Source organism: Spea bombifrons, chromosome 8 (genome assembly GCF_027358695.1).
Source record: "Spea bombifrons isolate aSpeBom1 chromosome 8, aSpeBom1.2.pri, whole genome shotgun sequence".
Classification (NCBI taxonomy): Eukaryota; Metazoa; Chordata; class Amphibia; order Anura; family Pelobatidae; genus Spea; species Spea bombifrons.
In genome coordinates, this window is record NC_071094.1 from 29,662,564 (window position 1) to 30,239,279 (window position 576,716).

The 576,716-nt window shown below is 38.5% G+C and overlaps 13 protein-coding genes and 1 long non-coding RNA gene across 14 annotated transcripts; 5 read left to right on the top strand and 9 right to left on the bottom strand.

Annotated features, from left to right (window-relative positions):
- Positions 1 to 747: 747 nt before the first annotated feature.
- On the bottom strand, positions 748 to 2,175 carry LOC128503039 (uncharacterized). Its single transcript, XR_008355195.1, has 2 exons — positions 2,065 to 2,175; positions 748 to 1,527 (listed from the first exon to the last, which is right to left on the bottom strand). It is a non-coding gene; the product is annotated as an uncharacterized LOC128503039 (long non-coding RNA).
- Positions 2,176 to 2,256: 81 nt separating this feature from the next.
- On the bottom strand, positions 2,257 to 8,648 carry LOC128503845 (uncharacterized). Its single transcript, XM_053474040.1, has 10 exons — positions 8,591 to 8,648; positions 7,999 to 8,082; positions 5,916 to 6,032; positions 5,632 to 5,739; positions 5,268 to 5,381; positions 5,069 to 5,156; positions 4,562 to 4,599; positions 3,931 to 4,162; positions 3,218 to 3,254; positions 2,257 to 2,452 (listed from the first exon to the last, which is right to left on the bottom strand). Exons 1-10 carry the CDS (start codon positions 8,645 to 8,647, stop codon positions 2,257 to 2,259), a joined length of 1,071 nt encoding a protein of 356 aa, XP_053330015.1. The 5' UTR covers position 8,648.
- A 694-nt stretch (positions 8,649 to 9,342) lies between these two features.
- On the bottom strand, positions 9,343 to 16,961 carry LOC128503846 (uncharacterized). The gene is made up of 6 exons (XM_053474041.1): positions 16,640 to 16,961; positions 13,179 to 13,239; positions 11,750 to 11,972; positions 10,463 to 10,596; positions 9,788 to 9,950; positions 9,343 to 9,400 (listed from the first exon to the last, which is right to left on the bottom strand). Exons 1-6 carry the CDS (start codon positions 16,808 to 16,810, stop codon positions 9,343 to 9,345), a joined length of 810 nt encoding a protein of 269 aa, XP_053330016.1. The 5' UTR covers positions 16,811 to 16,961.
- Positions 16,962 to 28,119: 11,158 nt separating this feature from the next.
- Positions 28,120 to 30,896, bottom strand: SLC25A5 (solute carrier family 25 member 5). The gene is made up of 4 exons (XM_053472546.1): positions 30,705 to 30,896; positions 29,201 to 29,687; positions 28,947 to 29,087; positions 28,120 to 28,630 (listed from the first exon to the last, which is right to left on the bottom strand). The coding sequence occupies exons 1-4, from the start codon at positions 30,813 to 30,815 to the stop codon at positions 28,473 to 28,475; spliced, it is 897 nt and encodes a 298-aa protein (XP_053328521.1). The 5' UTR covers positions 30,816 to 30,896; the 3' UTR covers positions 28,120 to 28,472.
- Positions 30,897 to 32,747: 1,851 nt separating this feature from the next.
- On the bottom strand, positions 32,748 to 43,764 carry SLC25A43 (solute carrier family 25 member 43). The gene is made up of 5 exons (XM_053473578.1): positions 43,321 to 43,764; positions 40,706 to 40,947; positions 40,279 to 40,451; positions 33,478 to 33,612; positions 32,748 to 33,274 (listed from the first exon to the last, which is right to left on the bottom strand). The coding sequence occupies exons 1-5, from the start codon at positions 43,590 to 43,592 to the stop codon at positions 33,068 to 33,070; spliced, it is 1,029 nt and encodes a 342-aa protein (XP_053329553.1). The 5' UTR covers positions 43,593 to 43,764; the 3' UTR covers positions 32,748 to 33,067.
- Positions 43,765 to 44,882: 1,118 nt separating this feature from the next.
- Positions 44,883 to 48,700, top strand: PGRMC1 (progesterone receptor membrane component 1). The gene is made up of 4 exons (XM_053472809.1): positions 44,883 to 45,002; positions 45,216 to 45,553; positions 48,177 to 48,332; positions 48,536 to 48,700. The coding sequence occupies exons 2-4, from the start codon at positions 45,280 to 45,282 to the stop codon at positions 48,631 to 48,633; spliced, it is 528 nt and encodes a 175-aa protein (XP_053328784.1). The 5' UTR covers positions 44,883 to 45,002; positions 45,216 to 45,279; the 3' UTR covers positions 48,634 to 48,700.
- A 4,948-nt stretch (positions 48,701 to 53,648) lies between these two features.
- On the bottom strand, positions 53,649 to 67,214 carry LOC128503709 (A-kinase anchor protein 17B-like). The gene is made up of 5 exons (XM_053473889.1): positions 66,976 to 67,214; positions 60,698 to 61,467; positions 58,047 to 58,171; positions 56,779 to 57,001; positions 53,649 to 55,662 (listed from the first exon to the last, which is right to left on the bottom strand). Exons 2-5 carry the CDS (start codon positions 61,451 to 61,453, stop codon positions 54,052 to 54,054), a joined length of 2,715 nt encoding a protein of 904 aa, XP_053329864.1. The 5' UTR covers positions 61,454 to 61,467; positions 66,976 to 67,214; the 3' UTR covers positions 53,649 to 54,051.
- Positions 67,215 to 83,161: 15,947 nt separating this feature from the next.
- On the top strand, positions 83,162 to 101,707 carry KIAA1210 (KIAA1210 ortholog). The gene is made up of 12 exons (XM_053474042.1): positions 83,162 to 83,319; positions 88,755 to 88,831; positions 91,145 to 91,313; positions 92,177 to 92,300; positions 92,866 to 93,018; positions 93,874 to 93,939; positions 98,052 to 98,258; positions 98,573 to 98,657; positions 98,846 to 100,294; positions 100,591 to 100,683; positions 100,900 to 100,998; positions 101,428 to 101,707. Exons 1-12 carry the CDS (start codon positions 83,285 to 83,287, stop codon positions 101,565 to 101,567), a joined length of 2,697 nt encoding a protein of 898 aa, XP_053330017.1. The 5' UTR covers positions 83,162 to 83,284; the 3' UTR covers positions 101,568 to 101,707.
- Positions 101,708 to 115,902: 14,195 nt separating this feature from the next.
- LONRF3 (LON peptidase N-terminal domain and ring finger 3) lies at positions 115,903 to 128,306 on the bottom strand. Its single transcript, XM_053474043.1, has 12 exons — positions 127,604 to 128,306; positions 123,454 to 123,572; positions 123,032 to 123,154; positions 122,215 to 122,364; positions 121,631 to 121,871; positions 121,347 to 121,428; positions 120,209 to 120,323; positions 119,331 to 119,452; positions 118,863 to 119,021; positions 117,988 to 118,150; positions 117,709 to 117,858; positions 115,903 to 116,855 (listed from the first exon to the last, which is right to left on the bottom strand). Exons 1-12 carry the CDS (start codon positions 128,229 to 128,231, stop codon positions 116,700 to 116,702), a joined length of 2,208 nt encoding a protein of 735 aa, XP_053330018.1. The 5' UTR covers positions 128,232 to 128,306; the 3' UTR covers positions 115,903 to 116,699.
- Positions 128,307 to 132,161: 3,855 nt separating this feature from the next.
- Positions 132,162 to 136,686, bottom strand: COMMD5 (COMM domain containing 5). Its single transcript, XM_053473560.1, has 7 exons — positions 136,405 to 136,686; positions 135,512 to 135,672; positions 134,984 to 135,012; positions 134,174 to 134,224; positions 133,699 to 133,794; positions 133,233 to 133,308; positions 132,162 to 132,453 (listed from the first exon to the last, which is right to left on the bottom strand). Exons 1-7 carry the CDS (start codon positions 136,559 to 136,561, stop codon positions 132,352 to 132,354), a joined length of 672 nt encoding a protein of 223 aa, XP_053329535.1. The 5' UTR covers positions 136,562 to 136,686; the 3' UTR covers positions 132,162 to 132,351.
- A 333-nt stretch (positions 136,687 to 137,019) lies between these two features.
- Positions 137,020 to 143,167, top strand: FAM199X (family with sequence similarity 199, X-linked). Its single transcript, XM_053473559.1, has 6 exons — positions 137,020 to 137,671; positions 140,058 to 140,277; positions 140,816 to 140,965; positions 141,380 to 141,541; positions 142,417 to 142,677; positions 142,948 to 143,167. The coding sequence occupies exons 1-6, from the start codon at positions 137,505 to 137,507 to the stop codon at positions 143,116 to 143,118; spliced, it is 1,131 nt and encodes a 376-aa protein (XP_053329534.1). The 5' UTR covers positions 137,020 to 137,504; the 3' UTR covers positions 143,119 to 143,167.
- Positions 143,168 to 163,720: 20,553 nt separating this feature from the next.
- On the bottom strand, positions 163,721 to 187,123 carry ESX1 (ESX homeobox 1; the record flags this gene model as incomplete). The annotated part of the gene is made up of 4 exons (XM_053474044.1): positions 187,048 to 187,123; positions 164,543 to 164,855; positions 164,060 to 164,105; positions 163,721 to 163,786 (listed from the first exon to the last, which is right to left on the bottom strand). Coding segments are annotated over exons 1-4 (501 nt in total), but the record flags the coding sequence as incomplete, so codon positions are not given.
- A 34,566-nt stretch (positions 187,124 to 221,689) lies between these two features.
- IL1RAPL2 (interleukin 1 receptor accessory protein like 2) lies at positions 221,690 to 480,201 on the top strand. Its single transcript, XM_053472558.1, has 11 exons — positions 221,690 to 221,918; positions 235,722 to 235,825; positions 332,743 to 333,016; positions 339,636 to 339,822; positions 345,936 to 346,089; positions 402,257 to 402,331; positions 467,308 to 467,437; positions 471,123 to 471,268; positions 474,060 to 474,203; positions 474,788 to 474,958; positions 478,989 to 480,201. The coding sequence occupies exons 2-11, from the start codon at positions 235,744 to 235,746 to the stop codon at positions 479,684 to 479,686; spliced, it is 2,061 nt and encodes a 686-aa protein (XP_053328533.1). The 5' UTR covers positions 221,690 to 221,918; positions 235,722 to 235,743; the 3' UTR covers positions 479,687 to 480,201.
- Positions 480,202 to 494,008: 13,807 nt separating this feature from the next.
- Positions 494,009 to 569,923, top strand: NRK (Nik related kinase). Its single transcript, XM_053472677.1, has 32 exons — positions 494,009 to 494,242; positions 497,441 to 497,506; positions 507,609 to 507,665; positions 513,774 to 513,899; positions 514,600 to 514,710; positions 515,615 to 515,705; positions 518,203 to 518,333; positions 519,226 to 519,280; positions 521,870 to 521,948; positions 522,450 to 522,625; positions 524,272 to 524,344; positions 526,027 to 526,231; positions 526,756 to 526,923; positions 529,003 to 529,068; positions 529,680 to 529,832; positions 531,585 to 531,725; positions 532,986 to 533,117; positions 536,250 to 536,317; positions 536,942 to 537,036; positions 540,131 to 540,222; positions 541,634 to 541,749; positions 542,812 to 542,905; positions 544,592 to 544,768; positions 545,796 to 545,913; positions 546,438 to 546,596; positions 547,685 to 547,828; positions 548,911 to 549,045; positions 551,038 to 551,138; positions 556,051 to 556,200; positions 561,561 to 561,720; positions 566,195 to 566,334; positions 568,218 to 569,923. The coding sequence occupies exons 1-32, from the start codon at positions 494,186 to 494,188 to the stop codon at positions 568,299 to 568,301; spliced, it is 3,720 nt and encodes a 1,239-aa protein (XP_053328652.1). The 5' UTR covers positions 494,009 to 494,185; the 3' UTR covers positions 568,302 to 569,923.
- The last annotated feature ends 6,793 nt before the right edge of the window (positions 569,924 to 576,716 follow it).

The following is a 576,716-nucleotide window of genomic DNA, read 5'->3' on the forward strand; positions in this document are numbered from 1 at the left end:
AGACGCATTTGATAGTAGAGAAGGTACTTTGTAGAAGAAATCCTTTCCCATATTTTATTACCCACCAATAACATTTCTCTACAGAAAATAATACCTTTAAGTATTCATAACCTACTTTTCTTTTTTCCATGTACTAATTGCTTTCCTGTGTTAGTCTGTGCCAGGCCCATTATGTCTAAGTGAAACATCAATAGCTTGTACCATTTTGGTCAAATAAATAGTTTATCTGTCACTAGGATCATTCATTTTATGACTCAATCTCGCCTTAATGTAGGAAAGGAATTTTGTGTAGAAGAATGTTTATGTTATTGTCTATTGTATTGTTTATAAGTTATTGTCACTGAGTATATAGGCTTCTTAAATAGAAACTATGATTAAAAAATCTTTTGTATTATTTTTTTTTTTAGCAAATTGTATGGTTAGCGGCATTATATATTTAGGAAAAATTCCCAAAATGAAGGGGGCATGACTGGCCTAAGGCTATAGGAATAAGCACTCAAGATTGTTTATAGCCTTAAGTTAGATTAAATATAACTGAACATTTGGCAGCCTTAGTTGGACAAAACAAAAACTGGTCATAAGCAGAAATAAGGAGTCGGCCAGAACAACAAGAAGCTTGTATTTTGTTGTTTATATGCAAAAGAAATGTTCTCTGAACACCCTAAAGATTAACATGAATCAATAAAACCAAGTTCAGCTAAATGAGGAACAAGTTAGAGAACCTGATAAATACACAATACACAGGTATGTAAACAAGATGTTTATTTAAAATATTAACATAATCGTCCACATCTTGCCATCACTGCCTCTAGTGTTTCTAGCTCCCTTAGGGAACTTAATCTCTGGCACCTCATCCTACAGACGATTTGTAATATAGAAGGGCTCTCTCTATCCTAGACAACTCGATAATTTGCTTATATGACAGGGTTCACATTTAGTTTTTCCAAAAAAGAAAAATAAATAAAATGTAATTCCTGGAAGTAACTTACATGTTTCTAAATGTTAAAATCCATACATTGTAAAGGGACTCTGAAACTGCCCAATAGGATGATCCCTACAGGGCCACCATAGCAGATCATAGACCATAATAAAGTGTACTTTGTACATTAAAATATTCAAACAATTCACCTTAAACCATGACAAATTGGTATTAAATAATAAGGCTTTATAAATCTAGACAAATAAAATCACACATTTTGTAAAGTATGGATTGGTGACCACACAGAAGAATCCAACCTTAACCAAATCATCTCCCAGTACGCATGCAGTTTATTGCTTTTGCTCGGAGTATTTCCCAGTGTCACATAATTAGAAATAACACCACTAAGAACAAGTAAACAATGATATGGAGGACATGGCTGTCCTGCAGCAGTGACATAGACTACGAGTCACCGTTCCATTCTTCCCAATTCAGCGGCAGCTGTGTTTTTGTGCTCTGTCCAGAAATGTAAGAAAGAGTAAATGTACTCTTCATCCAGATGCCTGCTCTTCACCAATAATCATCCCAGACAGGTCACCCAGCAGCTTCTAAAAAGGCAGAAAAGTACAGTAACATTTCCCGTCCCTACTGTAACTGTTATCTGGAGTCAACGGAGATGCAGCTATGCCCCAATATTGGTTTTTGGGATGAGCAGCTGAAACAGAATTGGATTCTGTGAAACTAGAGCGGTTTTACACTTAGACACATCGTCAACAGCTAATGTTAAAACTACCATTTTATTATTCTCTTGCCGTAAATTAAAAGGGATTATCTCAGTGGGCCTCATTAAAGGAAGACTCAGATGTCCAAACATATCATTTATAAGCATAGGAGCTGGTGTAACATGCAAAGATGCAAACATATGGGGAGTTATGAAAAATCACCATATTACATTACATTTATATATAAAGCGCCGGCAGATTCCATATGCATTTGCTTCTTTCCTCTTCCACAAACATTTGCAAGGGGGACCAAATTAATATTGAAAGGGGCCCTCGGCTATCGGATTATGGCTGGAGAGCCCCTTTAATTTCCTATGTATGTAAAAAGAGTTAGAATTACAAACTGCATAATCTGTTACTTACAAAAAGAGTTTCTTTGTTAGCAATTAAATCTTGAAATGCTTCATAGGACTTCCTTACGGATCCCATAATACTTGGCGTGATCATTTTCTTAATCTTTTTCAAGAATTTATTGATTTGCCAATCTGTTAGAAAAGAGAACATGCGGTGTGAGAAATTTGTGCAATGGGTTATGTAGTGTTTCTTTTGTGAAAATTAACAAAACTTGCCTTGTATTTGTTTTTCAATGAGTTCAAGTGCCTGTCTCTTCAATGACTCTGGCTGCACAGGTGGAGGGACCTCGGTAGACTCCAGCAAATCACTGATTTTATTCAGGTAACACACAATGTGCTCTTCTGAAAATAAATGATCTATATTCTGTAGTATTTTCTCATTATATGTACTCATTTGTCTGAAATTCATATAAAAATATGCACCAGTTAGTAGCAGATTATAAATAGAGATCAAGTGAAAAAAATGTTAACAAGGACGTTTCTATAATGCAAATCTAAATTGCTTAAATTAATAAAATCAGAAAATTGTAAATGTAGCACTTTCTAAACTATTGGATTATAAATCTCAGTAATGAAATCCATAGCTACTAGTAATTATATTTATTTTACTAGCGTTTCAACAGGCAAAGTTATTTCTGAAGACAATTCTTAGACGCTTGAAATATAATTTAGTTTACATCATACTATTAGTAACACAGAATCCCTGGTTATCACTGGTATGTCCTCAAATTTCTATGCCTTAATCTGTGCTGCTGTATCAGCTCCACTCTGCTGTCTCTGATCACTTATGGTCCTGAGCTCTGGGATACAACATCGCACTCATTTACAGTGAGCAGGACTGATGATAACAAGGGTGTGCGGACTACATGTCTGTTTCAGAGAGGAGAACGATACTAGGGGGAAAAACAAAGTAAAGCATGATAATGGGTCTGACCGAGATAAGGATACTGCATACAACCCTAGTGTCTGTTTTTTTATGAGACTGTCCCAATTTTCAGTGATTGTCCCATGTAGCTGCCCCACTGTCTCGCTCTTGCAGTTGGAAAGGCGGCCAAAACAGGTGGCCCAATCTGGACACCTTAAAAATGTGGGTTACGATACTAGGAGGGGGACAGACTGTGGATACTGGTAGAAAAAAAACAAGCAATCTGGTTATCACTTACCCAATTAAGTGCGCAAATCGGAATACAGGCTTACCACCTACAAGACAGCAAAGGTTTTTGTCAGCTTGGTTTGTAACGTATCCTGGTGGCTTTTTAAATGTCTTCTAACGTCACTAGACCTGGATTAGTAACCTACGTTTTTTGCTAGATAGATGGTGCCTTGAAAGAAATATGGAAACATAAATAACTAGATTTCTAGTACCTAAATAAGATGCCTTCACCTGCTCTATTTATTTTTGTTGTTGTTGTTGTTGTCTATATATGACTCTTCGCTGTCAGATATTTGCTTCAGAGATGACCTCTCTATTATTCTGGTCTTGAACTGCTTTAAGGTAGGACTTCCATTATTTTGGAAGGTCTGTCATTAAAGTTTAATCGCATAAAATCAACGTGCAAACTTTTAAGAAGGTTTTCAGTTTCTATGGCAGTGAACTATCAGTGTCTGCTTTTGTGTTAAATGACAATTAAACATTCCTGGCAAAAAATCAAACTCTGTATTTAGTTTAGAGTAGGTGGAACAGCTCTTGTAAGATTGCTTATTTTTCCCCCTAAATCTATTGTTTTATAAAATTAATGTTCAGCTGTGAAATGAACTGTACCAAACATACCTTAAATCAAATTTTGCATAGAGGTCCCGCCCTTTATGCATTCCAGAATTTAAGTATTAGATGCATTAATATCAACTTTGCTATCGATATTATACTATATCATACCTAGAATTAATTTGTCAGCCAAGTTATAGAGAGCTTTCAGAACCGCTTTTTCCATTTTCTTCTTGTTCATTTGTGTTTCCAGCTGTTTGTGGCGGTGTGGGTTTGTGTCATCAGGATGAAGACTGCTGCCGGTGACATCATAGCCTTTAGTCATTGGATCTATGTCCTTCGATTCTTCTTGAAATTCATCACTTTCTCCACTGTCTAATTCAAGTCTTTCATTTGATGTAGACTATATTGTTTGGATAGATTCAGTTGTTTAATTTTAAGTTTTGAGTCAAGCACAACTCTATTTAACATGTTTCTCTTATATGCAATTGCATCCAAGGCAATCTCTCAATCAGCATAATTACACCCACAAAGGTGTTCCAGACCCGAAATAAGAGGCCAGTTTCCACTGCAACAGGGGCAAAAAATTAAATGCATATTTTTGCCTCTGGGTTTCATGAGTAAGACTCAGCTGGTGCCCCTGTGGACATGTTTGAACTAGTACTATGAAACTAGGTGTCATCTTGTGTAGCCATATGTCTATTCCGTACATGCTTTAACTCCTTTACTGTAAACATGCCCAACATAAGCTATTCATTACAGCTTCAGTTTTTGGGCAGTGTCTGCTTTGAATTTTACATACCTCGTTCTGTTCAGAAGCAGATTGTGTTCTTTTTCTATCTATGAAGAATACACAACAAAAAAGACAATGAAGCTGTAGATTTCTGCTGCATGAAATATAGTAGCTAAAATATGATGATGATTTCTCCTGCAAGAAGAGCCATGTGGGGCATTCATACTTAATATGGCTAGATGTTTGGCAAGCCATGTCACTCATTTAGCTATCAGCACTAATTACAGGAGAAGTTAATGGGGAATGGAAATCGCAAAGTACCATTAATAATCAAATAATAAAGAGTTGCAAGAATATGATGATACTACACAGATAAATTCTTAGAGTGGAGTTTAAATAAAATAAAGATAAGTACGATGGAATGAGAGAGGGGCAAACATGTCAGGAAAGAGAAGGGAACGTTCATGGCAGAGACAGAGACAAAAGGGCAAAATGTTAACCTATTGAGTACAAGGTTAATAAACAGCTATACATATTACTATGCCACAAGAAATTCTGATTATGATTTTTTTTTACCTTTTTGACTACTTTCAACATTCAGTGATTTGTACTCAACCCTGTCACTGCTCCAGCACAGATCATCCAAACTGCTCTCATCCGATGCCTGTATTTTTGAAGAAAACAGATGTAGGGCTGTGTAGAGAGATATGTTCTCTGTACAATATATAGGAAGGGAAACCCTTGCAGACACCGTGGACCTTATGAAGTGACATACCTCTCTTTCTAAAAGAATATTATCAAATAAGTCTTTGTCCTCTTCATAGCTGAATGGTGACAAGAAAAATGCTGCTTCTGGATTCTGATCCTTTTTAATCAGGTTCACTATATGCTGGAAAAAAAAAACATTCGTTCAGAGCTTTTAATGGGAAATATAGAGGGATAGATGGACGGGTGTGAAACAGGTGAGTAAATACAGGCCTGCAGAAATCCCATTAATTTGCTAACAATGTTACTTCGTGCACCTAAATTTCACATAGATTTACCCAAGCCTGAAGTAGACAGATTACATGAATATATATTCTGCCATAAGAAAGAGTATTTATTACCCAGAAACTCTGCCATGTTAAAAATATACTTACATCAATAAATGTATCTGGATCAGTAATAGTCTCTGACAACTGTGTGTCTGCACTGGCAGGTGTATCTTTTGGGGTCTTTGAAATAAATTCTTCCAAATCTGGATATTTCTAAAAGTGGAGATATTAAAAAGATACACATGAAAGCAATGACTGAGCGCTTCCTAATATAATTGCAAAGGAGTGTTTTAGTTATAAAAACATAAACATGTTTTTATTTAATGTGGCATTTTCATAAATTGTGTGGTGTTTCGGTTCCGTTTCTGAATTACATTCAAGGATTTTACCTGACACAGTTTGTGGTAGAGCCGTACACAATCCTCCATGCTCCTTTCAGCCTCCCAAAGTTCACTCTCCAGTTCATCCCTTTGAGACACACTGATCTTAAACATACCGTCTGTCAGCTGGAAATGTAAAATGGTAATGGTGACTGTGATTACAATTCATGGAATATTGAAACAAACTAAATACTCTAGAATGTCATCTTTTGAAAACTGTGCTATACTTTGGCAAAACCATGTTAACACCTTGGAACCTGGGAAATGAGCTCATTCTTAACGCGATCGGCATTTAAAAATGTAAGTTTTCTGGCGTTCGTGCCGGAAGCTGTTACATCAGATAAGACAGCAGAAAGCCAGTGATGCCGGCTTCTGCTGTCAGGGGGGACAGCCTGATCTTGTGTGTCCCTGCTGCTGCAAGAAGGGCAGGACGTACCCATACGTCCATAGGGGATTCTTGGGATGCATTTTTTTGGATGTACCGGTACATCCATAGGGGACTGAAGGGGTTAAACCCTGTAACATCGAACCTTTCCATAGACTCTCATAAATTCGATGCAATGACTTGACTATTGTTGCAGCCAAATTGTTCTGACTGACCCTGGCTGAGCCCAAAATGTGCTTGGATTTACCCCAATCATCTATATTTGGTTCCCTCAACTCAAGACTGATTTAGTGAAAACTTTTACTAAGAAAACCCCAAATTACAAGGTGCTGTAGCATCGAATATAAAGGGTCCTGCTTCAGACTTAGTTTTTCAAGGTACAAGCTAGCTTATATTTGCGCACCTTAGTTGGCATCACTGATGTCACAACTACGATTAACAGATTTCTTTCCAGCTCAAGCTGTTTCTGATTTATTTATTTTGAGTAGTCTCTCAGCTCGTATTCTTAGTTGTTTACATTTAAGGGACCATGAAGGTCAAGAGATAGGGACTGCCAAGTTATATTGTTACCAAGACTATCCAATGATACCCAGCCATCATAGTCTTGAATCAATTCCAGCTGTCTATTAGCAGAACTACTGCTATTATTACATGTGCCCATCAACACTTTTTATATTTTTTTAAATTCCATATGAAGATTCTCATGTGACAAAGGCAAAGGATTTAAATGTAGACGATAGCCACATCTTCCCTCAATTTATTGTAGGCCATTCATGTCATCCAAACATACACTTAACAGACCTATAATAGGGCACTGCTTGGGGTCTTCTAAATGCTTGGAAGATTAAAGGGTTCTCAAAACTTCAAAATGTTGGGAATAGGGCTGCAACAACTAATCAATAACATCTATAATAATCAACAGTTTTCATTATCGATTCGTTGAATTTGTCCTGACCATAAGACTAAGATCCAGATCCCCCGCAGTACTGAAAGGGACCTGGATCCTCCTTTCTGGCACCGGAAGTGCCAGACAGCAGCAGAGGTTGTGAATGTGCATCACGCAGGTGTCCACCGGCTGTCCCTACTAGACACCAGGGACACCAGAAAGTCTGGGGGGGGCAGAGTGGGATATCAGGTGGGTATGAGGCATATCTGGGGGCAGAGTGGCAAGCCTGGGGACAGATGTGCATAATTGGGGTCAGATGCTCATTACTGGAGGGCAGGTTGGCAAATAAAAGGAACTAAAAACAAAAAAAAATTTCTCAATCATTGTTTTTATTCAATATGAAAAAATCGTTAACGTGAAGAAATAGTTTACTAGTAAAACTTTTTTAGGTATTAAAACCTAGTTTGAGAAATATTGTGTTTGGATTCTTGTACCTTTAAAATATAGCTTTTATTATTATGTAAGTAAAATAAGAAGGCAATTAGAGAAATGCCATCGTGATAGAGATAACAGTGTTGAGTACAATGACACATGTTAATGTAAATTTTATGTTTTTTATTCTGCTGTTTGTTCTTAACACCCTGTTTGTTCATTAAATTATTTGAAATAAACCAAACAATTGCATATTTTTTTTTATCCGATTAATCGGAAAATAATCGGCCAACTAATCGATTCTGAAAATAATTGTTAGTTGCAGCCCTAGTTGAAGAAAAGTTTCAATCTAAAGAAAAAGCACTTCAAGGAAACACTTTTGGTGATACCTTAGAGATGGAAGCAAGCCAATTTTCCTCTGTCCACTTCTGGCAATAGGACTCACACAAAATCTCAAAATCACTTGAGGACTCCTTTAAAAAAAAAATATAAACCTTTGTTAGCGTATATAAGCACCGATAGATCATGACAGAATCTTTGCTACAAACAATTCTAGATGGTATCTACAGTTATTACTAGGGGGGCAACCCTAACATCAGACTTCTGTACATCCCACCATATACAGGGACAGCAGCTGGAACATCTATAATGCTTCTTCCTCGCCTTTTGTGATCACTTTTATACTGCCACATTCACTGAGCCAGAAATAGCATTATGGTCATTGCACGAGAGTAAGACTCATGGCCCTTTCATAGTGGGGATGTGTACAATGAGTCTCCATCTTGGAAAAAGCAGCCTACTAGTGCCACCTTACTTCATCAAGGATTGGACACCATATTTTGCTGGCCAAGTGATATTGAGGGTTGTTCTGGCACTGGGACTAGATTATTATATTTGGCATGTGTGGGAGGTGGGTTGCAGGTTGGGAAATACATGTTTTTCCCATATAAGATGTAATTGTTTCTTCCATACTTAACTTACATGATCGGTAACACTATCCAAATCATCTTCTCTATCACTGCACAATGATCGAAACATGATAGCTGCAGAGATACAATTCCAAAATTAAGTTGATGTGGACCAGTAAACAACCAAACTTTTATAAAGTAGAAATATTATTGTTTTTTTGTTGTTTTTTTTTAGATATTGTACATATAAAAGCCAGTTGTGTTACTCGCAACTCTACTGAATTCACTGGAAGGGCCAATGGGTAAACAGCCCTTTCCTACACATCTATTGACTAAAAGGATTGTGATGGCCTACGTGTAACTAGAAGGATATATTATTTGGCAACAATGCAAGAACCGCAAATAGGCTGCTTGATTATCCACTAAAGTGATTAGTGTGGGGGATCCCAAACCCAAATCAAACCTCTCTAATGATTAGCTATTTAGCTATTTACACGACCACAACTTCCAATGTACGAAGCAGACTCGCACGGTTCAGAGGAAGACCCATAATCAAGGTTATTGTGACTGCATGCTGGTTCCACTGAAGGGTTAACTGGGGACATTAGTAGCATACACTATACACAGTGCAGTTGGAACTGGTAATTTCATCCCTCTTCCCCTTCCCCGGCTAGCAGTGTGCAGAGAGATCTCTGTTATCATTGATCTGGGGAACCAGGTCAAGACTTGATACTCCTTCTATGCAGAACCACTAGGCCACTATAGTCATTTTTATCAAATTATCTGACCACCATCTATACTATTAACATATTTTGCAAGGTCCAACTAGATGCGGTTGTTATGAAATATACCTTTTTTGTATTTTGTCCATTTTTTCTTCTTCCTTTTAAAAGAACACATAAGAAAATTGAAAACAAAACTTGCGCACAGATCCTTTCCCATTTATAGGAATCATGCAGGAGATTTCATCATGACACTTCCCAAGTGCACTGAACATCAGCCTTTTAAACTCACTTTACAGTACAGTATGAATAAACACACTTTGATTTTATTGTATCTCTTATGTAATAGGTTTAATTTCCCCTAGTTAATATTTTCAAACACATTTAGATTATTTCTAATCAAATGGGCATCCAATGTCTACAAAAAAATGAAGCACCATATTTTTGTTGGGGATTGTTACTGGTGAGTGCAAAAGGGGCTTGATATGGGTAAAATGGTGAAAAAAACAGAAGTATAAATTAGCTTAAAGCACCAATATTCAGCTTACCGATTGGGTTTCTGACAATCGGTCTGCAGGTCAGAATGTGAAACATTTTCTGTGGACATTTCTGGGTGTCCTTGAGTCCCATCTGTTTGAGAGCCTAAATAATTGACAATCAGTTGATTGATGACAGTGGGTTCTGCCAAATTATTTATCGTCATCTCTAAAACTGGGGAAAAAAATGAAAGGATGTTAACTAAAAATAAGTGTCTACTTGACATTCAATGTTAATGGCTTCTCGTTATAGATTTGGAATCTCAGGATGATGAGTTAAATTCAATGTTGAATGCTGCAAGGACCTGAGTGGATTCCTATGCAAGGGCAAGCAATGGTTTGCTTAGCAATGAAGAGAGCTTACATGCTGTTATATTATTCTAAAGCATCGACAGAATGGGAAAGAGCAATAATGCCATGGGAGACAAAGGAGAACCTAATGTCCCACCTCTGTTATCAAGCCATTCTCCAGTCAGTCATCTACTACCCCTTTTGTTCACATCTCAACCCATTGTCTATGCATATGACCTTTTGACAAACACCTAGGGGTGTTAGGATCGCAGATCCAGCCCAGAGTATTTTAAATTGGCTAATGTATACATCTGAACGAAGTACGAGGTTATTGGTAAATCTAATCTATCATATGTCACTGAGAGTTATTTGATCTGATTAATATCAACAACTTACCCGGTATAGCTAAAGCTTCCGTTAATAAGGGCATTATGTAATCAGAGTTTTTTAGAGTATCTGATAAGAAGTAAAGTAGAAGAGATTTTGTCTTCTGTCGTAGGAAATTCACCTCCTCTTCACGATTCATTTTGCTGTAAAGTGAGTAAATGAAGACATGTATGAGCAGTAATGCTGTTTGCTATGGTAACATATATATTATATGAAGGACTGTATCTCAGCACCTTTAACATAGGGCATGTATTACACAGGATGCACCTTACTGGTTTGCAGGGACATCCATGTTGTATGGTCGAGACCTTGTAGTCAGCCGACACATGTGCCAATTATAATGTGTGATGTCTCGAGGACCCGGTACTCTCCCTAATTGCTATTGCAGGGCCGTCCCACTGTGCTGCCTGGACCAAGAATAAAATGCTACCCCCCCCCCACATACACATCCATTATGTGACACCCACATGAAAGCACACAGAAACTCATACTAATATACTCATCCGGAGACTAACACACATCAACACAACCAGCCAATCAAAACTAACACACACAGATACTCACACTAACATACCCAGACACACACACTAACATACCCAGACACATTAACATATACACTCAAGCTAACACAACTACTGGACACACACTACTACACACCCAGACACTTAAACTAACAAACACACACTAACATACACAGACACATATACATAAAAAGACACCCATACTAACATATCCGAACACACAGTAACATACCCAGACACACACACAGTCACTACACTATCATTCCTGGACACACTTGAGTCCTTTATTTATTTATTTATTTTGTTTTAGTGGATTTAAGTGACTACTTTTTACGTTAACAGACTGAAATATGAAAATATACATGGTTATTTATTTCGTTATTGCTCTCTATATTTAACAAGGGCTTTGCTATGAATTCAATTAATGGATTGTAATTAATTTTTGTATGAAAACTTTGACATAATGTTTTAACTAATTAAGTTATTGATTGGTGACTTTTGATATAAGCAATCTATTAATTCACTATTCTATTGAGTATAAGCTTTGAACATAGGAATGAAGACACTAATTATTATTCTATAATTATTTTTTTATAATATTAACCCATATAGAACCATATTTTGTTCTGGTTGTGGTTGGCTACATCTGAAACATTATTACTGACATAATTATGTTACCAGCATATTCCTATATGAAGATGCAAAAGGGTTATTTTGGGGGCAAGGAGCGTGACCTGTACACTGTGGGCACAAATTATCATTAGATATACCTTACCTTGTGATTGCTGCGTGACTCTTAAATTTATTTACATGATCAGTTAAACCTTTAGTTATCATAAGAATTATTTTGTAGTTGTCAATATGCTTTGTTTTTGTTTGTATATTATTGCAGGTATCCAGAATCGCATTGCTGATTGGCTTATATAGAGGCTGGTTCTGTATCTCTTCTGGAGCATGAAGCCATGAAGAAATACACAAGGAGTAGATGCACCGGATTACTGGAAAGAAGAAACATCAGAAGTTCAGAAAGAGTAACATCATAAAAATCACATGATAAATCACCAAACCCGGGAACTTCCCAGGGAGCTTTTCTACCTATTTATGGATGGGTGGGGTAACCATGCGTGGAGGAGGGGCTAGCTGTGCTGGGGGCGGACCCAGTCTCAGAAGTGTTTAGTCATAGAAGAAGTGGGGGAAAAGAAATATGAAGGGAACAGGTGTGGCCAAATATCAAATGCCCAGAGATAGAAGAAACTGACCCAGAGAGCAAGGGCAGCAGCGCTATAACTGGAGGCTCAGATTATTCCTGGGAATGCAAATCGTTTCCTAAAATAACCTCTTGCAAAGCATCAATCATAAATTGGATTAATCATGCACATGAACATACAGATTAGGTGTCAAGTTGCGCATTGCTATAAAAATACACCAAGTTTTCTGACAGAGCCATTTATATTATGTGGGTGTTGTCACAAATTACCTGCAAATCTGCCCAAACTATGCTACATGACCAAAAGTATGCAGACACCTGACCATCGCACCTATATGATCTTACTGGACATCCCATTCTAAAACCAAGAACATTAATATGGAGTTGCTCCTTTTTCACTGGAACTGGCAACAGTCTGAGGAAACTCATTTCCAGTTCTAGCATGACCGTGCACCAGTGCACAAAACAAAGTCCCTAAACCCATGGTATGATGGTGTGGAGGAATTTGAGTGGCCCACACAGAGCCCTGACCCTAACCCCACTGAACACCATTGGGATGAATTGCAGTGCCGATTGTGAGCCAGGCCTTCTCATCCAACATCAGTGCCTAACTTCACAAATGCTATTTTGGCTGAATTGGCACAAATTCCCACAGACACTCCAAAAGCCTTCCCAGAAGAGCGGAGGCTGTCAAAGCCACAAATTAAGGTGCAACGCCATAGTAATGTCCATGGTTTTGGAAAGGGATTTCCAAAAAAACTCATATGTGTGTGAAGGTTAGGTGTCCACATACCTTTGGTCATACAGTGTATGTGGTAAAAATTGTGAGATCATTGGGCATTTCAGGCACCAATCTTCTCCTTTTTGTTGCCGGTTCTGGGCAATAAATAGGACATTTGCCAAGAAAGCCAAGAGCAGAACATAAAGCCAGCTGCTGGTACTATCCTTAATTGTAGATGGACAATCAAGCACTTCTAGGCTCTGTGAGACTGAGTACCTCTTTCCAGGGCTTCCTTGATATCCGTATTATTAGTATAAGGGAAATCTACCGTATCACACTGGAGGAAAGAAAAAAAAAATTAAAATGTCATTGTTATATGATGCACTTTGTAATTTGCAGAGGAAGACTGTCAGAAGACAGTGGGGATGTGTAATTACGCTTTAGTGTATTGTATGGTGATCAGACTGCTTTTACAGAATGATGTCTGCCCTCCCAACACCTGTTTGCCAGCTGTCTTTTAATTCTGCAGCTGTATTCTGAGCCTGTATGGGACCTGCTGTGATACCCACTCAAAAAAGAAGGGCTGCTCCTCGATTAATCACTTAGATGACCCACAAAAGGTCATGCTATGTCTTTGTTTTTATGAATTTAGAATGCCAATATAGGCATAGATTTCTAGTGTAAACAGGGAAAAAGAAAAAATGTCGGTGCGCTAATCTAGTCACAGGCTCAAATAATACAAATGTATAAGAGGCCTACCAAGCAGGTGTAAGCATGCTGCAAAAACAGTGTATTGGCTGTACAATGTATACAAAAAACAAAAACTGTCTGCGCTTCTTACCCTAATAAAGTTGGCAACAAATATATAAACATAATATAAATGAGAGGTTTTGGTTATATGAATTGGCCAAAGCATAATATTATATATTATGTTTATATATTTGTTGCCAACTTTATTAGGGTAAGAAGCGCAGACAGTTTTTGTTTTTTGTATAGATTTCTAGTGTACCTCATCCATGGACCATGGAGGCTTCCGTGGCAAGTACCACACCAACTTCTACACGTTGGAGGCCTTTTCTGGGGTTACTGTTGGTGCCCCCTGGTCATGGAACACCCGGCAACTGTCTGACTTACCTGGGACTAATACTGGCCTTGGAATAGGGCAGATCGGAATCTCATTAAAACCCTCTTTGTACACTAGACCTGTTGTGTAAACCTTTGCATTTACAGTAGACCCACCAATAACCATTTAATTAGCACAATCATTTGCAATGCTGTACAGATCCTTCTGGTGTTCAGAATGTTAAAGTTATTTTCAGGAATCCAATAAAAATATTTCCTGTTGGTGCTCAGATAGAAGGAAGTAGAAAATGAAAATATGACCTAGAGCAGGCATGTCCAAAGTCCGGCCCGCGGGCCAATTGCGGCCCGCGTTCCGGACTGATACGGCCCCCCAGGTGAGCCATGGGACTTGGCGTCATCAGCCGGCGCAGGGAGAAGGAAAGCGCGAGATTTGGGCTTTCCTTCTCCCTGCGCCGGCACACACAGCCACAAGGGCATATGATAAAGAAATTGTGTAGGGGAGGGTTAGATTTCAACCCTCGTCTACAGTAACTTTAAACAGGGTTCATGTTTGACTGTAGACGAGGGTTGAAATCTAACCCTCCCCTACACAATTTCTTCATCAGATGCCCTTGTGGCTGTGTGTGCCGGCACACACAGCCACAAGGGCATCTGATGAAGAAATTGTAGGCAGTGGCGGAACTACCGGGGTCGCGACTGCGACCGGGCCCTGGAGTTCTGCCAGTCAGTGGGGCCCAAGGGGTGCTGAGCGGTTGCTGAAAACGACCGCTCGGCACCTCTTGGGCCCCCCTGACTGACAGAAATCCAGGACTCCTCTGCTCGCCGCCGCTGCTGCTGCCGCCGCTGCCACCGCCGCCGCCTGCCTCTGCGCTGCCCAGAGTGCAGTGTTGGAAGCGTGAGGCGTTTGTCTCGGGTGCCGGCGCTCAGCGTGAAGCGCCGACACCCGAGACAAACGCCTCATGCTTCCAACACTGCACTCTGGGCATCGCAGAGGCAGGCGGCGGCAGCAGCGGCGGCAGCAGCAGCCGCGGCGGGACACACAGGAGTTGACGGTAAGTGACCTACAAAGGGGAGTAGGGAGGGAGTGGGTAGATCGTGAGAAGGGGGGGAGGGAGAGGGTAGATCGTTAGAAGGGGGTAGGGAGGGAGAGGGGAGATTGTGAGAAGGGGGGAGGGAGAGGGGAGATTGTGAGAAGGGGGGGTAGGGAGGGGAGACAGTGAGAAAGGGATAGATGTGGTATGCCGTTTTCAATAAACTTTGCATAAAATAGTTAATTTACATTTAATTTTAATGGTTCAGAAAATGTCAGGCAAAATGGTCGGCCCTCGCACATGTTCACTTCATCAAATCTGGCACTCTTCGAAAAAAGTTTGGACATGCCTGACCTAGAGAGAGTCGAAGGTTAGGGGAAAAGTGAGCTTAAAAAAGAGATACCATACAAAAAGTGTTTGAGATTAACTTAATAGCCTGCGCTTCTTTGCATCCCTGCTTAGAAGCACCTCATATTTCAGCTCCTTGTACTATTACAAGATCTGAAGGGCGGTCTAGAACCAAAATGTGTAGCACATTTCCTCTTACATGCTTACAAGTGGTTTGAAGCATTCTGTTAATTTAGCACTAACACCCTGCTCTCTGTGACATCCAAGGGAATAGTAGCTAAAGTCAGATTATCTATCCTTGATCAGTCACACCGATCCTACACTAAGATGGATTTCCCTTTTTAAGAGGCTCTAGAAATAGAATAGAATAGTGTAATTTTCAGATAACACAACCATTACGTAGTCATATCTGTTGAGATACAAACTTTACAGTATAAACTCTGAATTTTGTTAAAATGCACCAATAGCTGTCAAGGACCTACTTCAGTAATAAATACTCGTTCTTAGAACATGGTTGTGGATGTCATTGTATTCTCTCACTTCAGGAAGAGTGAATGAAAGTACCGGAGTGCCTATCTTTCGTTTTTTAAATAGAGACAGCAGACATAACCTAAAAAATATATGTTACTTGTGCTAATCAGTGTACTGCAGTATGTGGCTTAGTGTTATGACCTTGTAAAAGTGGTATTGATTTTTAGTTGTGTCTGGACCAGGGATGGACAAAAGCAACGAGTGAGGTAACTGCTATGGGGCAAGTGGGACAGTTGCCCCAGGAGCTACAAGTGGTAGGGAGAGCTGGAGTTGCCCAACTGGTGTTTCCCTGAACTTCCTCCCACTTTGAGAACTACAGGATATAGTTAGTCTACACTTTCCAGCACGCTCTGTTGTATAGTCCCAAAAACAATCAAGTTGTCTTGACTACATCTACACACCTAAATTCATTAAGTTGCTGCCAAGTGATTGGCTGATTAGCTATTTGTGTTAACAAGCAATTGAACAGGTGTAAAGTGGCCAATGAGTTTATGTTTCAATTATCTCTGTATGCAGATCTCTTAAAACTGGCTAAACAAATCAACACAACTGTAAATTTAATGTGCTAATGAAATTTGTTTTAAAATACATTATTTCTTTTTGATCTTGATATTGTGTTGATTTCAATTCTAATCAAGAATAGTCTTAGCGTTTAACACTCTATAAATAATTTTCGAAACACAGAATTTTATGGCGGATAAGAACCATTTGGCCCAACTTTTTTGTGTCTTGTAAACAAAATACCTGTCTTTTTCTCCTAACTTCCTCGGGTGTGTTCCTTTCACTACCAGCAGAAATGTTCTTTTCTGTAGTCCATGAGAGCAAATTCCAACCCGCGTACAGATAATTCCACATCATACCGACTGCCATCCAGAAATAAGACACGTAAAACTTTACTTTACAGGAGAAAGACATTGTTGCAAACTTAACACGCTCCAGATCTTAGCAATGAATTAAACAAGTTGCTCTTTCCAAAACCTGCTGTGTCACATGATGCATGTTTAGCTTGTTTCCGGTAGGTGGAACTCTTGCCTGCCCTTTTTCTTCAGCTGTTAGGGAAACCAAATTCCTTAGTGAAGACCAGCGACAAGGCATAAGACATAAATTAAATGAATCTGGGTTATACATACAGTGTGTGTCCATGTGTATATTTGTTTATATAATTGTCTTCTTTTCCATTAGTTCTTAACAGTCATGTGATCTGTGTGTCACCCAGGTGGTTTCCAGGTCTGTTCCTTAAAGGGATATTTTAGTGTCACTAACAGCCTTACTAAAGAATAATACCTATTAAAGTAAACTGTGAGAGTACATAGTACATGTACAAGTAAATAATAAAAACACCCTTATCTAAGGTAGAAACTAGACTTGGGCGCCGGCCAACTCTTTGTGTTCGTCTTCGTGGGGGAAAAAATTTGCCCGTTCCTGTGTTCAGTTCGGGTGAATATTCGTGTACATTCTTCTTTTCATTTTTTCCTTTGTTTTTTTTGTAGAAGGGGTTAATATGGGGTTAACGCGGTACGGACTACGCAGCAGCTTTGGCGCCAGGATTTTAAATGTCCGTACGAGCAACTCTATTGGTCGCCTACAGGGGCCTCCTCTGCCATCAACCAATGAAGTACACCTGTTCTGCCTGCTCCCGTCGTTCGTACAGACTTTTAACTGTTGGAGCAGGGAGACCAGTGGTCTTTTGGTCGCCAGCAGGGTGCTCGTCTGGCATGAACCAATTGGTTGATGCCAGAGGAGCCCCCTACTGGCGACCGATAGAGTCACTCGTACAGACTTTTGAAATCCTGGTGCAGCAACTTACACGGAGTTAAAAAGGCTATGCGAGTGAGCCTATTGATCACCTGCAGGTGCCTCATCTCGCACGGCCCTTTAACCCCTGACGGCGAACGTACGGATTTCCGCTTCCGTTAACTCCTGCAATGCTGCGTAGATAACAGGAGCGAAAATCTGTACGTTCGCCGTCAGGGGTTAAAGGGCCGTGTCTTTGGTGATGTGAGTATGTGTGTGTCTGGGTATGTTCGTGTGTGAACAAGTGTCTTTAGATTAGTATGTGTGTGACTGGTTGTGTTTGAGTATCTGGGTATGTTTGTGTGTGCATGTTAGTGTCAGTTAATGCTTAGATTCTGAATGTGTGTTAATGATGAGTTGTGTTAGTGCCAGTGTCTGGGTATGTGTTAGTGTAAGCGCCCATCCAGAGGTCAGGCACTGGATCTACCTTTGGTTTTCTTGATAGTAAATCGCACATTGATAATTTTTGCATAGAGCTGGGTAAGTATTTTTTTAACGTGGCACATCAAGAAAAGTCAAGTTCAAGCCAGATGTAAGATGGCTAAAATGTCTCTTCCCCTTGTGTTTTGGGGTATCTGTGTACATCTGGAAGGACCTGGTTATCCAGAAGATGCATTGGGCTTGGCTCATACAAGTGCTGGTAAGCAGGGCTGGGGCTTATGTCCCACCACATCTGGCATACCCTTCTCTAGTTTGTTGCACAAATAAAACATGTTTTTTTAATTTTGTGTTGATGTTAATGAAAAAGGAAATAACCACTGTCACCACAGGGTGGCACTACTGTAACAACATAATATGGTGAACAAAAAACATAAATGTTCAGATGTTGTTTTACTTGCAAACCTATAATAAATGCCTAATTGTGACCAAGAAAATTGTAAAATAAGAAGTGCCAAAAACAGAAAAGAAGATACCTAAAAGAGGAAAAAAGGAGGAAAATAAATAAGAACCTCTTGTCTCATCCCACCTCCTTCTAGATTTCTGTTTCTGTAAATTCACATTTCAGCCCACTTCTGCATTACAGAGTAAAAAAATCTCCATCAGCATATCGGACCAATTCCTCCAACAAGGGCAGGCTAGAACTGAAACATGAGGTCAATTTCAAGAGAGACTCCAGCCAAGGCCCCTGGGAATTAGCATATCTTAATGTACAGGGCACATCTATGAGTGTGGGTGAATGAGCAGTGATTGGTGGGTGCATGGCGGGGACGGGGCATACATTTCAGAGGGTAAATAGGGGTAAACTTTGGGTGACCTGGGTCATTGCCATTTTGGTAACTGGCTAGCAGTCACTTCCCTCCCTCCCTCCCATTGTTTTCTGTCATTTCCATGTTCTAACTTTCTTCTCTTTGTCACAGCATGCGGATGGCGTGTCCTTGCCGGTCATGAATTGGTGTTGGTGGATATGGAAGGTCCGTCCTTAACACCCCTAACCTCTTGTGGTAAGGTCAATGACCTTGGTCGTGCCCACCGAGCTTATGGTCGGCTGGTGGTTAGCACTGGTAGATGGCAGCACAGGGAGTTGTTTGTTGTATTGGATGACAGGGGAGGTGAGTACCTCGGTGGTTGCAAGTATGGAAGCTGGGCTGGCAAGGATGGAGTTAATATATTAGTACTGTGTTTTTCTGTGTAAATTATTTATGGTTAATATGTATTTGTGTGTTTTCACAGTATGGTTTTTGTTTTGTAATAAAAGCTGTGGCCTGTTTTTCATCCATATACAGTTGTCGGCGTATTATTTGGGTAAGTGGTTGGTGGGTTGGTAAGGGGTGGTTGTTTTGCCCCGAGCACTATCCCCCCTTCGTCATACATGCACTTCCCCTTTTTAAGATAGGAGTGTGGTACCTTGTAGTGACTGGTGATGTAACTGTTCTAGACCAAACAGGAGACACAGTAGGCAAAAGGGTCCCAGTCTTCATCATATGAGGCCCCTCCAAGGCAGGAATGACTCCTTCTGTCCCTCACTGGCCAAAAGGTCAGCAGGAGGGCCATATCTTTTTGCCCTCTCCTTCCTACAAAGGGGGATCGGAGCAGTCTTCAAGGGAAACCAAAAAGCCAATCGCATCAAAAAGAAGACTCTTTTAAGAACTTATCCCCACTTTGACATTTCTTATGCAATTCAGGCTCTAGGCTAATGCATATGTTATAATAAATAATCCTCCACCTGCTATACAAAAGGGCAGAGCTGGAGCAGAATATAAAATGTGTAAGGGTCCGATGCTCTCTTTGATGTTACCAGCAGGTCCATCACCACTAGCACCCGCCACCCAATCAAGAGCTTGGAGCAATCTCAGATCATACATTCCTGGGGGCTCAGATACACCCTGAATTTTAAGCTAACTCAAGGTGGATGAAGTGTTTCCCTAACTCATACAGTAGGTACTACACTTGATCTTAGCCAAAAGGCCATAAAGCAGCCTAGAACTAAAACACAAAGCAAATTTCCACTGCATGGTAACCTCAGACATTAATTTCAGACTTATCAGTAATGCTCGGTTGCTATGCATCTAGTCACTGGAAACAAGAAGGTTCACACCTGGACTTATCTTTACTCTTGGAGAGAACTACAACAGATATCCAAGGTAAAGGCTATTAAAATGCTGGTTATTTATACACTGTCTATCCTTGGCTTAGTTAGTCTACTTTTGTGTGTGCATTTTTTTTCTCTAAGTGTAGAAAGGTGAGTCCAGACGTAGACCCCACTGCTCAGTGGACCAGAGGTTGTCACACAAAGGACCAGAGGTTGTTGTATCGATTCTTGGCCCATGCTACTGCAAACCTCTGGCCACAGGTTCACCCCACAGCAGTTCCTTTGCCCACATGCATTTTTATAAACCCATCTACATCACAGCTTATTGACACAGCATGAGAAAAGCATGAGAAAAACAGTAGTTAGATTCTGGAAATAATGTTCCCATACAATAGCTTCCTAAAAGCTAGTCTTGCATAGTTGTAAGTGGGAAATGTTACGTACCTAGCAAGTGTTTAGGAAGGAGAGTCCCTTTGTGTCACCCAAATCCCTCTATCCTTTTTTCCTCCTCTGAAGTTTTTACATAGGTTAGACCAATGTTGAAGATGAAATGTAGAGGTTGAATGTCTATTGAAAACTAAAACAATGCCATACTGTATGCTTTATTTGTTTGGCTTTTATTTGATTGCTTAGTATTTGTTTCTTAGCTTGCTCTCAGCTCTACGTCATAATGTTTAATGCTTAGCTATTGTGGTTAGTCGTTACTGCTTTGGCCAGAAGAGGTCAGTCACCACATGGTAGACCAAGCTACACTACTGAGTGTAGAGGTGGAGCTGACTGGAGAACACACTTCCTCACTCCAAACCTGACCATAAATGGAAATCCAGAGTAAAACCCTAGGAGGGTGACCTGCTGTCATGTGACTAGAGTAGTACATCAGTTCCTTGTGACTTTCAGAACACTAAGGTCACCTAGGCCATTCTTAACAAGCTCGTGTGTGTACAATTTGAAAGTAGTAGAACTTTGGCAATTACAATGCTGTGATTAAAGTAATATATTTCTCTTTTATGAATGTATGATGCTGAATCTTCTGATAATATCGAGCTTCTGATAATATCAATCAGTTTGTTGGCAGGATGCAGGCAAGGAGTGGCACTACAAATGGCTAGCTGAGCTTCATACAAGTTGTGGTTTTGGAACAGCTAAAGAACATCTTGTTGGCCAATCCTGATCTTTAATTTCCATGTTACCCTTAAGACAAGAATTCTCATACATCTTTATAGTAAAAAAAAAAAAAAGTAGAACATATCGGTAAAGCTAATACTCTTTCCTAAATTATATTCCTAAATAACCAATATTCCAGCTTTTGTAAATGGTCTGAAATTGGAAGACAAGTAGGAAGAATAGCTAACAAATATGTTTTCTGATATATTTTTGAGGGCTAGTCTAAGTAATTCTGTTATACTGTAAGCTGTTTTTATTCATTGAATAGTTTGGGGATGACTAAAACATAGAATTGCTCTCCCCTCTGGCATGTTTTTAAAATAATAGGCACATGAGGTTAACTGGGGAACAGGGTTTAACTAAAATGGAGGCCAAGGGTCAGGTTTCACTGTAGAGCTGGATATATGAAGCTCCTAGCTGACTCTCATGTCCAACTGTGGTGCTTCGTGACGTCACATCTCAAATTAGAAGACCTTAGGCAAATATATTTACTTCAGAGGTGCACACCATGTTTCTGCAGTAAGGTCAGGATCCTCTCCTCACAGAAGAGTTTTCGGAAAATTGCAGTCATAGTCATTAAACCACTTGTCGTCCTGAGAAACCTGTCCCCTGCATCACATGGAATGGATAATTCTAGTTCTGCGAGTGTGTGCAGAAGAGTTCCGTGTAGCTGCCCCTGATTCACTTTTAACAGCAACTGAGCTGACACTTGTGCACAATACAGAGGTATTGGTGTAAGTGTAACTTTAAGAGAGTGGTAACCGCCTGATGCATAATCACAAAAGAACATGTAATCTGTCTCTAGATTATCCATATTCCTCTGCGCAAGCAGTCAGTACAGGTCTACATTATTACATTTTTATTGATTAATAAAAAAGGCATAGTGTGATGTCCGGGGAAAAAAATCTGTTGTTAAATAAGTAATTTATGTACTGTATATTATATCATTGTATATTATTATATAAGTCTTCACTAAAATGAGGTAGAATCGCATATGCTCTCTACTCTCCCTCTCTGTCTCTAAGAACTATTTTCTTTATTCACCAGATCATTGAAAGATGAAACTTTACGCCTAACCTGGTGGTCAGGTTTTTTTACCTTCTGTATCTCTCCTGATGCCCCCAGATGAGTTAAAACTCTTTTAAATACCCCCTTCCAAAAGAGCTAAGCCAGTATAAAAATATATCCTTGCATTTTGTCATGGAAGCTGCTTCTGTCCTTGTGCTGCTATATATAGACACACAAAGGCATTAGCACATACCGGTATGCACGTAATACACAGATATGTGCAGATGACTGATATAATTCGTTAAAAGGATTGGAAGAAAATGTGTAATAATAATAAAGACTACAGTAGGTATATTATATGTTTTGGGGACAGAGAGGAACCAGCTAGACATCTCAAATCAGAAGACCATCTCCTGAAAATCAGGTAACCTTGCAGGGACACCGAATGACGTTCTGCCAATGGATGATAAGGGAAGGTATATAGAAAATTATATTAACAGCATAGCGTTATTAACTCATAAATAGCCGACTTTATCTTCTTTGTCTCTTTTCTATTTGCATTTCATTAAGACAAAGCCATTCTGCTTCACTATTGTGTCTAACTGTGCAGTGTAAATATACCAGTGTGAATAGTGTGCGGTATAAACTTAATACTGCCAATTATACCGGTCATTGCCATGGAGGGCAGCTAATGTATTTACCTTACAGGACACTATAGTGAATGATTACAGCCTCCTTTTCAGCGACTGCCAAGCTCATGTGAAACTGCAGCACGTTTGGCACGGCTCGTGAACGTCCATCTTCTGATTGTGATTTCGTAAATGCACCAACAAGTGATAAGGATTTACAGAAAAAATGTCACTCCCTGTATCCGACACATTTCATGGAATCATGTTAAATTATCTGATTGTATACTGTGAACAATAATAAATGGTAAGTTCCTCAACACAAGAAGACATTGCATTAACCCTTTAAAGGATTGCACATACTATACATAGGTAGTGTTGGGCTATTACTTTTTATAACAGGCTGAAGGAGACTGGGAATGACCTTGACTCTCGGTTTTGTACACACAAAACAGACAGAATCTATACAACGCTCCAAAATTTGAAGTGTGAAATCTAAACATATTTTACCTATAGGACTAAGTACAAGAAACAAGAGTTGTGTAGTATAATGCAGCTTGCTCTGCTTTAATGCGTAGCCATGAAGGGCAATTCGTTTTTAAGGTGAAATGCTGGAAAAATATTAGTTGGCTGCACAAACTAGTCTTCGTATGTCTAATTCTGCTGTACAATGTATTTAGTATATGGGCTACTTTAGTATTTAGGCAGTATTTGGACCACCAAGCTTTAACCTTTATGTGATATCCAAACTTTTATATAAACGGTATGGGCCCTTTATGAGCGAAACTGCTGATTTTGAATGTAGCGTAAACTACCGGTCGATCTCTGGCTCCAGTAAGATGCAATGGACCTGTCGGTGGGGCCCAGTACAAAACTAAAGACAGGGCTCACCTGCCCCATCCCACCCAATGCTCCTCCCATTGACCTGCTCTATGCTCCTCCCACTGATCTGCTCCATGCTCCTCCCACTGACATGCTTCTCCCATGTGAGCCCCAAAGGCCAAAAGGAGGGGCTTTGAAAGATCATGGAGGTTGGACCCCCCTCCATGATGGCTGCCATGTATGCTTAGTGCGTTATTAGCAGGTGACTGACAGTCAGGCTTTACATTGTCCAACAAGGTGTGGTGTTGAAACTGGTGCAAACTCACTTTCCGTGTTCATTCAGTGTGCTTTTGCTTAAAGGAAACACATCACCTTCACGTAACTATCCTTAATTTCCAAAAGCTCACAATTTAATTACATTTTGTCTAAAGTAATACAATTATAATAGTTCTTCTGCATCTCTATATATTTTTGTCTTGTCGCTGTACGGCTGTATATGTGTATGCTTCCTCCCTGTAAATATTAAAAATATGAATAGTTTTGTGACATTGTTACATTAAGTGACCCTTTAGCAGAATGAACACTAGACTGGAATCAGTGCCCAAAGGTTGTACTACTAGTGAGGCAACCATGACAATTGCTGATGTGTCAATAAAGCTGTGTCCTTGGCAGCAGGAGGGACGGCTGTTCATTCATTACCGCATTCCTTCACATCTCTGTTTTCCAAATGGAACTTCAGTTATTCTTGGAAGTCAGTTGTAAAATCCCTTCCGTTCTATTACTCGCTCACTGAATAGAATTACTACAGGCCAGGCTATCAAATATTGTTTCCGATGGATTCATGTAATCAAGTTTTGGTGAATTTTCAGCATTCATATTAAATCTGGCACTGTTTTAATATGATAATATGATATTGGTCCCATGCCCTGAAATAACTTGCCTCCAGCACATCTGATTTAACCTGTTAAGTGACAGAGAAATAAGGTATGCATAGCTTAGGTACTTACAGGGTTACATCTTCATAGAGTTAAACATTAAATACTCTTGTGGTTGAGGATATTTGCTGATGAGATCAAATATTTTGTACATAACTTTTTTTTCTAGAGCTGTTATGAATATCTAGATTCCTAAACTCGAGCTTTTTAACTACTTTATTTTTCATTTTTCTCTCCCCCATCTTCATAGATGTTTTTCTATACCCCCTTCTATCTAGATTGTAAGCTTGTGAATAGGGCCCTCTCCGCCTAATGTATCGGTTTGTCTTAGTCTGTAAATTCTCTTCTTGTCATACACCTTGAATATATGAATTGTAATAAGCGCTGCGTAAATTATTGGCGCTCTATAAATAAAAGATAATAATAATAATTGCCCTGCGACTTCTTCAAAATGGTATTCAATGCAAGTGTTAATTGTGATGGAGTGAAGACGTTGATATTCACACCGTTCTCGTTCAGTGAGTGAAGATACAGTTTCTCCAGTATATTTAGGAACAAAGTTCAGAGGAGGCTTTTCCTAGCACACTGTCCTCTGCGCTTCCCTGAAGGACAAACAGTACCTATTTCTTATCTGGTTCAAACCTGTCTCTGGCCAACCCGTCTACAGAACAGGTCCCTTCATTCCAGATTCAGCAGGAACACGGCTTTCCCTGCATTGAGCAGCACGGGATTAACTGTGTGTTTCAGAAATATCGCTACATTGAATGAAAGGTTATCCCGGAAAAAAAAAATGAAGGCTTGATCTCATGAGTCTAGAAAATGAAAGCAACGCCTTGATTTTTATTCACCTTCGCCGCCAGGGTTTTAGTAATACCGGTATTTTTAGTACGTTGACGCGCCTTAGCTTGCTGTGTGAGCGACACATTTGTGTAAATGTTGCTGAGCAAAAGGAGTGTACCAGGTACTGCCCAGACGAAGCACGCAGGCTTTAAAACACACCTGCCAACTGGCTATTCCGGGCGCTACATTTGGGCTATGAGCTGGAGAGATCACATACACACTAGGTCGGGCCCTATTTGTATAAATCACCTCTTTTCAGGAGCCATGGAATCTCACACATTGTATGTATTCACATAATAAAATGCAGAGGACTGCTATAGCACAATAAAAAATATATACAAAAACAAAAAAAAACACATTTCCATTTAATCGGCCACAGATACGTTTTCTGAGGACTGCCTCAACCAATCAGCAACACTCGGGGAACGTCATGGGGGGGGGTTATAATCACACTGACCCTAACAATAACGGCAATACTATGCGCATAAGGTGTGTTTTACTATTTATTTCTTATTTTTAAATTCTTATTTATATATTGATATATATTCTTATTTACTGTGTAAACAGTATGACACAAGTTTATTTAATAGACAGAAATATAAAATGCTGGGCTGCTAATTCTGTAGGACGGCCGGTAATTCTTGTTTCTTCAGCAGCCTGAATTGTCTTTCAAGATATGGTGTCTATAAGGAGGAAGGCTTAATGATCCTAGCGCAGCGCTGTACACCTTAGAATTACACAGAACTATCTGCAGCGTAAGGAGTTAATAGGAATACGTCTTACTTCCTGGGACGGAAGCATCTCAGCCAATCAGCTGCTGACTAACAAGCAGAGCGGTGATTGGCTGCTCAGTAGAGGTCATGCCTTAGTGTGTAGGATGACTGCAAGGTGTGGGTTTCTGAGGCTTAGAGGAGATTTGTAGGCCACGGCGAGTTTCACTTTAACAGGCTGCGATACAAACTGTCCCAGTGCCTCTCCCACCGCCACAAGCTAGTGCTTTCCATAATGCTCCAAATTCAATGTATTCCTAAAATGAAAAGCACCGGGATATAGAATAATACTCATATTATGAACTCCAGGCTAGAAGGGGGGGAGATACAAAAGGAAAGTGGAAAATGGCCTCATTAAATATATACATATATATATATATATAGTATATAAAGGTGGAGATGAAGAAAAGCTTAAGGAGCTTTGGGTGACCGCACTCTTAGCGCATAGGGTCTCAGCGGCTTAGTGAATATTTGTGGGGGGGTTTCTTCCATTCTCGAACCTCAGTAAATAGCTCCACCACAAGCTTTCAAACCTTAACAATGATTAGACATCCTTAAACATAATTTATATAATCCATTCATACGTACGCCGATCATCTGAAGAGAATCAGCCAAACCCAAGACGGACATTGGACAAGAACCTAATGCACATTAATAAGAGAAATACCAGTTTAGAGGAGATTGCCTTTCATTATGTAAGGTTTATTGTTTGAGGATATCTGGCCCCTGGCACAATGATCTTGTTTCACCACTCACTTAGTGTCCGAGGTACGCTTAATACTTATCACTATGTGATACTTGCCACCAGCCAAAAGACAGGGAGGCTTTCAGTTCTTGGCACTTTGTTCAGCTGCTGCCTAACAAGCACTTTATCCATCTCCAATTTCTTACACTATGCATGAAACGGACAGACTTGGCAGACTGGCGCTAGCTCATAGCGGATGAATATATGTGCTGCTAACTTGTGAAGCTCAACTCCAACTAAGCTTCATCTACTGTACTTATTTGCGAGGATTTATATATTCATATCCTGCACACAAATTCACATTTCTGACTTCATTAACTACATTGTGATGCTTATAATTACTCAATCTCAAGTTTCCATGTGAATGCTTGCCTGGTGTAACCCATTTGAAAGGGTTAAAGTATCACATCCTAAAGAACCAACAGTTCATAGACTTCCTATTTGGCCAACGTTCTCCATCAGTGCAAATAAACAACTCACACCCCTTCTCAACAGAGCAGACATTTTAAACATATCACCCCCCCGCCCCAAAAAAAGGCACCGTTGTTGTGTGCTTGTGTAATGCATAAGGGTCCAGCGCATCATCCTAAATTAATGCAAACATTGCTTGACTTTGTAGCTATAGAAAGTATGCCTGGTGTTCTAGAGAAGTGCTCTCCAGGTTTTGAAAATCTGTTGGAGGTAATTTTGCAGTATGACCCAGACAGGGGAGAGAAATGGGGATGTTGTTATAAAGCAGAGGGATGTTACAATACAACTTAATTCAGCAATATCACCATCATCCAGTGTCAGTATATGTGGACCATCCAATGACCTTTGGATTGTTGAGACAAAGGCCCTTAAAACGTTTGAGAGAAGGCTCTCGGGATGCAGAAGCACGCATCTTGCATCTATTTGAGAGTAACGAAATGCATTACTCTAACCCCACATTCTCAGCTCAAACATCACGACACACACCAACTATTTAAGCAAACAAGAACCAGAGGTGGATTCGTATTTTGTTTTTTTATTTCCTCAGACCTAAGTTACTTAAAAACATGAGTGACTGAAATAAAAAATAAAGGAGCGTTGAGTCCCATTGCATGAAGCCCTCTACTGCTACGAGCCTACAGCATGCCATTACAGCACAATGCAGGCTCACATAGTATCAACAGAGGAAAGGGAATGATTTATGTTAATATGGAAAGCTGGTGAGATGTAATAGGATTGATTCCCCAAATAGCAACCAGCAGACTACTAGTTGCACTTTATAAATAAAGTGGAGTTTGACAAAAAAAAGTCCATGACCGTTCAAGGTATGTTACATAATACAGCATGCCATGTCACAGGTAACAAGGACAGGTTTAGATGACCTTCTTCAGCTCATCGTACAAGACTAGCACAAAAGCGCCTCCCATTCCTCTGAGCACATTGGACCAGGCACCCTTGAAGAAAGCTCTGGAACCTTCATCACGTGCAATCTTCTTCCAGCAGTCAATTGTTCCAGAGTACATGATATCAGCTGCAAAAAGAATGTTTACATGCGTCAGGATCAAGAATTTAACACAATAGCGCTAGCTACCGTTACTATGCTTCAACTACCATTAACATCTAGAACTGCAGTATGGGATGACATTGCTTCATGTCAATATAATGTTCATAATAAAGATAAGGTATCCCTAAAAACCACAGGGAGCTACTCTTATACTTCTCACCACCAACCTTTGGCAAACTGGGAAACCCCTATTTTAATTATATAAGCACCATGTAGAATGTTGTCCTTTTTTATACATCGAGTCTTTGCCCCAAGTAGCAAGAGTTCACTTTTACAAACATACCTCCTTTCCTTCCAGACTGCATCATCATTCTACGTCTGACTGTGTCAAATGGATAGGAAGCAAAACCTGCCACTGCTGTTACTGACTGGGCAATCATCCAGCTGACGAAGATGTGTGTGTTCTTGGGATCAGGAAGCATACCTGAGAGAGGAGAAAAAGAACTGTCAAGTTTGTAAAGCCTAAAGAACAAAAGGTTACTGGGAACATGAGCACCAGAACGCCAAAAATCAGTAACAGTGAACATGCAACCTCACCTTTAGCAGTGTCGTAGATTCCAAAGTATGCAGCTCTGTAGATGATGATACCCTGAACAGATACGTTGAAACCTTGGTAAAGGCCTTTAAGCCCATCAGATTTGAAGATCTTGACCAAGCAGTCGCCGAGACCCTTGAACTCACGGCCAGCACCAGCCTTGCCCACATCAGCTGCCAATCTGGTACGGGCAAAGTCAAGAGGGTAGACGAAGCAGAGTGAAGTAGCTCCAGCAGCACCACCAGAAGCCAGGTTACCAGCAAAGTAGCGCCAGAACTGGGTCCTCTTATCGACGTTGTCCAGGAAGATCTTCTTGTATTTGTCTTTGAAAGCGAAGTTGAGGGCTTGGGTTGGGAAATATCTGATCACGTTGGCAAGGTTACCACGCCAGAAAGACAGGAAACCTTGTTCTTTGGGGATACGCACAACACAGTCAACAATGCCCTTGTACTGCTTATCAGCAGTGATTTGTTTGCTTGCATGTTGGACCTGGAATACAATACAATAATTCGTTTATAAAAGCCCTAAAATCGATTAAAATTCTTGCCACTATATATACTTCATTAGCTTTATTGTGAATAAAGCCACGTCATGGTTAGGCGACAGTCACGATCACCAGAAAAAAATTAAAATGGGGAAAATTAAATTAAGTGCGCAGAGTCAAGGAGAGAGGAAGCCGCGCGCTCTATGCATTAAGAAGATCGCTTCCGTCTTTGAGCCCTGCCCTGAACTCAGCGGCTCAAAATGGTGCGCGCTCCATTCATTGTGCCGGCAGCAAACACGTGGTAAAGAAAGGAGGGGGAGGGAGAATCCCGGGAAATTACACAAGCGCCGGGCCCAGCTGGAAGGACAAGTAATGACGGGCGGCTCAGGATGTTCTAAGGAGCAGGCCGCATCAATGGCGCGGTTTTAAAAGGACAAAGGACATAGTCCACTTCCGCCCTACAAACATACCGGCCGGTATTAGGAGGCCGGCCGCAGATCTCGCAGAAAGGCGGTTTAATCCTAATAGTGCGTGGTTTTAATGTATATGCCAGGTTCCTCGTGCATTCCCGAGAAGCATCTGGGACAAGATTCACAGGATGACTTCAGTCTCCTTGCAGCGACCTTGGCCCGGATTTGACAGGTGATCATGGAGCACATTCCGCGTCTCCAAAACGTTAAGCAGCTCCCCTTACGCTGTAGGTCAGGCGGGAGATTTTATGCGAATTACGGCAATCACTTATACTGCCGAGGACCAATGTTACCGCAGTCAAGGGCAATGGTGGATTAACAGGGCCTAGCATCAAGTAACACCCAGCCCACTAACGAATACCTACACTGCCAACATCTGTCCGCAAGGCGTTACAGAAACGTTAACATACACAAGGATGCTAAACTAAACCCTACCTGGCCTCAATGACCCCCCATAGAGGGCATGTAGATTAACGCTGCCCCGCCGCGACCATAGCGCCTGCGCACACTATAGATCATCACCCCGACCCCCAAGATTTAGATGGTTCTTACTTGCAGCAGAAGCTTCACTCTCTCAATAGGTGCTACGGCTGTCTTGGAAATAGCAGCGGCCACACCGCCGGCCAAGAAATCCTTGGCGAAAGAGAGGGCTGCGTCGCTCATTTTGATTGGTTCGGTGTTAGGTGAGTGGCTACTGCAGCACTAAGCTTCCGAGGGCTGGGGAGAACACCAACGAAATGGCCGAATTTATAGAGCGACGGAGCAAGGGCAGAGGAGGGGCCGAGCTGTCGTATGTCGTGATTGGCTGAGAAAAGGAGGAATGGAACGTTGAGCCGGAGGCTGGAATGGCTGGCAGCGCGCGCATAGCCGGCATGTAGGGGGGGAAGGGGTTAGAGATAGAGCAGGAGAGGGCGGAATGTAAGGGTGACGTGGGACGGGGGAGAGTTGCTAGGTGACGGCAGTGCTGTGACCCGCCAGCCGGTATTACGCGCTGATTCACGGAAATAAATTACACGTATCACGTTATTCGCCTGTATACAGGACCGTGTGCTCCACACCCGTTACCCGCATCAGCGCCCCTACAACATAATCACATCGAGCAACTGATTAGGGCCCTTGATCTGATCACTGGGGGGATCTGGGTAGCTGGGGTACGATGAACTACCATTGTATATTGTTGCTGAGGGGTCATGGAAGTCCAGGGCTGTTTAAAAGGTTTGATGGTAATGGAGGCACACCAAGCCTGGCAATAACCGCATTTACTGTACTTTAGTGAATACGACCTATTCACCAAACGGAGAGCTGTGTTTCAGCTCCTTGACTTCACTATAGGATAGCGATACGCTGGAGGAACCGCTTGGTTAGATTGTAAGCTCACAGGGGCAGGGCCCTCTTCTCCTTTCCTACCAGTTTGTTAATGTCTGTGATTTTAAATCTATCCTACCGATCAATAGTAACGCATTACGGACCCAGTCCCTTCTCTATTACAGATTGAATCATGCATTATGCAGGGCCAGCTCAACCATTAATACCGAAGAAACACTACTAATGGCTCTCGATAATGACCAGCAAAGTGCATTCAAACCTACAGCATGGCCCTAAAAATCAGGTGTCCTTTTGTTTTGGCAAATTAGCCCTGTATCTTAGAGCTGTGTGGCCAGAAAAACTTGTTACAACTCCCGCTTTACTGCGAGAAAAGTTAGACTGCTGGCTGGAGCAGGTTACATCCACCGATTAACATAGAAGTCACATAGTTGGTCTCCCCAACCCGACGATGTTTGAAGCGAGCTCTTCACAGCGATCCGCTGATGGGGAACATATACAGCCAAACCTACCTTTTACAGTTTAATACACTAAATAATGGAAATGTGTTTCCAGATTACACCCCCCCCCCAAAAAAAAATGATACACGTTGAAAACCCACCTTATGTGCATACCCTGGCCAGAGGCATATTGCCAGGCTCATTTTCCAGCACATGACTATGGCACAGGGTGATCAGGCCCCCCGGAGCGACACAAGAGCAAACTGTAAAAGTACCGTGGTATGTCATATTCCAGGGCACAGCATTAACAGCGGTTTCGTGGAGCCGACTGGCAAGTATATCATACGCACAAAAAATAGCTAGGGGGTAAAAGGAAAATGTATGGGGGAGTGGGGGATTGCAGACCCCCCCCCATTCATTTGTTTCTACACAATTAAGTGCAGCCACGTATAGCGGTCTTTAACTTAAGCGTCTCAAACAAATGAATCAACCCATACATAAACTTCAAGCTCTCAACCAGTAATTGTAAATAATCTGTGCCAGGCCAGGTATGTAGACAGCTACCATCCTTCGAACTCCCCGTCACCATCACATTCTTATGGCTGTGAATTTGCCATGCAAGTTGCTTTCATCAAATTTGCTTTAAAATGTCAATTTTTTAATATTTTTTCTGTGGTTCAGCCTCCCCCTGACTGGTATATCTATTATATACCTAAATCAACACTCACTGTAATCACATGCAAATAATATATTATAAACAGAGTACCCAGAAATTAGACGGGAGGATCATCAAATGTTTGCTAGCGTTTAAAAAAAAAAAACCCAAAACACATTTTACCCTACTAGGTAAGATTTTTTTTTATTTTTGTGAAATCATCATTGCCACTATATAAAATAATAATAGTTTCAGGAGAGGAGGGGGTATGTGATATGAACAGCTGCCCCTGCTTACTGTGCACAAAATTACTCCACTGCGGTTCAGCTTTAGGGGCTACTTTGCTAAAATAGCTCTACAAGCCAAGAGCTGCTTCTCTGCCCATCTGTCACCAAACCTCCGTGTATCACGAGCTTGACAGTGGCTGCTTGTAGCTCTGCAGTGGCTTTGGTTAGTATCAATGCTGGGCAACGAGAGGTGGACTCTTTCCATCGCTCTCAGCTCTTTAATGAAGGATTTCTGCTGGTGTAGCTCTTCGCTCTTATAAACTTGCGAAGCTCCTGAAGTTCCTGCGGACGGAGGCTTTGATCTACTCCTGGAGTCAGCTGATAGCTCAGTGGGGACACAATGTAGCCATTTTGATAGAGACAGAATCGTTTGCAATACTCAAACGTGCAGAACATCAAGCCAAAGTATGGCACGACCTGTAAAAAAAATATATATATATATATAAAAAAAAAAAAAAAGTGACTTTCAAAATATGCAAGATCTTATTCTCCCCATGGTGAATCTAGATCATGTACTACAAATCAGTTAGTTTTGAAAAATATACATATAGCATTTTACTTGGAATGTGTGGCTGGTGGCAACCCCATGAGAAAGAAATCCAAATAAATGAGTCAATCACCTTCAGCAGGTTTGCAGTGAGTCCATTCCATAGGCTAATCACTCCCTTTAACTTCACAATTTGCTTAAAACAATCAACCATCCCATTGAAGTGGACATCAACTCCTCCACAATGAGGAAGGAGGTGGCTTTGTGCCTAGGAGAGATAAGATAAATGCAATGAACAGATGAAAGCCGCAGGAAGGATTCCATGATCCCCACAATCCAACCTTCACTCCATACATATTTCAAGGTATTTCTGTGGAGTTAGAGACCAGAGTAATGAAATCATAGTACTTGGTACTCCCTTGGAAATAAATTCAGTATGTACAACTAACGCCCTGAACTGGTTATTCTTGTTTTATACGTGAAGGACAGACAGGCTCAGATAACAACCCTGCTACATTACTGCAAATTCTCCGCCATTTGGAGATGGCGGACTAAACGTTTTTCATTTAAGCAGGAGTTTGTAGAACCGTTCTTGTTAAATCTCATGAACCTCATTATATATAATGAAGGACCAACTCCAGCGAGCGTGTCCTACAATGTTTGCCGAGTTAGCACTAGATAATACTTAAAATCAGTAAGATTTCCTGAGGTCAGTAATGTTTACACTACGCAGGACTAGCTCAGTCTTTATTTCAGGAAACGCCATAGTTTTAAGATATTGGAAACAAAAAGTACTAGGCCTTTTGTAGGCCCCCCAAAACTCTCATATATATTATATATTATATATATATATATATAATATATATATATATATATATATATATATATATATATATATATATATATATATATATATATATATATAGCCTTGTGCTACCTACTTACCCTGTATCCACAAGAATTCCACTCCTACAGCCTTGTCTGTTTCATGTACTATTTGCACAAAATGTAGAAATGGATGAGTAGTGGTGTTTATTAAGACATAGGCTGCTGAATTGCAGTTTGGAGACCACATAGAGTGGTAATTCCCCTTGCAAAGCAACCAGTTTTTCGTCTCTCCTTAATTACCGGTTTGTTTTTCCACAAACATTGAGAATTGGCTTCTCAAAAGGTATATCCCAAACCTCCAGGTGCCTTCAAGCATGGGGGAGTAACTCCTCAATAGAATAGAATATTTAAAATCACGAATATGAAATAAATAATGCTGCCGTCTGATACGCTACGCATTTCGCCTGGCTGAAGCTCTAAACGAGCGAAACGCAGACTGCAGCATTATTTATTTCATATTCGCGATTTTAAATATTCTATTCTATCTATCTGTTGAGGATCTATCTATCTTCTGTTGAGGAGACTAATTACAGCATACCTGAAGGCACCTGGAGGTCCGGGATTTACCTTTTGAGGAGCTTATATTACCTTCTTCCTTTGTGAGCACATCCAACGTTGGGGAGGGAATATTTATTTGTACTGTATTGCACTATTGTGTTTTAATTTTTGCCTTTCTCAAGGTATCTTATCAAATTAATTGAGCCGGGGGATGTCATGTCAGGTTTTGCGTGGATTGTTTATTAGATTTACACCGAGCGCACTTTCACTTTCTGGGAGTTTGTTGTGCATTACATACTGTGTATGGAATAGGGAACCACACCTGGAAAGGTCACTTTTGGTGTGACATTGTGTATTTATTGAGAATTGGCAGACAGACATTCTTGGGGAACATATAACACCCCCCCCCATGCTGATCATACACACATATACAATTTTTCTAATAATTTATGTTTTACAATATGGGTGAATCACTCGTAGCAGTTTTATGTGATCACTAGCATTGTTCTCCTCAATCATTTGTGATACTAGAGATACAGGCTGTGCTGTTCTCCTTAAACTAGGGTCTGGTGCGTTTCTTGGTCCACCCAGACAGCTCCCTGGAATTTTACTATTCCCTCTGTGCACATGACTTCTAGAAGGTTGGACACTATAGTTAGACTGCAGGAACGCAACCTTAAAATACCGTTAGAGTTTCTGTCCTGTCTGCCAAGTCTCGGTTGCCCCAACATTTCTCAAATGCCCCTAACTGGTTAGGTTTTCAAGGTCATTTCAACACAGGTACTTCAATCCGTCTTCCCGACCAATCCACCAGTTACTGAAAGAGCAAGTTGGGAGTTCATGAACCTTAAAACAGGTTGAGGAGACTTTAATGAGGAAACTACAACTAACTACGAGCCCCATAGGCCAGCCTCATATCCCTACAATAGAATGTTAAAGGTATATTCAACGCACCACACTGCCTCACCACCTAGAAGAACTGGGGGAGATCAGACAAATCACAGGTTAGTAACGTCTTTACCCCAAAACACTTTGGGATGAAGGTAAAAACTACCAAAGCTTTCCCACCAGCACATAAGACATGGTCCACAGTTAACCGCCAATCCATCTGGATGACAGGACGTCCGATAAACAGTTGCGTCACATTCAGGACTTGCAGAAATTATCTGTTACAATGACTGTTACAGCTGCCAGTTCTTGACCTTGGGCTGAATTCAGCAGCAAAGTAGCAGGCGATTTCCATTCCACCGCTTCATAAACACTATCAATAATCAGGGAGTGCACCATGCAATAAACACAACTAAACATGATAACACAATTTCTAAGGAAGTTTACACCAGTAATTAAATGTATAATATCCCAAATGCAGCTACACTTTTCTAAAGCCCTCGTGACTGCATACGTCTCAACAACTCTTAAGCAAATATTTAACCTGCATCAAGACACAACGAGCCTCACTACTTTCACGGCAGAGGCCTCACAGTCACGCCTGGTCACAGACTCTTACTTTGGTGCATGCATCTACTGCTTAAATATATTAAAATAATTTATTTTAAGCTTCATTAACATAACACTTGTATGTTTCAATCCCTCTCTTGATATATGAATTAAATATGTAAGTAAAACAGCTGATGTCTGGTATAACATCATTACTACAAATCACCCAACTGAACAGCTTCAGGTTATTACCCAGCGTCCTACAGCTCTCTCCAAAATCATTTATGTCTAAGGAGGTTATAGACATGCATCGACAACAAGGACCCTCGTAACGGCTGGACCCTACAGAGATTATCCTAAATCAATTGGTGTGGCCAGCTTCTCGAGCACACGGTATTACCCCCCCACACACACCGAGTGCACGGTATTACCCCCCCCCCCCACACACACACCGAGTGCACAGTCCCAGCGGGCAACAGAAAAGCCAACACCTGGGAGGTTTAGTGACAGGGTTGTACAGTTCATATGAATGCTGTTTGATCAAAGGTCACCCTGATTTTTCTCCAGCGAGGCTAAAGATCATGACAACTGGATAAGCAAGTTCAGCTAGCAACCTAGTACCTAAGCAGCAGAAAATAAAAATGCAGTGGATAATACAGTATATATATATAAATAATAATAAAAAAAATTAAAAAAAAAAAAAAAAAAAACACACAACACACACACACACACACACACACACACTGTAATGCCTTTGCTAAAAAAAAAATTGCTTTTTTTGCATTGTAATATGCACAAAAGGAGACTGCAGAGTTTTAATTCGTATTTAGAATAGAATCCCTTAGGATGTAAAAGCAAATACTTCAAATGCAATCAATACCAGCTTATCATAAGAAAGGCGAGCTGGCATTCTACCAAGTCACATTGCTTTTTCTCCTAAACCAAGAAATAAAAGGCCCTAAAAGAAAAGATGCCCAAATAGATTTTAAAACCCACACTAGACATAATCCCATCATTTCCCACATTCTCATCGTATAAAAGAATGTTTTATATTTGAACATTTTGTAAAAGAGTGGCAAACATGTATATACTCGGCTCAAATGTCATGGGTATGAATGGACACAAAATACAATTATAGCTGCATGTTTATGTTTTCTTGTTTGGCGTTAGGTGTTATTGTGTTGACAATATTTAGTTTCAGAAGATGAGACCAGCATCATATAAGCTTCTCCCTTCTCCTCACCCCAGCCAGCAAGAATGAGAACAGGCGAGAGAAATCAGTCACGTTTCCCCAAGTTACCCATAATGTGGGTCTCAGATCTTAATCTGAAAACAAGACTATTTTTCTTTTGGAAAAATGTATTAAAATTTGGTTAGTTTGTAGAATTGCAGTTAGTTTGCAAATATACATAGAACCACCTCTAGTTCTGTACGCCATTCCCCTGCCATTTTTATAGAACGTTTGAAAGGAAAGACTGACTTTTGGGAAAATGTCATCGTGGGAGCAGATTTCTCTACTGGACAAAATTCTAAATTGCTGACATTCCCAATGCCTGAAAAATGTCACAAGTCATTCACAGAAGCATGTTAGTAAACAGATTTGCACACTGCGAAGAGAGGAAGGGGACGTTACTTCTTTTTAGCACCTACTCAATTTAAATCAACATGACCTCACGTAACGCATAATAGCTTTTAGTTATAAGCGGTTCATAAGAGTGATTCTCCAATAATGTTTGGAGATCAGATTATAAGATTTAGGTCTCTTGAGAAGCTTAACTTGGAAACTGGGGGGAAAAAGACAAAAAAAACAAGTTTCCAGCAAAATAATTCTCTCACTCTTTGAATCCATGGAATATATCTGATAAGGGACTTAAATTATATTCCTACGTCCCTTCAACCGCATTATTGTCCATTCCTACTCCCCTAAGTTTGATTTTGCTGAACCTCCTTCGTCCCAAATCTACAGACTTCTGACACTGAGCAGCATTTTGTGTAAAATGAATTTGGAGAATATGTTGTATTTTTTAAGCCCAGACATTATCGGCACCAAAGGCAGGTCATAGAGACCTTACAATGCCTTTGTGCCAGGACCTAATAGCCTGGTCAATAAATTGCTATTACCGAAAGAGCTTGGAGCTTAATGCCGAATCACATGATACATATCTGCAACCATCTGTGCATTATTACGCAACGTGGCATACAAACCTACATGCTCCAGCCGCATTTGATTAAGGCAACGCATAAATAAGTACACGGACTTAGAAGTCGCTCCATACATTATTCCTTAAAACCACTTTGCTTCCAGAACGTTAGACAGGTTGTCTAGGCAACATACACAATCATGAAGCATTTTTACTGTCCAATAGCTCCACCTGCTGGCTAATATTCATTACAGCACCTTCTGTACCCTCAGATATAAAGCCCGACAAAAGCTCAGCTGGAAAATCTAGTTTTTTGTGTGGTGTTTTTTTTTTGTGTGTTTTTTTTTCAACTTTAATATATATATTTTCAGCATTTAGAAAATGCGTGCATTAAAATAATCTTACTTCCATTGATAAATCATATACAGATATTATATCGAACATTCACCCAATACATTTTTGTTTTATGTTCCTTTTATACTTGCGCTTAGAACAGAGTTAAAAGGGATGTCAACATTCTACTCTCCTACAAACTTCCTCTTTAGTGAGTGAACCTCTTTTTAAGGGTGGGTCAAAGCAAGAAGAGAGAACTCCCAGGCAGGAAACTGATAAGATAATATTGTCCCGTCAATAGGCAGATCTCAGCTTCCCATGAGTTTGGTTGGCTTTTAAACCCAAAACAAATACACTGATTGTAAAACAAAAAGCCATAAGCTTTGAGTATTTTTAATTAATGAATTTGGTTACAATATGCTAAAAGCTACAGTAGCAAGTTATCCCTTTAAATTGTGTTATCGCTAGCTGTTAAAAGAATGTATAGTTTCAATATATTCTAGATTTATAGACATAAAACTCTTCAGTTATATCCCTACTAATGAGTACAGCTAAAAATAAGAAGGCTTTTACTTACTACAGATTAGTATTATTATACGGGTATTATTGCTCCAAGGGAGGCTTTTCCTTAATCAAGGTTTCAGTGGAAAGTTTAAATAACGGGCAGGTCTAGAGCCTATCAAAAATAGAGAACACATATCTGTGAATAAAGCAATTTTTGGTTTATTTCTTATGAATAGTTGCATGGTTTAGCTGAACTTTATAGATGGCGAGGGCTCTAAGTACAAGAGTAAAGCAGCGATGCCACGCAGTAGCCGGCAAAACAAGGGAAGATGTGAACAAAGGAAACGTTCTCCACTGCCAGTTTTCAAGGTGGTGTAACCCAGTGTGATAATTCTTGGTGTCAACCCCATGGACCTCTTCCCATATGTCAGGGGTGTCCAACCTGTGGCCCTACAGCTGCTGCAGGACTACATCTCCCATACTCCTCAGCCAGCCCCTTAGCTGAAAGAGCATTATGGGAGATAATGGGTAGTCCTGCAGCAGCTGGAAGGCCACAGGTTGGACACCCCTGCCATACGTCATTGTGTTGTGTCAGCTCTGACTGGTCCCAATGCTGTCTCGCTCAACCCCCGCCAGAGTTTAAACCTTGGATTCTGGAACAGTCTTGGATGGAAGAAAGCAAGATCTGCGCCTGTGTGAGGAATGAAAAGAAAACACTCGCCGCGCACCCCTAGTGACGCCACTGGGCCACAGCATCCCTGCTTGCATCAATATAGAACTGGGCCTTGTGGCTTTTTCAACTGAAGCCATTCTACCTCTGTTAATAAACAGCAACATTTACATACATGCACTGTATGTTATGAAAATAATATTCTATATAAGAAGAATCTATGGTAGGTGGTTTAGCCATAACGCAAGGTATGAACGCACCAAGGGAAGCCTACACATGAAACACTCTTCTGGTTTTCTGTTTCATTTAAGAAAAGAGAATTTTGGGGCTTAAGGTTTTTGATAATTAAAAACATTTTTAACTTCTATCCCTCAGCACCATCCATCGACACTTTTGATTTGCAGAGAGGAGAAACATTTTAAGCATTACGGCACTTTGAAAAGGACAGATAAACAGAAATTACCTGCATTTTTCTCTTTACGGTTTCAAAGGGGAAAGATAAGGTCTGCGCTACGCCAGCTGCTAAACAGCCATTAATAAAATTCTGCAGGGGTGTGAGGCGGACGCCGGGATCCTGCCAGAGTCTGTCCAAACTGGCGTTCAGAAAAAATAGGCCAGCTGAAAACGGAATTGCTCCTAGAAGAAAAAGAAAGCCAAGGTAATATTGTTTCGTATCCTACACAGGGTTAATTGCGTGCATATTTTGGGTTTCCAGAAACCTTCTGCTATAGTTAGTCGAATTGTTTGGAAATAAAACCAGTTTACACACAAATAGCATTAAGATCGAAGCTGCTTGCTACCCCCTCACTAAATTTTCATTGTTTGCAATAAGGTATGATTTTAAAGCATATAATGAACCGCATGACTCCATTCAACTAAACAGGTCTTACCAATTGCCGACAGGGAAACGCCTCGATACAACGCCCGGAATCCCTCCTGATAATATATAGAACACAGGGCATGAACGATCCCCCTGTACGTAGGTTCTAAGCTGTTCTGTATGATAAGTCTTGTTTTAACGACATCAGTGGGATAGATGACAACTGCTGCTGCCATTCCAGCCAGACTTCCCGCAGCGATGGCTTTCCACTGTGAGATCTGCCCCAGGTCATCCATAAACATCAACGTCAACCTGGAACAAGAAAAAAAAAAAATACACAATAAGATATCTTTATCCAAACAATTATTCATTTCATCAGCATTCATCTTAACGCTACAAGCATAGACACCAAGTTTGTTCTACTTGAAGAATGCATTGAGGCTGGGGTTGTGTGCAGCCATTTTTTTCTGGGTAGAAAATCTTGCAAGATATTCCACCCAGAAAAAATGGATGCGCCCAACCCCAGTATGAAGACGTGATCACAGCAACAATTACAATCACTATTATACTAACGTAAGAATCCACTGAATTCCTAATCTATAGCTCTGGAATCTGAATCCGACCAGGCATTTTGCATAGAATCATTCCAACTATCAGGATTCTGCTCTAATTGCTCTGAAAAGAAGACAAAAAAAAAAAAAAAAAAAAAAAAAAAAAGTGGGTATTTCTAACACGGAAGTGCAGAAACAGCCGATGAACAGCATATAACTACTCACAGCTCTATGACACACGATATCACGCATCGCTTCCTACGGGGCTGGGCTTTAAAGACAAGAGTTTCTTTTAGTGTAATACACCTTGGGGTATTCGCTTCTATTTTACTTATGGAAGGGTCAACAGAGATGAGGCACTTTAACAAAAGGGCCAGTGCAAAGACGCATCGAAAGAGGGAAGGAATGGCAGACACACAATAAGGTGCAAAAGACAACAAAAAGGTATAAGGGCCAAGAAAAAGGATTACATTCATTAACTCCAAACTGAAGGTAACAGGGGTCTGACGAAACCCGCGATGCCCCAAATATACGAGGGATGCTCCCACTAGAAGCCAATGGATAGGTAAATTACGGAAAGAAGACCTGCAAAGAAGCTCGGGGGTATCTGTAAGAGGTATATCAGTTCTTCACAAATTTGATTATTTTTTAAAAAACATTTAAAAAAAAAAAGATACTTAATGTAAAAATATGGGGTTAGAGCCCTTAGACATTGTATTACAACACATTTTTTAAAAGAACAGATACATTTGCTACATAAACAGCGTTACAGCGCATTCCGATTTAAGAACAATTTTAAAATTCAGTAAATGAAATCTACCGTATTTTTCCTGACAGAACCACAATATACAAGTATTACATATTTGTTACAACACATACATACATGTTTTTGAGAGATATAGATATATATATATAGATATATATATATATATATATAGATATATATATCTATATGGATTGTGCTGGACAGAAATCCATATAGCAGCAGTTCTATTTTAGCTAGTGTTCCCTCGGCATGAAGAAGGTCATGTTGTGCAAGTGATGCTGCCAATAACAGTATCGGATGGAGCGGCGCTCTGCGTACCAACCCCTAAGTATTTAACCTACAGTAACCCAGCTAGAAGATGGAAAATAAACAAGCATTTACCGTTATTAATTCACCTCCATGTGCATTCATGTAAAACCAAAAGCCAGTGGCTTTTCCGCCAATGTTTTCACCCAGTGTTCCAGGGACGGCTAGTAATATGTATATATACATAATATATATGGAAATGTATAATAAAGGTTTGCGCTGCTTAGCATCACGGTGCTGAGCCAGCAGCTGAAAGCACAGATCTGAAAACCATTATTATAGAGCACTGAGGGACAGCTGGTATGAAGAAAGCACCAACACGTTCGCGGAGACTAATTATTTGGGCTGCGTTCTCTCCAGCGAGATCCGTGAACGGTGGATCTATGGAAGCGATGTTTGGGGAACATGCAGCCTGTGCCCATAACTCCAGCAAGTACCTGAATGAATGCATTAATATACCAAGTCACTGGAAAGGGCTGCATTGTTGATACAGTGTTACTCACGTTGGGGGAAGCAGGTGAAGCCCAGGTCTTCACCAAGTAATGCGGGATCTAGATGTTGAGAAGTCAAAATCCAGCTCTGGTAGCGCCTGGGCTGAAGAAACAATTCTGTGCCACAGGCAACCATCACACTGTATGGATCGCCTGGATCCTCCTAATCTAGCGCCAGTGAAAAGGGCTTTCACATCTCTAACAGTGAGCCCCCCACAGACCACCTTCCCACTCTGTGACACATAAGAAAGCAGAACAGCGAATGCTCAGATCTGTATATTCTATACACGCTGGTTTAAGAACCCACCGACGCTCATATTTAGCATAAAGAAATGATCTAACACGCAGCCTGCATCGCTTCTAAACAGCGACTCTCAGCAGACTATGGTCACGTTTGGCAGAAGAGGTGCTGCAGCAGCTGAGAGAACCCGGTGAATTGTGTGTTCTCCTTCCAGCCAATAAGCAGCCGGATCCTGTATGAAATCCAATCAATACTTACACAGAGAGCACACGGTGCAGGATAGGACGTGTAACCCCCGGGTACCCGGGCAGCCCTGCAGGAAGTGCCTACCTGTTATAGGCTGCCAGCTGGACAGCACTGTAAGGGAACAGGCGCACACAGGCAGTGAGGTTACCCTTCCACAGAGCCCGCACTCCCTCCGTCTTGCACAGCAGGTGGAAAGTGTTTAAGAAGCCCTCCTTGGAATGGAAAGTGCCCACCTGGGCGAGTATCTTCACCACATCCAGAGGGGCGGTGGCAGAGCGGCTCAGTACCCCGGCTGCAGCCCCACATAGCGAGCTCTGCAGGGAGGTCAGCCTGCTGTCCCGCTTCAGGCTTGCCATAGGGACTCATCCACTCGTGGCAGGACGGGCACGCAGGGCAGCTTCATGCCCTCACTGCGAAGAGCGCGGGCAGCGATTATACATTATTCCCTCTTTAGAACATGCCTCGCAGGTCAGCGTCTGGTGCCTGATGCTGATTGGTAGATTTCGCCCATGTTTTCTCTTTCCTCATTGACTAAACCGATGACACGCCCCTCCAAATATTGTTTAACGCTGCCGCGCGCCGCAAATCACGTGTGCTCGCTATTTTATAGGCGCATAAACCTCACGGCGTCTGGGGACTACAGGCTCCCGTCATACTAATCCGGCTCTGGGCTTGCTGTGCATGATGGGAATTGTAGTCCACTTCATTTAATACGCTCAATGATTCTGATCACTTTAAGTTAAGTCTCGTCTTAATGTACAGCAGTGGCACCATGTCAGTTCTGTAGCTAATCATTTCTCTTTATTAGTCTGTTGCATTGAAGTGTCTATTTTTATATTGTTGATAAAGATATTACAAATGTGCTTTGCGTAGACACAGACCTAACTTCCTGGAGTTGGAATCTGTCCCAGGCAGAAGGGGAGGGACCAGGTTGACTTTACGCATGCGCAGTAAGACACTGCCGCGTTCCTTGTTAACCCTTAGTTTCTGGGGTTTTTTTTTGCATAGACATCATTGCCTCTATTTTGTTATATATATATATATATATATATATATATTTTTTTTTTTTTTTTCTAACAATCTTGATGCCAGTTCCCATACTGTTTACTTCATTGAAACATTGTTTACAATAATAAACACTCAGTGGCCCCCAATGGGGTAATAATGGAACACATTGTCTCCACTTAACGGCCACATTTACAATCACACTATTGTACGGCTGAAGCAGAGCTGCTGAGTCAACAGAACGAGAAGAAACTACAACAATATCTCTGATTTTATGTCAAATATAAATAATTGCAGGAGGAAAGCTTTTTTTCCCCCTAAATAAGTAGAAATGTTGGAACAAAAGGCCATAATCTAAGGCTTAGATGTATGGACGTTTTACTTTACTGAGAGGGTGGTAGATAAATGGAACAATCTCCCATCAGAAGTGGTAGAGGCTACTGCAGTAAGGGAATATAAACATGCACAGGACAGGCATAAAGCTGCATCTAAGCGTGAAACGGGTTCTTATCTGCCATCAGATTCTATGTTTCTATCCAATACGAGCGGGGCGATGAATATGAATGTGGAATAGTGCATTAGTGGCACACGCAGTAACATTTGCCCCAGTGTGGCCGGGATAGCACGCCTCTTCTTCCTGTGCACACAGGAATGCTGGAACATTAGCCGGTCCTGCCAGTTGGCTCCAGGTTTTGTGCAGAGCTGGGAGTGACAGTGCAATAAGCTGCAGCCTCGCAGAGCACGACGCTGACACGGCCAGGGTAAGGGAGAGCTTCGGTGGGCGCTTGGCATTCACGGGCTTCAGCTTTCTGCAATAGGCTTTCAGTTTGGGCTTCACCAGCGTTGTGTATATAATCAGCCTTAATGACTGCTCTGCCACAGTAACCATGTAAATGTAACAAAGCTTTCCTCCCTGCATGCCGTCCGCGCTGAGGATGCCATTGCTCTTATTTATATTGCCTTCTTCTTTGCAGGGGGAATTCAAATAGGTAGAGAAACCATCGGATGTTTGGCTTCCGAAACCCACGATAAAAGAAAATGGCTGAAGAAGGCATATTGCAGGAGATTTTCACGTCTCCCTTGAATATCTGTCTCTTGTTTCTGTGTTTGTATCTTCTGTATAAAATAGTCCGGGGAGACAAACCCCAAACTTCCGAGGAGAACAGCGAGGAACGGTTACCCAAGATGAAAAAAAGAGACTTTACTTTGGCGGAACTTAAAGAATTCGACGGCACAAAGAACCCCCGGATTTTGATGGCGATTAACGGCAAGGTTTTCGATGTTACCAGGGGCAAGAAGTTTTATGGTCCAGGTGAGGAACATGTTAAAAAGTTTCTAAAAAATGGGATTTATTTGTTTAGTTAAAGTTGAGTTTGATTTGCAAGTTTAAACCCACGCTACATTTTCACTCTCGCCTGCACTCACAAAATTCAAAACAGGAGGACACAACTCCCAAAAATCAGGGGCAGGCATGCATGGAATAACACGATCGACAGCCCTTACAAGCATGCGCGAGAACAGAACTTAACTCCCATTGCTCCCAGGCAGACACAAGCCAGAGAGACTCACACATAATCACCCAGAAAGAGATTCCACAACAGGCATTCACAGACACTCCAGCCACCGCTGCGGCACAAAGAGCGAGTTCTTACTTTACAGAAAGGGTGGTAGGTAAATGGAACAGCCTCCCAACAGAAGTGGTAGAGGCTAATACAGCGAGATAACGTGGTGTCTAGACATAAAGCTATCCTGAATCTAAGACAAGAACAAGTACTAATTAAGTCTTTACATTGTAAAAAAAAAATGAACCAAATGTTTCTTATCTGCCTTCAAATTCTACCTTTCTGTGTGAAGTATGGTTCAGGGTCGGATGTGGCCACACGCTTCACACCTCTGACAAAGCAGAATGTTTAATGGGACCCTAACTGGTTAACATGGTCTGATTTGTCTTAATATCTGTTTTTGTCATAGCGCCTCCTTGAATATTCCTGTGGCGCAGTAAACCTGTACAGGGGCCGCTGCCATCCATAAAAGGGATTATAATCCATATTATGTAACACCGTAGACTTTTGAAAGGTGTGTTAAAGGTCAGAAAACCTGGATTAGTAAGCATGTAAAAGATTAAATTATGTCTTCATTAGGAAAATGTTATGGAGATGGCCAACCAGCGCTGATTAATCAGATTCTGGACATCGGCTTTACAAATATATCATTTATTATATATATATATATATATATATATAGATATATATATTATATACAGAGATCTTATTAAAGACATGTTAATGTAAGTTTATATGCCACTTAGACATGTTACAAAATAACCCCTATACCTGAACAGGATCACATGACCCAATATAATATTCCTTTATTACATTTTATAGGTTGTTTTATTATTTTTTTATAAAGCTTAGTTGTTAAAACCCAGTATATTTCACTTTTTTTTTTTTCTTTGTGCTAATCGCTCTCTTCTTACAATATTGTTTTATAATTCCTCCATAAAGTTCTTTGTCATTTGCCATGTCAAGTGTCAAATTGCAGAAGTTGCTAATCCAGTTTTAAAGTAGAATATATAGTTTATGGCATTAAATTCCTATTAATGCTGAGTCTTTATACCTTAGGCAATGTTCTCATGGGATAATTAAAAGGACGCTCCAGTCATTATAAGCACTTTAATGCATGTAATAGCCTTGCACCATTTAAATGATCATATGGCTCTCCCCTTCCAAGTCCACGGAGGGATGCCGCAGAAGCTCCCCCGGTTCCTTGCCTTGTTCTCGGGGGGGGGGGGGGTCTAAGGAGCAAACGCGTGTGAGGGGGTTTCTGCAGAATTTCCCTATGTATTCGCAAGAAAGACGCTGCAAAAAATTTAAAGGGACCACAAAGCTATTGTATGCATTGAAGTGCATGATGACTGGAGCGTCCCTTTAAATAATGATTGGCATACTTATTCAACATGCTGCCTAAATGTCAAGCAAATATTAATTTGAAATTCATCTGGAAATGTAAACTGTACGGGATCTGTGGAGTCGAACGCGGACTTCCTACCTACAGCGCTGATAAGAATCGTAACGCTGTAACCTTGTATTGAATGGCCGGGACCCTGGAACATAGTTGGCGAGCGCAGACCTTGCACTTTGTGCCGGACTGAGTAAATAACAGCGCTTTTTATCTCGATCAACTCATGGAAAACATGTGGCGTGATTTTAATTGAAATCACATTTTGAAGGCAATATGAGTAAATATTTTATCGGGGTCTTCGGTTATTGAAATTCTTGCTGACTTGATGCCCCAAAGGCTTATCCAGTCCAACTGTGAGTGCACGGACTGCACATTGTGTACAGGTTATATTAATGTAAATTTTAGTTATATAAAGGGTGCATTAAACTTTTATTCTGTGCAGCATTGCACACGGTGGGGTATATTCACTAAAGGGAGAGTTGGCAGCACTGTTGTGATATTCACTCTGTCTTCACTGTTGATAATAAAGGGTCACCACTAGCAAGTTCATTATTATTATTATTAATTATCTTTTATTGATATAGCGCCAGCAATTTACGCAGCGCGTAATACAATACATATATTTAAGGGGTCTGGCAAGACAAGAATTGACGGACTAAGACAAACCGATACATTAGGTGGAGAGAGCCCGGCTCACAAGCTTACAATCTTGAGGATCCAGAGAAAAGTGGAGAGTTGGCCCTCTTTAATGGATAGTTCACTTTGGAGAAACCCTGCTGATTTAACTATACATTGTACAGGGCTAGCCAAGTTCTCTCTGCAGCGGAAGCTCAATGGGGTTGGCCCTTCATAATGGATAGTGAAGGAGCTAAAACATCAACTCTCGCTTTAGTGAATAAACTGCTCTGTGTGTGCGATTTATTCTATTTCGGTGTGATTTGCATATTGTTAACATTTGTTTATTCCCTGTTTAGAGGGGCCGTACGGAGTCTTTGCTGGGCGGGATGCCTCCAGAGGTCTCGCCACCTTCTGCCTTGATAAAGAAGCTCTTACAGATACCTACGATGACCTATCAGACCTTACTGCTTCTCAGCGGGAAACACTAAGCGACTGGGAGTCACAGTTTTCTTGTAAGTTATTGTTCTTTTGTTTTCTGCTTTGCTATTATGTATTCTTACATAATAATAAAACTTTGATCCAGTGATGTTCATCTTGGTTATACAATCACTGCCATTGTTCCTCACCATGTGTTTACAAAATGTTTTCAGTGTATTTATTGTGTTAGTGTATTAGTTTGTTGTACTTATACTCTTTATTATTCCTTCTTCCCCAGTTAAATATCACTATGTTGGAAAAGTTTTGAAGGAAGGAGAGGAACCAACTGAATATACTGACGAGGAAGATAATCCAGAACTAAAAAAGAAAAATTAAAATCATCCTTGGTTTAAACTTTGGACATTCCAGACATCTATTGCATCATTAAAACATATAACTAATACCTTTTTTGTTGTTTGTTCTTTAGTGTGTCAGAGTTCCAGCTCTCCATAATTTGTAGATTGTCATAACTGTGCTGGAGTCGCGTAAATTCTTATGAACGGAGCCTTTTCAGCATCTTAAGGACCCGTGTCTAAAATATAAAGAAAATTGCTGAATAATTGCTTTTTAATGCTTTAAATAGGTATATTATTTTAAACCAGATTAGCATTATAAATTATATTGTAGCCATCAGCGTTTGCATCCGTATCATCCGAATTTATTGCTGGCCAGGATCTTAAGTGTGTCCTTAACTGACTTGCGATCACCACTACATTAGTTAATTGAATACATTGAAATCATCATCATTTTATTCCCAGCAAAAGCTTGTTAATTATATCTAAATATTTGTTGCAGGTGGAATATTTGAGAGACCAAAAACCTAATATGTGCATTTTCAAATATAAAGGCTTATAGCTTGTTGGAGCTTCCGAATCTTAGCTCCAAAGAGTCACAGATATCATCCTCTGATATAAGCTGGATCCTCCTCTCACAAAGCAGTAATAGATCACATTGTTTATCTCTTTGCTTCAGCCGTTGGACGATAGAAATATTTCTGTTTATTAGAGGCTGTTCTAGCTCTCAAATTGTTGTTGATGGAAAGAATAAAAAAAAAAAACATTTTATATGAAAGAAAATGAGCATTGTTTGTATGTATTACAACATATTAAAAGTTTGGTCCATTATTATAGAACCTCATATTTTATTTATTGAAATACCCTGGATTTGAGTGTTTATAAAGTGTCAATAATGCATGTTTTTTACAGGTCGGTGAAGTAGACTGGTTGGTTGGTTGGTTACCTGGTGGTTCCAGGAATTGTCTGCACTTCCAGTGTTTTTTCTCTGTTAAGATTAAAGTCATGTTGTTGGTACAGTAGCCTGCAACACAGGCTGGGTGGCTTGGATTAGCAAAAAAAGAGGGACATAGCGTCCAGCAGAATATTTTTCCTACAATTATTTGTTTTATATTAAAGTACTACTCGACTCCCTCATGGATAACGGAAACGATTTTTATTGACATCCAATCTAATTTTTTTTTTTATTGACTATTTGTTATTGACTATATTGTTATTGTAAGATATTCTATCTTCTTTGCAGACATATCCCTTAAAAAAGACATAAAAAAATAATAAAAGGAAAATATACATTAATAAAAAACATTTTACTTGCCAAGACGTTGGTAAAGCATGGAGTGTAAAGGTTTCCAAATTGCTTTGTTAATAAACAGAACACTGACTGTTTACCTTGTAATAGTCCAAAGAGCTGACGGGGAGAGTCGCTGTGGCTGGTGACGTGCAGACATTTTCAAATTAGGCTTAAACCAAAGATTTAAAGGGAACTTGGATGCAGTCTTAATGCGTTGCAGAGTGATTTTTCTGTTTGGGAAGCAGGGGTTTTGGGTCAGTTTGTGTAGTTTTACTATGGTTAGATGTAAGTGACAACCATATAACCAGCTTACACTTTATCTAGGGAAACATTTATATATTTTTTTATTCAGGAGACTTTTCCTAGATACTTAATTTAATACACAGTGACTTCTATTTAACATGAGTTTGCATGTGATTGGTTAATTTTGAACACAGCCCCAGTTATAAGAGGGTGTGCACACTTATGCAACCAGGTTATTGGGCGTTTTATTTTTCCCCTCAAAGATTTCAGCTTGTTTTGTAAATGAATTGGTCATGTTATAGGTCACATTAAATGATTTATCTTTGTCTCATTCTTTAACATCACAAGAACCTAGCATTTTAACAGGGGTGTGTAGACTTTTTATATCCACTGTACCGTGGCACACTATTACAGGAGGTTTTTTTTAATTCAAAGGTTTCTGTACTTTGTAAGAATGTAAAATTACTTTATCATAAAACACAAGGCTCTTAGGTAAACATTGATACAACAATAACTTACACAGAGATTGAAACACAGAGTACACATTTCATGAGTAACAGTATGCATTGATGATGATGATACGGATATATATATATTATACATATTATATATATATTACTGTAAAGAGTGTAATTGAATTTCGTATGCTAGTACAATCTGAAAAGTATATTTGGCTAAACCAAAACACAAGAACATGCATGGCTTCCAGATTATTATAATAGGATCTGGAAATAATTAAAGGATTACAGTAAACTATCTTCTTACTGTGGGAAACACAGCTGGAGATGGAAAAAGGCAAATGATTAGAATATAGAAAATTTATCTCAAGGTGCCTCAAACTACCAATCACAGCGCAGTTTGTGAGCCATCCAAAAACTTAATGGGATTAAGATAGATAGTCATGTGTGGAACAGATCCACAAATTATTATGCTAGGACTTTTGTTCTGACTCATGGTTAACCTTTTATATTCACATTTGTTTTCCCATACTGAAAGTCTAACATATTGGTTACAAATAGAACATACTATGGTGCTACTGCCCATCGTAACAATGGGTTGGATGTACCGGAATTTGTGTTAGGACCTCAGGTTGATTCTGCATTGGAATCTAGGAAATAAAATCATGCGTAAAGGAAAATGGGGTTAACCATGACACCCATAAGCATGATAATTGCTAATTATCAAAGCGAGAGGGGCCATATCAGACCTCCCAGACAGTATCTAGTGTGCTTACCTGGTCACTTTCTGGAGATGTTAATAATTCTGGCTATTCAAGCCATGACATGAATTCTCATTTCAACCTGCATGGCGTGGAACGCGCTGGAGTCTCTGAAAACGCAGCTATTGACTAGCATGGTCTTTTTGTATAAGATGTATAAGCATATTTTCTTGTTGCCCACAATGTTCAGTTTATTGAATAAATAAATGTTTTCTGAAGATAACCAACGGTTATTCGATCTGAGTAACTATATCTTGTTGAGCTTGTACAAGTTAGTAGTCTGTCTTAATAGCACAAAATGTAATGTTAAAAATGTTTAAGTAAAACATAATGGATAGAAGGCAAAAGGTGGTATTAACAACATTAAGAAAGCCATATAAATGAAATAGAGTGCAATCATTTGTGTATTATTTATATATATATATATATATATATATATATATATATATATATATATATACACACACACACGCACACATACAGTAGCTTTAGTGATGTCACCTTAACATGTCTAAATAGCACATGTTTTTGTTCTAAGGACTTTGACAACATTAATATGTACAATGCAGTGATGATGATTTTTCCAACCATACCAATTCCATGTTAAACTTCTTGAAGTTGTAAAGAACTTTTATGCTTGAAGAGGATCTGTTACCTTTCTTGATGTTGACCTTAGTAGGAGCTTCTAACTTTATTTGCATGTTCTGATGGAAGGTAAGAAATCTCAGACTTGGAGGGTGGGGTACGAAGAAGGGAGGTGAGCTGGAACGTGGTGTGAGTTGATTATGTATTATTTCCCACACAAGGCACAGCCTAATTAAATTAAATTTTGGCTGGCAACCAGTCAGACTACACACTATCACTGTAAAAAAAGAAGCACACAGTACAGAAAGTTCCTGAAGCTAAATTTAATGAGATAAAAAACTGAACGTTTGCAAAACCTTTATGAAAACATCTACAGGTGGTTACAACGTATAGAAAATGTTAAACCACAAACTTCTCATTATTTATCAAGTGTTCTAATCCAACAGTCCCAACAACAGTTCTGTATGATGCTACTTGGACATTATCCATTAGATAGACAGAAGGGTGCCTGCTGATAATTAAGTAATAAATGACCTGTATGTTAGCAATAATTTCGGGGTTTATAGAGAAGGTATCAGTTCATATATTTCCCTAGTACACTCATTTCTACTAAACAAAAACTTTTTAAGCAGAGTGCAAAGATCACTAATAATAAGAACCCTAGTTCTCTGCTTGTCTTTCTTTGCGTACAGGAGTAATCGTCTTGGCAGGTATTCCAAACACTGAACAATCAGGCATCTGAAAGATATGCATCTAGTTGAGAATGTATCACATATATACGCTATATGGACAAAAGTATTGGGACACCTGACCATTACAGCAACAGAGACTTTTATGACATTCCCAGAAGAATGGAAGCTGTTAAAGCTGCAAAAGGGAGGGGGGGGGCTACATTTTAACGTCTCTATATGTAGAATTCAGTGTCATGTAAGTCCCTGTTGGTGTAATGGTCAGAAGTCCTGATGCTTTTGTCCATACAGTGCATGTAAGTTCCACTTGGTATAGTGATCTTTGGCATCCCAGCAAAGTGCAATGCGGTTGTCTTTAAGGCAACTGGTCATCATTAAAACAATCAACTGAAGCTGGAATGCAAGCTGTCAGACATTGATGACCTTATCATACTTACAAGGAAATGCATACAAGATCTGCATGATAAGAATTTATCACTTGTACAGCTTATCCATACAGCTACTAGGTCATTTTTAAGGCAGGGCAAAGAGACTAATTTACTCAGGACCCATCTAGTCCCCTGGAGTCTGCAAGGCGTTATCCACATGTCTGACAGATACCGCTTTTTATTTGACTCCCTTAAGAACCATACGTCTCAAATTATAGATGGAGGGAGGTGAGAAGGTGGGAAGGAAGATGAAAGAGGAAGAGATTGATATAGAGGGAATAAGATGGAGAAGGTGGCACTTGGAGAAACCTGGGAAGTCTACAACTAGAAAACCTGCCAGGAGCATCAAACGTTTTAAGAATATAGCTTCCTGAACTCAAGAGAATATAAATTGTTGATTAATTTATTAATCCAAGCAAGTTTATTAAAAAGGAAATTCAAAATGAAAACTTTCAGCGTACTACCCCTATTAGAATCTTCAACATTTTTAAACACTACTCCAAACATTATCACCGGTGGTTTAATACAAAGCCTATTGATGTCCTTTAACTTGTAGCTTATTATCAGCATTTCAGGCTACTTCTTCCTTAAAGAGAAATGTTCATGTTTAATTTGTCTTACTTAAACAATTAGAGCCTTTAAAACTCATTTTTAAAGGTTTTTTTTTGTATCTGTATGCCTAATGATGGATATCCTTTTTCATGTCAGATATGAAGTTAGAGAATATGAATGGTCTACTGCATTGTTTGTATGTCAGAAATATAGTTTCTGTTGATTTTTCTTAAATTATCAAGAACTAATAAATAAAACCAGTAACAGTGCAAAGACAAACAATAACAACAAAAAATAATTTTCTTCCAGCAACCTACATTAGTTGAGAACATTTCATTGATGTTCTGCAAGAAATTCTACTGTAAATATGCTTTATACGAAGGCACTTAATGTAGCAAAAATCCTCTTAGAAATTGGGTTAGGTTTTATCTCCCAGTGTCTCTGCTTTATGGGTTTAACACAACTTTCCACGGTAAAAATGTTGTTCCCAGTCTAAATAGTCACTGAACGAACCTTTACTACGTACTCCACTGTGGTCGGTTTCTCCAGACTGATGACGATGTCTGGGGTTGCATAGTTTAGAAGATTTTTCACAACTTGGGGATTCATCTGGTTCAAGTAAAGAATGTTCATCTTGCTCAATGGACACAGACTCGTTTTGAGATGAGGATTCATCCCCTGGACAACAATATTCCCACTGATCGAGCCGTCTCTTTGATTTCCAGTGCTGGTGGGCATTACAAATGCCTCTCCTGCGCAGATGTTTTCTCGTTTTATAGGGTTGTGGCCCCCATGACTCACTCGTACTGGTTTCTGTCAAGGAGCTATCTCTATAGGGTCCCTCGTTGAAACATTGGGGATGGATCTTTTTCTTCATCCTCTTTGCCTTCAATACAATCCTATCGTCCTTCTCTGTATCGGAGCCACTCGTTTCTGTATCATATCTAACATGAAAGTTCGTTTTTGACATTTTTTTTTGACATGGTGGCGTTTGTCTACATCTAGAATGTTTTTTTAAACCCCTGCATACCGAATAGGAATGCAAAAAATGCTCCAATATATCTTCATGGCAGCAATTACTGGCACCATTGTGTTCAGAAAAACAACATGATCTTATTTTTCTCAGATTTCTAATCTTCCTGGGAATTTTTCTGATATTCACCTGTTTTTTTATGGTCTCATTAGGCTCCTCACTGAAGTATTCCGATGTGCTGCTGATCTGCTCTAGAACATCTTTAAGTTCATTGTTGGTTTCAGAACTTTGAGAACGCTCCTCGTTCTTCCATGTCCTCGGATAATCTTGTTCATGCTGTTTTACATGAGATCTTACCGATGGAGCCTCGTGTTCTGTCTCGACTAAAGGTATCTGAATCTCATTGGAAATGATTTTACAATCAAGAATATCCTGCGCCTTTTCTTCTGGTTCATGAACCGTTCGCTTCTCTCTACTTCCACCTTCTTCCATGTGCTGATCAGCATCTGTCATATATCCCATTTCTGGCAAATTACCAGTTTTTCTCTTGAGTTTTATCTGAAAGTTGTTTCCTTCGCATTGAACCACTCGTTGACACCAAGACTTATTGCCACAGTCTCTGTTTTCTAGAAACAACCTTGGATACTCAGGGCAGTGGTAATAATTTAACAAATAATGAATGAACTCTTCGGTTTCGTAAACTTTGCGTCTTCTGCAATAACTATCTTTGAAACCATTTTGAGGGTGTGACAACTTGAAATTAGGATTGTCAAAATACAGTTCTTGTTCATTTTTTAACTCATCCTCACGTTCCTCATGTGGAATACAGTGGAAAATGTCACAATACCACACATCTTTATGAACCAATGACTTACTTTGACTTTTTTCCTGGGGTATATGAACAGTGCTTGAATAGGAAACATCACTTTCCATCTCTTCTGGCTCAGTCTCATGCTGACTGCAACCTTCTTCGTCTGTTATAGTCAGAGAAACTATCCTGCTTTTTACTGAATACGGGGATAATTCACTGGAGTCATTTGTAATATTACAATCCATGGCCTCTTCATTTTGTCTTCTGACTTGTACTAGATCCTTTAGGTACAGAAAAAAACATGTCATAACTAGATAATAATATAACAATTATTAGTTAATTAATTTACTCTATCAATATAATTGTTTTGGAAATGTTTCAATTAAAAGTAAGGATCTGTTGTATCTAAAGATCAGCTTTACTTGAATTGCATGTTAATTCAATAAAATCTTATCTTTTTCCTTATCCCAACCTAACAAAAGTTCCCAGAAAGATCTATTCCTGGGAACAGGGAGCTAAAAGAACACTTTACCCTGTAAAGTAAAATTAATATCGATACGAGGGCTTTCCGCGCAGGAGTCTCATTAAAGCCCCTGGAACGTTTACTGAGCCAGCTCTGGAGCTGACTTGCGGTAAGTATATCATACGCCAAGAGATGTGTTTTGGGGAAACTGCACGTGTGGAATTCTGCAGAATGGCCCTATGAATTTGCAAGGCGGCCACCACAAAAATGTAAAGGGGCCACATGATGGCTGGAAGATTGTTGCTTCCTTTGTAAATGCATAAGGGGGTTTCTGGTACATATATATTGCTTCTATTAATCTGTAAACACCCTTACATGAAGTAGGACTTGGAAAAGCTGTATGTGTGAATCAAATGCTCCTATCAATTATTGATAGTGGATGGGGAGGCTAGTTCACAGGTAATTTGATTAACCTACATAAAGACACTTGACAAGAATAGGTTAATTAAACTTGAACAGCAACTCATCTATTCTAAAAAGAGGAGTTACTGTAGATTACGACTGTAGAGTTAGGCCGAGATGTTATATGTTGATTATGCGAATCAGGGTCCCTATCGGTCACGCAAATCTCTCAGTTCAGTCAGTGGTGAGCAGGCAGTTGAGTTGGCAGCCCTATAAAGTTTAAAGGCTCTCTGTGTCAATTGACAGAAGTCGATTTTGTCACGTTAAAGACTCTTTCCAACTTGATGTAACTCAAATTTCAGTAAATGGAGCAGCTTCCTTGTATTCCATAGCAACTCTGTGTACGTTGGCAGTCGAATTGGCCTGACCAGAAGTCAAACTGTTTAGACAACTTGTCCTGAGCAACTCAACTGTCAACACAAAACAACTTGAACCACATGGAAATCTAGAAATAAATAATGAAAATACTTACATTAACTTTGTCCAGAAGCAAAGAGAGAAGCTTGATTGATTCAACTCGTCTTTGTGCCAGGAGCAATTTCCTATCTTCCCATTCTTGTGTGTCATCCACTCCTTCATCGGTGCAGATTTCACACTCTTGGGCTTTCTTTTGCTCACATTCTTTCTGCTTCTGAAGTCTCCTTTTCAACTTTGCTCGTCTTCTCCTTGCTCTGTATCGTATTAATGCTTTTTTTCTAGAAAACAAAAATGTTACAATCCCCACACGGATATTTTCAAACATGCATTCAATGGTATTCTTCCATTGTGTGTTACGGTCCACTTGAGACTGATAGATATACCAATTTTTAATGGATGATCACATATTAACCTGTTATGTTCCCCAATCTCAGTAGGTTTTCCTAACTCTTCTGTTGAACCGAGTCTACCTGTTTCAAGAGTACAGCTTGAATACCCCAACCCAGTTGCTGGAGATTACTTGATTATAATAGTTCCAGATTTTCTTCTGTTCCTAATCTACATACCCCAAATCCTCAGGTCATTGTTGAAAATGAATTGCCCATCTATCACTAGCTGTACAGTATCTCATTATGCCAGATAAACTTATCTATAATTGTCTATAGCATATCAAATTCAGAAAGTAACAGCTGCAATGGCAATGGCAGCACCTGGGAAAGGTAAAGCATTTTAATACATTTCCCCCTGCCAGTCCAAGAGATGTTGTGTTTACCCCAGGTCTCTGTGAACCTGCCAAGTAAAGGGATATAGTTCAACTGGTAAAACCGGGATAAAGCAACAGGTACATGCACCTCCAGGTAACAAAGAGTATATTTCAAGATGAAGTTAAGCTTAATAATAAATTATATTAATATAAATTAATATAATAAATATATATATAATAAATGATTACTAGGTTGTTTCACATTCTTCCCTTATATGCACTAGTGCCTCGTTGGCACAGAGCTCTTTGAGAACAATGATTTTCTGATATATACTTGTGGTATGACCTGAGGACTGACATAGAAAATATGTACTGGTATAAAAGAAACTTGAAAATTACACTGAACCACCATTAAGCGGGTCTGGAAAGTTTTAATCCCTTCATGACAAAGCCCGAACAAGGATGACTATGGGGCAACATCGCATCACTACTACATTTGCTTTTAAATAACGATAGGGTTTTAGATTAGAGCTACTATTAAATGGCTTGTCCATGGCCAGCAAGCAGCCTTATGTCAGCTCTCATCGCAGCCATATTGGAACGTCCCAAAGTCCTCTCACCTCAAAGCTTCCTCCTCCTGTTTTTCTTGTTTTCGTTGCTGCTCCAGCTCCTGTAGTTTAAGACGTTCTGCATTCCTTCTGTTTACTGCCTCCTCACTAAAGTGGCTGGTGGTGTCCAGGGTTAGCTAAAACATTAAGAGACATTTTACCAAGCTACCAAACCAAAAGAAAAAAAGAGTTCGAGAAACAAAACCCCGATATAATATAATAAAATAGAACTTTTCATTCATAAACTAAAAATGAAAAGAAGATTAAGTAATGAGTAATCCCTATAAAATCACTAGACATGAATAAGAGAGTAAGGTCAGGGCTAAATTGCCAAAGAACACAAAATACTCATAAAACATAAACAAATATGTATCTGGTATGCGTAAGAAGAAACGATATGCATGTAAAAATAAATCAATAAATCGTATACCGTATATGACCCGACAAGCTGAGATGTAAACCATCTAATCTATTAGGGGACAACCACCGGCACATCAGCTCTGGGTTGTGAACGGCCTTATCCAAACGGCTCTGCCATGGAGGCTAATCTCAGAAATGAGATTTTTGTTTTGATAAAGTCGTTCACAACCAGGAGCTGATGTCCGGTAAGAGATCAGATGAGCTTTTCATTTTTTGTCTTTTAACCCCTGAGTGTCCTATGGCAATTTAGCCCTGATCTCCAACATGCACATAATTCATGTCTAGCGATTAGGGACTTATATATATATATATATATATATATATATATATACCGTATTTGCTCGATTATAAGACGAGGTTTTTTTCAGAGCAAATAGGTCTGACTATGAGACGACTAAGATCCAGATCCCCCGCAGCTAAAGGGGTGCGGGGAACTCTGATCTCTGACAGTCGGGGAAGGTCTGCGCGATGGACGCAGACAACCCCCGCTGCTAGCCACGCTTCCTTCCGGCTGCAGCGTAAGTGCGTGGGATCTACACGCTGCCCTGGCTACATGACAGGGAAGTCAGAAGCACCGGTAAGTTTGGAGGAGGGGGGGGGAGTGTTAAATGGGGGGCATAAGGCATTTCTGGAGGCAGAGTGCTCTGTGAAATGCCTTTTAACCCCCTTAATGCCACTCTGCCTCCAGAAATGCCTTTTTAACCCTCTATACGCCACTCTGCCTCCTGAATGCCTTAAACCTCCCTATATGCCACTCTGCCCCATAATATGCCTTTTAACCCTCTAATCGCCAGAGTGGCATATAGGGGTATAAGGCATTTCTGGCAGCAGAGTGGCACATAGGTGGTCAAAAGGCATATCATGGGGCACAGTGGCATATAGGGTTAAAAGGCATATCATGGGGCAAGTGGCATTTAGAGGGTTAAAAGGCTTATCATGGGGCACAGTGGCATATAGGGTTAAAAGTCATATCATGGGGCAAGTGGCATTTAGAGGGTTAAAAGGCTTATCATGGGGCACAGTGGCATATAGGGGGTATAAGGCATTTCTGGGGCAGATGTGCATAACTGGGGAGCAGGTTGGAAAATAGAAGGAAATAAAACCAAAATATTTTTCTCAATCATAGCTTTTATAAAAAAAAAATAGTTTAGATGAATTAACATTTACTGGTAAAACGTTTCTCCTATAGGGTCGTCTTATATTCAGGCTTTTTCTTTTTTTCCTAAATTAATATTCAGATTTGGGGGGTCGTCTTATAATCAGGGTCGTCTTATAATCGAGCAAATACGGTATATATATATATATATATATATATATATATATATAGAGAGAGAGAGAGAGAGAGAGATTACTTATTTAATTTTTAGCTATTTTATGATATTATGTATATCAGGGTTTTGTTTCTTGAACTCTTTCCTTTTGGTATTCTGTTTAAAGGGTTATCCACGTATTCATTCATTCATTTAGCACTTCTTCTTTTGGATTTTATATTTTATCAAGGGTGTGAAAAAAATCAATTTATGTTGTATTTAAATCTGGGAATGTTTAAGCACCATTAGCCACCAGAAAGCTTTAGGTTACATGTGTAAAAGATACCATACAAAATACCAAACATTGTATTGTTCTCACCTGTTGTCTCTGTAAGTCAAATTGTTACATACTACTTGTTATGTCCTGTCTACCCATTATAAAACAATAAATAATAATAATAATAATAATCGTGACAGGGCCGGGGACAGTAAGAGCTAGAGGTTTAAGGCATAGCAATAAATCTAGTTAGTGTACCTGTTAATTAAATAGTGACACAATGAGTGCTATGCATAAAAGGGATTCCGGTGCAAAGGGGTCTTATCACCATAGCAACCAATGGGGTTTCAAACTCAGCACCAGATCCACTTATACACAGCCCCTAATGCAGCACAAAGGGTAAAATGTATAGCTTTATACTTCCTCGATCTTGGGTGGCACTTTCTCTGGAGCAACGTATTACTGTTTTATATAGCGCCATCCTATTCTGTAGTGCTGTACAATGGGTAGACAGGACATAGCAAGTAGAGTATAACATAACAAGAAGGACAGGTAAGGAGGGCCCTGCTCAAACCACATTACAATCTACAACTACTCATTGTATAGACACCTTATTAACATTATGGCTGGATTGATCCTGTCTTTTGAGTAGAAGAATTTACTGTGAATAGAAAGTGGCTGGAAACTGAATAAAACAAATGTTGCTAATCCCTTACCTTTATATCACATGACAGAGATTTCCCATCTTCTCCTGTAAACATCAGCTTCTGTCCTTGAAGAGCCTGTATAGCATTTATACAGCTTACTTTATCTCCATACAGGATGAACGCGTCGAATGTCTGTAGACAGCCTGGATTCAGTTGGTTACTGTTTCCATCAGGCTCCTCTCTGTAGGGATCAAGCATGGGTATGTCTATTTGTGTAATTCTCCCATATTTTTCAAAGGTAACTTTCAGGATTTCTTCACTTGGCTTTTCCGCACCGGAAATCCATGGTGAAAACCACTTACAAGGTAACCCGTCCACATGAATGCAAGGTGGGAACAGGTCATTTTCAATTAGGTCTTCTTGATCTTGTTCTATTAGTAAAGAAAGTAATTCCTGGCTAGGGGGAGAATCAGTAGGAGACTCCGTAACCTCAACACTGAGGGGTTCATTTAAGCTGCTTATTTGTAATTTCTGCCCATTCAGTTTTTCCGTGAAAAGTTCAGCCAAAATCTTGGTGTCAGTTTCACTCTCAACACGAACAAACTCTTTAGTGGTTTTTGTAACTTTAATAAAACTGAAATCATAAGGATCCACTAAATTCTTCAACTGCTCTATAATTTCCCAGCTTGCTATCGGTCTGCACAGATCTTGTTCCTCTGGTAGGATCACTGTGATTACTAACTTGGCCTTTGGTTTCAGGTACAGACGGTGAGCAGCATTCAATTCCACGGCCTCAGAGGTATCATACACTGTGATAACCGCCATAGTGTATATTTACACTGAAACAAATAAATAGAGGATTAAAACATATCAAGATCAGCTTTCATTCATTACATTTGTTTGTCGTTTTGGTTCTGAATCAGTGTTTTTTATATTTAGCTTAAAAAGTCAACATTTAAGCCGCAGTGCTGTTAAGAGGAATTTTAATAAAATATATATAGTGGCAATTAGGGCAGATCCTTTGCATTTAAAATTTCCTTTACAAAAACACAAGTGAAACGGGGCTAGTATCTCTTCCGGTTCTCTGTAGTTCATTCAGAATACAAAACCTAGTTTCCAGTGATAACAGGAATTGTATTGCCACCTGCTAAAACACGGAGGGTTTCTCAATTCTGCTCCTGTTTCTGCATGGCGGGCGGTTTCATGTTTTGGGCAGTGACCCGCAGAGGAGCCCCAGCGTCCATCTGACCTCTGTGGATCAGCAAACCAGACAACATAGCACAGACCTCAACCACAGCTGCCACATTATACCCTGTTATAAGATTAAATCCACTGTAGATCAGGGCGTGCAACAGTGAAGCTTTTCATAAACAAGTGAAAAGGGGTTATGCCAGGTTATTGCAGCCGGTTCACAGCTTCATATTAAAAAGGAGACTCTTGCTTTGGGAAAGCGCACTTTTCTTAGCTGGTGGTGTAGTCGGTAGCGTCCTAGTGCTGTGTGCCCAGTAGGAAGGCGTTAGGTGAAGAAGTGAGATGGAAAACTTACCTGAGGTGTCCCTGGCTGCCGTTACTTTTTGGTTCACAGGCTGCTTTACAGCGTTCCACTGTCGCCTCTCCCAGAACAAGCAGTACTCTCCTCTAATGATGTCAGACGCCTCATGAGGATGTACGTCTGAGAATAAGGCCTTTTGGAAATATGTATCTTCCGTATGGGAAGATAAATACAGAGGCTGCTAATGGAGTCTAAGTGATGATGTTGCTACATTGAGTGCAACCTCATCGCTGCAGCGTTCTGACCTCTAGGAGTCTTCCAAGACACAGAAGTAGCAAAGCGCTAGAGTAGGTGAATACTTATGTTAAACATAAAAGTGAAATCAAACATTTACAGAGATTTAAGACAAAGCATTCCAAATGTATTACTTACATACTTAATGCTTTATTAATGACTGGGTGAGGTGATGAGAGTTACACTTGAAGAACCAGAGAAGGCTGAAGCATTCGCCTCCATATGTCAGACTCTTGGAATCACTCTGTAGGACCTGCTGAGCTTTGAGCTCCTTGTTCTCAACAGAGCAGTACAGGCCTCTTCGATGCTACTGCGCAAGAGTTAAACATAGAAATAGTTTGTCCTCGCCCTAATTGGCAGCAACCCACAAGAGAATGTGTTCGCTACATTCAAGAACACCTGGGCCCATAGAACGAAGCACAAAATAATTAAAAGTGTGCAGTGATATAATGTACACTGGCTCTAACTGGACTTATCTGGTATAATTAATTCATTTAGCTATATTTTTTTTTATAAATGAAGCATTATATAGCTCTCTATCTCTCATATATATATATATATATATATATATATATATCTATTGCAATCCTTTGCTACAAGGATTTTCTGATAATCCTGAGGTACATTTTAACTTTTTGAACACTTTAAGCATTATGTGATGTTTTAACCCTAAGCGAGTCCCTATCCGGTTTGATAATCACCACAATCACACTGTTGACACCTTTCCATTTGACTCTGACGGAGAGACAAGGAGAGGTAGTTTTTGGGGGGACTACTTCAGATAAAGTTGAAGATAATAAATTGGTGGGTTAGAAGGTCCGTGTCAGGGATAAAATTATCATCACCCATTAAGCATCTACCAGTGTCTGCAAGCTTGCAGTGGGTTCAGTCAACACTGATCTCAATAGGGACAATCTGGGCCAGTCCTAGACCAAAACCAGTATACCTCATGTCCTTTATAATTTTAGAATGGCAATGTAGGCTCAAGTTTATGCCCCCCTGGTGCACCCTTGTCAGGTACCAGGCTGGCTTGTATACATTGGCGTAGCGGTTGGCTCCCACATGGTCCACGCAGCTCCCTGACTTACATAGCACTGGGGACAGGAGTCAAAGAAGATGAGAAATTGTGCCATGAACGATTGTACTGCTTGTGGTTTTTAATGTGACACACTGGGGCCTCTCTGATTTTCCATGACCGGGCCAAATCAGCCTTTCAAACCCCTCAGTTTGAAATACTCTAGACTAGTCCAACCAGGCATAGGGTGGCAGGTCAGGGGCAAATGTTAGTCCTCTTCCCTAGCGAATCACAGCTCTCAATGGGCTGGTTGAGGTGTTCAAAGACATCTGTGGCTTGGGCCACCCGAGGGAGCTGCTCCGGGTCCGGGTCAGCTCCGGGTCCGGGTCAGCTATACAATTATATTGGGACCATAACGAACTTCATAAACGTTAAGTTGGACAGATTTTTAAACGGCATCCGCAGACAAGTTTAGATTAGATAGATAGATATATAGCTTCTTTTAAGCATTTCTATAGGGTTGTCAAGAGGGTAAACACAAATAAATCTTAATTATTATATTCAACATCACTGATATTATTTAAGGCTAGTATTTAATAACATAAATTATTTGGTGGGAATTGTTATAATAATGTTTGTTAAGGCAATTAAACCAAGAAAAAAAACCTTTTTAATTATAATTGCCATTGTACTTAATAGGGTGATTTGTGGAAATGCTGATGGAATTGTACATTGCCAATTTTACCATAAACACAGATTGCGCACGTACAGAACAAAGATGGACGTTACAATTCTTTCTTCCCCCAAAAGATCAGCTTTTTTTTTTTGCAATATATTTCCCCTCTAGCACAGCTTTGATAAAACAAAAAAAATATTTTCATAAATCATCATTGCTTGGTAAACAAGAGCTTTGCAGTTAAACTGGGAATGAAGTGACATCTCAAAGCACTACTAGTTTAAAAAAAAAGTCAGGTTAAACACGGATAATTACACCAAACTAATCCCAGAGGGAAACTGCCGCACCTGCCGCCAGTTGTTGATAAATATATATTTATATATATGAAAAATTTCCTATATCTTTCTTCTTCACCTGTCTGCGTCTCAAACGTGACAATAGACCCACTGCGATATACTAATCGTGTAACACTTAAGGGGTTAAATTAGCCCTGAGTGCAGCGTCATGAAGAAGATGCACTAAATAAATCCTTTCGTTTATTAAGAATAAATTATTTCTGATTTGCTGGGTTCTAAAAAATACAACTAGTCTACGAAGCTAAACGTAGATGCTGGAGACATCCCAAATGGATCAAGATAAATAAGCCCAGGAATAGATGTAGCCGGTCAGCGATATAGCCTCTGCTTTTATACTCTCTCGTACAAATCAGCACACGTTCCAGCTAACGCAGAGATGAAATATGGCAATTTATTTGCTATAGATAACACTAACTAGGTCTCCTGATCTGCAAACGTTTAATAAACCCGCTTACCTGGTGCACCCCCAGATGTTCCTCACTAGAGAGTTCGTAGTGTCGGAGAGATGAACCAGCAGGTGGGACGACTGAGTCTACAGCTTCCTGCTTTACAGAAAAAGCTGCTAATATTAGCTTCTGAAAACCTCCGGGGGTTGCCGCAGCTAGCTTACTGGCTGATTCTTTGCAGCAAATAACCACTAGCAGTTAAATAACCCCCTCAATGCTGAAGGTTTGTCACTACAGTATAATGCACCACAGATTGGAGCAGCATTTCCAAGACAGGAGACAATCCACCTAAACAACAACTTCATATTTATTTCTTTACTATGCATCCAATATGTCAGTAATGTTTAAACTTTAGTTTTCTAGACTTGTGTTTTCTGCACACACTAGACCTAAAGTTGGGTCACGATCAGAGTTAACTTGTACTCCCTTACAGCGCAGACTACGCCGGAGTTTTTAGAGTCAGCAAGGCTTCTAAAAAGTTTTTGCAGAGTCCTGCTAACTCATGGAGGAGCTTTAGGGCTTCACATGTGAGTCAGGAAAACCATCAGACCGGCCATTACGGAACAAGACAAAATTCCCCTTTTGAATGCCCTGAAACCTCTGAGAACACCAATAGTTTCAGCCTTACTGGGTCCAACGCTGACCCCCAAGATGGCAGCGACTCAGATGAGCCTTTTCATTAAAACAACATCAAAAAGTACATCCAACGGGCAATTAGACTATTTCATATTATTTACTGTGTTCTAAACACATATCCCTATATGTATATATGCCCCTTTGGATGTTATGAAGCAACAGAAACCAGGTATTAGGATGAAATAATAGTTTTCATTATTGTACCCATGTATTCAAAGTAAAACGAATGACAGTACAATGATATGTTAGTAGGGACCATGTTTTCATTACCCAATTATATTACCCCATGACGTGATTGCACAATGGCAATGTGAACCCACATGACCTCTTAGGTTTTTATGCCAACACTTAGGGGCTACGGTAATTTCTGATAGCATCATGCCAGGCCTATGACCAGGAGACTTTTAAAGTAAGGTTTGAAGGAGTTAACAGCCGTAAATCCGAGAGACATTTGGTCACATCCACTCCCCAACAACTTCAATCTTACCCCAACCCACTAAAGGCTGTGTGGATGACCCCCTCACCCCCATGAAGCCTCCCCCAGAAGAGGAAAAGCTGACGTATGGAAACATCTGAAGGACTTCACCACCAGATCCACCAGTCCCACCAGTGTTATCATACACACTTAGATACACAAAACAAAATATATAAGTTGTGTAAGTAACTATTTTAGGGCAACACTACCTGTAGCTAGCGATAGTAAAGGGATAGGGATTTCTACACGCTCTGTTCATAATCAATTATTAAAAGTTATGTTTTATATATAATAATATTTTTGTAAGGATTCCAAATGATTTTTTGCTTGTTAGATACGCATAAGGACTGATAGCTAGTCCGTTTCTGATTGGACATTATTGATAAGTTACTTTATATAAATAAACCTATATTACATAACATACTGCATATAAAGTATATTATATAATATTGTTTATTGATTATATAACATTGATATATTAATCTAATGTGATGTGTAAATTTGGCTTGTGATATGTTACAACAACATGTGATACGTTAATATAGCATGTGATGTGTTAATATAGCTTGTGATGTTAATATAACATGTGATATATTAACGTATCACGTGTTATATTAATGTAACATGTGATACGTTAATATAGCTTGTGATATGTTAATATAACATGTAATGTGTCACTATAACATGTGATGTGTTAATATAGTGTGTTTGCAGCTCATCTAATAATCAGACTCCCCACCCTTCACCATGAATATAATGCATTTAAAACCATACTTATTCCACATTCACGCTAATGAACGCTGGCGCCCCCTGCTGTCTCCATACACACACAGGCGTGAAAGCGGAATGGAGTCTCTGTCAGCTGTCACTGGCAGGCGGCAGTCACCTGGGGTGTGGGTTACAGGATGGAGGAGAGCCAAGGCCCAATAGCCGAGGCTCTCCCCCATTCACACTCACTTCAGGGCCTTCGCAGTCACGCTGCTACTTGCTTAGCGTTCCTGTTGCTATGGCCAGGAGGGAGGAGCGGTTTCTCTGGTCTCTCATGATCCCTTCTGTATGAAGTCACCCCGGCTCCGGGTTTTCATCCGGCTGCAGCGGGTCCTCCACTTAATGCTAAGGCAGAGTTATAACCGCCTCCTCGGCTGAGCCCATTATCGGCCCGCGGGGAGCTCCAGTGGAGGGGCCCACTTGGTGGCAGATGGGTGACAGGCTAGCTGTATGCCAGGAGAGGCAAGTTTGGAATTCAGGAGACGACAGTGTGAGGAGACGGCAGCCCCATCTGCTGGGGAAGAAGTGCGTCACAGGCTGAGCTGGGGATTTGTGGCAGAGTTATTAGTATACTGCAGGCGTTCAGGAAGTATGTGGGCCCATAGGCCAAGTTGGTCAGTCTGCAATTAATGAAATGTAGTGGGGTCTTTGCCAAGTTGGCCGCAGAAATGCCAGGGAGACGAGCCAGTTAGTGGCCAGCACTGTGAGGACCGAACGTGGCAGTGAAGGTTAATAAAGTTAATGAAATAATTGTCACGCAATCTATACATAGCAAATACTACAGGGTGTCCTGCTAGGTTGGGCTAATCTCTGTGCAGGAAAGCTCTCCTGCTGAGATTGATGGGAGCAGTAAATGCACACGCTTGTGGGATCCACTGTAATATCTAAGGCAGTGATATATACTGGCCAAGGCAAACTATGCTGTTAGTGTGTGAGTGTGTGTGAAAATATGTGTGTGTGTATACGGTGTAGAGTTAGTGTTAGTATGTATGCGTGTTAGTTATAGGGGGCTCTGAAGAAATATTGCACCTAGGCGCCATTAACCCTAGGCTTGTCCCTGTTCTCATAAGGGGTGCTTATAGGAGGATGTCAAGGCAGACTGGTGTGTGGAGCAATGGGTGGGACAATTGGATAGACATGGGACAGGCTGATGGAACGGACACGGGGGCTCAGGCATTAGACCTTTACTCAGCCCTGAGACTTCTGGCGGCCATGCTGCAAATACGGGTAAATCTTTCTTATGAGCCATCAAAGGATAAATATGTAAACAGTTTCATAGTCCACTCTCTTACAAAGTTCTCAGATTGGTCTATGCACTTTAATGCACATATGGATATGTACATATGAGACTGGCAGTCCTTAAAATGCCAACTCAAGTTTTCTGTGTAATTATTCCTGACACCCAGCAATGTTGTTTTCATGTTTAAGTGAACCTAATCCCCAAGACACATTTCCCCTGGCACCACTTGAAGTCGTAAGACTTGCTGCCATGGCACTAATACAAAGTATTGAATGAATACTTGAGCACTATTATCGTAATAGGAGATTGTGTGAAGCAAGAAACCTCCTTATTTACTGAAATATTGTCAGCTATGAAACTAAAATAGCTAGAAGGACAGAAGCTGTGTATTACTGTACGAAACATAGAAGGAGTAACAATGGCCATATTAATACTTTACTATAAAACAAACTTCTTAAATAGGGGTTGTAGAGGGAGTGGCTTGTAGTGTGTGGTGCTTGTGGGCTTCTCATGAAGTAATTAGATTTGTAGTTAGACTGAATCATACATTAGTTATAATAAAATCTTCTGATGCAATGATTGGACCATGGAGATCTCAGGAGGCCACCTTGAGAAGCTCTGAAGCTGAGAGCCACAAGGTAGCTCTTTGGTTAAGGTAGGAGGGTAGCCCACACCCCCTTGGCCTGAGCACTTGAAATGCTGGGGGGGTATCGCCTGGATCCTATGTGGCCTACATATCACCATAAAGCATGAAGACCTTGTAAAAAAGGTTAATATTGGTTAGTTGGTCAACAACAAACAAAAAAAAATACAAGAAGAATATGCCAAATTAAGCTATTCATCTCCATTTTCCTTTAAAATCCTTGAAATTTGAAAGATTATACCCAGTGTTAGTCTTGATTAATCATGACGATGAGAAACAACAAATTAATCACTCTATAATCTGAATCAGAGCTTTTTTTCAAGTAGCAAGATGTAGCTATGTTGGGTAGGGTTTGATGTTAGTGTTAGATGGTCTAGCAACTGTTCCAAGGAGTCCTTTCAGAAATCCGCGTGTTTAGCGCCTGTTACACTTAGCAATTGCTTTTCAGATATTTGTGGCACTCGGACCATTTACAGAACTTCTGTCTTCTGAGAACTGTCCGCAGTCCTTGAATTGATATCAGTAAGGATTTCATTCAGAAGTTCAACTTGCAGGATAATTAAGTGGAACATCTTCAGGAGATGCTGGTGGTAGAGGCTAATACAGTGAGGGAATTTAAACATGCACAAGACTGGCATATGACTATTCTGAATCTGAGACAAGACCAAGGACAGATTAAGGTCTGAGTCTTACATCAGGAAAATGGGCAGACTAGATGGATGTTTTAGCTCAGGATAGCAGACACCTGTGTGGACAGACAGGGGTTAATAAGTTTGAGGCTACAGAGATGACACTTTGACACAATGGCTAAAATCATGCATATAGTTTATTAACCAATTTTGTGGCTAGTTAAAGAACAGGGTTTTTCATGCAGTACGCCCTATCCTGTTCTCAATCTCCCAACATCCCAGGTCTAAGGTCAACTGTGTGCAGTCCCACTAGAACATTGTAAATGATGATTCCTGTTATGCTTTTATAGAGTGAATAATTGAAAAACAGCATTTTAACCCTTTCCTCAACAATTAACCCTTACACTAACATACGTTCATCAAACCATTCACCATTTTGCATCACAATTCTCTTCTGAGCACTACAATGTTTCTTACCTGCAGTCAAAATAGTATGTTTCTGTGCCTCTAAAAGTGCTAGCTAGGTTGCGTTGGTGTGTAATACTTTTGGATAACAGCATGCAAAGGTTTTGGGAAACACTTTTTGTATTGTGTCTAGGGATACATTAGATCTAGCTCTGGGCTTTATACTCTTATTTTATCTGTACCAACCTTTTGTGGGAAATTATTTCAGAAACCTAAATCAAGCTTCCAGTCTAAAAATGCAGCACCCAAGAAAGCATTACCCCGTCAACACCAGCAGAGGGCACTGCAGCGGCCTTTTTGTGGCGGGAGGTCCAGTTAAAATGCATTAAATGTAGAGCTGAAACAACGAATCGATAAAATCGATAATAATCGATAACGGAAATCATCGATAACGATTTCCGTTATCGATTAATCGAGTGATCAATTCGTTGTTGGAGCACTCGGCTCCTTTTACTTACCTCCGCGAGCGTTCCCCGCTTCTGCTACACGCTCTGCAGTCTCCGCCTTCTTTTAGCTACGTGACGGATGTGACGCGTTCCGGAGGTAAGTATTCTTCATGTCTATGTGCACGGATCGCACAGAGCGAATCGCTCTGTGCGAATGGAGCCACTCGCACAGAGCGGTTCGCTCTGTGCGAGTGGCTCCATTCGCACAGAGCGGTTCGCTCTGTGCGAGTGGCTCCATTCGCACAGAGCGGTTCGCTCTGTGCGAGTGGCTCCATTCGCACAGAGCGGTTCGCTCTGTGCGAGTGGCTCCATTCGCACAGAGCGGTTCGCTCTGTGCGAGTGGCTCCATTCGCACAGAGCGGTTCGCTCTGTGCGAGTGGCTCCATTCGCACAGAGCGGTTCGCTCTGTGCGAGTGGCTCCATTCGCACAGAGCGGTTCGTGAGTGTGGGTGCAGGGCAGAGTGGGGGTGGGGGTGCAGGGCAGAGTGGGGGTGGGGGTGGGGGGTGCAGGGCAGGAGACTGGGTGCAGGGCAGAGTGGGGGTGGGGATGCAGGGTGTGAGTGTGGGTGCAGAGCAGAGTGGGAGACTGGGTGCAGGGCAGAGTGGGGGTGGGGATGCAGGGCAGGGTGTGAGTGTGGGTGCAGGGCAGAGTGGGTGCAGGGCAGAGTGTGAGTGTGGGGGCAGGGCAGAATGTGGGGGCAGGGCTGGGTGCAGGGCAGAGTTAGACACTGGGTGCAGGGGCACAGTGCAAAGTGCTGGGTGCAAAGTGCCAGTGCTGGGTGCAAAGTGCCAGGGCTGGGTGCAAAGTGCTGGGTGCAAAGTGCCAGGGCTGGGTGCAAAGTGCAAAGTGCTGGTGCAAAGTGCTGAATGCTGGGTGCAAAGTGCTGGATGCAAAGTGCCAGGGCTGGGGCAAAGTGCTGGGTGCAAAGTGCCAGGGCTGGGTGCAAAGTGCTGGGTGCAAAGTGCTGGGTGCAAAGTGCTGGGTGCAAAGTGCAAAGTGCTGGGGCAAAGTTTCTTGAACAGTAATAGTCCACCTCTTTTCAGAATGTTTGGGGTTATTTTGTTTCATAAATATTGTGTTTGGGTTCTTGTACTTTGAAAATATTGTTTTTTATTACATCATAACAAAATAAGAATGTTAATGTAAATTTTAAGTTGTTTTTTAACATCCAGTTCATTAAATTCTTTTAAATAAACGAAAAATTTGCATATTGTTTTTTTTATCCGATTAATCGATTAATCGAAAAAATAATCGGCCGATTAATCGATTATTAAAGTAATCGTTAGTTGCAGCCCTAATTAAATGTGATTGATTTTCATACATGCATAACAAAAAGTAAATATAGAGCTTTTTTGTATTTCTTAACCTTCTTATTCCTTACTTTATTTATTTCTGGCTGCAAGTTGCATGAGACGAGATAGATACAGCTTTTCTCTCCCCTAGACATGGTGAGTCTGTTTCTGTCTGGGTGCTTCCTGCAGTACATGTACAACTCAGCATGACACATGCCCATTTTGCATATGTATGTAATGGAGCATAACTAGAAGAGGAGAGATAAATAGAAAGGGGGTAGATAAAGGGGGTTAATGAGGGGAGAAATAATACAAGAGAGGTGAGTTCATGAGAGAGGGGAGAAGTTGTGTGTTTTGGAAATGTGTGTGTGTGTGTATGTGTGTATGTATGTGTTTATGGGCAGGCATCTGTAAGAACAGTAAGTACATCTGTAAGTACATGTGTGTATTTTTATAGTTTATCCATTATTGTCTTGGGCCATAAGGGTATAAAGGGTGCATCTGAGCCAGACTAAGAGGAGACCCTGTGGGTGCAATCTGTGTGCTGGGGCTAGTCCTTATATATATATTATAAAGTTAAAATGGGATGTCTAAAGCAGGTAGACTTGGCTGCACATTACACAGAGGTTGCTGGAAATAAAGAAATCAGAATTTTGTTAGTTTATAGATGATTTTTGCAACTGTGTGTGTATATATATATGCAGTGTTCACAAAGCAGAACCCACTGCTATCAAATCAGTGCAGCTAGCCCTGGGTCTTTTGGAGGCCTAGCCCCTGCATACAGGAGAAGAGCATCCTCGCCTTTATTGATCTCCAAGGTAGCTGCTTCTTTATGAAAGATCTTCTGCCAAAGTGCATACAAAGCCATTCGTAGTTCACGTCCAGCGTATTCTCTCTGTCACTAGCGGCAGAGGTCAGGAATGAAGACGGTTGCACTCTATCAATACCAATGAGGTAGTACTGTGCCATCATACAAAAAGTGGACGGTCCAGGTGGGATCGCAAGGTTTTACACACACACTTTGCAGAGCATGAGTGGAGGTGGTCTATCTCTAAAAAGAGCAGTCATGTACAAAAATATAACATGACTGTTCCTTTATAAGGAATACTCACACCGGCATTGGCAGTGAACCTACACATTGCAAGAACACAGTCAGAAACCAAGGAGCTACGAAACCCACTGGGATAAAGGCGACAACGAGGGGAACTCAGCAAGAAAACATCAGGGGCTCTGTATAAAAAGTGAAGCTGATACTAGGTTCACAAATTACTACCATGGTAACCTTAGGAGATTCCTGGGTCATTCCATTAGTTGTATTGGCAACTAGACCCCTTTAAACATTGAGCTAAAATAATTCTTTTTACGCCATCCTTGTTAGGCTGTGTATAGGTGGGGGATAATTTTGTTCTATTTTATTTAATTTTAGGAAAACCCTACCTGAATAGTACGTTATCGATAAATAAGATTAAGCCACATTTTTTTTCCTTCAAATTGATTTTTGAATAATGCTAATAAAAATAATGTTGTTTTTTTTTACCAATAACTGTCCATGTTGTTCTGCGTATGTGTCCATGATACCAAGCAACCACAAAATCCTGCAGTTATATTACTACAACATGACACTATACAAGAGCATGTTAACTGATTAGCAAACACCCTCCCAGCATTAACAATCTGTCCTATTCAAGGGAGATGCTTATTGAGCAGAATGTTGGGCAAAGCAGCAAGCATTAGGGACTGTTCTTGGAAAGCCAGGATTCTTGGAAGGTATATTATGTTTGGTTTGCATTGTGGTATTAGTGGACCAGATAGATATTGTTAGTAATGTGGAGGGACTGAGCCCTGGATGCTAGGCACATGGTTTCAATCAGCTGTAGAGAGGGGACTGAGGCTGGGAGACTCTGCTCCTTGCTGGGCTGCAGACATGGGCGGTGACTGATTCCAGATGCTTGGAGGACGCTTTAATGGGCTGGGGAGGAAACAATTTGGATCGAGTGAAGAAAGCAAACGAGTAGTGAGAGTCCAGAGAGAGGAGGAGAGCCGCAGAGCTGTGAGTACACGTCTTCTATCTGTCTGCCCTACAGCTCATTGCAATATGCCAACTAATTGCCCCCGGAGCTGATGCGGGGCTTTACTGACATGTGCCCAATCAAAGCTACAGAATCCAGATTTGGGTTTGTTGTTTACCTTTAGAGCAGGGGCTGAAAGCAATCTCTCCAGCATAGCTGTAATGATCCTGCTGTCTGCACAGAATTCCCATGGACTTTTGGGGGAAAACGATTGCATTGTATAAAGCATTAGATGCCCTTTGGCTGTGAATCCAACAATTTACACCCATGTGATATTATTACTGCAGATTTAATTAAACCTTAAATGTTTGATCTTTCTTATTAGCTGGTTATGCACCTAATTACCCTGATTAGTAAAACTTCCCTTAGATGATCTTATTAGCTGCAATATCTGATGTAGTAATGCTCAAATCAGTGAGCAGCACACTAGATATTGGTTTCACTGCAACTCCCATGAGTCTCAGTCAGCCAGTGGCTAGCCGGTCAGCAACACACCAGCTCCAGATCTTAAATCACTGTATATACATTCTGACTTGGCTTTAGTTATTTTGTAAATATAGCCAGTAGATGTCCTGGTATTGTCTTGTTATTTACAAAATGTTACAGAATTACAATAAATATACATGTTCTGTATCCCAGATTAATCCCTCTGGATTACTTGGGTGCAAATCTGTGGATAAATGTTATTTTAGCTGCCATGCTCCTAATTATTATATGTAATTATTCTATAGAATCTATTACTTTGATCTATACATTTGATGGAAATTTGCATAAAAGAAAGCATGGTTCTGCAAACATATTAAAATGTATATGGCAGAATGTTGTTAAGGGCATTGTTTTCTGAACCTGTTGATTCTATTCCCAATCCCAGACAAAACCCCAGCTTTGTTTTCTCCTGTTACTACTGCCTCCCAGCTATACCTAAATGGGTAAAATAGCTATACGCTGCCTATATGCTTTTATCCAGTTAAATGGAAATGATACAGGGCATCATTCCCTTCCTATTACATTCAGCTCACAGCAGACTTCACCCGCGCTGTCCTTATTATCCAGACAAGGAAATCTGAAAAGCTGTGTCCTTCATAGAGCTCTTCAACAAGCTTAAGGTGGTGAATTCTTTGTTGTATGAGTGCAAAAAAAAAAGCCAATTTTTCATATACTGGGAAGACACACGTTATTTGCATGAAGGCGTAGGTAATTCCAGCTTTCCTTGTTGATTGAAAGAAGATGAAGATGTGCTCCAAGTGGTATGGTCACAGTGGAAACCTGGTCCCCAATCCTTTTCTTTAATCTCTAGTAGAAAGCAAAGGGGGATGGGGGTGGATTCTCTAAGCCCCCAGATATAGACCCACTGAAATCTTCAAGGAGGTCTAGTGGCCAGAAGGCACAGTTCCACCCCTTCATAATGCTTTCCCCAAAATAAAAGCTGAACTGACCCTGGGAGGCATATGATTGTTGAGTGGCCAACTGAAATCTTTTTGTGGTCTCTATTGCAAATAGAGAGGGTTCTGGACATTCTGCATTTGCCCCTTTCTCTGCCCCATCTCCTGCTGCTTGGGCTGCTGTGATATACTCACCAGTCAGCACCAGAACTCTTGGCAAGGGTTCCAGATGGAAGTTGATCTAGAGTTGATTTATGGGCATCTGCAGAAAACGCTACCAAGCAGTCAATCATTGGAGTGAAAAATGGAGCACAGAGTGTGCTCCAGCTTCTCCTAAAGATAAGTCAGTTTAATGTTCTTTGATATTTTTTTTCTTTGCTGGCTGTAAGTACATTCATTAAAAGTAATTATAGTAATAGTAATATACTATTCATTATGAAAGACCATGGCAGCTTTTGCAGTAGGAGAGCCAGGATTTACCTATTCATATTTCCAGAAGTTAATAAGCGGAAATGTTGAGCTCACTTGCAAAGTCTCAAACGCTCCAAATAGGCATTTAATGTTAGCAGTGCAGTTTATGGTCTAACTCGGTGCAACTCTATACCTTTATCACAAAACGTGCAGAGAGCTAAAATTTACAGACCATCAGTGGTTTATCTAGCAAGAATGTTTCAACTGGTCCTGTATAATTGTGTAAAGAGACTTTCAAGAACCTTCACAGATTTGACTATACATTATACAGGGCCAGCTAAGCTGAAATAGGTTCTTTGCACAGTGTAGTGAGCTGAAACACAAATTTCTTGCAGCTGTCCTGTTAAACCCTACTTCTAGTGAATAGACCCTGTCGATTGGAATCTATTAATTTAATGGAGTGTTAATAGGAGAGTTGTGTTTCAACGCCTTGTCTTCGCAATACATTATAAACGTCCAAACCTCAGTGAGCTTTTGCTGGAGGAGAAGCTTGGCTGGCCCTGTATAATGCACAGACATTAGTGAAATTTTTGTTGCAGTTCTTGTCAAGAGAGATGGTTAAAACCCATCTCTCCTGACAACTCTGACAAGAACAATTATGCTGAATAGGTAAAATCTTCTATCCCTGTTATTAAATTGACAGCTTAATGTGCTAAACAGTCTCACCAAAGAAGAAAGTACTTTAATATGCCTTCTTAAAAAAAAAAATAAACAAAACAAATAAAAAAAAAACCCCCCACATATCTTAGTAGAATCTGCAGCTTGCCACTTTCTCTGTGGTCTGACGATTATTGGCAATAATTAGTTGCTCGAATAAGCCAATCCGTGGCAGGAAAGCTTTCCCGTTGAAATCAATTTCTGCGCACGCACACTCTCCGAATGCAATGTTCACCGAGCCAGCACTGGAGCTGACTGGCGATAAATACAACGCAGGAGATGTGTTCGGCCGGACACCTCTCCTGCATGCTTAAATAGCTGGGGTCCAATGACAGGAGCAAATGCGTAGAACCTCCACATTCATTTACAAGGGGCTACCACATGAATATAAAGGGGCTGCTATATTATGTAATAAAGTGCATATAGTGGCTGGGGTATCACCTTAATGGTGTTGATTTGGCTCAAGGATAAGGAGAAAATACAATAGACTTGACAGGTAACCTGGAAAATATACAGCCATGTGATTATAGATGCAGGAGAAGACTGGCCATCTGCCACATGGAGCCTCCCACTTAATTTTGTTGCAGCAGATATCTTTGGTATGTGTTGTTTTTACACTGATGTTCAAAAGTCTTTCTTTTTGAAAGAAAAGCTAATTCTGTCCATTAAAATAACATGAAATGGATCAGAGATGTTGATGTTGACTATTGTAACCGGAAAAGGGCTGATTTTTAATGGAATATCTTCATAGGCCTTCTATCGCTCCCATCACTCCTGTGTCTTAATGACACATTGTGTTCAGTAATCCCAAATTTAAGTTTAAAAGGCTAATTGATTATTAGAAAACCCTTTGGCAATTATGTTACAACTAGAAACTCCCTTGTTCTCGGTGAAAACAGCTCAATGACCCCAAACCTTTGATCAGTGGTATATGATATGTATTTTTTTCAATTGACTAAACACTGCAGAACTCTACAAAGTGCCACACTTTTAAAAGATGGGTGCATTTTAACACTTGGCACCTGTTTGAGAGTGGCAAAATAGCCTAGAAAAAGAATTAAGTAGAAATATTGTTGATGAATAAGAGGTACAATTTAAGGAAAATGTTTGCACAAGCTTTTAAAGAGGACCCATTGGATCTCTACTCTGTTTGACTGGAGCCCACTTAACAACCAAGGACTCTGGCATCCATTACTAAATGCATGTTCCTGGGTTTGTTTTGTTGGGTAATGATTTCTTCTATATGATACTGTGTAAAATGCTGCCATAGCAGTAAGCCAGAATTTGTTCAAAAGCAATCATTTTACTTAAGTTGTGGTTGGTTGAGTATTTTATACCCAATCTCTGGATTTATACAAGACTTACTATGGCTGTGTTTTGGATGCCTATTTGAATCTTCGGCCAGGCCACAGTTCAAGCATGCCAAAGAACTTCAGCTCCGATTGAGTTCTGTGTATTTAGTGTTCATGCCTTGAAACCGCAGGAGCCATTTTAGTCTGTAATTCTTTGGTATTTCATATTGCCTTATAATTAGGTTACTCAAAGCAAGACTCAACCTCAGTGAGAAAAATAATCAGCCTCTACTGTTGAACAAGAAAAAGCACCCTAAATAATGGCAGTAAAATTAAGATATAACCTTTTAAATATCTCCTCGCGACAAGTTTAGTTGGCCAAGGTTTTTAGCATCTCTTGGATTGTGTGGTCTTGGCAGTTGAGCTTCATGAGCGCACTTGGGATTTTTCCAGATTCCATGAAAAGTCGGTGAAATGCTATTGAGATCCAGGGAGTTATAGATATGACAGTTTGAGCCCAGGCTTACCATAAGGGTTCAAATGCAGATGTCCTGTGGCTGTTGAGGGAGGCCAACATAGTCTAGAAGTGGAGCCACTGGCACGGACCTCTCCACTTAAAGCTTCCTCGTAGCCTCTGCCTAACCTGCTGGCGCTGAACACCATATCATCACATAATATCCTGGAGACAAGAAGCAGGTAGCCTGCAGACCACAAGGAAATGTTAGTGGGGAGATTCAACACACCTTCATCTTCGCGTTCTGGCACGATTGAGTTGGGAAATCTCATCCATCGCTCTGATATACATGCTAGTGCTTGCTAAACCCTAGAAAACAAGGGGTCCAGATCTCTATGCATATGAATATACAATTTGCTTTGTTTCTAAAAATAGTTTACTTGTCAACCCCTGATGAGAATAATAAAGTACTTTAATATGCATTCTTCTTTAGTGTGCTTGTAGGGAGAGTGAACGATTCCTTTTAATAGATTGTAGGCTAAGCAGTTAGAAAAGCAGTTAAAGTGCCCTAAACTGTTTTTCAACAAGGCCCCTTCACATCAAAAGACGTGCATATGGACACAGGGTCCCTGATTTGGGGCCAGCCAAACATGAACCTGACATCATAGCGCATTATTCCAGGCATGTCTGGGTTTTCATTGTTAGAGAAGAGGTTAGATGTGTTAAAATAACAGGGAGTTATGTAGTGTTAAGGCCAGTTCTGTCTTGTGTTGCTTGTTTTTATTGTGTTTTTGTGTTTGCGTATTGTATGGATTTCTTCTTGCTGGTCTGTGAAGACATAGCTAGTGACAAGTTAGCTAATTGTAATATATGTATTTTGTCTGGTTGAACAAAACTCTCCGTGATTCTGTGCAGCTCTGGTCATATGTCTAAAACAAGAGGTCCATAGTTAAGATGTATGCAATTTTTGGCTGCTGCTATTCTACAGGAAATACCAATCCCTCCACTGACAGATATTCACATCCCATTCTTTCCACAAAAATGTTGTGATTATTTGCATTTGGTTACTTATAGTATCACCCCTGCAGCCCCTGTGTGTCCATATAATGAGTTTGATTCTGGAATATTTTGACATATCTGTACATATGCAGAGGGGAAACTTTGGAATTGAAATAGCTCCTTAGAGTGGGAAAGAATCTATGCAACCTCATGATGTGTTTTCATTGTATTTATTGGGAGCTAAATCACATTTTTAAAATGCTTCCTTTTTGTTTTTTATTTTAAAAAGATGTGTTCAGTCCCCAAAAATGCAGAATATGGACGTCTGAGAACTCTGGGTTTGACCTCGAGTCTCTTGGTGAAAGTCTGCTTCCCTGGATTTCCCAGTCACTCCCTTCTTTCTCAGGGGCAGGGAAGCAGTGTTTAGCGCTCCCCAATTTCCCTTCCACCCCAAACCACTTAATTCCATCTGGGGCTAGACCTGGCCCTCGTATGTGGGGCTACTTGAAGACAGTAACTCGGAGCCCTAGTAATGTAACATTCCAGCCAATGACTCCGTGTCCAACCAGGCAAGTTCCCAGCTTTACCATGCAGTTAAACATAGGCTCTTCTTGGACATTGGTGAGCAAGCAGGGAATCTATCTATGTAACGCTAAGTAATAGGCTAAAATTGGATAACCTGGTACATGTTTGTTTTAGAAAATCTGCCTTGATGATTTTTTTTTTTATATATATAAAATCAGAACATGTCCCTTTGATTTCATTTAAGTCCATTAAGCAAGATGACTCATTGCATTAATCTTGGAAGAGCCTTTGCCAGTTGTAAACGCTGGAAGTTCATAGCTGGGTCAATAATACCATATGGAATATTTTCAGCCGAAGGGCCCTGGTTGTCAGCCGTAACAGTCTGAAGAGTTCCAGGCCTTTGCTAGAGGCTATTAATGATTTTTGTGTCAACCTTTTAGATATGCAGTTTTTGTATAATCCACGGCCAATCCTTCTTTTGGTCTGAAAATATTCTACATCATGACCGTGTTGTAAATGCTGAGGATGTAAACGCTTTGTCCAACAGCTAAAATCCCAAGTGATGCTCGCTGCTGTGCTCAGCATGCCTCTGATCACATCTGCTGTATGTGAGTTCTTCACCGGGTTATAACCATATTCCACGGGCCAAACCCTAACTCTCGCTTCTCCACAGAACGCGCAGCTCCTTATTCTGAGTGTATTTAAAGTCAAACTGAGATACTCTTAGAAACTCTAAAAAATGTTTCCCATTTTTGAAGAAAGCATATTTAAGAACTTGCAGAGTACTTTAATACGCCGTCTTCCTTAGTAGAGCTGTCCAGGACCATAAGCTGTCAGGCTAATATTCGCTAAACATATTTCATCAACACAATAAAGTATTGTCCGCCAAAGCAATTCTTAATGAAAAAATAATATATTGTGCATGACGAACACCAACATTGTAATGGCTGTAAAAATACTTTACTGCCCTCCAGTGGGTAGACAGAACTGTCCGCGCAACCATGTCCTAGGAACCCAAGGAGTCCTCTGCTGGGAATAAACACTTTGCTTTTAGCAGTATAAACCCTTTTGAATACCGCATTGTTGAGCAGGAAGGAAGCCTCTGACCACAAAAGTGTTGGTTCCCATTTTGTTAGCTGTTGCATGATCATGAGACATGTATGTGTATGTATGAGAGGGTGGGGGATGGTCACCTATTTAACTGCTATGATTCCTAAACAGCATACAATTTGCAGCATGTTCAGAGGTGAGGTAACTGTGCCTGACACGCCACTATTTAATATATAGATATACTTTAATAAACTTTCCTCACAGCAAAACAAAATAAAAATACAGCACTCTCCTGACCTGCAGCAGCACCCCCTCCTGTTCCACAGTCTGACTATTCTTGTCATTGATTGGCTGCTTAAAGCAGGCAGTTAGTGGCAGAAAAGTGCTGTCATTGCAATTTATGGGAGCACTTTCCAGACACGCGCTCTGGGTTCTGAATACATCCCTGCATGCAGTGCTCCCCAAACCAGCGCTGGAGCTCGCTAGAGGTGAGCAAATCATGCGAATCAGCCGAACACATCTCTCGCACACCATTTAGTTCTGTAAAGGGGTATCCTGCAGATGGACAATACAAAAGATTAAAGGGACCATACATTAAAGTGTGTGTATAATATACAATGGCTGGACTCAGCGGAGGTGGTATCTTCTGTAAAGGAAAGCTGACTTGCCCACATGAGATGACTGCTGGCGTTTTTGTCATTATCTCTGTTCCCCCCGGAGAGCTCTTGTGTATTCACAATACTTAAACTGGCAGGGGGCTAATGAGAGGTTCCCTGGGACTAGAAACCAATGTGAACAATAGGGTTTATTGCACTCTGTAAGGGTGTTTTGATGTGGCTTAAATGTTAAAACATAGTATGTTGCAATGATCAATCTGACCTACTAAAAGCAGACACAAGAGATGACTCCGTTCTTGCAGACAAGAACCTTGCAGAAGAGCATCTGTATTTCACTTCTGTGTAGTGTTCTTGTGCACAAGCTCTGCTATTTTAGTATTTGGATCCATTGCTAGTGGCTCCAGCCCTATTACCTGTTAAGTGCTTATTGCAGTCCGTTTAGCGTGGATTTCTATGCCATTTATATGGCCGGTTTAGTGGTGGCGTGAAGAATAGCGCATGTTAAAGTTCCTTACACTACTGTTCAAAAGTTTGGGGTCACTCAGATATGAAAGAAAAGCAAATGTTGTCCATTTAAGTAACAAATACTTTAGCAACACCTATACTGTAAATAACTATTGTAGCTAGAAATGGCTGATTTTTAATGGAATATCTTCATAGACGTGCAGAGGCTCTATCGCTTCCATCACTCCTGTGTTTAAATGGCACGTTATGTTTGCTAATCCCAAATTTAAGTTTAAAAGGCTAATTTGATCATTAGAGAACCCTTTTGCAATTATGTTAACACATCTAGCTGTTTACATGAAAAAAATAGGCACTATCTTAGTGACCCCAAACCTTTGGAAGCTACCTTCATTCCCTTTGGTTCTGACTATTCTTGCCACTGATTGACTTCTTGAAGCTGCACATGCACAGCCCCTCTAGACTGCCTGCAACTCTTGCTATGCCCCTGGGGGGGGGGGTACATCTCATTCATGCAAAAAAAGTAATGCATAATTTTCCCATGCATTTTGAAGATGGGTACAACATAAATTTCTACTATATGCGTTAAAGGGCATGTGATGAGTGGAATGTCCATTTAACCCGCCTCCATTTCTTGCACATGCTCATCAGCACTCCTGTTCTGTTCAGTAGATGCCAATATTAATGGGGGTAGTGCAGCCAATCACTTGTCTCGTAGCGGAAATTGATAATTTTCTAGCACCTTGTCCCCACGATTTCAATGGCAGCTGAGCTCTGGTTGACTCTAATGATAGTTCTGCTGAGTATGTGCCGGAATAATTCCTGCCGTTCCTGGTTTCAGTAGAAAGAGCCAGAGGAGGAATTTGAAGCAAAAATATTATTTTGTCATACCTTCCAAATGGGGACGCCTGTGTAGGGGTTGTGGCTAGGGGCAGGGGCATGCGTGGCCAGTCCTGGGAGGGACATGGTCACCCAGCGTCATGGGACGCCTGTGTTGGGGTTGTGGCTAGGGGCAGGGGCATGCGTGGCCAGTCCTGGGAGGGACATGGTCACCCAGCGTCATGGGACGCCTGTGTTGGGGTTGTGGCTAGGGGCAGGGGCATGCGTGGCCAGTCCTGGGAGGGACATGGTCACCCAGCGTCATGGGACGCCTGTGTTGGGGTTGTGGCTAGGGGCAGGGGCGTGCGTGGCTAGTCCTGGGAGGGACACCCACCGTCATACCAGAAGAATCCCACTAACAGCTAACCTGGACAGAGGAAGAGTGTCTGAAAATTGTGGCTGTACTTCGAAAACCAAGATTGTTGGTATGGTTTTTTTTTTTTATTTATTTTTTAAACTGTATTAAGTAAAGACTGTGTTGAGGTCCATGGGAATTGCATTTCTATGTTTTTTTCCTTCATGTTTCAGCATTTTGAGATACAGAATTTGAATTCCTCATTGAAACATGTTTGGTTAACTAAACATAACATTCTGAATGGAAATGCTAAACCCCACCAATGATTGTTGCACAGCTGCAGAACTTTATTCGATATAACTTGAGAAGTAAGCAGTCTCCTAAAACAAATTCTGCGCTATAAGTGCTGTGCAGGCAGCATCCCAGGGTAAGCACGAGAGGAAAAAGGGAGGTCGCTGTGTTTGCCCAAGTATGGAACAAGCACTGCCTCCCTAACTCCCAGTTACAGGCATCATGGGTCTAGCCTTTTAGTTGGGATTTCTCCGTCTGAGTGCAGCTTGTATGGATCCTAAGGGCCAGTCCTTACACCCCAGGGCTCCGGAGGCTAAGTGAATAAAAGCAGACGGCGCAATGTCTGCACTGTATGGTTGTCTCAAAGGTAAAAAGTAAGTGATACTGAATCTTTTGTTCTTTTGTCTAATTTTGTGCCTGAGATCTAGAACACTTTTTCTTCTCGCTGTAGTAGTAGAAAGTTAAAAAAAAATAACCCTTTTTTATCTAACAAAAATGCAGATGTGGATTTTAAGGTAAATGCTGTATCGTGTTAATCAAAGGAATATGATCTTGTTTAATGTGTATGTGTACAGAAGGAGGTTAGCTCTGTGGATTTGCCTTTAACCTGTCAATTTAACTCATTTTATTGGGTGACACTTTTTCCATATAAAACCACAGAAATGTTTGAAATCCATGAAAGCCAGGTATTCAGCTACTGTTTTGGGGACAGAATCAGTTAATTTAAAAATTAACTAATGGACACAAACTGAATTTCTTTCTTTTCTTTTTTTTTATAGAATTATTTTTCTGATATATCTATATTAACAAGTTAGGTATATATTCAAATTTTGGCATCCATTAATCAAAGTTGCTAGGAGTCTACCCCAAATATTTCCTACCCAATGACAGCATTATGTTTTACAAATTTTAATGTGCAATGGTTGTAAAGTAATGCCCTTTGTACAATCTTTTTAATGACGTTTTAAAAATATGAACATGCGCGCTGAACGTCCCTCACTAAAAATTAGCAGGAAACATCTGCAAACTGGTAATTTGGAACAGACGTATTCTGTAGGGATTCGATGGGGAGCTTCATGCCTGCTTCAGTGAAAGTATGTAAACTTTTCCTTAAGAGAAAGAGAGAATATTCCTCCTCGGCAGGTTTTCTTATGTGGGGTAATCCTAACAATAGAGGGGGGCATTTTCCCTCAGGTGCTTGTAAACCCCCTCATTTGCTATATGTCATGTATGTGTACTTTTGCACAAGTTTATAGTATTGACCAATATAAGCACGTTTTAGGACCTTCTGAAGGAGCTCGACTACTCCTCTAAAAGGAGCCTTCCTAGTAGCTTGGTCTTACTTGGCTACGCAGGCTGTGAAAGTCTCATCTTGGATGGGAATCACATTTTTTATTTTTTTTAATTTCCTCTGTAAATAACGGGATGAAGCTGGTAGTTCTGCTCTATGTTATTCCAGAGAAGAAGGTATGCTCCAGGAAATCTGGCCAACTTCACGTGTTAAGGATCTGACTGCGTGTTTATGTAGCTACCAGAGGGCACCAGAGTTAGTTGCAGACCTAAAAAATTAATTGAACGTCCAACAAGTGTGTAATATTGTATCTCAAAGCAGTTGTTTCTTCCTCTAGCTGCCTTTTTAATTTTTTTTCTTGTTTTTTTTTAACATTATCAATGTTTTTTTGTTATGTATTGCTGGCAAAATGTTATTATTAATATTTTTTATTTATATAGCACCGACAGTTTACAATACATATATTCTAGGGGTATGACAAGACGAGAATTGACAGACTAAGACAAACCGATACTAAAATATATTTATTATATAGAAGTGCTGAAGGTGTAAACCTAAGAACAATGAACGCTGCAAACTTCTGATGTGTTTCCAGTTGCCCTCCGCTATCATCGATAGCAAAAGTTGCCCACGCTCCCTTTTCCCACAACAACCTAAACAAAAGCAATCAGCAGCTTAACATACAGTAGCGATGCCTTAATGGGGAGGAATAATCTTGCAGATTTTTTTTTTGTGTGTGTGAAGTTGGCTGTAAAATATTGGACTTTGGAAAAATGTCAGATCTGCAGTAACATCACTCACAGTGTGAATATCTGATTATATTATTTATGGATTTATTTTGAACATTGGCGCGGAGTTTCACATTGGCAATAGTACACATCAGTGTTTGGTGCTTGTCCGATGTGCTCTATTATTAAACATGCAATCTTCGGGTGTAAAATGTTACTTCCCTCCCTAGTAAACTCGGCCCAGTAGAAGGGATTATTGGGGCCATCAGACCAAGTTCTCAGTTCACAAGGTTTCAGAGCCACACTATGCCCCATTCAAAACACATTCCTAACCACATCCAAAAAACAATTGTTGATGCATATCGGTCTGGAAGGTGTTATATCGCCATTTCTTTTTAATGATATATTGCCATTTCAAGGTACCGGTATTTTGGGGCTCCAGAAAAGACTGTCAGATGTTTATCCGAGACAATCTCTCAAATAAGAAGGTATGAAGTCATCTAGGAAGTCACAAATGACCCTAGAACAAGATCTACCTTTTTAAGAAGTACAGGAACGCTCGTCTCGAGAGTCAAAGAATGGATGATCCCCCAAGAGTTCTGGAAGAATATTCCATGGACATATAAAAACTGTGCAACAGACTTCCCATCATGCTCACCCGGTCAAGGCAGCTGGTAGTAGTCCATGGATTGTTTTTAGCTATATTGGTTAATTTCATACGTTACTAATATTTATTATTATTATTATCTAGTATGTTAAGCAAATAAACAGATTTCGCTTTCCTCTAAACCAGTAAACAAACATAAAAAAACACCAGCTTTTAAGAAGTGCCTTCAGTTTCTATGGCAACAGTCTGTGGGACCCTGCTTTTGTGTCACATGACAAGAAAATGTTCCCAGCAAAAAGTATGAATGAGACTTATTTATGGGAAAAGTTTGGGAATAATGTTTCTAATGTTAAATTGGGTTGCAAAATAATCTCTGCTGATTAGGTGGAACATCACCTTTAATTACATGGGGAGTAGAGGACATGTTTTATGAGAGTGCGTGAAAGGAAGTGATCGAGTTCTGTATTGCCTTGAAACTCTTAGATCTCCTTGGATGGAGGATGCCTGCTGTGTCAGATAGTTGCTTGACATTTCCTGTATCTGGCAGCTGTTTTCTTTATTACAAATGTACCATTGTCACAATATTGTTCTGTCGGTAACGCTGTAAGATCTACCATTTTCTTTGGCAGCTTTGCACGTGGAAATAATTTAGCTGGATTTCTTGTGGCACAAAATGCTGCATTCTTAATTGTGTTTTGTAATTTGTTTATAGCGGGGGGGTGGGTGGGGTAGATTCAATTGTTGATTCTCACTTTGGGTCTATAATCAATGGAATGATATTGGGAATGAAAGAAAGGGTGTATGAATGTGTAGCGTGTGTGCGTACACAGTACATAAGTTATTTATATAGTGCTATTTTATTCTGCAGTGTTGTACAATGGATACACAGGACTTAACAATTAGTACATCACACTTACAAAGAGGTAAGGAGGGTCTTGCTCAGAGGAGCTTACACTCTAATATGTGATGAATCAGTTATTTGGAGAGGTACTACTAAAACTTTAAGTAGCATTTTATAGATATAGATCTCTGTGTGGGGATGGAGAAACAGGTACGTGCACTGCCCCCCCCTCCAGACTCTGCTGTTAGCTTGAACTGTTGGAGACCCAATTTAATTTCTGACACAAAGAAAGGGTACAGGGTAGGAAAAAGTATCTTAAGGAGCTCGTGCCTTTTTGGAAAATGTTTGAGAATCACCGGATTAGAGGTGTGGATTGGAATGTATCACGAAACTTGACATGCTGTGCCATCCTAGGACCTTTTAGTAATTAAGGAAATTCCTGCTCTTTGTGTGAACGGTTCTTTGCCGTTGGATAACTGTGACAAAAGCTTTTCAAGTCTAAATGAGTTTCGTGTATTGCGGGGAAATAGACATTCCTTTTGTGGCCACTCTGTTTTATAACCTACCTCAAGGTAATATCTTATTGGGCTCTATACATTATGCTATACAAAATATGCAGTCACTTCTAGGTGCTTGGGGAACTCTTATCAACCTTTTAGGTTAAAAGTATTGAATTGAATATCTTTCTGGTAGCTTTGTTTTTCTTTTATCTCACTGAGAACCTGTTCAATTCAATAAAGATTGGACTAAGGGTTCTCAACTTGGGTCAACTTTCTGTTTAGTCATTGTGCCATGTGTCTTCATGTGCTGATAACTCTTAAGTCTGGGTAGTATCCATAAGTATTTTTTGTTTGTTTTTAAATTGTGATATATTTGCTTATACCAATTTAGTGTTTTTTTTTTGTTTTTTTTTTATGAAACCAAAATTCACTAAACTGAAACGTAGCTTGTTTTAAGAAAATACTATTTTTGTTCTACATAATTACAGGCTGAATGTGACCCTCAACACCAAAGGCATTTCCTCTTGTTACATTTTATAAAGCAGTCCGTCTCGGCCAGATGCTTTTCATTACTATGTTACACACGGGAGGTTGGGAAACATTTATAAACATGAAGCCGCCTGAGAAACCTAAAATTTGAACAGAACAGCACCAGTTAACCTCTCTGTGTCTATATAATTATAGGGAAATGTATATTTTAGGTGTGCATATTTTTTACATTGAAATATATCCCTTTTTTTAACTTTTTGACGTATGTGCCATTTTTTACACTAATGGGCAAGGGGATCTGAAATGTTTTTTTTGCCTTTGATGTTTGCTGGAGCTGCCTGGTGCCAAGTATACCATGTGCAAGGAGATGTGTTCAGGCGAACATATCTCCTGCGCGGGTAACAGCTGGGGGGCTGGCAGATGGATATCAGGGGTTCTGTAGAATCACCCAATGCATTTGCAATAAGGGCATGACAGAAACTTAGTGACCTCTCGGCATTAAAGTGCACGTGATTGCTGGAGTGTCCCTTTACCAATCTGCCTCTCTAGGTGTTCTGTCTATATCCCTGTGTTTTTTTTAAAATAATTAACACTTTTAAATGTGTTAATTGTTATAGGAGTTTGAATCCCTGTTTCATAGCCGATATCCAAAGAATTTATACAATTTAATGTTTCGATTGTAAGCTTGCTTGAGCAGGGCCCTCCTTTCCTCCTTGTTTCTGTAAGCCAAATTGTTCGGTTATATACTATTATTAGTTATTGTTTTTTATATAGCGCCATCAAATTCCGTAGCGCTGATATACTTATGTCCTTTTTTCCCATTGTACAGCGCTGCAGAATAGGACGGTGCTATACAAAACAATAAATAATACTTATTCACTTTCATATTGTAGACATTATCTTCAGGTGGTTTCCCTAATGAATTGTTTTTTTTATTTTGCTTATTCAGTTCTTTATCTCTGGCTCTTATTCCAGATATAGCTTTAAGGGTTAGTTGGTAAATGTCTTCAGTTTCCATAGATCGTGGTCCTCAGGCTGCTAATATATTTGGACCTGAGGCAGGTAATAAATCTTGCCTTCAGGGTTCGAAATGTTTATTGGTGTCCTGTTCGCTTGTATTCATTTCTCCAGAATACGGACTTTGCATACACAACATAGAAAAACTAAAAATATATATTTGTAGATTAAATAACCTTGCTGTGTTGAGTATTATGCTAAGTAAGCAGGCAATCTGTGCTGACCTTAAAATGATCCTTCTATGTTCTGACAGCCACACAATTGTGGTACCGTCAACAAAGTCCAGAACATCTTGGCATTGTCATGATAAATAATGGAACCCTTAATGTATTTTAGTGACACTCTCATGGCTGCAAACTCAACAGATGTACCTGAGACTTCGGAAATGGAAGAGGTCCAGGAAGAATGTACAGGTAAATTTCTTCTTCTCCTTTATCGGTATGTCCTGTGATGTTGGCGGGTAGTCCTGGCCGAGTCCCACAAGGGTAGGCCCAGGGTAGCTGGAGCCCACACGTTCCCAGGTATGTTAGTACCTCGTTCAGAGACTTGTGAGGTTTTTAAAATATTAAATAGGGTGGTGTGTTCAACAGAAAACCACAATTTATCTTATTTCTTTATTAAAAAAGTAAAAGCTGACGATAGTTTAACTTACTGCAGCCTTCCATTCTTCTGAGCATGAACAGCTCTCTAGTATTTCCTGAAATAGATTGGTGTTTTAAAAGGTACTATTAACTAAGGATTGGTTTCAGTTTATTTAAGCATTTTTTTTTCTCCAGGGCTTAGTTGTATCACCCACCTCCTCCAGGCCAATGATTTAAACTCTACCGGCCACTCAGAAGCTTTGGAAATTCTTCAACTGGTCAATTTCATTAGAGCTGTTCATACAATAATTTCACTCGACTAAAACATTTCTGTGTAGAGTGGAATTAACTAATGAGTTGGCACTTCTAGTGTGATTTATATATCAAGTCTATATGTGAAGAATGTCAATTAGTGTGTGCGATCTCTCAAATTACTAATTGAATGCAGTATGTCCCTTTTTAAATACCTCCACGTGATCTATATAAAGTATACAGCTTAGGCCTCGAGCCTGGTCCTAGGAGGCACTTCTTTTGTGAATAAACATCTTAATGGGTTTATATAATATATATATATAGTGGCCCTTTTAATATAGAAAATACTACAGTAATATTAGTATCCTATTGGTGTTTTTTTTCTCATTAAGAAGAATCGTATTACAATAATCAATTTTTTATCTTCAAAAAAAAATTATGATTACGTAGCGCACAGATACAAAAACAACAATCCCTCATGCCAGTTCTTCACTGCCATCTTAAATGGGAAAACCGCTTCTGGTAGAAACCACCAATAAAGGCGCTATGAAGTAACCAGTCCTCGCAGAGCAATGTAATTGATTCCTTGTTTATACATAATACTGTTCTTAACAGCACAGAGTTTATAAATAGTGCTAAACTCTTCTAAGGGGACAAATAATCTGTTCTGCAAAGTAAACATGATTCCAAATCCTTTTACTCTATGAAGTTATAGTTTGTGCGTCTTGTTGGCAGATGAAGGCATTATCCATAGAACAATTTTTCCTTAATCTTTAGCTTTTTTTTTCATTTTTGTTTTCATCTGAAAAGGACAGAGCTATGTATTCTAATCCAGTGCTGTAAACATGTTGCTTTTTTGGAAAGATTTGTTTACTCTCTATGCTTATCCAAATTTTAGCCAGGATACACACAAACTTGTGGTTTTACATAAATTATTTTATTTAGAGCCAGTGCAATACTGAGCAAATGCTGTCAACTGGTTTCATTTTGTTCCAATAAGCTTTCTTTATCAGCAGACGTGGGGGCGGCCATTGTTGTGAGTCATGTGATATTTCCGGTGACTTTCCCCACAGAGTGGATTCTTTATGGTTATTCTATGAAATTAATAAATAATAAGAAAAAAAGATAGTAAAGGTTGTAAATAAATGGAGCCTCCTTCCAGCTGTAATGGTAGAGGTGAATTGAAACATGCATAGGATGAACATAAAATTTTTCCGGATATAAGATGAGACCAAAGACTGACAGCAGGAATAAAGGGAGGACTAGATGATGATTCTCATCTGTAGCTGTGAGTCCTACGATTCGATAAGTCTTGTAGATGAATACAATGAAGGCATTGCTGTGTGTACGCAATAAAACGTTCCTAAACATATATGGTAACGCTAAGGGAAATTAGAAAGGCCGACTACACATGGTAAATCCCTCTAGATTGTAAGCTTGTATAAGCAGGGCCCTCCTCACCTGTTGTCTCTAAGTCGATTTATGTTTTAACTACTTGTTTTCTCCTGTCTACCCATTGTACAGCGCTATGGAATTTGATGGCGCTATATAAAACAATAAATAATAATAGTAAATAGTTCTTGCCTGCCATCTAATACTGTGTTTTAATGCTGTTATTTGTTTTATATATGTATGTGTGTGGCGTTGAGAATGGGCATGTTTATCCAGCGGAATAAATGAAGTAAATGTTTCTGCTATATGTGGTAACATTTTTACTACATTTCCTGGAAAACAATAGACAGTAAATTATGAATTTTGTTTGTATGCAAACTTAACGCACAGGATAATAAGTAACTTTTCCATTGCACTCCATGCAACACCTTTTTCTCCACATATCGTAGTGGTGCATGTGTCTGTTTCTCATTTAAATTTCTCTCTTTCTTTTCTTCCTAGGAAAAAAAAAGTCAAAATTTCAAGCCTTTAAAAAACTGTTTGTTAAGAAGAAAAGGAAAGAATCGCCAGCACCGAGCAGGGAAAGCACCTTAAAGCCCAGCCAGTCCAGCAGCGATGTTAGTGCTTCGGCGGCTGATACAACTGCCTTCCATCCGGCCCACGAGCCGGGGTAAGGAGACCTAAACCATGCGCGTGCCGCTGTAGGGACTGCGGTTCTAAAATGTTAGATTCATGATGGTTACTGCCTTCATAAAATAATCCGTGGGTCTGAATTTAAACATTTTTAAAATGAATTCATATGAAATTGTACTGCATATTGTTCTTAAGTCTGTAGTCTCAGCGATGTGGTTGGCATGTGGTCTGCAACTGTGTTGCATGGATGTTGCAGGTGTTCTCGGGCCCAGGTAAAAATAAAAGCAAAGTTATATAGTACTTCTCTTTACCTATAAGTTAATAAACCTCAAGTGTTCGTTAGCAGCGCACCAACCATATTTCTTGCCTTTCTACAACAAAGGAGTGTGGTTGAACCATGTCCTGGCCAAGTCATCTGCATACTCTTTGCTTTTCACAAACCTTATCCAAAACACCCATTTTTATTTAGCCAAGAGGGTTCAATTTAACATTTCCACAATAAATTATGAACTCTGTTAGATTGAATTTTAGTATTTATTCTGCTATTAAGAAAGACTTCTTTTATGTAAGTTATCTCTGGACGGTGTTCTTTTTATTTTTGTTATTTGTTACATATATGTCACTTATACAGAACCTTACATTGTAACCCAATTGTGTATATTTAGCTAGAATTGCCACAACAATAAAGATAATGGATACCCGCTCAGAGGCCCAGAGTGGGAGAAGAGATAAAATTATGTGCAACAACTGGAAGATATTTTGGTACACTGTATCATTACGGTTTTGATAAATTAGATTTTTCTTGGTGAAAAAAGGAAAGTAACAAGCGTTAATCATGGCTTCGTTGAAAATGCTTGAAAGCCATGACTTTGACATCGGGTTTCTTTGTTTTGTTTTAAGGACAAAGGGCAGTATGGGAAATAAGGCATTATCCCACGACAGTGTGTTCATTTCTGAGTCTGAAAATGTGACAGAAGAGCGTTCATCTCAGGAAAAGGTTCCTGGCAAAGTGAAAGCACTACAGGTATTAATATATTCAAATTAAAGGTGTTCATGCTTTGTCATTAGTCTGTCTAGGGCCGTGTTATTGTCCATGTTTGGGTTATTTATTTAGTTAATTTGGTACCTTTTGAATTAAATGTAGTTTAATGTCCCAATTCAATGTTTAACTCCTTCACGACAGAGCCCGTACATGTACAGGCTCACAATCCATTGTCCTTCATGGGTTTAAGTCAATAGAAGCTGCTTCTAAATATATCCTTTTCTCTGCAACCAGGAGAACTTATTGACTACCGGCTGTGGTTCTCCCATCACCAAAGTAGAAGGAGAGTGTTGTATTTCTGAGAACATGAATGTTCAGATTGAGAGTAGCAGTCCAGTTATATATTATGGAGCCTTTGAATATTGCGGTTATGATGGCTTTTAGGAACATACAAAATATATCTAGTTTTCTTTTATTAAAATATGCTATTTTACTACTTTTTACGCATTGTTTATAAAAAAAAAAATAATAAAAAAAAGACATTTTTAAAAAAGCCATTTTTTTTTTTATTTTTTTTTTAACCTGTGTATTTTTGTCCTGCTTCCAGCTTCAGCAGAACATCAGGATAGGATCTGCTCCACAAGGAATCATCTCCAAAAGGCTGGAGGATACGGGTGCTCTTTCAGAGGATGATGGTCTGCCAAGGAGCCCCCCAGAAATAAACTTGTTGCATGACATTCTGGGACAATCTTCCAGTAAAGTATGCATTTAAAGAGAACACTAAAGCCATTTATTTAAAGGGACCTTTAAATAACATGGAGGCAGCAGGAAGCTTAATAACCATCCCGGGAGGTTTACCCTCCAGTAGCTGGAGTACCGGAGTCACCTTTTTTAAATCTGCAGCCTATGGTTCAGTATAGTAAATATGCCTATTTAATGATGTTTACATTATAATGTAATCAACACATAATTTTATTCATCCCATCGTTATCTGTTGATTTTGTTCAGGCAATCTTTGTAAAGGTGAGGAGAATGGAGAGAACTTCAGAACCGCTTAGATAAAGCTAGCTGCCCCACATTTCAAAACTCAGTTTTACTCAAATAGCTTCTTACTTTGAAACCAAATATCTCTAAAACGTATGTATAAGACCATCCTAAAAACGATATATACTTTTTGTCATCTGTTCCTCGCTTTACCCCCCCCCTTTTTCTCTTCCTTGCCTTTCCTAGAGAGCGAAGGACAGAAAGGAAGATAGAAAGGGGAGCTAAGATGTCCTGGTTAGTTGAGGGTATAGTTGATTAAAACGAAGCCATTCTATTATGTATCGCAAGGTAAAATCCTAAGGAGTGGGACTGTCTACTAGATAACAGAACTAGAACACTTCATTATGGCCAAAATGCAGTTATCTGAAAACATTATATTCTACAAAATTGTGGAAAGAAACACATTTATGTATATCTTATATTTAGGCAGTTTAGGTGTAAGTGTCCCTTTAAGTGTGGTTACTGATGCAGATAATTTTTATTTAATTTGTAAGATTATTTTAGATGTTTGTTTCCTTTTTAAACCGTGGAGGACAGACACATGCTAACTTGTTACTTGTCTTCTCTTTAGCCTTCCGACTGTGCTCAGAGACGCAGCTCCTTAAGTTTAGGAGGGACAGACAGCGAGGAGGAGCCGGTAAATATCATTTTGTAGAATGAAACTAAAACTATAGATCGTGTTTTATGGAATGCATCTAGCAAACTGGACATACAGTGCCTTATATGCTGAACGTATAGAGAAATAATTATAATAAATATGTGGAATTTCGCAATGATGCAAAGAAAAAATGTTCAACTATCACATTGATAGATTTATTTAGGGAGAGCAATAACCGCAGCCGGTACAACCACACAATTGAACTTCTTCCCAGAAATTTGGGATTATCGGTATTTCCTGTATTTTTTTTTATTTTTTTGTAGTGATGTGTTTATTTTGCTAGTTCTAGGAAGAGTTTGTTTATTTAAACTTTAATTTCTGGGGCATGGCTGGGACATCTGCAAAATTCCATATACTGGAAACTACAAATCCCATTAGCCTCAACTTGTCAACAGCTGCAAGATATAACTTCCAACAGTCCTGGTTTCCACATGACAGTCCTGATTTTCAGGCACTGTACCAATGTTCTGGGTAGCTGCCCCCATGTCAGATCCCACCCCATACCAACATTTTATCCACTCACCTTGGAATTATGTGAAAAAAGTAATTGCCTTCATTTATTTTTTGGATTTGGATAGAAATCTGTAACGGTCGACTTGGTAGTTATTAGCTGAGTTTGAGATTTTACATGAATCTTCATGAGAATAATGGTACATACAGTGCAGTTTAGATAGCAGCGGCCAAGGTGTGTCGACCTCTATGCTGGAGAACATCTGCTGCCGTAGAAAAGCAGAGCCCCAAGGATGTGAATGAAGCCGTGTTAGAGCTACAGAATCTACAGGTGGTTTTCAGGATTTTCTTTCAATGGCTGCCAATGAGACTGTAGCCCAGATCGAGTGATACATACATACATACATACATACATACATACATACACTACATACATACATACATACCCTCTGATGGGATAGTATCATTCCAGGATTCTACAATAAGATTGCTGGGACTAGTGGCCACTTGCAACCATAATGTCTACATCTGAGAATCGCCCATGCAGAGAATCTCAATTCCTCTGGCGATACAAGGGCTATTATTTGTCAAACGCACAAAAATGCCTTGACTCAGCCTCTCTAGTGTCAAACCTGACATTTTACTGCATCCACCCACAAGAATTTACTTGGGTTGTTTTATCTGCGTCCTTCCCACCTCCAGCAACTAATTAAATGAACAAAAACATGTTGACACAAAAGGCAGCTTATATTAATCACTGGGCTCGTCTCGTAGCGATCAGTAATTAACCTAACCTGTTCTGTAGCCAGATAATTTAATTAGGAGTTTTCCCTCTTATAGTGATGCTAATACAATATTTTTTTGGGGCATGCCTCTTCCATTTCTAAAATGGTGACTTCTGTGATCTAGTATTTTCCTGTCTGATTTTGGGCAGTTTTGCATATTTTTCACATAGATTTTTGGTTGTTTTGTGTTTGACGCAGTATATAGCAAATCTGAGAGAACAAATTACTCCAGAGCGTAGTGCTAGCTTCATTTTTTTGATGTGGTAGATAATCAAACATGCATTCTGTTAAAATGTTATTTTTCTAGAAATTGCAACAAAGTGAAAGTGGTTATTCTTGTCAGGTGCTTGAAGACCACGATAAAGCAACAGGCCTGATTTGGACTAGCCCCATCCAATATAAGTTTGACCAAAGTTGGCCCTATGCCAGGGGTGTCCAACCTGCGGCCCTCCAGTAGGAGGAGTATGGGAGATGTAGTACTACAGGAGCAATAGGGCCGCAGGTTGGACACCCCTGGCATATGCTTTCAGAATAAAGTTGCCAGAACAGGTTCCAAAGCCACACAGACTTCAAACGACATTCCTGAACACCGCTTGAAACAGTTTTTTTTATATACATCAATCTGGAAATGGTTACTCATTTTAAAGGTTCCAACTTCCTAGGCTCTCCTAAATCCCTGTTGGAGCCATATTTTGGGCAGTGGTAAATTTTCCCAAGAAAGCACTATTTTTTTTTTTTAAATAACTTACCTTTAGGAGAAGCTGCAGCTTCAGAGCTGCTATGCAACACCTGTGTCGTCTCGTGCCACTGATCGGCTGGTTGTAGCAGCCAATTGGTGGTAGGGAGGAGTTCCCATTGAAATCATTAGATTGCCAAGCAAGTGCCTGCAGAACCCCTACAAACTTTGCGACAGAGACCCCACAAAGATTTAAAGGAACCACTCGGCTATCATATGCATTAAAGTGCTGCCCTGTTCTGGTTGGGGACGTGAGCTCTGACACGTTTTATGAGTGTCGATGAGTCACAGGAAAAGAAACGATAGCGTTCTGCATTGCCTTGAAACTCATAGATCCTCAAGGATGGAGGATGCCTGCTGTGTCAGATGGTTCTTAACATTTCCGGTATCTGGCAGCTTTTTCTGCATTGAAGAAACCTGCGTTCAGAAATCAGACAGAACGCATTCTTATTCGCCCAGCTATATTAAACGAGAAATACTTGATTAATGTGTAAAAAAAATACTATATTCTCACAATAAATTGTTTTAGTAGTTTAAATGTTTCTGTGCTGATCTTATATTGGTTGCTTCTTAAAAATGAATCCATCTGTTTGTCCATGTCTGGCACGGCTTAGTTTTGCATCTATTTAGTCTAAATTTATTATTACTAAGTCATATTTTATTAAGCTATTTGAAAAGAATTTAAAGGAATACAGCCTGATATGATCAAGCAACACATCCACAACAAAACAAACAAATTATTTGCCTCCCAATTACATCTTTACTGATATCCAAATTTCTTATCCTGAGTTTCCAGTTTTAACTGAACTTTACTGATTGTGGGTACATTTAGGGGACATTGGCATCCCTGCCTTCAAAGAAATTTTGATTAATTGCCTATTTGTTGCTTGGTTTCTTAGTCTCAGGCTTGCGTTGAGTGATTTTTCACATTCTGGCACCCATGAGTGGCAGAGACCGTATACTAACGGGCAAAAGATATTTATGACACAAAGCAATCAATGCTAATTGTTACAAGGACTAAATATCCAAAGCAGATGTGAGCGGGTAGTGACTGATGATGAAAAATCCCCCAACACCGGTGCAAGGTTGGATTTTGACAGCAGGATGACCTCAAGACACTCTTTCCATGATGGATGCCAAGAGCGGGAAGCATGGCACACCATAGTATAGAGAGTTGGACAGGACAGAATAAAGACCTCTTTATGACGGGATGAAGAGCAGTTGTAAGACCTACGAGTGTGAATCATAGTAGACGTTAAATGTCTATTTTAGCCTTCTGGTTTTAGGAGCATCACAGAAGTTACCGTTTTAGATGCCAGACTGAGCCTTGCCCTGTGTTCTGTTTGTTTCTAAAGATCCCTATAATTACAGATTGACCCGCGATATAATATACCCAATAATAACACATCTCGTCTTGGTAATTATAGGTTTCAACGGTTTTTATATATGTTTTTCTTGGCTGATTTTTGGGGATCGTGTTTTGTAATCTCGAGAAGAATGACGGGATGCCCTCGTTGTCATTAAAACCCTTTTAGAAGTTATTATTAGGATAGATGGTGGTTGGTGCTGTTATATATTCAGGATAATCTTGGCGTGAGATGTGATTAATAGCGTGTTGTAATTCTGTACAAAATGTTATAAACATCGGTGCCAGATGTTCGCTGTGTATTATGTCGGTTCATTTAAAATGAAAAATGCTAATAATCGCTTTTGTGTTTTGTTCATATTTTTTTTTTTAACGCATAATTAAACACACTGCTTCAAAGCAAGTTTGATTATAATTTCTCTGTTTAGATTGAGATATTATGTTCGTCATTAAGCCTCTAACCGCTTTGTCCCGTAATGCATTTATTATGTAAAACACAAGACAGCCTTGAACGTAGTCTTTGGAGGAAATGGACTGGTATCTATGGAATTATATATTAGTCAATATAGATGTTCCTTTTACATAAATTCAAAAGTCATCGTAAGCAGGGAATTAGAAAAAGTATTCTAACAAACGTGTTGCAAGTTTTTTGTGTTGGGTTTATGGCCTTTTCTTTTCCTGAGTGGAAGTAGGTTGTTGAGATATTCATCACGTGTACTATGCATATATGTGATAATTTGTCTCGTCTGCACAGGTGTCGTCCGCAGCATCTTCTCGGCCGATCAGTCCGTTCCGCGGTGTCCTCGCTTGTCCCACCTCTCCAGCCGGCTACCTGACGCCAGTAGATTTTACGACACCAGCCAGCACATTAAACTGCCTGGATAACTCTGCAGCAAAGCACAGGATTGCAATCAAACCAAAGAAGCACAGAGGGCATGCCTTCAAACGACAACAACAAATGGTAGTATGTGTCTTTTACTTAAGTCAGTGAGCTGATCGTATGCCTTAAAGGGGCTGTCTTATGTCCCCGATATGTATTCTTCCAAACGGGGAAAAATTTAAATAAAGACACCTGACACAGAATGTGCAGGGCCACCTTTAATATTGATTGGACCCTGGACCTCCCCCCCAGTGCCTGGCATGCAATCACACCCTCCAGAAGGGAAAGTTCACAGCATGGCCATATTGACTTTGATCAATATTTTGATTTTTGATGTTCACATTGTGTTTTGTCCTTTAATACTGAGTGTTTCTGCTTTTCTTTTTTTCATACAGCAGCAATTAAAAGAAGACAGTGTCACGGGTTCTGGAAAGGATGATGCAGAAGCAGAAATACATTTTGAACAAAAATTCACCGAAGGTAATAGAATTTTATTTGTGCATAGAGTATAACTACGCATTGCCAACCATAAGTAACATGCTCTATGTAAAGAATAAAGGTGTTTGAGCTATTGTTAGTTTTAAGGCAGAGTATTTTTTTTTTTAAACTTATCAATTGTTTTGCATTTTATTAAGTAAAAACGATATCATTATTCTCACCTTTTTCAGATTTGAGAGTAAAGATGTCTTTAGACGGGAACCTACAGCCCCTCGATGTGCCAGAAAAATCCAAAGATGATATTGAAGGCAGTCATATCCCTGTGGTGTCTGAATCATTTGTATCTGAAGATGAGCGTGTGTCATCTGAAGGTGAAGCTGCCTCTTGCAAAACTGATTTAAATATCTACAGTAATCTTGTAGCAGATATAGACCAGATGGAACATTTAATTCAGGCCAACGAGGAAGAAGTGGCCAATACCCAGTCTACATGTGATGCTTCTGTACTTTCTGTGTCTGAACAGCTTGAGAGTTTGGTTGAACATTCTGAGTTTAGCGATGTGAAAACAGAACCTACCGATAGCGATATCATCCATAACCTACAGTGTAGATTAGATAGCCCATCAAATGTGACAGATGAAACTGTAACCGATAAGTCAAAAGATGAAGAACTAAATGGACAAGATGGAATGGCTGCCTCTTTGCCGGAGAAGGTTGATGAGTTACCACTTACCACTGAGAGGACTTTAATTGTAACTGAGCCTTCATTGCTGGAAACTGATATGTCTGAGATGAACATCTCTACAATTATTTGTGATAGTGACAAGGCTGCAGATGAACAGACATCTAAAAGATGTGATACTTATGAAACAGACAGAATTTTATTGACCCCAAACAAGGTGAAACGTGAAGAAATACATCTATCTGAAGTCGACAGACAAAAATCTGATGATAACCCATCTGAAGATGATCAACTGTCAGTGTTACAGCTAGAAGCTGACCAGGGCCAAGAAGAATTGGGGGTAGTAGCGAGTCTCAAAGAGAAGGTCAAACATACACTGAATGAACTTGTCATAGAACGTGATACAGTTGACTCTTCCTCTGTACCCTCGGTCAGCATGACCAATGACGCAGAGGAAAACATGTCTAGAACCAATCCCTCGACAGAAATATGTGAAGAAATAAAAACAGAATTGCACGCAGAAAGTAAGGAAAAAACAGCCACAAAACCAGTTAGGTTCACGGTAGCTCCTGCCTGGCAAAGATCACTTTCGGGCGGGTGTCTCAAAGATGCAACTTCCTTCAAGAATGTTGTGAAGTCTGAGTCATTTGATGGTGCAGACCCACCTTTAGTAACTGGTAGCCAAGACAAGTCCAAAATGAGTGAGAATCTTCATGAAATCACCAAAACAAGTGATGAGGGATCATCCGTTCCCTTTGGTGTCAGATTAAGGAGTACACCTACCCCTTTAAAATACAATGAAGAACAGTTTGTGGAATCTGGTAAGCAAGCCCCCGTGGCTGCTGTACCTTTGGCTCATAATCAGAATGTGTCAAATCCAGTAAAGACCTCACCGTTCTGCTCAGATAGCACCAAACTCCCAAAACTGTCACCTGCCAGTGAAGATCGCCTACCAGTAAAAGCCAAAAATGAGGATCCACAGCAGAGAGAAAGTTCAGGTACTACTCTATTAATTTTCTTCATTTTATAAGCACTTAAACATTCAAGAAATGCAAGGATTATAAAAAATGAAGATTACATTTCTTATGTTTAGAATGTTATGTTTATTGTGACCTCATAAGTCATGCCCAAACCCAAATTGGAACTTAGAAGAGCATGATGTAGCGGTGCATTTTTTGAATCTATAGAATATGAAGGCATTATATCAATAAAAGTGCAATCAATATGAAAGTACATTACCTGGCCTCGCATAATATCGAGATTAATACCTTTTTACAAATTGATTTCTGCACAGAACCTGCCTGGATCTCAATGGCTAAGCAAAAACGCAAAGGTTTCCAGGATCATCCCCTTGCAAGAGATCAGAACGTTGTGGCAGAAAAAGACAGAGACAAGGTACTCGCTTACTTTTAATTTGTTACTACACAGATAATGTGATATAGGGTTTTTTCTACACACCACATTTTATATTTAAAGGGGACCATTTGGAATTGTACCATACCAGTGTGTGCATGATAATTTCTACCCTTGGGAGCTTATATTATATATATGTATCTGTGTGTGTGCATATATAAAGTTTTTTTTTTTATTTATTTTTTATTTTAGAATTCTGCTGAAAGTTCACTTAAAAAGAGCCTTGTCACTGATTCACATACGCCAGAAGGAAAATGGCGAACAGAGATTGCTTCTGTCGAAAGTCCAGGTAAAATCTGACATAGCACTTTAATACTCTGATGTGTGCTTCATGAACTTCCCTGGAAACTCTGGGTGAAGCGGCACTTCTTCGGGTCATCGCCAACAAATTTCGGGTCGCGGGAGTGGCGTTGCGGCGCGTCCCACTAGTCCCGTGGCCTGTGGCTTTCTTCCGTTTATAGTCTCTTCCATTTCAAACTCATCCACTCTTGCATGTAAGAATATGAGCACTCATCCTTATGTAGGGATGTCTCTCTATTGGACAAAGATTGTCTCACTTTGTCTTTTGTATAAAGCTATGCATAAATTGTTTGTTTTGAGCCAATCGTTTGTTATAATAACCAGACGGAACATCACGATAAATCATTATTGTTCATCTGTAATTTTCAAAAATGTCCCTTTCAAAGAATCAGTCACTAAAATAATTGTTTATTTTCAGAAGCATCTATAGAGACCCGACCAGAACCGGAAAAATCAGTTTGTCATATCCCAACCCAAAACCCAGATGAACCTCCGTGGCTGTCTTTGGCCAAGAAGAAGGCAAAAGCATGGAGTGAAATGCCCCAGATTGCCCAGTAGCAGATATATAACGATTTCCCGGCACTAAAGTTTGAATTGTTTGTACTGTGAACAAATGTTCAGGTGTGAGATATTTAATCACGCCTGTAGTGAAACATTTTTGGCAAAACAGTTGATGATATGGACTACATATAACAAGGAATTACTTTTATGTGAGCTGGTTGTTTATTTTGTGTGAAAGTGCTTTGGACCAGATGCAAAGGAACACGTTTTTTGTGGTGGGTATAAATGTATGGACATGAATTATAGGCAGACAGAGGCTGATCACGATTACTCTGTCCCTCAAATTTGATCCGGTGGGTGAGGGCTTGTAGAAACCTCTGCCTAAAACAGGTTAGTAATAAAGAATGATGATTGTGTTTTTGAGATCAGAGGTTACTACCATTTGCTGCCTTAGGCTATTTGCAGAGCCCTCGGCCTCGGTCATCCAGTGTGCAAATGGAGGATACCAATAATGGCCAATAGAATTATTAATGGCCCACTGAAGCAGTGTGTGTTTTTTGGGTACTGCCTTTGTATCCTGGGTAGATGCGTTCCTGTCCTGCTTGTGGGGATCCTGGGCCAGTTGAGGAAATCCTCTGATCTTCCTGGACAGGTCAGGCGAGGCATCACAGACCCTCACTGCAGCTCCCATGTAGGGGCCTATTCAAATGACCATGCCTTCTGCCCCACCACCTCCAGGACCAGCCCTGTTCCTCCCCACCCCCAACACATGTCTGATTTGGATACTAAAAATGTTTAGCAGTTATGTTAGCAGATTTTGTTACTATTTGGGTCATGGAAGATTCCTCTTATCCTGCTTTGTAGGAGTTCAAGAGTTTTTTTCATATTTATAACTTTGTCTGATGTGCTCCCAGCCACAATTGGTGGCACATGCAGGACATTAAGACTTTTCACATACAGGAAGAATGCAGTGGCTGTGATGTCACCTCCAGGCTTCGAGGAAACATGAGGTCACTTCTACGTCACACGAATGAGGAAGTAGGAACTGCCCCCATTAAACAGCACATACTGTTCTCTCCGGAAATACAAGAAAATGCCACATTTGCAAGATACATTTACATTACCTGCGCTCTCAGAGAGAAATAAAAAAACCAAAACATTGTAATACAGCAAAGCACAGAATAATTTCGTTCTATTCAAAGCACAGAGTGACATCATAAAAAAAAAAACATAACGTTTTACAGCACATAGTCTTGTTGTTCCTGTAAACTCCCAAAATGTATTAATGGGGTACATTACATAGCTGGTATTTGCATCCTATGCACCAAAAAAACAAATGGTACGTGAGGGGTACGTTGATTGCATACCTCTTGGCAGGTGTGGATTTGGGGAAAATGTTCAGCGTTTGTCATTTAACATAATTGTTTTGCCATTTTGCCACAGTTATTTTTGTTATTAGCACATGCATGTTTACAAGTGTTTAACCTTGACTCTTTACATGTAAAACCAGTGTTTTCAACGATTACGAACCCATGCTTTCGCGCTTCTGGCGCTCAAAGGGTTAAACAAATCTATGCACTTTTTTAATAATTATATTTCATTGTGTTAAGAATAAAAAAAATAAAAATGCCAGATATTGAAATTACATTTCTCGTGAATAAATCCACCTAGCAAGTGTTAATGTTTTCCCCATAAACAAGTGCATGTTCTGTATATATGTACTAAGCTTGTATTGTATCTATTTTTTGTTTGTTTGTTTTTTTCTTTTCCATATATAACATATTTTTGTAGCCTGTATCCCAGAATATTTTCTCTTGAATGTTTTGTCCAATGTGTGTTTATTAAATGATCAAATGTATTATTTATATTGTTCATTTAAAAATGTTCATATCATTAAATTTTATACGTGACTTTATCTCAGTCTTTTATCGGACAGACCTTTTATGAATGGTTTGGTTTATTTTTTTTTGTTGTGATTTTGTGGTTGTATGAAAGCTGCTGGATAGATGCAGATTTGGGTAAAAAGAAAAGGTTTGGCTACACCAGCTAATGCTTCATATATGGTAAATTACAAATAAATAGTTGTGTCAAGTTCTAGCGTGGGATTTATCCACCAGGTGCCCCCATTCATTGGAAATTGCTGTGCACGTGTGGGAGTAATGTGGCTACCGTGAAGCCCTTATTAATTAACCTCCCCTAAAATAAAAAATTAAAAGTAAAAAAAAAAAAAAAACATAAAAAATACTTCTGTGTACATCCCTACCTAGTGTAATACCTGTCACTGCATAGTCTGCTTAAGTAACAAAGCCTTGTGAGTCTATGATTTTACCATTTTGTATGTTTAATTAGATCATTTAAATATTTCATATTGCTAAGTGGTCTTAAAGGAACAGTCCAGTAATTTGTGACCGTTCCGTTGATCATTTACCTCCGATCTCCCCATTCTCGACAGCGTTTCTGCGCATACAGCGGATCTAGAGCTGTAAACAATGTTTGCCCCACTGATCCTATAAAAGAAGAAAATGCCCCCTTAAAACCAAGCCTGAGGACACTCAGCAACCCCATGGGGAATCCTGTGCTGATCCATTCCAGCGGTGGTAGTCCTGACTGCTGCATCCAGATGTGATTTGCCATATTATGTGCCACATTATTAAAGTATTTGTAAAAGGCAATACTGACAAGCGGGTTGAATATGTGCAAGGACTATGCATTAACGAGCAGAATTCTATCTGGGTATAGCCACAGAATGATTTAAAGCAAAAGTTTTGGGGTGAAGGAGCAGATTCTCAGGGTCATGCAGTCTGGAGCTGACTCCTTCCTATTCTATGCTGCTGATATCCCTGGTTCAATGTATCCAACTTAACTGGAAAAAAAGGATAAAGTGAAAATATCACCACTGCACAAGGGATAATATAAGAATATATAAATATATTTCAATGGTCAATTGCGAGGTGAGACACAGTGATAATACATGCATTATTTTTACATCTAACGGAATGGCTGGCTTCAGATAATAGCTTACTCTGCTTATAATAAAATGACTTAATTCCAATTATAGGAGCTGAGATTGTATCAATTCACAGAGCTTGGTATACCCATAAACATAGCATACATTTTGAGCATTTGACCTTACATATGGACCACGATTATATTGTCTACAGGTTGGATAACGTGTAAACTATAGGGCTCATTAATACTAACAGCTTTTGTTATTAATCTAAGTATTTCCTATCACGTTGGACAATAATATAGCTTTTGGTCATATTCTATTAAGCAATGCAATAGCGTTCTTAAGCGAGTTACATACTGAACGTGTGTCTGATCGACTGTTACTGTGGGCCTCTTATTGCACATTAAAGTACTTTATTTAAGCCATCAAAGTGCAAAGTCTTTATTTCTCGTTATGCCATAAAGTATCCAAGAAACATAGAGCTGCTTCCTAGCAGTATTTTACCAGCAGGCTACTAAACACCGCATGAAAACAGCAGGGTGAGTATTTTATTGGAAAAACAATGAAAACCAAAAGCGTCCCAGGCAGGGGCCTTCAAAACATTCTTCTAGTAAGTGTTTTTTATTCATGGATGCAGCAAGGACAATCAAGGTCGCAGTATGTTCTCTTTGCTGGTAGTTCCCTGCCTTTCCTGCATAGTTGTCAAAATTATCTCAAGACTTTCTACTCTCTGGCAAACAGATTGCAGGCCTCTGGAGATGATCGAGTCACAACAAATCCATGTGAAGATGGAAAACCTATTAAGATTGTCTTATTATAGTAGACATTTCAGAAGCCGGCTCTTGGATGCTGAAAATATGTTAATTGACTGAGAATACAATCATATTCCTTATACAATAACCGTCGTGGAAACTCTGAATAGACGCGAGTGACCTGTCCGTCATACATGTCAGCCATCTTGAAAAAATCACCCTAAGGAAAAAATATGTTCCCGCGCCAAGTGTCTATCTTCAGAAAAAGTGTGATTTGCGGTTATGTGTATGTGTTTTTATAAGATAGAAATTCAATGCATTCTTCTTTTATCAATTGGGCCATAAAGTTACATTAAGAGGCTTGTAGGAAAATCCCTACCCCTAGCCAGAAAAAGAATAGCCTCCACAAAAACAAAAGAGTATCTTTTTGGGCCTCAATAACACAGCCTTTTAACACACACAAAGTTCACTTAAAATTTGAACACACAGGACATGCGCATCTCGTCTGCGACCACTAGAGGACACTATAGTTCCATCCATCATTTCATTCTCGCTTGAAAGTAATTATCGGCTGATTCGTTATACTTTGCATTATTTGTTTAATGTTTTGTTTTTTTTTATCTCTATATAATTTATGAAGCATTTTACAGAAAATGCACTTCCCGCATTAAAGGTATAGTAGAGGTCAATCAATCAGTTTTTTAGCACAGTGTCGAAAGTGCAGTTTCCGTTGTCACACGTTGTGTTCGTCTTGTTGCTGGGAGATGGACGGCCTGTGCGCTTGCTGTGGAGCGTCTCTTTCTGTAATGAAGCGGTGCTCCCGCTGCAGGGACGTCGTATACTGGTGAGAGTGCAACCTGAAAAAGAGACCAAGGCGACAAGGGGAGGGCAAAAGACATTTCTCCCCATAGTGTATAGCGTCCTTAGAGTTCAACAGAAATTCATCCTGCTGGTTGAGCGTAATGGGAGTCATAGCCCAAGAAAAGGCTCCACACTCTCCGTTTTTCATTCTTATAAAATGCTTATATATGTCTTAATCACATCATTATATTTAGAGCATTTTATTTAAAACAGCTTGCCAGGCTTCTGTTCTGCATTATATTTATGGATGGTATACACCAATGAGGGGTCTTCTACCTGCACCACAAAGGCATCAGAATTTTTAGGGTTAACCGAGTCTGACAACATTAGTATTGTGATTTTATTATATGATTTGGATACAGGTACAATTTATTTCATTTTAAAACGAACTCTTACAAAAGTAAAATGAACACGCTGCAATTATTAGCGGGTTTATATAGCGGCATCGTATACTGCTGCCTTGTACAAAAGATAAATAGGATATAATAAGTAGTGCGTGGAATTAAAAGTGGCTTAAGGAGCTTACAATCTAGAACGATTTTGGGTACATTGCACAAGAGATCAAAGTAATTGATATTCTCCTGAAGCAGAGAGTGATCCCATTTAAGTCATGGAAATGCGGGGAATACGTTGAGTAAAGGTAATGGCTTCATTGGCATTGGGGTTGAATTAGAGTGCAAACTATGAAGGCAATTTAGCAATCCAACAAGAAGATATCTAATTTGTCTTGAAAGTTTGCATCCTAGTTCTGTTTAGCCAATAAGTGTCTCTACTTGTTTATTCATTTTAAATAAGGATTGTCCAGAGTTGTTAAGTGTTGACATTATTACTTGATGCTGTGGTATCCAGACCCAATGGTGTTAACCAGAGCCTGTTTCAAGATAAATATATGTGTAGGAATCTTTAAGGACATTCAGTTTAAGGACATAGTTGCAGCGCAGCCATTCCCCTGTTTATGCTGTGAGATTAGACACATAACAGCGTGATGCCAGCATGCCGGTTCTTCTGGTTCTGTGGCAGAAATGACCCGATGACTGCAGCTTTGTACATTTATTGATTATTAAGGGAATTTAAGTACATTTTCATAGTCTCAGGACCCCATTGTGTAGTAAAAGTGGGATATGCATTTATACTCCACAGCTTCATTTTGGGGGATGCCTGTGCATCATGTTGAAAAGTGTTCCCCCTGATTCATCTAATAAAGCTTATGCGGCAATTGAAGGCAACGTTTCTGGCTCCGGCTACCTGGCCAATCCGGCTTAAAGCCATAGGAGGGCTGGAAACCCCAGGTGAAAGTCATTGCTTTCCTATAACGCATAGGTTAGAACACGCCATGTATCTCTTTGGTTTGAGGCTACGTTTGGCCACTGTTTCCTCTCTTTTGTTTCAGCTCCAAGGACTGCCAGGAGAAGCACTGGCTCGGGCATAAACAGCGCTGTGAAAGTTACGTTACCTCTCCAGCGCATGAGCCAAATAAGGAAAGAAGAGACGTTCAGAGTGGGAATGATGAATCCTGTAGGATAGATGAAGAACCACAAGCAGCAAGTTCCATTCTCATAAAAATTAAATGCCAGCGTGCCAAGCACGAGCTAAACATACCGAAAAATGCAAATGGAGAAGAAGCTTTCGTGCTTATAGGTAACCAAGTGAAAATCCCCCCCGAAAATATCAAACTGGTTTCTAAAGGGAAATTGGTAACAAAAGAGAATATATTATCGTTTTTGGAAAACAAGGCGATATTCCAAGCTTTTGGCGAAGAAGCGGAGGATGAAGCAGGACTGGATGCCCGAGATATTCACGTGCTGATGGCACAGTTATCTGTGGAGAGGAACGTAGCTGTCAAAGCATTAAGGAAGACTGGGGATCTCATTGATGCCATCTTATATGTATCCGAAAACATTTAGTGCCTCTATTTATTAACATTTTTAAATTCTGGTGAGATCTGCTTAAATGGTTAATCATCACATGTACACAGAGCTTTGTAAAAATAAATAAAATGCATGCTGGTTAGCTAAGCATCCCTGTACAGAAGGCTCTGCTTTAGAAAGTGGTCCCAGTCATACTTCCCTGAACTGTCCCTAAATCTGGTCTATGCTCATACTAATAAAAACTGGTTGAGTTAAACTCCCTGTATTGCATATACTTTAACAGCTGCCACACAGTGTATAAAAATGTTAACAGAGCAGAAGGTCCATCTGAACAGTAATAGCAAACACTGCATTCCAGAAAGAGTGAATAATGAAATAATATGCCACTCGCAGTATTAGTTCCAAAATCCAAGGGGAAACAGACAAAAAAAAAAGAAGTAGATATCAGAGGAACAAATTCCAATTGGAAATGAAGCCCAGGGTTTCAGTAAACTACGACCAGCATTTATTTAATGGATATTGTCAACATTTTTTCTCCCAAGCACTCAAAAACTTTATAGAGAATCAGAAACCTTTTCCCTATATGCTGTGTTTTGGTGTTATTTTTCTCATTGGGTTTCTAATAATCATGTATACATAGACTCAGACTATATGTTTGCCCCACTAATGTAAATAAAATCTGAAGAAATAATAAATAATTATGTTGCGCAAATGTACTTCTGCTGAAAAGTAACGTAGCCGGATATATTTACCAAAAATTGTAGAAGTAGTTTTAATTGAGTGGTCTGAAGAATGGATATTTGTGTTCAGAAAGTAGTGCAAAGAAACTGAGGGGAACTATATATATATGTGTGTGTGTTTGAATGCTTGAAAAGTGTCTTCATCACCAGAGCGACCAACAGAAAAGACTATAGGACTCACTTGCTGTTAGGCCTTAAAATATTCATTGTTGGCTTTTCATACAGAAACTAACCATGCCTGAGTCTCCACCACATCTAGGAGTGCTGCTTCCGTTAAACCCCGTGTGATGAAGTGCGGAGGAACAGTTTGTAGGTATACCTTGTGGTTTGTATGTGAGCTTGTGCTCGGAATCACAGCTCGTGCTCTTACTGTGCTGTTAAAGCTTCAAATCTCAATACCTTGCTGGGAGAAATCAGAAACCCGTTCTTTGGATGCAATATTGTTAAATGTAATGTTAATTGAGTCCCTCCAGAAGCTGAGGTTTCAGAATAACTCATCCTGCTTTACCATGAAGTGTATATAAACATACCGCCCAAGAAGAAGGCAGATACCCTCGTCTCCTCGTCTTTTTGTTTTGAGGATTGTTTAGTTCTCCACAAACTGAAGTGTTCAAGTGCCATAGAATTTGACCAATACTCCCGGTCATCTCTCTTCAAGTATGTTAAATTAGCTCTTCCACTTAATTGCTCTCTTTATAATGCTAAGCAATTAAACCTCAGAACATCTGTCAGTTTATTGTTCCCTCTGAAGGTGTAACCACAGAAAAACAACACAAGAACGTTCAGGATGGTGACAGTGAGTGCTCTTGTGCTACACGATGTGCCCCTGTGCGCAGGACATATTGTCCAATATCGTCCAATCGGTTGAACAGCTCTTCGTAATTTACATTGCATAGATTTAAAGACAACAAACAGGTTTTTGTGCTTACATGTGTTTTCTGCTACCTCGTGGCAATTATTTAAATGTAATTTATAGCCTCTGATAGCTGAGAGGACCCTTTAAATTTTCTTACAAACGCATGGGGGAATTCTGCATTTACCTGTTAACCCCCCTACCCCACCCTATTTCCAGTGCAGGAAATGTGCTTAGCCAAACATATCTCCTTGCACCACAGCAAATCTAATGAGACCCCTCAGTGGACACGTACAGAGAATGCTTCCATTACTTCAAGCAGCCAAGCAGTGAGAGACCATGAGGTTGGTGGGAGCTGCTGCTTCTACTAAAGCGGAAGTGCTTTCATTGTTGTCCTACTTTTTAAAGAATGCACACATACATTTTGTTTTTTTAAGGGGGGGCTGTAAGGGACAATAAACTGTCCCTTGAAGCATAGTGTCAACTACAGAGCTCTCTATCCATTGGATATAAAACAACTTACTTTGATTGTTACAAATAAAAGCCTTAATGAGCAAAATCATTCTCTTTTGTAAAACCCCTCGCTAACACCATGTTACCATTTTTCCTCTTCATGCGGTATATTGTGGCTTGTAAATCTTTTCATAAAGCGCCCTAATTGTATAATCAATTCCGTGTAAGAGACGAAGGCGATTGAGACGGCAGAGAGAGCCTGTGCCGTGTGTTTCGTGTTTATATAACTAACCTTTGGGTTCTGTACATGCTGTTGATCCTCGCCGTACTGTACATAATGTTTGTTCTGTTTTGTTATGTGAGCAGCTCTTACTGCTGATTAACTAAGCCGCGTGCCATCCGATTTCTTTGCCTCAAATCTCTTTCGGCAAAGAATATCTTGTGTCTTTTCTTTTTTCATTGTGTAATTCACTCTCCTTTGAATTGAGGATTGTGTAATGGGTACATTGTTCTAAAAGAGGATTTTCAGCGCATCCTATTTTCTGATCTGATCGCAGGAAAAATTTGTAATGATTTTAATGTGTTTCACGGGTTGTATTATAGCAGCAAAAAGGACAGCAAATAACTTCATACATTTCTGGATTAGCTTATATGGAAGCGTTGATGGTAACCAACTCCTCTAGCATTAAGATACACTCATAATTTTATTTTACATACTTTTGTCTATTTGTTAACAAAAATTAGCCATCTCGTGTTGGTGGGATGTTAGCCGGTTTGTGTTGGTGAAAATCAGCCCGTCGTGTTGCAGATCAAACCACAATATTTTAGGTAATGAAAGAGTGCCTTCATTTTTAGCTGGCAACACAAAGCTGTGGCGGTTACACAATTCCTTCATGTAAGCTTTTTGCGAATGTAGACTTGTTGGTGTTGGCTAGAGGCCGGTGCTGTCAAAACTGGGACATTATATAAAACCTGCATTTGTTTTTATGGCACTGACGTACCGTATTTCCCCATGTATAAGACGCACCTTTTTTAGTGGTGGTATTTTTTTTTTTTTTTAAACTAACTGCTGCTTACCTTCATCTGCCGCGGCTGCACAGGAACCCAGTGGAGTCACGTGAATCACATGACTCTGCTCAGTTCCTGTTCCTGTGCAGCCGCGTCGAGCAAGGCAGAGGGGAAACAGCGGCCCCCACGGATGTCGGCGAGCGGCAGCAGAAGATCTGCAGTTCAGGTAAGGTTGGGGAGTAAATGTATGTATGTATGTATGTATGTTAGCATGGATCTGTGTGTAGGGGGCACAAGGAGGGGGAACAGGGAGGCTGAAAGTGATGTGCATGTACTGGCTGCCTGAGCATGATAGGAGTGCAATTCCTAACAGTTGCTAGCTGCCAACATCAATCACACGCATATCATGCACAGGCAGCCAGTACAATAACTTGATGTAATATTTTTTTAATTTGGGCCCCCAAAAATAGGGGTGCGTCTTATACAAGGGAGCGTCCTATACTTGGGGAAATACGGTATTTGCAGATATGAGTAATGTTCAACCATTTTGATTGGAATTACCTAAATTCATCAATTGTCGGGCAACATCTATTAAAACATACCTCATCAGTTTAAATGGCCAGTGGAATGGGGTTAGAGGCTAGGCTAGGACACACGGGTTTATTATTATTATCTTTATGTATAGAGCAAATATATTCTGCATGCGCTGTACAATGAGCTAAAGAGATCGTGACACATTTAGCTAGAGGCCTCGCTTCCTACAGCGAGGAACCAGCGGCGGATATAGACACTGCCGGCCCGTGCTCTTTGGCTTTGCCTTCTAGGACAGATAGAAGACACAGCGGAGCAGGTCACCATCGGATGGTGTTTCTTTTTGTTCGTTTTCCTAATAAATCCTTTTAGATAAGGAATGTGCAAACCTCACTTTTAATAGAAAATTAGCTTGTATTTAAATGGGTCCTTATGTGACAATACTGCTTATATCAGCATATGGAAGATCTTACCTTTAGGTACCAGTTAACTCACGCTGTCCTTTTTATGCAAAGGGAGGTTTTAGGCAAACATAACCAGCAAAGGTAACTTCAGTAAACCACCCTTCTCACTAATAGTAACTGTCACAAACTTCATAGATACTGAATGAGAGTACTAAGAAGGACATCACTAAATTACCTCTTTTCGGTCATATTCTGCTTCCCCCAGTGCCTCATCCACATACCTGGGAACCCACCGAGTTTGAAGCGTTGCTTCTCTGGGTCTCCAGGTCACTCTCCTCTTCCTCCTGTGCAATGGACCGACTTTACCCGTGCCAACTCCCAATTCATGTAACTGTCTGCGGCTAGACCTGTGTCATGGGTAGCCCTGCCTCTCCGAGTCTAACCGCAAAGCTCACGCAGCTAGCCCTGGCCTTGTATGTGGCTAGCCCCTCACAAAGCCACCCATGAAGAGCGAGACCTTGGATAGCCAATCCTTGGAAGTTCCCAGGTATGTTTTATTAAATCAGGTCCTGGGCTCTACAAATGGAAATGCAGATGATACAAAATGCTTATGCCCTTTCCAATTATCTTCACAAATTGTGTCCACTCAAGAGGACCATCTTATATCAGATGGAAAGTATTTATTACACTATGATTTGTTTATACTCTTTACATGTTATGGATTACTAACGTTTTATGAGGGTCACCAAACAAGTCTGCAATATCTTTTAACACTTTGTCACACAAAGCACACATTGATTTCTCGTTTGCTTACTTACAATATTAGTGTGTTTTGGGGAATTGCGCACTGATCTTTGTAGCTGCTGTTGGGCATCTTTTGGTGCTGAGTTTCACAACTCTTTGGTTTATATTTTTTATTTACAATCGTCTAGCACTATATCCATCTGGTACCCATTCAGAAAAGTGGAAGCACTTGGGACAATAATTGAGAAAAATACACCGATTCCACAGCACAATTATTTTAATTGATAAACACAGTGACAGAAACACAGAAAAAAAATCAAACATTACATTTCACAAAACATTTTCAGCATCAAATGAACAGTGATCAAGATAAACAAATCCACAAGCCAACAGATAACAAAAAGCACGACTATACATTTTCAGAGGTAGTTAACAGCACTGGAACATAATCGGACACAATAAGATGTTGGTTTCATATCAGTGCAGTAATATAATCTATTCTCAGTGGCCTGGGACGTACAAAGTAATGACTTTCAATGGATTGCAAATATAAAAAACAAACAGTCAACAAAGGCACTGTAGTGATAAAATAAGATCAACCTTATTAGCAAGTTTGTAATTGTCATTAAATGAATTGGTACCAGAAGACGTTCCATATCTGTAATTCACGATACAACATGACCAAACATTACCATAAGTCGGGGTGCGTTTGGCTTATATACATATATACTGCATGGTTATATAGAGAACACTGCATATATCTGAAAATCCATCACCTACAGTGAAGTTCTGGTTGTTCTATCCTCTGCACATTAGTTCACTAATGAAAAGTAGCTAATATTTGCATTTGAGTGATGGAAGATCTTCCATATGGTTTGGCCATGGCCATTTATGTTAAATACTGCAGGCACTTTGCTAAAAAAAACACAAAACAACAACAGTACCATCATGACATGGAACGAATCGTTAATTTACTAAGGGCTATATCTAATCTACCAATGTATGAGGCTGTAACTTGGCAAAAGCCAAACCGGGCCGTGAGCACTTGAGAATTTATCAAAACAGGTTTCAATGGCTGACTGTAGCGGAGCTTGGTGGTGTGGTGGGAACACCTGTCTACTAGAACAGCTTTGTGATAATTGTTACCGGAATTAACCTTAATCTCTCGGGATCATGAGTGTCGAGTTCTTCCAGGAAGAACTTCAGTCCGCATCACTGATAATTGCTATCATAATTTGTAGGTTGTTGGCAAATGATCACACTCATAGCTTAGTGAATAGATCCCTTCACAACTAAATGAGAGTATTAGATCCACACAATAAATACATTGAATGATTACATCAAAGTATAAACATTACGTTTGCCGTTTACTTGCATTTTTGTTGATATATTATTAAATTCAACCACATAATTTACAAACGCAATTACCAACAACAGTTAACAGGGAAACAAGGAGACAAACACACAGTTTGGCCACGTATTGGGAATGTGTATGCATATATGAACTGGAAATATACAAAACAGATCTCTTTATGCCTGATATAACTAACCAGACATACAAGATATATTAGGTCCAAGGTTCTTGTACTCAAACCAACATCACTCAACCTATTGGTAGACATGTATTTTGAATTTTTTTTTTTTTTAACTAACGTAAAGTGCATTTTTTTTTTAACAAAATATGAACAATATGTATGGAATTAAGTAAGTAGCATATTTAATGTAAACATCTTTAAAACGTGTGTTGTTTGCTACAAGAGCTCACAATCTGTTATAGAACTGAGCTGGCTGAATATTTTTGCTACTGTTACAAAATGGAAGATTTCTTTTTCACTGCTTAAGGACATAAGTAGTGAGAGCTCACCAAAAAGTTGTTATAATGTGCAAAAATATAACAATTATGTTCACTTTCAAATATACATATATGCTTGTAAATATAATAAATATTCAAGGAAGGTGTGTGAAACATCATAGTGCTGGGATTTAATAGGCATTCATTTCCTCTGAATTAATGACTAATCCGTGGAAATGCATCTTCATCTTAAAAATGTATAGCTGCCTGATCATTACAACTTTTTTACTTTCTCAATCAAATATGGAGACTCCAAAACCTACATTACTTCTTATTAAAAAACTACACACAGACATAGAGCTGCATGTATGAAACAGCAAATCCATACGGAGGATGTCATTATATGTGCTATATTCACAAAGATTTGTGCCTGAAACGAAAAGGGTTAATAATGGAAATCTTTAGAAGGTCAAACAGCCAATATTCTTGGCAAAGCGGTGGCTTTCTATATCAGAATCTCCCGGCGGATACTCCAGCGGAGAGCGAGAAGCTGCAGACCATAAAAATTAATTTACATATTTAATTTTGACAGCCGTTAATCCAATTGGATTCCCATAGGCCTCAGTTAATTATGAATCCTGCTGCCTTTAAATTGAATTATGTACCGTCCTTGATTTAGGGGATTTGATTATGGCTGTGAGGATATTGACTGGTCTAATTCAAGTGAATTTAACTTCTATATTTAGAGCTAAAGATCAGCCCTACTTGCAGAGAAATGGGCCAGGAATGCCATTTTGTAAAGCATAAAATCTATTCACAGAGTTGAAAACACAACTCCTGGTTTAGTGAATAAAGCCCAGTATTTTTATTGGCCCCTCTTGTGAAGGACATTGCTACAAGGACAACTGGATGAGGGCTTAAGTTCCTTCAATACGAGCTTCTTTTAGGTGTTAAAGAGTGCAGTTGCGTCTTCACTTAAGGAAACCTAGTTCGAGACGGCAGCTACAGATAGTTCTCATAGACTGGATGTGTACCACCATGTAACACGCGGCCTGTCATATCCAGCCACCGGACGCACTTAGGTGACTGCCGGCTTAAAGTGCCAGGACCGCCTCATTGTCCCCAGTCTGACCCTGTCTATGACAATATAAACTATACATTTCTTGAGGAAACATTATAATTTTGAATTTAGAAAACCCTTTCTATATCAGAATCAGTGCACACTTTACAATCCTGTATTTTGATTAGAGTGCACATAAATAAAAAACAAAACAGCGTTACGTAGGAAATGGGATTCTGGTACAAAATTGTCACATAGCAACCAACAGAAAGGCCCAGTCGCCAGAAACAGTCCATAAGTTGCCATAGTGATAGGACCACATTTTCAAAATATTCACACACACACACCTTTTTTTATACATATGTCATTGCGACGGCCGTATACAAAATGTCTTTGCTGGCACCTGTTCCTCACATAATGGAGTTATATATAAAAAATATTTGTCCTTCCAAAACAGTGATGTATACCAAGTATGTATATTGCATGAAATGTTTGATGTAATCTACTTACTTTTGGCATTTTCCTAAAGAAAATATATTTTTTGTGACCAACTGTATGCCTGGGGTCCAGTAGTTAATTATACATTTTCCAATGTACAATGGAACATGTTACGCGAAAATGAGATTTGGGAGATTTCAGATTTATGAAAAAATATTTCAGGAAATTCCTGAATTAAATAAAATAGAATTCACAATAAACAATTAAAAAAACCTATTGAAAGCAATAAAATAGATCTTCCCTTTAAGGTAAGTGAAAAGTAAGGAAAAGATAAACATACAAAATAAATAAGACAACTAATTTGCGTTGTATCTTCATTTTACAAATCAAATACATAAAAGCTGGTGAAATCAGAATGGTGGTAAAAAAAAACTGATCAGGCATAAATGGTGGTCAGAATTATGTACAGAACTGTACGAATCTGTGTTTTGTATAACAAAATGTATCAAAAGTGTGCTGAATTCACTGTGTTTCAAAGCATATGGCATTTCTAGTTAATATATGTTTTGCTGTATTTTCATAAATCAATGAAAAAGTAATAATTCAAAATGCGGAGAAAAAATAATCTATTGTAAATGAGTGAAACTGGGCACGGAGCCCTGCGATGTGCGCCACAGACACACTTATGTATGGAAAAAATGGCGCACCGTGGAGTATGAGGCTTGTGTAATGGAATTATCGGGGTCTTGTACGCAGAAGCAGCAAGACCCGCTTGATGGTTGTCAGGCGATCTTTCAATGATGTCATAGCAAGGAAAGGGAGCTGCGCCTTACTCTCTAGAGGAAGAACAGCAACCATCCACCAACACCACGCAGGACCATTAGGGGTTGCCTAAAAGAAGAAGGCAACATGTAGAATGCAGAATACAGAATACTACTCCGTACAAGTTTGACACGTTACAGAAATGTTTACAGCGGTTACATAACGGAATATTCAAACAACACTTAAAATAGAGATGCCCGGGGTGCCTGGAACACTGTATTCCTGTCACTAAGTATATATTGCAGCATCCCACAGCTACCGCGCATAATGTTATTATATAGTCATTTGTATATGTGCCAGTCATTAAAATGAAGTGCACTCTTTTCTTCTCCCTCATGCTGTTACTTTTTTCTTTCCCTCTCTCTCTCTCTTTCTTTTCTCTTGCTTTCTTCTCTAACCCTCTTGTTCTCTCTCTTTTTCCCCACAACACATACTATCCAGGAGCCCCTAATCCTTCACAACACTGTCCACTCACCATCCAAAATGCTATCCAGCAGCCCGTCCCCACCTCACACACACACACACACAACACTGTCCGACAGCCTCTCCAACACCCCATATTGTCCAGGAGCCTCCTACCCCCACAACACTATCCAACAGCCCCTCCTCCACTCTGCACACATCATCATACAGGTCCTCCCTCCCACCCTGTACACAAAATACAGAGAGAGATAGGGAGAGATGAGCTCCCCAAACAACCAACAAGAGATGACACAATGACCCCAGGAACTCAAAATAGTAATTAGTTATTAATTATATGTATGTTTACAAACCTCTTCCTGGAAGGAACAGTAGCTGGGGCGAGATGTCTCAATCAGAGAAATGCCCTTGAAATTGGGCATCTGGTCACCATAGTCTAGCAAAACCCCTAAATCACATGGAGTGGCTTTAGGATAAAACAATAAATGTGAAAGTAATTTACCTGGATATCAGACTCCTTCTCAGGCATAGGACCAAAGTGTTTTAGAATCCGACTTTTCAGTGCTGGCTTTAAAATACTAAACCAAGCACACGCTTGATCATAAACTGTATCATGCAAAGCGAGCAGCTCTGCATAATCCTCTCCCTGTACCTGGAATATCAGCAACAAATGTGTTACAATGTGTTAGAATAAACCGCAGTTAATTCAGCACTCAAAGTGATATTTCTGGTTATCATAACTAGCCTTTTGTATAATGCTTCAGATTCAATTTAAACTGACCTTTTGATCCTCAATGTATTCAATGTCAGCTGTGTTATAACCATCACGTTGGCTGTGCTGTAGAACTTTAAACCTTCTCCTTCCAATACTGTCTACCACCGAACGGCCATCTAGAAAGAAATCCACGTTTCGGATCTCCAACATGCAGCCGTAATCTGCAAATCTAAAAGACGGGAGAAATGTAGTGCATTTAATCTTCAGTACATAACACAAAATGATGGAGTTGAAACCACTTCCGAAATTAATATAGCTATATATCCTGGAGAAGAAAAAAGATAAGACTGGGCTTATTATATTACCCTGGCTGTAGACGTAATGTAAAATAAATATAATCAGACCTTTCAATGCATTTTATTCTCACATGACAATATGTAAGATTTACCTTACCTACAACTTAAGCTATATACAGAGTAAAAAGGCAGGGTCTAAGATGCGTACAAATCGCTTCAACACTCCTGCCGGGAATCCCGCTGTCCCACATAAAAACAATAATGCAGAAGAGAATAGAGGTGGTGTAACCCACCCCAGTGAGTGGAGCCAATAAAAAGATATAGCTTACCCCTTTGGGGTTAAAAACGATCAGAATCCGGGATGTACATAAAAGAAAAATAATAGTGCAACCCCCGTTTAATTTGTGTTGCACACAGGTTGTACTATTATTTGTTTCTTTTATCTTTTATGTACATCGCGGATTCTGATCGTCTTTAACCCCAAAGGGGTAAGCTATATCTCCTTATCAAGTTAAGCTATATATCTAGTAAAAAAATACATAAATACAGATTTTTCTAGACCACTTTTTGACACTGCTAAATGAAAACACTAAACATACATGTGCAATGAATAAAAAGAAATACGGGTAATTTAAGGTAACTCACCCTTTCACGGGGTCTCCAATGCACATCCCAAACTGTTTTGTACCAGTTTCCATACATCTTCGGATCATCAAGCGATAGCATGGTTCATATATGTGCAATGGACATGGAACGGTGGGAAAGGCCATCGTGCAGACAAATATAGGAACATTTTTATTCAGGCTTAAAAAAAAAAAAAAAAGTATAGATGTTAGAAAAGTTATAGTTATATACAAAGAAGTTACTTTTCTTTCTCATTCAACTTTAAAGTTACTTTCACAATTAAGAAGTCTAGAAGGCTAGACCAAGGTCTGATTAAGGTCTCTACATCAGGAAAAATGATCAGACTAGACAGGCCGAATCGTTCTTATTCTGCAGTCAAATTCTTTGTTTCTATAATCCCAATTTATTGGCCCCTGTCCAGAAAATCTCCTGGTCTCTGTTTGTCCACGATCTTCCCACATCCTAATATCAACAGAGAACCCGGCTTACTTTGAAAGTTCAGCCATCTCCTCTTCATAAACAGTTTTTCTGTCTTTCAGCTCATCCGGGAAATAATTAGCTATTAGACCTTCTATGATGTCCGTTTTACAAAACTTTCTCTGAATCAAGTACTGAAAAAGAGAAGATACAATGGAAAGATATTTCAATAAATTTGTTTAATGAGCTGACACAAAATAACACTTAAAATCAATATTTCTCCTCCAAACATAACAATACGAATACAAATGGTGAGATCTGTTCAGACATGCTTTTCGATGTACCGTATATACTCAATGTATGTATGTAGGGGTGGTGATACCATATAAGCAGCTCTTAGGGCCCCCATGATTCTATGATCTTACCCTCCCCAAAGAATGTGGGAGGATAAGGCATGGCTTAAATGTATATCACTTCTTGTTTATTAACAAAGTTGTGATCAAAAGTATTACGTGTCTTTCTTTATTTATAATTATCTCTTTTCACTTAAGATAGGGCCTTCCAAAGATTGTCCAAAATATCACATGACTGGCAGCTAAGCTGTATTGTATATACTGTACACATACCTGGGAACTCTAGGTGCAGTGGCACTTTTCCGGGTCACCACAGAGGGCATTGCCCACCGACGTCAGCCGGAGCACCTACCTGCAGCCCAAAAAGAGGGGGCTCCGGGTAGCTGGAGCCTGGATGTTCCCAGGTATGTGTATACAGCACTGTGTTTTGTGCTCAAGGAGAAAACATTTTTTCTAGCACCAAAACACATTAAATTTGCTCCCTGGGAGCTCCCAATAAGCATATTTACAGATCTAATAATTCAGCTTTAAATGACTGAAATGTAACAAACTGGCTTTATAAAGAGTACAATATATAAGGGCAAATAAAAAACTAACCTCGCATAGATCCTTCTTGCATAGGGGACAGTTTGGACTATGGTCCAGGCTTCTTTCAAGACACTTCAAGCAGTATGTGTGACCGCAGATTGTGGTAATTGGTTCATACAACAGCCTGAGGCCGGGGAAGAAAACAGAGAAAAACAATATCTTGCAACATGAAGGGACGCGAAGGTAAAGTAATTAAGCAATTTGGGAATCTTTGCTGGTACGTAACCAGACGACAAATGACCTGAGCTCTGTGTTCAAGAAAACACTAATTTCCTATCCTGTGCACATTTGGCTTTCTTTATGACCTCATGCTTGGGCTTTATTCATAAATGGTGACCAATAGTTTATAAGGATCTGACCGCCATGACATTTTTCTACAGGAATATTAGCAACGCATCGTACATAATTAATGTGATGAGCTGAAGTTCCTGAATAAACTAAGTATGAAAAAAAACAATTTTGTATCAAATATATAACCAGAAATAATTGTTTAAAGATATAAAACTGCTTCAATCATAATTTACCTACAAATACTTAATTGTTATGTGGCATAAAAGCAGACAATTATAGGTTTTTGCTACACAATCTCAAAAAGAGCTTCATAAAAGTTTCTGTGTTGTTTCTTTGTAAGTAATAAAATAAAAGACCTGCTAGGTTTTATTTCTGCTATTCACAATTAATGTTGTTATTTGTTGTTTAATGATACGAGGCCTTCAAGCCAAGGCTAAAGTTACCAGAGACGTGTGCCCACGTGCCATATTTCTAGGAGCCCCACAAGAAGCAAATTGGAACTAACTCATCCACACTCTGTCTATTTTGTCAATGTTTCTCTTACTTTCTACCCATTTTACCCTTATGCCCCTTCCTTTGTATGCCTTTGCACCTCATACAAAGCCTTTTTATCATCTCATTATCTGTGTGGTTCCACTAGAAGTTATTTAGGTGCACCTGGAATCCTAGCCTGGCCTTTCTAATGCAGCCTCCCATAAGTCGGAAAAGTAACCCGCCTGTACAGTTTCCCAAATGATAATATCTGTCTGTATATCTAGGCATAATGCTACAATAAAGCAACGTTCATACTGGGGACCCCTGTGGGATATACATAATTATTCAGGCTAATCATCTGGGGGGAAAAAACAAACCATACCTCATACAGAGGGGACAATCCAGATCAGATGGGTCAATGGATGGAGAGATACAATCGTATGCTTTATCAGCCGGTAGTATATCTGTTAGAGAGATTAAAAAATATTTCAATGAAAATGGCACCAAAACAGGAATCATATGTGGTGACACTACGAGTCATTAAAGCACAACTTTTGTCGCTTTATTCCTCCAGTGTAACCTTTCCTGTATATTGCCCCTCTATGAAATAGGTATGGAACTGGAGAAGATAAGAGCTTCCTCTTACTTGGGCATCAATGAGCTTACCTCTTTTCATTAGCTTGCATGGCACATCAGCATCCCTGGCCTCAGTTGCTTCATCTGAACAGTGCTTTCTCTTTAATGTGTTGGCTTTTGATGGAATAAGCAAAGAGGAATCTTCTGAGCAAACTGCGCCTTTTGTCACTTCTGGAAATTCCATTTGAAATGCCTTCTTAACAGGGCTGCAAGCAGTGAAAACCTTATCCTCGGAAACTGCCAAGCATTTCTTATTTCCCCAGTTTACCTGCTTCCAAGCAAAGCAGATTTTGAGTTATTTGTTTATTATTGATTTAAAGGCTAAGAAAATGGAACAAACTTGCTATTAGTTTCTATGGAAATTACTCAGATACATATATGGGTCAACGTCCACCGATTGTTTATTCATGCACTTGCAACTCATCAGAAGACATCACATTCACTTAATGTTGGGTTCACCACCAGTACTGGCATGCAATTAAAAGTCACAATGGGTATTGAATAGATTTTTAATCACATAAATCTCCACATTTAAAGTGAGATAGACAACTGATTTTAATCTAGGGTGTTAGATATCCAACGCATGCATTATGTGTTAATCGTATATCACTTACTGTGTATAACCTCTGGATGTCACTGCATGCTCCTTGAGTGGTGAACGGACTGAGGAGGTTTGCTTTGGATCTTATTGGATGTGTTACTATCTTCTGGATGGTGGACAAGTCTCCTTCACTATTCCCTGGACATAAAAAACTAAGCAGGAGCTGCGGATACAATAATATATGCCATATCATGAATACATATTACATACATTTTTTCTCCTTTTAAATTTTTGTCACATAAATGGCAATAATTAAAAAGACAAAATAAATTAATCGTCACCACCCTGTAAATTCATATTTTGTAAACTAGCTTCTGAGTAGAACTCTTAGGAAGTAGGATGATGCCACGTCCCTGTTCACAATGCTTGTGATGATGCGTGGCTTCTGTGTCCATCATGGCCCCCTCATTTTGTGAAAGTGGAACTTGGGTTCAGGAACCACAGCACATGAGAAGATCCAGCACGGCAAAGGAACGGGTGATTCATTTTAAGATTGGTTCCCATTGTATCTGATGCCTAATGGTAATGTACTGGTAAAGTATTGCTCTAGGTGTTTTATATTTGGTCTAGAAGATGAAACTTCTAGGGGAGAGACAATAAAAGTGCTTCTCTAAGGTGGGTGGTCCAGCATGAAAACTGTATAAGCATTCTCCTTATAAAACTGGATTGCCCGGAACAGCGTTGAGCACTTTTTATACACACTCTCCAGCCAGAGCAATAGCATTATATGCATCACACTGGCCTATGACACATCAACAGTGGCCCTGGGTTACAAAAACCCTGCCTTAGGAGAGACATGGATGAACAATAACCAGTAATTGTTTACTTACCTTTTGAGCTTCCTGTTTTGCGGTTTTATTGTCTGTGTCTATTGCTACACATAAAAGATATTCTTTTAAAGCTTCTTCATGTTTTCCCATATTCACCAACGCGTGTGCTTTTCTCATATGGTTCTAAATAACAGTAGAACACACTGGTTAGATTTGGTTACGTTAACGGTACCTTATTACAACAACTAACCTGCAGTCTATACCTTAAAAGCGATCTGTAGCCTAAGTAAATTCACTTATTTATTATAAAATAATATAGATTTTTATAATTTGTGCTTTTTGTGTACTTTAAAAGTTCATCACAGTTTTGGGCTGTTTATATGTGTAAAGTTATTTACACAATTGGTAACAGTTCAATTGTTATTGTATTATTTTGAAAATGTTGTATTTGTTCACACATTGTGTAATAGAAAATAACTTACTGTTAGCCAATATGCCTGAAGTTGGCACGCCGTTTCCGCATCTTGCAGAGCACATTCATGCGACTTTAAGCTGGTGTGAATCATAGAGCGGTCACCGTACAGCAAATGGTTACTTGACACTGGAAGGAAAGCAATATAAAGCTCACAAACTCTGTAGCTATGACTATACATTCAACTTTTCCACCATGCAGAATGCAGATTGCCCAGTGACCACAGCTGGTGTTCAATTGCACTTCTGTTTTTGGCTGTATGGCTAGAGGCATGGCTAGGTGTGACCAATTGGAGAAAGGTGTGATGAGCATGAGTTAAGGTGCTGGGACATAGACATCAGACAGATACATACAATAAGGCTGCCTTTGCTGATTCTTATAGAGTAATATGGAGAGGGTAGGTGCCTCTCTCATTGGTCTCCCTTTCACCAATCAGGGAAGGGCTTTCTCTCATTAGTCACCTTATCCCAAGAGTTTGAAGTAATCTATCTTTTCTGCATTTAGAGTTCATTGGGTGGGAAAAGATGACAAGATGAAAGCTATATTACTTTCTACATTTCCCGTATATATTTCTCATAATATAACTGCCTGTACCACACCTCCCAACTTCTACACCCCACTGGCAAACTGGGATACTGGGGGGCAGAGCTTGAGGAGTACAGCGCCACTCAAACCAGCAGCGCTACTGTCCTGAATGATATCGGGAACACAGAATCCCGCTGAGCTTGGTGGGACAGTGGGATAGAGTTGCAAAATCAGGACTATCCTGCGCAAAGTGGGATAGTTGGGAGGCATGCTGTAGAACTATGCCATTTTGCCTGGGTGCTCAGAAGACCGTTCCTGAACAACCTGGGAAGGATACCAGAACAATGGCCGGGCATCTCCGCTACAGACCACTGGTTACTCTAGGTTTTAGCTCAGTCCCATAGGAATCCCCCCAAACACCTTAACGTGAATAATCTCTTATAATTCAGAGGTAATATTTACATCAATTAATGAAATGTGAATATGTCGTATACAGGGTAAGAAATCTGGCCGAGAGATAATCAGGAATGAGACAGATGAACTGAAATGGAGAATATAATAGAACGTCCTGCAATAACCAAGGACTAGCGCGACGTAGAACACTTATAGCAAAAACAATACAGGTTTGCCGATGCCGACAGCAAATAAATGAAGGAATGACATCTCGGAGAATTCACAGCTTCATTTCAATAACATGCTAACCAGGAAAAGTGCCCTCCTGTGGTCCAAAAATCTCATTTACCGGACCTGACGGCGTTAATAACATTTGTCTAGTAATGGTATTAATAAGTAGCATGTTCATTAAAAACTAATTATCATTTTCAAATAACAGAAGGTAGTCTCCAGGGTGTTGATGTTTATGTCCATCTAGTTAATTAAGCAGGCCTTGAGAGTGTGACCGGCGCGTCCCAGAAACAGTATTTAGAATATTTAGATAGATTAGCATGGGTTTCCTTTAACTGCCTGCAGGTATGACTTTCATTTGTACATATTGTTAAAGTGAACCAATCACAGAAATATATTTTATTGTATATTGTATTGACTGAATTGCACGAAAAAAGAAAAAAAAGAATTTCCAAAATATAATTTCACACATATTTCACCTTTTTTATCTTTTATCCTGAGTAAGATACTGAAGAGTTACAAATAAAAGGAGATCGTAGTGAAAAATAGCAGAACGACAGGCAACTTGGTCAGATTCCCCTGAAATCGTAGAGCTTTTAACCAAATAGGTTTTACAATACAGACAGCAGCCTTTAAAACAAGTTCCAATTAAGCGTTGTTTTTATTTGTTTGTTGTTTTATTGCCAAAGTATGATATCTAGTCCGAAGTTACGCGTTATACAAGGTCTGACAGTTATGTAAAAAAGGGTTATATAAGTAAATTATCTGGAGCTCATAAAACAATATTAACATCAATATTATTATCAAGTTCGAGGGGTGTATAGCTTACGCAACGTCATTTAATGCCTTTCCCCGAGGCTGTAATTGCCAAACTAGTCATGGATGAATGCTAGATCTGAACCTACTTTAACAAAGTACAGGAGGGAGGTTTATTTCAAAGGAGGGGAAATGTTAGATTAAGAGGTCATAGTCTAAAACTAGAAGGCCAGAGGTTTAGATGTAAAGAAGATTTACTTTACGGAGAGGGTGGTAGGTAAATGGGACAGCCACCCATCAGAAGTGGTAGAGGCTAATACAGTGAGGGGAATTAAACATGCATGGGGTAGGCATAAAGCTACCCTGAATCTAAGACACGACCAAGGGCTGGTTACAGTCCGAGTCGTTACATCAGTGGAAATGGGCAGTCTAGATGGACCGGATGGTTCTTACCTGCTGCCAAGTTCCAGGTTTTCATGTTCCGCTGCACCCAACACTATTAGTAACCTTATAGTAAAATTATTTAGCGATATATACGAAATCAGCGTGTTTCTCGGAAGGATTCTCCAAATGTTTGACCCAGATCTTTGTTACCTCGCTGCTTACACAAGCACACAATGGGAGGAGGGGTAGAGAGAAGAACATGCCGCCTTCATGCTTATGCAACTGTACTCTCCTGACCCACTTTCTCAACATAGCAACACTTTCAAGGCGCAAACAGGTCAGGAGTGCCGTATTAATAGTCTGGGACCAGATCCGCAGGGAATGTAATGTTATAATGTCAACAAGCTGGTCCCAGGCATTTAAACCCTCCGATACCCCGTCTGACCGCAGCGAGCCAGACAGACACAAAAGACCCTGTGTTCCGGTACTGAACATGGATTATCATCATACAAAAGTTAAAAAAAAAGGGGTTTTGGTTGAGTTAAAGCTCAGGAGAAATGCAAGATCATTTGGGGCAGGAGTGGTGGTTATGTTGTACTAGAGAAGAATTTATTGTAAGGTCATATGATAAAAGATTCAAAGGAAAGTTCCTTTCTAGACGTGGGTGAAAAGTCACTGAGAAGCTGCATCTGCCACATGGACTTTGTCATTATTTTTTCTGGAAGTGAACAGGATCGTTGGCATTGTGTTAACCTTCAAACAAGACTCATTTTAGGATAATCCCGTACAATCCTGAATCCACGTTTAATATAAGGTATATAACATGAAGGCACATTAAAGAAGAACCGAGGGGTAGAGGGGGAAAAAGGACTAGATTTGCCGAATTGGATACATTTCATACTTATTGAATCATAAAGACCGTCTTCATCGATATAGTTTTACGTTTTTCCTACACGTATTACATATCACAAGTAGATGTGATATTGGTAAATTGTTCTTGTAACCACTGTAAACCCGCGGCTTTGTGATTAAAGTTCACAGCAAAGAATCAGCAAAACAATTAGATAATATAAGGTTGGTAGTTAAGTGGAACAGCCTCCTAGCAGAGGTGGTAGAGGTTAATACAGTGGGGGAATTTAAATGTGCATGGTATAGGCATAAATCTTTTCTGAACCAAGACGAGACCAAAACGGAGTTTCGTCATCAGGAAAAATGGTCCTTTGGAGCACCTGGACAATGTATTCCACGACAGAGTCTATAGACCTCAATTCAAAGGGCTGGCAGAGAGTGCTGGGAGTATCGGCATGGCAGTTAATGGAACTGTGGGGTACAATACTGTTATTTTCCTGGGATCTACTAAAGCAATACTGATAATCCACAAAAAGTATACACATTTAATGAGTACCAAGCTAGTGGGGAGTTTAGTACCATACTCATCAACAAGTGATCTGCTCCAACACACTGCATTTGCTCAAAACAGACTACAGGGTTAGATTGTAAGCTCTGGGTCACTAACTACATGTCCTCCAATGCCACCCAAATACTAACACAAACATTCCATTCTGTACCTCTATATTTACATACACATATTCAGATTTATAAAAGGTCTGGTGGATAACTGAAGCCCAAAGCATAGTGGGAAGAAGTCTAATGATGTGGTTCTATGACTGCCCCAGGTCCACAACCCACTCTCAAACCACTGGCACTGGAGATCTATTTGGCTCTCCTTGGGTAGAAAGCCCACCTCATTAGTCATATGACCAGAGGTGGGCAACCTGCTCCAGCTGCTATAGACATCAGTTCCCATCATGCCCAACTAGATGACAGCTGTGGCTCCCAATGTCCTATCTATGGAAACCAGGAGTCATTACCTAATTCGATTGCTTCGTTGCATTTTGCCAGCGCTTCTTCCAGTCTGCTCTCCTTGATCAGATCGCCGGCTTTCTGCCTGAGGCTCTCGGCTTGGACTTCCATAGGGAAGCGCTTGCAGATGATGTTGGAGAGGAGCACGTTGACCCTGTGGTGTTGGATGGGGTCTTCGGGGCATTCGATCTCCTTGCATATTGCGCACTCTGTGGCCACGCACGTCTCCAGGCACTTCTTACAGAACGTATGTCCACAAGTGCGAGTCACCGGCTCGTATAGGATGCCCTGGCATTCCCTGCAGCTCAGCATGCCCCACCTGTGTGTGGGGGGACGGGGCAGACCCTCTCTGCTCCTCACGTCTTTCGCCAGACACGATACAAGAAGCTCCAGCTGATCGGCAGTGACCTTGCGATGGGCAGCAGCTCTCTGATACAGATCACAGGCATCCTGCAGTCTGCCAGCACATGCCAAGCAGTCAGCCCTGCGGAGCAGCACTTCCCAGTCCACATCCCCGGACTCCTGCTCCTTCACATGCCTGTCGTAGATCTCACAAGCCAGCTGGAAGTTTTTCACTTGAAAAGCCTGAGCCGCAAACCACAGCATGAATCTGCTGTCCGCGCCCTGCGTGCCCATGGCGTCTCCCCGAGGCAGGGATCAGGCGAGCGGGTCCTCTACCTTTGCTGCTCCCCCAGGGGTTTTGTGCAGCTCCATTCCTGCAATACGGCTAATAATAAGAGCCTTCTAGCCAAGTGTTATATAAAACGGCGTCACGTGACCCCCAGCGGCGCCTCCTATTGGTTGCGGAGCCTTCAAAATGTTACAAAACCTTACTGTTTTGTAACAAGGTTGCAGTTCTGTGTCATTGTCAGTAATGGGAATATAATGCCGGATCCCAGGCGGGCCACTCACCGCAGCCGGCCGGGGGGCACACATTACCTGTACCCGCAGGGAGCGGGGCACATACACGGAAAAGAACACATAAATCAGACTAGAGCTCGGGGGTCGTAGTGAAAGTGTGTGAATGTGTATGTTGCGGCAGAATGCATAGCTTAACTCTTTGATGCCTCATATTCAAAAGCACTTTAAGGATTTAAGGAATGTATGTAGAGTGGATATAATAGTCTGTAAGCAGAGTTTACAAACTATTGTATTAACTCTCCCAGCAGAACTTTGGACCAAGTGGGCCAGTGACATCATCTTCCGCAGAGCCGGACTGTGGATGGCTGGGCGGCACGTTACATCTTTATAGATGGAGTGCCGCCATCTTTGCCAGCGGCTGGACACGGTCTGCCACTCAAGTAACAGTATTGGTAAGCAGAGCTTCAGACGCAAAGGTCAACTGCGGAATGTCAGAGACCATGCTGTTCAACCAATGGGACCTGAAATCTGACCGCTACCATTTGCCATCAAGTTTCTTAAGATCCTGGGAGGCAGCGCGGCCCTTTAGAGCTGAGAGCAGAGACTCGGTACAGTAAAGCAGAAATTTGGATAGTGGAGACTCAAAGATCTCACCATCAAAGTTAAATGCTGGTGATGTGCAACAAGATTCCTTCTGTTCGGTAGTATGTGGCTCAGGCCTGGCCTTTGCTGGCCACCGTCCACCAAGCCTTACATAAACAAGGCAGTTTTCCACTTCATCTAGGGCTGGAAAATGGACAGAGTAAAGTGCTCAGTGAAGGAGCCTCACGTGGGGGGCAAAGGAGTTCCTGACATCCCTACCCTGCTGAGGACCTTCTTTTATGTAACTGTGTGTGCATGACTGTTTCGGCAAATTTGGCATCAAGCAGGCCTTTTTATTGCCCTATTTTTATTTTACATTTATTTCTTTGGAACGAGGGTGTTTTATAAGGGGTGTATCTGTGATCTCAGCATTGATCATGATTTTCTACCAGTATGCCAACTGTCTTATATCACAATAAATCAGCTGACAGCATGTTGGCAGCCTCTTTATTATGTAGTGAAGGAAGCAATGTGTTTGCTTGAGTCATATCAGGAGTAACCAAGGGAAATCAAAAGTTATAGATCAGAACTAATCAAAGGGGTATGATAGCGGGAACAGGGCAAATGGGATACAAGAGCGAGATACAGGGTCAAGTTCAAGGGCAGGAGCATTTCATGATGCCAAGTTGCAGCTGACGCTACAAGATTAACAAGTTTCTATGTTACAACTTTCCTCCTCATCCTCATTTGGGGTTAATAAACAGGTAATAGTACAATAGTAGATTATCTGGTAAAAAGGGATCTTACTCTTTCTGAAGGCTTTAATTCTATTACTATGCAGGCGTTTCATTCAAGGTTTTCAAGGTTTAATCAATAATAAACACCAACAGTTTACAGGCCAGCAGGAAATTCTAATGAGCCTATTATTTCTAGAGCCTTCAATGAACAAATACAACCTTGGGGTTATAGGCAGTACATTGACACAATGCTTTAAAGTGCTCTACTTCTCTGTCACCAAACTGGTGTAATCTGTCATGACGGTCTAAACGCGTATATAACAGTCGCAATAACTACTTGCAGCACATGCAGGGCTATCTGTCTTAAGGGAAGATGATGCATGGTTAATACCGCACCAATGAGTTATTTGTGGATTTTGTTATGGGGTAAGGTCATGTTTTCAAAATAAAAGTCATAAATAGAAATCCAAATTTTTCTTTTTAGTTTATGTCTTACCTAAGCCTTGCCTCTAGGAGTTTCAAATACCCTGCATATTTTCCTTTTGCATTAAATCTTCACACAATACATATATATTAATTGTAGATTGTTAAAATAGTATCAGTTAAAGTATTGTTATCCACCAGGATGTCCACTTTTTCTGTTGTGTCTCCCTATGTCTTGAATCTGCATACAACAGCGTATCTCTCTTATATCAGATGCCTTCCAAACATATTTTATGGTTTTCATGCGTGAAAAGGCAAAAAGGCTAAATACATCTATTCCTTTTGCCCAACACCAGGCTCTTGGGCAATTACCAATCAAAAAACTCTATGAAGATCAAATAGAGCCACCCTTTGGAACCTGGTCACATTCTCCTCCTCAGGCCTCATACACTGTTTGAGAGTCCATACAGTAGACTCAGCAGTGGCACACTTATGTGAATAAAGTGTCAAAGTGAGAGCACTGCGGTGCCGATGCCAGAGGAGGCCCCTGCAGGCGACCAATAGAGTCACTTGCATGGCCCTTTAACTCCTGATGGCAGAACTTGGCCTGAGGAGACCATGCCTGCTCCAAGAGTTAAAGGTGTGTACGAGTGACTCTCTTAAATAAGCTGGAGGAAACTTATTTATTATGTAAATATATTCATTGGCAACTCTCAGTAAAAGTAAACCATGTCAACTTACAAAATTGTGTTCCAGTGTTAATATATATGCAGAATAAGAAAACTCCAATGTGGGATTTTGTAATTTGACAACGTTACAGAACTGTTAAAGGGAACGGAATACTTTTGTAATGCATTGTATTGCAAATCTAAGTCAAGTTTAAAATGTAGAACACTAGTGATGCAAGATGTTCAGAGGCCTGTTATATAGTAATGGACTACTACGTAACCAGCTTCCTGAGATACGTGGCATGCCAGCTAATGTGTTATATAGGAAATAATTACGCATTATCTAACCCGCAGCCTCAGGATCTGCAGGATCATTTTACAGGTTACATACTATTGGAAACTTGCTACATAATCAGAACTGAGTATTCGTCCTCCGGTACATGATACATTAAATAATCATTTTATAGAAATAAAATATTTACACTACTCAAGAAAGATCCATTTCCTTCATATATTCTTTACTTCCAATATGGATATATGCTAAACATTAGATTTTTAAAGTAAATCTCCAAATCCCATCATACTTTCTCAGAACTCTAATAGGCAAATTTACATTTAGAACACAGACATCAACTGCAAAGACAAAGGGACCTTGTTATGTTAAATGGTATAAAATGTTCCACTTCACTTTTTAAGGCTGTTGTTTCATCTATTATTATTATTTTATACCAGCAACATGACTATAATATATATATATATATATATATATATATATATATATATTTATATATATATATATATATATATTTATATATATATATATATATATATTTATATATATATATATATATATATTTATATATATATATATATATATATATATATATATATATATATATATATATATATAATGATTTATTTTATTTTTAGTATCCAGCTGCAGATGATTCTGTTAAGTTCTTCCATAATCCACTGGAAATTTAGACAGGAGTCTGAACGTGTAGGGAAATGTCTGTGTGACTGAAAGGGATATGTCCACTTTGTTGTGTAAAAGATTAAAACCATCAGAAATGTGTGTTTCTCATTTGTAACAGTGTTCCTTACTGACTCACCAGTGACCATGTTAAGCTACGTAACTCAACCCGGATCAAAGTATAGAGTTGCCTCCCTGTTTAACAATCTAAATTACGGTGTTTAGGTGTTCTTGTACCAAACATTTTAATACCACGTTCCTTTTCTGACGTTTCCTTATATGCTAATAAACAACATTATAAAATGAGACGAACCATGAAAAGTGACATAGAAATTAATGTAAATTTATGTAGGAAAAAGAAAAAAAATATATACAGTTATAGAACATGTATGTAATGGTAAAGTATAGCTGAAACAGAGTCAAAATTCCACCACGTTACATGTGATGTGTCAGCTATACTTTCCTTAATAATATATTTATCAAAATGACAGTCTTGAGTCAGTGCAATTGGGTCAGTCCTGAATTTTGAGAACACTTCTTTTTTCCAGGTCATTCATTTCTTTAAGTATTAGGGCAACATTATACCTCAGTTCTTGGAATTTGGCAACAGGGACCTAAAATAAATGTAAAATTATATATATAAAAATATGTATATACAGTTTTAGATAAACATCTGGTACATAATTAAAACATAAAAACATATGTATAAAATGAAAGGTAAGATAGAGGAAGGTAGTAAACATAGTGGAATGAACATTGGCATTTTTGTTTTTTTTTATAAAACCAGGGGTGGGCCAGATTCTCCTCCCTCCAGGCAGGTCTAAGGGTCTACACAGAGGGCCAGTCCTTTCTGAAGAACGTTGGAATGGCTCAGACAGGCATGAACACATAATGCAATGTTACGTGATCCCGCAGTAAAAGCGAGCTGCTTGCCCACTGTGCGAGAAGCCAGAAAGAAAGCTGCAGGTGAGGTGCTGGGGTGAGAGGGGAAGTGTGTGTGTGTGTGTACATTACAGTGAGAGTGTATGTATAAATGTGTGTGTGTGTGAGTACGTAAGCGTAGGTATGTATGTGCGTGTGTAAATATGAGTGGCAGTTCGTCCCCGGCCTGGAAGGTGCCAGCCATCTCTGGAATCCACAGATTACTTACAAATGGTTCTAATGTATCCTCTCTTCCAACATCTTATCCATGCTGTCAGGATAGACAGACAATAGGCATAGATCATGGAAAAAGGGAAGAAGCGAGGTACTAAGTAGCGTTTAACAATTCATACCAAATTAAAGTGTTTGTTTTTTCTCCAAATGAACTAGCGGTTGTCCAGAATAGTATGTGCTCTGAGCACAATGTTTAATCGTCCTTGAGTTGCCCGTTTTATTCTTTTAACAGACTTACGTCAAATCGATGAGATTTCCCGTCTGAGAGTTTCATCTGCATTAGGATGGAAGGTTGCAAGGCCCGGGAAAGGCAGCTGCAAGCAATAAATCAGAGATTGAGGAAATACATGTACATGGTGCCACTACAGACTTAATGTAGCAATAATTCACATTCCACATGTATTTTATACCAACACTTTGTTTCTCTGTTTATTTCCTTTCACCTTGATCACATATAAAAAAAGAAACGCCTACAGGATCTCACTTTTAACTCATACGTCGTTCATAAACATAGTAATATTTATTATGTTACATCTGGCGCTAAACTAAGAGAGGCAGAGAGAGAATTCGCATTTTGCAAATTAAAATTGTGTGATCAGAATAATACATTTTTCATAGTGTGTTTATTTAACACAAGCGTTTGTGAATCCACGTGTTAAACGCACATAGATTGGGGGTGGAATGCCATTTGCTTTTCCCATTACCTTGTGGAGATGGCAACATCAACTCTCCACCTGAAGTCTTCTACAGTCGGCAATCTAATTCCCTGCTCCACGGCCACCCCTTCCAGAACTGGCCGTCTACACAGAAACAAGCAATAAAAGTGAAATATATAGATATCAAATGAAAAGATTACATTATCAGGTAAACGTGGGTCAGCCCTTTACCCTCTGTCTCGAGTGTTAAATCAGTATGGGTTGTATTTTTTAATATTATTTGTTGCAGGTCTGTTCCTCTCAGCATTGTGAGGCCACAAAGTCAGACGAAATGTAAATTGTCACTGTGATTTTTTTCCATTATGTGGTTGTTGTATAGCTAAAATGGTGTTTATTGCTCTCTCTCTACATATATGACATTAGTCTTGGAATATGCCAGGCCTTAGCTTTTCGTTGTCTTCTATTCTATGCCAGTTCTTTCCCTCTAATGGATTAGACACACAAACGTCTGAAAACCACACACCTGTTTCCATAAACTATGTTGGCGAAGTCCCCTATAAAATCTTCTGGGATCCTATAAAGAAGAAAGCAGGCAGTTAAAAATGTTCTCCGTGAAGGAGCTAGAGTATGATAATTTATTATTTATAAAGGCATTTAACTCGATTATTTTATGCTGTATTGAGGAAGAACAAGATGTAGTCTGCACTTTGGGAGACATTAGGCGGTAATTACACTTAATAAACGGACTGGTCTCCAAACCTCGTGGAGAATGCACGCTCATCTCTCTGCTGCCTATAGTTGTGTTTCTAATAATGCGTAAGCCAAGACATCTTTTTACTATAAAGTATAGAACTCAAACCATTTTTACTTCTAGGGGCAGACAAGGCAAAGAAGCATTTTAACAAATAAAGCATCCCATCCTGGTCAAGTCTCTTTGGCTTCATTTAAGGAATTACATAAATGCAATTAAATAAATTTACCAGGTGTTGCAACATCTAAGGTGTTGCGACATCTTTAATTTCACAGAGTAGAATCCAATTAAACACAGAAGACATCAACCACTCTGGATACAAACGGTTTCAGACATAATTCCTAATATATTCAGGCATTTTTGCCTTAAAGTTGCTGTTCTAATGAAATAATCTGTTGATGGAGACGGGCTCTATTTGCCAAAATTATAACAGATACCCTAAACCAGTATAATTTAATAGGATTTAAACCATCCGTCTAAAGAGAATATGAACATTATCAGTGCAATTAAATGTTTACTGTTACCATTTGCTTTTGAGTTTGGTTTTGAAATTAAATAACAGTATGATTTTTATAGGTTTACCTGAGTTCTTTCAAATCTTCTTTAAATATCTAAAATACAATACAGAAAAAGCAACAGTTATAATAAATAGCGTTGCTTGATGGGTAATGAAATAAACCCACCCAAAAACCCTTTAACCCCTTAATGACAAAGCCCGTACATGTACGGGCTCAAAATGCATTGTTTTCAATGGGTTTAGGGACCGCCCATTGTCCTTAAGGGGTTAATGTTTTTTCTACTAACCCCCCCAACATTTACATTCTCTGGTGGCCTACTGAAGGTGAGATTTGTGGCCTCCATAATATAGAGGTGACTGTTTCTGTTCCCTTGTGTGGCTATTCATGTAAGATAGGACATTAAACACGCACATTCTTCAATGCAAATGAGGTAAAGAGGCAGGTGTTTGCCATACAAGATATTAAAGATTTTACTGGTTCCTTTTATCTAAGTCATGTGCGGTATGTGTACTGAGAGCCCAGAACCGCTTATCTGACAATGTGTGGCTAGGAGAATAGAAGCCATTCACTTAAAATCTCCCGCTCCACTCACCTCTAGCTTCAGCGTCGATACTGGAAATCTGAGAGCAACTTTCAGGATGGTGTAAGCTCCAGAAATGATAAAGGTCAGTTGCTCTTCTGATATTGTGGAATTTTCTAATATCAGTTTCACAGATTCTCTGCTGTCCTTTCCCTCTAAAGCATTGACCACAGCTGGTGAACAAAAGAAATATAGTGAAATGGGGTACCTGGAAGCTCGGCTCATTTGCTGAGAGAGCGAAGACATTAAAAGAGAGCGTGAGAGTGAGCGAGTAAATACTGTTCTGGCTTTCCAGTAAATGACATTTTCTTTAAATTAATATCAAACTTTAGGGACACAGCCTATATTCAGGACAATACGATGCTTACCTCTAGCACTTACACAGTGCGGGCAATTGTCTCTGTCCCCGTGTACATATGCAGAAAGCAATGAATGGAAGTTATTTCCTGCCACTGATTGGTTTCTTAAAGCAGCCAAGGATAGTTGGACCAAAGAGGAAGAGGCAGCTGCTTCTTCTACTACCATAGGTAAGTACTCTTTATATCAGTTTTTGAGGAATGTTAATATGCATTCCTCTTTAGTGGGGCTGCTAGGGATGGTAAATTGTCCCTTCAATCATGGACATTATTCCCTTATATATCAATATATATTTATATATAAATTTATATATAAATTCTCAGGGAATGCTTGTCATGTGACACAAAACCAAGCCCTGATAGGTTGTTGTCAAACTGCATAACTGTTTCTGTGTTGTTTTCATGTGATCACCTTCAGAAGAAAGAATACAATGACCTCTTGCTCATGTCCTTTGAACAGCACCATTAATGAACTAGATGTAGCACTGAGATGGGTTAAGTTATGTCAATCAAACGATGCTTTTAGTGAATACACCCCCCTGCACTCACCCTTCAGAATCTTCCTAAACACATCCTTATCCAGGTCCTTCAGATGCTGTGCCAAAGCCTCCACCTCTGGGGGGATCCGCGCTCCCAAATAGCTTGTCCTATCATTGTTCAGGGAAGAAGGGGGAGGATATGGATGGACGGACCTTACAGATGTCATCTTCCTCTCTCACCTTATCATTAGCCGCCTAACCAGCAAGCAGCTTCCCAGTGTGCACACGTGACTTACTGAGAACTAATCACGTGACTATAGGCGGCTACGGCGAGAGAGCGACTTCTCAGCCGAAAGCATTGGTGTATCACAATGTGCGCCACCTGGTGGTGAATGCCTGCATAGCGCTCTGAGAATTCTTTTCACTTCCATGTAATGAAATAGTAAATGAGAATTCCCGACTCTACGTGAATATCTACTAAATATTCTCAGCAGCGAACACCCCGTCAAACATGGCGGCCCTCTTCTCCCATTCGGTTCACACACATCACATACGGTTCTCGTTTTAGCGGCTCTATTTAGCCAAAGCCTACATCCTCATAGCAGAGACATGAACCTGTAGTACAGCACGATATTACCCTATGGCATGTATATCGCTAGGAACAGGGCGCTAGGGTATTATGCTTTTAAGTAATTAAAGGGCAAAAACAGAAATGTGACGCGGGCGCCCCGGTAGCCATGGGGAGTACCGCGGTGCTGCTGCCTGGGATTGCGTGACTTCCCAGAACCTCCCTTTGGGATTGAGTTGCTCTCCGGTGCTGCAGGGGGCGCAGGGCTCAGTATCCAACGCTTACTGGGAGCCAGAAAGGAAGACGGGCCTTCACACACTCCGGAAAAGCCGCGTCTTGCCTGAATTCTGCTTTGACTGGCCTGGGGATCCACGCTGCTTGAGACACGGTACCCGGTATACGGCCGCGTTCAGATCCGGACACCGTGTACGTAGCAGCCCGCGCGTTCCGTGCTCCCCGGCAGCAGATCCAGAAGCCGCAGTTTGCGGGATTTTACCGAGAACCAGCTAAGCAAATGAGTCTTCACATGATCCGGCCCGTTACATAAGAACGTCCCGGGCGTGAGATCGAAGCCGACAGCCGCGCGCCTTCCGCCCCTCAGGATGTCTGAAGGCCTGTACGAGAAGTTCCTGGCTCCGGACGAGCCCTTCCCGCTATTGTCCCAGCGGGGCAGTGTGAGCGAGGAGGGCTACCTGGATGTCAGTGATTTTGGGTGCCAGCTGTCATCCTGCCACCGGACAGACCCCCTGCGCCGCTTCCACTCTAACCGGTAAGTACTTCGAATACCGGGGAGGACTTACCCCTAAGCTGCTCTGCGCCACTGCCTTTTTTTGGGTGCTAATTGCAGTTCCACATACAGCCACCAGGTGTCTAGCGTTAGACTTACCTCTGGCTGGGTACTTTATGTGCTCCTTCTATGTGCTTTACATGCAGTGTCTTATGGTAACTTTATGTGGGGGACAGACCTGGATAGTAGGGCCCCCTGAACACATTAACTGCGCTGGGTAACTGCGCCCACCTTAGTCCTCCCCAAGGCTGAATGGTGGCTGCTCTCCCCAGTTTACTATAAGGCAGCCCCATGATTGCCCGGTCCTGTGATCGGTGTTCCTGGTTATTCTAGTGTATATGTCAAAGTCCTCCGGTATACGAAGAGTGTGTACTGCGCTGTGTGACTATTCTGCTGCACAAGTTTAACAGTTAAGCGAGAAAAGTAGCTTATATATACTACACTATATATACACAATATCCTGAGCTTCATAGTGGGGAAGCAAAGTGGTTTTCATGGAAATCCATTGATTCATCTCTCAAACTGTACTTTTGGTGACATCACTTTTTTTGTGGCGTAACGCTGTCCCTGACGACAGAGAGAGAGACGTGCTTGTAAGCTGCATACTGACTTTGAGCTGTCTGTTCATTCACTGAGCGATTATGAGCTGTGTGTTAAAGGGAAAGTGATGTCAAACGCCTTGACCTATGTACTCCATATTGAAACTTATTGAAACTAATCTTATAGCGTCTGCAGAGTTACTCGGCCTCTGCCGTGTCCGTGAGCACCCCCAGCCACGCATCCATTAGTGATAGATGTGAACATGCGCTCCGTGTGCGTGTGTAGACGTCACCGGGGTGGGAAAGCAGCTGTCTGCAGAGAACATTGGTTGCATCTCTGCGTGAAACATTTACCTGTTTAGCAGTTTGTCTCGTTGATCGCTAACGTTTTCAAGCTGGTTGTCCAGCCCCGGACTGACTATCTGGCACACCAGCCAAACGCCCATTGGGCCAAATTGCCCAGTCGCACGCTATGTGACCATAAAACAGTAGCGGGCATCTGTGTGTACCCAGCCACGGGCCGCGCTTATGCTATCAGGCGCCCGCTGCCTTTAATCGTCATTCCGGCCCCGATCCATATAGAACGCTTAGCTAGCTTATCATCCATTTACGTAACGCAGAGCAAATGACCGGGCTAGATGCCTTTACTGCAGCTCTATGTTTATCTGGGGTCTATTCATTAAAGAGGGCTGTTTGCAGAAGTATTTAACGTGTCAGATCCATGACATCATATTGTGGCCCTCAGCAGTAAGGCCATTGAGGGCTGGGGCTGCAGCCCTGAGTCGGTCCCAGGGCAGTGGTTTCTAATAAACGCCGTCTTTAGGTGGGGTGACGGTTTAGATGCATCCTATAATCAGTGGAACAATGATGGCTTCTTGTGTTGGTCTTCCCTTGTCCCTGCTGGGCTGGAAACAATCGATGCAGATTTACGTGCGTCTCTGTAATGTTATCAGAAGGGTACCCTGGCAGAAAGCGGGCAGCAGTGCTGACGTTACTCCGTGAGAGGGGGGCAGGAACCATCTGATCTAAAAAAAAAATGGGGTGAGGGCATCTGTGCACGGAAGATCTTTACATTATTCCCGGGGGCTACGCTCCCTTTAACTTTTGTATTTTTTTTACATTTTTTTGTATTATTTGCATCTTGCTGGTAAGGAAATTACCTCTATTGTGTCTGCAAATCCTACAGTCCTAGTTACTAATTCAGTGCGCCGAGGACTGCGTCCACAGGCAAGTTGTGTTTTCCATTGCTGGAGACAGTTTGTGTTTTATAATGCTTATAAAGTAAGGAGTTTAACTTCATAAAGTTCTGATATACACTTTATTGCAGGGCGGCTTCCGTGGCCGTTCCAGAATCGGATTTAAAAGGGACGATAATGGACCAAATCTATTTAATCAGTTTTGATGATTTGAAAATTAACAAGTACTAGCCCCCCGGTGACAAAGCTTTCAAAGCTAATGTCTCTGCGAGTGGGAGGAGGATGCTGTATTAACAAAAGTGCTGTCTATATGTGTTAACTCAGTTAGTTTAGTATTGTCAGAAGTTTTTCCCAGAGGTTGTTGGCTAGACTAGGGTTGGGGAGTCACAGTGCCTCTCTCTGGAGCCTAGAAGTTCCAGACGTTCCATCAGGTGTTGCTCGGGATTGTAGCGTGATCTCCAAAGGGCTGAAGAGTAGATGCCTCGCGAGTAATAGGTTAACCTTGGTAATTGGGACAACAAGGCGTGCAGCATCTACACAAATGTATCTTGTGTCTTTATCAAGTTGTGTCATATTTGTCTGGTGTCCAGATTGGCATGGATGGTAATAGGCGTGTCTTCTGTATGTCTGCAGGTGGAACCTAACATCCTGTGGAACCAGTGTGGCAAGCTCCGAGTGCAGCGAGGAACTATTTTCTTCTGTCTCTGTTGGGGATCAAGATGACTGCTACTCCTTACTGGATGATCAAGACTTTACTTCATTCGATCTGTTTCCAGAAGGCAGCGTATGCAGCGACGTGTCCTCCTCCATCAGTACCTACTGGGACTGGTCTGACAGTGAATTTGAATGGCAGGTAAGGTAGTGAGACCCCCTGGAAATCTTGTGTGTGGTATTTGCAAGGCTAATAGCGTGGGTGGCTGACAAAACGTACCTAATATATACGGTGGGATCTGATGAATGCTCGTATGCTTGATAATATAGCACTTAATATACGTTAACATGCATATGTTGACTGGGGTGTACCTGCGCGTGATTACTCTGGAAGCTCATAAATATATTTTAGGTGCCCACAGGGTGAGTTATACCCTGCATTTCAGTGAGACCAAGAGCAGTCTGGTTTGGGACATCATGGATGGAATCATTATGTGTTGTTCTAGAAAACGTTAACATAGTCCTTGTATTCTTTATCGTGGGAGGGCTGTATTTATTTCAGGAACTCCCAGGCAGTTGTGGTACATGTATAAGGTTTTACTTTTTCTTGCTAAATATTACAAACATGCTTGACTTCAATAAATGTTGCACTTAACACAATGTTATATCAACTAAATGCCACAGCCATGTATTTCATCACTTGTGTCCTTAACAGTTCTCTTTATCTTTTGTCTCCCAAGTTGCCAGGCAGCGACATTGCAAGTGGAAGCGATGTGCTTTCAGACGTAATTCCAAGTATTCCCAGTTCACCATGTCTCCCATCCAAAAAGAAGAACAAGCACAGGAACCTGGATGAACTTCCATGGAGTGCCATGACAAACGATGAACAGGTATCTTCATGAAGTCCACACTGTCCTCTCCAACGTATAACATGATCTCCAGTGGGACCTTGGGATGCTGCCATCACAATAGTTACTTGGTGATGGACTTGAAATCAAGCGATTTAATTGTTAGAACATGGGGGCAGGCAGGGAGGCAATTTCCTCTGAACTGCCCCCAGATTATTTAAACAGGGTTGGTCTTGGGCTCACTTGAGCGCACCGGGGGTCATTTAATGCAATGTTGTGTCACTCACGTTGTGTGAGCAGCTATGAAGGCAGGCTCTAGGCAAGGTAAGTGTGTTATGGGGGTACATGGTGATAGGAGTTCCCCTCTCAATAAATTGTATTCACTGAACAGTTTGGTTAAGCTACGTGTGGAGTAAGTGTTTTGTGTTACTGATCGTTCCAATGTGCTTTCTCAAGGTTGAATACATTGAGTATCTCAGTCGGAAGGTCAGCACTGAAATGGGTCTTCGAGAACAGCTTGATATAATAAAGATCATTGATCCTACAGCACAGATCTCTCCAACAGACAGCGAATTTATCATCGAACTGAATTGTCTGACAGATGAAAAGCTAAAACAGGTAGGTTGTTTTGGTTTCTTTCCATAGACTGCCACCAAATCTTTTATTATTCTTGAGAAGTAGAGATAAAAACATTTAAGTTACCATAAATATTTAAGGCATAACCCACATTTAATGACTAAGATGTTGGAAGAACGAGTTTGACCGATGAGGAAGGCACTAGGAATTGGAAAAGTCCTGAAAAATCAAAGCTAGGGTTTCCTGTCAGTTCTCTAGTTTGCTTCCTGTGCAAGAAGCTTTCCACATGGACACTACTTTTCAGAACAGTAATGTTTGTAACAATAAATTATCCAGAGCGCTTTGTGATACATTATAGCCTGCCTATCTTCAGAGTAAAATATAGAGTGACATAAGCCTTCAAGGCCTTAGAGGTCCCTTCTTCAATGGACACTCCACACATAATATGCACTTTAAATCACATGGTAAGTGAGTGCTCCCTCGCCATTTTGGTGTGGTCCACCTTGCAGAATGCCTTCCCACTTGCTTTTGCCCTTCACTGCTTCTGAACTTTAGTCGACCGGATCTGCTGACTGCCCCCGCTTGGTGTACTCGCCACCAGTCCGCTCCGTTGCTGACACAGCAAGACTTCCGAGGGGGTAAAACATGACCCACTTTCTTCACAAAGAGCCCACAGAGGGGATGCCGAGTTTATAGAATGATTATTAAAGTACATACAATGTAATTTAATATGCGTTATTTGTTGATTAGGCTGCATGGGACTCGTATTAATGTAGGTCCACCAAACGTTATCAATCACAAACTCACGTAACTACCTCATATTGTGGGCAACTGTGTGTTAAAGAGGTATTTTTGCGGTGTTGGGCTTTGTAACTCCCTAATGTCTGAAGTGATTTGTTCCACTTTTACTTTCTCAGGTCAGGAGCTACATTAAGGAGCACAGTCCACGGCAGCGTACCACGCGGGAGAGCTGGAAGAGAACTGGTTACAGTACAGCCAGCACTAGCGGGGTGAGCGGGGCAAGTGTCAGCAGTAGCAGTGCCAGCATGGTCAGCACGGCCAGCAGCAGTGGTTCTAGCGTGGGCAACTCTGCCTCAAACTCTAGTGCCAACATGAGCCGAACGCACAGTGACAGCAACCTGTCGGCAAGCGCTGCAGAGAGAATTCGAGATTCCAAGGTAACGTGTGCTTATCCCAGTCGCTGAATGTGATCTGGCATACATTTTGTTCCGCTAGTAGTAATAGGTGTGTGACTAATCTAGGAAAGAGGCTTGTGGAAGCTGTAGACTTTATTGCCATGACAGAACTGTGTGTAGCCAACAAGGGATGTCTTCTCTAATGTAAGGTGCAGGTGAAGCTCATGACTTCTTCATTAGTTTTAGTTTATGTGGTCCGGTTACTTTTCTTTCCTCACGTTTTATGTTTAACAATGCCTTTTTTTACTACAGAAAAGATCCAAACAAAGAAAACTTCAGCAGAAAGCTCTGCGCAAGAGGCAGCTGAAGGAGCAGAGGCAGGCCAGGAAGGAAAGACTCAGTGGCTTGTTCCTAAACGAAGAAGTGCTCTCTTTAAAAGTGAATGAAGAAGACCATGAAGGGGACGTGGATGTACTGATGTGACGAGGGTGAAACTAACAGTGTTCTTCCTAAGTCTTCGCTGAGACTTGCAAACTTGACTAAAGCATTGGAGCATCCAGAACAGCATGTGTATAACGTCCACATACAGGTCTTTCCACGATGTTCATGTAACTTATGAGTCTTGGTATCTCTGCCCATAAGTGAGAGTTCTGTATCTGTTAAAGTGTAATAACAGAAAACCTCTTATTTATTGCATACACATTTCCTCCTCAGCCTTAGAACTGGAAATATAGTTTTGTACGTTGCAGTTGAATCTCCATAAAATATTGAGTATGCCTGCAAAAATCACTAAACGGCCCTTTTTATTAAGATTTTATTTTTACTTTCTCAAATCATTAGCATGCAAAAACATTTTTTCGTCAAAGACTGAAGCGAGTCACAAAAGGCTTTCAGGCACATAAAACGCTAACTCCTGGATACGGACAGTAATTAATTTTCTTTTATATAGGTTTTACTTCAAATCGCTTTTTGCTCAGCTCCATTGCTCTAAAATGCTTCTATAAAAATAAGCGAAGCCTGCTTTTGATCCATCTTACTGTATATCGGTAACACTTTGCTATTTTCTGGAACGGACTACTGACAGACTTACGAAGAACACTGTAGTTCTTAAACACTATCGGTTCCTGAAAAGGGAATAGAAATTGTCAAGCAACTCGTTTACTCTTTATATCTGTATATAATAATATAAAGACACTCCATCTTGGTGTAGCTGGTTATCGGAGAGTATGCTATTTGCAATCTGAAGTATATTTACAGAATGTGTGAATTATTATTATTATTTTTTTTTTTGACAAAAAAGAAATTATTTAACTAAAAACTCTGGAATTTTTTCAGGGCTTTATTTTATATATTTTTTTTGTCTGAGATAATTTAAAGGGAAATTATTTAATTTGGTCTTTAAGTGGCATAGTTATGTTCAGTCTGTTACTAAAAAAATGCTCAAATATTTCTGAAATGCTGTAAGGATTTAATGTTTTCTCACGCCGTGTAGAAGACGATGTTGCTGGCGGCCAGTTGGCCAGTTCCTCAAGTTGAAGTCGTGAAGCACTATAGTTTGGATGGGTAGTGGAAACTCCAGGCCGGGTAATACATTCATTAAGGTCTCCGGATGGGGGGTATTAAGGCTGGGGACTTGATCACAGCCACCTTTGTTTCTGTTACATTTTCCTGTAAAGTGATGTATATACAGATAAGTTATAGTAATACTGGAACACTTGACTAAAGAAACCTATGGATGGTCTTCTTGTGACTATCTTCCTGATATTTTTGTGCATCTGAAAATGTTGGAATGTATTACATGTTTGTATGAACAACCAACGTCTGGGACATCGCCGTCCTTGTTCTGAAGGTATGGAATGGTTTTATGAACCAAAATGGCTGGCAAACGTTCCATGTCTGTATGAAGCTGTTCAAGGTTTTGGGCGCCATGTGGCTATTTTATATTGCACGCCTTCATGTCGGTGAGTTTATTAGGAAAGGGATCGGGTAGGATCAGGGCTTTTCCGTGTAGGTTTGTTTTCCCCTTAACTTTGCTAATAAACGTGACATGATTGTAAATGACATCAAATAGCGGTTGAAAAGACAATGCATGTTTCAGACTACATATATTTTAAGTAGAAATACCAGGTTTTTTTTTCTGTTTTTTTTTTGCTGGGTTTTTTTTTCTGTTTTTTTTTTTTCTGTTTTTTTTTGCCTTTTAACACATTTATCCTAAACCATATCCAAATAAACACACCCCCGGTAATCTGATAATCTGTAATCAGATTATCATGATGATATCTCTATCCCAAGGATAGATACAAAGACCTCAGAAAAACACAGTGGTTGGAGAGGACATTATTTGTAGAACATGGAGGGGCTAATATTTAGTCATACTGCTCTTCACAGCGTCTTTGAAATGAAAATTAAAGAGCCCTGTATGAGGTTTGTAGAGATTTAACCTGGTTGCTTTAATCATGGATACGTTTGCTGGTTAAACTAATCGTACTATCCGGCGTATACTTGGTCCCCTTTAATTCCCATGCATTTCAGATCCCTGATCGAGGCGCTCGCGTTAGCCAATTCACCTTCAGAGCCTACTTCGGTTTTAATGCAGCCATGATGCCATTTGTAGGATCTAAAATTCTGTCCAAGTTTATATGAGACCGGACATCAAGCTATGGTTTAGCATTTTGTTGTCTTATTTTAACACTACTGGTGTGAACAGTGTTTCTTGTTACGTATGTTTGTGGCGGCTCAGGCATAAATGGCTAACCTGCTTTGTAATGTGTGCTTGTATCACCCCTTGGGATGGAAGCTTTCTGTCACTGGTGTGATAATACCTCCGTTGGTTTTTACCGGGCTGGTATAAAGTGACATGATGGCTCATTTAACTGCTAATGCCTATGGAAATGCGGCTTCACAATGTGGACAGAGACTCCATTCCCATCATATATACATAGAAAAATACTGGTATGTATTTTTCTAAAAAAGAACCTTCCGCTATATCATGGGTTTTTTTTAAAATAAATTTGAGATGTTTTGGTCATCCCTAATTATGTACACAACTATTTTTTCTTCAATTTTTGCAACAAAGGTTTAGTACCTGAATGTGCCAGTTATGTTAAAACATGCATACATTTGCATGCTATTACTGTTTATAATAGCATGATCTGTTATTTAGCATAGACATACTGCAGTTAACGTTTTTACATTACAATAAATTGCCTAAAAAAAATATTTATTTTTCTGTGAAACTTCCATTCACGCTTTGGCAGTGCTTTTTGTCTGGATTCCATGATGACAACATGGCCGTGTTTCTGCCCTTGGCGTGTTCCCTCCTAGACTGGAGGAGGCTTAGCATAAGGAAAATGGCCCTCTGTCACTTTAAAATGTTAAAGCACCAGCCCCTAAAAAAAATCAGCGGGCAACTTCTCCACTTTCTGAAATGCACTATAAAATATGCCATTCGTGGACATACTGTAGTGGAATGTTAATGTAATAAAATGCTGACAGTTGTTAAATGACCGCATTCTTACCTCTTTCAGATTTGCTCTTTTGTTACTTGACTAATTCTTTTTTTTTTTTTTATTGTAAATGTTTTTTTCACAATTTTTTTTTAAGCTTCCCATAATATTACATATATTAGATGACTGGTGTATCAGGAAAAAAATATTACTTGTATACTTGTGAAATGCATTTTAATATGTAATTTGTACAGCTTTTGCAGCCTGAACTTTTTATGGGTTAGTGCTATATATTCTTTTTTTCTTAATTGTACATTAATATGTGCGCGCTTGGGCCTATGAATTTCTATTGTTTTTTTTTTCTGCAAAATTTGACTTTAATTTTGACATTGAGATGATGACATTACTTTCTGTTGAATAAATATAATTAATCGATGCTGTGTGTGTGTTATCATTTTGAACATCACATCACTGGTGGACTGGTTGGACATCCATGGTGCTGCAAAAGGTTTTTCTTTTTTTTTTTAAACAAACATTTTAAGTGAAGCTGAGCTCATTAAGAGTGGCATGGCTCTGCTCAGAGGCCGAGCAGGTTAGGGGTTCAGTTGGCATGTAATCAATGCTTTGCCATTAGATCATTTGGGATCTATTAAGAGTCTATTGTGCAGCCATCAATGGTAGCAAAATTATTATTATTATCTTTTATTTATATAGCGCCAACAGTTTACGCAGCGCTTAATACAATACATAAATTCAAGGGATATGACAAGACAAGAATTGACAGACTAAGACAAACCGATACATTTGGTGGAGAGAGCCCTGCTCGCAAGCTTACAATCAATTACAACTCAAGTTCTTCTACCTCAGCTGAACACAAGCAAAGCAATTCCAAAATGCCTTAAAAACTACAAATTCACTGGCAAACAATACGGGTTAAATGCTGCTGAACCGAATGTTCCAGGTAAGTTTAAGGCACACATGACCAGAAGATGATCTTCATTTTAACCTTTCAAACAAGCTAACGTTTATGTTGCGTGGCGCATCACAGAGATAAATGATTTAAAACAACTTGATTTGAGTGCTATTTAACCAGGCTGCGAGTGTGTACTGAACTATTATTATTAAGGTCTGTCAATGGAATTGATGAGAGCCAGTGCTCAAGATGGTTGTTGAGTTGGACGGTCCTGTTGAGTTTTAGAAAGTTCTGGAACAATTTCCTTCTGAGGAACTGAGATCATTTCAGTGAAGCCGACGTTAATAGTGGTGCCGGATGCTGAACTGAACATATGGGTGAGTTGGCTTGTCGAAATCAGCTTGGGCTGCTGTGGACCTTCATAATATATATTTCCAGTGTGAAATAAATTTACATAGAAGATTTACCGGTAATACTCATTTTCTTTTTATATATTTTGTTTAAACTTCCAGAAGCTTTTTAGTTACAAATTTTAGTATGGTAATTTACTAACCTGATTAAATAAAATTATAATTATATCAATAAAATATATATTCTGCAATATATGGTGTCTGATCTTCCGACCGAGACTTGTGGAAAACCTGTGGCATTCATCACTGCTCTGGTCTGTGTTTAAAGGGTGTGATCCTATAAATCCACCAGTGGGCAGTGTAGGGATGGTTGGCTAATGAAATCTGATATAGACGGTGTAAAATCGGCCTTGGAACAAGCCGGGATTTGGAGTCATTTTATTTATTTTTTTATCCATGTGAGTGCACCTTAAATATTTACAAATATTTACATTTACATTTAGCACAATGAGTTTACCCGCAACAGAAAAATGTATAAATGTGGTAATTCTGTTTATACATATGGTTAAGAGTCATATTATGTTTGGGACTTATCATGTACTTGATGGCCAGATCTCGCTGGTTATTGCCATTCTAGTTTAAAAGACTATTCAGTGTTTTATTAATAATTACAAATAGTCCACTAACAAATACAACAGAATCCTCTAAATTAAGTCTGTTTTTGTAAATGAATGATATCAATCACATGATTTGCAAATTTATATTTTAATACTTTTTTTTTATTCTTAACTATTTTTTAATTTTAAACTGATGGTCAAATAATTCTATGGTGTAAATATATTAACAGCCCTTAAACCATGCATTCCCACCCACTGGCAGGTTAAACAATTAACTGAAAATAGTGTTATAATCGTACGAAACCTTTTATGAAAAAAAATAAATCTATATATGTGTTTACCGACATTAATAATGCTCCTAATCAGAAAAGAAGTCAAGACAAATATCGCATGGTTTACCGACCAATAAAGCTTATTCCCAGTTAGCCACTTTCCTATTGAAATATATATCTCTATTTTTTCCAACTACATGACATTAGCTATAATTTATCTGCAATGCATTATTTCATTTATATATTTGCACAGTGCTCTTGCAAGATAAAAAAAAGTGCCAAAGTGTTTACAAGGAGGGCATCACTCCGCTTTAATTGCTCTCGAGCTTCCGGCGTTGTACGGTGGTTATGACTAATAACAAGGATGAAGCGTCTAAAATAAATGCATTAGCTTATAAATTTCAACCTTCTAACTGTTTTTGAAGAGGGAGATAGTTTGTAAATGAGCTTAGTAACATTGATTTGTGATTAATCATCTTACTTAGTGACTCATCTATGACCAGAGTACAACAAAAATGTCTTGTTGACTTAGCGGATTTAACGCCATTTATCTCCTGTGCAGTCACAAAATTGCCTTGTTGTCAATGTGAGGGTTGGGATGTGTCTAAACAATTCTGGCATGAAAAGACTGATTATCTTGTGGAAGGTCTTTTTTTCTTAATGCCAAACACTATTTGATACTTTAATGAATGATTTTAATTATCTGAGATTATTTAAAGAACTGATTTCAGAAATGATTTCGAAGATCTCTAATTCTGCTTCAAGACAAAGTGAGTTTGCCCAAAACATCGTTTCTGTTTTTTTTGTTTTTGGTGTGTAGCATTTGAATTGTTAGTTGTTATTTTTTTTGAACACATTGTTTGTTACAGATATCAGGTGTATCATAATAATGTTTTATAATTGCAACATGCACTCCGGACTTCACACCCTCCAACATATGAGATGTTACAGTTGGGATACCTTTGTTCGGGGCTTATCTATAAGCCAGGCCAGGGGCAATACTAGGGACACCTACGTCTTGCCAGGTAGTGAAGCCAAATGCTATATTGTGAGGAGGCCGTGTGGTTGCTGTCATTGAGATCTGTGCTGCAGCGGTTCAGTGGGCCTGTTAGTAGAGATCAGAGGACCTCCCCAACAGCCCATAACCCCCACTGCCTACCAAAATATGACATTGGGGCTCATTGGCAAAACATCAAGACATGGCTGACCTGCAGGAAACTGGATCTTGATGTGTATCTTACCATACAAAAAAGGTTTGATTAGACTGCTTAAAAGGCTGTCATACAATGCATCCTTACATTTCAAGGGTAGCTGCCTTGTGCCATTACAGAGGAAACACTTCCATTGACATATCACACATGTTTCCTCTGCATGAGGGAACCAAAAACCTCAGATATACATTTCAGCCTGCATTAGCCTCATCAGCGATGACTGGTTGGTAATTCTCTAGGCACAAGAGAGCAAGGACGTCTATGTCTGGTCTCACATTTCCCCTTCGGGTGCACCCCAAGAGATCCCAGAAGGGCAAATACCATACAAAAAAGGTTTGAGACAAGGCTCATGAAGGCCCAAATGTATGCCAGGGGTTGTTGCTTTCCTTTGTGCAGAGGGAATTTGCCTCACATTCTGGTTCTTCTGGATCTTGTCTTATGACAATTGACCTATTACATTATTATGACATTTAGGGTTGTAGAACACTGTGATATATTCATATCCACCAGATATTTAGAACTCCTAGAAACGACGGGCATCAAGGCAGGAAGGAGGGGCAGACTGGTGTTTGCTTCAAAAAGGGCCAGATTGGTATGTTATTGAGAACCCAGCCCTGGTCACAACCTGCAGTATATATATATATAATAAATTATATATATATATATATATATATATATATATATATATATATATATATATATATATAAGACTTTTCCCTGCTAGATTATTTTAACATTTGCAAAATCACAAAACCAGTACTGTTGTTATATATTCATAAACTAATTTTAACAATATGATTGCATCTTTTGTTAAGCAAATGAGTATTTTTAGTTTGTACCAAATGTTACACATTCGGAATTCACTTAGACTTGGTTAGAAAAACTTTCAGCTTTCAGTGCATTGACTCTCCATTTTCTTTTATTAAGTCTCACAGCAGCTAATAGCAACTCACGTTGTGCAAATAATTATAGCAATTTGTTGGACACAGCAGAAACGCAAATTCCTTCAAGTGGTTAAATACTAATGCCTTTCTACCAGCACCAGGCTCCATTCCTCTTTGTTTCAAAACCTTGAGGACAAAGGCGTCAGGACCAGCAGCTTGGCTTCAAGGCTGCCGAGGAAGTGGCAGAAGAAAGAAGCATCTGGAATTAATATATTCATCCTGGTAGAGGTGATCCCACCACAGTGGTGACTAGGGCAGAAGAATTGGGAACTGTTTTATCTTGACAAGCAGAGCAAATGTCTTCCTTTCACTTATGGCTAATAGAACCAAATACGGTGGCAAAAACCTAAATGTTCTTACTCATTACACCTTAAATATACTGAACAGTAAAGTTTAGGATTGGGGCTGTTCTGCTTTAAGTAAGGTAAACTATGTTGTACTACATGCATTCAAAGTTACCCTTTTAGAAGACCCTGTCATTCTTTTGGACCCAAATCTCTCCCTGCAAAATGTTTGATTTCTATTGAAGCTTGTAACCCGCTTTCATACTTGTGTTTGCACCTCATGTCCATACTTAGAAACCTGGAGTCCTAAACTAAACCCAGACAACGTTAAATGCATTGAGAGTAGGATAGAAATTGTGGTGAGAAGCAGGCACTGTTAACACTGCTCCCCTGCCCCGGTAGTAGAGCGACCCGGAGACCCGGGGAAGCAGCGATTCACACGGACAGTTACAGGTTATGCTCGTGTGACCACAATTGTAGCGCAGCGGGTTGAAGGACACATTGTCTAAATAGGCAGAGAATTACTATAAAAAGGATTTTACAATTCCAAGCTGTTTGATAGGTGTAGTCTTCTTACTGCAAAATAAAATCTCTCCACTTGTCATATCTGACTAAATTTTTACTGAAACTTCACAGTAAACGTCACCACCTCTGCCAGGAAGATGTTCCATAAATGTACCGCATTTAAATTGTTCACTTGTGCTACTATTAACCCCTTAAAGATTCTTGTTAATGGTCATACTTGTAGTGTGGCGCGTGGGCTACACTGAACAAATACTTGGATAAACCAGAACGAGGAGATAAAACTTAGGGATTGTTCAACATACTAGGAACTAAAAAAACAGTGCAAATTATTCTTTAGAGTTAAAGATGTGCAATAACATTTGTTAAACAATAATTCATTTCTTTTTGTTAACAGTCCATGTATATGCTGTACCTTCCCTAGTTCACTTTGCCCTCAAACTGTTGGCAGCCATGCTAATGTACCTATGTATAGATGCCTTAATGCATGTGGCTATATGTCAAAAGTAATTGTTCCCACAAACTTTCTTTATGTATGTGAAGCGTAGCAGAAAAAAAAGCGGGATCTCTCAAAGAATTTGAAAAGCTGTAAGTAATTTAAACCGTGCGCTATTATCATTTACTTCATTTACTTCTGTTTAAAATCAATACGATAAAAAAGAGCTGGATTATCAATGCTTATTAGATTGGCTTCAGTAACATTTTATTCATTATTCCCCGACTATTCATTTTTGCCACTTTTAAGTGACGGAGAATTTGGAGTTCAATGTCTAGGTGTTCGGACCTGGGTTAGATACATCGCTTGGTTTAGCTCAATTTCTGCTGGTGAAGTCTAGGCCATAACTGGTTGGATTATCTCTGATAACAGAATCTTGGGACACAGGAAACATTGAACAATTCCTTGAATTAATAATAAAAATAAAATTCAACAGTCAACACTGTGCACTTCTCAGGAGCAATTCTGGTGCACAATTTTAAACATGATCAACAGCAGTCAAAGCAATGTTCCTGATGAGTCCAGGGGTTACCATGGTGATAAAATCACCTTGCCGAAGAATGGATGATTGATATCGTTATGTATCATTATATCAGTATAAAACTAAAGAATATGCATTTAAAGAAGTGTTAATTCACTATGGTCTCATGGTGCTGATTCGCACATCTTCATCAAAGCAGCGTTCCTTGTGTTACGCGGACAGAGAAAAGATTTTTGGGTGAACGCGCCCCAGCCTGTGCTGCTGTGTACCCACTGAGGCGTTTTGCAGAGCTCCACAGATATTTGGAACATGTATTCTGTTTACTGTAGCTGGTAATGGAAGCTATAAGTGTAGCGTAAACAGCTAAATGCACGGCAGCTGTGAGAATGCAATTTGGCCGCCGAGTAGCAGCTGATCTATATGTGCATTCAAGGAGGTGGCATTTTATATAACAGAGTTTTAGTGGTATTGTTAGAATCTATTTGAAAAGCATTATTATTGTGCTCCATTTCCTGACGAACGCTTTTATTCACTAGCTCTACAGGCGGCATATGATGTGGGATCGACTATAATTATTTATTTTGTGGAATTCTTATAGGGTCAACATATTATAAACACATACCACCAGAGAACCTAAAGCGAAAGGATATACATTTTAGGATTTGCATGTGATTTCCTACATATTCTTTCGTTTTTGGTTATAGCCTAAATCCAACATGATTCTTATAGAACAGTATGAAAGCAAGTTTATTATTTTAATCAAAGAGGCAGATAGTACCCACTGTCAGGTCCACAAATCCTACCATGCCCACACCACTCAAGTTTGCTTTATTGGCATTACTAGGGAGGATGAACAGAGCATTTTCCAGAGACAGTAAATGAAATTGGTAAATCAAATTTTATTGAAGATTTTCACAAGAATAAACGGGATAGTAGGAGAAAAAAAGAAAGAGGGAGTGGGATTCACATAAAAAACATACAGACCGAGATTCTTAATAGTTTTTCCTCCTATTTAAATTCCTAATATGGGGCTTTCTACCTGTCTGTGTAAATTATTATCCATTATATATTTCTAATTAATAAGATTAAGGTCCTGTAAAGAACAGTTTTTATTTTTTTATGCTCCAAACCATTTTTGTATGTTAGTAGCTCTCCTCTGAACTCTCTCCAAAATGTCAACGTTCTCCTCGAGATGAGGTCTCCAGAACGGTACCCAATAAACTAGGTGAGATCCTGTCAAAGTGTCGCCTGGGTCCCATGGCCCATGGACCCACCATGTTGCAAACAGACTTACCTTGCCGTTAAAAGACTTTGTAATACGACTAGTACAAATAATAAAAAAGTATGCAACAAGTCCTTCATCAGAATATACACCACTAACTACAACCTTCTGTCTCCTGTCAGGCAATCATTGCTGTATCCATTCAACTATTTTAACATCCAAGCCTAAACACTGTGATTTATTTATAATAATAAACACTTTTAGAAGAACATCTCTTACATAATTCTGTTTCTACTGGACTCCTTCTCAATATCTCCAGATCATCAAAGACTCAACTTCATGTGTATCCATTTTATAACAATCACTTTAGTTTTAGTGCAGTGCAACACATTCTCTGTCCTTATATTAAATCACATTGATGATCACTGGAGCAAAAGCACTCTCCTACAGTGACTTCCAAAAACAAGTCTCTATCTATAAATACTAGATCCAGCACAGCTTTCCTATTTCAATCTCTAAGGCACAATCTCGGTAAAGAATTAAGGATGTCTCTGTTCCTGGCTGACCCAGCAGTTTGTTTTTTCCCGTCTACATTGGAGATTAAAGTCCCTCATAATGACCTCAATCTTAGTTATCTATAAAACTTAATAAGATAGTAGAGATACTCCAAGTAGGTGGGAATTTATTTAGACTAAAACCCTGTGCACCATGAATTAACTATAACTGGATTATTAGTTGCTGGCCTTTATTTGGGGAAAATACCACTATGGTTTAATCATGACATTTAATCAAAGCGAGAACCCTAACATTGGAGTTAATTCCCTACAGCACATGACAGTTCAGATTTAGGGCCAGAGTGGGGATAAAATAGAAGCCCTTGCGCTTCTAAAAAAAAAAAACGGATTTCTTCATGGAGAAACTGGGTTAAGGCAAAAAATATATAACAACTGGCACAGATACTGCAAAAATGACAAGATAATACTTAACCTGAGTGTGCATGACAGAGTAGAGTGAAGGGTGCGATGCAAATAAAACTCAGCTCTGCACATATCACGATAGAAAATGTATTCACACGAGAAAACACTTACATCTAAGTATTGGACTAGAACAGATGTGCTTATGGGGGGTGCGGGTGTTCTCAGATGTACATATAACATGTTGGCACTATGGAATAATAGGAAACAGTAAATTAGATTGTTAGCTCTGTGACACAATTTACATGTATATCTGACCCTGTGAGCATGAATACTTGACCCTGTGTCTCAGGGTTTTTGCCCCAATCTCAGTGTCTCAGGGTGAAGGGGCAGATATTCAGGGTCACACAGTCTGGAGTTGACTCCTTCCTATTCTAAAGTCCTGCTTTTGTCCCCAGTATTTTGTGGCTGATATCCCTGCTTGAATGCAGGTGACTCAATTAGGTGTATCTTTAAATAATGACAAGTCAAGGTTTCCATGAGGACCGGTATTTGACCCATTTGGTTCACACATTTGGTGAGTCACCACATATGCTCTTCATGATGGGCTATTTAAGGGTTAATATTTCAAGAGTCTCAGGTCATAAGAAATCCTGTTTTAAAAAGCTAATTCAATGCGCGATTTTGATTGTATATTCGTTAACATGTACCTATCGGATTTCCATTTACTCGGTTCTATTTAAAAAGCAGTATTATCATGCCCCATTTCCTATTAGATTGTCTTTTTTGTCACACCACATGAGGCAGGTGATTTTAAGCCCAGAAGATATTATCTCAGTAAATTACTCCTCCACTTACCGAATGCTAAACCGCATCATAGTTTGCCTCATGAACAGCTAAATAGATAACATTGCAATTTATTTATTTGTACTGTTCCTTCTGTAGAGGAGACACGCGAGCCCATCTCGGTGACACATTGACAGATACATTAGACATACCGTGTGTAATGTAAAGTTTACTCAAGTCATGTTTTAAGTGTCAAGATGTGGTTGATGTCATTTAATGTCATCGCTAAAGCATTTAATGGTTCGCTTTGTTCACAGCTGATTGGATACTAATTTTGTTCCCTAATAAGTATCAGTAGAAAAGGCTTTTAAACATCGGCTACTGATTTGTTTTTAATCTCCCCCTGAAGGGAAGTCATTTGTGAAATAATATTGGCACTGATTGTCAGGAAAGGTTTGTCGGCTGCTACAGATACAGGATAGAATCATCTGTTCTTATTGTGTGGTTTAGTATATCAGGACTATTAAATTATATACAAATGTACATGATATACAAAACAGAATACTTAAAGCCATGTACCCACATGGTCACGTTTTTTTTTGGAGGATTGCCGTATCCTTGGACCTGCTGCCCTAGGCCTATTCAGTCTAGGCCAAACTACGTTGCTGCTTATAAGCTGTTAGACCAGAAGGTAAAACCCCAATGAGACCTGTATCCAATATTATCTCAGGGGGTTTAAAATGCCTTCTTTACTCCCAAGTCAATCAGATTTCCCCTGGATGAATGTTATCTAAGTTAGAGTTATCTGTGAGGATGAGTGTCTGAGTATGTTAGTGTGTGTCTGCTTATTTGTATGTGTGTGCCTGGGTTTGCTAGTGTGTGTCACTGTGTGTGTCTGAGTATATTGGTGTGTGTATGTGTTAGTGTTTAGTACCTGATAGTGTTGGTGAGGGTGGGTTAGTGTGAGTTTCTGAATGAGTGTGGTAGCATGAGTTTCTGTGTGTATTTATGTTAGTGTGGGTGTTTGTATGCATGCATGTTAACGTGAGTGTCTATTTGTGTGTTAGTATGAATGCCTGTGTGCATGTGTGTTAGTGTGAATGTGGGTTTGTTAGTGTGGATTTGTAAGTGCCTGTGTGTGAGCATGTTACTGTGTGTCAGTATGGTTGTTTGCTAGTGTGTTAGTGTCAGTGTCTGTGTGCATGTGTCTGGTTGTGTTAGTGTGAGTAGGTGCAATAGTGTGTCTGTTAGTGTCTGTTTGTACTATTGTGTGTGTTGGCTCTGGATCCCCCCTGTGTAGCCTGGAATGAATGTGATTAATAGAAAGTCACCCAGGATGTTCTGAAAGTATAAAGTGAATATGCCAAAATCTATTTCACTTGACAGTGTGTTCCACATTTGTTGTAACAGTGAAAAAAGAGCTTTCTTTGCTTAACATGAAATCATCTATTTGGGGAACCTAAGTTTTCTTAGATAAATAACCATGCAATTTCACCTTTTCTGGCAGTACGCACATTTAGCGTTTAGCAGATAAAAAAATGTGATGCTTCTGCTTCAATCGTCATGTCTCTGTTCTACAGAACCAGTTCTAAACCAAAAAAGATCATCGAGAAGAGTCACGGGAGATGCTCAAAGCTTTTTTGGGTCAGACACTGTGTCATTTATTATATTGATAACAAACTTAATAAGCAATTTAAAGAATTTTATATTTTGTGGAGGAAGGAGGTAATTATGAATTCTTAACTTTTTATCTTATTAAAAAAGTAGATAGAAAGCGTATTAGCAACTGTTTGAACGGATCACTTTATTTGGCATTACTTTTGTTATCCCTCCCTTAAGTTACCCTTAAGTTACAGACGTCTTGTCTATTTACAGTGTGTAAATGAGTGCCACTTTGTACCAGTTAAATGAATGCACGTCTTCTTTCAAGGAACCCTTTTGTCCACACATTATCCCTTAGACTCCATAGCAGGTGTGTGGTGTCAGCTCGGAGCAGCATAGGATGTCTCAATAGAGAACACTTCTAATTCCGTGTATATTTTAGTGTTAACGCCCCTTCCAATTATTGCGTTAATTGTTTAAAAGATTGGAGGAAAGGGAAGAAAAAAACGTTTGAATCACTAATCTGTTGTTGAAAAGGCTTACAGACTCAAACGCTGAGCTACATACTTTGTAAATTAATTTTCTTCATGAATACGCCTCAGCCTTGTGAGTCAGGACATCCTGCTGGGAGAACGTCTTTGTGATTTCTTGAAACACCTGGCTTGCTATTTTTTCATCTTCCTCTCTCCTTCTCCCTCTTCTTTCTTTCTTTAACTCTTTTTAATGCTGGGCAGCTGAATATGTCACTGATTCAAAATGCTATGTGCAACTCCCTGGTTAAAGTACCTTCCATAAGCACATTTGTGATAATAATATTAAAAAGGATGATAAAATGTTTTACAAATAAATATTTATTATTACATTTTATTTATAGAATAAACAGAATTTGAAGAATTTTTACAATAACTGAAGTGCACAACAAAATATTAAAATGAATATTCAAAATAATTTTATTTGATTATAGTGAAGATCACGTGCAGAAGTCAATGATCTCAAAAGTTTGGGGTAATAAATGTTTTTTTTTTTCAAAATGCCGTTTATAAGGTATGAAGACTTTACTCGGGCTTCTTTTATGCTTCTCTAATGAGTGTTTAAATCTAGAATAAGTAGGAGAGAATTTGCAGAACATGCTAAGGACTTCTGGAAAAAAAGTTCAACATCTGAAAAAATAAATAAAAAAATAAAACAAGTCATGGGCCGTAGAAAGATCCACCAAGAGAGTTACTTAAATAGAATATATATACAGTATATATAGGGTATTATTAAGGGTTCTGTAAGTAAGGGTCAGGAGTTTACATTTTAGTCGGGGCTTCATTACTGTATACAGCACTGCATTTTTTACCTGCTATTTAGAGAATTGTCCTGCCCAAGATATTGAGCTTTAAGTAGTGGTATGCCATTTAGGATGGTATTTCATAGAGGCAGCTCATGGGATGAGTAAGAATAGGGGATGAGAGGTGAGGAGGGTAAAGGTGAATTAGTTTTATTGGGGTAGAAGTGATATTGCAAATCAGAAAAAGTTTCTCTCTGCCTTCGGTCCTTCAATAAAATTGTATGCATGCACAATAGTGCTGCCAGTTTGGGTGACACTCGACCTCCTAATCTCTGCCCCTGATGCCCGATTCGCCAGATGTAGAAGTTGGGAGGTATAACCCCCGCCACTCTTGCCTCTGGCCATGTCCCCCATCACAGGTGTCCCGAATGACACCTATTATGTTGGAGGGATACTCTCGGGTCTTCATGATCAGTGCAGAGCCCTAGTTGCCATCATCTGTTATGTACATGTTTTAAACTTGCTCTTTTTATTATGTGGATAAAAATAATATGGTAATTATAATAGTATCCTCATAATTTTATTTCAACTAATACTGGTAATTGCTTTATGTTTCTTTTTTATTTTTACATGCTATGGCAAGATAATATTATAATATGTGGAGTCACTAGAAGCTCAGTGTGGAATTGAGGCTGGAAGAGACAATGGTAAGAAAGATACTATTTTTTGCCTTGGCTATATTATGTTAATGGAGATTAGCAGTTTTCGGCAGCTAAATTAGTGAACGAGTTAATAGGTTACAGATACAGATGTCCAAAATGAAACTATTAACGGTGTTCTTATAGCAGCAGAAATATCAATCAAAGTTTCCCCAGCAAGGCTTTTGTTGATCGGCTTTGAATTTAAGCTGGTTTTAAGTTTTATAACATTACCTGTGCACTTTTATTATGTTATTAGCTCTCACAGCTGGTTTAAAATTCACACAGAGAATTTCTTTGGAATGAGCAAAGGCGAAGAAATTAAATTAAACAGCACGCAACATTTCTGAATTAACTCTTTTGGAGTCTTGAAAAACCATTCATTGTTTATGAATTAATTTCCTAACTGGCGAGTAGAATTATAAGGATTATGAAAAGCTGAAAACACATTAGCTTTAGATATAGAGGTTGTCGCTCTGGCCCTACCCATCCCGCCTCTATGCCCCGCCATTCCTGTCTCTGGCCATGTCTCCTAACACAGGTGTCCCCAATGACACCTGTTTGCCCAGGTCTGGAAGTCACAGCTGATAACTAGGCCCACAAGGCAGTGTTTTATTACTGGGTTGAGGAGGAAGTGGTGTTTGGTCTCACCTTGTCCTAGGTTCCGCCCACCGGCCGCTCTCATTGAAATCTATTAGGGCTAATAACACCCAGTGGACATCATCCCCCTTTTTTACACAGGAACTAGCTCTTGATGGGGTAAGGTTCAAATACATGAGGAAGATTTTGCTAAAGAAACACCATGGGAATTTAAAAGGGCCACAAAGCTATTGTCATCGAAGCCTCCGTGCCCTGGGATCCTGAAGGGGCCGGGGGCCAGCCTCCTCCCTAGAGACTATGAACCCTGGCTTTGGAAGGGCTTCTGTTTTTAGGTTGGTGGGTACAGGGGGTGCATTTGGACTATTTCTCCCCCCCTGGCACAGAATGCCCATTTCCCCAATTACCAGAGACTCTAAGGACTGTGGAGCTCGGACACCTTAGGGGCACCTGCATTTTGGGAGGGGGGTTTATGTGTGATGTGTTACTCTCCATCGGGTCAGGACTTACAGGACAGAAACCTCTATGGCCACTATTTGACATCCAGCCTTTTTCAGCCAGAAGTCATGGAGCTGCTCGTGTTTACCATCTTCCCCACAGACTACAATAGTGACCCCCTATTGGGCTGAGGTGGGCCGAGTGCAAATACTGAGCCGTGTGGAAAGGAGGCCTGATGGAGAACTATGTGGTTTTTTTTGCTGTTACTATTGTTTGTAAATTACCCCTTGTACTGTTTTAAATACCAGTGTGTTTCCCATTAAACACAGTTCATGATTTTACCCTCAAGCATCTAGTCTCTGCTGATGTTTATTGAGGGGAAGAAGCGTGGCTGATAATTAGCGAGGGGTTCAGCGGTGGGAGTAGTGGACAAAGTCAGCTTATACCCATTTGGAGTACCGAGATCCATTACAGCTATCATATGAATTAAAGTACATATAGCGGCTAAAGTGAAAAGGTGGGGAGAGGTATATACCAGCCCGCTGTGTACTGTGTACTTAATCCGTTTACACTTTTGTACAGTTCACAAAGGCAGTTTATTTGTAAGATGTATAATTTTAATGGTTACTCTGATTAACTTAACTGCTTCTCCTCTCTGAAACTTTAAAGAGGTTATTCTGAGATCCACACTTTTATGAAACTGGAAAATGCATGATCTAATCTTGCTAATAAAACTCTCTTCTTAAATCTGGAATGCGCACCACATAGTTTTGAATGGAAATAAAAAACATTAGTAAATCAATAAACATTTTTATTTTCAAAAGATCATAATTTAGGCAATGAAAGTGCTTCAAATATTTACAATCTTATTTTGGTACTGGAAACAGGTTTATACCAGAATATAGAAAAGTGAGCTTAATTGTCACCTTATTAATAGCCCATAACTTTTTCCAGTAGTTTTTATTGTTATACAATCTGGGCAATGCTTATTAAAGATTAATCTGCAGTGCCCCTACATGAGAAGGACATTTATTAGCATTTCCCATACTATACATTCAACATCTAAGGCACAATGGGTATGATATATTTCTGCAAAACCAGGGGGCAGATCAGCCCCCCTTCTCGTATGTTGAATACGCTCAATAGGACAGTTACTCTAATCTTCCCAACCTGCCCATTTACACCAAGCTCTGCGCAACTTTAGTACACAGCGAGCCAATATATGACATCAAATACCACTGACCCGGTAGTAAGGATGGCGGCCGTGGAGGGGGTGGGTCAGACCTAGAGCGGTCCCATAGGTCTGACCCAGATAGGTCATACCAGATAAGTACATCACTGACTCTCCTGCAAACTCCATTTTAGTGAATACACCCCAAAGACTCACCAATAGGCTTATGCCACTTTTACTCAAACAAAAGACTTATTTTTTTATCAACCTTATTTAAATGCACAAGACCACAGAAATCTGTGAAATGAAATTTACGTTGTGATTTTGTCCATAGGGGTCTTTATTCCTTTTGCCTTGTAAAGTTCTTTGGATGTGATTAGCTCATATCTTTATTAGCAGTTGAGTAGCCGGGGAAGAGATTTGAGGGGCAGATTTGTTCAGAGTGTCCTTTTGCACTGTGTCTTAAGGCTGCGATACTGGCTGGTTTCCAGTCGTCTCCTGTTGGATCCGAGAGAGTTCCAAAATCAGAATCTAAAGAAGGCGAGGCAGGGTTTTTCATCAACAGTGGGGATGTCGTTGTCATCAATGGGTTAAGAACGCTAAGGAACCTACAACATCAAATGTTAGAGATTTAATGTTCTTAAATTTAAAGAAGACATTTGAAGAAGAAGTCTATGGGATTTTCAATCATTGTGTCATCTGGCCTTAATGTTTGCTTTAGAGGTTCACTAGAACATAACACTACTAACAGCAACAGTTTTATCTAGTAACAATATAAACATTCAACACATAGAGTTCCCATATCTCCTGGAACACTTGGGCACATTCCAAAGTTGTCCTGACCTCTGTAAAGTAGGACTTACTTACACATTTCTGGATATAAGATAAACCCTCCAACATTTTCTCCGACTCTTCTGTCCTGCACTCAATCATTTATCTACATTGCCCTCCTAGACTGCTGGCTGAATTATTCCAAAGCACCACTTGTCACACATTTTGTAATCTCGAGTGGGTTTCACTAACTTTTTCAACTAGCTGCCTTACGTATTATTATATTTCACATGAATCTACTATGAGTCTTTGTTTGAAGCTCAGCTCTTTGTTGCTGCATCCCTGCATTTTCTGCATGGCATTGTTTCTTTGGTGAGACTAAATATCCTGAAGCAATCGATAAATATCTTCTCTCTAAATGTTCTATCACACTGTCTTACGATTAGGACAGTTATTGCTGGTTAATGATATTTCAATGTGAGTTCCTCAACATTTCTGATAATTATGTTATTCATGTGTAACAATTGCTAAGCAGGCATTATCCATAGATTAAATGGAAAGATTTATTTTGTTTTGAAATCAATGGGAGCGCTTTCCTGCTGCTGACTGACAGCAATGGAATCAATAGGAAGTCAATGGGAAGACTTTACACATAAGATGCATTTGTCTGAGTCCGTCTCCTGCAGGGCATTTAGCTGGGGTAGAGAAAGGGGCAAATACACACTACTAGGTGTTTTTACTGACATATAGAAAGTGAGTCGTCCACCAGTACTCAAACTCTGATGAGTTGGTTTGACCAAATAATCTGATGAAAAGAAGCCAATGTTCTATGTCCCCTTTAAGATTATCGATGTCCCGATGATGAACTGAGGGACATCCGCAATTATTTTCATATGCATCCGTTTAAAAAAAAACCAATGTTATATTTTAACATAATTTATTTAAATGGTAGAGGAAAGATATCTAAATAGGGTTGGTCCTGAACAAATGGCACACCGGGCATGTGAGTCCAAATAGGCTGCTACCCCTGAAGGGGACACACAAAGACATTTTAGACAACGCTATGCTTCCAACATTGTGGGAACAGTTTGGGGAAGACCCTTTCCAGCTCCAGTATGACTGTGCCCCAGTGTACAAAACAAGGTCCATAAAGACATGGTTGGATGAGTTTGGTGTGGAAGATTTTGACTGGCCCACACAAAGCCGTGACCTAAACTCCAACGAACACCTTTTGGGATGAACTGGAACGCAGATTGTAAACCAGGCCTTCTCACCCAACATCAGTGACTGACCTCACAAATGCTCTACTGGAAGAATGGGAAAAAACTTCCCACATAAGAACTCCAAATGCAAAATCTCATGGAAACCTTCCCAGAAGAGTGGAAGCTGTGACAGTTGCAAAGGGGAACCAACTACATATTAATGTCTATGTATTAAGAATGCAAAGCCATAAAAGTCCTTGTTGGTGTAATGGTCAGGTGTCCCAATAATTTGCATATATGCATACAATATATATCCTAGGAAATATATTTCATATTATCTAAGCAACACTTAGTGAAGGAGGCACAGGAATAACCTCATACATCTCTTCTAAGCTATAAATGTATTACATACTGAAGCAATTCAAATGTATGATGGTAAATTCACTAAACCTTGCCAAATTCAACTAAATTAAACCCTCATTAACTACAAAAGTACCAAGTCCTTAGAATTCAAGAAGTTAAGTCCCTCTTGACAAGAAGCAAATTGTAATATAATATGTCACCTGCCCTAACTTCTTGAAACCAAAATCTTTTTACAGCTTACAACACGACTGTGAATTATACAATTAAATAGTGTGATTTTTTTATACAATATTTAAGTACCTTCCGAAGTAGGGATTTAGAATAGAGTTCCTGAAGAATGAAGTCCAAGAAAGATTGCCGAGACTGAGCGCTCCCATCGGTGCTGTGCTGAAGGCAGAAGTTGCAGATGATGATGTAAGAGGCACTGTTTTCCAAGCTGGCTCCATAACAGGAGTGGCATTTAAAGGGACATCGAGATATAGTCCGAAGGGATGTCTCATAGGAAACCCATGGACGCTGCTCATTATGTCTGTTTTCTCACGTTTCCTCCACTTTGCCCTTCGGTTCTGAAACCAAACCTTTAACACAACAAATATACTTTAGTACCAGGCTTGTAAAAACCTGTCAAATAAGACAGAAATGTAATTTTCTAACTACAATAACTAGAAAAAAAACATGGCCAATTGGGATGCAGGAAAATGCAGTGGAAAATGAATGCAAAGTTGACTTTAGCTTGAAAAAGTTACTTTAAGAGAGAATGATTTTAAACAAAGTTTGCATAGTGTACGTTAATACCCAGACTATTAAATTATATGCTCACATAAAGTCCACACGCCATGAATCATACTGACCTGTACTCTAGCTTCTGTTAGGTTCAGCCTCATGGCCAGATCTTCTCTGTGTATAAAATAGACAAATATATCTGTTAGCCATTTGATAGAGGTATAAACCGTTTTGGGCTCAACACTGAAGTCCACATAAGATGAACAGCAAACCACAACATGATAATACAATCAGTCAATGGAGAAGTAGTGTTTTCTGCATCACCAATAACGCTATTATATATGTCAATAATGTAACATTAAAAGGAAATCATAATGCCACTAGTACAGCTTTTAGTATAATTTATCAAGCTACACTTTGTGGGTTCTTTTTGCTTTTGTGGTCAGCGTAATTGTTTTGGAGATAATTTGTCAACCTCAGTGAAGTGAGATTTGTGGCAAAACTAGCATTATGTAATTAATTTCATTAGCCAACTTCATGAGAGATACACTTGTAGATGACAGCTGGAAATGTAGAATATTCTAATATAAATAAAATTTAAAAATGCTAACCTGGTGAAAACATCGGGATAGTGGGACTTCCGGAAAGCCCTTTCCAGCTCTTCCAGCTGCAGGTTAGTAAAGGTAGTCCGATAACGGCGCTGCTTTCTTTTACCGGTCCCTGAGGAGGATGAGGAGGACCATTTACCAGCCCTCTCCCTGCTTTCTATAGTCCTCTCCTTACTATCACTTGCTTCCTTTGTACCATCTGTACCAGAACTGCTTCCCGAATCTGCTTTCTCTCTACTTGTGGCAATGGCTTTCTCTGTACACTGGACTGTGTTACAAAGTATCGCCTCTGGAGATGGTGCATCGGCCTCTGAACCTAAAAGAGATGTGAGACTGTTAAGAAAATCCCCAGCACTGCTGATTCCAGCTTATTGTGTGTGTATGTATGTATATATATATATATATATATATATATATATATATATATATATATATATAAAATGAAGCCTACAAGCCAGTATGCATGGCCCACTTGAGTGAAAGTTGTCAGAGTTTGCCAGAGAGTTGCTGTAAAGTCATTGACTACTCTATTTCATCAAGGTCCAAACCCTGTGAGCTTTTGCCTTCATGCTACTTGGTTGGCCCTTTTCTTGACACATTAAATGGGGGAATTCTTCACCCAATGAATTATACATATGCCAGGGCAGCTCTGCCATTCTTACTGGAGAAACATTGTTGGCCCTTCATAATGAATAGTGAAGTTACGGAGCTGACACCACAACTCACCTACATTTTAGGACAATAACCTGGGCATACCTTTAACAAAGGACGACATGGCCCTGCTATATATGTGAAAGTTTAAAATCTATTATTCATGTTGCTTTATTTAGTTTTACATATGACTGTACTTTACTGGGGGGGGGGGTCATCTGACCAGGGTTATTTACTAGCCTAGGCCAAAGACCTAGTTGGGAAGTTGAGTCCCAGTTGTTTTCACTGTAGACTAAACCCAAGAGTGCACTTGAGTTGCTTGAGTGTCCTGCTAGATACAGAACTCATGGAGACTTGTATATGTGTTTATAAGTTTATATGTGTTTATATAGTCAATATATTCCACAGCTGGCTCTTTAAACCCCCATAAAGTGGTATCACACATGTGGAAAGATGAGACTGCATGTAATTAAATAGATGTGTTCATATTAATGTTAGTTAACAGTAGTTGCAATGCTCTTTCAGTGAGATCTGTTCTAGAGAAGATTATGTTATCATTTTAACAAAAAATAGATATAATATAGAATTTCAAAACTTTGTAAAACATAATCTTATAACAAGAACCGTTTTGGGCTGCAAATGGTTAATGACAGCTGTTTTTCATAGAGGTTGGTTGTCAGTCATATCAGGAGGAGAATTTATATGTAAAAGGTGTCTTTGTGGCACTAAACATACATTTTATCGATAAAGCTATAAACTGACTTATTCACTGACTTATAAAGCGACTTATTTTAACTTGACCTAATCAACAGACTGTTATTTATATATAACCCTTATTATATGCATCAATTATATTTATATATATATATGTATATATATATATATATATGTATATATATACCGTATATTGTTTATATATGTATGTATATAAATATCTATACTATATATATATATATATATATATATATATATATATATATATAACTTAACTGTTTCATGACTATATAACCTTTTTCAGAGACACTTGTGTACTTTGCACTTTGCATTAAATTCTATTAACCAAAGTAGTATTAAGTCAGAAATGTAGTTCACACATTAGGTTAAAAAACACAAATTATTTCTTTAATTGAAAAACACCCCACAAATGATTTCAATCTTTTTAAACTAACAAAAAAGTGTGAAAATAATACAATACTATCTTTTTGCCTTAAAGGGTAACAAATTCATTATTCTATAGTGAGATTTCCCCCCCCTTTAACCAGTATTCATCAATATTTAATTCTTAAAAATCTGTGTCTAATTTTGTACACAATAAAAAGATGAGTTATTTAGAACATGTGATTTAAACATGCAACAAGCGGAATATAATTTTACTGCAAGTGCAAAATATAGTTTTACAGTAAATGTTGATTTCTGATATCCCTTTACATTCCTGACTAAATCAGAGAATAGTATGCTATCTGCCACCAAAGGAAACCTGCAGATGTTGGAACAATATATCAAGGCTCTTCCAAAAATAATCTTAATCCTAGTGTGGGAATCACTGGTGTCAGATCCCTGTATAGAGGATAAGGACAGCATCACCCCTTTGAGTAACACTGTGGATCAAAAAGTTGACACTCACCACTCAGAGAAAGCTCTCCTAGGTTCCTTTGGGTTTCCTTCTTCTCTTGTGAGTCCTGTGCTGTCCCAAGGATACTGTCTATGAAATATGAAGTGTGGAGATGAGGAGTGGGCTGTGGATCTGTCACTTTGTTGCAGTCCTGGGCAGAAGATGCTGGTGGCTGCATTGTGAATAGAAGTCTCTGTCCTTGCCTGAGGTGTGGAAGCAGTAAACCTGCAGTGAATTGTCATCTGAGGACATAGTCCTCCACTGGAGATTTCATTGGTCCTGCAGACTCCTGCCACTGCCCCTCAGTCCCTTTTCACACATCACATAGCACATGTCGTCAGCAATGGGGTTGGGGCTTTCAGTGACAGGTTTTTTGTTCTTTCAGTGACTCTTTCAGATGTTTGAGGGACAGACACCATTGCTCTGTAACTATTTGCCATAATACCATTTATTCTTGCATCCAGCTGTTATAAGAGTCTGGACTGCACATTTAACCCATGAGACTAATAAACAGGATAACTGCATCTTTACAGAGAAAACATTAGAACCCCCATAGGTAAAAATGAATTGTTAATATATTTTGTGTGAATTTCAATTAACCATCCCTCTCTTTTTTCAATGAACATTTAGCTCCCATTGCTTATCCGTTTTTTGATCTGTTCTCCTCCATGAAGCAGAAATAACATGCATATCTTGTTTCTTATTTGTATATTTTTAGGAGCAGTCATTTTTTTCTTCTCATACATCTTTCTCAGACATTTACAGTAACAATACAGTAACATTTACAGTTTGTAACAAGATTGCAGTTATTGAAAGTTACATTAAGGGGACCTCATGTATTTCTTTATACATATAAAATAATTGCCCTTTACCAGAAGCCTAAGATGATCAGGATCCTGGCCTGGATTGTATTGTTTTTTTAAATTTGTTTTAATAAATACATTTTAATAGTTGCTGTTTTATGATGGGAAAAAAAATATCAGCAGCAATGCTGACTCAAAGCAAGTAGATAATTTAAACATAGAAATTAGTATAGACCAATAAATGTATTTTTTTTACACCTCTCTGCTTTTCTTCCCCCATTTTATTCAACACCCACATCTATTAAAAAAATCATAAATAATTTAGTGAATATGAGTTGCTTAATACTCTTTGTGGTCATTCATTCTTGTCATGAGATGCACAAACCACACGAAAGTATTACGAAATAAAAGTGTTCACTGAACTGGGCCCATAGTTTAACGATACAGTATGTTCCATGATGACATAACACTAAATATTTAGCATTATTATTTACGTTATCCTACATTTTAGTTGGTATTACTTTTTGAAATGTTTATTTATTTTAATGTATTGTTTTTCTCTCTTCTGCCAAAATACATTACTGTCGGAAAAGTACAGAATTTAATGTAACCAATAAAGAATAAGTAGATATTCCTTCTTCTATTGTGTTCGGTTATGTCCATCAGGCACTTTTTAACCAAAGTTCTATGTTCCATAGGGCATGTTGGTTTTTCCATGGCAGTGGCCATAAATAGGTTCTGAATTTGCTTATTTTGCTTCTTCTATTGGTTTTGGTCACTTTACCTTCATTTCGGTCATATGTTCTGTTCCAGGTGAGATATTCATCAACTAAGGATAGCTTGGACCAAACAACAGAGAGAGGAGATGTGATATAAACATTTAAACACATAAAAAATATATAAAGTAATGTAGTATATGTCAAATAGGGAGACATGTTGGAACAAGAGGCCATAATCTAAAAAAAATTGGAAGCTTAGATATAATATAAGGAAGTTTTACTTTACTAAGAGCGTGGTAAATAACTGGAACAGCCACACTGCGGAAGTGGTAGAGGTAATACAGTGGCAGAATTTAAACACGAATAGTCATAAGGCTATCCTGAAACTAAGATGAGACCAAGGACTAAATATTCTAAATGGGTAAATTGAATGTTCCATAAACAATATCTATTTGTTGAAAATATGATTTTTTTTTTATATATATATTTTTCATAATTTCTATCAAATGCATTCTTTTTTCAGGTGATTTGGTTTGCTTTTGTAACTCACATATATGAAATATTGTCCATAATACCGTACAGTGAGTTTAAGTCTGGATTTGGCACTTGTAACACTTTTCAAATTGTAATTTTTCTTGTATTTAAGTGTACCAGCCATCTAATGATATATATATATATATATATATATATATATAAACTCCAGGCACATACTGACTATGGGCAAACTGGGCAAATACTTGGTGGGGGATGGGCCACCGTCGCTGCTCAGTAACTTTTACTGCCATTGGTATTCTGCCGCGGTCTGGATATACAGAATTGCATGTTGCAAAAGTGTAAGCGTGCAGCTGTGTATATCCGGCACATATGTCATCCGCTGCTGGTCCAAAAGTCCCAGGGTCAATTTTAATCCCCAGTCTGACCCTGGTTAACTCATGCTAATTATGCTTGCTCTAATTACTAATACTAATTATATTTGCTCTAAATATTCTGTGTGATTCAGGTAAAACTAAACAGCAGGAGGAGACAGCAAGGGAAGAGGTCTCAAAGTATTGATTTTGGATGAACTTAACAATCATAAATATAGCAGTATGGACCAATTTAAAACAGAAAGGTATGGAAGGACAGGAAAGAACAGGATATATACACTTGTTAATTTTTTATAAAAAAAATTGAATTTAAATTGAACTACCTGATTCACAAAACGTGTTTGGGGTTTGTAATTCAACATCTTTTATATAAAATAGAAATTCAGATATAACTGGATTATTTCTATTTGAGAAAATGATATACGTCGCATGATGACTGGATAACTTTATAAACACACAACATTTTATGGTAAGTCCAGTTATTATTTCAAAACCAAGAGAGTAGTCATGTTTACTTTTTTCTATGAAAGAGATTTATACGTCACATGTCGGCTCTATTTGTCACTGCGCTCTATTTGTCATTGTAACGACATTTTGGGCACAGTTTCCCATTAAATATGTAAATAATGAAAGAATAATACACAGGCCTCCCAGGCATGCTAAAGAGATGCAGGAAGCAAAGCAGGTGCTAGGAAGAATATTGTTAACTCCAGGCACTAATCATAGATATCCTCCTCTCTCCCTATTAACCCCCTTTAATTCTGACAATGGGGTCTAAGGCAGAAAGAATCCCGCTGGTAAACAGTAAGAAAATACAGATAGGAGTTTTTCTTTTCCTTTTGTGCAACGCTAACTGTATGTCCCCCTTTTTATGTTTAGTGTACCAACAAAATGTATATATTGTTTTTTTTAAAGATAAGTGCAGCTTTCATTTTAAACCATATTTATACATATAATATTTATTAGCGCTAATATATAAATGTTTTAAATTAAAAAAAAAATCTTCCATATGTAGGTACCACTGGTAAAAAAAAACAATCCAACTGGTGTTCATATATGTAGTGCCTTTATGTTTTGAAGGAGTCAAACTGCTCCCTGACATACTATGTTGCTTTTAGTTCTTAAAAATAAACTCACACTTTTGGGTTAGGGAAGCATAGGGTTTTTTTTTATTTTTTATTTCTAGTGGGATTAGTATGAGGTGTATAGACACTTTTAAAACATTTTCCATTTTTTAAAATTAGAATGTACTGTATTTTTCTTTTAATTTTTTTTTAACATTTTTCATCTTTTCTTCATTGCTCAGTAGAGACCTTACAGATCATTGAAGCGCATATAAATATTTTTCATATATTTTATTTATTATTTTAATTCTTGCATTAGCACTTTTTAATATTCTATGTCAAAAATATGTGAACCTGTGATCAGTAGTGGTGTCATCAGAGACCCTGTGGAATCTCTACTGCGGTTGCCAAGGTTTGGGCAGTCAAAACGTGACCTGCGCTTGTACCGAGCATCATTGCACTTAATCTGTTAGTTTAGCGCTAACAATACTGGCTTCCATTAATGGGAAGGATTCTAGGCTGTCATTAGTGATAGGAATTTGCGCTTGCCTCAAGTTATAGCGCTAACATCTGATGCAAATAGCCAGTCAGAGACACATTGCTCTACCATTTCTGCTGGGAGGCTATTTCATTTTTCTTTCACCCTCTAAGCGAGGGAAATCTATGTGCTTTAAATGAAACTGATGCAATAAAATGGCATGATAGGTAGAGTGTAATAAACAAAAAAAATAGTAAGTGAAATACAAAAAAAATATTGCTTTCACTTTATTGGCAAAAAAAAAAATAGCTACCACAAGTGGTAAAGAATGAATTTCTGTATTAAAATATGAAGTAATAAAATGTAATGATCATTTGATTTAATGCAACATGCTTGGTGATTTTCCTTTTCACACACTTACAGTGAACTTGTCCTTGTACAATTCTCTTGTCTCCCTCATGTGGACAATACCTAATATTACATATATGTATACGCAGTGAAACATACATACATACATCTAAATGCAAAGATAAACTTTACCCTATCAGTAGGGTAGGGAATGGGTTAATTATTGTGTGGAATATTTTACTGTAGGAAGAACAGTTTCCAGGTGACCATTATTTGACTAGCCTGAATACCTTTTAAAGGTCAAGCTGGTTGCCAATATCCTGCCCAGCTCTATAGCGTAGGAAGAAGGCTATATGATGATAGTCTCCCCCTTCTGACAGCAGGAACATTGTGCAATCATCATTGACAGATACAATGTGGCATGGCTTGGCCTAAGCGCTATTATATTTAAAAGGAAATTCAGGACGCAGACTGCATAAAAAGTAACTAACCAATGGAGCACAGTAAATATAAGCACACGTTGCCTTTTCAGCCTGCGCATGTGTGTAGCTAAACATATCTGATGCCGAAGTAGAACTTTCGTAATGTGTATATAAAGATACCTGCTTTAGTACAAAACCTCAGTGTATAGTGCGAGAAAAGGAGGGCTCTGTTATGACAACCAAAGATGATACTCAGGGCCGTAGGAAGGGTGAGGCGAAAGAGGCACTTGCCTCAGGTGCAGCTGCGAGGGGGCGCACAGCCGCCCGATCAGCAGCTGCAGCCTCCAGGACTAGTTGGGGAGATCATGGCCTAACCAGCCTAACATTAAGGTTGCCATTTAAACGCGTTGGGCACACAGGGCAGTTGCTGCCAGCAATGTGATTCACCACGAAGTCCCTAAAATAATAGTAGCGTATCTATAGGGGAGGGGGCGAGCAGAGAGGCCACCTCCCCTGGGCCAGTCTTCAGGGGAGTGCTGAGGCGCCCCTGTGGGCAGTGCGCACCCAGGCACCATCAGCTCTGGTATGGATAGGAGGTGTCCGATGAGCAGGGCTGGTTGGGGAGATCACAATCCCCCTCTAACCGGCCCAACATTAGGGAGTGCGAGGTCTGTCACTTCAGACCTCGGCTTCCGTGCTCCCTAATCACTACACGCCGGCAAATGATGCAGAGCGCTGGGATATGACGTGTGTATGTGTATATGCGTGTTAATGTGCAGGTGTGTGTATATGTGGGTGTGTAAAGAGCAGTGTATGTATATATGTGTGTGTTTGTTAGCTGGTGTGTGTATGGGCCGGGTGTGTGTATGGGCAGTCTGTGTGTTAGCGCAGTGTAGGCATTTGTATGTTTGTAAGCTGGTGTGTGTGTATGTGCGTGTGTAAAGGCAGGGTTGTGTAAGGGCAGTGTATGTGTATATGCATGCTAATGGGCAGGTGTGTGTAAAGGCAGTGTGTAAAGGAAGTGTATGTGTATATGTGTGTTTATGGGCAGTCGTGTGTAAGGGCAGTGTATGCGTGTATGCGTGTTAATGGGCAGACATGTGTAAAGGCAGTGTATATGTGTGTTTATGGGCAGTCATGTGTAAGGGCACTGTATGCATATATGCGTGTTAATGGGCAGGTGTGTGTAAAGGCAGTGTATGTGTATATGTGTGTTTATGGGCAGTTGTGTGTAAGGGCAGTGTATGCATATGTGCGTGTTAATGGGCAGGTATGTGTAAAGGCAGCATGTTTGTGTATATGTGTGTTTATGGACAGGCATGTGTAAGGGCAGTGTAAATAAAATTACCTCTTTAAAAAAATTGCTGGGGGGGCACAATTTTCCATTCGTGCCTTGGGCGCCAAAGGAGCTAGCTACGGCTCTGATGACTCTGCTCACCAACATTTGTTTATAAGGCACTGGATGTAAGTGTGAGGAAGCCACTAAAAAGTATTGTTATACTGCTTCCCAAAACACTAAAATGTTATATTGCTTTGCCGGAGTGACTCAACAATCAAAGAGTTACAAAAACTAAGTATAAATTAGCAATGTAGACCAGAATGCCTGGCATTCTAGAGCTCAAGTGAATTTCATTGGGCATGTTCTACTGCTCTGCATGATATATCCATTGAATATGATATCTTATGATCTCAGGTTAAAAAAAGGCTTAAATTGGTGTTAAGAAAAGCTCTGTATCTATATGACATTCTGTTTTTTGAACGTATCCAGTAATAATAATAATAATAATAAAAAATATAATGGTTGTTATTCTTTCTCCCGGAAATTATGGCCCCATTACCCTAGTGGAAGGAGGCCAAGAAGCTATCATCACAAGCTTAAAACCAATATCATCAGTTGAAGAAAAAAACGATTTCCAGCAGCAAAAAGAGACAGCCTAATTGCTTAATGTGGCAGGTTATTAATGGAGCTTGTCACACAGTTTTATAATGGATGGTGATAACCTTTTGACACGCTATCTGTATGGTGCCAGATAACATTAGTCCCGTACCTGACAAAATGCAGCAAATACTAAGACCTAAGTGTCCACTTTGGGTATAATTACCAGGCAGTTTGCATTTATAGATTTAAATAGATGCTGTCACTAAAGTCTGAACTATAGACAACGTCAACATTCAGAGCTGGTCCTAGATGACATAGCACACAAGAGAAGAATGATATTAGGGCGCCCTTTATATCACTTATGGCTTACTGCACTACCTGCCCCCTGTGGCATAAAATTCAACAGTAGCCAAGTATAGTGTGACTAGTAGCACACCAATGAAAACAGGGTTATTTTATAGGATTCCATTGGGCCTCTCCTATCTGCCATTGCTGTTGCGCTACTTGTGTGTATAGTGTTCTACTGAACTGTGTATTATTGTAGCACCCTGCTTTGTATAAATACACATTCAATTCATTTATAGAGCCCTAGTGGATTCCATACCAATAATACATTTAGGTACGGACTGGCCATCTGGCACACAGGGCAAATGCTCTAAGTGTTGCTGGCCAACAGAGACACACACTCACCTGATCTGCCACTACATTGTTTTTCCATGGAGCTGAACCCTGCTGGTACAAAAATAAAGGGGTACTAGAGTCCAAAATACACTTCCAAATTCATAAATTAATTTATTAAATACCAACATTCATAAAGAAGCAGCATCTGTGTAGATTACCACAAAAATAAATGAATTCCTTAAACATGATTATACCAACACATAAATACCCACTTTAATAAATAGTAGATAAATAATCATTTCTCGCTAAAAGAATGAATTAACTCACCATTACACTACTTAAAAGCTCTGGACTCTTTGATCATCTTATGCACACTTTAGTAGAAGTTCTGTGAATTTCATTTAAAACTGTGCCTCAACTGAGGGCGTCTGATGACGGTTATCTTTTTTTGATAGTTTACAAACTAAAAACCCCAAGGGACCATATATTTTTGGATATTTAAAAGTGTTTCATTTTGTATGAGAATAGCGCTATATTTGTTTTTCTCTTTAGTTGGATAATTCTTAATATATTTATTGACGTGGGTATTTATATATGTTGCAATAATCATGTTTAAGGAATTTTTGTTTATTCTTGTGGTCATTCACACAGGCGCTGCTCCTTCATGAATTTTGGTATTAAATAAATATATGAGTGAATTTATCTATATTTGAGTTTCAGTGAGCGCTTAATCGGGATGTACTTTTAAGAAGCTCTTGTACCCCTTTATTTTTGTAGGAATTGCAGCACATGCTTAGCTTCAGTGAGCTGTATTTAATATAAAAATTTTGCTATAAGGGCCACTCAGCAAAGGAAAACTAAAATTGCTTATTATAAAGGAAAAAAAAGCTTAAAAACATTGATTTATGCAGAGGAAATATCTATTGGACCCTCACAGCTGTATCTCAATCATAACAGGCAGCTGAAGGGTTAAAAGGTTTTGTGAGTTTTTTAAATTGCTTTTTTGAAGTGCCGTAACAAGTATCCAGATGGCAAAAACACATAGAATTTTTAACATGCAAATGAGAGCCAGTCCAAATTACATAGCATGTCAGTAGCATCAAGTCTTTGTCAAACTGCCAATTGCTTGTCCAGTAATTATAGCCTAAAAAACCTAACAGTCTAAAATGAACTTTTTTTCTACACTGCAATTTACCCGTTTAAATCGCAGCATTAATATATAATAGTTTTTCCGGATCGTTCCAAAGTTACATATCACACTCAACTACAATACTAGTAAATGCAGCATAATAAAACCAATTCCGTCTTACTAAGAAGCTTTATTACATGCCTTAATGAAAATCCTTCATTTAAAATCCACATTGGAAAGGGCATTCTCATGGTCCACCTTCATAGGAAACTTTTTCAGTGCCATCCCCAATTGCTCCTTATGAATGTTTTCAGTTATATAGTTCTGGGTGAACCTTTATATATACTTTTCTGTTTTCCCCAGTTTTCAGCATGGCAGAAATACTTATATCTCGGGCAGTCACATATTCTTGCTTAGGCTCACTGGGCCTAGGGTGAGGGCAGCGGGTCTGGAGGACCTGGACCCTATGCTGCAAAACCAGGGGTTAATTAACCTATTAGGCAACCAAACTCCCAGTTGGTTTTACTTTTCCCCTGGGCAAGAAGGTGCAAGTCCTTCCATGCAAACAGGTACCATATGTTAGCACACATACTTACTCTAGCAGCATACACTAACACAAGCAGACTAATGCTAACATACATTATATGGGGCACCTGACCATTACACCAACAGGGACTTTATGAGGGACAGTCAAGTTCTTCCACACCAAACTCACCCAAGCATGTCTTTATGGACCTTGCTTTGTACACTGGGACACAGTCATGCTGGAATAGAAAAGGGCTTTCCCCAAACTGTCCCCACACAGTTGGAAGCATAGCAGCATCCAAAATGTCTTGGTATGCTGAAGACAATAATTTTGTTTATATAGTGTATACCTACTCACATTCACTCTTACCTTGCACCAGGTCCACATTCATTTTACAGAGTCAGTCTAAATTGGACCACCCTACTCATTGAAGCAGGGGCTTAGTAGGGTCAGGTAACATCATGTGACATGACCCTGTAGTATTAGGGTGCCTAGATCTACACTGGTTGAATTTGTAAGTTTGTGGTAATATAGCGAGCATGTGGTGTTTGTGTGTTAGTCTGTATGTTAATAATGGGGGCAGGGGGCCACCAGGCTTCAATTGCCTCTTGGGAAGAAGTTTCCCGCCCTCCACTGCAAACACATACTCTAATACTATACACTAACAGATATTCACTCATACTCTTACCTGGTACAGGGTCTACAGTAAGTATAGTTTGCATACAGTGTGAGCTGCCACACTACTATTGTGAGATCACTTAACATTGTTATCCTGTCCTCACCTTGTCCGCATGTAGTGATTATATGAAATCATAGTCTTTGATACCGGCCCATATGAGACTCATTCATAATAATAATTAATATTCTGGATGTGATGAAATTATATTTTTGCTGAAGATAGAAACCACCCAATTACAAATAGAACAAGTTAGAAATATTAATATCTAACTTTAGAATTTGTATTATTTATTTAAGACTTTACACACAACCTCTATACTTACCAGTAGATGTCACTATAACTTTAGTGAACATTTTAAAACACAAATTAATGAAATAAAATAAGCCCCAGAATCTTGGACACATGTTGTTCCACAGATAAGATAGCAACAGCTTGGACAACATCACAAACACCTAATACATTTCGCTGGTGTTAAATTCATACTTGGCTCCAATATAGAATGGTTCTATATGCAGCAAAATATGATTCACACGTTTCAAACTGACAGGACTTTACAAAAAAAAGTCTGAAGCATAAACTTGCATTGGGTATCTCAAGGAAAAGAACCAAAAAACGTAGCAACTTCACTCTAATACACAGCACAAAATATATATATTATGTATACAGTCATGAAAAAGAAGAAAGTACACCCTCTTTAATTCTATGGTTCTATGTGTGAAAAACTAAGTACACCTTATGATTCAATAGCTTGTTGAATCATAAGGGTTTGCAGCTATAACTCGTTTTCTGTATTACTTTATCAGTCTCTTAAAGGAATTTTTGCCCACTATTTTTTATTTGTTTTTGCCCAGCTTTCTTAAGGCTTTCCAATTAGGTGGAGGTCTGTTTTTTGACTTAGCCATTGCAACACCTCGATTCTTTTCTTTTTCAGCCATTAATTTGCTGGCGTGCTTGGGATCGTTATCCTGTTGCATGACCCATGGCCAAGCTTTAGCTGTCAGACAGATTGCCTCACATTTGACTCTAGAATAATTTAGTATACAGAGGAGTTCATGGTCGGCTCAATGACTGCAAGGTTCCCAGATCCTATGGCTGCAAAACTAGCCCAAATCATCACCGTGCTTTACGGTTGGTATGAAATGTTTGTGCTAATATGTTGTGTTTGGTTTTCGCCCCATGTTGTGCTGTGCATTATGGCCAAACATCTCCACTTTGGTCTCGTCTCTCCAAAAGACATTATCCCAGAAGTCTTGTAGTTTGTTCAGGTGTAACTTTGCAATCCCAAGGCATGCTGCCATAGTCTTTTTAGAGAGAAGAGGCTTTCTCCTGGTAACCCTTCCAAACAAACCATACTTGCCCAATATTTTTCTAATTGTACTGTCATGAACATTAACATTTAACATGCTAACTGAGGCCTGTAGAGTCTGAGATGTAACTCTTGGGGTTTTTTGCAATCCCTCTGAACATTGCAAGGTCTGACCTTAGGGTGAATTGCTGTGACATCCACTCCTGGAAAGATTGGCAGCTGTCTTCTAATGTTTTCCACTTTTGAATAATCTTTCTCGTTGTAGAATGGTGGACTTTAAATTGTTTTGGAATGGCCTTATAACCCTTCCCAGACTGATAGACAGCAACATTCTCTGAGACCATTGCTGAAGTCTTTCCTCCTTGGCATTGTGTTAACACACGCCTGAATGCTCCAGACCTGCAAACTGCTAAAATGTAGGCTTTTATAAAGGCGGTCACACTTGCTGATGATCAATTAACCAAGGGTATTTGATTAGCAGCACCTGTCTGCTACTTAGCATCTTAATTCATATGGAAGCAGTAATAGTATACTTAGTATTTCACACATGGCTTCTCCATTTTGGCTTTATTTCTATTGAATAGATCATGACATGGTGTATATGTCATGTGTTGTTTCTAGACTTGCTAAGGTATTTTCTCCTGATATGTAAACCTGTAGAATTTAAAGAAGGTGTACTTTTCAGATGACAGTATATAAACAGTGCTATCCACTGATATAGGCACCTTTGGTAAATATGAGCAAAGAATCCTTTGAAAAATGTTCTATATTGTTTAACCACTTTGACCTTTTCTTAAAAAATACACAAAAATACTTGAAATTGTGAAATATATGTGTGTGTGGCACACGGGAGCCGTACCGTTGTGTGTTGCTCAAAAAAGACCAGTGTAAATCAGAGGGTGCAGGATGGGTGAAAAAGGCTGAAAGGAAAAATCCATCTGTTCCTTCCAAACGTCATGCTCTGTTTCCTAGGTAATTATTATTCGGAAAACTCTCTAAAGATTTGATTGATACTTTCTATTTTATAAACTACTTGGCGTATAAAATTTCAGATTATGAGACAAATTATCTGTTTTTTTTTTCTTTCTCAGGCTTGATGGTTGGTTCTTTCCACACGAATAGATCCTGGATACCACAGCAACACCAATCTGAAACAAAACAGCCGACGGACCCTCCTGAACCTGTCAAGGTCTCAGAAAACAAAAATAGGTTTGGCATACAAATCTTCAAGAGTACTGCCAGCCTCGATGAGGAGAACAGGCAGTAAGTGTTCCTTGTTTTCTAGTCTGCCACTAAGTGATATAGGGGCTTTAGTGTCATTTTCAGTAATACCATAAAGTTGCACCAATGCCATTCACAAGCTGTTGGTATCTTTATGTACAAATTGAATATTTATGGTGTCCTCACATCCAAAGCAATCTAAAACGCAGTTATAACACAAACATTCCCTACGGTACGGCAGCTCTAAAGATGCATCTATACCTTGCAGATACCCCCTTCAAGGCCAAACTTCCATCAAAAAAGCCGGAACAGAAGAAGCCAGTGAAAGAAACCAAAACACTTTAAACTTATCTGTACATCCCTTCATTGGCTACTCAATAGTTATCACAACTTTTCATATATGTATATAACATCTCACATAGCCTTAGGTGGCTGTCTAATATCTGGTGAACATGCAATTTTCTTTACTGCTTCATGTTCATCTACTATGTACTAACCACTAACCAATTATTCCAGGTCTGGAAGCAATTTTGGCTCATAAGAGCCATTGGGGGACAAATAAAACAAATGGCGGCCTAAAATAGAATCCATGATCAAACACCAGGGCTGGGGCACTATGATGATCAATAATAAAAACATAAAAGTATAAAATCTTACGAGGGTTTGTGTTTTGTGTAATAAATTGAAATGTAAATGTCATGCGTTTCCATTGATGTACAAGGTACCATGTTATCGGAAAACATCATGTCCCTGTGCCCGTGTTTTGTATGATGGTGGCTTTCACTTGATTTACATCTTCTTGTGTACATCTCACAAACGTTCTTCTATGAGATTCAGGGGTGTTGCTAGGTTGCAAAATCCGAAGCCCAAGGAGATATTAAACAGTATGGTACTGATGCTAACAACATGAGCACACATTTAGGGAATCATAATCAATAAAAAAATGTATGCTTCTGGGAAAAAATACAACTAAAATGAATCCGGGTCTACATAGTTCAAGATTCCATCAAACTAGAATAGCCTGAGCTAAGCCTTCCCGCAGAATGCTTCCTGCATAGAACAGGGAGCCGGGGAAATTCGATTTATATTATAGGCACAGTCATTTATTTCTCCTTTAATCCAGTAATTCAGACCAGGGCTATTTAAACAACGTTTTTACTCAACCGGAATTTCCTTGTTTCTTAATTAGTGTACCCACACAAATTATATATTTTTTCTTTTGTTTTATTTTGAAGCCATATTTATTTGTATAATCTATGGTTTAATATGAATAAATATATATATAACACAAATTTTAAACCCACATTTTTAAAACACAGTTGTTATGTAAACTATACACCACTTGATCAAATGGGAAAACAATTGCCAAAATCTATTTATCAATTTGTCATTATTTAGAAACCACTATAAATGCTGAAAAAATTCATTTATTTGGGCAGTTTTCAGGCAATTAAAACAGGCTATGCATCACTTTTTTTTTAACATTGTTTGAATTTCTCTTGCTTGTTAGCATACTGTACACTCTCTGGTATAATACACACAATTGACCCCCTTTCAAGAATCCTGAAAATTATACCCAATTATGAAATACTGGAAGTTTTTTAGAAAAAACCCCCATATAAACTTAGCTTTAAACTATGGCTGCAATGCTGCCTGGTCTCTTGCAACCACTCAGTCCTCACGCACTCACTGAGTCTGAGCACCAGGAGATCCAACCTGTTTCCAGCTGCTGGACCATAAGAGAAGAGCCTCTTCCTGAACCTACAGAGAGTTTCCCAGAGAGTTTCTAGCTATGCTCATAGCCTCTATCGCTTAGAGGTAGGGTCTTAACTTGGTGTTATTTTTAAGGGAGGCACTGGGGGTTGGTGGAAGGGCATAATCACTTGATTTTGTTGGTAATTTAAGTGTGTTGGGGTGGGAATCCAGTCCCCTCGCTACCCCCTGGCATTGCCTTCTGGGGATGTAAGCTATGGTTTGTGTTAATTGGAAAATATAATCTTCTTTTTTCAAGGGAAGTCAGCATCAGCTGTTTGTTCTGCGAACCTGGAAATCTATTGTTAGTGTACCTTTACTCCTTAAATATTGGGATCAATTAATACTATTGATTGAAGAATTCTCAAATATTTTGCAATCCCACGTGGGGCACACAATCTTGATGGTACATTTGTGTATTATTCTCTGTTTAATTATAGCATTAAAAAAATATCAGATGTCCTTTGGGCTTATAACTTTGTCGATTAGTGTATAACTGGATAACGATATTAGCATTCTGTGACAATAATCTGATGCTATAATAGGCTAATAGAAACCGTTTTTATTTTATATTTATTTGAATTTCTTCTTTGGCTTTAAACACGTTGGTTATTTGTTTCACATTTTCGAAACTGTTTATCACTCCTATATGGTACAGTGATTCCAATTTATTTTAACGCCAGTGCATGTTGACTGCAGAACTAATGAGTCTGGTGGGTGATATATTGGTTGTACCCGTAACAGCCATCTCAGCCAATCACAAAGGGAATAAAGCAAGGTGCCGCTATGAACTCACAATTGAAGCCTGCCATTGGCCAATATGCTCCAACCCAGATGTGATTTAGAACGTCAAACTCTTTCCCAGTAGATGTTGTAGTCAGAACCAAATTGTCTGAGATGAAGCTACAAATTACCCACAAATCATGCTAATATAAATTAAAGTTGGGTTTTACCGTGCGTTGAGACAGGGTTTGCATTTCTATTTTGCGCAAACAGCACGATTCATTTTAGATACTCAATTTACACCGCCAAGTTATGGTCTAAATTTAAATTAAAAGCTCAGCGGGAATTGGATAGCTTATGTGTACGTGTGATGGCTTTTATATTAAATAGTTTACATGGATTCTGTTGTTTATCTTTTAAACAGGTTGTCATGAATATTAATGAGACCCAGGTGTTAATGTCACGCTGCTTCACATCCAACAGAAAATCTTTAAATTGAGTTAAGTATTTGAACAAGTATTTTTAATAACACTAGTAGTAGTAATTACAATATTGGAAGCTGACACGAATATGGAAATGATGTGTTCAGATATATGCTGGGCTGAGGGCAGGAAAATGTCTCCTGTATGCAGATATGATAATGCATTATTTATCTTCCTTGATGTGTTGATTAACCTAATTTGTAGAGAAAAGGTTAATATATCGCCTAATTACTTTTAGCCAGAATTTAAAATCAGAAATCTCATATATATATATATATATATATATATATATATATATATATATATACATATATGTACTCACACACACAAACATACACATATATACAGAGCATATATATATATATATATTTATATATATATATATATATATATATTAGCAAACTAAAGGAGCTGTTTTCACCGGTGTTATGAATTATGAAAAAAATTATAAGTAATATAAATATTTTTTTAATCACCACAACTAACAATGTTTTGACCCAAAGGATATGATCTTAGTAACATTTTATAGAGTGTCACAACAATAATAAACATAGTATTTTGGGACTATGTAAAAAGTCATACATTTAAAAGTAGTCTTATCACCATCTTATCAGCATAGCGGCCAGTGTCTGATTTGAATAATTTTCTTATTTATAACCCTGACTGATTCTTTAATGGAATCTAATAAATTCAGTTCAGTTTAGTAACTGTGTATTCCATCCCGTACATGCTTTGAAGTCATAGAATTTAATTTACAACTCCAAGGATTAAAAAGGTATAAAATGAATCAACACTTGTCTAGAATGACAATACATACTCATTAGTAAATATTAGGCTGCAAATAACCCAAACAGCTGAGACATATATGAGATAACAAGCTGCTGACTATAAACGCAATTGAAATAAAAAAAAACCCACTAAAGGGGAGAAATCCAAATACTGATATCAGAAGCCTCTATTCCTCCAGAGTCTCTTAAGTCTTGATTTCATTGTGGTTCCTTGAATTGATTTCTTTAGGATGTTTGCTGACATTGGTTTATTTCCATTTGTATCCCCTGTGGTCAGTGACATATATCCAGGATATTTCGGTATATAGACACAAACTGCAGTTATATTATACTTAGGTCCCAACTTTGTGCTTAAATAAGTGATATGATAACAACCCCTTATCTGGTAATAAACAATTATGGAACTTTTGAAGCAAATGCCATTAGAATCACTTGTGCACCCCTAGGCCCCCTACCTACATTACCCCCTCGCTTTTTCCCCTGCTTTAAGTATTTGATTAATATTTGAAGAACCTCTCATTTTATTTATTTAAACTTTATTTATGTATGGCTGACTACTTATATCCCACTTATACAGGGGCCTGAGGGGTACTTTACTCTCATCCCAAATCAGATACTTTCATATTTAATGGCACAGTGAGAATGCATAATATCAGGGCCGGACTGGGGTAAAAGGTGGTCCTGGCACTTTAAAGCCAGCGGGGGCCAAATGACGCAAGTGCAGCCGGCTGCATATGAGAGGCCACATTATGGTTTTATGATTGTACAGTGTGTGGTGGGCACATCCAGCACACTGCAGCTCCAGAAGAGTATGAAGTGCTCTCGGCCAGCGGCCCACCAAGCGTGTGCCAGAGAGCTAGCCTGGGCCTGCCTGATATTAGTGCTTCCATCCCTTTGAGATTCTAAAATTGATCTTGACAAAGAATCACAGCCTTGATAGTATTTGAATATATCATGCCATCACCTTGTATTACGAGACATCAGATCTCTATTGTGTAAAATAATAAATAAAATAATAATAATAAATAAAAAGCAATAGTCCTCCATACTACATTACATACTGTATATAAGATCATTGCAGCGATATTTTACAGCTGCCTTGAATATCAGACCATGCTCAATAATGCAGATGTTTTATAGCTCCCTCATTCCAAGTAGGGCAAGGTCACTTTTATATACAGTTCCCGGCCCCCCCCCCCGAGGAAGCCACCCAAGGACTCCCAGCCTCGCCTGAAGTAGTGACTTGCAGCTAATTACCATGGTTGTGATTCTCAACCTGACAGGTATTGAACTATATTCTCCTGGGTGCAGCTTAAAATACAACCTTTCCCTGCCTCCACCAGACTGTCTAACTGCTTCTTCTAAAATATTGATGCTGCTTTTATTTGCTATTGTATGAATTAACCTAAAAAAAAAGAAGAAACCCCTGCACATTTACCCCAAACTATTAATTCTGCAGATGCACATTGCACAGAAAACAATTCAAAAATATCAGAGATTAGTGACTTAAATACACGATTAAACAGATTGCTGTAGCTTTGATATAATGTTACTATTACAGGTTTCTAGAAATAACTCTTTTCCAAGAATTTACTTCTCTCAGTGTCGTTCTATATTAATATCTTATATGCTGTGGGGTATTCATTTCATTTTCACGTAGTGGTTACTGCATGCTATTTAAAACTTTCAAGAAATGCATGTTGATATTATATTACATTGATTTGTATTTTTTATTCATGTATGCCTCTTTGTGGACAACCAGGCGATGTCCGGTTGATCTATGGTAGATCTAATGTAAGGATGTTTGACTCTACAGAAAGGCTAATACAGTGAAGAAATGTACTGTAACCAAGAATGCAATGGGCATTCATGGTCCCTACATCAGGAAAATGGGCCAAATGGTTCTTATCTGCCATCAAGTTCTAAGTTTCTATTTGTCTTTCTTAGGAGTACCCTAGCCAGCAATACTTTTATTTGGTTGTGTACTCTAGTGATGTATTATGAATATATGAAGCCAACTACAACTCACATACAAAGCATTTCATATGTTTTATTTTATCTTTAATCACACTGCTTGGTTGATTTACTAAAGGCTGAACACGTTTTCACACTCATTAACACCCTTTAAGATAAATTTCACAAGATCTGTCAAATTAACAAAATCAGATATTATAGTGGTGCTGTACCTGTAGGAACTCTTGATAGCTTAATGCATCCTCCCATTACTAAATGATCAGATCCCATGAGATAATAAAGCACATTACTGAATTCTATTATGCTTTATTAATAAGCCAATTCTTCCCCATATTTCCTTTGGAAAGCTGTTGTCTACTATCGACTAATTACAGTCAGGTTTTTATGCATTAATAAAGCAAGGAGAGATTTCGGACTTATAATTATTCCCATGCCACTAATTCTGGAGATAGAAATACATATTTTATCTTTGCGTAGTACTCAAACTACTAAGTGACCGATTTGATTGGTAATATCAGCATGAGACTGTATAACTATAAGAAGAATATGTGTAGGTGTATTCAGGTGATGTCATCACCATCAAATATTTAACTGTTGCTTGAATGGATCCGACATTTCAATTTCATCCCAATCTCAAAAGTATTCCCTTAAGCAGCAAGTTTTAGGTATTTTTTACAATACCTTTTAATGTATCTACTACCTCCTTTCTTTATATATAATTTTCTGTTTGTATATAAACACAATCTACAGAGATAAATACCAATTAGATCAGTCTAAATCTCCAGCACTTTCTTCTTCCAGAAACTGACCCCTTGGATGATGATAGTCCATCCTTGTGAGATATTGCTTCACGATAATTGGTGTTCTTCTGAGATATTACTCTAGGGCCATGGGCCACAGAATGAGATTAACGGATTATGGTGTTATTCATAGCACACTCTATGGCTTCTTTATTATAAAATCGAATGCAACTATATTGACATCTATATTGACATCCTCTACTTGAGCATCGGGTATGTGTATTGGAGGTTATTTACATATTATAAATAGAGAGCAATGCTAGTGTAAGATGTTAAATGGAGCAATCAGCAGGCATGTGAGTTAGACACATTTTTACACATGTTATGTTCTGTATAACATAGTGTCTGTTATACTGTTCTACTTCCCTTATGGAATTCTACAGCCTTTCTATAGAATCGTTATTTGCTTTCTCTATGACAGTAAGCTTCAATAAGCATCAGCCTTGCTTGCAAAATCGGATAAGTAGTCTTCTACTTGGACTAATTGTCATCAATGCTGGTAACAACCTGTAACAGAGCATTTATTGTAACTCATACCTGGACAATAAATACCTGTGTATAGCTGATCAGGTTATGAATTGTATATCCTTGAGAACAGTTAGGTTGATTCAATTTCATAAGTGGATCGTGACAGCCAAAACGTTGACTGTTTGCCAACCAGGTAAAAACAACTCTGTGTCTTCCTACATCATCTCAGTTGCTGAGTTTCCTTCACCTTTTTTGGAAGCCAATCTTAACATCATCATATATCTTGTAGTCGTAGCAACTCATTTCCATGATACACTCATCTCATATCGGGTTACTTTAAACACTGCCCAGTCTTCTTAGATGTTAAACAGACGAAGGACGGTTTAGGACAAAAGGCTCTTCCACCAAAATATTACATACAGTTTGGGACTAATTATATGTTTTCAAGACTTTTTTGTAAAAATGGTGGCCCATGGGGGACCTAATATGACAGAGGTAAGCTATGGCTCAATGGACAGGCTGGCAACTAATAAGTAAAGGCTTGCACGACCAGGCTTGACAAGGAGTTAGAATCCTATAAATGAAAACATAACCTTTAAAGATTAGCTTGCCAAAATACTTCATTCTAATATACAAACAGCACAGCTGCAGTGTCTGTTCTGAAAGGGTTAATAACAGCAGGCAAAAGTGATACTAAGTGTGTCCTTCCTTCTCTATGTCTACTAATTTTATGTCAAGACACGGAGGCTCATATTGTGCATTAACCCTTTCTTTACTCCCAACAGCAGCAAAGAAAAAATACATTGGTAGAAAAATAATGAACAATAAAGTACACCATAGCTCCTCCCACAACATCTCCATAGCCATATAAAAGGGATAGCACTGCCCACAATCTTCCTCTTTCTTTGCTGCTCCCATACAGCAGATAAGTACCTTTTTCGTGATTCATTTACCATTTATTGTTTGACTGATTCTCTTTTACCTTATTCGTCCGGACCGCGGGGTTTCCCCCCCCCTTCCCCCCCCTTCCCCCCCCCGCGGTCTGTAACTCCTATACTTGTTTTAGTAGTTATTTTCTCTTATTTTATTTGGTTATTTTGCGTGTTTTTGTACTTTTGTTTCCCCCTTTATCGTTCCGTTGTGTCCGTTTCCCCGCTTTTTCTCGGCGTTTCTCCCTTGCTCCGGTGCCTCTCTTACCTGTGTTTCGGGCATCTGTTTTCCCTGGTGTCCCTCTCGCGGCTTGTTTCCGCCGTTTTACTTCACCGGCGTCCATCGTGTCTGGTTGTCTCGCGCGTCGCAGGCGTCATTGCCTGCTCGCGCGGCTGCTCGTCTGCCGAGACTCCTCCCATTCACATTCGCGGGCATTCTGTTCTTGTCCCTCGTGTGAGATAGGAGCCTCGGAGCGAGCATAGTTGTTCTGAGCCGGTGCAGGCGTTTGATTTCTTCGTTTTTGCAGGTTTTTCTCCCGTTTTCGCTTTTCGATTACTCTGTTGTATCTCTCTCCTTAAAGGGGCATATCCCTATATATCTGTGTAGCGTTTTAGATATATATTTTCATTATGGCTGGCCGTCAATCTCCCTCTGGGGATTTATCTGCTCAGGATCCCTCTGTCAATGAGGATCATAACCCTGATATGGCAGTTTTTGATCCCTTACAGGAATTAAATAGTTCAGTCTCCCTGGCCATAGCCTCTGCCATGTCTTCCATGACATCAGCTTTATCTGCCTCCTTGACCCAGGCCATTCAGAAATCTCTACCTGGGCCTTCTCAGGTTCCAGACCCCCCTTCTGATTCTGTCACTAAGCCCCCTGGGGGTAGGAAGGTCTCATTTAAAACACACCATACAGGTGTTTTAGCCTCCAGAACCTCTATGAAGGATGATGCTAATTCCATCACTGAGTGCGTTCCTCCTAAACGCAAGCGAGCCCTTACCCGCCGGGCAGAACAGGCGAGGAAGTGGAAATGTGCCAGAGCACAATCGTCTAGTTCGTCCAATTCGGACGCTGATTCCTTTGAGGAGGCTTGGGATTCATCTGTCTCTAACTCTGATATAGAGGAGCAGATGTTTACTGATTCGGGTCACCCCTCTGAGGTCGCCGCGCAGGCAGGGACATCTCAGGCTAACCAACCATCTAAAACCTCAGACTCTGCGGTCCTTGACCAATTTGGGGAACCTTTTTTCGATCCTGAGGAACTCCACCATCCTAGATCGGCTGAGTGGTTACCCTCCGATCATGTGGCCCGTTATTTGCAATCCAGGGTTCGTAAGCCCCTGAGTAAAATTTTGCGCAGCAAGCTCCGCGCAGAATGCCCCCGGCCTATCGTTCCGGGTAAGCTTTGCGAGACCCCAGTTGTTGATCCTAAGATGGTTCAGTTCCTGGCCAAAACAGGCTGGAATCCCCGCAGGGGTCTGGAGTCCGCACTCAAAGCCACGCAGGACAAACTGCTCGACATTTTCGGTCCCCTGACCAAAATGTTCCAAATTATCGAGGACTGGGTGGAATCTGGTTCCCCGCCTGATCCCACTGTCCTTAGGGGTTGGATGCAGCGCGCCATCTGCATCGCTGGCAATACCAACACATCTCTGTCTATAGAGCGGCGCAAGGCCATTTTATTCAAAATCGAGCCTAAATTGGCCAATCTGGCGCTCACCGAGATGGGTAGTGACGCCCAGGGACTGTTATTTGGAGATTCTTTTATTAAGGATCTCGGCCGCTTCGTGGGGGCCTTTACCGCCTTGGACAAGGGTCAATCCTCTATGAGGAAGGTCTCTCCCAGGGTCGGCAGAGGCAGGGGCCGTCTGTCCGGCCGTGCTTTCCAGGGTTCCTCTCGCTCAACCCGAGGCTCCTACTCTCAGTCCCATTTCCAGCGTCCTTCCCTCCAGGATGCCTATTACTCCAGACAGCCTTTCTTCCCTCAGCGAGGCCGCCCGTGGCGGGCAAGAGGACAGCAGGGATCCCAGCTTTCTCGCCGGCTTACCGGTAAGTCTTCTTCCACCTTACCTTTCTTCCCAGTATCCTGTAGGGGGCAGACTCACCCATTTTTTCCAGGCCTGGCAGTCGATAACGTCCGACGCATGGATTCTTCAAACGGTGAGCGGTTATGTCATAGAGCTGGTTTGTTCCCCTCCTCCATCCTTCCTCCCCCCTCCCTTCCATTTTTCGCAGCACGACGCAGCTCTGGTGGATGCCGAACTTTCCTCGCTGGCGGAGAAACAGGCGATAGAGCGGGTTCCCCCGAACACTCCGGGTTTCTTCAGCAATATCTTCCTGGTTCACAAAAAGGGAGGTGGCCTTCGTCCAGTCATCAACCTTCGTCATCTCAACTGCTACATCCGTTACCGCCATTTCAAGATGGAGGGGATCCATCTTTTGCGGGACCTCCTCTTGACAAACGATTGGATGATCAAGATCGACTTCAAGGATGCTTACCTCACGGTTCCGGTGGCGCTGGAGTCCAGGTACCTTCTTCACTTCCGTTGGCGCAACATATCCTGGCGCTTCACTTGCCTGCCTTTCGGGCTCTCTTCGGCGCCCTGGTGTTTCACCAAGCTGCTCAAGCCGGTAGTTGCTCTCCTGCGGGCCCGGGGCGTCCGCATGATCATTTATTTAGACGATATGCTTATCATGGCTCAAGACAAAGACGTATTGCTTCTCCATGCCCAGTGGACGCTGGACCTGGTTCATCACCTCGGTTTCCTTGTCAACATGGAGAAATCCCACTTGTCCCGTCCAGACGTTTGGAGTTCCTGGGGTTCGTCGTCGACTCGGCAGCAAGTGTTCTTCGCCTTCCGTCTTCCAAGATTCATTCTATCAAGAAGGAACTGCGGAGGGTTCTTCGTCTACGAGTGATCACGTTGCGTCACCTGGCTCGTATTATCGGCCTTTTGGCTGCCTCCATCCAGGCGATCTTCCCGGCCCCACTTCATTACAGGGCCCTCCAACGCCTCAAGATTCATCATCTCCGCCAAGGAGCCTCCTATGCGGATCTTGTCACTCTGGACGATCTTACCTTGGCGGAACTCCGTTGGTGGCTGGACAACATGTCAGCGTGGAATGGCAGGGCGATCTTCGGCGTGAAGCCGGACCTCTCCATAGATTCCGATGCCAGTCTTCACGGTTGGGGTGCGAGATGTGGCGACGTGTCCACGGGGGGTCCTTGGTCCCAAGCAGAGTCGGGACTTCATATCAATTGCTTAGAGCTGCTGGCGGGCTCGTTTGCCATCAGGAGTTTTTCCAAGGATTGCATCAATTCTTGCATCAGACTCCGTATGGACAATGTCTCTGCGGTGCGTTATGTCAATTGCTTGGGAGGCACTCAGTCGGCCGTGCTGGCGAATCTGGCCAAGGACCTCTGGTCTTTCTGTCTGGAGAACAACATCATGGTGCAGGCGGAATACATTCCCGGGCTCTCCAACACGGTGGCGGACTGGAATTCGCGCTACCTTTCGGATGCCAGCGATTGGACCCTAGCGAGATGTGTCTTTTCATCTATTATGGATCTGTGGGGTCCGCTCCACATAGATCTATTCGCTTCGCGTTTGAATTCTCGTCTCCCTTTATTTTACAGCTGGCGCCCAGACCCAGACGCCCTGGCGGTGGACGCTTTTCTTCAAGATTGGTCGGGAGGCCGGCAATATGCTTTCCCTCCGTTTGCAATGATTCCCAGGACGCTTCTCCAGGTCCGCCGTCAGCAGGTCTCCGTGGTCCTTGTGGTCCCCTTTTGGACGTCCCAGCCGTGGTTTCCCAGCCTCCTCGATCTGTTGGTTGTGATTCCTCGTCTGCTCCACTCTCCGGTCCCTCTCCTTCTGGGCCCCTCCGGGGAACTGCACCCTCTTGTTCAGGATGGCAGCCTTTCGCTCCTGGCGTGTTTGGTCTCCGGGAGTCCAGGGAGGCCTCAGGCCTTTCGGTCTCAGCTCAACGACTCCTGGCGGGAGCGTGGGCTCCAGGCACCCACAAGTCTTACCGTGCAGCCTGGCAAGCTTGGGTTTCTTGGTGCGTGGAACGGAACTTGGATTCCTTTTCAGCCCCTCTGACCTCTGTTATTCTTTTCCTCACTCACCTTTTCGAACTGGGTCGCGCTTATCGCACCATCAACCTCTACCGGTCTGCCATTTCTGCAGCCCATCTGGGTTTTGATGGGGTTCCTGTCGGTAAGCATCCGGTCATCTGTCATCTCCTTAAGGGAATCCGTCTTTCCAGGCCGCCTCGGCCTAGATATTCCTCCACTTGGGACGTTTCGGTGGTCCTAAACTTGTTCTTGTCTTGGCCTCCAAATTCTGAGCTCTCTTTGAAACAATTATCGGCTAAATTGGCTATGTTGTTCTGCCTTATTTCCTGCAAACGTGTCTCGGACGTGCGGGCTCTTGATTGGAACGCCAGGTCCTTCGTCCCTGAAGGGGTTCGCTTTGATATTTCCCGGCGTACTAAAACGGCGATCCGGTTCGTTACTTATCCGGCTTTCCCGGCTGATGTGGCTTTGTGTCCGGTCGCCTGCCTCCGGGAATATGAAGCTCGTACTTTGGGTTTTCGTTCCGAGGCTTTTCCCCATCTGTTTCTCTCTTTTCGTTCTCCTCATCCTCCCGTGTCGTCTACGACCCTCTCGCGCTGGATCCGTTGGGTTATGTCCCTGGCGGGGCTCGACGTTTCCAGGTTCGGGGCTCATTCTACTAGGGGCGCTGCGGCATCCAACACTCTGGCGCTGGGAGGACGTTTAGAGGATGTTCTCCGCGCTGCGGACTGGTCACGTGAGTCCACTTTTAGGGAATTCTATTTTAAACCTATTGAACATGTGTTTTCCCAGGTGGTATCTTAGCTTTAAACTTGCACAATATGAGCCTCCGTGTCTTGACATAAAATTGTAGGATTTTACTAAAACATGACGTAAAGTCATGATTTTATGAAAGACACGGAGGCGAATATTGTCCCGCCCTTTTTTATCTTTTTTCCCTCCCGTTTATGTGGTATTGGTTTCGTGGTGGATCTCCTGTGTCTCAGGTTTGGTTTGTTCCTTGTCATTCCTTTGTGTCTCTGTTATATGATATATTTTTTCTTTAGTTATTTTTTGGTTTTCTTACCTTGTGGTTGCTTATGTCTTTCCTTCTGGGTCTGATTATGATGTTTTATTGTCCTTCAGACTGTCCTGGACTAATGCGCTCCACATTCTGTTTTCTCTGTTTTTCAGGATGATTCATTTGTCCTTGTTTGGGGGTCTGCGGTTCTGGCGTGGAGTCGTTTTCGTCGCCCAGGAGTTTGATGTTCTCCGGTTGAGTTGCTTGTTTCTTCGTTGGATTCGACACGTTTTTCCGGCTTTGTGAGATTGGTCTTCGGCGCAGCCAAGAAAGAGGAAGATTGTGGGCAGTGCTATCCCTTTTATATGGCTATGGAGATGTTGTGGGAGGAGCTATGGTGTACTTTATTGTTCATTATTTTTCTACCAATGTATTTTTTCTTTGTTGCTGTTGGGAGTAAAGAAAGGGTTAATGCACAATATTCGCCTCCGTGTCTTTCATAAAATCATGACTTTACGTCATGTTTTAGTAAAATCCTACAATTAACACCTACTAGCCTATCTCACTCTCATAAATCCCTGAGCTGCCTTGATAAAAATAAATAGATAATAAATCAATGAATTAAACACGAGGCATGTTTTCACGTATTGGCTACGTTTTGTCATTGGCTATATTCGCTACATTTTGTCACGGTATTTGTTTGGTAGCACAGGTTGGACAGACATGCTGTTTGGAGTCAAAGATGGCACTGACAAGCTGTATTGGGGGCAAAGGTGGCACTCATAACCATTTGGGTTCAAACCAGTCAATGTGGGACATGTTGCTTTTGAAGCCGGGGGGCCCCAGGGCAATTTTTGCACTAGGGTCCTGTGGTTTCTATGTTTAACTTTATGTCATATATAGTATGACAGAGATGGAATATGACATAATGACTTTAAGTAATTGTCCCGATTTCTCAAAGACATTTCTGATGTTTGGTTTTTCCCCACATAAACAAGATGGCTATCCTTGAACGTCAGTGTAATGTTGGTTAGTTTTCAAGCTAAGCAATGGTTCTATGAGAGAAGACCCAACAAACTGGAATTAAAAAGTTATACAGAACAAGTTCAGCATGTTTGCACATCTATAACCAGAATCCCCAGTTGCTATAGAAATATTGTAAACTAGGTTCAAATAAATGCTATTGCTATTTAAGAAAGCAAATTTAAAGATAAACTGTATTGATATTTACACCATCTGTTCATGAAATATTCTATGTGTTTATTCAGGATTAATCAATGTTTAATACGGCATCACTTGGAAGTTAAAAATAAAAGGAAAAGAAGATGCTGTACACAAAAGTTCATAAAATAGCCTACAATCAACATATCCGCAAAACACCCAGAACCACAACAGCTGAATGCATAGCCCCAGTGTGAGAATAGTCCATTTTATCAAAGGATATATCTGTTCCTAATGTTGTCCAGAAGGGTATATATATATATAAAAACAAAAAAAGGAAAACCGAAAACAAGCAAATCTTGTGATTGGTGGCCACCAGCTCTGAGTGGAAAACGGACATAATACAACCATGTAATTATAGGCTTTTGCCTAAGCTTAAAATAAATCAAACTAAAGTCAATATATACTGACATCCCCCTAATATGTGACAAAATGATCAGTTACATTGCCCCGACATCCAGGGATCGCAAAGTGCAACAGAAGGACAACAATGTCCGAGACAAGGTTTATGAAGGTCCATAGAACATCATTAAATTGTCCACCACAGACTCCAGTAAATGCCCACAATGAGCAATGTTGGTGCCTACCCCTGCCGAAATCACATGGGCCTTTAGTAATAAGATGGTGGCTTTTTCTTTAATATTATAAAATCAAAATCTATCTATCTATCATCTATCTATCTATCTATCATCTATCTATCTATCTATCTATCTATCTATCTATCTATCTATCATCTATCTATCTATCTATCTATCTATCTATCTATCATCTATCTATCTATCTATCTATCTATCTATCTATCTATCTATCTATCTATCTATCATCTATCTATCTATCTATCTATCTATCTATCTATCTATCTATCATTGATACTGGTGGCATTTCTGCTTTCATGTTGGCAGTGAGCTGGTTGTTATCAGCAGTGAGACAAATGGGAGGCTTTGGGTTGTCAAATACAAAAATCGGCATATTTGTTAATCATAAAGGAGATTAGCATAGCAGTACAACAAGCCTTTAGAACTCACAGCTTCTATCTGTTCCAATTATGCCACTTTTTTTAGCCCCAAAGATGGTCTTACAGTTTAATTAAAGGATTTTGCCTTAAAGTGCTTACTTTGAACTTCTGAATGTTTTAACAGCTCAATAGATATTCATGTCATTTTCATTACAGTTTTGGGGATTTGGGGTTAGTTATCCAGACTTAATATTCCCTGCCCTTTAGCGGTCAGAGTTACTAAACAACAGTGTTAGAAAAAAATCAGTTAAGGTCTTGAAGTAATCTGCTGCACGCGCTCCATTCCTTCTCGTAGTTGCCGTTGAGAACAAAAGTAAAATTTTAGTTGCTTAGCATTTTAAAGATGGTGCTATAAATTGTGAAAAGGTGATATTGACACGAATACATCTGCATGAATTATGATTTCCAGTCATTTTTGTAGCTAAACCAGAATCAGAACCCAATCAGAACCCAATGTGGCGCAAGGCTAAAATAAGTTATCCAAGGTGCAGTATGGTGACCACAACAATAAACATCCTACTACTGACTCAGCGTAACACTCTAGTTATTGCCTATGGCTTCATTTTCGTATCATTTTAAAGTTGAACTATGGTCATTTATCTTCAAGTGAACCTGGGAACGTGTCGGTTCTTCGGGGCATTAATGGCCGTGCATAATAGCATTGATTTTAAAGAATTGACTTCATTAATATGACCTGTATATTAATATGACCTGCATAATGCTTGTGGGATCTAAGTGATTAATTAAAATCCAGCAGCTTACCTTTTCTACTCATGCGCTATCTAAAATAGCTGTTAAGAGATGCTAAGGTTTTAGAGGAAATATTAATATGGAAATGTATCATGTGAAAAAGCCCTCACTGGGGTATAAGTGCAACATTATTCCATGATCTGCGTGATCTGTAGATTTCTGTGCCAGTCTTTTTTCCTTGATTCTAAAGAAATACCTTGTCTGATTAGGATGATACTGTGTGATCATTAGACTGGCTGGGACACATTAACCAGCTAACAGTGAAAGTAATTAATTGTGACACATTTATGTACACTTGCCATTAACTTAGTGCCATCTTAAGGGCGCCCACAGGAGGCTGACCTTATAGCTAGAACTTTATTTTAATTGGAGCCAGTAGTGTATTTTTTTTTATATTATATTTGAATTCAAGCATGTATTAGAGATATTAGAGTCTCTTTTTAGAAACATATTGCAATGGAGAGCAGAGTGACAAAGATACATTGGATACATTGGACCAGATGGAAGCCCAAGATCAGTATGCAACCTTCGAGAATAACAGAACATGGAAAATGAATATAGATAATGGCCAATCAACAATTGTCTATTAAACCATAAATCCGAATAGTTCTAGTTTTCATGGGACAAGTCATGATCTTGGGCACTGTCCCGGATAGCTATAATGAGGATCATGGGCCAGTTGGGGAGATCCTCTGATACCCCCTGACCAGCCCAGGTAACTGTTAAGCCATGAAGCTCCCACGTGGCCACCTCGCAACGCCCTGCTTCTTTGCTCACCCCAAACAGAGGTGTCCTGAATTGAACACCTGAAATGTTGGAGGATGTAGATTAAATTGCCCCTGCTTTTTGGTACTTTTTATTAACCTTTTAGTAAAAGCTTCAATTAATTTTTATTTCCTTTTGAGGAAAACATGTTCCTTTTTAATAACTTTGTGTGGGAGGATAGAAATAATTTTCTTTTAAATTTAGTTTGACACCTGTGTGGTTGTTGATGCAGTCGTGTATCCTAATCTAGGCATGTGACTCATATGTTCCAAAAGTAGACTTGGATCTTGTTCTACAATGAACAGCTAGTTCCTTTACAGCACAAAACCATCTGTTTCTCCTTAGAAATCTGAAGGAAAAAGATGTTCAAAAATCAGACGTAAAAAATCAGTTTATTGCAGATTATAGATTATCAAGTTTGCAAGAATTTTGGTCCACAAAACCAGCACCCTATATTGCTTTTTCATGTATGCACTAAAGCTGTCAGTGACACATTATTTTTGTATAACTGTACAGTGTAAAACATAACTTGGTCTTTCGGTCCAATTTAAGTGGCGTCTAACATCTAAGATATGTGTGATTATGTAAGAATTTAGTGACTAAATTGACTTATTCAGTCTAATGGGGATTTTTGTCATCTTGACTGAAGTTGTTAGAGTGATATGACAGGCGCATAGTCGAGATGTGGGCCCCACCTGAAAAAAGAGACCCCACCCAAATACCATTCCCCAAATGAGACACAGACACCAGAAATGTAGTGGAAAATTATTTATAAGTCCACAGCTTGAAAAGAACATAAAAACAAAAATCATTGTCATACAAAACATTAGAATACAAATAGCCCGACACCACCCACACCATGACAATGACCCCCAATAAATTAACAGTGACCAAAAAACATAACAATAAAGTGCCAACAATTTACATTTCCAACTCCAAAATAGGGGTATACCCAGATACCCCTACACCCCCAGGTTCTGAGCCACAGACCAGCTCGAAACCTACAAAAACCACCACCATCAACCTTTCATTCACCTTCTCCACGAAAAACCCCATACAAGAATTCCAAAACTTGCCACTCCACCCCGCCGCTGTGACAAAACGGGAAAAAACCCCCACCCCAAACTCAAAATTAGGGAGGGAGGGAGGGACAACAATCCAGTCTGACAAGCAGATTAAAAGTGAGATAACAAAATGGATGCTACCTATTTATAACACCCAACCCCTAACCTAACTGACCAATCAAATTAAACCAAAACCTCTAAGGCCCACCTCCTAGCACTGTCAGGGCCTCCTCCGCTAAGCTGTGCTTGCTCCAATGGCTTCAAACTCACTAAACCCAGTAGGCCGTTAATAATTCCTAAATTACTGAGCTTGAGGAAGTCTGGAGAAGGGTATGTGCCACACAGTGCCAGCAATGGAAGCTGCCCTGAACTATAATATAATCCGTACTTGTCGGCAGAGGTAAATTAATGTACAACTTTACTTACAGGCACTGAAATGATTGTAATTTGCATAATAATTATATTCTGTGTGTAAACATGAATGTGTGTGCTTGTGTGTGAGGATGTCTTTGTGATGTGGATGTGTAAGTGTTTGGGTTTTAGCATGAATGTGTATGTGTAAGTGTGTGTGAGTGAGTGTGTGTTAGCATGAATGTGTAAGTGTGTGTTGAGTATGAGTAAATAGATAGTGTAAGTTTATGTGTGTATACAAATGTGTGCAAGTGTTTATGTGGGGATGGGGCAAGGGGGCTGAGGGGCTTTACTTGCCCCTGGACCAGAAGGTGCCAGCTTTTCCATGATAGGATCCTCGCTTGACCACAGAGGTTAGAGGATGGGATGAAGCAATGATGACACTGTGTGTTAATTGTGGGGAATTTTGCTAACAAATATTCCATTCTGGTAGCTTGAGGACCACAGAACCCAATGATATTTTTACTTTTATTTAATGTAAGAAAGTTTTATTTAATGTAAGGAAGGTTTACTTTACTGAGAGGGTGGAGGATATGTGGAACAGCCTCCCAGCAAACGTAGTTTGAGGTCAGAACACCTGAGATTTTTCTCAGGTAGTAAGACTTTGCACCAGAATCACTTTTAAATATACAATTAAAGTATCACATGCAAGCAAAGCGAATATGTAAAACTACATGACCAACCTCAGACACCCCAGCTGGTGAAGCATGATAGGCTATGTACTCCTGAAATACTGCAGATTGCAGATAGATGCCTTATATGACATGTTTGCATGACATTCTATGCTAGTTTTAGACATTAATTAGCAATGCAAAGTAGTAGTTTTTCAGCTAAATATATCTGAATCCATTTAGCGTTCCATCTGATCCTGCATAATATGAGCTGGCAAATCTGAAATAATTTCAATATTCATCACCCATATTTTGACATTATGCGTATTGTAATCTTGTCAAGTGATGCATTCTCTATCAGTGCAATATAAATAAAAAAATCATGCCATTTATTTATAGACAATGTTGTATTGTAGAATTAACTTGCCAGTCAATTTAACATTAATCATTTCATTGTGCTGTCATAAAAGGTATGTTAAACCCCACTGGGAGGATTCATTAAAGGCAATCTCACACCTATTTTTGTTACGAATATTAGATTAAATATAAATTCTCAAAATATTGAGCTATTTTTTTCTTTAATTTTCGCACCATATAATATTTTCAGACAGATGCATATTAAAGGTTTGTACGTGTTCCAGCTCATGTATGTTAGTCTAGTCTGCTAGACACGCATTCTGACTCCTTATCATACTCCTTGTTCTAAACAATAGAATGACTCCTCACATTATCAAAGTCTATGGAGGAACAGACTTCATTAGCATTGCTATCAGGGGAGGGCTGGCACCTTCTTGCCTGGAAGGTACACCTTATTGGCCCTCTGGCCCCTTGACCTCCCTGGTTAACTAACATACACTGTGGCCCACACTTACACACACATGCTACACACATTTACACTAGCACATACTCATACTCATTTACACATACAAACATAACACACCAATGAATTCATGCTTACACACTTACACATCCTCATTCTAACACACACTCTCTCCAACACACACTCTAACATACTTACTCACTCCTTCCTTAACTCGGTTATGTGTGCAAGCAGCCTTGCTTTCACCACGGTGCATTCTGTCTCTGGTAATGCCCTTTTTCAAGCACTTTGGAATTTTGCTCCCTGGCCCTCTGGGCCAGCCTACCCCTGATTGCCATAAAGCAACAGTGCAGTGTATTGTCTTGGCAGGGAAAAACCTCCAAAATATCGATGACTGACAACAATGATATCCTCCAGGTCTGTAGATAAAGGAAGATGAGATAAAACCAAGTTTTTTTCTCCATGTCAACCACAAGGGAAACCAGCCTTTCTCTTAATCAGAGCTATTTTGGATGATTGGTGATCCAAATCACAGCGATCACTGAAGCTCACATAAGAAGTCAATGTTTTGAGGTACAGAGAGTGACAGACAGTATTCCAAGCGTTTTAAAAAATATGAAAAATTAAACCATTTCCATACCTTCCAATAATCATTTTTTAAAACTTTATTTAATTTAACCCTTGCAACCCATGCTGTTGCTCGAGTTGCTCTTCTTAGTATATTGTACTGCTTGAATATTTTTGTCTCTTTTTTTTTCTTACTAAGGTGGGCAATTTGGTGGGATGAGTGAGTTAAGGTTAGGTTGTGAGTTATAAAAACTAAATAAATATACCGTATTTGCCCGATTATAAGATGATCCTGATTCATTGTGAATATTAATTTAGGAAAAAAAGAAAACGCCTGATTATAAGACTACCCTATAAGAAAAAAAGTGTTACTAGTAAATATTAATTCACATGTAAACTATTTGTTAATATTTAATAAAAACTGATTGAGAAAATGCATTTTTTGTTTTTATTTCCAACCTGCCCCCAGTTGTGCACATCTGCCCCCAGATATGCCTTACACCCCCTTATATTCCACTCTGCTCCAGATATGCCTTATACCCCTATAAACCACTCTGCCTCCCAGATATGCCTTTTAACCCCCTATATGCCACTCTGCCCCAGATATGCCTTATACCCCCATATACCATGCTTACCCTCCCCCGACTTACCAGTGCATCCCTAGACTTGTCCCCTGTGCTTCAGATTCCTTGGTGTCTAGTGGGGCAGCTGGTGGAGGTATGCGCACAGATGAACAAACTTTTGCTCAGGTATTTAAATCCCCTTTGAATCCAACAGTAGTTAGTTGATCATTGTTACATTCAAAATGCATTTTTCTCAATCAGGACTACAATGTATGTATTACTCAGTTTAAAAAAAAAAAGTTTAGGCATTATGGTGTAAGTTCCCCTTTACAAACCTGCAGGTACATGATGGACATTACAATAAATACCTACAATGTCTTGTGGGCTTCAAAAGATTATGAATGCTTGCATCCATGAATGAACAGCTTACCCGCTCCTGAGAAAAACTCAGATAAGATTGTAGTGGGAATCTCGCACAATATAATATGATTTACACAAGCCTGAGACCTTTAACTCTGTTCACCTGTGCCAGAAATTGAAGTATTTTAGCTACACTTTCCCTAGAAAGACATATAATTAAGTTGTTCCTCTTCACAGTTTTGACAGGCTTTGCATTGTGTTTTTTGCATGTTTGCTGACAGCAAATTTTGTTGTGCAACATTTAGGACCATAGACAGTTGGCAATTATTTATAATGACAAATGTGTTTGCCTCTGCACTCCTTGCCTGTTTGCCTCCACACAGCTTATACGAGAATCCCGTATGTGTCAGAATGTACTATATTTAACAATACGTCAATAACAATTTTAATGGGGAGTGCGACAATTCGCGATTGTAAAACACAATGCTACTTTTATATCATGCTATATAAGAGACTAAAATAAATGATAAAAGCATGTATATAAAACATGATGTGTAATTATTTATTATTGTTTCTCTAAGTAACAGCTTGTTATATAGCAGTCTTGTGTTTATTCATTTCTTCCAAATGATTTCTTGTCCAAAATGATGAATGGTGCATTTTTTCAGGATGCATTCTTAAATATTGCCTATCATGACCCAGGTGGACTGGGGGTTAAACTAACACTCCTTAGTTTTTTGGAAAGCATCATAAGTTAAACTCCTTAGAGATCATCATTGCCTATGGCCCCTAGTCCCTGCATACTGTGGTGAGTGGGGTTAAATATATTAAAATCCCTTTTGGAGGGAGATGAACCCAATCCTGTTCTGCCCCCTCCCTAAATCCTGCTTTGGAGGGCCTTAGGTGTTCAGGCACCCTGTTTGGCCCAACTAGTGGTGCCCCCCTGTCATCCATAGGATATGCCCAGCACCCAGATGACACACAGACACAGGATTTGCCCAGATTGCACCCACAAGATTTACCCAGCACCCAAAGTGCACCCACAGTGGGCTCCTCCCAGTCTGGCTCTTGGAGAGTGCGAGAGGCTGTCTGCCTGCCATTGCAGAGAGAGGGTTGGTGAGGGGAGATCTTCTGGCAAAGTCACAAAAGGTGACTGAACAAAAGTTTGGTCATCGCCCACCAGTGATTGGACCGTTTTCCTTGTGTTGTGTTTTTTATGTAAATTGGGTCAATTCACTCCAATTCACTCCTCCGCTGAGGTTGCATGTCCTCGCATGCTAACACTCCCAAAACAACGTGAGTTGCTTGCAATGGCATGAAGCCATGCTACCTTAAAAACAATCAAAACCACACAAGTGTCTGCGCACCCAAATAATAAGTGAGTAAATTATATGTGCAACACAAAAATAACATGTACAAAGATACCCTTCCAGCGAGAGTTCTCACACACAGTATCCAAAAGGTTCATATAAAAAAGGAAGAGAAAAGAAAAAAAATTATGGTGTAGTATATCAAAGTACGTTTTTAAAAAAACGCTATTAAGCAGATCGGACCCTTACAATTTAAAGGGCATAAATATGCCCATACATAGAGTGTGATGATCTCCTTAGGAGCTTCTTTATCCCACACTGGTACTTGTAGATAAAGAAGGTAGGCAGCGGAGGGGAGTAGGTAAAAACGATAATTTTAATGTATAAAAGAAAGGCAAACTTGTTGTCCTCCGTTTCGGATGTCACAGAGTCCAGGCTTCAAACTTCGTAGCAGCGCTACCACAAAGAAACGCCGTCTTAGTCCTCTGATCCACTTCCGTAATGCTACTCCTCCTCCCGATGTCGTCAACACGCACTACGCGTTTCGCTTATCGCTTCATCTGGTGCATGCACTTGACGCTCTGCCTACTGGTTTATAAAGCAGCCGGTCTATCCGAATTGGTGTAGGGCCGCTGAGGAAATCAAACAGCTGATGCCAATAATGTGTTTCAGGTGAGTATTCACTATGGTTCCTTTAATTTAACCCCTATGTATATGTCCTATATGCATATACAAATTCTCTTAAAAATCCATATAAAAATGACATACAATAAATGCATATAAAACCCCCACATAGGTTAATCCATATAGTTATATATACAGGGTTCTCAGGAATCATAGAAAAAATATAAAATAGATACAAATATACTTATGTTTATAAAATATAAAATATTTAAAAATACATATGGAAATCCGACTATCGATATTCAAAAATTCCACCTCTCAACTCCACAATGTTCTGAATAAATATAAATAAATAGATAAGAATACATATTACAAAAAGTTACACAATTCAAAATCACTGTTTAACCCATTAGGAGTCAAGGTCTTAAGTCTAAACATCCATTCCATCTCCTGCTGTCCCAACTTCTTAATAAAATCCTCCCCTCTCCAAAATTTACCAACCTGTGTTATGCCAATAAATTCGAGATCTTTTGGATCTTGGTTATGGTGGGTTAAAAAGTGAATTGGAACACTATGTTTATCGTATCCATTTCTGATGTTTCTCTGATGTTCTTCTACTCTAGTGTGTAGGGCTCTCGTCGTGCGCCCCACATATTGTAGCCCACAGGGACAACTCAGTAAATATATCACGTTTTTAGAGTGACAAGTAATTTGTTTTTTAATATTATATTTATAGTTTGTGCTATTTGATTTAAACTCGGTTATCTTATTGTTGCCCTTCTTTGCAGTTCTGCAGGCCAAACAAAGTCCACATTTGAAAAAACCATTAGTGCTAGTTAAAAAATTATCTTTATTAACTATTTGTTTTTTCTCCTTAAAGTAACTCTTCACCAATTTATCCTTTATTTTAGGTGCTCCCCTGAATACTATATTAGGGTGTTCCTCTAATATACCTCTTAAGTCATGATCTTTTTGTAGCAGGTTCCAATGTCGTTTGATGATTTTCTTTAATTTCCCTCCTGCTCCGTTATAATTCAAAATAAGAGGCACCTTATTAGACATTTGTTGGCTTTTCCTTTTATATGTGGGGTATAGGATATCTTTTTGTTCTCTTATGGCCACCTCATTCATTACATGATTCAGATATTGTGGATCATATTTCTTCTCAATAAAAGAATCCCTAACTATTGTAGCTTGTGTAATGTACTGTTCTTGATCTGTACAGTTCCTTCTTATTCTTGTAAATTGACTTTTAGGGATATTCTTAAGCCAAGGGGTGTAGTGACAGCTATCTGAAAAAATGTAGCTATTAACGTCTACTTGTTTAAAAAATGTTCTAGTTTTCAATCTAAAATTCTCTACATAAATGCTCAAATCTAAAAAATCCACCTTCTCTTCGCTATATGTAGAGGACAATTGAACCCCATATTGATTGTCATTTAGTCTAGCCAAAAAAATATTTAATTCGTCAATCGTCCCACTCCAAATAAAAAACAGGTCATCAATATAGCGCTTATAGGTCACCAAATTTGCCCCAAGCTCATTACCCGCATACATATAGGTCTCTTCCCAGGCTGTCATAAATAAATTGGCATAGCTCGGGGCAAATTTGGTACCCATAGCCGTCCCTCTAATTTGGAGATAAAAATCATCCTGGAACCAAAAATAATTATGTTCCAGAACGAACCTGATCCCATCAATGATAAAATCTATTTGTTCTTGTTGAAATGCAGACTCCTTCTCCAAAATCTTTCGGACTGCTTCACATCCTTTAGCGTGATCTATAGTAGTATATAAGCTAGTTACGTCACACGTTACTAGGATGTAGTTGGGTTGCCATTCTATTTCGTTCAAAATCCGTAAGATGTCCCCTGTATCTTTCAGGTAAGATTTCTGCAAAACTACTGTAGGTTGTAGTAAGTGGTCTATATATTCTGATAGTCTTGCTGTTAAAGATCCTATACCTGACACTATCGGTCTGCCTGGAGGGTTCTGAATGTTTTTGTGGATTTTCGGCAGTAAATAAAAAACTGGGATTCTAGGATAAGTGATAGACAAGTAGTCATATTCCTTCTTATTCAAGATACCCTTAGCATAACCCTTCTCTAATAGACGAATTAAAAGCTTTTTATATTCATTTGTGGGGTCTTTATTTAGTTTAACATAGGTCTCATTGTCTGTTAACTGTCGCAGTGCCTCCTTCACATATTCATCTCCAATCAATATGGGGTTCAATTGTCCTCTACATATAGCGAAGAGAAGGTGGATTTTTTAGATTTGAGCATTTATGTAGAGAATTTTAGATTGAAAACTAGAGCATTTTTTAAACAAGTAGACGTTAATAGCTACATTTTTTCAGATAGCTGTCACTACACCCCTTGGCTTAAGAATATCCCTAAAAGTCAATTTACAAGAATAAGAAGGAACTGTACAGATCAAGAACAGTACATTACACAAGCTACAATAGTTAGGGATTCTTTTATTGAGAAGAAATATGATCCACAATATCTGAATCATGTAATGAATGAGGTGGCCATAAGAGAACAAAAAGATATCCTATACCCCACATATAAAAGGAAAAGCCAACAAATGTCTAATAAGGTGCCTCTTATTTTGAATTATAACGGAGCAGGAGGGAAATTAAAGAAAATCATCAAACGACATTGGAACCTGCTACAAAAAGATCATGACTTAAGAGGTATATTAGAGGAACACCCTAATATAGTATTCAGGGGAGCACCTAAAATAAAGGATAAATTGGTGAAGAGTTACTTTAAGGAGAAAAAACAAATAGTTAATAAAGATAATTTTTTAACTAGCACTAATGGTTTTTTCAAATGTGGACTTTGTTTGGCCTGCAGAACTGCAAAGAAGGGCAACAATAAGATAACCGAGTTTAAATCAAATAGCACAAACTATAAATATAATATTAAAAAACAAATTACTTGTCACTCTAAAAACGTGATATATTTACTGAGTTGTCCCTGTGGGCTACAATATGTGGGGCGCACGACGAGAGCCCTACACACTAGAGTAGAAGAACATCAGAGAAACATCAGAAATGGATACGATAAACATAGTGTTCCAATTCACTTTTTAACCCACCATAACCAAGATCCAAAAGATCTCGAATTTATTGGCATAACACAGGTTGGTAAATTTTGGAGAGGGGAGGATTTTATTAAGAAGTTGGGACAGCAGGAGATGGAATGGATGTTTAGACTTAAGACCTTGACTCCTAATGGGTTAAACAGTGATTTTGAATTGTGTAACTTTTTGTAATATGTATTCTTATCTATTTATTTATATTTATTCAGAACATTGTGGAGTTGAGAGGTGGAATTTTTGAATATCGATAGTCGGATTTCCATATGTATTTTTAAATATTTTATATTTTATAAACATAAGTATATTTGTATCTATTTTATATTTTTTCTATGATTCCTGAGAACCCTGTATATATAACTATATGGATTAACCTATGTGGGGGTTTTATATGCATTTATTGTATGTCATTTTTATATGGATTTTTAAGAGAATTTGTATATGCATATAGGACATATACATAGGGGTTAAATTAAAGGAACCATAGTGAATACTCACCTGAAACACATTATTGGCATCAGCTGTTTGATTTCCTCAGCGGCCCTACACCAATTCGGATAGACCGGCTGCTTTATAAACCAGTAGGCAGAGCGTCAAGTGCATGCACCAGATGAAGCGATAAGCGAAACGCGTAGTGCGTGTTGACGACATCGGGAGGAGGAGTAGCATTACGGAAGTGGATCAGAGGACTAAGACGGCGTTTCTTTGTGGTAGCGCTGCTACGAAGTTTGAAGCCTGGACTCTGTGACATCCGAAACGGAGGACAACAAGTTTGCCTTTCTTTTATACATTAAAATTATCGTTTTTACCTACTCCCCTCCGCTGCCTACCTTCTTTATCTACAAGTACCAGTGTGGGATAAAGAAGCTCCTAAGGAGATCATCACACTCTATGTATGGGCATATTTATGCCCTTTAAATTGTAAGGGTCCGATCTGCTTAATAGCGTTTTTTTAAAAACGTACTTTGCCATGCTACCTTAAATTTACATCATAAATTGAATGTCCTTGACTGAAACTTGCGGGGTGTTGCATGCCATCACAAACTTACATTTTAGTGAATATTCCTTTTTATCTCCTTTCTCTCCTTTTTTCTTCCCCCCCTTTTCTTTTGTGCTCTATTCCCCCCTTCATCTCTTTGCTTTCTCGATGTTCTTTCTTCTTTTTCTCTCATCTCATTTCTTTCCCTTTTTCTCTACTGCCCTTTTTATCTTTTGCCCTCTTCTCTCACTTCTCTCACCTTGTCACATCTCCTTCTCCTCTTTCTTTTATTTCTCTCCTCTCTAGTTTTTGCTTCTATCCTCTTCCACCACCGTTCTCCTTTACCTCTTATCTGCGTTGTCTCTTTCTAGCCTTTTAAATGTTCTTTAAAATAATGTTTGTTCTAAATATAGAAACTGTACGAGCACAGAGCTGATGAAAGCTGATTTACAAATTAGATTGAATTTTGATCAATCTGACATTTTAACTTTTCTTGAGTAAGAACTAGGAAAAGAACCTGATTACAACCGTAAAAACAATTTAAAAACAACGCTTTTGGGGGGAAAAACAGCACCTACATTATATTTTACTTATAGAGCGCAACAGATTCTTTAGTGCCATTACAATTTAAATGAGTAAAAATTAACGACAACTTTAAAATTGGCAAAACTGACGATCACATCAGAAAGGGTAAATACAGAAATACAGAACGAGTAGAAGACATGGGTCCTGTTCTTGTAAGTTGACCCAACTAGTTTAATAACCTTCTCTGTTGTTTTGAATATGACTAGACACATTTGTTTTCGGGTCAAGAAATTCAGGTGCCTTTGGACAAAAAAAGAGGTGCAGCAGCAGCAGTAGTAACGGGCAGACAGATAATGGCAGACTGAATTTCTTGGAAAATCTTGGAGCCATGGCTACCTGGCCCCTTGGAACTTGACAAGCCATGGTTTAAAATACTGTTTATATTTACATTTAACTGTTTGAAATGTAAACTGTACCAAGGACCCAATATTTTTATTCTATTAATAATAATAATAATAATTATTAGTATTATTCTAGTAAAGCTAATAGGCCGTGTTGCATGCAGTTGCTGTAGTCCATATGTCCTATTTGGCCTCTACACAGTACTGCAATAGGATCTGAATAAACCAATAATTTATATTAACAGTAAACACATTTTATTCTGTATAATAAAACCAAGTTTATTTTTGCCTGATGCGGTGTCGTGTAGTATTTCTACATCATCAGACGGCACCTAATCTTCATGCCGAACAACATTTTAAATCAAACATTTTTATTTTTCACCTATAATGCGCCCATGGCCACACTCCTAGGTTTAACCCTTCAAAAAGTATCCAGGAAACAACTTGGCAAAAGACAACCCTATCTGGAATAGAAAACACTATCATTCACCTATAATTATATTGTCTTTTCCCAAAAAGATAATTACAACCTACACAAATAATTCACCAATCAAAATCCACATGGTACATGACATTATCACCCACTGCCTGCATCTTCTTTTTTTTACTGGATCACGAAGAGTAAAGGTAAGTTGGAGTAACGATAGTATAGTATAGTAATTCAGGTTTTAGGGTGTTACTACTAAAAATGAAAATATTGTTTTATTATTTTAAACTAGCATAATGATCTTTGATATGTAAATGGCTACAATCACAGGCAAAACGGAGCCCATTCTGAAATGTACTTGTTCAGTCAAACAGTTTGTGAAGGCTTGATTTACTAGCCCCTAATTAATGGTAAAAACTTCACTAGCTTGCAGTCCATTTGCTATGCGTTCATTTTAATTACAGCTCTGGGAGAAAATCTTTGGATTTACATATCATTTTAATTCTGTATGATTTGCATAAAACTTAACTCCACAAAGTGGTTCAGGACGTGCATACAATTAGCTATTGGAATAATATTATTTTAATAAAAGTGTGATGAGAAAAAAAGAGCGAAAAAAAGAAAGAGACAAAGCGAGAGTAAGAGAAGGAAACAAATAAAGAAAGAAAGAAAGAGAATGATGACTTTCCTGCAGTTTAAAGCACCTCTGCACACCATTAATTAATCAGTGTGAGAGGTTATTATGCCCACAGTGTGTGAGTGCCAACTTTGACCTCAAACAGCTTGGCAATGCTATCTTTGTTCCCAAACAGCTTGTCAGTGCCCCCAAACAGATTGTCTCCACCATTTTTGTCCCAAACTGGCAAGTGCCCCCAAACAGTTTCCCTGTGCAGCAGGGCCTGACCCTCTGGAGGGCACAGATGACCCCTGCGGCCACACGCCCCCCCTTTTAAAGCCGCTAGGTGTGGGTAATACCCACAGCTAGTGGCACAGAGAGCACGGGTGGGCTCACTCCAAAATGCTCAAAAAACGATTGGGTGACTGTGCGAGGGAGGAAGAGACTTTTTTGTTCTAGCTGCTAATATAGCCAGTCAGGTTTAGACTTATGAAGAAGTGAAAGCATGGGTTAGGACATTAGATTCCCTATTTTCAACAAGTTGACTCCGGTTATCTTTTTGAAGGTGAAAATAAATTGTTTCCTCAAGCTGCTTATCCAACTCCTACAAATCATAACTCATAACATAATCAGTTTGAGACAGTTATAGGCAATTAAAGTCAGGCAGAATTAGAATGGATATGCGTAAGTGTAATAGAGCGTCGGCAGGGGAATGCACAGTAAAAGCTCTCATGGTATAATCCTAGCTAATTAAGGATTGAACTGTAACTAAAATGTGCGCAGAATTACATTGTGCCTCTATATTCTGGATGCCTGGCAACAGAGGCTCTTAACCCTTTGATCTGAGCTATTCAGTGCATCATGTGTTCTTATAACCCGAGTTGGTTCTACCAAATAATCAAATGAAGCACCTGCTTGGTCTATGGGGTCCCCTCGGAAGTTGTCGGACTGAGTGAGACAAATAAGTCTCACATATTTATATCACTTAATTTAAAACTTGTGATCAAAGGTTTTCGGGTTTATATTTTTATAACATATGTTATGATCTCCTAAACCTTTTCTCTTGAGGCTCCAAAATACCTATAGCTGACCTGATGTCGTCATGGCGTCCTAAAATTAGCAGTGTTATAGTACATTACAGTAATTTATGGAGGGAATATTGGTTCATTTGAAACATATATATTATATAGCCTCTAAAAGTTTCAGGTTGGTCAATTTGCCTGGTTGCTATGGTGATAAGACCGATTTTCAAATTCTACATGAATCTATTTTATGCAGAATCTATTTGATGTCTAATTTAGTGTTGATTCCTCACCAGTATCATGTATATTGGTTTGTTTTCACATTGTTCATTTGTTAAATAAATGGCAGTTTAATGGTGATCGCAGGAGACCTTAATGCTACAAAAATAAACTTTTACACAACCTCAAAACAAACTTTTTAGTGCATGCTTTCCTACCAATCTGTCCATGTAGACTACAAGAGGACTTCCACTGTGAAGGTGAAAAGTTGGGAAAATATTCTGATAAAGCAACAAATGACTTAGAACACAACATGTGTATGATAATTATGTTGTAGTTTGAAAAATGTAGATTTGTGGCTCTTTTTCATTTTTACATTCTGATCAAGGGATTCTGGACAAAGCTTTATAGCTAGGTTAGCTTAATTGAACCTAATTGTTTAATTACTTTGATCTGAATTGACTTCCCAGGGGTTTGTTTTGATCTGCCTAGACAATAGAATGAAACTGAAAAAAGATATTATCCACTGTGTATAAGTGGTTGAGTGGAGTTACTTGACTCTGTGCCCTGGTTGGCTACCTGGATACAAGTTGGCACAAGTTTGTTTTTTTACTGCATGAGTGCGGAAACTATACGGGTGATTGAATCTGCCCCAATGTGTTCTAAACATATTTTTAGATCGTATGCCTATTCTTTTGGCTTTTACAGCCAGATAACACCATCATACACTCTTACTCACCCTCATGCAGGATTGGCTGAACTGCTCTTATCTGCTTTTAAATTCTAAGTATCTCTGTTTGTAGATGTAGATGGATGCCATATCTAAAGGTAGACATGAATGTTTGGGTTGCAGGGGACAACTTCTTCCATCTAGGTGATTTATGTGGGGAGAAAAGATCATTCAAGCATGGCAAACAGGGGTTAACCACAGTGTCACCATAGTGGCATAATGGCTTTGGCAATACAAGGAAAGAGGAGCAGATAGGTTGTCAGAGGATGGCTTCAATTTGAGTCAAAACTTAAAGCTGTGTTTTAAAGGGCCCATGGCGGCGGTCAGCAAAATTAGCAAGGATGTTGGTTGGAGAGAACAGCTTCATTTGTGGTGCTGAGATTCTTTCTGCTTAAGATAATCTCCCTATCAGCGTGCCATGGAGGTGGCATTCTGGCTGTCATCAGTTTCTCCCTTTTGCTTTCACTTGTTATAATTGTGAGGGCGAATACTTTATGGATTAATGTTTACCTTTTTTTTTCAATAGGCAGCACCTGACTCTTGGGGCAACATGTGCAGTCCCCCCCAGGTTTGGATGTTTGCAGTGAATTATTGGTGACACTCCAGCCTATGGTGGATAGACTTTGTTCTTAGAGTCCAATTAGTGTATTGTCTAAGTGGGGCAGCTCCTTTTAAAAGAGATATGGGCTTTCTAATCGTATTAGCTGAAAGTACATTATTAATGACACAGTGCTTATCTGATGTTGTTTTCCTTCTTTTTTCATGCACATCTTTTTTGTTTTCGGGGTGATTTCCCCTGGAAATAAAGAGTTTACTTCTCTAGCTGCTAATAGTGACATTGCACAGTGGTGAAAGTTTCATCTTTCATTATAACATCATTCCTGCTGAACAGATGGGTGGACAAGTGTAGAGGCTTTACTCAAATTATGTACATCTGCTTCAGGTGAGCATTATTTACAGATCACTGAGAAATTCTGGATTATACTAAATTACCCCAAATAACTTCAGTTCTTAAATCTGTTTATCTTCAATCTTCATTCATGTATAAATGTTTGAGTAGCTTCCAGAGACTGAACGGTGCTACATAGAGCAGCAATCGTGAAATTAAAGCCCCAAAGAGCTTAAGCATACAAGAATGTGTGCTAAAAAATACACTTATCTGCTGAAAATACTGCTTGAAAGTGTGCATTGCAGCACACCAGCAACCTTATACAGTACTTCATTTTTGGGGCTGTATGGGATACTAGAGTGTCATTCTCAACACTGGCAAGAAAACGATCCCATTGAGCTCAATGAGAACACTCAATAAATATGCGCTTAATGGGTTGAAGCTGGCTGGCAGCAAGTACTCCCAGATGCACACTTCTGAAGATGCGTTTGATGGAATATACCTCCTGCAAGGCAAATAGCTGGGGGGGGGGTGGGGGTGGGAAAACAGATTTAAACAAAATATATAAACTCAAACGTTGACAATCCATTTTATCCCGGGTCGGATGAAAGAAGCACAAACTATACAGTTCTTTTCATTTGTAGCAGTTAAATAAAATGTATGTTGGGGAGCTGTTAAGGTGGGATCAATGGTCTAGTGGGCTGGTCTGATTAAAAATGTTGGCTTCTAGAAGACGTCTTTTTTCTTATAACTATTCTAAACATAACCATGCTGATTTGGTGGGATTATTGTGATGACTGGATCCCTTTTCTCAATATTTAATGAGTTTTCTATACACTACTTTTCTGTAAATGTGTTTTAAACAGTACACATTGAGCATATCCTCTGCCAGATGGGTTTTGGGCTGCTTCATTGCCGGGCTACTAGCCTGGACTTGGTGTTAGCATGGATGTGTATGTATTAGTGGTGTGAGAGGGAGTATGTTAGCTTGAGTGTATACATGTGTGTTAGTATGTGTAAGTGTATGTTAGTTTGAGTATGTATAAGTATGTGTCTTAGCGTGAGTGTGTATGCTTGTGTAAGTGTGTATATACATGTGTCAGTGCATATGTTGAGGGGGACAAGGGGCTGATGTGGTCACTTGGTTTGGTTTTCCTTGTTCCAGAAGGTTTCAGCACTCTCATGCTGCCAGATAGCAAAGTGTGATTCCCTGGCTGGCCCACTGAAATCCATTGAGACCTTAATCGCAGCTCCCATGTGGCCACTTTGTAACATAGTATAGCAAAGCACTGTTAAACTACATTATATCTCAGAATTCTCCTTCAGTTGTAAAGGGAAAGGTAGGTATATTATGGATGTAATCTAGGTGACTATATACAATGTAGTGCCAAGTAGACACTTATTTAGGCATAAAATGCATGTTTCGCCAGTTACGTCACCCTGTTGGTTCGAGTGCACAGGGCTCATCTGTATGTTATTTTTCATCTTTTCAATAAAAATAAGTTGTGAATTTGATATACAAAACAACAAAAGCGCACAACCTCAAATGCATAAGAAGTAGAAAAACATCAGATCAGGTGACGTAATACCTTATACCTTAGATAGGTGTTTTTCGAAGTAAATTTGATAGTTGATGTTTCCTTTTTTTATTGGCTTTTCGCAGACATTGCAAAGCTGGTGTGTCCCTTCTGATTACTGGAGCTCCGAAGCAAAAAACAAAAACGTGAATTACTAATAAATTGGTCATCAAAATACAGGGAGTTTTATACTTTCAGGGTTAAATGATGCAATAAAAATGTTTTGCTACCTTATTTAAGGCTGTGACTGGTGCACATTCAGTTAGGTAGGCAGATCTTCCCAGGATGCCTATTCACTAAACTGTGAGTGCATATGAGTTGGCAAAGAATGTGCAGAAGCAAACTGGCATGAGTAGGACAAAAGTCCAATTGCCAAATTCACTAAGGCCAACTTACATATGCAGTGCCGTTATGCCTAACCTGTTTGCTGCCCACCGGGACTGGAGTTCGGCAGCCCTCTGCCAGCAGGTAGGTACAGGGTGGAACATGTTCTTCCGTCCTGTCAGCAGATTTAACTGAAAGTGATTTGGAGTGTAAAAATTTATATATGTATTGAAAATATCTAAATTTTTTATTAACCCCTTTAGTCCCAGGGGTTTTTAGTGGCTGCTAATCGGAGTGATGGGGTTCATTTGAATGAGGTTGGTTTGGACCTTTTTAATTTGGCGCTGCAGGAGGCGATTAGTCAGGCCATGCCGTTTGTTGGTGGGAGCCCCCGCTTATTTAAGGGGTTAAACAGTACATGGCGGGTAGTGCGTCCTTGCTGGTCTGGTTTGGTACGTTACGGAGTTTGAATGCACTTATACTGTACATCGTTAACAGAATAAATTACTTTGCTAAAATGCTCTTATAAATACTTTACACGGATGCACGGATCAGCACCTCGGACAGGGCTAGAAAATATGACGTTTACGGACAGATTTTAATAATATTTACAAACCTGCGCAAAAGCTTTAGCTGTGCTGCTTTTACCGCAGCCTAAAATTGGCTTTTTCTACCTGAGAATCCGATTATTGGATATATCACATGATTCCAAAAATATATATATATGTCATCTAGTCCATGGACCAGCAAAATCTAGCATACAAAAATTCTGCCATTAAAGTTGAGTTGTACAGACACACATAATAGAAAAATCACAGATAAAATGACTATGTTGTCAAACATTACCCTAGAGATCTTGTTTTTATATTAGTCCGATGAGTACAAGTACCTACCAAATAACCAAACTGCCAAAGCTGTTTACTTTGTTTTGGAAGATGGCAGCTGTATCATGGATCTCCCTCCAACCGGCCCTCAATATAAGGAGCGCTGGCTCTGTCAAGACTTCAGTCTCACCGCTCCTTTGCAATTCTGCTGGCGCCGGAATATGACATCATAAGCCTGCGATCAGCACATCGGTGGACCAGATTAGGGGGTAGATGGAAAATTGTGCCCCACGTCCCCCTGAGAGAGACGGAGAAATGCTCAGGGAATAGGAATAGACACCTAGACTTACCTCTTCATCTCCCTAACCCCGCTGGTGTAGCACGACAGTTTGCAGAGAACTCATATGGTTCCCGTCACATGATTGTATAAATAGATTAAATAATTTTTCACCCTTTTCAGGTGAACAGAATTTTTTTTCTGCAATGCAATAAAAACCTCAATTTGGCAGTAAGAATACTTAAGTCGAAGTGATTTGTATGCATTTAACTCAGACAAAATACCCATTCACCATCCCTTATCAGGTCACCCTTTAAAAGCTCTTTTGGCAGGGGAAGCCTTTTCCATATCTTTGATTTTATCACACTCTTTAACTTTTAATGAGTATGATCTCTGGAGTGCATTTAAAACTGTCCTGTGTTATAAAGCATGCAGGTTACATTGACATACTACAGGGAACGGTTGTATTCTAGACATATTCAAACAGTTAACTTTGAAATATATGGTTTTGTGTAATACATGCAAAATGTAGTCCTGAGTGAAGAAAGAAACCTGGATTTGGTTCCCTTTCCACTAGATGGCGCTATTGTGTCACACGTAAAAGGGATGTAAGCCCTATAGACGCTGACATCTGGTATTTGTATTGGACAAGCATTAGCCATGGGTTATTTGGGCTTTATTGGTTTTATTTATTTATTAGTTATATTTTTTTTCTAACTGACCTCTGCTATAAGATTATCTAGCACTGTATACTGAACATGAGATGCTGAGCCACCTAAGGCAAAGAGGCTGCTGTGAACTGAAATGCATTCAAAACAGGGACAATAAAGACTGTCCTGCAGTAACCAATTTTATTGTAAAATAAAGACAATACAATGTTCATTTACATATATATATATATACATATAAGATGTTATATATTTTATTTCTTTTAGGCTAAAAAATGGGTCTACCTAGTTATCTATTTACATGGCCAGACTATGGATGGATAAACGGTCCTGACACCTTAGGCCATACGCTGCCAAATGATGTAAACGCAGTTGGATACACACGGGTGCGCATTACGTTTTTGTATTCCCGCATCATTCTGCCGCACACTGCAGTGCCCGAGTGGTAGTATTGGTAGGTATGGGGCACAATTGGCCACCTGCCTACCAGGCACTTGCCTGTGCTCGGTGGCCAATCTGGGCCTTTCTATTTATATAACTCTTTCTACCTGATTCAATTGAGCTGATAAAATACATTATTTGTATAATATAGAAAAGGTTATATATACAGTTTTAGGTGTGTGTGAAAATTATGTAAATGAAAACGGACGTGTTAATAGTTTATTTTTACCATTTAACAAAATGCGAACTTCGCAAGCAGAAGAAAAATCTTAATCAAATCGATATTTGGAGTGACCATCCTTTGCCTGCCAGCATCAATTCTTCTAGGTACAATTACGCACAGGATGTTTTAAGGAACTCAGCAGCTAAGTTGTTCCAAAAATCCTGGAGCGCTAACCACTGTTCTTCTGTGATTTAGGCAGCCCCAGGTACTTCATGCTGAAATCAGGGCTCTGTGAGGGCAATAACATCACTCCCAGAACTCCATGTTCAATTTTACACTGAAGATAGTTCTTAATGACTAATGGTTGTATGTTTGGGGGTCATTGTTATGCTGTAGAATAAACGTGCGGCCAATTAGATGCCTCCCTGATGGTATTGGATGATGTATAATCATTACCTGTACTTCTCAGCATTGAGGAGACCATTAATTCTGACCAAATCCACAACGTCATTTTCAGAAATGCAGACCCAAACTTGCAAGGAACCTCCACCATGCTTTACTGTTGCGTGCACTCATTCTTGTACTGCTCTCCAGCCAAATATTTAACATTTTGACTCATCAGTCCATTTTTCTGGACCCCAGTTCCTGTGTTTTTGTGAATCTCTTGTTTCCACGTTGAAGGTATGGCATTTGTGATGCAAGTCTTCGAGAAGACCCCTATTGACAAGAATCCTCAGGACAGTAGATAGGTGTACCAGGGTCCCACTGTTTTCTGCCAATGCTGAGCTGAGACACTGCTGGAAGTAAGCATGATGTGTCTCTTATCTGCTACGCTGCACAGTTTTGTTGCCGATCACTGCATTTACGGTCTTCCTTCTTCAAAAGAGCTTGGACAAAACATCTGAAACCCCTGTATGCCTTGAAATTCTGGCCTGGGAGAGACCTTGCTAATGCAGTATAATGACCTTGTGTTTTGTTGTTATTCTTAGTCTTGCCATGGTGTATGACTTTTGACATTAAACTGTCTTCAGCAACATAACCTTCTTAGTGGGTTTGGCTGTTCCTAAACCCGATTTCCACAAGATTGTGGAGCGTGTCCATGGGAAGTTGTGCCCATTCAGAAGAGCATTTGTGAGGTCAGTCACTGATGTGAAGGTCTGGCTCATTCCAATTCATCCCAAAGGTCTTCGGTGGGGTTAAGGTCAGGGCTACTCAAGTTCCTCCACACCCATAAAGTACACATGTGAACACATATGTGTATATGTGCATTTACACTTAACAAAAACATTTGTCAAAACAAATAAATGAAAGCAAAGAAGGTGACTTTGTAGGGCAAAATATATACAACCAAGAGAGAAAAACTATTTGAAGTGTTAAATATACCGTGTTTTAGGAGTATTGTTGACACAAAAGTCTTCGGTAATAAGCTCTGAAAGCTATTTATCATGGGAACTGGAAGCAGACATAGGCTTATGTCTGACACCCCAGCAGCTGAGAACAGCAAGTGACATAATGCTGCCGTATTATGGAAAACGTACTTTACAACTGCTGGAGTGACAGAGCTTGTGAATACCTGGCTAGCCATCATAACCTGTGACTACCTGGGTCATGTGGCATATTCTGACCTAGGCTGACTATTTTAATGAAGACTCGAGGTCAGTGCTTTGATAAAAATTTAAAAATAAAAAACTAGTGCAAATGTGTCCTTTTAAGGGCCACTGTGAGCTCCTCCACTTTTCTTTCTTTGGAGGCACCCCTTCTTTCTTTCTTTGTACCCCTGCTTTCCCTCCTTAGCCAAAAGGCCTGCGGGAGGTCTGCATCTTATTGATCCCACTCTGCTAGGGGAAAGTGACACTAAAACGTTGTTTGAGGGAGGAGGCCACTGATAAGGGCTACCACACCTCCCTCACCACAAAAAAACTAATATTTGGGGCATTTTCTAAGGTAACAACAGGTTCCTTAGGCAGCTGCCTAAGCTGTCTACCACTAATGCCAGCCAGCCGTGCCTAAAAGTCATAATAGGGTTAATAGTAACAGCATGAATGTGTTTTTAAATAACGTTGTGTAAACTGCATACTGTAAATGCTAAAATGCCTTACTTGCAGCAATAACAATTACCTTCAGCCAAAGTTACATAAAAGTAAAAATGTAAATGTATCACTCTTTGGGTGTTTAAAAACAGTATGAAATGTGTATTAAAAGTGTTATAAGCTACTTAAGGAAATCTGTTCTTTACCAATAATATAATATGTTTGTATATTTGGAATATATTATTAAACATCAGTATACAGAACAGAAATGTGGAGATCATAAATACTAGCCTAAATGGCAGCAAAAAAATATTCTTTCTAGGGATCAGCAGTGTCAGTGAAATATGAGCAGCAAAAGCTGCTAATTGACTTACCCGGTGGCTGATTCCTGCAGTGCTGGGTATCTGCACAGGTACGTGCGGCGGATAGATCTGATGTCTGAGGCATCGCAGTATATGCAGAAGCAGCCATGTGCAGAGGCAAAAGGAGCATTCATCATACACTCCCAATGCATTTCTCCCTTAGTGCTGTTTTCATCTTATCCGTCTCCATATGCTGTGCTATAGGAAACGGCTGTGGTTATTGAGTAGGGGGCCATCGGTTAATTAAAGGAACGGTAATGTGGAAGGTTTTGTAACATGAAATGATCTCACTTTCTTGTAGGTGCTTTGCTCCAATTACTTGTCTGGCGGGTCTCTCCCATACACCCTCTAAGCGTCTGCTTCATCTGTTTATATGGTAGCACCACGCCTGCTGACTTGTTACACAGTATGATGTTTTCCAGGTTTAGTAAGAACGAGGGCGAGGTGAGGGGTCTTCCACATGCTGTGTCTCTTTAAACAAATCATCTAAAGGGATTTAAGTGGGTTTTTTGGTTTCTTTTATACAAACTGGATTTTAGTGCAGTTGCTGGATGATTTATGTGCCATGTAAAATAAGTCTGGATTAGGCCTTCCCATTTGTCGTGATTGCAGTTATTGATGACACCATATTTAATTTAATTTATAATTTGCATTTGAAGATTTCGGTGATGTTATGGCTAAGGATACAAACCTCTTTCTTCGTCCACTTCTCCCCAGTATCAGCTCTGTTAATCAGACCTCTGAGATTGCTTCCTGGAATTGGGAAGCCCCCGTGCACACCCTGTTCCCCAATGGGAGGACAGATTCTCAGACAAAGAGGTGCAGAAACACTTATCTTTCTCTGCAAATCAATCTCAATATTGTGGCCTCTTGGAGTACTTCTGCAAAAGCGCAGAGCCACGGCATGCCCTACGGAGCGGACCTCTGCCCCCGTTCCTCCAATCGGAAGAGGGAGTGTGTGGGGAAGCTCTGAGATTCCTGGTTAATGTAAATGATGAGGAGAAGCGGAGGAAGAAAGATGACAGAAAAACAAGAAGAGGCAAGAGGGGACACAGAAGCAGTCGGCAGAGAAGGCAGGAAGAGGAAAATGTGAGAGAGAGTGGGAAAGTGTGAGAGAGTGAGTGTGTAAGAGAGTATGAGTGACAGTGAACAATCAATGAAATGCAAAAGAACATTTGGCTCCCTCTGCTTTGTTTTTTGTTAGTTTTGTTGGCAGTCCCTCCTCGCTTTCGGACATTTGTACATATTAACGTTAAAACTGACATTTACATGAATCCGAATGCACAAATCTAATCTGTAAATCTAAAAAAAGTCTATCCCAATCCCCTACTATTCTCTCTGAAGCCCAATTTCCAAAATTTGAGATCTCTGATAATAATATTTTTAATATATAATATTAATTATTAGACAACGCTTGGAGAGGGAATCTACCTGCTCTTAAATTTTACATAAATGATATGCCCCATATTAACTCTTTGCTTCCCACTAGGGAGAGTTAACAAACCTGGATTGGGAGAATGGCAGGTAAAACGTAAAAAATTGCCAACCTGGTACGTTTCCTATCCCCAACTAATGTATATCAGCAATGTAAGCATTATAGATGGAAGAGTAGCTGGTATTTAAAATACAATTATATTTATCCTGACAGAGGTGCAGAGAAATGTTCATCTTATTTTAGTGACAGGACAGCTCCCTTTCATCTATACCAAGGCGGTGGCATTTGGATCTCAGTTCTGGTGATGTGACTAGAGGTCTGCTAAGGATTTCACTGAAATTTGGAAAATTGACATAAGGAACGTGTTACGAAAGGCTTGGTAAATGCCATCTATAATATCGTTTTCTAATATATTATATCAATAGTTATGCTCATTATATTACTAAAAGTTTGTAAACGATCGAACATGCCATGAGCATTCCTGAGAATTGTCCCGGTGACCTGGAGTTCTTACTTCTCTAGTACCATACAAATAAACTGTCTATGTGGTTGGTGTAAATGCCTGCAATTAGACCCCCTAATTTAGCTTGTCTGCGGGGCATCATCTACAGTATAAAATAAAATTCTAAATTAAGGCATAAGATGCAGCACTGAAACACATGATGTCATTGCGCAGTCTATGAGGCATGTCAGTTGAGGTCCATCAGGTCACTTGGTGGGACTTCTTGGAAATGAAAGTTTCAACAGTTTCCAAATATAGGCAAAAACTCATAAAAATTACGTTTACATGTCATGACATACGCAAAACAGAAGTGCTTAGTGATTTCTACTATTTTTGTGAGTCAAGGTACAGGGGTGCTCATAGTGCGAAACCCCCAGTTAGTCAAAAAGATAAGAGGGTCTCTCTGTGACATTGACAATGCCGAGTATCTCAGTGCTGACTTACCTCTTGTCATTTGCCGTGTGCAGTGAGTGCTTTTTGCGTGCGACGTTCTAAATGAAGAAAGGGTAATTAAACAGATCCACATGGAGATCTGCCACTGTTTCACACTCTCGCTAAATAAATTAAAGCTCTTCTGCTAATAATTAAGGGGATTCCCTGTACATACAGACTGTCAGCCTCTGCAGGGTGCTTGTTAGAAAAAGAGACTCCCTGCACCCTACAAGTTGCAACATATGCTGGAAATGCCCAGGCAGCGCAATGGTTCAGATGATAGCTTCATGTGTTTTAAAATATAGAATGAATGTTTGCATATTATCATTGAGTTCGATACAGGAGAAGCACTGGATGAAAGAGACATGTATAATCAATGATGCTTCTTAATTCAATTAAAATTAGCATAACTGGGTTTATTTACTAACTGGAGAGTTGACAAGAGAGTTTCTGGTTGATATACATTATGGAGGTCCAACATCAGCGAGCTCCTGGTGCAGGAAGATCCTGGCTTACTCTGTGTAATGTATAGTTAAAGGGACAGTTTAGTTCTTGACACCGCCACTGAAGAAGAATGGGTATTAAAGTACTCTTTGCGTTGCGTCCAACGATTCTTGCCACTGATTGGTTGCATGAAGCAGCCATTCAGTGACAGGGAAGTGCTTCAACTGAAATAAATGGGAGCTCTCAATGTACATGCGCAGGCAGGTGAACATTGTGTTTGCAGAGTCATTGTTGGAGCTGACTGGCAACAAGTTTATCACTTGCAGGGAGATGTGTTCGGAGGAGCTCTTCTCCAGCATGCAAAATAGCGGGGAAAGGGGAAAATGCACACGGGAAAATTGTGCAGCATACCCAAAAGGAAAATGCGTGCAATGGCTGGAGTGGCTCTTTAAATTAATGAAATTCCACCAAAGCCTTACACATTAAATTTTACATTTTACGGGGCCAGCTCATACCTTCTAGCTGGAGAAACCTGCCACTGTTTGCCCTTTTAAATAAAAAGTGAAGTGAGGGAGCTGGCTGAAACCACAACTGCCTGCAACCTCTCCTGACAACTTTTCCTTTAGAGAATGAACCCCTTTATGTGCATAGATGGATTAGCCATGGATGCCTCTTTGTAACCACCTGCGTGAAAGCAGGGATGAATCAGTGCTGATGCTAATTTATTTAAAGAATGTGAGAGATCTTTTTACCAGGTTGTAACCTTACAGCTGTTCCATTCTCACCATTGAGATCATTAGAGGAAATGATCATTAATGAATAAAACACAACTCATTGCGTTTGCTGGTAAGAGCAGGGCGTCAGCGCAATGACTGCACCAGCATGAATCTGTAGCTTTAAGGGGCATGAGAGTCTATGGAGGAGATTGAACCCGCCCCTCTCTGCCAGGGATTGGTCGGCAGGTAGCCTGTCTATCATACAGGGGAACAGAGCGCCTGCATCAGAATCCTACAGTCTGCAGCGATCGGTGCATGTGCAGAGCACCCATACTACCTAGGACTTCTTCATCAGTCCCCGGCCACCGCAGGACCACCATGGAAGGAGGACCGAGGTCCCACTGAAGACCCGGACCTGTCCTCTTCTAACTATGGGATGACCGCTTATAACTCCAGCTGCTCTTACAGTTTCTTTAAAGGGATTTTTACAACTAAACACGTGGCTGCCGGGTATCCCCACTCCGTAGCGCTCCTCCTGCGATTAAATGGATGGTGAGCGGGGGTTTTTATTTGAGTTCTCGGGGACAGTGATGGTTCCTCGCTGGAATGGAGTGTAAAGGCTGGTGTGTCTAAAGACTGTGCGCAAACAGCTGCTGCATCTTACTAATGGGAGACCCCTAGCCGTCCAAGTCCAACTCGCAGGAGCTTATAAGTGATCGATGTTTGTGGAACATCTGGGAAGAGACTCCGAGTGCCCCTTTCTCATGTCTGCCTGTGAACCCGGTAATTTGCTTTTATTAAAGGAAAAGCAAAGGGATTGCTGACAGATCTTCGCAATTGCACCATAATGTGTCCAGGGAAGATCTAGGTAAGACCTTTGGGATAAAAGTTAGATGCTCAATTCCTGGCAATGCAAAGCATTCATTTGTGTAGTATATATATATATATATATATATATATATGTGCAAAGCCCCTGTATGCTTTTCCTAGCACCCTCAACATATAGAATCCCCTTTGTATTTGCTACCTGGATGAACAGGGGCTGTGATGTCATATACGTAAAAAATAAATCCTTGTATAATGCGCACTGTATATCTGATAACAGTGTATATCTGATTACAGTATAAGGCATTGGGCATTATAATGTACATATTACCCAATAATTACTAAGATCTGCTCACACTTATTGAGTTACAATTTGGTGATCCTGCTAGAAGTTGGTGAGTTTATTAATCACATGGCCTCTGTGCAGAGTTTTCTAATTCATTTTAGGATGGATGTAGTTAATTATGTTTGATTTTCTTGTGATTGTTACAAATGTGATAAAAATCAGTTTGAATTATAATCAGAAATGACTTTTTGTAAATAGAAATTAATGCACATTTATATAATGCTTTTCCTTCCTGGTCAATAGTTTTTTAAAAATAATTTGAGATACTTTAATTTCCTATTCATAAATCCAAAACATGTGTATGTATGCAGAGACACTTCTAATACAGTACATTCATTAATTAGACTAAGTAACGATCTGCGTAACAAATAATGTTTAAATACAATATTATTTATTATTATTATTGTTATTAGTTGTTACTGAATACTCTTGGATGGAGTCCTGGCAGTGAGTGTAGAGCTGTGTTTGATGGCCATGTGGAAATATTTTTGTTTTGTGGGGTTGAGTAGTTTGGTACCCATAGGCAGACTTTACGGAACCTCCTTATACCTTTCATTTATTTCCTGCATTTGTGATTCATTTTCATGCCCATCCTGTGATTTATTCGGTTCCCGCTGAATTTTAACTTCTTCTCACACTGTTGCCATGATTTAGACTTGCAGCCGGGTACATTACACTAGGGATGTAAATCAGATTTATCTCTCCTATAGTTCAAGTAAGTATTCATTCTATCTTTGGAGATTCCAACATAGTCCGCTAGTTTTTTTTTTATAGCATGGAATGGTTAGCATAAATGGAGGCATTTCAAGGGTTTAGAAAAGTTTCAAAATAAGGAATTCATGCTTAAAATCACACTTCTCGGGTATTTTTATTACAGTGAACACCACCGGAATTCTGACTTAATCCAGCTTGTTACATATACACTGGTCCTTTTGACTGTAAAAAAAAAACCGTACTAGCGAGCAATGGAAGAGCTGAGTTAATATTAGTTTTAGGTTGTAGAAGGCCCAACTTGCCCTCTTCAAGTTAACCCTTTAGATTTTTATAACTAATTTTATTTCTGAATTGGTTTATATTCTTTAAAATCCATTTTAACTTGGTTGTTGAGTACAACAAAGGTCCTTAGATATACTTATCGAGAGACACACTGCTTAACCACTGGTATATATTGGTCAGTTATTATCTGCTATCTTTTAATGGAGTAATTCACTACTTTAGAATCTAATACATGGCCTTGAGGAACAGACCAGCAATTTTAGTTAATAGTAGTACACAAGTCAAACTATATATTCCTTTCTTGCTGCATCATAAATCTTTTGTTGGATGCGCAAAGATGCTGAGGTCAAACCGATGAAGTCACAGACTTAAGACAATAAATTGAAGTAAGGTTCCCACTGCTAAGGGGTTTGAGCATTCATCTTCATAAAGTGCTTACCTGCTTATTCACCTGGAAAAATATTATAATTATGTCCCACACATGACTTAGCCACAATTAATAGTGGTACCAGGCTATAGATCTAAAGGTTGTCCTCAGGCTGCTGGCCACCATCGTCTGGCTATATACCTTAATTTCTGTCCTGATTTGCCAAGCACAACATAAGAGTTTATATTTCCAATTAGCAGAAACCAACAAACATTGCTTCAGATCCCAAGATGGATTACGTTGGAGCAACACACTGAATTCAAGCATTTTTTTTTGAACAGTGACTTGTAAATACATTCACATTTTCATCATGTACATATTACATATCAATAAATCGTTATCTGTTGTATGATCTTATCATCTTAACATGTATCAGACATTCTCAATTGGGATATATCTAAGTATTAATATTCTTTTTTTAATTGCTTGTTTGGGAGAATTATTAACTAGCTGGTTTGTATGGGTGGTTGAGTGACATCCTAAATGCCTATTCTAACTCAGGCAAAGCTTCTAGAATGGGTCTATGGTTGGCATTTAAATAAGCAGGGGCAGGGTAGTGATTGGGCAAGACTCCAAAAAACATCTTTCATGCACAAACCCCCTTTTTTTATTTTACTCTCTTGAACTGACCACACGTCTGTAATGAGCATGGTAAAGGTGGCTTGGTAATGGTTGTATTCCAGTGTCGCCAGTTGCACGTTTCTGACCTTGGCTTCTTTCTTGACATTTCACTTGTTTCTCAGTAGCTCCTTTGTAATCTATTAGATATTTGCTGAATACCGGTTAACATGTTTTCTCTGCTCTTAAACCATTTTCACTCTAAGCCGCCTGGAAAGAACTGTCACTTTGTGCTTTCTAAAATGGATCATATTATTGGCTTTAGCCTGGCTTCCCCTGTCTTTCTTTTAGTACTTTGCTCTGTAAAAATGACTTGCCATAAATTCGATGACACCACAATTTGCCTTGGATACAGAAGGTGTTGAACGATGAATTAGAGTTGAGGTCACCTGGGGGTTTGCGCTGTTGCTGTGCCTTATGGAATGACATATTTTCTATGGTCTTCAGAGACCTTATGGAGAACCTGATGGATGGTATACACAATAGTTTGTTTTATTAAATTTACCATTGGGATGGGATTCAGTGTTCTTTGTCATAAATCCATTGGCCAAATCAAAACTTTATTATAGGAAAAAAACACCCAGGATGAACATGCTTACAAGAAGAAAACAGTTTCAGTGGTCTTCTTCTTTCCAGTAATTGATGGCTGAAATCCACAATAATTCATCCAGCCTTAAAAAAATACCTGAATAATCTAGTCGAACTTAAATTATATACAGAGAAGTATTTATTCCTACCCGTTCTCTCCTATTCTTTGACAATCATTTCTCAAAATCAAGTAACAAGGGATTTAAATCTCATAGGAAATAGAATGTTTCATTGACCACTAATATCATGTTATATGGACTTGTATAGCGTGATATTACATACAGTGTTGTGTTTGGATGATCATCTGTCATGTTTCCAAATCTCATATTTTTCACTTAAGGGTCCTCAAAATATAGAAACGTAGAATTTGACAGCAGATAAGAACCGTTTGACCCATTTTTCTTGATATAGAGACTAAGATCGTAATCAGTCCTTGGTCTTGTCTTAGATTCAGGATAGCTTTTTGCCTCATCCATGCATGTTATTCCCTCGCTGTACTAACCTCTACCTCTTTTTCTGATGGGAGGATGTTCAATTTATATACCACCTCTCAGTAAAGTCAAAATAAAGCAATATATGTATAGTAAAAGCCTACCTGATAATGTATATTATGGTAAAGGCCATAGTAACTCCCTCTTTCTCAGGATCTGCATGATTATTCCTCTCCATTTCCATTTCCTCTGGTTTTCTATCTAATAATAATAATAAAAACAGTACAGTGGAAATTTCATTTTATTGATAGGTTAATCTCAATTTCTTCTTGAACCAAGGACATTTTCTTACATACAGGGTCAACAAACGGCTGATTGCACCAAAAGGCTAGGTCATGATTTTGTGATTTTGAGAATTAATATAATTTTAAAATAATATATTTTCTGTAATACTGGGTCGCCTTACCAGGAATAGGCAAAGTATTAATTGTGGAAGTTGGAATAAATAAAATATACTGTATATAGATATCATTTTCAGATTTAGACATTAGATATATGAGAACCAAGGTTGCACACCCCATGGTATCAAAACATTTGTAACCCTAACACAAACGCATGAATATCACTGATGAGGTAGATATCCAGCCCGGTAGCAATTTCTTCATTACTTATGGTAGATTTAGATTAGTTACTGAATTGTTCACTTTTACAGATATTTCTGGTAATCTTTGTGTTCGTATTCCATTTCAGTTATTTGTGTCCTTTCACAAGCTTCCTCAACTTTTTATATCATGGAATTCTTATAATTATGTTTCAAAAATTGGAAATACTGTATTGTGTAATTATAACATAATGTTTTTTTCTTCAATTGCTTATGACTTTCTCGGGCAGTGGGAATAGCTGTTATGGTAGACACACTTTAATTCAGTTTTTATTATACTCGCTCAGAGAAAGATAACATTTTTCTTTGTAGTCCAATTAGTTTACATTATTATTTTTCCCCTTCTATCATATATATATATATATATATATATATATATATAATGTCTGCCTACTTTACTAATTCACAATATATAACCCTTAATTAAAAGAATCTTAGCACAATTTGACTATATTTAGATGTCAAGAAGTGACATATTTTTGCTTTAATGTCATTGATAAAGTTTCTTAAAAGTATAGATTAATTTCAATTTTCTATGCCCATCCTCTTTTTAACTATTTCCACCTACATATACACACTGTCGCCTAAGCCTATTTTCTAATAGATTGAGTTTCTTTTAACATGCTTGATTTGGTTGATTTATGTTGCAGCTAAATATACGACCTTTTAATGTATATTTAAGGCTAAGACACATTATAAAAAGTTTGAATTCCTCTGGCTAATAGGTTTCTCACCTTGCCTTTTTAAGACTCTCTGGTATTAGAGCTTTTGTGCTTGGTAAGGAATTCCTGCATAGTATGTTTGTGGTTATTAATCAGGAAAATATTGATTGCTGGAGCTCTGCTTTACTCTTTAACAAGGAGGGCGTCCGGACAAATTAATTTGACAGTAGAGTTGGTGAAATGAATCTATTGACTGTTGCAGCTACTCACTGCACCTTTGATTCGGTTTAATTAGCTGTTCATCATGTGTGATGGGGTAAGGAATCAATGGGTACATTAGTTGTATGATAGATTGGTAATGAAAGTGTGGATATAATGCTGGTGAGTTTAGACCAACCATTAATATGTAATTGAAATAGTGAATATTTGACTGTATTGACTTGTAATACAGGCTGGGAGAAAAGATTGATGTCTGTACTGAGCAAGGCCAACAACACAAGTATCTTACATTTAGTCTAAAGGTGTTTCTGATATCTTTTATTGGACCAAGAAGTACATTACAATCCCGTGAGACCCCAGAAGTCTTTCCTTGAGGTATACATTTTGCATATATTAGTACCAAATGGCCGTGTATATATCCGGCTGCTCTGAAACTTGAATTTTCTTGTTAATACACATCTAATAAAAAGATTTTCTTTCTATTTTTTCATAATTCATAACGTCTGCCAATAATGTTTGTATACTTTTAGGTTTCTGGTAGTGTAGGGCACTTAGTAAACTTAGTTTAGCGATGTGGGGCAACACAACTTTCTATTGGAATCATAATAAAATGACATGAGCCATACATGTTCTGTGGTGTTTAACAGTTAAAGATGAATTAACTATAACTAATAAAGCCACATTCTTCAGCATGAAGGGAAGACTCAGAACTTAAACATTCCTTGGACTCATCTTAGATTCATTATACCCATATGCCTATCCCACAATTCTCCCTGACTATATTATTCTCTACCATTTCAACTGGGAGATTATTTCATGTATCTACCACCATCAACAGTGGGATGACACATAAGGAGTTTTTGTTAAATAACTATGCATTATTCAGGGACAACTCAGCCCTTACTGCAGGAAAATGTTGCCCAGTAGGCCATTCATAACACATAGTAAGGTCTGAGAAATAAAATGTTTCAACTTGCCTACAGCCAATAAACATGTTAAAAATATTAACCAACTATCATGATTAAAAAAAAAACATTATAGAGCCTTTAGAAACTTTGAATGGTTTGTTATATTACCCTTAAAGGTATAGGCGAATGAAGGTGTTGTATAAGTATATATATATATATATATATATATATATATATATATATATATATATATATATGCATTTTTATTGTATAAAAACTCAAGCTCAAAGTATTTGGTGTAAAGTGGGTTAAGCAGTTTAGCTGCAGTTTCTGAGACGGTCACATGCTATTTTTAGCATTGCCACTAGAGGGAGCCCTTGGCACTTTATGGAAACAACATGCTTTTAATCGGAAGAATGACGTTACAATTGTAATTACATTTAAGTTTAGGCGACACAATTATTGTAGATATAAATGTTTAAAGTTTTATTTTGCCAAATCCCAATAACATAAGCTTTATACTTATGACATCCATGTTTACATTCCCTCATGGTATTATCTTCTGCCACTACGGCTGTGTGGTTGTTTTTGTCTACCACCTTCTCTGTAAAGTAAAACTTTCTTATATTACATGTAAGCCTCTAATTTTAGTTTATGTTCTTCAAACATTTCTCCTCATTTGAAATAAACTTCCCTCCTGTACTTTGTTAAATCCCTTTAAGTATTTAAAGGTTTCTATCACATCTCCTCTATCTTCTTTCCACCAATAATCCCTTACAATTCCCTGATCATTTTAATCCTGCAAATCACTCACTATTATAGTAGCCCTCTTCTGAACCCTAATATTGGTTTTTCAAATTAACCACGTGTCCCCTTTCACATAGTGCTCTGTGTGTCTAATGACGCGTAACCTACTTATTACAAGCTTTTACACAGTATATTTTATTTTTTGTAATGATTTTTGTGTGATAAAAATGACCACTGCTGTAGAAAACATGTTCATTAAAGTAATGATAATAATAAGGAAACGCTGAGAATGTTTCCTTAGTAGCTGAACATTTGATACTTTTTCATTTGAGTTCCCTTTTATACCAGCTTTTGAAAGGTTTGTCCTGTGTGTCGCTTTTTGCCAACTAGTTTCCTTAATGTATCCCGTCTTCTAAAGTAGAACACATCTGGAGAACTGATCTATTGCCTCCTGTCTTCATCATACACTAACTTATCTATTCATAAAGATAATTGTGTTTTATCTTTCTCTGGAAACTTGATGCAGGCATTTGTCACTCTGGCTTTTTAGGTCATCAATCTATGATTAATGATCTCACACTGTCCTGCTTTATATATGAAATAACATGAAATGACAAGTCATACTATCATTAACCTGCCTTTTATTGCCTAAAGATAATCCTTTATGGATCTTATTTTAGTATTTGTATTACTCAGTGAATCCATACTTTTCCTTGTGGATTAGTTCACATTGGCAACGTTACTATACTGATCATTATTTGGGTTTTTTGCTCATATTTCCGTGCAACTTCTCTTTTCCTCCCAGGAAGTCATTATGTTTTCTAATTGGCTTTTCTTGTGTCAGTTTACCTTGAGGCTTTGGGAAGTATCTCTCAAATCTAAAAATACGGCTCGTTGGCTAATCCGAGATGTTTTCTTAACGGAATGAGCCTTTCAGCATTCCGGCTCACGGATAGTGCTTGTGCGCTCCCTTCATAATCTATACAAGAGCTTGGTAAGAGATTACATAGGAAGATCCAATTTACTGACCCCCTCTTATACCAACCCCATTATATCATCGCAATATCCGTAATATAATAATGTGATGATGATCCTGTTGTTAGGAAGTGTAGAAATAAAAAGATTAGTTAATATTCACCACTGTGGGTAAGTATGCAAAACTTCTCTGCTATTCTTTCAGCACCATGGACAGCACCGGTAGTTCAGCTGAACATAGGCTGTTATGAGAAATGCCCTGAGTTTATTTTATTGCACAATTACCTATGTATTGTTCAACTGAATCTCTTAGCAAATGTAAAAAATGTAATCACAAGTATGCTTAGCTATTGATTTTCTTCTACCGTAGACTGATGTCATTTCATTTATTTAATTATGCGGTGTTGCCTACTACCCTCACCTGTTTTCCATGCGACCAGTGACTTGTGTTTGGACTATATAAATATGTCAATAATATTAATAATCATTTCCAGAAAAGGGTAGGGCATGTGTACATGACCTCTGATGTTGATGCACACATAGCCGTGCTGCCGTGAGAAGGGTTGTTGGATGAGACTAAATGTTCTCTATATGTTGGACTCTGTAATAAGCAAGCATATAGTATATTATATTTTATATTTATAGTATGTTTTGAATTTCTGTGAGGGATACATCTGTTCCTGCTAATGTAGATCCCTCTACACTGACAACATACAAAAAAAAACAATTAATAGAAAATCTAAACCGGTAAAAACCTACACTGTTTATTGGATTACAACTGTCTGTTGAACAATTATATGGGGGATCACTAGGTCTCTATATAATGGGGTAGTGACCCTAGAGAAGATAACAGTAAATATTGTATTTACTATTACCTGTCTGGCAGTAACACAGAAAAATACACATATTCTCCTTACCTACTCCTGTAGCCATCAGATCCTCTGCCTGCGCATACACAGTCTCAAAGCAGCCAATTCTATTATTCTAAAATAAGAGCTATATCCAGCTATGGGGACAATTTTTAACATTAAACATTGTTTTTGACCTTCTTTAGTAGGTGACGATGCACTTGGGAAATAGCAGTTCAATTGTCACAACTATACCTGCCCACCAAGAAGTCACATCTAATGGATTGTTTAACTAATATTCACACGTCCAGATTATGAATTAAAATAGAAACATAGAATTTCAGACAAGACCCATTTGGCCAAGCAGTCTACCCAATATTTCTGCTATACTCAAACAGTATTTTGTCTTGTCTTCTGTTGAGGATAGCCATATGCCTACGCCATGCATATTTAAATTAGGCTGTTCCACTTACCCACCACCTTCTCAGTAAGGCCATTTTTCCTTACATTGCATTTAACGTATCTTGCGTAACCATGAGAAGCCAATTGGTAAATTGCCCCGATTTGGTAAGGGCCAGTTAAACCATTACAGTGTCAGCCATGTACATAGTATGTAGCTGATCCCAAAGGGCTAGAGCGGCAACACTTTTTATGTTCAATGCATTGGCTTCCTATGAATCAGCGATAGACCGGTCAGGGGCTTCTCTTTATATAAAAAGAAAAAGTGAATGGCAATTGTAATTGCTGTTTCCATGGCAACAGATTTCCCGGAAGAGGGGTAATTAAAGTGCAAGCATGCTGCCATCAGATCTATTGTGAGATCAGCTGGCATGCTGGTAAGAAAGCTTGATCTCTGCTGCCATGCAGGGATCAGGGACTGTGTATGTTTTCAGACGGCTTTTAACAAGATAATCCAGTTTAAGTTACTTTTACTGTTCGGTTTGAATTTTTTTAGGAAACATAAATGGGGGCGTGTTCCTATTTTTATCTATAATATGTGGAATTTATCCTAAACTAGGAATCCCTGAAAGCTTAACCTGTTAAGCCTTTTTGAATTTTAAGTACAATATGAATAGATAACGCTTTCAATTATAAAGAGGAGCATCTTAAATCTTGCTTACAGGTGTTGGGTTGCGATATGTTCATTTTCATTCAACAGGTCTGAATGGCTGACTCAAAGGAAGCCATTATCTTTAATATCTAATGACATTTACAGGGTCTATATTTTTAGCAGTGTTTAGAAGGACATTTAAATAATGATGACATTTTGATTTTGTGCTGATTACACACGTGCAGGTGTTAATATATTTTTTTTAAAAAACACAACATAATTATATGTACAATTAATGCAAAGTACAATAAGAAAAAAAAATGAACTCTGGGTTACTGCAGCCTTTTAATTAACATGCTGCAAATACAGAGTTCAACTGCGAGAATTTAAATTTGGACAGCTGGAGAAAATTAATTAATGCCTGCTGGCCCCTTAATCGACAATGTAGTTTATGTCTGTTTTGCCTTAGGCTCAGTCATGTTTTCATTAAAAAAGAAAACATGTATCTATAGGGTTTACTACTCTGTGTACCTGTAACAAAGTTCTGGACAGCATATTTATTAGTCATACAATAACCCGCTAATAACAGCACTGTACATATTGTAGGCACTTTCAAACAGTAACCAACATATTTCCAAGAATATCCTGGGAATAGACACTTTAGGGTGCATTGAATGATTGGGTACTACTACTTAACACTGATAATCACGCAGTTTTAGGGTGGCTTAGGTTGGTTTAGGGTGTGCAGATTATCAAGTCTGGTTAAATGATTGTAATTGTAATTTTTCTTTATATACAAACCATCCTATACTGAACCTTAATTTATTTGATTTAAATATATATATTTTTAATGTGTGTATATATATATATATATATATATATATATATTTTTTTTTTTAATGTATATATATATATATATATATATTTTTTTTAATGTATATATATATATATATATATATATATATATATATATATATATATAATATCTTAATAATAGAACTGTTTTGGTTTTCCTCCAAGAAATGCTTCAATAGAAAAACTTTTATTAAAAGTTGCATTGTGATGCAGGGACATCTTAATTCTATGCTTTTATTGCTCAATTTTATACAACGAAATGTCAGATAGTAAAAATAAAAGACTCGATGTGCCAAAATGTGAACTTGAACGACTCGACCCCATTGTGTCTGAAGCAGGTGGCTGGTCTGATGCATATCTCACAGGCTATGGTAGAGATGAATCTGTGGTTTTGGGCTCCATAAATGGCTCTGTGATTGGAAACAGGTGCCATCATTTCATAATTGGATGACTGCCTGAAGACGGAACATCGGTATTCTGCAGGCATAGAAGATTCTTCCCCTGTGGTTGGAAGCACCTCTTTACTTTTCCGTACTAATCTGTTTTCCAAAACATCTGTTAACAGTAATAAAACAGTTCAATATAATCTTTTGTTTTTGGTAGTTTTTTTCTGTGGGTTTGCAGCTACTTCAGTGCTGGCGAAATTAGCGAAATAATTCCACGGTACCAAAATATATTCTATCTATACTATAAGCTCCATTCAGACTTTTCTAAGTGGCTGCTTCTGACCCATCTTGTTTTTGTTTGTTGGTGATAGATAATACTGCTTTTTTTATTTTGAATTTTTGAAATTATATTTCTTCCTTTTTATTATATCATCCCTTTTGAAATGTACCCCCAACATGTCAAATGGCCAAAGGAGTACCTTTGTGCTTTAGTGGAAGCGCAGTAAATCTGGCCAGTGGGTAGGGCTTTATTGACACGTTTTGAGTGACTTTTTGATAGCTACCTATGTAATTGTTGAATTTTTACATATGTTATACAAAGGCCCTGTGTGTTTATATATTTATTATTGTGAATTTTAGGGCTGTAGAACAATGTGATATACACACATATACCAAACATTATAAACTCCTATAAAAGAGGGGCATATGGGGAGGAAAAAGGGACAGAGGGATTTTGATCTCCAAGAGGGGAAATAAAAAATGTCATCCTTGTCACAAGCACATAAATTAGAGGTAGTTTGTGTGTGTATATTTATCTGGATATGTGTGCATGAGTGTGTTTTTATACACACACACACACATCATCTATCTATCTATATTTATTTACACACACTACTGTTCAAAGGTTTGGGGTTACTTAGCTGTTTTCATGGAAAACAAGGAAAAATCTAGCTGTGCTAACATAAGTTTTCTAATGATCAATTAGGCTTTTAAACTGAAACTTGGTTAACGAACACAACAAGCCACAGGAGTTATTGTTGCTGATTTCGGATCCATTTGATGTTATTTTAATGCATAAAACTAGCTTTTCTTTAAAAATAAAAGGAAATGTCTAAGTGACCCCAAACTTCTGAGCAGTAGTTTGTATGTCAAATGGAACATTTGCCATGTAAATATCTTCAACCCAACTCTCTTTACACCTCTAGCTAGTTTATGACATCACAACCATGGGGACCTAATTCACCTAAACATGCTAACTCCCCATTATAGGTTGTGCATTGTGCTGGCCTATTCAAGCTGGGGGTTTGATGGCTGTCAGTGTACCCCCTGCTTTTTTCTTTTTACAACGCTCTTTTGAGAGTCAACTTTCCTTTGTTCTCTATTGAATATAGTGCATAACAAAAAAGGTGCTTAATAAACACAAATATAAGTTCTTGTTTGTAATATAATTTATAGGGTATTTTGCCGCTAGGACTTCTAATTGCAGTCATTAGCGCAATTATGGAAGTCCAGCTTTGCAGTGCTTCATGTGAGAAAGGCAAAAATGATTCACCCCCCTTTCAAATTGACCATAAAACTCTTCGTAGCTATTTTACACTTGTATGGTAAAGTGTTATGCGAAGCAATTTCATCCGATTGTCCCGCTGGGGTTTTATTACACTGAGAACACATTGTATTTTTAATACTATTGAATGTAGATGTCAGACGCTCTTGTAATTGGGACTTTGGTTTTTAATTGTATGTAATGCTGTCTGATTCATAAAAAAAGGGTAAACCTTAAATGAAACTTACCTTGCTGCATTAATAAATGAAGAGAGCAGCGAGGGGAACGTAATTTGAGCATTGCTACTTGAAAGGCATCAGAGCCTTAGCTTCATCATTGCAATTATCCATCAGAAATTGTGCTCAATTATGCTTTTTTGATAGCCTTGTCAAGATGGTCATACTGGGCTTGATACTTATTGAAAGGTTAAAATACGACGGACAACGATTCCCTCATTAACTACTGATTTGCTCTTGTAGCCTTTAAATCTCTTTAAAAATCCTTTCCAACTTTAAATCTCAGATTTAAGGGGCTGAGTACATATTAATCAAACTTTTTAGCATGTTGGTGAAGTAAACTTTCATTATTTTATTAAAAATAATTCTAATTCAATAATTATACATTTTAAACTATGGTTTTATTGTCCCCTGTAGGTATAATCACAGACAAACATAAGAGTTAGGTATCCAATCTAATTAATTAAATTACATTTATTTCAACTTTAAACCCAAAAGGTAGCCGTTCTAATCTATCGGGTTGTTGATCCCAGAAATCTGCCTTGACTCATGGAGGCTGAGCGGGATCACTAACAATTTGAATTCATTAAGCAAAAGTGGCTTTTTCCCAACAAAGGAGCCCCGCTGTTTATACTGTGTCCCAGAATGGTGAGACTGGAGCAAGAACAAGTCGGTTTACTTCTTTTTCGGGATCTGGCGGATTTCGTGATGGTTGCCAATAAAATGTTGTCTAAAAATAGCCCAAATGGTACATCAAGTTTACATCAAGTCCTGGTGTTTTGTCAACACATATCCAGTGCTGGCTTTGATATAATGCATGCAAGGGTCTGTTTTTAATAGACAAATTTCTCTGCCGCTGATTGTCTGCTTAAGCTGTCGACTAGTGACAGGACATACTCCCAGTGGATGTACTTTACTGACACTGATTGACAGCTTAAGCAGCCAATCAGTGGCAAAGTTTTTTCTTTCATTGGAATTTTATGTAAAGGATTTAAGGTGCCATTTTTATATTTCTTTGCACATACGTTGTTTGTTGTATGTATTTTTGTTTGCTGGTTGAGACACCAGAAGGAAATTGCTGCTAGTTTGGCTATAGGTGCTACATTTTTTATTTTACAGTATAGAAAAACACTATCTTCATATAGTACTGAGCAAGAAAACAGCATGGTTTCCATTATCCTAACCGTGACTTCAGTTAGTTTAGTTCTGTTGAGTTCCGTTGACTTTGTTTCTTTAAGCTAAACAAAACCAAGATTCTAAATGTAAAGGAAAACTGCACATAATCACATTTTATATGAAAGTGCGATATTATTTACCAACGGTCTTAACTCTGAGTTTATACATTTCAGAATCTGGTCAACAAACAAGAAGATGAAGCATTCGGTGTGTTTAGTGCTATTGATCTGCTCTTCTGTGACTGCTGACGTAAAGCTGGTCTCAAAAAGAAACTCAGGTAAGTTAATTAAACGTGTGACATCACAGTTTTCCGCCTTATTCAAGTTGCTAGAGGACCAAGCAGTAATGATACTTTGCTACAATAGCTATTGACCCATGAAGCATAAACTACATATTTACACGGTGACACTTTATTTATTGATAGAATTAGTGAAATATTTGTATCAGCATTACAGAAATTTGATGATATCATGTGGTTTTAAAGTTGTTCCCCATTTTCTGTTTTCTTTCTTACAAATATAGTAATATATTTAATAGAATATTAAAATCCTGAATCTATTTGACATAGATGGGCATGGGCGCCCCGGTTCACTTTTCTTCATTTATACGCTCCATGTCAAAGATCCAGGTTTACTTTGCATAGTATTTCTTCAATAAACATACAAGGTAGGTAATGGGGAAGACTGCACTCCATTCATCATATAAGGAAACGGTGCGTTGACGAAGACTGGACTTGTTTTTGGACCTGTGGCCAATATGAGCCAAAGTGGTTTACATATAGGCTTTTCTTTAACACTGGCAAAATGTGCTATGCTAATGAGACAGACGAGGGAACATGGACAAACCAATACTTTACACGTTGTACCAGTGCAGTGTCATTACCAAAAATGTTTCTCAGTTACAGAAGTTATGTCAAGAACCGGTGTAATTTGCCCAGGCGCATGGACAGGATCAGCTTTTAAAACGTAAAGGTCTAGAATTGCGGTTCCGATCGTTTCCTTCTTTTTCTTTTCTTTACCGTTATTTTTCTCCAGTGTTTAGCTAGGTAAGGATTTAAATAAAACCTAAATCGATGTACATGTGGTCTTGACACATATGCGAAGAGCTTCCCAATGGTGGGATTTATCTGAATAGCCAGTTTGTTGAAAGAAAGTTAAAGAGAGCAGTTTGTTTCTTTGATCCATGAGATCGTTTAAAATGCCTTCAAAGCCCCCCTGCCAAACCCTATAGCTTGTTACCAGCTTCTTATGATTGTTAACCGTGAGTATTGATTAGGTTTATTCCTTTTCTGTTGTTTAGAAATGGGAAAAGGATAACAATTGCTCGGCTCTTCCGGTGTTAGGCTTTTCTTTCCAGTTTGAATGCATCCTTAAACTGTAACCGGTTAAACAATAAAACACCTAAGAAGCTTTGCTTGGACTTCTTTATTGATTGGGAATTATATTGATTTGCGGTTATTTTTGCACTCGTGTGATGGAAACATTTCATCTGAGAATTTTCACATCATGAAAGCAAAAATCATGGAGCGTACATTGATAGGTTTATGGGGCTTTAGAACCTCTTGTTGAATGCTTCCTGACAGCTGACCTATATTACAGTTCTTTTTAACCTTTAAAACCTGCTGACCTGTATTACATTTTTTTAACCTTTACTTTTAGATGTGTGGAACTTTTAACCTATACTTACTTCCTAATTCTTTCCATGGGTTTGAATGCATGCAGAAGCAGGCAGTTTTGCTAAAACATATGGCTGAATATTAGTTAATGTTCATTGGCTGCGGATGCTTTTACAAGTCCTCTAATCGTATGATCAGTGAGATCATGATTAATTTAGAAGGTTCATTTTCCCTATGTCTAAGGGGGTTGATGAGTTGAAATGTTTAACTCGCCTTCATACTACCAGCCTAGTGATCACTCCTCTAAAGCACTTGACTAATATTTCCATTGTCTCTATATTTCCTTTCTTTATTTTTTTTCCACCTTTCCTTCACGTCATTATAAATCATCTGCAGATTAAACAATATATTTTATTCTTAGGTTTTCATCAATTATTGTTGTGTACACAATTCCATGATTCAATCTCTTTGATGAGAATAATGATCAGGTGTCTGTGACTGCATACTGTGTGTGTGGTGTTCTCCCTCGCTAATGTATGTTATTTATTATGTTTCTGTTAATGTATCTGTTCTGTATCTTTTCATTATAAATCCAAGTGCATAAGAATGTGTAGAGTTCTACTACTAGAATACTTGTTTTAATCATTATCTCACATTTGATTTCCATATGCTACACCTTATTTAGCAATGGGAATGTACTCATTAGCACATTTAGCATTGGCGTGCAAAAACGAGACTTGATTGTATGTTTTCATGTTGATTTTAGATTGTAATTTATTCAGGTTTGTGATGTTTTTATGTTTTGCTTCCAATTACCCTAAAAGCATTAGGTTTTTGTTAATGGTAATTGCTTGTCCTATTTGTAAATGAGTACCGTAACTCATTCTTTTATCTGATGGCACGCTTCACACGGCTGTGTCAAGATCGGTAAATGGTAACAGGTTGTTTTCAGTTGCCTCACCAGACCTATCATCCTCCTTATGTAAAGAAAATGGCTGCTAAAGGGTTCATGATGTCCTGTTTACTAGCTTTGTGTACAAGATACAAAGATTTGTCTTTAAATAATAGCTTTTCAGAAATGATGTGATGATGCTACCTGTTCAGATATTATGTAGATAGGATATAAAGTAGCCTTGAAAACACATACTAACCCAAAGTTAGATACACAGGGGTCTGCATAAGCGAGAACAATACATGAGTCAACTAGGCCGGGGCCATTTTAGAAAGTTGGACAGGGGAATGATCACTGGTTGACTTAGACCAGCCCTATCGCGGAGAGGGAACTCGGCAAGGTCACCTAACCCGATGTTACGTGACCCACGGTGAAAGTGGGCACAAGGGGAGAGCAGCTTCAAAGAAAGAAAGGAAAAGAGTGAAAGGGGGGGGACTAAAGGAGTGAGGAAGGGAGGGTTGGAGGTAGTAAGAGAGAGGGTATGGGAGTAAGGGGCGGAAGGCAGGTAAGGAGTAAGAGAGACTATAATAGAGTTAGGGAGGGATAGAGTATGTATGTTATAGTGTAGATATAAGTGCGTGTTCTGAGGGCTTCATTGATCATTGACAAAAGGTTTGACTTTGGAGACGTACACTTTGTCATTTTCTCTAAATCCTTCAACTTCCCTTTATTATTTACTATACACAAAGTCACAAGGAATTATAACATGCAGATAAGAAGCCATTTTAAGAGTGAGATGAAGCCAAGATACCCTAGAAGAAATATCTACTTAATGGAATTGCCTTTCACACACTGGTCTGGAAAAAAAAACATGGGCACAAAAATATAGGAGCATTTTCAAAAGTTTGTTTTCAGGATAATTAATTGTAAACCATTCTAATCATGATTGCAAAATTAAGAAGTAGTAGACCCTGCTCAGACTCTGTCCCGTCGAGGGGTCTTTCTTTGTAGGACTTTGTAGGAAAGGAATGCCAGAAGTGCATTTATTAACTACTGCGTAGGAAAGGCTTGGAAGATTCAATCATTTACACGTTAACAAGGGTTCAATCTTTTTGAAACGATGCACATTAAAGAACAGGGGTGTCAGGACAATAGACTTATTTAAATATATATATGTATATATCTATTTTTTTTCCCACTTATATTGGGTTAGTTCATATCAAGGGGATTTGCACACATGTTTATGATAAGTATCGCTTAATTCAACCTATTTTTTTCATTACTTTGATCTAATTTGGTTTCATTGAGATGTGCTTTGATTTTCTTAGACGAGTGATACGAAGTTAAAAATACCATTAGTTGTAAAGAGTTTCATCACAGTTACATCAACTAAACAAATATGCAAGATTAGGCAGTAGGGGTGCTTGTGACGGGAGCATGTATGCTGCTAGTCAAAGCGCTTACTAAAAATATATTTTTAGCGTCTTTCACTTTTTTGTCATTAGTCTGGATTGTTGATAGGTCATTGAATAAGGCCCAATGTTTCTAACACTGCATTTAAACATAAATGTCTTGAAATCAATTGCTATAAATCCACTACTATTAATCATCACTTAAATGCACTTAGGGATCAACACAAGTAAATCCTTGAAGCATCGTCTTCGTGTTATTGTAACTGGGTTTTGGACTACTGACAAATGATATTAAATTAAATTCTGAATTAATTTTGATTAGAGGTTACAATGGTGTCTCAGGTCATGTTTCCTAACCAAGCGTCAATGGAAAAATGTGCTCATAATACAGATTTAGTACGCTTGATAATTATGCTCCTTCCTTTCACGATGGGTAGTGAGTCACACTAACTATGACAGCTTTTACGTGATAAATTTGAGCAAAATAACCTGCACAGCCATAGAAATTGAGACCTGAAAGAGAAGACCATTAGTGTTTTATTGAACAGGGATTGGAGAGCACTTAGCGTTGTTAATCTTCCTTTAGAAGAGTTATCAGGGGAAGATCACTGAAGGCTCTTGCAGACAAAAAGTCAATTGGAATTCACGAACATGTTGCAACTTTAGATTTAAAATCACATTTTTTTATTTTAAAATGAATGCAAAAAACTGCAACAACTCTTAGTTGACAGGAAATGAGTTTGGATGAAGGATGGCCTGTTTAATTATTATTTAACTTTAAAATGAAATACATTATTTCTTAATGCAGCGTGGGAAAGTCGATATCCCAACTGGAACTCTTTGTAGTTGAAAGTAAATTACAGATACATTCTTTAGAATAATGCATTCCCCATAATAAATGGTTTGTTGAAGCACAATAAAGGGGGTGTGAAAAATAAGCAGTGCTCAGTACCATAAATTACATTTTTATTGAATACAAGAAACAAAAACTGTCTGCGCTTCTTACCCTAATAAAGTTGGCAACAAATATATAAACATAATATAAATGAGAGGTTTTGGTTATATGAATTGGCCAAAGCATAATTAAGCTCACCCGCCACGTCAAGGCACACTCTCAATAGGGTGAGAACCTACTCTCACCTCCTACATAGTGGGCACACAAAGCAGTTTATACTGCTGCCAAAACCTTATTAATGTGTTGGGGGAGGTGCAATTAAACCTCCTCCCTATTAACCCCTGGACAGCAAGCTGCAACCAGACTGATGAGGAGCCAACAACCTCAAATATGTGCAAACAGGGAAAAGAAAAAATGTCGGTGCGCTAAGCTAGTCACAGGCTCAAATAATACAAATGTGTAATATGAGGCCTACCAAACAGGTGTAAGCATGCTGCAAGAAACAGTGTATTGGCTGTACAATGTATACAAGAAACAAAAACTGTCTGCGCTTCTTACCCTAATAAAGTTGGCAACAAATATATAAACATAATATAAATGAGAGGTTTTGGTTATATGAATTGGCCAAAGCATAATTAAGCTCACCCGCCACGTCAAGGCACACTCTCAATAGGGTGAGAACCTACTCTCACCTCCTACATAGTGGGCACACAAAGCAGTTTATACTGCTGCCAAAACCTTATTAATGTGTTGGGGGAGGTGCAATTAAACCTCCTCCCTATTAACCCCTGGACAGCAAGCTGCAACCAGACTGATGAGGAGCCAACAACCTCAAATATGTGCAAACAGGGAAAAGAAAAAATGTCGGTGCGCTAAGCTAGTCACAGGCTCAAATAATACAAATGTGTATTATGAGGCCTACCAAACAGGTGTAAGCATGCTGCAAGAAACAGTGTATTGGCTGTACAATGTATACAAGAAACAAAAACTGTCTGCGCTTCTTACCCTAATAAAGTTGGCAACAAATATATAAACATAATATAAATGAGAGGTTTTGGTTATATGAATTGGCCAAAGCATAATTAAGCTCACCCGCCACGTCAAGGCACACTCTCAATAGGGTGAGAACCTACTCTCACCTCCTACATAGTGGGCACACAAAGCAGTTTATACTGCTGCCAAAACCTTATTAATGTGTTGGGGGAGGTGCAATTAAACCTCCTCCCTATTAACCCCTGGACAGCAAGCTGCAACCAGACTGATGAGGAGCCAACAACCTCAAATATGTGCAAACAGGGAAAAGAAAAAATGTCGGTGCGCTAAGCTAGTCACAGGCTCAAATAATACAAATGTGTAATATGAGGCCTACCAAACAGGTGTAAGCATGCTGCAAGAAACAGTGTATTGGCTGTACAATGTATACAAGAAACAAAAACTGTCTGCGCTTCTTACCCTAATAAAGTTGGCAACAAATATATAAACATAATATAAATGAGAGGTTTTGGTTATATGAATTGGCCAAAGCATAATTAAGCTCACCCGCCACGTCAAGGCACATTTGTATTATTTGAGCCTGTGACTAGCTTAGCGCACCGACATTTTTTCTTTTCCCTACATTTTTATTGAGTTTTCAAAGATAAAAACAACATAATAATAAACAAATAGCAAAGCAAAGTGACACAGTACCCCAGTAACGTTCCCCAAATGACCCCCGAATGAGAAAAAGAAAGAACACTGCAATACAGGGAGGCTAGCAAGAAAACTTCAGATGGTATTTCCCCTCAAAACAAACTGTTGCATCATCAGTACCATAAATTAATACTAGGCCTCAAAATTTCCAATGGCTGCTTTGCAGAGAGCAAAGTATATTTTATGTTTTGTGAAATGTTACACGACACAAAGCTATATCTGTAAAAATGACCATTCAGGAGAGAAAAAAAAATTATTATTTCATAAAAGACAAAATAAATTGCTGAAAGATGCTGCGTCTAAATCAGAAATAGCCTTCCGTGATTCAGAACGAAAATGGCTGTAAATCAAGGCAAGAATTGTTGGTGCGCTATAGAAAAGTAAATTGGGAATCATTTGATGGACTCAACATTAATTAATGAAAAATCCCTTCCTTCACCTAAGTTAATAGGCCCGTGAGGCTAGGCCATTATAAAATCAATTGGACAGTAAAAGCAGGTATGAGAATGTCAGTCATGGTCTCTGGGCAATGACCCTGTGAGCGCCCAACCATTTCTTTGGCAGAGGAGATTCATAGCAGGGCTGGGCAATTTGTTTTAAGACTTGCATGCCGGTAAGAATTCAAAATATGTGCTGAACAAACGCCAATTCTCTGTTTGGTAAAATATGGTGTCACGATAACTCATAGTTAGGTGTCATAGGTGTCATCGGACAAACCGTAAAATATATATACAATTTTTCCTTTGATTGAGCCAACTCTCTGGATTTAACAGCACCATACAAGTTGAAGATGTACTCCTAAAAGGTATAAGGCTAAAATAACATTCAGAACCACCATCGCTCTGGCTTTTTATTTACCGCTCCGTTAAAAGTTAGCTGCCAGGTGGCTGGTAATTAGGAGTGCATCGAGTACAAATTCAAGACCAGGTGAAAATGGCTTCTTAATAATATAGACACATTTTACCCGGCTACACTTTCTTACAAATAATCATTTTAAATGTTTTTCTGTCCCGTGGTTCTCTCTACGTACAGATTGCTGTTCATTTGCCAGATTGTTGAGCCCTTTAAAAGTTTAAAATGCATGTGCTCTTCCTCATTACATTGCACCTTGGCCTTCACAACATGGCATTGTATCTCATCACAAAGCTGCTGTCATGTCCTTCATTTGCCTTTGTATAAGATACTGGGCTGCATTATGCGTCGAATACCATGAACACTTTGCTTTTTCTTGTCATCGTTTAACTTTAGCCATAGGTTATAGAGGACGCTTAGTTATAAAGATATTGAAGCTACATTGTGAAGAATAACCTTAAAAAGAAAACACTGCTGTTCCACCAAAAATAAGCATTTGTACTATATATATACACTGTATATAATACTTATATAACCGCTGGATTATATGCTGAAAAAATAATGTATTACGTATAGAATGCTTAGCCTTAAGTATTATGTACATTTTAGGTACTTGCAGTGCTGGATTTAGACCCACAAAAGACATACATACTAGACTTGTTCATTCAGATTGATATGCATTGCAAGTCTATCGAATTTTGGTAAATACAGCAATTTGTATGAAACCCCGAAAATGAGTCCAGAACCCACACAAATTAGACAAAAACAAAGCAAAAAAAGATAAAGCATTAAAGTATTATGTCATTGAAAAATATTGGGCAGGGTTCCTCTTTAAATATATACTCCTTAATGTGTTATTTTCTGTATTGAGTCTCCAGGTGTTACTTGGCAGATGCCTTTGGTCCTGAAAAATAAATGTCCTTCAGGGCATTTAACATAAACTTTACAAGTAGGCTGAAACAGTTGCTAAGTTGCAGTTTTTCTCTCTGATTCTAATGCATAAATCCCTGTCACCCATACTTCAAGCAATAAATATCATAGATAGATCTCGGGAGCTGTACTATGTATGTAATAAATGCTTCGTTATGCTCATACATGCAACCGTCGGTCAGGTGAAAATACAGTCCGCCGGCAGTTTTTAGTTCATTTATGTAGAGATAAGTAAATGACTCCCAAGGATGAAAATACATTATTATCCTACATTACACACAAAGAAGAAATAGGAAAGTGATTACTGTGAAGTGCAATTGAAACAGAAGGGTTTCAGTGATAATAACACACCGCGGATATTGTTTCAGAATGCTATTATATATAGGGGGGTATTCGGGAGTTGTATGAAAGTAAATAAGCTTAGTCTGGCATCCTGTTAAAACTACGGATAATTTTGTCAGATGGATTATTTTGTTATTTTTTGGTTTTATCTCTAATAACACCTTGTACCTTTTGACCATGAAGTCCATTTAACTGGTGTTCATGGTTTTTAGAGTGATTTATATTTAGTGGCTGGATTGCGGTATCCGCATTTTAGACCGAGGATGGTCCTGCAGCGGCAGACATTTAATATCCAGAAGACATGTTGTATTGTCTGGAGAGAGCTCAAAAAACCCAAAACAAGCATACCTGGAAAAATGTATGTTTTTTTATTAATATGATTGTATCTGTTTCTGTACACCCCTTTGTATTCCAAACCTTTTGGCGTTTGTATTGATATAGTATGATGCGTATGTTCATTCATGGGGTCTGTTCATAAAAGATTGTCACACTGGGGGTACACAAGTATTAAGAGCCAGTAACTGTTTTTTTACAAGGTATCATACGGTATATCTTGAATTAATTCTGTCACAGCAAAAATGTTTACGACTGTTTTCTGTCCCTTTCAATGTAAGCATGCGTTAAATTGGAAAGTATAACGGACACACAAGAGTATTGTACTAGTTGTAGGTGATGAGCTGCATTTTTTAAATAAACATGTTAGACCTTCTTGACTAGTACAGTTGGTCTAATTAATAATCAGCACCCGCCTGTGGCCAGACTACACATGGAAAGGGGAAAAAAATATTTTTTTAATATTTATTCGATTGTATACAATTTTGATCTAGAAAAATAACATATCTGGCTGGCCTTTAATATGTTATTGAATCTTGATTCTTTATGTGTTTTAGTCATTTTTTGTCTGATACTATTCTCGCTTGTATTTTCATGGATAACTCAGATTCTAAAACAGTAAATTAATAAAATACAGTTTATGTGTGTTTAAGTGTTTCTTTATACACAGTTGCCATGTATGTGATTAAATGAACATCCTCACCAATCATCTTGAACTGTGTTCTGCCAATATAGAAACAAAAGCTCATTTTAGTTTATATTAGAAAAAAGATGACAATTTACCCCCCTACAGAGCAGTTGTCAAAAGGCACTGTGGGGAACTGATTATGTAGTTAAACATTTTTTTAATGCTAAATTACCCTTCTTTAAAACGCAGCCCATCAATATCATACAGCTGTGGAAAGGTATTGGTAAAAAAAATGTGTGTTTTTTTTTTTATAAAGGTTGAATAAATCTCCTTGTGCCTCTGCACAGATTATTTTCTTGATATAATTTAATATAGCTTTGAATAAACCGATTAAAAGTAAAATATAATTTACCCAAAAAACACTGAGCAGGTGCACTTGGATGTTATGGATTTTTCTTAAGATATCTAAAGATATAAACTGAGATATACAGCTAAGTTACACAGAAATGGGAGAAAAGCAGCTTAACCCAAAAGAAACTGTTCATTACCTTTCTGACAAGTGTTATTCAACCTTTGCGCTGGTTAATCAACGGAGGAGCTGATGGGAATTCCAAAAGCCCGTATGGGTCACTTGGCTTGACAGAATTCAGTTTGGGTACTCTGGCTATGGTGTGTTACAGATGAATGAGGCTGCAGAATACTTGTTAGTAAAAGTACACTAGTTATGGTATTTTCCATTTGAGTATTCTGTACTTGTGCGTGATACCCGAATACCCAACTTCAATTGGTGTAAAATCTCTGTCCCCAGTTGGTTTCTTCTGGGGCTAGATCATGAAAGGTACCCAGTGCAGGCCACCAGCAGTCCCCCAATGGGCCTGTGAGCTTGCTGAATGAAGATGCAGGTATGTATTCCCACCTAACAGAGGCATGGTCTGGTTATGTTACAGGTGTGATCTAGGTTAGCGTCCTGTTAATTAGTCACATCTCAAACACCTGAGAAGTCCAGTAGAGCTCACAATCCGGTTGGACAATAGTAGAGAAGACTGTGTGAATGTTAAATTGTTCTACTTGCTGACTGGTGCATAATTAGAACTGTATAGTGAGGTGTGTCCTGTTTCCAAAAATAAATAAAATATTAAGATTTTTTTTTAAAATCCTGTAAGAAGTTTAGTGAATAGTGCAAGCCAATCCTGCTGGTAATAGGATTTGAAATATGTGAGCATTCTTGCCTGTAATTATGGAAAAATCTCTATTAAAATATTAAGTAAAAGCTATTGTGTTATTTGTCAACAATGCTGTAATTTTAATTGGACTTAGTTATGTTGAACCTCGCTATACAGGCATACCTCGCTATAAGGACCTTCACTTTAAGGCCGCTCATGATTAAGGACATAGTTGCAGTGCAACCGTTCCCCTATTTATGTATGCTCAAGTTCGCGAGAACGTTTACGTAACAGCATGACGCCTGCATGTCGGTTTGTCTTTTGTGCGTCTTTTGTTTCAGAAATGACCTGATGATTGCGGTGTAGTACATGGAAAAAGGTAGCGCTTCACCTATAGTACATTTCCCTACCTGCTCTGGACCTGCTGGATTGTGGGGTATGCCTGTAGTAATTAGATTTTAGTCTCAAATCTTTAATCATGCTTGCCATAAGGGGCCCATCATTTATATAAAAATGCTGCTTGCCATTTTACCTTTGGAAGTCGTTATAGCCTTCTCAGTAAGGGCTTACTAACCATCTGCTGCTTCTTCAAGGGTTGTGATTATCCAGACATCTGCAGTTGTGGCTCCAGGGTTAATAGACTGCTATGTCCAGTTGAATGCCCTTGTGCATAACACTGAAAAAATACTTGTATAAGGGGTATTCCATATTCAGAACCCATTGACTAGGAAAGCGCGAGAACATCACATTTAATTCGACACATACTTATTGATGGCTACTAATGCAACACTGTAAATATTTCCTCACTACAACACACTTAACATAATCAATAACCTATTTGGGAAGATGCTATTACACAGCTTGACACAAGACAGACACAGTGCATTTAATCTTGTCGTTTTATGAAAATGGGTTGTGTTCAAATGAGATTACATTATTACCACTAAAAGAATGGGCTGGTTAAATAACCATTGTCCTGAAAATGTTAACTATTGTTCTACACAGGGAAGAGGAGCTGTTTTTCCGGGATTTTGGAGTGTTTCTTATCATAGTGGATTTTTTTATTGTGAGATTTTTATATATCAGTGACTAAAGTGTACCTGTGAACTATACCAATGTCAGCTTTCTCCAGTAGTCTTACAGGTGTACTGAATGTTTGTCATCAGTCTTTTGGATTGAATTTCCAGTATGGCATGAGCCTCTATTGCCAGCTAACAGACTCCCAAAAGAATGTGAGAGTCGGGTAGATCACAGATATTGGATAATATAACAGAAAAAAGGCAAGCCTACAAATATGTATGGGGGATACCGCAGAATACCCCATATGGGTTTGCTCCTTTCCTTAGTTATTTACAGTCTATATATCATTTTGTCACTGGGACAAAGGTGCTATAAAAATCACAAATTATTATTAATTATCATTATAGCCACTCCGGTTCTCAGAGTAAAAGTGCTCCTCCATGGAAAGAAGGTCTCCAAGGAGAACCGTACTACCGGTCTTGACACCAGTCAGGATGCAAGAGAACACACTCTTTATCAGGACTGGGCAGGGTTTATAAAACAGGGGTCTTCTGATTATACAGTGGTCCTATATACAGTCACTGGGAAACTGTATTCTCAATAGCTGCAATATTCTAGACACTAGAAATATGCAATGTATTTTCGTTACTATGCCAACGACCTTATGAAAAGCTAAGATGGCCTCCAGCACTGTAAGGTAGCTCATTGATGGGTGAACAGTTGTGGAGTTAAGGCTAAATTTGCTAAGGAACGAACAATGTTTCTGCCCTCCGCTTCCAAGAAAACATTGGTTATTTTGCTGAAGCAGCAAAAAAAAAAAAAAAAAAATCCAAGCCCAAAGCTATCTATTCAACCATCTCAAATATTTCCTTATTTTGCTGCACTCTCATAATCTGTTAACCATTTATTAAAGTAGTGGGCCTTCCATTCAGTTTTTAGGAGTAGAACACATTCCTCGCTGGTCTGTACACAGTAGATATTAATTAAGAAAAAATGGTCTTAACTCTAAATTAGGAAAACAACTGACAATGAAATAAAGAACAGGTTTATATGAAGTGACAGTATTTTAAGCCTATCATCGGCTCAGTGCGACATATTTCCTGATAATTAGGAATCATTCTTCAGGTAAAATAATAATGAGCCTTTTACTTGAAATAGGTCAGTGCACAATGAGAGTGAGTCTTGAACTACCGGGCTTTAATCATAAATCGCCTGTCTACAGAATCTGACTCTTTATGCGAAAGTTAGATATGAAATGCATGACATATGTAAGCTTTGATGCAAGCTACCTTAAAATAAAGATCTAAAATGCATTTAGTGCTGTTCTTACTAAGTAAGATGCCATCTGCTTAAGTCAAGATTTTGAGGCCACACAGTGATAATAAATTGAAAAATGCATTGCTTAGTGAGCGGGTCATTATTTAAACAGGGCTGGATCTGAGTCTTAAAGCTCCTTACACATATAACTCTGAAATATACCTGGCTGCCCCTGAGGAAAAAGATTTAATAGCTAATTTTGCCTATAATTGTATGTGCAGTTTGATACACCACAGTGGAAGCCATGGACATTTGGTTAATCACCAGCTGGCATGCTGAGAACCAGCCAGTGGAACAAAACAAAGATCCTTGATTCGTATGAGACTAGAAGTAGATTTATTAAAGAAAGAATCCTCTATTGTGTATTTTGGAAGTAATATACATTAAAGCACTGTATGAGCAAATTATTTATCGATTCATAATGGTTGTTTATGCAGCCAAATTTTATGAAAACATGTTTTACTAATTTCCAGAAATTACAGAATTAAATTACAGAATTTGAGGGGTTTTTTAAATCAAGAGTAACTTTTCCAAGGTTCTAACAGATGTAGTCATTACTTATTTAGTGCTAAATGCATATCTTAATGTTTGTGCCATAATACATATCAGAACATGATGTAATATGAAATTTCCAGGAAATTGGGTAAAGGATACACATTCTATTGAATGAAATGAAATTCTGTCTTCAGAGTAATCTTCATTAGAGATTCATAATCTTCGTTACTCTTCATTGTCCTAGATCAGATGTTGCTTAATAGACTTGTGGTTTTGGATTCTTACAAATGACACATTTACAGGATTTTGGTAAATTCAGCGTACAAAACCCCCAAAATGAGGCCAGACCTCTCACGTCTGAAATTTGTGGGCCCACATTTACTCTCTCTGCTGACCACTTCCGCTTCTGCCAACCACTTCTGCATCTTCTTCATCGACTATCTTCTCCCTTCTCTTCAATCTGATATCTTCTATCTTCTAGAATATACACAAATGTGTCTGAATTATTTTTGGCACATTTGAACATTTTATTTAATAAACTTCCTATTAAGGAAAACTTTACCCAAAGTGGGTACCTTTTATTGGGCAAGCGAGTGATATAAGCTTTCTGGACCACAGTGGTCTCTTCTTTAGACCTGCTGTCTCAAAAAGATTGCACTAAACATGTTCTGTGTTTAAGGCAATCTTATTGAGTCCCATTGATATTCAACCGAGGTACATTCACATTATTTATTATTTTACATGATTGTTACAAATGCATCTATATAAAAAATTGATGCCATTGTCAGCCTCCCTGCAACCTGCCAAGTGTTTGTAGGTAAGATATGATGTAGGGTCAACTGGGATCTCCCCTTCTAAACACCAGTATGATAGCTTGCTAGTGGCATGAATGTATCACAACTTAGCTCGGACATCTAGGAAAGCATTCTCCAAATGCCCGTGTGCCCATAAAGACAAATGCAATGAAATTGGAATAAGTGAAATGTTGCTCTTGTAGTAGAAACTCAGTTGCTTCTCTGATCCCTGGAAGAAATTCAAACATGACTGGTAGGTTTGTTGACTATATATATGTGGTAATCTCTCAAAATTAGCAGTTTTGGTAAATGGTTGTTGATTGATTATGTTGGTGTCTTTGCAGTCTAATCCTTTGCATTAGAGTTTCTAGATGTTTCATAGTTGTGACACTTGGCACCAGTAGACATGGCATACTATGAAAGGCAATGCAGATTGCTTTGCTTTCCCATTGAAATTCAGCAATAGTAATGACCATGTGCCTCCAGGTCGCTCTTGAGTGCTAACTGGGTGCCAGGTAAGCTGTTATCCCCCCTGTGTATTCACTACTATCACAGCAGATATGGATTGAGTACATTTTAATTAAAAGAGCGTGTGATCTTTTATTGTCTTTATGCCAACACTGTTATTTTTAGCTTCAGTTGCCCTCAGTGTTTATCATCCCTCTGTAGAATTGTTGTCTATCAAGAGGCATCCTCATCTTGCCTCAAGAACCCCTGTATCCTGTTACATTACAGTTAACAGTATCCGACCGTCCTGAATAGAGTGCAGCTCTCCACAATGAATACATTGGATGACACTGATATATATTACAATATTGTGCTAAAAAAGGAAAAATTGCACTACCTATTAAGTATACATATACACATTTCTATACAACCCATGCATGTGGCCCTAATATAAATATCACTTTATTTGACATTATATCTCCAGTAAAAATATTGTATTATTTTCCATCCCCATTACAATTACATAACTTATTGTATATATTTGTAGCAAATACCCTAAATCGTGCTCCTTCCATTGTTTTTGACATTGTAGTTCCCCAGCATACTTAAGGGAACCCAGTACATTTTTAATAACAACATTAAAGGTACCCATCACTCAACCCAATACAATCATATTCTACCTTGGTTGTAGGAAGCAGGGTTGAAGCACATCTAACATTTGCTGCTTCCCAGACATAGTCCATGCATTGGCAAATAATGAAGGGGCACCAAGTCAGGAGGCCGTTGCATGGTATGATGCTTCCTATATCTTTACACATCCAGAGTATGCTGGAAACAAGATAATCTCCAAATATCCCTTCTTTTCATAATGCCACCGCCATATCACCCTTCACCACCTTCATGCTGACAGCCAATGGAGTTTGGAGCCCCCCAGTGATGATGGCAACACGATGTTTCTAAATTCATATCCTGTATACTAAAAGTATACTGTAATATTATTTCCCCCTTCCTAGTGATATGTTCATCACCACATTGAATGTATCATGTAGTAACATCTTAACTGGTAATGTTTCTGTACTATCTTTTCATTGTTATACTTTGTCACATTTTCCTTAAGACCCAGTTAAAATTATTTTATTGCTGTTCCATTCTCAGATGATACATTGTCGATATCTATCTTCCTGGCGCTCACTGTTCAGGTTATCTTCAGTGTGACAGCTCAGTACTTTTAATGTCAGATTCGGAGTTCTCAAGACGTGATAGATTTACAGCTTCCATTATGCGTTGAGCAACTCTTAATCTGGTCCTATGGAAACATGCTATAAGGAGCACTTTTATTATTTGCTGCATGATGCTACCCTTTGGTCCCACAAATAAACAGACAATGAATGAAATTATAACTTGTCTGTTAACAAAATAAGTACTGGTTAACAATGACTCCTAAGAGAACAATGCTGGATACACGCTGCTGCATGCCTTATAGTCAGAAGTCACAGTACATATGTAATGACAACACCACTTTTCATGCCCGAAATGGATCTGCATTGTATTTTCTTTTTGTGCAATGTGTGAACAAAATGGATATAGCTATATTGGTCATAGGGTCCTTACACATGTCCACACCTGTGTGTCCGGAGGGCAAATTCGCTTAACCAACTCTGTGATCATGTCGTACTTCTTGGAGTACACAGGAATGGATAGAGACTACTACATGACTGATTTAACTTCTGTTTCTAATAATTGAGCCTGCTAACAGAAAAATTATATTGTCTAGACAAATAGTTTCCAGTGGCGCATGAATAGAAAACTCTGTACTATGTCACGTTACAATATGTAATTCACAAAATACATTTAGCGACGTTTGATTATTGTGGTCATAAAGTGTTTTATAAATAAATATGAGAAAATGTTTACTCAGGCCGATGTCACACAATATGTAACATTCCCTGAATGTACATTGTATGTATGTTATAATGTACATGCTACGTGATGAATATGCTCCCAGAAACTCAGATGCTGAAGGAAGGTGGTCTTTTCATTCATTCCTTCTTTTCATTCATCTTATTCAGGATTTCCCCAATATCTTTGACCTCTAACCTCCAAGGGGTAGGTTTTCATAATCATTAGCTGAACAAGGGTTGGTCAATTGCTGTTATTTAAAAGCTGAAATGTTTAAAGATCTGTAATGCCGTGGGTGATCATAAGTGCATTTGCAGTATGGAATTGAAGGCCAGCAGAGTTGATGCCCTGAACACATAGCAAAACAAGTACAAACTAGTGGGGCCAGGAGGATGCCAGATGGTGATTTGAAAGTTTAATAAAGTGTAATTATTTTTTAATTAGAATTTCGCTCTAAGTAAGCTTTTCTTATACTACAAATTGAGGTGAAAACAGAGAAAAAAATATAGTTAATTTAGATCCTATGTTCTACTCTGCTTTGTTTAATGTATATTTTTACTTAAATTCAGAAATAATTTTATGTTTGTGCTTTCTGAGTGCTACTAGAAGTCAAATATATATGCAACCTATTTCTAAAAATGTATAAAACAAAATCTGAGAAATTCTAAATTCTAGAAAGCCCTGTCTTAATCTAAGAGAGATCTGCTTGAACGACCATACTTGAACTTTTTAGATGCTCCAGTGCATGTTATAGGACACAAAACCATGCACTGTTTTTTTATTTGGTTATGAAAATTGTAGTTTTGTGAACAAATAGCCCCAATAAGAATTTTCACATTGAGGTATTGACTTACATGTTTGAAGAGGTAGTTTGCCATTGTAATTTAAAAAAGAATGGCCCTTGTGAGTTTGGTCTCCACTATGATTGGCACATTGGCATTTTTTCTCCAGGACATTTTCCCATTCTTCCATTCTTCTGGCCAGCATAAATATGTTGTATGTAGGATGTATGTGCTAAAGTTAAGATATCAGCTCCTAAGTTAAGTACTTCATCCCCTCTATGAGTATATACAGCTGGTTAGCCTTTGTGAAAACTGTATGTGTCTATGAAAGAAGACCACAATCTCAACCGTAGACCCTACAATATCAATGTAGACTAAACTCAATACAGTTCACTGGAGTAAGGGCATGTACTGCGTATAGTGACTGCCCAGAGCTCCCAAGTTGTCTATTCTTAATTTGCACAAGCCAAAGTTTGGAGTTTTACAAAACTAACCATTGAGTTCCCATGTACTTCCCATTGGGTTCGGTGGGAGCTCAGCTTGCAAGTTGGAAAGATGTGTCTGCATGACTAGCATATAACAAATTCAGTCCCCATTGAGTTCTCAGTAATTATAAGATGAGCTGAAATTAGACACCAGACATGTGAAAAGAAAAAATCAGGAAAGAAGGAACGTATCTGTTACATGGATATAAGGACATGAACCCCATGTGCATTCATTTGGAAACTTTATGGGTATTATGCTATTTCTGCACTTTTGAGGTTGGAGCAAAACACTTTTTTTAATGTATAAATCTACTAGTTTCCCTTCTTGCATGAGCAGTACATCTTCTGATGGCTTAGTCATTATTTTTCAAAGAAAGCATTTCAGTTTATGATTAGTTCATATATAATATGTAATTCTGCATTTATACCATTTCTAGTTTAATGACTCCCATAAATAACCCTGAGAGATGAAGGGATAATGGTGTGTTCAGAAGACTCCTTTTTAGTTTTGGCTGCCCATCTGCCAGTTTTTATCTCAGCTTTTCTAAAATGTTTTGCCAGCTGCTCTGACCTTGTTTCTTCTCTCTGACTCTCGTTACCTCCTAGCTTCCCCTACTGATCCCTGCTGGTATTGCTTTTAATGCCAGTGAGTGCACACAGATTCTGTTCTTTCAACCCAGCAGCTCCACGGTGTTGCTGCTTTCTCTGATCTGGATAACAATATCCATTTTTTTGTGTGTTGAAAGGTTACTATTTGTAATTGTCTAGTGTCATTTAGCTGCAGAAGCTATCATCTGCGGCACATCATCATCATCATCATCACGTTCATCATCCCCAACTTTGAGTTTCCATAAATCTCTCAAATGGGTTATTTAGTCAACCTTTAAGGTTTTGTATTATTGTTATAATGTGTCATAGAAATGTATTGTTAATAGTGTTGTTACTATTAATATTATTAGTGTTGTTATCATTATTACTCCTTTTCATATTTTAACATTTTATGAGTGCAATGGAAGTTTTATTTCAAAATAGTATGATTTAGATATTTGAGTGTTACGAAATGCTTTCTTTAAAGACATGTCTTGGCATATACTAATACAATGAGTCAATTCTACACAGTGCTTGGCTGTTTTTGTTAACACGTGTTCTGCTGTGTATATAATACAGCATATAGAATTTATGGTAACCCTGAGGGACCAGTAATACCATTGTCAACATCTGGACTTTAAAGACAATAGACTGGCATTTAAAGGTCTTCTGAGTTGGCTTAAACATTAGTAGAGGTTTTATGGCATGGACCATCACAGATCCTAAAAGGGTTAAAGACAGGGTTCTTCTTAGTACCGGGTATCACCAGTAGCTGTCCGGGAGCCTAAATGTCGCGGTTCCAATGTAATTCCAAACAGCCTTAGTTTTGCCGGACTGTGATGATTTTAAATGAATGATTTGTTATCCTGTCTTATTTTAGTATTAGCCACTAGAGGTTTACGCTTTGACCCATGACCTATCCAAGAAGATTGCACTGGAGGAGGAGGAAGTGATAACCTTATAAGAGCAGCACACAGAGAGTACCGAGCGCTTCGCCCTGGCCCATATCTCTTATAATGCCATAGCAAGCTATTAAAGTCAACTACTGCATTGATGTATTAATTGGAATTACTAGGTGTAGGATATAGTATATAAATAAAAACATGGAAGTGGGCATGGGAGCGTTTAATAAAAGTGTATGCACTGCTGGTTCTTAACTTCAAGTCAACTCACAAACATTGAAAAGAGCCATGTTTATTGCCGGTCATCTCACAGCTCGTTGTACTGATATGGTGAATCTAAGTAGTCCAGACTTTTGATATCAAACCATAAGCATCTTCTTGGGGCTGTTCATTGACAGTGTGTGAACACCAATTACCTTCTATAAGAGAGAGACGTTACAAATTAAATCAGATGATGTCATTGGACCAGGCTGATGATGCGGGAAGAATGTTAATTGCTGTATTACTCGCTGAACTTTATCGTATGTTTTTCCTGGTGGGTTAATATAATGCAGTGTGGTATTGATTTGCATTTGAATATGAGATATTGATCCATATGAAATACTTCTTGCTGCATGGCATTTTTTCCTTTGCGTGCAGGTGTGTGATACATCACCCAAAGGTAAAGCTGAACCAGTGAAATGTTCTTTGTACGCTATATTGGTATAATGTCTGTTTTTGTGTCAGCGTCTTTAATCAGTGTAACGGTTTGTATCTGATTTAAATGTTACCTTGTTTTTCTTACATACACTATGACATCAATTTTCACTTTATTATTTGTGCTATGTCCAACCTCCTCACATGAGCAAATTGAGCATACATGGATTTGTCAAGAAATCCACTTAACAATACATTTCCAAATAACAATCCACCTAAACTAACTTTGATGGTCAAAATGGAGAAATCATGACCTAAGGGCTTCAATTTTCACATTGCCAAATCTGTAGCATTTAATGCCCAAATTAATTCTGCCTTCTACAAGTTTCTAGTCGTTGAGGCATAGCATTGAGCAATGTTTGGGGCAGTAAGGTCAGAGTCTGTAAATTGTGTCAACCACCACAATTTTTGGTCAGCTCTCCTTCTGGAAAAAAATACAGAGCATGGAAGGTAGATGTTATTATCATAGCAAGGAACATCCCTGGTATGCTGACCTGGCAGGTAGGCTGGAGAGGGCAGGGATTCCCAACAGTTTCCTTTGAAAAGTATCTAAAACATTTAGTACCCGAGCAAGAAAGAGAGAAGTTTACGGAAATTTTGCTATTTATATTTTCAACAAAAAAAGTGTGAAAAACACCCAAACTGTACATATTAAACACTAACTAAAGTGGTGTCATAGTTCTGGATTAGCACATATCCGCATCCGTCTTCCTAGCAGAGTAATTCTCCTCTGGCTGCTATCATTTTATTTCAGCTCCTGTGTTGTCTCAGAGGCAGGGAATGTTCTGTATCACTTAACACTTGTGGAAATCAAGGGCACGCTTGCTATTGAACGGTTTGCTTCGTGGGGACTCTGTCGTGGCATTGCCTTTTTGTCAGGAGGACTTTGGATTTCCATTCATCCATTTGACCTCTTTTGTCTGAAAGGCTGCAAGGAGATAGTTGTAACAAGAGCACTATCTGCTGTCTGTCTGTTGAGACTGGAGCAGTTAAGGATGTATGAGTGTAGATTGGGATTATTTATATCTTAATTATCTAGAAATTGTATTTATTTTATACAGTCTATTGCTCATATCATGGGATCAGATGTTCTACTTTTTGTATTGTTTTTATTTGCTATTTTATTAGTCATTTTTTCCTAAAACTCATCTACTGTTCATTATTTCAACATTATATTTTTTTTCTAGACATGCTTTATGGAGTTCTACTCTGTTCAACTTAAAATATTTAATCAATGAAGATTTGAATCCTACTGTCAGCCCGTGCAGCATAAGAAACGTATCTTTCAAGCAGATGGTGATGCATCTGCCTACTGATCATTAGGTACTTCAATATACGTGATCTCGCCCTAACTGGCCCTGCTCCTGCAGACCTCACCCCGACCCTCCCAGCCGTGACCCGAGTGCCGACCCCTGAGTACCTTAGTTGATGGCCAAAATAGTTTTCTCTACTCTCTGTTTTGCCAACGGTTATTGGATTGAATGTGTTTGGTAAATATGCAAGTAAATAGCTATGTCTCCTTTTCATCTCCCAGAGCAATTAGCTTACTGTATTACCGTTTAACTTGGAAAGACCATGATAAATAGTGCTATTAGTCTGTTCATTGATATACTCCTATAATAGTGCACGCAAGTGCTTATCCATACGAGTGATGGGAGACCTTTTAATGCAACCTTTGCGTAATTATAGTTACACATGCTCATACGTAAAATTATTGACAGATGTTTTCTCATATACCGCTGAGAATTGAACTAACAATTGTCATAATTAAAGTGCATAATTAACTAAATCACAACTGAGCGTTGGTGCAGTGCGTGGCGTTTATGAGGCTGCAGCTTCCATGAACAGAGTTTGATGGGCGCCATATTTAAAAAACTGGAGGGCTAGCTACTGTTATCCATCCCTTTTTACAAAACTCGCTGAGTTTTCGTTGTTAGTAGTTTCACTAACATTATGTAGCAATTATTGACCAAGTTATAGTATAGACAAGTGGGGCATTAGCCTTTTGTTTGGCAGTGTATTATTCATAAAACCTAATGAGAGGGCTTTGATCAAACGCTTAAGTGAATCTACATTTTAGAAACCAGCTGAAGCTCTGGAGTCCTGTTTATGCTAGAGAGTTCTTTGCAAATCTGATCCTTTGTGTATGGTACTTTAGAGTTGCTAAAGACTTATGCACTCTAACATAGTCTTACGTATTTACTACCCAGTTTCATTTCAAATCCCAGTTCTGCCATTGCTTGTCCACAAAAGTAGCCAAGTTTTTTGCATTTCAACAAGGAACCTCTGAGGTCTTGAAAGTTTATATGCTGCTTCATCTTACGCTTTTAGCCTACTAACCAGTATCAAAGGGGTCTTTGAGCGCATGAAGATATAAAATTCAGTTACTTACATGGCTTGACAAATTCCAGAAGCCAGGTGGCCATGGTCTAAATAACTAAAACTATTTAGATACAGCTCTTAGCTGGCTTCCAGGTTTGTCTTTCTGGCACTTATTTCTACAGAAATTTGTCTCTTGCTACGTGCCATACTTTCCTAGGGTTAATATTAGGTTTTGAGTGACAGGAAAACTGAAAGATTAAGGGTCTGAAAAAGTTGGTCAGAGGAACTGTTCTGCATAGGATGAAGAGACACTAATCCACTGCACAATAGATACACGCATCGGAAATCTTTATAACATTTTTGTTCAAAATAATGGCGATCACCACATTTTCTGAGAAATTTGGTGATTATTGTACCTTAACGACAATTACAGTGGCAGATGGAGGTAACAAACATTGCAGGAATGGTAAACTATATGTGATGATTTGTTTGGTATTGATACGCTAAATGAGAAATATTTTAGTCTATTCTAAAAAGGATTTAACATAATCTAAAACATTTATCATGAAAAGTATGCTTTATGCTTCAGTATAGTCAGGAAATAGACATCTTCTAGAAGAAGATAAAGGAAGAAAAAAAGAAAGTGCCTAAAAAAAAACTAAGAGGTAAAAGGATTGCGTAACAGAGGTAGAATAGATACTGTATCAACGTGGATGAGAACCAAGTGAAAGGTAATAACTCAGGATTGAGATTAGAAAAGGCAGAGAAGTATTGGAAGAGTTAAGAGGGCAAGAGGCTGAAAGAGACAAATTCTGATAAATGGTCTGAATGCTCTGACCAGTTAATAGTGAGAACAGATTGCTGCAGTGTTCTAAACACAGATATCTTGCTGAAAATCTATGCCGTTGAAGGCTCTCTGAGTCCGCTCACATATACAATCTGATGCTCCTCATTGTACACAAAGTGCTTTGGGGAATAGAAAGGAACATTGAACAGAAGAGAAGATGTAAGGAGAAGTGACATTTAAGTAATTCAAATAAGCTTTTAAAGCTAAAGGAAAGAAAACTATCCATATATATTCCATAAGAGGAGGGAACTAGAGGTCACATTGTTTTCTTGGGATGGCTAGAGTACATATATAAGTTGTCAGAGTGTATGATGTGTCACTCTTCTGGAATATGTTGCCCAAGGTCTTGAGACCTGGTTATTCAAGTGAAACATTGGCGAGATGGACTGCAAATCATTTATTATATGTTGCTGGTATATGTCTGTAAGGTAAATATTCAATAATTTATATAATACACATCTGTTAACATCTTCACTTCTCTGTGCTGTGGCCATGTGCTGTGCTCCAGGTCTGTCTCCTATAGGACAACAAACTCTTTCATTTGGGTCATTAAACTTGAAGTATACTGTACCAGATACACATCTTTTGTCTGCATTCTTCTCAGGAAATGGATTTGAGCTATCAGCTAGCCTAAGTAAATCTTATGGTCATCTAAATGGAGGGAATTGGGCGGCTTCCCCACCTGGAGATAGAGGAAAGTGACCCGGAGACCCAGGGAATGAGCACCTCACCTGGAATTTCCAGATATGCCAGAACTTTGTTTTTGGTTTGTCTTTGGCTACTAAAATGGTACCAAATACACACAAGTATTACACAAAAACCTGTTATCTTTACTCATAGTCCTGTATTTGGATATATTTTGGTCCAGTAAATGGAACCTGATCTCATTTAGTAGTAGTTCCAGTAGTGTCTGGCAACAGAAGACGCTTGAGTTTGTTTTTTGTAGAAGCTTTTTTCTTGAAACCCTACCACACATCTCAACTATATTCGCTGGTCTTACCCATTGTGATGAATGGCTAAGGGAATTTGGCCTATGTGTTACCTAATATTTATACCCCTGTGAAACAGTGTTCAAAGGTCACTAACAAATGTAAAATATGAATGGGAATATACTTCAAATATATTTTATCTCATATGAATTCTTTGGGGGGTGGGCAACAATCGTGCCACACATAAATTAATCTTTGTATGGATAAACAATAAAGATAATTTTTCACAGGGTGCCAATATTATTGGAGGGCACTGTATATCGCATACAAGGGGATGTGTTCAGCCAAACACATCTCTTGCACAGGAAGTAGCGGGGGGTGGATAAAGGGGCAAATGAATATGGGGGATTCTGCAAAACCCCTCCATGCTTTTGCAAGGGTGACACCCCAAAAATTAAAAGCAGGTATTTTATAGTTTAAAAGGCATATGATGGCCAAGGTGTATCTTCAATGTCTTTTCTTAATTTAACAAAAAACTTTTGTTTTCTATTAGATATTTTGATATGGCATAACATTTTCTGTGGTATGGTTTGTAGAATGATGGATACATTTATGCTCTTGTGTTACTGAAGTCGCAAAACTATGGAGGTTCCAAAAAAGCATCCTTTAAATCATGTTGGTAGTAAATATACAGATGACAACCTGATTACAGAAGTGACTACATCTCCGGCAAATTAACTTTGTTTATTTGTATAGAATAATATGTTTAAAGTTATTAAAGAACAAATATTATTCAGCCAACATTTATGATTTTGTGTTCTCTCAATTTACGTTCCTGACCCCCATGTTGTTTTAATCTATGGAAAACACATTTTTGTTCACAAAAAGACTTTTGTTTAATTGCAATCAGGCCGCGCCAGGGAATTGGTATGTCTTGAGATAATAATCTTAAATGGGGAATTGAAAACACGGTGATAAGCCTCATTTTTCATCAGCCTCCAAGGGAAAGATTATCACTTGTTAGCCATCCCCTACTGTGTCCCGCTAACTTGTGTATTTATGTTAAATAAAACTGATACATATTTTAAATGGTTTGTATTTAACTGAACATTCTCCAAGGATACAACATGTAATTTAAGAAAAGTACACATTCAGAAAGTAATAATATCACAGTGGCAAATTCAAGGAAAGTTTGTCGCTCTTCTACTTTGCCGCTAAAAGTTACACATGGCCATTTATCTTGATTTGAAATGGATGTTCAAAATAATAATCTGCTGCAAAAAAACGAAATTATTGGTAATTATTACTAATTTCATATGAATTTCATTTTTGACACATTGATTAGCATTCTAATTTACAGGGCATGAAAGTTTTCTTCTCAGAGGAAATATTTTTTTCTGTGCCAAACACCTCCACAGGGGGTAATGAAGAAATTGATACATGGGCAAGGTTATCCTATATCCAGTGCTCCATTTTCTCCACCTTGGGTAAATTCCACTTTTTTTCTACCATAATTACTCCTCTATTAACATCTTAGTTGCTGGTGTTTAGAATATTGTATTTGTTTGGTACCTGGCAGCATGAAGCATTTATACGTGGCTAGAATAGGAGATTTCAATTGATTTATCAGTAAAGGCTGGGGCTCTTGTGGACCTATGTTCTGATTTGAAACTTGCATAATAAATGCAGCCCTCAACATACATTTAAATTAAAACAAACAAACAAAAAAACATTATGAAGCAGGGCTCACCAGACCCTCCATGTTAAGCTCCTTGGAAGCAGTGTAATACATGTAGGGAGTTACAAAATAAGCTGTGGGCTGGTATAGTCTATAAGGATATCCCCCAACCTTATTGCATTTTCAGTGAGATGGGAGATTTAAATAAAAAACCCGGTAGAGGACATCTATGTCTCAAAGCTAACCTACTGGGGACAGGGGGCTTAATGCTCTACAAAAAAATCTTTGGAGAGGCAATTAAAGGTTGCTTGGATGTATTTCACAGAACACCCCCCACCAGGATGACGTAAAGGTGTGAGAGGTAGGAGAGGCGTTTTATTAATTTGTTTTTCAAATGTTATGTAATGTATTTATTTTAACTATGTTACCCCGTCTGTTGCATGGGGCAGGGATTGAGAGGCAATGGCACAGTACAGGGTCTGTACCTCTCCAAAAGGAACTTTATAGCATTTTCACCTACTCAATGGCCAGGTTGTAATATCCCTTTCCCCAACCACACACACTCCTTTAAAACGTGTTCCTGGGGACTTCAGTTTCTTAGTATTTGTTTAACATTTTTTCTTTATTTTAAAGAAACTTGATGGGAGTTGCTTCTTCTACACAGTGTTGTGCCCACAGTATTGTCAGTAAGCTGGATGCTGGTTGGCCAATTCCCGTTGTATACTTATCGTCAGCAGGAGAGAGACAGAGTTTCAAATATTTTCTGACAATGCACTGAAGCATCTGGGTCTATATGTTGACATGCCAGGAAGTGACAAATTCATAGAAAATTCTTCCCTAAGCTACCGAGCATCCAGATTTGCACATGTAATATATTTTTTTTCTTCCACGTGTAAACGTTTTTATTTTTCTAACCTGATTCAAGATGTTTCTTATTTGGGTTTATAGTTGTGTTCTATAGAATCAATTAGTAGTTTAATGTCTTTTGAGGGACAATGCTTTCGTTTTCTCTCTTCTTATAAATAACATTACCTCTGGCCACTGCAGCTACTGTTTATACTGAGAAAGGTCATGGTGTACTGGTGATTATTTTAAAAATACTGGTGTTGACAATGTCTTCACAGTGTGTTAACCCATCCACAAATGACACCCTCGTAAACTGTGTGAGTTTCACACTAAAAGTTTATGGGTCATCGCACAACTCTGTAGAGCTGTAGAAAAATCCATATTATATTATTATAATCTGCACTTGGTAAGAGTTCTATCTTATATCAAAATGTATAGGTTTTTTACTATTATTATTATTATCATTATTATTATTATTCCATCTTGATATTACAAAATGGTTTATTATAGTTTATACCGTGAAATATATGTCAGATATTTATTAGAATCTGTACTTTTTGCTCTTTCTGAAATACATTTGGAAGCCACAATTGTACATAGAGTTAACAGGTAATGAGAAAGATTCTGTGGTTAGCTACCTGATAAACAACCAATTAGAACATAATAATAAATACATGTAATGTCATCTGCTTGTTTCTCAAAAATGCAGGTAATGTAAGATAAAAAATGATGCTCCAAGCTAGAAATGGTTCCACACTTGGGTTTGTTCTCTAATAAGTTGTATTCATTATAAAACAGCTTGTATATTCACAAATCCACAAATATGCCAATTGCTTGGGAGTCCATTCAACTTTCACTTCATTTTTTATTGAGATTTAGATAACATTTAACAAATAACAATTGCAGGGTAGTTGCGTTGTCCACAAGAACAACAGTATCACTGTTACCTAAAGGATGTCAATTGTGGTGACAAGTCAAACCATCTTTTTTTGGGACAAGTGCATGTGTCTTTAAAAGGGAAGTCTCATGGAACATAATATACCTTGTGATTGAACTGGCAGACTTAATTGTAAGTATGGGCATTGTTAATATATGTGTACATTGGCATTAGTGAATTTATGAGTTGGGTCACTTAGATAGATGTCCCACTGGCCATATATTGTTATTGGAATATTGCACACACTTTTTACTGGTATAATTTTGAGAAATTTCTTGGAAAATACAACACAGGTGTCCTATAAAGGTTGTTCGTACCATGAAAACTGCCAAGGGAGCAATTTTCTACAGGGTAGGAAAAAGGGCTTTCAAGGATGTTCATTCAGTACTTGTGATAAGTGTGAGGCTTCCCTCTAGTGGACAGTGTTTGTATTGTCCTGTACAGAAACTGACCATGTGCGATAAATATTTTTTTTTCTTTTCTCGTTTTTAGTGTCTGGTAAGTATGAAGAAATACGACTTATGTAACTAAGAATTGAGTAGTAATTAGGAAAGGTAATTGCCAGAGAACAATACCTCGCTCAGCTTTTAGCCTTATTTTGTGCACCCTCCAGAGAGCATCAATTATTGGATCTCTCTCCTCCGTAGCAATCTAGTCTTGATTTACATATGTTTTGCAAAAGATCCTGAGAACTCTATAGTGTAATTGTAGTGGAGGTTCATTTTGAAAGCTGTGTACCTTCATTTAGCCTTTATATCATTATAAAACATGAGCAGTGATAGATTTACTTTCCAGGCTGCAATGTAATTACTAGCAACATCGCAATTTTAACACAGTGAATGAAATTATATTACCTGTACAATTTGTAGCTGCTTCTTCTAGTGAAACAATACACTGTTCCATAAAAATTACTTTTTATTTTGTGCCCACTCCGTACACTCTGATCATACAAGCTGGTAGATCTAGATCTATACAGTCTACAGTGCTGATTTTCAACCAGTCCTGGCTCATTTTAATGACATCCTGACAATGGTCCCAGCTAAAGGACATCCAAAAAGTATTTTCTTGAAACCCAGCATGTACCAGATCGTCCTGCATATTAGACATTACTGAGTATGTGGGGACCTAAACCAATGCAATGCCGAACGACAGCTCAGAATAGTTGGATTCTCTAACTTTAATATATGACTTGGTGTATTATGAATAAAGTTTAGATGTTTACAATCATGTATACATTAAGTAGGATACATTTTAACGCTGAACATGCCAGTGCAGTTTCAAAATCAATGCCTGTCTTGACCTAGTTCTACGGTAGGGAAGAAGCTTAAGCTTGAGTTGAGCTGAAAGTAAAATTAAATAAAGTGGGTCCTGATCTGTCATTGGGTCCTTGTATGCATCACATCTGTTTCATTTCATTTTCAGCTTGTAAACTCAATGGACAATGATGCTGGGAGTTGTTCTATATTTTATTATTCAATGTAAACTAGATTGCACTGTTCGGTCTATAATAAGTGGAGCCATTGTGCCTGTGCTTTAATTATTTTGATCTAATAATTATATAAGGGCCATTATGATTGGGGTAATTTAATTGAGGCAGTTAACACATGCATAACAAATATTCATTAATACGTACAGGCACATCAAGAGTTGAGAACCCTGCCAGGGCTAAGTAGTTTCAAGATCCAAATTAAAATGAACGGGGGGGGGGGGCAGGTTAGTGCTTAGATCTTAGATGGTGTTATGCAAAGGGCTAGGGATGTTTCAGGGAAGCTACAAGAGGGGAAGAGAGATATGAATAAGAGAAGATATTTTTGGGTTAGAAAAAGGGGTGATTATGGCTGTAGGAGGCCTGAGGGATAGGGTATCAAGACAACGGAATGCACTTTTCCAAGGTAAACAACATTTGGCTAAGAAAGAAACAGTGTCCCCAAAATACGTATTTGGTACATATACCGGAAACACATGCATGCAGTACAACATATAAATTAGAAAACTTGCTTGCAGATCTGGCAAAATCCAAATGAGGTTGAATACCTTTTTGATTCTTGGGCCTCTCTTCAGATGGTGGTTTGCAGAGGGCTTGGGATGTCTCAGGAAAGCTTTTTGATTCTTGCAAGTGTCTCACTTCAGAATCAGTGGTTTGCAATGTATCAGGGAAGCTCCAAGGAACCTAGCCGCCTGCCCTAGACCTTTGCCGGTTTTGGAGCATGCATTTTGGATCTCCCTTTGGAACCGCAGACTCGGCCTCCTCGCCCCTTTGGGCTCCTCCGCCAGACCTTTCAACAGTTACTTATCCTGTAATCTCTTTTACTATCTATTTGCTGGCTAATTTCTCACTCATAAAATGTGTTTGGCGCATGCTGTCCATTACAGTTTATAAGCCAGAATGTTTGACTGAAGATCTACTGTATAACATTCTAAATGACTTTTAATAGTTTCTAGATGCAGAATGATGCATGCTGTCAGTGTGCATTATGAATACTATGAATTCTCCCTTACAGCTAAAGGTATTGCCAAGATGATAAATACAGCCTTAAATAAAATCAAATTTACTACACTGTTATCACTGTAATAACTCTATAACATACATAGCACAGCACAGGTCTAAATTAATGTTACCATTTAATATCTTTTTGGAACTTTGCAAGCTTCTAAGTAAAAAGGCATTTTTAAATGTTTAAATACAACCAATAAAATATCTGTGGACTGAATTGGGGATACTTTTGTTCCATGTTTCCAAAAAGATAATGTGTAATAATAATTTCTATTTTATAAGCTTGGTTGAGCAGGTCCATCCTTACCTGTTGTTTCCATAAGTCAAAATGTTATGTTATGCATTACTTGTCATAATCTGTTTAACTATTGTACAGGACAGCGGGATATAAAGACGCTATATAAAACAATAAAAAATAGTAATGGATTTTTGTGGTGTTAATTACTGTTGGCTCTATAACCTAGATTAGTTTGATAGTTTGACTAAAACAATTCATGGAAAACAAAGATTTTAAAATAGTGCTTCCTTACTTAAGAAGTGGTTCTTATATGTGAAACGTCGGAGAGACCTTTGTCAATGTGAGTATGGTGTATAAGCTTAATAGACATTTAGCAAGCATAGCAGGAAACACTCATAAGAGTACAGACCAGCAAGTCTAACATCAGCAGTTGGGAAATCTATGGAAACTCTGCTAAAGGAAATAATTGTCTCTGGGTGTAAATAGTTTGCAAGAGCAAAAACTGCATGGGTTTACTGCAGGAAGCTCTTGTCAAACTAATCTAATTGTTTTCACTGGCTAACTAAAATAGTAGACCAGGTAGGAACCATAGATATAGTCTATCTAGATTTCAGTAAAGCATTTGACACTGATACTTGCAGAAGACACATAAATAAATTGCAGTGATTGGGTTTGAATATTAAAATAATTGAATGGATAAGGCTTGTTTGAGTAATAAGAAACAAAAGGTTTTAGTTAATGTGAATGTATATTCAGAGGAAGGTCTTGATATTAGTGGGATAACTCAGGGACAGTAGCGTACCTAGCGGGGGGGGGCGGTGCCCCCGGGGAGCGCTCATCAGGGGGGTGCCACCACGCCGGCACCCCTCCAGAGACGGACAGTAATGTCCGTCTCAAGAGGAGCAGGCTCGGTTGGGGAGATCTAAGATCACCCTCCAACCGGCTTAAAGACAATCAAGGGAGTGGGAGGTCTGTTAATGCAGACCGCCGATCCTGTTCCCTTGCGACGCGCGCAGCAACTGATGCTGTGAGTCGGGATTTGCTGTCATATCCCGGCGCACAACTTTGAAGCCACGCCCCCCGCCTTCCGCACTCACTGCACCGGAAGGACAGGACACAGAAGAAGAAGAAGAGCCAAGAGGAGGAGGGAATGTGACAGTGACAGAGAAAAAGGTAGAAAAACATTCACTGAGAGTGGATTAGTAAGTGTGTGAGAGTGATGGGTGTTATGCTGTAGTTTATGCTGAATGTTGGTGAATGAATGTTTGCGAATGAGTGTGTGTGATAGCATGGACCTGTAAGTGTTTGTGTGTGTGGGGGGGTAGCATGGCATAGGGAGGCTGTAATCGCATTCTTATCATGCCCATGTTCTAGCATGTACTGGCTGCCTGGGCATGATAGGAGTGTGATTGCTGTTTTATATATATATATATATATATATATATATATATATATATATATATATATATATATATATAGTATTGTATATTTTTATGTTGTAAATTTTTTGGTCCAACCACACTTTTATTAAAAGTAAGTAACACACCAAAATTGGACAGAAAAATTAAACAACAATATATATATATATATATATATATATATACATGATTGCTAAAAGCAATCCCACTCCTATCATGCCCAGGCAGCCAGTACATGCTAGAACATGGGCATGATAGGATTGTGATTACTGTTAACAATTATCTTTTTATGCCACAATTTTATATCTGCCAATAATGGTCTTTACACCCTAATAAAAAAAAGGAAAGGTGTTTTTGATGGGAGGATCCATGGACAACGCAAAGTGCAATGGATGCATGCATGAACAGTTTAGTCCTCCAAGTTGTATTTTGAGTTTTCTAATGCATGTTGGGAGTCCCTTTTGCATTATGCAAACTGTTGAGTGCATTCTTTAGCTATTGGGGTTGAAAATAGCTTTGCAAATGCTTTGGAGTCCATGCAATATATATGCTTTTTGTTGTTGATTTTTTTTTTTGTCTTATTTTGGTGTGTTACTTACTTTTAATAAAAGTGTTTTTTTTTGTTTTTAAAGGCGTATATATATATAAAATTTAATAAATTATTCTCATGGTTTTATATATTTTACTGTAATCATTTTTAATTATTATTATTATTATTATTAGGAGAATGTGTTCTACTTTAGTGTTTGATTCTTGTAAGTCTTTGTTTAATATTTAACAATTATGAATGCTTACTTTATTATTGCTGCAGATAGAGGACTGGACTGCAAAATGATAACCAAATTTATACTGGAGACATATCTTTATATTCCAGAATATTTTAGATGGAAAGCACATCGACTACAAACTAAATTTAGTCAAGGAACATGGTCATGTATCTCGGGGTGACAGAAATGCTATTTCATACAGAAGCACTTTTACTATGGACTTGATCAATAAATTAAATAGATTAATTAAGTCAAGCTGTCAAGAGCAAGGTCTGTCACTAACTGCAGGCAGTGGAGTTGGCCCATTTATCACAGATGGAAACTCAACAAGAAAAGCCAGTCTTCAGTGTATAATTTTATAATGAATACGAATGATTGGGTTCTCTAAACGCCTCACAGTGAGAGATCGTGCCTATCATCTGGCCATATATGTTTGTATATAAATCCAGGCAGATACCGGAAATATTAAAACGTTTTGACTATATCTACTATATTTTGGCAGCTGCTCAGCTATTCCTTTTTCTTTTTTAATAATCTGTGTGATAATACTAAATCCTAAATGTGGTTCTAAAACATGCTCTGTTATGAGGTCATGGTAAAAATATATAGTATAGTGTGTTTCTTGTTATATGTAGTAATAGAAGTGGACATTTTTGGTGGGTCATAACGAGAGCTGGAGCTGAATACTTACTGGATCACTCACCATGAGCTCCGGGTTTGAGAGACAGCTTTGGAAATTAGGATGTATAGACAGATGGCACTTGGGATACTCTACCTAAGGGTAGAGTATCCTAACTTATATTAGTGGTTTATTTCCCGCAGCTATTAGGAACCTCACTATACAAAGTTTGGACCAAGGTCTCAACACGTGCTGCTAGAATTATTCAAATGTTTAAAATTAGAAATACAAATAGAATACAAAATTGTTGGAAGGATACATTGAAAAGTTTGTCTTGTAAGAATGTAAAATATTTGGAACTAAACACAGCTTTTTGATTCAATTTAAGAAAGCTATGTTACTTTTGATCTTTTAAGTAACCATTTTCTGCTACAGAAATGCTACTAAAAAGACAAAAGTTGTAATTTTGTGTTTTTTTCAATTTGTAATTTACTTATTTTCTTCAAACCTCTCATGTTCTCAATTCTTTTACAGTGTTTATAATGCTAGAATTTCCAAGTGAAGTCAACACATTGTATGTAAACAATAGGAAGTTATATCCTTACAACCTTTTCTGTCTAGAATGCTTCCTTTTTAGCTGTAAAGTGAGAGTGAGTTTTTCTTCCCACAAAAAGGAGAATCACATTGAAATTTTGCTGGTAAGTAGACTGTGCTATATGGGTTGACAATAAAGGTTGCAAACTGTTATATTGTATGCTACTGTTCCCTTCAGAAAATGGGCATGAGGAAGGATCAGGGATTTTTATTGAGCCGTTCTCTATGTCTGCTCTATTGACCAGGTGGAGCTGCAGACAGAGGGAGATTGTGATGTGACCTGCTGTCCGTTGACTTGTTTCTCCAAGTGATACGTGCCAAAATAATTAGGTCAGAAGTTCTAAAAATCTGGCCTAAGAATGTGCAGGAACTTTCAATACATTTGGACTGCCCTTAAACTTCAATTTAAACCTTCTGAACAGCTTTTCATGTGAGTTTTTTGACAGCACAAATTCAGTTTACGGAGAACACTGAAAACAAGTAAAGTTTAACTCTGAATCAGTGCTGGAAGTTAATATTTTAGCTATTTTAAGACAGAAAGGAAATGTTCTTTGAGCCACAGTGACGTGCGCAAAAAGAGTTGTTACTAGGTACACCGCCAAGTTAATGGAATTGCTTTAGATTTTGTGTCTGAAACAGCCAGTAATTCAAGTCTGGAACTTGAATTGCCTGTAGAAATAAAGTGCTTAAGCTGCATGCCTAATGCCAATTGACTTAACACCTATTATCCTCCTGCGCTTGACTTTTCTATAAGCAGGTCTTCTCTCCAGAATGTAAAATGTGGTATGCCCAGCGCTGGTCCTCTGCCTCAGTCTGTATAAGACATCAGCCCTCCCTATTACTCACCAACATATTCCAAGGGTGTTATCGTCAGCAGTAATTCTACCTATACGGCTTAAGTACATACATAATGGGCTCCAGACGAAGAACATACAAATGAGAAAACAGAAGCTTTCTATTAAGAGATATAACTGTCTAGTGCTGACATAGTACTATAGTTTTCACAAAATGTACTTGTGGCCTATTGTTGCAAATGTAGTGTAATAAAATATTTTATCATTGGTAGGGGTTTTGTAAAATTAACAAAAAATTACCACAGACAGATCTGTGACACATGAAAAAGTAAAACTGGGAAAAAACCCACAAATGTATTGACCACAATACCAAACAGCAACAATATTAAACTGAAATGTTAGCGGTACGCTGGACTTTCATAATTCTTAGGCATCAGTCTGGGGCCATTTGAATGGTTGTAGGTGATATGTGACATTCAAATACTTAAAGAACTCATAATCTAAAACTGGAGTGTCAGAAGCTTAGATCTAATGCAAGGAAGTTTTACTGAAAGGGTAGTGGTAGATAAAGGGGTAGAAGCTAATACAGTGAGTCAATTTATACATATATGGGACAGGAATAAAGCTACCCTGAGTCTAAGACATAACCAAGGACTGATTAAGGTCTGAGTCTTTACATCAGGAAAGATGGGCAGAATGGTCTTACCTGCCATCAAATTCTATGTTTTTACTGTATGTTCCTTTTTTAAAAATTGTTGACCCTATGCTTTTCTTGTCTACAATTCCACATGTGGCCACACATGGAATCTACATTAAAATGTAACCTGGCTTATCTTTTTTCTGTCAGAGGGGTCTATCCACTAAACTCCATGTGCTTGCAATTTGGTTAAAAAATGGTTGGCACAGCAAACTCGCAACGGTAGGACAAAAGTCCAACTCACCGATTCACTAATGCTAGCAGTTGCAAAAAATCATGTATGTGTGTATAGTGTATACGATATAGTCTAGTGAATGCAAGTTGAATAAATCAGGCAAATATGTTGGGGTCACCTTGCAAACCCAGTCGGGGGGGTGGTACATATGGCAGGCACAAACCCTAAGCCATGTTTTCCCCTATCCCCATCCCTTTCCTGGTGATATAGGGGTTACATTTATGGAAAAGCTCTTATATATATTATATTCTCAAAGTTTTAAATGTTTTACCTTTTAGATGTTTTAATGGACAGCAGTACAGTCTATTTTCTGAAGAGTTGTTGGAGCAAAGAGGACTGAGAGATGAAGCAGACCTGACCCTATCTTGTGTCCATGTAAACAGAATTTTCATGTTTATTTTTCCCGTTAAAGCTTATTTTACACATTTTCTAGAAATAGTGGCCTAGTAAGTGCTTGATTAAGAATGCTCCACTCCCACTCTACTATAGGTCCATCCTTAATGTGGTAGTTGTATTATTCTAGAGGTGTCTCTTACAGGCCTGAAACATTCACTTCTTTGTGTTCTTTTCGCACTGATGTTGATACGAGAGAATGCTGCAAAGGACATTGAGTTAAGGAAGCGCTAGCTATAGAGATCACATTCTATCAGCTTCTACGATATACTCTGCGGCTTCCTGAATTTGGCATCTACAGACGTATACCTATACTGCCTCAATTCATTACTGGTCATAGCTAGGAGCTTCAGTGGGAGTGAGAAGAGAAGGAGAAGTTAAAGGCTGATCAGTGAAAAATATTATCTGTTAGGTACATGATGGCACAAGCTAGACAGAAGACAACTCAGAAATGTTATAGAACGTGTGTAGACTTTTCAGATTTACACAACCACGCTTCTGCCCCAGCACAGACATTCTATATCAAGCATGCAAATACACCAAAAATCAGAGTTACTTACTCAACAATTTCTTTTATTGCATGGATACAGGAAAATGATCTCTGAAATGTTTTAATTGAGGCAAAAGGGAATATTTATACAATTTGTAAATGAATATTTGGATTGAGGTTTATGTGTATGTTTATCTTTCTTGCTTTATTTTCTTCATCTGCTATGAATACATCCACATTTGAGGAAATAATGAAGGGAAGATTTCTAAGCGTTGCAAGGTGATTAGCCTTTTGACTAGAGTGTGGTCTACCGCACTAAAGGGTTAAAATGTCAACCTTTGACTCAGTAAAGAAAATTAGTGTTCCTCAAGAAAAACATGATAAGTGTTCAGCACCCTTGCTCATCTGGAACTGTGTTACCGATGAAAGACCATAGCAAGCGGAGGTCAGGGACACTGCATGTAGGTTTTAGCTTCTTATCCTATGGGTATTTTTCTACTTTCCTTTCTTTTCTTTTTTGTTATTCTATGCAGCCTTTGGTTAAACTGCTTTTTTATGGCGTCCTACAGGGAAGTAGAAAAAAAACCCTTACAAAGACCAATCAGATCCTATTTCTGTTCTACACATGTAACCCGGAGAGAAAATCTAAGTGCAGCAGCACAATTTAGAGAGCGTGTTGATGGCCCTCCATGGCAGGCACAAAGCAGCATGGAGCCTTTTCAGAAGGTGGATGCTAAAAATGGGAGATGTATTATTATGACGATTCAAAGAAATGTTAACCACATGTGGTGGCTGCATTCACAGAAAATAAAAAATGTAAGTAAAATAAAAATAGACACTTCCTTACACTTATGTGTTGCATTGTGTCAGTCAAACACTTATTTACCTAAATAGCAAACTTCAGTATGTTTAACATGAAAAATAGCTGCACGCTGTTGTGCTAAGATTATAAAGCTTATGTCCAAAGGCACAACTTGCAAATGTGAATTTTGACCTGAAATTTCTTTGTGTATGGATGCTGTTTGAAGACTGCTATTAAAGTGGAACCCAGTAAACGAAATAAAATATACTGTCGTTTTTTATGCTTTACCCATGGTATTGAGATATAATGTAAGGACGCTTTACTTTACTGAGTGGGTAAAGTTTTACGTCCATGTATTTATGGACCTTGCTTTGTTCACTGGGTCGCAGTCGTGCTGTAATAGAAAAGGGCCTTCCCCAAACTGTTCCCACAAAGTTGGAAGCATACCAATGTCCAAAATGTCTTGGTATGCTGAAGCATTAAGATTTTCCATCACTTGAAGTAAGGGGCTTAACCCAACCCCTGGTTTCAATAATTAAAATATGTCCCAATACTTTCCAGAACGTGTCCAAAATGGCATGGTATGCTGTAGGTGGCTGAGGTCCTAAAAGGGATTAATAGAACAGTATTTGAGGAAAAGGCAACTTTCTTCTCATGATGCATATTACCGTATTGGCTCGGTTATAGGCCGCACCCGAATATAGGCCGCACCCTAAAAGTTAGGTGCTTTTTCAAGGAAAATTTCTAATTAGTTTAAAAAAAATGTAGAATAGATATGCTGCCACTCTGCCCCCCCCCCGAGATATGCTGCCCTCCACCCGATATATATACTGCCCCCAAGATGTGCCCCCCCCACGACTTACCAAAGCAGACTCCCCTGTGTCTTGCGGGGCCGGCAGGGGACACCTACGCAATACGCGTAGACAACTTCTGGTGCCGGCACTTCCGCCGGCACGGGAGATTGTCTAAGCGCATCGTGCAGACGTTCACCGGCAGCGGCGATGCGCGTAAACGACATCCGCTGCCGGCATGTCTGCACGATGTGCTTTAACAATCTCCCTTGCCGGGACTCCATGGGAATTTCCCGGCAAGGGAGATTATTAAAGCACATCGAGCAGACATGCCGGCAGCGGAGGTCGTTCACGCTCATCGCCGCTGCCGGTGAACGTCTGCGCGATGCGCTTAGACAATCTCCTGTGCCGGCACTCCCCCCGTGGAAAGTGCCGACAGGGGAGGCTTTCAGAGCGCATCGGAGAGTAGGATGCAGGTCCCCTGCTCCGCTGCGGGGATCTGTATCCTAACCATGCTGCCTGCCCGGCACCCGGAACTGCATGTCCCGGGCGTCACGCGCTAGACCCCGAATATAGGCCGCACCCCCACTTTAAAGACTTAAAGTGGGGGGAAAAAGTGCCAATACGGTATATATGGGCAGACTTTGAAATTTAAAGTTACACAAACTTGCTCAAAGGTTGGTGCATACTTTGCAATACATAAATCAAGTTTAGGATACCCTGTCATATATTGTAGATGCATCCCTTCTGAGAGCAGTTTGACATGGTCTGTGTTGAAATTACATACTTGCTTTTGCAGACTGAACAGACACATTCTGTCATTTATCCAGGTTTAATCACATTGGCATACACAAGACTTGCCACTTAAAAAAATAGTTTTCACCAGAAACTGGGAAAAAATTAGTAATTTTTTTTTCTTTCCGGCTCATTCCTTTGTTCACCTTTTTAGTTTGCAAATGAACGTGTGGTCGGAGCTAATCATTTGTCTTCTGAAAACTTTTGCCACTTTTAATTCAGTAAAGGGCTGCTGTAATTTCTCATATGTATCTGTAAATTACATTGAATCCTGTTGGCATCACATTATGTGCCAGTGATTTATACCCTTTCTAATAATTTATCGGTTTATGCAAGATGAGCTCAATTTTTATAACCTTGATTGAATTAATACTGTGTGGGAGAGATAGAAAGATTGCATTGAAGTTTCTCTGCACAGACAGATATGCGTATATACACCCACTAGTTTTCCTTAACCTTAGTGTTCCGTAATAGTACTTTAAACCCATTGCTTTGTAGATGATTGGATGCACTGAACTGCAAAGTGATACAATACTTATAAATCACACAACAATTACTACTTAATACAGTAAGACTTTGGAATGCTCTGTTTTTCGTAAAGTGGAGCATTCATTTCAACTTCAATATCCATTGTATGGACTTTGTAGATCTTATCTTGTACCAAAACCTGATTCAGTTACTTAGTTTTGGAACTGACATTTGACATCTTTTTAGATTCTTTAAAGTTCATATCTAAAGTTTTATTTCCTCCCCACAGCTTGTTTTAGCTGTGATCCATCTTCTCCTGGCTAGACATTTAAAGCCAGCACGAGGATCCAGAATTCAGAATCAATTCTTCATCTGGTCACAGCTGCTCCAATAACGCAGACCCCACCAGGCAAAGAGGAGATATTTTGCACTGTAGTTGGGAATGGGTTATTGTGGCTTTATTTGGAAAGTGTTTTTGGGAGGTCCGAGGATGTCCGTTTCTCTCTTTTCATGCGCCAGTGAAGTGAGTGAGGATGGAAACTTTTCGCGAAACCTAAGGTATAAATACATAAGATGTTTCTACCTTTTCAAAAATGTATATATTGGTACCTACTGTACGCCTATCTCTTTATAGCTCAAAGTGTTAGGGAATTTGTTCCCTTCATTCACCAGGCTTGATTAATTTCTTTACACACTAATCACCCTGACAATCTCCCTGACAATCCTATAGAAGAATAGCACATATTACAGTACTCTGTGAGTAGGTCAATATTCATTATTCTTTATATGTTATCATTTGATGTCAGATTATTTGTTACTGTATTATATTTCAATATATTCCTGTTGCTCTATAACACCATTGTGTAAAAGCAAACAGTATGTTTATCACACTTATATGGAAATATATTTCAATGTGTGTTAAAAGAAGCACTTGGCTTAACTCCATCATCATGTTGAGCAGCCAGGGAAATCCCACAGCTGTGGCAAAAAACCAATGCAACACATTTGATTTACTGTGCCAGTGGATTCTGGGAAGCAAGAGCTAACTATAACATAAACATATGTTAAGACATACTGATAAGGATTAAAATCTTTTACAGCAACAATTACAACATAGGAAGAAAAAACGGAAACGGGAAGGGCGGTTGCGAATCTTGATCTTGCAGTTTCACCTCAAGAGAAGAACGTACTGGTTAAGTCAACTGGGGTTTTTAATACACAGCATTTCATACACAGCATATTCTTTATTAACATAAACGTCCCACCCTTCACCCTTGTCCTAACATATAGCAGCAAAAGCTAAGGCCAGGAGTCATGTTGACCTTTCATATGGGTCCAGGGCTTTACTTTCCATATCCTGATTTATCTGTTCCATGATAGAATACCGATATTCTTATAGGGACCTGATTCTTCATTTGTTAATACTATTTAGTTTTATGCAATATTTTCATTTGATGCCATCAACTAAAAATAATGTTGTCCCTGTAGCAGTCACATATTCTGCTAGCCGGCGTCAATGCACCTATAGTTCTACATGATGAAATAACGTATAACGAATGTATTTGTATGTACAGTATACGAAGCCATAGTGGTCTATTTCATCTGCACCGGTCGGGTTGGCCGTCTGAGTAGGCGGCTATCCAGTTTCATTCTGTAATCTGCCAAACACAATAACCTGTTCCATTATGAAAACCTTCCACTTATTTTCTGCACAGCAGTTTTATTTGATGCAGGGATTTGGAGCGTAAATTAAACGTCTAACTAGTAATTAAGCGTTGAGATAATGGACAGTGTATGGGGTCCATGGACAGAAATGAATTCCCCTTGAAGAGAAGGTTCCACCAACAATAACATTTATAGAATGTTGACCAAAATAAAGTATGTTTTATTTTGATTAATTAAATCTCATTCTAAGATTTCAGGATATTGAGTTCTGACTGGATTTCAGCGGTAAAATTGGCTTAGGTGTGGGTGCAATGAAAGTAAGTGAAAGGGCCTATGGTACTATTAGTCTCTGCATCTGTCTGGCATCCCCCAATAACCAGTCATTCATCTGATCAGCACTTTTGCCTCAGATTCCCCCACTTTTCCTTTGAGAAAATGTCAGCACAATCCCCTTCCATTTTTTTTACTCTGCAGGGACGCTTCTGTTCCCTTAATACCGCTTTTTTACACACACACGTATATGCTATCATTCAGAAGTTTGAGGTAACATGGAAATGTCCTTGTTTTTGAAAGAAACGCAGATTGTGTCCATTAAAATAACATGAAATAGATCAGAAATACAGTGCACACATGAGGTTGTAAGGGACATAACCATAACTTCAATAAATAACAATACATGGTGATAAACTTGGGATAAATCAGGCCGTGGTTTTTATTGAATTAACCAACAAAACAATAAATAAACAAATAACCAAAAACGTTACCACTTAATAACTCAATAACATATATATATATATATGTGTGTGTGTGTGTGTGTGTTCTTGGCCTAGACCCAGAGCACCCAAAGTTAATTTAAGAAGCTTGACAAGCACCCTATAAGCCAGAAGGCAACACCTTTCACCTTTACAGTTTACCCCTTGTGTGATAGGGTAACTTTACCCTAATAAAAGCCACAACAATATATATGACAAGCGCATTGTTGAGTTTGTGCCAAGGAAGACCGTACCCCATACCCAAATAATGACTCAGACACTTTATTTGGGTGCAAAATATATTGTCCACAGCTTTATTAACATATATACAATATTTAGAGGTCATTGTCAACCCAGCCACCCCGGTTAAAACATAATTAACAGTTTACTTCTTATTAACACTGACAATGACCTCACATAACCAATAAATTAACCACATATAACAATGGCACCAACACATACCAGGTGCCTCCACATTAACCCATTAACATATTGACCACATTAGGGGTGTACCAAGACACCCCTACCAGACCGTTTAACCAAATTATAACTATGTAGGGGCATACCGAGACACCCCTACACCACCGATTTAACCAAACCACCAATGCAGGGGCATACCGAGACACCCCTACACCACCAACTTAACCAAACACCAATGCAGGGGCATACCAAGACACCCCTACACCACCCCAGGTTCTGAGCCACAGGCCAGCTCGAAACCCACACCAATAACTTGAACCAAGTCAAATTATTAACCAAAAACATAACAAAACACCGTATTAGGCAATAATCCCCAACTATCCCCGCCGCTGTGACAAAACGGGGTAGTCACCCCCCACAACCCACCTTAAAGGGAGGGAGGGTGGGACAACCAGGATTTAGAAAAGCAGTTAAGTGACCGTTTACAAAATGGTTGCCACTTATATACCTTGTTAATAACCCCACCCATAACAACTCTGAACCAATTAAATTAAATCACTCCTTTTGCACACCACCTAGCTCTGTCAAGGCCCACTCCGCCTAAGCTGCGCTGCTCCATGGGCTTCATTACAACTTAGTGGCTCGCTTCAATAGTGACAAGCATCCTCATAACGCCTTTGCCATTGTTAGTGTTGTAAATGACTATTGTAGCTGGAAATGGCTGATTTTTAATAGAATATCTTCATGGGCCCTTTATCAGCAACCATCACTCCTGTGTTCCATGGCACGTTGTGTTTGCTAATCCAAGTTTAAGTTTAACAGGCTAATTGATTATTAAAAAAACATTTAGCAATTATGTTACAGATAGAATTGTTTTATTTTCCATGAAAATAGCTAAGTGACCCCAAACTCTTGAACTGCAGTGTAAATATAAATAGACAGTATGTACGTGTATAACTTTCTCCAAAACACACAATGTAATTGCGATTTAAAGATTGAAAAAAACCCTAATTATACTTTGCGGGAAATGATTATTCTAGTCTGAGAGACCCATCTATGTATATTTGTATCTGGATTAATGTAGCCGTTTCTGCTCTTATTCAAAATCCTGACACAAAAGAAAAACTAGCTTTCAGGGCCCATTACTTTCTCTCACACATTAAAAGAAATGAACCCTTTTATTTAGTCCTGGTACTTTGCATTCAACTTGACACAAAAGTTTGTTCAAAAATTTAACAAAAGGTTTCATCTTGTTCTGCAAAAGTGATATGAATATTAAGGAGAAAATACTTGTTTGTTCAAAATATTTGATTGCATGCGCCTGCTGGGAATAGCATTATAAATATCAGGCTATCTGGATCTAAATAGCCGAGATATTGCCATTACTCATGAGAAAATGGTTGCAGAGGATTAAATGTATAAATTCCTAAGCCATACATTTTATATCTTCAAACAGTCTGGTATAGCTGAACTGTGAAAATTGGAGATAGGTTTTTATGATAATTGAAAGATGTTTTCCTTGAAGTATATAAGGCCCCAGAGAGAATGTTTCTCTATAATTTTATTCTAAGCGTCTGCACAGTTTAACCTTCCAAAGTATATTTTCTCGCGGCAGCTTCTGTGTCTGCAAATAAACATCGTAAACCCTATTTTTCATGATTTGGCAAATATTGCTTCTGATTCTTATATCGCTATAGCGAGGTGCTGGATAAAACATAATGAGTTACATAGGACTAGATCAAGGAAACTATCTTGGGTTCATAGCATTGGTGATTTCAGATGCCGAGACTACATTACTGCTGGTTACAAAACAATGTTGACCTATCCGTGTGTTCCAATAACTTCATTGTCATGGGCCCTACCTGTCTCAACTCCTGAGTAGCAGATCATCACGAGAGTTTGAGGTCTACAACAGTCGAAGATCTACCACACCTGTTGTCATTCCCTGCTTATATGCAATCCTTTTGGCTTTTAAACATCCAACTTGCAATGTGAGCAGTAAAAACTCACAAGACAACAATAACAACCCCGATTAAACATTAAAAGAAAAGCCAGCAGGATTAAAGTGTGTTGTAAAGTTGAATTAAATTTTAAATGGAAATGATTTCAGCATCTGATGACCAGAAAGCAATGTGAAAAATTTATTACGTGCAAGTGATTTTTTGTAACTCCCCAGACACAGTGATTAAGTAAAAAATATTGTAATCTTGCCTTATTCAAACAACCTACTTGTTTATTAATGTGTCGTATACCTCTGTGCTGATTCAATACAACATTGCCTTTTTAAAACCCTTGATATTAAATGAGGGTGGGGGTATGGCTAAACTCTGCTGCCCAGAAAAAGAGGAAAGTGACCGGTTGAAGCAGCGCTTCACTCGGAGACTCTGGGTCAAACCTAGAAAGTTCCCAGGACTGTAGAAAGCACACTTATAATGTCTGGATGTGTGGAATGGCGCTCATGTAAGATTTATGGATATGAATAGCAACATTTTCTGTGATTTTTATTTTTCTAATACGGTCTGAACAATCCTTAGAGGAATTCATAAAAAGGAAAGAATGTTGACATCTAAAATAAATATTGCATTCTATGTCATGGATAGATCTACTCTACTGTAGAGTACTTTTCACATGTGATGTCTTTGCTACGGCATATTCTTGTTTAAAGCAGACATGCCACCTCTCCAAATGCTCAGATTTCTCTGGGCATCGTCCATGACCTAATTTACAGGATTATTTTCTTCAGCCCTCAGGTGAAAGCTGATATATACTGACAGCTTCAGGGAGCTGAACAACAAAGGTGAGGTTGAAGACTCACGAGTAAATAATAATAATAATAATAATATACAAAATAGCTAAACAACATTTAAAGCTTGGATCTGAGGTGCTAATGGGCCGTGCATACTAAGGTCAGCTCAAACTATTACATTGAGGAAAAAGAGAAAATATAGATGACAAAATACATTTCACGGAAAGGAAATCAAATTTAGAAGCGTAGCTAACCTATCTCTTGAAAATGCTGCAAAAATAATATCTAGAAAAGAATTTAGAAAGGGATCATAGCCCACACGCACATGATCTATGAGGATATATTCATGTTAAATTAGAGAATATCCATGTATCAGACATACCACGCGATAGGCCAATTTTTTGCGGGACATTCCCGATCTTGAGACACTTTTGCAGGTAGTGGGAATCATGGGCTGGATCGTCTGACGATCTTAGGGAACTTCAAAATCAACGGAGGCCCATGTTCATACCTGGGAACTCTCCCCGGGTGAGCACTGCTCCTCCGGTTTTCCGGGTCAAGACCCGAATCCCCCGACATTGGCGGGACCGCCCACCGACATCAGCAGGACCGCCCACCGACATCGGCGGGACCATCCCACTGACGTCAGTGTGCAGTCCTGGCCGCGTCCCGCAAGGGAAGGCTCCTGGTAGACGGAGCCGAGAAGTTCCCAGGTATGCCCATGTTACTGCATTTACTGTAAGATATTATGTCAATGTGTTGGTAGTGAAGTGGTGTTGGTACATATATCATTTTAAAACAGATTATGTGTTAATATGTGTCACCACCACAGCTGTAAACATATTTATTAAAACCATCCTATACCATTTGTGAATCAGTAAAATGGTTTGGGCACATTCTGTTTAAAAGCAAGGAGCTATTTTTCCATACGAGAGCTGAGATAGCATAATATCAATTAATTCCAGAATCCATTCTCCCTTATTTCAGGTAGACTATACATAAACCATTTTCAAAGTACTTATGTGCTTTTTTTTATATATTTATGTTTTATTTATTATTTTCATAGCTATATGTTTATGGAAATACATTTTGTTTACAGTAATTAGAGAAAAATTAGTAATTGGATATATGTTTAATTCTAAAGTTAACCTACGGGTTTTACGATAAATCTGAGGTTGGGTTATATCGTGTTACTGTGATCATGGTGAAAGTGATAGGATCAGCAGTATGTAAAATATTTTGCTGTTTAGTATGCTAATTTACCGAATGCTGAAATCTGCTTGTTTCAAAATGACTGAAAAATGGCAGCAAGAGATTTGTGCTGGAACCTTGCTAGCAAATTCTCCAGGGTAAATGGATAGGTTAATGAACATTTGTATTGAATGATTATATGAAATGACAAGTTTAAAGATTTAGATGGAAGATATTAGTTTATCAGATGTTTGCACATGCAATGAAGCTGATTTGATTTATTTCCTGCTATGCTTTGTCTAATGTATATTAATTTGCCATCATGCCCCAGAGAAAACAAGCAGCCTGTCCAGGAATAAAAAGAAAGGTTTGAGAACACAGAAGGTGAATGTGTAGTGCAAATTTCTCAAGTTGTGACAAGAGGGTCTATTCATTAAGTTGTGAGTGCTCGTGAGTTTGCAGCCATGTATCCAGTAAGGCCAAGTCATATTAGTAAATAATCACTCATAGTTGTGGATTAGTTAATCCATGGGTTGCTTGCGCATAACATATTTCACCTTGCATGTCCAGACCCTAGGTATCCCTCCCGGGGGTGTTAGAGGGTTTTAATAAATGTTATTATATGTGTAGTAACCTATGGGACAGGGGCCATGCCTGATGGAATTAGGCTGTGAATGATAAAATATAACACTCTTGAAGGGTTTGTGTGGCATCTTCCACCCCTGCACATTAAATGTTAAAGTGATAATAAAACCTTTTGCAAAGGTATTGATCTCATCCCATGCTATTCCCTACACCGTCATTCCCACCCGTAGGAGTTGGCTTCATCATACCTGTTTTCGGTAGAGGCAGCCAGGAGAAGGAGAAAAACAAGGCGAAACTCTTATTTTTTTTAACTTTAGTAATTTAAAAAATGCATGCACCAATTCCGAAGCGGTAAAACATACTGAAATCCATGCAAAACAAAGTCCAATATACATTACAAATATTTGAAGGACTATCCTGTTCCTTTACGGGAACAAAAAAACCCAGCTTTGATCACTTAAAGATTTGTAACTCCTATATTTTAGGCATAGCTAGTGTAAAGGCTTGTACAGAAAAAAAGAAAAAAGGGATTTAGTATTTTTGAATTTGACGTTGAATTCGAAGTTAAATTGAATAGTTTCCTCTTTTGTTGTTTTCAGAAGACAGGGAGAATTGAAATCATTGTCTGTGTTAAGTTCCTAATAAGTTGTTGAATATTCATCGGAATGAGAGATGCTCCTTCCTAACCTGATTTAATGATTTAATGCCCTCAATCACATTATGTATTATTTGAACATAATGCTCCATCATCTTAAGTTAAGCAGCCATCATACCATGCCCTATATAACAATTACTTCAGCTAATTGGCTGTCTTTTCGTTTACAAGAATAAATCACTCTTGATGTGCACGATGATGAGAACCATTTGCATCTGCGTCTATTGACTTAAGTGTCTTTACTTTAGAACAGATGGCAAACGTATGTAAGAATCATCACTATGGATAGTGTAAGGGCCCATTTTTGTATAATCATGTCTTGTGTTTTCACCTTGTAAAGTAAAATCACAAATGCTAATTACCTAAATCATTCTCTGTAGGATTGTGTACATAATAGAGCTACAATTGTTTAGTACATGTGATACTGAGACTGACAATTTATTTAAAAACATTCAACCTCAGGCTATTTCCTTGTAAACATGGCCTCTGCCTCCAGTCAATGGTCCCTCCAGTAGTATCGGCCCCTCTGCTGGCTGAGAGGGACATAACTAGTCTAATACACCAGCTCTGACCAAAGGTGTAGGGCCACCACTCATAAATATTGAGTTTTGTTATTGCAGTCAGTTTGGGAAATTTTTGCCCCACTCCACTGTAAGTGTATTATTGTAAAAATCGCCTGTCCTTTATAGTCCAAATGACTGTAGCGTCCATACAGTCTATCAAATGCCAAGCATCGGCTAGGAAGGTTTAAAACAAGATGGCAAGCCAAGCCTTCTTGAGCAACATCAGTGCCCCGACTCAAAAATGCTCTTTTGTCTGGAGAGGCACAAATTCACACAGACACCCTGCAAAATAATGTGATGTAAATGTAATTGTCATTCAGTTTATCTAATCAACCATTGTTCATTCCCCATGGTTTTGATTGTCTGTTAATATCTTTGCTTTTGACATGCCAAAGTTCATGTCCTTGTTAACCTGCTGGCATGGATAGGGTTAAAGCTCTCTAGATTTCTTGTAATCCCCATCCTTCATGTAAAAGTGATATGTCAAATGAGATGACTTGGAAATATCTGCATGCTTTTCTGTATGTTAATATTTAATAGAGATAGACATGTTTATTACTGAAACACTCAAATGCTCTTATACCTGGCATATATAATTACTGCCATGGGGAAGTGGAATAAGTTAATTGAGAAAGTCAGGTTTTCTAACTAAATTTAGAACCAAATTCTTTTGAAATGTAGAACTGTCTCTTTTAGACACCTTTTGTCATCTGTGTCACTATGTTTGGTATAAAGCTCACTCCTATCTATTTAATGAAGGTATTTGATATCTGCCTCATGTTTATTTTTAATTGTTGGTCCTCTTAGTGGAACACCATATTGTTAAAGTAAAAGGCACAAAATCTTCACAATTAACCCTTGTTGAAGAAGGCCCTTTTCTATCCCAACATGACTGTGCCCCACTGCACAAAGCAAGGTCAATAATGACACGGTTTGTCAAGTTTGGTGTGGTGGAGTTTGAGTGGCCGCACAGAGCCCTGACCTCAACCCCACCAAATTGGAGTGCTGATTGCGAGCCAGGCCTTCTCGTCCATCTTCAGTGCATGGCCTCACAAATGTTCTTTTGGCTGAATGGGCACAAATTCCCACAGACATAGTCCAACATATTACGGAAAGCCTTCCTAGAAGAGTGGAGGCTGTTCAATATTAATGGCCACGCTCACATGGGTGTGATGGTCAGGTGTCCACATTATTTTGGTCATGGTCATAGTGTATATATTTTCCCTTTACGTTACAATCTGTAAATGTAACTATGCAGTTATATATAGTTCTAAAGAGTAGCTTTTAACTTGCGTTTTGTGTTTTACTCTTTTTATTTAACTATCATTATTATTTTCTTTTACCGAAAACATTCAGCCGGTTTGCGTTTCTGGCTTTTACGGTTTATCCCTGTCCACTTGCCATCTGGTAGACTGCAGAAACATTTCCTTCAGGGATGTCTGCCGTAACAAATCTTTGTCATTACTGTCATACTGACTCAGTATTTTGCCATCACCTTTCCTTTCTGATAAACTGTCTTCAAATTGATGGCTGTCATAAACATGCTTAGGTAAGAATCTAGAAGATGCACTAACTGACCAAGGTGAAATCGTACACTGTTTTACTTGGTTTCTAGGGTAACGGGCACATGGCTATAAACTTACCCTGCTCTCCTCTCATATATATCAAATTATATTAATTTAAAAGAAAAAACTGATTTTTGTCCAAGAAATCTACTACTACTATCTACTGCCATGCCATTAACTGCAGTGCCCACGTTGGACATTTAAGTTAGAACACACTGGCTGGAGTTATGAGTGTTTCTAGGGAGTTGTAGTTAAAGCGTTTGAAGCAGTTTTAACCTCGCATAAAGCTATGGCGTCAGCGTCACTTTTAAGTTCAAATGCATACCATGTGCGTGTTGAAAGCAGTCAGCCTTTATTGACGCGGATAAAAGCACACATCAGATTCTCCGCGTCACATTTAGATGCGCTTTATAAAGTGGCTGGGAGCAGAGACCAACCACATTCTTCATCTTGTGAACGCCCCGCAATAATCTGTCCTTCTTGCACATTGCTTCTCCTTGTTTTTTTTTTGTTACTGAAAAATATCAGCTGTGAAATTACTGACCTTTTTTGCACTGGATTAATGCAGAAATTTGGGGCAAATGGGTCATGGCAGTGGAAAGTGGTTCTATCAAAGCTAGTGATATATAACTGCCTTTGGACACTCAGGGTTCTTCACCTGGTGGTGCATTAAATTATTTATTTTAATTTTGCGTACATTATTTTCTATTGTAATAAATGTGCCCTTTTGCCCTACCCGATCATTTGCAGTTGTTGATGATTTTACTTGGGCAGGACATTGGAAGGAAAAATAAATGTTACACCATAAAGTATAGAAATGATCTCAATACATTTTCTTATTGACTGTTACATCTGCTGTATTGAGCAAGGGATTGAAATTTGGCCATGTCTGCCAGTGGATTTTAATTACCAGTGGTGTGTAGGTTGGAGGTAGAGGTATCCACGTCCTGTAACAACAAGGCTTTGAGTTTATGGTTATGCACCATGAATATGTGTCCTGTCCATTCACTCGCCCTTTGTATTACAGTCATCTAGTGCAGGAAGACATGCACACGAAAACATAAATAGGGGTCTGCGGAGTCTTACCTCTCAAGGTGTCTCTGAATAATATCTCTCTCTGTTTTATAACTTTCTGAATATCTATATACATTTTACTTAATTTATATAACAAACATATTTAAAAATATAAAAAAAACTTTTTCCACCAAGAGGTATCTGAAAGAATGGACCATGCGTGTTGTATTTCCAACAGTTTACCTTGCTCATGTTAAAATACAATGTCTGCTTGTTTTAATTGTTTTTTGTTTTTAACAATCTTTCATTTTTCCTGATCTCATCTGCCCGTGTTTGCCTTGGAAATTCATTTACTTGACAAATGAAACTGTAGTGGCAGAACATTTACTCTCGGAGAACTAATTTGCGAAATATTAATTTGATTTCCATATACAGTATATTGATTGCTACTGGATCACCTTCAATACAAAATAGATGTTTAAATAATGTTTCTGGATTTTTACATTTAGGGAACTTTGCTTTAACTAATTTCCTTTTTGACACATACTCTATCTTTTTCTATATGTGTAATAAGATCATTGTTACAATTATACTAAATTATACCTGGACATGAGCTCTGATAATGAAAACATAAATGATATATAGTTTTAGCTGGTGAGGCAAACATATAAGCTTAGATACAATAACAATTGTGTTCTACTGATGGATTCCTAATACTGTCATAGGAAATAATGTTTCCTTTTTGCCTGCCACTGGCATTAACCCCTTAAGGACAATGGGCGGTCCCTAAACCCATTGAAAACAATGCATTTTGACCCCGTACATGTACGGGCTTTGTCATTAAGGGGTTAAATAATACTTGTACGCGTATCATTATTACATCCTAACCACTTATTTACCAATAAATCAGTGCGATTTCGAGCAAATGTAAATTCTGGTAAACTATGTTGGATTCCTAGAGAAGTAATCCCACCTTGTAATGCTTGTTCCATTACTTTGAAATCGATATAATATTAAATTTGGATTTCTAAGCAGGCTGTGGCTACTTCTGGCGTATCAGCACTATTCATTTAAGCCATAGTCGCTTCCTGGAGATGTTGAACGGAGGTGTCCTATTACAGAAGCTGTATTTACTTTCACGTCTTCCAAGATTGTATTTAACCCTTTTTGTAAATGTGTTCCTTTATTTCCTATAAACCCTATTAACCTAGTACTAAGTATACTTTCTACTGTATTCACACCTGTACATCTTTTTCCTGTTCAAAATAGTGTTATTTTTTATCAAACCATTGAACAATACCTCTTTCCATATTTAGTAAATATTTCTTACACTGTGGAAATCTAGATTCAATTTTCTTCTCTGATATATTAAATATTATATTCTAAATTATAATAAAAATTACCATCTACCATTGTGTGTGAAATGGAGATAGTTTACCTGAAAGGCACTTGACTTTTTAAAAGTTTTGTTTTCAAATACTGTTTTAGTTGGTGAGACTTTCACTTGTACATCTCCATGTGTCTCAGCACCCAGATTGCATTTATAGGATTTACCCCAGCACCCAAATTGCACCCAAAGGGGCCTCCTCTGAGTCTGGCTCAGACACATCCTTTATTCATTCTATTCCCTTTTCGCCCAAAACAGTAACAGGTAGACTGTGAAAACACACACACATATACTCTACTCTTACAAACGCCTGCCCATAAACACACTTGTCCTTACATATAAACCTGCCCTTGCATGCACACACTTGTTTGCTCTAACACAAAAACTGTTTTTCTCCCCTATGTCATGATCTCGCCTCTTTCTTAGTATTCCTACCCTTTTGGGCAATCTCTCTTCTCGTTACCCTCTTTATCTCTTCCCTTTTTATTTATCTCCTTAGTTCAGCTCTCTCTTGCTCTTTATCTTTCTCTCTATCTCTCTCATTTGCACACACTCACGCCTACACATGCAACATACTCAGTAACACACATATCAACACATCAATGTTCACACAAACACACATATACATACATGCCCACAGAAATAATAGGTTTTCAGGTATTTCAATATTTCAATTGCTGGATTGGTATTCCCTATAGATTTTTTCAACTGTTAAAGTCTATCCCATAGGTTCTTTCGTCATCTTCCACTATGGGAGTATTTTAAGGGGGGCTAAACGCCTACTCTTGTGGGTCGGAAACCTTAATTAGCCTGTTTGTTTGCTTAGCTCACAAATGACGCTTACCTGTGTTTGATTCAAATACAGCCACATTACCAAATGCATCCACTAGGATTATATTGTCCTATTTCTTTGATTACTTTCATTATTTGATGGTGGATTTCCAGTTTACATGTCAACAGTTTATGTTCACGTTTTCTCAGCATCTCTTGTGCTGAACTGACCTCTGGTTCTTCCTCTACATTTTCTGTAGACCATGATTTTGTTTCTATTTCCTTGTGGTTATTGAAATCTTTCTGTAATTTGAATCTCTAAATGTTTCCAATATATCAAAAACACATCTTTTTATACTGTATACAGATTACTTTGACAAACTGACATTAGTCAGTTTCACACCTTCAGCAACCATTGTATGATAAAACGTAACCATTTTCATTATGTTTTATCTTATGCTTAGTCTTACGTCCTGAAAATAACTTTTTGTTTCTCATATTATTATGAAATTCACATTGCGTCCTCAAGTCATGCCACAAAGCCGCATTACTAGCATTACAAGACACAAAATATATTCCATTTTCCTCTCACTAGCAAAGTATTTATAAAATCCATACTTACCATAGGAAAACTTTAAGCAGTTGATTTTCTGCTTTAATCAGCAATCGGTACGCAGTCGACCTTGGAATGCTTGTCTCTTCTGTCCACATGGCCTGGTCTCTCAGCTGGTTTATATTTCCCCTCTATCTTCACCATTTGATTCTTTGAAAGTCAGTAAATTGAGCTGTTCAAACTTTGTGTAGGACAACAGCCGCTCTTTTGTTTGTTGTGTGAAAATTTATAACACTGGCTTGCTTGTCAATTTCTGACACTGATTCGTCAGTCTATCACTTTACAATTTGTCAGATATTTGTTTTATTAAATATCTTAATGTCTCCATGACCAAAGATCAGTTGAAATCACAGCTTAAATTGGTTAATGTATTGTACAAAGCATACATACACACAGCACAGCACCAATCAATGACGATAATGCATATTAAACTGTTTACAAAGTATTTTAATGTACGTTATTGCGTAGAATAGCTCCCTGCGGCAGTAAACTGTCCCTTTTAAGCTTCCTCAAGAACAAGCGTGCCGCTCTAACCATAATTAACACTATTCTGTCTGACTTCATGTATAATAATGTGGGTTTTAATGTGTTTTTATACTTCTAATACTCCCAATTATACTATCCCTGCAGAATGTGCCAGTCTGGGCTGTTTACATCACATTTTCTTTAACATGATTGGCATGTTGGCTTCTCAACATCAAGTGATGGAATATACAATGAGAATATTTAGTGTTTATTATTCAGGAAGCCATTTAACTGTGTCATTGCATAATTAAGCTTTAACTATGTGCTAATGCGGCATTACACACCATTTCAGTATTTTGGTGAGTTATTCTGTTCAAATTGAATAAGTTTTGAAAACTGCCAAATGTATCTGAGGATCACATTAGCCCAGAAATGCCAGTTTGACACCGTACACACACAGATGCACCAGGAAACTGAATTTGAAAGCTGTACAATATTTATGTCTTTGTTTTCAGACATTCTAAATCCTGGAGCACGAGATGTGACTTCAATCTTTCCGTGCCTGCTTTATTTGCTGCGTGCGATTCAAAGACTCACAGTTTATTATTTTTCACTGGAAATTAGCATTTAAGATTGAATTAACCTTTTCCACTATACTTAACAAACAGAACAGTCCAACATACATATGTGAGCATACATGCATGTTTTGATGTGCATACTGTATACCGATCTCGGTTTCAAAACATTGTTTTACTAAGCTAGATGTCAAAAGGGAACTCTTGCACCGTGGGTTTTGGCACAACAAAAATCTCTCCTCTCCCTCATTTCTTCTTATTACCCGTGTCACGACACAGATTGAAAATAGCTTTGTTATAAGATTTTTTACTTATTACCAAGCACTATTACCTGCTTGACTTTGTGTGCTCCTTTCCTGTAGTGTAAGTACAGTTATCTTACAAGATCGTATTTGATTCTCTAGAGAGTTGACACTTTCTCACAGAAGCCTGTAGAGATGGCAATGCTGGTTGCTCTGATCTAATTTATCTGTACTTTTAGCTGTCAGATTGCTGTAAAAACAATGTTATTAACACCTTCTTTACTGAAGGTATTTTGTACTAAAAACCTTCTGACCAGTCAGCAGCATTCACTACAGTTCAGTGCAACATCTAGTTCATTGTGAACACAAGTCCGTTCAAAATAGAAGTCTCACGTGATCAGGTCATCAAGACCTCCGACCTGGGAGAGTGAATGCCGATTCCCGAGGACTGCCTTAAGGCAGTAGCCTGTACCAGGATCCAGCAGGTAGCAGTGGGCACACCACTACTGTCTTCATGATGTCTATGCCGTCAATATAGGTTTTTGGCCACATCTTTACAGGACGGCATAAAACGTCATGAAGGTTTTAAGGGGTTCATTCATGAAAAGTGAAAAGTCTTTCATCACAAAATAGAAGATAAATGCATTATTTTTTATGGACTATTAACAAAGTTTATTTTGATCTTATTTCCACATGCAGGTGGAAATGTATCTTGTCTCTTGCTTCATCATGGCGTGGAATGCTGCAGAGAGCCAGCTTATGATGTCATTAATGGCACTATGTAGATTGCGACTGCTAGAGGGCAAGAGAGAGATCTGTGATGGTGGCTGCTCCTGTAGGTGGCCTGTTGCCTCTTTCCACAGAAGCATCACAGTAGGGGGTTTCTATAGGATTGCGAACAATTAGAGGAATATTTTTTTGTGCTGTGAACATTCCAGAGATTATTCTTCGTTCTTATTTCTCTTCTTCCCCTGGCTTAATTTTATCTGGTTTGCAGAAGACATCCAGTTGTTTTTCTATGATGTATTCTGATGTGATTTCCTGACTGTTGGAGACAGTTCCTACTGTTACGCTTTAAGCATTCTATACCAACACTGACTAAAGCAGAGATAATGCAATAGAATTTTAAATACCTTTTTAAGACCATAGTTTCAATTCAGCACAGTTTTACTGCAGATATTACAGGTAGCAGGCTGAAAAATATAACTTCAGCATTTTTCTTGAGATGATTCCAGAGATTGTGGTACAGTAGATAGACCCATTTGTGATTGATTACAAGTTTTTTTTTCTAAGTTTCAAATGCACATGTACCAAGCAGAGGTAAAATGTGTACCAGTTATATGTATGTGTCAGTGAATAGTAGCAATCTGATAAAAGGAATGGGGTAATAATGGTGGATTCTGCAATATCCCATGTAATTTCAGAATAAATCTGTATACTCTGGTTCCATCGTGACCATTTTAACCATCACCTTTGGGAAATTTTTGCTTGCAGCATGATATTTCTATTTCTTGACATGACTTGTAATTGTCACTCAAACTGAACACTGGACATCTATTTTAAACCAATTATAGTTAGAAAAAAAGATTTTTTTTTTTTTTTTTTTTTACCATTTAACCATATCCATTTTACTTGTCCTCTGTGGTTACTGTCTTGTAACCTTGGCAATCAAAGTACTCCACTGCCCAATTATCAATTATACATTTTCTAGCAAAGTGATCCTTCTTTTCCTGTGACTCATGAGCACCTTGTCTGTCTGCATTTCACAATAAGAAGTTTTGGGTGTAGAGATTCAATAGCAGTTTGTGTGAACTTAGCTAAAAAGAAAGTGTCTTTGGATGTCAACAGAAAATGTATATTTGACAGACCTAATATATATTTATTATTTAACAAGTAACATTTTATTCTTCTCTCTTGTGCAATTTGGGACTGAAAGATTACCTATACCAGTGAAAAATACAACAATTTAATACGATATATTTGGTTTCCCAAGGGCTCTTTAAAAAAGTATAAATGTATTCTATCACACTCCACCCATATTCTATGACCACGCATACCTCCCAACAGTTTTCACAGATGAGTCCCTGTTTTGGGGCATTATTCTTCTGTCCCACTTTTGTAGACAGTGGGTCAGTTGAGAAGATCCTCTAAACTCCCCTGACAAGCCCAGGGAGCTGTAAAACCAAATGAGTTCGGTGTTGTTATAGCACAGACCTCCATTGCAGCTCCCATGTAGCCTGTTCCTGGTGCTCTGAAGCTGATTCGGACACCTGAAATGCTGGGGGCTGGGTAAAGCTCTTCTCTTAAAATGGAATGCCAGCAGCTGCACTTTATAGCAATGAAATTGACTGCAGTTGCCAAGAAACTCTATGAATTTGACCCGGAGTCCCTAGGTCAATCCCTGTTTCCCTGGGTCATGTAATTCTCTCTCCAAGTAGAACTGTGTTGGGTCACATATGCTCCCTGGCTACACTCCACCCACCATGGGCTGTCATAAGTTAGCCCCACCCCTTCCTGAAGCTAGCCCCACCCATTCCTGAAGCCTTTCCCCTAGAAAAGGGAGGGTCCAGATAGCCTACATACACAGGCTACATACATACCCTATACATGTACTGATTGTGTTATAATATTTTAATGTTAACTTAAGGCAAATGCCAGAGGATATGAAATACGCTCATTAAATGTAGACAAGCAACCAGAAATGGGTCATTTCCCTGTGACAGCAACGAAGGCATATTTAAAGTAATTAATGCACCGGCAAGCATTTTGTTTATTTAGATTTGACAGGTCCACTCGTCACACTAGCAGCTTTCCAGTGTCATTTTACCCCGCAGGCCACAAATTCAACTATTATTCAAGCCTCAAGTCTCTAAGAGATAATTGAATTTAGACCTCAGGTGTTACTTGGAATTCTCTGGTGAAGGTTTCGGCACAGCCATAAGAAAATAGCTGCTATCCTCAACACCCCACTCTTCTCTTTGTGAAAAATGACTTAGTTGCCATTGGTGACTTAAGGCTTTAAAAAATCCACCAGTTAGGGAATACAGGCAATCAATCACAATAACAGACCCTTATTTCCTTATGTTATAGCAAATACAACATTAAGAAAAATAGGAGTATAAGATTATTTTGTGCTTTTATTATTTTTTTGCAATTTTTTATCATATGGTAAACATATACTATAGAATAACAATATCATTGGTTAACGGTGTTATTCTATCTACTCTGCTGAATATAACATTTGTGTAACTAATTGCAGCATGAGAACCATAATTTCCTAGAAATCCCAGAAATAATTCTTTGATTCAGTAAAAATGGAAACATTCAATTGTCATGTGACACAAACACAGTCACAGATAGGTTATTGCAATAAAACAAAGGACCTTCCATGTTTTTATGGTATCCTCCAGAGGAAATATTAAAATATCAGAGAATATCTGTTTAAAACAGAACTTTCATGTAATTAAATACTCCCTGGTGTCTGGAGGGATATTTGCAGTACACAATCTGGCAAAAGAAATGGGGTAATAACATTATTTGAATGGACAGTCCTGTTTTATGCAGCTGGTAAAACAGTCCTGTTTACTATGCATTACAGAAAATATAACAGGTCTCCATATATCACTTGTCATTCAATGGGATGGAAATGCTAGGGAAAAATATGATGATGGGGGTATGAATATGGCGGTTGGGGAATAAGGATTGTGGTGGGAGATTGGAATGAATTAGAATGTTGGAGGTATGATGGTCAGGGGCAGCTCTACACTATCCCATACATACATGCAACAACTCTAACAACATACATATACATACATATACACATATCCACTCTAACACCTTACACATACCAGCATGCTTACAAACACCTTACGCATAGTCTTACAACAAACCAAATGATAGCTTTATTATGACATGTTTTTTTTCTTTTTAAAGACAAAATATTCCTTCACATTATAAATAAACGTGGATGCGGTATCTGAGTATATTCTGAACAGTTTTTAAAGCGCTACATTCATTTTATGTAAAGTTTTCACTAGGCCAGTGTGCACCTCACACTCCCTAATATGTTATTGCTGGTGGCCTATATATATATATACAGCGTGCCATGTACACACTAAAGAATCCTTTCTGAGTCAGAAGACAGATGCTTGTATCTCTGAGCTGTCACAGTCTGTTTTAAATAACCTACTATTTGTTCAGACTCTAATAATATCTGTTGCTTATACTGCCAACGGTAACATCCCATTTCATTCCTACGGAGCTGTTCAATAAATCAGTAAAGATTCCTGTCGACACGGGCATGATCCCATTAGTATGTGTGGTCCAAGTAGACTTATTAATTACAGTTTACTGTTCTTTCACCAGCCCCAACTGATTGATTCACTATGTATACATTTTTATAACATGTTCACAAAAAGAAGTAATTTGCAATATAGGTAAAATAAATTACATTTTATATGTTAAAATAATAATAAAAATATTTCATTTCATGTAAAGCACTGTTTAAACCTATAATACTAGGATCTTATCTGTTAAACTAAATATAAACTAAAATAAACAGCCAGATATATGTTGCTGAGTATCTTCCTGCTGTAGCCTGTACTCACTTAATCCAGGAAGCACTTTCTTCGTTTCTCTTCCATAGATTTTTTTTTTGGGGGGGGGGTTCGACAAGAATACATTCAGGAATACGTGAGCACACGTGAATGTATAAGGACATCCCTTTGCACCCACATTTTGGTTGAGGGGGCACATTACCCACATCCACGATTATAAGTTATTATTCCCTAATGTAGAAAAAAATTAAACAATGAGGACAGGGAAAAGAAAGCATGAGGAGAGAAATAGGAGAAACAGAGAAGGAGAGGGAGATACAATTCCTAAGCGTTATACACACATATGTATGAATTTGCATATGGATATCCATGACTAATAATTTAATATCAGTGGTTAAAACTTGGTCTGTAACTCTGTGGGAGATCTGGGTCCTTGCCATATGTTGGAATAACTGTAATTATCGCTTTCAGCATATTGATGTCTAGTCTCTGCCCCTCTAGTATTGAATTGAACAATTTGGTCAGCCGTGGAGCCAGGTGTTCCTGTTGCTTCTCATGGCAGATCAGTGGAAAGCCACCTGGACCTGGGCATTTACCAGTGGGCGTTTCTTTGATGGCCAGTGACATATCATGGTCTCTGAGGCGCTACACTGCTCAGGCAAGAGTCTCCGAGTGATGTTATAGTTAAGGTACTCAGCCTCACAGTTAGCAAGCGGTCTTCGCTTAATGTTAAATAAGTTATCTTAATAGGAATGTACGTGCCATGTGTTCTGGTAAGTATTGGCTTTTCCCCTTAGTGTCTCTAGTTTTCACGATGTAGGCCGTATTCCTGTGCTTCCTAAGAGTGCACATGGAGTAAGTATGCGTACGGCTATGCTTTATAGTTCATGAGATTTTTAACCAATTAATGTCAGTTATGCTACCTACCTGCTATCATATTCTATTTTATTTCTCATAAGTGTAGACTACTTTAAAATGGAAAATTTTACCCAGTTGAGTCACTTCAATGAACTTCACAAACATATATTTCACAATTTTGTGATGGAATAGCTAGGTGAGCCTTCAAGAAGCTGTCGCTTTGCATTCTGCCTTCCTACTAACGGGTCGGCTCCTTATATGACATGGCAAAGCAGTCGTCAAAAATTATCACTGAAGTACTTAACATCTTGACCTATAGCATAACTGACATTGATAAATGGTCTTTAGTGTATTTCTTTATGAGCTCTCCAATATGATTTATTTGTTTCTGGCCTTCAAGCGGCACTTTCATTGATTTATTATTTTATTGTAATTGCAAAAGTAAATAGCTTTCACATTCCTTAACCATTTCAGTATAGACGTAGTCATGACAAATGACAACATCTTTTGTTTTTAAAGATCTAAAAAGTACTAACCACATTTCTTTACATACTGTAATATATCAACATATCCTAAAGAGATCCTGACTCTCAAACAGGGAACACTTAAGAAGTCTTACAAATTCAAAATGTAAAAAAGTAAAGCATACCATGATTTAAGAACCTTCACTTTAAGGACACTTGTGAGGAAGGACATATGTTTATGTACTCTTGATTTGCAAGAACGGACACATAACAGCGTGACCCCAGCATGTCTGTTTGTCTTTTGCGTGTCCTTTGAGGCTTTCGCATGACGACTGCAGTGTAGTACATGAATTGATGAGTGAAAAAAGGTAGTGCTTCACTTTTAGTACACTTTTGTTTTACATACATCTCTGGACCTATTGTGTAGGTTAATCTGGGGTATGCCTGTAGTGCTTATAATATATATATATACCATTACATAAGTTATGGTGGGTAAAAGGTGATGGAAACCCTTCCACTTAAATTTAAGGGGTAGTATAAGTATTATTAAACACTCATCTACAGGCACCAGACAAGCCAGAAGGCTTGTTTTTCCCTCAGAACAGAAATCTCATGGTGCTTTCACAACCACAAAGGATTCTGGGTAGGCGCATGCAAATAAGGTTAACAATTATCACCTTTGCCTCTATATCCATATATAGTGGGTATAGAGGCAAAGGTGATAATTGTTAACCTTATTTGCATGCGCCTACCCAGAGTCCCTTGTGGTTGTAAAAGCACCATGAGATTTCTGAGGTAAAAACAAGCCTTCTGGCTTGTCTGGTGCATATATATATATATATATATATATATATATATATATATATATATATATATATATATATATATATATACCAAAAGCCAAAATAAGTAGAACAAAAAGACAGGGCCGAATGAGATACTTCAGGGGAAAAAATATTGAATAATACATTTTAAATTTAAAATAATAAACTTGCAAACGTGTGCATATTTCTAGACTTGTGCTTAAATGATCCTTTGCAATGCCTTGACTTAGGCTTTTTGCTCGTGCTAACCACTCCAATTTCTACATCACAAAGCAATACACACTAATATGATGCCTAATGCTATCATCATTACACATTCCCCCCGGCGGCAACCGTGACAAATCAGATCTTGGGAATGATCAAGTAATTAGCTGGCTTGAGTATAAGTATGCTATGCTTAAATACGACATCTCAGGCTCAGAATAGTTCTCTGTGTGCATTAGAGCCTTAAAAAAGGAAATGTGAAATGTCACAGTTACCAAGCGATCTTGTTTTATATGTGGCATCGATTCATGGGCAGCTTCTTGTGCATCTTTAACAATAAGAGACCTGCATCTGCAGTTGATCTCTTATGCATGGTATACACGGCCTGCCAGGCATTTAATTCCAACAACAGTTTAAAAAATGTGGCAGATCATGCAAGGACCTGCAGGGCTAATGTATTATAGTTTTCTAGTAATAGAAGCTGCTGCTCATTTTTATCCAATATACCACATTTTTGTTCTTTTACAAGAATATATATATATATATATATGTATGTATATATATATATATATATATATATATATATTTATATATATATTACTGGTAGGATTTAATGTTTTGGAAATTTATAGTGTAATGAACCGTAGACATAAGACCCTTTCATACTGATTTTTTTTTTTTGGGGGGGGTATGTTCTTAGTAAACATTGTGTTTAGGATACAAATAACCCTATGTGTTTGGAGGATGCATTGCATCTTACATTGGCTTGAATGAGCCTCCCTGCCTTAAATGGGATCCTTTGAAGGTTTTAGAATTTTAACCTCTTGTCACCTCAAAGGTTTTGGATTTTACTGTTAACCTCATTTTTCCCATTTCTCATTGGGTATATTTTTATGCACTTTACATTGCAAAGCTTTTTTTATTACACCCACCTCATGCTCAGGGTGAAGCAGTCAGTTATCCCGGTTATTAGAGAGCTCTGGGGTCTCCTGTTTCATTTTTATGGTCTCATGCGTATAGAGGTATTGTGTTTAAATACAAATGTCTAGGGTGTTTTTCTTTTGCAAGTTTGAGGCAAGGACATGCATGTTTTCATTCAGCTTGCATGCCTCTCCCTGAAACTGACTTGCACTCGCAAACAATTCACATGTTAGTGAATATCAGTTTTGTGAGTCTAAGCGTGGTAGGCCATGAATCCTCAGTTGTTTCTGGTCAGTTGAGTTAACCACTCAACTTTTTAATTAATAAACCCAAATTACATGTTTCTTTTATGCTCAGACAAAGGGACGTGGTGCCACTTAATAGTCGATAATCATATGAGATACAATGATCTGAAAATGTCATATATATACAATATATTCTGTATTTGCTGATTCTTTAGTGCTTATCGTAAGTTACATTATTGAGTGTACAGCGACTTATCTTTAATTGAGCGTATGTCCAATAAAATAAGGCTTCCCAAGTGGACCGTGTGGGATTTAGCTGAAATCTACAACATTAAATAATGTTTCCTTGCAACATTGTTTATTGAAACCATGTCCACAGAGTGGCTAAATTGGAAAAGAGGTTTTGACATTGCATATTTATACTCTCTATTAGGCAAAAGTCTCGCCTATTGTGCGTTAATGTGAAAAGCGGCTGAGGATTTGTAAGAACTGATAAAGTGTTTGTCAGCATCATCCATCATTGTACAATATCATTATAAGGTTGACCTTCAATCAATTTTGTGTCATGGCAAAACTAGACCATGCTGTGAGCATCAAAACAGTCTATTAAAACATCATGACAGATGGAGCTCCAGACTCTCTCATCTTTTTTTTTGAAATTAAAAGTTTTTATTATTCATCGGAAAACGGGTTACAAATAAGGAGTCGCGCAGGACCCAAGACAAATAACATCCGACACGCAGGACGGAACTTGTAACAGTCGGACCGCACGGCGATCTACAAGACAGATCATAAAATAGCAAGTAAAATAATGCGCAGAGGAACGACAGTTCACATCAGTCGGACTCATAACAGAAACCGATACCGATGAAGATTTTTCAGTTTTACTCAAAACATACAAGAGCCATAACGTGGAAGCAACAAGACCACCTGCAATACAGTGTGATATAAATGGCGTATGATGAGTGGAGATGTATAGCGCAAGTGATCACAAAAGCAAAATAAATATAACATAAACAAACCAAAACAAAAACGAATCAGTGATACATCAGACGGCCGAGGCCGCAGAACAGCGGGCACAAAAATAGCACGCGACATCCTACCAAAACAACAGAGTGCCGGCCGGGTGTGGTCGAAGGCAAGCGATTAACAATAATCAGAGAGGACCTGGCTAGCAAGCCAGGGAGTCCAGACTTTCAAGTATAGATGAGACGTGCAAGACGAGTCATGGGACATTTTCTCCAAGACCCTATGCCTCTCAGTGGTGGAAACTATTTCATCGACGGTAGGAGGGAGAGGCGCTTTCCAGTGTCTGGCAATGCATAATTTAGTGGCAAGGAGAATGTGTATGAGAAGCTTACGTGTCGAGGAGGGGATAGGATCGGGGAACACATGTAGTAAAGCAAATTCCGGAGAAAAATCAAAAGGGCAGTGAAAAATGCGGCGGAGCAGGGCAAATATCTCCAACCAAAGCGGCTTCAGAACTGGACAGCTCCACCATATATGGAGCATAGAACCAGATCGGCCACAGCCCCTCCAGCAAAGTTTGGATTGGGATGGCCACATGCGATAAAGACGAGCCGGGGTGAGATACCAGCGACAACTGAGCTTCTTTTGGAGCTCTATGTGATTGGTGCAATGGGTGACCCCCCGCATCGCCTCCTCCGCCTCCAGCCATGTATCTAGTGGGAATTCCTTTCCCAGCTCCCTCTCCCAGGCAAGCATATGAGGCAGCTTATGGGCAGAGAAACGGGACAGCAACACCGAGTACCAAATAGAGATACCCCCTGGAAACCTGGGAGCTGAGCCGCATAAGGCGGCCACCTGGCGGAGGAGCGGGGTAGAGTGACACACCGGCGAGGGCAAGGAGCCCAGGAGATGACGGACCTGAAGGTAGCGAAAGAAGTCGTGATGTGGAATATTGTGTGTAGATGTGAAGTGTGAAAAAGGGCGCAGAGTCCCGTCCTCGAAGAGATCCCCCAGTGAGGAGAGACCTGGGCGAACCCAATGGGAAATAGAAAAATCAGGAATGAGCAACTCCAAAACCCGTAAGGGAGCAATACGTGTAAGGCGATGTAGAGTAGGGAAACGTTTGGCCACCTTATCCCATATGTCAATAGTGTGCCTAGTAGTCGGGGGCAGAGGCAGAAGGCGCGGGCGTCTAGAGCGGGGCAGCCACAGGAGCTGGTCAACAGTAAGAGGAGAAATAACATTATTTTCTTGAGCCGTCCAAATAGGAGGGCGGATGGGCGAAAGAAAAGGGAGAGTTTGCGCCAGAACGCAAGCCTCATGATAAGATTCTATATGGGGAACACCCAAACCCCCCTGCAGCCGAGGCACAAACCGGGTACGATTCGCCACTCTAGACCTGCTTCTGATACACGTGAAGGAAACAAAAAATTTCTGAATAGAACCTAAGAGCCCCCGCGGGGGTCTAACCGGGACCGTCCGAAACACATATAACAGTTTCGGGAGGGCTGTCAGTTTTAAGGCGTTAACCCTACCCAACCAAGAGAGCTCATAGCCCCGCCACCTAACGATGTCTCGCCTCACCGAGTCCCATACCCTCACAATGTTTAAGGCGTTTATATCGTGAAGTGACTTGGGCAATCGAATACCCAAGTAGGAGAGATGGGACGTCCTCCACTCAAATTTATAGATAGAGGAGAGACGAGCCCTACAACCCGGGTCCAGATGGAGACACATCGCCTGCGTTTTAGAGATGTTAAGAGAATGATAAGAAACAGCAGAATAGCGAGAGAATTGAGCGAAAAGAGCAGGAAGAGAGCGCTCCGGGGAGGTAACCGACGCCAGAATGTCATCCGCGAATAGTCCAAGCTTGCTCTCATTTCCGTTGGGCAAGGGAAACCCAGAAATCATAGGATCCGCGCGTATGTTAGCCGCTAAGGGTTCAAGCGCGAGCGTATAGAGTAAGGGGGAAAGGGGGCAACCCTGACGGGTGCCATTCGTGATGGAAAACGGGGAGGAAAGAAAACCCATCATGGAAATGCAAGCAGTGGGAGACGCATAGAGCGCCAGGACCCCCTGTATAAAGGGGGGGGGGGAAATTAAATTTATGAAGAACTCTCGACAAAAACACCCAGTGAAGTCTGTCGAACGCCTTTTCGGCGTCGAAAGAAATAAAAAGGCTGGGGCATTTACGCTTAGCTGCGTCCCAAAGGGAATTCAGAAACTTGCGGGTATTGTCGGAGGGCTGACGGCCCAAAACAAAGCCTACCTGATCAGGGTGGAGAAGGGAGGGTAGGAGCGGGGCAAGTCTATTCGCCAATATTTTCGCATAAATTTTCAGGTCGGTATTAAGAAGAGAAATGGGACGAAAGTTAGGACATACCGTGGGCGGCTTACCGGGTTTGGGCAAAGTGACTACATGCGCTCTAAGATTCTCAGAGGGGACGACGCCAGATGACATAAAGGAGCGGAAAAGAGAAAGCAGATGAGGTCCTAAAGTAGGTAAGAAAGAACGATAATATGCTGCAGTGAATCCATCCGGACCCGGGGCCGAGCCCTTTTTAAGATGACAGATGGCCCTCTCAATCTCCCTCAACTCTATTGGCGCGGCAAGTGACTCAGAAAGTTCAGGCGCGAGGGTAGGTAAGTGTGTAGACTCCAGATAGGTGGTAATGTCTGTGAGTGAGGGTTGAGAAATGGTGGTGTCGCGATGCAAGTTGTACAATTTGGAGTAATAAGCAGCGAAAACCTCTACCATCTGCGAAGGATTACGAATCTCACGACCCCCACTATCAATAATGTGAGAGGGACGGGATAGAGACACAGTTTGTTTAAGTTTTCTGGCCAGAAGGGAGTCAGCTTTATTGCCTTTCGCGTAGAACTTTTGTTTTAATTTCAACAGCATGTATGCTGTGGAACGGGCATTGATTTCCGCTAATTGGGATTTAATGTGTTTGATTTTGCGCAACAGGGAGTCAGATGGATGGCGTTTGTGGAGAGTTTCCGAGTCATAAAGTTGCAACAGCAGGGAGGATTTATCCGCCAAGTGTTGCTTCTTAAGGTGAGAAGCCAAACTGATAAGCCTGCCACGTATAACCGCCTTATGAGCGTTCCACACTGTCTCTGCAGAGAGATCAGGGGAAGAGTTGTCGTGAAAGTAATCAGTGAGATGCGCTTGAATTTGCTCTCTATGTGCGGGAGTCAACAACAAACTGTCGTTAAGGCGCCAACTGCCTCTGCCCGAGACCGGATAGGAGAGTGCAAGGGTAAGTATAACCGGGGCATGGTCGGACCAAGAGATGGACCCTATGGAGCACGATTTGGCCGATTGCAAAGTAAATTTGTCCAGAAAAAAGTAGTCTATACGGGAGTATGAAGTGTGTGGTGCAGAAAAATATGTGTAATCTCGCTCGGAAGGGTGTAGGACCCTCCAAGCGTCGAACAGTTGATTGGAGTGTAGCAAAGAGGACAACGTGGAGCCAAGCGTGCGTGTGCGAGAAGTGTGTGTGGAGGACCTATGAGTGGAGCTGTCCAGCTCGGGGTATAAAGTCGCGTTCAAATCACCACATAAGATGACCTGACCCTGCCGTAGGGTATCCAATTTAGATAAAAACGAACTAAAAAATTGAGTGTGGGAGGTGTTGGGGGCATAAAAAGAGGCTATAGTGTAGCGAACGGAATTAACGTCGCAAACCAAAATGAGGAAGCGTCCCTGCGGGTCAGGGCATTTACGTATCAAAGAAAATGAAAGGGCATTAGAAAAGAGGAGCGAGACTCCCGCCTTTTTAGAGGTGGCCGTGGAGTGATACTGCCATGGAAAGCGTTTGGAAAATAAATTAATCTTGCTGGACTTTTTAAAGTGGGTTTCTTGAATACAAACAATATTGGCTCTGTGTGACTTGACCTCAGACCACAAGGAGTTGCGTTTCTGAGGAGTATTAAGGCCCTTGGCGTTAATGGACAGGAGAACTAGATCAGCCATTTATATAACAATAAATAAAAAAAAGGGAAAAGAAAAGGGAAGAAGGACCCGCAGGGGAGCCAGTCCCCAAAGTGGAGTGAGTGGAGACAACGCATGAGCAACCACACCCGACCCGGCAGGACACGAGAATAAAAAGACATAATAAAATGTATCGGAGGAGCATCACTGATTACAAACAAAAAGAAAAGTACATATAAGGAACACAAACAATGGAGAACCAGGGCGGAATGCCCAAACATACTACGCAAAGAGCGTGCTAAAGATGTAAATAGCACTTGGGGGGCGAGAAAGAGTGAGTGAGAAGGACTCATCCGGCGGGAGACCGCGCAGCCTAAAAAAATGCGTGACAGCATCACGCGGCTGTAGATGAGGGCCCGAGAAAAATGTGTGTGTAAATAAAGAAAATAGAAAAGATAAATAACGTATGAAAATAAAAGTAATGTATGAAATAAGGTGTATGGTGCAGTGCAACGTATCCCTAGCGAGGGACAATATCTAATGCCCGCGAATGGGCTAAGCCAAAACTTGTGAGGGGCTCTGACCCAAATGCAGCCTGCGTAGCCGAAGTCATGGGAGAAAATGGAGTGCAATTATGTAATGCGCTCTTGGTGTGTAAACAATAATACTTAAATAAGGCGTAAATAAAAACGACGGCGGAAATAAAAACGACGGCGGAAAAAGGCGGCGAGACATAAGTAGAAAAATGAAAAAAAAAAAAAAAATAATAGAAAGTCCCTGTGTAGCATGCAAAATGTAGGCGACAGTCAAAGGCCCAATAGGCAAAAATGTACTGGTTACCATCCTGCAGACAAATGAAGGCCGTCAAGTCTTCGTGGACCAGTCCCTCTTCAATTTCTTCTGCGGGGAGACCTTGTCTTTCGTAGCGGAAGAAGGCAGCGGCGCAGGATCAGCAGCCGAGTCGAGACCCCATTTATGCAGGAGAGCCATGCCGTCCTCCGGGGTGAGGATAGAAGATGCGGAGCCATCCCTGATAACAATAAGCCTTATGGGGTAGCCCCATCTATAGGGGATATTGTGCGATCTCAGGAGGCTCGTCACCGGAGCGAAGGAACGACGTCGCTGGAGGGTAAGTTGAGAGAGGTCGGTTAAAAGCATGATGTTCTGGAAACGAGGAGGGAGATCAGGCTTGCGCCTGGCCGCTTGCATGATTTTTTCCTTGATGTCGTAAAAATGCACCCTAGTCAGAACGTCCCTAGGGGATTTTAAGGATAGCGCCTTGGGCCGCGCGGTACGATGTAATCGGTCGAGACGTATGTCAACGTTGTTACCTTCTCCCAGGAGATGCTTGAAAAGGTCGATCACGAAATCTTGCAGGGCCTCCTGGCCCATATCCTCCGGAATGCCCCGCAGGCGTATGTTGTTGCGCCGGGAACGATCCTCCAGGTCCATCACTTTCTCCCTGAGATGCATCACCTCAGATTTGAGTGCAGTATGGTCATCCGCGAGGGTGTTGTGTGCGTCAGCGAACTCCTCCATGCGCCTCTCTAGATGATCTGTGCGATCCCCCAGGCCATCCAGGTCGCGACGGATAGAATTAGCGATATCTTGAAAGTCTTGGCGGAGCTGTTCCCGCATTTCGCGTAACAGAGACTTCATAGTGTGTGAGGTGAGTGCGTGCGTGTCTTGACCCGGGTCATCTCTTTGAATGTCGGATGGGGAGGGAGGCCGAGAGCGGGAAGACAAGGCAGGGCCTGTAGAAGTATCAGAGTCTTCCTCCTGGTCACGTGGTAGGCCCGACGTGCGAGATGAGTGCTTTTTCCGGCCCTTCGGCTCAAAAAAGTTTGGCATTTTCGCAGATTTCTTCGTGCGAGGACCCGACATAGACAGTAAGCAGACGGGAGGAGGCAAAACGGCGAAAACAGCCACCGATGGATGCGGATAAAATGCTGGTAAGGCTAGTTAAACGCGGAGCTCCCGCACCCTGCGTCCGTTCAGTTCGCCATCCAGACCACGCCCCCCAGACTCTCTCATCTTAAAGTCTTGTATTAACGGAATATTGTTCAGGATAATTGTGCTACATGCTCTGTGGCATATTAACTGGTATTAAATGATCAAATGTGATGTAGAATGTCTCCATAGGTCTAAAAAACAATCATGCATATTCCTGTCATATGCAAGGGTAGATAGATTGTAAAACTAGATATGCAGATTAAATAGATGGTGCCGTATATGAAAATGAATCATTTGCATACTGCCCCATTGAACTGTGATGCGCCAATCAGAGGAAGGGAGATTATTTTTATATCTATCGCTCTAGAGAGGTGAATATAGATAAACACACCTGATATCTGGTAATATTTGTTGTGCTGCATTGAGAGGAGTGTTTACCTTTGCTACTGCCCTAGGACTGTCCCAGATCTCCTGCAGGCACCATCCTTACCATGGAGCCCTGGGCCTGGGGTATATCCCGGTGCTATGTGTTCACGTCTCATTGAGCACAGGCACCCCAGGGAGTCCTGATGTGTGGCTGGTGGACTCCTACCCCACTGGGCCTGCTGTCCTAGGACTAGGCCTAGCTGGCCTGCGCCAGGATATGTCACTGATGCATTGCATTATCAAAGTATATGTAATCATTTTGTTCATTGTGCACAGGTATAGGTTTCTGCAGAGGCATCCTGGAGCAGGTACTACAGTGTGTGCATTTCATTATTGAAACGAGACGTAAATTATACAGATAGGTAAAGTGTGTTAATTAAAATGATGTGCTAACAGTAAATAGTGAACTGTCAAGACAAATTAGTTAGAACATGATTAATTGCTCAGTTTATATGTTTGTAATGTAAACATCCCATATATCATTTGCATTGCTGGAGGCAAAAATGTAACCATGAATGAAGCAAGTCTGCAATACAAATTAGATATTGGATCATTTAGAATATCTAAGAGATATATCTGCTGGGTTTAAATAGCATGGTAACACAGGAAAACCTGCATTGACTTATCAGTCTGATCCTCCCAACAAGGGCAGCCCAGACCATAAACTCAAGGCAGATTTCCTCTGCCCAAGGGAACCATCAAACCCAGATGTACATTTTGTCCTTTGTAGACCTCATCATCAAGGTGCAGTTGATATCCCTCTAGACACAAGTGATCAAACAGTTCCACATCTGGACTTACCTTTACACTTGAGCTGGACCCCAATATATTATCCCAAAGGGAGAAATGACATACAGCTTTACTCACCCTTCTGAGCAGGATCAGACTGATATATTCATGCAGATTTTTCCTCTTTAATGGCACAAGTGAACTACAGCAAGACATACTTGAGAATCAGCAGTCCCCTCTCAGTTGAGTAAAGGTGAGTCCAGACAATGACCTTCTTGCTTACTTTTGTCTAGAGTAATATTAACTGCAGCTCACTGTCAAGTCCTATAAAGACTAAACTGCACATCTTGGGGTGTTGGTTCTCTCATGCAGAGAAAAGTTGCCTAGTATTTTAATTTTTGGACTGCCCTTGTGGGACAAATCAGATTGACAAATCAATGGAGATTTTTTATCTACTGTAATAACACACGTGAGCAAAAACTTGAGATGGACATGAGATGTGACACACTGTATGGCAGGCTATTTAGTGTCTGTCCATTCTGAGGTGTGTTCGGAAATCTTTATGTATGTATAATACTGAACTCATGGGATTAATGGGGTTAATGAAGAAAGCAATGTTGGGACTGATATTTTTTAATAAAATACGAGTGGAACATGTTTTGTTCTGTTTCTCATGTTTTCAATTCAGCTGCTTTGTTTGCCCCTCATAGACATTGATGTGATAACAGAAGGCCTCTTTCCTGGTTGGTTTTGGGAAAAGAACATTATAACCTAATAGTTAAAGATCCAAACTTAGGTATGAACAAGAAATGCACTGGTTTCTAACAAAGGTAATCACATACAAGCAAAAAAGGCGGTATTCCCTTTAAGAAAATTGAAGACATTTTAAAGTTATGAGGACAAAAGGTTCTTCTAGAGGACCAGGAACCAGCCGATTGATACATGGAAGAAGACCTCAGGAACCTATGCATTAGTATTGTTATGATCAGTGTCAGCAGCTCACACATTAAATTGCCATACGAAATAGGGTACATTTTCTATGCACAGGTAGTATGTGTCGTACACACTAGGATGACACAGAAAGAATCTCAATTTTTGCTTCCTTTTTTTTAAGTGCCTTGACCTTGCACACGTGACCTTTAAAAATGTGCAGTGACATTACACAGTCACTGATGTTTCTACATGATAGAAGTTCAGCCTTCATAATCAGTAGTATGAGAACACATATACGAACCCCATTTGCAAGGTTTTTATTGTTTGAAAAGCTGTTCTTACATAGTTACATAGGCTGAAAAAGACATGTGTCCATCAAGGTCAGCCTTTCCCATATCTGTTAATGGCTGTTGATCCAAAAGAAGACAAAAAAAACCCAGTTTGTGGATCTTTCCATTTTTGCAACAAACTAGGGGGGAAAAAATCCTTCTTAACCCTAGAATGGCAGTCAGAGCTCTCCTTGGATCAAGAAGCTGTTTCCCCATAATTGAAAGATTATATTATTATATTATGTTTTTGCAAGTATTCATCCAGTTACTGTTTAGGTGTAACTTGCTGTCTTTGGTCTTTTAAACACCACTAAACACTTAAGTAATTTATTTCTAGTAAATAAAATTACACTTGTGAGATTTAATTCTTAGTTTTTTTGGCTATTGATGTTGTATTCCATAATTACAATAACACTGTATATCTGAGTTTAAAGGATAAGTTTAACAAAACAATACCTAATTATATATTTGTTTTTTTAATTACTTTGTTGCATGTTTGATAATTCTAAAGTAAAGCTTTGAATGGTTTAATAGGAGCTCAAGTTACTCTAAAACGTAATTTTATCAGCAAAATATAGACAGGGCTACCTCTATTATATATTAGGTGGCTTGATTGAGTGTATTTGACAGTACACTTAACCCTTGACCCACCTTTACACTTGGGGAGAACCCAGAGAGGAGTTTCTTCGTGGGACTAGTCTGATAAACTAATGGAGATTTTTCCTCTGTAATGGCACAAGTAAGCTCAAATTTGACACTCTCCTATGGGCTGGTTTACTGAAGAGCTATTCAGCCATTTCTTTGTGTATATTATTTCCTTCTGAACCTCTTGGGGGTCCCCCCAAGTGTAATGTTGAGTCCAGATGTGGATCTCCTGGCTTAGTTGTATCAAAGTGATGCTCGCTGGTGTGAATGGAACCAGGTATGCTGATAACTAGTATACGCAATCTTCTCTAGAGTGTAATTTAAAAACAAAATAAAAATCCCTGCTCAGAACAAACATTCCAGGTTATAACTGGCTTAAAAATTGCCACCTTCTAACTTGTGCCTCTTAGTAGAAAATGGTATTAGAAAATTTCATGTAGAGCCCGGAACACTCAGCAGGTCTGATTCGGCCACTAACTTGAATACAAAGTAATACAATGTGTCATGTTTCTGCATAATCTTATAACACCTTTGTCTGTGGAACTGAAATGTTCTAATGTGTTGCTAGTCGCTTCAATTTTGTAAAGTGCACCTATTCGCTTTGACTTGGAGGTATTATTGGATTGGTGGTTGGAGGTTGCCAGAAGCCTATTATAAAGAAAAATACAAATGTCTTCTGAAGATAGCTATGTGTAAGCTGACTTTGGGCTTTTTTCTGTCTATCTGAACTAGCTCTACTAACAAAAAATGCCCCTTCAAGTTTTATTATTTCCTAAGGTTGAGATACTTTTTTAGACCTGTTTGATTTTTAAAAAATATATTTCCCTTCTTTAATGTCCATTACACCATAGCAATACAGAAACATAATTTGACTACAGACAATATCCATTCGGCCCATCTAAATGGACAGATAATACTAAAACATGTCATGCTAAAATAATGTAGGATTATTGTGCCCCTTCGGAGGAATTTTAAAAGGCTCTAGTTTCTAATCATGATAAATGTGAAATCCAGGTGAATCTCTGCTTCAAGCTTGGGTTTTAAACAGCTATAGGTTATTTGCATAGAGGACCCAAAACATTAATTACCAGAGAAACATAGGATTAAATAGAAAAAAAAGCAGCCGGACATTTGTTGGATGTGGGTCAGGTAAGATGTTTCTCAAGGGAGGCTTATTCTATGGACGTGTGATACCTAGGTCATCATTACCACTTAGGTACAGAATCTTCCATCCTATGTCATAGATGGTGTTCTTTTTAATTTTAATATAGATATTACAGCACAGAATAATTTCACTTGAATTATGATATTATGTTCCCTATTCACTCTTAATCAATCTCAGTGACATTAATTCCACTTGTAGGGCTATGTGAAAGTCTCTTATTTTGTGATTTCCTAAATTACTGATTTTAATTATTAATGTGTAAAGGCCCACTGTAATTCTGTCTGAACAATGATCAAAATGAAATATACACTGTATAATTGAAGATTATTAAAAATGCTTCAGTACTGTTCTGTATGTTAATCTATTTTGAGCTGCCGGTTCTTCTCAATCATTCAGCACTTTGTGTGAGATGACCATACTTCATAATGCATCAAAGTGCATACCAAGAAATCAATAAGCAATCTCCGCGATAATTAATTAGGGTGCCAAGATGAATTACAGTCTCTACCACTCCACGTAGGAACACAAGTCACATTTGATTTGGGAAGTTGTCTACATTTCAATAATAGTCTGTTCCTTAATTCTAATGATTAATAACTGTGGTGGATTCCTCTGAAATGTATACGCTAACGAAATATTTTAAACAATGTTCAAGTATTTGAGTCTGCCGGTATTGACGATATTGGGTGATTTGAGGCTCCAGGTTACAAAGCATGTAAACATTCAGGTTTAAAGGAGAAATACTGAAAAATGTGTGACGTTCCCCCTTAAAAATTGTGAAATAAATCCAAATAGGGAGAAACAGAATATAAATAATAATAAAAAAAACCAGAGAAAATGTAAACAAAATATTAGTTAAAACCGAGCTTAAAATATGTAAATAAAATCAAATAAAACTTGTATTTTTGGGGTTTTTTCCTCTTCATTTAAAGTTCATCTGCTTCCCGTCAGTTTGTTAGAGGTCTTTGAGCAGCCATGCACTTCACCATAATATTTAAACCACAAAGATGGTTGCACATGCTCACTAAATAGTTAACACTGAGTATCATTAGTTTCCTATAGCTTTTTTCATATCTGTTTTAAATGTCATTATTACTGTTTTAAGTTAAAGAGCTCCTACCTCCCAAATTGTGAAATCCATGGAAGGCAGCGAGAAGATTTGTGCGATTATCTTGATAAGGCTAGCATGTTAGATATTTGTTTTTACGTACATATCTAAATGTCTCCATGACCAAAGATCAGTGGAAACCACAGCTTCTAAGACTTGTTAAACAGGTTAAGTTATTATACAAATTATATGTATACATACAGCACCAATCGATGACAGATGGTAGTAACAGGATAATGCAATAATTGTGCATATGCTAATTTAACAATAAAAGATTAAACAAACAAGCAAACATTTAGAAAAGTAAACCCGCACCTGGGTTGGCTCAACCGCAACTTATTATTTTTCAACTTTCTGCATGTATTCTTATGTAGGCAAGTCTCTGATCCAACTTCGGCTCAGCTTGTACCTTATCATCTCTAACAGGACCGAGTGTTGTCAAATGCATTTAAGCAATTTTATGTAATTAAATTGTAATAGTGACTGTTATTAGATACTTTGTGATTCTATAGTTATACTCATATTTTCCCCAAAATAAATAAATTGTCCCCTAATTTGCACCTGTTTATTCATCATCTGATGATTTATTATTAAAGTCACTCTTGCAGGAACACATGCCATGGCCATATAGGCTTTTAATAGAGTCTATAAGCCTGACTATTAGTTAGCCTGGCACATACATATACTAACAAGCTTAATATTGATAACCATTAGGCACAGACTTTATCTACCCATAATTACTCAGCTCATCGATTCATGGTAGTAATATTTATCAGCTTGTCAATATAAACCTTATTCTTGGCAGTTCTTGAAAATAATGTAATCAACAGCACACAAGAAGTAAAGGTGAAAATGAGGTGCTGTTCCATATCATTTTGACCTGTTCCAAAATATTGTTTAGATCTCGTTTAGGTGAGTTTTATAAGTTTCCTTTTTCAACATCACTTTTTACATTGCATTGTCTTATGTATAATATGTAATAAAATCCATGTTATGTAGTTTTACATTTAATTAAAAAGCCTGTAAACTGTGGCAGTAAATTCATTTTGTGATTGTGACTTCATTACAGCTTTAGGATGTTTACTAGAATAATTGTTTTTTATATGTCTTTCATATATCTAGGTACTCTGATATATCAAGGTGTGACCTTTGGATCAGAAACTTAAAAACATTTGCTTTCGATTAGTCCCTAAAACATAGAGGTATAGCATTAAACTTTTCTTTTAAGATATACCAGTTATTTTTGAGTTTAGGAATAAAATAATGTGTAACTTACTGTTTGTGCAAAACTATTTCAATATTTGGGCAACATACATGTACCATGTATGTCATGTGCATGGTACTAAAAATAAAAAAAAATGGCTGAAATTCAACCTTCACCAAGAAAATCAAATCAAAAGTTGGCTTTATATAAAAAAAAATCCCTCCACCCAACAACCATAGGCTAGGGCAGAGGGGAAAATGTTATTTAAAAAAATGTACTTTAGAGGTCCAGGGTCATGTTCAATGCTCCTGGAAGTGGATTGTGCACATTGTGTGTCAATCACCCCAGTGGACCTAACCAGGAGGCTGTGAGCATACCCTGGACTTCACATTACCCCCTTCACCTTCATATGAGTTGGGTTCCCCTGACACCCAGCAGAGGGTAACATACCTGCCCCCACCACAAAAAAAAATAATCTCATGGTATCCGACTTCACTGTGGCCATTTTCAGTGTATTAATAAAACATTTTCAATATAAATAATTGATGATCCTAAGTGCATCATGCTACCTAAATTGAGTTAACCTTTAACTTGACTGAGCACATGACATCTTAGGTAATAGACCCAAATAATAAAGTTTGCATTATAAAGAGAATTTATATGTCATACCTTGTCCTCATAATTGGTATTGGGGTTGGCACTTGGCTGGTGAAATTGCAGTGTTAGTGAATAGATGAACTTACTTGTTTAGCTCCTTACGACACAGATGTTCCTACATTTGGTGGTGATCAAAGCAGCATTAAGTCATCAGACCAGCATTGCTTCTTGCATCAGCTGTAGCTCCAGGCCCATTTGATTTAAGGAGCAATCCTTTCCTAGGTTTTATGCCTCACATAAAAACATTCAATGTTCATACTATTGTCCTAACTATTCAATGGATGCAGCACCTTGTAGCCTTGATGCAAAGGACTCGGGTTATGACGTTGTAAAATTCACAAACTATAACTTGGCTTCTATGATTAAAAAGAATTGAGCCTGGGAATTTGGAATTTATTGTTCTCAAGGCAGATGCACACTGCGAAAAAAGGTGTTTTTCTTGGAAAGAACAGAAATGGATGCAAGCAAATGTCAGATGAATCCCTTACTTAATGCATTTCTAAGATCGGTAGCCGTTGCCTGTGACATTTTCTGGTTGACTTTTTTCTCTTCACTGCTAAAGTTGCTTCTGTCATATTGCATTAAGTCTGCGCCTGGTTAAATTCCGCCACTAAGAGTCTATTTGAAGAATCCCCATTTGCCATTTATTTTATTGATTTGCACATACTTTGTCCTATGTTACTTTCACCCGGCAAAAACTTCTTCATTAACAAGTGGAGATTAAATCACATATGTTTTATTGTTTAACTAAAGACTTTTCCACTTTGATATTCTCTTTTCTCGCAACATAATAGGTATCCTCATGCACCTATTTTGTAAGTCCTGATCAACTGTTCATTTTCTTCATTTTTTATGCTTACTTATTGAAGTGTGGGTTGAGGGGAACTTCAACATTCTTAGATATTCACCATGAGGGTAAAAACCTTGGATGCTTTATTTGCAAATGGGGCTTCATAATTCATGACATGCTGCATTTTGCAGCGCTAACTCAAATATTCTCTCAGGAGATGCCCTAAAGTGTCCCAGTGTTTTGGCAACAGTCCTGGTTTTCAGGCACTGTATCACGTAGCTGCCCAACGTTTTAGGTAGCAGAAATCATGGGCCAGTTAAGGAGATCCTCTGATCAGCCCCTGAGCAGCCCAGGGAGCTATAACATTAATGGCGGTCTGTGCTGTTGCAGAAGAGACCTCCATTGCAGCTCCCATGTGTGCCACACTTTGCAGATGAGTAGCGCAAGGTAAGGTGGATTGTAGCCACACCTCCAGCTCCACCCATTCCAGCCTCTGGCCCTGCCCACTCCCACCACTAAGTCAGCCTCTAGTCACACACCCTAACATAACAGTCACAATTTGGACACCTGAAATGCAAGTGAATGGAACATTTCAGAGATCTCTATGCATTCCAGTTGAGCAATTACAGCAGGTCTCTCCTGCAATAAGAGCTGGGTTGCCCTTGCACAAATTCATTTAAGATTTCTTCAAAGACACATCTTTAGAATGTCAAAACGATTTGCGTATGGTTATCAAAAACAAACAAACATATTGTTTGGATTTCTGTCCTGATGACTATGTTTTGTGTGTTAGGTCTAACCTAAGTTTAGCACATTTCACAATGATTCTGCACCCTTTCCATACAAAGCATTAAAAATTGGTAACAAAAAAATTGTGTACAAGTATGGCAAGGAATTAGTTAAACAGCCAGGCATCTGGCATCAACATTATGTCGCCTTAAGCCCGTTCTTCCGAAATTGTAGTACCTTCCCTCAAGGCCCTAGGATTCAGAGATTCCAATGATCAAATTGTTTTAAAGATGTCAGCAAAAATCATGGATCCAACAGTATTCAATCAGATGGATCTGCCGGTGCTGATTTTTAGGAGGATCATGCCAGGTCCCTTTTAGGGACAGATTTGCAGATTTGGCTCACTGGTTACCCACTCCTAGGTATCCAAAATATTAATTGTTCTACTTATTATGTCTACTTATAATGTCACAGAAGGTGGGTGGTCATTTTCAGCTTTACAGTTTTCTCTATACTTCTGCTCATATCTCATCTCTGCACTGAAACTCCTCAGAGATAAAATCACGTCTATTTGCAGCGCATTTATTCTCTCTAATAAATTGTATGGCAGTTTCTAGCCAAGAGCATCAGCTAAAAGGATTGCATATTTTTCCACTGCTTCTTGTGAATGCATATTACTGCCCAAAGATCAGAGGGCTAAGAATAAACTTTTCATTGTAGTTATTAACATGTCAACATCAAGGTTCTGCACATACCATTTGATTTGGCGCTGGTGTGGAACTGCTAACTTTGCAGTTCTTATCAAACTGTTACAGCACAGTCTTTTTATAACACAAAGTAAAAAGAAAAAAAAAACTAAATTGCCTTCAAAAGTAAGCAATTTCCAATTTGTAGTAAATAAGCTATCAAAATGCACTTGTCTCAACAGCCTTCATTTCATTATTCAATTAATGCCAAAATGTCTGTGAGTGTCCAATTAAAAATAGCAAAGTATAAATAGTCTGCTGAATTATGCTGGATAACTTGATTGCATGTAATACCGGATTGCAATTACAAGACAGATATACAGAGAAATTAATTTCATAACGTTTCCTCCCACTCTTGTTGTCTAGAGAGATACAGTTGGCTATGGGTAAATTAATTGCCTGCGTTTCCATTGAAGACATGTTGTAAGAAGTTGTTGGTGTTTATTTTTTTATGTTAATGGACTAGAATACTCAACTATATATATATATTGTGACAGTGTAAACCCCAGGGAGATGCTTAGTGTGGCATTTGGGTACAGGTGCTATCCAGATCATAAATATGGGTCCCTGGGGTGGAGCAATTGGAGAGCAGGGTGGGCCAATGCTCCATTTCCCCATGCTGTGGAAATTCCTTTCCCAGGTTTTCCAGGAGGCAAGAAATCTGCAGGATCCGGTCCGGGATTCCTATGGGGCCGGTATCAGGCACAGGTGCTAGACATTAAAAACCCCTGGAGCCTGATACTCAGGGAGACTGCTGGGGGAAGAGGGAGTTCCCTGTGCTCCCAGGGCAAGGAGAGACCCTGAACAAGACTATCCCTGAGCCAAGTGAGGCAATACCTGCCTGGACATTGTGTGTGCTGTCTGGGGGAGGTTTTCCAGAGCCTGGCGTAGCTGGGTCTGGCTGGGAGGTTGAGGTAGTGGGTGATTAGGCTGTTCAGTCTGGACCAGCATAGTTCAGTTAGAGAGGGCTACAATTGGGAGCTAGGTTTTCTTTTTATGATTGACATGTATGGCCCTCATGCTATAGGGTTTGTCACAATATATATATATATATATATCACCCTCCTTCTCCAAGGCAGGGGAGCGGCATTTAGCCTTTCCCACTCGCCTTCCACTACCAACCTATTAAATGCTATCTATGAGATTGTGTTGCTAAAATTGCTGGTGTTACACAAACACAATTCAAATTCTGACTAATAATATAGGATGTTATGTATCCTTCAGCATTCTAACAGTTTGGGGAAGGTCCTTTTCCATTCCAGTATGACTGCGCCTCAGTGAACAAACAAGGCCTATAAAGACATGGTTGGATGGGTTTGGTGTGGAAAAACTTGACTGGGCCGCAGAGAGCACTGACCTCAACTCCATCGAACACCTTTGGGATGAGCTGGAATGGAGAATGTGAATGAATATTTCGTACAATATCTTCAAACATAATTGTTAAACGGGATGTCCAAAAGAATATCTAAAAAAAGCATAGAAAATTACCTTGAGAGAATTAAAGGTACTTTCTCTCTTATATTTGGTTTCACAACCCTTGGTAATAATGGCAGCCTGCAAATATTTCTTGTAACATAAACATCTACAAGTCTACAATTTCAATGTGTTCAAGCGATTGCGCGGGATTCCTCTTCTCAAGCAGGGGATGCACCTTAGGGTTGAGTTGTTTACAGACTTGTATATAATTTCCACCTTTGGGGATCTCTTGTGTCTGGACGGATGCCAACAGAATGCCCTATGCTTGGCCCGGCTGTATAACCTGTGGCCTGGCAAAGCCAGCCATTTGCCTTAAAGTGCCCGGGCTGCCCCCAGCATGGGTTTGGTTTTTTTGCCTTTTTTTACATTTTTCGTAATCCACTTTTTACTACTGTCATATTTATAATATTAAATGAAAAGTAAAATGCTGTTCTTCTGGATAAATGTGTACAATAAATAATAAAACCCCCAAATAAACAAACAAATAAACGCTTCTTGTTTTATCTCTACTTCCTGGAAATTGTGGTTCATTTGCATAAATAGGTTCAGTGTTTTGTGATTAAAAAAATATTTTCGCAGCAAAACAGAGTGCGAAGACAAAAGATACAAAGCTGTGATTTTCCATGAAGCTATATTCAGAGGGTACAGTTTTGGCAGTACTTACAAAGTCCATATGCTGCCTTGGTATTGCTATAATTAAGCCAAAAAGTCATGTTAGATTGGCCTTTTCCATCTGTTCTATGATCTGTTTAGGGACTAATTCTGAAGGAATGACAGCTGACCTTAAAATGATTCATTCTGTTAACACGCATATTCTATATGCATGTTAGGTATAAGCTGAGTTTTTTTTGTCTGAAATATGGATATATGAATTCTATAATTGTTCTTGCAATTAAAATTGTTTTAAGTAGCTAGTAAATATTAACATTATTCCCCGGGCAGTACATAGTGTTTCATTTATCTTGCACTCCAAAGTAAACTGATGCGATTGCATTTCTTATGGAGTTTTACTTCTGATAATTTACTCTAAATATTTTGGCTGTATAAAGGTTTGATGTGTGAGATGCAGGACACTTAGTCGGTATTTATGATGCTAATTGATTTAATTTATTTTGCATCCCTAGTGGATTTTTGAACTGTCACTCATGCCATTATCTTAATGTTGTTGTTTCCAATAACGGTGAGAAAAGTCATTTTAAAGGCAGGAGGTCTGCTCGCACAGATGCATCAGGAGTAAAGTAGACTTTCCTTTGAGACCGTCACATTGGCTGAAGGAAACCTCGCAAACTCGTACACTGCCTGTCCATCTGTTGGAATGTGCGTTACCTTGAGAAAGCCGCTAATATAAGCATTCTCATGGGTGGCATTATTAATATAGTAATACACATATTTTTTTTTTACTCTAGACCAAATTAGAAAGGAATAAAGTGTCTGCGGTGTGATAATGGAGGTAAATAAGGGAAGGTCATTTTGTTTATTGTCTGAATATACCGTATTGGCTCGAATATAGGCCGCACTTTTTCCCCCCACTTTAAGTCTTTAAAGTGGGGGTGCGGCCTATATTCGGGGTCTAGCGCCCGACGCCCGGGACATGCAGCTTTAAAAAAGCACCAAACTTTTAGTGTGCGGCCTATATACGGGGGCGGCCTATATCCGAGCCAATACGGTATATTTACAGCGTCTAGTCATTAGAGAAGTGGAGGTGTGTATCCTTGTAGGCTGACAAACGGCTATCTGGGAGCCTTTTTACTGATTAGGAACAAAGATATATTCACCATAAAACATTTATTAATGATGTTCGGAATAACGATCATTCATAGTTTTCTTCAATTATTTTGTCATTAGACTTCCTAAAAACTTTTGTCTGACTTTCTAAAAATGCAGCAATGTAAAATGCACCACAACACAGAATATTGAACAAGAATAAAAGATGTTAATCAGCTAAGAGGCTGATCTGCGTGTTGCTATGTGAAATAAAGTCATACTTCAACATGCAGTGTAGTTTGAGAAGCCTATGTTTGCCAAGATGACCATCAGCTACCGCTGTTTTTACTGCTGGGTGTGAACTTTTAGGTTAAATTAGGCTACTAGCATCATTTTGGGACCTGGGTACAAAGCTGAAGGCTGATATTTCCATTATTGTGGTTGATAAAGTCACAGTCAGCATAACATAGAATAATTGAGAGTCCTACCTACATGTTATTCATAAACCCCAAACAACCAACCAACCAACCAACACTCATACATCTGAATATACAGATACACTGAAACACACAGATGCACACTTATGTATATTTACTTATAACAGCCGTGTACTGCCATACATGCACATACTGACACATATATTCATACACGTTCATGCATAGCTATGAAAGCAACAAAGACCTTAGCGGATAAACACACACACATACATAACCGTTTAAGTTGACCATCGTAGACATTGTTACTTTATGTCGCCCCTAAGTGTTTGCGCTTTTTATGCTTCTGGGAACAATTTTCAGCTAGTTTTTGAAAATATGAATTAAGAAGCAGAAATGTTGTGTTACAAAAAATGAAGAGGTTATAAGAAATGAACAAATCACTCCTGCTAATGCCAGTCCTTTAATAAAATTACCCCCCCCCAGTATGTTCTGTTTGTGAGTAGAGAGTTAAATTTACATTCTTCTGCAGGAAACAATAAAAATGACCTATCGAAATGCATTGAATTATGAACCCTTGCAGAATAGGCAAGATGGAAATATAGCTTGTAAGTGTAACTCAATTGTTAAAGCACAGGAGAAATTGAACTATAAATAAAATACCAAAAATGATCACCGTTTTGGCAGCTTATACATCTTTAAAGGCAATAAGGCTTAAGTATGTCAGGGAATGTCACTGTGACTGTGAATAGCAAATGGAAATGTCAACTCGCATAACATAATAAATTGCTGATTAAAACTGCAGTCTAAACAAGATTTCTTTTTAAAAGCGAGTCTTACAGGAAAATGGTTCCCAGCCTTGACTTGTAATCTTATTATTGTAACTTTTGATGAGAGGAGAAAGGTTGACTGGCACACTGTGTTTGTGCGGAAAGAAGGCCGAAATACATTTAGATGCCCAGTCTCACCGGCAGCTGACACATCCAACATACAGTATATGTAAAGGGACAGCAAAGCAAGGCCATTCTTGCATTACATTTAACATTGCAAGAGAGGTCTTCTGCAAGGCGAACTGAATTCAGTTTCTGTTATTAGAACTATTAGTACTGTTCATCCAGTATACAGATGTCTTTTCTATGTTGGTCTGGAGGCATTATTTACAAAAGCTGAGTTTGCACCAGAATCTGCATATCACATTATTATTTTAATCATAATCATTCAGTTCGACAAATCTAAACGTGCTGAAATGGATATTAATACTAAAATTAGATGCTGATCTGAGTCACCCAACATATTGTGTGCAAGCTGCTCTGTGCATAACGAGTGTGTGCGTTAGTGCATGCTGTTAGAGTTTGTTGGTGTTAGAGTGAGTTTTAGTGTTAGTATGTGTGGAAGGGGCTGAATGAAAGGACGATCACTTGACTTTACTTGCCCCTAACCCATTTTATTTATATAGATATACAGGGAGTGGTAGGGGAATGTTATGAGGATGGGATTAATATTATATTATACATGGCCCTAAAATAATTACAAAGGTTATTATGGTGACTATAAAAAGGTAATGTTGGTGTGATGCCCCCTTTTTGATGGAACATTGTGCAGCAGTTTTTATAACTGTTTCACTCAATAAATATGTTTGTTCATTGCTGTGATTTGGTGAACCACTGTTAATTTGAAGGACTATTCAAATTTCCATCTTTGCATTACAATTCATTTGAATTGCAAACTTACAGAATTTTGGTACATTACGTGATTTGTGTGAAGCCCCGAAAATGAGGCCAGACCCCACATGAAAACAAAGCAAGAAGCTCAGTATTGGGTCCACATTCACTCTCAATCACTCTCTCACACTCGCATTCTTGTTCACTCTCTCACACTCCCTACCTTCTCTGCCAACCACTTCCACCGACCATTTCTGCTTCCACATCTTCTTCTGTATCTTCTTCTTTCTCTTCTCTCCATTCTATCTTCAATCCTTAATCTGGTATCTTCTTTCTTCGTCCGCATATCTGCAGACATAATCTGACAATTTCTGCCAAAATGGCAACGCTTTGGTATCATCCTCTCCTGATCCTCCCATTGGCGGAGAAGACCTCACGGCAAGCGCCATTGTATTGACTTCAGGTGATCTCAGGTCAATACAGTGGCGCTTGCAGTGACGTCATGTCCTGATCCTTGGGGGAGAGAACGTCACTGCAAGCGGCACCATATTGCCCTAAAGTTCATGTGAGGAATGGGGAGGACAGCCGCCAGGTTATGTCCAATAAGAGATGTGGATGAAGAAAGAAGATATCAGATTAACGATTGAAAGAATAGAGCAGGGAGAATCAAGATAGAATAAATAAGATGACGGAGATGCAGAAGTGGTCAGCAGAGAAGGTAGGGAAACATTTAGAGAATGTGAGAATGTGCACTGTGTTAATTGGCATAATGTGTGCTATAAATTATATTACAGTCATTTTGCTTGGCCAGGCACAGCAAGTCGTTCCTTACTGGAGAACGTTATTACAAAACAGCCGCAGAATTAAATCAGTTTCTTCTCCAGTAGACAGAAAGGTGTTTTTCAATTTGTCCCACGGTGTGAAAGCTGAGGCAAATTCTTTAACGCTTAGAAATTAGAAAAAAAACTGCGCTATTTACTGGCAATATGTGATGATCCAATAAATCAGGGGTAGGATACAGCGAGTACCATGATACCGTGATGGCTTAAGCTTGAACCAATTGCAGTTTTCCCATGTGAAAATAGAAACACATTTCTGCAATACCATTTGCAACTTGGGAGTTTGTAGTTCAATGCCCAGCACAGCAAATATAATCTAGCAAGTTTGGGGAACGTATTAAAAGAAGTCTGTAAATATGGAAGAGTAGTGAATTATTGATCAAATCATCCTTCAATTTATGCGGGATGCGGGTTCCTCTCTGTAAGAAAGTACCAAGGAAAAAGGATGTGGCGTGTTCTAGGAGTCAGGAATAGCTGTAGCACTCAATAAATTATTTAACTGCAGGGACGCCTTATCTATTTCTACTAGGTGAAACTGTAAGCTGATAACTAAGACCATTGATAAAGTGAATGCATTTTATTAACATCCTTGGCGTCCTGCGTAATACCATATGCATTTATTTGCTTATAGGTTAAGGTTGGAAGTGGGCTGGCAAATAGGACAATGGTGCTTTACTTTTGACCATATTTTGCCCTTCCAGATGATTTATGGGGATGATTTATAGTAAACAGACAATTTTTAATCTGAGGATATATATATAATCAATTATATTTTAATGGCAGGCTTAATCCCTTTCATCCCACAGGATGGGGAGAAGCACTGGTAATTGTTGCACCCTCCACATGTACCCGCTGAGATTTTAATGGGTCTCACAGGTATTTTTGTTCGGTCCCGATTCTACTGAGCAAGGGAACAGGGTGAGCTCTATCTGTGCAAGGGCTACAAAGAAAGGTAGAGAAACTGATTAATATGGTTGAGGGGGAGTAGGGACCTCAATTTTGTTCTTATGTGATTATTTTTTATAATGTGATGTAAATGAGAGGGGGGTCTTTGAAACCCACAAGCAAATCCACAAGTTTTTTGTATCAGATAATTTATGCATGAAGTAGCCTAGCTTTCTTATATTTCTTTGTTGACTTTAAAGTTAAAGGACCGTAAAACCTCTTGATATGTCAGTTCACCCAGACCCTCCAAGTTTTTTTTGCGTCTATTAAAAGTTTAGGGCTGGTGCTAACAGTTCCTTACGGTACTTTTATGCTAGAGAATTACGTTACTGAAGAGCTAGACAATTAACTAGCCAATTAACTAGTAGTGTAACCACCAAAGTACTGAACGGTTTCTCAATATAGCTAGTTGTAGAAGACAGCTGGATAAATTACATATTCTGGAATCACAGAACTAGACTTTATGACTCTAGTTCCACATTAAATGCTACTAAAATATATAACCCTACCAATGACAAAGTCTTGGATGACCTTAATGAATCACATAGGCAGCTTTTTATTTAGAAGTAGATTTACTTTTGTAGTATGCAGCACTTGAGTTTTTATAATCATTGTACTTTACGAATAAAACTTCTGTATAATTTATATTATCATAATTCTGGCCACATGTCACATCAGTTAATTCATAACCTCGAATATCTGTGCTTCACCACATCTTTATTAACCCCGCAGACACAGATAACGTTTGGCTATTTAGTGGAATGGGCTAACGGAAGGGGTCGACAGGAGATATACATGGCTCATTTCTAGGTGGCTTGAAAGGACAACAATGGAAAAACTAAAATGTCACATTAGCATAGTGTTTTCAAAGTGTCAATTTAAACAATGCTCTGCTGATAAATGTTGCTCTAAGCTATTTTCAATTGGGAAATATTTGTCAAATGAGTATATAATCTGTAGAAAATTAGATCAGTATGTTAACCTGTTCAGTGCAGTGCAGTTGAATTATATAATTCCAATAATGGTAATAATGAGGTGATTATTTAATTCTGTATCAAATATGACGCCTAAATAACCCAATAAAACAGGGCCTTAATTAAAAAAAAATTGGTTTTTTTACTTCTTTGCAAACCTATACAAGATCCATTAGACCAGTCTACAAAAGGTTTCGGTCCCTTCTATATTGGACTTTTCTACAGCGGAGCCCTCAGAAGAGCATCATTTTTGCCAGGAATTTTGTATAAAGTACCATAAAGCTGGATGACGAGCTCACTGGCGGGGTTCTCATCTCCTGATGTGTCTGTGCGCCGGGATCTGACAAGAAACCCCGGCGCACAACAGCTGTTGCCGCGCGGATCACAAGGGAGCGGTATCGGAGGTCTTTAACAGACCTCCGGCTCCCTTGAGTGATTTTAAGCCGGGTTGAACCCGGCTTAAAATCACTCAAGGGAGCCGGAGGTCTGTTAAAGACCTCCGATACCGCTCCCTTGCGAGCCTGCTCCTCCAGCGGCGGACATTACTGTCCGTCTCTGGAGGGGTGCCGGGTGCCGCAGGTTGGCACCCCCTGGAGTGTGGCGCCCTGTGCGGTCGCACACCCCAAAGGTCGGCCCTGCTCTAAGGGGCCGGCCTTAGGGGTCTGCGGCCGCACAGGGTTTAAATAAAAACATCGGGGGTTTTTTTCAACTTTATTTAACATCCTCCATGTTAAATAAAGTTAAAAAACTTTATTTAACATCCTCCATGTTAAATAAAGTTTTTTTTAACTTTATTTAACATGGAGGATGTTAAATAAAGTTAAAAAAAACCCCCGATGTTTTAATTTAAATCCTGTGCGGCCGCAGACACGTAAGGCCGGCCTTGGTGGGGACTTCCCGGCCCCTTAGAGTGGCGGACCCGGCAAATCCCCCGTGTTTCCCCGAAAGTAAGACATATGTCTTACTTTCGGGGTACGGCTTATATTAGCTGACCCCTCTGAAACTCCCGATACGTCTTACAATCGGGGGTGTCTTACTATCGGGGAAACACGGTATATATCTATAGTTTCCCATGAATTCCATTAATATTGTGTTAAATGCAGATGACATTTTGTTATCTTTGACAAATCAGTAGATATCTCCTCCACGGAAGTTGGCAAAATAAGAATAATGAATACCTCCCAGCACTCTAAAAAGCAGTCACATTGTTGGGTACTTTCTTGCAGAGCTGCAGTGTTGATTTTTGTCCAGTTGTTAAAATCAGAGGATCCGCCAGACCTCATAGCGGTCTAATGACATGTTGAAATGGAGCACTGGATATGATGTCATATTGCAGCACTAGGCATCCCTAGAAATAATAGTAAAACTGGCTTAGACAGTACCTGAGAAATAGGAGTGTTATTTCACAGGTAGTCATACAAGGGATATTTGGTACAAAAAACATGAGCGATCGGATGGACCTCAATTAACATACAAGGTATGCTATTGCTATACCAAATATGAGTCAAGATTTGAGGGGGGGTCATTGAGTGTCATAAACTGTGTTTTCTTTGTTCTTGTTTGTAGTAGTATAGTTGAATCTAAATGTAACAAATGTATCTTTTCTTTATGTGTTTAGCATTCTTTTCTTAATTGAGTTTGTATCACAAAGGTAGTCATGGGGTTTCCGATGACCTCTTTAGCAGAATTTATTTCTAGGGACAAGTTTATTTGCATCATAGGAACAAGACAGAATTTTAGAATGTAGCCCAGGTGCTAGATTCCTTTCATGGAAACATTTCAGTCTACCTCCCAGGAGAGAGACAGTCAACCAAAGAAATGCAGCCCAGATCTTCACATTGTTCTAGTTAGACCAATGGCTCATCACAGAATCAGAATCCGGATCTTTTGGAACATCTGTTATTTCTGACCCCTGTGTCTCTCTAAGCCTCAGGCAGATCTTGTAAGTGCTAATTTACTAGTACATAATATATCATTATAGGCACAGGCATAAAATCATTTTACAACCCCAGATTTTCTTTTAGTGTCATAGCTAAATTAAAACCCTCTTAAAAATATTCAGACACACAATCCGGAGGTTACAATACTGTGTAAAGCCAGTTTTAGTTTCATATGCAACATTCGATGACAAGAAAACAGTTGAACACTTAAAGGTGAATTGAATTAGTTGGTAAGTATTTAGAGGTCTGTTTGAACGAAGCCTTAAAACGCTCTGGAAGACAGATGTAACCAAACAGCACTTGCACAGTTATAACATAACAGAACATTTATTGTTTCTGTAACAGAAAACATTGAACGTTAGAAGTCAGTGCATACCCAGGGAATAACATTCAAAAAACATCCGTCTAAGCCATAATTATTGGAGATTCCATCACACTATATGGCCATATATTGCTTAAGTGCCTCATTAATAGTGTCCTGAGATGGATTTAAATTGCTTGAGAGAATGCAGTGCATTCCCCCTGATTGCTTGGTAAGCAATATAGCCATGAACAATTAGATAGGACACGCCAAACGTCGACGTAGCGGCGGGCTAAGTCATATATGGCTATAAAGTGTGACAGAATCCCCAATATTGCTTGTGTGCTTATTGGTCATTATTATGCTAGCAGCAACCCTGGAATCTGAATATGTAAGCCTTTTATGCTTTTTAGGTTGCACACTCCCCTGTTTAATATTTTTTTCGGTAGGAACTTAGTTGACCCATAATTCAGTTATTCAAACAGACTGACCAAGTCGATTGCCAACATGACAGCTGTTTCTCTTGGCTTTGTTGAGTGAATCTTGATAACTCAGTCTTTGATGAATCGACTGGCCTGTCTCTGTATAAGAAAATCTATGATGCGCCACCATGACTGATTTTGGTTTAAATGGAGTGTTCTGTTCTGATTCGTGACATATTTAGGTTGTCTGGTTTCAGGACTACCGACTTAATGTGTTGAAGACCTGTTAGACGCATTTACTTTTCTGTAATTTAAACAAAATTTATTTGCTAAAGAAGCGTTTTGCAAGGCTTTTTACCTAGTATGACGTATGTTGTCTACAGGCTACGGTCCTCAAAGGTCTACAACATGCACAATTAAAAACTACCGTATTTGCTCGATTATGAGACAACACCCTAAAATTTGAATATTAATTTAGAAAAATGCATTTTTTGTTTTTATTTCCTTTTATTTGCCAACCTGCCCCCAGTTATGCACATCTGCCCCACGGCTTGCCACTCTGCACCCCAGATATGCCGTATACCCCCTATATGCCACTCTACCTCCCTCATATGCCTTATACCCCCCTATTTGCCACTCTGCCTCCCTGTTATGCCTTATATCCCCCTATTTGCCACTCTGCCTCCCTGTTACGCCTTATATCCCCCTATTTGCCACTCTGCCACCCAGATATGCCTTATTCCCCCTATTTGCCACTCTGCCCCTGATATGCCTTGTACCCCCCCCACTTACCGATGCAGCCCTAGACTTGTTCCTCGTGTTCCAGACTCCCTGGTGTGGGGGCAGCTGGTGGACATCTGCGCAGACACTTCCGCTGGGGCTTCTACGACGGAGATTGTCTTCCCACATTGTGCAGACGTTCACTGGCTGCCAGAGAGGAGGATCCAAGTCTCCTGCAGCGCTGCGGGGGATTCTCCTCTATGGCAGCCAGTAAACGTCTGCGCAATGCGAGTAGACAACCTCCCCTGCTGCTGGCCAGTACTTCCACCGGGGCTTCTATGGAGCATCGGAAGTTCATGTCAAGCCGGCGCTCTGTCATAGAAGCCCCGGCAGAAGTGCAGGCAGCAGCGGGGGTTGTCTGCGCACATCGTGCAGATGTTCATCGGCTGCCAGAGGGGAGGATCCAGGATCTCCTGCAGCTCTGCGGGGGATCTGGATATTAATTCTTGTAATCAGACATTTTTTGAGGTTTGATTATAAGATGACCTCGAATATAAGAATATGTATATGCTTTTCAGAGCATTTACTAAAACTGTATCAATAATGCAAAAGCGTAATTCATTCACTGTGTGATCATGCTCTTTAAAATGTGAAGGGACTAGTAAGTCAACTTTTTAATTATTATTATAGAAATGATTATAATAAATATATTGTTTTATAAAGTGCCAACATATTATGTAGCGCTGTACAATGGGTGTACAGGACACAAACATTAGCATATAACATAACAATGTGACTTACAGGAACAACAGGTGAGGAGGGCCCTGCTCAAACAATAGTAGATTTATGTTTAGAAACCCATATTTTCATATGTTTTTAGTTGTTTCACCAATATATATGAGATTATACAAACACATTCATATATAAAACAATTAAGGAGTCGTAAAAACTCCCCTAATATTATACCACTTATCCCTATGTGGATATTTACATGTATTACCTTTAACATTACTACCATAGGCTTTACACCCCCAAGGAAAAATGATCTTATATGAAATCAAAAAGTGTTGTTGTCTTATTCCCTCACTCGAAATAAACTCAGCAATGACTAAACTGTCCCTAATGGTATTGGCACGTCTGTACACCATTAATGGTATCTTTTCAAGCTCCTGAATATCCACGGTAAAATGTGCCAATATTTTTTTATGATCTTAGTTCTGCACTGTGGCTACCATAATCGGACACGTACACCAGCTTTTCTCAGTGGGTCTATCCAGCTTTTTATGTAATATACCATCACTCTCCAGAGGCATAATAGTATCATATACTTCTTCAATTAATTTTTGTGGGTAAATTCTTATAGTACATTTTCTGACCATATGACCATATTGTGTGCATAACCAACCAGAACATTTTTACATGCAATAATTGACTTTTAAAGTCTTTGTGGGTGTTCAGAGTCATATCTTAGTTAACTATTTTTATCAGGGAGGTTCACATATAAACTCGTAATTAATTTTTCACCACAAAAAACAAATATTAGCCATCTTATGTTTGAAGGCCCTGGATAATGAGTTGAGGTCTATAAGAAACTCTTCTAGGGTCATTTGAGATATGATAAGGTTTTAGCCAAAAGCAAAAAGTAAATTCTAGTGTTCCTGTATCACTCATTTTGTTTGCAAGATAAGAGGAAGTAAGATTGGTCTGGATATTCTAGCCATAGCAAATATAATAATAATGTATTTGCTGCAAGAAGTATTATTTCTATGGCATCCAGACATACTGGTATTTTGTTATTTTTTATTTTATATACACATTACATTACATTACATTTATTTATAAAGCGCCGGCAGATTCTGCAGCGCTGTTACAGTCAGTAGAACAATTTCACCTGCAAAAACACATACAATAACAAACTGGTGCAAAGGAGAGGAGGGCCCTGCTCCTGCGAGCTTACAATCTAGTCAGCGGTTGAGGGGGAAGTGAGACAATAGGAGAGGACTGCTTGGATGGGGATGAGTTGATCTGGTTCCAATGATGCGTTGAAGCTGTTGATTGTTCAGATGGATTGATTATGATGATGTTTGGGAGTAATGGGAAGGAATGTTGTACGCTTCCCTGAACAGGTGGGTTTTCAGAGAAGTTTTGAAAGTTGCGTACGAGGCAGAAAGTCTGAACAGAACGGGGAAGGGAATTCCACATGAGGGGTGCGGTGTGGGTGAAATCCTGCTTTCTGCAGTGGTACTTGGTATGTTGTTTCCCTCCAGTTTAACTCCAGTGTCACTCTTAACTGCCCACTTATGAAGAGTCCACTAGGGGTAAGGCCACAGCAGCTACATTTCCAAGCAAGCTTGTTTCCAAGTGTGACCGAGGAATTTATAGGGCTGCCTCACAAGTGGTCAGTTAGGTGATTGCATACAGGCGGCAGATGTTTCACACCGTGGCTAACAAATGAAAGGAGTCCACTTGGGGTAAGGCCACAGCAGCTACATTTCCAAGAATGTACATATACATGTAATCTCTAATTTTCTGTCTAATTATGATATGCTAATTTCCATACACAGAGGAAAGCAAAGAAAATGTGATTAAACTGAAACAAAACTTAAATGTTTAAAGGGACAATTCAACTCAATGGCAAGTACTAGATGTGGAAGACCTACGTGTATAGCTGTATGTAAGCTGTAGTCCAGTAAAGGCTAAACTAAAGGGCTGGCTGGTTTTCAGGATGCATGCATAGTCCCAACTTGTTCAGATTCCTTTGATAAAATGAATATTACAATATACCAACTATTAACTAGACAAATAAATGTAACATTCAGTTTCTTTTAGTTGTACGCAACATGGCCACACTGAAGGTTCAGTATTAGATATTTGACATGTTATGTGTCCTTTATCTACCTTGAGCTGTTGCAATCCCTTCGATCTTGGAAAATAGGCAATTTTATGGGACTACACGGCTAGTAATGTTGTTAACAGGGATCTGGATCATAATGCAAATAACCCAATTTCTAGGTTCATTTGCAAGCAGTGCTGTCAAAGGAATTACCTTAAGTGATGTCAATAACTCCAATACCCATTTTGGTTAATTTTGCTAATAAAAAACAAGTTAAACATTTTTATTGTCTTCTGTAAATCACATTGTGCTTGTCTGGTCCACATGAAAACTATAGTGTATTGTTGTAGTTAAATAAGAGTTTAATGTTTTTGGAAGGAGAGGCGACCTTCTTGAGCCCTCAAGGTCATTAAAGGTTGATGAATGAGATCATGATACAGTGTCTCTTTATCAAGAATCTTAGCCTTCCTGTAGCCTAAAGGACATATGAATTATATATCAACCTTCTCCAATCTAGGTGAAAGAAAACCATGTTAAATGTATTTGTCTTAAGAAGCCTTTATGGCAGAGGCTGTTCAGCAAAAACATTCAGTTCAGAGTCAGATGAACCCATTGGTATATCAGATCTGCTTTTTAAAGTGATGGCCTGCCTTTATATATGGAAATTTTATAACGTACCAATAAATATTCAATGTGAGCAATCTCTAAGATACAAGCATAGTTATTAATTCTTGGAAACAAATGTAGCCGTAATTACATTTCCTGATATGAATGTGCTGGAAATGTTAAGATCCATTTTTTATGTTAACCTCCACAAAAAAAGAAAATCTTTATATATATATATATATATATACTGGTGCAATTGTTACAAAATGAGATGGTAGTTTTATTATTGAAACTGGATTGAAATATAAACGGTAACAAACATCTTTTGGATCATGCAGTGCACTATGGGAATGCATGTGAATGCACTGTACAGTGATACATTAGCATTGTGGTCCTGCCTTGTTATTCCTCTTAAAGTAACACTCCAGCCATCATATGCACTTTAATGTACTTGATAGGTGCGTGGTCCCTTTAAATTGTCACGTGAATCTGCAGAATCCCCCCAAATGCATTTACCCCTTTCCCGTCAACCTCAGCTAATTGTCCTGCAGTAGATGCATTTGGTCAAATGAATCTGCCTGCGCATGATATGCACACATCCAGTCTGATCCCGCGCTGGCTCTGCTGAACTCATGCACCCCATTGTGCATGTATAAAGTATAACCATTCATTTCAATCAGAGCACTTTCCTGCCACTAATTGGCTGCTTAAGCCGTGACAGGGCATGACCTCATTGATTTCATTGTAAGTACTTACTGCCACTGATTGACATCTTAAGCAGCCAATCTGTGGCAAGAACTTTTGGAAGATTTTGCAGTATGGCTATAACCCTTGTGTCTGGTTAGTTTTTATGTTGCAGAAGAAGGAATATTAATAGAGGGTTAGGGTTACTCACAGTGTACTTTAATATGGTTTTTTTTCTATAATAGAGGAACATTAGACTGTCCTTTTAAACCTCCAGCGCACAAACAAGAAGCTTCAGTTTCATATAATTGCCCATGGGCAGAGATTACATTAATCCTTTAATAGACATGCAAGTACCTTAATATGTGTAAGGTGTGTGCATACGCATTTAAATATCTATAATGAACCTAATCATACTCCACATTAACAAGAGCAAGTTTAATGTTTTGATCTCCACAGTGCTAAACAGACACAGATGTATTTTGAAAAGATGGATTAGCTGGTTTTTATCTGCCATTAAAATTATGTGGTTTTGTCTTTCTTTGGGCAGCAAAGGAGCTGAGGCTGATGCCTTTTGGCCAGGGGGGAGACAGCAGGTTGACCCCCCACAGCCCCTTTGCTCCCCCTTAAGAAACATGCACTAGTACACACACATTTACATCCTTTAATTGAAAACATACACACTCTAACACATACAGTACATACTTACACATTAGCACATACATATTCTAACACACACATTCACATACACATAATACTCACACTAAAACAAACATTCTCACTCTATCACACATCCTCTCCATCACATCCTTACATCTCCATTCTTTCACATCATCCCACCGCCACACCATCACATCTCACACTTTTTTTGACATACAACGCAAGGCCATTCATTTAAAAATGATTTTTAGTATCTATAAATTTATTAAAAATAGAGAAAATAGATATATATATATATCGATAATGTTCAGGTGAAGATGGAGTCTTCACTCAAAGGTGACACCTTTTATTGGGGCAACAAAAGACATATGCTTTAGGGACCTCCATGGTCCTTTCACCAGGTGAACTCATCTGCCATCTCACCAAGTTTGAATCCATGCTCCACTAAACTTGTCCCCTTGCCTCTTTGGCTTTAGGGAATATTTGCAGAACATTTACAATCTGATGTGATAAAGCATTAATTTCCTAATGGATTAAGCGCTGCCTGCCCAGTGCTCTTCATTAATTCATTTCTTTAAAATTGCTGAATATAAATAATTCTATAAACTATGCAGATCCTTAGGTTATAAAGTGACTTCTCATTATGAATTGTCTTGTATGCTTACTGACAGTTTGCTTGTTTTGCAATCTTCTAACACTGTAAGACTTTTAATTGCCAGTCGAGTTGCCACATGATCCTGATATCCGAGGACAACTGTGGTTTTTAATGGTTATCGTTTTGTTATGCTTTCTTCTTTAGATCACATCATTTTTTTTTTTGCCTTTACATTGTAAATTGAAAACACCAAAAATGTACCTGCCCAAACACACAATGGCTTGTATGCTGAAGTATTTTGGATTGCAATGACAGTGGCATTGGATTACATGCATTTAGTGGCTTTTTAATTTTTAAATACATTAATACAATAATGTCCTCAATGTTTTTAGGAACCCATTACCATTAAACGCAAAATGTGTAACCAACATGTGTCTTTCAGAAAGCAGATGGAAAGCCACAGGCTGTCCCCACCACAAACTGGAATCCTCCTATAACCCTAGCTATCAGATATTAGACATCCCTAACCTTGTGATAGTAAGGCTGGAAAAGAGTAAATGTTACCATTTTTTTTGTTTTTGTTTTTTTTTTGTGGATTTTAAGTCTACTCAAATGGAAGCAGAACATATTAATACTGAGTGGTACCATATTGCTTCTTAGCAAGTAATGCCCTCTGTATTTATCTGATGATCATATAACCCCTCCATGAGCGAGCTTTTTATCTTTAATACAGTAGAAAAAAATATGATGACGAATAAACATTTTTTAGACTGATATAATATATATATATATATATAAAATATATACTGTAGATATAATTGTTAGCGTTATTCCATAACGCCTTATTTTTTATATTTTATTTTAACAATTGCTTGTGATACTTAATATATTATTGAGTAAGGCATTTAGAAAAATAGTGAGTTTTACTTACATGATTTAATTCACACAGTATCATAAATATTAGGGCTATAGAATACTGTTACACACCTATAACAACAAATCATTCCAGGAATATCAGAGAAGGAAAGAATTAGGATGGAATAATGTCTCCTGTGAGACAGCTGTGCTGGCCCTGCTCAGTACACTTAAACCTGTGACATTTTTTAAATGTCATTTCTCTGATTTAACAGGATTGGTGCAGCTCTTCCTAAAACCAACTTGACTTGCCCCCTTCATAATGCATAGCGAAGTTGAGATGTTGAAATGTTTCAGCTATAAATTCACCAATTAGTACTCCCAGTTGTCAAAATGTGTAATACCTAGAAAGTGCAGGTAAGGACATGGAAGAAAAACATATTTTTGTTTATTAATATGCATAAGGGGTTTTGTCAGCAAATTGTTTCATGCTTTCTTTCTTCGTCGTGTTTTTTCCCCTGTTATAGCTCTTTTCTGTATATTAGCTTATAGAATCTTGCTTATTTTAGCACCTTTCCTATGTTTACGAAAGTCTTTTTGTTCTGTTTTAGTGGATGGCTGCATGGACTGGTCGGTGGACCTGAAAAGCTATATGGCGTTGGCCGGTGAACCAGTTCGGATGAAATGTGCCCTTTTTTACAGTTATATTAGGACTACATATAACATGGCTCAAAGCGCTGGGCTCCGGCTCATGTGGTATAAAACCAAAGGAGACGTGGAAGAACCAATTCTTTTCTCAGTTCTTCGGATGAGCAAAGATGATGACTCGATATGGATCCACACGGCAGAGGTGCAGGACAGCGGCTTGTATACATGCGTATTGAGGTGAGGGAACTCTTTGTCTTGTCGTTGCGCGTTGGTGACTGGTAGGCAGTTGTTATGCATATAATGCAGCTCTCCGAAAATCTATTGGGCTCAAGATTGGTAAAAAAAAGCCCAAATCTTAACATTTTAAATCATTATTTATGTCTATTAATGTCAAGTTAGCACATGAACTGGGAATGTTTCCAAATAGTCTTATTGCTAAATTGCTGAAAGATCTCCATTATAGCAGGCTCATTTGCTCTAAAGAGGTAGTGTTCTTCCCATGAGGTCACGTTCTGGTGCTCAGCGTTGGGTCGAGATCACTCGGGGCCCAGAGACAACGCTGACACAAGAGGCCATTCTGTAATATTCCGTAAATAAAATACGTTGTTTTCTTTATTTTTACGATAATTCTAAGTACTTTTATATAACGTTTGCAGATTTTGTTGAACGGTGTAATCTTCTAAGTGCTCAACATCAAGTAAAACAGCATTTTTTTTTATTTCTGAAAGTCTGAATCCCAGCGCTTTGCATAATATTATTCTTTATTTTTCCAAATGCCAGATCACAGCTGTGGGTAGACTGAGCAGATATAACTGAGTAACTCTCTGTAAGTAGTGCTTAGCCGATAATCAGGAAGTGATTGTGCTTCTCACTCAGATGATGGTATTTGTAAGTCTTTCCAGTGTCATTATTGGGCGACTGAAGCTTAAGCTAACCTATAAATGTACTGTATTAAAACATAGGGAGACGTAAATACCGTTTTTGCATTTTCCTAAAGCAAAAGCTCTCCGTTTTAATCACAAAAGAGACTATGTACCATTTTAAAAATATAGTGCCTTCAGAATTACTAGGGAAATAAACATGTGTGTGCCGTACACAATAGTAATTTCAAAATTGTATAGTTAAAGACATTTTTTTATGGATTTCATAGTATTTTTGTACCTCTGTATAATATGTACCCCTTCTATAAGTATCCTAAAACAGGGAAAATAATAATAATCAACGTAGATATGATATAAACATCAAACAGTGGAACAGTGTGATATGAGCTTCCAGAAACTATTCCTAAAATACTGAGTGCTAGATATCAACAGTGCTGTTTGTTGTGAAAATGAACACATCCTTTTTGTTTACTAAACAACATCAGTAAAGTTGATGTTATAATTCAGTTTACAATGTTTACAATATGTTTACAATGTGTAAGTCATTGTAATGTATTAATAATAATAAATACAGTAATAGTGTATAACCCAGCAGTTCAATTGGTTGACATTGCTCAAGTAGAAAGATAATAGACTCTTTGGGATCTATTCACTAAAGGGAGAGTTTGCAGGAGAGTTGTGGTTTTAACTCATTCACTATTCATGGGCCATCACCAACAAGCTTCTGCTGCAAGAAGAGCTTGGCCAGCCCAGTCTAATGTATAGATTTGTTCAAAGTCTCCTTACACATTGAACTGTATCTTATACAGAGTCAGCTTCTTATTGGATAAACCTGACAGGGCTATTAATTTGGTTTGGGTCTAGCAACCAGCCAAAACAAATGTAACATTGATCAGTATATTAAACATTTGGCAAACATATGTTAATGATAATCCATTTAATAAACTATTGACACATTAGAGATAACAGTTATTCATTTAATAAAATGATAAATGAATACATTGAATTATTGGTAAATGAAGTTAATAATTGATAATTGTTACCATTGATAAATAAATTGATAGATATATTAAATGCAATATAATGTTCATTAAATAAAGCTGTGCATGCATTTGTATATAAATACATAAAGGAAGGAATCTGAAGCCACACACACTAACATACCCAGACACTCGGCCAGGTGTTTTGTGTCAATAAGCGAGTCCTGCTTCATCCTCAACTAAGTCTCCTCTGGGTATTGGAGGGAATTCATTTGCAGATAGCTATACTTTACTAGGCTCAGGACCTTCTAGCGAACTGGGAAGCAGCAGGGCTCTCCCACCCTAGAAGAGTGGAAGACCAAGATATATAGATATATATATATATATATATATTTAACTGTTATGTTCCTCATCTTTGCTTACAGTAGTGCCGTATAGAGGTGAATGGCCCCCAGTAAAACAAACATTAAAAAAATATATTGAGAGAGACCACTAAAGACAAAACAAGAGAATCTTATTAAGCTATCATATCTATTGTTTCACCTCAACATAACAGGGTCTTCATTTGAGCAATTGAGACTGAGGAAAATCAGTTTAGCCAAATCTTAATGCAGGGCCGTAGGAAGGGTGAGGCGAGAGAGGCACGCGCCTCGGGTGCCGCTGCGAGGGGGCACACAGCCGCCCGCATTGGGCACACTGGGCAGTTTCCCAGGGGCCCAGCGTTCTAGGGGCCTTGTGGTGAATCACATTGCTGGCAGCAATGTGATTCACCACGAAGCCCCTAAAAGAAACAGTAACGTATCTATATGTCACGGTCTGTGTCACGGTCTGCAACCCAGCGTCTGGCAGGTACCCGTGGTGTGCCTCCACCCCTACTGTCCCTCCCCATCCTCCAGGAGATGGGCGGTCTGCGCCTGCACACCACGCCCCCTTCTATCCCATACCGCCGTGGAGGAAAAGGGACGCGCACAGCACTACGTCATAGGTTGGGGACGGGGCTTAGAGCGCAGCAAGTTTAAAAACCGAGCACTGACTCTCATTCAGTGCTCGGTTGTTGTATTGGCTAGGCTCACTACTCGTGCAGTAGTTGATCTACAATCCGTCTGTTGCTGATATTAGCCTGCTCCTGACTACGTTGATCTCTCCATTCCTGACCCAGCTTGCCTGACCGTCCTATTGAAGTTTGTTGCTGACCTTTGCCTGTTTTTTTGACTACGTTGCCTTCTCCATTCCTGACCTGGCTTGCCTGATCATTCTATTGAACTTTGCATATTACCTACGCCTTTTGTTGCTATGACTGCATACTGGGTTCCTCACCTGCTACAAACGTAACACTATAGGGGAGGGGGTGAGCAGAGAGACCACCTTCCCTGGGCCGGTCTTCATGGGAGTGCCGAGGTAGCTGCACGACCAGCCCTGCTCATCGGGCGTCCCTGTGGGCAGTGCGCACCCAGGCACCATCAGCTCTGGTCTGGGTAGGAGGTGTCTGATGAGCAGGGCTGGTTGGTGAGATCACAATCCCCCTCTAACCGGCCCAACATTAGGGACCGCGAGGACTGTCACTTCAGACCTTGCCTTCCGTGCTCTCTAATCACTACGCATCGGCAAATGATGCAGAGCGCTGGGATATGACATTACCCCAGCACTCTGCAACAATAGCCGGCACATAGTGATGAGGAAGAACTAAAGCTGAGGCCTGGAGTGACAGACCTTGTGCTCCCATGACAAGATGGACGATAGATGATGGAAGATGATTGAAGATTATGGAAGATGAGAAAAGTAAGAGATGGGGAGAAAGGAGTGTAAGGGATGCGTATATGTGTATATGTGTGTGTTTGTAAGCTGGTGTGTGTATGGGCAGCGTGTGTGTAAGGGCAGTGTATGGACGGTGTGTGTGTGTAAGAGCAGTGTAGTTATTTTTGTGTTTTTAAGCTGGCGTGTGCTAATGGGCAGGTGTGTGTAAGGGCAGTGTATCTGTATATATATGTGTGTGTAAAGGCAGGGTTGTGTAAGGGCAGTGTATGCGGGCGCAAAAGAAGCTAGCTACGGCTCTGTCTTAATGTATATATTTTCTAAATGATTTGATCATTGTTAAGGTTTAAGAGTTGAGGACATTATCCATTCTCTTGTGAATCGTCAGGTCTCAAAATCTTTCTGCCTTCCAACCAGTCTAATTACACCTATTACTTAGAGATACTATCATCAACCCTTATTTTAGAACATATAACATTTACATTTCTATATTGTTAGAAGATTCAAAATTAGCATCTAGCTTAAATTTCTTTTCCCTAGGGAAATTTTAAACGGCAGTGGACAATACTAATTCAGATGATAACAGCATGTTGACTGAATTCTACCCACAATAGAAGTCTAAAGCTGAAACAGGAGGCACTTTTCATCAAAACAAAAATTGGGGCATAGTTGTGATATTACATAAAAATATCTGTTGCCACTAAAACCTGCCTTCAGTTTTTTTTTCAGATATCATGGTAAGAATTAAAAATAGACAAGTTCTTTTTATATTCCCGTTTGACTGATATTGGAAACAATAGGATGTGTAATGAAAAAAATGCAAACTAGAACACACTATATATTATATATTCTGATGAAAAACAAAGCAAAATGCTAATTTTTATATGACAGCTTTTACTTTACTGTGGGTGTAAGATTACATTAACTCTCATAATTACTTGTAAAAGAGAACATTTCACATTTCCTTTTTCATATGAATTGCTTTTTTTCTAAACCACATTTGATAATTATACCCAGCTTTTAACAGAAAAGAAAACCGCATTCAATTTTTTTTGTCTTTCTAGTTTAAGATGAGACTGCCAAGATATATAAATTTACAATTTTAACAGTGAAGTGTCAGATGTATTAAAACGTAATTCCTCTTTTGATTTGTTCAGATTTCTTTTTTGCTTCTGTAACTATTATTAAAAGAAACACATGTTTCGCAATATGTTGTAAGTCACTTTTGCACTCATTAAATCACAAAGCATTTAGAATTTCTAGACACTTGCCGGATTTCTCAAGTAAACAGCATGGACTGTAATGAAGCTTTGCTGTGCCGTCCAACTCATTTGGATGGAGATGCACTAGAATCTGGCTTCTTTGTTCCAGGCATCCATGGCCACATGAACACAAGCTAAGACTCATTGACTGAATTCTGAATTATAATTAAAATAATATTCTTGGTACCAGCGCTTCAGTATTCTCTTGGGTCATTTCTTGCATTATTATCAGAAACAGTTTAAGTGTTAATCTATTTAAAATTTGGCTTAAACAGCCAGGTTTCTGTTTTTGAAGGTCATTTTTATTTGGTACAGGGCAATATGAGCCAGTTTTCCTCCAGTTTTATAGTCCCTTTGTTGATACTTTTTGTAGTTTACAAATGTGTTCTCTATATCCTCTTTCAGAAATAAGTATACTTCAGTACTTACTAGACGTGTTATTTTTTCCTAATTGGTCAAAGAAATCCAATTGTGTTAGAAAAAAATATTTAAAAAATGACAAGTTAACCATCTGTTCTCCTTGAGCTTTATTTTGAACTATGGGATTCTCATCCTCCGAAGAGAACACCCTTGGTGCAATTTCTAAAGGAACATCAAGCATTTTTTGAGAGGTAAATTACTATGTTGCCGCCTAAAAAAGTAAATGCCATCAGACGGCATATTTAACCTCAACCCAGGTTTGGTAAATAAATGTTTATCCACCGATTCTACATCCTCAAAAGATAAATTAGGGATATCTCTTGAGTTGAACATTCGAAGGTTAACTTGCATGCAGTCAACTTAGAATTTGTGAGTTGCTATACCATTGTGTCCCACTTCTGCAATTTGCCTTAAAAACTTGACATTTATTTCACAATTCCTCAACCTTTAGTAAATAGGAATATGCCTGTATGCCTTTGTTAATACGCCAATGTCTAATAATTTGGGGATCATTCCCTGTGCCCTGTACAAATTTGCAACTCTGTTGTGGACTGGATCCACTTGAGCTGGCCCAGCAGTGCAGGACCCAAAAAGCGTACTCAAGAAGCCCTTTCAAGAAGAACATTATCCCAGAAAAGTACATTCTATACCCAGTTAAAGTATGTTCCACATGGCACAAAATACCAAAATGAAAGTATTTTCTAAGAGTATGAATATGGGTTGAATTGGAAAGCCGACTAGGATTTTTGCAGTAATTATGTAGCATCTAAATGATGATAGCTTGAGGTTAGTATGTCTCCAAGGATTGTCAGTATGTATCTTTAGCTTAATGAGATTGTTAAACAAGGGAAATAGATGTCTTTTCATTGAACACTTGAGATTTGTTCAAAATGTATTTGCATGGACCATGGAGCATCCTATCAACATTTATGGAATGCTATTGCATCTCAACATGGAGATTATGGTAATTAAGTTATATTTTGAAATGTGCTTATTTGTTCAAATTAAATAATTAAGCATAATATCTATAATATATAATTTTTAGGATTTTTAGGACAATGGTCAGTTAGGTATTGATGTGTCATTTCTTTCTTCTATAGATGACGGGGCCTTCCTAAATATTAATCAATTTCATGAATACTATTGGTTATGAAAACAGAATATTTAGATTCTACTTTACATTCTATAGGGATTTAGCCCCCATCCATAGCAGTTACTCCTGGTAATCACACAGGACCGTCTACTTGTTTCTTATTTGCCGTGCCTTACGGGGAAGGGGGCATGCTATATCCCAGAATGCAACTAGGCCAGCTTTCTGATTGTTTGCTTATTTAAGAGAAATGTAAATGTGTAATATGTTTTATACCTTGTGCAGAATACAGATTCAGAGGAAAGGCATAGGAATCAGCTCTGTTGATTAATTTGTACTTTATATTGTTCCAACAGCCACACCACTTTTAGAACAGAAAAAAGAAAAATCCAGTCCATTGTATATTCCATCCAGCACACCGTACAACCTTTGAACAATTCAATATAATCATAGTATTTTTCATTCATGCAGGAACTCTACATATTGCATGAAGGTATCGATGCCCTTGGTTGTGGCTGAAAATGACATGGGTCTTTGTTACAACAGCAGGCTACGATATTGGGAACAAGTTCAAGTAACAAAAAAAAAACAAATCACATGCCCTGACGTTGACGATTATAAAACACCAAACACAGATCCAGAAATTGTGTGGTACAAGGTAAGCATGTAGCTCTATGTTTTATTGAGTGTAATGTATGTGGTAACATGGTATAATTATATGCATAATGATCGAATGGATAATGTGATGGATGCATCTAGTAGTGTGCCCTTGACATGTGGTGAAGGAATATTGGCAAGGTTACAGGTTTCTATGTTATTGATACAGAATGAGAGACACACAGAGACGGAGTAAATTAAAGACCAAAAAAAATTAATACATATATGTATATGGGCACACAATTGGATACCATTATCAGCTTTGCCCCCACAAGAAACTGATGTCATAAAAAAAGCTGATTAATTGCCATTATCAAAGAGCTTTGGTTTCATTAACCTAAATCATATCAAGGTTATTGGAAATGTCTAAGTAATTTTATTGTGTAAGTCATTCTTTACAATCTATTTGTTAAGGTAAAATATACAGTACTATGCAAACATTTTTAGGTAGGTGTGGAAGAAATGTGCACATCATGACTTTAAAAGCAATAGAAAGCAATATACGATCACTTCCTTCACCCAAACAGTATTGCTGAAATGCCTCGATGTTGAGGCATTCAGCAACACCTAGATCGGCAGCAGTGGCCCCGTGTAGCCCCTCCCCCAGGTGTCAACATCTAAATATAATACTGCGTTGGCGATTGATGTAAAAGAGTTTAGGAGGTGATAAACGACTGCCAGGACGCACTGTGACCGTTCCTGCTGCAAGAGATTTTGCCTTTCGCAAAATGGCGGTGATAAACAAGTTTCCAAGGGGGTCTCTCCAGACCCTCCTGAGAACTCTAAGCAATATAGGTACTGCATTCAAAGAAAATGTCTGTTTTTATGAGCATGTCACCAGAATGAGGAATCTGCACACACACCAAAGGAACTCAGGTGCTTAACTGTGCCAGGAAGGGCCAGCTCCCCAGTAGATCAAAATAAATAAAGGCTCCAGGCACTTAAGGGTTCCAGCTCAGGCAGATGTATTAAAGGAAGACAGCAACAACCTTTCAACCTCACAATTAGGTCCTTATCAAGAACCTTTATTTATTTTTATGAGCATGTGAAATGCCCATGGGGTGTCTAATTTTAAAAAAAATGTATGATTTGATGGGGTAAATCGAATTGGCCGGGTTCAAAGGTGTCACAAAAATAGGACATGGGCACAGACTGACTAGATGTCCAAATTCCCCAAAAATGCGTGGGCTTTTACCTCCCAAATAACCTGACAAACCCATAAGTATCGCTTTACTCAGGAGATATTGCTGAACACATATTCGGGTGTTGTTTGACAGTGACATATACCAGGAGCTGTAAATTCATACCTAATGTAGAACGTGTGTGGAAAAAACCACACACAAAAAATTATATAGCAAACTTTGACAAAGGCTGGTTTGACAAAGTGCATGGAAAAAATACCAGCATAGAAATACCCTGGGGTGTCTAGTTTTCAAAAACATATGATTTGATGGGATAACTTGAATTGGCCAGCTTCAAAGATGCCCCAAATAACACATGGGGGCCAGATGACCACATGTAAAAATTCAAAATTGAAAAATGCACACTTCCCAAATGTGGCATTTTAGCCCCCAAAAATGCATGAGTGGAATCACTGTACTTAGGAGATGTTGCTGACCACACATTGTGGTGTTGTTTGGCTGTGGCATATACCAGTAGCTGTAAATTCATACCTAATGTAGGATGTGTGTGGAAAAAACACAGAAAAAAAAACTTTGATAAAAGCTGGTGGTAGAATTAGTGTATGAAAATAGTTAAAATGTCAGCATTTGACATACCCTGGAGTGTTTTATTTTCAAAAATATGTAAATTGAACTGACCGACTTCAAAGATCTCTCAAATGGGATATGTGGGCAGAATATTCCAGATGTCAAAATTCCAATTTGAAAAATGCACACTTCCAAAATGTGGCCTTTTAGCCCCCAAACATACATTGTCATGAAGGGTACAAAAAATAAAAACACACATTGTCCTAAAGGGGTTAACAAAATGCAAAGTGAGTGAACAGAAGAAAAGACTAAATCAAATGAATATTTGGCGTGACCGCCCTTTGCCTTCCAAACAGCATCAATTCTTCTAGGTACACTTTTTTGTAGGCATATAGTTAGGTGTATGATTACTTTTGCAAAGTACTGTATTTTGTGTGCCCTAAAAAGGATCTTTGAGGGCTGTCTTATCTTGTGTATTAGACAGCTAAATTATAGTTGTTTTTTTTCTTTAAAGTTCCGTACTCATAATTGTTTCTCCCATACCAAGTACAGTCTGTTAGAGATTTTATGGAAGGTTAAAAAATAGGTCTATTCCCCCTGGTCTGTGTTTCATTTAGGAAGGTCCCATGCTTAACAATATCTAGGATTATTTTTATTATGCTCATTGTCTATTCTTAATGTAAGCTGTTCACATATACACACATCTAAAAATAATGAAAAATTAATGATAATGTCACCAGGTTGTCATTTTAATGCAGGGCACGTATAAAATATTCATACCATGGGTCTGCATTGATTCTAACATAGAACCGAAATAGGCTTATTACTTATATCACATATTATTATTGTCAGTAGAAGATGTTGAAAATATTTGCCCATACTTTCAAATAGTGCCACTTTTTCACGCATAAACACTTTCATAGGAAAAACTCTCACCGTCAGTTATTATATTGTATGCAGGATGAAATTTACACTTCTACACATGTGACAACATCAGCAAAATATTTGAAGTTTCTGCTTTTGTTATGTGGGCATTGGTGTTGCAGTAGGATTATTCAAATACAATTTAACTTTTTACCCAGCTCTCATGGCCACACTGATTAAGTAAACTTAACTCAGGAATACATTTGATGATGAACTTTAAATTTGACATCTGGTAGATGGTATTCTATGACTTTCAGTGGCACAGCTCTGGTTTCTTTTACAAGGCAAGTTTAGTACATGTGGTTGGTGTGAAGTAGTGTTTACTGTACCCCTAGTTAACTAAGACAAATTTAATGTGAAACATAACTCAGAAATTTTTAAATCAACCTCTGTGTACCACATCTTGATCACGGCTGAGGCTGCATACTCAACCCCGGTGCAGCCGTGCCTGGAGGAAGCTGTCTCTGTGTGAAACACATTGTATGATGGGTATTATCATGCCCTGTTCCGACAGATGAGAATCCTTCAATGCATATTGTTGCTGAGTACTCTAACATTTACTTAAGTGATCAGATGAGCAAGACTTTGAATGAAACCATGTGACACTAGCAGTATTATTATTGTTTTTTTCTTATAAAGCACCACCATATTGCACATCACTGTACAGTGAGGAAACAGGACATAACAAGTATTGCATAAAATAACAATTTAAATATACAGAAACAAAAAGGAAGGAACCAGTTTGTAATCTTCAAAGTATGGCTGCATGTCTCTGACGTTACATCACTACCAGGCCATAGACTTGGGGTCTTTCCTTATCTTCTCTATTACTCACAGTAGAGATCATCATGACTTCCCAAGTCCTCTTCTAGGCTTGAACATTAGACCCTAGTGCCACACAACACACTCCAAAAGTACTTGGTTGCGTGATTACTTTATTGCTCAACTATATTATTATGGACATGTATTTATCAAATTCTAATGCTGCCCCCCATATTTATTCCTGCACTTTTGGTACCTGTGAAAGCCAACTCAAAGCGTCCCTGCAGCTGTAACATAGTAGCCATTGCAGTATATTGAAACAGTACTGCAACTGAGTCTTTTAACTTGAAATCTATGGACGGGGTTTTAGTTCTGGCCCTAATTCATTGTTTATACGTTTTAACCAGTTTATATTGTAGAACCCATTCTAATGGGAACTATATAATTAAAGACAGAAATAACAGGATTAGTCCGAAGGAACAATTTAAGTAGAAATTCTACTACAGCTACTACTGTCTTATTGATTGTGTGTGTAGAGAAAACCGTTAGACACAGCTGCAGGGAGAATTCCTCGTCTCAGTATGAATTATAAGCGACCTAGCGTTTAAGCATTAAGCACCAGAGAGAGGCAGATAAAACAAATGACAAAATTTGTCAGACATGTAGAGTACAATGTCTCTCTAGTGGAAGCTTTCTTGGGTAGGGGTTATGCAGACACATTAAGTAATGTGTCCAGTGAATATATTTCCCAGCCTGTAATAGGAAGGGGAGTGTGACACATTTCTAAATGAGTGAATGTGACATTAAACAGTAGAACAGTGTTACCATGTACGTGCCTGAGCCGTGAACACCTAACTAAAACAATGCGGGGTGTTCCCTGGGAGTCCTGTTTGGAGGTTCTGCAATTCAGAATCCACACAATAGGTTAGCTTGTTAGATAATGGATTGTTCTCCAGTCGTTTTGCAGACAGCCCGTGAATCTGGCGGAGTGTCAGCTAGAGGATAATGCACCATCTAAGGATTGCAGGTCTCAAACCAATTATACCTCCCGCTACTCTCACAACTTTTATTAATGCTGGTGTTGTGCACTCAACACTATGCTTGATACAAAAAAACATTTAGCAAAGTTTCTTGGCAATGCCATTCCTCAGCTCCTACAAACATTTGATTGCGTTCATTTTCCACGTATTTTTGCCAAATAGATAGTGAGAGTTCAATTCTCTTTGTGCAAACTGACTGTGATGATTGCAATTCATATGTTACAAATGATGTCCTGGGCGTGATTTAGCCGCAGTCACCAATAATAATTATTATAATAATAATAAGATAATGCTGTCAAGGGCGTTATCCAGTCTTGTTCACAATACATTTATAGAAAGGGGGTACAAAGAAAACCCATGAAGGGACATAAAAGAAGTTAATTCCCTCCACTGGACGTGTGCATGCCTTCCTCCTGTGGTAGTGAAGGAGTTAAGCCATCTATGTTTAATGTTATTTTATCCCAGGGCACTAAGTTATGGATGAATATGGAATAATAAACTACATTAAGGCTGGCAGGGAATTTCCACTCATAATGCTCCTAGTACTTCAAAACATCAAATCATTAATATGTGCTGAATAAACACAGCACAGCGCTGCCGACCGGTTCAACACGTGACATAAAAAGCCAAGGATTCGTTTGAGGTGCAGAAAATATGCATTGATATTAATTAGGACATGATGCAAGATCCCATCTGTGAAACAGAAGTATTGCAAATCACTTTCGCCAGCACAGCACCATCTTAGTTGGATAGTCAGATCTCTCTTCACTCCAAGACATGGACCAGGTTAGTTGTTTAAATGGCTTAAGGTAGATATAATACTATAATATCTGTAATTTCAAATGCGTTTACGCAATAACTCTAGTTACTGGGTTAGGCTAGAAAAGGGGCCACCAAGACTAATGGGGTGAAGCAGGTTCATTGCCCTCTACACACCTATTCTTGGCTGGACGGTGCTTCACTTTACAGATGGACCCAGAACATACTGCGAAAGCCACCCAGGATTTTTTTAAGGCAAAGAAGTGGAATATTCTGCAATGGCCGAGTCAATCACCCGATCTCAACCAGATCAAGCACGCATTTCACTTGCTGAGTACCAACATTAAGGCAGAAAGACCCACAAACAAACAACAGCTAAAGACAGTTGCAGTAAAGGCCTGGCACCGTTTTTAGTGATCTTCCAGACTTCAAGCCTTCAAGTCATTGCCTGCAAAGGATTCTCGAAAAAGTATTAAAAATGAATATTTTATTTATGATTGTGTTGATTTGTTCCATTGCGGAGGCAAAATGATGTCAGTGTCCAAATATTTCCGTACCTAACTAAATCAGAAATGTTGTTACAATGGCCAATTTGGAGCGTATAAAGTTAGGCTATTGTATTTATTTATTCGTTTTTACCTGATTTGTTTTTTTTTTAGCTCTGCATTTGCGTGAAAGATATTACAACGTGACATTTAAAAGCCCTTTCCAAACCAGTTTCGTGTAATTAAACAAGTCGTTTTATGAATTTCAATTGACTGTACGTATTAAAAAACAAAAATTCAGGAAATTATTTTTTTTTTGATTTGCATTCTTGCATTACTAAGATAATTATTATAAGTTATAATCAAAAGGGCAGAGACAGGGAATAAATCATGCATTTCTCTGGCTTTAGTGTCTTCCTTAATTGTGTTTTCTAGGAGTGCAAGCCAAAGACGTGGAGAAGCTCCATTATACAAAAGGGAAAAACTTTATTAATACAAGATGTTCAAGATGAAGATGCAGGGAATTATACCTGTGAACTTAAATATGAGGGAAGACCAGTCCGACGGACAGTTCAACTAAAAGTAACAGGTAAGATTGCGGGAATACAGATTGCGTGTATGAAGGCATTTTCCAGTGAAGACATATTTGGGGTATAACCAAGGCCTATAATTCACACTACAAGCATTGTTTTTAAGAGAGGTTACAGCAAATACATGGGAATTTCTTAGCCAAATGGTTTTAAATCATGTAATTTATGGTGGCCATATGATGTCACACAATGCAACAACCCTGTTCTATTGTTCATATGCAGTCACAATGTCTGTTTTTATGAACAATGGGCACTACTCATGTAACATGTCCACAACAAACCTTGTCTTAACTTTTTAGCAGTTTTTGTAAGATATTTTACATGATAGATTACAACATAACAGCTATGGATCCAATTTTAGTAAGGCATTAAAAAGTGGGGATTATGTGTATTTTAATATGTAATATGTGTTCTTAGCCCTAAAAACAGGTCACATTAGTAGAAATCTGTTATTTTGTAAAATATATATATATATTTAAATCATACAGAACATCTTAAAAGCTATTGATTAATTTAAGCAATAATTTCGCATAAGGGACATACCTACTTCAAACATTTATTTTTTCTAGTCATCAATCGCATACTATGACCAATATATGTAATATTTCTATTTTATTTAAGAACAGTTTGATACCATTTTGTAGCGTTGTAGTCAGTTATAAGCAATATTTTAAATTATCATTCTCAAGCAGAGAATCGCTGTACAGTTGTATTAAGTAAAGTAACAATAATTAAAACCGTAGGAGCTTTGTTCTAATTAAAAAATATGTTGTTTTAACGAAGTGCAAAGATGTTTCATTTGTGTTTAAAGAAGTTTGTATTTTAGATTAATAATGAATTTCAGAATAATAATGTTTCCGGTTTTCTTGATATTTTTCTTATAAAATTGGTGAACATTGACACTTTCTGATATTCGCTCTTATAGATAATTTTAGGCTTTTAGAAGTCATGAGCAGAGCCAGAATGTTTGTAGATTACATTTAATTTACACTAATTTACACTTAATTTAAATTAGAGAGGCTAATATTTATTCCCGATTGATAACACAGCTGATTTAGGTGAGATATTGTGATTATTATACATAAATAGAAAATAAATAGATTAAAATATGTGTGTTTCTCTGATAAAGCAACATGGACTGGGGTGAAGCCCTCTTGCCGACGATATTTGAAGTATAATCTGTCCATACACAATAGCTAGGTCTAATCACTTTATCCATGTGGCATTTGGCAGGTACAATATTATATTTAATATTAAAATATTATAACCTACAAATTACCACCATGTCATTTATTGGTGAGCGGCACACTGTCATAAAACTAACCTAAATGGAAACCTTTCATTCATTTGTATACATTAATATACATCTTTTTTGCATTAACCCCTTAATGACAAAGCCCGTACATGTACAGGCTCAAAATGCATTGTTTTCAATGAGTTTAGGGACCGCCCATTGTCCTTAAGGGGTTAATAAAGATAATATATAAAATAAATATTTGTTTGGATGGTAGTACGCATGCCATTTTGGATACATACATACACGATCAGGTGTCTTGTCTACCAATAGTCTCTACATCAGTACATTTTGGGTTGAAATTGGATCATTCGGGAATATAGATATTTTTATAAGAGTTTTTAAGCTTCTGTTTGGTTGTTAGCTTCAGTGCACTAAAGACTGTTCAGAGGAAGTTACTGTATTGGTTAACATGAAGAATTCCTGCATAGTTATTATTTTACAGAACATTTAACACAATTACAGCTTTCACTGGCTTCTTATCCACAGCTCGGAGCAAGAATTACTAGACAAATTTCATGCCAACGTAGATATTACAGATTAGGCTTCTGTACCACGGCATATCAAAATTGTTCAGCTTGGTCATAATGAAAGCCTTCCGCTGGGATATTCACCCAGGTGTTATGTTGGCTATTATTAATTCAGTTTTATTACATGCACGAAATATAATTAAAAATGTGTTTTTAGTAATTCTGCCAATATTATAAACTTGTGCCAGAGACAATTGGTCTCTGGATGGTTGGAAATCCCAAAAAAATGTTTTATTAATGAGTAGGACATCAACCTATACAGTATGTTCTTTTGATGGCAACATTCTTTGCTAGGGATTTGTTATGTAAATTGAATTGGAGGGGGTTATTTATTAAGGCATTCGTTTGCTAGGGAAATTGCAGTTTAAGGCATTTTGGGCAAGATGAGAATGCATGCAAGTTGGCAGAACTAAAGCCCAACTCTGATATTCACTGCTGCCAACTTGCCTCCGCACTTACATGAAATAGCCCCCACGTCGCATACACTGGAGTCGAAGCTAGTAAGAAAAAAACAGCAACTTGTTAATTTAGAAATATAAGTATTTTAAAAAAAATATCTACTAATGCATATAGTCGACCTATACGCCTCATCCTGATACCAACGGAATGGGTCACTTGTTCTATAAGAGGTCATGCAAATGGCTTCATCAGTTAGACAACATAACTGCTCTGGAGCCCATTTTAATAAGGCACGGAAACGACTCATCAAACCCTACCCTCTCTTCACCTCTCTGCCTTAAATACAAATACAGCAAGGACTATTTTAAAAAAGGACAAAAGCGGTGATCAGGTGCATCTTTGAAAAGACAGGCCAACTTAGTAGAAATCTGTTTTTCAAATGTCTTGCAAACCACTGATATTTTTTTTCTTTACAAAAATATGAAAATACAGAACATCTTATGAGCTATTGATCAATTTCATCAATAATTTCTCTTAGGGGACATATCCACTTTAAGGACATTTTCAAAATGTCAAACGTTTGTGTTTTCTAGTCATCAGTTTTTTGTGTAAGAAGTATACTTGCGCCAAAATAGAACAAATAGAAATAATTACTCCGAATTTTATGATTCAGCTGTGTTTGCAAATTGGGAAGTGCAATTTACAGAAACCGGGAGCTATCAGAGGAAAGCACCTTTTTTCATTTTCTTTTAAGTGTCATAACGCGAAGACAGCCAGCTGTGTGATGTAAAGGTTATTCCGTTAAAAAGATATATAAATGGTTCATTCTTTGGCTGAATGGAAAGGCATTGGCATGAATTCTGCCCAGAATAAAAATGAGGTAATTTATAAATGCATCAATCTTTATTTAATGCAGCGTGTCACATATTTTATACCAATGGCGATGCTGTTGATGAAGGAAGCAAGGAGGACAATATCCAAGTTACTGTGAAATGTCAATTAGCATTTTAGCGCCCAGGCCTTCCAAAATATTATGCCCCAGTGATTTACAACACAGAATCACAAACTGGAAAGTAAAATGGCCTTAAATCTCTGGTACAGCGCAACGTTTTTGACTTTTGAATACATTGTAAAATGATTAATATTAAATTATAATTAATAATAGTTAGTGGTTTAAGTGTAAAAAAGGGCTTAGTTTAATAAAACGCTGTACATAGCCCCCAACTATCCATAATGTCCTTTTTGCTTATTTGTTTCATTTTAATTCGGTAACGCCATTTGAACATTTACGAGGCGGTACTCTGTTAGTTTATGTAATTCTGTATCCTATTACACCACTTTGAATAATACACCATAAAGTGTGTTGAGTGAAATATGCTATAACTCAAAGGGTGTTATTACTTGACGTACCCTCTAGGCTTGTCTAATTTAAATTTTATTTAGAAACGTATGAATTTTAAATGTGTTATTAAGTTAAACCTTCCACTGGATTCTGAGTTAAAATTGTATGTATCTCTTTCTGACAATATTTAGACCTTATTAAGAAAGGTCCTAAGAAAAATTCCTCCAGAACATTATAACTGTGAGTTCAAAGGGGTTGTGAACTCCTTACAACGTCCCCACTATTCTTTATTACAATGCTTGTTTTTTTATCAAAACTCATCAGGGTGCAAAAAAATAAAATAAGACAGCCGGGTATTGAGGCTTTATTTTAGTCGCTCTACAGTTGCTTTTTTTTATTTTAGATATCCTCTCCAGTATATATAAAGCCTGAAGCAAATCCTTGTAATAATTTGTTTGGAGTGAATGAGATTGACGGTCTTGACCAGTGGAGTTATTTTGCTGCCACGTTGCATATTATTATTATAAATTAAGCCATTAACAAATCATGTTTTATAATCTTGTTGACCCTTTAATGCTTCAGGGTGCTGTATAGCGTTTACTCTCAAATGACCCAAACGCATCTATTAAACATACACAACCTGATGCAGCTCAAATTGTATTTTACAATCCATGGATAACAATTTACTTAATGTAGGACCAGGAAGTATTATAATTAGAAAGGGTAGGGCAAAGGTCCAATATGATTGCTAATTCATTATTTCATGTAATCATAAATTATGTGCCTTTTGTTAGAGCTTGACAACTTCTCATTAAATATAAAATGCACGGCCAAACAATGTGGAATTTAAATAAAGGCAAGTGCAAAACAATGCGCTAATTACATTTCCACCACGTTAATTACTTAAAAAGGCATCAATAATCTATTTTCTCGCGTAGGTCTAACTTTGTTTTGCTGTAAGTACTTCTGCATTAAATATTCCCAACACCTCTAAATACCTGCAGTGGCCTATTCTGACCTAGGCCAGCTAGGGGTGGCAGGTCCAGGAGGGCGGCAGCACCTTTGCCACAAAACAAGGCGATCATGCTCCCCAACTGGCACACTAACACTATGGAGAACACAGCCTCCTTAGTTAATTCTTTGCCTGGCCCTGTACATCATTAAAAGGATATGACATATAAGCAGTAAGGACGGTGGAGTGGAGTGTGCGGTCAGTGATGTTTCCCTGGGTTAGGCTAGGGCAGCACTGAAGGTAAATATGGTACTGTCATACTCACTGCCGCAGTCCCTCCTTCCCGGCTGCTTGCCTTCCTCCTCTCCAACAGCTCCACCTGCACTAACCCGGGAGCGGAGGCAGTTACGGCCGCCATGATGTCAGCTGTGCAGGAATGACGTTAGCAGAGGGAGTCAATTTTGAAAATAAAAGACAGCTGCTCACTATGCTTACCTGTTAGCTGATTCTCCTGATAATTTGCTTCCTGTTCATTTATGGTGTCCCTTCCCTTGTGACTATGTGTACTTCAGGCTCCCCTGACCTTAATGCTTTGTATTTTTGACCTGACTTCTGGTACAAAAGTCAGGCAGATTGTTTTCACACACTGTCTGCCAGTTGATCTCTGGGGCTCAACCTTTGGGTGGAACTGGTGGACCCTGTGTGAGTGATTCCCTGCCTCTGCTACTAGGAACCTCCCCGCTATTACCAGAGTTCACCTTCTAAAGGAAGAATTGTGCCAGGTATACCACCGAATACCTGTGACTGTTAATTTGTGAATTTGCCTTTCAAGAACTTTGATACTTCTAATAGTCAGGAAGCAAAATAAAATAGATTTTAAGATTCGGGCTGCTGGGAGTGGAAAGCCAAGTGCGGGATTACAATCCATGGCAGAGTTGAAATTAGAGCCACCGTATTTTCACCTTTACATGTAAAGTAGATCTCCCACCAAAGTTTCTGATACTAGTATCACAGTTAAAATGTAACTATTTTTTGCTGTTTTCTGATTTTAAAGAAAAACTATTTTAACAGCTGTATAAATGTCATGTGTTAGCTGTGTTATCATGGTATAATCTACTAGACTAATACACTGTCTTATTATCATACTCCCTTGTGGATAACAATAGACTGACAATAGGGGTGACACTAGCTGTGGTGTAGTAGCAGACATCCTTCAGTGGAGTAGTAGTGGGTGGGTAGTAGATGTGGACAAACACATTTCCCTTGCCTGAACAACGACAAAACTGACTCAGAGACCTAGGGAATCAAAGTTGCCTTGGATAACCTATGGAGAAGTCTTATGGTACCCATATCAAAGTATGGATTATAGACAAACTATGAACTAGTATTGAATAAACAGTGTGAAAGCCAGGTTAAGTAGTGTTTAAATAATGCCTAAAGATCCTGAGCAAATCCATAGAGCTTTCAGATGTACCCGTCTTTCCCTTGGTAGCACAGAAGGAACAGAGACACAGTGACCCTTATAGAGCTTGGATCAGAACCAATTCACTTTATGTAAAATTAATTTGAAAGTAGCCAAGGAACAAAGTATTTTTTAGAATTGACAGTACCAAGGAAATGGTGCAAGATACAGAAAACGTTCTCTGCGAAATATGGTTTGCATATTCTGTGTAATCTTTTTACAATTGATATGCTAATTTTATGTAGTTTACAAATTGGTTAAGCAATTAACCAAGACACTCAGAGTATTAACATCATACATAATGTGTTCCAGGTAGATATTTGCATAGTTAAACAGGCATTATATTTGGAAAAACTAATTTTGAAAATATATGGCACGAGTAATCATTATTTGGGAAGCCATTCTTTCAAACCTTGACAAATCTCTAGGGTTTAATTCAGTGACCTGTGTAAACCCTGAATGGTGTTAACAATTGTTAAAAATTCATGGTTTGCGTTCAGCTCCCTTACTAAACTGCCATGAGCGATCCTGTATCCTAGACCGCAACCTTATGGTGTGTGCAACAAAAATGGACACATTTTCACACAATAAAAACATATAATCCATATAATCTATCTCTGAAAGAACGGAGAGTATAGAGAACATACAACTATTTCAGTGCCAACATATGGAATATAGTATTAAATAAGCTATATTACTTATCACATTATAATTACTACAGCCTCTGTCACCATATATAATCATATATTTTCATTTTCACCCCAATATTTGACATATAATAATACATCTCAGCAGGGGCTGATGGCATGCATGTGTTTTTCTACCACCCCTCTAGTTCCACATATTGCATGTGGCAGCTGAGTGAACGATTCGACTTCTCCTGTATTCATAAAAAACAGGATTCTCCGTACCATCTGCCATTACGATCTTTAGCTTTGGTTAATCCAGCTGAAAAACGTAGAAGAGAACCCAACCAAATGAGGTTCTCGTCTACGTAAATTGAAACATGTTGTAAAGGATACATTTCTCAGTTCTCATAGTCTTCAAGCACTGCCAATAATGATGTGCAATTCGGTATCGCACGCATCTCCCTATATAATGTACGTGTGTGTATATACACCCCGCAGTGCTAATGTATAGCAAGCCATTGGCTGCGCAGTATGGATACAGAGTATCCTTACTACTATTCTGGAACTTTCACACAAATAACACAATTTTTGTCCGTAGTGATCATACTAAGGGAACAGGAAGGGGTCTCAGACAGAGCTATGGCAACTGTCCTACAAATGCAAGCGTTTGTTCCCACAAAAACTGAATGGAAGTTATAACAGCTTTCTGAACATAACCAAGTATCCAAGAAAAGAGAGTGTATAGTGGAAATTTGTGCATACGTATGTGTTTGTAACTGTAGTAGGTGCCTCTCCAAGCCTACGAATAATGTTCTGGTTTTCCATCGTTAAATAATGTAGGAGCATTAACTAATTTCCAAGTAAATAACATTTTCTATAATTACTTTATTATAGCTGAATGTATTTGCTGGCCGGCACACGGCCCGGTGTTCTGTGTGGGTTACTGTGGAGGAAGCCTATTTTAGCAACTACCTCAGGGCCATCAGAGACACGCACTAAGTGACGTCCTTTGGTCTCCGGGGCACGTAGCCAGCTGTGCGGTTTTTCCCTCAAACACAGCCAATTAATAGAGCAGCAGTAACAACTTCTTAAAAGATTTAACCTAGCCTTACCGTGACACAGAGCAAGGTATCACCGCACTGAGTATATGTTGATAGGAGCATTTCTATGCTATTCTCATTCCTGGGTACCAAGTGCATAACTTGTGACATTTTAGAATTTTGTGGAAAAAGGAATGATCTTCATGTTTGCTTTAAACGCTCTTAAACAAATAAAATACTCTTCATACCTGTAACTAAAGAGTGCCTGAAGACCACCCAACTCTGAAACCCTTCTCCCAGATCTGGTAACATGAACAGTTTACCCATATAGACTTATCTCCATTCTCTAGTGCCTACAAATCATACCTGGGAACTCGTCCTGCTTTAATGGGGTTCCCTCAGACAGGCTTGAAGTGGGGCTCCCATATTTTGTGGTGCCCCAGGGTGGGGGTATATTCAGGAGCAGGGGGTCAGTTGTCCTCTTGCTGGTCTAATTTCAACATTTGGAAGCCTTATTGTGTATTTTACATATGTGTATTAACAAAGGATATATGCAGTATTTACACCCTGTCTGGATCATTTCTGAGCTCTTATTAGAGGAAACATATTCTATGCAGCGCCTTTTAATGAATTTATATTGTATCTAAAATATAACTATTTTGATCTAATGAGCCACTTTGCTGTGTTTCCCACCGAGACCAATCAGCCCTTTCCTGTGTATAATTGTCAAGTCTGAAGCAACTGGAGATGGGAAGGCCTAGAAAAAGAACTGGAATTATGGGGGGGGGGTTCTCTCACCTGAAGACAATCAAATCCTGGAATACAATTCAAATACTGAAAATGCATTTGTTTTTTAAAAAAAAGAGCAATATGCCTTTCTGCCTCTAGGGGAAAGGTTGCAGTTTAGTTTGGTCTGGGCTGGCCGCCATCTTGTTGGAATACAGAAGTTGATTATTTATGTCCTCTCAGTTAAGCATTGATTGACAAGTAAGAGGTTAAATGCGTCTGAAAATGAGGTTATCTTTCTGACCTTTATCTAAATGATTCGTATTAATGTTCTTCCCATCACACTTTAATGGCCGATAAATAGTTTTTTCTTTTCCTCCTCGTAAGTAAAATGGTGAGACCAACATCCTGTTCTCGTGTATAGTTGAAATATGAAGACCTTGTTTTACTTGTAACAAACAATAACGTTTTAAAATAGTTTATTATTTACTGAAAAAGCTGTACTTTAATTTCAAGTATATTACTTTTATATACACTGTATTTCTTGTTTTCATTGTAACAAAATTATTTTTAATTTGTAAAACTATTCCAGTCTGCTTTATTTTTTAAACATTTTCGGAAAATTTCTATTTTTCTTCCGGAAAAAACATTTTTTTTTCCCCATTGGTTTCAAAATTCCTGGGAATTTTACATCTCTAATAATAACCAATTAATCTAGTGAAAGCTCATGGAGATAGAACAAGGCACATTAATTATTCTCAGCAAAAAAAAAAAAACCTACAGAAAAAAAAGGGGAGAGCACAAAAAAACATAAAAGTCATACACATTCCCAGGTTGCTGGGTATGCGCTGAATTCTTGCTTTGCTTTCTGTACATTTATTATTCTCTCTGAATTGCTTAAGCACCTTGACAAATTCTGTTGACTTCTCCCTTGATATCAGTGGTAATTTAAATTAAACTCTCTAGATATAAATTCCTACAGTGAGACTCAACAGATCCTAATATACTAAGCATTTGAGTCAGTACCGTCTGAGCTGCAGAGCCCGATATTCACTTAATGTTCTTCTTAACAGATAGTTATCAGCTCAGAAATGAATGCTAAGTCCAGTCCATAGATCACTTTATATTAGGACATTAATCTATCTATGCAGATCAATAGCATAAGACTGCTTAGTGAACAAGACTCTAATAATGCTGTAGGCAGAGGTAATGAGTTATGCATTGGAAGGTTGGCTTCTACATTAAATCGTTGCTAGTGACTGTTCTCTTTGCCGAGTACATTGGTGCTTTGCAGAGAAGAGATACAATCAGAAGTTACTGAGCACCATACATATTTATAACTCATCCAATGCCTTGGGGGTGAACATATTCATAAGTTAGCAGTGAACAGTTTTTTCTGCAATAATAGCAATTAAACAAATAAAGCTGCACAAAATGTAACCCTATGGAGATATATATATATATATAGAGAGAGAGAGAGAGAGAGAGAGAGAGAGAGAGAGAGAAAGAGAGAGACAGACACAAAACACCGTTTAGATTACTAATCATTTATTATTTTATATCTTGCCTGTTCACATACAGTCCTCGCTCACCCTCTCCACTACACCTATACATAGACCACGGCTCTTGGTGGCCAGCTACATAGGCAGCCTAACAACCAAGGACAATTCCTTCCTGTTAAGTTTCCCCTATGCCCGATTCCTTTCATAGATAATGTGAAATGGAAAAACAGAGTTTGAAAAATTATTTATTGAAACTGTTTATAGTCCAAGTTCCATTATATACTTAAGCTATCATTTAGAATAAGTCCCTTGGCCACATGAACAAGCCCTTTTAAAAAATGTCTTCTAATACTGCAGCCAAAAAACTTTGGAAGACTGGGCAGAAAAAAAATCCAGTCTGAAAAGTAACAAAATTATACCAAAATTAGAATCTCTTCTAATTAGCAGGAAAGCTCCATTGGTTGCTATAGCGATAAGACTATTATTTTATCACTTTTTATGTGTAATGTTGACTACACATCTCATCATCCTTCATTAGGCATCTGGTGGGTAATGGTAGAGCCAGCCAGTGTCTTAGCATGAACTCGGACGGTCTCTTTCACGTTATATGGGACCAAAATACCTAAAGGGATAGTCTGTGTTAACCCGCTCAAGTCCGGATTGCGTATGATTTGTGCTGATCCACCCCTGCTGACCCAGCCATAGGTAATGGCAGCTGTATTCAAACTGACAATGTTGTCGGAATTACTTTGTAAAAAAAGAAAATGTTTATACCTTGGTGTTACAGCTTTTGTTAAAAAACATAACACTTTGTCAGACAGAAAAATTACTCCTTCCACAATTGTTGTGTTATTGCCTAAAGAGCTTAGCAAACTTAAGAGAAAATAAGACTTTTAGGTGGAATTATTTGCAGACTTTGACATAGGTCTTAACTATGTATTGAGCTGCTGCTACAGTATTTATATTTTTCAGAATTATTAAAAAATCTGTCACACATATTTCCTGCTGTAAGAAGTGAAGGTAAAATTTATATTTCTTGTGCAAAGAACTGAGAAAATGACTTGTCCAGTGATTTGTCTTGTATTTCAATATGGTTACCTATGGTATCACCAAAAATTGCCCAGCTGTTTACCTGACTCTTATGTGTTTCCAATGGAAATCACTTATTTTGTTAACTTCCATTATTATAGAGAATACTGGTGATTCAGGGGAGAAGTTGGGTTTAGGAGCGACATCAACAGCATCTGTCCTCATTATCGTTAGTGCCATATGTGTATGACAGCAATAAAAGACCAGACGTTTTCTGTTAGACACCTAATTACAAACTATGTTTATGCATGGTATAAGGTTACAGCTCGGAAAGCCAAGATGTGAAATGTGTCAGGTACTGACAGCATATCCTAATGAGGATTCTGAGTGGGACACCTAATCTCTGCAGTGCAGCCACTTCATGAGTGCTCTGCATGTACAATGTACTACGTTGCTTATTGTGAAGCCCATTCATTGACCCACTCCCGAGTTAAATCCAAACCAATATTTTTAACACGTAAGAGTATGCAACCAAGAGTCGAGCCATATTTCTCTCATAAGCGCTTCTAGCACTCGATTCAAACCTCACTGCTTAAGCCTGGGAGATGTTTGGCTTCTGATGCCTTAGTGCAATGTAATGGACTAATATGGCAACAGTAAGACTGTGGTGAAAGCAGCTGGATTCATCAATTACACATACTAAACAGCGTCAGTGGGGTAAATGACAAATGATATAAAAGTATAACAAATAACAGAAACTATGTATTTGGTATTCTGGTATTTGGTAGTACTTTTCTCAATAATGACATATCGTATCTTAGCTCTTTTTCTGAAGCTACCTGGGCTTTGTCTGCTGAGTGTTTCAGGCGGTATAGCTGCTGCTGTCACATTTAATAACAAAACCATTACACACCTTGTGTATTACCTTGCAAAATCAAGCTTCTTGGCCTGAAAAGGTGTTATAAGTAAAGTTTTCGGTTCTTACTACTGGTAGTTCAGTTCACTTATGGTGTTATATATATTAAGCTCCCAATTAAAAAGTATCCCATTATAACAACAACATTTATATGGCACATTAATACTTTTTTATGCTAAATATAGTAAGCAATGAAAGCATACAGAAAAAGACTTGTTACATTATATTTTTGTCATCTAAAAGGACATACAAAGATATGCATTTGGCCTGTTTAGATGTGGGTCACATATACCAAGACTTGGAAGGGACAATTATTTGCAAAGCAAACTTTCTGTGGGTTCACCAATGTGAATAGCCTGTTTGACATGGGGTTGCCAAGTTGCCAGCATTTTCACCTAAAGCTAGTCCTGGACTGGGGCTGACTAGATGGCCATGGCACCTTAAGGCTGGCAGCCACCAAATAACATAAGTACAGCCTATGGCTGGATATGAAAGTTACATTTTTATATACATGGCAGGGGATTAGTATGGAGCGATGGGCAGATGGCCAGGCTGGGCCTGCCTTAAGACAGTTTTAGCTTAGCGTGGTCTCATTAATAATCTTGTTTATGCAATTCTGTGGTATACATTTTTTCCAGAAAACTTGACAGATCTTTTTCAGTCTTGTTTGTTTACCGTATTAATTTCTACACGCATCTGTTAAGTATTTAACCATTAAAAAAACACCCTGTACCATGTTGGCGTTAACCTACGTATGGTGGCTGCAACTACCACTGGTCCTATTCATGCTGATCATAATAATCTAGCTTGTTTTATTCTTCAGTAACTTCCTTATCCTTTGATAAGTGGAACGTAAGTACCCAGATCCTGCTTTTTTCTACAGACCCAACTTGTCTGACCACCATGATATTCTCCTTTTCGGTGATTCAGACTTGTTTGTTCTGAACAATTCCCTGTCTGCTAATGTTGTTGGAAATATTTGTATCATTAAATATACGTATTATATCGTGAGGATATACCGTATTTGCTCGATTATAAGACGACCCTGATTATAAGACGACCCCCCAAATCTTAATATTAATTTAGGAAAAAAAGAAAAAGCCTGAATATAAGACGACCCTATAGGAAAAAAGTTTTACCAGTAAATGTTAATTCATTTAAACACTTTTTTTAATAAAAGGTATGCTTGAAAAAAATATTTTGGTTTTATTTCCTTCTATTTTCCAACCTGCCCCCCAGTTATGCACATCTGCCCCAGAAGTGCCTTATACCCCCTATATGCCACTGTGCCCCATGATATGCCTTTTAACCCTCTAAATGCCACAGTGCCCCATGATATGCCTTTTAACCCTATATGCCACTGTGCCCCATGATATGCCTTTTAACCCTATATGCCACTCTGGCACTTAGAGGGTTAAAAGGCATATTATGGGGCAGAGTGGCATATAGGGAGGTTTAAGGCATTTCAGGAGGCAGAGTGGCATTAAAGGGGTTAAAAGGCATTTCACAGAGCACTCTGACTCCAGAAATGCCTTACACCCCCCATTTAACACTCCCCCTCCCTCCTCCAAACTTACTGGTGCTTCTGAGTTGGGGGGGCGCATAACACAGGAGGGTCCAGGTCCCCTGCATCTGAGCCCCAGGTGCTTAGTCCGGACAGCATGTAGAGCTCCACGCGAATCGAGTAGAGCTCTACACGCTGCCCAGACTAAGCACTGGGGACTCAGAAGCACCGGTAAGTTGGAGGGGGCATAACACAGGAGGATGCAGGTCCCCTGCATCCTCCTGTGTTATGCCCCCCCCTCCAGCTTACCGGTGCTTCTGAGTCCCCAATGCTTAGTCCGGGCAGCGTGTAGAGCTCTACGCGATTGTATCGTGCAGAGCTCTACGCGATTATATCGCGTAGAGCTCTACACGCAGCCCGGACTAAGCACCGGGGACTCAGATGCACCGGGGACTCAGATGCACCGGTAAGTTGGGTCGGGGGTTATCACAGGAGGATCCAGGTCCCCTGCATCTGGGTCCCCAGTGCTTAGTCCGGGAAGCGTGTAGAGCTCTACGCGATTGTATCGCGTAGAGCTCTACACGCAGCCCGGACTAAGCACCGGGGACTCAGAAGCACCGGTAAGTGTGTGTGTGTGGGGGGGGGTTAACACAGGAGGATCCAGGTCCTCTGCATCGCTGCGGGGGATCTGGATCTTAGTCTCATAATCAGACCTATTTGAGGTCTGATTATAAGACGACCCTGATTATAAGACGAGGGGTATTTTTCAGAGAATTTGCTCTGGAAAAAACCTCGTCTTATAATCGAGCAAATACGGTATATGCTTTAGTGTTATTTGTGATAATAGGACTGAAGGTCCTGTATTATGAAGATCTAAATAAGCGGTTATTTATTTTGTTTTAGATCTGAGAGTGCTATGGTATTTTCATCAATATATATATAAATCTATATGTAAATGTTTAGAGGGTGATTTTAAAAACTCCATCTTTTGTAGGCAAATTGATATAGCATAGATCCAGTAAAAAAAAGCTCATTACAATCTGAATTGCCCCTGTCTCTCTGACACTTAGATCCACAGATGGTTCTTGTGCTATTCCTATGTGCAGAAACACTTCACGGGCAAATTGCTATTTCCTTTGCTTGTGACTCATGGAGTAGGTATAGATTAAATCACTTGAAAGCATTCAGCTACGGTATATACTTTCTTACAGAGCTCATTTGTCAACATAATAAATGTACTGCTGAAGTGAATAGAGACCCTGCAGTTGTTTTGGTCTTTGCCTTTGTTCACATGTAGAGCTGCTGTATAGACAAAAAGAGAACATGGCATCAAGTAGTTTGAAGTCATTAGCTCTAGAAACAGTGACATGATTGAATGTCCTTAAAGCGGATACAAGCTGGAGATAAGTGGAGGTTTTACCATATGCAGCCTTAAATTTATTATTTGGAGCTTGTCCTAAGCGACAAACATTTAACATGCTGAGTACCACAGAGATGATTGCAATACTGTATTACTCGCCTTTATGCACACTTAATACTTAAAATCTAGACTGTCTATCCATACCGGGCAACATTTCCGGGTTATAACTCTGGACACTTGTGTTGCAGGGTGTGACAAGAGGAGCAGAACCGATGCCAGAAGTGGACAGGTCAGGGAAGGGAGTAGTTGTAGCCACCATCTTAAATGTAGGCTCGCCAGCCTTTTAGATTGTCTCTTTAGTGCATAGCAAGCCGTCCTGCTTCCAGCCCTCAAACAAACTCTCCTCTTCTGTGCATCAGGCAAGGCTTTATTGCAGTCACTGCAGCTAACCACTTGCCTCTAACCAGTGCTTTGGAGTCATCCTGAACTCCTGGCCTGGATTCTTTGTCAGTCCAGGTGTATGTAAACTGTGTGTTGGGGGGGGCACCGGCCCGCCCTACTCTCCGTATGCTCCACCCCAGGGGCCCATATATAAACATATTATTATGTGGCACAACACATACTCTCCCTGGGGCTACATATCATATCAAACCCTATAAAACCTAGGGGGTATGTATACGCCCTATATATATATATGATATATCATATATATATATATATGTGATATAAAAATTCTACACACCCCTGTTAAAATCCCAGGTTCTTGTGATTTTAAAGAATGAAACAAAGATAAATCATGTCAGAACTTTTTCCACCTTTAATGTGACCTATAACGTGAACAATTCAATTGGAAAACAAGCTGAAATATTTGAGGGGAAAAAACACCTCACAATAACCTGGTTGCATAAGTGTGCACACCCTTAAACTAATACTTTGTTGAAGCACCTTTTGATTTTATTACAGCAATCAGTCTTTTTTGAGGGAGTCTATTAGTATTGGATTTGTACCAATTCTAGTTTTTAACACATTTTGCCTAATTCATAGGAATCTCTGAAAGGGAATGAAATTCATTGTTCTAAAAATGAATTAGAATACAGTGAATACAAAATTTGTGCAAATCACTTTTGGTTTTCGTGCACGTTGAATAACTATTAATGTAATAGATTGAGAGAACAGCAACCCTAAAAGTCACAATGATCTGTGTACCAACAACAGAACATGTTTTTATTTCATTGTGTAACTGAAATACATGAGTCACAAAGTCAATGGAAAGTCATAGTCCCACCACAGCTACAATTTCATTGTCATTTGCAGTGTTTGCTTTCATTGAGTTAGATTTTAAGCTCTTATTGAAAATAATATCACTATGTTCTGTGCTGTTTTTACAAGTATATATATACTAATATATACTAATATATATATACATATATATATTAATATATATATTAGTTAAAAAAAAGATATATGTAAGATATGTGTAAGATCAGTGGCAGAGATCTGATTGGCTGCTTGAATCTGTCAGTCACTGTCAGGAAAGTCCTCTCATTTAAATTGATGGCAGCATTTTACACACATGCACGCTGGGGTCTAAACAGACCCTTACATGTAGCATTCACCAGCGCTTGAGCTGAGTGGGGGTAAGATAAAGTGCATATAATAGATAGAGTGTCCCGTTAAGTATATATCCAAGAAGGATCCACCTCCTTCAGTGCCAAATGTCTAACCAAAACAACAGGTCCTACAAAGGGAGCTGGGCCACACTGAAATATTATTTTCTATATTAGAAATGCACCAGTGGGCTTCACATGATCCAGTGTTTACTTGTTATATTCCCAGATATCATTGTGGTCAGCCTTACCATTCCACATGTATCTACCCTAATGGGTAGTACGTAATCCCTTTACTAGTACATTTATTTTATTCAACCCTCTATGGATCACTCTCATTTAGCATTTGACTATAAATCATTTGGTCTCCTAGGAAGGTTCCCAGGTATGCTATTAGGCTTTTTAAAGCATACTAAACCTCGAACAGATATAATATTAATTCATTCCTTGATATATGATTATGGATCTCTGATTTCCACTGTGAGAAAATACATGCCACTCTTATGATTACATTAATAGACTCACTGCCGTTCAGTTCTATAACTCACGTTGGCAGAGCCTTTACATCTAATATCGTTTCTCTAACATCTTTAAAGAGATATTTCAAAGGGCATTTCTTACGACTGGGTGAAATATTGAAAAAAACTTTTTTTTTATTTTTAATCTTTTTCTTTAAGAAAAATAGAATTATTTACATTGTCTCTCCTATTTTTCATTTGACATCTATTGATCATACACTGGATCTACATATTGGTATAATTAGCTATAAATAACTGCTAATTTCAGCTGAGCAAATTGCTGTATTGGACACTCTCCTCCTATAACACCAATACTTTCTTTGCTTGAGTAACAAGAAGGGGCCTTTCCAATTTCAAAGAAAAAAACATATAATGGGCAGTTGACTTTTACCTTTGTAAGCGCTAGAATTATAACTACACTGAAAATACTAAAAATGTAAGTGTTAAACCATGTAGTAGTAATATTATACAAAATGTGTTCATCTATTCAGGTAGCTTGCATTGAATCAATGGGCAGTTCGCATCTTCACCTGCCAAGACACAAAAAATCAATTTCAATAAGATTAAGTAAAAGCTGGTACAAAGGGTCATCAGAAGGCAGTGATATGACACAGATTAATAAAGCCAGCATCTTGTAAGCAATTGGTTCAACGGCTGTACGAGTTTTAAAGGAATATGGAACATAGACACAAGCAAGTGGGTACTTTAAACTATCAAAACACTGATTTATTTATACCTGAACTGATGTTATTTGTCAGGTGAAAGGCAAATATACTTTATAGTTTGCATAGGATGTGCCATACAGGGCCATCTTCGCTTATAACTGGGCCCTGTGCAAACTTGTGTTGTTGTGTGTGTGTGTGTGTATGTATATATATATATATATATATATATATATGCACACACACCAATCATTCATAACATTATGACCACCTGCCTAATATTTTTTGGGCCCTCCTTTTGCCTCCAAAACTGCCCTGATCCGTCAAGGCATGGACTCCAAGTTGCAACGTTGAACCCTCATTGGTGCATCCTAGTTCCACATATTGTCTAGGTAAGCGACACACACGCGTCCGGCCATCCACGTGATGTAAAAGAAAACATGATCTATCAAACCAGGCCACCTTCTTCCGTTGCTCCATGGTCCAGTTCTTATGCTCACATGTTCATTGTAGGCTCTTTCAGCTGGGAACAGGGGTCAGCATGGGTACCCTGACTGGTCTCTGGCAACATAGCCCCATACCCAAAAACTGTGATGCAATGTGTGTTGGAACCAGCTTTTACTTTTTCAGCCATTTGAACTACAGTAGCTTGTCTGTTGGATTTGACCACACGGGCCAGCTTTTGCCCCCCTACGTGCATCAGTGTGCCTTGGCCACCCATGACCCTGTCGCCGATTCACCACTTTCCCTTACTTGCAAACCGGGAACACTCCACTTGAGCTGCAGTTTTGGAGTTGCTCTGACCTAGTCGTCGAGCCATCACAATTTGGCCCTCGTCAAAGTCGCTCAGATCATTACGGTTGTCCATTTTAACACATCAATTTTGAGAACGAAATGTTCCCTTGCTGCCAAATATATCTCACCCACTGACAGGTGCTTTGATAACAAGATTATGAGTGGTATTCACGTCAGTGGTCATAATGTTATGGCTGATCGGTGTATATAGTCAGGCATCAGAGATATTTGGAGAATATAGCCTGGTATGTACCAGATCTGTATTTTCTAACAATTGTGGTGCCTCAAGGTACAGATTAAGTTGTCTACTTCACAAAGTGCCACCTGAACATTTTGTAAATGAAAATTACTCCTTAATACCCTGGTTATAATCACGTCAGAGGCAACCATCCATTTGTTTGTCTTTCCATAAAGCCAGGCAGAAAAGTCTCATCCTCTATGTGAACATACTAATCTTAAAGGTTGAGTATGTGGTAGTAGAGTTATTGAGCCATTGTACATCCTGTGCCTTATGACCTGCTCCTAGTAGTCATATTTTGAAACAATGTGAGATTTCCGAACACACCCCGAGACCCTCAATAACTTGAAAATATTCACTTTTTGTTTTTACAACCATATTGATAATTGTCACTCCATGACAAATATGTTACAGATAGACCTAGGAAATTAAGGAGTGTTGACTATTTTAAGTATAATGTAAATGAACACAATATTATAACATTGTAATTGTATGGAAATATTTTAAATCATATCCTAAACCTGTAGATAATTAAGTTATATGCCCTTTTGCTTTGTAGAACCAGTGTATAGTTTTAATTATCTTTTCATGTGGCTCTCACTCTGTTCTCTTTTGTTGTTTCTAACAGCTGTGGTAAATTACATGAAAGACTCAAAGTAGCTGAATTCTAAAGTTTAATTTGCTGCACAGTGGAACGTTCAGCATTTACAAGTAGATTTTTAATTCAGCTCAGATGAAGAAAGATCAAATAAAACTGAAATCTGCAATTTCTGACAAACTTCAAGCCCACATTGAAACAGTACGCAGTAACAATAGACAGTAATCTGCATGTGCTAAATACATTTTTTGGATTGTGTATTTTTTAGGAAGGACATAAAAAAGATGTTAAGGTGACCAGAATAGTGTTATACGACTTGTAATCATCCAGTGTTTGTTAAAGGTCCCATTTGCATAGTAGGATCACTCAGGTTATAGTTTAGCAGCTAGAGTCAGTGGTGTATTTTAATTGAGCGCTGCCCTAGGTCTGACCCATTACCCCAACTTCCCCCACCAATTTCCTCTGCAGCCACCATTCTGTATACAATATGACATCATATATCGTGTTCTGTTTTTTAAGGAAGCTCCTCCATAGTGTATATGGACTGGTTACCAGGATTACAATGGAGATCTGTGATTTTCCAAATTGGCCCATTGAGCATTGAGGAGTATGGGAGATGTAGTCCTGCAGCAGCTGGAGGGCCACAGGTTGGACACCCCTGTTCTAGATATTGGAATTGTTGCACTATGGCTATGTAACTTAAAATGCAGGTATTTTCATGGGAGCAATGGGTTTATATTTTTCAAGGAGGACCTTGAAAAATTTCAAGGAGGAACTTAAAATTTGACAAACATCAATTTGTAAAATTACAGTGCTTGAATTTTATAAAAAAAAAAATATAGTTTACATACAGTATCTAAAACACAGGTAAAAATGTCAGGCATGATTTTGTTAAGATGGAAAAACAAATCAAGTTTAAGCCATGTAGAAATCCCAAATACACTTGAGAGAAGACTAGAGTACCACTGACAAATATAATTTATTTAGTGGTTGAAGAACGAGAAGCTGTAAGTGCAGCTCAGAATGATGAGCCCAGTTTAAAGGTAATAAGCCTACCTCTATCGCTGTTCTTATAGGAGTCAGCAGGAGGTGAAGCTTGGCCATGTGAGTTCTGGATGGGTGTCAACAGGAGGCAAACATGACGGGTACTATTTTTTTGGCCCAGCTCCAGTATGTACCTGCTTGCTAACACAGGAAAGAACCACATGACAATGGTGCTCCCTACCAACTCTATATCTCCCAAGTGTCCTGGTTTTCATGGGGCAGGCGCGAGGGATTTTTACACTGCAGCCAGTAGGGATCATGGGCCAGCTGGGGAGATCCTTTGATATCTCCTGACCAGCCCGGGGAGCTGAAGCGCAGACCTACATTGCAGCTACCACATGGCTACTTTGCAACACTCCGAAGCTGAGTACTGCAAGTTGGCTCTTTGGGAGTGGTGGCAAGGTGGTCCCACCACAGCCAACCATGGCATACACTATCTGAACATGACCCTCCCAACCTCCAGCTACACTGGTGTCCCCATTTGGACATCTAGAATGTTGGGGTATATGCCTTAGACAACTACCTAGTGTGATTATACATTCAGGAAAGACACATACTGAGATATAAGTATTGCCTCAAGGCCCAGCAATATCTTGCTATACCTTAAGCATCCTAAGCAAATCTGACAGGGTCCCAAGGGAGATAATATGAGTACAGAAAGGTAGAATTATATATCACTGTCCCTCAGGATAGTTTCCTGCATACACTTGTAAAATTCTTGTTTGATTAAATAGCAAATATAGCAGAAGTCATCACTGAACATATACACTCTGAGAGATCGTCTGAAAGATGTATAGAATAGAGCAAGTTCACGATGAATAAGAGGATAGATGTATCCTGTTGCTTCTTGCTTTATTTCCCGGATAAGAAAGTTAAATTCAGAGATCAAACACAACAAATTTCTTTAACCAGACATAAAACAATGTAGGAATAGGCAGAAACATATTAGTGTCCTGAATCAATGAGATAATCTGTTTGAACCAAAGCTTTTCTAAAATAAATGTATTTTAATAGAATCGTGGGTGGTAACAGAAAATCAATCATGTGTAATTTGATGTTAATGGAAATACTGCAGGATTGCTGTACAGCATTCATGAGGTGCATGAGAATTAGGATGTGATTCACCCATGTGATTTAAAGCAGGTTTTGCTGAGAGACTGAGAGGAATAGGGAAATGTACTGATGTCAGCAGTGATAGATAAAGCTTGGCAGGTCAACTACTGTGAACTACAACTCCCAGCATGCTTTATGTCGCAAATAAGTCACAATTTTGCCGTGTAATTTTAAAAAAGCTACTCTGAGGCTCTATTTAACTAAGGTTATCATGGAAATGTGTAAGCAGTGAGTTAAAAACTGGAGAGGTAGGCCGGTGCTTTTACGGTTATGACTGGCATGTTACCAGCAGTGTGGTAAAAACTGCACTATGGGAACATGAAAATGCATGTTGATTATATGCCAGAAAGGCAGATGGAAGCTTAGCTTAGCTTCCAGTGCAAGAAGAGTAAAGAGGTTAGAAGAAGAAAATAAATAAAAAAAATATATATATATATATATATATATATATACGGCATATATGTATATAACACACCTCAGAGTCATACATCCATTAGAAAGTCAGCATATCTACTTATAATTGTATTTGTTACTTAACTTTGGCAATGCACGACTTTTTGCTTTATTTACCTTAGCAATCAAGAAAAGTATATGTAGGCACTGGCATCTTGTGATAGAAAAATGCATCTGTGTTATGTTTTTAGAGCATGCTGGGAATTGTAGTCTGTGGCTGTTGGGTTTCCAGGTTTTGGTTTGGGAAACCATCAACTACAGACAAACAAACTTCATGAACTGAACAAAAAGAAAATGATTTTCAGCTAATGGAGGAGCCAGTCGGATCTCATTCCTCAACAGTGACTGGAAATCAAATCTTGAACCTGACAAGCTGAAGTCGACAAGACTACTTTTGATAAAGTAGATAGGAATACAAATGACTGTCAGAGGATTGGAGACTGATGGAGATTGAAGAAATGATGTAGTATTTCTGGAAGACAAGATTCCAGTGTTGCTTAGTTGCATTGTGATATGATCTAGGAAGAATGAGACAAGTAGTTCACGTAGTATCCAAGATTTTTTATAATTTCCCAGCCTTCTTGGAATAGTCATGTTGTTATTATCGTTGTTCCTTTAAAAAGTCCTTTATTAACAATAACTATCGATGGGGGGGGCTGCTCTGGAATGAGGTCACCTCAGTGCTATTTGAGCTGAAAGAGCTGAAAGTGGGGTAAAGGAACTGCCCCTCCAACAGGCAGCTTGGGGTACAAGAGACTAAGCATGCAATATGACCCGAGACTCTATACCACTCTGGATGCATTGGGTCCTAGTGAAGTAGGTTCAGATAGAACTAGATTTGGGTGACCTTGTGAATTTTTGGGTTCCCAGAGAGGTTCCTGCAGGGAGTTTGGTCCCTATATGTGAAACCATATGCTAAAGTGTCAACACTGGGCTCTATTTCTGAGCCATTCCCAATAAGAAACCACTATCACCTCTTGGAACTGCTGGCCCAAAACTACGAGCACACCATGACGTAAAGGGCATCACGCTTACAGGAGACTTACAAACTGAGCTTATTTGCTGATCACGGTGACATCACTGCATACTTTCTTTCCTAACGAAATTTTAGGTAGGCTTACTAAATTAATGTTTTCAAGAGTGAAGCGCTTTATATCTCCCTGTCGCCGCCCACACAGAAGCTCCTAGCCATGAACTTTAAATTTAAATAGGCATCCTCACACTTTAGATACCTGGGACTGAATATCCCATTGCAAATGTCTTGCTTATAGAAGGGAAATTACCTGCTCTTTATCAAGCAACTCAAACAAGACTTAATAAGTGGTGACCTTACTATATCTCCTCCCTGGGGAGGATATACTTGGTAAAGATGAACTCAAAAAGATACTCTTTCTGATACCAGTTCGAAGGTTGGACATTGACTCCCTGCAGCAGGACATTTCCTGATTCATATATCAACATAAGAGCCATATTAATGTACTTTACTGTCCTAAATCAACAGGAGGTCTAGGCACCACACCTATGGACTCACTATAAGGTGACCAGGTATGCACAACTTCTCAGTTGGTGGAGCTCATGGGGTGGTTGTAGGTGGATAGACCTGTATAGAACACTACTATCTCCTATTCCAATAATGGGTCTCCCATGACTTTAGCCACCACCATCAACTATTGCTACATTGCCTTCTCTGATAAAATTATCCCACTAGTTCCACAGGGGCCAAGAAATCTGAGACAGGAAAAGAGACAGATCAGACACTAAGACCCCAAGGCTCTTCCCGCCCCTCATGACATTCGAAATCATGTTCAAATTCCACAGAGCCACCAGGGGCTCTATCTCCAGACATATATATCTATATCTATATCTATATCTATATATATATATATATATATATATATATATACATACACATAAATATAATGATATATTTGTGAACACATCAAGTTACTGTTGTGTAGTTGGAAGTCTACTGGGCAGAGAGGAAGCTGATCTTCTTTGGCAACGGATACTGCATTGTCCTTTAATAGAAACTGATGTGTGTTTTCAGCTGTGCACAGCAAGGAGACCTCCCAAAGTGATCAGAAATGTGCTCCCTGGTCATTTTGCTCATTTGCAAATGTTATATTTATTAAGTAACATTTATGCAGCAACTGTCACAACCTAAAATGAAATATCTTGCTTACATGTTTTATATATACCAAATGTGTAACATGCATTTATAAATGCATGAACTACACCCATTAGATTATGCATCAACTAATTATTCTCACAAAGGTGCATGATATTTTTTAAATATGTATTTAAGTTGGTGTTTCATGAACAAAATATAAGTACACCTAATCCAGGGTTGGTTCATCAACTAGAAGCACCGCCAGACTCAGCCATGCAACTTTCCTTGAAGGTTAAACATTGGTGAAGGCAATAGTATTTTTAATTAAATTCAGTGGTCAGTTAACAAATAGTATTTGCTATGGAAGTACATTTAGGGATATTCAGCAGGCAGATTGAAGACATGCTTGAGGTACTGCATGTGTTTGGTTCCCTTAAAAAGGAAAATAAGATTGTTAGACTGTTGTCGGTTCTAAGGTTGGGTCAGTTGGATCTTAGTTGCTATTATAATGCATGTTTAATTTGCTAAAAAGAGGAGTCTTGAGCATTTTGTATGTGCTTAGGCTCAGTAGCGTACCTAGCGGGGGGCGGGGGGCGGCGGTCCGCACCGGGTGCCGCTCATCAGGGGGGTGCCAACTTGCCGGCACCCGGCACCCCTCCAGAGACGGACAGTAATGTCCGCCGCTGGAGGAGCAGGCTCGCAAGAGAGCGGTATCGGAGGTCTTTAACAGACCTCCGATACTGCTCCCTTGCGATCCGTGCGGCAACTGCTGCTGTGCAGAGGGCACTGTGGGCGCGGCTTCAGTGCCGCCGGGATCTGACAACAAACCCCGGCGGCACTGAAGCCGCGCCCACAGTGCCCTCTGACCCGGAAGAAGACAGAAGAAGAGGAGCGAAGAGCAAGACTGCTGTAAAAAGAAAAGACTGCTGTAAGAAGAAAAGAGGTAGAAAAGAAGGTAGGAAATCATTCATTAAGACTGAGTGACAGTGAGAGTGGATTGGTATGTGTGGAATCTGTGGATTGATATGTGTGGATTGGTATATGTGTGGATTAGTATGTGTGGAATGTGTGGATTGGTATGTGTGGAACCTGTGGATTGGTATGTGTGGATTAGTATGTGTGGAATCTGTGGATTGGTATGTGTGGAATCTGTGGATTGGTATGTGTGGATTGGTATGTGTGGAATCTGTGGATTGGTATGTGTGGAATCTGTGGATTGGTATGTGTGGAATCTGTGGATTGGTATGTGTGGAATCTGTGGATTGGTATGTGTGGTATCTGTGGATTGGTATGTGTGGAATCTGTGGATTGGTAAGTGTTGATTGGTAAATGTGTGAGAGTGATGGGTGTTATGCTGTACCATTTCCAATGTCTTTTTCATTATAATTATGCTCTAAAGTACATCATAACTCCCATCACTCTATACTGTTCCGTACAGTGGCAGAGCTGGGAGACAGAGGCCTTGCACCCCCACCGCAGGGTGCTGGTCAGGTTCTATGTGGGCAATGTGGACGCTGGCTTTGGGGTGTGCAATCTGTGATCTATGCCTGTAATTTAGGGTGTTTTATCTATAACTTTAATGCTGAGTTTTTATGTGAATTCCAATTGATCAATACCTGCAAAGCTGGGTTTGTGTGTTAATGTGTTGGTCTGTATCTGCTATGCTATGTTTCTATACATTATTTATGTTTACCAGCAAATACAGGATTTGTATGTCTTATTCAGTTGATCAATACCTGGGGTGCTGTTTCCATGTGTTGTTTATTTGATCTATACCTTCAGTGCTGAGTGATTTCCAGTTGATCTATACCTGCAATGCTGGGTTTGTGTGTTCTGTTGATTTATACCTGCAATGCTATGTTTCCATACATTATTTATGTATACCTGTAAATACAGGATATTTATGTCTTATTCAGTTACACGTGCTGTTTCCATGTGTTGTTTATTTGATCTACACCTGAACTACAGGGAGTAATTAAAAGAGAGTTAGTTGTGGTTTAGTGACGTAGGGGACAAATGGACTTTGGGGATGATTACGGGGAGAGGACCTCCCAATGTCACGGTGCAGTCAGAAGAAGGGAAGGCTGTACTGACTCTCACAGTCTTCCCCTGATCTGCAGTTGAGGGCAGTACAGCATAATCCCTATCACTATACATCGATCTAGACATTTACAATAATGCAGCATAACCCCTACCACTATATACTAAGCCAGACACTGAAGTGGTAGGCCTACACCACATCAATGGCTTTGTATATAGTGATGTGGGTTATGCTGCATTATTGTAAATGTCAGGCTCAATGTATAGTGATATGGATTACGCTGCCCCACCGTCAATGTGTGCTCAGTATAAAGTGATAGGTGTTATCCTGTATCACCGGCAATGTGGGCCTCAGTATATAATAACAGTTATGTTGTACCACCGTCAGCGCCTGCCTCAGTATATAATGGAAACAGTTATGTTGTACTACTGTCAGCGCGTGTTTCAGTATATAATGATAGCAGTTGTGCTGCACAACTGTCAATGTCTGCCTCAGTGTATAATGATAGTTATGTTGTACTACTATAAGTGTCTAGCTCAGTATATAAAGATAGCGGTTATGCTGTACCACCATCAATATCTGGCTCAGTTATAGTGATAGGTGTTATGCTGTTCCACTGTAGTATCTGGCTCAGTGTATAGTGATAGGAGTTATGCTGTTTCACTGTAATGTTTTCCTCAATATATAATGAAATTACTTAAGCTGCACCACCGTCAATGTCTGTCTCAGTATAGAGTGATAGGCATTATGCTGTACCACCGTCACTGCCTGGCTCAGTATATAGTGATAGGTGTCATGCTATACCACAGTCAGTGTCTGGTTCATATGGTGTATATATAATCATGAGTCGACATGGCAACACCACTATATATGCAAATGCTTAAATGAAAAGAGAACAATGTTATGGTGACTCCTGATTATAATATCAGAATTTTTTTTAGTTTATAGTGTCTTTAGCTGCTTAGCCAGTACTTAATTTGTAATGTTTGTCACTCATTTGTTAGGTCTTCTTAGAAACTTGTTGTGTTTGTTGTTTTTTTTTTGGGGGGGGTTATTAAAGAAAGCACTATTATATGTTCAGTAAATGTTATTTAAACATATTTATTTTACTTATAAGTTATTAATTTATTTTTTCAGATTTCTTGTTGTTTACAGTTGACATACAGTTTACAAATTGGTGCAATAAATATTCTTGCCAACATAATTTTGTAGATGTCTTTACATTTGGGGGGGGTGCCACTTACAGGATCCGTCCCGGGTGCCAAATACTCTAGGTACGCCCCTGCTTAGGCTACCTTGACATTTTAAAACCTTGGTAAATCATATTGCAAGTAGATCAGCCCTTCTGCTATGGAAGCCCAACTCTAGATCTTGTAATCTCTAATGCATCTTGATAGCATGTCATTATGATCTTGTCTAGGTTTTTATGGAGTCTTGTTAGATAAAATGGGTGCTAATCTTTGTTAATTAATTCCTTATTAGAGTTAACAGAGATTTGGTGGCTTGGAGAGCATGCTTTTACTTGTAATTACAGGATGTAAATTGAAATGATTTGCTATGTTCCAAATCCTGGTTGACAAATGATGCAGAGTTCAGTATAAGTGCAGAATGTGGTGTGTTAGTAGAAGATGAATAAGAATCTATGAAATGGAATCCAGACATACAGAAGGGTTTAATGTTGAAGGTACGCTATGTTTACACACTCACCTGCCATGAAGTATGATGGAATGGTGTACCTACCAACACAGAAATGCAAAACTCATTATCATGTAATGTACAGTCAGACACTAGGTTGTTGTACACAAGTACAGATAAAGGACCCTTCACCTCCATAGCTGATGCATTTAGCTGCTAATGTACCCAGCAGTACAGATGGCACACACTGACTATGCCTATTCCTGCGCCATGGAAACAGCCCAGTGCAAAAATATGTGGGGAAAAACCCTAATGGAAAATGTGGAAAACTGACGTAAAAATAAGTAATCCCATCTGTGGCAGAAAGCAGCAGGTTTTAAATTACCACTCATAAGAGGATACATTGTATTTTCTATAAGTAATGTTCGCTATAGCATATGCCTGGCATGAGTTGAGGGGCAAGGAATGGAAACAATTTTCCTACAGGTTTATTAATATTATTTTAAACTACCCCACTGTAAGCGACTTTGTGTGTTAATAGATCCATGAATTGTTTACTTTTTTCCAAAAAAAATTTTTCTTCGTTTCATTTTTCCCCCCTGCACCGATCACACTGTGATCTCTATGCAAGTCCCCATGGACGCTGCAAGAAGGGCAGGACGTACCGGTATGTCCATAGGGGATTCTTGAGATGCATTTTTTGGACGTACCGGTACCGGTTAACCTGCTGAAAACATTTCAGTTCTGTCTTCCACAAAGGCAATAGTTAATCTACAGGTTACAAACAGTGATATTGCTTACGGATAAAGTTTGCTGACTGTCTCTTTATCAGTCATCATTTGATGCCTGGGAACTGGTACAGCAGATTAAAGGATGAATTGAAAGATGTAAGAAGAACTGCTTTTTAAATGAATGATGGATCACGTATATTGTCTTCAAAGTACAGTTATACAACTGGGACCTTGCAGGGAGCATGTGGATTACACTCTGACTGTTCTGACACTGAAATAGTTTTAAAAATATAAACACCATGTTTCAGAATAAAACAATTTAACTGCATGATCTGGCATACAATGCACTCATTTCCTTTGCTGAGATGGGATCATAAATCAGGAGTGGCAGAGATATTACAAATATTATATTTGGGAGATATCTGCACTGCATTCACCTATATCATTACAGGCATCTAAATCATCCTTTCAAAAACATTGTATGCATAGGATTCCATAAATACATTTCTTCGGTTATATCAGTTTTGAAATGTTTTGTACACTCACATCATTTAGATGGCCCTTTCATACCTCTTTAATGCTTTTACTATCATTCAATTCTAGTTTGTAGGAATAGGACTTAAAAAGACAAGGTTCCGATAAAAAAAACAACTGGTATGGGTAGGATGGATTCACTAGTCCTTCAATGGAGCTATGGTATTTGGAAATTAAAATGGGTTTATATATTAAATTAAATTATGGAATTATGAGTTTGCTCATAGATTTTTAGGAAAATTGCGTTTTTTGCATGGGATCCGGTGTCCCTGACAGGTCTTACAGCGGTCAGTGATTCCTATGGGACATTTAATGAATTGTCCACCACATTTAGGCTTGTTGTTGTCTACCCTTGGGCTGCACAATGAGTGAGATGTCTTTCAATGAATCTCACTATCTCAAGCTCAATATGATTGGCCATTTATGATGCAAAGTGAAACTGCAACTTTCCTGCTCCCTTCTCCAGCTCTTCCAACTGCCTAAATTGATTAGTGTCTGATTACTATCCTAAATGTATCAGCACCGCTTTGAAACGGGCACACTCATAGTTTAGTGAATATACTCAACAGGATTGATAGATGTACTCTGAAATACACATTTGATCTAGGATAGATAATCACATGGTGCCTAGTTCTTAACATTTTTATACACATGGGTAGGCATTTATTTATTTTGTTTAAGGCAGAAAAAAGTGCTATTTCATACAATACAAACTATCTCAACAAACTCATTTGTAAACATTTCACTAGTTTTTGTACCATATTTATTAATAATCTGTATTTTAATTTCGATATATTTACTTAATATAACTATAATTAAAAAAAGATAAATGTTTTCATACCAGAATCCAAATTTATATTGTTCCAGGCAGCATTTTTCTACATTACCAAATGTTCCTTTTCTTGGTTTATCCAAGGTGTAGTAATAACAGGAGACAGAAGGGGAAAAATAAAACTGTACTTGAAAATAATGATAAAAAGGGCCTCATCATCGCTTGTCCCTTATTTCACATTAAACTAAACTTGTTGATACATTATTATCTTTCCTGCAGTTGCCAAAAGTTGATAAGCCATGAATAAAACATGGCGTGTCGTAATAGTTGTCAGTCCCTGCTGAGTCAAGCTTGCATTTAATCCAAGGATAAATGCTAATTAATTTGACAGTGTTTATGATATGCTCCATAGCGCACCTTTTTTTTTCGCTCTCTCCTAAACTTGAACAGTTTCCAGAAGCGAATAATGGCCTATGAGTATTACCTGATGCCAAGTCATCCATTATTATTTTTAATAAGCCTGTCTGTGACATGAATTCTTACTCCTGGCCCTTAGGCTGAGTGTTTCACACATAAGACGATGTAAGGGGGAAACACTAATATTTTATTAGGCCTTTTGTCAGCACCTTACACTCATTTTTGGTATTGCTGTTTTACCTCAGGACCTATTTTTTATTCACATGGATTTATGCTATTGTAGTTTAAGGAGCCCAATAAAGAAAAATAAACCATAAAATAGATCTGGCAGGGTTGGAGTTGTTTGGTGCATGGGAAGTTGGGGGGGATGTTTATATACTATTGGCACCATTGGTAAATATGAACAGAAAAGGCTGTGTAAATCATCTATTGTTTAACCCTTTGATCTTCTCTTAAAAAAAATACACAAAATGCTCTGCTCTAATAGATATCAAACAATTACAGGCACAACACAGGTGTATCCCAAAATTGTTCTTTTCCGTGCTTTAGCTAAGCAAGAGGTTAAGCCCCAACATAAGCGGACAAGGATTTAAATGATCCCAACAGTATGGAGGCTCAGGTATAGGCAGGTATAATAGGCACTGAAATAACCAAATACTGGAATGGGTAATACTGCAGGTAGAATTCCAGGACAGGTGGCACTGGATGCCAGGTGTGAGCCACAGCCGGGTTCAGAACACTTAACAGGTAGTCAGAAAATCCAAGGTCGGTACACAGAGCAGGTAGACAAGCAAGGTATGGTGCATAGGTCAGAACAGCAAGGTAGAGAATCGCTAGGCAGGAGGGTAGTCAGACAATCCAAGGGTCAACAACTGAACTTCAGGAATCACCACACAGACGCAGGGGAGATCAGAGGAAAGAAAATGGACGGAAAAGATTCTGGTCTACCCTGCCCCATGTTGTGCATCACAGGTGCTCCTCCAGCAATATGTCCTCGCCAGGGCCAGGCTTCAGGCAGCTGTCGGGTAAGTACACGTCACCTAGAGACTTCACATTGGCTCACGGCAGCCTGCCTTCCTTTGCGTCTCTGTGGTGATTCCTGAAGTTCAGTTGTCCCAGTGACGTAACATTTCTTACTATAAAAATACATGCTATTTTATTTTTGCTCCACACTTCAATCCTTAAAACTTAACTCTCCGGTATTGATGATATTCTGACTATTGCCAGACTTTCAAGGTCGCTGCGTGGGTATGATATGTGACTCTGGCCTGAGTCTTATTACCTACATTAATGAGCTCATTACATTTGGGCTAATTCACTGTCCAGTCAAGTTGGCAGCAATGGCAAATTTGCTTTAGAAAGACTGTACAGACTTATCTGTGCCACCCATTGTATTAAGAAAAGGACAAGTCAGTACTTTTAAAAGGTTTATGAACCTGCCATACGCAGATGCAGTGTTTAGCCTTTAAATAACTGTATTAGATTGTATTTTAAATGTTAACGCATGTTACAGTCTGATTTACATGGAGTTTAGTTATCAGCGTTAGAAAATAAAACTTTTGCCTTCTCGGAATGCCATTGCTTCTTGCACATGTTGAGTTGCACCCCCAATATGTATGTAAGATGGAAATAGGGATGCAGTGCTCCATTAAAGATAGACTGGCCAGGTCACGTCGTTACTTTTAATGTTACAATATAGTAAGCGTTTTCCGTTTTGTATCTAAGTTACTAAAAGGTAAAGCTGTGTGCAAAATTGAAATACTTATGGAATTATACTGTACTGTTATGCTTGTGTAAAACAGATGTGTTGCATTAGAAATAATCCATTAAGCTTTTTCACATGGTACTTACTCCCTTAACAAGCTGTTAGCATTAGGACTCCTTAAATATAATGCAATATGTTTTGCTTTTACTGCCTCCTAATACCACAAAGAGGTTTTTTTTTTTAGAAAGCTTAAGAAATATTCTGATCTCCTAAACAACTGTTTGTAATAACACAAACAAAAGTACATTTATATTACAATTACCATAAATTTATATTTTTCAGTTTCAAAAGCCAGTGGTTTAAGGATTACTATCAGATGTCAATGGCAAGAAAAAAAAGAACCAATCCAAGCATGCCCCTTACTGTTTTTAATTAACACACCAGTACTTTGCCACCTTCAGAAGGATTAGTTCACAAAAATCCTCAATTTATTTGCCATTGTAAAAAGACCAAGCTCAGTGAAATTGAATATGCTTATTAACAGAATTGATTGCATGGATTGTTTGAGTCTTCAGTCTTGTCATAGGTGGTGATATCACTGTGCAAACTGGTGATATCGTTTCTATGACAGCGCTGGCTGGCAGTTTTACCATGTTAGATTTTTTTGGATATGATATTTTTATTTTTATTTATTTGATTTTTGTATGTTAACGCTATAAAGACAGCGTTTGTTTGAACTACTACTTTAGAAATGTAATTTGCATTGAAGGATATTTTGATGCTTTGCATGTAGTTTTTGAAGCCCATCTCCTTGGTGAGTATCTTGCTATTTTCATGATTGAACCTTTTTGAAAAATATTATCATTTAAGGAGCGTGGCCTATTAAATAACATATGTGCAGGTGCCAGCTGGAAACACGTGGCCACATGTTATTTTGTCATACTTCTGTGGCCATATGACTCTAAATGGTGTCCACACACTAAAATGTGGGATCTGCTGCATGAGCGGCAGTAAAGGGGCGGAATGTAAGTAATAATGGTGCAATGCAATATCATTTATGGGTTTTGCGGCTTGGTCTAGACCATAACACAAAACGTAGTGCACAGAATGTGTGATGGTTTCCACTGAGGCTACAGTTATGTTGGACCTAATGTCTGAGAACCTAAATATCATCCTATGCTACTGCGAAAGAGCTTGACTTTGTTTATTCAAGAAATGAACATACATTAAGAGCCTCAGAGGATTTTTGAGACAAGGACAAAAAAGAGAAGTGAATATATGATGGTTACAGTAAGTGATGGAGAGACAGAAGGCAGAGGAATATACAAAACAAAAGCAGAGGAGGAGAGTGAAAGGGAGAGAACTAAAAGATGTAAGGCGTGATGACTGGGTCTGATGGTTGGTAGGGTTGCTAGTATGTAAAATACCTATACTAAAATATTTTTTTTTTTGCAATTTATGTTTAACAAGATCCCATGATTACTGACAAACATATTTTTTTGTATGTTCTAGAGGACCACAACCATCCTTAAATAGTACCATATAGGGTATTATTTTTAGTACTTCTGGCTTAAGATGTTTGGGTGTAGAAAACTTGGCAGGGGTTATAATTTTTACATGCAGTGCTAAGGCAATGGGAAGTAAAGGCTTTTTTTTACATATTTTTTTAAATATTATTTATTTACCTGCACTGTTATCCATCCAATATAGATATAAATCCCTTTAGGGATCTCCTATAAATATTTTGCTCATATCACCAAGCTTACCCTATGTTTATTTAATTTATTTAACACTTTTTCCCTTTTACTTTTTTGTTTCTCATTCTCTTCCCTCTGATCTCCCCTGCACTGATCACAATGTGTTCAGCAAGCAAGGTTCCATAGACTTGAATTGCTGATCACAATGGATGCGATCAACCCGCATGGGGGGGGCGGTCAGCGGTCCAAGCAGGGTCTGGCAAGCCTTTAAATGCACACAAGCATGCATATAATATGTCTGGGGGGCTATAGTAGGTGGCGGAAGTGATTTATTGGAGGATTGGTGGAGCGGATGTGAGGTCTGAATAAAAAACAACCTTGATTAGGTGAGGTGGAATTTCCAAATTAAGTTTTTTTCAGAAACAAAAGTCTTATAATCAAGCACATCACCTAGAAAATACTCAGCGTGGTATGTTCTAAATGGAGTGTATACACATATATTATTTAACATTCACTACACAACTTTTTTGTGTCTCAAGAGACAATAAATGTGTTAAAACAAATCAAAGCCTTTAGGGGGCTAGATACCGTGCCTAGCACATCTATGTTTCTTAAATGTTCTTCTCACTCAGATAAGCCTGCCTTAAAAAATAATAAAAACATGTCAACAAATATGGAGAGACTCTGACATGTTAAAATAAAAAAAACATGTCTTCCAGCTGTAGTTTTCTAAGAGGATGGCGCCATTCTCATTGAAAAAGCCACAAAGACTAAGTGTCTGGGAGTGCAGTAAACTGTCGTACCTGAGTTTCTTCTCTGAAACCATTTCTAAGTTAACGTTCTGATTAGCATTTTAATAGCAAAAAATTCTAGCTTTTACTTAACAGAAAGTTATCTGCATTTAAATGGGAAAAATGAACGTAAAACATGAAAGTAGTTGTCAGTGTTTTAAGATATAATTTATAGTGGTAAGGTTTCTGTTACAGCAGATAAATCAAACTCTTGTTTTTCATACTTTAAACAAATCAAATAAAAAATAACTTAATAAAAATAAATTGTTATGGTTCTACAACAATGTTTCCAATATTAAATGTAAGCACTTATTCGCAATCGAATAGCTATATGGAGTTATTGTCCTGCTGTCCTCACTGTCCTGCTTTTGTGGGCACTGGGGATGATGGGCTGTTCGAGGAGATTTTCCGATATTCTCTGACTGGAGGAGCGGAGAGCTGTAAAATTAATGGAGATCTGTGACAGGCCGTCAGGTGCTACATTGTGGAACGTGGCTGCAGGTCTGCAGATTCCTCGTCCGGTTTAATGATGTTTAATCTGTAGGTGTGTTTCAGAGCCAGAGTAGTTGTATAGAGTCTGAGGAAGGAAAGAGAGGATCCATTGTTTATCTGCTGAATGAAGTCCAAGGTAGGTTATTCAAGATGTACATACACTCAGCATTTATTAAGAGAAAGTTGCAGATCTCAAAGGAAGAAGTTTTGTATAAATTCATGACCATGTGTGCCATTACAGTACAGACGCCCATTACAGTTCCGACCCTTGAGGCTGTTTGGGTAAGGTAGATGGGTGGCAATGCCTCCTTCCCTGCACACTCCAATATCTGGCCCCTACCTGCCTGGTGCTAAATCTCACAACAAAGTGTCCCGATTTGGACGTCTGAAATGTTGTGGGGTGGGGGTATGAGTTAGTGACACTAATCACAAATATATTTTTTCATAACCATTTTAAATTATGCTGAATTTTATAGAGCAAATCAAAGAATCCACCTTAGAATGTTAAATTACAGCTTTTGATTAATAGTATCAGGTTAAATTTAAGTTTTTCAAGCAGTGTGCAGTTTTCTTTTTAGAGACAGTCCCAGTTTTTGCATAATATGATGTTTTCAGGCTGCTGCATATCAGCATATTAGTAAATTTGTTGTACCTCTGTTACCTTCGCCTAGTCTATCAAATACCCTGACTCTTTATCATATCACCTGTGGTAAACAGTAGAATGATCAATCTGAATCACCCAGCCTAACACTCTGTCCAACGAGGGGGGAACGGACTTCATTACCGTTGCTATAAAGAGTCAGATCAGTGTTGTGTTTGTGGAGGAAAAGTCACCAACAATGCCAGCCTACAGCTCTGCAGATAAAGAGAGTTTGTTGGTACAAAATAAGGTAAACCAAGTTTTTGTCAAAGTTAACCTAGATCACACTATATAGCACTGAATTTTGTACTCCAGGAGAAACATATTTTTCCTGTGAGACTTTGGCTTTAACCCTTTGATGACAATTGACGTGCCAGGCATGTCACAGAACTCCAACCTCTTAACAACAATGGACGTAATCAACGATTGCTTTCTTTGCTCAGCTGGTGTTGCTGCAATGCCTCGACATCAAGGTATCCAGCAACACCAAAAGGCATAAACAACAGTGTGTTAAATATATATACAGTATATCTATAAAAACAAATTCTGTTCTTGCAGTATGTTTTAGTAATTGATGGACTTGAATTTGCTTTATAAATAAAATCCAATAACAAAGCTATAAACATACAGTATATATATATATTGCCTGTGTGTATATATATATATATATATAATCTGTAAAAACAAATTTTGTTCCTGCAGCGTGTTTTAGTAATTGATGGACTTGAATTTACTTTATAAATAAAATCAAATAACAAAGCTATAAAAAGGAAATCATTTGGCCATTTACAAGGTTCTTACTCAGGAACTGTTGCTGTGGCCATAAATCATACGGTATATAAATAAGATTATAGAAATAAAACCATTTAGAAAAATGAGCAAGGCTGGGAACAAGTCTCTAAATGTAATATGGTGTGCATGCATAATAATGTCTTTTGGGCTGCCATTGTGATATGGAATCTTTATATCGCTACCATTGCAGAAGAGAAAGGTATTTTCTGTAAAAAAGGTTTATTTAGCATTGCAGTGTAATTCTTTTTAGAACATATAACAGACAGATAGCATTTATTTGAGTGTTTGAGTAGACAAAAATATCTAATTTGGATGGTTGCCCTGAGTACATGTGTTAAGGCTTCTTGTTACAATAAATCAGTATTAGAATTGGGTATTGTTGAATAATTCAGCAAAATCATCACAGTACTTAGCAAGCATATATAAAAGTGTTAGTTTGTATTGTAATATATACAGTTGCTATAAACAAGTCAATAACTTACATATAGTGCTGAGAGTGAGTATTGATTAATGGAATTATTGAATGGAAATAATATCTTCTATTTTCTTGTACTATGATATATGTTTTTAATGGAACAGTTACAATATATATATATATATATATATATATATATATATATATATATACAGACACCGATCAGCCATAACATGACCACCACGTTATGCTCTTTCTGCAGTGGACAGGGGTCAGCATGGGCACTCTGACTCTCTGACTGGTGTGCAGCTACGCGGCCTCATACACAGCAAACTGCGATGCACTGTGTGTTCTGACACCTTTATCAGAACCAGCATTAACATTTTCAGCAACTCGAGCTATAGAAGCTCGTCTGTTGGATTTGACTACACGGGCCGGCCGCTACACCCCCCACATGCATCAATGTGCCTTGCTCTATATAAATAAAATAATTATTATAATATATAATAATCATACTAATTGTACTATATATATATATATATATATATATATATATATATATATATATATATAGCAAATCCCCGAGTACTTTGTCAGAATGTGTACTCCTTGACACTCACAGATGACAGGTTGCTGTTTGTTACGGCTTTGCTAGGACGCATTGCCCAGAGGCAGGAAGTGTGCCTTTGTACTTCGGTCATTGAATTACCACTCAAAACCCTATTACTGGAACACGATTCTGGCAGTTTTCTCTATATCACTGGGAAACTGCTTCTTTATTCCTATCACCCTCAGACGATCTTTGACAATCCTTACCTGGTTCCTTTATTTTATTTTTTTCTAAGTATAATCAACTTCAGTCAGCCAAATGTTTGAGAGTGATGAGAGCGACCTGAAGACTTCAGTTCCTAACCCTCGTGTAAATATTGCTTATAACAATGTTGCTCAACATTTGTAGTCATTTTCCACTCTGTTAATATGGTTTAAGTGGGATTCCTACAGAGCCTTGATTCACATAGGATAATTTAACCAGCTGACACATTTTGGATTGCATTTTGTCACAGCCTCTGAACTCCTCTGGCGCTTTAATTTGAAGCTTTTCTGTATGCGTGACAGTTCTATAAATCTCCATTCTGGAGCTGCAATTACTTCCCCTTTGTGCCAGAGGTGTTTTGTCAAGTGCTTAACAAGTCATTTATAAATTAGATTTGTTTACATAAAACCTTTTTTACGTCATACACCCTCTTAATCTAATAAAGAACACTTGTTTTTGTCATCTGGATAGTATTAAACAATTTGTAAGGTGTAAATGTGTCTTTATAGAACACTTAGTTCAAGCTATATATAATAATTTTTAGCTGATGGAGTATGTTATTCAGCTTTACCTTTGGGTGTATTTACTAAACTTCAAGTTGACGTGATGAGTTCATCTTAACAAGTCAACTACGTGTTATGGACCAACCTCAGGAATCTTTTCTTACAATAGTGGCTGAATTGGCTATAATTACCAACTTTTGTAAATGAAATCTAGATGCATCTTATATTAAGATTATATATGCAATACATGAGTGTAACCTCAGTAGAGCACAACAGTCTTACCCTTCTTAGCCATTATGTCTTAATGTGGTAATGTTATTGTCGATTAATATATTGTCGGTTAGTATTAATTTTCACTCTCTACCTATTGTGCTACTGACTCTGACAGCACTCTATAATTAAAGTATATATATATACTATGCTAGTTAGTTAAACAAAATATGAGCTTGCAGCAGCAAATTCCCATGTTCACCGTTCCCAACGCGCATTGTCCTTGCAGAAGAATGCATATCACAGAGTATATATATGTGCACATGTATTCTTCTGTACTGAGGTGACACTAATTGAAAAAAAGTGAGTAACCCATGCATTTGGAGGTTGGTGTCCAATTAAACGTTTGGAAAGGCATTTTGAAGGTGTGTTCCCTCCATCTTTTCTTCCATGGGGTCGAGAAAGTTTAGTGAATAAAAAAAACAACCCTAACTCTAAATGCCCACATTACATTATTTGGGTGCCAGGAGGTGTCCTTGGCACTTTAAGGATGAAACTTGTGATTAAAAAATATCATTTAAGATACACTAAAGCCCTAATACTTAAGCGAAAGGAAAAGGGACCACTCTAAATATAAAATATTAACAGTAGCCTAACGCAATCTGTAATAAAGTCTGTGACACCTATTATGGCTGGGATGGTTTGGGACTTCCAATTGTATTGAGATCCTTTGTGAGGATATGAGGATGCAATTCATCCCCCGGACGTCAGGGTACACGAAGGGCGCCATTGCGTCATGTTTCTGCTGCTCTCATCAGCGATGGGAGGGTCTAATAGACACACCGCCGCCTGCAGCAGATTCCTTAGGTTCCCAGAGATCAGCCACTCCTGCGTTGCCTGGACAACGGGGGCATTCCTTGCTCCTGTGGGATTTAAAGCCTAGCCTGTTCCTTGCTTCTATGCTAAATTATTCTGCTGCCTTGTACACAGAGACAAAGTGTTATAATCTTCATTCCCCATATCATTGGATTCCCTGGCTTTTGACCCTTGGCTTCCTGTTTTGACCCTGCATCTCCATTGCCTGCCTTGACAGATTGGATTGACCACAATATCTCTCACGCCCTTGTCTGTTACTACCCTCTGGGCCATTTATTTATTTATTTATTTATCTGGTTCTCTGCCACTGGGTTCCACTCCTTCTATAGGGAAGCTCCCCTTCCCGTGAAATCCATCCATTTGTGATCACTAGTGTTCAGTAGTAAATCAACGTGCTTCAGACGACCGGCAGACATCATATAATCTGCAAAAGAGCTGTTCACCCTGAGGGTATCTTTGAGCTTTAAACCCTCAATCCCATACTGGATGAGTCCCATGGCTTTAATGGGTTTATCTTCTTATATTTTAAACCCTTCCTATCTCACTGGTAGTCTTAAAATCTTCAATGAAGCAGTGACTTATTTTACAGAATGACTTTGTCTTTTCTTATGCTTTGGTCCTTTATTTTTTTTTGAATACTTAAACTGTGTTATCATTTTTGAACATTTAAGACATGTATGAGTCTAACTTGCCTGTGCGTTACATTAAACAAAACCAAAAAAACTCTTTATCTGATACACATTGGTATTCAGAGAGTTAGAGTCAAAGCAGTACAATGGTCCTTATAACGTGAGATAACTAAAGTGATAATGATAATATATTCTTCTTGGTTAATTTTTTCTTCTGTGGTTGAACATGCAAATGAGCCGTTATCTTTAGCTTCTAAGATCTATTCACGTAAACTCCTTGAGGACTCGCACACCGCACGGCACACAATATGTAAAATAGAACTATGGTGGGTCTAAACTCTGGAAACTGGCTTTTGAATTCCTTAGTTTATTTGTATCTCCAATTTCATATTCCAGATAATGACTCTTGTTTTTTAAGTTTAAAAGTGATTCCTGCGCAGTTCATATCTCACTTTTTCTGTAAATGCATAAACAATTTATATAAAATTCTAAAAATGTATGCCGGCGGCTATTTTCTCATAAACCAGCAGAGACCACAGGGTTGTCCCAATGGGAAGAGAAGTCAATCATGTATCATCTTGTGCCGCAGACCTTGAGAATCTTGAGTTATGGCTCCTGTTGAAAAACTGAGATGTTTGATGCCGTGACAGATGATATAGATATATTTTCTTTCTATTGCTATTTAAATTGTATATTTAGTGAATTTGTTTTGATTGATGGCAGTATTTCAGACACTTGCTAGCTCTTCCGGAGAAAAGATGGCATATTTTAACTATATTAATGGATCTAGACGTAGGTATAGCCACCATATATTTTTGTAATCCTTCAGTAGGTAAGCCACAATTTATACAAATGGCTGTAGGATGGCTTTGGGCCTCAGTAACTCTGAGAAATATGTCATTTAAAGTAATGTAGCTCATCAGTCAAAGATTCAGATATTCTAATGCTTTTATACCAAACTTGTACGGAAGCAAAAACATTTCTTCCCGTTTTTAATGTTAATTTCTCAATAAATAAAAGTGTTGCTTTTAAAACCTGTACATAAAGCCAGAGAGGCAAAGTATCCTCCAGAATAATGTAAACACATTGCCTCATTTTCTCAGAGTTCTGGATAAAGTCCACTAGGCACTTGCTTCTCTTTTTATATGGAAACCAGTGATTGTCACTGCTCAATACAGCTGATGTGCTAAACTAACCATGTGACAGTGGATCCCATAGTAATACCTATATAGTAGAAACATGGAAGTGTAGACGTTTAACAATTTTGCCTCTATTCAATAAACTATGAGTGCTTGTTAGTTGTAAGAACTGTGAGTTTGCAGCTCTAAACATGCACAAAAGGTTGAAAACTAGGGTAACCACATTTTATTTCTGCCATTCAGGGACACACTATGAAGCGCATGAGATAACACACACAGTTATATATATATGCGTTAGAGATGCTTTTTTATTTTTATTATTATCTTTTATTTATATTACACCAACAATACAATACATATATTCAAGGAGTATGACAAGCCGAGAATTGACAGACTAAGACAAACCGATGCAGCGCTGCCATAGGAGCAGGACACATGGCAGCCGGTTGGAGGGAAGCATGTGTAATTACTCCTGTGCATTCCATTGAGTTGGATGTGCCCCATTGAAGTCTATGGACAACATTGTAGTCTGTGGGGCCCATTAAAGATAATGGAACATGCAATGCAGCATCTATTTTTCAATCGACATCAGATGAGGATGAATTACTGTTTTTTTTTTGGATGGGCCCTGAAAAGGTTATTTTATTCTATCACAGGATTTTGTTTATGAGTCTCAGGCAACATGACCATTTTGGTTGAATTTGCATGCTCTCTCCTACAGACGGGTAGCACTACTACAAAATCACCTGTAATGACTTTTATCAGGGAAAAACACCAATGGCAATACAAGCAGCGAGGTGGTTTGTTAGAGTTTAGAATGCCGGTAGTCAGGGCACATATTTCCTCTTGGGAGCCCAGGACAAGCTGGTTTAAGGGAAACCATGCAAACAATTGGCACAGCCCCCATAGCAAGTGTCGTTTTTGTCTAGTCAAATTAATAGCAAATAATTAATGCGTCAAAACTTGTTTCACAGTTTGTAATAAATGTATCCTTCTATAATTGCGCACACCTCCAGACCTCAAAGGCGACAGATAGTCAAGGAATTCAGTGCCTTGCCTAAAACAAGTAATTTAATGCCTTTTTCATTGAGATGTCAAGCTGGAGTATCCAAAAATAGTGCTATGCTCATGGGCCTTGGGTGTTTGAGCATCACTGTTCTAATATGTTTGGGCTATGTTGTGCTTCATTGCCGTACAAGACTTTATAAAGAAAAAGTATTTTTTTTCTTCAAAATTCAAAAAAAAAGTCACATATGACTCTTTAATCGTATCTTCCAACATATGAACACAATTTTTGGTTGTAGCTAAAGTTATTACCTAGGCTCAGGACTATACCTATATTTTTTATATGACTTTGCGACTTGACAGCTTTTCATGTCTTTAATTTAGGAGAGAAATTTATTTTTTCCATAAGAGATGCTGGTCGGCTACACTGAGGTCATTACAGATGGTTTAGTGCTTCTGAACTTGGATAAAATCGGTTACTTTCTAATACAGAAATAGTCATTTTTCTCATTGAATGATATAGCAACCCACAGTTTTACATGGAAGCTTAGCTACAGTGCTTTGAAGAAGTATTAGCCCCTTCCCGTTTTCTTTTTTTAATATAATTATTTTTGCTTATCATTTTAATATAAGGCAAGGCAAACACATAGTAAAAACAAAATGCAGATTTTAAATGATCATTTCAAGGTAAAGGGTTAATCAAAACATATATCACCCAGGTGAAAAAGTAATTGCCCTCCTAAACTTAATAAATGGTGGTGTCACCCCTGGCAGCAATTACTACAATCAAATGTTTTCTATAACTGGCAATGAGTCTTTTACAATGATGTGGAGGAATTGTGGCCCACTTTTCTTGGCAGAATTTTTTAATTTAGCCACATTGGAGGGTTTTGAGCAAAAACTGCCACAGCATCTCAATCAGATTCAAATCAGGACATTGACTAGACCATTTTGTTTCTTTTGAATTATTCAGTAGTAGATTTGCTTGTACGCTCTGGATCATTGTCCTGCAGTATAACCCAACTGTGCTATAAGTTGCAAACTGGTGGCCAAACATTCTTCTACAGGATTTTCTGGCAGAGAGCAGAACTCATGGTTCCATCGATTATAGCAAGTCGCCCAGGTCATGAAGCAGCAAACCATCACCAGACCATCTTGCTAACAACACCGTGTTTGACTGTTGGTATAATGTTCTTATTGTGGAATACTGTGTTAGCTTTACTCCAGATGCAACAGGACTCATGTCGTCCAAAAACTTCCAAAAGTCTTCAGGGTCATCATGATTTTTTTGGCAAATGTGGGACAAGCCTTTGTGTCCTTTTTGGTCAGCAATGGTTTTTGCCTTTTAAGTCATCTCATTAATGCCATGTTTGCAGTCTCTTTCTCATTTGTGTGCCGATAGATTTTGGTAGACTGGATACTCTTGGGAACATTCACCGCTGTTCCAGGTTTTCTACTTATGTAGATAATAGCTACTGTGGTTTGCTGGAGTCCTAGAAATGCCATTGTAACCCTTTCCAGACTAATGTCAATGACTTTGTTTCTCATTTGTGCTTGAATTTCTTTAGATTGTGGCATCATGCGCTACTTCACTTTGAAGATAGGTTTTATTTAATTAATGTTAAGATTTATCAGGTCTGGCAGTAATCATGCCTGGGGTGTTTTTAGTGCAATTGAACCCAAGTATCAATAAAATTTGGTTAAATGTTTCATTTAGTACTTAAGGTGTTTAGTAAATAGTAAACTAATTACTTTTTCAAATAAGGCCAGGCAGGGTTGGATAGCTTTTTTTCCTTCTTTACATGAAATCATCATTTAAAACTGCACTTAGTGTTTACTCTGGATATCTTTGTATAATATTAAAATTAGTTTAATAATCTGAATCATTTAAATGTGACAGATTTGCAAAAATAGAAGAAACTGGGAAGGGGGCAAATACCTTTTTACAGCACTGTAACTTAAAAGAAAGACGGCTCAAATAGAATGTTACATCTAGTTTTTCAGCGCCTACAAGAAATGGAGCCTTGTAAATAACTGACTAGAAATCTGTAATTTCTAGTAATAAAGTGGCTTGTTTCTCTTTGGCCAACTGATATGCTGATATTATTTAATGTTTTTTGTTTTGCAGATACTAATTTAATCTGCTTCTTAAGTGATAATTCACTGGCAGACTACTTTCCAAACACAATAATTGTACACAAATTTTGATAATAATTATGACGAATGGGTTAAATTTGCCCTGCAAAAAAAGCAGCTATTAGTTATACATGTCACATGGATATAGTATTTTAGAGCAATTTTAGTTTTTAAATGATGTGCTCCTATAAAAACATTCTAATTTGTAAAGTTGTGTCATCCTCAGACAGCCATTACAAAGCGGAGAAGGTCAGGCTATATTCTCCAACAAGCCAATGAATCTTCTTTACAGATAGGCAGTTCTTTGCAACAAAGCCTCCGGCAAACAAAGCATTTACTCACTCATTGCAAAAAGCAATTGCAACTTGCCTACCATGAAAGGTCAGACGGCGAATGCCTTGTTTTAGAGGTTTTTGTTGCTGTTAAAATAATAGACCTGATTATGTTTTGAGTTAAGAGTTTCCAACAAAACCATAGAGGGGTCGCGAAGACCTCGTAACTGATTGATCTGAAAGTAGGGAAAATCAGTTTTCACTCCACAATGCTAGTGATTAAATATGTATTGCTTATGTTTTCAATTTACTTTGTCATATGCATTACCGTTATCAACCCAATAAAACTGAATAGGACATAGCAGGACCAGCCTTTAAAGACTTTGCCTAGCCCTCTGAGGGCCAACGCTGCCTACGCGCTTGTAAGAGTGAGCGTGATGACCGATTTAAGTCTGGTGCTGATTATGATGAGTAGGTGGTAGATATTCCAAAAACTTTAATAAGTTAATAAAACCATAGGTGAGTCTAATACATTCAAATACACAACATCTACATTTATACTGCTGGTGTGATTTTTAAAAGTCTGAAACAGAAATTCAAGTACCAATTTACCTCCTGTATTTTTGGAATAAAGCATCATATTCTTTTTTTTAACAATTTATTATCAAAGAAGGAAGAAAGATAGTTATATTGGATTTTGATAACTTGATTTCTTATCCTTTCCTACTGCGTCCGTAAAAGTATGAAATAAAAGAAAAAAACAATTGAATACAAAATGAATTTTGTTAGGTAGAAATTTGGATTCTGATTTAAAAAAAAGGAGCACTGCTGTGTTACTTTCGGAGGTCTACAGGACAAATTAGCCGGGGCTGGTCCTTCATGAATCATGGTTACAAGAATAAATGTTTTTTTCACATCTAGTTCTCTAAAACCTATGGTGTAATACCGAAAATGCTTCTAAAATTTACTTCTGTGCTATTATTGTTATTTGCGTTTCTGGTGGAAGAATAAAACAAATAGCACTTTTCTGCCCTGTTTACATTAGTTGATTTTCAAGATCGGCCACTATTCGAAGCCTGTTAGCAATATTCCCTAAGGAAATTTGCAGAGGTCACTTATTTGATTTTATTTAAAATTATTTCTCTGGGTAAGGAAAGTTATTTTAAGACCTCAAGTGTTCAGTAAACTTGCGAGCTCTGCAGGTGCCTCTTGAGATCAGCATCTAAGTAAGAGAGGTGAATACATTCAAATGTGTAATTTAATACCACTTTATATCACCTAACTTTTACCCATGGGTCTTCTGCTTAGATCCTAAAAAGAACAGTGTAATTAATGCTCACCGCCTTTATCTGCTTTTTCCAAAACAAAAAACAACACAGCATTTATTTAGTCTTGAATGACTAAGACTGTCTAGTATTTTGTAGAATGTTGCTTGAATTATGCTCTGCTGCCCCAAATTTAAGAAACAATTAATTAGAAACATAATTTTAAACAAATCCAAAAGCAATGACTAATGTCAGTACTAATCACAGTACTTTTCCATGGGGCAAATGCTTTTGGTGTTATCACATCGTTAGCTTACATAGTTTACATAAAATGCATGAACGGTAACATGTGGGCACATTACTTTTACTGTAAACTGGTTCATGTAGAAGAAGTGTCCGTGTGGAGTGTTTGCTGTCACCCCTTTTATTTTATTGTGGTGTGTTTGGCATTGCTGGATCGGAAAAGCATAGCTACGGATGAAATTTTCTGAAGACACCCAAAAGATCAGAAAACAGGATGATTCTGAATAGAGGTGAGCAAAAGGTTTGTAGTTTGAAAGTCAGGTTACCAGAAGGTGAAAACTTTCTTGTTTTGGCGACTGAATTAATCTAATGTATGATTGGAAGGTTTGTATGTTGCTATGTGACGACTGGACATTAATCATAGCCTTTACCAGCTGAACTACTGGGCCCAGCCTTCCTTTCAAACCTAATAAGAAGGAGGTTATGATCCTTAGGATGGTACTTCAGTGTCTGTATGTAGTTTATGATTCTGGATAAACCTTACTTTTGTTCTAAACGTTTCTAGATTACCTCAAATTCTCCATTACAGCTTTATGCAGCACCATTTCCTTAACAAACTATTTGTACCCTCGCTGTAACGGTAGTGGGCCTTTGCTTGACTGTGTGGTCAAGTAATTTCAGTTTGTATATATACATATATATATATATAATATAAGTATTCCGTTAAGTAAGGGATATTAGAACTTCGACTGACTGTAGCTAATATTTCTTGTCAGTAGGATTGCGCTGTACTGTGGAAGTGCACTGTGCATGAGTGGACTGATTGGTCACGGAATATTAATTGGCTGCGGACTGCAGTCTTTGCTGCTGTGGCTTTAGGTTGACAAGAATGATAGCTTTCATTTGCATGCTAAAGCTCCAGCTGTCCATTCAAGATGGATGACGGAATCCTGCTCCATCCGTCACTACTGCTTTACTTTTTCAGAAGATGAAAAGAGAAAAAAATTAAGAAGGCAGAAAGATAAAAATATCATAAAATGCACACTGTAGATATCCTTGAACTGAAGGATAATGTGAAGCATCTTTTATTGCATATAGATGTCTCTTATGTGCCTGTGTCTATATATAAGAATAACTGATATGAGAGAGAGAGAGTGAGAGTGCATGAGTGACTAAGGGGACCTTTATAATAGGGTAACACCATTTGATCAATGACATATTGACATTTATAAAAAATATTAATGGGATTTACTATGGCATGAAACCCAGAAAATACTCATGGTACAATCCATTTTTTCTGCCTAGTGACTAGGAAGTCATGCCCCATGATACTTCACATTATGTTAGCAGAACTGGGCAAAAAATGTCCATCCCTGGGAAACTTCTGCAGGAAAAACATTTTCTATATTGTTTACGTCAAAGACATGAAAAATGTCATGTGATAGCAAAAAGAATGCCTTTTCAGAGTCATTCTCTTGTGAATGTGTTTTTTAACGTCTATATTGTGTCATTTCTGACTTGAGAGCATTATAATGGGGTGATTAGCACTGCACTTGTCTACTCAACCCATCCTAGAGACAATAAATTAAAACTGCTTCTCTGAACTTTTGTTATATGGTTAAAACAACACTCTATGAAGGTAAGTCAGCATGAGACAAACAAATTGGAATGTGCTGCTACAAATAGTTTTGGACATTGGATATGTGGATTTTAATGCAAAATGCAGACTTTTGCTTTAGAACAGCCAACCATTCTAATTATGTACAGCATCCAGACCACTGGAGAAACATATTTATTCTATACAAAGCTTTGATTAAGTATTTGTATGGACATGGTATTTTACTTGCAGGTAATCACTGCTGGTGGTCAATAACACTTTACATCTCATTGTCTTACATGCCAGAAATTAAAGGTATAATGTAACATAAGGGGCTTGATGTTTGGGTGAGATATGGAGAATTGAGGATGGTGGCCTTGCCACAGAATATTTCTCCTTCTCTGGGAGCCTGAAAACATTGTGTCACAACATGTAGAAATTAACCTATTACCAGTGGTGTATTTTAGTTGGGTGCTGCCCTAGCCCTGACCCAGAGCAGTGTTACAACCACTCCTGTAACGTATTCCTGCGCCTGCCTTCCTCTCTGCTGATATGATGTTATATTCCGGTGTTCTGTTTCTTATGGATGTGTGGCTCTGGCTAGGCATAGACATCCCTAGTGTAACAGGGCTAGTTATAAGTAAAATCTCTGATTGCTTAGTGGGACAATCTATTCCTCGTCATGCGGCAGAGGGGCTGCCAACACCTTCACTTATCCAATGTATGTTACTATACGTCTGGGTATGTGTGTGTGTCTGAGTATGTTTACGGGTGTGCATATGTCGTGTAAGTGTTTTTAGTGTGTGTCTTTGGGTATGTTGCCTGGGTATGTAAACGTGTCTCTAGCTATGTTAGTGAGTGGGCATGAGTCTTTGCGTATGTTAGTGTGTGTGTCTGTGTATGTTAATGTGTGTGTATTTTAGTATGTGAACATGTGTCTGGGTATGTTAGCATGTGTATCTGGTTGTGTTAGTTTCAGTGTCTGGGTATGTTAGTCTCGGTTAGTGTGTGTCTCGGTTTGTGTGTTCATGTGTGTAAGTGTTGATTGTGTTGGTACGTATGATGGTGTAGCATCATCTTAGAAGGGAGAGGGGAAATATCACTGAGACTTTAAATATGTGATAATACAAACATAATTGGGGAAAAAACTGGCTTCTACATTCTTTGGCTGGCTTCTAGATCCAAACTAAATTTGTTGACCCCTGCCTTAGAAGAAACGTTAAAATGATATTGCATTTGTAGAAATGAGTAGTCAGTTAATCAGCATACCTGGGAACGTGCAGGCTACATCTACTTGGAGCCCTCTCTTTTTTTCGGGATGCAGGTAGGCGTTTCCGCTGATCTGGGGGGGGTTCAGTTCTGCTGACATCAGCGGGCAGTCTGTTGACATGTTTAAAGGGGGAGTGGGTGGTTAGTGGGGTATGCCGCACGCTGTGGAATACATTGTGGTCTGTGCTTCTTCCATATGAGCTCCACTGCGTTGAAGCTACAGGCCAGGCTATGAAGTCATATTCCAGCAATCATCCTCAATGTGATGCAAGATATTAAGTTAAGTCCATAATTCTGCCCTCTAACCTTTCCCCACCTATCTCCAAACCCCCCCCCCCAGCAAGGATGTCCCGACTTGGGCAACTGAAATGTTGGTTGGTATGTTAAACACTCACATTATGTGAAATTGGCTTGGAGGTATTAAACATATTCATGGATCAAATGGAAGAGGTGGTTCTACTATATAACAAATTAAACAGCTGAATAGGAACCTTTAAGGGGGCCCATTACAGCATATGGGAGCGGATGGGAAAATGTTTTCACTTAAAGTTATAAATGTTAATGTATCTTTAATAAAATACTCATTCACATAATGTTAAATTAAAGTAAATTGTTCCTTATGTTATATAAAATTATTGTTTTCATGCCTTGAACTATAGATGGGGCCTCCAAAATGTTGCTGCTACAGGGCCCTAAAAACCTAAGGCCATCCCTGTTAAGTGATCATGTTAGATTCTCGCATCTCATTTTAGGAGCCCATCTTGGTGCGGTTTTAAAGTTAACACAGATGTAAGAGTAAAATATAACCATGAGAAACCAATAGGAAAAACATATGTAACTCATGCATCAAAGGACACAAAGCCAACAGATGTTACGTGTCAATCAAAATCACTCTGATACAGGGCAAGCGTCTATCTTTCATAAGATATACTGTATGTATCATTTTACCTTCGGCACATAAGCTACTCAGTAGACTATCTGTGTTTTTCTTCCTTCCTCCAGGACAAAAAATTAAGGCAAAAATAATGCTTTCTTCTTCCCCTGCCAGATCTTTCTATGAGACAAACTGAAGACCTGTGATTATTTTGACAACATGCCTGCTAAAATTAAGCCTGAACTATGACTTTTCTTGGACTATATTTTAGCAAACATGTCCTGAAACTGTCTCCCCGGCTTGGCTCACAAATCTTTGCCAATAATTACTATATACTGATTCATCATCAATGTGCCAAAGCTAGCATTTAAATGCAATAAAAATGACAATTTTAATTTTATGTTGTAAGCATGACCAGTTGATTTTGAAAACTCTCGTGAAATAATATTCACAGACATATAGCTACATAAATGCATCCCTATATTTAGTTCAGCTTTAAGGACCACCCATTACCATTACAGTTTTTTTTACATCAAATAACTTTTTAACACTTTTGTGTTTGTTCGATCATGATTTGGAGGTCATGACAAATTATATATATGTATATTCGTTTTTTTTTTAAGTTCTTTTATTTAAACCCTATTCATATAACTAGAAATACTTGATATCACCATGATACATTGGAGGGCTGGCTTTAAGATGTTGGTAAACTCCTGGAAGACCCATACTCGGACTGAGTAGCTCTGCCGTAGAGATCTTCCTTGCTACTGAAAGCTCAAGTGCTCAAGGGATTAACCCTTCATATTCCCCCAAGCACTAGCCGAGACTTAGTCTAGGATACTAACAGAACAGAGTTTATTGAGGACAGCACAGATATTCATACACAAGACATGATAGGATTATAGCCGGGCCAGAGTTCCATAGCCGCCGCTGGGTAAACCCCCTGTCCTAAAGATTGGTAATAAGACCAGAGTTCTCAAACGAGCTCCCTCTCTGTAACCACCACTGAATGCCTACCACGAGCTTAAACTTCAAAAGAGCAACGTGGTTGGACAATTGTGGTCGGGCTTCGACGCGGTTCCTAGCCGCCGTACAGTTCCATGAATCCGCAGCTAGGTTCCGGTCAGGCACCAAGCAGGAGGAAGGTGGAATCTGACCAGCATTAGGGGTATACAGGGTCCGCGAGCCCTTAATCCTTGGGAAAAACACAGGGATAGGGTGTGACACATGAAAACAGGTATGGGGCCAAAACAACAGAGAATAAACAGATGGGCTGTCACAGATTGCATCGAACGTTAGCAGTCATGAAGGGGTAAAATATTGTTTTTAAATGCCTTGTAGAAAATACAGTTTACAAGTATTCTTTTGCCCAGGGCCTTTCATATTATACAGGCAAAACGGGTAGCTGCCTAAGGCTAGTAAGTGAGAGTGACATGAGATTTTCTTCTATGTAAGCTATGCAGGAAGGATTGCCTACCCATATTATACCAGAGGACCCTGAAACCCTAGTATGAGCAACACATCAACCTCTTTCTTTATAACAATTAACAATTACAGGGGGCATACTACAGATACAGAAAAAATGAACAAAAACTGATGGGTGCAAGCAACACATAATATACCTATACACTAAAAAACTAAATAAAATGAATACTCCACACATCAATCATTACGTACAAATGGACCTAAACACAGAATAAACTGAAAAAGACTCTTTATATCAAATTATTCAAAGGTTTATGCAATAAAAACTTTGCACCAAATGGAAAGTTACAAAACTATGATTAAAGAAGCAGATGAGGGATTTAGATCTCCCAAATATTTTGGCAAACATTGCACCCACCTCTTTCTTTTCCAGAATTATTATACTTTTGTGGAACTATATCTATGGGTCACCTGACGATTCATTAAGCTCTGAGGGCTCAGGCATTGATGTTAAACGATGTCACCTAGACTGTTTAAACAAAATCATTTGGCCCTGAATTTTTTTCTATAAACCAGCAAATAATACTTTGATACATGTTTGCAGTCAGTAAATTGATACTATTTCAGCTGTGGTGGCAGAATTATGGACACTCCAGGTCAAACCTTGAGCGTTCCTAGGCGTGCCAAGGGCCCCACAGAACTATGGAGGGCCCAAACAGCCTCTCCTCTACTCATATAGTTGTTCTCAGTCTTTTCAGTTCAGCTATTTTAGTTGTGTGTATTTCAGCCCTAATTTGCAGTATTAGGTTGCCTAGCAACATATCTGTCAGCCCATCTTTAGATACTAGGACACTTAAAGTGATATATGATCTGCAGTTTACCATTTTCCTCCTTCTTGCTCAGCGGTATTATATCAGAAAAGGCTGTCACTGACTGACATATTGTCCATCCCCAAAGTGAAAAACAGCGAGGAAACAGATATTTGATCTATCTGTAATTAAGACCAAATCCAATGTCACTTTTGCTTCAAGTGTGCATGATATATGCGGGGAAAGAATTAAATGGGAAGACCTTTGAGAAAATATTATTAGCGTTCTCATTTATAATCTCCAGACTCGATTGGCTTTACAATGTCGAAAAGGAAGTCACTTCTACAAGACAAAGACTGGGACAGATGTAAACATAATGTGCCCCTCAGGAGAATACATTGGATATCTTTAAAAACTAGGACGCTATAAAAATATATTTAAGGTTTTACCAAAATAATAACAATTTTGAAGAGGGATCTAGTATGTGTAATGACTATAAATTTTTTTTTTCACTAAAGTCTGGGAGGATAATAATGGTCTATTGGCCAACCCACATCATGGGGGATGTGATTAAGCATTAAACAGATTCTTTTATTATCTCAAACAGGATAAATTACATGTAGGCTTATTGTTTATTACTAATAAACAGGACTATCACAGGCTTGGCTTTCTGTTGCCCGTGGTTCTACAATCCTTACTACACATCCCCTATTTGTCCTAATTCTTTATGTTTAGGAGAACACGTCCATATCTGCAAGAGAAAAATCTACCCTGTATTTAAAACAAAGTAAACTTCCTATATGATGATTTTTATTTTTTGATCATGCTTCAATTAAAATAGCTGATAATAATAATAATTATAAAAATTGCTACGCTCATTTCCCTTTGAATAGTTCTACGTCTGTGCCCAACCAATCAGCACATCCTGCATATGAATTATCTCAATTAAAGTATTTATGATGTTTGTGCCAGATGCATGAAGCCTGAGGACAGTTTCATCAGATGTTCAGGAAATGCAAATATTAAGTGCAGTAGCTTACAAATCTGCATGACATTATAAATATTCTCATCTGTATCCAAGAGCATGGGCAAGAGGGGGCACGTGGCAAGACCACTTTTGCTCAAAAGAGCAATACCCCAACAGCAATTCTCCAACAGGGCACTTTGATGGAATTCAGGAAATTTTGAAGAGCAACTGCCTTTGTCACAGATTTTACCATAGATAAATCCATATGGATTTAAATTTGTATTGATCATGTATTAGTTTAAGAAATACAAAAAATAAAATGTAGACCTATAACAAAGGGTGGGTATATGCAGCTAATAAGGAACTATAGACAGTATGCGTGTTGTTAATATGAGGGAATTTTTTACATTACATACATTAAAGATTAGCATAATTGAATATAGGTAACAATTCAAACTATATCTGCCTCCTGGTTTTCATAAGGATTATTATTAGAACTGCTTTGTTGCCACCATTAGTGAGAAACTGTCATTTTGTGATGAACTAATAATTATTAATAATTGAATAGTCCTAGGGTTAGTTCATATAGAAGGTTCTCAGATACTGTTCTTTAGCAAATGTATGGATCATGTTATATTTTATGTAAATGATTTAAGGAGTCACAAAGGGATCGCTATGTACATACATTTATCCAACCTGCTTTATGAACATTCTTTTACTAAAGATACTACAAGAACTTCCTAGGGCAACATGGATTATCGTTACACACGTCCACTGTACAGTACTGCCACGTTGGATGTTTTATCCCTTTTCTATTATAATCTGACAAATATTGATCGGACCATTTTGATGCCAGAATTATGAGAAGCAACTTTCACAGATTTATTTTTGGCATAACTTTTTTGTGTGTTCACATCTTTTGCTGGTCTCTGTAAAGAGCAGGGCCATTTTTAGATTTACTGAGGCTTTGCCCCTGCTCCCCACCCCATACCTGAGTACGAGGTGTAGGTCTGTGCAGCCTCTGTTTGTCACCTTCTGTGGATGTCATATCCTGACGTCCCAGCGTTAGCAGGTGATGCGGACTTAAAGGAGGAGACATCTTGGGAGAGATCTGTGCCAGCAGCTAATAAAACCCCCACCTTCTACATTGCACCCCTTTTGCCCTACCTTAAAGTTATCGCTAATGATAGAATGTTATATTTGAATGGCAGTTATGAGCCGTTTTCAAGTAATTACAAAAGTTTAATAAAGTCTTGTAAAGGGGTAGCTGGAGCCAGAGAGTTCCCAGGTATGCTAATAACTGTCCAAAGATTGTTGAGTATGTCATGCATTGGGGGTATACAGGTGTGTCACCCGCTCAACCTGTTGTATATCAAACTGTATACAAGAAACAAAAACTGTCTGCGCTTCTTACCCTAATAAAGTTGGCAACAAATATATAAACATAATATAAATGAGAGGTCTCATTTATATTATGTTTATATATTTGTTGCCAACTTTATTAGGGTAAGAAGCGCAGACAGTTTTTGTTTCTTGTATACAGTTTGATATACAACAGGTTGAGCAATATGAGGAAAATGTCAGTGGTTCTTGATTTATTGCTATCCATTTCCTTTAAAAATAATATTGATGGCTGGAATACACAAATTCAACGGGCCATTTAAATACTCAAAACTCGATTTTCAGCAGGCGCTTGATGTTACAACAGGTAGTGAAAGGTGCAACAGGAAAATGCCTCCCCCTTCCTGCTGCCACAAAACTATTTAGTTTCAAGTACTTTCATTTCTTTCTAGCTATACAAACTTTCACATACATACCGGTAGTTGTAGAGAGTTTATGGTCCCTTGCTTACATAGAGAGATGCTTGTATTTTTTGCTAAATTTTCAATTTAATCAAAACTGACTATAAGGCAATCTTTAGGCCAATTCAGTATACTGACAAGTCAGTGATCCCCATTGCAATGTGTAGATCTACATATTAGTGTCTGACATTTGGTGCTGCTGACTTGGAGCCATGCCTCAGGGGCTGCCATAGGTGGAAACTGTGCTGTGACTGCTGCCACTTTCTATGGCCAGCAAAACAATCATGTCTGACAGGAACTCTGCCTAAAAATAAAACAGGCATTAAATATAAATATAAAAAAAACAACCAACTGCTGCTCAAATGTAGGTAATGGCCCCCTACTAATAATAGGAACAAGTGTTATAACACTATAACATAATAGCAAATAACACATGCCAATTAATTAGTATTGGTCTTAAGCTTTATATAGAGTCCAATATTTTACAAAATCTTATCAGATCCTGAGAGATATAAATGGATAAAAATGTGTTCTATTATTTAGCTCATTTTGAAGTAGTAGAAATACCTGCTAACTTTTCGCAAGAAAACAGACCTTTTACATTTTTCTGAACTAAATTGTTAATCTGCATGTACGTAAATGTACATAAATCCTATAGCATGCCTTTTTAAGAAGTACCTTTAAGTTTTTCTATCACTGTCTTTTCCCCCCTTTTTATTGTCTTTCAGGGGGGGGGGGGTTCCTATGTTATGCCTCTAATACTTTCACAGGCCAGTGCTGGCTCAACTAACTTCTGCTTAACTATGGAAATAGTACCACCAATTTTGGATAATTTGTCCTAGGTATGTCATACATGACTAGTATAATATTGAATGATGCAGTATCCAAGCCTCAGCCCTTTTTCCCAACCTTAAGTATACATAACCCTTGACATACTCCTGATGAGTGCATGGAGTACTCCAATACATGCTTAACTCCAAATGTTAGAGCTATTTGGTAGGACATTAATATAGGATGGAGCATATGGTTGAAAAGGAATGGTAACTGGAGAAAGTATGGCAAGCATTACCCTAAAAAGTACATCTCACGTGTGCAGATTTTGAGTATCTCCTTAGGTATTGTGTGATAATTGCTCTCATTGTATAAATGTAAAGAGGCTTTTCCATACATTACATTTTTAACCACCATATACATATTTAGACATAGTGGTTTCTAAAAACCGTAGCACGTTTCGGGTTTCATAATGAAAACCGTGTGTCCATGGTCCTCGATGGGTGGGGAGAAACATTACTAGGTATAAGATTTTGAGGAATACACATCACAAGTTACAACCATTTCCAACTTTCGAAATAGGTTGTTCATATAATATGTTCAATCATACATTATTCAAACCCTTTGTAGTGTAGAAATTTAGCATAAGGTTGATATAAAAATACAAATAGAAACCACTAGGTATTTAAAGCCTCTCTCCCTTGTGGCCTATCAAGCAGTCCAAAATATTAAGGATTTACTTTCTTGGGTGGTACATCATAGTAATGTTAAATCTCTGTAGCCTGTTGGCTGTCAGATGGGTGTCTGTGTACCCAGGCCAGTGCCACGCTAAAATTTATTACACCTGGAAAATGTACCTGTCAGAGGCTCCCTTTCTGTAATACTTCATTGAGATTGAAAATGCATTGCTAAACGTATTCTGTACAGACAGTACCGCAGTAAACACAGGTCCCCTTTATGATGATGTTTGCATGGTATCAGGTGTAGCAGAATAAAATACCCTGCATGATAAAATGTCTCCGATACTTCCATTTGTCTCCTAGTTCCATTACGTTTTTCCTGTCTTCTCTTCCAGCTCTTGTAACAGCGAAGCCTCCTCAACCGTTGTTCCCTGTGGAGAACCAGCCAAGTGTTATAGATGTCCAGCTGGGTAAGTCCCCTTCTGGGAATAATAGATTATAAACTTCCACTCCATTAACAGATGGGGAAAATTACACAAAGGACGGAAGGTTTATTGCAAGTGTTATTACATGCAAATCAATTTGCTACTTCCCGTTTATATCGCTTGGGTACGTTGTAGCAGCAGTTTAAAGGACTTTGGTTTGCTTAGTGACAGAGAATGTTAATTGGTTAAGCCACATATTAAATAAAGTATATGCAATGTCTGCAGTTCTATTTTATGTTGGGGGATTGAAAGGGACATATTAAATACCAGCTGTACTTGTTGGATTCATTACTCCATTTAATACTGAAGGGGTTAATTATTATAAGTAGCAGCACAAAGAATTTTTAGGTGGTTGTGGATTTTTTTATATATATAATGCTGTAAATTATTGTGATTGTTTCGGCTGAAATGAAGCGACTTCTTAATAATCCCTTTCATTTTGTCTTTTGCCATACGTTGCGAATTATATGCTTATGTTAAAAGCTAGCATCCTTTACTGGCTAGAGGCACTTATCTATACTTATATATTAATGCACGTGTTTTCTTAGATCACGGAAATAAAGAGGGCTGGATTTATTTTAAAAGAACTTCTCATCTAAACCATGTACAGTTCTATGTAATAGGTTTATTAATTATGGTAAGAGCTCAGACAAAAATCAATCAGGTGGCTTTTCTGGGGACATTACTATTTTTTTTACCCATATGCAAATTCATTGTTTATAATGTTTATACTGGCTTGCATACTGATTAACCCAATATAAAACCAACCTATTCATTTTCTATTGTATGTTCCCACTAATGTAGATTGTAATTATGTTCTATACACAGTTAAGCACTAGCAGTATGAAATATAATTGAATTAATGTTCACATTGCATATTTATTAGTGTATTAGTGATGATTATTGGTTTCTGGTGGGGCCATGCATTTTTAACCCCTTAAGGTCCAAAGGGTTTAAAGCAGTTTTGCTATCTTGATTTCAAGCCTAATTCCCCCTATTTTATTTAGTTTAACCACACTTGTTATACATTGTTTTTTGTTCCAGGGCTGGTATGGGGTTTTAGTCATTTAGTATAGGAGAATTTTTTTTAAAAAAAAAAATAGATTGTTTTAAATTACAGTTTTACATAAAGAAATATACATAGCCAGTACAGATGAAAAAATATAGACATATTTATGTATTTGTCCTGCTTTCAGAAACACCCTATATGCCTCATATGCCATACATTTTGGATGTAGTGTGGTTAACAGTGGTTCTTGTGCATCATTTTTTAAAATTGATTCCTATACATTTTTTCAATCCTTAAGAGTTAAAAAAAATGAGCAGCTATACAAAGACTGCTGATAACTCTATAATTATGAAAAAAAAATGTTTTCTACTAACCCCAGCTCTCGTATTTGCCTCACGATCAGTGTGAGGCTTAGAGCGGCAGCGATCACTGCCAAAGGCAACGTTGACAGACATTGCTGTTGGCAGCATGCATGTGTGTTGCTGGTCAAGCAATCACATGCTCAGAAGTGCCTTCTATAGGCTGCTGCTAATCTGCCTGGGTCTGCAGGAAGCCAGCACCAGCGTTCCTGCCACTCAATGAGGCTGCAATTACCCAGAACAAGTGACAGTAATACAGAGCATAGTATTAAGTTCAAGGCTTTAAAGGTTGGTTTTGCATGGTCGTAATATTACGTCCTCCGTCCTTAATGAATTAAAGTAGGATTCACTAACTGTAGATTGGAGTCCTGGAATACTTTCTGTGACTACACAGTGAATAGTACAGTAGTTTTACTTTATGTTGCTGTAAATCACCAATGAAAAGGGTGACCACCATGAAGTCAGAACTAAGACATTTCACTGGGGGCAATTTAGATGTTGAGAAAGAAAAGGGCCATGTCAGTGTCACCTTGTGATCTTTTCCATTTGTGTTGCTCCTGTGCTTAAAATTAATACAGTTTTCTAAATTAAAACTAATTTAAAAAAATTCTAAGGCCAAAGTAAAAATAATTCCAAAGGCCAAAAAAGTCAGTAGTAAAAATACTACTCATATGATCAATGATTATAAAAAACCTTTTAAATACAAAAAAGTGTTAAAAGAGTTAAAAAAAAAAAAAAATCCAGTGTGCAGAGGCATCTCTGATTTGCTGTGAATGCCGTGGCGGGGTGGTACAGGAGGCTATTTAACTGCAGGATGTACTAGAACGTCCTGCTGTTAAATGCCTTAAAACGGTTTAAATAAATGGACTAAATTGGTAAAGGTGAATACATATTTTCAGTACATTGTAGCAGTAAATGATTTAGAAGCTGTAGCATGCCTTTATTCTTTAAGTGACAATTTCCAGCTGACATTTTACTGAATTTCCATTTAGGACTGCGAGGTCTTGTCATTCTGTGTGTCTAGAGAACGCAGTTCACAGCTGAAAAATTCAGCATTGTATTTGCAAGCCGTAGGCTGTTTGGTTGTGGGGCAGACCTGGCAAATTAGCACTTCTGCAGGGAGTCCATTACACAGTTTTGCCTGGGGCACCACACAAGACATGTGCTGGTCAAGTGTTACTGTTTGTGTTCTTGCATCTGTCAGGACCAAGCACTAGGGACTGGTATATTTCTCAGACACTGTTAACATCTAGAGGTTTGTTAAGTTAGCTCAGTAATGTCTAACTTTTTTTCAGGCAGTGTTGCTCATAGCACAAGCACAGCTCTTTATATATCTTCATATTATAAACTTCCTCAGATTAAGGATTATTTTCAGTAGATAAGAACACGATATTAGAGGTGAACAATGTAGCTTGATGTTGACCCTACTAGAGTGAGGAACAGAGGAATAGAAAATCCAAAACATCTGAACTTTGCTCTTCCTCCTATTAAAAGGATGGGGTATTACATACCCCTCAAAATGTCAGGTGTAACAAACCTTTGTTAGTAGGTGCGACTGGAGGCAGCCAGGGGCAGGACTGGAACTGGCACTAGGGAGAGACTTCCTGCCTACTTTACCCAAAGATCCATCACACAGCTCTCTGTTTCAGTAGAGCTCCAGTGGAGGTCTGTGCTGCAACGGTAAAGACATTCAAGGATTTTACAGCTCCCTGTACCCCCCGGGAGAGATGAGAGAATCTCCCTACCCACCTTATAATGCCACAAAAGCAAGTACGGCAGCTCTGTGGGGCATCAGAACAGTACCCCAAAATTAGGACTTCCCCTTGAAAAGCAGTTGTATTGTAATATTGTGTCACACTCTGACATAACCACGTGGAACTTCCGCTAAATGATCCTCCAATCAGGGGAGATGACGTCATTGAATGCGCCAACTGAGGGAAATATGGCGGCGTTTGCAGTGACATCCTCGCCCGATCCTCCAAGAGGACGTCACCGCATGCGCTGCCATTTTGCCTTCAGTTCATGTGAGGGCAAAATGGTGCTACTTGCGGTGACCTCCTTTTCCCTGTTTGGAGGATTTGGGAGATGACATCACCGCAAGCGCCACCATATTGCCCTCAGTTGGCACTTTCAGTGATGTCCTCTTCCCTGAATGGAGGATCGTTGAGAGGATGTCACATCTAGCGCGTCGCCTTTTGGTGGAAGTTCCTGCCGGGTTATGTCCACAGAGATGCAGACGAAGAAGGAAGGGAGAAGAGAAGTAAGTGAGAGTGAATGAATTTTGTTCCTGAATCAAAAATTCTCCCCGAATTTTCAGAGAAATCGAGTGAGCAAGGAGCGAACCGAAAAATTTGTCTGAATAGTTTTTTGTCCCATTAGCACTTGTCTATCACAAACATCACTTGAATTTCGATCTAGACTCTGTAGTAAACATATAGGTTCATAGTAAGAAAGCATTGTCACTATTAGTATATAGGAAGCATCACATAACAGTTACTATGATACTATGATTAAGTAGATGCATTGCTTCATACAATTTTGCACTTGCTACTTTATGTAGTTGAAATTAATGTACAATAATGTATCATAGATACAATCAATTTAAAACTAGCCAACTACATATCTATACAAGAGCACTGTTACCTTCACTATATAGATACACAATCTTATACAGTGTAGAAGCGACTAAAAATCATAGAGCAATACTTCTGTCAGTATACAATGATCTTCATCCATTATTTAGAAAGAGGGGTTTATATATAAATGTGGCATAGTTAGAAAAATGTAATTCTGACATAATTAGTCCCTTAAAAGATGTCATCATTTTCTCACAATATTGAGCCATACTGAATGAGGTGGCAGTGTTTTTTGGTGACAGCAACCCTGTTACATTCAGGGCTCCTGCTAAAAATGTACAATCTAGGGCTGTAATCAGCCAAATACAGACTGGGCTGCAATCTGCATTTTTCTTAATGTAGTCCTGGAATATGTCATAAGTGCTTCTGAATCAAATATTGATGTGACCACCCTTTTTAGTAGGAATGGAGTAAACAGCAGGGGAATATTGCATCATTATAGGGCAGTTTGCTTACCTACAAATGCAAATACACCTAAACATACACTTGTGCATCAATTAGGCTGATCGCGTAGCAATGTTATTCAGGGATGCTTATAAGAAGTTTATAATTCACCTCTCTATTCAGTAAAATATAGACCTGTAAGGGGTCTTCATGTTGTCCAGAGTAGCGATGTGGTAACCCCAGCACCAGCACGCCGAATTTTAAAATGTATTTATCTTATCATATTATATGCATTATTTTAATAAATTGTTTTAACAAATATGTTTGTTTTAACAAACTGTATGTTTAATATTAAACATACAGTTTTCAGTAAACATCTCTAATACAATCACAAAAGGCTGCAAGCAGGTTTATCAACATAATATGTATTTTACATCTCATTGAAAATTCTAGACCATAATATAGTACCTTAGTGATTTCCCTTTATATTTTAAATTACATCTATATTTTTTTTCTGATGGCACAGCGATCTTCCTATAATTCATGCTGCTTTCTAAATGGAAAATTGGTGGTTGGCCCAGCATAAGTGCACAGTGATGAAAATATTCAAGAGCAGCTGCATAAAACATGTTACTTTGTGATTGAATTACTGCAGTTGCGTTCACAGATCTTGTTGTCTGACCGGGAATAGTGTGTGTATTATCGCAATAATCCTTTAATACTGGCAAAATGGGCAGGCTTTTGACAAAATGTAGTTACTGTGATAGGTTTTGTTTTTCTAAAGCATAACTTTGTTAACGTTAATAATCTGTAAATGATACCAGGGTACAGCAGTGGTTTTTTTTTAAATGTATTTTTCCAAGAAAAAATAAAAATTAACCCTTTAGAGCATCTGTTGGCGTGCACACTTTTCCTCTTAGTAAGTACTCTCTTTAGCAACATAAGAGTTTTGTACACTATGTTTGGCTTTTAGGTATTGTACATGCAGTGCTGTGAACAAGTGTTTGCCCCTTTCCAGTTTGTGTATTTTTGCTTATTTGTCACATTTGAATGTTTCAGATCATCCAACTAATTTTAACATAAGACAAAGTAAGTAAACACAAAATGCAGCTATTAAATAATCATTTCATTTATTAACGATAAAGAGTTAATTTAAACCTATATCACCCATGTTAAAAGAAATTGCCCCCTAAAACTGATAACTGGTTGTGCCACCTTTTGGCAAAAATGTCAATGTTGTTTCTTTTGAGCCATTCAGAGGTGGACCCAACTGTGCTTGAGCTTTAGCCTTCAGGATTTAGAGAGCAGAAGTCATGGTTTCATCAATAATGGCAAGCAGCCCAGACCATCACACTAACACCACAGTGTTTGACTGATTCAAGTTAGTTGTATATGTACTTTACGCCAGATGTAGTGGGACCCACTTTTGGACTTTACGCCAGATGTAGTGGGACCCACTTTTGGACTTTACGCCAGATGTAATGGGAACCACTTTTGACTCATCAGTCCACAAAATATTATGCTAAAAGTTGGGGGCAGGGGTCATCAATAGGTTTTTTTGGCAAATGTGAGACGAGGCTTTGTGTTCTTTTTGGTCACCGGTGATGTTTACATTGAAACTCTTCCATGGATGGGATTTTGGTAGGCTGGCTGCTCCATTTGTCGATAATAGCTCTTACCATGGTTTAGATGGAGTCCCAGAGCCTTAGAAAAGGCTTTGTAACCCTTTCCAGACCGATGTCAAGTATTTTGTTTCTCATCTGTTATTTAATTTCTTTAGATCGCGACATCATGTGCTGCTTTTTGAGATGTTTTAGCCTACTTCACTTTGCAAGGCAGGTTCTATTTAATTGATGTTTGGGTTAAACAGTGCTGGCAGTAATCATGCCTGGGTGTGTGTAATTAAATTGAACCCAATTATCAATTAAATTTAATTAATTGGTTGATTTAGTAACTAAAAGGGCAATTACTTTTTCACATAGGGACAGGTAGGGTGAATAGCTTTTTTCCCTCTTTACATGAAATCATCATTTAACCACTGCATTTTGTGTTTACTTGGGTTACCTTTGTCTTATACTAAAATGAGTTTGATGATCAGAAAGTGTGATAAATATGCAAAAAAAGAAGACAAATGCTTTGTCACAGTGCTGTAAGACCTTTTAAAGGGCACTTCAGCTATCAAGTGCACTAATGTACAATTTTTTTAAGTACACCTGGCTAGTATCGGGTTGGACCCCTTTTTGCCTTCAGAACTGCCTTCATTCTTCGTGGCATACTTTCTACAAGGTGCTGGAAACATTCTTCAGAGAAGTAGGTCAATATGGACATGATGGTATAGTGCAGTTGCTGCAGATTTGTTGGCTGCACATCCATGATGCGAATCTCCCGTTCCACCGCATCCCGAAGGTGCTCTTTTGGATTGAGTGACTGTGGAGGCCGTTGGAGTTCAGTGAACTCATTGTCATGTTCAAGAAACCAGCTTGAGATGATGTGAGCTTTGTGACATGGTGCATTATCCTGCTGGAATTAACCATCAGAAGATGGGTACACTGCGGTCATAAAGGGAGGGACATGGACAGCAACAATACTCAGGTAGGCTGTCGTGTTTAAATGATGCTCAATTGGTACAAAGGGGCCCAAAGTGTGCCAAGAAAATGTACCCCACACCATTACACCACCACCACCAGACTGAACCGTTGATACAAGGGAGAATGGATCCATGCTTTTATGTTGTTTACGCCAAAGTCTGACCCTGTCATCTAAATGTTGCAGCTGGAATGAAGGCTCATCAGACCAGGCAATGTTCTTCCAGTCTTCCATTGTCCAATTTTGGTGAGCCTGTGCGAATTGTAGGCTGTAATCTGCTGCTGTAGCCCATCTGCTTCAAACTTCAGCAAGTTGTCTTGAGCACGTCTACATGACTAAATGCATTCAGTTGCTGCCATTTGATTGGCTGATTATCTATTTGTGTTAACAAGCAATTGAACAGGTGTACCTACTAAAGTAGCCAGTGAGTCTATATAATAGCTGCGTGGTCCCTTTACATTTTCATGTGGTCTGTTTTGCAAATGCATGGGGGAGTTCTGCAGAATCCCCCAGATGCATTTGCACCTTTTCACACCCTGCAGCTGAATACCCTGTTTGATTTTTTTTTGTTTTTAAGAGAATGTATATTAGTATACCCACAGAGTACTTCTATAGTGAGGGTGTCAGGGACATTAGATTGGCCTTTAAACCTATTGTAGCTTAGGTTTAAAGTAAGCTACACAATTTAATAGAATATGGAGTTCTCTGTACATATGGAACTAACTTGAATCATGGGGCTTTAAAGTTATATGGAATTTTAGGAATTACATTATTTCAGAGTTTTTAATTTGTCAACAGATGTAACTCAGGATGAGCTATACTATGTGCTTTGTTATTATGTTAGAAAAAATATATACTTTTTAACTCTCTAGAGTTGAAGCACCATTTTGTAGATCTCATAAACCTATAGATTTTCATTTTTTGATTTTCATAGATTTTGCTTAAAAAAATTATAAAACTGCCCTCCGAGTGAGATACCGTACAAGAATGTGTTTGTGAGGTCCTGATCTGAGTCCTTATATGGACCCTGGCATGAAAATATAAAGCAACCCTTTGGAATTAACAGCATTTATGTATAAATTTGTCTTTATGTATGATATGATCTTCATCTAATTTACAAGAATGAACAAGCACAATCTGTTTTTAACATTCAAAAGAGAAATCTCAGAAAACCTACGTTGAAGACTTGTTGATTTGCATAAAGAAAATATTCATCAGTCCACAGTTAGACAAATTGTTTATAAATGGAGACAATTTACTCCTGTGGTTACTCCCCCTAGAAGTGGACGCCTAGCCAAGGGCACAACACAGAATTCTCAATGAGGTAAAAAAAAGAACCCTAGAGTAACAGCTAAAGGCTTGAAGGCTTGACATGCATAGAGCAGAGCTAACCATCAGTTTAGGTGGGGAGTGGACAGGACCTGGTCATCAAGTGGATGGTACTAAATGAACTCTCCTGAACTTCGAGATTAAACACACTATCCCTGAAATCAGCGCTTTTGTTTGTAGTCTGAATTAATTTTTCAACTAATTTTGAGCTAACCATGTTACTATGTGATACGCCACTTATATCCTGTTTACCATTTGTACAGCACAGCGGAATATTCTGGGGCTCTTTATATAGAAATAAATAATAATAGTAACAGTGATCTGTGTCTAATGAATGACTCACAATATCTCACCTGTTATTTGTTCTTCTGCAAGTGTAATGGTTCACCTTTTGTTTTTTGAAGTAGAGAAAATAACCTTTTATGTAGGCATTGATTTGTATTTCGAGCATTATATAACATGGTGCAGCTGTTATCTCAAGCCTCTTTCTGATTCAATTTCTTGTAAAGTGCGATATAAATACTCAGGGAGTTTACATGGCTTTCTCTTTTGAAGATTTGTTTGCACAATTTCAGTACTTTACCGCACGCAGCAGTTCAAACAGTGTTCCTTCTTTTAAAATGTGGTGTCTTATTTTAAATTAGTCCTCATACACACACAAGTTTTTCCTAGAACCTTAAAAAACTGTATCAACCTAAAAGATGGTTTTAATTAGAAATAAAAGCTCCACGTTTGGACTTCCGTTAAAGGAGTAAAGGAATACATTTTTTACTTTAAGCCTTAAATACAGTACTGTATAGCTCAATTAATATAAGATTGAAGAAAACCAAGAGGCTGTCACTATTGTCAGGCATGTGACTTTTTTCTTGCTCAAACACCACACTGAGCTGATTATGACGATGGTAATGAAGTCCTGCTTAATTTTTTCTATAGCCGTTCGCTAGTCCAGAGTGTCCACCAGGGTGATTAACATTAAGCCATTTTTTTGTTTACCACAAGCAGTGCAATGAAGAGTCAGGGTGTTTGTCGACTAGAATGGGCTTAGATGACAGAGCTAGAACACATGACTAATATAAAACTGTCTGTGAATATTGTATTATCTAAAAACTGGAACCATTTTAATACCAAAAACAATCAAATATTTTCAAAAACTCATTTCTATTGTAATAGTTGTAACACAACAGAATGGTAAAAAGTTGTAGTTTTAGCTTTCTTCCGTTTCCTTTCCTTCTTTCCTCCTTCCTAGGGGTACCGTGTCAATATCTCAGCAGGCCACCATGAAATCATTGACACAGGAACACTGTAGTGTCCTAAACCCTTGGAAATCATTTTCAGCTTTCTTAACACCTGAATATCACAGTAATAACAGAAAATTACCAATTTATACAGTAAATGTAAATCCTATCTCTGCTACATATATAAGACAGTGTATTGTGGCTTGAAACTCAGCATCTTGTATGCAAACTGTATGAAATAATGCGCAGCTCTTATGTTTCTAAATATATTCAGTGTATTAATTGATTCCAAGTGTGTCTTAATCTTCATTATGCTTTATCATTTTCTATGCACTGTCATTCCTATAAATACTATTTCTGAGAACATCATCCTTAATTAAGCTGTCTGCAGACTTATTAAGCTGATACCACTATAGATGCCTGTTAAACAAAGGGAGATTTCTCATTCTATTAAGCAGAACAAGTTTAACAACCATTTATTTATTTATTTAAGAAATCATACTTTTTATGTCACTTTGATGCATACAATAATAGTTTTTTTCTTCTTTCATTTTCTTTTGGAAAAAGTCCTGAAATGTTTTGTTGAATTCCATCAATGGTACTGTAATTAAATCCTAATAAATCTTTTTTATTAATAGACATTAGTTAAAGAAAACCATTACAGGGGAACTATCACAATTTCTGTATAAATAATATCAAATTTAAAGCAAGTTTTTAAAAATGTTTTATTTTTTTAGAAAAACATCATGTTTCAGGCAGCCATTGGTATGTATTATATCTAACCCTAACTTCTAGACAAACACTCTTGACTCCTTATGAGCATAACTGGGAACTTCTGGGCTCCGGCTACCCGGTGCCTTCCCTTGCGGGACGCGGCCAGGATGCACACTGACGTTGGTGGGCGGTCCCGCTGACGTTAATGGGAGTTCCTGCTAACATTAATGGGAGTTCCTGCTGACGTTAATGGGAGTTCCTGCTGACGTCGGGGGAGTTCCCGGTGACGGCAGCGGGCACCACCCTTATTTAAAGAAAAAATGGGTGGGGATCGGGGCGTGGTCCCGCGACCCAGAGGATTCTTGAACTGGAGAAGCAGTGCTCACCCGGCAATCTCCGGGTCAAACCCGGAAAGTTCCCAGGTAGTGCCTGTGGTAAACAATACAATGGCTCAGTGTTAACTAAACAGCCAGACACTCTGACTAGTGAAAGTCTACGGGGAACAGACTTCATATTCACTGCCATAAAGAATCATCTCAATGCGGTGTCTGAGCAGGGAAAGTCAACCAAAACATCACATGACAACAATAGCAGCATCTGCAGATAAAATGTTTATTAGAAAAATTCAGATCAAACCAGGTTTTCTAAAATGGACATTATTAAAGGCATAATATAGTCATACGCTGTCAGCAGACTTACGTCACATTCTTTAGGTTTCCGTTTAAAGGACCAGTCTAGTCTCCAAATCTTTTTTTATTTTAATGCATATTGTAGCCCGTTGTCCACGGATGCTAATGCATTTTACTGCATGCACGTCAATGCATACTTTATTTAGTTAATGGGCTAATATTGCAGTTGATCTCAAAAGGAGTTAAGATCCAGTTGAGTAGCAATAAGTGTACACAGGAATACTTCCAGCTTTGGGTAGAGGTAGGAAGGAGTTAAATGAGTTAGATATCTATAAAGGGAATAAAACAATAGGCTTGCAAAGATAATTTGTAAAGCATACCAACAAAGTCCCACTTTAATAGTCATTATATCTAATTTTTTAACAAAAATATTAACAATAGTGCCTACAAAAAGAAAGCCTTCTCTTGTAAATTATTGGCCACATTTATTAACCATAACTTTTAAAAGTGAATGAAAGATGTCATTGTGAAATAACAAGGTGAAATATTTTAGTCATTGCAATATTTTCATCAATTGTGTGCTTTACGTGTTACGTAACCAAATGCAGACGGGCCCTACATCTGACTTTTCTGTACATACAAAAATAGTCATTTCTTAACGTGACGTGTTTAGTAGTTTTCTCAAATTGCGTGCGGCTGATTGCTTTGACAGACTTGGTGCATTATGTTGTCTTATGTTTACCTCTGTTTTGCAGCTTGGGAGCTTTTAAAACATAATGTAGCTTACTTTGTATTCATGAGCTATTCATGAGCATGCATGGATTGCAGCAAGATGTATCCAAATAACTTGTCATGCTTGGTCAGCTGAGATTTCTACAAATAAAGACATTATACACAAATTAAAAAGTATATATCAAAATAGCAGAAAGTTTACTTTTGATATCGTACAAAGCAAGACAATCTCCGCGTTTCTTTAATGTGAGTCTGAGACAGAATGTCCATGTAAATACAGATTTGAGGATTCAGTCAACTTGGTTGTCATCCGTCCTCTATTTGAATGTCAGAGTTTACTACATCAATCAGTTGTATAATTCTCTGTCATTTGACATTTCACCCAAAAGCTGCTGTAAGTCGTCTTATCGGTAAAGACATCCCTGTCTGGAGAGGTTCTCAGAAGTATTACTGTAGAGAATTGTTCTGTTTCGGGTAATGCGTACAGCTTGTCAAATGTCTAAAAAAAAACTGCTGCCTTCAATAATGTCCACTAAAAGAACTCGCGTTTGTGGGGATGAAGTTTTATTAATTTTCTAGACATTAGTTTTCTAGTACAGTAGTACTCCATAAACTTCCCAGAATCAGTTACCCAGTGCTCTCCATCTCTGTGGGAGCGGCATTGTGAAGGTGGGGGGCTAGCCGCGAGTAGGGGTCAGGCTAGACCCAGATAGATAGGAACCGTTTGGCTCACCTAGTCTGCCCGGTTTGTACTTTTCCCTTGGTTTTGTCTTAGATGCAGGATCGCCATATGACTAGCCCATGAATGTTTAATTTCCTCACTATGTTAACCTTTACCATCAGAGCTGGGAGTTTGTTCCACTTCTACCACTCTCTCCCTAAAGTTCCTTACATTATATCGAAGCTACTGATCCTTTAGTTGTAGGTCATGGCCTCTTGTTTTAGCATTTCTCCTCTTTTGAAATAAACATATATGATATATTTCAGTGAATTAAACTCCGTTCAAGTTTAAACCTCAGTGTACTTAAATGTGTTGTCCCATCTATTCAGTATTTTCCGTATTACTCAATGTACTGTTGAATACAATCACAAAAATAAATTATTTAACCATATATAAATATGCATAATATATTTCAAGGAACATTTAATTGTCACATGATACAAAAGCACACACTAAAAGAGAGAACAACACCTTACAACAAAAAGCCTCCAAAAATAAAACATGTTTATTTATCATATTTCCACCTTATTCCTACCTAGCCAGTAGAAAAGAGGCTTATAGGTAATAATAATCCTATGGAAACTAAACCATGGCTGATTATTTTTGCACTTTAGCTGAATCTGATTTCAAATTGGTTTTGACATTGAATGCAGGACATTAATCATAAAGGTTTTGCCTCGCATAGAAAGGACATCATTACTGAGCTAAAATAGTCTTAAACCTTTTAGCATATACCTCTATAACAATTACAATGATTGCAGTCTATGGAAGACACAAGGGGCTTGATTCGGGGACCTCACTAGACCTTCATTGGACTCAACAATGTAAAAAAAAAAAGTAAGCAATTCAACAGCGTGGCTAAACTACAATTGTACATTTGGCTGTACGAATACCCTGAAAATGTTTCACAGGGCCCTGTGGGTTCTACTTACGTCCCTGAATGACAGTTTGTCATATGTGCACGTGTAATTTACCGTGCCACGCTCTCATCCTATACTCAGTGTCAAAGTCTTCCAGTGTCAGCATCCGTCTCTCTTTTCTCACTCTTTTAATCTGAATCTTTTCCGCTCAATCTCTACATTGTAGCTCAGCCTACTTCCATAAACAGGCCACGGCCACGGCCACGGCAAAAGTTTATATAGGTTATATTGAAAGGTTGTTGCAAGTTTCCCATCCCTGCATTGGCTGTAATCAGTATTTGCTTGGGCAACGGCACACTCCAATGTCGTCTTGTATTTTTGATCTGATTGGTGTTTAGGCGGCCTGACCATTCTCTCTGTGCACATTGTGGTGTGATTAGGTGACATGGTCGCTTTCTGCTTATGTGCATGTTGGCTGAGAACAGTCAGCGATTTGCTGTTAGTATTGGGCTTTGAATTAATATATACATACTGCACTGTGTATAAATCTAGTCGGATCAGTTGACTCGAGCCCAAAGTATGGCTGTTATAAATTAATGCGTTAAATGGATATGAAAGATAAATTGTTAGGAGGTTCACTTTTAATTGAATTCACCATAAAGATAACACTGCTTCATTTCATATTTTAGTGTTCTTTATTCTCTTTGCCCAAGATGTTAAGGATAATCAATGTATACTAACTAATGAAGTAACCATGACCAATATTTGTATTAACCCTATGTTACTTTGGGTCAGCTTCTGGCACTGGGATTGATTTGCATCTCATACACCTCTCCTAATGATTGTGACAGCACAGAACATGCTCTCCCTTTAGGCCACAGGCCGTCTCCGTCAAAGCTGTTGCGTAATGGGTTTTTAATTTAGTCTGAAAATATGTTATGTACTAGTGGAGACAGATGGTCATTCACAGCCAAAAGACTTTATACTGGTTTACGAATCTGGCAGATCACACTGTGGTTCTTTTACAATATCTTCTTGTTAAAGGATGTGTTGATACACTGTACCTCTCTATAATATAACAATTCCTTAACCAAAATGCAGATTATGAGGAAACAATATTTATTACACTAAATAAATGCCAGAATCCCATCTACCTCACCGAGAGGGTCTTCACCTCGATGGCAGGTTCCGGGCAGCAGTTTCTGGTGGTGAGGGGGCGTGGCTATTTTCCAGAGGATGGGTGGAAGCAGGAGGAGTTGCCACTCATAGGGAGAAGGGGTGGAGTCGTCCTCCTTCACCCCTATCCTTGCCAAACAGAGGGGAGGAGACCAGGTGTGAGGGGGAGGGGTCTCTTATTACTGACCCTGCAGCCCCTTCACACAGTGCTTGATAGTTAAGCTGTGCACCCTGTTCGTTCCTTGCTCCTTTATATATATTTGTTTGCATTGCTGGTTTTGACCCTTGGCTGCCCTCTGATTACTCTTTTTTCCTGTGCTCCTGATTTTGGACGGTGACCTCGTTATTGAACCTTTGCTGCCGGCCTTGACCCTTGGACTGGTTTCTGACTGTTCTTTGGATTCTCCCTTTGCCTTTTTTTTTTTGCTTATTAAAACATTTATCACAACCCTGTGCTTCGCTCCTTCTCTAGTTCTGGCAATAAAGGTGATTTTTTATCTTTAGGTAAATGTAGTTGTAACGAGTTCACATATTTACATGTGTGGGCTCTGCCCAGGTGAGACTACTATGAACAACAATGTGCTGCGTGCGTTCATATCCTTGTCAGACTCAAGAACCCACACAAAGCATGGAAAAGACCCCAAAGAAGTGGAAGTTTTTCTGCCTTGATGAGACCTATTATGTGTGCGGGAGGAGATGTTTCTCTCCAAAAAAAATTTAAATGTCTTTTGATGTATTTATACTGTTAAAGACACTGCTAGTATTTTTATTTTTTCCTAATAGGGTACAATATGTAAACCATAATGCTAAAAAAAATAACCTTTTATTTATAGAGCTGTGAATAATGCTAATTGATTGCTCATCTAGAATAAATGCATAATAATTGTTTGGAAGAAAGGCTTGTGTCAGTATTACATCATTAAATGTAAAGATAAATAACAATATTATGTTTCTTTAGATTCTGTAAAATTGCCCTACTAAAACTTTTCATTCTTGGAACACAAAGGAAAAAGTAGATGTCCCTCTAAAGGTATACAAAGTACATAAAAAAGGAAAAAAAACTAAATCAAAACTCAAAGCTGGAATGCGGTTGCCTAACCAGAGCCAACAAACTACAAAAAAGTTGTATTTGAGACACTCTTATAGTAAATACACATCATATCATACACATTCTATCATTAAAATATACAATCAAAATACCGTTTTTGGATGACTGGATCAATGGCTAAAAATGCAGATATAGTGTAATTACTTTCTTCTCATTATGTGTACATTTGCATATGTTGCTCATCAATTTGCTAATTCTATCGGGTCTATCCACCCGTTAAAATGGAGAAATGAACACAAACCTGGATTGCAGTACCTACCCAAAATTTCATTACACAAAATCAAAAAACTCATTACCTACTCTGCGGAAAGAACAATCGGTCTGTTGCCCATGTCTTGAATTTAACTATGAAATAAACTGATTTCAATGTATTAAATTCCTACAGAATAATGGTATGCATTTTTTAAATTACAGGTTATAGTTGTATACAGGACCAATAGGAATGTTGATATCCCTTTTTACATCACTAATGTTTTTTTTACTAAAATGTGAATTTCATATGCATTGGTGGCCAGGGCATCCTGGTAGACCCACAGGCTCCAATCTGATTTACCAGGGCACACATAAGGTTTAGTATACAAGATTTCTTAAATACAACTTCCTTGTTTTATTATCCCTGTATATTAAATAATTCTTGGGAAAGACTGAATTTTGTAACCTAATTTTGTAATCCTATAGCAAACTTGCGATTATTATTGATCTCAAGAGGAAAGCAAACTATTTCCCGTTATGTTCCCTGGGGGAGAATATAAATGATTTCATGATAGATTTGTTTTTCTCTGGGTCCCCATACCTTCTATATTTAAGTTAAAATCTATGTAAAAGCTATAATTACTGCCATCATGTAATATGTGTTTTAAGGTGACCTTCACGGCTCTTAATGTGATGACCAGAGAATAGTTACTTTCAACTAATTGAATATTGTGCTATTGTCTCCATAATAAGTAGCAGAAAGCTTAAGTACCATATTAGATCATTCGTTAGAATTACAATTTTGCATGTGTAGGTGTACTTTAAAAGAAATAATGATAAAGATATATTTAGGGTATTCCCTTTTCAGAATGTTATAATTAATTTTGGCTTCATTGTAGCAGCCCACATGTAATTAAATCTAAGTGCACAACAAGTTTAGCCTGCCAAGTGTCAGAAGGAAGGGATACATATTGCCAATGCACATGACCCCATCCTGGTGGCTAAAATCTTCAACCTCAAACTTGGAAAATCTCTGAAGTTTTCCCTTCTGGTCCATGGAGTTGCAGGTCAGTGTTTAGGGAATTGATCTGGCTTCCAAAATGGAACATTCATGCGTAGATATAGCTTCTCTATAAACTATAAATGTACCACACCCTTACTGTTCTTTTTTTTTTTTTGCATATCTGGAAAACTGGATGATCAGTGATCCACACTCCCTTCTCAATCAGCCTCCCTTGAGTGAAATACTCTAACCAGACAGAACCTTCATGAAAGGACTGTGTGCAGCTACACTCCGATCCTTCTGCATCCCCAAAGTAGAACTTCATTGGAACCGTATTTACCAACCATTGATAAGGCGTTGGTTTCTGAGTTGCTTGTTGAAAGGTTGAATATAGTCAAGTTATATGTCTAATCAGATCTATCCAATAATGCTTCAGAAGAGTCCCACCAAGTGTGCAGCATGTATGTAGTGCTTCTCTAACCACTGAGAACCAAGTTAGCTGTGGCTGTAAAGCTGTTGCTTGACCACAACTCCCAGCATTCTGAGACTTTATAGTATAAATAAATATGTAATTGGTTTTTCATTTTTTGTGCATAGAGAAGGCCTATTTTGCTGTCTAAAGACCTCTTTGACAAAGGAATTGTTAATCACTGTTCTTCTTGTCATTAAAGTGCCCTTTCACAATTTTAACAGGGTAACTTTAATCTTTAATCTATTATAGACTGGAATACTAGTATCACATAATTATTCAAATTTACCAACACGTTTTTGTCTGGTACTCCCCGTGAGAGTTACCATTATGCGAAGAAATGCAAAATGTGTTTTTCAAAGTGATTTAATTTTTCCCCTGTGAACAGATGACTTTTTTTGCCTGGAAATATGGAACATGCAGAATGGCATCTCTGGTATTTCTATGCCCTCGAGACAAATCCAGAGACTCGCCTACTGTAAAAACATTAGAAAAGATTCCCTGCCTGGTAACTTTATTTCTGAATTCTAGAAATATACTGTCTTCCATAGTAGTAAGCCGTTCCAAGTTAATTTGATTTGGAGGGTTACAAATGTTTTTGTTGCCCTGTTGAAAATGAGTGGTGTGGATGTTTTTAGCATATTGGAACCCTTTTTCTCTCTCCAAGAACTGGATAAAAATATTTTGACTCTCAACTAAAGAATCAGATATAGTAAAATACTGCTTAACATGGATTAACTCTGTTTGCTCATATTTTGTACAGGTTTGCATCCTATGTGATCTATATTATCTCTATAATAACACAGACTTGGGTAACTAAGTGGGTAACACAGTATGTTATCTCATTGTTTTTAAATGAAAGAGATCATGAATTAATTTTTAAAGCTAACATAATAGCAAAATTAAACATGGAAACAGAATTTCAACTGTTGAAAACAGTTTGAAAAGTAGTAAAGCTAGTATTCTATTAACTTAGAATACAAGAACTGATGCAGAAGAAAACGCCTTTGCAGCTTGGCTATTCAAGCTACTTAATGGAAAACGTTTTGATTAAGTCTTTAAAAAGAGACTATTGAAATTCAAGAGAATGTAATTTATAATAAATGTTTGGTAGCGGAAATAATTGGCACCTCCTTTACTCCCGAAGACGCGCTGCTGTGCAATACTTTGTCCAAAAAAACGACGATTCACTAAAGATAAACAAAAATGTACTGTTTACAGCAGCATGGCTACCATCTTGACTGAAGATGAGCAGGTAAAAGCTAAACATTGATACCGTTGCAAAAACTATGTTTGAAAGTTGGTGCATTAATAACCTTGATCAGAAATTTGAATTCTAAACAAGGTTTAGCGAACGGAACGCAGCTACAGGTAACAAAGAAACTAGCACAAAATGTCATATACGTGAGGTTCTAACCTCTAAAGAAATGCTGTTTTTATTCTCCATGTTGATTTGGCGCCATCAGTTTGATATTAGGGATACTTTTGAATTCCATGCTTTGTCGTAAATCCGTTTGATACCGAAATCATTTTATATAGTTTCTCAGAGTTCTTTAGCTTTGGTCTAGAAATGTCTGTCTTTTGATAGATTTCTTCAATATTCTTCTTCATTAAGCTTCTCGCGCCATATCTCACCTTTGTGTATCAGAATACACTCCATGTTAATTAGGGGTAACTGCACAGCCATTTGGTGTGATAACCGAGACACAGAACTGTAAAGCCTCCGGGTCAATGCAATAATATTGTGCTTGTGAGGGCAAATGCATGTGGATCAGAAGTTAATTGTGTGAAGTCGGAAAATTCTGCCTAAAGTGTTGAAAGTCAACCTTTCAAGCAGAGTTAAATAAGATTGGAAATTGAATGCCTCTGTTTATTTACACAAACACATTTTCGCTTACGCAAGCTACAAAATAAATAGATTTTCAGTTAGCAGATTAAAGCACCCTGAACTGGATGGTTTTTATATAGATTTTTCAGTGTGGAGAAATATTTAGCCCTATTACCTCTGTTGTGAGACAATCTTTACTTGTGGAATCAAATTAAGGCATATCATATTTAAAGTTTTTTTCTTTTTTTAGAAAATATTATATACATAACTCGCGCATTATGGGGCTAAATGCAGTTGTATGTTGTGCTGATATTATAATATTATAATATGTTTATATTATAACAGCCCACAATGTGGTTATTTTACTGCATGTATGTATTAAGTTACAGTAACGTGGAGGTGTCCTGGTTTGGATACCTTAAATGTTTGGGTTGTGTGGCAACCAATGAGAAAGGGTCCTAGAAGGAGTGGGCAGGGCTTAAGGCGAGGACACTCACCATCCTTACCCGAAGAGCCACCTACTGACACTCAGCTTCAGAAACCCCATAGATTTTACAGCTCCCTGGGATGGTCAGAAGAGATCAGAGGCGCATCCACCCAGGACAGCAGGGCACTACCTGAAAATCTGGACTGTCTTGCGACTTATCTCATGAGTTGTCTTTCTAGGGATTGATTCACAACTTCAAAGCTTTAGAAGGTACCAGAGCGATCAACCAAGTTGTGTAAGTAGCAAGTCAACAAGGTTCACTGGGCAACAACTAAAATGTAGTTTTGGCTGCTGTATTTGAGTGAAGTATAGTAAAGATGGGTGTTTGGTCAGAAAATGGAGATTATGGGTAATTTCTTCCCTTAGCCTTAGCATGTATCATTGCAAGAAGGGACCAAAATCCACTCGATGTCTCCTTTCTGTCATGATGTCCTTCTTTTCTATTATCTCAGAATGTTTACTGGGTAGAAATGTATCACAATGTACTACAGCAGTAAAAGTCACCAAACATGTATAGACATTGCAAGAAATGGGCATTAGAAGGTTCTCGGTCAGAAAATATGCTTCTATCACACAAGAGCCATATTTAAGGCACCCTTATGCACATACTCAGCCATGCATAAAGATGACAAAATGTTGACTATCATCTGTGGTACTAAATTAGTCATAGTGATTGTAGTACAATGTAGTACAAATGTAGTCTTATATCCACATAGGTGGTCTTATGGTCTTATATGGTCTATATAGCATGCTACTAGTGATTAGGTCCTTCGACTGGTTGCTAAAGTGATAAGACCAGTTTTAAATATTTGCACCAGCATCACTAAATTATTGACGAGGTCGTCATTGGCATTACCAGTATCAGGCTGTTATTGATACAGTAGAGTAGTGCTGCATAAGCCTCTGTTGCTTTATGTCACTGATATGGCACTGGTAAATGGCAGGGCTGTTTTTTTTATCCACAGTCCGTCACTCTTTGCAGATTGCTGTCCACATTAGTTATGCTTGTGATTTGCCCGCAGGCAGGCCGTCAGATCCAAGAAGGTAAGGATTTAGTAAATTGTTCACACCTTCTCAGCGATGAAACACTCGGGATAGGGACACGAACAGTGAATAAAACAAAATCCAAAGAGGGTTAAAGAGGACATGACATGACATTTTATATGGCTGCAGCTGTTTATATGAACTGTAAAATGCACTTTATTTGAACTTCATAAACTTTAGAATCATCTTGCTTTGTCAGTTTCAATTTATCTGATTTAGCAGCACGCATGACACTCCCCAGTCTCTCCGCTGGTTGCAGCAAACTACAAAATAGGATGTAATGTTTGCGCTACTATTACAAACGTAATTGACAGATAAAACATCTGTCGGCGCTGGAGCTGACTAGAGGTAAGTATATCATATGCAGCGAGATGTGTTCGGCCAACACATCTCCTGAACGGAAAATAGCCAAAGGTGGGGAAAGAGACAATGTATTTGTAAAAAGGACACCACAAAAACTTAAAGGGACTATACAGCTGTCATATGTATTGAAATGCGTATGATGAATGAAGTGTCCCTTTATTTTATAGTATCTGTGGAATGCCGATAGAAGATTTACTCACAAGAACCCAAAAAAGTACAGATATTTATGTAAGCATATGATCATTAGGGGATCTTTTCATTTCCGGATCTACGAGGGTATTTGAGTATTAAAAAACTCTGGTGCATGTGAAAAAGTACAATAAATCCAAAAATGCCACTCATTCTGTCAAATCCGTTCATAGTTTTATTGGTATACCGCTGCTGTCAGTGGGCGGTCCACTTGATGTCACAGAGGAAAGAGCTCCTCCTGGTAATGCTAATCGGCTAAGGCCATGTGTCCTACCCCATCTACTTGCCGTGTCACCCCTCCACGATTGTGATACCAAAAATTTTGGGGAGTACTCATAAGGGAGAGTTTATTCCACATAGGTCAAAGAGCTGCACATTTAATATTAAAGTATCTTAGAATCAAGATTGGTATCCACAGCCAATTGGCAACTTATTCAGGATTACATTTACTTTTAGGATCAGCCTTTTTTTTTTATAACTTTTTTTTTCTTAAATAACCTTCCCATATCCTTAACATAACAATTCTTTGGCAGGACCATACTCCTTAACATTCTAGTCTGATTTAATGATGTCTAAGCTTCATACCTCCCAAGCTTCTCTCTTTAGAAGGGAACCTTTGGAACTTAAGTCTCTCCCACATTCTTCCCCTAATGTTCCTTTTTTTAATGTTTGAAGGGTATTAGGTTATAACAGTTCTCTACTGGCTTTATGGTCACAATAATGTGCATTTAATCATCTGTAAGTATGGTGATAAAATCTGCCAATAACATTTTTTTTCTTAATTGAGAAGTCATTTTTTATAAGAGCTGCTAGAAAAAAGAGCTATTCTTTGTGCTCTGTATAAAAAAGGGTACATTGTCAAACTTAAATTGGATTAAGTTTAAAAAATGTCTTGATATTGTTCATAGTTTCCCTTTAAACACCATTTTTTATTCTTTTTGTTGTTCTATGTTACAACAAATACTGGGATATGTTTTATTTTGGATATGTGGAAGTTTAAATTTTTAAGGTCATCTTTTTATTTCCTAAGAACATTTTTTTTTTGAGATTCTTCATCTGAACATTGTTCATCGTAGAAGAAAACTTGCCATTGCCAATCGGTGGAATGTCTACATTATTAGTCCTTTATAATAAATTGGATTATTCTAAACATATGATGTTCGAATATTATGTAACTTTCTAAAAGAACAGCGATGTGGAAATGTTTAATGATTTTTAACATCATTTAATATGAAATTGAAATCCTCTGCATTTCCGGTGATTTTCCTGTGTCTGATAAGCGCTTGTAGCTCTAACACTGAACCCAGCAGCAGGAGAAAACACACCAGGAACAATTTTATTTTATGCTCTGTTGGTTAAAGTGTTAGGTTAACAGTCTAATATTTTGAAGTAGAAGACAAACATTTTAGCATGTAGATTAATCCAAGTCTGTAAGCAGGATTAACACGTGAAGCACATTAAACATAGACACATAGAATTTGACAGCAGATCAGAACCATTCGGCCCATCTAGTTTCCATTTTTGCCTGATCTAAAGACTCAGATTTTAATCAGTCCTTGGCTTCATCTTAAATTCAGGGTAGCTTTATGCCTATCCCATGCCTGCCTAACACCATTTTCCTTGGGCCTGACATCATGGAGGATGTATACATCCTGGCTGGTGTCTGCAAGCGATCGTGGCCTCTGCATTAGGGGTTAATATGTATTAGTTTGACAGTGCCTCCACATCATAGAACTCCATGGTATTAGAGTATAGTTAACAGATACATATATCACACAGAACACAAGGATCAGACACTACAATATAAAGCTTCTTGCAACCTGTATGGAAGAGGCTAGAACAGGATAAACATTGCAACAACATCAGGGGTATATCAGAGACAAACCAACAACTTGTATTTGAAAACCTGATTATGGGATATCATGGCCACTCAGGAACATGTCTTCAGTCTATACTCACTAGTGCCCTGATTTGCTTGACTTGGTCAGTGTGATGACACAATGATACACGTATACTCATATTCAGCAATCACTCTGCACGCCTAGGTAAGATGGACATCTACAGAGGAAGATGGGTCACAGAGATTGGAGTCCCAACAGGGTGATCCATCCCAGTAGTCCAGTAGCCGCCACCACCATTACTTAGGGCCTGTCTCCTTATGAAGAATACACCATTGCTAGTTACACTAATGATTCATACACCCCAGGAGCTGTCTGGGACAACTGTTTCCAGGACTAGTCCTGATGCCTGATACAAATAAATATTTCTGCAAGGCTTTCCACCCAGACAGTGTTTTTTTATACGTGCCTGGTTAAAAAAATAGTTTAACCTTCATTTGCACTCACGAAGTCACCTAGAAATGAAGATTAGCAGTGAAAGTACATTGATCTTGAACATCTGGGTGAATCGGCTTGTCTGTCTGTAATATTAAAAACTGAGATAGCCAAATTGTTCATGACAATGAAAGGAGCCACACATCTCTCTGATAGATAAATGCTCATATACTTTCATTTTAATTGCTTTATGGCCTGAAGTTTTCAATGAAATCATAAAAGAAAAAAATGATTATTCTAATTGCCTCAAGATGGATTTCTACTGTATAAATCTCCAGCTTAATGGACACTGTAATAGACCACCTGTTTCCATAGACTGTTCCCTCTTGGTCTATGAACAGGTTTTTAGAGGTATACAAGAATGACAATATTAAATTTTAAAATGTGATCTTTTACTTCATGCTTTAATCGCTAGTTAATCTTAAATATTAAATTTTTATAACACAATTACCTTTGGCAACTCTCTTTATAATAATATATATGCAATATTGTAGATACAAAGATATTACTTTTCCAATATCAGTTAATCTTCTCTGAACATTTTTTTCTTCTTTTTTCCCACCGTGGAAAGCATCCTATTTGTTATTAGAAATGCACAAATCAAACCATAAACAGACACTATTAATGGATTCCTTATTAGCAGTGTGTAAGATTAATTTGGTTCATTAATTCTTGACAGTTTCTGTGTTGGTTGCGGAGCGTGAATAAAAATAATATGATGTTGCCCTAAATTATATATGTATTTTACGTTAGCATTCTTGCACTCAATAATGTCACAGTTGTGATTAGGCACAATTTGTAGCTGTAATCCATAAAGATACAGTTTAAATAGAAAAAATAAATAGATTTTTTTAATAGATTTTTTAAATTTAAATAATAGAATTGTTATTTTACATCTATTTGTTAGGTTTATCCAGTCTTCTTTATAGAAATCCTAACTTAATTTCTTTCTCTTATAGAAACGTAGAATTGGACTGCATCTAGGGTGCCCATTTTTTCCTGTTTTTATGAAGTTGTCCTCTTAATAATATTGATGCAACATTCCAAACGATGGTTTTCATCCTAGAATAAATTACTTGGAACCTTTTGGGATAAAATTCAGCAAGTCTATTCCTAATGCTTAGTTAAAGGAAAACTCTGCCACCATATGCACTAATGTTACCCTCCAATGTGTTATCCCCCTCACTTACTCCCAGCTGTGCAGTAGATGCACATCTCCTACTAGTACTTACCACCAGTCAGCTCCAGTTCTGGGGGATCTAATAAGACTCCCTCATGTGAATGCACAGAAGAGCCATTCTGCTACTGATCTTGATCCTAAAGTAGGTTTGGCAGGTTTAAATAATACTTATGAAATTACCTGTAACATTTTATTATGCGTTCTCTTTTCAAGAGGCTGTCTGGGACACTCCAGTGTCCCTTTCCGTGATGAGATGAAATGTTTCCACTCAACTCCAAACTCACAATTCAGTCTCATTGGACTTATTGATCACAAGGTAAACTTACAGAAACAGTTGTGAAAAGACCTATAAACATGACAATAAAAGAATAAGTGATAAGAAAATTCCTTTAAGCCATACTACAGAGCATCGATAGGTTTCATTGGTTGTGTTTTCTATGGGATTATGGACGTGTGATGCAAATCATTACAGACCCGGGTTGTTTATCTGTACTTTGAACCTTAACCAGCATGTTCAAGATTGTAATGAAACACATTCATTGATCATTGTATACTGTATGTTTTCTATTATGTATGATTGTAAATCATCGTTAAACCTTTGCTGTGTTTCACACAGCAAACAAAAGTCTTAAAAATATTGGCAGATCTAACAATAAATCAGCACGACTCCTTCCTGCATTATACTAGGAGGCACAATAAATCTTATTAACCCAGGTGCACCCTGATAATTTACAACTGCAAACACCTATTTGTAATGAGAGCCTCTTGATGATTTTCATTTTCATTGTTGTGGCAATCAAGACAAACCCTAAGAATAAGTGGAATCGGCATAGCTGTAAACTTGATGATAGTACAATTGTGAGAGCTCTTGTTTCGGTTCTTGTAACCATGATTAACCGTCTTATCCTGTAAGGCTATGGATGCTTCAAACCAAACGTATTTTGCGATGCCAAATATTAGATATGGAGATAGAAAGTAGTATGTAGTGGGTAACGTGGAGAATTCCTTGGTGTGAAAAAACCCTGTTATTAGCAGATCTGGATTTGCACCTCACTTGGCCCTGGGTACAGAGGGTGCAGCCTATACTAATTGATAGATGTTAAAACATAACATAATACATTCATCATTGATGTAGATAGAACGAACACATTTGTGTTCCTTGAATCCACTAAGGAAATCAGGCAGCTAGTGAATGCCCATTCACAATTTCCTGGTGCAAGGGTAACTTGGAACTCTGGATTAAACCTGGAAGCCTTGAGCATAACAGCTGATTACACGGTCTCAGGGCAGCTTTTAATATCGTTGGACTGGGATATGGAAATGGTGCCTTACGATAATCACCTCTTGACCTGTTCAGTCCATTTCTGGCATTCACTTTACAAGTAACCATGGCCCTAGGCCAGGGGTGTCCAACCTCCCGCCCTCCAGCTGCTGGAGAACTACATCTCCCATACTCCTTAGCCTGCCCCTTAGCTGAAAGAGCATTACAGGAGATGCAGTCCTGTAGTAGCTGGAGGGCCGCAGGTTGGACACCCCTGCCCTAGGCCCTTTGAGGCCAATTTTCAGGCACTGTCCCATTTTCCCAGGTAGAGGCCCCACCGTCCTTATTTTGCTGACAGTGCATTATGAGCCAGTTGGGTAGAATTTGTGATCTCCCCTGCTGGCCTACGGAGGTCAAAAGTTATAGAACAGACATTAATTGTAGTCCCCTCTTTTCCTCCTCGTTTGAGGTAGCTATTTGGGTAACGTCAGTGTCTTCAGCCCTGCCTCTTGCCATACCCCCAACACAGTTGTGTTGATATGGAAACAGTAGAAACTTAAATCTCAACATACACATATTTTAGGATTGCCACATACTGTACCACAACAGGCACCAGTAGTACTCTCTAATATGCTCCTGCTTCACCCATATTGTACAAATGCTTACTCAGCTCTAGTTGTATTTCTTCAACATGCAAACAAATAAAATTTTCTTTTTTTGGTAACATTAAGAAATAGATGTGCTAACAAAATATTTTAGAAATACATTATGAATATGTGCATGTGTAATTAAGGAAACAGTCTCCTTATTTATAACCAAGTCTATGAAATATGTTACTGGTAGCCTTTTTTTTTTAACTAAACATATGGTCTCTGAAATTATTTAGTCCTATTTTTATTGCTTTTCATTTGACACTTGGAAGAATAAAACATAAGGCAGTTTAATTCTCTTCCCTAATCCCCTGTGTACAATATTAAAATGATTCAAAGCTGCAAGTATTTAGCTGGCTTTTATATGTAAATTACATTTATTCCTGCTTTTAGATGACTTGGAAAGGGGATATGACTTTACATGTCCTGGTTTTCAACATAAAAGATATTTAATACATGCATTTGCATTATACTACACCAAAATGAACCTGTTACATAAACATAGGTAAGTATCACATAAGTATAGTACATGGAAAATAATTTGCATGGTGGACAGTAGAGAATCATTTAATCATTTGTGGATGATAGCAATATCTAAAATACCAGAATAATTTTCTTTCTTTCTTTCTTTTTTGCAGTTGGTTCTACTTGACTGTCCACTCTTTTTAATATTATTATTACATTATTACACCAAATGTATTATTATGACAATTAGTGCTAAATGCAAACACATGCAAAACATCTAATATATTCACTAACTTGTGAGTGTATACAACTTTACATTTTGTGAGATACAGTTATAGACATGTGAGTTGAAAAAACCTTTAATGTCCTCGTCTTAAATTCATAAAATATAAATCTGAAACATAAATTGTAGTGGGGTAATAAGTAAGTATACCTGAGAACTTCCTAGGGTAAACTTACTAGAGTCCTCCCTCTTCTGGTGGAGTGGGTTTATGTAGATATATGCCTAGCCACATGTAGGGTCAAAGTTAACTCCAGGCAGAGTTTAGTGAGAGGGAGTGAGCACGGTCAAATGCTTCACCTCTGGAGAAAGATGGACCCTGTGGGACACAGAGGACTACTAGAATGTACTGTTGGTGCAGGAGCATTCAAAATATCCTTTTGCTAAGGACACGTTAAGAAATATGTATCTGCAAACTAAAGAATGCAGTGTGCATGAGGCTGCAGTAATAGTATTGCAAATTCTTATCATGGCCCTTGGATGAAGATTGTTTGCTTACAGCAGCACCTAAAAGGATACATTCCTGACGTAAGAATATTGTGCAACGGCTGTAATGGCCTCATTTGAAAGGTTCAAGCATCTCATGAATGTTCCCCTTTCTAGTCGGTACAATATCTGCTACAGTTTATCAGGTTTTAAATGGTGGAAACATAGACAAGTTCACAGTCCCGCTCCTCAGGGTTTAACCCAGTTATTTTTTTAAATATGGTTACTCCAGGCTGACAACCTGGTTTGTTTTAGGGACAGTCTGGCAGGGACTGTGTTTGAAGGACATCACTGTCTTCCCAAGAGGCCCAGCCGATTATAATGTACACTTTCATGTGCATCAAATCTGATTGCACCTCTCTGAGCAAACAGTGAACCAAAATCCTGTAAAGGTTGCAAGGCCTGGTTCTTTAGAAAAACACACAAATCTCTGCTATGGTATAGGGTGGAGTGTATCCTCAACAAACATATGAAAATGTTCACTCTTCTGATTTTGGCTAAATATATTTTCTGCTATAGTAGGCAATGTCCCCATTTTTCACATTTCTTTTTAGGGCAGGCTACCTGGAGCTCTCCCTCTTCTAGTGGCATGGGTGCTAGCCCTGCATGGGTGGGGCTAGCCACACATTAGGTGTTTTTATTCCCAGACAAAATTGAGTAGGACAAAAGTAGGCAGGGAATGGGCATGGATAAATACTGGAGACCTGGAGAACCAAGGAAGCAGGGCTTCACCCTTAGACTCCAGATCAACCCCAATAATTTTCAGGTATGCTTATGAAAATGTGAAAAGAAATGTACCAACTATATATATGAGTCAGTGAAATAATATATTCTTTGCTCTAAAGAATTAGAGAACCAAAATAAGCTTCATGCTGTGGTGTCAGCTCCACTCCATCACACCTTTTATGTCTAGGGAAGTATAGGTACATCCCATCTTTCAATCCTGAGTCATCATGAAAATTAAGATGAGTTGAGGAGATAGAGGCATGCATTTTTTAACACTGCTACATCACTAGTCTTCTAATGCTCTCTGTAAAGACCCCCATTGTGAATGAAAGCATTGCCAAGACAGTGTCAGGAAAATGAGAGACTTAATACACTTTGCTGTGCTTGAATTAATCCCCCCTACAACAGATAAAAGGATGAACATAAATGATATGGTCCTGGAGGAATGGAATTTCTTTTGAAAAATGTTCTGCTTCAGTTACATAATCAGTCTGCGGACTCCCACATGATGGGATTCTTATTATTCGGTTCCAAGTTAGTAGTGAAACTAATTTTAGTATATATCACTTGCCACGGCTTTTAGTTAAAGATTTAGAGAGCTTTTCTCCACATGTTTGCTGCAGCATTTTGTTTTGATTGCTGCTCTGCTTTTGGATAACAAAACTCCAGTTTCATTCTTTGTGTAGCCATCATCATGTTGATGAGATAATATGAAATTGAGTTTAAATGTATTAAACTGAATAAAGGGTTATATTATCTCAGTCTGATCCCTTCTTAGAATGTATTTATCAGACCCTGAGCCATACAGCTCACATGACCAGCTCCCTGGTGATTTCTTTCCGAGCTAAAGCTTAGTGTTTCATTACTGAAATTGTCTGTTACATGAGTAGCAAAGTCAAAATATAAAGTTTCATTTTAAAGTGTAGATATCACTTCCTCAGTTTCAAGATAATTAAGAAACATATGTAATTGTATGTCCATATTAAAATATCATATATGCATTCAGTAATCCACCTTACCTGAATGGCTGTAGAAACTATTTTAGTTATTTTAGTGAGTTTAGTCAATTTTGTCTACAGGTGGGTAATCTGATATTACTCCAAGCCCAAAGCATGTCTTAGCACAGGCTTGTGAAGAGAGAAGCACCAGCACAAATCAAGCTGACTCAAGCTTCTCCACTCATCAGGATTCTGGTCCTTGTGAGTGTTTGTCCTGCTTGCTTGGGCATAGCTCTTGTGATTGGATTCAACTCTTGCTCAGAATATACCGTGCAATGACATAATAAACTTAGTGGCATAATCATTTAAAATTGTATGTCTCATTTGCCTTTATTCATGTCCATTAACTATTTCCTCTAGTCATGTGGAGCTCTATACCATTGATTGCAGTTCACATAGGGTTATTGAAATTACCACCCCAGGACGCACTATAACTGCTCCAGAGAACAGTCACAAACGCCACTGTGAGAGATGGCCGCGTCCTTTAAGGGTCCTCCAGACCCTCCTGAGAACTCTGGCCAACCATGAAAGTTAGTGGAGCCCAGCGTTCTAATCACAATGTGATTAGTAAACTATTAAAAAATAGCTAAAAAAATTATAAAATATGGTATCTTTAAAAAAATAATTATGCAGTGATGTCACCATCTTCTCAAAAATCCTGACATGGAAAGAGTTTAAACACTGGCATTTCAAATACCCAAGGGATATCTTTTTTTTTTAATGAACGGTTTTATGGAGTAAATTTGAGTGGCTGGGTTCAAAGATGTCCCAAATAGGACATAAGCACAGACTGACCAAAATGAAAAAAAAAACACTTCCCAAATCAGGCCTTTAAGCCCCACCAATCAGACAAACCCATGCATGGGTGGTATCACTGTACTCAGGAGATGTTGCTGAACACATATTGACAGTGACATATACTAGGAGCTGTACATCCATACTTGAGGTACAATTTGTGTGATATAGGCTACTTGTACTTATTACCATATAACTTGCAAAAAATATAAAACTCAGGACATATAGAATCTATTTAGCAGGTTTGTTTCATTGGCTTTTGTAGATGAGTAAAAGATTTTTCAAATAAAAGTGAGAAAACATGCCTTTTTTCAAGTTCTCGTCATATTTTAGGTAAGTATGTGTGTTCGATCAGTGTGTATATGTGTTTGTTAGCATGTAAGTGTGAGAGTGTATGCAAATATATGTGTGCCAGCGTGTATGTTAGTTATTTGGAGGAGAAGGGGTTGATGGGGCCACTTGGTGCCAGAAGGTGCCAGCCCTTCCCTGGTAAAGAAAATAAGGGGTCATTTCGATTAAATCAACAAAGAAGTGTGAGTTCAATGCAGCATGTTTTGTCTGCAGATCTGTCTCTAATGAGCAGTCTGTTATGTAATGCTAAACGTTAAAAACAGGGTATAAATATAAATATCTAAGACATCATGTTATTTAAGACCCGATTTATTGTGTACTCAACTGTCATTAATACACCTAATTTGGTGTTTTTCTGTTGTTCTGCTTTGCCCTGTTTCACACCCTATTTGGCAATTTATGTGCAGATTTGGCACACATTTAATATGAATACTCTGATGCACCACTCACCATCTGTCTGTAAGAGAGCAGAAAAAGTCTTTGTTGTCATAATTATCAATATGAATTATACATGCAGCAGGCAGCGTACTTTGCCATTCAGGGAATGAAACATCTCAGCCGAGTCTGCAGTTCAAACTACTGCTTACTGATCATCTTGACATAATATGCTGGATTCTGTCTGAAAGACATAAAGGGTTGGGGAGCAAAAATCCACAGAATGATTCAGTCTGGAAAATGTATTTGTGACATTCCAATAGAGTCTTGTTTGCAAATGTTCAGTTTGAATATTTGTGTATTGAGGCCACACAAAGATGTTCCAAGTATGAGAACAAACAATGTGGGTTATTTGCTAAACAGTAAGTAGCACAGAGGGTTTGTGTGGTTTTGGTGCTAGGGTTTGATCTTCTTTATACAAAGCTAAAGCAGAGAGAATATTTTTTTGATATCACTATAAAAACCTACAACTACAACTGCTTAATTAATATCATTTCTGTAATTAATGTAATGTACTTATTAGTCTTGTGTTTCTTAGTTAATTTAGGTTGATGTGAAAGAGGCAGCATCAGTCCCCATGTTGTACTATATTAAAGGTAGCAAGGCATTTATATCCTGTGGCAAGCCAGAAACATTGGCCATTGTCAACATGTGGCCTAGTCGAGCAGTTAGCCAGATCCACTTGCTAGAAAATGGAAGGTCCTTCCTTACCCATTATGTTTTCATCCCAGTGCGTTCTCTGTATGTTGGCTTCAACCAATAGCCTAACTAAAAATGCTGTGACACCCATACTTGACTTATAGTGGGGTCTACAAGCCCCTTCTACACACAACAACATACTTACAATAACATGCCAACATATACACACATGCCCCTTCTACACACATAGTAACATACTTACACACACTAACAAATGCACACATACTAATACACACACATAGTCACATACACTTTTATGGCTGACAAGAGGGGAGTCCAGTAGCATACTCACACACATTCAAACAGTAACATACTTAGCCACAACTACGTACACACACATACTTACACCCACAGTAACATACTTACACACACCATTTTTTTAGCTGAGGAGGGGGAAGTCCCGCTGGCTGGTCCCTTGCAGTCCTCACATGCTGCCTGCATTCTTCCACACCAGGAAATGACATCATCTTACAGTGCTAAAGCTCAGCGTGGTGGATCTGAGGGAGCATAGCTTGCAGGCCCAGCGATGTGCCCATACTAAGGCTTGAGGATCTTGAAGGGCCCTGCAATGCGAAGGCCGTGTGCCGGTGGCTCCGACTTCTTCTTGTTTTTAATGGAAAGGAAAAGAAAAGACTCTGGGGAAGGCTGATGATAATAACATTATCCAATAATAACATTACTATTAAAATGTATTAGTGCCTATCATTGGACTAAAAATGTATTAGTGCCTTGACTTTCCAAGATTTGGAATAGATACAACAACATTATAAGTGATTGTTCTTTAGAAAGTCCAAAGTTATTTTAATTCCTTTGCTAATTTAGAATGATATTGCTTTGATGACCTTGTCATAATTAACAGTGGCTATTTCAAGCTAATGAGCTATTACCTGTAAATGTGTGTAATTCTTCTGTCAGTCTGGCAACCTGACTAATTAACATCTCCAATCAGTTGGGGAGACCTCTTCCTGTAACCCTTTGGAATGTATTTGCTTAATTTATACTTGTGATGTTTTCTCATTTGCTTTTTAGTGCTTTCTAGTCCGAAAGTCTCACTGTGTTTCTAGAGGAAATGTAGGGCATATTAAAACAAGGTTGCTACGTAACGTTTGATTCCAACGTTCTGCTAGCATATAGCATTCTAACCAAAAAACGAAATCAGATTTGATGACATAATTCAGGGAGATACTCTTCTAAAATAGGGAATAGAGTGTGGAACTGCATTATGATGAGCCATGCAAGTCTTAGAAGAAAATATTTTAAAATATGTTAGAGGTTCTTAATCTCATTTAGCAAAGTATTTGGCTTAATCTCAGTCAAGTATAACGTATTTGGGGTACCGCCGTTTTTATTGTTCTGAAAACTGCCAAACGTGAGTTCCATGTGTAATACTTGCTTTGTTGGTTTTGTGTTTTTGGTTGTTGGGCCTGTGATATGAGTCGAGACCCAATTGTCTCTATGTAGTGAGAAGGATTACCATTATGACCACGGTGTTGTAGGGCTTAAGAACATTTATCTCATCGTGCCTTTGAGAGTGCTTATGTAACAAGTTGAAAGGCTGTCTTAATAGCAGTTGGCATAGAAACATAGGGTTTGACCGCAGATTAGAATGCTGGAGTCTCCAGGAGAAGCCTGGAGTCTGCAGAATCCACTCATATGCATTTGACCCTTCCCCCATCCTGTAGCTGTTTTGTACGAAGGTGATGTGTTTGGCACGTGACATACTCACCTCCAGTCAGCTCCAGCTCTGACTTGGCAAACGCTTCAAGGGGTACATGCACAGCAAGAGCTTCCATTGATTTCAATGGGATCATGTTCCTGCGACTGATTGGCTCCCTCAAGTTGTCCCTTTAAATTGTTTATGCTGTATTGCGCATCAATGCAGCCCTTTAATGTATAGTATAAGAACATGCCTGTGCCAGCTGTGGATTAATCTACCCCAGGGGCTAAAAGCCAAACTCCAAACGGATAAAATCACAATATCCTGTGGTCTTTCTTCCAGAACTGAAAGCTCAGAAGTTGGGTATAAGCATAAAACGCAAATGCTGAAATAATAATCATCAAGTTTTATTTTTCAGTAAAAAGATATTTACAAACAGGTGTTACTCAACCCACGGAAGAAACTGATTAAGGTATTAGAACGACTCATTAGCAATCACCAGAAACATCTTAAATATTCCTATACAAAGTGAAATGGGGCATTCTAAACTGAATAGTTTTCAGAACGCAATAGGAGTGGAAAAATCTGCAAAAAAACACCTGGGACCGTGTGAGCTCGCCACAGACATCACTTAAGCACAGCGGTCTGTCCTATGTTGAGAATACATAGCCGTACACATAGCAGCTGTCAGGATACAGATTCAACAGCAGGGAGTTAGTAACTCCACGGGCACCAGCCTGTCTTTACTCATTTAGCTTCGGAATATTGTAAATGACATACAGATTGCCTTTAATACATATAATGACATTTTATTTATGATTGGAGAGATAAATACAACCAATTGAAATTCTCTGCCATTAAAGAATGAGTCCAAATCTATAGATGCACAATAATATTATTTACAGGTGAATGTGTATAATGTGAATTCAATGAAGCTTTTTGTTGTTTTTTTTCCTCTTTAGAGGAACTGCGTGATAAATGTTAGATCCACTACAGATGTTCGGTAATACTTAGTGTACCTCTACAATAAATCTCCCGTTAATCATTTCACAAGGCAATATACTTTTTGGCGAGTGTCTGGAATCATTGTTATAAAGCATTCCTACATTGTCTATGGTTTAAGCAGCTGAAGGAAATCCAGTCTGGAGAGACACTCGTTATCAGACGACAGCTGACCTGCCTCGATAGTTTATTGATTTCTGTTTGTACAAACCTAAAAGCGGAGATTTCTCCGAGCTGATCGCTGCTAATCTGTGTTATATAGGATTCCACAACATTTGTATGTAAAGATAGTTCTCTGGGGATTGCAATACGTGAGCTGTAGATGTTTTATAAATCAGGGCAGTCAATACTAGAACTTGCTAATATATACTTATGTACTAATGGCAGTGCCACCCATTAGTAGCATAATACCTACAGGATTAGCCTTTTCTTGACTGTACTGTCAGGTACTATAAGTCATCTGCACACCTGGAAACGCTGTAAATGAGCTGACCCTGAGACTCTGGAAATAGTAACCATTTAATAGCCCATCGTGAAGTCTATGTATTGACTTGCCAGATGGAATGCCTCTAATACCAGTCCTCAAGGGAACACAGATTTCTCATTATTTAAAGATTAATTGATTCTCCTGCATCCATGCAGGGGTGTCAACCATGACATACTGGTAGCAAAGGCGCCAATTGAGTGTCTTATGTATGATCACATCAATGTAGAATAGGAAGGCATAGGATTCTGACTGTGTGACCCTTAGAATCTGCTTCACCCGACACCCGAGATTGGAGCAAAATCTCCGATGTTCAGGCCCTGAGAGTTCCCAAGTATTGACACATGGCATTATCCAATCCTATCCGCCATCTAAAAAAAAACACTTATTCTGTAGTTCAACCAAATTATTCAACCCAAATGTGCACAGACAAGTGTTACCGTATTTTATCATATCTTTGACAACTGCCTTATTTTAGAGTAGAAAGATGGCAAAGGATAAAAAAAAGCTCTACTTTTATGACACTAATTATCCAGATGATGCCATAAATGTGAGTATTGAAACAAAAAATGTAATGAGAGTCACCGGTGGCTACACATTTATCCTATAATTACTCAGCCACCACTTCTTGGATAATTATCTTGAAAATCTCCATCTGGGCAACAAAAAGAGTCTGTAAATACATTCTGTAATGCGCACAAAAAGAATAGAACCCAACGCCACAGGGTGCTGCTGAAATGACCAATATTAAACACAACAAAGATAGGATTAAGGGCATACTGTAGAAATCTATTGAAAATCGCTGATCTCAGTTGTAACTATTAGAATCGGAAACATGTCTGCCTTTGGGTTATCAGTTAAACCATTTATTCATTGTTATCTTGCTAAAACAGAAGCATACCTTTGTTGTGTTGTTGGCTATATTAGTAGTACAGACCATACAGAGTACAGAGTCAATAATGATCCAGAACAAATCTTTCAATTAAAATACTTATTTAAATGTAATAAGTATTTTACCTATGGTGCCTGCTGCAAGGGGTTTTAAGTGTTTACATGGATTGTGTTGCTCATCAATCATCTTTGAAATATTTCCATTTGAATAAATAAAATATCCCCAGGTAAAGCAGGTGCTGTATTCATTTTGAAATTTAAGCTTCGTTATTTAACAAAAAAAAAATCTCTATTTTTTCATACGTTTAATTTTTGTAAAAGAATACAGCTCAACAGCTCCTTTCAAGTATTTGTACCTCTTCAAGCAAAAGACTTGTTTTCATGCATTTTTCATGTGATTATTCTACCTGCTGTGATTTATGTTTTTATTATTTATCTGGAAAGGTTTCATGTACACTGTTTGTCTCTAAATTCAAGAATATAAAATCATTTATTTTTGTATTCAAGCTCATAAATAATGATAATATTTAAAACTTATACAAATTTCTGTACTTTAACTGCGATCGTTGCTATTGTTAACAATGTCTTTTGAGCTCTATTAATCTATTGTGACATTCTAAGGCAGCAGGGATATCCCTGAAATTCTCTATCATTATATAGAGGGAGAGAGGGAGAACTGCAATATGTCATTACAGGACATGCTTTCAAAAGTATCAACTCCACTTTATTTGGTCCCAAGTTTTTGTCAACAAATGTTTTTGAATGAAAAAAAGATAAATACAAAATGTTGGAGATTGTTTTTTAATCCTTTTATTCAGAAGCAAGTTATCCTTTTAATGTCAGTTGACATAATATGCATACAATTTATTTCTGTCTATTTTAGAAAAATAAAACATCAAATAGCAATATAAAGGAATAATTGAAACAATTTTTTTAAAATAAACATGCATTGCAATATACCTGAAAGAAAAACACTATTATGTCACTTTGGAGTACAAATTTACAAATATAGGACTCCATTGCTTGGGTAGCTTCTCCCTGCGGTTGGGTTTTTGAAATTTGGCTTACAGTGTACAGCATCCTATTTTGGAGCCAGAGGAGCAAGATCTTCCAATCAAAAGTCTCTGTCCTTTGTTTTCATTGCAACCATTAATAAAAAAACAACTATAGTGGATGGTTTCTTACTGGTTGCAGCTGTGCTTCTCATGAGACAATTACTTTTATAATTAGTTTTATGACATTTAAATAGAAGGAAGAAACCAGAGGAAACGAACAATATTACCATGTTTTTTTTTGAATAACATACAGAGTCAAAATCCATCACAGTTCTCCATACATATTTTGCATAGTTCTTATTGATTTAAAACTATATTTTCATTTTCTATTGTCTCCTAAGGAATTTGTGACAACCTTGAGAAAAAATCTCATTCAGAGAAGGACTTTTTTTAAATAAAGCATCTGAGCGACTTTGACAAGGGCCAAAATGTGATGGCTAGGCGACTGGCTCAGAGCATCCGCAAAACTGCAGCTCTTGTGGGGTGTTCCGGTCTGCAGGGGTCACTATCAAAACTGGTCCAAGAAAGTGAAAAGGTGAACCAGCAACAAAGGGCATGGGCAGCCAAGACTCATTGATGCACGTAAAGGCGAAGGCTGGCCTGCCTAGTCAAATGCAACAGATGAGCTATCATAGCTCAAATTGCTAAAAAACTTAATGCTGGTTTTGATAGAAATGTGTCAGAACACACAGTGCATCACAGTTTGCCGTGTATGGGGCTGCATAGACACAGACCAGTCAGGGTACCCGTGCTGGCCCTTGTCCACTGCCGTAAGCGCCTACAATAGGCATGTGAGCAAAAGAAAACATGCTGTCTTTTACATCACATGGATGGCCGGGTGCATCGCTTATCTGGAGAACACATGGTACCAGGATGCATCCGTGGAGGCCACACCTCGCAACTTACAGGACTTAAATGATCTGCTGCTAACGTCTTCGAAACCACAGCACACCTTCTATTGGTCCATGCCTCAACGGGTTAGAGCTGTTTTGGCGGCAAAAAGGGGGACCTACACAATATAAGGCAGGTGGTCATGATGTTATGGCTGATCGGTGTATTTGAAGTAAGAATAGTAATGTTGCTTCCATATGCAAATGTATGCATGTGGTATGGTTTTCAAAATCAGTTATTTTTTCAAAATGCAGTTTTTCTCAACACACATTTTGGTAAAGGTTTAGAGTTTCAGCACATAACTGAAGAAAAAAAGCAGTTTACAACAAATATCTCTTGATGATCGTTGGAGTGTCCAACTGAAGTGCTGCTTCTCTGGTCTCCGGGACCACTTTCCTATTTCTCTAGTCAGGAAGGTGACATTTGGCCACACTCACTCTACTTCCTACTCCACGCATCTTAAAACTGGCTGTGGATAGTGCTGGCCAGTAGATATCTAACCCCTCCACAGACTGATAGCCCTGACACTTAGCCACTTCGCCAGAAGAGGGAGAGCTCTTTGTAGCCAACCATGGGAAGTCCCCAGGTATGACTATGAATAGGTTACGTGATTAGTTGTGGTAAAGCCCCAACTCTTAGCTAAGCCTCTAACTGCACAAATATCCATTATTAGGTCATTTGAAATGTTTCGAGGTGTAAATAAACCACTGTACATTAGCAGTTTGCCCTCCCTTTTCTTAGCTCTTCGAGTGTATACAATTCCATGTTAATTGCGCAGTGTTATATTCCGCAAAGATTCATTAAATACAATTGTTAATTTTTCATAGCGCTCATTTAAAATGTTTACGGACTTATTTTGACATGGGAATTTTCATGTTGTCAGATTTATTAATATGTCTGTCGAAAGTAATTGAAATGTGTTGTGTGTGTCATTGTTTTCATAAAAATCAGATAAAAGCTTGGCAAAGTGATTGAACTATTATCATGGCATCACCTCATTAAGTGCTCAATCTTAAGGAAAGATAACTTCCTCCATAATCCAAGCGTAGATCACATCAGCACAATTCCTTGCTTTTTTTCCCAGGTGACAATTATTCCGTCTGCTCTTTTTGCAAACGTAATTACCCCACTGGGCTCAGTTGATTTCCGAACACATTGCTCTCCCTAAACATTTCATAAATGGAAATGCAGATATTCTGAAAGGAAACAGGCTGATTTGACGACTGTGCGTTCTATTGTTCCGCCATGGAACAGTGGTGATCTCGGAAAATAGATCTAAACCTGCCAGTTTCAGCATATAAACGATCAGGGCTATTAGAAGGCAGATGTTGCCAGACTTTCAAAGTGACTCTGATTATTACGCCAGGGAACAAAGCAATACTTATTTTTTTTTTATTTGTTTATTTATGTGTACTGAATATAATTGCGAGGCTGCATTTTAATATCAAATGTCAACAGAAAGAAATTGCATAATGTTTGAAAATATACATTTTTATTCAGATATGCATGTTTTATTCTAGCCTCTATCCTGAAAGGGGCTGTTTTGGAAACAGAGCACAAATATAGTTTATGCTGCAGAGGTTTGAAGAATCGGCCTTGCCACAAATTATATTTTTTTTTATAATGTGTGCTTGCCGTTCTTGATTTTAATCAAGGGGAACCAGAGAAAATGTTCATCCTAACTTTAGGCAGTATTTCTCCTCTGGCTGGTGATAAGTATGATTATTTAAATGGGCTTTCTCTGTAATCTATTTTTAACAAATGCTGTGCTGACTGGAGCATACTCTTAACATGTAGTAATCTAATCAAAGTATATTGTGACAGATGGTGTACTAAAGTGATTTGAGTCTCGAGATCTTGGAACAGTTGATTGGTTGAGCTGGAATATCACACCTTTAATCGTATCACTTTTAAGTCTATCATATCCCAACATTTTAAGGGGCCCAAATTGGGGTGTGTGGCTAGAGATGAGGGTAGGGCTTGTGAGTTGTCAAGGTCAGCCATCCTCCTTATTAAAAGGAGCAGAGCCTACAATGGAGGCCTATGCTACAATAGCGCAGACCTCCATTGATTCCAAAGCTCCCTGGGCTGGTCAGAGGGGATCAGAGGATCTCCCCAACAGGTCCTAAACCCCAGGGGCTGCACAAGCTGGACAGTGTCCCACGAAACCAGGATGCTTATGCAGTATGGTCTATGAAGGATGACTAGTCAATGATCAAACATATTTATTTAGAAAACTGAAACCAGTATCAAACAGTATTGTGGAACTGTTCATGTATGTATTGTGGTTCACCCCTGACACCACACACTAACACTACACTAATAGGGATTACAGTCCAAATCTGGTAATTAGCCTCTAGTAAAGCACCCCAGGAGATACAATATGCTGCCCAGTATGTCTAGTGGTGCTAAGACAGGTTCCATATATATATTATATGGCCACATTGGTGGGCCTAGGAACTGTATAGTACAGTACAATAGTTATTTATTGGAGGTTTATTTAAATTCAATAAAACAAAGTACTATAGAACATTAGTCCTCAGCTGTTCTTTGAACTACCATTACAAAGTGCAAGAGTTTCTCTAAATATGACAGAAGTTTACTATTTGTTTTTATTTGCAGGATAACTATTTTCCCCAAATATATTAGTTATGGAGTTAAATGCATTTGTAAGAGGAGTGTAGAACTTTGGCCTCTTTTGTGAGTCCAAAAAAAACAAGTCCTGTGGCATACATCCCAATATTTCTGGTGTCCAGATCGGGATACTTGTTGGGGTGTCTGGCAAGAGGCAGGGATAGGCGCGGCCAGCAGCGGGAGTGGGTGGGGCCTGATGCAGAGCATTGAGATGGCCACCAGGGGGCTGCGATGGAGGGCTGTGCAGCACAGACTTCCATTGATTTTATAGCTCCCTGGAGCAGTTAGGGTAGACCAGAAGATCTCTACATCTAGTCCATGATCCCCAGCTTTAATGAGGCAAATACAACATTAATGCTGACACAATATAAATATACTTAGCACAAAATGACCACTTTGTGGATTTATATGGAGTTTTCTTTCTCCAGCCAAATGGAAGTATGACATGCAGATATCAAAATCTATAAACCAAAGTATACCATAGCTATTACAGGCTGTTACTTGCTGGCACTGAAAGGAGAAGACAAAGGAAAATAAGCATTTTTTTCAACTATCTCAAACCTGCAAAACATTTTCAAGAAAGAATCCAATCAAGAGTCCCAATACTGTTGGTTTTTCAAGATATGAATGAGGTCATCAAGCTAGGGTCAGGAAGGTAACATAAAAGGACAAAGTAGTACTTGTCAAAACTAAAAGAAACATTCTGTTCCTCTGAATACCTGCTTTAGCTAGTAAATCCATAGGAGTCTGAACGAGTCTGAAAGATCCAATAGCCATTTTTTTGTGGGGGGAACATCTATGTTCTACACCCATTTCTTTTAAATATAATGCTTGCAAAATATGGTTCAGGTCGATGGATTTGTCTACATTTTAATTGAAATGGATCAAATGCTCTACCTCTACTCTCTTCTATCACTCTCTCTATATATAAAAGACACGCTGACCTAGCTAGATGTGCTTGTATACGTTCCAGCTGCACAAAATATTCAGCTTGGGCTCTGATGTTATTTACAGCCACCAAAGCACTAAACAGATTCATGGAAAACTGGAACTAATCCATACCTATCACATTTTATGTCTTTATGGGCCAAGAACAGGTGAATTACTTTTATTAAGTTTTATGAAATATAGTAAATAACCACTATCTGGACATTGCTGTATTCGAGAGTGCAGTAACATTTGTGTCAATCATTTTTACTGTGGATTGGTGCATTAATCTGGTTTATATTCTCGGAAAATGGCAAAAGCCTGAAGTTAACACATGAAAAATTCACTTTATTCATATTCAAGTGCACATGTACAGCATAACTCTGATACCACTCATCACCGAAAAGCACAGGGTTTTAGATCCTGCTTAAAATCAGGTCTGACTTAACGCTAGGATTAACGCTAATATTTTAAGAGGCTCTTGAATTGAAAAACCCACATTTAAATATATTGAAATACATTTCTGAATTTATACAAAAAATATTTGTATCACCTTTGATGTACACATATACAGATAGGAATAACAAACGATACCATGCAAGGAACAAAAATACGACATCTTGATCATGCTGTCATCGATGTATGAATCTGGGATCTGAGATAGACCTGTCTTTATTGCCTAGTTATAAAATTATCCAGGAAAGTGCGATTAAATGCATTCCTTATGTTAGTTAAACGTTTACTAAAACCATGAGGATAGAAGTAATTTCAGTTATTTTATTGGAATCCAAACGGTGGTTGATCCAAAGGTTAGTAGAGGATCATAGGAATTTTAGTCCAGCAACAGGAGAATAATTTTAGTCGAATCGCCATCTTGGTTCTGACACAGTACCTACTTTTGTGAAAATAAACCACTGGCGATTTGTTTTACTCCCAAAGATGTGGAATATTTGGAACATAGCACAAGAAACTGGCGTGCTGCATCATTATATAATATAATGACAAACCTGGCACAGCCATCCTATATTGTCAATGGTATTGATTCCCTACGAATGTTGTTGGCAAGTCAGGGACTTCTCAGCAGCTGCACTGTTTTCATGCCAGTGGTGGTAATTTAGAGGAGTGACATCTGGATTCATGGTACGCTCCCTGCAAAATATCATTCAGAATTTGCAATGCTTGCACAAAAGCAGTACTTGTTATAGCTGTGCTGTCTCTTTTTTTGTCTGCTATCAACTTCTTTGCATTATTTTTCACGAACGCTAAAACTGAGGATTCCTAATGCGCATGGCATTGGGTGCATGAAGAGCTAACAAAAGGTCTATCCAACCTCTGTTATACTGTTATGTGGGGTATGGCTCTAAGCAAGTTTTACCTCATTGAGGGTGGTGTATAAGTGGAAAGCCCACCCCATAAAAGTGGTAAAGGTTTATACAGTGAAGGAAAAAGGGGCAAACTATCCCATTGCTCTACATCTGTTGCACCACTATGACAGTCTCTCCACTGGTTCCTCATACCATCTACATTAAAATCTAAACTCCTGAATCTTAGTTGCAGAGCCATTGAGAAACCCTGGGGGGGGGGATTAAAAAAGCATACAATCTATCCTAATAGATCTGCATTCTGCAAAGAAACCCACTGTTTCCCCCAATTTCAGATGGCGACAGAGCAATATATACTCACTGACAAGGGGGTAAGGGGTTTATAGATGGGCTCTAGACCCCCTGAGGTGCCCAATCACAAACAGGTAGGGATAATAGAGGGGATTTGTCACCTCTTCCTTGGTTAATTGGTGGTCCTGGAGACAAACATTTTTGTTTTATTTTTTATTTGTATGAGTATTTTTACAATAAATATTTCTGGTAGTTTATCTTGTAGCCCTGGAGGTCTGGAGTTGATCACCCCTGGTCTAGTTCTTGAAGATTTCCCATTGAGCATACAATCTCTGTTAGACTAAAGTGCCTTTTTTTTCGCTCCTTAATTCTACCTGTCATGGTTTGTGGGCAAACGACACAGCTGGAGAGGTGGTTGACCCTAGGACATCTACCATTTCACCCAGAAGAAAAGCGGATCTCAAACCTCTCAAACCAGTCATTTAAACATCTGTTTAAATGACTGGATTCTGCAACAAACTGTTCTGCAACAAACTGTTGTCATCTCCAATTAAGACTGCAGATCATGCTTACACTACCTACCAGGGTAGATTAAAAACAATTTCATCAAATGTATTTTAATGAAATGCTTTTGGAGGAAAAATCTATCTAAAGATAGTTTTCTATTTAAGATATGTTATGGCTCAAATATTATTCGGCATGAAGTAAAGCTGAGTTATGTAGTTTTCTGACAAGTTATTATTCTAAACATGATATCTTCATCTGGTTGCGAATATTAAAGATTATAACTACCAGCAAGTATTACTTAATAGTGATTTAGGTCATCAATCAAATACCTACCTACCTACAGACTGGCACATTTCCATGCAGACATGGTATGTAATATGTGTAAAATATCAGCTAAATTATTACGAGTTTTCCCACTCCATATCTCCCCGTACACAAAAATGTGTCACATGCAGGTGTTTATACTGATCACTGTTTAGATACAAGGTTTATTATTTTCAGTTCCTGGGAACATTCTTTAATTGGCACCAGTGCATATCACTGGTGTAACGCATTGCGGTGGGGGGCCCTGGCAAGTGGGGGCCACCAACATGAGCTCCTCCATTCTCCCCACTGACCAGGCATACTGCTAGGCTGGTGCCATGCTCCCTTAGGCCCAGCATGGTCAGTTTGATCTCTGGGATATTACATCCTTTCCTGTCGCTCAGACATATGTGAGGACCAGGAGGGAGCAGAAGAGTTGGCACCTTCCTACAAACCTCCTGAGCCAACAAAGGTAGGTGTGTGTAAGTAAGAATGTTACGGTGTGTACATATGTTACTGAATGTGTGTAAGTATATTACTGTATGGGTGTATGTCAGTATGTGTGTGTAAGTAAGAATGTTACGGTGTGTACGTATGTTACTGAATGTGTTTTGGATGCTTTCCAATAAAGCCTTTCTTCAATTGTTGAACTGCTCCAAATTATGTGAATATAAATGTACGTGCACGGAGAGAGAAATAAGACACACGACACACTCTGGGTCAGGTCCAAAATCACTCTGCTTTATTTTGTTTATATTATAGATTATATAGTGTCCGGAAAGAGGGACTTCAGGTTACGTAAAGCTTATTAATTGGTTAATCCTGAAACTATGCGGAAATAGGCAGAAAGGCAGAAAACCGTTAGAAGCAAATATTAGATACTTTCCTGCAACTAGATATAGCCAGGATGGCGCTTGCGGTTAGTAAAATATAGATAACTGAACACACTGCTACTTGCGTCTCTCACGTATTTACGTGAGGTGTAACCCTTTATTGGTCGAGGCCAGCTAATATTCATTAAAGCAATAAGCGTTTCTTGCTGATATATTCTAGTTCCATAACAAATATGTGTAAGTATGTTACTGTATGGGTGTATGTTATTATGTGTGTGTAAGTAAGAATGTTACGGTGTGTACGTATGTTACTGAATGTGTGTAAGTATGTTACTGTATGGGTGTATGTTATTATGTGTGTGTAAGTAAGAATGTTACGGTGTGTACGTATGTTACTGAATGTGTGTATGTTAATGTGTGTTCAAGAGGTACAAAAATTGCATATAAAACATAGAGCTTCTGCCAATTTGCATGTTATATTTAATAAAAAGGATTTCTATTCTAGAAGAATAGCTAGAACACATTAGCAGGTGTTTTTCAAGGTCTATATTTGCATGTTACTTAGTATGTCAAGGAGAAAATGTCTTGCTAGTGACTGGTTTGGAAGCCTGACACCCTTGTCTTCCTAATGTACTATGTGAAAGTTCAAAAAGCACATATGTTTAAATGAATTATTTATCATACACAAGCTGTGGATCTGTAATTGCTTCATTTGCAGCTACTTGTGTGGGTTGAATCAATGGAGTTGGACAAGCAGAAATGTAACCCCTTAATGCGAAAAAGCCCCATGCTTGGCAATAACATGTAAAATGCGATCTTTATTGTGGTTGGATTATACCGTAGAATATTTACAAATTAATATCTGTCCCTTGCAATACACTAACTTCAGTACAACTGTGTAAGTAACAAACGTTTGATGTTTGAAGAGTGTTTGTCATCTAAACAAATGTACCCGGAAAGCCAGAGGGGCGATTCATATAGATAATATTTGGCATTTTGAAATGTAATATATTTCTTTGTTGGTTGAATAAAAGAAGCTTTTATTAGGAAGGCACGTTATTGCACTCTTAGACTTGTTTTCCTTACATCATGCATCACCCATATGGTACATAGAACTCAAATTCACAGGACGGTTCCTGAGTACTCATTACTTATTGAGCCATTGATTCTACTGTGATGCTGTTCGTTAAGAAAGCATGTCTTCACTTCTTCATAATTCATGAAAAAGGGACTCATGTCCTCTTACTGATAATGGTTCAGTATATAATATTATTTTTACTATTATTGTATTTTTTAAATTCTTGCACTGCTCATGGTTATGGACCAGTTCTGATCCATTGGACTTTTCATGATGGTTGTAGCATCTCTCCGATATTAATAGGCATTATAAGTGAGCTTGGCTGGCCCTGTATAATGTATAGTTAACTTAGAGTTCTTGAAAGTTACTTCAGTTGCTGATTGAAGGAAGTATGCATTATGCATGGCAAACCCAGCCCTTCTTGCAGGAGAAGTTAACTTGGAGTGGCTCTTCATAATTCATAGTGCTATCAGGGAGTTGAAATGTTCAACTTTCCCGCAAGCCCCTGTTTTTGTGAATAAACCCCAGTTGTGTTGTGTCTGTAGATCATCAGTCATTGTAAGGTGTATGATGGTGCTGGTGCACACACCAGATGCGCATGATACATGATGGAGGTTGGCTGTGTTTCTTTCTGCAAACAACCTGAATGTTATACAGAATGTAAATCGTACGTTTGAGAGGCATCAGCGGTCCCCTTAATCAGTGAAAGGTTAAGAGCAAACAATCAAATGGCATGACGTTAGCACTCATCAGCAGACGCAGAAGATCCACCGGTTGCATCTCATGAATGTCTAACAGCTGTTTCACTTCTTCATTTCTATGATTTTCACTTTTTGAACTTGGACCAACTATTTAACCCAATCAACGTGAATGTGTGTGGCAAATAAAGTCTTAGGTCATTCATTCTTCCCTCGTGTTCTAATAGCGTGTTATCCTCTTTGAGGATATTATTGCTCCAAAAGAGAGATGCAAATGTTGCCATTTGAGTAGGAAAGGGTCAGCTGCACACTGGGATATTTCCATGTTCCATGCAATGGTTCGCTCTTCAAAGAAACATTAACATAGAACCTGGCAGAAAATAAAAGCCATTTGATGGATCTAGTCCATTCCTCTTGGTCCTTGGATGATACATGTTCCAGGAAGCCTTTTGCATATCTTTTTTTGGTGTAGTTACATATATGCCGCAGCCCTTCTAACAGGGTACTATGGCCTCTGCTGTTTTTCTGCTACTATTCTATATTAAGTATAAGTATATATATATATATATATATGCAGGATAGTTATTTCCCATCTTGCTGGGCCAGCTGTCACACAGTGACTAGAAGCTGTTGATCAACTGGCAGCCTTCCTCCTACTCATTAGTTTACTGGAGGCAGGTATGCCCATAAACTAACAGATATGCCTAATTTGATTTTGGTATGACTGCTCTTTATTTCCCTATTCTCCCGGTGTCCTGTAGAGCGTCTCTATGTGAAATACTCTGCGGGACTGCTAAGCTGACACTTGCTAGCAGAAGCAAGAGACCTGCAGGCAGCTCAGAATTCACTAAATCAGGAATCAGTAAAGCAAATCAACATGTAAGCAATATATCCTGCGTCTGCTATACTTTACTGTGTAACAATAATAATGAGAAGTAGCAATGCATTTGCTTATAGATTAGTAGAAACGGTTGTTTGGTCTGTAAAAGGGATTTATACATCCAGAACCCTTGCAATCTAATCCCTCGCAGCTAACTAATAAATCATTCCACTTATTGCAAATAAAAATGATCTATTCTTGAGGTCTGAAAGAAGAATTGTTTTGGGAATAAGTGTGTTAGTGCAGAGTCATTTGTTAATTTTATGCGAGGAAAATCAAATAATATATTTCATGCCAATACACCCTGATGACACTGAACCTGACTCTGGCGATGCCAGGAAGTATGCAGCTAATGAGAGTTTTATCAACTAAATGCAATCAAGACAATCAGCAGTAACATGGAATTCTCTCCACTAATAAGTTTAAAGCAATTAGGTTATTGACTACATTAAATAGCATCTGGCAAACAAATCCTAGACTGCTTCCAACAGGATATATTTCAGGGCTAATAGATGCATTCATATGCTGTATGTGAGTATGGGTCTCGTGTATCTGTCCCACTCTGGATTTATATTTAAGTTAAAAAAAGCTAATTTTATTTTGTATTACTTACTTTACCTGTATTACTTACTTTACCTTCGATCACTACCTGCCACCTGCATTCTCTCTTGGACGGTACTGGTGCCGCGGAGTGTCCATGGGCTCTGTCAAATCATCACTTCCACCAGTGAGGGTCCAACGGTGCGTTACGGACACTTCTGGCTCCTGTACTCTCAGAGAGAAAGCAAGCTGCAGAAAATGATCAGCGGTATGGTAAGTAATACAGCTTTTTGTCCTCTTAGTACTTTTTGGATTTTGTTCTGTTATGGACACAAGTACAGTACAAACCTTTTGTATTGTATCATGTTTTTCTCTTCCTTTTCACTCCATCCCTTAAAGATTCATTGTACTGTAAAATATAAACCATTAAGTACATATATTGCTAATAATAAAAATAATATATCCATAAAAACTGAACACTTTTTTTTATCTTCCTCTACGTACATTTGGCTACTTTTGACTTCTGTATCTTTATTTAGGCATTTTCTGGGTAAGCAAAATCTGATTGTCCGTGCATTCTCAACATGCACTTGAATCAACTCATATTCACTCTTTAATGCTTCATCGGCTAAATGTGAACAACCAATACGAGCAAGACAGCACAAAAATTATAGCAATCCTGTTGTGGAGAGTTATGTTAGGATACAGTGTATTAAAGGCAAACATTCACTTATGATAAAGGTTCTTCTTTGAAGAGCAAACTTAAAAGACGTGCAGGGGTTCCCAGCCTTGTAGAATCGTGAATATTTAATAAATTGTGCCTTGTTGCAAATTTATGCAGATGCCTTGTCATTGTCTGTTAATTAAATGCAACCTTATTCCGCTTATGAAGCCCCAGTGAAATCCCACTATCCCAAGACTGTGCTCAATAAACCTGGTTGTAATGTGTAGATTTGCAATCATTCTATGAAAAGGACTGTCCCACCTACGATGCTAAAGTTAAATGCCACATCTATCCCAGAAACAATTCTTTAAAGTGTGTAAAAATTTTTCTCATTCATAACTTTGGCCAGAAACACTTAATTGGCATGTTACACAAAAAGCAGATGGTGATTGGTTGTTGAGATAGAAAATGAAAAATATTTCTGATTTTCACGCACTGTCCCACTGTCCTAGGTAGCTGTCACATTGTCTTGCTTTTGTAGCCAAAGGAGATCATGGGCTGGGGAGCGATAAAATCAATGTCGTTGCTACACAGACCTCCAATACAGCTCTGATGTGCCAACTTCCCAACACTCTGAAGCTGAGCGCCATAAAGTAAGGTGGTAAGGTGGGCCATCACACCTCCAGCACCACCCAATTCTGGCACTGCCTAGTCCTAGTCCTGCCTAGTTATGTACTGGCCCCTCCCTGCCTTTTTGCACCCCCAACACATGTCCTTTCAGCACCCCCCTGCTCTGACCTGACCCTTCTTGCCTCCTCTGGTCTGACCTGCCACATTTTACACCAGCAGAGGTAAATCGCTAAAGGTGTATGCAGGGCCGGCCGAAGACTTAACGCCGCCTGGGGCGAAGTTTAAAACGCCGCCCCCCGCCCCCGCCGGGGGGGGCGAAGTTTAAAACGCCGCCCCCCCCGCCGACGCCGGGGGGGGCATTTTAAACTTCGCCGACGCCATACGATCCCCCCCCCCCCCGGTACTTACCTTTAAACAGTCTCCCTGCTCTGCCACGGTGCCGGCTTGTAATGCTGAGCGCCGGAAATTGACGTCACTTCCGGCGCTCTGCATTACAAGCCGGCACCGGGACCGAACAGGGAGACTCGCCGCAGAGGAGAGAGAGAGAGGGGCGCCGAGCGGGTAAGCGAAAACCACTCGGTGCCCCTCTCTCTCTCTCTCTCTCCTCCGCTACAAAAAAAAAAAAACGCTTGGGGCGGCAAAGTGCCGCCCCTTCTAAAGTGCCGCCTGGGGCAATTGCCCCAGTCTGCCCCATTATAGGGCCGGCCCTGGGTGTATGGGAGATGAGCCGGTCAGACTGATAGCCTGCTCTGCCCTCTGACTGCTGGGAGCACAATTAGGGGTCCATGTAACAACACTCTAGCCGAGCACTGATACGTTCAAAAAGGATTAAAATGCCAGAGTGGACGTTCAGGCATTCCCCACAGGTAACATCATCGCTAATGTCACCAGGGAATACCCTTAATGCAGCAGGAACTCGCGGGGTCTGTAGAGATCCATGATCGGGTCTTCTGTGAAGACCTCACAGCAGCAAGACAGAAGCTTCCACCCTATTAGAAGAAAAAGATGTGCTCGGTATGATCTTAGCATGTAAGTGTTTGTCACTGTCAAGTGTTAGAGTAAAACCAAAAGTAAAAGTCAGGGGTATAGACCGGGACTAAATGTAAGTGGGGTCCCTAATAAGGACAAGTGATACTATTTAGTGTTCCAGTGTTTGAAACACACAGACATAGTGATTGATTTCATGATTACACCTGAAGATGTATCCTCTAAGATCTCAAGCATTGGTTCACTAAAAGGCATCATAGATTCCATAAGAGTATATCCTGTCATTGACCAATATGGTAATATTCATGTTTATGTAAAAAAGATAAGGCAAAATTAGATGTGAGGGTTAGTTATTTTTTTTGAATCCATAAAAGTGAACCCCACACTTCTAACCCACTCTTCAATTTTCATCTCCACCACGCAAAAACAAACAAAACCTGCCTCCATCTCCATTAGGGGTGCAAAGGTATAACATGCTTTTGCATAGTGATGTGAAGTAGTGGCAACAAAAAACAGTGACACTGGACAAGGAAATTGTTTCTCTTTGGATCCTTGGATCAAGAAGCTATAATATATTTAATAATTTATACCCCTGTATATTTTGCTTTTCTAAAACAATATCCTGACTCCTTTTGAAGGCATCCATTGTATTGATAGCAGATTCTATTCCTTAATTGCCCTTACTGTAAAGAATCCCTTTGTTGCATATGAAATCTTCGTTATTCAAGTCTCAGTAGAGGACCTCTTGTTATTTTTTCCCATAATGCATAACTTTGCATTTGCCTGTATTGAAATTCATTTGCCACTTGCTTGCCCAGTGTCCCACTCTGTCTAAATCCTCCTGCAGAGAAGCAACAGCAAGGTTAGACTGTATTTACCTACCTAATTTTTTGCCAACTCTCATACACTCATATTTAGATATTCATTACAGAAAACCCCTCATTTCTAGCGGTGGTGGTGTCCATGAAATGACCCAAGGTTTTTATCCTTATTGGAGCTTGCGGCCCAGATAAACTTTTGGGATGCTTTTTTAGCTTTGTGCAATTGACCCTTTATTTATCTTGTATCCCTGTATATTGCACTATTTTCTGTGTTATTTTGCTATTTTCAGGGTTACTGCTTGCACGGAAGCTATTGACAGCCTGTGAAGCATATCTGACTTTGTGGCTTTCCCTACTTCATTGTGGTTTGATTTTACTGTATAAGGAAACTGACACAGTCATTTTTCATTCCACTTGTGATTTGAATTTATTGTATTATTGTTTTTGTTTCATTTGACTTGCTTTAGCTACATTTTCGAATAAACTTTTTTTGAAGTAAAGAAAGTATTTTACCTTGTGGCACAGGATAGGAAGTATTGACTTTTTGGTATGTTTAATTGTTATTTTGTATGCCAAGTTTTTTGTTGTGTTTGTTATGAAGCAGTGTTTTATTTTTATAGTCAAGGGACCAACTGGGCCCTCTGGGCCATAAGGTGCCAGTCCTCCCTTGATTAGGTGGACATGGACTGCTTTATGCCTCCTGGAGGAAAAGTTGAGGTAAAATGATGGGAAAGAGAAGATAAAAGGTTGAAAAGCTGTAATGTAAGAGGTTTAAAGGCTGTGGTGATGGAGGACATAAAGTCGTTTAACAGAGAGAGGCTGGTTAGGGAGTATCTAGTGGAGGTGGAAGGTCGTAGGGTAAATAAATGGAACACGTCAAACTCTGCTATGCTAAGTGACTTGGTAATTAAAGCCTGAGACATGATGAATAAATGAATGGGAAGATACCCTTGTGAGATTTGCCCTGGGTTAGTGAATACCCAGCAATCTATTACACTAAAGATTAGCTTCATATGGGAAAATTCACAAGACACTAAAACCGGAGCTTTTCAAGCAGATTATCGCACTTGGTAGACAGTAGCTACCTAAAACCTATGCATATTTTGGCGCTGATTGGTTTACTGGAACGACATGTAAATACTGAAATGATCTCTTGATTACAACTGATCAAATCACCACAACACTCCCTTTCATGCTGGCTAAACACTTGAAACAGTTAAATTAAATCCATCCTTCAGAAGGTCAGCTCACTGAAAATGGCAAGCTTGCAGTTTGCTCGGCTGCTCTTGCCCCCGTGCTCTTTATTTGAAGAGCATATTAGAATGCGGTCGGTGAAATAATTGTGGCAGCGTCAGTATAGTAAGTTCAAGCGGTGGCAGCCCCTTTTGGCAAGCTGCCTTGCAGGTGTTTGCTCCCATCATGCAAAACTAATTGCTTTAACATTATGGTTTTAAATCAACAACATAAAAAAAGCTCTCCCTGAAGTGCTATATTTTTTATTATCATTTTTCTTCATTCTGCTGTATTTTTGTCTATCGTTTTGGTTCAGTGAACTGTTATGCACTGAGAATTTCTTCTCCACTTAAAACGACATCATGATTGGAATATTCAGTAACCCTTTCACGCCTAAGATAAATTTCAATGTATTGTAATGTATTCACACACCTGGCATGGAAAGAGTAATAGAGTCTTAGTGAATAACCTCACACACCATCTGCAATAGGTTTTTTGATAAGCCTCGTTCTTTTTATTATGTTTAAGTATTATTTTTAGTGCTCTAATCTAGTTTTATATTTCAGCGTCTATCACAGTGTGCAATCTAAATGTTTTTTTTTGTATTGCATCTTTTCTTTCAGTTTATGTAGTCCCATTTCTATTACTCTCATACCCTTAGAGCCATTACACTTTCCTAGAATAGGCATCTCTGTTCTGCATTTTTTCATACTCACTCCTAACTTTACACACTCACTAAAAACTCACTAAAAACTAGTGCATTCGTATTTGGGAGAACATGAAAATGGACACAAATGTTGCGTTTTTGTTTGTCAAACCAAATAATGAACAAAGGAATATGGCGGCGGATAAATGCACACGAAGATGCACAACACGAAGAATCTTATATATATATATATATACTAGACTAGCCTATTAGTTAAGACAAAATCCCTAAATATGTTCTAGCTAATCTCTCCGGTCCATCCCCCCATACAAGTAACTGCCTCTTGCCTATCTTAAATCTTCAGTAGTATAGCAGGGGTTAATATGTGAATCCACAAGGAAGAAAAAACTAATAGCGTGAGAAAAATAGATCCCTAGCACTCTAACCCCAAAAAAACTAATAGCGTGAGAAAAATAAACCCCTAACACTCTAACCCAATGCTCGTTTCGCCAAGATGCACCTCGGCTTCATCAATCACTAAGCGGGAAATCCGGCTTTGGCACCAGGATGTAAAGGTCCGTAAGAGCGGTTCTATTGGATCCCGGCAGGGGGCTCGCCTGGCATCAACCAATGAAGAGTCTGAGCAACTGCCCTCTCCCATTCATTATTTTGTGTGAAATTAATGCAACTATGTCAATGCTGCTAACATTTGTTTCATTCATAGGTTTGTTTTATGAATAAGGGACAGAGTTAGATCATTCATATAAATCACCAGAAGCAAACCTATGAATCAAACAAATGTATAACACTGTAACAGTTAGCAGCAGCATTGACATAACTGCATTACACTAAAGAATGAATGGGAAAGGAGAGCTGCTCTTCATTGGTTGATGCTAGATGAGCCCCTGCCAGCGACCAATAGGGTCGCTCTTAACCCCTTAACGACAATCCACATACATGTACGGGGTTGCCGTGCAACGGGTTAACGACAATGCCCGTACATGTACGGGCTGCCGTTAAACAGCTGCATCGCCGCGATCGCGGCGTTTTCGCCGCGATCGGCGGCTTTGCAGCATCCACGGAAGCCTCCCAAGTGAGGCTGACCGTGGATCCGGGGAGGGCAGCCCTCGGCAGCCCTCCCCGGAAGAAAAATGGCCGCCGCCGCACCGATCATGAAAGATCGCGGCGGCGCCCGGCTAAAACAGCTTAGGAAGCGATCTGAATCGCTTCCTAAGCATAAATGGTGTTACTGACATGCCTCGATATCGAGGCATATCAGCAACACTAGCCCCCGACCCCCGATCGCCTTGTGATTGCTCCGAAGAGCAACCACAAGTGCCATCCTGTAAATGACGTTGCCGTCATTCACAGGATGGAATTAACAATAGATCTTAGTTCACAGAGGGTCTATCCAGACCCTCTTGTGAACTCTCGAGCTCCTCCTGCAGGTTGAATGCAGGTACTGCATCCAACCATGCAAGGTCAATGGAGCCCAGCTCACTAATGAGTGATTAGTAAAAAAAAAATAAAAAAAAAATTAAAGAAAATTTTTTAAAAAATGTTTAAAAAAATAAAAATAATATGGTAACATATAAAAATCCCCACTGTCACCAAAAAAAAAAAAAAAAAATTAATAAGCAAGTCCTAAAATTCTTTATCTTTACAAAAATTCCAGCATGGAAAGAGTTAAAATATTGGCATTACAAATGCCCATAGGGTGTCTCGTATTAAAAAATGCATGAGTGGATGGGATAAATTGAATTGGCCGGGTTCAAAGGTGTCCCAAATATGGGACATGGGGGCAGTAGGATCAGATGTCTAAATGGCCAAAAAATACACACCTCACAAAGGCGGCCTTTTACCTCCCAAATAACCCAACAAACCCATGCATGTGGGGTATCACTGCGCTCAGGAGATGTTACTGAACACATATTGGGGTGTTGTTTGACACGGACATATACCAGGAGCGATAATTTTATACCTGAAGTACAACGTGTGTGAAAAAAAATACAAAAAAATTTACTACCATAAAGTTTCACAAAGGCTGGTGGTAAAATTAGTGCATGGAAAGGGTTAAAATACCAGCATTTCAAATACCTTGGGGTGTCTAGTTTTTAAAAATATATGACTTGATGGGGTAAATTGCATTGGCCGGCTTCAAAGATACCCGAAATGGCACATGGGGGGAAGAATTACCAGATTTGGAAAAAAAGGTTTTGAAATAGCAAAACGCTACCTGTACTTATTGCCCCATAACGTGCAGAAAAAAGCAAAAAAACATAAAAACATTGGGTATTTCTAAACTCAGGACAAATAGTAGAATCTATTTAGCAGGTTTTTTCATTCGTTTTTGCAGATGAGTAAAAGTTTTTTGTTTAAAAAGTGAGAAAAAGTAATTTTTTAACAAAAAATCCCCATATTTTATCATTTTTTTTATAGTAAATTAGATGATATGATAAAATTAATGGTATCTAAAGAAAGCCCTGTTTGTCCTGAAAAAAACAATATATAATATGTGTGGGAGCATGAAATGAGAAAGAAGAAAATCACAGCTAAACAGGAACACCGAAAAATGTTAAAATAGCCATTGTCCCACAATATACTACGAGTAATAACCCCTATTGTCCTTAAGGGGTTAAGGACCTTTAAATTCTGGCCTTGGCGTCTGACATCAGCCAATGAAGAGCAGTCCCACTAACACTAAAGAATGAATGAGAAAAAACAGCTGCTCTTACGGACCTTTAAATCCTGGTGCCACAGCCGAGTTTTTCGCGTAGTGATTCCCCGCCCTGATGAAGCTGAGGTGCATCTTGGTGAAACGAGCATCCGGTTAGAATGTTAGGGATTTATTTTTCTCACACTATTTGTTTTTGCGGGTTAGAGTGCTAGGAATCCATTTGCTTTGTTTCCCTTGTGGATTCCCGTATTAACCCCCGCTATAATATGGAAGACTTAAGATAGGCTAGAAAACCGGCAGAAAACGAAGAGAAAAACAATACGAAGAACACATGCGCATATACGTACGAAACCAACACGAGAATGGGCGAACATTCGTAGAACATTTTTTTCCCTGAAGATGATCATGAAGACTTTTGCCAGCACCCAAGTCTACTAAAACCCAACTATTCAGAAGCATACAATCTATCCTCCTATTACCCCAAACTGCATCCTGAAGAAGCCCTGCTTGCTGGAGAGCTTGTGAAGATTCTATGGAAAATGTTGTCTTTCAACACCTAACACTAACACAGGCCCCCTCTCCCGTTGTAGGTGTGCTTCATACAACTGTACCTCAGGGTTTCGATTCACAGATTAGCCCTGGAGTAGGCTTATCAATTAAGTGTGCTGTTTATAACTACTCTTAAAAGATTAATTATAGTAGATTTGTTGATAACCTTTCCTTATAAGATATATTACACCAAAATAGAGATTTTTTTTATTTCTCTTATTCATTATTTCATTATAAATATTTTTCTTAAGGGAAAATTCATTGAAGTTTTTGACTTGTTAATAATATGCTTTTGTCTGCCTTTGCTCACCGAGCAGTTGCTATGAAAATAGTGGTGTAATACACAACCCTTTTTAGTATAACTGCTAGTTCATGATTGCAATAGTGACCCCTAGTGTGCACTGATTGCAATAACACCCCGCAACAAAATACAGACCATCCTGATTTTTCATCATATTTTACAAAATGACAGATCTGAGACATATTTCTATCTTCATAGGAGATAGATGTTTGTAAGAAGCTGAATATTGTTGGGCTGTTATGTTTTAGCTACTAACAAAAATGATCAAAATATGATTATCTGAACTCGGGGAAAAGGCTTATCGCACAGGGAAATTTTTCTATTACAATTCACAAATCATTTTTTATGGTTCCTTTCTTTTCCTAATCTGCAGAAAGAAATGTTCACTTCTCATTGTAACATCAATCTATTTTCACATTCTGTCAGACAAGCAGTTTTCTCTGAAGCCGTACTTCATGTTCAGGAACCTATATGGAAATTAGCAAAGGAAAGTAAAGAACATTATACTATCTAACTACACAATTCCAACCCTGATTTTTTTCACATAATGTATAAAGAATCAAGATTGTTGACTTCTGCCAAAACACATTTCGTTCATCTGAGGTGTTTTCTATCACACTTCAAAGCAATCTTAAAGAATTGTGCTTGTGCTCAAGAACAAGATGTTAGGCCATGCTGGTGTTAGGGTGCAAGGATGGTAGGACTCACAGGACCTTGTGCAGGGTCACTGGACAGCTGAGCCCCAGATTATCGGCGGGTGTCTTAGACTTTCTCTATGGTGCGGGAAAGACTTGATATGCGGCTACCCAGGACAGTGCCTGAAAATCCTAACAGTCCTGCAAAAAACACCACTGTTGGCATGTATGGTATATGGAATGGTAACAGTTTGTTTTTCCGGCTCTTTTTTGTGGATTTTCCCACCAAATTGTTCCTGTTCTTCTTCATTTAACGTTTAACAGAATCTTTTAAAGCAGTGCCTAAATGCATCTTCCTTAGAATGTTTAAAGTAATATCATATAACTTCCCTTCTGCGCAATAAGAAAACATTTGTCGGTGTTGGGCAGAGTGATAGGGGATCATTGCACATCATGTGATCTCATTCTTTATATCTCTCTATCCTACCAGCATCGTTCTCCTACTGTCTTCCCCCACACTCCTCTCCCAGCACCATTCTTAATGTCTTCACTCTCTCCTTGTTAACCCCTCTACCCTATGTCTCCCATCCTAACCCTCCTCCTCTTTACTTCGTCCTACACTCTCCTGCCTGTCAACTATTTACCCTTTTCCTCTCATCAGCGCTCTCAAACCCTCTCAAACCCACATACCCTTAACCTCACCGGGAACTGTTTTTGTACATTCTCTTCCCCCAAATCCTATTCCCCCACTTGTCAAAGTATGACACAAATCAAGCAAATTCATTTGTAAGGTCCGTATTACATGAAAAATGTACAGTATCTGTAGCTAGGAATATTTAACATCTGGTTACATTTGTATTTTATTCACCTCTTTGATGCTCCTCAAATATTTAGAAGGTCATCAGAATAATTGTTGGGGCGTACCACGATGAAGTGCCCTGCTCCTTGGTAAAATCACACACTGTGTACTGTTGGTTAAAATGAATTCAGAAGACTTTTTGCGTGGCATGTGCCCAAACATAATGCAATCTTGTGATTAAGTGTACGCCAAGCAAAACGTATTAAATAGGCTCTTTTGTTCGTCTGCTTTTGGTGTAGTTGTCTGGATTTATAGAAACTAGAGTGATTTTATCACAGAGAACAGCACTTCATGGTATGCGAGACGGACTGCCTGTGGAGCATCTGTTTCTTGGCTTCTAGAGGATTTTTGGCAGCCAGAAAAAGTTTTATCAGCCCTGTATATGTATACTCCGAGAACTCTTACAAAGCATATTGCTGAAATAAAAACTGATACCCAAAAATGTATTAAAACAATTAAAGGGGTAAACCATGCGCACGACGATGCTGATGAGTCTCATAGAGGCTCCTAGAGCAAGTTACCAAAGAGAGTGAGCTTGCCCTAAACATACGCTAGATAAAATGCTCAACATTGGAGGAGGTATAAAAATTCACCTAGCTCAGCTATGGTTGGTTTAGTAAAAAAAATTAAGTGTTTTTAAAGTGAATGATAGCCAAATACTCACCTATTTTGCCCTTTTTCCCTTTGTTAGCTGCTCTCACCTCCACTACAGTCTACACCATGGGTATACAACTCCAGTCCTCTTGGACCTCAACCAGGCCAAGAATTCTGTGTATCTACATTAATACATCTTCACTTGACTTGCCTACATTCATGCTGGCATATCCAAAAGTTGTGTCCCTCAAAGACTGGAGTTGTGCACCCTTGGCCCGTGCCATGAATAATAACGCATTATTGTTGTCACCAGCTGTTACCTTTATATACACTATTATTCTCTCTCTTTTCTAGGCGCTACAGTGTTAGCATGGGTTAAATATTCTCTAGATAACCAGGGAGAAGATTATGTCAAATATGCTTGTATGTTTTTGTGTAATCACTTACATGCTTTTTATCTCTAGAATACATGTATTTAAATATATCTACTTTGCATGATGCTGGATTGAATCAAAGAGCCCTTTGAGAATTAGCGGGTTGTTGTGCAATTCATCCATCAAACATTCAAAATAAGATTTATCCATCAAAAGGCATTGCTATAGTCAGCAGTTGTGATCTTATCAACAGGGATTTCAGAAGAAAAAATGTTTGATTGACAGTAAAAAAGTACTGCAAGAAAAGGGACTTCTGTTTGGAAATTACTGGGTATAGCAGACAAGGTGACCCCACTTAAAGAACATTTCCCAATCGACTCTTTTGCTTCAGGAGAGGCATGTAATGAATTAAGAATTTATTTAATGCTTTAGAGGTTAATTACTTAGAGCACCAAGTATGGCATGTCAAGGTAGTGGCTTATAATGAACCCTCCAATATTGAAGAAGAACCTGTTTGGGTTGAATTCCTAATTTGCGATGTGCTGAATTATGAATATTTTTGCACTGTTATAGGACAATGGCTCCAACCTAGCCAGATGGCTCTTTAATAATTACTGCCCCTGATAGATCCTGCCCCGCTCATCTTGGGATACTCGGAAAACATTCACTGCTGGGGGGAATTAGGGATCAATAATGATAGGCTCTATTTCAGGGTAAAAGGCATGAACACTGACAGCCTCAAAGCTCTTAGTGTCTAAGCAGAGATCCGAAATGGTAATTATGGCTATTAATACCGGAAATAGAAAATTTAACAAAATGGAACCACAACTGTCATGTTGTAAGATCCCCATAAGGTTAGGAGACCAAGGTAAGTAAACAGGGAAATTATAAACCCAAAGTGGCACAACATGTAGAGGCAGCATTGTGACACTATTGTAGTGTATGGGAATTTCTAGAAATTGACATAGATCGAGATTGTAATTAAAGAACTAAATAAAAAGGGGTTTCATTTGTTTTGCTTGCTGGCGGTGTTTACTCTACTTTTTATTGTATTTTTTTTCTTGACAATTGACACACATTTCATTGTTTGTGTCGACTAATTCCCGGCACAACGATGGTATTAAAAAAAATACATAGCAAAGGTATATATGTATCTGTCTGTATATATGCTACCAGTAAGAGCTGCTCAAATGTGCAGCGATCAGACCTCACAGACTTCTGCAATTTGTAGAAATTCAGAGTGGAATTGTAGAGCTATAAATAAATATAAATAAATAGATGTATAGATGAATGGGACTGGAGTATTAAAGCTTTGATCTTCTTATAGCATGCAGAATTAGTTTTTATTGTAGCTTTTTTTAATTTCATGATGTCAACTAGTATATATACACACACTATATGAATATATGAATATATATATATATATACATTGTGTGTAGTTTTCTATATTAAAATCAATTCTATTTTTAGAGTGAGTATGAATTATACAGATCTCAGAGTATTGTTATTCTTACGTATACAAACAACATAATCCTTTTTATTATTTCCATCCACTTTGGTATTAATATAAAATTGTAATAGTACTATGTGCCGTATGTGACTACGACTCTTGCTGCCGCATCATATTTAAAATTGCAGCTCCATCCTAAAATGCTTTTGATGAAATTGTTACAGAAGGACTGATTGGCTGTAGACTCTCCCTAGTCCTAGGTGCTTATACCAATGGGACGAAAAGTAACACAACATCCAATAACCATAATACTAGTGATGCTTTGATTGGAGGACCTTGATAGGTTCATTGTTTATTGTTCGACAAACACAGTCCATTTGTAATCGTGTTCAAGAGTTAATATAAAAATGTACATTATGGGGAGATGTATGTGTGTCCAATGAAATGGGTTTGCAGTTCAGTTACACATCTTTATATATGGCTGCGTTATTATTCTAAATGGAGAAAGGAATAAAGTCTCCTAGTTGCAAGGTAATGTTATTTATTAAAATGCACCGACAGAAACAGAGAATTTACAGCAGCTAAGAACCGCTCAGCCCATCTAGTCTGCCTGCTTTTCCTGATATAAGAACTCAAATAGAAAGCCCAGAACTCAGAATGATGATCCCGCAAAAGCAAGGCTTTTAAACAGCATAATGTATATACGTTTAGCCTGTAAGACAGATAAATATGTTTTCTAACTGGGATCTGTATTGCACATCCAGCCTTAACAGCTCAGTGTAAGATTTTAGAAATGGTTCCGACATAAGGAGGGTTTTGTCTCAGTTTTGCTTTAGGGCTTTCAGAAATAAATAAATAAACGTTCCTACAAACCTGTTTGCTGGTAAAACGAGTAGGTATTTCCGCGTCTATGCACTTGAAGGATTTTGTATTATTGTTAAAGAAATCCCAGGCCGGGTTCTTTGTAGGGGAGTTTCACATATAAGATGATGTGTGGTTAGAAATGGGAAACAGTAGCCACTGATTGATAGAGCATGGGAATGCAGAGCTTGCATGAAAGATTGCTTTTGGGACAGAGCCTTGGTTCCTGTAGGAAATATTTCTCTTATCGTTCCGCTACCAGAAAATCGGTATTCCATTCCAAACCTTTTAATTGAGGTCAAGATTATCGCTGGCAATTGGGGAGTTGATTTTTTTTCCATAAATGACATTTATTAGTTGACACTTAATATATCATTTTTTTTTCCAACCTATTTCTTTTTTTTTTTTGTAATTTTTTTTTTTTATTTTTTTTATAGACATTTGTTTATTTTTCTTACATTTTCAAGTCCCCAGATCTCTCGGAAATAAATAATTTGTAAATAATATATTGATAGAAATTAAAAAATATTTAACAAATACATTTTTCATTCATTTTAAAACTGTAGTCTAGCTTAATTGTAAATTGAATATACTTCAATACGATAAACATCTGTTAAACCCAATGGTGTTGATGATCTTGATTTTAATTGGTACAACGTTAACACTAATATTGTCGTATTGTTTAAATATTGCTGTGGAATAAGATGTATAACAAAATGCTATTTCTTATGTTACTATATTTCTTATAATACTATATTCTAATATATGGCAAAATGTGTGCAGCGCCTTTCTGAAATCTATATAATTTTTGTATTTATGTTTCTGAGCTAAATTTTCTTATAAATGTGCAGGCATACGGAGCTTCTAAAGGTTGGGGAGTAGGGCGTAAATAAGTCCTTCAGCGTTAATAGCAGAATAGCAGTGGCCTTGATTCATCAGATGACACTGCGGCTTAGAACCTCTCCGAATTGATTTTTATGGAAATCGAAAGCTCCTTCAGAGCATCTGCTGATAAATATATTTTATAACTGGAACCATAAAATAGCCCACAGACACAATTAAACGTCCTCATTCACGTCCAAGTAGAGTACTTGAGTACAGAGTCATGCTCTTCACAATGGAGTAGAGGTTCACTTCACAGTAGTGGTTGTCCTGGTTTATTCATAACAGTATTTTTTTCAAGGCATGACAATCAACTGCTCAAAGATAACAGAACTGTTAGGTTTGTGTTGTTCCTGCATATACTACAACTTCTTCAGGTGTTTATAAAAAAAATAATTGAATTTTTGGATTTTCCTTAAGCCACGATGAACTCTGTGGTACATACATCCTGAAGCACTTTGCTACCAACCTTGAGTTTTTTCCACCTACCACAACCATTGGCAAATCCAGACTAGGTTTGTGAACTCCTTGTACTGTGAACTTGGTACGACAGCGAAGATTCAGAGGCTGCGTAAACACTAGGGGAATTGTGCTGTTGTGAACAATGACAGCTTCTATAATACTTGGCTCCTACGTCCATCCTTTTACTCCTCTCTTTCTACCACTCCCATACTTTTCCTCATTATGTCCTACTTACCCCCCCTCCAGTTTTTCTTTCCCACGTCTGTTATTTTTTTTCCTCCATCTTACACTTTTCCTCTCTCGCAGTCATACAAGGCCGTTTGTGCACCAGTCCAACCAAATGTAAATTAATTGGAATCTCCAAATGGTTGGACAACCTGAAATATGTTATATTTTACGTATTTTACCTCATAAATGTCTTAAATTGTACAAAATAGCAATGTCAATCAGTAATAACATGACCCAGTCTAGATGTCTAGAAAGAAATTATTATGAGATGTGTTAGAGAGTTGATTTTCCTCCTTCACTTGCACTTGGCTGGAGAACAAGCGATCAGCCCAAACATTACTTTCCTGCGATTCTAGATTTCCAGTCTTCTGTTGCCTTAGGGAATGGCAATACTTTGAAATGTTGTGTTCTCCTTGCTTCACTTTTTCAACAGGAGAACATTACTGCTAAGAAAGGTTATTCCTTTTGCACTCACTGCCCAGCATGATGTGTTAAGTAAAGGCCTGATGCTGTCATCTCTGATAGTCCACATTTATTTTTTCCCTTTTACACAACAGAATAAATTGTCCTTTTCAATTAAAGTCAAATGTGAAGAATACACCCACATACATTTTGTTCACACAGGGAGGATATGTATGCAGCCTTTTAACCTATTTAATGCCAGACGGGGGGGGGGGGGTAGCAATGCTCATCTCATCACAAAGAAACCCTGTGATACACACAAATTGTGTTTTATAAACAGAGTTTAATTAAATATTAAATAAAGGGAAATCTGGTAGTTATTAATCACTATTATGTTAAACACAAATAAGCTAAGTCAGGGGGCAACATTTGGTTATGGAGTTTTAAAGATAGAAATACCTATTTTGGAGAACTTCGCAGGTCATCTCTTGGTATCTTCTTCAAAACAGAGAAATTACCCTTTTATATCAATTGCATAAATGCCTGCTATATACACATACCTCAAATCCTTAGCTATTCTTAACATTGCCTCTACCGTTCCCCTTTGAAATTCTCACCAATGTCCTTGGAGATCATACCCACAACACTTATTAATACATGTGCTATAGCTACGTGAAGGCTAGAGGACCAGAACCCTATCACAGAGACTGCCACCCGGTCCTGGACGTATGCAACTGCTTGTTGACAGCTGATCTGATCAGAGCTTTAACTTGGGATCTTAGTACCTAAGGCATGGTCAGATGATGGCCCCTGTTTGGAGGTCACACTCACTTCTGGAGGTAGAGGGAATAACAATGAGGTACAGTGGCATTGCAAGGAGGTGCATTGGTGGCCGATGACTAGCTGTACCTGGGGTAGCTGGCCCTCTTGCCCCATTGAGAGGTTCACCTTGGGTCAGTATATGCCCTGATGCTGACGTGTTACCCTCAGCCGATTAGCAAAGGCACACATCAATGATTTTCTCTTGATTCAAAATCAATTCTATCTTGATTTAGGTGAACATATCACCTACAGCACAAGCAGTGGCTGTAGATGCGCCCTGGAGTAACCTTTGCTTTTTTTAAAGAAGCCAACATTATTTTTAGTGGCACCCTAGGTTAGTGATTAGCATGTATCCCAAAACTGGAGACCATTTTAACAAGGGGAAAAAAATGTTACTCCAACCATACAGATGTATATAGGTTCTAAATCTTTCAAGCAAGACGCGTAACAGATGGGTTAGGTGGCTTTTATCTGTTGTCATATTCCATATTCACATCTGGATAAGCAATGCAATACTTAAGGATGCTTTGAGAGCTACTACTGTCTCAATACCACAGGGATCCTTCACATCGTGAATCCGACATATGGTGCATTTAGTTATAATTCATATTACGCCTTGCTCATGTCTCTACCAGTTTAGTCTTTTTTTCCCAATGCCTACCAGTTAAGGTCAAAGCATTAAGAGAGCTTTATTTTTATTTCCAGTGAGTGTTCTGTCCTTATTCTGTTCTGACCTATTTAATACTAAGGCAGATGTTAACAGTTTATTGACCTTCCATCTTCTATACTGGATACAGATGTGTTTTACAGATGTTTCCATCATCTTTTAAACTCTTGGTTAGTTTTCTATCAAACACTGGTGCTGTAATGGTGTATTTTAGCACCCAAAGATTGTGTCCTCCATCTTTAAACTCTATCAATAGTTGAGGCAATAAAGAGATCTACAACAGTAGATCCGTCGACAGATAGGTGGATGTATCAGGTAGACATGCAGTTGAGTCCAGATTATTTAAAACGTTATTTTTAATTGTGGAGTGGAACTGTAAGTCTTTGATTTGCATATTCATTATTAGTTCTGCCTCATCCTATGGCATATTATAGGCTACCCTGTACTAAGGTATACGGTGTCTACTAAAATATGGTTCCTTCCTAACATGTTTTGTCCTGTTTCATCCTTAGGCAGACCACTAACCGTATTCTGCAGAGCCTTCTTTGGATTTACTGGAGACAACGCACCCCAGATCTACTGGATGAGAGGAGACAAGTTTATAGAAGAATTAGAAAATCATATTAAAGAAGGGGTAGTCAGGTAAAAATCCACAAGAAACTGTGTTTGTAAATGTAACTATGTAAACAAATTATTATTATTAATATTATTATACTTTATTTATAAAGCGCCGACAGATTCCGCAGCGCTGTACAAAGAAGAAAATGATACAGATAACGACAAGTACAATCCAGCAATTGACATTGAGGAATGAAGGGCCCTGTTCCCGCAGGAATTTACAATCTAGGTGGATTATTCCTTGTCTAAATGACCAAATACATTTGTCAATAAGCCACATAAAAAAATCTTGGCAAACCTCTACCACCCTAGCCATACCCCCCAGACCAAGTGCCCTAATTTGATAATTTGAAATGCTGAAACACATATTGGTATAAACTACTATAAAATGCCGGTTTATTTTCACGTAGAAGAATAAATTGCATTCCCCTTCTGATTATAATGATTCCTATTGATCTATCTACTCCCAGCAAAGTAATAGGCACAGAAGTTGTAAAGGTTCTCCAGCTGTTTATTGAAGTATTGCGATGCTCCATTTCTGGTTCTATATTTAGCAAACCTTCATTATTTGTTGAGATATTATAAATATCTATGGAGCTTTCTAAAGCAATGTGAGTATCCTCTTGTATTGAGTAGCTAGTCACAAAGGTGTATACTAAAAATAAACACAATATAGCAATATATTATATTAATTACAAGAATCTCTGGAAATGTCATAGTGGATGAATCATTGCAAAAGGGTTTATGTGCCCGTTTACTTAGGTGACAATGTCCAGCTGTCAATGTATCTACAAAAATAACCACTAGCTTATTGCATTGTCTTCGTAGTTGAAGGGGGTACATTAAGGGTATAGCCACCCAAAACAATCCAGGCTGGCAACCATACGTATATGAATCAGTTGGATTACTTGTAATTTGATTTTTAAAGTTACGCTGCAATAAAATGAAGACAATTAAGAAGAAATGAAATTGAGTAGAATTATCCATCTGCTACCCACGCTGGTACCTGACAGCTACCATTCCCTGTGGGATGTTTATACAGCAATCAGAGGCTGGACAGAGCTATTGATTTCTCAGATTAATTAGCTCATAATTTTGTAGTTTACCAGTGGTTTTAAACCATTCGTGCCACTGGGTGTACAAAATCAATCATTGGACAGGCTAGTTTTTGGCAAAACGTCTGGAAACACTAATAACTAAAGATGTTGCTGTTGAAACGAGATGTCATGCTCAGATCATTAGCCGGATAAAGCAGAAGAACCCAATCAGTGGCTCTCCAACAGTAATTCCCATGATTGTCCACAGACTGTGATCAGAATAGTTTTGCAGCTTATGGGACAGTGAAGATAGGATGGTTTCATAGGGGACCCTACAATTAAATAGGTCTAAGCAACTATCGGAACCCCTTAGAGAATATGCATATCGCTGCCTCACACATTCTGATGCTTTGGGTTGGTCAATGGAACAGCCTAGTCCCCAAGGTTGTATTTGAATGCATTTTACTTCATATGTTTAGTTATCAGTGTTACTAAATGCATACCTCCCCTAGTGTTTTTGGGGCAATTCTCACAGGGCAGGGATTTTTGAGAAAATGTCCTGCCTAGGTGCCCTGTTTTTTTTGTGGGCAGTGGGAATCATGGGGCAGAGGTCCAAACACAGCAATGTGGCCATTTAAGTAGCGCTATCCCATGGCCATGGGTCCGCCCATGACGATTTCGGCACCTGACCACACCCCGAATTGGGACACCTGAAATGTTGAGGGCTATGAAAATGAGTTGCATCTTACTTAACTCCTGGCTACTTCTACCAAGACCAGGGAGCACAGATATGTAAATTCTTGCACATGCTCAATACCACTCCTATTGAAGTCGCTGAAGTGGCAGCCAATCACATGTATGCTAGCAAACTTTTAGTGTTTTAGATATAATACATGTGATTGGCTACTGCTACTCTCAGTCATTCCAATAGAAATTAAATACCTAAAGAATGCCTGCACCTATTTGCATGCAGTCAAATGCCCCATAGCCCATGCAAAGGTAACTCAAATATGCATTTAACGTGAAAATAGGAGTCCCCCTTCACCCAGAATTATAGACACTTTGCATCAAATTAGGGTGTTTACTCTCCATAAACGATCGTTGATTCCTCCAAGCATATAAAGGTAAAAAAAAAGGTAATATAGTCTCTATACAATGATTAATATATGTAAAAGGTCAGGGAATGGAAATATACGCACGCATTGATTTCTGATTATGGAAATGTCACTTGGCAGAACGCTTCAACCGTTCATTTAATGATCAACGAAATAATGATACTTCTTCAATTGGAAATACTATGAGGGTTATAATACCAATTTCTGGACTTGTAATGAAATGGTGCTTCTCTAAGAACTCACTCCAGACTGTAATCCACACTTTGATAAGTGATCATCTGAAGGTGTTTTTAGTCTGTGCTTCAGTGGACCTGCAAATGGTAATAATATCCTCTGCATCTTTCTAATTATCTGAGAACTAGTTGTTCTGCAAACATAGTAATTACACAAGAATGTTACAAACAATGCGTGCATTTAATGAAAAGTATGGAAAATTGATTTGATAGAACATTGTTTTTATTCCCCCATAATGCCTTCTGCTGATTTGATTTCATTATGAAACTGCCAGGTATGGATAATTAGAACATACACATATTTTTCAGCCCTTAAAATAATTATGTTCTAATTATTCTATTTTTTTTGTTTGTCTTATCTGGTTCATTTTGGGGAAAGTGCAGATGTTAATGAGTTTTGCACAGTAATTATACAGTTTACATACTCTTACATATTTCCAACTCACCCCCACCCTAAAAGCATCTAACACGTTCGGTTATATGCTTTTTCGTTTTCTCTGTAGTTTTTTCCTGTATATCTCTAGTTTTATGTAAATTCTTCTTTTTTATATAGAACACCTGCTATTTGCCACTGAAATATTTATTTACACCAGCTTTATCTGTGAAGCGTTGTGAACCTGTTATATTTAAGTAAAAAAAACATGGTCCCAGTGCTAAAGTCAGTGCATACTCGCAGGTGCATGTGTATTCACTGTTAATAATAATGAGAAGTAAGTATTAAGATAAACTGATATTCAGCGCTCCATCTTGGATAGTGTTAACAACCTCACTCAGCAGTCATCCAAAAGTAGGAGTGCGCCTATGGATAGTTAAGCATACCTCCTAAGTGTCCCGGTCTTCGCAAGGAGGTTTGCAACTTTTGGGCACTGTCCCAGGTAGCCGCCTTACTTTCCTGCTTATGCGGGCAATGAGGATCCTGAGCCAGTTGGGAAGATCCTCTGATCACCTCGCCTGGCTGTGGAAGATGCAAAATCAATGGAGGCCTCAATTTCAGCTCCCAAATGGCCACTTCACAATGCTCTGAAGCTGAGGGCCACGAATGTTTGCATTTTAAGACTGGGACTGGGATAATGAGGTGACACTTTAAGGCTGGTGGCAGCCTAATGATGTAACCGTGGCCGACGGCTTGATCTGATAGGCTGCGTGTAACGTTTCTATGCCCACATAACCTATAACCTCCATCATATTCACTGAATAAGCATTCTATGCTAAGACCACCATTGACTCCTAGGTCTACTGTTGCAACTGTGTCAATATCATTCCCTTTGAAACATCATCACATAAAGAGCATTGACTCTATTAACTCTAGTTTTCTACATTCTAGGTTACTTAAGGAACACCTTGGGGAGAAAGAAGTGGAATTAGCGCTCATATTTGATATTATTCAAGAAAAAGACCTGGGAAATTACAGCTGTCACGTAGAGAACAAAAATGGGCACAATCATGCCACAGTCATCTTGCGTACAAGAGGTATGTTTTATTACAGAATTAGTTGCTGAAAAATAGGAATGTGAATTCTGCCCTAAATAGCATGCCGGAGAGTATTAACAATATATTCCTCGCCCCTCTGGTACCCAAAGGTTAAAAAAATTAGAATGTCTCTATCCTTGCAGTTAGAGGATTATCCAAGAGACCCCATCAGACTCTTTTCATCTATGCAATCTACTAACCATACAGCTAGCAAATGTTTGCCTTTTAAGACAGTGCCGGACTGGGATAATGAGGTGGCCCTGGCATTTTAAGGCTGGCTGGAAGCTTAATGATGTAGCGGTGGCTGATGGCTGGATATGATAGGCTGCGTGTAACATTTCTATGCTCACATAGCATGCGGATGGACATATCCAGCCAGTGGCTGCACACTACAGCACCCAATCTGCTGCTGGAGAGGTGCGTATGGAGCGATCTCAGCCTTTTTCCCAGTGTTCCAAATGGTCAGTCCATCGAAGATGTAGATATTTACTACTTACCATGAAATGTCTTTGGAGACACAGACAGCCATGCCTTGTTACAAGTGAGTTACCTCATGGATCAGTACTGGGATCAATTCATTTGAATTTTTTGTTACAACATTTTTGAAGGTTAGATATATATTTTCCTGCACACCACACTCAGCTGACTCTTTATGGCAATACTAATGAAGTCCGGTCCTCCATAGACTTTTAGTAAGTTCTCTCCTGCTTTTTATAGAGGTCAAGAAATGATCCTCGTCAGGATAAGAAGAGGGGCTAGCCCCAGACATCCTCAAAAGGGCCTGGAAGTGGGCAAAACATGGGTGAGAGTAGCCATGGCCAAACACCACACCCCACCCACTAATTAAACACACTGACCCAGAGGCCTGGTAAGCTTCGCGGATTCCCAGAGCCTCTGCACAGTTCCTTTAAACGTTTCATTTTTTCAGGCCAAGTTTTAAGCATTCAGTAGGTGCTTAGAGTGCAGATTTGTGCATTTTCTATATTCAGTCCACCCCGTCATATTCAGTCCACCCCGACTCTGATTATATGAAAACACAATAATCCTATCCTGATTACCCAAAATAAGGTGGACTCAAACAATAAGGGGAACGATAGGATATTCAAGATTTGGAATATTATGTATGCTTATATTGTATAATATATCCCAAAATTGAACAGTTTTGGCATCTTATATGTTTTCTTTTCAGGGCACATACAATATATATATATATATATATATATATATATAATTACACAAATTAAATATATATACTGCATATTTTCTCTTTCCAGTTGTGCCGAAAGGAAAGTAGAAAATATATGGACCTAAATCCAGCATAATCTTCACACAAACAGTGCGGTAATAATGCCGTCAGGATGCAGGGCACATCATTTCCAAATGGCTTGTCAGATTAGATGTAATAACACCCTTGTTCTTGATTCAAAACATAATTAGCAGCGGAGGCTGAAAAAATAAAGTATATTTACACGTACACCTGGCAAACTGCAGCATGCGCCGCTCAGATCAACCGGTTCTTCTAAGAGATACTTGTTTCCTTGGCAGTCAACATCACGGGGAGATGCAAATGACTTTGTGCAGATCCGAATATTTATATAAGACGTGTTTACATGAGGGCTGATTGGTACTTATTTTACATTTAGGATAATATGTGTTACATATTGTAAATAGCATAATCATTGCATAGTAAAACCATCCTCTTTGGAATAAAAGGTGGTTTTATTTGACTTCTGGAGATATCCACACCATGTATAGTCATTACATTTCCAGGGTCATTCTACTGATTTTAAAGAGCATGGTGGACAGGTCCTGCCTTAGCCCAATAATGTAGTATGTAAGTCAACCAGCCGCTCATCCACAATCTGTAGAGTTTTAAACTGCAAAGCAGGTGCAGAACCACACTTGGTGCAACCAATCCAGGGGATCCAGTCCCTATAGGGTTAAGGGATGCAGTGTGTGCTACATGCCACCCAAAAATAAAATAATGATTTATCAATGATGTCCAACATCTTTCTCGCACTTGACCCTTAGCCTTTATTTTCCGTCTGATGAGGGAAGCCAGAGCGGATTTACAAATCTTTAATTATGCTTGTGTTTGCATTATCTACTTAATGACATTTGTTTTCAATTTATTTTTTGTTAAAGTCTGTATATGTACACATAGGATTACATGCAATGTCTGTAATAAACATTTGTTGCTCAGAAAAATAAAGCAGAATGTCAACCGCAGAATATTTTGAAGGAAAAATTAAATTAACTTCAGAATCCCTTGACAACAGATCAAAAACAAAACAGTACTCCCTTCATTGTCATATAAATTAGCATACGAGCTGATGTATTTATAGGTAATAAATGTATATATAATATATTTATCACCTATAAATACATCAGCTCATATGCTGATATATATATATGTTAATATGATATATTCAATATATTTATATATATATACTGTATGTATACATTATATATATATATCATGATGTAAGTGCAGTCAATGGCCGCACATTATGTTTGTTATGCTCATGGGTCATATTCCGCTGGAGGATGCACACTGCAGGACTTGATCTGCCCCTGGTAGGGGCAGATTGGGTGAGTACAGGGCTCTGTCAGGCGGCGGCTCACTGGGCATTTGCCCGCTGGTGCCAGATGGACAGTCCGGACCTACATATATATATATGTGTGAAATGCATTGGGTAATAAACTTTTCATTTTTATTGAGAGGAGTAATGTTTCAAAGAACCAGCAAAAGCCGGGTGTTTACAACGTTTGTTTCTTTAACTTGTTTCAGGTATAAAGTATAACATTGAACTTGCTGGAGGTCTCGGTGCGATCCTTCTTGTATTTATTTTATTTGTGATCATCTATAAATGCTACAATATAGAATTAATGCTCTTCTACAGACAAAATTGTGGCAGTGATGAAGCTGCAGAAGGTAGGTTACAATTGATTACGTTTGTAAAAGGCTGTTGATTGATGCAAAGTTAGTACTCACTTGGTCCAATCTGGGATTTGATACCGTGGAGTGATATCCTTTCACTGTTTTTGCTTTCAAATATATACCCTAGTAACTGCTGGGACTCCTTGGGCAAAGTCCTAGTCTCTGACTTCTAGAATTTAGATAACACCACTACTGCACACCAAATATACTCTAAACATTCTCTGCCCAATCATGTATTTCCTTCTAAGAACATTCCAGGCCAAGTTTCATGTCACATACTATACATAGTTATGTTAAGGACTATTATGGATCCTTATTAAAGCACTACTCCTACTTTTTCCTTTAAGGTAGCACATTGTTTCTGTCATTGTTATAGTCAAGCATTCCTGGAAATTATGAATGACCCCGTATTACGTTTATGCATGTTGATAAATGTTCTTAGGTTGCTGTCCTTGCAAGGATATAGCCATTGTCCACAAAACATAAAGTTGTATCTAGGTTCAAGACCCACCTTAATGATGGCTTTGATGCATCGTCATCTATACATTATTGGATACATTGTGCTTTTTCTACTGTAGACAACAAAGAATATGATGCCTATCTCTCGTATACCAAAGTGGACCCAGACTCACTGGACAATGAAACTAAGGAGGAGGAGCAATTTGCCTTGGAGATTCTCCCAGATATTCTAGAGAAACAGTATGGATACAAGCTCTTCATTCCAGACCGGGATATGATTCCTAGTGGGAGTAAGTTGAAAGATTCCAGCTGCTCAACCATGTAGTTCCTCGTGGGTTACATTGCATTGATTTTTTTTTAAACAACTAAGTCTGTCTCCAAAACAAGAGACACAAATGTGATAACTCTAATGACAAGAAATATTATGTATACAAATGCTGTGTCCCTACAGACTACTATTAAAACTTAACTTTTCTTTAAAAGGAAAAAAAGAACAAAAGAAAATCCAGTCAAAGAAACCCTCAAAATCATGGTAGACATAGGAGATGTATTCTTTATAATAGCAATCACTATATGTCATCCAAATCTCCCTGTCTTTATCCTAAGTGATAAAAAGGTTTTGTACCGTGTTAGCCGTTGAGAAAACAGGAGAAAAGTATAGTTAAAATGATACCATTTATTGGCTAACTTAGAGTTTGATTGCGAGCTTTCGAGACCAAGTTGTTAGGTCCCTTCCTCAGGCATTAATCCTAAGTGTGTCCCCTATTGAGTTCCATCACTGAATGGGACTTTATGAGTCACTACTTGAGACGCCATCAAGCTAGAAATGCATTGTGCCAGATTAAGCTTCTTGTAAATCCTTAATCTAACCCCCCCCCCAGTGAATTGAAAAGAGATTGAAGTCCTAGCAACCTTTACCAAGTCAGAAGTTGTTGGGTAAGCGGTGAATCCATAGATCAATGATGAACAACACCTTCACGTGATTGTACATTGGATTTAATGAGTAAACCCCATACATTTTATCACCATAACCAAAATATATGTAACCTGTTTGATTACGATCACTGGAAGCTGTTGAGGTCTTTGAGAAAGTCAAACATATTTGTTTCCCTGTTTCAATGCTACAATTCAGTATGAATGGCTGAAAGGATGATCGACGCACAGAGAGGGATAGATAGATAGATAGATAGATAGATAGATAGATAGATAGATAGATAGATAGATAGATAGATAGATAGATAAGAGCTGGGATTCAATCTGGAGAATAAAGACAACTAAGCCAAAATGAACTATGAATAATCACTCAAAATTTTTATGCAACAACTCCTTGTAGAATATAGACTAGTACTTGTTTCAATAAATTAATAGCTTAGCTTCAATTTTCATATTATTACAAAAGCTAAATGCCAGTGAGGAAATTCATTTGCAACAGAACAAAAATGTAGAATAAATAATTCCCCCAATCTGCTTTTCCAAGTCACAAGACGCATGGCTATTATGGACAAAACCAAGGAATATTAGCAAATGTGGAGCTGCATTAAGACTGGCATAATAATAGGTTGCCCTGGGTTGATGACAAGAGCTCTTTAGCTGTCCCAAATGTTAAGAACAATTCTATTGTGATAAAAATAATCTGAAAGAACACAGAATCCTTTTCATGCATCTTTAAAGCCTGTGAATAACTAATCAAATCTTTCTATCGTGTACAATGTTGCCTTGGCTTGTTACTCCTGACTTGAAGTGCTCGGGAAAAGCATTAGCGTGGCATATTGCCCCATCTGTTATTTATAAACACAAACCTCCCCCATCAAATAATACCTCGGTAATGTCTCAGAAAATACATTCTTTCTAAACTTGATATCGGTGATTCTTCTTAGAATGCGTAATATGAAAAACATGTAACGTGTGCGTGTCGTCACCTTCTATCCTCTAATGGGGTCCCAAACATTTTCCTATATGGTAGCACCAACTAAAAAAAGTTTGTATGCATGGCTGGACCATTTCTATGCTTTCCCATGCTTCTTGGTTGTGATGCCCTACAATGTGGTTCTATAACTGCACCAGTGCTGGATTCATATATGTTTTATGTATTTCCCCCTTGCGATCCATCATATACCTCTCACCTCTCTCAGTCTCTTCACTGGGTGCCTCAGGATTTAATTTAAAATCAGGACTACATATACAATACTTTTTATAGTGATGTCTCTACCTACATCTTCTCACTTATCTCCAAACACACACCTACCCAGTTCTTCTACATATGATGATCTTCGTCTGCCCTCTGCTTTGATTTCTGCCTTTCATGCATGTATACCAGATTTCTTATGGGCTGCCCCTTTACTTAATGCCACATATAGCTCATCCGACTCTTGTTTTGTCTCCAGTCCTTCAAAAACCCTTAAGACCCACATCTATACTGAGATACACTTTTGGTCCACCTAACATTTACTCTTTTATACGCCCCACGTCCTTCTTGATTGAGCAAGGCTCTCCTCACCTTCTGCTTGTAATGTGAGGCACTACTTGTTATGCCCTGTTTACCAATTCTACAGAATATGATGCCGCTATATAACTTAACAAATAATAATAAGATTAGTTTTTCTTTTTCCATAAAATGTAGGCGTTGAGCGAGTGAAATATACATTTAAAGTGTTTCTATTTTATTTACCCTTTTTGCCTTTTATCTAAAGCCAGCTTTAAATAATATCCCAGTCGAAAGGGCTTGACTTATTTGCTGGAACCCCTTTTTTAGATCAATAAGTGCTTATTAAGTGATGTCTCTTTACTTGATTTCTGTTCCTTTCTTGAATGTTGCTAACCCAACACCTGCAATTTATATCAAGATCAGAAAATTGTTGTTTGTGTTGGAGGGTTCACATAGTGAGTTTTTACTGAACGTGCTAATTTGAGGTGCCCATAGTAGCTGATTACGCCAGTACATGGTAATTTCAAGTATCTGCAAGAAGTGATTGGACAAACCTTTTCCAAGTCAAGTTTTTGACTGTAATTATATGTTACAACCACATGAGGGTGCGTGTCATTGTTCTGTTTGTGTAATATGAAACGCTATCAGTATCATTATACCTGCGTTTGTTGGCAATAAACGTGACAGCTTCTTTCAGCAGGCAACAATTGTCACAATACATCATTCATACCTTCCCTTGTGCCAAACTCATTAACACGAACGCCACTTCAGAAGAATATATTGTATGTAATTAATGAAATTATCTAAATGCTGCAATTGCTGGATCAGAAAGGTGTTTATTGCCAGAGAAGTTTGCAGGTTATCAAAATGTATGCATTTTCTTTTAAGAAAGACAATGAGAAAAACAAGAAGAAAAAAAATTCTATGTTACGTTCACAACAGGTGATAAAAAAGCTTAGTGGGGAAAGCAATCACTCAAATGTATGCGGACAAATTGCATATAACATTAATGTAACTATTATTCTGATTAACACTTTCTGCTTGGATTCCATGGGATTCTTTGCATCATCGCACGTGAATTACCACCAGTTTCCTCTACAAATACAAACTATATGATAATAGAAAATTGTTGAAGTTAAAGGGGAATCCTTGCCTATTTTTCGAGATCAGTTTTAGTGAAATCTCTATGCTCATCTACACATTTACACAGTTTACCCGCTCCTAGTGCATTCTGTGCTTGCAGCGGGTTTAGGATTGAGTCTACAAAGTAGGACCAGTCTGTCAAAGGCATTGGAATGGTCTCCTGCTAGACAGCTTCAGGAAACACAAATTGTTACCTGGACTCAGAAACAGCCTTTGATTTTTGGGTTGTGAGCGTTGTTTGGCTCTGCTCTTTCTCTGGCTCAGTTCTTTCTAATCCACAGCCTCTTTAGGGGTTAGAACTACCCAATGTGCTGAAGGCCAACTTTCCCAACACCTCTCTAGGCTAAAAAAACAACAAAAACATTTTATACTTTTTATGAACATTTAGATACTAGAATATTAAAACTCAGCTTTGCATAATATATTTGTTGTGTTCTTTATTAGCATTTGGTGATGTAGTTCTCCATACATATTTCAAATCTAATCTTCCTCCAACATGGAGTCCCGATGAAGGGGGAAATGTAGGTGTGTGAAAAAAAATCGGTTGATACTTTACATTTTGGGACCGGTTCTTGGTTTTGTTGATAGCGGCAAAAATTAATTTAACAAAAATTAACCAAAATCTGCATGTAAGTAAAATCCTGAGTATGTGCTAATTACATAATGCTGAATATGAGTGTATAATGTTGAGAATATTAAAACAATGCCGTTATGTGATAACCCATGTTATATGTGTCTCATTTTCTTCCCAGCATACATGGAGGACCTTGCTCGATGTGTGGAGCAAAGCAGAAGACTAATCATTGTCCTGACACCAGATTATGTGATCAAACGAGGGTGGAGTATCTTTGTGCTTGACAGTCGACTCCACAACATGCTGACGAGCGGAGAAATCAAAGTCATATTGATAGAATGCACTAATTTAAGAGGAAAAGTGAACTATCAAGAAGTGGAGTCGCTCAAGCATGCCATCAGACATCAGTCTTTAATTAAGTGGAATGGTCCAAAAAGCAGCAAAGTCAATTCAAAATTTTGGAAGAATCTAGTGTATGAAATGCCAGCAAAAAGGAGAGAGGTGCTGTCACGGCAGCACGTCATGGATAGCGGGGAGCAGAGTCTTTTTGGAGATCTACAAACTGTGCCCTCCATCGCTGTAACAGGGTCATCTGGTACATTGCCCAGATCCCAAGGCGATATGGACGGCTTTCACCCTGTAGAATCAATGCAGATGAGACATTTCTGCAGAGCTTACGAGTTTGACAAATCAACTTCACCTATGTCAGTATCATCTCTGGGCAATCACCACACGTACTGCAACATACCATTAACCATCTTAAATGGACAGCTGAACCACGGCAGTGCCGGGAAGGACCCACAGGAATTCCAAGGAAACAACACATTTTTACCCGTATCATCCAGAGAACTAAGCTTCACCAGTGACATCTGGTAATATATGTCTGGTTTTTGCGGTTGACGCGTCCCTTTTCCTGACCTAAAGCTTACGCTACAGGGGTGCCGAAACAAATTTTCAAGCACTGGCACAAATACTCTGTTTTGTATTTGAACATTTTGTTTACATTGACGGGATATTATTATTAAGGGTCCTGTTTTTTTTTAGTTTCGACATAGTCTAAAATTTTACTGCTTTGTTGAAGAAGAAAAAGTACAGTATTCCAGTTATAGATATATATATATATATATTTTAGATTAGATGTAAAATTTGGAAAGATTGGAGTACGCTCTTGAGAAGACTGGGTATTTACATACACGTATATATATTTCAAATTCATTTCAATACATTTGAAAAAAACTATGTTACGTTTATTTTCGACTACTTATGCAAATGTCATAGCACATGGAGAACATTTTGTAAAGATGATTGTGTAATAAGAAAAAAGGATTGAAGTACCTCGGAGACTGTCACTTGTAAAATTAGTTTCAGAAAAATAAAATGCACAATGATGTCATGTGTTTATTAACCCTCGAGTGGTTGAGAGTGCAGTGACATTTCCCATGAAGTGAGCCTTGGCTGGATTTCTTTTCTTTGTCATGCTAGACCAGTTCAGACAATCCTTATGATCACATCCATTGCAAAAGACAGATAATATAAATGAATTTTATTCATAAAGCAGTGATATTTTTCTGAACAAGACATGGACTTGCCCACCGGTCCGTTAGGCACTGAGCCATATGCATTGGCAAGATGGGACTGGGGAAGGAAATCATCCATGGCACTTTAATGCCAGTGGCTGGTAAATGACATACATACGGCCTCCACACTACACGCTTATTCTGTAACAGCGTTCCGTTGAAGCACCCAATCTGCAGTTGGTCTGGAGCTGTAGTAAAGGTAAGTGTGAGAGCCATCATGTGTTGGCCAGGGTTGTGCTTAGGCAGCATTTACCTTCTGGGCAAACATATTAGGTGTTCCAAAAATACCACAAAAAGTATAAAAAAACGTTAGAAAAAGAGTAAAGGAAAATGGGGTAAAAGATAGCTTTAAGAACTGTAATTTCACAGGACTTAAGTATGCTGCTTTACTGTTATTATACACAGGAACTTGCCAGTAATATTAACTCATAGCTGACCCCATTTATTTGGGGGACAGAACCAAAAAGGGATAGGTGTTATCCATGTAAGAACAATACTAGTCATGGGTATCTTGGAAAGGATGTGTGAAAAGCAGGCAAAACCAGGTAGTAGTAGCTAAACACGTCCCCTACCATGTGCAGTGCCGGCTCTAGGATTTATAGCCTCTGGCACCATTCCTGCAGACACTTTCTTGTAAACTCAGAAAAGAGCCCAACTGCAGCACCTTCTACTAGCTCAGAACCCATGGACAGTTGCCTCGTTTGCCCATGTGGTAGGAGCGCGATCTTCTCTTTGCTGAACTATGTCCAAGTTGTCAAATGAATAGCGTCTCTGGTGTGGGGCCGTCACATTGCGTTTTCCCTCGATAGTCGTGGCATAGTGCACTATAACTCATTTTTTGTGACACCAGCCCAAGCTTTGAATGGGTAAATGCTGCACATCAGACTTATTTGTGTAACGAAGCACAACATTGTATTTTTGATTATTGATATCTAATGAAGCATGTATGCTTTTCTTGTTACATCATAACACACCATGTAAAGTGCAACTTTTAACATCACCAAATGTATTTATCTAAACCATCTGTACAATATATATATATTTTTTTTCCCCCAATATGATTTTTCAAGATATTTTATTTAAAAGTAAAGGTGTATGTTATGACACGTAGGCTGGGACTTGTATCAAAGCTAGGATTAATAAATCATTTTTTCTCTCCTGGGATGATTTGCTTTCTCCTCACCCCACCGTTACTCTTAAAAATATTAAGAATAAGAGATTACTTGATAGGGAGGAATGATCGTCCATTTCCTGTGAACAGTTTCCTAAACTTATGTATTACATATTTTGAATCACTATTAGAAGGGTTTATTTTGTTCACCCAACTGCAAAATATGAGGTTTGGGAGCATAACGTAAATTATTAAAGGCTGCAGAGACAGGGATTACAGAAACAATTTTGGAAGGTGTCAAGTGCTCTCACCCTACCTCCCAGGTGCCCATGTTTACAAGATTTCTTTACCCAAATCTTGAAGTATATATATTTTTGGGTCTTGCAGGTGTTTCGTATGATTTGTGTGAGGGAAAAAATAACCACGTAAAATGCCAGCAATAGAACCGATCATAGAGCAATACTCAAAAACATTAAGAGCTATTATTTTTAGGTGTACTGACTTATTCCTTACAATTGCATTGATAATCACCCGCAACGGTGGACAGGGAGAACTTGTCTTCGTGGCTCTTGAGTTCAGGTAAACATTTCTAGAACCCAATTTGCGTGTAGAGATGAGAAACGTATTATTCTGTGTAAAGTTGTATTGTTCATTATTTTTTTGCTGTCACGTTGATGCCTGAGCTGAGAATTAGTGACTCATAAAAATCATTTTGCAAATAAAGGTGTTGACTTCATTAAATCCTTCCCAAGTGTTTTCTTGACAAATAGGTGTTGTGTAGTGGAGCACACAGGGACAATATTGAGGATTTTTGTAAAAAAACCTCTTTGAATAAAAGTCTATGTTTTTCATACCCCGCCATTAATTCAAAATTTATTATAAAGAAAGTCCGTTCCAGGATGACACAACAAATTAAAGGTGATGTAATTTTTCAAATATGTTTGATAATCAATAATAATAATTAATTAATAATATCTACAGCCCCAAGCCAATTGCCTTAGCCCCATTATTGTTTCAGACACAAATACATCTCACAATCCCAAAGGCCTGAACAAGCCATTGAAATGCCATTCTAGCAAGACCTCAAGATTGAAATATTTGTTCCCAGCTTCATTGAATTAACCACCGACAAAAGGTAACAGTACAATACATTAACCATTAACCGGTGATGTTACAAGCCTGCTAGTTGATGGCTTATTGTTGCCTTCTTCCAAGAGGAAATTTACTCATAATACATGATATGGGTGCAATATATGAACCTCTATCCAACCATTACATTTGCCTTCCAAGATCTGAAGGGGTAGATCAGATTAAATCTAACGTTACATTTTTTTTAGTGTACATCACAGAGATGTAACCCCAAATTTGGTTATTGGCTGGAGTTTGTCTTTATAGCTACAGAGATACGCAAGACTTTGCTGGAGATATGGCTTCATTGGTTAGAATATTTGTGTAAGATGAATTACAGCGTCCTGGTCTACTGGCAAAACATCAAGAAGCAGGCACTGGATTAAAGGCAACATAATAGTTTCCTTATAAACCCAGAGTTTACAGTGAGTAAAGTGTCAGATGACTTCAGTTTTGGGCAACTCCATCAACTCCTCAATATTGTCACGTAATTTGTTTTGAATTTAACTATAACTTTATTTTGAAATAGTATCCCTTTGATATACCAATATGGTCTATTAAAAATGAGGAAAGCATATTAGGCAGCAAGTGAACATTTCGGTCTGCAGTGTTCAGTATCTATCCAAGAAAGGAAAAGCGGTGAACCAGCAACAGGGTCATGGGTGGCCAAGGCTCATTGATGCACGTGGGGGGCAAAGGCTGGCCCGTGTGCTCAAATCTAACAGTGCTGGTGGAAATGTAAGTGAACCCCTGGATATTCAGGCCCCAATAAAGCAGCCCGAATCACGATGCTCCCTTCACCATACTTCACAATTGGAATTATGTTTTCATGTGGGTATGCGGTGCCCTTCTGCGTGTTCTTCTAGAAAAATTCAATCTTAATTTCATCACTCTACAAAACACTTTCCCAATAGGGTTCTGCAGTGTCAATGTGCTCTTTGGAAAACTTCAGACGAACAGCGATGTTAAATTGGAGAGTATCAGCTTCGTCCTTGGTGTATTGCCATGGACTCCATGCCTGTTCAATGTTTTGCATATGGTAGACTTATGAACATGGATGTTAACCAGTTCCTAGCTACCTGTCTGATGTTGCTGGATCCTCAGATCTGTAACTGTACTCTATTCTGACTGCCCCTTGACATGGCAGTTTGGTTTCATGGAAAGACTTTTGATTTTGTCCTTTGAAGTCGTTACGTCTGGCCATAAAAAGGCAATTGGATTGTCCAAGGAAACTGGCCCTGGTGGACCAGATATTAGACATGTAAATCCAGGATACTTTGGATTTCGAATTCTTCACCCATAATAATAGTGGAATGGAGGGGTGAATTATTGGTAAAACGATTACACACCAATGGCTTCAACAGTTATACGTGAAATGTCTTGGGGATGTGGACATTTCTAGGCAGGCAAAGTTCATAACTCACTATATTTGTACGTCGAGAGACAGAGAATGGATCAATAAATCTAGGAGTGAGTTTCATAGACAGCTAAACTTTGTCACCGGGTAGGACCATTAGGGCTGTCTGTCATTTGTGATCTGCCTGGACTTTCTGCCTTGTGGAAGCCAAACTTAAGACTAGGTGTACAGCTTTCCACAAGACTGAAGATGCCACAGATGTTCATCAAGAGCAGGGACCCCAGAGAATGCCAACCTGATGCCCGGTGTAGCACAAAAGGCTCTGGATGGACCATATATAGTTTAGATATCCATATTTTCAATATATATTTTATACACACTTCATATATATAAATATATATATATATATATATATATATATATAATGCTCACCCACTATACATTCTAATTTATTTATATTATAGATATTAGATATTATAGATTGTTGCAGTCTCTGAATCAATTATTTACAAACTCCTGGAATATAGCAGTCATCACAGTATATTCATAATGTCATGACCATGTGTTAAATGCTATTTTTCATACATGATCTCAAGATCACAGAGACAATAAACTTTACCATAGGGAGATAAACAGTCAAATTATCTGTGGGGTGGTAACTGGTCTGCCGCCTTCAAATTGAATATGACCTGAAAGTGTTAGTAAGCAACTGGCAAGTTGGCCATATCCATAGAAATGGTAGCTAATGAGATTCTAAGAAGACCTGGGGAATGAGAATTGTAACATTGTCAAGAGGTTATGTGTCTAGTACTCCAGACAGGATTGTGGTGCAATAGCCAAAGTTATCCCAACACGACTTAGGAGGAGGGATAAGAAATCACATTCAATGTTTGTAGTTCCGAATGATGAACCCTAACGTCGGTGTGTAAGGGCATAGTCTCTTGGGTAACTGTTGCCAGATGCAGTGGTCCTCCACACACAGGAGATTGGTCTTGAATAAAGGTACACTGTGAAGTCGACAAAAGGCATAATCAATAAAGTCACCATTTGCTCCAGAATTAAAAAAGGCAGTGGTATGGAGAACCTTTCCAGAGAATTCACAAGTGAATGTCCCTATTACTTGGGAATGTGACATTACACCCAGAACAGGCCCCCAACCCTACCTAGGTTCTGGTGTTTCTCAGCTTGGGTGGGAAGGAATGGGCACCCTTTTTGCCACAATATAAAAGTCTTTATGCCTCAGCTGTGTAGTGCCTATTTGCATAGGTTTATTTCTGACGATCCCATCGAACCTTGCATTCTCTGAGACAAAGGTCTATCAGATCCACGGTAATAAGGATCTTTAGATTGGTAGGAAGGTATTTTAGTAAATGTTGCAACTAAGGCCCCATTGTTCCAGATTACCTTGGTTGCCAGGGTCCATATAATCACACAAGGACTGAGAACCATGTCGAAGAGCAAAAAGGCTAGAGGAAGCCATGTGACTTCTGCCAGGCTGTTCAAAGATTTGTGCTAAAGCTGTTACAAAGTCTGTGTAGTTATTCACCAGGGGCGCACTTCTCTCCCACAAATGAAAAGCCCAAGCCATGGCCCGGTCAGTAAGCAGAGAAATAATATAGCCCATTCCCAGTCACATGGAAAAAGATGAGGAGACATTTTGAACTGGATAAAGCACTGGTTCAGGAATCTACTGCAACCAGTCGGATCCCCTCTGAGGGCTAGAGACCCGGTTAAACCTGGGTCAGGCAATACAGTAGGAGGTGGGAAGGAGAGTTTGCAGGGCCTGGGCAAACTGGTCCATGTGATGGTCCAAACTTTCAAATAAGCACAAGAGAGCAAGGAATGCAACACTACGCAAGTTTGCAATACAATAACTGAGAGGCAGTCATTTTAAAAAATCTGCATTTGCAATTGTCACAGTATACTGACTTCCTACTGTTGATATTAAAAGGTTATGTTTTAATCACAGAGTACATATTGCACTAAAACGGAACAAGTTAAGAGTCAATGTACTGTAAAATGAGTTGGTAACAGTAAAAAGGAACTAGAGGGTTAGGAGAGACTTCCTACATCTCAGCACCGGGGTACAAACACAACCGCAGATGAGAAATATCGTTTATTTTCAATGTTTAAGCACAATTGCTGTTTGGAAAAACTAGAGAGAACATTTCAATAATTCCCATAGCAAATGAAATATTAATGCACTCCATTCCTCTGCTGTCAGTGGGGACTGTAATGTTGTTCAAAGCCACACGTCTGCAGTCCAATATATCACATCTGCCTCTTATATTAAATGTTCTTTGGCTTTCAGAAGCTAGCTTACTTTAATGGAATAAAAAGCATGTCCACCATGTCATGTTGTTTCAGATCCTGATCTACAGAGGGCGCTGTAAAGATACACTGTAACCATTTAAAAGACAAACGATTGAGGAAGAGGAGAGGGTTAAGCTATCAGTCCAATCAGCACCTTAATTTCTATTTAAAAAAGTAAACTGTAACCAGTTCTACCAGGCAACACTGCGTGTTTATAGTAGCGCATATTGTCTTTCTTTCAGTAAATGGTAATTAAGACAATGTTACAGGAGGCTTCTAGACATATATCGCGTTGGTTGTATGATGAGAAGCCTCTCATCCTTATAGAAACACAGAAACATAGAGTTTGACGGCAGATCAGCAGATCTAGAGACTCAGACCTTAATCAGTCCTTGGTTTTGTCTTAAATTCAGAATAGCTTTATGCCTATCTCATACATGTTTAAATTCACTCATTGTATTAGCCTCTACCACTTCCGATGAAAGGCTGTTCTATTTATCTACCACCCTTTCAGTAAGGTAAACGTCTTTAAAATTACATCTAAACCTCTGACCCTCCAGCTTCAGACTATGCCCTCTCACATGTCTCCTGTTCAATCCCATTATGTATTGAAATGTTTCTATCACATCTCCCCTCTCCTTTTTTCCTCCACCCCATACATATTAAGATTACTTAGTCTTTCCTGAAAGAAACGAGGCAGGTGATCTATCACCCTTTTTATAGTGGCATGTAGCTGGGAGCATAAAGGTTGGATCATGGGGCAGTTTCACCATATATGCCCCTGACTCATTGCCAACAGTTGGGCTCTACTCCCATGATCATTCTCGTAAAAGGATCTATAGCCCTCCATGTAAGACCTATAGTCCTTTAAAAGACCATGCCCCAAAGGCCCAAAAATTTGTTGAAAAGTCTATTTTCTACCATTGATGTGTTTTTAGCATAATTATTGAATGAAATCTCTTCTTATGGCTGCAATGTATTATGTATTTTAACGCTCAATCTACTTGTATGTATTGATATATATATATCTATATAATGTATATATACAGTATATATGTAATAAATTAACTAAAGGGTATAGAGATTTTCAAGAAAATCATTTCATTTTAGTTAGTTTCATTTTTCCTCTTGAGTTTGACTTTCAATGGCGAAATAATGGAGAAATGATGTTGTTTTTTTTATTTTTACCTTGTTAACTAGCTTTATGTGTGTATGTATATAAATTCTGCTGGATGAAAAGGTAAACTGTTTATATGGTCCTCACATAAATCTAACTATAGAAAAAACTATGAATATTGCCCCTCTTCCGATGGGGGGAAAACATGCTACGGCTCCTGACGCTAAAAGCCATTTTTCAAAACTGTATCTTTTATAGTTAATTTAAATGTAACAATTTAAGTATTTCCTCCCAATATTCACCAGCGCTTAATAAAGCTACCTTGAGGATTGTCACTCTTTGCACAAGCATCATCTGTATACATTGAATATATATTTTTAGAAGAATAAACACGTTTTAATCCATATTTCTTAGTTTGTTTCATTAATTTTATGCGATCTTGAAAGATGCTTGAATGGCTTTCCGCTGACCAAAATTGTGTACAGAAAGCAAACTTTTCAGTCCATACAAATACCAAGAGACACATTAAATCACTCATGCAAACAAAGCTAAGAAAAATTATCTGGCTGAACAGGCATACAGATTTCATCCAAAGAACAATCAGTCTCTGTTGGATAAAGCTCAATAAAAAAGAAAAGATAAACTAGTATACAGTTGAATGTATATGTAGCTCATTATAAAAAAAATGAAAATGCAGAAGATGGACTAATTGTGAATACAGATTACTTTGAAGAGCCTTGAACGAATACCATTGACAGACTTTATGAGGTTCTGTATTGATCAACTCCAGTGATGCGAAATTGTCTCTTTTTGATTAATAGTCGTTGATTGGATCTTTATATATTAATACACACACAACATGCAAAGGCTATATGCAATATCATATTGTTGTGGTGGGGAAAAAGAATATATATATATATATATATACCGTATTTGCCCGAATATAGGCTGCACTTTTTTCCCCCGCAGCGCTGCTGGGGACCTGCATCCTATTCTTCGATGGGGGGGGAGTGATACATGGATAGAAAGGGGATAACAAAGAAGAAGACATTTACAAGGATTCTTTTGTGGGATTTTAAACACACAAGCATGATAGGTACAATGCAAATAGTTTGGGTCAGTACGAGGGTGAGCTTGGATATGATTATGGATACTTCTGAACATGTCATAGAAGGATTGCACACATTAGTGTATATGTGAGGTTGTTGCTCATCTGTGTAGGAGGGTGAGTCAGTTTAAACGGGTCCTCTTGAGACTTCTAAGTAATTTATATGGCAGTGCTGCTGTTGGAGGCATTAGTTGCTTTAATTGATAACAGGTGGCATAAATGCATGGGTTAAGGAAGAGTATAGCAATGTACAGAGGGTGATTTGTAATGTGCTGTTTTCCTTAGAGCAGAACTTTTATGCATATGATTGCCGCGTGGATTTTCATGGTGTCTGTAGAATCCGTCGATATGCATTTGCCCATATTCCTACCTGCCAGTTACATACCCTGCACATGACATACGTAACTCAAGTCAGCTCCGGCAGGCTCTGCAAGCACTGCGATGCATGGAAGGCGATCCCATTGGTTTTAATTGGAGTGCTTTCCTTCCACTGTTTGGCTACTTTATGTAGGGCAGCTGCAGCTTCTACCTAAGTTGTGTGAATAGAACCTATGTGTTCTTAATTAATAAATATGCAGTTTTTGATACCCAATGGAGCACTTTTAGTACTATAAAAACATTTACTTGTGGCCAGTAGCACACAGTGAGAAACTAGAGGGTGAATGAGATGATTACCTAGGGTCCCAAGGTCTGGGAGGCCCAACCAGGCAAAGCAGATGTCAGGTAGACCCTTCCGTAAGTACGCTGGGGCACCTATGGTTAAAGATTACATACTTTCTCAATATTTATGGCCTATCAGAGAACAGTCTTATACATTCCCTACTGTCTTGTATGATAAGTACTTTCTAATGGCAAATGCAAAGACTTGTGGCGAGTACAAACTGTCCATTGCCAGAAAATGCAGTAATAAATATTCGAGGATGGCCATTTCAGGGTGTAAACTCATTATTTCAATGTGTCATTATCCACCTTACCAAGAAAACAGCTGAACTGTGAAAGCATAAAGGGGATAAAAACAAGCCTGTAAAAGCACCAGAGTGGTAGTAATGAGATGTTTTAATAACACATACAGAGCGCTGGATACATTCATTGATGAACGGGCCTGTGGGGGAAGGACTGCTTTTCAACAACAAAGAAAGAACACAATAGATCGGTTCCCATAGATGTTCCCTTGTTCAAAAAAAATAATGGTAAGAGAAGTAAACATGTTTTGGGTATTGTTTAACCATGTCTACATACTATCAACCAGGATTAGAAGAACATCACAAAAATAATGCGAGTTAATGAGCCAGTAACACAATATCTGAATTTTAGAAATCTTTTAGGTTACTGACAACTTAAATGGACAGTTTAATGACAACTTTAATGACAAATCTCTGCTATCATGTCATATGCTGAAGTGGATATGATGGCTGAAGTGTCCCTTTAAGGAATGGTAGATAAATTATACATTATTCTATTACAGGAATTGTGTCTTAATGTGTATATTTTTGCTCTGAATGAATGGCCGGTTAAGGTGCTTGTTTCTAAAGTTACTACATCTATTTTTTTGCTCTTTGGTTTTCTATAGGTTTGTATCCCTGTAGTTTGCAGGTTATCGGTTGAATGCTGGTGTGCCAGAATTCCAGACAAAATGGACATTATATGAGCTGAAATGATATACAACTAATCTGTGTGCAAATTATTTTTGCATATTAAATGCAAATGTTTATGTGAAATTCGTTTTTAGAATGGGAAAAGTGCATCGCAGGCCTTTTGTTGTATTGCCTGGCTAAATAATAATACAACTCAATGAGCTCAATAATAAATGATTCATAAGGGGTGAAAGAGTTTCTACCTGTGCATTTAAATGTATAATATGAATAAAACCATATTTGCACCTTCATGTCGTGTCTGTGTACACACAATGAAAAATCATAAAAATACTGGAAAAAAATCATTTCTATTTTTATAGTATTTTATTTATTTTATGAAAGGCATTATTTTACAAAATAAAACAAAAAAACTAAATAGGCTAAAGGGCTGAATTAATGCACAGAGATAAGGTTTTACATGTTACTCCAACTTACACGCAACTTACTTTACTAATTAAATGATAATGCCCTCAGTCCAGTTACCCATCTGAATCAGAGGAGGATGTCACAGGTGAAAATCCGCCACAATGGTGGGGCTTCAGTGACATCTTTTTTCCCAATTGGATTTGGTGGAAGTTCTCGCCAGGTTATGTCCGCGGAGATGCGAACGCAGATAGATGATAGAAGATAAAAGAGAAGATGAACACAAAGATGTGGAAGCAGAAGTGGCGGGCAGAGAAGGCATGGAAACATTTAGAGAGCGTGAGAGAGACAGTGAACAAGAATGAAAGTGTGAGTGAATGAGAGTTAATGTGGCAACGGGCAACTAATTTTGTTCCTTATTAAAAATACCATCAGATTTTCTTTGGAACCTAATGGGCAGGGAAAGCAATTTGTTGACCGTTAATGAATTGGAACCAACCGAAAATACAGTGAAAAATTTGTCATAGTTTTTTGGCCCATTTGCACAGAACATAATTTGTGTAAGTCTACAAATTAGATCAGTAGTACATAAAGCTGTGAAAAACCTCCTAGGTGGGACACGACCTTTTATTTATACCTTGAAAATCTACTTTGGTAGCAAAAGAATGCTAAGGAATTTTCAGCAAAGAGGTAATAATTTTAGCACTAGAGAGAATTCACATGATCTACTCTCAAAACTGTCAGGAAAACAGGATATCTTCTGGAAATAATCTGTATTGCCAAGTCGTAAGAAAACAATGCACATTATATGACACGCAGCAACAGGAAAGGCTATCATCCATAGGTAACTGTATAATATTGCTTCAGCAATCTATAACGCTATTTTATGATAAAATGAAAGCTGTATTGACAGTTTGCAAAAAAAAAAAAATACACATTCCATTTTAGTATGTTATTTAAATATTATTGTATATCTTAGACAGGAAATACAGTAGTCATAAGAAAACTTAAACAGCTTTTAAACACATATTTTTTAATATATCAAGTAAACTCTTTCTTTTGCTTTTTTTCCTATGTGATACATTTTATTCCATTTTATTATTTTATTGATCACCACTGGGCATAGCCAAGAGATGTTGAGTAGATTTTGTGTCGTCCAAAAACAAACCATTGGTTCCCAACATGAAAAGACACCATTTAATACTGCTCTTAAATCAAATCTTGGTTCCAATGAGTGCACTGAAGAACCAGGAGTGTACTCAGAGGTGCAGTGTGGTTGTGGAGCTCATTTATACAGAAGGCATTGTTATTATATTATTTATCCAAGCAGATGTTCTTTCACATATCTTACTGCTGTTTTATCATACCATTTGTCACATGTATATAACTTGTTCTGCTTAAGATAACCTATTATCTCACCAGATGAGGGCATGTCTAGAAATAGATACCCCCCAATTTCTCAGTAAGTTAGAACCCACCAAAAATATGAGATATAAAGATTATATTTCTTAGAACGTATAAAAGGTAGATGTTATCAACCTTCTTTAGCACAGAACAGTCTCATAGTGAATTAAGATGACACTATTTTGGTAACCTTCATAGACCTCTGCTCACCATCTGCAATAACATCCCACCATGGGAGATCTGTGATCATACAGTTTCCCCTTGACCCTAAACTATGGAAGTTCTTCCTCTACTGATTCTGTTTTTTATTGTCACAATACATATAGATGATGTTTAATGTCCACTAGTTATGTTAGTGTTACTTATTAATGTGACCTATCCCAGGACCTCTCTCAAACAAAACTTGAAATGGCCTACAGCTTTTCTAACATGTTGTCAGACCATTCTGGATATCACATAAGTCACTTAAGATACAGAAGGCAAGTGGGTAACCATTTTTCTTCCTCTTACGTACCCGTTACATAGAATGTATATCCATCCTTGAGCATTTTTTCAGTTTCAATGGTTATTAGTGAGTTGAAACATTTTAACCAATTTCACTGTGAGTTTTGAAGGTCAATGGTAAGTTTGCTGTACATATTGTAAGCGTAAATCAACCAGATGCCATTTAATAAATAAAATATGTATTACCTGACACTTCATAACCTTCCGGTGCTCAGTCATAGAAGCCCCGGCGGAACTGCCGGGCAGAAGCATTTTGCAGACGCTCACCGGCTGACCCCACTAGACAGCAGGGAGTCAGGGAAGGGACCTCCTAACACTCAGGGGCTTGAATGGATCATATCCCCCTATCTGGGGGGCTTAGAGTAAGGAGGTAGGTAGGGTTTTTTTTTAATTAATGCATTAATTAATTAATTAATTAATTTTAATTTTATTGAAAACACTGCACCTTCTATCCTACAAGGAAGGGATGGAGCAATGGGGTGAATTTACAGGCTCCTGCTCACATTTCCAACTCGCGGTTTAATGAATCGGAGACTTGCTATCTTTTTTCGATTCGTATCAATTGCAACACATACACACATACTCGCTAGTGACTCTTTTCGACTAAATCCAATCTGAGCAATGAACTTTATAATTGTGACAAATGCATGGTGGACGACGTACACACATATTTCGGCAGGTCCGTGTTATTGCATATCATCTTCTTCCAAATATCAAATTACCTTCTCATAAATTGCCTCTTTCCTCCCATCTGCCTGCCGTATGTAGTTTTCTGTTATTGCATTACTATTATTAGAGCCTTCTATTTTCTGTATGTAAATTTCACATGCTAGCCATATGCACTTGATAGACCTCCGGTTTCAAAGGCTTTATACCACCATAAACACTTTTAAGTGCTAGAAATACAAGCCGTGTACTTCATCCTTTGAACGTTCTCTGTACGGTTTTACACAATAACTAAATGCAGTATTAGAAACACCTTTCTTGGTAATGAATACCCAACACCGTCTACAAAAAATATATATTTTACCAAATTGCCTCATTTATTGTTTTTTTGGGGAATGCTTAAATTTCATGTGACCCAAAAGCAGGAACCGATAGGCTGCTGCCGTAGAAGCAATGAAGATGTATACTTTCTGCAATATTTCTGTTCCTCAAAATATATTTTATATGACGTCGCTCACATTTTGCCACCTTCTAGATCATTTTTGGAGTAGTTTGTATCTAGTTTCTAAACCTAGTATTTGTATTACACAAAACTGCAAAGGGAACAGAAAACTGGAAATAAATCATCGGCTGAATAAATATATGTTCATCGCCGATAAAATATTTAACTTTACTACCCTCGGGAATACTACATTTATATACAATTATATATAAAAGATTTGTAAAAGTATACAAAAGTGTGTGATTAATGTGGTTGAAGAGTAATAAATGAAGGTATTAATAAAATCATTCTTTTGTGGTTAAAGCGTCATTTCCTTCCTTCACTTTCCCCGGCAAATGTCTTTGCAAAGTTGTTTTCTTAAAGAAAAACAGATTTGTTTCTGCTTCCTCAGTGTGTGTTTTCCGGGTTTGTGTGGATGTGAAGTTTCCTGTGTTTGTCACAGAGACACATACTGTACTCCATCCTAGCCACGGGCTGACATGCTAACAGCACTCCGGCATGCTACCGTCAAGTTTGCTTCCCAGAGACGTAGAACAGAAGAAGCAACAGGCAAGCAAAAACTTTTAAGGAGTCGGCTGAAGAGCTGCAGATATGGCAAGCATGTACACAACAAAAAGCCTGGACTATATTGACTTGGCCTCTCTCAGAGTAAGTCCGTGATCGCCTCTATTTATAGATGAAAGTTCTGCCGCACGCTTTACTGCTGTTAATTACAGAGCATTTCAGTTCTAGGAAGGATAAGATGTTAAACCATCTTTGACGCTCACAGGGACACGGCGAGCCATCTGCAGATTAGCTGTTGTACAAAAGGGTTAAATGAGAGTCAATGCCTATGGGGGCTGATGTAGACTGGCTTTTTACTTTGTGATTCTGTTATCGCGTGCGGACAATAAAGAGCTCTCGACAAATGTAAGCTGCTGCATTTAAGATTGTTGTATTTCCTTTACTCTGTATTCGTGTGTCAAGCTGTGTCTGGGCGGCTCTTTCAGCGCTGCGCTGCTCGGATAACTTATTGTCGATGCTGGGATACTCTACACTTTTGCACAGTTTCCCCGATAACAAATTAGAAACTTGCTTAGATGCCTAGATGTTGGGAATTTTATGCTCTGCTACATTTAAAAAAAAAATAAAAGCCTACTGATATAATACGTTCGGACAATTCGGGGTTTTATGTTACATTTTTATCACAAGTTAATTAACCGAATATGTTAAAGCTGTATACTGAGAACATTCACAAGTTGAATCTATTTGCGAAATCAGATTTCTTTCATTTGATGTCGCTTCCCTGACATACTATGAGACACACACGTTAGTTATGCCTGTATATGCTGGGGAAGGCTTGGTATAATTAGCGCGGACTGCCAAGTTGGTGTCAGCAAGGCGCTGAGTCCAATGTGAGAAAAGTAACACCGCAATTTATTAATACGCTCCATGTCACGGTAAGCAGGCGTCACCGTATACAAATATAAACAATGTCACTTTAAAGCTGGATGATCAGCAATAAATATACCCAAAATGCATTTTTTTTTATAAATCGTATCATTAACTAATTGCCTAAAGTAGCTTTGAAATAATACTGAAATAATAGCTGATAAAAATATGCAAAGCCCTTATTATAGCCGAGCAATGTTAAGCATTTTTAACCCTTGCTGTGCTAATGATCTGTAGGAAGTTCTGGGTATATTAGGAAAAAAGGGCAATAGTTCCAAGGCTTGGTTAACCCTTTCCTTCTTGGTTAACCCAGATCTTCTGCGATGGGAAAAGTTTTGGCTGAGCCTATATCATGTTTAGTAAAATCAGTGAGATTTCACACATTGAATTATGCATTATTCCGGAGCAGCTCAGTCCTGCTTGCTGGAGAAACCTGCTAGTGTTTGCCCTTCATAATGAATAGGGAAGTTCAGACCACAACTCTTTGCCAATTACCCCTTTAATGAATAAACCTTATAGAATAGTCAATAAGATGAAGTGGGGGAAACCACAGAAGCTCAACCTTAGATGTTTGGTAACCCATAGAGTTACAAAGTTGCATGTAATATGTGCTGAAATGTAACCCCACAGACCAGTTCAGAATATTGTTTATCCTCATACGTTAACATTTGTGTTGATCCAGCGGTGACTGTATTCGTCCCCATGGCAGAAAGAGGATCTCACAAATGAAGAAGTTTAGCATCACCATGAGATCTGTTTTTTGGGCGGCCGTGCCATGGACTTTAAACTCCCGGCACCGGAAGTTGCATACGCATATTGCGTAGATGTCCCCCGCCGGCCCTGCAAGACACCCGGGAGTCTGCTCCGGTAAGTCGAGGAGGGGGGGCAGAGGAGGACAGTGGCAGCATATCGGGGGGGGAGGAGGGAGGACAGTGGCAGCATATCTCGGGGAGGGAGGACAGTGGCAGCATATCTCGGGGGGGGACAGTGGTAGCGTATCTCGGGGGGGAAGGAGGACAGTGGCAGTATATCTCGGGGAGGGAGGACAGTGGCAGCATATCTCGGGGAGGGAGGACAGTGGCAGCATATCTCGGGGAGGGAGGACAGTGGCACCATATCTCGGGGGGGACAGAGTGGCAGCATGTTTTTTTTTTGGTGCTTTTTTAAAGAAAAAACCTTTTTCTTTAAAAAAGCACCAAACTTTTAGGGTGCGGCCTATATACGGGGGCGGCCTATATCCGAGCCAATACGGTAATTAACACGCCTAGTAGTAAGGTAAATGGACGATTTAATAAGATTTACATTACAATTAATAATAAGACAAAGTCTTCTCCGTGAGACTCCTTAGTATTTAAATGCATGAACTGTTTTTTATGCTCGTTAACAACCAAAAACAAAGGCTACAGTAAACATTTGTTACACTTTTGTAGAAGATGTTCTAAAAGTATCACTGGTATTATTGTGTGATACAGTAAATATAACTGTGAAATCCAGTTTCTAATCCAGTCTCAATGAACGGCTTTATACTCTGCATTGCTGACATCTGATCATCCTAATTGATGTATTTCCACTAAAAGCCACGCTTTAATTCAGATGACTCAATTCTTTAACTCTTGACAAGTAATAGATCTTTGTACTCCCCGAGGACCAAGTAACGTGGCTGTGTGGGGGCTGTCATTGGGATACAGAGATCTCCCCAGCCGGCACCTCATTCCCACTGTTCTTAAAAGAAGTCGGTTGTTTGGCAGAAAAGCAGAACTATGCCCGAAAGTTGTGACTATACTGTACTGGGAAGTACGTTTGTTTCAATTTGTGTCAATTGTTTCAATTATGATATTTTTATGAGGTATAAAAGTAAATAGTTTGTAGAGTCTCAGGATCAGCTCATTTATAAACTCTCGTATATGGGTATCACTGGTTCTGGAGAAATATACATATTCCTGGGAATTCTCAGGGCTTTTGCCTCTATGTGAATGGGCAGATTCTCAGGGTCACATAGTCTGGAACAGATCATATCTAAGACTTCCACTTGGTGTTTTTTCTAATGGTATGTTTCCACGAGGATCTGAAGTAGAGCCATTTGGTTAACACATTTATAATAATACATAATAATAATAATAGAATTTGGGGAATCACTACCTATGATCACCACAGCAGGCTATTACAGAGTTAGTATTTCAAAATTTGGCTCATTTAAAAGCTCTGAAAATACACGATTCTAAAGACGCCACTCGTCCCCGGTTTGTTGTGTTTAGACTATTATAAGATCACCATCACTTTTGTTCTTTTTTTCCTTCCAACATAAAACAGCCCATGTTGGCCCAATAAAGGTTTCACCTTGGCCTAAAGACTCGCAGCTATATTCATTTTCCTTCTTCACGTATAATTAACATTACAATCTCTACTTCTTTATAGGACCCTGCAGGTATATTCGAGCTGGTTGAAGTTGTTGGGAATGGGACATATGGACAAGTCTATAAGGTCTGTATATCTTTGTTTAGTAGTAACAGTCCTAAGTCTTTCAATGACATGTATGATGCAATTGATGTATGATGTATTGATGCAAATACAAATATTTGCTGAGGTTTTATCCCTTTCTTGTTTTTGTGTATAACTACAATACTTTGTGTATAACCGGGACTGTGGGGATGTATGTTGAAATTATATTATAATTACTATGAAGTGGTGGTATGTGACAGTGTTATTATTATTACCTTTTATTTATATAGCGCCAACAACTTATACGGCGCTTTTTACAGTGCATACATGCAAAGGAGGTGACAAAACTAGAACTGACGGACTATGATCAGCTGAAACATTTGACAAGGAGGGCCCAGCTTGTAGCTTACACAACAATAGCTTATTAGGTGAATATGAGGCTTGGAATAAATGACTGCCCATGGTGCTTATCAGTAGGCAATATATTATTCTAACCCAATCTGGCATTCAGTAGGTTAACTCTGAAGATGAAAATGCTTCATTAAATCCATACTGGGAATAAAACATCTATTATTGTGGCCGAGACATCAACAATAATTTAAAAAAATCACAGTATTAGGTGGCAAATATGATTTAGAACTGGAATAAATAAAACAATAGCCAGCTCATAAACTATGATAAAGTATGGTCTCTGGATATCACAACTAATCGGATCAGAAGAGATGTTTAGCTTTCTTTACAAGGCCAACCTTGACAGAAGAAAGAAAAAGAGCAGGGGAAATGGATTGGTGAGAAATGATAGAAGATACTTAACCTAGACAAATGGAACCATTAAATTCCACTGGGCAGAAATGTAAGACAAATGCACGTCAGATACCATCTTGCGCTGCTCCATAACCTCTCAAAGGTGGCCAAAAATAGCTTCATTTGGAAAATGTGTTCTGCCTGTGGTTAAAGGATAATTAATTCTTGAAAACATATACTAAAATTGGATTTAAATGATCTTCACAGCTTGTGATCAGTAATTATGCTTTGGCTTTAGTATCTATACTGATTCCTGACGGATATTTCCTCTCCTGCTCCGCTATGGTTTTTGTCACTTAAAGGGACACTTGTGCTTGTGGATGAATGGATATATTATAAAAATGCTTGACAGTGGAACCGTTCACACGACTTCAAGGAAAAAAAGTACTTGCTCAACTCTGCTTTGTCTGGATGACAGAGAACGAGTAGACAGCTTTTTTTTAATCAGAAGCCTTTTGTCTCAATCAGGAAATATGTGAGACGCAGGGGGTGTCGCAGTCCAGGAATTTTCGGCAGAGAGGGACCTTGGAAAACACTGAGCTTAGCTGTTGCTAAAGTAGGAGAGACTGGTCATCAAACACACTGAGCTAATTCCAAGGTCAACATCAAAGTTCTCCGGGCTGCTTATATACTGACTGGGCGCCAAAATCAGGCTTCCGCGTTTATAATAGCAGGAGAGTGAATCGATCATGTGTGATTGCATACTGCTTACCGTCAGCCATGGATGTGACATAGAGCAATGTTTTCCAGGACACATATCATATTTTTACATATTGCTGACCAGCCCCGATAAAATGCTGCCCTGCAGCGCTTACAAATGACATTGCACTTACAATTTGTACAATTTTTTAGTAGTACATTTGAAATCATGGGCATCTTTATCTTACTAACAGCATAGCTTTTAAAGAATGAGACTATTAAACTCCAACATGATAGAGAAGATCCTCTCTACCCATATGGATTTGAAACAAATGTAGGCAATGAGATGCCACTAGTGACTCGTGTCCTAAACCGACCAGCTGACGAGCTCTGAAGCTATATAGAGAGGGTGCCTTAAACAGAACACCACGGTCTCTATAAAAACTAAGCTTGGCGACGTTTACTATTTCATGCCATCTGATGCATATAAAAGAGTTTTCTGAATTCCATGTTCCTCAACCTATTGTCCTCTCATCATGCTGGTTGGTGGTATCAGTTGAACTTCAGGTTATACTCATGCAATGAAATCATGGTTTCTTCCCTACACCTCGCTGCAACTTAACATTTTCTTAAAGCGTCTATAAGGATTCTTACTGCAACCCCTCTTTGGCCCTAAGAAACCTTATTACAGTATTAATTAAAGTATTACTATTTGTTTTGAGTACAGCCTGCATACAAACAGGATTAATCGGCATACCAGTGAGAATGTACTGTGTAATGTATTTAACATTTACTTATGAAAGAAGATAAAATGTTTGTAATATGCATTTTCTGTATTATTCAAGTAAGGCCAATATTGCCAGTTTGGGCATCTGCCTGACACATGCTGCACTTTCTTGTTCTTTTTTTATTTTTTAGTGCACTTTATTTATGTGCAAAAAAATTTGGGGAAGTTTGATGTTCTTGTTTCATAATCAGTCTTTTGAAACAAATTATGTTTTTTTAGATGTTAGAAACATCTGGAAATCACAAGGAGGCCTTCAGGCCATGTACATTCAGCAATGACATTTAATATTTTTGCTTCACATGTTAAGTTGAAGGTTTATTCACTAAAGGGTGAACTGGCAATAGAGTTTGCAAGAGAGTTGTGGATTCAATCCCCTCATTCACTGTTCATTGTGGAGGGCCAGCACTGGCAAGTTTCTCCTGCAAGAATGGCTGCACTGACCCTGTATAATACATAATAACGGGTCTATGGAGAAATCTCACTGCTTTAACTATACATTAGACAGGGCCAGCCAAGCTCTTCCTAGAGTATTAACTTAATGGGGATGGACTTCCAGAATATATAATGGAGTCAAATAGCTGAAACATAACTCTCATCCAAATTCCTTTGACATTTAATTACATTGGGCCAAAAATAGGTAGACAAAAGTTTTTTTTACAAGGTTTTTGACAATGGTAGCAGCATCATGATGTCACACAGCAGATATTCTCAGTTTCTTTGTTGCTGTCACAATAAAGGGCATAATTATGTACTATTAGTGGTAACCCACGTGGCAACATCATTTTCTCTAATTTTGACATTAGGTAATCTAGATTTCAGAAATGTTTTTTTCTTTGGGGGATCTATCCATACTATATGGGAAGACCTATTTAGCAGTGAAAGATAGAGATTTTCACGCCAATGTTAGAGTATATGGCAGTATATGCTAAACCAGCGCAAATATTTAATAATAATTTAAGCAAAAATTGTATCATCTTATTTTGCTCTGTGCCTCCGACATAATGTATAAGTCATTTAATGTTTGGTTAGTAAATTTTCTTAAATTACTAATAAAAAAAGTCATTTTAATGCATGTTTCCTATGAGAATTTTATATACACTGGTGGCATAACTTTTACATGAAGAACAAGTATTATTTATCCCTGTACATTTGCAAATGTGTTTACAAATGTAATATATTAGCACGACTGGAAAAAAATTACACTATATAAAAACTGGTACACAAGAACAGCAAAAGATTATTTGGAAATTACTAAATGTTAGGAATTTCACTCCATTGCATTTCCACTGCAATCATTTAGTATATGATCACATAAAGCTTTCTGTCAAGAGAATAAATGCGTGCCATAGAATTTTATAGTAGTCTACATAAAAAAACTAAATCTGCCAAAGTTTAGCAAATATTTCAAGTGTTAAAGCAATACTGATATAACGTAGATAACTCTGATATTAAATACAGCATGAGCGCCATATTCCGGACCTAATCCTGCCATTGCTCCCAATTAAGAAGGAGAACTTCGTGGACATGGTTGCTTTGGAGAAATGCTATCTAGAAAATATTTATAAACAGGGTCTACATAGAAATCCCATAACATATGTTTATTGGAAATGCAATAAACATAAAAAAGAAGAGGATAGATAGATGTAAATAGATAGATAGATAGATAGATAGATAGATAGATAGATAGATAGATAGATGTAAATAGATAGATTGGCAATTTATATTATTATGCAATATCTATATTTATCTATATCCAAAAAAACAGCTATTCCAACGGCCATCTGTACAATTCATGTGAAATGAGCTGTTTATTTATGCTTCTATCTCGGAGGTTAGAGAAGAGTCATGAGAACTTCTATACACAACAGTTTAAGTGTTGACCGCAAACATTCACAGATGGACAAAGAATGCTGTGCGTTGCTAAATGTAATTATCTGACTTGTAATAATAATACTAACCGTCATGTGTTTTTCTTTTTGTCATGTAAAGAATAGATCTATAAAATGCGCAGTATATGCAGTATGTATATTCATTTCAGTGATAAGGATCCAGCACAGGGTACTACAGTCCAGATTGGAAGCAAAAATAGATGAAAAGTAACACTGAACCACAGATCCTTTTTGTAATTAATTAATCGATTCATAGGACCAGGACCAGTGGCCCAACATGAATTTGCTGTTTTCCAGGCCTGTGATGGCCAATCTTGGTTTGATCCAATGTACCCTAGATAATATTTATGAAGAACATAGTCATCATTATATAATAGTAATAGTCTGTGATGAGTTACACCCTTTAAAGCGTTGGATCTGATCATTCCATGAAAGGAATTCCAGGAAAAGTATTTCTGCTAAAGCAAAATCCTAGCCGTGTTCCATGTGGGAATAGCAAGAAAGTGGTAGAGACTAATGTTGAACTGATGTAATGATCACTTTCTGTTGGGATTGTGTTAGTGCAGACCATAAAGAATGATTTACAACCTCTGTGGTGACAGCAGTGTCAGAAAATCCATCATTGCCTGGCACCTAATTACTAGGTTTCCCCCTAAAGAATACAGGGTGATTTTTGATGGGTTTTATCCTTATGATTCTATCTGGTCTTGCAATTCCATTGTTCTAGCACTGCTTTCTCCAGCTGTGTTGTGAACAATAATACCCCCTTTCACTTTAGCCAAGCAACTTGGAACAATGAGAATTTGCTTCTATCTTCATGGAGGGGTGTGTAGATTCCCACCTAAAATCGTATAGCCATCAGTATAAGCGGTCTCTCCATTTACAAAATAGAGAGTGACCAACATTACCTAGGATTAGGATGCAAAGCTAGCACCTAGAGAAAAGAGAGCATATTTCGGGAGCTGCTTATGGGCTACTCTTCTTGCTAATTGCATTGGAAAATATGTCTTCCCCATATAACCTCCCCATTGGGACTGTATGGGGGAAACATATTTTGGAATCGAGTTATAGAATCTAATGCAAACGAAGGAGGTCTTCTCTGAAAGTCGATCTAACAAAATGTTAACTGGCCCATGATTGGTCCCAGTATATGCTATTATAGTTATATAAGTACCTTATATTTATATACGTTACAGTAAAGGATTTGCCTTGTGGTATTTCTCACAATTATGCATATGGGTACAGTCAGGATAAACAGAGATCACGCAATCTGTTTATCATCCTCCCCAGCCATGCTGGTTCAGCTTTCACGTATAAAATATGCAGTAAATGCCATTGTTGTATTTTACTGTGGTGTGCATGCGCACAGAAGTTGGGTTCCTCTTTTGTTTCATTATTACAGTGATGGCTTTGAACATGCATGCTATAGACATATGTTGGCTATCCTGAATGTAAGACGTACAGCTGTTCAGACTGCTCATTTCCTGTAATGTACAGGACGTTCTGGAGAACGCCACCGCTTCAGAGCTCTCCGATAATGTTATTTCAAAGCATTGCAACACGGCAGATCAGAGATGTAATAAAGATTACAACATATGGCATGACTAGGCAAGCAGACAATACATAAAAAGATTTAACCTATCTTCTAGTTATAGATAGTTAGAAACTATTCATTTGTGTAATGTCTTCGAGCAATATACTCGAGGGCGTACATATTTCTCAATGTTCTGAATAAGCTCATAGGATGGTACCCTTACAAAAGCTTTCTTATGTGGCCTGCGCCATTTTCCAATGTTAGTCACATGAGATGGTCCATGATGATTTCAACATGAAGACAATCTTTTTGATTTGAATTCCAAATTTTCCTTCTGAATAAAAAAGATAAGAGCGTAAAGAGCCAAAGGGAACAAAAAATGCTGAAAAAAAAAGATACTGAAACTGCTTTTTTGTTTCAAACTGCAAATAAACAGTTACGTACTGGGGAATGCAAAGTATCTTTTTTTTTTTTGCAAAACAACCCCTATGAAACTATAACCAAACATCTAACGTTTTTATTTGGCTATATTTTTTTCAACTTCGTACATATTTATATTTTTGTTTCTAGAGGGAAATTAATTCATGCATTGGTTTGTAGTTAATATTACCTTATGATAGGATTATCCAACTGACAAGTGACTCTTCTAAATTGCCCACAGCTGCTTAGATAAAACACCTAGGATCCATTATGTAGCATAATTCATCTAGGTATAGAAACTGATTGTACTGTACATGCTCTTGAAAATTAAATCATTTTGTAGCCAGACAAAAGCCATAAACAAAAGTGGGTACAGCGGGCCAATACATTGAGTTTCTATGGACATCTCCTGCTGCGGCTCTTTCATTTGTCCCTCTCCAAATCCTATAGAGGAAAGGGGGCAAACGGTTAGTTTATATGAGAAAGTAAGAAAGAAGGGAGACAGTTAAAAGGAAACTAAATGAGGGACTGCTGATACAGAGCAATATTAGAGGTTCTGATTAGAACTTGGAGGGAACCAACAGCAGACCCGTGTGTAATCTGTGGTAAAGACCAAAGACATTGCTAGGAAGGAGAGCTAAGGGAGCATAAGGTTTTAGTAGGCTGCCCCAAAGGGAGACTCTTGGGCTGAAGGATACTTCATGTTACCAGTAACACTGCCGGGTTTTAGGACTCTGAAAGTCCACACAGAGACCGCTACAGACTATCCCTAAACATCCAGTGTTATATCACTTAGTTCCAGACAAGAGTACGGTATTACCACTCCATTAATAATGTCATGTGTATGACTGGTTGAAAGAATAAGTACATTTCTTAAGGAATCATCATCTTTTTTTAACATAACTGTGCCTTTAATATAAATATAATTCTTCTGTGTCCAGAACCATATAAGAGTTCATTGATTTCCTAACAATATTTTTACCATCAGTACCATGTTGTTCAATATTGTTATGGACTCCATTTGGAACCTACCAATGACTCAATTAAGATAAATACAATCATGTTTAAATTAAACTAGCATAATAATTATAATATGAGGTGATTAGACCTGATTATCTTCTGCTGTAACCGATGTTCTTACTGAGCTTTATATTAATGTTTTTATATTTGACCTGAGGCAGCCCTGATAATAACGGCTTTCAGTGCTGTTCATGGGCTATTAGTGGAAAGTGCTTAAGCCAACCTTGTGATTCTTAATGTGATCTGTAACATGATCCTTCACTTTAATCAATCGGCTGAACTATTTTAACATTCTAGCAAATTGATATGCAGTGATCAAGATCCATAGGCATGCAACTGATTAGACACAGCCACACGGTTTCCATTGGAGTAATGAAGACTAAGACACAGATAAACAAGTTAGAGCTATTCTTTTGCATACACCTAACATGTATTGTTACTTCTCACTATCATCTATGCTAAAACATGAAGACATTAATTTTATGTGTGTGATTGTAACATACAGTATGTGTCTTGGTGTTAGGATGTGATTGACCTCTGTGACAAAATCAGGTCATGGCCCCTCTTAAGTCTGAGCATCCCTAATTGGACTTATTCAATCTCAGAAGCTGGAAACAGCTCTTCTTCTCCATATTGGAGTGGGAACAATATAGATGATGCTACAAGGGAGAACAGCTAGCAGCATGTTAGAGAAAATAAGGTGCAAAGTAACTCAACGAGTTTCTAGGTATGCACTTTATCCTTTTTTATGTATTTTTGTTTAAAAGAGACCATGCATTACTTAATAAAGAAAAAACTTGCATCCATGTTGGACCCAGTTGTCCATTGGTGGGATCCTTCTAATGAACAATGAAGGACAATGAACTCAAAAGGAACTCATCGGAACTGATCGGCATCGCCAGGAGTTTTACACAGCCCTACTGTGAACCAAGCAGATTACAATTACGCATATCTTCTTGAAAAATGAATTTGTGAAGACTACGCAATAACCTCAGGGCTAAACTCGAACTTAGCTGCTTTTCTACCCTGAAATAAATATCCCTTCTCATATACATGGTAAACATGTATCTATAGATATTAACTAAAAATAAAATAGGAAACGTGTCTTTTCCCATATTGTATGTGAGCCAGCAGACACAGGAAAGAATTTCCAACATTTATTTTTACATCACAACATTGGTTTCCGCTTTAATAGGATGTAAACCAACCAATCATATCCGGAGCTACTATATGGTCCTTTAATCAACTTCAAAGTCAAAATCAAATTTCAAAGTACTGAAAAGTGAGTATAACAATATTGCAAGTGATTAAATAAATTCATATGTACATATAAAAAGGTATTTAAGTATATCAAACATAAACACATGATATGTCTGCTTCATATTTTAATAATACGCACAATTGAATGCACCCTGAATGCAAATGTTCATAGATAATTTCTGCAGACATTAAACAAATAACATCTGGATCTCATGGGAGAAATTAAATACAAAGAATAACAAAACTAATGTTAATTAAGGACATTTTCTCTATAGTGAAGCCAGCATCAAATGGATTTGCATCTGTTTCTCACTCAGAAATCTTTCCCTGTTTAAGTTCTGTCAAGCAAAGTGTTTGAAATCCTTTGAAAACCAATGGCTACATTTATGCTCAGATCTTTAATTGTTATTATTGCCACTGCCAAGGTGGAGAAACCCCCTAGGTTGAAAAAAGACACAGATCCATCAAGTTCAGCCCTGCTGTTGATCTGGTAGAAGATAAAAAAAAAAAAAACTCAAGCCATTTTCAAGTGGAAAAATTCCTTCCTGACTCCAAAATGGCAATCTGATTTCTCACTGGCTCAGTAAGCTAAATAATGCTGTCCTGTTGAATTTGGTAGCACAACAACTGTGTGTAGTGAATTCCACATCTTCATTGTCCTTACTGTAAAGAACTCTTTTCTCTGCATTAAGTCTGAGGTTGTAAACTGCAACCAAAATAACTTTAGTACACTCTTAATACAAATATCAAATGTTTCAGGCAAAGCCCCCTTGTCAATGCATGTCTCTTAAGTGCTAGGTATCTTTCTTTTTCACTTAGCCGAATGTCACTGGAATTGACAACCAAATGTGGCAGAATCCCTTGGCATCAGAGACCAATGTTACATCTCCAGAGACTTGAAGAGTACTGTAATTGTGTCCAATAGGAATCCCTGTTCTTTAGACCATCCAGAAGAACCTGAAATGCATTACAAGCTTCATGGTTATATCATTGGGTCTGTCCAAAAGCATATTTTGGTGCACCAATTGGGAAATTTCCCTTCACTTTCCATCTACTGTGATGTAAGTGATTGGCAACATGGCCCTCATTGTGGTTCTAAGGGTGACTGGGCAACTTTCTGCAACATGTAGAAACTAGCCAGTGAGGATGGGACTGGTTGCAGCGAGTACCAGATCCATACTAGAAATGGAAAAGATACAGTTCTCCATTGTTCCAGTCATGTGGATCAAGTGTTATAACAGTGCTTTACCTTTACTAAATTAAACGTTACTTTTTTATGCAAAACTCAGAAGAGACTATTTTGAACCCAGTCAATATTGAATTTGTTAAATGCTGTCTTGAAAACTGTATTAAAAAAAAAAAGGTTGCGTACTCTAGAGTTACTTATTTATGGCTGCCGACTAGCTTGACCTCTATATACATTGTTAGATTTCATCATGATCTTGAAACAAAATCCAAGATAAATAAAATATGGATTTGAGACAAAACTCTTTTGGTTTCACAGACGCTTTTCATATAAATGAGGAAACAAAAGGTCATAAGCAAAGTTTTCAATTTATTTCACAATATTCCAGTTTGTTCAAAGTTGCATGCATGAGAAAAAGGTTTGGCCGATTGCTTAAAGGGAGCAACGCGAGCATATTTTCCACAAAAGAATTATATTTTTAATAATCTGTATTAAAAATGCATTCAAGTGATAAACTAAGCAAATGTAACATTAGCTGAATCAATGATGCTTCTTAACTAACTGTTGGGTTTATCATAATGTATTTTATATATTTTTCCCCACAGGGACGCCATGTTAAAACAGGGCAGCTGGCTGCAATAAAAGTAATGAATGTCACGGAGGTACGTGTAGCCTTTTTGTATGTGTTGGTCATCATTCTGTCCTTTCTACAATCAAAATAATGCACTGGTTTAATCAGAGGTTTTGGCAGGATAAAAATGAAGTTTATATATAACGTTTATTCAGAGCAAAGTTGTCATATTACCATAGAAACCTAGTATATGTTCTTGTTGTTTTAGTTCGTTTAATGGTAATAAGGCTACCCGCGATTGATGTGATCATTTTTAATTAGAAAGAAGAAAGAAAACTCATGGCAACACGATCGCGGAAGCTGAACAGGTTTATTAAAGTGTCATAGCGCCAAATATAAACACCAGACGGTTCACACTTGACACGTTTCATGTCTTATCGCTTAATCAAAAATAATTTGTAGTAACATCCAACTAGTAACTCCTGTGTACATGCTAAACCGCAGCTCTCATAATCCCCAGCTGGCCACAGAAGGCTCAGATCAAGGGAGATGTTGCCCACCAGCAGCTATCACTCGTTCAAAGAATATAGAACGCTTGTGGCTATGGAACTGTCAGATTAACTGAAAACATTATTGATTAACCTAAAAAAAAGTTAGTAACAAGATCTATAAAAGGGCAGGGCTTAATATCAGATATAGCTTGTAATTCTTCACATTTCTGGCACATTTATAGTGAATTATTTATCAGAATACAATCAAAAAGAAATGTTTTTTCATGAAATGTTCTAGTTTATTTATCTGTTTCTAGAGACAGCAGATTGTTTCCTGTATTCCTATGTTTCTCCTTCTGTTTTTCATCAAATGCTTTTCCTTCACACCAAATCTCGATCCAGTCTATTGTATTTTTTCTGACAAACCTGCCAAATCTGCAATAGTGTTTGTCTTTTTTTATTTGTAAGATCAAAGACAAGTCAACTGCTCGAATTCCCGTAGACGCTCAAACATTATGTCACATTACATCAGGCTGTCAGAGAAATTACTGTTAGTTTTGTTACGTTTGTGAATTTAACAAAGAATGTATACTTTAGAATGTCAGGAAAATGACAGCAAATTTTAAGCTATTGCGACATTTAGAAGGTTGCACTCCTTGGTTTGGAGGGCTGCTATATTATGCTAATTTGGATTCCATATACACCCGATTGAAACTTTTAAAAAAAATTACATTGCTAATTTCCAAGTTGTATGTATTAAAGTGTCCCAGGCAGCCTCCCAAACAAATGCATATTTTGTGACCACTTTAATATGCATTCTTTGAACATGCAGAGGAAATATATTCTGTAGATTCCTTACTTACAGTAGAAGCTGAAGCTCTAGTGCTGCAGCAGAATGCCTTCTCTGTGTTTGATGTTTGCCGCCACCGATTGGCTACTTGAAGCAGCAAACCAGTGGCAATAAGGAGAGCCCACAGTGGGATTGTTTTATACACATGTTCATTAGGGGTCTCAATAGAGCCTCTCCTTGAGTATACCTCATGCCATACAAAAAAAGTGTTTGATATTAACATAACAAGACCAAACAGCTGGTTAATAGTCTGCCCTAAAGTGCAGCCCTGCTCTGAAGCATCTCAAGGTTTACACAAAAAATCTCAATTGACATATCAGTCTGATCCTATCACAAGGCAGTCCAGAACCAAAATGCAAGACAAAAAAAAATATGGTCAGTATTCTTCTAGGCACAAGAGAGCAAGGAGGTCCTCATCTGGACTCACATTTCCACTTAAGGTGGGCCCCAAGAGATACCCAAATGACAATATACCATACAAAAAAGGGTTTGAGATTAACTCACTGAGGACGGACAGCCACTTAATAGCCTCTCCTACAATGCATTCCTGCTCGGAAGCATCTCACGTTTTAGCTCCCTTGAGCCATTGAAAAGGAAAACATTCCATTAACATGTCAGCCTGATCCTGTCACAAGGGTGGTCCAGAACAAAAATGTTCAAAAAGATGGAATTTTAGATGCAGGGATGCACCTTTGTACAGACTTTTAACTGTCTGTCTGTCCTCAGTGAGTTAATCTCACACTGTTTGTGTGTGGTATTTTGACCTTCAGAGGTTCTCTTGAGGCCTACTTGAAGTGTAAAGGTGACTAGAGACGTGGACCTCCTTGCTGTCTTGTGTCTAGAGGCATACCAACCATATCCCACTGACAAGGCCCATGAAGCCAAAATGAATGTATGGATTGTTGGTTCTTTTGTGCAGAGGAAAGTTTTAGTTCCAGGGGATTGCCCCTGGGGCAGGATCAGACTCATACGTTGATGGATATTTTTCCTCTGTAATGGCACAAGAGTGCCAGACTTTTAGATGCTCCTGAGTGGTGATAAACTGTAGGAAAGACTCTGTCCTTGGTGAGTTCATCTCAGGTTTTTTCTAATGCATGTCACATGTCAGGAAATGAGTTTAGCTGAATTAGCTGAAATTTCCCTTTAAAGAGGTAATATACATCCAGCATTGATTTACTTTAATTTTGTTGTTCTTACCACTCAGTCCATGTATGTTATGTAAAAATTATATGTGTCCTGGAAAACATGGGTGATGTGGTCACCCTAGTTCACCTATGACTGACCACTGACGGAGCATCTTTGGCATTCTAGAACAAAGCCGGGTTGTATTCTGGGTACTCATGCAAATGCAGGTAATAGCATCTATAAGAGAATCTCATATTCCCACAAGATAGCTGGGCACTTTAGTACCCAACGAGAGTGATGTTCTAAAACCAGGTGACCTTGTTTTGAGACATCATTTTGTATACCACGTCCTTACTAGTGCAAGGAAATCTAGCAATACTTTATATTAGTTTCTTATGAATACATTGAGAATTATTTATATCAAGTGATTCTGGTGCAAAGTGTGGTCTTATAACAATAGAAACAAATTAAATGTTTCAGTTGGCATGAGCATGTCATTGTCTGCTATGGCGAGACGACCACTTTTCACCTAGTCACATCTCTACCTAACCTCTGAAAGAGTTCTAGAAAAGTATTTCATTCTAAACTGGCTTTAGTCCAGATTGCAGAAAATGAACCCTTTATAACAAAAACACTTGATTTGCTAACACAAAAACGAGTTATTTGTTTCAGATGTTTATTGGATACGTGTTAGCAAAAGTATCTCTTTTATAGAGGCAGTTAAAGCTTGTAACAGCTGTAGCGGTCAGTGGACCTTGATAATTGGAGCGGCAGAATGCGGTCAAACTTGGCACGGTGCGATGACGGAGCTTCAGAGATTTGGGAAATGGTCCCAAAGCAATGGCACAATCCAACATACACAGAAAGTGTTTAAACGCAACTGTAAAACTCCCGATGCTACGGATCCAATTCATGATGGCAGATACCAATTCTATTATATTAAACATTAGATTTTATTGATGTCATTTTCCCTTTAGACATCTATATGAAATGATTTAGTATTGGGTATATACATGCCTTTTACATGCACACTATCTAAACCTTGGTACTACAAGGTTATGCTTATTCACCTGGGATGAAAATATGTAAACTGTAAATGAACATGCCAAGAGTCACACTTTTGTGGGGCAGTCCCTATCGCAATCTGATGCACACACCCTCTATTCTTCTTTCCAACACCCTCTGCCACTTTGTATGGCTTGTGAATGTTTCGTCTGTGTGAGCAGAATATATTCTATTGTGTGTGTGTGTGTGTGTGTGTGTGTTTTTTAATAGCTTTGTAGGAGGAACCTGTGCATAAATGGACACTAAGTGGACCAAGTGGTAAACATGTGTGTAGTTGGCAGGGTCATCATTAAGCCCCACACATTTTCGCATTCCTTTGTGCACCAAAAATGTGTTTTAGGTTCGATGCCCAGTATGGCTGCTGGGAACTCTGGCCCTACAGGATTCCTTACCTGGGTTACATTGGTTGCACCCTAAAACTTTGTGACAAAAAGTTTATCAGCAGTACAGGAGGTGCTTGGATATAAGGGCTGACACTGACATCATCATAAAACTTAAGCAGAAGCTTCTAAACAGATCAGCAGATCCTTGAAGTGACTCTGTTTCCCAGCAGTGAGATTTCTCACATGTCCCTGCTGGGTGCTGACTCATTTTAAGAACTGGAAACAATATACTAGTTAATGGCCAAATAGTTATAATTTTCTCAGGTTTGCAGCACAATTCTGATTCCCGTTAAAGGGACAGGCCTAGTGTCCCATGCAGCCCCACCGATTGAGAATGCATGCAAGTATGTTGTAAGTATGTTAGTATGTATTCCTTAACCAGTAGGAGAAAATCAAATGTATAAGTAGGTAAGATAATGAAAGGAAAATTCTCAATTATCACATGCATTAACATGCATATGTTACTTGGTATAGCCCTTTAAGCAAGGGAGGCAAATAACATACGTTATATACACATGCTAACAAATACATACTAACAAACTCATACACGCTTACACACACAAAAACATACCCACTCTATCACACCTTCATTCCCTCACACTTCCACACTCTTAACTTGTCTAGAAAGTATTTTTGCTATAGCTGTTCACACACTGTGAGTCACTGCTGGATGACCATGGGGTCATGTAACATTGTGTTCCATGACCCTGCCAGGTTCCCGTGCCTGTTTGAAGAATTTTGGGTGGGTTAGTGAGAAAAGTGTTTCAGTATTTTACATCTCAACACACCACTTTGGCTTGGAATGCTGCTTTAATGCATTATGTTTCGACAATAATTGAAATCCCAGCATAATTATCAATAATAACAATTTTTATCTTTATACTTAAACAAAGCATGAGGCCTTTCTGGTTTTGTGTACAGAATGCCGTGTAGGCTCTGGGTTGCGGTTATTGTTTTAGCCATAGCAGCAGGATGCTCCAGTCATGGCTGGGTCAGCTGGCCTTCGTTCAGGAAATGCTGCTGTATCATCTTACGGGGCGGGTGAGGAACGGAGTCTTAATCCCAGAGCCGATGCTACAATGTTGGTCATTTGCTTATGCAGCAGTGCTAAATTTCCTGTTATCTGTCAGCGTCAAGCAAATGTCATTTCTGTAGGAAAGTTTTTATCTCGCACAAACGGCTATTTTCTTAACACCATGCCAATTTAAAATGTGCTGACCCACAGCAGTATTTAAGAAACATTAAATAGAATGCATGGCGGTGGGGTTCTGTTTCTTTAAAAGTACTTTCGTGTAAGAACACAAGTGACAGTTTAAGGATTTTTAAATGCAGCATCTTTAAAATACCTTCAAACTAGACACCTAACTACACTTAAAACTAAGTCTCAGAATATATAACGGCCGGATTAATTGTTAATTTAAAGGTGTGGTACCCATACTGTACAGCAGACATATACAAATTGACCGAGAACAATTCTGACACATTTTTTGTCCATTTGTTTTCGAAGAACAACTTCCGATGAAATTCGAAGGGCTTATTATATTCAGAAATGAAATTCTTTGTCATGCGCCCTCATTTGCTTTCTCATGCTCTCTAACACTCTCTCACACTCTCTTTCACATTCTCTCCCACTCTAATTCTCTCTCTCTCTCTCTCTCTCTCTCTCTCGTCTCCCTATCTTCTCCCCGAACTTCTTTGGTGTCCCTGTCTTCTTGCCCTGCAGCATCCGCCTCCTACCGTGTCTTCTTTCTTTATCTGATTCTCTATAATCCAATCCACCCAGGGCACTTCCGCATTTGGAGGAAGGGGGAGAGGGTTTCCCCGTGGCTCCGCCCTTTTGTGGAAGTACTCCGAGAGAACAGAACAATGAAGACCAAGAATCATATTTGCTCCTGGCGAACAGACTGAGTCTGATCAAATGGAGCACTTCCAATAGCACAGTGCTTCTATAATGCAGTCCAACAGCAAGCGAGCTGATAAAATTAGTTCCTCTTGTTTTGCTCATACTGCTCAGTGCAGCAAACATGGCCTCCACTCCCTGCTCCCGTCTGCCGCATCTGCACAGCTCACAGTCACAACACAATATGAAAAAGTTCCATTTTTATTTATTCGTATCCTAATGTTTAAACCAAAATGCCCTGTGATTGTGAGTCACCTTTCACATATGACTGGCTCAGTCTGAAGAATATCCTAATTCTGCCTTAAGAAAGGTCTTTGTGTTACAGCTTTACTTTACCCAGTGTCTGTTTCCAATTAAACTAGAACAATTATATCTTGTTCTTTAGGAGGAAGAGGAGGAAATAAAACTTGAAATAAACATGCTGAAGAAGTATTCCCATCACAGGAACATTGCAACATACTATGGAGCATTTGTGAAGAAAAGTTTTGCAGGCCAAGATGATCAGCTTTGGGTAATTGCTACAAATTACGCATTAATATAATTCATTACATGGGCCTTTGAAAAAGTAAAATATAAATTATATCACGATGACTAGAGATGGGATTGAAGGGTGCAGCCTGTAAACACTACCCATACCTAATCTTCCTTGGTATAGCACCAAGTGAAAAAAGCAAAGATATTGAATTAGTTAAATACTGAATTAAGATAAGCATGCAATCATTTGCATGAGAGCTATATTTTTTACTTAAATAAAACATATGTATAAATGCAGAGTGGTGTGTGGGAAGGTTCCGCCATGATCTCTGGAACAGAGTGGTCCATTATGCACTACATAGTATGAAAAATAATCAGATCTTTGTTCTTTGCTAATTGGCTATAACAACACAATGTTGTTCCTTGTTATCATGAACACATATAGAAGAGTGAATTAAGTACATTGAAATATATGTATTGTCTGATGACCTCTATGGGTCAGTAGATGTCACGCTGACCACTCTAAGGGTGAGTTTCCTGCTCTCGCTATTTGCCAATGAAAGGAGAGGTAACGTTATATGAATTTACGAAGGGTATAAAATGAATCGATAAATTCTTATGCAGAATAACTACACCGACATTTGAATGCTTTGTGTTATGCCCCCTAGTATAACTGATACTACAGAATTATAACATTCTCACTAGTTCACATCTATTTGGTTTTCTTTTTATTACAGCTCGTAATGGAATATTGCGGAGCAGGGTCAGTTACGGACTTGGTGAAAAAGACGAAAGGCAATTGCTTTAAGGAAGATTGGATTGCGTACATCTGTAGAGAGATTTTAAGGGTGAGATTGTTAACCCAAAAATAGCTGGAGGATTATCTACAATAAGTTGGTGATCTAGTAGGGCTAAAACTGTGAATTCTAGATAGTATTGTTGCCTAATAGCTATTATTGTAAGATTTTCAGTAACAATGATTCATTAGAGAGTGAAACCCTTAAAGCCTCGGAGTCTAATCCAAGGAATATAGCTTTGAATATAAATGTTATTGTTAGAACAAGAAGAAACAGGCTCACTGTTACCCTCAATTATAGGTTTGCTACAGCCTCAGTTAGTTGTGACAAGTCTTTGAAAGCTCATTATAAAGCAGTAGACATATATAACATATATATATATATATATATATATATATATATACGGTATATATATATATATATATACATGTCAACACCTGTTAGTAAAATTAAATCAAATTGTCCAAGTTATGTGTGTGGCTACTGGACTAAATTTAAAACAATCATGCAATGAACCTGGCTCATGATATAAGGTTCTGTAGAACTTTGTAACGTTCTCATGAAGACCCCATTTTTGCATAAACATAATAGATTTAGAAGAATTCTTCTATTAAATGAATAACAATTTGACCACATTATTATGCACCAAAAAACAAAACATGTCATTTGGTAAGCTCCTTGGATGATGACATGTCAATTAGATTTTAACCAATATAAACAGCACATCAGCCGATTGTTGATTCATCAGTAACTGTTTGAGCTTGGCATATTAGCATGTAATTATGTTCTCTTAACGAGTATGTTGTATGATATGGCCATAGCATGTTTTAGTCTTGTCTCCTACTCGGCCACTTCTCTAACCACCTCCCATAATACCGCAGTTTCACATTACTTTGCCGTTAGCCATTTCTCCTTTTTTTTGCAGAGGAAAGGTTAAATTGAGTTGTTTTTGTAGGGTTTGGCTCACCTCCATGCGCACCATGTAATTCATCGGGATATTAAAGGGCAAAATGTTCTGCTTACTGAAAATGCTGAGGTGAAACTAGGTAAGTTCCTTTTTATCCAACACAAGGCATGCAATGTGAAACTGAACATTTAACTGTTAGAGGACATGTTTTACAAGATCAAAAGAACTCACTGGGTTTCTTACTGACCTTCTTTAAGACGGTGTGCAGTTAGGAAAAGAGGTTGAAATAGAAGGGTAACCAGGCGGAGGAGTTATTATTCAAAAAGTTTGTAAATAGATCAATGGCCGCGTCCTATAAATAGTACTGGTTTAAGGGCATTTTGAGAATAAATACAGAAAGGGCCTAGGAAATTATTTACAGTTAGTGGGAACATCACTCTGTAATCAAACTAGCTACATATCAATACATAAAAGGCATTCACCAACACACAATAGGGTTCTTTACGGCAGGCCTTAAACGTCTGCACAGTACTGTATATTGGAAATAGTAGAAGGCTTAGCTCTCCCAACTGTTCCTGTCATAAAACTAAAGTACAGCTTATAATAGGAACTTCACCAGATTTACTGCAATTCAGATCCCTGCCACAAATGCATTCACATTAAATGGTGCAGCTAGAAGCTAGGTCATTTATATATATTTTTTATAACTTTTTGTTTTTGATATTTTTAGAAAGACATCCCAGTCAGGTCTGGACATAAAAAAGGTTAATATAGTCCCAAAGTACAGCAATCCTTCCTATATTTAGAGTCGGAAATGGTATTTATCCATTTATATTCAAAGAGCAGAAGAGAAGACCTGTTAAATAAAAATAGTAAGCAAACCCCCATGCATTAGTGATATAATTACAGAGATACCAATAAATAATACAAAATAGTCCTTGTCATTGAAACAATACAAATAAAATTTATTGTAGAAGTATTGTTTTTAGATTGATGATGTAACTTTTAGGGTAGACTATCTCTTTTGTTTTCCTTTATTGGCAAATCTGAATATCACAAAAACAGCACTGTACAGAAGAAAATAAAAAACAGTAGCAATTTAGTCCTGAGCAGTTCTTTGTTACTTTTAGTATAATTGCAGGTCGTTTTGACTTGTTTGTATTACTGCATCTGTCGGAGCTTGCATACAATCCCGAGAACCTGCTTATCATTCGGCAGCATTTCCCAATGGTGTTTGCAGTTGCAGATAAGTTCAACAACTTTACCGTGACAGTCCTTGTCGACAGTCCCCACCTGTTTCAGAATACGCGTTTCAGATTACTTGAAATCTTATGGCCTGTGTTCTATGGGATGCACAAGTCCAAAATATGCAACTATGACACACACAAAAATTTAGAATATTGAAGTAAAAGACCAGGGTAATATACTTGAAAAGTAATAAATTCAAGATATTTTTGTGAAAAAAGTTGAATTATTATTTTGCTGTTTTTATCGTTAATAACAGTTCTCATGTTAGTATTACTAATATGATCAGTGCAAAAGAGATCTAACTCATCATATAGATGGATTTCACCATATGTTACTTCTCATTTGCTCGGTCTCTAAACCTGATATGTGATGATTTAGGGGTAGAAACGGTTGTATGGTTTAGCATTTCAAAGAAACAGGATGCTGGATGGTTTCTATTCGACACACCCAAGTGATAAAATTAAACCAAGTGCCGTTAACACCCAGGATGTTTTTTTATATTGTCTTTTTATTCATCACTCATCTAATTTGAAGAAAAAATATTTTATGTAACTGAATAAAATGAAGGGAGAACAAGACTTTACTTGAAGATTTTAAAAATTGCGCTGAATTATGAACATATGAAGGAGATCTACTTAAAAAGTAGACTATTTGAAAAATTGCAAATAAAATCTGGAAATAGGTATATGTGCAGATAAACGAGCATCCAGAATCAAATGATACACGATTACCATTTACACTTAAGAACTAGGTATAATGTATACATCCAGACATGATTGAACAGGGTGCAAATTAACATATAGACTTTTAAGTATAGTATAGCTCGCTAAAACCTGTAGGGACTATTATACAAAGCTATCGTTCCTACGTGTTTATTCTTTAAATAACATAGCAGATTCTCGAGTAATTATTGAAGCGTGTTCTTCTGCTTGGAGAGCACTGTTACAGGTAAACCTCAGCAATCCAAGAGCCGCTTGATAGATTTGTATAAATACATAATTGATGGTTGGTTGAGGAAATGTGACATTCTTTTTATTTTCTTCTCTCGAAAGATGCTATTTTAAAATTAGTTACCCCCACACAGCAATTAGTCTGAATGAGCCATATGCTGCTATCTATCACTCAAAATAAAAAGTTGTTCTATGAATTGAACTCGAATGTGCATGAATAAAAAGGCTTTTGTTTGTGCCAAAAAAAAAAGGATTTTGCCAAATGTTCATTTGATTTATTATACAATTTAGCATGCTTTTATAATTCTACTCCCAGTGAAGGGACATCGAAATCCTGCCAGGCTATAGTGTCGGCCTTAGTTTTCAGGGGTATATGTCGCTTACTTTGTAGTGTAACTAGAAGAATTGGCTGAGTTTCACTCGACTTTTGTTTTTCAGTTGACTTTGGTGTGAGTGCCCAGCTGGATAGAACCATAGGGAGGAGAAACACTTTCATTGGCACCCCTTACTGGATGGCACCTGAGGTCATAGCATGTGACGAGAATCCAGACTCAACATATGACTACAGAGTGAGTTTCAACAAAAAGCTGATTTTTTTTTTTTGTTATTACACAAAAGGAAACGCTCACAGTTAATGTGAAAAGAAATTCTCGGCGTCGTTAGTCATGTCCTATACTGATAAAGCACAAAACTCACCAGACCTTCCTAAAGGAAGCACGCTGGCTATGCGAGGCTCACTTCCTGATACGGTGAAGCATTATTGTTGAAACACTTTCTATATCCCTCTTGGGAATGGCGGTCCAGCTGACAATACACACTAAAACCGCAGTGTAATTTGCTAATTTAATAGATGAAATAGCTGATCATGCTAGTTCTACGCATGATGTTGGAGAGGAAATACTTCTACTTAGGCATGGGCCAGCGAGGGTCTCTGGTAGAGTAGAGTAGTTTGCCACAAAAATAACGGTTAAAACATGTTCATTGTAGGCTTTCATTCACAGTAAACGTCTACAGCCATTAAGGGCCTTGAATTTAGATAATTAAATTATTTTTCACAGACTGGACTTTGCAATGTTGCATTTGAAGATATATATGGGTCCAGCTTAGGAGCATCTTATCGGTTCTATGTTACTTCTACTTACTGAAAGTGCAATAGAAAATATTCGGTTCACTGATAGTTTAAGTGAAAGTGAAAAAGTGGAATAAATATAATTTTATTCTATGTTGATTTTACATTTTGAAGATGTATTTGAAAGCGTATTATACTGTATATCACTCACATAACAAGCAGAGAGAATTGTTTTCTTTTGCTGCACCATACCAGGAGTGCGCTTATACACACCTAATCTTTCTCTCTTCGTATTTAATATATATTGATCTCTCTCTGAATTTGTGTGGAAAAGTCATTGTAGAGCAATGAAATAGAAATGTTGATATTGACTCTTTACTCTCTCCCACCAGAGTGATCTCTGGTCCCTAGGAATAACAGCGATAGAAATGGCCGAGGGCGCACCCCGTAAGTACAAAATAGTTGGTTTCTGTGCTTCTAATCTTTCAACCACATTTATGGCTGAAGCTTATCGTATGATTTATACCACACAGGATGTGTGACGAGGAATGCACTGTTTTTCATACAATATATGATATATTCTATCATCTAATATTCAATATGATCTAAGGATACTTTCATTGGCACCCCTTACTGGATGGCACCTGAGGTCATAGCATGTGACGAGAATCCAGACTCAACATATGAGATTAAATAGATAGTACACAGTGCAGGGGACACATTAAGTCGTGTTTTGAAGTAAGCAAAAGTCTCAGACCTTGTCTCTTCAAACATCAGATCACTTCAGCTACACTTCAACTCTTGATCCCTTACACGCAATACTCTACTCCCCATCTTGTACCGCCTTCACAAGGTACCCTTCAACTCCAAAACCCAACACCTCTTAATGCTGATTACCCCATCCCAGTCCACAATAAACTATTTTACAGGCAGCATAGTAAGGAAGCCCAAGGCAAAGGTTTGAACAATACCTTTTGCTGAATTGTTCATGTTAAGGCTTGCCTGTTCAGACAAAACAACCAATCCATGCACATTTAACTTTTATAGAAACATATAATTTAATGGCAGATAAGAATTAGTTGGCCCAACTACTTCCATTATTTCTGACTCAAACCCTAATTTGCCTTTGGCCTTGTCTTCAGGATAGCCATATGTCTACCCCATGCCTGTTTACATTCCCTCACTGTATTAATATTTACCATGTCTGCTAAGTGGGTATTCTAACGTTATAACATTTCTCCTCTTTTGATATATACTCCCGTCCTGTCAAATTCTTTCATGTACTTAAATGTTTCTTTCAGAACCCCTCTCACTTCTCCTCCGACAGTACAACCCCTTAGTAAATATGAACAATTAATAACACATGCTTTGCCATAATATATTATTCATTACCTGAATTTCTATTAGTATTCTCCATTTTCATTGATCCGAATAAAACAATGAAATACAATGAAAATGAAATAATTTATAGAAATGTAACTTGATTATTTAGTATAATAAAATGTGTTTTTTTCTTCTGGAGTTATGGTATAAACACCAAAGGCCACACCGCATTTAGTAATGGTTTAACATTTAAATTACAAAAAGGTACAATCTTCCACGCTCTCCTTAGAACTGTCCTTAGAGATAATTCTTAAATGTCACAACATTTAATCCAAACATTTTCCATTTGAACAGAATTGTGACATTTCTAAAAATGTCCTTTTGGGATACCCATTTCTCAGCTAACTCCTCAAATTGTGACGGATTTCATTGCACCAATACGAACAATCTTCTTATGCTCTACAGAAGAACTTTAAAACCACCAAAGCCTCTTCTATTAAAAGAGGAGATTTGTAGACATCGAAGTATACAGCGACATAAATTGTGATCCTGTAATTGGTTATAGCAAGGGTTATTTTTGTGGAAAAGTCACTTCGGAGACAGGTTTTAAGTGCAGCGATGTGAGCGGCTTTTCTAGTGTCAAATATAGACAATAAAAATTGATCTGTTAGCAGCTGTATGCCTTTATACGAAACAATCGTTTTAACAGTATTGACAGTAAATGTAATGTAAATGTCCTCGAATTTGGCTTGAGCTTGAGGGAAACACATGTTTTATGTGAAATCAAATGATTAATATACAGAAGCTGCAGTCTTATGTATGGTATTTGTAGAGATATGCATGCTCATCCACCAACTACTTTAAATCATTGTAAGACCATCCGACCGGCACTATTATACGCATATGGCTTTACTCACCATAGCTGGAGCCTGTAGGTGAGTTTTCAATAGACCTGCAGCTTCAACGTACCGACTTTAATATGTATTATATGCGATCAACCCCAGTGAGATTCTCTTACAAGGGTTGCTGCGTTGGCCCTGTATAATCCATAGTTTTTTGGGAAAGTTAACAGATAGGGGTAGGCATTGTCAGTCTTTTTTTTGTAGGAGGCACATGTCAGGGCCAATCTTTAGTGATGCATAGTGAAGTTGGTGAGATGAAACCGCAACTCCCTTGCAAACTCTTTCGCTAACTCTCACTTAGGTGAATAAGCCCCTATATTGAGTTTTGCAAGGGGGGTTCCCCATTTCTCTTTTTAATAGATGCAGCTTCATTCTTCTTACTGAAAGTAAAAACTTTAGTATTTCAGGGGAATCTTTAAAGTTCAGTAACAATAATGAAATTACTTGCAAAGTAGGATGGAGAGACGGCTCGTTTAACTAGAAATGCTTATAATAATTTTAGTGCATGGGACATTCAAATAATTGCATGTTTCCCCAAATGCTTTTGTATAGTTAAAACAGTCCTAGTTACCCTAACGTAAAAGCGATTTGGAGATATGTATATTTAAGCCATTTAGATTCATTTCTAAGCAATTTGTTTTTGCAAAACATAAATATATGTATGTACTGTATATAATTAGCTAAAATTCCAGACTCAATAACACAGGGGAACCCTCCATTTTCTGCTGGTATAATTTGTAGTTAAGCGTTAAGCCAGGAAGGGTCTAAATAGATAAATCATGTTGTATTTGTGTCATTTTTGCTTTTCCAGCTCTGTGTGACATGCACCCTATGAGAGCACTTTTCCTTATTCCACGAAACCCCCCACCAAAATTAAAATCAAGGAAGTGGTAAGTATACCAAAAAAGTGGTATTGCTTTTTCTTGCTACACTCTTAATATGATTTCCCATCATTTTAGTGCAAAATAATTTGGACCATTCAAATATAATGAGGGGGCATAGAGCCAAATTTATGAAGGTAAATTCTGGGGCAAAGTTCCAAAATACAGAGCGGTCTCCAGAGTAATGGAATGGTCCAGCTGATTGCACCAAAACTGTACTTCATAAATATTGTGTCTTGGAGTAAAGGAGAGGCCTTGGACATGAAACTCATTTTTCAACAATCATATAATTGAACTTTATTTTACATTCCTAATGTCAGAGAGATTGTTAATACTAATCTCCCTGTGTGGTACTTCCTAAGCTCTAAGGAACCACATTATCTCTCCGAAGATAAAGTAAATATACGATAAGGCCGCACCTGTTTATCTCAAAGCAACACAGTATCAACTGTCAGATTTTATTGCGCTAATGTCTTCTCTACATATGTTGTTTTCTCCTCTTTCCTTCAGGTCAAAGAAATGTCTGAACTTTGTGGATAGCTGCCTTGTTAAAAATTACACACATCGTCCTTCCACAGAAACACTTCTTAAACATTCATTTGTTCGAGATATTCAAAACGAGCGGCAGATACGTATTATGCTCAAAGACCATCTGGATAGGACCAGAAAAAAGAAAGGAGAGAAAGGTAAAAAAGAATGTTTACTCGGTCAACGCATACCCCCAGATGTGAAAGATGGTGAAAGTGTGGTGCGTCCATTTATTGGGGATTTGAGTGAGGGTAGTTTTTCCTTCTTCTGTTAAAGTGGATCTCTTAACTGAACCTTTGTGTGTGGCTCATACATACACATTGAAGAAAGAGTGAGATGTTCTGGTATTTAAATATTGTTTAGTAATTAATTTCAACCTTTCACACATATCATTAAGGTATTGATGTAAATGACTAGTGGTATATATCGGACTAGACTAGGCCTAGGGTGATAGCCCCTCTACCAAAAATCCTGACATTGCCCCCCCAGACTGGTCCAGGTTCTTCTAACAGGGCTGGTCTGAGAAGAAAATCTAAAAAAATATTTCAAATAATATAAAAATAAATTGTGCAAGCAGAGATTGTAATAATAGTTTAAACTAGGCTTGTGCATGGTATTGAGCAATCTGTACGAAGCCACAAAAGTGATGTCATACCTCCCACAAAGCGGACAAATACGAAGCAAAAAGCGGGGGTGGGCCGTGGGATATATGTGTATATATGCGTGTGCACTTGTGTGTGTTTGATCATGGATGTGTACTTGTGTGTGAGCATGGATGTGCAATTGTGTGTGTTTGATCAGGGATGTGTACTTGTGTGTATGTGTTTGAGCATGCATGTGTGATCATGGATATGTACTTGTGTGTGTGTGATCGTGGATGTGTACTTGTGTGTGATCATGGATGTGTATGTGTGATCATGGTAATGTACATGTGTGTGTGATCATGGATGTGTACTATGTTTGTGATCATGGATGTGTATGTGATCATGGATGTGTACGTGTGTGTGTGTGTGATCATGGATATGTGTGTGTGTGATCATGGATGTGGACTTGTTTGTGTGATCATGGATGTGGACTTGTGTGTGTGAACATGGATGTGGACTTGTGTGTGTGTTTGAGCATGGATGTGCACTTGTGTGTTTGTATGAGCATGGATGTGTGCTTGTGTTTTTGAGCATGGATGTGTAAGTCGGGTGAGATGGAGTGAGTGTAATTTATGTAAGTGTGTTTACATATGTTGTATGTTGGAAGGGGGGCAAGGGGCAAAGAAGGCACAGACCAGTTGTGTGGGGGCAATGATGGCACAGACCAGCTGTTGAAGTTGGGAGGCCCGGGGCAATTTTTCACACCAGGGCCTGGTGGTTTCTAGTTACGCACCCTGCTTATGAGTCACCACACTGATTCGGCATATTACAACCATCAACTGTTATTATTAATGTAATGGTGTATGTGCAATAGATAACTAGCTCTCCAGAAAATAAAATGAGAGATCATTCCTGGCCAACCTCAGCCAGCACAGACACTTTAAAAGTAATTAACTGAGCCACTTAGAAAAAGCCTGGAAACAAAAGTATGATTAAAAAAAAGCTAAAGTGCCATTCTTTGAATTAGAAACACATTTGCCAAACCCTTGAGTTTTCTTATGAGTTTATTATTCATAATTATAGTTCTTCCTATAATGCTTTCTTCTACTTTAAAAATAAAAAATACAATTAACTTTTAGCTGTGGGGAAGATCTATGGTTGACAGATGTAGTTTTTTTTATATATAATGTATCAGTTTATTTTTATTTTTTATTTCTTAGATGAAACTGGATATGAATATAGTGGAAGTGAAGAAGAGGATGATGAAATGAATGAAGATGAGGGAGAACCAAGGTATTTATTTGTATGCAGATGCTCTGACTTTATATAATTCTTATATAGTCTAACCTCCCTAGGAGTCTATATGGTTAGTTCCTGGACCTATAGCATGTAAATGGACATATTTGTTTTACCTTTGATTGCATTCTTTTATTTATATAATTACCCTTCTGAAAGGTTTCAGATGCAAGTAATTGTTATCATCAGTAAGTTAAGTGGGTCCTTATCTTTATCTATATTTTTCATAGATAAAGCATTTGGTAGCTCTTTTTATATGCGCCAGTCATAATTATCAATGTAAACTGCAATGGCTAAAGAAGACAAAGAAACACCATTGACTGTAACACAGGTTATTTCGGGTAAAAGTGCCTGAAAGTTGTTCAACCTGCCAAGTACAGCTGCCTTGGCACAAGAGATAAATGTCAAAGCCAATGTAAGAGCGGTAAACCGGCTGTTAAAGTTGATTGGAAATATCCTACTGAACACTAATGGACAATGAGCAAATTACAAGTTTCTCTTTATATTTTCCTTCACAAATTGTACATTCACAAACATGATACACTTGAAAAACAAATATATACCTAACACGTCTTTCCACTCTTTTACACTACCTAAACCTGCCGCTCTACGTAGGCCTAGTCAAGGACCAATCAAGGAGATCCTCTGATCTGCCCAGGAAGCTACAAAAACCAATGGAGAGCTCTACTGATGCAGCACAGGCCTCCACAATGAAGCTGAGCACTGTGGAGTGGCTCTTTAGGTGTGGTGGGCAGGTGGTCCTATCCCAACCACACTCCCTCCTCAGTCTTGGTCTCTCTCAAGTCAGACCATGCCCCATTCCTCCCTCTTGCCAAACCATCCAACACAGGCAATCTGATTTGGGCACCCAAAATGTTGGGAGAAATGTAAAACAGTCTTCTTCCAAAAAAGCCAAAGTTATTTTAAAGGTGCTGTCCTATTTCAAAAATAATTAACTGCACTTTCTGGTAAGAAATTATTGGAACATTTGGTATTTTTGTCCTTCCCCTAAAGGTTTAATCAAATAAAAACATTATGTAGTCGAAACCAACCAGTGTCTGATTTTATTTCCTGACAGCTAACTGTTCAACAAAAATAATGAACAAGACAAAGTTTTCTGTGGTTGGAGAATTATGTCTGGGAAGAGATTAAGCATTTAGCAACTGTGAAATTCAGCAGAATCGGTGGCACAGCAGCTATAGAACTCCAAAACTGTAGTATATATATTTTATAGTATATTCCACTAAAGCAATGCTTTCAGAATAAATGAATAATCTAAATGCTGATTCTTCTTAATTTATTAGGCATTAGTTAGAGAGAAATTCAATTCAAATATTGTAAGGAATATCTCTACTACAAAAAGTTGATAGCAAATAATAGCTTAGTTAACACTAATGTACGATAACAATGGATCCTCTTTACATATGAACGTTTCCTCATTATTGCAGTGAAATGTCTCCATATAAATTCATTTTAGACATATTAAACTCTCTAAATCATTGCAATAATTGACTTTGCAACTGAACAGTGACATATACTTTCTTCCACTTTCACGCTTAAGATTTTCTCTTTGTGTTTTGCAAAGTTTGCACATATCTTGGCATTTTGGGGATTGTATAGCCTTTAAAGAATAGTTAAGATAAGATTTTTAAAAAAAACCTTCATTATTTTGTTTTTAGCTCCATTGTTAATCTTCCTGGCGAATCGACTCTCCGCCGCGAGTTCTTGCGACTGCAGCAGGAAAACAAGAACAGATCAGATCCTCAGAGACAGCAACAATTACAACAGCAGCTAAAGGACCAGGAAAGATACAAAAAGCAGCTCCTGGCAGAGCGCCAGAAGCGGATCGAGCAGCAGAAGGAGCAGAGGAAAAAGCTGGAGGATGTAGGAATTGAGAGCCTTTTCCTTTGTATTGAAAGCATCATCATCTGATTTATAACAGACGAAACACTAGTACAACAACAAGCTGGGCCTTTACAATTCAACTTATGCCAAAATTACTCCAATATGGGTCTTTGGAAGCACAGAATTAGCCATGTGCAAAAAGAAACATGTGCACAATCATTTTTTGTTAAAAAAAGCCTTAAGGAAATGGGAATGTAAGAATTTCTACTTATTATGAATAATACATTCAGGTGACATTAAACTTTATTTTAAAGACGATTCTCCATGAAATAGCATGTCCTATGTGAGGCCAATCGTAATGGGAATGGAAGTTATCATAGTTAATCAAATTGTTATAATGATTTATTGATTTATATAGAGCCAGCATATTCTACAGCACTTGTACAACACAGTAGTGTTATTTGATAGGCCTAGTTAGCTACATAGTCTAAGATACATTTACGGATTAGTAGTGAAGAAATGTTGTGTTGGTCACTAACACGGCTGTTCTGTTGAACCCATAGCACCAGAAAAGAGAGCTGGAACTGAGAAAACGACAAGGATTTGATACAAGGTGGACTGACCAGGAAGAAAGTCAAAACCAAGAGTCAAAAGGGAAGGAAAGCAGGAGACACGTTGAACAAACAAGATGTGCTCTTACCGACGGACATGATAAGAGTGAAAGGAAACAGGTCCATGTTACTGTACAAACAGAATCTTTTTACTTGCATGTGATTTATTAGAGAGAGAGAGAGCGGCGCCGAGCGGGTAAGCGAAAACCACTCGGTGCCCCTCTCTCTCTCTCTCCTCCGCTTCAAAAAAAAACAAAAAAAAGCGCTTGGGGCGGCAAAGTCGGCCCCAGTCGGCTCCATTGTAGGGCCGGCCCTGTGCATCATGTAGATCTGGCTACTGACCCAAATCCCACTATCCTTCTTTCCTCCGCTGATGTCCCTCTTTTCTAGGAGCAGAATATGTGTTCTGCATCTCTAAAGGTTACAATAATAGGCATATAAAAAGCAGAAAATTGGTTTATATGTTATGTAAATGCATTGTTATTCTTTCCTACTCAAGTACATAAATAGACCAACAAGTGACATCAAAATGCCTCACCACTAGCTGCACATCTAACACAACCTCAAAACAGTTTTAAGTGTTAAAATGTATGGAGTAGTAGCTACCAAGTTCTTAGTGAACAAACTTCTAAACTAGGATTGCTTTGTCAGTGATGTGCTTTAACATAGGAATGGCCTCTCAGCCAGGAAAAGGATTAATTCATATAATAAAACAAATCAAGCACTTTCATAATTACAGTAATTTTATATTAGATTTTAGTTAAATTCCTTTAACAGCCTAATTACTGTTTGCTCAGATGCCCTTATTAAAGTTTTTCTAAGCACATCATTCCTGTTTTCAGACCAGTGATTATACATTTTGCAAAATAATATTATTTTTCGCTTACTGTCTTTAGTCTAAATTAACCCATTTATTTTCCTGTTACCTTATATTGCTATATTGTTTTGTTTGCCGAATGCAGTAAAGAGGCCTGTTCTTTTTTTGAAAAAAAAAAAGAACAAATAAAACATTCTTCGCCCTTTAAAAACACATAGTTTTGCTTGTACTGAGCAGTGTTTTGGGGTACATCCAAAATTATCAAACAATATTTGTGATGTTTTAATTTTTTTGTTAGTAATCCTTTCCTCTGAGACCATAATATATTTATAAAATATAAAATATTTTTCTGTGGGTATCATATATCTTCAGCAGCACCCACCGTCACCCAGGTTAATTAAGTAAATACGATTCCTTAATACCGGTATGTTCTTTAAATGACACAAAAGTCCATATCAACAGTATATTACAAATTCAGAATATATTACTTACCAGATTCACTTCTTTATGACCGCAGCGACTTTCCTGTTAAATCAGATGACAGATTACAGTTTAATCTCAGAAGAAAATTTCCTAGAAAAGCTATAATTTGTCTGCTGTTTAAGAAAAGACAAAATCAATACACATATCTATTTTTGCTCTCGTTTTCACTTGTGAAACCAGGATTCTGCAAACCTTATTTTGGTAGCAGTGACAAAGCTTATATAAGCCAGTTTATAGAGTTGAATGGTTTGTACTAATAACACAACAACTGGAGATATCATACAAACACACGTCATGAATAAAACACACATAATTACCATAAATTTGAAGTGCATTATAGTTTGTCCATTCACAGTGTGTGAAATATTATAACCGGGTAAATTGCTGCTTCTCCAAGTTCCAAGGCTAGTATCTTCAGTCTCTGGACGTGGGAAAGGCAGTTAGTTGGCCATGACTACCTCTTGATAGTCTAACTAGAAGGACTAGCCCTGAACCCTTGTGGCCACAACCAATTCATCTATAAAAAAACCAGGAGAGTTCCCAGGTATGATCATGTCTTGTCAAAGCTGGTCTACTGTGCTCCTCACCTACTCACAGAAGAACAGGCATTCTGTTTCTCCTCACCTCGCCCAGGTGGCTAATTTTAAAAGGGCTAAGGCCAGACAATGATTATCCTAACGAGGAGGTCCTGAAAACGTCAACTGTTTTGGGACACTTGAGAAACAAGGCTGTAACCCCTTTTTGTAAATGTGCCCCCATATAATTGTATGTTGTGTCTCCTAATTCTAGATTGCTGCAGAATGCATTGTACATTTATCAAACTATTAAAAGATGTAGCAATGCATACAGGGGGCATCCACATGCAAATTAAATGACCATGCTATGCATTAATTCTTCAGCAGGAAGATTGGAGGCAGAAACCAGATGGAAGTAACAAAGCTACAGACGTGTCACTACATGCAACAGTAAGGGAGCAGATACGTTTATCTCCTGTTCACTGAACTTTAATCTTAATTAGAAGCGTATTAATGGGTAAAGGGAAAGAAATACTTACCGGTATTTTGTTTTTAGTTATTTGAACGGCACTTTTGTGCAATTTGTGCTCGTTTCAAATAGAGCAAAGGTTCATACTTTGTTTCTATTGGTGGAGGTCTCCTGCCAATAGGAAATCAAGTACAAGAGTATCTGCACCATTAAGAAAAATCACAAGGCAAGGGGGAAAATGATCTAATGCCCATAATGCCTCTATATTAGGCTTTTAGAGACAGTAAAGTTAGCTACTAAATACATCTGTGATGGTTGAGGGTAATATAGTAAGGTAATTTTAACATGCATAGGATGGGCATAGAGTATGGCTATCCTGAATCTAAGAGGGGACCAAGGACAGATGAAGCTTTGAGAAATGGAAAAAGTTTCTACTAAAATGAAAATCATATATGACAAATTAAGTACACAAGAAAAAAAAATATTTGTTTATATACCTATCTTTATGTATAAAAATCTGCAAATATTATGTATTTTGTCGCATAAATCACTCTTAACAGTTGTGAATATTGTTTTTTTTTTGTATATTTAGAGAGCAGAGGAAACACAGAGCCATAAGAAGCATCATCGCACACTGCCCAAGGATCAGACTCAATTATTAATTCTTCAACATGATCACAAGACGAAGAACGCGGAGGCACAAAAGCACCTTAAGGATCATTCGCATGTGATCGTCAATGCGGAGGTAATATTACCAATTAAATATATAACAAAACATTTCTTTACATTTTTAGTGTGTGTAATATGAAACTTTGTGGCATAAATTACATTAGTAAATAGTAGATTCTGCATTAGGATTAGTACAAACTTTATTTTGTTTACCATGGTTTGCTGCCAATACAACAACATTACACCATGTTGGGGATTCTTGATGACAGTTTTGGCTTTGATTGATGAGTTGATTGATAACCTGATGAGTTTTTCCTTACTTTTTCTCTATTGCCAATCAGCATTTACCTGGGGTGTCTGTCTGGCAGTGGCTGCCCTGTGCCCTGCCTCTGCTACTCAATGTCCCTCCTTTCTCTGAACTAGTGCATTTTTGTAATATTGGGGGGTTTCAGTCTTGTACCATATGGTTGGATGTGTCTGTCCGCCAGTGCCTGCCCTGTGCCCTGCCCTGCTGTGGCTCAATCTCCTTAATTGCTCTAACAATCAAAACATTTTTGTAATTTGATGTGCGGTACCATGGGGCTGGACGCATCTACCTGCTAGAGTCTTCCAAGGGCTCTATTAGTACTGCAGCTTTATCACCTCCCTTACTCAATTTATCAAAATGGTCCAATTTTGGGAGAAATTGCAGTCCCATAGCATGCTGCTGGGTGTGTGTATCCATTGCTGTAGTGTACCAGTTGCAATTGGTAATATTTTTTCTCCTTATTTTGGGATTTGCATATTATGCTGTTTGGTGATGAATGGTGTTTGGTGAGTTAATTTTTATCAAATATATTTTTACACATTGGAATTATTATAAAATAAAAAAGCCTCAGTTAACACACAGCTATAATTATAGCGAATTAAAAATAAGCATAGACCAGATGACTCATAATCATTGCCAGTAATGAAACTTGTGAAGAAGTTGGGAGCTCGTGCTCAGTAGAAAATGTTACCTTTTGCCTCTTAAAGTAAAAAAATGTTCATTTATGTTGTGAAAATAAAGTCCTTGACAAATGTTCTTTGGCACAAACAGCTAACATTAATAAAATCATATGCACAACATTTAAGGGTTGTATTTGGCAAAGTCAAAAGTCAACATTTTACCCCCAACATTTCAGGTGTCCAAATCAGGACAAATGTGTTGCTAGAAACAGGAAGGGGGCATGTTGGGGAGCAGAAGGGGTTATGGTAAGTCTTGTAAGGGAGTGTGGCTAGAGTGCGGGACCACCCACCATACCCAAAGATGCGGCTTTCAGCTCTAGAGAATCGCAAGGTGATCATTTAGGAGCTACAATGAAGACATCCATTGATTTTATTGCCCCCTGGACAAGTTAGGGGACTTCAGATGATCTCCCCAACTGCCTCAAAATCCCCACTGCCCGCAAAAGCGGTAGGGATACCTGTGAGCAATAGATCGAAGAGCCAGCATGGTCTTAAGATCTCCATGGCTCAGTTTGGTATGTCAAAAGCCGAGGACTGAGTTTTGGAGCTGAGCTGGCTTAAGTGGCTTAAAGCACTAAATATGAAGTCAGTTCGAATGTAATCATCAGTATAGTTTTTGCTCCTAATTGGATTTACCTTATAAACATCACCTAAATACATTTTTGTACAATTAGAAGTGTTATAATCTAAAATATATTCGTTCCATTTAAAGGAATATGAGATTTATTATAAAATAAAGCATTTCAAATGATATATAAATGGGTGGAAGGGACCTTTCATTGCTTTTCTCACCTTCTACTGGCACACAGGTCAGTCATTTATGATGTTCTGTGCTTTCCAGATACAGGAGAAGAAGAATGCAGTAGTTAACCCCAGTAACATGAAATGGACTGGTTTGATGCATCCAGCACACAGCAGACTTGGCTCTGGGAGCAGTTCTAGCCCATGCACCCCAGCACTTCCAAGAGCTGCTCTTCCAGAGGTAACTTTCCTGAACTGCAACATGCATGTTTGGAGATGGCACATTATAAACATTGTTATTAATATTGATATGATGATATTAATCTGATTTCATGTGAAAGTGTAAGGTTATATATATCAAGATGCAATAGATGTTTTTAACTACCAGGAAATTTAATTCATTTGGTTATGGCTGTACTAATTCGCTACTGATTACCATTAACCTGACGGCTGGAACAAGTCCTGAGTTAGCATCATTTTTGTCTCTGCCAAATGCCATCTTAGACTTTACAGTAGATTTAATACTAATCAAGTTTAGAAACCATTCTTTTTCTGTAATAGCCAAGGTTTACTTCACAGATGCATAAATAAGCCGTATGGGTGCCAATGAATTAATTGAGCTGCTGTCAAACAAAATATCACTTTGTCACCTTTATTTTTTCTCTTTAACAACTTACAGAAGACAAAATAATTATGTATGTTGTGGTCCAAGTAAGTCTCAGAATAATGAATTGAGTAATGATAATAGGAGACATCTCACAACTTATCCTGCCTCCATATAATACAACACCACTATACATCCCTTTTGGTCTAATCTATCAAAAAAAAGAACGTATGTTAAAGCAAAGATCACTGTAAATATAAAAATGTATATTAATACTATACATTTTTGCACTGTAAACCTTTCTATTTCTCGAAACGCTAATATATCTAGCCCCAAGTACTACAATACTACCTACTTCACATGTACCTGAACAACCATTTTATCTTAAAATTCCTAAAATTCCTAAAGTGCTAAAAAATCCCTTTTTTAAGGAAAAAACATACATAACGTACATACATAACATACATAACATACATACCAATTTTAGGTATAAGAACGTGAATTTTGAATATTTCTTTTTACAACTAAAATGAAACTTTCATCGTTTGAGTGCTCATGTGATAAGTTCTTCTAGTGCTGTATTTCATTGAGTTTGTTAAACAAGGCAAACTCTGATATAATTATTTGTTAATTGTTAATTCCGTCGTGGCCAGCTACGGCAGGGGTGTTGAATTCCAGACCTTGAAGGTGACAAGAGGGACCATTATTTGCATATATTTGTGCTTGAATACAGGTGAGATATTAGTGTTTAAGCAGAGATATTCAGAAACCCTGGCCTGTCTGCAGCCCTCTGTGGACATGTTAACTTTGATTGGAATGGTCCAGAAGGTCTTTGGAGACAGTGCTTGTTATCCTAAATGAATTTATGATCACTTATTTGTTTTTCCTTAAATAAAGAATGAAAATCTCCGATCAAGTAAGGAGAATCACTATAGCAGCTCCTTGTCTGACATGGTCATGATTCCTTTAACTCCTGGAAAAGATGATGTATTCTGGGATTCACTACAAACTGAAGAACCTCCTCCAAAGGTAGGCATTTTATTAGTTGTTCTTCCACTCTTTTTGCAGACTAGTACCACTGAGACTACATTTTCTGTATATTAAACAACAACACATGAGTTGTTTTTGGGATGATGAGGGTTGGGACAAGATGTTATTATTTATCTTTCGACCTACATGAAACATCACTATGCTAAGTATATTTTATAGACTTCTGCATTCAGATTTATACAATTTTTATTTTTAACAAATCTTGCCAATTTCGTGCCTCTGTACAAATCTCAGTTCATTTGTTTGCCTGCTGTAGCTGAGTCATATCTCACTCTCCCACTCACACATTAGAAGATGTTACTTTTGTTGTGGTCAAAACAGGCTTAAAACAAGCTTTGACATTTTTGGCAATGTTCCCAGAAAATGTGGTTAAGGTTCAACGTGTGAAGCATTTATGAGTCCAATGATGCTTATTATGTATTAGAAAATGCAATATACCGTATAGTTGCAATGCTAGAGATATCTATACTAAAAAATCATAGCTTAGATCACTCTAAAACAAAACAAAATATTATCTTTAAAAATCTCAACCAAAACACCAAGTTATAATAGAGAGGTGCAACAATCAGGAAAAATCTATCTCTGGGGTTTTGTGAACCTCAAACTACTTCTGCTGGGAGGCTGCTCCACACCACCCTCATTTTTGCTCTCTAATTTTAGGCCTCTTTGTTAACGATTCACCAGAATCATGATTTCCGCAGAAAAAGCATAAAGTAGCAGCATACATAAACGACTTACTGTTTGTCATGCCCTAGCCAGAAACCTCTCCGCCAGTGATCATGAAAGAGTTTGAAATCTTTGGGCAACTCTCAAACTTAAAAATTACTTACCAAAAATCATAGACCATGGCTCTTACTTCCAAACAGTACCTACTGACCTGCCTAGAACCTTCTTGAAATCCATGAGGCAGGCAGTAAGAATAATAGAAAAATACCCAGTCCAGATTAAGCTTCACTCACCTGACCTTCTTAAAGCATAACAGATGGTTCTGTGAATACTATGATCTTGTGTCAGAGAGAGATACTGTGTTCTAAGAAAGTCATTAGAAAATTGATTGATAAAAGCAATAACACAATTGGTTTCATTTTCACATCCATGAAATGCATTTTAAACAGTAAACAAAGGCTTAAATCTCTACAAGTGGTCTTATGTGTCCTTATAAAACATTTCATTACCCCATTCCTGCACACACCTTACCTACATAAATGTGTGTATGAATGGCAGATATACATACAGAGTGTGTGGTGGAGTATATGTGTGCGTATGAGTAAGTAGTGGAGTGTCCATGTGAGTGAGTGGCACCGTGTATGTGTTCATATGAGTAAGTGGCGTAGAGAACAGCCCCGGAGGGAAAGAATTGGACAGAGGGGTCACATGAATGTAGTGCGGACGAGGTACCCATGGTCAAGCCTGTTTAAGGGGTTAAGGCATGACTAAGCAGATATTTTGGCACTGAAAGCGTTAAGTATTGGTGGCATGTGCAGGGCCAGAAGGGAGGGGGTAATTACCCTCCCTGGGGGGTATATAAGGAAGGGTCGTGGCCTATAGGGGCAATTATTTTCAAGAGAATTTTCCCGCCCATCCCTCCCCTACTTTTGGCATTTGCCGGGTACTCTGGTTTTTAAGCTGGTACGGTGCAGGAGTTAACCATCTAGGTATGGTTACTTGTGGTGCACAGAGGTGTGAGTGCAGGACACTCCAGGGGCATGCGCCCCTGTGAATCGTAGGGTCATGTGACTGCCGCGCTAGGGGACGCCGGCAGTTCCAGCAGGGATACAGGTGGACATGCCCATACCAGCAGGTTATTAATTTGGTTATTAAATGGTTACAATTGGTTATGTTTGCTTTCATTTTGACAATAAATTATTGATATATATTGTGTCAAATGTGTTGTGTTAATAATATTTGACACTTTGTAAAACATTAATAAAGGTTGAGTGTCGCGGTGCTGAAGTTATTTTAGTCCGCACCGCGGACAAATAATTCCATATCTGACGTTTAATAAAATTTTTGAAATAAAGAAGTGTCTCTTGTTGTTATTTGTAAAAGAGGTACCGAAACTGGACGCTACTTCATTCATGTAAGTTTGCATGTGCTAAGTAGGTTTTTGGTACTTTAAGAGGAAGAGAGTACTCCCATCAAACATAGGATTAAACTCTAAAGTTATGAATTATTAGACTTTTTGCTACACATATTACATATATCTATATATATCTATATAGATCTATATATATATATATAGATATATATATCTATATAGATATATATAGATCTATATAGATATATATAGATATATGTAATATGTGTAGCAAAAAGTCTAATAAATCATAACTTTAGACTTATATGTATATAGATAGATAGATCCCTTACAACAGCAGGACAGTAACAAATCTAAGCATCTACCACTTTTGCTGGAAGGCTGTTCTGCTTAACTACCACTCTCTCAGTAAAATAAAACGTCCTTACATTACGTCCTTTAAGTATTTAATTGATAGTACTTTGATGGATGGTAAAGTGGTGGCACAAAAGAACCACAGGAAGTAAAAAAAAGAAGAAGAAAAGCCTTTGTACACTCCATGTAAAGCATCAGCTTAATTTATGCTGCAGATTCTCATAGAGGGACTGTGGGAGTAAATGTATTTTGCTTATGAAATAAAAATATATTTGCATTTTTTATGCCTTTATTTTTTTTATATGGTGCAGTCACAAATGAAAATATCAAGTTACCAAAGTTTTGTTCATTAAAGTTACTCTGTTTTCTTAGCCTGACAAAACAGAAAGAATAAATCTCTGTCACTGTGTCTAAGTATCTCTAAAATGCAGCCGACCATTGCAAATGATGTTTTAAACCCTATTAGAATTACAGAACTCTACACAGTATACGCAAAGACTAACAGAGAAGCCAAAGATGTTCTGTAAACATGATCTACATATCCTAGTGTGAAGGATATAGCTTTATGATTCTGAGCCATAAAAATGGGCTTATGTTATTAACTCTTTATAGCCACAGAAACCAATCCAACTAGTGATCGAAATACGAATATTTTTAGAGTCCCCCCCCCCATTTTTCCAGTAAATAGTAACTGGTTTTGTCACCCTTTACTCTTGCAGGTTCCAGAGAGAACTACTTCAAAGTTCTACAAAGCAGATTTTCCAGGCCATCAAAGATCTCCATCTGGGTAAGCTGTGGTTAAAACCGAGTCACAAAGCTGACCAAAAGTGACAGTTTAGGAAACATAATTACAGTTTTCCTTTTTATATTGTAACATAATTCCAAGCATGCTAATTATAGAAATCACTTGGCTTTTTCCAACAATATTATTGCATACCATTTACTAGAAAGCCACCCACCCATAACCACTACATAGAAGCATACTGCTTACAAATCGTCTGATGCTTATGACCTAGACTGTAAATGTTTAGATTTGTGTGCTGGATGTGGCTTCAGGATTTTCCAAGGGCTTTGCATTTTTGAGTACTCCACAATCTATACTGTACTATGTACAGCTCACACTGAAAGCTCGGGAGTGGAAAACAATAATCAAGCACAATTATGAGGTCAACATCTCTGGAAGCCTATCACAAACTTGTACTATGATTTCAATGTAAGAGATGATAGATTTAAGTTATTTATGTGCATTGTTGGGTTTTCTTAGAACAAAATGTACTAGATTGCTTTTGGCTTGACTGTTACTCAACATTATATAGGAGACTGGACAACACTTTTCTGTACTCCCCTACTTTATCAATATTATTCAGTATGGTGGTTGCAATGAAACATTTGGGTCCTTTCTTCCTGGCAGTATGATTCAACAGGCCATCAAAGAGCAGCCGCAGAACAGGAAAGGTAGCAGCCCATCCCATGGAAGTGGAAATCAATGCAACCGATCCAAGACAGGTGAGCAGCCATGGACCCTAGTGGAATTGCAGAAGATATGGGGCTTAACCCTAGATTAAAGCAAGCCCTCCTTGGATAAAATTCAGACTGTTGCCAGTTCCCACAACTATTCTTTCTAAACAATCTCTTGTTTTGGTTTCTTAACGCTCCCCACACTACTAACCCCATTAGATCAGCTTTACAGAAACAATGAGATAAGCTTGTACTGTTGTTTTAAAGAGTAGATATGAGTCTTATCATTAGCCAGAATGCAAGCGGTTCAATATTTTTAACAAAATAACCCAACACCAAGGGTACTCCGCTGGTGCACTGTAGGCACTCCACACAAGATGTGTGTAAAGTGTGCTGCTTACATTCAAGCGTTTTGTAGGAACTGCCTCTTCCTGTGCCCAATTTTAGTATATAATAATAGAGCATGTTGGTGGCCATGAGCAGAGTGTCACCATGAGGGTTGTCTAAGTAAATTGTTGCTAGAATTTTCGTTGCATTTCATTTGCCTTACAATCTAAGTACAGCAATGGGATGGCGCATGGCTTTTCAATGGAAAGGTTACCGTCCCCAATAGCCCCACTAAAGAAGAATGTCAATTTCTTCAGTCACTCAAACAATAAAAAACACAAGTCCCAGATGTGATGTAGAAAGACCCACTGACAAGTTCAAAAACATTCTAGATCATTGCAGTGTCTTGATCTGCAAAATGTTTAGATCACATACTGGTGTATTTTAAGTCATAATTACACAAGTGCTGCTTAAAAGCTTTCCTAGGTGCAGTGTAAAGTTTGATATTATGGTTTCCATTGCATTTCCATTACATTTATTTATTCCCTAGTCTCCCACGATTTGCCATTTACTCCTGAAAACATTTATAACAGATTTATAATCATTTTTGTAGCCGGAAGCTTTCTTACGAAGAAGGCATCTTTAACACAGTTTAGCCACAACTTTAAATCAACCAGTGCCACAGGGGCTGGCCGATACACTGCCTATCCCTCTGGCACTAGAAGGGTTAAATGTAAAGGTATGGGCAGATTAAAGGTATGTGGTTCATGCTCCACACGGAAAGGGATAAAAGTAAATGTACATTGCAGAACAAGCTGTAGCTCACTCTCTGGTACTGAAAGGTTACTGAAAATAGATGAAATAGTGTCATCCTCCATCCATGGATAAACTATTTAATTTTTAAATTTAATGAGAATAGTTTCTAAGAATACCAAGCAGATCCAATTTAGCACCCAACAATTATCTGTACGTTCCCAGCGAATATAGTTTAGCTATAATGAACACTTAAAAACCGATCTCATGTTCTCTGCATGAGTTTGGTCTTTTTTTTTCAATAGAAGACAAACTGATTGTCCTCTGAGAAAAGTGCTGAATTAAAACGGTTGCCATGGGATTTCTTGTTAACTTTCCCATTGTCTTTGGATCAACATAATTATTTCTTATTATTGAGGTATTCGCTTATAGGATTTTAGTAAAGAGCTATTCACCTCGTCCTGTTCCTGTTTCATTAATCTGTTCTTATTCGACATATTACAAAAATGAATGCATTTAAGTGAAAATTCTCACCAAAAACAAGGAAATCCGTTTTGGGAATGATAAACGTTTGTGTGCATCTGTATTCCTGTAGGAGTTACGGTAGAAAGGGTCGAAAGAAAGGTTTGCGTGCTTGCTTCTTCTGATCATTTACCCAGCTGTAGCCTTTAAGATTGACACAGCAGATACTAAAAGTGATACATAGGACCATGAGACAGGGAAACCAACCAGAAGGATTATATATCAGATAATGAAGCCTCAAAACCCCCGGAGCAGGTGGCACCGTGCTGCTTGTGTATAACAGTAGCAGAACCTGTCAGAGTTTGCTAGAACTAAACAGTAGATCAGAAGAATTTCCTGGCTGTGTCGATGGAAGTTAGGAAAACGGAGAACGGAGAGCCCTAATGCACTTGGGTTTCCAGAGTGCATCCAGAGGGGTGTATGGGACGTGTTCACTCCAGCTTTCGGAGAGAAAATCATATCTATTTAATGACTCTATGGGCACCAGTTAAGCTTGGCATGCCCCTAAAGTAGCATTAAAGAAGGACTGATATAAACCAAAATCTAATTGCCCTAGAGTAGCCTTCATTATTAAGAACTGGATAACCATAAATAATGAATTTATCACACATCAATTCATGAGTGAAAGACTCCTGTTACCCTCATCCCCTCTAACCCTATGGTTCCTGAATGGCTCCTTCTCCTTTCTTAATGGTCACTAAAGCTTCTGCATGACTCACAAGACGCAGTCCTGTAAAACTTTACTAAGGTGGTATACCACACTCTCCCAACTGTTTGACATGCACCCAAAGACTGCAGGCTTATGTTCTAAGTGTTGTAGGCATAATGAGCACCCTGCTCTTGCGAGCTTACAACCCAGTCAGTAGTTGAGAGGGAAGTGAAACAATAGGAGAGGATGCCTTGGATGGGCATGAGCTGATAGGGTCCAGAGGATCTGTAGAGGTTGTAGAGGTTGTTGGTCGTTCAGATTAGGATGAAGGCTGTTGATTGAATGGGGAGATGGTATTCCAGTTTCCTCCAGTTTATCTCCAGTGTAACTCTTATCTGTCTACTTATGAGGAGTCCACTAATTTACTTGAGGCCACTGCAGCTACATTTCCAAGCAAGCTTGTTTCCAAGTGAGGCGTAGGAGTTTACAGGGCTGCATCACAAGTGGTCAGATAAGGTGATTGCATGTAGGATGCAGAAGTTTCACACCTTGTCTTAACACTTGCAATTAAGCTAGACAAGAGGGTACCAAAGTCAACCCTTTGAAATCAGCAGGGTATAGGGACAGGCAGGATAGAGACATACCAGGTGAAAACAAGGGGTTACAGCAGGAGATGTGGGGTTGGATCAGATGCAATAACCACACCAGGTGAAAACATGAGGTTATTTGCAAACTATCCCAGGGACACAGGTTCCTAACTGGTCCTGCTTGTTTGAACAACACTGATCTACTTGACATTTGAGCTAGGCTATGTGTGCATAAAAATAAAAAAGAAGCCTTTTTTCTTTCCTAAACACTGGAGAAAAAAATATGCAATCTAATTTGTTTTAGGAATATTTCAAGAAACCCATGTGCTGCAGAACTATCCCCAGCATTTCAGAAAGCCTGAGAATGGACCACGTCTGGACTGCCCCAAAATATCAGTAGGTTATATTTCTAACAGCAATACTTTAAACACTTTTAAAAATGTGTTAAATGACAGTCTGTTTTGTCTTGTCTGTTCCTGTATTTGAGCACCGGTAATTAGTTCTTCTTTTTGTTTTGTTTATGCACAAAAGGAAGCGTTTGCAGGAGAGATGTTTTTTCAGCTCCCACAGTTCGCTATTCATTATGAAGGGCCAACATTGGCAAGTTTCTTCAGCAAGACTGGCTGAGCTGGCCCTGTATAATGCATAATTCAGTTGGTGAGAAGCGGTAGAATCTTACTGTTGTTGGGCCTCCCTAATGTATAGCGAAGTCAAGGAGTGGAAACCACAACTGTCTTGTTAACATTCCCTCTTGTTTGTGAGTATGGTTAACTTTCACATCATTATGGCCACAAGTAAATTAGGATTGAGCACAGGCATACTGAGTCCCTGTAAATAGGATCTTACCGATATTGTCATAACACCATATGACTCCACTACTGCCCCCATTTGATCATATTCTCTACACATCTTACCATATGGCACCTCCTTTCCCCATTTATTTTTCTACAATTACTTTAACACATTCTGTGTCAACAACTGTCCCTGTTCCTACACATATCTCCCTTACCATTTCGATTAATTGCTTTTGCTCAGAAAATGATACGTCTGGGGATAAATGTATCATTAAAGTGGGAATTGGCAGAATCCGCCAGTTGTAGTTTATTTTCACTGGCTTCACTTTACATTATGAAGGGCCAACCCAGGTGAGCTTCTGTTCTAGGAACAGTTTGCATGGCCCTGTATAAAGGAGGGTATAAAAATCATCCCACTAATTGAATTACTCATTATGCAGGGAAAGCCCAATCATTCTTTCAGATAAATTTGCCAGGGATGACCCTTTTTAATGTATGGTGAGAACAGGAAGTTGAAAAGTTCTCCTTCCATCTCCAGATTTAGTGAATAAATCCCAAATTATGAAATAGAACACTCACAGTTCTCTGAAGTTGCCCCAAATTGGGTGCCTGTTAAGTGACACACCCTCGTGTTTCAGGAGAGGGTATGCAAGTTGTTTGCAAAGTTTAGTAAACTATTCACCCCACACAATATCACTAAAAAAATATAAAATAAATAAATGAGGATACCCCGAATCCTCCATTATCCCTGAGTAAACTTGCTAACAGTTTAGTAAGAAGTTTTGGTTTTAATACAAAATATGTATGTATATATACAACATTCTAATCAAGATCCAATTGTCAAGGGAATGTAATGGTCTAAGCTTTATGCTAATTCTCCCTAATGCTTTACTGTGGGTGTGCATAGAAAAGGTGGAGTTGGAAATGTTAGAATTATCATGCTTTTGAGATTTATAAAAGTAATAGGAAAATTTAGATTCAGTTGGTCTCATTCGTTTTTATTTTTATACTAGAGTCCCAACTTCTTGGCCAAAGGAAAAGACAGCAAAAGCTCCTACATGAAAGCATCTCACTTCTCCTCCTCCAGTGATGAGATCGGCAGCAGTGATGATGAAATACAAAATAAAAGGTTTGCTTCACTACACCATATTATACTGTAGAATTGCCAAACAGTGTTTTTCATGCTGAGTAAATAGCACAAAAGTGAAAAAAATAAATGTCCATCCTACAGTGAGAACATAATAGTTCCTGTTTTGTACTAATGCTATAAAAATACTAGTAATCTTTGTTTCCTCATATAGTAAGGAATCCAGCTATCAACATATATATCTATAAATGTATGCTATGTAGCACAGAGGTTTGATTTGTGTTTGTACTTATGAAGCAGAGTTCACCTTGTGATAATTAATGTACATTCTCAGAGAATCTCTGTGTTATTTTCCTTTGTTATGGCGTATTACACCCAGGTAAAGCTCTTGAAGCAACTTTCGTTGATGTACATTAGTAATCTGGCAATATACCAAGAGCTAAATTGAAACACTGGTGGGTTGACTGGGCATTCTAACTCGAAATTGGAAAAGTGATATAATAACTATTAACAACCATGAAATGTCCCCACCAAGGCCGTATCTTCCATGGAGCAAGAAAGGCAGCTGCCCCAGGCGGCTCAATGTGAGGGGCACACAGGCGCTGCCCAGTGGTAATGCTATTGCTTCCCTTCCTCCTCTAAAGCCAGATACGACATGAGCGTAGGGTAGGGAATCCAGTCCTACTTATTTCTCTGATTCCTGCTGGTTTGACCATTCTGTTTTTGATGCAGTCATACGATAACTTTTCAGACTTTGCATCAGAGTCACTTTTATAGATAACCCTATTTTTTTTTTTGTAAAAATCTCAACCGTTTAAAAGATTTTTTTTAAATTCCACATTCAAATGGTCCATGTCGATGTTACAGGTTATTTTTTCTCTATTATATCAAAACTTTACTTGTGGTTCGCCTCTGCACCTGTTTTCACCAATGATCAACAAAATCAATATTCTAGCAAACATTTTATAAATGCTTATCTGGAATTGAAAACCAGTTTTATTTGCCAATCCATCGCAGTAGGAATGTTTTTTGTTTTTTTTTAATCTCTAAAAATCGTACCTTGTGATACAACTCATCTGTTCGTTAAATGGTTTCTGTTTCCAGGCAACCATTGAGCAATGGGATGTTGAATATCTCAAGGACAAGAGTTCCAGATGGAATTACAGAGAAACCCCAAAGCAACAAATCTGAAGACAAGGTACTTATATCCAAGAAACAAAAATCAATTTAACCCATTTAGTACCAAGGGAGTCTGATATGTACTGCAAATAACTAACCTATCTGATATAGGACACGAGTTAAAGGGCAAACTCTATTCTCTAACCTTTAAAAGTTGGGCCAAGAAATACATAAAGAGCGAAAACTACCGTAATATGTCTGCAGTAACTCAAACTGGAGTAGAACAACAGTAAACAATAATCTACATTATTATTTTAGAAAAAACTTAAATTAAAATGTTAAGTTGTAGTTTTGTGCAAATCCACATCACGGGATCAATGCATTTAACTGTGTAATTCCAATTTATGGATGCATCTACTGAGTCTGAGTAGAATGCTTAAGGCTTCTTATTTGACCAAATAAATATCACCCAACTTTTTGCCTCATTTATCTTTAAGTTTTTGGAAAAGAGGCTTGGTTTAGAAGCACTTTCTTCTTTATTTATGTGCTTCCGAGTATGAGCTGTCGTCTGACATACATATTATACTCTTTGCCACTAGGAGGCAACAGATGTTAATATATGATTGTGGTTTAAACAAGTTGGTAAAGAATGCCCAGTCCCAAATTACATTTTTAGGTAATGGTCCAGATTGACCTTCCAGAGAACTTTAAAACAAGTGAATAATGATATTAGGCATTTTCTAGAATAATTCTAAATAGCTTTCTTGCATGTAGGTTAGGGATATTAATCAGTGCACTTCTTCCATATAATTACATACAGTTCTGCTTTGTTCACGATCAGATTTTCTTTAAAGAGCTTTATCATTTTCATTTAAATGACTGATGTTGTCTGTGAATCAGTTTGTATCATTTAACAGGCTTCAGCCTTCCGTTCCATTTTGGCTGATCAGTGCTCATTATGTAAAAATACAAGACTTTATTCTCTATCATCAAACATTTCTGAGAATTATAAGATATTCAGCCTTTTAATAGGCAAACGAAATAAAAATCTTTGTTGTAGGAACCTCATTATCTTGTCTAAAATGCACTCTTCCAACATATCATTAGACCTATTCTATAAAAATCCTCCAGATATATAACCAGTCACTATTTTATTTTTTCACAGAAATGGTTATTTCTGTATCTTGGAACTCTCGCACTTTTGTCAAGAGGTTCCAGGTTCTGGTGCTGCCACTCTCTAGTTTCTCAGGGGATCGCCTCGCCCCTGTGCATTACTAGCTCTGCAGACATATAGCCTTCCTGCCTACTAGAAGGAGCCCCAAAGGGAGAACTCTTGGTGGCAATTGTGAGCCAGGCCTTCTCGTCTAACATCAGTGCCTGACCTCGTAAATATTCTTCTGGCTCAATGGGCACAAATTACCACAAACACACTGTGCACCAACTCCATATTAATGCCCGTGTTTTTTTAATTGAATGTCCGACAAGCTCATGTAGGTGTGATGGTCAGGTGTCCACGTACTCTGGGTCATATAGTGTATCCAGCTATTCACTTTGAGATATGTCCAGATTCCATTACTGGATCTATGCACGCAAGGAAGGTCCATGCAGACCTCTCTCCTGGTAAATTTAACAAGAATCTTCTTCTGTCTACCATGAGTATTTCTCGGATTTGACAATGTTCTCTGCTATTGCTAACATTTCCCTGAGAATGTAGTCAGATCCTTGCTAGTTAATATTTCAGTCTTGATGCATTCTGTGCTAACAGGCAGCTGGAAATCTAAGTTGTAGCAGCAGCAGCAATCAAGATGTCTGGAACTCCTACAACCAAACATATCTACTGCCAGATCTCTTACAACAGAGCCAACCCTCAGAACCTTCAGTGAATCAGAACAAAACTCCCCTAAAAAGTTCCAAGCCTTCAAACACATCTAAAAATGATCAGGTGAAATCTTTATGCATTCTAACTTTTTTTTACTCACTCACCAACGTCAGAGGGAAAATGATCACCTTCTTTCTGCTCTGAGGTCACCTTTCCAGTCTCCATGAAATCTGTTTCCACATATAGTTATCTATGAAGCAGCCCCTGTGACAAAGTAGTTTCCTTTCTCCCTTTTGCTATCAATCCTGTTGAATTTAACAAAGAACCGCTGTCAAAATGTGCGGTACTTGCGCAGATCATTCAAATACAGGGGAAAATATGAACATTTACTTTACTTTAAAAGTACAGAACCTGATAGAAGATTGAGGTCACAATGAAAGTCAGAGCTAAACACTTAACTGATCCCACAACTAGCTTTCAGATGCACTTCTAATTCATTAAAACTTTTCAATCAACAATAAAATGCACCAAAGAATGTAGGTTAAGGATGCCATAGGTACATAGTTATTAACCAACCTACAATTACACAATCAATGACAGTACTTTTAGAGGCATAAACAGTTTGTCACGTTTAAAAACTATGATATAACTAGGTTTAGCTAATCGGACTAGATTTTATCTTAAAAGTTGAAGTAACTGGGTATATATTTGACTTAGATTACTTTTTAGTTGGTGCGCAAGGTAGCGGCTCATTACATGAAAGTTTTTTAAGCAGTTCTCATATAATGTAGGGTATGATACAAGCTTCAGCCTTAGAGTATTGGTTAGATGAACTGTTGGGGTACTGTTAGGGCACTGCTGATGAGACGAATCTTAACAAGAACATACAAACACAAACCAAGGTGAATAGTCTTGTGCTTAATCTTAATTCAGAGGCTTGGCAGCAATTTCAGTATCTCACAAAAAGTGAGTGCTGACAACAAAGTCCAGCTCAAGTTTTAGCAGGTTTTTTTACTCTAATATTGTACTCAAATATAGGTCAAAAGACCTCTAGCAATTCAACAGCTAGAAATTTATGCATTTTATGTTTTTGTATTTACATGATTCATTGATTTCACTTTTGTGAACTGTTGGTACTTTCCTTTTGTAGATGCCAAATGGTGAAACATCAACACCCAAGAATAGTTCATCATCAACAACCTCATTTAGTGCATTCATTGACCCCAGGCTTCTTCAGTTCTCTCCTCCGACAAGTCCAGCAAGCTCTTGTGAGTAGAAAGCAAAGAAAAAACAATTCCTATCATAAGTAACCAGGTTATCTCATTTGCTACCTATAATAATTCTTATGGTATATTCTATGTGCTAGCTAACTACTGGGCTTGACTTTCTGGCCAGGGCATGCTGGTGTTTCCGGATGCTATTAAAACTTTTGACTGCATAGAATTAAATTTGCACAGCATTAAACTTTGCATTATTTAAGTGCTTTCAAACAATCAAATACAAACCTATGGTGACAAAACTATAAACAACCAGCTGTTGCAGAAACACAACTACTATATTTCTCAGCTATCCACATAATTGATGGAAGGATCATGGGTGTTCTTTCCAGCAGTACAAAATAGTTAAATCTATATGTACCCATAAGTACCTTCTTTGTAAACAGGCAACACACTGTGTATCAAGATCATGCTCTAAAATACCCAATAGATACATAGGCTTGAATATGTACAAAAAGTACAGGTTTTCTACTTACCAATACATTTATTTTCATAATGATGTTCTTATATTGTAGCATGCAACACGAAATTGGAGCCTTGTCGAAGAGAAAATGCAAGGAAAGGTTCTGTGGTCAACGTTAATCCGACTAATATTCGTCCTCAGAGTGACAGTCCAGAGATTCGCAAATATAAAAAGAAATTTAATTCAGAGATCCTTTGCGGTGCCCTTTGGGGTGAGTTACATTGTAGAATCCTGATTAGAACATTAGGCAGTACGCTGTAAATGTGTATGTACGGTCTTTTTGTGTGCTATAAGATCACAATACAATTGGCATATACAGTATATGTATATATATATATATATATATATATATATATGTCCGAGATTGGGCCGTTTCACTCATACTCTAATTATCTTTCACTCTCTCACTCACACTCTCCAAATGTTTTACTACCTTCTCTGCTGACCATTTCCACATCTTCTTGTTCTTCATATTCTCCCTTTCCTCTCCCCTCTTTTATCTTCTATCTTTGTCTGCATTTCCACAAACATAACCTGGCACGAACTTTGATCCTCCCATCGGGGGGAAAACACGTCTAAGGTGAACTTCCGCCCAAATCACGGAACTTTCACTGACGTCCTCTGCCCGGATTGGGGGACTGAGGGAGAGGATTCAGTAAAAGTGACGCCACTTTTGTGGAAGTTCACCTTAGGGCAAAATTTGCAGCTCATTCTGTGACATTCTCTTCCCCAATCGAGGGAGAGGACGTCACTGGAAGTGCCACCATTTTGGTGGATGTTTGTGCCAGGTTATGTCCACAGAGATACAGACGAAGATAGAAGTGAGGAGATAAAGCAGAGAAGATGAAAGACACAAGGTAAACGAGAGAAGATGAAGAACAAGAAGATGCAGAAGCGGACGTTTCGGCAGAGAAGGTAGGGAAATGTATTTCATACAAAATTTAAAAAAAAACAGACTATATTATCTGATTTCATAGTTATTAAACACAAGTTTATGTAATTTTTATTTGTAGGATTTTTTGAAAGGTAAGCAGTGATGCATTTGGGCAGCAAGATTAAGTCTTTAGTGAAAGTTAATACCTTTTATTGGTCCAACATAGAAAAAACATAGATGCGTCTAAGCTTTCAGGAGCTCAAAGGTCCCTTTTCCAGACGGGAAGGGTCTGGAATTATTATTATTTTTCAAAATATAATGTTGTTAGTTAATGATACAACAACTGATACAATGAGGGCAAAAATTTGTATTATCATGTAGTCATCTGATAGATGTTTGTAACCATCTAATGCATAAAATCTCAGGTGTCAACTTGCTGGTGGGAACCGAACATGGTCTTTGGTTACTGGACCGGAGTGGACAAGGAAGGGTTTATTCCTTAATCAACAGAAGACGCTTCTACCAAATGGATGTTCTAGAAGGGCTTAATATTCTTATTACTATATCTGGTATGTTGTAGAACTTTAATTAGCTCAGCTACAATATAAGAGCATGCAATTACTAAAACACAGATGTTCTTTCATTATAATATGCCCAGATAACGAACAAAGGCAAATTAAACTGAAACCAGCCTGTACAACCCCTTAATAAAAATATTATCACAAAACCTACTAACAGGAAAGCTAGATTCCTGATTTCCTTACATTTTGAAACTACGCATGAACCGACTTTCTTCAAGAAGGTAGTCACACGAAAAAAACAAACAAACAGTTCTACCAGCCACTAAGCCCCATTTATTTATTTGTATAATTCATCAATTAAAATTAAGACAAGTAATATTTGTATTATATTTGAAACATAATTGTCTTAATGTATTGAATTTAAGGGCAGTAGACTACTGGCCCTTACACCGTCTGGTATACAGTGTATGTACATCAACATCTACAATGCTCCATCTCTGATAATGCTACACCAAATTTGGCAAAAAACTTTCCTTCTACAATGACATATTGTAATTAAGTTTATTTTAATAAACATGATATAATAAGTAGATAGATGAGAAACAAACCATGTGTAAGGAAGTGAAGGTATACAGGGATGCTTACTAATAACATGCAGTGGCTTTTGAAAGCCTCCTTTTAAGACCCTTGTTGCTTAGGACTATGCAGATAGCATCCCATTAAAAAGGAGAGGCATGTGTATAGTACTGTATGTAGATGTGATATTATTAACTACCAATACAATAGAAGCAATGAAGAAACTTCTAAATAATATTGCTTTTTCCAAATATGCCTAGTTCTTTATTGACAGAATCTATTTAATTGCATAAAATACAATTTAATTAAGTCATTAAGTAGAAGTCTTTCAACATTGGACCACTCATTGTATGGGGACACAATACATATAAGCAATAAGAAACTATTGTACCCTTTGTGATTGATGTTATTCCATATAGTCCTTTAGTTTGCCCTATACGCTGCTCGCCAATATAACCATCAAGTCAATGTAAAAATATCCATCCTTATAAAACATTTACAATATCTTCTCAGTAAGCATAAATAACTAGCATTTTTCCCTGTTTTTATTCAAGGCAAAAAAAACAAACTGAGGGTGTACTATTTATCATGGCTGAGAAACAAAATCCTACGAAATGACCCAGAAGTAGAGAAACGCCAAGGATGGGTCTCTGTGGGGGAGCTGGAAGGTTGTGTACACTACAAAGTTGGTAAGAGAAACAAAGCTTGATTAGAAACCTTAGAGCCAAACATTGCAAAAAAAATAATTTTGTATTCAAATTTTTGTCCAATCAACACGTGTCCAATAGTAAGTCTAAGATTTTCTATAATATATTATCCCTCTTTTGCATCCTGGGGCGGCCGATCTGCACTTCATAGTATTTTTGTCTAATAATCTGTGGGAAGAAAGACCTACGCGTATAGGCAGTGTTTTTTCTCTTGGACAATTCCAGATAACTGCAAATGAAAAGCCTGTTTACTGAATATCAGTTAATAAGAGAGACAGGTAGACTGGATTTGTATTTAAGGAGTAGTTTGTAATGGCTAGGTATCCATACAGACAATTTTATTTTTTGGCACATTTTTATTTTCAGTCACTGGAAATACCACGGTGGTTTAATTCATAGGGTATGAGTCTGAGGACAAATACTTTTTGTTAGGAACTCTGGGCCTGGAGCAAGGTCTCTAAAACTAAAGCTAACATCCAAACCTCAAGGAAGACTCAAGCCTCCTAGCTGCACAGGGGCTCTCCGGGCACTGTTAGCAAGGTGAACCAAAGAACCTGCAGCTATTGCAGGCCTTTGGCCAAAGATGGGTGGAGAAGATGACCGGGATCCTATAACTGATATCCACCATAAAGGTCTCTAGCAGAAGACCTCTCTGAATGGTTATCCATACAGAGTCCTTATGCTGGTTGCTCAGCCTGCCCAATGCCACATTAGTACATGCAGTCTTTGTTGTGGCAGCAGGGAGCTGAAATGCTTTCAACAGTAACCAAAGGCCTGGTGGGCATATGGATCACGTGAGGAGACCATCCAAATAGAACCAAGACATAGTCCAACTGTAAGGGATGGAACTGTCCCACTTCTCCCATTGTAATTGCCACCACAAGGGCAATAGGAAAAAGCAGGAAGTGGAACTTCCAGAACACCCAGAGTCCTATTGGTTAGCATACTAGTGATATTGGGTCCAGAAGAAGCAGAAAACTGCCCTGATGGCTCAGCTGACTAAAGCCATTGGCCTCTAACATAGCACTCGGGCTACATAAATGTGTGAGTGTGTAACCAACAGGTGGCAGCACCACTAATCATCGTTACAACCAGTACAACCAATACTTTTTGGTTTACAGACCATTTTAATGTTTGTTCTATCCATTATACCTGAAATATTTAATTATACAATGAACAGATAAAGAATACTTAATTTCTAGTTCAATATTACTGGAAATTCGAAATGGCCATTAAATTATCAACTTATTTCTAAAACATCAGTGAGTAAAAAAACATATTTAGAACAGAGCCTTCCCGAGCACCCACATTAAATTCTGCATTTTTTTTAAAATGAATTGAAATGAAAATAAAGGCTAACAACAATAATTTTGTTAGACGTTTAAAGCAGATGTTCCCATTATAAAACATTAAATAACGGGACACCTTGAGTGAACTGTTTCAGCATGTAGGGGTGTTCTGTTTTTTTCAGTTCAACTAATTCCAAAAACCTTATTATGATAATTTGTAAACCCAGACTGTAATTCAAATCATAATTACAGTTGATTGCAATAAATTACGGTAATGAAATAACAGTATAACTGCAAGCCATTGAGTATTTTATAATACGTAACCATTATAATGCTAATAGGTAACTTAGCAGTGAAATTCAGCAGGCTCCAAACTACCGTCTGCATCGTCCAGGAGAGCTGAGATGCTTGACATAGTTTTCAATGACATCCCAAAACTGTAATTCTCAGTCATTTTCTTGTACCCGTATATTTATCAATCTATACGTTGGAACTAAAATGGAATGCGTTGCTAACCTCACCCCCTGATCCTGGCATTGGAAAGCATATTCCCATGGGTCTTTAATCCATCAGAAATTGCCCCATCTCCCAGTCAAAAATCCCATGTAGTATATTGTTATATTCATGGCGGTATCTTGGCAGACATCTATATCCATAACTCGTCTTCTATTCTTTTTCAACACAGTGAAATATGAAAGGATAAAATTCCTTGTGATTGCTCTGAAGAACTCAGTGGAGGTATATGCATGGGCACCAAAGCCGTATCATAAATTTATGGCTTTTAAGGTAAGTCATTCATCATTTCATACAAAAAGTGCCATTAAATTGTGATTTTCAAAATAATCCTTTCTTCTCCTTCCTGTTTCCTTTTTGAAAAGCATTTTAAAATATATTTAAAATGATGGTTTGTTGTAGTTCCTGTTTAGTAAAGAGACCTCCATAAATCTCGGCAAGCAGACAATATGTCTTTTAAGCCCCAATCTCGTGCATTATGGCTTTCCAAATGGAGGAACCATACGAAAGCAGTCTTGTGGGTCTAGGTCCTTGGTGATTTCTTCTTTTTGTCTTTAGGAATTAAATATAACATTGGGTCTGACCTTTGTAGTTAATAAGGTGGTACGTTATACTCTAAGGCCCATTTAGGCTTGGAAAACCTAGTTTTAATGCTATAAATGGGGAAAAAAAAGAAAACAAATAACAAAAGTGAATAAAAGTGTCATTTACCAGTAGAAGCTTTGATTTCTTACCAAATTATCAAATGCAAGAGAGGGATTGACATAAATATTTTCAGAGATTGAATTAATGGTAATTATGCCACTTAAGTGCTTTATTTTAAACAAAATAAATAGCAGCAAGTAATTTCATAGCCCACTAAGCTGATCTCGAAAATGCATTATCCTAAATAACATTTTTACCCCTATTAGAGTTGACTGCTGATTTTAAAATAGGTTTGCTGTAAAGCTGGAAAGTGTCAATCTGGACACTATGGTTGCTCAAAGAACAATAAAAACTTTGGTACACATAAGAACATATTCCAGTTAAAGTGTATGGTTCACATCTTTAACCTTGACATTAGAGGTTGGAGTATGTCCTCCTTATCTAACAGTACTAGCTCTGGGATAACTGAATGGCTTCATACAAGCAGCAAGTTATTACATCAAACTGATATACAGTCTTTAGAAATCTAAAACAGAGTCCCATGTGCAGGCTTCAAACAACAGAGGTTTGAGAGAAGATGTGACAGGGGATTTCATACGTAAGAGCAGGCAAACTGCTTTGGGATATAACAAACTTTCAATCAAGGTTACTTTTATTTTTCTCTTTTATTTAAACAATATTTTGGATTTATCAATCTGTGACATGGTCACATTGACGACAGTAAAGAAATTAACAAAATCTCAGCTACCAGACCGGTTCTCAAGCATTTTTAGAAGACAGGTGTTGCAAGTAATAACTTTTTCATCTGAGATAATTACACTGTAGTGGTTCAATATGAAGTGACTAGGAGAATACGGTAAAGTTTATACTCTTTACTAGTTGATTTGTAATTCCTAAAATCAAGTGCTAGGAGGCCACGAGGACTGCTTTATTAAAGCGAAACCAAGGTAATCAGGAAACTTCTACACTGCATAGATGAGAATTCCTGCTTTTTGCATTGAACCCAGGGCCGGACTGGGACTGAAAAGCAGCCCTGGAAAAATTTGGAGACCAGCCCCATATAGTTTATCTCACGGTGAAGCTCTTATACCCACACGCACCCCTTATACACACCCGCGTCACACTATGTGCCATTCTTTTTATCTCATTATTTGTATTAAAATGCCAGAAAGCAAAAGTGTTAAAAGGCCCTAATAAATGAAATACATTACACATAATGGGATCAAAACATTTACTACTGCGAACATTTTTAGATGAAAGAGTTCCATTTTATTCAGTGGAACAAAACACTGATCACATTATTCTTCACGATATTCTGGTAAGAAACTTTTATTTCTTTATTAATTCATGTAGACTATTTTTTTCCATATTTAATAAAAGCTATGATTGAGACATGTTTGGTTTTTATTTCCTTTCATTTGACAACCTACCCCCGAGTTATGCACCTCTGCCCCCAGGCTTGCCACTCTGCCCCCTGATATGCCTTTTAACCCCCTATATGCCACTCTGCCTCCAGAAATGCCTTATACCCCCTATATGCCACTCTGTCCCATGATATGCCTTCTAACCCCCTATATGCCACTCTGCCCCCCTGATACGCCTTCTAACCCCCTATATGCCACTCCGCCTCCAGAAATGCCTTATACCCCCTATATGCCACTCTGTCCCATGATATGCCTTCTAACCTCCTATATGCCACTCTGCCATATAGGGGGTTAAAAGGCATATCATGGGACAGAGTGGCATATAGTGGGTATAAGGCATTCCTGGAGGCAGAGTGGCATGAAGGGGGTTAAAAGGCATATCATGGGACAGAGTGGCATATAGTGGGTATAAGGCATTCCTGGAGGCAGAGTGGCATGAAGGGGGTTAAAAGGCATATCATGGGGCACTCTGCCTCCAGAAAAGCCTTATGCCCCCCTATATGCCACTCTGCCTCCCTGATATGCTTTATACCCTCCTATATGCCACTCTGCCCCATAATATGCCTTTTAATCCCCTATATGCCACTCTGCCTCCAGAAATGCCTTTTACTCCCTATGTCACTCTGCCTCCAGAAATGCCTTATACCCCCCATATGCCACTCTGCCTCCCTGATATGCCTCAACCCTCCTATATGCCCCTCTGCCCCGTGATATGCCTTTTAACCCCCCTTTTGCCACTCCACCTCCAGATATGCCTTTTGACCCCCTATATGTCACTCTGCATCCAGAAATACCTTATACCCCTATATGCCACTCTGTCCCATGATATGCCTTCTAACCCCCTATATGCCACTCTGCCATATAGGGGGTTAAAAGGCATATCATGGGACAGAGTGGCATATAGGGGGGTATAAGGCATTTCTGGAGGCAGAGTGGCATAAAGGGGGTTAAAAGGCATATCATGGGGCACTCTGCCTACAGAAAAGGCTTATGCCCCCTATATGCCACTCTGCCTCCCCAATATGCTTTATACCCTCCTATATGCCCCTCTGCCCCATGACATCCCTTTTAACTCCCTTTATGCCACTCTGCCTCCAGATATGCCGTTGACCCCTTATATGTCACTCTGCATCCAGAAATGCCTTTTACCCCTATATGCCACTCTGGCATAAAGGGGGTTAAAAGGCATATCATGGGACAGAGTGGTATATAGGGGGTATTAGGCATTTCTGGAGGCAGAGTAGCATAAAGGGGGTTAAAAGGCATATCATGGGGCACTCTGCCTCCAGAAAAGCCTTATACCTCCCTATATGCCACTCTGCCTCCCTGATATGCCTCAACCCTCCTATATGCCACTCTGTCCCATGATATGCCTTCTAACCCCTATATGCCACTCTGCCATATAGGAGGTTAAAAGGCATATCATGGGACATTTTTGTTTACTTTATATGGCAAGCCGATCCAGCTTGCCATATTAAATAAAAAATAATATATGCCACTCTGTCCCATTATATGCCTTCTAACCTCCTATATGCCACTCTGCCATATAGGGGGTTAAAAGGCATATCATGGGACAGAGTGGCATATAGGGGGTATAAGGCATTTCTGGAGGCAGAGTGGCATGAAGGGGGTTAAAAGGCATATCATGGGGCACTCTGCCTCCAGAAAAGCCTTATGCCCCCTATATGCCACTCTGCCTCCCCGATATGCTTTATACCCTCCTATATGCTCCTCTGCCCCATGATATACCTTTTAACCCCCTTTATGCCACTCTGCCTCCAGATATGCCTTTTGACCCCCTATATGTCACTCTGCATCCAGAAATGCCTTATACCCCTATATGCAACTCTGGCATATAGGGGGTTAAAAGGCATATCATGGGACAGAGTGGCATATAGGGGGTATAAGGCATTTCTGGAGGCAGAGTGGCATATAGGGGGACACACTTACATACACACACACACACATGCCGATTTTTTTTGTTTTTAACAAATACAAAACACATAATACAGTACAAAAAATACATCATTTTACTCACCTTCTACTTCTCTTGACTTCCTGGTAGCTGCACACTGTTCTCCTCTATGCTGACAGCCAGGATACCACTGACCCGACATCCGGTGCTGCAGCAGTCTGAGCGCGAGGGGGCGGAGCTTCCACCTCACGCTGCTCCCATCACTATGCAGCCATCAGACTGCAGGGAATGTAATCTAAACGGCCGGTGCGTGCTGATGCCGCCGGCCGGAGCTACTTTAACACTTTTTTTTTTTTTTATATGGTAAGCTGGATCGGCTTGCCATATAAAGTAAAAAAAAAAAGTATTAAAGCAGAGCCGGCCGGCGGCATCAGCACGCACCGGCCGTTTAGATTACATTCCCTGCAGTCTGATGGCCGCATAGTGATGGGAGCAGCGTGAGGGGTGAAAGGTCAGTGCGAGGGGGCGGAGCTTTCACCCCTCACACTGCTCCCATCACTAGGCGGCCATCGCACACGGCTGATGGGTGCTGATGCCGGCCGGCTGGCCGGCCGCATCAGCACCCAGCGGCCGCTTTGATTAGATTTCGGGCAGCCTGGGGAGCAATTGCCCCCCTGCCCAGCCCGCCCCTGGCACCGAGGGAGGCGTTGAATGCCATTTGCAGCCGCTCAGCGGCTGTCTTCAGGGTAAGTCTGCTGGCCGCCCAGCCCACGGACCTTCCGGCCCACCGGGAAATTTCCCGGTATCCCGGTGGGCCAGTCCGGCCCTGATTGAACCCATGTCACAAGTATGACAAGTAACCTTTAGGTGTTTAATATGAAGTCTGTCACACTTGTCCAGAAACATGAACCTCACTTGTGTTTAAGTAAAGCAGGAATGTCTCTGCAGAAACATATGTTCTCCCTAACATATGAACAAGAAATTAGATAATGAGAAAAAATACTGCTCATTCAATGACAGATTGACAAGCCCCACTGGTTTGGTTATTATCCTGAAAACCTGTTGTCTATGTTTAAGTACAGAGATTAATTGTAATAATGCATTTATAGCAGAATTCTGCATAATTCCATGAATTCAAAAATCAGTTTTCTTCCATTTGGGTCAACCTTACATATTTTTACAAGTTCTTTTTTCATTGCAGTCATTTTCATCCTTGCATCAGAAACCATTGTTTGTTGACCTAACAGTGGAAAACGGACAAAGGCTGAAGGTCATCTATGGCTCTGCAGTTGGATTTCATGCTATTGATGTTGACTCTGGGACAGTGTATGACCTCTATCTACCCACACATGTAAGAAGCATGTATTCTATTGTTTCATAGACAAAAAAATCATTTCATCCTTTTTTTCGTTGTTTTTTTTTAGTGGTTCTAATTCATTTAGCAGTGACAAGTAGGCCATTTAAATTAAATTCTGTCATCAAAAAAACTGGTATCGGGTGCATCAGGTTACGAGTCATCTTTACAGAATTGAATCTAAATCCATGTGCCCTGAATGTGTAACTGTACTGACTAGATGCCCTATTGAGTTGTGTTCTAAATAAATATATGTTTTAAAAGTGGGACAAACGTGAAGGTGGCCTACTTTAATTCACACTTCCCTGTAGAGAACCGTATGTCCTACTAGTTAAAGGAAACTTTTAATGTGAAAAGAGAGTATTTTTCTAAGATATTTTTGGCTCTCTACATAGTGCTGACTGATTGGTTTTGTACAGATACCCTTAATGCTTTGCTTTTGCAAAACATGTCAAGTCATGATCATGGCGCTATCTCAACTGCAGCTTGACATTTTATTCAACGGTTCAGGACCACTTGATAATAAATACATTTTGCTTACCAGAGTGTACTTCTGTTAGTGACAGGGTGTACTGAATGTCAGAGGCTTAGACTCGTACTGTAGTCACCTTCATTAGTCTAGGCCTTTGTAGCATACTGTGCATACATTCTGCCCTCCTTTAAGAAAATAACAACATCCTCAGCTCTCTCTGTATACATTCTAAACGCTCTTCCATTGTCATTTCCTGTCATGATTACAAATATGTTCTTGGGTAAAAGATAAATCCCTCTCTAGTCTGCCAAATAAAAATGAAGTTGGGTACCTCCAAGGCTCCGGCCTAACAAAACATCCAAACCAAACTGTTGCATGGCAACTCGTACTAGACACAGTAAATAGACCATTTATTTATCAGTGAAAACCTTCACCACAGGACCAGAGAAATGTTCACCTGTGATTAGCCTATTTCTCAATATTTTTCCCACACAAATTGTAATTTTTTTTCAATGCAAGTAGTGCTTTCTTTTGAAACCATATTCATAATGTAAGCCAATATTTTGTATGCATCAAATGTGGAAAATTGCAGAAAAAAAACACATTATAAATATAAGTTGAACACCACTAGAGCCAAAATGAAAAAAATACCCCAAATATATTGCCATTATTTGGAAACCACCATATTTGCCTAGGATTTGAATCTGTTTTATCTTTTATAGGGCAATTATTACAAGGTGCATCTCACTTTTATCAAACGTTATCCAGAATTCAAATTATCACCAATGTCTTGCAAAGTTTGCGATAACTCTTATTTGTGTCTTTTACACATCCTTTAAACATCCGTATAAGGATAGGGATTTGTCTATATAGTTTGTAACATGGTTTTACTTATTTTTTGTACTTGTATAATTATTTTCCTTTTTTACACAACTTTGCAATGTATAAATATCCAGTTTGGGGTATCTTTGATGGCCCCAGGGATTCCTTTTAACACTGTGATATCACACAATGCAGCAAGTGGAGGCCCCTTGCCACCAGGGGCCCTGTGGCAAATGCCTCTTTTGCCTTTTTGTTAATTTGCCCCTGTCTGCTTAATAGCATTATCTACAATCCTAATCTGCATAACCCTGAATGTAATTTTCTGCTGTGTGGCAACACTATTACGGGTATACTATGAATGCCAAAGGTTTCTGCTCTCGTGCTCTGGATTGCGTTTTTACCTATCATTTGCATTGGAAAAATAATCATTGTTGGCAATGAGTAATTGTACTGATAAGTTTTAATATTTGTCATGCATTGTGGAATTTACTGCAGTTCTATGGGAAATCAGTTTCATCGCTTCTATATCAGGTATAAATGAATGAGGTTGGCGGGTATTATTGGCCTAAGGCCTAGACCTAAAAAGTGGAATGATTTAGGTCAGGAGTATGTGGAGATTTGTTGGCAGAGATATGTTAGAGAGCTGGCATTCTCAGCGTCAGAATGAGTTCAGCTCTTGGCACAAAAATTGTTTTTATTTAAGTTATTATTTTGCAAATATTATATAACATTTAAGAGTTGAAACGATTCAGCTTTTATTTTTCTCTTTGCAATTGTCTGGTAACAACTGAGTTACGCTGTTATCAATTTAAAAACAGTCACAGTAATAAGGAGTAGGATAAAGTGCTGTTGACTACTTATTTTTTACAGTTGAGTTTTTCTATGAGTGCTGTGGAATATAATGGTCCTATACTACTACTACTACTACTACTAATAATAATAATAATAATAATAGATTTACACTAATAAGGACTGTGATCTATTTGATGTTCACATATACGCTTAAAAAGTCAGCTTGAACCAATCAACAATAGTTAGCAACTTAAAAGGACAATCATATATCCCTGACACCCTACTATAGAAGAATGCATATTAAAGTACTCTGTGACTACGCTAATATGCATTTTACCAAAATAAAAAATACTAAAAAAATTAAGCACGTGTTCAGCAGTGGGCAGATGGATTTGGCCCAATGCATTTTGCTGGGGGTGGGAAAAGGAACAAGTATATTTTGGGGGGATTCTGCAGAATACCCTAAGGCATCTGCCAAATGGACCACAAGAACATTTAAAGAGACCAAGCCCCAATCAAATATATTAAAGTGCATATGATGGCTGAAGTGTCCCCTTAACTATAGGGGAGAAATAACATAATGTTGGGGAATAATCGTGCAGATCCTAAGAACAACGAGCTGAGATAGCTGGTCCATTGGCAGACACATATGGTGGGCTTTTAATACATATGTTTATTTTATGTAAACACTGCTACATGGCTTTGTTTAGTAAGACAGAACTGTTTTAACTAAAGAGTATAATAACTTAATATAAATGAATAAATATGCAGATCGCTGTTTTCAATGTACACAAATACGGCTGGTGTATATATTCTGTTATATTCTAGTACAAAGAACTGTAAAACGCAGAATTTGGGTAAAGTGACAGATTCATTGTAGATCCAGAGCTGCCTCTGTTTTTTGCCGAGTGAGTTAATGTATTTGAAAGAGCCATATCCCCTCCTCCTCTTTCTCCTCTAGGCTTTATACACTATGTGTATCGCTCCTTGCCAGATGGAACTGACATTGCCTGTGTCAGTGCCTAATAACACCCCACGTAAAAAAAAAAAAATAGGAAAAAAAATTATACCTTTTCATTACCACCTGGATTTAATATTAAATTTAAGACAAAATAATTAATTTTAAATTAATTATGTTTTCCCCTCAAGAATTACTCACTAAAAGTAGAACATTCAATATAAAACAGAAGTAATATTTCTACAATAAATTATGTTCTTAATTTAAGGCACCCCATGGAGATTAACATGTGATTGCACTCTTTATTAAAAAAAAAAAGGACAGAATCGGCTAAAAATAACCATTCTGCCTGCACAGTGTCACAGATTGGAAACAAAGTGAAGTCGCTCTCAGTTCTTCTATGTACTGGCATCCTTTAGGTGTCATCTGATTTAAAGGAATGGACATTGGCAGAAAATAATATAATCTCATCTGTAATGTAGCAGATTGATGTTCTTTTCCACTGTCTTTCTTTGCTTCAATTTCTCATGAAAATCCCCAGGCAACGCATTAAAATTGCTCTCCGACTGTGGATACCGGTTTTAGTGTTACGGATAGTGGTTGCCGAAAAGTGGACTGCACTGAATGGCCTAGCATTGGTCAGCCTGGCAAGTAGAGTTACTGTGTATTTATATGTAATACCTGTGATACCGTGCTGTTGCGACTTGTTGTTCTATAAATCATAGGCAGTTGACAGCAGAGAAGCTGCGAGTGTTATAATATCGCTGTTCTCTTGCCTTTGCTTGTGTGTTTATTTTGGGGTTTGATTTGCATAACTAATGAAGAAATTATTTGGCATGGATTATCTGATGACAGATGTAATTGCGAGTTGCTTTATTTGTGCCAAAAAGTTGGATTGTAATGTTGACATAATTACAGCACACATTGAATGCTGCCTGTCCTGAAAAGTTTGATGCTAGTAGGATTTGAAAATTCTACATATTTTAGAAATTACGTTAACTCTGTGTTGTATTTTTTTTCATAATATTGTGTTATCCAGTGCAATAAAGAATTTGAATGTATTTTAGGGGGTAATCTTTCCAAGTTTATGAGCAAGGTTCCCTTTTTCTGTGTCATATAACTGGTCCACATGAATTTGTTCCATGGAACTTTTTGTTGATAAGTCAAAGTTGAGGGTCTAAGTATTAAATAATGATAGCCAGGATGCACAAGAGAATACTCATATCTATTTAGGGCAGTATTTGTTCTCTCAGGGAATTGCCTAAGGCGAGCACTCGGGTCACAAACATACCAAAACCAACCTATACATCCGTAAGCAATTATCTTATCTTCAGGAGAAAGTGAAACTGTTTGTTCAGGACAAAGCAATTTTATGAACTGCAATTCGCAACTTCAGACAAGGTGCTTATGGGTGCTGGGTGTAGGCCCTGCCGATTTCCCCAAATTGTATAAAAATCTAATTTACCTTACAGCACTGAATTTGTGCCCCTAAGTCAATAAATTAGTAAATAAAATGGCATCAAAATAGAATCAATGTAATATCCTAATGTACTGCACATTGCCCCTGGGGTGTTTGCATCTATGAATTGTTATGACTTGGATAAGCTCCATAGGTGGAAGTTATGTAGCCCGACTACTACTTAGCATCTAGTATATGGCTTTATCTGTCATGGTATGTGTTAGCATTGGTGGTAACGTGTGCAGCAGACTTGCATGTCTAACACCAGCTTGTCGTCTGCTTGGCCTCACACTCAATAACTGGATGAGGAGTCAGCAACCCCTTTAGCCCAACCACTAATTTCCCCATCACCTATATGTTAAATGAGCATGGCAGGAGGTAGCTTAATCTAGTTAGGTAGAAATTTCAATGATGGGCAATCTTTTTATTCTCTTCTTTCTTCTAGTTGGAAATTAAATATGGTCTCTCTAGATCATTGGCAGTTCTACAGAGGATCTTATTTGCCTTTTCACCAAAAAGAGCTTTATCTCCACCCAGTGGGATTCAGTATACAGGTGAATCAGTGTAGATAAGGAAAGAGGCAGACACCACTAAATCCCAAGTTTAACCTCTTGGCGACCATTGACGTGCCAGGCACGTCACGGAAATCCATAAGATATTATTTATGTTTCTATTTTACTTTTGTTGTACCGTGACAGCAGGCACCATTTTGACCCATTCATTTTGATAAAGCAATTTGAACAAAACGTATGGGTTTTGTTTCATTGATGAGACTCTAGTTATGATTATTATTTTAATAATATTTTTTTTTAAATGGATTGCATTTTTTTCATCACAAACAATTCTTGTTTCAGATCCAGGGGAATATACATCCTCACGCTATCATTATTCTTCCAAACACAAATGGTATGGAACTGCTGGTCAGTTATGAAGATGAAGGAGTGTATATTAATACATATGGACGGTTCAGCAAAGAAACCATTTTGCAGTGGGGAGAAATGCCAGCCTCTGTGGGTAGGTATATGCTATATATTATTAGCATAGCAACATATCGTATGAGTAACTGCATGTAGAAAGTGGCACGTCCATTGCATCTACTGAAATATGTAAATAGCCAAAGGGGGACACTTCTGTTTTAGAGGCTGTGGTTAGAGCTGTGACATGAAGTAAGTCTTTACTGAGGAAATGATACATTCATAACTATTTATGTAACTTATTTAGGCATTAAGAAGAGGAATCTAGTTTACTTACATGGTTTAATATATAAACACATTGAACATGTTGAGACATTATCAAAAGGTTCTAGAAACATGTACACCAGGGCAGGCAAGAGGGGCAGGGTGATTTGGATATCAAAGAGGCATTGCCTCCCCTATTAAAGGACTCTTAGGGTATATGGTAATGTACTGACATGGTTAACAACAAAGCCGTTAACAACTTGATTACACAAGAATAAAACACGGAAGATGATAAAAGTATCACATCTATTGTAAGTTGTAAAACTTACACAGCCCAAAATATTTCTGCACCTTAAAGTGTATAAATTCTACCTCTGAGTCATCACTAAAAGAAATGACACATTGTTTGTGCTAATATAAAAGTATTTAATATTATGAATCCCTTAGTGCAGGGCATTGAAATTGATTTCATTTCGTGTAACAGATGTTGTCGAGGAATAAAATGTTATTCTTGTCAATCTTGATGACTATTGACATCATTTTATTTTCACAAAGGTGGACACGATCCCATGAAAACATAGCTCATGTGTTTATTTTTTGTAAAAGGTCGTCCCAGTAAAGATTACTTGTTGTTATCATTTTTCCTGTAATAGAAGCAGATAAATCATTGATTTTCGGCATTAGTCAGAATGCTAATCGTTTACTTCAAGTTATCTTCAGATAAAAATAACTTTAATACATTTGATCTACAGCATAATGGTATAGCAACTTGTGCTAACTGGTGTTTTAGTTGTCAATGAGCTCACATTCTGAATACTTTAAAGGGAAATCCTTTAGTACCCTGGTTTGTGTGTTCTGTTCCTTCTGGCAACATACAGGTACATTCTGTGATTGATTTTAGCATTAGGTATTAATTGCTCAGCCTGTGGTTTAGCCAGTTTGGTAGCTGAAACCAGTCTAGCCGCTCTGTGTCTCTCAAACAATGGCTTCCCGTGGCACCCTTCTGGACCCACCTGTTTCTGGCGGGGGGGGTGAGTCATCTTGCCGCATGTACGGGTTTTGTGATGTCTGGGGTTTGGCAAATTTGGTAGGATAAAGCATGTTGCTTGGCTCTACCAATATCAACAAATGGAAATGAAATGAAATGTACCGTCCGTTGAACAAGCTGTTAGCATGCACTAAAGAAAAGATAAAACAGATAACCATGCAGAAGGAGGCACACATCAATGCCATTAAAACACCCAATAGTGTTAATAAAAACAAGGTAGCATCGAGTTATGGTGTGTTTACACGAAACCTCCTCCATCTGAGCGCTTGGTGACTTAAATCCTGGGAAAACAATGAAGACAAGAGGCTATGGTGTCCTAACGGCCTAAAAAAAGCAAATCACCAATGTGTTTTGTCTAAAAAGACTTACTCAAGGAAGCTTCCTTGGTGAGTTTATCCCTACTGAATATTTTTTGTTAATATTATTATATACAATTATACACTATGTGATTTATTTCAGATTTATTTCTATTCTTTGTATTATACATGAATTCATTTTTCGTATGTTGACATTTAACAGAAAACCTCTAACCATCTTTAAGAACGCATTTTCACAGAACTGCCCATTTTAATTTACAAACCCAATAGGTTTTCTAAACACACGTTTAGTTCTTACTTTTTAATCATATCTGTTGGTGCCAAAGTATGATTCACTGAAGCATTCCATACTTCATTCCATGAGTTCCTAATCATATATAATCAACAGAGAATAAATGTATCTCTTGGGCACTGGGAATCAAACTCTATCAAGCATGTCCAGAAATCTTGTTTTTTTTAATACAATATTCAACTGCTACTGTCAACCATTAGGATATGAGCTTTGCTCTATAAAAAAGGCGAAAGATTAAAAAAAAAAAAAGCTTTTAGAGTGAAACAGATCTAAAAGCATAATCAATAACGGAAGGATTCTCTGTAAATTGTATGTCTGTGTCTTTTGACAATCTTTTAGACCATTTGAGATTTATCACATTTTAAGGCAGAATCTAAACTCAAAAAACATTCACATAATGCTTTAATGTAGTAATTTAAAAGGAAAAAAGGGCTTTTAAACTCATCCTTTTATTTCCTATGTGATAGTAACTTTACTTGTAAAAGCACTAGTAAACCTAAGTAGTGTGTGCCCCTAGGCCCCTTTGCTGATTGGTCTTAACCTTGCCCCCTTCCCAGTTTGAAAGGACAAAAAAGAAGAGGAAGAATTATTTAGGTGGTCCACTTGTCCTAGTTAGACATATAAATATCAGAGTGGGTGTACAGGGCAGATACATCCCTTAATAAAAGTACTAAAATTGTGCTATTTAAGTAGGAAAGTATGAACTTGAAGAACATGTATGCATATATAAGTTTGTGTCATCACATTGTACCCTATACATTATAATCATGACTAATGGGTCCTGATGTGCTCACAATATGCTGATCGAAACAGATGAGTGGCAGTCACTGGAGACAGAATTCAGGCCATGTTAGATCCAAGCTCTAAAACTGTAACTGGTTTCAGACCACAGAGAAGTTATGATCAGAGATAAAATTGGGGTTGGAAACCAATTCCCCCGTGTTAAGTAAGAGAGAGTAATAAAAATTAGAAAATTCACTTTACAAAACCCTGTGTTATCTCATTAATTCATCTTTGTGCACAATTTCCACTTTCATTGGCAAGCTTCTTCACTTTTTCCACTGCATCTCAGCTGGGTCCAGTGAACCAAGGATGAACATCTTTCAAGAACATATGTCACTATTTATACGCGACGGCTCTGGCCAATCAGAGATGGCTCATTATAGTTTTATTTTCTGTGTAAAACATGTTCTTTGTAACTAACCAGCAAAGCGGAAAGGATATAATCCACCATAACTTTTTCACTTCAGTAAATCCGAAAGCCGTGTTATCAAAACTTCTGTAAAGGAAGAGAGAAACTGTTTAGTTGTTCAATACTTGACTCTGCCCTTGGAGACGCTGTATAGTGTTAATCAATACCTTAATCGCTCTGAGCCTTAATGCTGCAATTTGATTCCATTTGTTTTTTAATTGTATTTTTCCCCTGTCATGTCTGCTGGGGGTTAAACATAGATCTGGTCTTTTATCACTGCTCCTATCCAGCTATAATCTTGTATGCATTGGAAGTCCTCACTTAGCTCAATCAATTTACAGGAAAGTATTAACAAATTAAAATAATATCTGGGATGTTGATTTGTTTTCTTCATAAGCGAGTTTTGTATTCTGATGGAAGAATCTTTTTTTGCATTGTTATGATCTAAATGTGAAAAGTGAATACAACTTAAATGTTGATATAACATCACATACATTAGAGTTGCATTGGCAGTGGGATATTAAAGACCAACAGTTTCCATTTATAGATCTCTTACAAAGAAAGCTCTTAAAATGGCATCTTGTTTGTTCGTAGGTATCAACGCAGTACTAGGTTGAGGCAAATCCACTCAAAATTCAGTACCTTGTGTGTGCATATATATATATATTCTTTTTCTATTTTTTTTTCCTGGAGTCAAAAGGAAACCACAGATTTTGAAAAGATGGTTACAGAAGATGGCTTCAAAATGCAGTTCGGTCCTAGTTATAGGGGATTATGGCAAACAGGGCTAGGACCTTAAGGGTTATTGTATTTTGAATTCCTAGACCATTTTCTAATCTCTGTATGCATTTGGGATAGGATGATATATATTAGTTGTTTATTTAAACATTAAAATGTAGCTGAATCCATTTTAATTTTAACATTAAATAGAGGTCTATCACGTTAACTTTGCTGTGGTCTGTATTCCTCGCAGAGACCCTTTCATGAATGATACACATCAAAGCATCAACATCCTGTTTACGCAGGAAGTAGTAATTCCCATTACAGTTACAGGAGTCTAAATATCTTTTTTAAGATTGATTGTGTTAATAGCAACACAATATAAATAGTCAGCATGTTGGCACCATTAGGCGGGTATGCTGGAATCTAGCCCGGACGGGGCCTCAGGTGCAGTTTTGCGTATGTCATACAGAGTTCCCATGCCTCATTTCACTCAGCTGTTGTATATGTTGGCCACACTCCCCAAAGCATTCAGTTGACTGCACACTGAGCCCTGCCTGTTCCTGCATCCCGTGGGTGTCTCAAAGTGACATTTGGCATGACCCCCTGACGGTTCTTCTACTATATGTGTGGTAGGAATATGTAGCAAGATTACTTTAATGATTGCAGATTTCCTTTAAAACCATTGGGGTATGTGTTCTACCTGTTTAAAGTCTAATTTAAAATTATCCTGTTTTTCAGCATATCTTCCGTCTAATCAAGTAATGGGCTGGGGAGAGAAGGCAATCGAGCTGCGGTCAGGGGACACTGGAACTCTAGAAGGTGTTTTCATGCACAAGAAAGCACAGAAATTAAAGTTTCTGTGTGAAAGAAATGACAAGGTAAAGTGCAAGAAATATATCTAGGAAAATACACGCTATGTTCTAATAATGAAAGAATGTACTGCGGTGAACTGAGTTTTAATTGTCGTATGAGTAAAAGCTACGACAGTATTTCCTGTTTGAAGAAGATCATTTGCACTAAGAGGACGTTCAAGGAAACTTGAAATAATACATAATTTAAAGAAACTATATGAATGTATATTTTGCATTCAAGTATTCTTATAAAACATGTTTTTTTCTTCTACTTATACAAACTGGAACATATTTTATGATATTGGTATTTATTTATATGGGTCTCAGGAACCATACATGGAAGCCAAGTATTAGGCGACTTTACAATCATTACCATAGAGTGGTACTTTTATAGAGGAATTATGTCATTTCAAAGAGTAATGCCCTGAAACCAAAAACTGCTTTCAGGTCAATTTATTGTAAGATCCTGGATGTTCCATTTATGATGGTGAGCACCAACTCAAAAGGCAAGAAAGGACAGAAGTGTTATATTATTATTTAGATTTAGAGGGTAGTACTCACTGACTGGCTGTCAAATTGTCAGATAAAAAGGGACGTATGTGTCAATATATCAGACTTAGCGATATAGTTAAATAAAGCAAGTACTAATGAGAAAAGACAAAAGATCTGTGGCCATCAAGAGAAACATAGCTTTCTCTAAATAAATGTAATAATAGCCATGTGACAAATGGAGTTAAGACATCTCTAATACTTATACTATTAAAGAACATTATTTCAGTCTTTTAAACTGTGTTAACAGTAGCATGACTTTTATACCGCCAAATCCTGCAGGAATCGTGATTTCAGTGTCTATAACTGGCTGCTCTAATAAAAATGATTCGCTTAGTGTTCTCTTTACGCCCCAGAAAGCACACAAAGGGCTTGGGAACAAATATGATAACCAGTGTCCCTGCTGAAAAATGAGCGATACTGCCACTTTGTAATTGTCCCGTCTAATGGCATGTTAGTAGAATTGCCTCTGAAAGATAACTATTTCCAGTAAACTGGACAGCATACAGGACACGGACTATAGGAAATTCTGCCTTGGCATTTTCATTTTCTGGGACATGTTCCTCAAAATCACATATAAAAGTGGAAGCAGCAGTTGCAAAAATAAATTGCTTTTTAAGAATAGTATCATTTTTTCCTAAATCATTCTTGGTTTTTTTTTAAACTTCCAGCTCTAAAATGGGTTGAGATTGTACAGTGTCAGTGAAGTTACTGCAGTAATTATTCTAGTTACCTACACGGAATAAATATTCCACTAACCAGCCATATTACTGATTAATGTGTTTTATCATGTTTTATGCTTGCCTAGACTCCACTATTTTATTTTATTATTACAATAATTTATTTTATTATTACAATAACTAAGGGTTAAACATTTCTAGATATGATCTAACATGCTAGATATTGCTATCTAGCAATGGTTATAATGGTTACAATGGTTATAATGAACAAGACAAGCTTACATTTCAACTTGAAATGGAAAATCAAACCAAAATTGTGTTCATCTTCTTGATTCTATTTCATATTTGCAAATAACTGAAACTATGAGAATTAGTTGATTTTCTATGTTTAAACAGATACTTCTCATAGGCACCAATGTTTATTCTTCCTATATGGGAGACTCTTACTGTGAATGTTTTTGCTTTAAAAAAACATTGTTCAATGCCGTTTTCTTGAGGCTTTTAACCCCTTAATGACAAAGCCCGTACATGTACGGGCTCAAAATGCATTGTTTTCAATGGGTTTAGGCACCGCCCATTGTCCTTAAGGGGTTAAATGGCAACTTATATTGTTGCGCAAGGTGTATTTATGTGTGATCTTTTTTATGTGTTCAGAATATTCATTTAAAATTTTCTTTCCAGGTGTTTTTCGCTTCGATACAAACTGGTGGCTGCAGTCAGATTTACTTTATGACCCTTGGACAAAATATGCTGTTTAACTGGTGACCACGTTCAAGCCTGCATTGGATAAAGAGTTGACTTGCTATTAATTGTCATTGTTTCATTTTGCTCTCATAACTGTGTAGATTAAAAAATGTAGCATTAAAGTATACAATATGGTGGCTATCAGTCTTTAGCAGTATTTAATATATGTGGCATGATGCTGTTCTTTGTAAAGGTTAACTTTTTGGAAAAGATAGCATACAAACTGTGACTTGGATGGATGGATTGGTCTAAACACTTACTCCTACTTCTTGATATAGTAGATGATATATAATGTTATCAATGTCTTCAAAATGTATTCAGAGATGGTTATAGCTCAACAGGTAGAGGAAAATCAAGCAATATCAAAATGTTTAGAGATGCAAAAAAAGCAATTTCACATTTTTAATAGTACTGGAATATGATATATTGCACTTTTTGCTTCAATATTTGGGTTTTTAATCATACTTCATTGACACTGTAATGAACAATCTTACTTGAAGGACATGCAATTTTCATAGCATTAGACAAACATTGTAATGTAATATATATTTGTAAAATAAGTTGAGTGGCATTTCATTTATCCATCACAGAGCCTAAGATTTACTTAATCATATGTATGTAAATTGGATTATTCCTACATTTGTAAATAAAATTATTTTAGTTTAAAATCATGAATTTTAGTTTACCACTAATAGAAAATAGTAACTTTTTAGATAGATGGCAAATTTGGTTTAATGTCGTTGTTGTATTAGTCTTTGTTTTTTGTTAAATCATTTTTAAAATATTTTGAGGTGTAAAACATTCTGAACAATTTAGATTGTATATTTCCAAACATTTAATGAACATTTAATGGTAAAATATATTGTGTTCCCATTTTATTCTTATGATTCAATGAGTTGTACGAGAAACTTTGTTCAGCCACACACAAAAATCTGCAGAAAAACTAGATGCACATATGCTTCTAAAGCATATGCTTTAATAGTGTACCTTACCTCCCAGCAGTCTCAGTTTTATAGGTACAGTCCTGCAGTCCTGGTGGTACCATCAGAGTTTGAGTTAATAGAGATACATTTTCCTTGATATTTTGTTAAATGCAATAGTTTATTTTCTACCAAATGCCTAAAATGTATAATATATTTAATATAATACTTATATTCATGTTGCTTTACAAGGCATTGGAACTTAAAGATAGATCTACATGCAGCACGCCATTGACACTATTTAAGGGCAGTTAATTGAACAGCGATTAAAAGAAAATATTTTATAGTCTTCATTATGTATGTTGGGAGCCCATTTTGCAAAGTATTTTACTGCATGCTAATTGAAGCATGCATGCTTCCTCTACTGAAACCAATAGAAGTATTAGTGTGAAGTTCTCGCACGTGTTGAGTAGAGATCCCACGGATATTACTGAGGCTGCAGCTAATCTTAGAAAGACAGCAGTGTTCAGATAGCATACATGTTATTGGCTGCTGTCACTTCAAGTGATTTCATAGAAGCTCAGAACTGAACTGGAGAACTACTGAACATGTGTAAGTAGCTAGGGGCATTGCTAAGGCAGGCGCAGCGGGTGCCCAAATGGTAGTAAAGGCAGTTCACACACAGATTGCAAGCTGTACTAAAGATAAAAACTCTGTACACAAGGTAGAAGGGAGAGCTGGACTCTCTAGATGAGAGAGGGGAGGGGAAGAGAATGAGAACAGAGATGGGGAGTGTGAGAGAGAGAGAGGGTGAGATAAAGAGTGAGTTTCGGTGTATATATGTGTTCAAATGTGTGTTAGTGTAAAAATATTGCATTAGCATGTTTGTGAACATATGGCGTGAGTGTGTGACTCAGAGTATAGTGTCAGGGGTGAGCCTAGGGTTAGTGGACCCTGGAAGAGAGGAAGAGAAAGCTGAAGGGAGGGCGAAAGGATATGCGTGTGTATGTATTCATAAGCATATGGCAATAGAGTGAGCGTGTGTGTCTGTTACAGTATGGTGTTGGAACAAGGTAGTGTGTTAGTATATATGTGTGTAATTTATGTGAAACACAGAAGAAACACTGCACATGGGCGTCACTAATATCGATGCCTAGGAACTCTCCAGATTTGACACGGAGAACTGTGAGAGAAGCACCGGTTCTCAGAGTCAACACCAGAATCCTCCAGGTCGCGGGATCTTGACACGCCCTACTCTCTGCCCATTTCCCATTTAAATGGGGAATGCCCAATGACATCAGCAGGAACGCATCATGCCAGGGTAGGCTCCAGGTAGCCAGAGAACAGAAGTTCCCAGGTATGCTAACACCCATGCAAGTAGCATACTGAGAAATCCTCTCTGCTTTTAGCAAAGGCAGCTAGGGCAGGAGGTAATTGAGACAAAAGTCTAATTTTCTAACTCCATAATTAAAGAATGCCAGCAATAAATTATACATTTTTGGTGCATTAATCCTTAGTGGGGCCCTATACTACATTTTTAAACTATGAATATCAGCACAGATTAGTTTATCAAATATCTTCCTTATGTAAATTAGTTTCAGTTGAGATCATGATCAAGAAACATACCCTTCGGCTAGTACTGTTTATTCCTATAATGTTGGTTGTGAAAATGGTATATGAAAAAGGTTAAAGTAGGTTAAAAATGTCAAGAAACAGGCTGAAATTTATGTAAGTTTTGGAATAAAGGAATGCATTGTGTAATTTGGATTTATGTATTTTGTCACAGTTATATGTATATTGTATTTGAAGATGCCACAATGTCTACTGACCGTGTTAAGTGATATTTGAAAGTCATTCTTTTATTTGGCATTATGTTTGTGTTACATAAAGTATATTAAAGTCTTTAGGTATACAAAGCAATATAGTTCAAGCATAATTACATAAATTGCAGAGAAATAAAAGGGTGTAAGAAGTACATAATTACAAGGTTGTGATTGTTACAATGTATTTATAAAGAGGGTAACATTTCAGAAGAGTGACAGTAAGTATGGAGACTGGATAACTAGCAAGAGCAATATTCCAGGTTTTACAAAGAGTTTTTGAAGGTATGATTATATAGGGGGAATGATATAGCAGCTATTAAAAGAAAGGTAAGAGACATATGACACAAATGTGCAAAGAAAATATAAATGTGAGAAGGGCGGTTTGTTGTGGTAGAGAAGGTGGTATTTTTCTGGTTATTTAATTCCTAGGTTTGAGGACAGGGCCCTTTTATTTAATGTATTGGTTGGTCTTAGTCTGTCAGCTTTAGTTTTGTCATACTGCTAATAAAGGCCATGGCACTCAGGCTTTGACCGATCCCTCGACATCTTCACCGAGTTTAAATGAGATATATATAATATAAAGCCACCAAACATGTTTCACGCTGGTCTCAGCTCTTGCTTATAGGTCATGAGTGGCTTTCTTCATGTAGCCGAGGTGCATCCCTGTCTTTGCACACCATGCTGTTATTTAATTTCTGTCTGCTTCCTACGTTATACATCGTTTTGTCATAGCAATTGAGCATATGTATTAAATGAATTGGGTAAATTGTTGGTGCTATATAAATGACAATAATTATATATATATTATATATATTCCTGCTTCCTGTCATGTGACATAACTAGCCTGTACGAACCTCCTTTTTTAGTCACATGTTACAGTCAGTAAGTGGAAGCTGCATGGTGCTCTGTTTGTAAGGAAAAGGCAGGCGTCATGGTTACTGTGTGATGGTCCCCCTACCAGCAGCCTGCAGCTACAGGAAGAGAGATACTCTGCAGGTAGTAGCTGGGGGTCAGTCAGTGTGTATGCAGGCATGTGTGTGTTTATATGGGGATACCTCTGAAGGAATGCATGAGGTTGTGCTTACTGTACTTCTTGTTTCTGTTAGTCAGATTGTTATGTTATGCATTTCTTGTTTATTCGTTGTACACCACTGTGGAATATGATGGTGCTACATAAAACAATAATAACGTGTCTGTGTGTGAAAGCCTTTGTATGTCTCTGTATATCAGTGTAGAACAGAAGCAGCGCCCCAACACCAAATTACCATTCTTGCTTCATCCACCTTCATGTCTCATGTGCCCATATGTTCTTCTTCAAGCCTTTAGTTCCCCATGCTTTGTGATATCCTATCCTAACCTTCATATTTGCTCATACCACTCAGCTTGTCTTCCATTTTCACCATGTTCCTCAGGTAGTATGGGGGGAAACTGAGCACCTGTAGCCCTCCCGGTGTTGTTAGTGAGCATCATAGTTATAAATTGGCAAGAACTAAGTTGTCATGCTCTGTTTTAGTGGAATGATACATATATTGACATACCAGTACATACTTATTTTTGGTCTTTTTAATTATTTTTTTTCAGAGGGCCATGTATGTTCACATATAAATACAAACATGGTAGTTAATATTTTCATTTAAAAAAATGGCAAACTAATTCCTGGTGTTACATGTAGGGAGCTGTATACTACATAGACAAATGTGACTTTATGGGGTCTTCTACTTCATGGCCGAGTTGCTGCTGTTCCTGAAGGCTTCCACTTTCCAATAGCACCACTTACAGTTGACTGTGGAACATCTAGCAGGGATGAATCTTCACAAACTGTCTTTTTGCAAAGTTGATATCCTATCACAATATCACGCTTGAATTCACTGAGCTCTTCAGAACGACCCATTTTTGTCACAAATCTTTGTAAATGCAGACTGCATGGCTAGGTGCTTGATTTTATATCTGCTGCAATGGGTCTGATTGAAACACCTGAATTCAATAATTGAGAGGTGTTTCCCAATATTTTTGTCCATATAGTGTATGTGTATATAAATGGTATATATCTATACAATCTAACAAAGACTTCATTATAGTGATTTTTTTTTTTTAAAAAAAAGTGATTTTTTTTGGCTCCGAGCCAAGCCAATGCCCTAAAAAATGGAGGGCATAAATTAAAACTAATGTTAATATTTTTTATGAATTGCAGAAATTTCAACCAAAGTTTAACTTTATTCTGATTTATTCATAAAGTAAAAATATTCTGTACATATATGTCATGTGCAATACAAAAATGTACACATCTTTTTGTAACTTTGTGTATTCAAATGTATGCTTTCTCCTCTTCATATTTTACTCTGATTGTAAGAAGCATTTCTTGATAATTAATAAATCAATTTTGCCAGTGTGACGTCTGATTTGTATTTTTTTATTGGTGGTTAAATTCCACAAAGAGCCAACTTGACCATCAAGACTAGTAAAATAGTGTCTTTTTTTTGAATGTTCACATTAAAGCCTCATGAAATCTAAAATACTGGATAAAGTTATTCAGCTAATTTTTAAATTGACCATTACGCTGCCTCTAGAGAAGAAGAATTAGAGCAAAGGAAAAAATGATTTGATTCCCTGCTGATTTTCTACGTTTCCCCACTGACAAAGACATGATCAGTCTATAATTTTAATGGTAGGTTTATTTGAACAGTGAGAGAAAGAATAACAACAACAAAAATCCAGAATAAAGCATTTCAAAAAAGTTATAAATTGATTGGCATTTTACTCAGTGAAATACGTATTTGACCCCTTTGCAACACATGACTTAGTACTGGCTTGTTGACAATCACAGAGGTCAGACGTTTCTTGTAGTTGGACACGGATTTGCACACATCTCAGGAGGGATTTGTCCCACTCCTCTTTGCAGATCCTCTCCAAGTCATTAAGGTTTTGAGGCTGACTCAAACTTTCAGCTCCCTCCACAGATCGTCTATGGGATTAAGGGCTGGAGACTGGCTATTCTACTCCAGGACCTTAATGTGCTTCTTCTCGAGCCACTCCTTTGTTTCCTTGGCTGTGTGTTTGGGTCATTCTCATGCTGGAATACCCATCCATGACCCATTTTCAATGCCCTGGCTGAGGGAAGGAGGTTCTCAACCAAGATTTGACGGTACATGGTCCCATCCATCGTCCCTTTGATGCGATGAAGTTGTCCTGTCCCCTTAGCAGAACCCCCCCCCCAAGCATAATGTTTAATTGCATGCTCATAATAATCTTATGAACGATTTTGGACATTTTTCCATGTTAATGAGAAATTATCATTTCTGTATTCTACCAGTTAAGGCCCCACTCCCACGACCCGGAGGATTCATGTGTCGACCCCGGCAAAACCTGGAAAGTTGCCAGGTATGCGTACGTCATTTATTCTTCCATATGCCTTAAAGTGCCAGGACCGAGTTATATCCCCAGTCTGGCCTGCCTGTAACTAACAAATACCCTAAATATCTGCCTTTCCGCTGAATGACATAAAAAACACCCTTATATACGCCATTGGAGAGTTTAATGCAAACGCCTCCATATGCTACTATAAGTCCATCTTTCAAAACTACTAAAGAAAACTATTTATTGTTGCTTTGTTCACGTAATCATAGTTCAGGTCCCGGTCACCTTTTCAAAGAGTGGTTGTCCTGATCTTCAAACTTCTCCATACCAGCATAAGACATAGTTCCATTTGCTTTATTTATTTCAGGAATAATTGCAATATAGAATGTTGATTTTTTAAAGGGTTAGCAGCTGTTCATCACAAGGTTTATCACAAGAAACAGGATATATTTCCACCACGTTGGTTCTCCCTTATGATGAGAGGTACACAATGATGAAACGCACAATGCATGGCTAATTACATCATACATTTTTTTTCAGAGGCTTTGTTTAGGAAAATTACAGTTACATTTAAATAATATGCTTTTAAAGAGTGACCTTAAGCAAATAACAGTAATATTTCCTTCTGTATTTCAGTCCCAAGAAGACAGCTTTGTTTTATTGGCGCCCGTAGAATTCCACTGCATGTTTACAGCTGCCCATTACCACCCCTCCCGTCCATAAAGACTTCAGGATATTATTTAGAATATTTTTTTTATGTAGCAGTAGTATAGTTTCAAATTTCCCAGATATGAAACATTTCTACCGAATAAATGCTATTCTCAGCTTTTGCTATTTATTATGTAAATAACTTTGGTAAAATGTCAAAGATATGGAAAAATAATCCACTTAACATTTACATTCATTTTTAAAGAGCCTATTTTCCTATTTCGCTTTAAAAGCATTCATAAATTGATGTTGTTCAAACCTCCAAAAAGATCTTTAAATGTTTTATTCCGTTGCTTTGTGGTAAAGTAGCAAACTGTAAATCATTAATCGCAAAGAATAGTTCCCACAAATGTATTGTGCAAATACATGGTGACACATGACTGATGCTAAAAGGTAAGAGATCATTCATGATTTGAAAGCCAGATGGGTGTGCAGCTGGTTTGTGACTCAACAAAGGGAAAATGGGGCAATGTCAGATTGGTCTGCTGTGATCTGAAAACACTTCACCATCATCATAAACAGAATCAGCTATGAGAGGCTTGATGTATTATGAAGCCGGAACTCAAAGTCGACCCAAGTTCGATATGTGCAGATTCTTTTCTACCTGGTTGAATATGAAACAGAAGCTGAAAGTTTCCAAGTAGCACACTCCACATTTCGGATTATATTATAATATATTTGTGAAACTGGCCAATCAAGATGAGGCTTATTTAGTGGATAATACGTCTGCTAGGCCATCACTGGCATCCTAGCAATAGTCACACTGCGTTACCAAGTTTGCGTGTCTGTTTCCATGCTCAAGCCAAGGGGCCCCAGAGGATCTTATTCTGGTCTTGCATCAGAGTGAGTCATGTGACGGAGCCCCATCCTGGTGTTGTGGACATCAAACGAGACTGACTGACAACCTTTTAAAGAATAATTCATGAACACTGGCCATCTAAATACTAGATTGCCCAAATGTAGTGTCATCAGTTGATTTTAGACAGAAAACCCAGATACATACTTAACTGTTACAATAGTGGATTTTGCTTGCCTTTAGTTGAAATGTGTGTATATATATATAATTGTTGTTTGAAATAACAGTTATATCATTAATTAGAAATTGTTCAGTTCAGTTTTCAAGTATAAATATCTGGCTGTTATTCACACATCAACCACTGTTCTTATGTTAAAACAGCTGTTAATAGCTAAATGATTATGTAAAAACCCAGAAAACATTTTAAAGTGAAAATGTCTTTAAAACAGCTAAATCATTTAGGAGCTAAATCAGTGAGACTGCAATGCATTTTCACCCAAATGAGACTCTTAAGCAATTTAAAGCCTCTTCTGGACACCATTAATGAGGCATCTGTGTTTTTATACTGTAAACTGTAAACAAGAGTGGGCTGGGAGGTGCACAATTGCCCCTGCCGGTCCAAAATTCTTCAAAAAGGATTTGCGGAGGTGGAATTCCGTAGGGTCATGTAATTGAAAATGAGTGAGTATATAAATGTACGCGTTACCGTGTGTGTGCGTAAGAGTGTGTGTTATTTTGAGACTGAGTGTGTGTGTGTTAATGTACGCATGTATGTGTTAGCTTGAGTGTGTAAGTTTATGGAAGTGTGTGTGTGTAAATAGGTGTGCCAGGGTGA

Coding starts and splice junctions, on each gene's coding strand:
- LOC128503845 (XM_053474040.1), bottom strand. CDS start 8,647: ATGTTTCGATCATTGTGCAGTGATAGAGAAGATGATTTGGATAGTGTT. Junction 6,033..7,998: donor GGCTTGCTTCCATCTCTAAG/GTATCACCAAAA, acceptor TTACATTTCCAG/CTGACAGACGGTATGTTTAA. Junction 2,453..3,217: donor CGATTTGCGCACTTAATTGG/GTAAGTGATAAC, acceptor TATGAATTTCAG/ACAAATGAGTACATATAATG.
- LOC128503846 (XM_053474041.1), bottom strand. CDS start 16,810: ATGTCTTTCTCCTGTAAAGTAAAGTTTTACGTGTCTTATTTCTGGATG. Junction 9,951..10,462: donor GGAAGCTTTAGCTATACCGG/GTAAGTTGTTGA, acceptor TTTTTTCCCCAG/TTTTAGAGATGACGATAAAT. Junction 9,401..9,787: donor GATTGTCAGAAACCCAATCG/GTAAGCTGAATA, acceptor TTCTTTTAAAAG/GAAGAAGAAAAAATGGACAA.
- SLC25A5 (XM_053472546.1), bottom strand. CDS start 30,815: ATGAGCGACGCAGCCCTCTCTTTCGCCAAGGATTTCTTGGCCGGCGGT. Junction 29,688..30,704: donor GAGTGAAGCTTCTGCTGCAA/GTAAGAACCATC, acceptor ATTGTATTCCAG/GTCCAACATGCAAGCAAACA. Junction 29,088..29,200: donor AATCTACGACACTGCTAAAG/GTGAGGTTGCAT, acceptor CTCCTCTCTCAG/GTATGCTTCCTGATCCCAAG.
- SLC25A43 (XM_053473578.1), bottom strand. CDS start 43,592: ATGGCAAGCCTGAAGCGGGACAGCAGGCTGACCTCCCTGCAGAGCTCG. Junction 40,948..43,320: donor CAGCTGGCAGCCTATAACAG/GTAGGCACTTCC, acceptor TTCTTGTTCCAG/GTTGACGTTGATGTTTATGG. Junction 33,275..33,477: donor TCACTGCAAACCTGCTGAAG/GTGATTGACTCA, acceptor TTTTTTTTACAG/GTCGTGCCATACTTTGGCTT.
- PGRMC1 (XM_053472809.1), top strand. CDS start 45,280: ATGGCTGAAGAAGGCATATTGCAGGAGATTTTCACGTCTCCCTTGAAT. Junction 45,554..48,176: donor CAAGAAGTTTTATGGTCCAG/GTGAGGAACATG, acceptor TTCCCTGTTTAG/AGGGGCCGTACGGAGTCTTT. Junction 48,333..48,535: donor CTGGGAGTCACAGTTTTCTT/GTAAGTTATTGT, acceptor CTTCTTCCCCAG/TTAAATATCACTATGTTGGA.
- LOC128503709 (XM_053473889.1), bottom strand. CDS start 61,453: ATGGCGGTTATCACAGTGTATGATACCTCTGAGGCCGTGGAATTGAAT. Junction 58,172..60,697: donor CTCTGTCATGTGATATAAAG/GTAAGGGATTAG, acceptor TTAATGTTTTAG/CTAACCCTGGACACCACCAG. Junction 55,663..56,778: donor TGCTTCTGGACAAAGTTAAT/GTAAGTATTTTC, acceptor CTGTACCTAAAG/GATCTAGTACAAGTCAGAAG.
- KIAA1210 (XM_053474042.1), top strand. CDS start 83,285: ATGTCTGCACTGTATGGTTGTCTCAAAGGTAAAAA. Junction 91,314..92,176: donor CATCCGGCCCACGAGCCGGG/GTAAGGAGACCT, acceptor TTTTGTTTTAAG/GACAAAGGGCAGTATGGGAA. Junction 98,259..98,572: donor TCAAACGACAACAACAAATG/GTAGTATGTGTC, acceptor TTTTTCATACAG/CAGCAATTAAAAGAAGACAG.
- LONRF3 (XM_053474043.1), bottom strand. CDS start 128,231: ATGGGCACGCAGGGCGCGGACAGCAGATTCATGCTGTGGTTTGCGGCT. Junction 121,872..122,214: donor ACATCCAGAGGTTATACACA/GTAAGTGATATA, acceptor TTTGCTTGGAAG/CAGGTAAACTGGGGAAATAA. Junction 116,856..117,708: donor AGAAGGAGTCTGATATCCAG/GTAAATTACTTT, acceptor TTCTTCTTTTAG/GCAACCCCTAATGGTCCTGC.
- COMMD5 (XM_053473560.1), bottom strand. CDS start 136,561: ATGACATCTGTAAGGTCCGTCCATCCATATCCTCCCCCTTCTTCCCTG. Junction 133,795..134,173: donor AACATAGTTTATGGAAACAG/GTGTGTGGTTTT, acceptor GTTTCTGTGTAG/ACGGCCAGTTCTGGAAGGGG. Junction 133,309..133,698: donor GATGTTGCCATCTCCACAAG/GTAATGGGAAAA, acceptor TATTGCTTGCAG/CTGCCTTTCCCGGGCCTTGC.
- FAM199X (XM_053473559.1), top strand. CDS start 137,505: ATGTCTGAAGGCCTGTACGAGAAGTTCCTGGCTCCGGACGAGCCCTTC. Junction 137,672..140,057: donor CGCCGCTTCCACTCTAACCG/GTAAGTACTTCG, acceptor GTATGTCTGCAG/GTGGAACCTAACATCCTGTG. Junction 140,966..141,379: donor CCATGACAAACGATGAACAG/GTATCTTCATGA, acceptor TGCTTTCTCAAG/GTTGAATACATTGAGTATCT.
- IL1RAPL2 (XM_053472558.1), top strand. CDS start 235,744: ATGAAGCATTCGGTGTGTTTAGTGCTATTGATCTGCTCTTCTGTGACT. Junction 235,826..332,742: donor GGTCTCAAAAAGAAACTCAG/GTAAGTTAATTA, acceptor GTTCTGTTTTAG/TGGATGGCTGCATGGACTGG. Junction 339,823..345,935: donor CAGAAATTGTGTGGTACAAG/GTAAGCATGTAG, acceptor TGTGTTTTCTAG/GAGTGCAAGCCAAAGACGTG.
- NRK (XM_053472677.1), top strand. CDS start 494,186: ATGGCAAGCATGTACACAACAAAAAGCCTGGACTATATTGACTTGGCC. Junction 515,706..518,202: donor AAATGCTGAGGTGAAACTAG/GTAAGTTCCTTT, acceptor TTTGTTTTTCAG/TTGACTTTGGTGTGAGTGCC. Junction 542,906..544,591: donor GCAACAAATCTGAAGACAAG/GTACTTATATCC, acceptor CTGTGCTAACAG/GCAGCTGGAAATCTAAGTTG.